This window comes from Homo sapiens, chromosome 3 (genome assembly GCF_000001405.40).
Source record: "Homo sapiens chromosome 3, GRCh38.p14 Primary Assembly".
NCBI classification, from domain to species: Eukaryota; Metazoa; Chordata; class Mammalia; order Primates; family Hominidae; genus Homo; species Homo sapiens.
Window position 1 is genome coordinate 74,182,824 of NC_000003.12, and position 576,716 is coordinate 74,759,539.

The 576,716-nt window shown below is 37.0% G+C and overlaps 1 protein-coding gene and 1 long non-coding RNA gene across 7 annotated transcripts, besides 1 other annotated feature; one reads left to right on the forward strand and one right to left on the reverse strand.

Moving 5' to 3' along the window:
• Positions 1–79,744: 79,744 nt before the first annotated feature.
• Positions 79,745–431,836, reverse strand: CNTN3 (contactin 3). Of its 5 annotated transcripts, none has more exons than NM_020872.3 (23): positions 431,568–431,836; positions 338,235–338,369; positions 316,836–316,962; positions 303,633–303,808; positions 242,022–242,117; positions 188,373–188,576; positions 187,066–187,168; positions 186,366–186,550; positions 182,743–182,879; positions 181,644–181,773; positions 179,067–179,217; positions 153,708–153,835; positions 151,912–152,087; positions 119,867–119,984; positions 118,824–118,982; positions 118,575–118,724; positions 117,045–117,115; positions 115,134–115,368; positions 112,298–112,413; positions 102,482–102,668; positions 84,443–84,555; positions 83,658–83,826; positions 79,745–81,678 (listed from the first exon to the last, which is right to left on the reverse strand). In NM_020872.3, exons 2-23 carry the CDS (start codon positions 338,287–338,289, stop codon positions 81,578–81,580), a joined length of 3,087 nt encoding a protein of 1,028 aa, NP_065923.1. In that variant the 5' UTR covers positions 338,290–338,369; positions 431,568–431,836; the 3' UTR covers positions 79,745–81,577. The 5 variants fall into 5 exon arrangements, with proteins under 5 accessions (NP_065923.1, NP_001380305.1, XP_011532070.1 ...); NM_001393376.1 differs by having other exon boundaries at positions 430,925–431,836; XM_011533768.3 differs by lacking the exons at positions 338,235–338,369; positions 431,568–431,836 and adding an exon at positions 333,833–337,546.
• Positions 416,253–417,452: an enhancer, noted in NCBI's record as "BRD4-independent group 4 enhancer chr3:74648227-74649426 (GRCh37/hg19 assembly coordinates)". NCBI's record gives its function as "activates an origin of replication core promoter dependent on BRD2, P300/CBP, MED14 and CDK7 cofactors, and independent of BRD4, by STARR-seq in HCT116 cells {active_cell/tissue: HCT116}" and the evidence as "EXISTENCE:reporter gene assay evidence [ECO:0000049][PMID:35650434]".
• Positions 430,980–439,900, forward strand: LOC105377166 (uncharacterized). Of its 2 annotated transcripts, none has more exons than XR_007096257.1 (3): positions 430,980–431,068; positions 433,450–433,624; positions 439,603–439,900. It is a non-coding gene; the product is annotated as an uncharacterized LOC105377166 (long non-coding RNA). The 2 variants fall into 2 exon arrangements; XR_940969.3 differs by lacking the exon at positions 430,980–431,068 and adding an exon at positions 432,134–432,671.
• Positions 439,901–576,716: the final 136,816 nt, after the last annotated feature.

Here is a 576,716-nt window from a genome sequence, read left to right on the forward strand (position 1 = left end):
GCTTTAAACTGGGAAGTTACATGGTTATTTTTGCTAAGAGGCTACCAGCATCTATGTGACAGAAATTCTTAATGTGGAGTCCATAGACACTCCCTGAAATATAGTGGGTCTATGAACTGAGATAGCAACAAGGAAAAAAAAATCATATTTATTTTTACTAATCAATTTAGTGTATTACTAAAACAGCATGCATTTTTTATATCACACATTTGTTTATAATATACTGATAACTATTTTAATATAATTGTTTTCTCTATAATCCTGTCTTTTTTTATTTCATGCTTTTAAAACATTTTTCTGATAAGGAGTCCATAGGCTTATCTAGACAGCCAAAGGGGTCTCTAGCACAAAATAAGGTTAAGAACCCCTAGGAAAGGGTTACAGGTATACCTACTGAGACTACACAGGATTCCTCACAGCATATGCTAGGCAAGTGGCTGCAAGTTCTAGTACAAACCAAATATCCCAACAAGGTAATAATTAAGCTAGCTTAATTAAATACTCCAAATACTGTTATCGCTAGTACTTCTTTTACTGTGTGTGCTAGCAAGAAAGTTCAAAATATTAAATTGTCTCTTTCAAATCAAGTTCCCTGGCAACCTTGCAGGCACAAACCCTCCATATTGTGTCAGGTTGCTTCTGTGCATACACAGTATTATAGTGGATATTTCCTGATGTCTCTCCAGATCCATCCCTCCTCCCTCTGGCAAAAGCAAGCAATTGCAAACAATCAAATCAACTAATTGGATGCATCTCTTATCCTCTTTCAATATGTATCATCTTGGGGGGAGTGTCATTCCCCTCAAAACATGTATGCCGAGGCTAAGTCAATCTTTGTATCACTTTCCATCAACCACATGATCTAAACTTGTCCAATGAGAGTAACACTCAAGATTTTGCAGGAACTAGCTGACAAGATTCTAGTTGTTTCTACTGGATTTGAATCCAAGGGTCTATGAGAATGGAGCTCCTACAACCACATTTGCCACCAAAATGGAGAGCCTGATATCAGAAGAAGAAGTTAGCATGCAGAAACTAAAGAGGGAATGGGGAGAAACTGAGTTCTGATGACACTATTTGATCCCTGGAGACAGAGATAACACTGGACTACTTAAATTCATGAGCCAAGTGTTTTTGTTTTTTATTTTATAAAAATTATGGAATTATTTAAATTATTTTTTTGCTAGATGGAGAGGAGCCTAATGGAAAGAACAAATGTTCATATACGATGTGGAAAAACAGAAAATAAAATTTAAAAACTCTATGTAGTTCACAGCATACTGTGGATTCTTTTCTTCCCAATTAATTTATGGTGGCATAAAAGATTTTCCAGAAAAGAGCCCCTTCCTCTAGTGTTGAGGGGTATCTAATCATTGAATACATAAACTATTATAATCACATATTTGGTGTCCATATTGTGTTAATAGCATTCCTTAGGCAGAACGTTGCCAAGAGTACTCCATAAACCACCCACAGCAGAATTATATGGGGTTGAGCTAACAGTAGACACTGTTACAGTACTGCCAGGTTCATATGCCCAATGCACAGCAACATACCAATACACTGAGACAGTGGGGTTTGCAACAGAGAAACAGTTTAATAATCACAAGATGTGAGGAATCCTCAAGCTTCAAATCTGTCTTCTCTAGGGGTTGTGGGCAAAGGTTTTTAAGGGGCTCATGGAGAGCGAGGGGTTAGAAAACTAATCATCCATTGGCCATGGTAAGGAGAATGAAATCATCAGGATGTGGAAACTGCATTCTTCCATGAGTCAGCTCCTTGCTGGGCTCTTCAGACCAGCTGGCATCAGTAGTTTTATTAGTATGCAGAACTTAAAGGAGAAACTCAAATGGAAAAATTTTTCATCTCACAATGTCTTATAATTTATATATAGAACAGAAAATAAACAACGAGTCTTGTGACAAAGACTACATTATCCTAGGGATGTAAGCAGTGATCAGATTAAAGGAAGTGGGCCAAAGGGCAAGCTAGGTTCATGATGGATGCTATGGTGCTGCAAGACTAGTTGGAGTTTATTTTATTACCTTAATCAATTTTATAAAATTTCCTTGGGGGTGGTTTCAACGTTCTTGGATTCCAGGCCAAATGTATTGAATAATATCTCTGGAGGAAAGGGCAGGCCTAAGAATCTGCATTTTTCTTAAATACCTGGTGTTGTCCACACACAGAAGGGGCTAAAACCTTCTTTCTTATGGTTACTAATGCTATCGAAAGTACAGAATTATGCCATGAGGGTATCTAGGATTGCACTGTGCTAATTCTTCACTGAGTATTTTTTGTATTTTTCACTTTAAGCTTTTATGTTATTGGTTAGGAGTTTTTCACTGCCATTTATCACGGTCAAGCCATACCATGTACCATCATTCCTGAAGCTCTTAGTGTAAAACAGATTCCCAGGATTTATTCTGGTTTCAGTTCATGTGGTGGGAGCCCTGAAAACCTGCATTTTTATTTTTTACCTGACCATCTGGAACACCTGAAGTGTGTGTCAGTGTTTGCTATTCACAGTAACACGACAGTCAGTTGTGTGGACTGTATCATCTTTCAGATGAAGCAGAAGCCTAAGTAGGCCTTTGTGTTGCCTTAATGTTTATTTAGTGCACAAAAGCATTGGGTGTTTGTTCTCGTTAGGGACTATTAACAAATAGAAAATACTATTAGTTTTGTTCAAACTTTCACATCTGTTCCCATCCTGTATAGGATTTTAATCCTGTATATTAATCAGGTAGGACCAAGTTTCACAGGTAATTCTGATGCATCTGGAAGTTTTGAGAATGATTAAGCTGGAGAGATCAAGAAAAAGAATGAACTCTAAGCAGTATAGAAAGAAAAGATTAAACCTGAAATCCTTGAATTCCCTTTTTATTTGATCAATCCAGAAGACACCTTCAGTTTTCCCTATCTGTGGTTAGTTTTTCCTCTTTTTAGCACACCACATTTTCTTTCACACCTATGGAGGTTCAGAATTCATGGTACTCTTTGTATAGAACAACTTAAGCCACTTGCGGGCACCAACCAGATTTAATTAGGAATATCCCTAAGGAAAAGACTTGGCCCCTCTATGGGCGTTGTTGCATGCACATCTTGTCACTACCCAGCAGGGCTTAATGATTGATGACTTTTGGGATATTTTAAAAGTAGGAAATTGAGCATACAATTGAAAATGCCAAAATGCGGCTGCATTCATGAAGCAAACTCACTGTGAGCTCTGAATTCCGTTTTTGTCCCTCAGTTAAAATTGAGTTTGAGTTATGCACACATTTCAGGAATAGGAAAACTATTCTTTATCTATTTTCAGATATGGATTTTGGCATCTTCTTCAAACTAGCTGTAGAAATGGAGCTGCATATAGGTAAGCAGAAACGCTGCAGTTTCTTAAGAAGTTTTTGACAATAACTTCAGGTAAAAATGAGAACTTTTCCTACACTGTAAACTGTCCACTACTGGGTGGGGGATTTGTGAAAATGTATCATTCTACTAAGTGGAGAGATTCCTTACATTATTCATTCAAGGTATTTTTCCTATTTTTCCTGTGGAGGAGACAGAGAGTGAGAGAACAAAAGAGAAAGAAAGAGAAGTGATTTTTTTTTCACCAGTTACCTATTTTTATTAGGAAATCATAAGAAAAACATACATTGTATGTTATAACTATATCTATTATTTCTTGTAATTAATAAATCTGAAGAGGAAAAATCATTTAAGGCAGTATTTCCACGTCTTTCAATGTATGTTTTTAAAAGTTAATACTTGTGCACTTAAAAAATCTTTTCGCACATGTGATAAGACAAAAGGAACTGATCCCTATTTTTTCCCACAAATAAAGCTGTTGTATCTTACTCTTGTACAGGGTGCATATATTATTATTGACATAAATTTCCAATCAATATTTAGAAATAAAGCTTCATAGAAAATTTCATTTCACCTAATCAATAGACAATCAACCTGGCCATCTGGAACACCTGAAGTGTGTGTCAGTGTTTCCTATTCATGGTAACAAGGCAGTCAACTGTGTGGACTGTGTCATCTTTCAGCTGAAACAAGAGCCTAAGGAGGCCTTCGTGTTGCCTTAATGTTTTTTTAGTACACAAAACCACTGGGTGTGTGTTCTCATAAGGGACTATTAACAAACAGAAAATACTATTAGTTTTGTTCAAACTTTCACATCTGTTTCCATTCTGTGTAGGCTTTTAATCTTGTGTATCAATCAGGGTTCAATCAGACCACTATGAGCCATGTATGGACTTTATGAAAAGGTGGGAGATGCTGGAGAGGTCAATTCAAGTCTGTGGCTCCTGTATCTGGTTTTGGGCTTCATCTGCTATAGGGTGGCTAGGTCAGTCTCCAGGGTAAAGATAGATGTGAAATAGGGGGTCAAGGACAAACTGAAACCTTCAAGAATGAATTGGAACCCACCAGGATGAATGACTCTCTTGATTTCATCAGGAATGTCTGGTATGTGATGTGTGTGTAAGAAAACAGATTCTCTGCCAATGTAGACAATACTTATCATGGTACTTTTCGCAGTAATCATGACTCTGCTTCAGAATCCTTCTGAACACAGATACGTAGGTAGTTGTTTCCAACCTAATGAAATTGATCTAAGATAAGAAACCTATTTGCCATATCCAGTGTCAACACAGCATTCAAGAAAGGGGTACCCTGTTATAGGTCATCCTCATTCTCTGGATCTCAGTCCTCATTGATTTTATGATTTAAAGAGGCTTTGAGGATAATTGATCATGACTTACTTAAAGCATTGCTTTTTAAAGGGAAAAATGAATTTCAAGGTTCACCAATCAACTAACTGGTAGTTTCTCAAGAGAAATTAGCTGTTTCTTATTAGCAGTAGCAATAATAGAACCTGCTCTTTGGAAGATTATCTACATTTATTTTTATTTGTTCTTAAGTTACATGCTTCAAGTTTATGTAAACTTGCTCAAAACATTAGTCAACAGATCTTGAAAATGAGATAAAAGTCAGAAGGAGCTACGCTTTCAAAAGAAAACAGAGTGAGAATGCCTTCATCCAACCTTCATGGGAAGTCCTCTATAAGTTCTAAGTTCAGAAATTACACAAGGGCATAGACTTCATTTTCTTTCTACTTATCTTCAGTTTCAGCATAAAACTGCATTTCTTGAACTTGACTCCTTTGATCTGACTTCTGTCCATTTGGGCACAGCTGAATGAATATACCTCTTCTCCTCTACAGTGATCCTTCAGCTCTTATTTTTCCCTCAAATCGTCTCTGCATCTCAGATCTTGAGTGTCTTTAAGAATTCCTATTTTACCATGTAACATTATATTTCACACATCTGTATACTGATTTCTCTTCTTTAGAATCATTTCTAGTTTATTGATATTTCTTTGTGAGTTGTGAGAATCATAAAATGTCTGGCACAAAATTGAGCCAGAGCATCACCACACTTATTCTGGAATATATACTTCTAAGAGAGCCTTAAAATTAAAGAAATAGCTTCTTTTTTTCATGTATCCATATCATAATATGTCCTCATATTGATCTCGTGGTCAATTAAACTCCTTAAAGCTTTCCATGTAGGGTGCTTTAAGCCACAGTGTCATTCCTGCAATCCACAGATGGACTATTTAGACTCAAAAGTAAGTCATCATATTTGTCATTTTTATAGTTTGCAGGTCACAAAAGTATAATGGGAATGAGTTGAGTCCTCTGCGAATTTTCAATTGAATTCACAGTCACTTTAAGCAATAGCTACTGCTTTTCTAAGAACTCACAAGTCAACCTTAAAAATACATTATTTTGGATTTTATCTGGCCTAGTGGCAAGTTTACTTGTATACACAGGTCATGTCTTCAAACTGTTAAGAGATGATAAGATCTGCAACAGTAGGAATTGTATCTGCTTAGTTTTCTGATGTATCCCTAGTAATAGCCCCTCACTCACATCTGTAGAATAAATTCGTTTATATGCAAGGCAGTTTCCATATAATAAATTATGTAATCCTTTTAACCACTCTAAGAGGTAAGGCTATTTTTATTCCATTTTACAAATGAGGAAGTGAGCTATCTGCTTTCAAATTTCAGAGTGGATATTGATTGGTTACTAGAAATCAGCTATAACATGTATGTAGAAAACAAGAAACTATAGCCCAAGAAAGGGACAACCAAATTTTTTAAAAGAGATTATATTTTCTTTTTTTCCCCTTCCCCATCCCTCTCCTCTCTCCATTCTTTCTAGTCTCTGTTTCTGTGAGATTGACTTTTTTTAGATACTTCATATAAATAAGATTATTTGTATTTGTATTTCTGCAAAAATTGCTAAAAGAATAGATTTTTAACATTCTCATCACAAAAAATTAAGTTGGTGGGGTGATGGATATGTTAATTAGCCTGACTGAATCTATAAAATATAACTAGATCAAAATATCACATTGTACCCCATAAATATACACACCAAAGAGTTTTAATATAAACATTACAATATATTATCTTTAAAATCTTATCAAATTTTTGACCATTTGGTAGCACGTTAATTCTAGAAAATCCAAAAAGAATTAAAATACATAGCTTTATTTACTTTTTCTTTATTAAAAAACTTTTATTTTAGGCTCAGGGGTTTGTTACGTAAGTAAATTGTGTGTTGCAGGGGTTTGGTATACGGATTATTTCATCACGCAAGTAATAAGCACAGCACCCAATAGGTAGTCTTTTGGTCTTCACCCTCCTCTCACCCTCCACCCTCAAGTAGACCCCTATATATGTTATTCCCTTCTTTGAGTTCATATGTGCTCATTGTTTAGCTCCGACTTCTCAGTGAGAACATGCTATATTTGATTTTCTGTTCCTGCATTTTCTTTGTGTACGAAGTATAGCTAGCTATTCATTCACCTAGCAAACAAATTTTGAGAATTTTTTTTTTCAAGAACGGTGCTGGGGTTACACAAATATAATTAGATAGAATGAGTAACACTAGTAGCTGATGACAGAACAGAGTAATTACAATCGACGATAATTTTTTGTACATTTAAAAATATCTTGAATAATAGAATTGGATCGTCTGTAACATAAAGAAAGGATAAATGCTTGAGGTGATGGATACCCCGCTATTATTATGCATCGTATGCCTGTATCAAAATGTCACATGTGCCTCATAAATATATACACCTACTTTGATAAAAAATTGTCTTAAAAAGATCTGTTCTGGGTAGTAGCAGGAATTTATCCCAAACAGCTGTCAATCATGCTCAAGTCACAACAACAAAATGTGTAAAAAAGTAAGCAGAAACTATGGGGATGAAGGACCACTCATATGCTTACGTAAGTGTTGAAAGAGACATAACCAAAAATGACAAACAGGTAATATAAAAAGAGAAAAGTGAGCAAAGGCCCAAATGATGGTTGCAATAATGAAATCAGATTACGAAATGAAATGTGATAGGAACCCTAACGAACTATATAAAAGCTGAGAGGTTGAGTGTCATTATGAGTCCTGGGTCAGGATTTTTTAGAAAGATTCCATATTGATGAGAAAGCTATTGATGCTTTATTGTCTCATAAACAAAAGTGTGGCTAATCATGCATGCACAAATTAAGGCCATTTTTCATTCATGAGGATGGAATTAATTAACTGAAGTTAAGCAAGGTTTTCCATTGGTCTATTATGCATAGTTATGATTTGTATATATTCTCCATCCTTGATCTCAGAGAAAGTTGTTTCGTCACAGGACATCTCAAATTACAAAGATCTTTTTCGGATTTTTTTTTTTTTTTTTTGCATCCAGACTATTTCCTTTTGTAATGTACACCAAACAATGAACTCAAACAAATGCAAATGATCAGTTAAAGGGGTATGGTGTCTGACAGTTCTAAGGATAAAGCTCTATGGATAGTTGTAGCAATCTATAAAGCCTATTTCAAATATTTAATGCCCATGTATTTACACACAGTTGGCATCCATCATTATATACTCCTACATTATTTGCCTTAATTTGACTTGCCCTAGTAAGAGTAAGCATGTGATATCAGTCGGTCCAAACAGACATTGGGAAGTTGCCTCACCAAATAATAAAAATCAGAATTGAAACATTCTTTTCAATCGTTCTATTCTTCAGATGGTTCATTAATCTCAACTTCCATGACTATTTGTAATTCCAATCAGCAAGCAAGGGTAAATGTCAATTCTTGCTTTCTTAATTTCAGCCAGAACACCAACTTTTACTCCCTACCCCTTAAACCTTCATACTTGCTAATAATAGGAGAATAATTTTGACCTCCTTGATTTCTGATGAAAAAGCAACTATTAATCTTACCCAGAATCCCTTGTACTTCATAACTCACTTCCATCTTGCTGCCTTGAAGATTATTACTTGTTTTCGACTTTTTAACTATAACGCATCTAGTCTTGGATCTTTTTGGGTTCGAAGGCTTGGAATTTGTTGAGTTTCCTATATGTGTAGATTCATGTTTTTCATCAAATTTTGAATATTTTTGCCCATTATTTCTTTAAATTTTCTTTCTGCTGCTTTCTCTCCCCTCTACTTCTAGAAGTCTAATTATGTATATATTGGATACTTGGTGTCCCACAGGTTCCTGTGGCTCTGTGCATTTTTCTTCATTCTTGGTTCTTCTGTTCTCTGATGGATATTCCTAACTGACCCATTTTCAGGTTCACTGAATTTTTTTTTTTTTTTTTTTTTTGCCAACTCAGATCTGCTGTCGAGCCTCTGTGGTGAATTTTTCCCTTCAGTTGTTATAATTCTCCACCCCAGATTTTCTATTTGTTTTTTTAAATAACTTCCATCTTTTATTTCTTAGGCACTTTCCTTTCCTTTAATTCTTTAAATATGATTTTATTTCGTGTTTTGAACATATTTATAATAGCTCATTAAAAGACTTCGACTAGTAAGTCCAGCGTCTGAGCTTCTTCAGGGATCTTTCCTTTTGACTGCTTTATTTCCTGTTTATGGGGCATAATTTCATTCTTTGTTAAACAATGGATAAATTAAATAATTTGATGTGACAACTCTGGAAATTATATTCATCCCCTTCAGTGTGTGTTATGTTTTTGGTTATTGTTGTTGTTATAGAAGATGTATGTTTAATGACTTTCCTGGGCTACTTACATAAAGTATGTATTTTTTGTCATATGCCACTGAAGTCTCAGCTCAATTAGCTCAATGGTCAGCTAATCATTGGACACATATTTTCTTCACTGCCTTGGATGAATATATCTCTGCCTTTGCCAAGAGACTCTGTGTGTGCTTGAGAACACGTTCAAAGCTCAACAGATTATAACTCTGCCTTTGCCTTCACTCTTTTTGTGCAGAGCTTCAAGGTCAGCCAAACCTGAGAGATTAGGGCCTTCTCAGTACTTTGCTGGGCATGTGCATAGCCCTCCATATATGCACAACCTTTGATATCATCCAAAATATGCCAGAGCTTTATAAAGTCCCATATAACATCTCATTTCTCAGTTTTTCTTTTTAAGTTTTCTTGAGCAATGTATTATTTACTGTTACTGGTATTGCTGTTTCAGGCTGCTGCAAGGTTAAGCAATTGCTCCTGATTATTTTCAACAAACACCCCAGGGGTAAGTATTTTCCTGTGGAATAAACTTGGAATCAATTAAATAAATGCAAGCCAAGAAAATGGAGCTTTTCCAGAGAGCTATCAGATAGGTCAAGTAGTAATACTTCTCTAGGCATGTAATTTTTAGGGGAGTTTTGGACCAATTCTGTTCCTCTTGTTCCTGCTAGGTCAGTAGTTTTCATATACCATGTTTCCAAAGCTACTGATTTTCAAGGCTACCAAAGAGGTGGGGGTAGGGAGATATATAAACAGGGCAAGGTAAAATGCCATAATGTATTTGCTATTCGTAATTAGATTCAGCTGTTTTTCCTGAATAACAATTTATATTATTGTTGTAAGATTTTGATAAATTTTCTGAGTTCTGAAAAAGTTGAATTTTCCTATTTTTGTAAGTGTTCTTGTTACGAAAAAGCAGATTTTTGGAGGGCCTTACTATGCCATTCCAGAAGTATTTCTAGTTTGCTTTTTTATTTTTGTATTAGATCAATTTAGATTAATTTTTATTGTTCTTGGTGTATGGCTTTTTTAGGCACCTTATTTAATATTTTCACCATCATTTGATGTAGAAGTTAATTTAATTTAAAAAATTTTTGTGTATACTAATATAAAATATCATATATAAGATCTGATATTGTATGATTTATAATGAATATTGATTTTTTTACAATGACAGTTTTAAATATCCAGAAAAAAAAGCTTGACAATAGAATAATGAGATACAGCAAGGTCAAAAAAATTTGAAAGTGGCAAAATAAAGTTCAGAACATTTTGAATCATATAAAATAATAATATTCATTTTAATAGAAATATTTAGATACCTAGGGAAAAACACAAAAGGTAAAATAATTACTATGATGCATCATTATTTTTCTTGAGAAAATACACATCAAACATCATTTGGTAAAATGGAATCAACTACATGTAAGACAGAGTGAAAAAAATAATGAAGACAATGCTGCTTATCATGCATGAGGTAGGGATGGTAATATAAGTTAGTTCATGTCTTATAGCTGTTATTAGTTTAGTGTCACATTATGCTGCATCTAATTTTAGTGTTTAAAGACAGTGCTGGAAAACTCCATTTTGCAAGACCATTCTTTTCTATGTGTATGTGGTACATGTAAACATTCCTATTTCCATACAGAATTGCATATATAATACTAGATATAGTAGGTTGAATAGATACCCCCAAATCAATCTCCACCAAAACCCTCAGAATGTCACCTTATTTGGAAATAGAGTCTTTGCAGATGTAGTTATTTAAGATGAGGTTATATGATTATTGGCAGCGGTGGGAGCTCAAAATCCAAAGACTAATGTCCTTATAAGAAGAAGAGAGGACAAATAGGGATATGCACAAAGAAGAAGGCCATGCAAAAATGGAGTCAGAGGGTGGAGTGATGCAGATACAAACTAAGGAAAAATAAGGATTGCTGGGAACCACTAGAAACAAAGAAAAGAAAATATTCTTCCCTTTCATGCCTTTTTCAGAGGGAGCATGACCCTGATGATATGTTGCTTTTAGCCTTTTTGTTGGGAGCAAGCCCCCCAAAATCTGGCCATAAACTGGCCCCAAAACTGGCCATGAACAGAATCTCTGCAGCACTGTGACATGTTCATGATGGCCATAACGCCCACGCTGGAAGATTGTGGGTTTACAGGAATGAGGGCAAGGAACATCTGGCCCCCCCAGGGTGGAAAACCGCTTAAAGGCATTCTTTTGTTTTTTATTATTATACTTTAAGTTTTAGGGTACATGTGCACAACGTGTAGGTTAGTTACATATGTATACATGTGCCATGTTGGTGTGCTGCACCCATTAACTCGTCATTTAACATTGGGTATATCTCCTAATGCTATACCTCCCCCCTCCCCCCACCCCACAACAGTCCCCAGTGTGTGATGTTCCCCTTCCTGTGTCCATGTGTTCTCATTGTTCAATTCCCACCTATGAGTGAGAACATGCTGTGTTTGGTTTTTTGTCCTTGTGATAGTTTGCTGAGAATGATGGTTTCTAGCTTCATCCATGTCCCTACAAAGGACATGAACTCATCATGTTTCATGGCTGCATAGTATTCCATGGTGTATATGTGCCACATTTTCTTAATCCAGTCTATCATTGTTGGACATTTGGGTTGGTTCCAAGTCTTTGCTATTGCGAATAGTGCCGCAATAAACATACGTGTGCATGTGTCTTTATAGCAGCATGATTTATAGTCCTTTGGGTATATACCCAGTAATGGGATGGCTGGGTCAAATGGTATTTCTAGTTTTAGATCCCTGAGGAATCGCCACACTGACTTCCACAATGGTTGAACTAGTTTACAGTCCCACCAACAGTGTCAAAGTGTTCCTATTTCTCCACATCCTCTCCAGCACCTGTTGTTTCCTGACTTTTTAATGATCACCATTCTAACTGGTGTGAGATGGTATCTCATTGTGGTTTTGATTTGCATTTCTCTGATGGCCAGGGATGATGAGCATTTTTTCATGTGTCTTTTGGCTGCATAAATGTCTTCTTTTGGGAAGTGTCTGTTCATATCCTTCGCCCACTTGTTGATGGGGTTGTTTGCTTTTTTCTTGTAAATTTGTTTCAGTTCATTGTAGATTCTGGATATTAGCCCTTTGTCAGATGAGTAGATTGCAAAAATTTTCTCCCATTCTGTAGGTTGCCTGTTCACTCTTATAGTAGTTTCTTCTGCTGTGCAGAAGCTCTTTAGTTTAATTAGATCCCATTTGTCAATTTTGTCTTTTGTTGCCATTGCTTTTGGTGTTTTAGACATGAAGTCCTTGCACATGCCTATGTCCTGAATGGTAATGCCTAGGTTTTCTTCTAGGATTTTTGTTGTTTTAGGTCTAACATTTAAGTCTTTAATCCATTTTGAATTAATTTTTGTCTAAGATGTAAGGAAGGGATCCAGTTTCAGCTTTCTACATATGGCTAGCCAGTTTTCCCAGTACCATTTATTAAATAGGGAATCCTTTCCCCATTGCTTGTTTTTGTCAGGTTTGTCAAAGATCAGATGGTTGTAGATATGCAGCATTATTTCTGAGGGCTCTGTTCTTTCCCATTGGTCTATATCTCTGTTTTAGTACCAGTACCATGCTGTTTTGGTTACTGTAGCCTTGTAGTATAGTTTGAAGTCAGGTGGCGGGATGCCTCCAGCTGTGTTCTTTTGGCTTAGGATTGACTTGGCAATGCAGGCTCTTTTTTGATTCCATATGAACTTTAAAGTAGTTTTTTCCAATTCTGTGAAGAAAGTCATTGGTAGCTTGATGGGGATGGCATTGAATCTATAAATTACCTTGGGCAGTATGGCCATTTTCACAATATTGATTCTTCCTACCCATGGGCATGGAGTATTCTTCCATTTGTTTGTATCCTCTTTTATTTCATTGAGCAGTGGTTTGTAGTTCTCCTTGAAGAGGTCCTTCACGTCCCTCATAAGTTGGATTCCTAGGTATTTTATTCTCTTTGAAGCAATTGTGAATGGGAGTTCACTCATGATTTAGCTCTCTGTTTGTCTGTTATTGGTGTATAAGAATGCTTGTGATTTTTGTACATTGATTTTTTATCCTGAGACTTTGCTGAAGTTGCCTATTAGCTTAAGGAGATTTTGGGCTGAGACGATGGGGTTTTCTAGATATACAATCATGTCATCTGCAAACAGCGACAATTTGACTTCCTCTTTTCCTAATTGAATACCCCTTATTTCCTTCTCCTGCCTGATTGCCCTGGCCAGAACTTCCAACACTATGTTGAATAGGAGTGGTGAGAGAGGGCATCCCTGTCTTGTGCCAGTTTTCAAAGGGAATGCTTCCAATTTTGCCCATTCAGTATGATATTGGCTGTGGGTTTGTCATAGATAGCTCTTATTATTTTGAGATACATCCCATCAATACCTAATTTATTGAGAGTTTTTAGCATGAAGAGTTGTTGAATTTTGTCAAAGGCCTTTTCTGCATCTATTGAGATAATCGTGTGGTTTTTGTCGTTGATTCTGTTTATATGCTGGATTACGTTTATTGATTTGCGTATGTTGAACCAGGCTTGCATCCCAGGGATGAAGCCCACTTGATCATGGTGTATAAGCTTTTTGATGTGCTGCTGGATTCAGTTTGCCAGTATTTTATTGAGGATTTTTGCATTGATGTTCGTCAGGGATAGTGGTCTAAAATTCTCTTTCTTCGTTGTGTCTCTGCCAGGCTTTGGTATCAGGATGATGCTGGCCTCATAAAATGAGTTAGGGAGGATTCCCTCTTTTTCTATTCATTGGAATAGTTTCAGAAGGAATGGTACCAGTTCTTCCTTGTACCTCTGGTAGAATTCGGCTGTGAATCCATCTGGTCCTGGACTTTTTTTGGTTGGTAAGCTATTAATTATTGTCTCAATTTCAGAGCCTGCTATTGGTCTATTCAGAGATTCAACTTCTTCCTGGTTTAGTCTTGGGAGGGTGTATGTGTTGAGGAATTTATCCATTTCTTCTAGATTTTCTAGTTTATTTGTGTAGAGGTGTTTATAGTATTCTCTGATGTTAGTTTGTATTTCTATGGGATCAGTGGTGATATCCCCTTTATCATTTTTTATTGTGTCTATTTGATTCTTCTCTCTTTTCTTCTTTATTAGTCTTGCTAGCGGTCTATCAATTTTGTTGATCTTTTCAAAAAACCAGCTCCTGGACTCTTTGATTTTTTGAAGGGTTTTTTGTGTCTCTATTTCCTTCAGTTCTGCTCTGATCTTAGTTATTTCTTGCCTTCTGCTAGCTTTTGAATGTGTTTGCTCTTGCTTCTCTAGTTCTTTTAACTGTGATGTTAGGGTGTCAATTTTAGATCTTTCCTACTTTCTCTTGTGGGCATTTAGTGCTACAAATTTCTCTCTACTCACTGCTTTGAATGTGTCCCAGAGATTCTGGTATGTTGTGTCTTTGTTCTCACTGGTTCAGTTTGATCTCAGACTGCTGTGCTAGCAATGAGCGAGGCTCCGTGGGCATAGGACCCCCCGAGCCAGACGCGGGATATTATCTCCTGGTATGCCGTTTGCTAAGACCGTTGGAAAAGCGCAGTATTAGGGTGGGAGTGACCCGATTTTCCAGGTGTCATCTGTCATCTCTTTCTTTGACTAGGAAATGGAATTCCCTGACCGCTTGAGCTTCCTGGGTGAGGTGATGCCTCGCCCTGCTTCGGTTCATGCTTGGTGCCCTGCACCCACTGTCCTGCACCCACTTTCCAACACTCCTCAGTGAGATGAACCCAGTACCTCAGTTAGAAATGCAGAAATCACCTGTGTTCTGCGTTGCTCATGCTGGGAGCTGTAGACTGGAGCTGTTCCTATTCGGCCATCTTGGATCCACCCCCCTTAAAGGCATTCTTAAGCCATAAACAATAGCATGAGCGATCTCTGCCTTAAGGACATGCTCCTGCTGCAGTTAACTAGCCGAACCTATTCCTTTAATTCGGCCCATCCCTTTGTTTCCCATAAGGGATACTTTTAGGTAATCGAATATCTATAGAAACAATGCTAATGACTGGCTTGCTGTTAATAGATACGTGGGTAAATCTCTGTTTGGGGCTCTCAGCTCTGAATGCTGTGAGACCCCTGATTTCCCACTTCACATCTCTATATTTCTGTGTGTGTGTCTTTAATTTCTCTAGTACCACTGGGTTAGGGTGTCCCCTAACCCAAGCTGGTCTCGGCACTTTTAGCCTCCAGAACTGTGAAATAATAAATTTCTGTTGTTTTATACCACCCAGCTTGTGGCACTTTGTTACAGCAGCCTTAGGAAACAAACACACCAGTATTCTATATTTTATGAGAAATTTAAGGCATTCTCAAAGGTAAATTGTAATGGGCGCAATTTGGCACTATTTTTACCTTAGGCACTGACTTAAAACTGTCCCCTTACAAGAGCTAGAATGTGACTTCATAACACAAAAATATTATAGTTCTAAATTCAATAAAAAATTTAAACTATTTAAAATGAAAGTAACAAAATTTGATCTATATCACTGGTGATAAAGGAGAGGGAAAAGCTTAACCTCTACTCTCTGAAGTTTTGATAACTGAGTGTATAAAATAAACTAGTAGATTAATAGGAGGAAAAAACATTTTAATTATGTGGATATACGCATTGGAGTTACACAAAATATTGAAGGAAGAAAGGACAGAGGGCTGAAGTTTTTATAGCATTCATATAGGGACCTGAGGCTTCTGTGGGGAGGTGGTGACACATTATGGGAGGGTGAGAGGAGGAAATGCAGTGTGAACAAAGGTTATCTGGGTTAAGGGAAGGTATGGATCTTTAGTGTAGTCCTTGTGATGCTTCATTTTCCCTGGTTGATGAGATTCCAGAGAGGGGCAAATGAGTTCCTTTCAGATAAGAGAACTCAGAGAAGGCCCTTCTTTGTGTTGGCTGTTCCCTAAATTCTCTTAGATTGAAATAATCAGCATACCAAAGCAGTATGTTTTGAAGTGGTATGTCCTGGATTCCTTCAGTGATATCATTCAAATGCTCTCGCCTTCAATTTCTTGATTGAGAAAATGGCACATTATGTGGTAATCAATTATAGCTATTTCTCAATATGTGCAGAGAAGTTTGTATTAATTCCTCCTATGAAATTTAGTCTGTTACTTGAGGTTGTAAGGTCTTTAAGTCAACGAAACTTATTTTATTCTCTTTTGTGTCAAACAGAATAATATCTTTTCTGTGTTTCTCAAGCACCCAGATACTGTTTAAACGTTATTAGACTTTCAAAACTTTCTTGAAAGAATATCTGCTTAATGCAAGAGAAGTATTAATTTTAAAGCTTAAGAAGAAAAAAAAAAAGGACTGTTCAACTGTCAAAATCTAAATCTTACATCTTTGGGAACTGGAGCTCAGTGAGGTTATAGGCACAGTGAAGCTATACTCCAGGTCTTTAGATCTCTCATCCCATAAACATTGCTTTTCCTGTTAGAAGAGTTTCTAGCAGGCTTTGCACAATTGGCAAAATGGTTAAGATGGTAGGCTTCTATGGGCATTTCCTGGGTTCAAATCATGGCTCTGTCACATACTTTGTGACCTCAGGAATTAACATATTCTCCCTGGGACTCAGCTTCCTCATTTGTAGAATGGATTTAATAATCACAACCCACATCACAGGATTGTAAAGAGGATTAAATGGGTTAAGGCATATAATGGGTACATAATAGGGCTCAATAATGTTAGTGGCCATAATAATTACAATCAAACATTTGTTGTACCTTTGTAAATAGCTGCTATGTAACGCACTTTGTGATCTGATTTAGCGTATCTTTCCTTTACTGCTTCAGGTAGACCCAAGGTTTGTCAACCTAGGCACTAATGACACTCTAGGATGGATAGTTTTGGGGAGCTATCCTGTGCATTGTAGAATGTTTAGCAGCATTTCTGCTCTCTACCCACTATTTACCATTAGCACAACCCTTTCCCCCACAGTGTGACAACCAAAAACATCTCCTTACATTGCCAAATATCCTGAGGGAAAACATCACTTTTTTTTTTTTTTTAAGACAAGAGTCTCACTCTGTTGCCCAGGCTGAGTTGAGTGCAATGATGTGATCGTGTCCCACTACAGCCTCCACCTCCCTGGTTCAACCAAGCCTCCTATCTCAGCCCCCAGAGTAGCTGGGACTACAGGCATGCGCCACCATGCCTGGTTAACTTTTAATTTTTTGTAGAGACAGAATCTTGTTACGTTTGCCAGGCTGAACTTCAACCCCCTGTTCTCAAGCAATCCTCCTACCTTGGCCCCATAAAGTGCTGGGATTGCAGGCATGAGCCACTGCATCCTACTGAAACATCACTTTTGATTAAGAATCACTGTTCCAGCCTTCAAGTCCATTGAGAGTTGGTTTAATGTCACTTTGTTAACTTCCAGTTATCTGATTTCATGCCCCTGTATAAATACAATATTTTATAATTTGACATATTAAGTAATAATCAATGTGTGTCCTATTTGGAAATAAAATATTAGAGTATGTAATAAAGGAGATAAGCCACTACTATCACTTCACCACAACCTATATCTGGTACCTTGCTCAGTGCTTGGCATGTGAGAAAAGTTCATGAATGATGATTAAATGGAATGAATGTTGATGGGAGAAATTGTTCTCCTTATTGAAAAGAGTGAAACACTTCCTCCTGCGCGTTAAATCTTTATCATGTACAAGGCACTGTACTAAATGCCTTACATACATTATAACAACTCTTAATTACTCTCTAGTGGCAAAATTCCATTTTATAAAAAAGGAAACTGAGATTTAGTTCAAAGTCACACAACTAGCAAGAGACAGGAGCAAGATTTGAGTGCGTATCTTCCTAAATCCCCACCTATGTTTTTAATAACAGGATGCCCTTTGATACCATTGAGTTAAAATTAATAGTCCTAGAATGAATAGAATTACCTCTTATAGTATCAAGCTTTTGAGATTATTTCCTAAGACCATACAAGCATACTGGAAAGTTTTAAATCTGAATAAATACAATAGGAACTAATAAAAGCATCTGAGGATGGCTTTGAAAAACAATTTTACAGGTACAGATGAGGAAAAGCTATGAGGTAACTCCCCAAAAGCATTTATTCATCAGTTGCCAGCTGAGACCAACTTATCTTACTTGACATGCATCTCATCACCTCTACTCATGCTTGTAGATCTCATTTCAGAATAGTGTGTTGGCAGTGAAAAGTAAGTCTCAAAAAGATTTATGATGTCATTAATCAATACTCAGTGCCATAGAGCAAATAAACCACAAACACGCTGAATCTGCTAGCTCAGTTGTCTTCAATACTGTCAAGTCGAAGTGACTGAGACCTGTGTATGCTCATTGTAGGGTTGAGTGTGTGTACACAAGTGCACATATATCAATAGAATCCAATCTAGAAAAATTAAGAGCTATGGAATAATGAATAACTTACCACTCTTCTCAGACATTTCTGATCACAGTATAACTTCAGGACACTGAAGGGTATAAGTTATTCCCCAAATATTGCATTCCATTTAAGATTTTTTTTCTATCCCTATAGTAAATCAGAACTTGCTTATAAATAAATTACATTCTAGAATTCCATTTTAAGGCTTTTGTTTCTATGTTAGAAGACATTTTTCACTTTACAATGATAGGTCATTTTTACAATTAGTCTATACAACTCTATTTAAGTCTTAATGCATCTGACATATATATAGCATTATTTCAATTATAGCCAAATGTTTTGTTTTTATTTAACAATACATATGAAATTTTTGGAAAGCAGATTTTACTTCCTTAATGGTGATGACTCCACTGGAAGTTTCAGGGTCAAGGATTCCACCAGTAACACAGTGTAGAGGAAGATAATGTTACTGAACATCAATAAATTCTGTCATCTTTTTAAGTCAGGTGAAACTCATTAAATATCTATCCTATGTTGAACATACTGATCCTGTACTCTAGATGCCCCCAGCTTAAAACAGGGAGCTTATATAAGTATAGATAACTGCAGTAGAGTGAGTTAAGAATAGCATAGACTAAATACAAGTTATGAGTTATATAGAGAGGAGAGGGGAACATGGGGATGAGAGAATGGGATTTAGAAAGGGCTTCACCCAGGATATTTTTGAGCTGCATATATGAGCTCACATATGTAGGTCATATTTAGGAGATTTGATCTGGAAAACAAAAGACAGGTATTCTACTCACTCGTGAAATTTGATTAACTCACCTATAATTCTAATATTTCTCAGGGAATCTGGTTGTTAATCACATACCATAATTATGAGCTCTAATATTATAATTGCATTCCTTTTGTTTGAGTCTACAGCCTGGGAAATTATCTTTTGGAATTCATATAAATAAAACAATCATAATGGCCAACAGTTGAGCACTTACTTGCACATCGTTCTAAGGATTTTAGATGTATTTTCTCATTTAATTATCGCAACTTGCTTATGGGGTGAACTCTATTGTATTCATTTTTTAAATAAAGAAAATGACACACAGAAAGTTCAATAACTTTCCTAAACTGACAAAGATGGGATTTGGACCCAGTCTGTCTACTCCTAGACGTAGTTTTTGCTATAATTTCATACTGCTTCCAGACAATTAAAATAATAATTTAACTGACATTTAGTATTTTCCCTAATGGCTATTTTACCTGAATTCTAACTTCACATTGCCATCAAGGAGATTTAACCCAGACAGGTCTGTTAAAATTACCCCTGCCTTTGTATCTGCTACATAGCCCATGACCCAGCAATTCCACTTTTGGGATTATACTCCTTAAACTGATGTGCTGATACATTTAATAAAAGACATATACTCAGTGATCCACAGCAGCATCATTTGTAATACCCTCCTATCAGAAAATAACAAAATGCCTTTCCATATCAGAAAGTATAAATAACCTGTGGAACAATCACATAATGCAAAGCTTTACAGAAAGGAGAGTGAATGATTGACAACTATACTTAATATGGATGAATCTCCCAATGTTCAGCAACATAAATAAACACAAAAGTATATACACCATGTGAACCCCTGTATATAAAGTAGAAAAATGGGCAAACCAAACTATGTTGTTAAAAGTCAGAAGACTGGTTATCCTTGGTCAATAATGTGGCTGGAAGATAGCTTGGGGGTACTTTTAGGGAGACTGATAATGTAACTTTTATTAAACCTATGGGTGATGGTTATATGGATGTATTTACTTTGAGAAAACATGTTCTTCAATTATGACATGTATACTGTGCGTGTGTGTGTGTATATATATATATATATAAAATACTTCAATAAAATTTTCAAAAGTCAAATGACATAATGTGTTCACCACAGAACAAAGCAGCTATTCAACAAACATATATTGAATGGAGGAAATAAAGCTAAATATTGTTTTATCTAATAAAAAACTTTTTTTGAACATTGAATTTTACATATTTAGTCCTCCAATCATGAGTTTATTTAACTAGAATTTTTAGAATCTTCAAGTATTATGATCCAAGAATCTCTCCTCTTTAGTTTCCATCTGGGCAGTAGATAGGACATGTGAACCAGTCTTGCTGGTAAAACGGAGCAAATGCTCTAGGATGGGAGCAGGAGGAGCTGGGCAGTGAGGAGAGTTCTAGGAAACAGAAGCAGCAAAACAAAGTCTTTAAGGAAAACCTGGAGCCTATTTACTAATTGGGTTGTGTCCCCAGAGTCTCCTGGGAAATGATAAAAGATGGCCTAGCCAGGCATGAGTCTATAAAAGAGTGAAGAAGGCCTTCTTTGGCTATGACTACAGGGTCAAATTCAAGTGTGAAGGGCAGCAGTAAAAAGGAACAGTTGCAGTAAACAGTGGTTGCAGGCACAAATCAACGTTAACCATCTTAAATTTGGTTTAGTTCCCTTGTTGGTCTTTCCAACTGCACAAACTATAATCACCTTTAAAGCAATTGCAAAATCTGCAAGTATTAAAAACAGACATATGACTATATCTAACGTGAGGCAGTTATATGGCCATTTATTTTGTTATTCTTCCTCAGTAAAGCCTCGTAACAAAGTCCTTAGAATGTTAATATAAAATATTTAGAGGGGTCAAATATTTGCAGCTTTTAAGTATTAAGATGGGAATACTTGTCCTGAAGCACCTAAAACATCATTACAAGTAAGAAAATATTGGTAAATTATTTGTCACTTAAATTGTGCAGCCTGTGGCTTCCAGAGACAATGAAAGTTGAATAGCTCTTTTTAAGCTTGTATTGGGATCATCAGTCATCTACTCACTGGTAGAAGGTAAATAAGCAGACAAATGTCCTTTGTGCTAGTACTCTCTTATCTCCTTGTTAATCTGTAATTAGTCTAGGAAGCAGCATATATGATTTGGGATCAGAATCAGTTTTATCTCCAACATTAGAATGGTAAATCTTTTCATTAACAGAAACAGTACATGGAACAGTTATTGGACTTTTTCTTATTGGGTCACATTGGATATTTATTTCAGATTGCAGTTATGCATGGACGGGTATCATATGGTGCTTTGATGACCTTTAGAAATTCTCTTGATTAAACGCTGTTGTACTTCATTATGACATTTCTTTCCTTGTACTACCAGATTTGATGTGTATGGCTTAATAACGCAAGTAGACGTGAATGTTAATAACTTCACAATTCATTGCTTTGCTATTTTTTAATGCTCATGAAATTTAGAACAAGTTTCACTGGCTGGAGGCTTACATGAATCATATAAATTAGAGGGTAACAAAAGAACATATTAGCATTTGTTAGCCTAGATGCACGAATTTTGTACTAACCATTTTAATATGTACTACAACTTTTCCACCCTCAAGTTAAAAAGGCTTTCAATTTTTCAACCAACATCATAATTGAATTGGTTCTCTTTCTGCCTAAGGATAATGATTTTACACTGATGGAATCTTTATTAGATTCTAAGGATTATACTGATGCTACTGGTTTTTAAAGTCAAACAACTCTACCCAGGGAAAGAGGTATTTCAGTGAAATCATGAGCAAAAAAATGTAAAATTTGTCTTTTAGGGGTAAAATGCTTGTTTAATTATTATTGCAAAATAAGCTGAACTGGTGTCTGATAATTGATTCTCAGGAGAAATGGCCACATGCTGAGAAGGCTGTATAACCTAAAATTTCATAGAGCAAAATTGGCTCCAAACCGTGGCTATTTTTCACACTAGGTAGTGTTTTGTTGATTTTCTGATGAATGCACTTTTAAGTTGGTGGTTGAAATGTAATTTCATAAGATAGAACTTGTCTTTTGATAGCTGAGAATATTTGGTTTGGGTCAACTTAGTTATGTCTTGAAATGGAATTTGAATGAACTTTATATCAGGTTTTAAAATATGTCACATTAGATTTTCATTCTGAATAGTATCCTGGCAATGACCAAAGATAAGGCTTCAGATCCTCCAAAATTAAAAACTCTAAAACCATACACTAGACCATAAACTAGGTAAACCTTGTATTTTTGACCAATAGATCTGAAATCTGGAAATAAGAAAATATGTAGTACATTCAAGTAATTTTGATGAGTGCTTCCATATTTTATTAGATCTCTCTGTTGCCTTTGCTTTCTGGCTTAAATTTGGGAGAAGAGTAAAAACCAGGGTTGTTGGCCATAAAAGAAGACTTGAGAAAAAAAGAGAATAGCTCAAGAAAAAGCAAATTCTATGACTTTCTTGGTTACAACCACAGAAAGGTACTCTATCTGGACACACATGCTCTCTCTCTCTCTCACTCTCTCTCACATACACACATATACACACACACTCACACACCAAAGTCAGTTTGAAGGAAATAGGATAATCCACAGAATGAAAAGAATGACTTTTTCTCTAAAAGGATATGAATCAGGGTAATTCTAGGTTTTGAGATAGCACTAACTAATGGCATTATTTACAGGGTCACCATTGGAATAAATCAGTTTGAACCCTTTATTTTGTCCTCTACAACTAATCTAAATATTTAAATCCCAAGGAGAAAGAATCTAATTGACTTTGGTTGGGCCCAGTCCCACTTCTGGCCCAGAGTACAACATGGCATTTTGACTGATCCCATCAGCACAGCATGCTATGGAGACGGGGTAGTTCAAAAAGGGAAAATCAGGCTTATGTTGTCAGAAATAAAAGATAATAGATACACAACAGCCTAAAACTGCTGGTGTATACTACATAAAGGACATTAGACTAGTGGTTTCCATCCTGAGGCCCCTGTTAACACTGGGAAGTACTGCACTCCCTTTGGTTATTTTAAGGGTTTAATAGAAACTGTGTAATAAATGACAGTAGTGACATTTAAGAAAAACAAGATGTTGAATATTGGGAGAAGTTATAGTATGTCATTAAGAGTTCAGTTCTGCCCAGGTTTAAATCTCCTCTTCTCTTCTTCATAGTGACTTTCAAGTCATTCAGCCTCTTTAAGCCTTAATTGCCCATTCTTGAAAATAGAGATAATAATATGTGTGTTATCAGTGCTACAATAATTAAATGCAATAATGCATGTGAAATGCTTAGTATAGTACCTGATACAGAATAAGTTTTGATGTAGAAATTGAACATTTTGGTTATTTTCATTATTGGATTTGTTTTTCTTTTTTTTAAGATGAAATGACCTGATTCTGCATGGAGATACTTTTCATTTCATTCCAATCAACAATCCTGGGGCACTACTTTTCACTGGTTAATGCAACTTTGAAAAACAATTAAGCTTTACTTGCACTTTATAACACACATAAAAAAAACTTGGGGAATAAGTGGCTACCATATGAATATAGTAAATAATCACAAAATAATAAAAAAGCATCTTCCATGATGAAATGTTTGGAAAGCCCCATTTTAAGGTAGCCATCAGCCTGTTTTCCACCCAAAGGACTGAATTGCTTAAAGCAAGGAAGGATCAGAGAGTGATGCGGCATCAGGACTGCCAGAGGCAGCTGGCTAAGAATTCTCAAGTTTTCACTGAGGGCCCCTAAGACAACAGTCCCTGCTTTATTGGCCTGTTTCTATTTTGAGGGAATACAGTTCACTCAGACAGGAAGTTCAGCAGAACAACTCAGAAACACAGGAATGCATTATTTGTTATTTAACAAGTATGCATTTAGTAGCTACCGCACTCCCAGAATTATGCTAGGAACTGATAATTAAACAGAGAGCAAAATAGATATTTCTGAGTATATTATAACTTCTATGACTCCTACACAAAGTTATTACCTGGTAAGTTAGATGCAGTGTGGTAGAATGGTTTAGAATGTAGGCTCAGGGGTTGATTACTTGTGTTCAAATCTTGGCCTCACCACCTATTTATTAACTTTCTTGGTCTGCCTCACTTTCCTAATCTGAAAATGGGAATAATAATAGCATTCACTATTCTCGAGATTCAACAAAATGACAAAAGTAAGAATATAAGTGACTTTCTTACCGTGGCGCTAAGACTGTGAGATATGTCATAAGAACAGGAAAACCGGATTGAATAGAACAGAAGTAATAAGTGCGAAACTGTCTGGAGGGAGAGATCAGACCATACAAGACTTTTTTAGGCCATAATTTGGAATTATGTTTTAAGAGTAAAGGGAAGAATTGAAAGAGTTTTAAGCTAAGTGAGGAAATTGCCAACTCATATATGCTTATTATAAACATGATTTGGGTTGGATATGGTGGCTCACACCTGTAATTTCAACACTGGGAGTCTGAGGCAAGAGGATCCTTGAGCCCAGGAGTTTCAAACCAGCCTGGAAACACAGGAGACTCCCATCTCTACATATTTTTTTTCTTTTTTAAATTAGCCAGGTGTGGTGGCCCGTGCCTGTACTCCCAGGTTCTCGAGTACAGAGAGGCTGAAGTGGGAGGATCGCTTGAGCTCACAAAGTCAAGGCTGCAGTAAGCCATGATCATGCCATTGCACTTCAGCCTGGGTGACAGAGTTAGACCCTGTCTCAAAAAAATAAAAATAAAATAAAATAAATAAAATAAAAACACAATTCTGTCTGTAGTGTGAAAAATTGGGAAGATGGAATTCAGAGTTGTTAAAGGGAGATCAGGTAGGAGACTCAATAGTCAAAACAAGACATGATGATAATCATATTGATGGATTGTAGAGAAGAGATTATACAAAAATGTAGGAAATATGATAGATAGGACTTGATTTATTCAGTGGGTGGGGAGAGACTATCAGGTGTGTGGAAAAGTTCTCAGGCATCTGACAGGAACTACCAATGGAACCATGAACTAGAACGCAGTGGACATCTGCTCATTTTCTCTATCAGCATTAATTCCACTTTATTTATCATAAATGTACCTACATTTTTCTCTCAGGAGCCAACTCCTTCTTCATTCAGCCCAAGAGTGGATCATATGACTTTGGCTTAAACCAATCAGATGATCACATCTTAGCCTTGGCAACTGTCAAGGGATACCCATGAAACCCAATAAATATCGTCTTTCTGAGACTTCTAAGAAACTCTTTTATTCCTGCTACACCAGATGTAAACCTTAGTGGTTGTATATTATGGAGTTGTTATAGTATTTTTTGTCTATTGAAAATTAATCACTGAAAGCTAGCAAAGATTTTGGGGGAAAAATATACACATATGAACAACAAAACCATTATGTAATAAAGTGACTAACCTAGAAAAACCAAGCCAGACACTTGTGCATAGGTCTTATAACTGAAATCGCTTTAATAGAATGAATGCTCAGTAAATGATGCTTGACACTGCTCACAGATTAAATGCACACAAGGCCTTCACCTAAGACCAAACCCTAACCAGCTAACCGAAAGCCTCTACTTCCATTAAAGTCTTCAGAATTCTCTGGAGAGTCTCTATTAAGTCACTGAGCTCTTTATCCTTCACAAAATCATTAGATTTAATTAAATGTAATAATGATACAATTAAACTATAATTTAAGTAAGTAGTTGAGTTCTAAAGCATAGGAATCATGATTGAAGATTTAGATCCCTATCTACATAAAATATCTACCAATAAAATATCCAAAAGTACCATCTTCTAAAATTGAACTTTGATAATAGGCTAGGCTCTACACTAGGTATATTGCATCATTTTCTTATTTATTATCCCCAGTGTATTTTTCAGGTATGCATCATTAACCCTACTTTCAAGTCAAGGGACCAAGGTATAGCATTAACTTGCTGAGCTTGGAGTCAATTCTGAGCCTATCTGAATTAAGCCATCAGACATTTTCTACTGCCAGCCCTTATTCTAAGTATAGATATCTTTTGGTTATATTTGTATTTTTGATAATGAGTTTTTTTTGATAATGAGTTTTTTAATTGCCTATAAGCTCGAATTCGGCAATATGTTAGAAAAGATTTAGTTCTCATACTATTTGAGGCAGCCAAGTTAATTCTAGAAATATTTCCTAAATGGTTGAATGTGATCAACTCATTCTAAGGATGTCTACCTCAATGTAATTTAGAATAGTAAAAAGTCAAAAAGGAAATAAATATCCAAAGTAGAATTAAATAAATCAAGTTTTGCTTAATTACATAGTGGAATACTTCAAAGCAATTAAAAATATTTTCATAGAGGAATATTTAATAATATGGAAAATGTTTATGATATATAAAATGAAGCAGAACACTAAAAATTATGTATAATATACCATATAATCCTGTTTTAATGTATAGACACAGATTTTTGGTTACCACTAAATAAAGGCATTTTGGGAATTTCTTTGCAAAAGCTATTGTAACTAGAAGAAATAGGAAGTGAGCTTAAGCATAAAAGATGAATGTATTACAAGAATCTAGGAGTATCACAATGAAGTTGAGAGTGCAAGTACAATTGGGCCTCATGAGGGATGGGAATTAGAAAATGGAAAGCCTTCAGAAAACAAAGTAGTTATATTATTGGACTCTTCCTCTTTCCTCAAGGCATCCTAGTCAACTCTTCTGCTTCTCTGAAGACCTGCTTTATTATCTTCCCTTGACTGACATTCTTTGTTTCTGGGTACACATTGAAGATGTTGAATACCCCTGTATACCCAGGTTCACATGTTCTCACTTCCAGCAATCAGGAGGACTGACTAGCAATTCTGATTTCAAAAATGACAAGTATATTACTGGTTTACCTTGAGTCAAGTATCAACCCTGGTTCAATAAATGGTGACCATGGGGACTAGGTCACAAAGTTAGTGCCAGCTCCAGTGATTGGGGCTGGGAGGTCAGGGTCTGGACAATTACCCCACACAAAATTATTTTCTTGTTTTTGCGCTTGTATGCTTTTCTGAATTGTTTAATGTGAACACATTCCTCGTTTGTACTAATGTAAAATAAGACGTTATCAAAAATAAATTTGTCTTTTAGGTTGAGAGAAGCAATGAAGATACCAAATGAGCCTACCTATGCAAATAACAGAACCATGGGTTAGTTATATCCTGCTAAAAATATCATTTGAGGTAGAGAATACTCTAGCTGGGAACTCAATACAAATATTCGTGCATCACTATGCTCTCTACCCCTATATGTTTTATTGAAGATCCTCAAGTCGTAGTAGATTATCTATTGGGAGAAGGAAAGCTCAGATTTGGGGCCCAAGCGTGCAAAGGAACATATTGGGAGGATTGGGAACCCCAGCTTCATTTGTTACCCAAGAAAAGACAGGTAAGGGAAACAGAGGAAGCATGATGTGATGTAACTTTCACTACACTCCAGGAGATGAGTGGAGAGGAGTATGACCCACCGTTAGGAAGTCACTCACACCCACTGATTTTTAATTATGTAAAATGAATCAAGTTGAACCAGACATCATCTATAGCTCTTAAAAAAAACACAGTTCTAAATATTTGGTAAGAGTAATTCATAAAATAATGAGCTTCAAATATTAACTTGGTTGTTTACAACAGCTAAAATATACCTTTAAGCTATTTTGGCCTGTGTACTACAAAGGGATTTTCAATATTTGAGATCATGGTCATTTATTACAGAATAGGCCTTGTCATTCAGCTATGCAGTGCACTGCTATTTTAATGGGTTTTTAAATCCTCCTTCATGGTTCATTAACATGGATGGACATAACTGCAGAGGTCATAAAGCACAATAGCTTTTCTACACTTAGTTGATAAATAGGTCAATCAGCTTACCTCATAGAGAGAACAACATTCCAGATAAGCACAAATTGAAATTCACACACAACTAATTGTATTTGGGATGACCAATATGTCAACTCAAATATAATGTCCATACATTAAACTATTATCAACTATATGAAACTGCCTTTCCATTTTGGTTTCCTCTGGCTGCATGCTCCAATGCCCTCATGAAGAAATCTTCAAATATCTTTCAGTTGGAGAGATAGAGAGGGTAAGAAAACATAGTTTGCATATGCAAGAAATTATATCTTCATCCAAAACGTTGTTAGCATGAACTAATTCTCAATATGTCATAGTGATTATTCTATACTGCTTTTTCTACTGCCCACTGCATGATATTATTTTAATTTAAGGTCAGCTTGGTTCTTTTTTTAAAAATATCTGCTACATACCATAAATGCACTTGAATTCCTTTCCTGATAATCAAAAGTCTGTCAAAAGGTTGGCTGGCATTCAACTCTGATACACTGTTTGACATCATTCAATAATGTGTTGCAAACTGAACAAACAAGTGTTACTCTTTAGTCTACAATATATGTCAAAATAAATGGCTATTTCAGATCTAGTTTTCACTCAGTGACATTTCTATATGGTGTCATGCTTTTACTTATCGACCTTAACTTCCTTGAATGAGGAGCCTCAAGACCAAATATTAGCTCTATTGTTCGCCAGCCTATTTTTAACAAGTTGTCAAATCCAGAGATCCATTCAAAACAATCCCGTGAAACAGACTGCCATGCCCCATCTACTAAATTGCTTTAATTATCTTCAGCATCATTGGTACTAAGATGAGACCCTGTCTTCAAGTTTTTTATTTCATTAACCTCAGTTTACATTTCTATATAACGGGTTTTTTTTTTTTTTTATCATAGCTACAGGTTTCTGGATTTTTTAACGCACATTAACAAGGTTATGTCTTGGGATCATCTGAAATCATTAGGCTACTTAAATAGCCTAGGATTATTTACAAGTTTTCTTCATAACTTGCTTTATAGACTTTATTGTGGAGGCTTACAAAGGAAAGGATTAAAAAACTAAATTAGATGGATTTATGCTAGGCACTTAACTTCAATGCCAAAGTCTTCTGACAAATAATGCAACATTACTTCACCAACTTAGCCTGAATTTCTGTTTTTCTTAATTTCCTCTCCTAGCGCAGTTTGTGATAGTTAATGTGACAGATACTCAGTTACATCAATTATTCCTTTTTTCCTTAAAAGATTTTATAGACTTCCTTTGTAATGTAGAGATTTTTTGCTAAAGCCTTTGCCATCTTCATGCTACTTCTTTTTTTTTGAGATAGAGTCTCACTCTGTTGCCCAGGCTGGAGTGCAGCGGCATGATCTCTGCTCACTGCAAACTCCGCCTGCCAGGTTCAAGCAATTCTTCTGCCTCAGCCTCCCAAGTAGCTGGGACTACATGCACACGCAACCATGCCGGCCTAATTTTTGTATTTTCAATAGAGATGGAGTTTCACCATATTGGCCAGGCTGGTCTCGAATCTTTGACCTTGTGATCCACCTGCCTTGGCCTCCCACAGTGCTGGGACTATAGGTGTGAGCCCCAGCGCCTGGCCTCTTCATGCTTCTTATATATTATTTTTGTAAGTGGATCATGGTGGTAAGAAGAGAAAAGGTGCCTATTTGAAACTTTGGAATCTTAAACTAAAAAAAAGGAAGAATAATTTACATGGAAGTACCAAATATGAAGCAACTATGTCCAGTTCTACTCCATTCCTCATCCTATCCCCAAGGACACAGAATCAGTTACTTTTGATCATTTTAATCTTAGCTCTTTTAATGACTACTTCCAAGTGTCAAGTACGTGTCAAGTACCAAGTAGTACATTTATACTGATGTTGCTAGATTTATCAATGTCAAACAATATCAAATATCTAGTTAAAATATAAGAATGTAGCTCATTTGTTTCTTCTCTCATCTTCTCACCAACATGTAAGCCACACCATTAAGAGTATATCTAAGCCCATCTTTACCATCAGTGCCCAATCAGCTCATTGATTCATTTATCTGGTAATATGTATTCAACAATGACAATGTGATCAATTCATCTGATAACATGCATTGAACAACTACAATGCAATCAAACCTTTTATAGGTGCTGGGAAAATAGCAGTGTACTGAATACAATACACCCCGCCCTCATAGAACTTCCATCCTGATGAGAAGGAGGAGAAAACAGACAATAGATATAATACAACAGGTGTTGATAACAGCTAAGAATAAAGAAGTGAGGACAGTGTAAGGAGCTGAGAGGGACTAAGAGCTACCTAACAGAGGGTCATCCAAGAAGGCCTTTTAGATAGGGTAAGGCCTTTTCGATGCCTTTGGCAGAGGTTGGAAGATAAAGAAGGAGTGAGTCATGACAATATCAGAAGGAATATGAAGAACTACAGCAGAATCTGTTAGCCGTTGGTCTGCTGAAGGACTGGCAAAAAAGCCAGTGCAGATGAGGTACAGTGAGTGTAAAGAGAGTGGTGGAAGATGAGAGAGTTTGGGACAGTGGACAGGGACAGGGTTATATTGTAGATGATGTAGAGTCAAAATGAAGGAGATGTAAACTGAGTGAGATGGGTTTGCAGCAGCTTCATGTATCAGGATAAACAGAGACTGACATATCATCACACACCATGACCAGAGCCTGAGCTATCCCATCATGGCCTATGTGTTACATAAGCAACACTAGATTTCTTCTAATAATATCATACTGTTCTTAACAATGCTATGGAAGATTCACTGGAGTGGGGACAATGCAGTGATGAGAATAAAAGATGAGGAATGTATATTAATCTATGTGAGGTAGAAAAAAGCTTTGCACTAAGGCAGTGTACCAAGAAAAGTAGACAGACTTGAAATAAATTTCAAGAGAGAAATTGGTGGCTATTTAAATGTGAGGCTTAAAGGAGAAGTAAGACAAGACACTGATTCCAAAGCATCTAGGTATTGAAGGAAATAAAGAGGTTCAGTTGAAAAAGTCAAGAGAGATGGCACGTTTGCTGAGGTTTTAAAAAAGTTCATTATTGGACAACTTATGTTTTAGGTACTTGTTGGGTATTTGTTATCAGAACTATTATACAGTGTGAAATCCTTCATTACAGGGGGAGTGTTTTTTAAAAAATTCTTCTTTAGAATTTAGTGTGTGTTAATATTTGTTGGATTAATGGGTCTTAGTCAGTTTTCTTCAATTAAAAATAATTGAGTTGTTCATTTTGAAAAGGTGATAAGCTTAATACTAAAGGTTATATGTCAGCAAGTTGACAGTAATTGGCAGAACTCTTCTGGTCATTTACAACCTCTAACTAGTAGACACGTGACTTTAATATTCCATATCCTGTTGCGACATTTTATTTCACTCAAATAATATTTGAGGACCTATAATTTGCTGGATGCTATACCAGGTACAGGAACAAGATATTGTTTCAGTCCTATTCTGTGACCACAAGAAATGGTTTCCGTCCTATTCTGTGATGGCAACATATTTCTTTTAATACATTACAAAAGGATGAATCACGGCTCTACTAGCTACTGACTAAGCACTTTTTAAGAAGTACAAGAAAGGGCAATTTTAAAGTCATTTCCACTATTCTCTTTAATGTCATTAAATTTTTAAAACTTTAAAACCATTCCTCAGTGGGAAGCTTTCAAAAATTATTTCCCTTTCCTTCATTCTCTTGTACAAGGATTCACATCAAGGTCTGCAAATCCATGGCATCTTCCTTTTCCCACCCATGACAGAAATCACAAAGCTATCATAGACCACTTTCCAAATGAACCCTGGTATAACTTCAGAAATGTTTTTAAAGAAGGACACAAGATAGCTGCAAACAACAGTTTATTTTGAGTATATGAGATGGAAATTCATTGCCATCCAAGTTTGAACAACTGCTTAACAAAAGAGGATGTGAAAATAGGCTACATACCCATGAGAAAAGACACAACTCTATTAGTCATTAGGAAAATGGAAATTAAAGCCACAATGAGAGACCAGAGGCACAATAAATAACTCTGACAATACCAAGTGTTGGTGAGGATGTAGAACAACTGAATTTGTCACTGTCAATTGTTTCAATTTTAAATTGATTCAGCCACTTGGGAAAACTGTTTGACAGTATCTACAAGAGCTGAATCTATGCATCTCCTAGGGTTAAACTGACTTGAAATGTGTCTGTATATACACCAAAAGATATGTAAAAGAATTTTCATAGCAGCACTATTCAAAACAGCCAAAAATTTAGAAATGACTTGATATGGTTTTGCTGTTTTCCCACCCAAATCTCACCTTGAATTGTAATAATCCCCACGTGTCAAGGGTGGGGCCAGATGGAGATAATTGAATCATGGGGACTGTTCCCCCATACTGCTCTCATGATAGTGAATAAGTCGCATGATATTGATGGTTTTATAAATGGGAGGTCCCCTGCACAAGCCCTCTTGCCTACCTCCATGTGAGACATGACTTTGCTCTTCATTTACCTTCTCCCATGATTGTGAGGCCTCCCTGGCCATGTGAACTGTGAGTCGACTAAACCTCTTTCCTCTATAAATTACCCAGTGTCAGGTATTGTCTTCACTAGCAGCATGAGAGAAGACTAATACACAACCCAAATGCCCCTTTCACTAAATGAATAAATAACATTTTTACATTCATTATTAAATACATTATACCTAGATAATATCATACTATACATAATGAGAACAAACAAACAAAACTACTTGCAGCATGGAGGAATGTCACAAGCATAGTATTGAATGAAAGGAGCTAGAAAAAATGGAAAAAAAGGAATACAGGATATAAGATTTTATCTATGTGAAGTTTAATAAACTTAATAAAGTTTAAACTTAAAAGTGTAATAAAGTTTAACGAACAAAGCTAACCTATGGTGATAGACATTACATAGTAGTCACTGTTGAGAGGTTGTGACTAGGGAAGGATGTCACGGTTGATGAGAGCTACTAATGTTCTAGGTGATGGTGACATGAGTGTGCTCATTTTGTGGAAAAATGAATTGAGCTGTAGTCATATAATTTGTATGCTGTACCACATGCATGCTATTGTAAATAAATTTACTTAAAAAACTAAATACTCTTCAGCAACCTTGAAATCCTACCAACTTTGGATTTTCTTTCCCCATATGAACATCTAGCTTTCATGATGAGACATTGCTATAATCCACTGCAAGAAAGTTTAAAAATAAAATTTTAGCTCCTTTTAAATAAACTCAGTTTTCCAGTAAAATTAATTTTCTTCCTCCTTTAAATGGGCTCTCTTTACTATTATTTTACTTGATTTTATCTTCATGTCAAAATTTTATTGCAAAAATCTTTTTTAAAATAAGCTGAGTACAATTTTGGAATAAAATACTTTCAAAAAGAATAATGTATTCAATTGTTAACACTATGAGTCTGAGCATTTATTACAACACATTCATGAGCTGCAAAAAGAGCAAACTAAATAAAAATACACAGCATTCAGTTACCTTTTTTCGAATACTCTTTATTCTTATTACTTGTATAATTTGTTTCTTTTCAAACACTTTCCATACTGAGTCTTCTAAAACATTTGTTATTTTTGGCTGATTATCATTATTTGGATGATAAATATAAACATGTAGCATTTATTTGGTAAGTTCTCAGTTTCCCTTACATCATTTTTTGTATGTAAACTTGTTAATTCAGCCAGTAGCTTTGCACACACAAAATTAAAAACTGTTAAAAAGAGACTGGCCGGGCGCGGTGGCTCACGCCTGTAATCCCAGCACTTTGGGAGGCCGAGGCGGGCGGATCACGAGGTCAGGAGATCGAGACCATCCCGGCTAAAACGGTGAAACCCCGTCTCTACTAAAAATACAAAAAATTAGCCGGGCGTAGTGGCGGGCGCCTGTAGTCCCAGCTACTTGGGAGGCTGAGGCAGGAGAATGGCGTGAACCCGGGAGGCGGAGCTTGCAGTGAGCCGAGATCGCGCCACTGCACTCCAGCCTGGGCGACAGAGCGAGACTCCGTCTCAAAAAAAAAAAAAAAAAAAAAAAAAAAGAGACTATACCTGAGATGTTTTGTTTAATTCAATTTTGAAAACTTCATTCTTTTTGTTAACAATTGATGAAGTGAAGGGTGCGTGATCTCATTCCTGATTAAGATGGCATGAAGAGGGGGGCTGCTGGCTCTTGGGGAAAGGTCTTTTTGCCAAGAAAGAGACACTGGGAAAGATGAGGTTTGAAATCTTGGCAGCAGCAAGCAACCGTGAGATCAATCACAAAAAGCGAAAACTCATAGGCTTCAACTTTCTTGATTGTGATAAATAAACTTGTGACTATTCATATTTTTGTGGTTTACTTAATCTGTATTGCAGAACAGGATTTATAGAACTAGAATGATCAGCCATCACAAAAGAAGGGAAAGATGAAATAATTGGTGACATAATTGATCTAAGGAAATTGCCACACCTAGAGTTGACATATCACCAGGCTTCTACAAGTAGGTTCAGTAACAAATGTACTTATTCAAACAATTTTTCCACTGGAGTTATGTAAGAAAAATCAAAACATCCTAATGAATTTAGAGGGACAAATTCGTTTTCTTTTAGACTTTCTTAAGTACTCAGCACTCTGTACCAAACACGACAGGTGCCTAACGAATATTTGCTGAATTTGCAATTTGAGCTTCTGGCTCTTAAACTTATGTCTAGTAGAGTGGTGTCTCCCAATTTCTTTTTTTTTGCTAGCAACATTGCACCAGGAGGAAATTTATATTAAATTTAAATTATTTCTAATTAATTAATTTTAACTTAAATTTTATTTCTCCCTAAGGAGAGATTGTTTTTTTGAGTATAATATCTATCTTCTCTCCTTTAAAAATACATATGCTAGAGGATATCTAATTATGGTTAAATTTTTTTGAGGTTACACATTGCTTTTATTTTCTTTATCCTTTTTGGTTTCTCATAACTGTTTACAATTACCTTTTATTATTTTTATAATCAGAACAATGAACATCATTTAAAGAAAGAAAGCCATAAAAATGTTTAATCTAATGCAAAATATAATACTACATTAAATTACGCTTCGTTTGAATTTTTATCTTTGCTTTTCACACTTCCAGCCAATGCCACAGGCAGACCGGCTAGGGGCTTGGGAATGAGGATTAGACAGCGAGCTTGTGAAGTTGTATCATACCTAGAATACTGATTATCTCAGGATAACGAATGGAGTCTGCAAACCTCAGGGCTAGATAACTATGTCGGATGCTTATTGTTGCATCTTTTCTCCATCTGCTGATTTTTTTTTAAAGGCTATATCTTGGAGAGCATGGATTTTGTTTTATTTAAAGAGGAGCTGTTCCCAAATTGACATAGCTGACCGAAATGCTACAGTCAAGTAACTCAAGGGTGCAGAAGTTAAAGAGCAGGTGTGACTAGACAGACTGTTCTTTAAAGGACCTGAGGTTCATTCCTACACCACCAGCCTCCAAGTAGCCCTTGTAACCAAATGATAGGATGGCTCCTTGTTTCTTCCTTTTTCTCTGTTTTGTTTTGATTGAGATAGGGTCTTACTTTGTCACCCAGGCTGGAGTGCAGTGGCACGATCACAGCTCACTGCAGTCTTGACCTTCTGGGCTCAAGCCAGCCTCTAGACTAGCTGGGATCACAGGTGAGTGCTACCATGCCTGGCTAATTTATTTTTTTTATTTTGTAGAGACAGGGTCTCCCAGGAGTTCTAGACCAGCCAGTTGCCTGGGCTGGTCAAGAACTCTTGGGCTCAAGACAATCCACCCACCTCAGCCTCTCAAAGTGTCGGGATTACAAGCATGAGCAACCAAGCCTGGCCTCCTCTGGTTTAATACACCCTATATCACCTTTTCAGGGCTCACCCTCCTGTAATCTGATTTCCATCTGCATAAAAATGTTCAGTCAAACTATGTGTGTGCTGGTAGGAGTGTGTAGGGGAGAAGTGAATACTTCATTTTAATTACTAAGTAGTTCCCTGACAATGATGGCAGTAACTTCAGTTCATCCTTCTAACTATATGAAGTTCATTCTGCAATTCAGAGTAAATAGAACTGGATAAACATAAATATTTACAAGCTTATTTTGTCATATAGAAATATATATTATCTGGATTACAAGCTGTTTTGTGTATTTATCTTTAATTTGTATGTTTATAAGAATAAAGAATACACATTTGTAGCATTTTTTCCTTGTAGGTAGCCATATTTTCCCAAACTTGGTAGGGAAATTTTTATAATAAGATGCATTATGCAATATATCAGCAACTAATGAAGAAGAAATAATGATGACTGTACTGTAAAATGTATTAGAACACTAATTAGACTATAACAGAAATGCTTACTGATGTCTTTTAAACACCTGCTTGATAATTTCTAAGCTTGAGTGTTACTTCATTTAACAATGCATGCTTAATGGGGAGACAGAGTTAAGATTAAATAATCAACCCAGGACATCCCACCATGCTCCATGCTTTTAACTTTCTATCTCATACACAAAATTTGAGGGATGATAATTCCATTTACAGAGGAAGCAATACAATAGATTTATCTGTTCCCTCAAGGCAGATTCTAATTGCTATTATGAACTTCATTTCATACAATTGCAGAGCAGGTTTAGGAATGAGGGTATGGATAAAGATATTGGCAAGATGGTAGATGAAGCCAGAAGGGGAAGTCTGATTACTTCCAGGTGTGATTTCTCTGGAGTCCTCCTGATTGTTTTAGCCCATGTTTCTGTGTTCAACAGAAACAGAATTTCTTTGGGGTTTCCATCTTGGAGTGCAGTAAAGGATACCTGTTGTATTACCTCCTTCCCACACCATTTATTTCCTCCTATTTTCTGATGGGTGAATACAGTGAAAGCATCCATAGCAATAAACATGAAACCACTCAGAAGGACATAGTTGATGAGTGGTCACTCACTACTTAAAGAGTATTCCATGGGCCAATAACATTGACCTCACCTTGGAGGTCATCAGAAGTATAGGAATTCTGGCCCCACTCCAGCTCTGTTGAATCAGAATCTAAATTTCCATGAAGTCCTCAGATAATTTGCAGCCAAATTAATTCAGATGCACTGGCATTCTGCTACTGATGCCCACTCAGTCAAAGCTTTTGATTATCTGAAACAGTCTTGGGTCATTATAACAAATATCCCTTTATCCATTAGCTAGCCACAGTGAGCTTCTGCTACCTGCAATTAAGACTCCAGATAGCTTCATTTTATCTATTCGACCACTTTTATTTCATAAGATGTAATAAACTTTTAAATTTAATTTCCAAACAATTTTCCTCCCCAAATTAGCAGCAAAATAAATAAAGATTGAGAACTATTCACATTGGGGACCTGAAATGAAGAGTTATTTGTTGAGGTTTAAAGGGTGATTTGATTCATGCATCTTTGAACACAGAATAACTACTCATGTTCAACAGCTGACTTTATTTACAGGCAAAGCCTGTCACCACCTATAAAGGATGATTTTTAAAATAATATTATGCTGATAAATTGCAAGGAAAAAAAGAATGGAGAGAGAACTACAGATTAAGAGAGAGAGATGTATCATATTAAAATAAATGGGCAACACTAAAACTAAAGTGCCAACAGTTGCACATTTGGGTAATAAAAAAACTAATAAAAATGATTACTATAAGATAGGATAGTGGTTACTTATGAGAGAAAAAGAAGTTATAATTGAGAAGGAACATATGCAAAGGACTTTGAAGGAGCTGGCAAAATTCTGTTTCATAGCATGGAGGTAGTTACAAAATGGTTGGTGTGAAATAATTTTTAAGGCATACATTGGCTTTGTGAGGTCTTTTGTAACTACATTTTATTATAAAAATATATAAATAACAAAAAAAAGTCTTGTACAAAAGTTCAGTCCTACCCAAGAACTGAAATATCATTTGTTTTCTACAGATCAGGCTCTTCACAAATGTGTGTAGGACATGTGCTTTAGTTAGACAATATGAAAATCAAATTAAAAAGAAAAATAAATGCCTTTTTGAAAAAAAACAACACAAAGCTAGTTAAATAATAGACACGTTGTCAGGATTCATCATTCTGGATTCATGCTTTATTTATTCAATTTTTTAAGCAGTTCTATTTTCTTATCTTGTCCTAGCAGTAATTAGCTTAGTGCTTTAACATGGAAGCTCTGGAGGCTGGATGCCCAGATGCTAGTGACTTCAGTGTGTTAGTATTGAGCCATTTACTCATCCTCATCTGGGAAACAGGGGTAACCATAGCATCAACCTCAGAGCTTTTATAAGATATGAATCCAAGTATGAAATCACTGAGCCAATACCTGTTAGTTTTTAGGAAAAGTTGTGAAAAGAGCAGGGCTATTAGAGTCTAATGATTTGGACTGAGTCCCAACTCTTTGTTTAAGCACAGCAACTCATTTCTGCCTGATTTTATGAATAGCATAAATATTCATGTAGAAAAAGTAAACTTTTAAGCTGTTTTCAATTGTTTTTAACATATGGAACATAAATCAATATTCAAATTCCAGATTATCTTAGAATAATATCATAGAAGTTGAAGTGCAGGGCCAAGTCATTTGCACACAAGTCTTTTGAAATATACTATATATATCCAAGATTAGGTTATAAAGTAAAAAAAAATTGATCAAAATTGCCTTAGAATCTTGATAAATGTTGAATCTAGTTGATGAGTACTTGGGACCTCACTGTATTATTCTATTTTTTAATATTTGGACACTTTCATTAAATATGGATAAATGTGCCCTTTAAAATCCATTTTAGAAGGAACTTATTGAAGGAAGTCAACATGTTATCTTTCTAGAAATCCAACACAGCTAGTTTTTTCTACTGGGCTGAAATAGATCATTTTTTCTTTGTTTAAGCACCAGATAAAAAAAGGACTGATCAATCTGATAGGTAAAAAAATTGCAATTTTCTCTTTTAAAGTGTATTTCTCTGAATATTAATGAAGTTAGCCTTGTTACTTCTTACATTTATTAGTTCTGTGAATGCCTTCAATTCATATCTTTGGCATATTTTTATAGGGTCATGCATCCTTTTTATTATTGCCTCTAAGGATTCTTTATACATTATAGATATTAACTTTATTGTATAATACATGTGCCCAAGTGTTCTCATTTTTGTCTAATTATTAATCACATATAGAAGATGTTAACTTTTTTCCTATATATATATTTTCCTTTATGCTTCTTTCTTTGCCTTTCTACTTAGAAAACCTCTCTTTTCATATGTTATTTTCTTATTATACTTTTATGACTCAGTATTGTATAATATTTATTACAATATATATTTAATAATTTAGTATTATATTATTGTTTATTTAGATGCATTTTATGAAGTGGGGGGGTCTAACTTTGCTTTCTCCCTTAAGTAGTCAAGTATTATTTCTTCTAAAAATAAATCAATCTGTGCTGATGTATATGAATTGCCTCCTTCTTCATATTCTAATAATTACAAGACAGGATGCTTTGTACACATGGGATCACTGTGGTAGTTAACTATTCAAAAGTTGCTGACAGGCAGTTTTAACTCTGACACTGGAAATATTCATTTTTTAGAAAGAGATGCTATTTGAGAATGTCAAAGAAGAAACGTTTAAAGTTCCCTTTTTTTTTAATAAGATGTTTGGAAAGGAGAGAAGATCTAAACTGTCCTGTGGGCAGTACTGTTACCCTTCTCTTGTACCAAAAATATGTTTATAATACTACCATGAAGTCAGATTTATGTGCACATGATCTTGAAATAATCCAGAAATTCCCATGTGAGAAGCCAGATTTTCATTTTACTTTGAAGACAAAGCTTAAAAATGTAAATGGACTTAGAAGAGTTTACATCTTAACTTCAGTGAACAATAGATATAATACTGTATTAGTCCATTATCATATTGCTATGAAGAAATTCCCCAAACTGGGTCACTTATAAAGAAAAAGAGATTTAACAGACTCACAGTTCCACATGGCTGAGGAGGCCTCAAAACATGGTGGAAGGCAAAGGAGGAGCAAAGGCATGTCTTACATGGCAGGAGGCAAGAGAGCATGTGCAGGTGAACTGTCCTTTATAAAACCATCAGATCTCGAGACTTTTTCACTGTCACAAGAATAACATGGGAAACACCTGCTCCCATGATTCAATTACCTCCCAACAGGTCCCTCCCACAACATGTGGGGATTATGGGAGCTACAATTCAAGATGAGATTTGGGTGGGGACACAGCCAAACCATATCAGATACTGGTAAGATCTAACCCTGAGAAGAGGTATTAATGAATGATTGGGATCTGGTGCCTGAAAGGGCATTGTGCAGTTGGAGAGAAATTAAAGAGAGAGTGTAAAAAAGGGTTTCTATCACCAGTCTTTCTATACCCTTCATTTCTAGAAAGGTAATCATATCCTAAATACAATCTAGCTATCTTTCTATGAAAGACTGGCAAGTGAGTTTGTCTAGAGAAAGCAAAATAATTTTCTAGGTTGTACATTTCATTCGAACCTTCTGATAAAAACCTTAAAGGATGAATTGAGGAGAAAGAGAAGATAAACAAGAAGAGTTTTGAACTCAAGATGTAGCAGTGTACCACAAATACACATAAATTACACCTGTGCTATAGAATGAGCAACCCAAATTCCAAAACAAAAAATAAAACGACATGCATTGTTCCTAGATTCAGAGTGGTCAAAGCTTATGATTTATGGGGGACAGGGATAACATTTAGATGATTTAGGTTATAAATTATTCTGACTCCAAGGGATACAACAGTTCAGCAGTAAGAGAATAGCATCATGTTGGTGTGTATCCAGGGGCAGGAGCTGATGCTTTCCAGGGACACAATGACCTACACTGATACAAGCTGAATCTATCACTAGTTTAATATATGACTAAAGAGTTGAAACATCTTTTATGAAACAAACGATATTTTATTGAAAGAAATACATAAGTCTGTTTATTCTTAAGCAATAGAATGGTCAAGGGAAAATATATTATTTTACAAAGAAACAGAGTACTTTTCAATTCTATTTTTTTTTTTTTGAGACCGTGTCTTGCCCTGTCACCCAGGCTGGAGTGCAGTGGCATGATCTCGGCTCACTGCAACCTCCACCTCCCAGGTTCAAGTGATTCTCCTGCCTCAGCCTCCTGAGTAGCTGTGATTACAGGCACATACCACCACACCTGTCTAATTTTTGTATTTTTAGTAGAGACAGGGTTTCATCATGTTGGTCAGTCTGGTCTCGAACTCCTGACCTCATGATCCGCCACCCCCCCCCCCACATCGGCCTTCCAAAGTGTTGGGATTACAGGCATGAGCCACTGTACCTAGCCTCTATTTTTACCCTTTTAAATCAGCCAACCTCAAGCATCCTCCAATGCAAAATAGTCTCTTTAACAAGAACGTGAAACACAGTCAGTCCTGAATACATTCCCTTGCCAATACCCCTCTTTTCCTGATTTTTATTAATTCCAAATAATATATTATGTTTTCTAACCTATATTGCTCTTATTTTGGAAATGGACTCCTTTTCAGTGTATAATATTAAGTCAAATTTTCACGTGGCTGAATGCCAAAATCAAAGTATATTTATAAGACATAATCTAAGTGCAGCACTTTGTAGACTAAGTATTATACTGGAATTCTTAAGAGATAGCATCTCTATGGTGTTCACCACTATTATTAAGTGGTGTATGCTTTTGCTTTCCAATGTGGAGTTAGATAAAACCTCATTTGTATATTTCCCCCGCAGTGATTTTTATCTGCTTTTGTATTTGTGATGGTTGTTATTTTATTGTATATGTGTGTTTAATGATTTAATGATAATCATTAATTGAATAATGGCCCAAATCAACATCTCTAGACCTGTGCCCTCTTAATTTTAACACACATCTCAAACTGCTTGCTGGATATTTTCATTACATACATGTTTACCTAAAATCTAGCATGCTTAACACCAGTTTCACAGTCTATATCTCCATTCTACAAGCAAATTCCTTCTTTTAGTGGTTTTCCTTTTTGGTCAGTGATATGCATAGCAATGATTGGCAGCAGAGTCAGAACTCCACATTAGCTAAATCAACATCTTCTATATGTGGCTTGAAAATCTTTGTCTTAGTCCACTCAGACTGCTATAATAAAATACCATAAATTGTGTGCCTTATAAGGAACAGAAATTTATTTCTCACAGTTCTAGAAGGTGGAAAGTCTGAGATCAAGGCAGATTCTGTGTCTCATGAGGGCCTAGTATCTGGCTAAGAGACGATGTCTTCTGTCTATGTCCTCACATGGTGGAAGGGGTGAGGGGTCTCTCCAGGGCTTCTTTTATAAGGTCAGTAATCCTAATCAAGGAGATTTCGCCCCTATGACCTGATCACCTTTCAAAGCCCCACCTCCTAATATCATCATCTTAGGAATTAGGAGTTCGACTTAGAAATTCAGACCATAGCAGCCTTCATCATCTTTTCCTCTTTCCCCTTTCTTCTCATATGTGACTATCCTCTTGTGTTGGTTTTCTTTTTTTTAATTTTCTTTCTTTCTTTTTTTTTTAATTTTTTTTATTTTTTTTTTTGAAACAGAGTCTTACTCTGTCTCCCAGGCTGGGCTGGGGTGCAGTGGTGCGATCTCGGCTCACTGCAAGCTCCACCTCCTGAGTTAATGCCATTCTCCTACCTCACCCTCCAGAGTGGCTGGGACTACAGGCACCCGCCAGCTCGCCTGGTTTTTTGTATTTTTAGTAGAGACAGGGTTTCACTGTGTTAGCCAGGATGGTCTCGATCTCCTGACCTCGTGATCCACCTGCCTCGGCCTCCCAAAGTGCTGGGATTACAGGCGTGAGCCACTGCACCTAGCGGCTTTCCTTCTGTATATTTACCAGCCATGTACAAAGGGAAGAAATGACAATGAGCAGTGAAAACTATGCCTTTGTATGGTCCTATGGCCAACACCAGTGCTTCATCTCTCTGCTAGGGTCCTGAGGAAAGTTCTCATTCATTCTCTGGATTTCTATTACAGCACTGTTGTTAACACATTTACATATATATTAATGTTTTACATCACTTTCTTTTACTGACTTTTGGAATTTCATCTTCTTTTTGCTTAAAAATCGAGATCATCTTTATATAAATCAACAATTATTTTGGGGGCACATAACACATGCCCCACACTATAATAGACAAGGGTGCCTATCTCCAACAGAGGAGACTGAAAGGGCCTGCCTCTGGGAAAGAAAGAGGAAAGGAAGATTCCTGTGCTAGACACTGCAACACAGCAGATCCCTGATTACCATATTCTTACAAAACATCAGTGGTAGATATTGAATACATAACTAAGTACAGAAACCAACGAGATACAAAATAAAGTGACGTTTTGGTGAAACTGACAAAAAGACCATTCCTCCCTACTGAAATGTTAAGTTTTCCTAGTGGACAAATAAAATGACATTAAAAAAATTAATTAAGAAGAAAACTCAAGAGGTTATGTATTACAGTGCAGCTTTCAGTTCACATGGTTGAATATTAAAGAGGTGGGAGAAGCTATAAGAAAACACGAGTTAGTGAAGTCAGGCTCCTGTTTGCAACCCTAAATAGGGATTTTCAGGCCCTACCATAAGCAATTACAGAGACTTTACCTTGCCAGAGCTTGGGGGCAAATCTGCCCTTCCTACCCCGACGTGGTATACAGCCAGTGCACTGGGATCTCCGAAGAGAGTTGCAATCAAGGACTGGGGTTCCCTGGCCAGGCATGCTCTTAATATATTCACATCACTAGCCCAGAGACCTCATTCCTAGGTCTTCTTGTCTGAGGCCTTGAGCAGAGGTTCTCAACAGGTGTCTCTACTAAGGCCTCCTTACTGTAGTGGAGGGGGAACCTTGAAGACACTTTTCCCCAATCAGTCTCACCACCAAGTACTTTTCTACTCCTAGCCCTCCTCTGCCTTCCTTGACTTCAGGGTCTACAAAACTGCTGGAACCTTTTGTTCAGTGCTCCCTCAACAGTGACACAACTCCCAAGTCTATACTGATACATCTGACCTTTAGCAGACAAACAATTCCACAGAGGAAACAGAGGAAAAAGGAGCAGGATGAGTTGGTGCCTTTTCCTATCTTACACTCTTTGTTATACCACGGCAATTAGTGATTACAGGCTTACCGCTTCCATTTTTGGCTTGAGTTTTAATCAGCTTCTCCCAATATCTGGCAATTTAGTTTCCTTTCCCAGCTCAGGTGAGCCCCCAACAAAACAGCATTGTGCAGAGCCTACCAGGTGCCTTCCATGATCTAGTCTGTCCTTCTTTATTTATAAGAACACCAATTTTTACTCGGACACATGCCAACCCAACTAAAGGAGTGTATTTTCCAGCCTCTTTTATAGCTAGATGTGGTCATGTGACCAAGTTCTAATTGAAGTGAAAGTGTTATTTATATGTTACTGATGGAATCTGTCCAAAAGTAAGAGCAAGTTCCCCCCGCCATTCCCTTCCTCTTTCCTGTGGCCTGGAATGCAGACAGATAGGACTCTAACAAACCATCTCAGACCATGAGGTGACCAGCAGCAGGATAGGAAGGTCTTAGGTCCCTGTACATTTTCTAGAACTACCAGATCATACTTGGACTTCCTAACACTAAATGTTTTATGTGAGGGAGAAAAATTCTTTTGCTTTGTCACTTTTATTTTTGTTCTTTTGATAAGCAGCTAAAGCTGAATGCTAACTTATGTAGTCACCTCTAATTTTATTAAATAGTAGACTAAATAATCATAAATCTATGAGTAAGCTACATTTTCTCTTCAATGGTGAGTTGAGAGCAGCCAGCATTAGGGTAAATGTACTAGTTGTAACTCAAACATACGTTTTATACTCTTACAACAAAATCTCTCATCAATTGGTTTGTTTGGAGAATTGTACCCAGAAATAACAAAATGGCAAATACCATAGCCAGATCACAGTTACAGTGTGTGAGGAACACAGAACACTGATCTGAGAGCTATAAATCCCTGTTTTTGTATGCTTTAACACAAAGATCTTGGACCAAATATTGAACCAAACCTTACTTACCTCCTCTAAAACATAGGGATGATAATAAGAAAATTATTTAAAACATCAAATGCAGTCACTAGCACACTGAATGTGTTCAATAAGTATTTTCTTCCCACATTTGGCATCAAAATGAGGGCACTGATTCATCCTGCTTCAAACATGAGCTCGCCTTTAGATCAGGAACAGGAGCACCAGCAACTCTGGGAGCAGGGCTCATTTGGTCATGTGAAAAATAAAAAGGTACTATTCGTGTGATTTAGTTTGGATATTTGTCCCTACCCAAATATCATGTTGAAATGTATTCCTGTATATTGGAAGTGGGGTCTTATGGGAGGCGATTAAATTGTGGGGGTAGATTTCTCTTGAATGGTTTAGTACCATCCAATCGGTGGTGTCCTTGTGATAGTGAGTTCCTATCAGATCTGGTCATTTAAAAGTGTGTGGCACCATCCCCACCTCTGTCTTGCTCCTGCTTTTGCCATGTGACACAGCTGCTCTCCCTTTGCCTTCTGCCATGATTGTAAGTCTCCTGAGGCCTCCCCAGAAGCTGAGCAGATGCTGCCATGCTTCCTGTACAGCCCACAGAACCGTGAGTCAACTAAATGTTTTTTTGTTTTTTTTTAGTATACTTTAAGTTTTAGGGTACATGTGCACAACGTGCAGGTTTATTACATACGCAGCCATAAAAAATGATGAGTCAATTAAATCTTTATAAATTACTCAGTCTCGGGTATTTCTTTATGAAAGAATGGCTTAATATACCATGGAACAGATAATTACAAGGAGGCACATTCTGGGTGTAGATGTATTCAAAATGTTTCTCTTCCTCCAGAACCCCACAGTCTACCTCTAGGGTGAGAGCTTGGAGAGGGGCACTCAGCCATATTTCACTCTTGTCCTTTATCCAATCTGTACAACCACAGGGTAGGCCATGTCTTAGAATGATAGTAGTATAAAAACACATGGAAGGAGGAAGGTGTAATTTTCTATAGATAATGAGGCTCTGAGCAGACAACACTTTTCACAGCCCCCACCACAAACATCACAAGCTGACCACAGGAGCAATAGCTGTTTGCAGAAATAGAATTGGACTTTTAGAGTTAGAAGCGGTAACGGAAGTTATACAAAAGTGGAAAATGAAGCACATTCTGTTCCCTGTAAGAAAGCAAAATGTGGATAAAGGCCTAGAGATATAAATGCACCTAAATGTAACACTATAGAGGAGAACATATTTATAATTAAAAAGAAAATTGCTTAAAGGAACAAAGGCTTTTTAAATAAATACTCAAGAGTTTTCACACCCATTGTGTAATTGGAGCTGTGATTAATACTTCCAGATGAGAATATTTATCCAGTACTTTGTCAATGTTTGTTTTTCTATGAACCATTATAGGCTTGGACCTCTACCCTTGAACTTTTTATTTTTATTGCTCAAATATAATTCCTATCCATAAACTAAAGAGCAGATTTTATATAATTAGAGTATATCTTTCAAGAAGAGAAATGAATATGTAATGAGAGCATTTCAAAACAAAATTTGAGCTTGGGTAAGAACCAGTACAAACACACTCAGAACGTTTCTTTTTTTTTTTCCTTTTTTTTTTTTTTTTGAGACGGAGTCTCGCTCTCTCTCCCAGGCTGGAGTGCAGTGGCGCGATCCCGACTCTCTGCAAGCTCCGCCTCCCGGGTTCACGCCATTCTCCTGCCTCAGCCTCCCGAGTAGCTGGGACTACAGGCGCCTGCCACCAAGCCCAGCTAATTTTTTTTTTTTTTTTTTTTTTGTATTTTTAGTAGAGAAGGGGTTTCACTGTGTTAGCCAGGATGGTCTCGATCTCCTGACCTCGTGATCCGCCTGCATCGGCCTCCCAAAGTGCTGGGATTACAGGCGTGAGCCCCTGCACCCGGCCAACACTCAGAACATTTCTTTGCTGCATGTGGTGATGTTTGAATTGGGGATACCTATGGATAGAGAGATGATTGAAGTCTCACTGAATTCAGAAATGACCTGAAAAACTATATGTATCTTTTTCCTTTGAAAAGGATATGGAATCTAATCTTTACATTCTAACTATAATTTTTCAAGTAAGCTCTTTTTGAGGACAATATAATGACCCAGATTTTTTTTTATAGATATGTCCTTCCCAGGTGGAATGATAATCTGACTTCTGGAGTTTCTTTAAAAATAGCAGCACCATTTTACCTGCTTTCAAAAAAATTCAATTTTTAAAAAGTAAATTGAATATGAGTAAATGAATGTAAACCCAGGTCCTATTAATTATTCAGCCTTTAAAAATCTCTTTCACCACGTTAGTTTTAATGCTTTATATAAATACAGTAAACTACTGACACTCACAGGGTTACATTTTATGATTTTGGTAATTAGCAGTGACTGTGAATGTCTCGGATACATATCATTTGTGATGTTTTTGAGCCGTGCATTTGAGTTGCCTGCTGGGAGGTAGATACTCAAGAATAAATTACTGGCTAGTGCTTGAGCCCACTGATCGCTCAGCAGCCATGTAACTCACAAACACCTGTGCGGCTCTAACACTGTCAGAAGTGCTGATATGCTGACATGTGTGGAGTGAATTGATGATCGAATGCAGTGAGTCTAAAGCTGAGGGTGCATCCAAACCACCAGGAGGACTTCTTAAAACAGATTTCTGGGCCTTACCCCAGTACTTCTAGGTATAAACAGAAAATTTACATTATATTTCTACCAAGTTTTAAGGTGATACGGATACTGCTGGTCTGGAGACCACACACTGAGAGCTGATGATGTAAAAGATAATATCTATTTTATCATTACGAAATGATAAACTTTGATCAAAACTTCAAAATAGACTTTAAATTAAAATATTCAAAGTAAAATGTTCTAAACAAACAACAGCAGTCATTTTGCCAACAAAACTTGTTATGGATCAAGCAATTAAAAGGAATAGTCTGGGTCAGAACTGATATTTTGCTTACAACATTGTCTATGCTGTTTGTCTACATATAAAAACGCATCTGTACGGTTTCTTAAATAGCCACTTCACTGAGACAAGTGAGTCCTTCCCTTCCTGACTCACTCCCAGACTACCAAGCAATTCAGCACCCAGATGTTAATGCCTGGCACAGTTTGGAGCCTCCAGAACCTTACTGATTGATCACTGCCATTTTTTTTCTTTAACACAGAGTCTCACTCTGTTGCCCAGGCTGGAGGCACGATCTCGGTGGCTCACTGCAACCTCTGCCTCCCAGTTTCAAGCGATTGTCCTGCCTCAGCCTCCCAAGCAGCTGGGACCATAGGTGTGCACCACCATGCCTGGTTAATTTTCTTTTTTGTGCCTTTAGTAGAAACAGGGTTTCGCCATGTTGGCCAGGCTGGTCTCAAACTCCTGAGCTCAGGCCATCTTCTCGCCTTGGCCTCCCAAAGTGCTAGGATTACTGGCATGAGCCACCATGCCTGGCCCCCACTGCCATTGGTTTTAAACAGCAAGGCATAATAGGAACAAGAACCTCTCTGGCCCAAGACTTGTCAGACTCCTCCATCAGGAGGCATGTGGAGAGACAGAATTAGGATTACATGTGATTAAAGAAGGGAATGGGCATGCTTGTGTGTGCACTTTCCAATAATGGCAGCTTTCTGCCATGGAGTGATTTCCAGGTGCTGTGAAATTTTGAAGTTTTCAAAACACTTGGCTTAGTTAGTTTATTTAGACTAGAAATAAATCTGAAATGGAAACTTCACCATTAATTGAAGTGCACCTGGTTCCAGAGTACTCCACCTTAAGCAAGCAGAAGTGGTGACAGCCAGATTAGGGTTGAGGGAATTGGGAAGCCTGCATATCAAAGACTCAATTAGACAAACACATCAATGACATTTTGAAAGTTGTCTCATATCAAAACATATGACATCATAATAAATGCACAAGACTTTATCACCACCATACGTTTTCCTATATTCATTGGCTTTCAAGATGTTCAAAGACAGCCTTAAAACAGATATGCAGCGGAATGTCTTAGTCAAATCTTTGACACATTTTTTTTTTGCATGACCCTGTTGGCTAAGTTCTTCATGTGTAAACTACTCTAAATTTAATCATGTTTCCCATTTAGTCTTTAGAGAAACAATTGGTGTATTTCATAAAAAGCACCCTACCTTTGAAGCTAATGATCTAAAAATCCTTATCCCATTCTCTTTCTTTTCTCACTCATTTATTCAACTATTTTAGTACCTATACCAGGCACCTGAGTAGGTACCAAGGCTACAATATGAACAAAATGTAATTATTGTCCTCATGACACAAATAATATGAGGGGCAAATACAGGTTTCCAGAAGGTATAAGAGTGGATTGTTTGAACCACAGAATAATATAGGGAGAAGGAAAGCAGGAAAGAAGAACTTAACATAAGAAACTGCTTTGCATGGTGGAGGAAGAGGGGGCTGTGTGGCTGGAACAGAGTGAGTAAGGAGGAGGGAAGGACACAGAAGCCATCACATTGGTGACCTTGTCAAAGATTTAAAGTTTACATTAAGAATAATAGAAAAGATTTGAAGGGTTACAAGTTAGGTGTGGTATGAGCAGATGTGATTTTTAAGAAGATCTATTTGGCTATGATGTGGAGAATGGATTGGAGAGGACTAACATGGGAGGCACCAAACTATTTCCATATTTCAGGCCAGACATGATGGTGGTTTGCATTAAAATGATGATAGTGAACATGAAAAAATGGGGGCAGATGTGATATCCATTCAGAATGTAAAATCATCAAGATAATTTGGTGGTGAAGTGAAGATGAGGGATGAGATAGAGGGGAATATCAAGGATATGAATGGTGGTTTACATACTCCAAGCACAGGGACGAGGAAGATTATGAGTTCATTTTCAGTTTAAGATTCCTCTGGTCATCTAAAAGAAGGTATCAGAGAAATTCAGGTCTTTCTCTCTATAAGTCTGAAGTTCAGAAAAATTGACACAACTTTTAATCATGTTGAGCATTAATATCTGTAAAGGCCACATAGTACTATGGTTATATTAGGCTTTGAAATCAAAGACCAGGGTCGGGGAGGACCAAAAAGACAATAAATCCCCCAAGAAAGGCTGAGCTTTTGAACTAGCCCTGAGAATTTTTTTTTTTCTTTAATGGTTTTCTGGTTCTAATCCATGAGTATTCACATACTGACATTATAGTTGTCGTGGTCTTTATCTTGAAACCGAAAGAAGTAAACATAATAGATTTTCATTTGGCTCTGCCCAGATGACTAACCAGAGACTAGATAAGGAGACTAAACTGAAAGGAATCAATAATCAAAACAAATAGCAGCTGAGTTTTACTCTGAAGACCTCCTCATACATTATATTTTGTTTTTTAAATCTAATTATGTGGCACCCTAGTTAATGATTTCTATTGATTAACCCTATGAAATATAATTCTGATTTTAGCAACAATCAGCTCTATAACAATGTCATATCCTAATGTGTTTGCTCAGAAGGTGTCGTCAGCAGAGCCAGTGAGTCGTATCTACAAAACCCACGTTTTTATGACAGTTTGAAGCTATCAGCAAAATTCTCAGAATATCATCTAGGTACCAGAGAGAATCCATTTCATGCTAAGAAAATTGTTACTTTTAAAATATTTTTATATGGGCCTTGCTTTTCCCTCTACTAGCTTGGGAGATATTCCCTTACTTTTTCCTGTACTAGCTTGGGAGTTATTTTCTCCTTCAGCCAAAGGAAGTATAGCTTCATAGCAAAGTCATATTTGGAAAAGAATATTTTAATGTAAATTGCTAAACTGGCCATGATTAACAAAACATGTTTCTATAATATGGAAGATAATACTCCTTATATTTTAAGCCCTGATTGGAAGAACTCATTCTGCCTTATCACTTATAAGACCTACACTTAATAGAGAACTTACCATATGTATTTGTTCGTTCTCACACTGCTAATAAAGACATACTCAAGACTGGATAATTTATAAAGGAAAGAGGTTTAATTGACCCGCAGTTCAGCATGGCTGGGGAGGTCTCAGGAAACTTACAATCGTGGCAGAAGGGGAAGCAAACATATCCTTCCTCACATGGTGTCAGGAAGGAGAAGTGCCAAGCAAAAGGGAGAAAAGCCCCTTATAAAACCATCAGATCTTGTGAGAACTCACTCACTATCATGAGAACAGCAACATGGGGGTAACCACCCCATGATTCAATTACCTCCCACCAGGTCCCTCTCATGACATGTGAAGATTATGAGAACTATAATTGAAGAAGAGATTTGGGTGGGGACACAGCCATACCATATCATTCAACCCCTGGCCCCTCCCAAATCTCATGTCCTCACATTTCAAGACCCAATAATGCCTTCCCAACAGACTCCTAAAGTCTTACCTCATTCCAGCATTAACTCAAAAGTCCAAGTCCAAGGTCTCATCTGAGACAAGGCAAGTCCCTTCCACCTATGAGCCTGCCAAATCAAAAGCAAGTTAGTTACTTCCTAGATACAATGGGGGTACAGGCATTGGGTAAATACACCCACTCTTAATGGGAGAAATTGGCCAAAACAAAGGAGCTTCAGGCCCCATGCAAGTCCAAACTCCAATAGGGCAGTCATTAAACCTTAAAGTTCCAAAATGATCTCCTTTGACTCCATGTCTTACATCCAGGTCAGGCTAATGCAAGACGTGGACTCTGATGGCCTTGGGCAGCTCTGTCCCTATGGCTTGGCAGGGTACAACCCCTTCTGTCTGGTTTCACGGCTGGTGTCGAATGTCTGTGACTTTTCCGGGCGCACGGTGCAAGCTATCAGTGGAGCTACTATTCTTGGAACTGGAGGACAGTGGTCCTCTTCTCACAGCTCCACTAGACAGTGCCCCAGTGGGGACTCTATTTGGAGGCTCTGACCCCACGTTTCCCTTCTGCATTGCCTTAGCAGAGATTCTCCATGAGGGCTCTGCCCCTGTAGCAAATTCTGCCTGGACCTCCAGGCATTTCTATACATCCTCTGAAATCTAGGTGGATATTCCCAAACCTCAATTCTTGACTTCTATGCACCCGCAGGCTCAACACCATGTGGAAGCTGCTAAGGCTTGGGGCTTTCACCCTCTGAAGCCATAGCCTGGACTGTACCTTGTCCCCCTTTAGCCATGGCTGGAGCAGCTAGGATGTAGGACACCAAGACACTAGGCTGCACACAGCAGTGGGAGCTCTGGGTCTGGCCCATGAAACTGGTCCTTCCTCCTAAACCTCCAGGCCTGTGATGTCAGGGCCTGCTGGGAAGCTCTCTGACATGCCCTGGAGACATATTCCCCATTGTCTTGGCAATTAACATTGGGCTCCTCATTATTTATGTAAATTTCTGCAGCAGGCTTGAGTTTCTCCCCAGAAATTGTGTTTTTCTTTTCTATCACGTTGTCAGGCTACAAATTTTCCAAACTTTTATGCTCTGTTTCCTCTTGAACACTATGCTGCTTAGAAATTTCTTCCTCTACATACATTAAATCATCTCTCTCAAGTTCAAAGTTCCACAGATTTCTAGAGCAGGGGCAAAATGGCACCAGTCTCTTTGCATAGAAAGAGTGACCTTTAATCCAGTTCCCAACAAGTTCCTCATCTACATCTGAGACATCTAAGCCTGGAATTTATTGTTCATACTGCTATCAGCATTTTGGTCAAAGCTATTCAACAAGTCTCTAGGAAGTACCAAAGTTTCCACATCTCAGACTTCTGAAACCCCCAAGTCTTTAGGAAGTTCCAAAATCTCCCACATTTTTCCTATCTTCTTCTAAGTCCTGCAAACTGTTCCAACCTCTGCCTGTTTCCAATTCCAAAGTCAGTTCGACATTTTCAGGTATCTTTACAGCAGCATCCCACTACCTGGTTTACTGTATTAAGTCCATTCTCATACTGCTAATAAAAACATACCTGAGACTGGGTAATTTATAAAGGAAATTGTAAAAGGTTTAATTGGCTCACAGTTCAGCATGGCTAGGGAGGCCTCAGGAAACTTACAATAATTATAGAAGGAGAAGGAAACACATCCTTCTTCACACAGTGGCAGGAAGGTGAAGTGCTGAGCAAAAGAGGAAAAAGCCCCTTATAAAACCTTCAGGTCTCATGAGAAATCACTCACTACCACCAGAACAGCAGCATGGAAGTAACTGCCCCCATGATTCAATTACCTCCCATTGGGTCCCTCCCATGACACATGGGGATTACGGGAACTACAATTCAAGATGAGATTTGGTTGGGGACACAGCTAAACCATATCACCATACATAGTCAGCCCTCCATATTCATGGGTTTTTCATCTATGGACTGAACCGACAGTGGATTTAAAATATTCAAGAAAAAACTTTTGTCTGTATTAAACATGCACAGCCTTTTTATTTCTTGTCATTGTTCCCTAAACAATACAGTATAACAACTGTTTGCATAGCATTACATCATATTAGGTATTATAAATAATCTAGTGATTATTTAAAATACATGGAATGTTGTACATAGGTTATATGCAAATACTACATCATTTTATATCAGGGACTGGAGCATCAATGGATTTTGTTATCTGAAGGATATTCTGCAACCAATACCCTGAGGATACTGAGAGACAACTGTACTTACTTTACATTATGATAAATAATTTGCAGTGCGTTGTAACTTAATCCTCAGCAACTTTAAGAAGCAGGTGCTATATATATATACATATATATATGTATATATATATAAACTTTTATATTATAAATATATAAGCATATTTATATTAGACACATATAATATATATTTGTTTATTTTAATAGTCAAAAATTGAAGGTTAATTTATACTAAAGTGTAAAGGCCAAGGTCAGCCAGTTGGTAAGCAGCATTTCAGAGACTTGAGCCCTAGAAGGTATGAACCCCAATCTGAACTCTTGACTACTAAAAAATGGATACTTTCTGAATCCTTCTTATCTTTGTAAGATTTCACAATGTTCATGGCATAGTTTAGCCTCAATTAAACTAAAGATTTGAATTAAGAACCCAAACCTCAAAGGTCACCTTCAAAAAAAGCTTTCGTGTATGATATTTAGTACTTGGGACACAAGTAGCTTGCTCTCCAAACATAGAATCACTTTTTCAGACTGAATACAACTACTGAGAATTACAGCAGCTTGTTCAGCAGCAGCATCTACTTGCAGTGAAATACTTGTCTTTAAAAATGATCAGTTCTCCCAGGTATCCAGTTCATTTTCCAACTGTAAATTATTTAGAAAGCCATTACCTATGCAGTTCTAATAAATCCTATGGACTATTTCTCATGATATCGTATTTGTATGAGAATGTGAAAATCTCCATCTTCTTCCTCTTTTGAGCCAAAATAAAATACAGCAAAGCTACTGAAAACTTATATTAAAGCACTGGAATTATGTTTCCAAAAATAATTTAAAAATATTCAAATAGAGTCTCTTTGTATGTGAGTGAAACTGATTAACAGCCTAACTTATATTTGTGGGCCAATAGAAATGTCAAACTGATGGCACAAAAGGTTACAAAGTAGGTGTCTACTTATTTTCACGTGAAAATCATACCACTTACTGTGTGTATATTGTTTTAATGCACATCTCTTTCTTAATGAGTTCTGAGTAATAAAAAGAGAATTATATTAGAAATTTCACATGGAATTATGTAATGCAATGAACAGGGCTTGGATAAGATTTCTCTTCTATTGAGGAGACGAAGTGTGTAATTTACTGTAAACCTGGATATTAACAGCTCCTATATCTGGAATGAACAGCCTTAGCTATAAATGAAAATTTCATAGAAAGATAGTCTAGTTTAAAACATTGTTCTCAGAAGAAGTTGGGAGAAGGGGCAATAATATTTTTACTCCGATTTGTGCTTTACCATATGTGGACATGCTAAGGATGGTTGAAAATTTTTTAAAATATAAAACAGCAGAGATACACCTAAAGGGCATCATTCGTTCTCCCTAGCACACAGAAATTTCAGCTTCTTCTTGGGAGTCCTTCTCCCCCTTTGTCTTAATCGAGATCCTTATGTTTCAAAGCAGGCATGCTGAAATCACTCAAAAACCTTCTTTACAATACCCAAGAGAATATTGTCCAGCTAAGTTTTAAAGAGCCTCAAAAGTCCATTCTAGGGACTTAGTTTAACAAAGTCTTTATTATTTACAGCCTTTAGATATCAGGGAGTTTGACAAGTGAAGGGTGTTAAGAAGGAAACCATTTCTCAGATAAATTAGCCAGTGAATCTCAAATATCAGTTCCTGTAAAGAAACCCTGCTATTCTTTTTTTTTCCCTTTTATTATTATTATTATTATACTTTAAGTTCTAGGGTACATGCGCACAATGTGCAAGTTTCTTACATATGTATTCATGTGCCATGTTGGTGTGCTGCACCCATTAACTCGTCATTTACATTAGGTATATCTCCTAATGCTTTCCCTCCCCCCTTCCCCCTTCCCCCCACCCCACAACAGGCCCCGGTGTGGTGTGTGATGTTCCCCTTCCTGTGTCAAGTGTTCTCATTGTGCAATTCCCACCTATGAGTGAGAACATGCGGTGTTTGGAAACCCTGCTATTCTATCTTGCAGTTCTTTCTAATAAGAAATCAGTTGATTACTTCATTGAAATGAAAACTTATTTACAAAATTTTGAGATTCCTTGAGGGTGCTGTCCTCACTTATTTGTGCAAATAAACACTATGCATTAATCTGTTATATTCATTTTCCTACATTCTGTTCTATACTAGCATCCTCAGAAACAAAAGGGACTTCAATATTTGAACAGCACTTGGGACACTTAAATAAGTATATATTCTACAATTCAAAAAATAAACATCCTTTCAGTTTGCTTCCAAGATCAGCTGATTGGCCTCACTTTCCTCATGATTAACTTTAGGATGGTATGGCTCTTCCTTTCCCTTCTAAAATACTTCAGGCCCAAAGTGATCAGGTAGAGGTGAGCAAGGTTGGGGTCAGAAGTGTGGCAGGCACTGTGGTGACCAGATAAAAAATGAGGAAGATGTCTTTACCGTCTTCAAGAATAAGTGGTGTGGTGGAGCAGGTAGCCTAGCATGGGGTGTCAGAGTTCAAGCAGAATGCAGAGGCTACCCAATGTGGGATGTTAGAGCCCAAGAAGGGTGTCCATGTGGGAGATGATCTTTCACAGGGTATCTGAGCCTAAGCAATGTGAAGGTGTGTGACTGTGTCACTGTATGTTATCTGACAGATGAGTCTTTATTGAGTCTTAGATTTTCCTGAGACCTGGTGCATAATTATGCATCATAATTTCAAGTGCATAAATTAAAGGCCCAGTTTACCTACCTGAAGACTAGGAGTCATGAACCTAGGAAGGGTAAATACATGGGATAAATTTGATTCATTGACAACAGTGGCAGCAGACCATCTTTACCCTCCATAAAACATAGAGGAGTAAATTACTGTGTCTTATGGGGCTAGCTCAGGGAGAGCAAGAATGGGAATTACAATAAGATGAACCAAAAGATTATTATATGGTGAGCTCTGATAAATTCTTCATATATTTTGTCTCAAGTCTCACAGCAACCCATTGTAGCTACTGGTAATAAGGATATCATAAGACCATTTTGCAAATGAATACTGCAAAGCTTAAAGTTTAAATATACTACTTGATGGGGCCTTAGGCAAGTATATTATAAGATTAAAGATCTTTGATTTTGAGTCCATGTTTTCATCTTTTATACTCCCTCCATAAATGAAATTTATATGTTATAATGCACATATAACAATCAGCTGATCTTGGAAGCAATCTGAAAGGACGTTTATTTTTTGAATTGTAGAATATATACTTATTTAAGTCTCCCAAGTGCTGTTCAAGTACTGAAGTCCCTTTTGTTTCTGAGGATGTTAGTATAGAACAGAATGTAGGAAAATGAATTTATATGTTATAATGCACACTATCTTATTAGTAAAGATTAGCATTCTATATTCTTAGAAAATCGTGAAATGAAATGTTTATGGCTGAAAGATAATTAAACGTTTTCTAAGGTAATGAGTTACTACTTTTATCCCAATGATGACAATTTATACATTTTATAAGTAAGGTGAGTTTAATTGTTCTTTCTGTTTTTCTGCTGGCTTTCATTATGGTGCCTTGTTTCCTTATAATATGTCTATTGATTTTTAACTGTCTGCTTCCCATTTTGCCTTTAAAGTTACATATGAACTTCTTTGAGGCACTGGAGGAAATAGAATTCCTCCTGGGGGGACTTGCCGTCTAGTTCTGGTGGAAGTCTTACATGCAGAGAAACACTTAACAACATTTACATGTAGAGGAACACTGGAAACACTTAAATCTAAATCTAAACTCATGGTTACAGACCAAAGAGTATGAATTTATGTGGGAAGCTATGCAAATGGCAACTTGTGTGCTTATTTATTTTCAGGGGAGGTATTTTACTCCTCCAGTCAGTACCAAGTTTGGAGATAGGTAATTTCCCTATTTTCACTCAGGTACACAGTTATTCCTAATTCACAGTTATACGGAGAGCATAGCACTTTTGAGTCCCTGCCGTTAAGAAAAGAGGAACTCTGCCTTGACTTTCCCACTTTGATTCAGCCTTCTTAGGATTTTTTTTTTTTTTTATGACCCAGCACCCACTCCAATCCCATGAAATGCCAACAAATGATACTTAGTAAAACTAGGATTCTCACATGCCCTCAAGATAAAAGCTGGCCTTCACTGTTAGTATTATTCTCAGGTTCTTGTTTTCACTCAGCTGTCGGCCTAAGTTTGGTATTTTCCTGTTAGACTACACATACATTTCTTTATTTTTTTATTGTTTTTAGCAGAAGGGTTGATCATAACTGCTTGATATAGTTTGGCTGTGTCCCCACCCAAATCTCATCTTGTGTCCCCACCCAAATCTCATCTTGAGTCATAGCTTTCATAATTCCCACATGTTGTGGGAGGAACCTGGTGGGAGGTAATTGAATCATGGGGGTAGGTCTTTCCCATGCTCTTCTCATGGTAGTGAATAAGTCTCATGAGATCTGATGGTTTTATAAAGGGAAGTTCCCTTTCACATGCTGTCTTGGCTGCCACCATGTAAGATGTCCCTTTCTTGCCTTCTGCTATATTTGTGGGGTTTCCTCAGCCATGTGGAACTGTGAGTCCATTAAACCTCTTTGCTTTATAAATTACCCAATTGCAGGTATGTCTTTATTAGCATTGTGAGAACAGACTAATACACTGCTCTACTGCCACATTGCTAGAAATGGAATCCACAAGGTAAGTTGAACACTATTTTTTCAGTTATTTAAACTTTTGAGTTTGGTGATATGCATTGCTAATTAATTTGAGGAAAAACCTATTACAGATGAAATAGATTATCCTGCCATTTTAAGCTTAAAAAAGAAATTTAACATATTAAGCTCTTCCCCCTTCTTAATGTATTTCTTCTTGTTATTGAATGAAGATCAATAATTCTCTCCTAATATTTTGAAGAGATCATCATTTATTGACAGGCCTACATGGAAACTTACATTTTATGCTAGTTTTGATATTAAAAACTCTGTAAACTTGGAATATCACATAATCCAACTGGATTACACTTACAAGAAATTAATAACCTCAAAAAAGAAGGTTTTGTGTTTCTTATAACTACTTAATCATGGACAGGAACAATACTTGGATGTAAAGATTAACCACGAAGAGCCAGTTTCAGGACTAAAATCTCATTTGTAACCATAAGATCCCTGAGTATGTTGATTTTAAATCAATGCATCACTTCGTGACAGATACTCCCCTACTTATAATTCTGGTGTCATTTGGTCTCGTAAGACCTGACCTAAAGTTGGTGATGCTTATTACATTAAAACTTTCCAATGCCACTTGGAAAAAATTAAACTATGTTAGTTAATTAAAATATGCACTATTTAATATGGTGCTTCAAATTATTACAGATACTTGACAGGTATACCAGTTGAACAACGTGTCTTCTGAAATTCAATGAGTGAAGCTGCTGCTTTTTTTAGTTTTATGCATAATTTTGCACTTCATAAAGGAAATACATTGGAATGTAACATGAGATACCCTATAGTTTATTTTTACTTTTACTTGTTTTGCATAAAATATAGGTTTTAAATAAATAATCAAGTCTTCCTGTTTCCATCCTGATGAAAACATGAAACAAATTGTCTCTTGTTTGGTTAAGTCCTGATACAAACTGGAAGGTAAATGCACAAATGTTTGATTATGAGTTTACAAAAATGTTGAAGTGGTTCAGTTAAGAGGCTCCATTGATTGGCTTTGTGATGAAACTCACATATTAAACAATCATATAAAAATTTGCTTGAAAATAATGATGTTGACTGGCACAATGTCTGGCATATAATAGCACTAGTATTTAATCAAGCATGTATTGAATAGATCACTAAATGAATAAACTATATAATGGATTTACGATTTTAAAATGTCTCAATAAATTTCTAATAGCACATTATCCTTAATTCTATTAAATCATCAAACAGCTGATTTAGGTCAGAGCTTTTAGTTCTGTTGATAGACTCAAGAGGACCCCTATGCCCTTGGAAATTGTGTACCAAATTAAATGACTTAAATGTATTTTTCCCTCCAGGGAAAAAGTCATTGCTTCCATAAGATCCTTAAAGAAGAATAAAGGTTAAATTATACCACTATCTTAAGCAAAAGTAGATTTATTATTTTAGATCAAGGTATTTCTCTAAGCAGTATGTTGTCTTTTCCTACAACAATAAGAAAAGCATACCCTGACAAAGACAAGTCTCAGGATCTCAAAAGAACAAAAGCCTTATTATGCTCAACCATTACACTTCCTGACATAACAAAACCTCGCAGGCGTGTAAACTCCAAAAGGCTAGGACTTTCTTCTGCCTGTTTACTGGCTGTAATTCCCAGCATCCAATGTGACACCTGGCATATAGAAGGTGGTCAACATTTGCTGAGTAAATGAGTTAAAATTAAAATGAACATTGCTGTTTCACAAAATCAAGAGTTAGATTTCTTGGTTATATTTCACCAACTCAGTGATCTATCATTATAAATACTTAATAAATCCAAAGTAGAGAATACCAATTCAATCTCCTCAAAAAATACAACGTTATATAAATTTTAAATTTTATATTAGAATCATTTTACATGCACAGATTTGTGGAAATGCCCATAATGATTACATTCAAAAATATCCAAAGCTATATATATTTTTTTGAGATGGAGTCTCACTCTGTTGCTCAGGCTGGAGTGTAGTGGCAGGATCTTGGCTCACCACAACCTCCACCTCCCAGGTTTAAGCAATTCTCTTTCCTCAGCTTCCCGAGTAGCTGGGACTACAGGTATGTGCCACCACACCTGGCTAAATTTTGTATTTTTAGTAGAGATGAGGTTTCACTATGTTGGCTAGGCTGGTCTTGAATTCCTGTCCCCGCCCACCTCAGCCTCCCAAAGTGCTGGGATTACAGGTGTGAGCCACCGTGCCTGGCCCAAAAGCTATTTTTTTTTTTTTTTTTGAGACGGAGTCTCGCTCTGTTGCCTAGGGTGGAGTGCAGTGGTGCGATCTTGGCTCACCGCAACCTCCACCTCCTGAGTTCAAGTGATTCTCCTGACTCAGCCTCCCGAGTAGCTGGGATTACAGGAGCACACCACCACACCTGGCTAATTTTTGTATTTTTAGTAGAGATAGGGTTTCACCATGTTGGTCAGGCTGGTCTCAAACTCCCGACCTCATGATCTGCCTACCTCAGCCTCCTAAAGTGCTGTGATTACAGGCATGAGCTACCGTGCCCAGCCCAAAGGCTATTTTTTCAATAAACTATTATAATTTTTAAAAATCTGACTGGTATATAGGAAGAAGTATGAAGAACTTTGACTAAGCAACTCCCTATTTATAACTTCTTTGATATTATATTCAAGTTTGAAATCAAAATTTGAATAATATTCTGATTTGCTCTATTGAATAGTTTCACACATACAAAGTAAAGCTAAAAGAGTTACATATTTATTTTATTCATCCATTAAAAACTTAGTATGTGCTGTGAGCACAATATGTTAGTGAGGAAGATAGAAACTGATGGACCTTACATTCAAGCAGGAAACAATTGAGAAGTCCTGGCTTTTGATTTGTGTTTTTCTTCTAAGAAAATTAAATCAAAATTAGTAGGTATTTTAACAGAAAAAAACAAAATCAAGAATTAACAATGATCAGCCAGGTGTGGTGGCTCATGCCTGTAATCCCAGCACATTGGGAGGCCGAGGCAGGTGGGTCACGAGGTCAGGAGTTCAAGACTAGCCTGACCAACATGGTGAAACCCTGTCTCTACTAAAATTACAAAAATTAGCTGGATGTGGTGGCAGGCACCTGTAATCCCAGCTACTTGGGAGGTTGAGGCAGAGAACTGCTTGAACTCGGGAGTTAGAAGTTGCAGGGAGCTGAGACTGTGCCACTGCCTCCAGCCTGGGTGACAGAGCGAGACACCATCTCAAAAACAAAACAAAACAAAAAAAAGAACTAACAATAACCAATGCATTTGCATTATTCATTATTCCATATTTACATACTAATGCAAATTTAAACTTAGAAGGGCACTTAGGGTGATCTAATCCAATATTCATTTGACAGATGGGAAACCTAAGACGGAAGCCGTGAACTGCCTTGTCCAAGGTAAAAGAGGTAAGGCATGAAACCAGAAGTCAGGACAGACATACATGTTTTCTGACAGGGACCTCAGAGAATACTTCCCTATAAAAGGAGAATTCATTTGTTCCCCTTGATAGTTAAAAAGTATTAATTACATTAATTCATTAGCTATATTTAAATTCCCATATAAAGAAAAAGACATAATATGCTAAAAACCTCAGAGCAGTCAACTAAAATGTAAGATGTAGGCCTATGTGTACTGATATTGGATGAATTTTAATAAACTGGGATGCTAGTGGTTCTAAGGAAATCCCTTAATAAAAAACAAACTGTGGAAAATGGCTAGTTGGCTAAAAGGTTGATGGAAATATTTTGGTGCAATCATTTTGGAGGGTAATTTGGCAATACCTAGAAATATTAAATATATCTATTTTTCAAACTTATAATAATCTCATTTCTAGAACACAAACCTACAGACATGCACACAAATGGACCAGGATACTTACAAAAATGATGCTTGTAAGTGGGAGGAGAAAAGGCAAATGACTAGATTTACTAGATTTTTAGGATTATAGAGAAGTAACAATCTGTACATTTTCTATGAATTCCCAGCACCACGGATGCGTCTGATATATAGGGGTGCACAATAACATTTGGTTTAAGTAATTTTTCAAAAGCACAGAAACATATGTGTGCACACAGAACTTCAGTAAATGTTCTTGATCAATTCGTTCTAGCCTAAGGGTACCTACTTAACCTACTGGGAAGCACTACACTGTAATGATTGAGGGCAGACATTTGTGATGGGCATCAAAAGCCTACATAAATCTAGATACAGGTTGAGTATCCCTTTATTAGATTCTTGGGACCAGAAGTATTTTGGATTTTTTCAGATTTTGGAATATTCACATGTATACAATGAGGTATCTTGGGGATGGTGCACAAGTCAAAACATGAAATTCATATATGTTTTATATATACCTTATACACATGGTCTGAAGGTAATTTTATATAACACTTTAAATAATTTTTTGCATGAAACAACGTTTGCGGCAAGTACGTGTATGAGGAATTTTCTACTTATGGTAGGCACTTGAAAAGTTTTGGATTTTGGAGCATTTTGGATTTCAGATTATTGGATTAGGGATGCTCAAACTGTACTTACCTAGGCTGTAACACTCAACCACTCATGACCTGCTTTCCTTTTGTTTCTTTTTTTAAAGGAGAGATAACATAACCAAACTTACTAGACTCTTTTAAGGTATTATTCTAACATCAGGAACAGAACGGTCATCTCCATAATCATCTGTATATGCACACAAGAGTCACAAACTCAGTTCAAACATCATTATTCTTGTCCATAAAGTGGATAAACTATTGGCTACATTTTGTCAGGCTACAATGGAGCTCAAGAGAAATATTGCCTGTAATAGTCCTTTGTGTTTCACATTATTATAAGGTGGTATTATTTAATAATTACATTTTAACAGAAATCTTGGAAATTTTTAATTGAAGTACATAAGTGATGAATATAATTTGCAGTGGGTTGTGACAGGGCTATTGAAGGACATAATCTTTAGTAATAACCAATGTATTTAATAGAAAATACTAAGATGTCACACATCTACTGTGGAGCAATTCCAAAACTAAAATAATACATAGAATAAAAAGTCAAAATTCCTTCCTTCCCTCCTTAAGTACAGCCATTTATTACATTTCATATATTTTTGAGGCATATACAAACATTGACTAATATTGACCAAATGAATAAGCTAAATTGACTAATATTGGGGTTTAATATGTTAAAAGAGGCAATAGTTCATGTTTTGCTTTGCAAATTGAAGCTTCCATAGCCCCTGAAATTATGTGATAAACATCTTGGTTTTCACAAGCTATATTTGTCAACTTGTGTATATTCTTGTAATTATATAGTCTAAAATGAGAAACAGGCTTAAATTTATTTAGATCAGCAATCATCAATTTTTTTCTGTAAAGGGCAAGAAAATAAATATTTTTGACTTTGAGGGTCATATGGTCTCTGTTGTAACTAATCAACTCTGTCATTGTAGTACAAAAACAGCTATAAACAAATGGGCGTGGGTGTTTCAATAACACTTTATTTACAAAAACAAGCTGTGGGCCAGACTCCCTGAAGTTTTCTGAGCTTTACTTTAGATCACTGTTTAGCATCCAATGCTAGTGCCATAGTTCTGTAAGCCAGACAGCACTTATATGGATTTTATAACCTTATGCAAACTCATGCAAGTGGGAAATTTTACGCACAACCCTTCATTTTTAAAGGTACACAATTGTCAAATGATGAGTTAACCACTGTTGTAGGGCAAATGAAAGGCATCTTGAATACAACTGGTCCCTATGGATAGAATTCTATTAGAGAGAGTGTTACTTTATAAAGAAAAAATAGCGCATTAGTTACTCTTCATTAAATGAAAAAACAAAAGCTGCTCAGGAAATATTAAAGCATGGAGAGACTGAGTGAAAAGAAAAATAGATGAGCTATGGCAGCAAAAAGAACCATTTCAGTGCATTTTATTGATCATTAACCTTTAGCTTTAGGAGGCATTTGAAAACAACAGAGAAGCATGTTATTGGCTTGGCATGAAACTTCTAACGATGCATGAGAATATATGCTCAAAAATGTCAAAGGTCACTAGAGAAATCACATATTGACAGATAAAATGTTTTTGATATTGTGTAATACAGAAGTAAAAGGGCAATCAGCTATGCCTTCTGCTTGCTGGCTTGTGGAAATTTTGCAGTATTTAGTAAAGTTAAAACTGAATGTGACTCAATATAATGCTGGGCTTCTCCTTTCTAGATAATGATACAAGATAAAACTGATAAAATATCAATGTCATGGACATATTCTAAATCAAGGATGCATTTAAAAATGTCAAGAATTAACTAAAATGGTTATATTAATGATGGTTCAACTATTTATCAATTATAGACTAATGTCAAAATTGGAGGACCCACTCACTTACAGACAGAGATATATATAAAACATTCCCCTTGTTTTACTCATTCTGTGACTGCAAATGTCTAAAATGTGTCTGTATTAATCTGTTCTCATGCTGCTAAAAAAGACATACCTGAGACTGGGTAATGTATAAAAAAAAGAGATTTAATTGACTCACAGGTCAGCATGGCTGGAGAGACCTCAGGAAACTTACAGTCATGGTAGAAAGGAAAGGAAACATGTCCCTCGTCACCCCCACGATTCAATGACCTCCCACTGGGTCCCTCTGAAGACATGTGGGGATAATGGGAACTACAGTTCAAGATGAGATTTGGGTTGGGACACAGCCAAACCACATCAGTGTCCATGAGTGGTATCTTATCCTAGCTGTTAGAAATATTAGGAGAAATTCACTGGAACCTTTGTTTTTCCCTACAACAAAACATCCTACAAATAAACTTAAGAGGTATTTGAAAAATCTACAACATTTTCTAGGATTACATATCTTTTATACATTGCCAAAAAAAGCACTGATATGCTAACAATTCTACCACACTTGGAAGTATTATCCACATAAGAACTCACCTGGATTTCTTAAGCTGCTTTATTTAAAAAATAATTTGATGATATCTTTTAAAATAAACTTAATTTGAAAAATTAAGTTGTACGGGTATATTAATTTAATAAAGATGAAAATTAACTTTAGACCAAAAATGTTAACTTGCTATAAAGGCAGGATAAATTTCTAGATTTTTGTTTAAAATGGTATACAATCACATAAAAAGAAGGCAACGTTTATAACTGGTATAAACCACAAGACCAAGTATACATTAAAGGGAAATGTCTTTGTGGATTATCCTACAGGGATTTTTTTTTTAATGATCTAAAATGAATTAGCTCATAAGTTTTACTTTGGGCTGCCAAGCAAACACAAAACAAAAACAGGGTAAGTTGGCATACTTTATTTCTGGTTTCTTATTTATTCCCCGTTAAATTCATCAATACAAATGTAGGGGAAGAAAGGGGATAATATCTTTTCTCTTCATCATTAGATGGTCATGGCTGACACCTGTATAACAAAAGACAGGTTAACTAGAGAAATGTGTAATGAGAAAGAGAAAGAGAGAGAAGAGAGAGAAACTGTCACATTTTAGCTTGTTTGCTGAAATCTCCCATCTCCCCTGACTTTCCTCCCATTGCCATTATTAATCCACTTCTGTTTATATTCTTCAATAGTCTATAGTTATTCAACTAATTTTTTGGTCATTCGTTTAATGCCTGTTACTTATGGAATGGAAGCTCCATGAAGACAGAAATGCAATTTTTCTTGCTAATTGTTATATCCCAGTACCTAGCACAAACAGCCATCCACAATAGATAATCAGATATTCATTAATAAATGAGTCACAGATGAAGGATTATAGTTCTGCAGAGCCAAGGATGATATCACAACAATATAAAGTCTACACGTGTGCAATTACACACATGCTTGCACGCATGCACACACACACAATTTTTTTTTTTTTTTTTGAGATGAGGTCTCACCCTGTCAACCAGGTTGGAGTGCAGTTGTGCGATCTTGGCTCACTGCAACCTCCGCCTCCCAGGCGTCAGCAATCCTCCCACCTCAGCCTCCTGAGTAGTTGGGACCACAATTGCGCCACCATGCCTAGCTAATTTTTGTATTTTTGGTAAAAACAGGATTTTGTCATGTTGTCTAGGCTGGTCTCGAACTCCTGGGCTCAAGTGATCTGCCCACTTCGGCTCCCAAAGTGCTAGGATTTATAGTCATTGAGCCACCGTGCCCAGCCAAAAGATGAGAGGTTGTTAACCATAGAAGGAATTAAGACTAAGCTTCCCAAATACAGACACCACAAAGCCACACTAGATGTTTTATGATCAAAGTCCCATGTTCTTATTATTTCTTGAAAATATTATATGGACAATGAGACATTAAATATAGGTAAGACAACGTACAGGTAATATTGCAATGATGAAAATGGAAAGATAAACAAATCTTTTGTTTATGCTAAAAAAGCATAGGAGAGTCTAAGAAAAGAATGGGTTTTTCTGTAACTTGTTTTCTCTAATCTTGATAGGAACCTGTTCTGAAGCATCCTCTATCAAAACATCAAGTCACAGTTAAGAACAACTATTTACTGAGCTCCTATACATGTCAGACTCTGTGCTTTGTGCTTTACATGAATTCTGTGTGAATTCTCATAACTTTATTGAATTGCTATGGCTATTATCCTCATTTGGAAGATTAGGGAATCTAAAATCATTTACCTCAACAGACCACAGAAACAAGAATATTTCAGCAAGTCATATCCTGGGCTTATTTTTAAAAGACACTGTATATTTTACCACTGTGCTTAATCATTCATGAATCTTAGTTTAACTTCTGTCTCTTGTTGGAGGAAAGAGAAACTATGTAGTGCCTGTTTAATAAAGAGAAAAAACATCTTTCCCCATGATTCATGCAGAAATGTCAGTTATTAAAGATGAGTATAGGAAGCAACAGAAAAGATGACCTCTGACTGAATGATGGAAGAGAGTGATCTGGAACTCTCATTCATTCATTCATTTTATTAATTTTTAATGTATTCATTGTCTACCAATTACCAAGCAGTATGCTATATGCCAGATATACAAAGATGAAAAAAATGCACTCTCTGCTCTACGGATAGTTACTGACATTTGAGTAGATAGACAATCCAATAATCAATATATGCTCCAATAACTCTTATTATAGATGGTATTTATGGAATGCTTTTCAAGAGTTAAATATATACCCAATTTCTAAGTAAACAAGGCAGTGCAGAATAAACCATCATCAGATGCTTTTATGAGCCACTAGTGAAATGTTAAAGGCACAATTTATTAAATAAATAAGGACTACACATTTTGGTATATAAATACATAATAGAAATAAACTTTTCAAATGTAAATAGAAAAATCCATATTACCATGAAACAAGAAAATATATTTTAAGGTTTGGCTGTCTACAAACCTATTTGGCTTCCCCAAATCATACATTGTTAATTATTATTGACATAAAGCTGTCAGATTAATGCTTGTTCTCATGCCAAACTTCATCTCTGATTGTCTGAAGTTAATTCCTAGGTGCCACTGCCTGACAGATAGTTTCAACTTTCACATTCTCACAATAAAGAGACAAGTTTACTCTTTTCCAGCACACTATCTAAATTTGATTTCCAATAATTCTTAAGGATAAAATTAGCTTTTAGACTAGATAGCTATGCAATGTCCAGCATATATACACAATATACTTGACAATTGTTTTGCAAGCCAAGTGATATTTTTACACTGACAAGTAAAATTTAAAGAAGCTTTTCAAATTAACATTGCCAGAAACATAAGCACATGCTGTAGTCGTAAACACGAACACTCAACAAAAGCATTTCCATTGTCTTCTATGTCACCCTAGAATTTAGAAAAAAAAAGAAAAAAGCATTTCCATTTCTGAAATATTTTTAATTTTTATGTAAGACATTTATAGTCTATTTCTACTTGCTCTTTATTCAAATATGTTTTTCTTCTTTGCTATGTCTTTAACATCCTCTTTTCCATTTCAGTTGTGTATATTTTACGCTGTCCCAGATCTTTAGAGATTAAAGCTTAAAAGTTAAAGAATCTTTTTGGAAGAAAGAAAGGGTAAGTAAAACAAAAAAACATTTTCACAACACTCAAATTTTGTATAACACATCTTTTCCTCGTGCTTTATCCAGCAGGCTTAATTTGATTTCAGGGCTTCCTTGGAAGCAAGCATTTCAGAATGCCTCTGACCTGTTCTGATTAACCACCAAATATTTCCAAAAGAAAATACTGCATTTGCCTCCTTTGCCTAGAGATGCAGGTCTGGCTTGTGTTTTATTATATCATTCGGATTATTCGGATTCAGAGCCTGTCATTGTCCTTTTTTATTTGGGTCCAACAATGATTTAAAATTAGAAAAGGAAAAATTTCTGCTTGTATCATCAAGCATTTGTATGTGTAAACCAATGAGGAAACCCTGTATTTTAAGTCTTATCTTAGTCTACCTTCTTGGCTCTAAGGACTGAGGAGTACAAATGTTTTGTTTTGTCTTTTCCTTAAGACTCTCGCCTTGGTTGGCATTATTTCACCTGCTGCCATGCTTGTAGCCCCATAATAAAAACAGGCTCAAGCCAACCAAGAGGAAAATGTTAAGGAATTAGAATCTAAAATATAAATCTGAGATGAGGTCTACAGTCTTCGTTTGTTTGTTTGTTTATTTTTGAGACAATGTCTTGCTCTATCACCCAGGCTGGAGTACAGCAGCATGAGCATGGCTCACTGCAGCCTCTTCCTCCTGGGCTCAAGCAATCTTCCCACCTCAGCCTCCAGAGTAGCTGGGACTACAGGTATACACCACTACGCCCAGCTAATTTTTTGTAGAGCTGGAGTTTTGCTATGTTGCCCAGGCTGGTCTGAAACTCCTGGACTCCAGCAATCAGCCTCCCTTGGCCTTCTAAAGTGTTAGCATTACAGGTGTGAGCCACTGCACCTGGCCCGGTCTCTGGACCATTGATTCCACCTTTTAGAGTGTGGAGTTTGACTACCATATGAGACTTCAAAACAGAATGGGCAAAACAAGCTTTGTGACTCAAACTCTTGACTCATGCTAAATATGTGTATGGGCCAAGAGAAAACTGCCCCTTTACCTTCTGAAGGTTCACGGAAAATCAGCTGACAAAAGGCAGATTAAGAGGAAAAAAGGCAAACATATTTATTAACGTGCATGGCATGAAAATCACAGAGGGATTGCCCTGCCATGCACTGGGGTACAGATGGTTATATACCCTATTTCTGAGGGGAAACAGAGACTGGAAGAGTTAATTTTAGGGGGAAAATAAGTAAATTTTAAGGGAGCTTAAGGGACTTAAGGAACATACAATGGCTTGAGACAAAGTCTCTTGGGCCTGCGGAGTAGACAATGGTTTGTGACAAAAGTCTGTCCAGATGCATTGACAGATTTCAGTCTTCCTTCCTGTGATATGAGTTCAGATAAGGAAAACTCAGAGAAGGGACCAAAGGTAATTGTTTTCTTCTGTGGTGGATCCAGGCTTTAGGCAGATAAAGGGAACCTCAGAGTACAACTTCATCCTGTGCTTCGGGAGACACCGAGGATTGAAAGGCAGGAGGTAGGGTATGTGGGGCGGTTGGGGTGGGAATTGTTAGAGACCTTTATGCTGCTTCTTCAGTTCAGCATGTCAAAGCATCATATTTTAGGGTATCAGTTTCTGAGCCCCAACATTAGCATAAAACGTTTAGGGGTGAGAGAATAGAGAACTTTTTTTAGAGGGTTTGGAGTCTGGCTCTCATAACCATTCCTCTCCCCCTAGTTAGGAAGAAAGTGGATTTCTTTCCCTTCACCTCAATCTGAGAGAGAAGCTTCAAACCACTATGTGTACCACCTGTATTTTGACATCCCAGTGGATTAGTATGTATTTCCTATATGAAGCTATATGTATAGGACAAATAGTCCAGCCAGCCTTTTGGAGTTGGAATAGAATAAAAATCTGCTGCTGCTGTATTGGTCTCACTTGTAAATTTCGAGTTTGTGAGGCACTGCATACCTAAGTGCATTGCTTGGATACAATGGGGACTTTGTGAGAAAACACATAGTATCTTTAATCCTATCTCTAAATGCCACCTGAGGAATCAACAAAGCTCAGCAAAAATACGCTGGATGAATAGATCCAAAATGTCTAATGGTGAGGAGGACAAAGGGACCGCGGAGTTCCTTAGTCAAAGTATTTAATAACTGTTCCCTATATAGGGTGGTGAGTAGAATGATGTCTCCAAAGAACCCATGAAAGTGACCTCAATGGACTCTCCTTGGTCCTTGACATTCCCCCAGCATGGTGACTCTCAAGACAGTCAGACATCTTATATGGCAGTTCAGGGGCCCAAGAGACCAACATGGGAGGTGCCAGCTCTTTTAAAGGCTAGGCTCAGGACTAGCTAGGCTAGGCTCGCATCACTTTCATCACACTCCATAGGACGAAGCAGCTGCTGGCCAATTCAGATGGAAAAGGAGGGAAATGATGTCATCTTCTGATGGGGTCGTATCAAGAATTTCCAGTCATCTTTAATCTGGCACAGTCACAAATTGAGGAAACAAATGCCCAGCAGGTACTGATATACTAAGTGCATTCCTTTGTCCTCACCCCTTTTCTGCTGAGAAGCTATGATTAGTGAGAGTAATTCCAGATGAAGGAACAGGAGAAATAGTTAAGCCCACCTCTCCCAATGAGATTGCCAGACTGCAAAAGACCTGAGCTGAGAGAGGGGAGGAGCTTTGTATTGTTTTGTTGGGAGTAATTTAGGCTAGAAGTTATTTATGGTCTAGAACACTTAAAAGTGACCAGACATATCACTGGACTTGCCAGAAATTTTATTCAGAAGCAGAGAAACAATTAACATCATGAAGTACATTTAAATGGGTGGTGAGACCAAAAAACAAAAAGATGCTTTATGCTTATATCCCATGAATCTTGCTTATTTATCATAACTTTGTAATACTGTTACACCACTTTTTATATACACCTAAGCAAATAACAAAGTATACAATGCATCATTTTAATTAAGGTGAATGCTTTAATAGAAGTAGTTTGGATAAGGCAAAATATACCTTAGACTACAACTCATAATCCCAATACAGCCATTCCATACCAGAAGTAACCACTAATACCAGTTCAATGTATTTCCTTCCAGACTGTTCTAACTATGCTTTTTTTACATGAATGTATACCTATGGGGATATTATTTAAAGCTATCACATAAATGGCAACATATTCAGCTTGCCTTGCTTACTTTTTACTTGCAGATTTCTTTTAAACGTCTGTATATTAATCCATAGCATAAATTTATTGTCTCATATTTGATCTTTTCCCTTTTTGAGGAATTTAGATTGTTCCCAATAGTTTTTCTCTCACAGACAATGATGCATTAAATATCCTTTGCATACTACTTAGCACAAATTTTGTTGTACATCTCACAGTTTTTAAACTCTTAAATCTAAAAAGCAGTGTTTTCATTAGATTCATTCCTTTATAGATCTTAATCCTGATGTCTGATTTTACTTTACATGTTATTTTTCTTATTAAATATACTTGCCCTGTTTTATATACTTTTCACTTGTTTGCTTTTTAGAACATTGGATACCAAATCTGACTCATTAGCTGAAAATCTGTAGACGTTTTGCCTCAACCTGACAAACTTTGATTTAAAATAGCTAGGGAGGGGTCCAATTTTGATACTTAGAAAGGTTTAAAAAATTCTAATATAGACAGAATACCTTATCACACATTCCTCACTCTTCTGTTAAAATTTTCTTAAAGATAATTCTCTGAATAAGGCATTTCCATGTATACTCCAGTGTCTACCATGCAGCAGTACCCAGATCATAGCCTTTGATGTCCTCGTATAGGAAGTTGTAGGACAAGCTGGCATTTCTAAACCTCTGCGACAGCAAGGTCACCCATCTATCACAAGCAACTGTGCACAGGGCTTCTCTGGGCCTAGAGAACATTGGACACTCAAGAAACTACCAAGGAAAGTGGAGATGTTAGTCAGAGGGCACAAAGTTCAAGTAGACAGAAGGACTAAGTTCTAGTGATCTACTGTACAGCATGGTGACTGTAAGAATGTTAACGTGAGTGTACTGTATATTTCAAAATTGCTAAAAGAGTGGATTTTAAATGTTCTCATTACAAAGTAGTAAGTGTGAGACCTGATAACTATATCAATTAGCCTGATTTAATCATTCCACAATGTATATATGTATCAAAACATCACGTTGCACCCCATAAATATGTACAGTTATTTTTGTCAATTAAAAATAACAAACATTTAAAAAGAAAAACAGACTCAAAACGTGCTGCTGGGAAGGACTTCAAAGACTTTCTATTTCCAGGCAGCTAGTTTAATGGCTAAAAATTTTCCCGGAATTTTCTGTGTGTAGGAAAGTGACTAATTGTTTAGGAAGTGACAATGGATCTGATGTTTGTCCATGAAAAAGAAAAATGATCAGATCGATATGCTTCATTAAGGAACTTTTCTTCTTGAAATCACAATGTTGAGCTCAAACTCTGTTTTCATATGAGTCTAGCTCAAATTTTCAAAAACACCCCACAAATATAAATAAGGCTGACTCTGTGCCAAGATGTCATGCATGTTTTACTCATGAAAATGTGAGGGTATCTAAAACTCAAGTTTACTCTTTACCTACAAAGGCTTTACAACAACTAAAGCACCGAGATCTGAAGATGCTATGACAGATGAGGGAGAAAACTGTCTAATGTTTTCCTATGCACTTTTTTTTCTTTTACAAATATCACGTAGTCTCAAGGAAGAATAACTGGAGTTGAATGCTTGGGGACTCATGGCCCTAACATTATTTATATATGACTATTTGGGGCACTTGTTCCTGAGGAGTAAAGGAAAGAAGGCAGTTTCTCCTTTTTGATCTCCCCTCTGAACCTCAGAAAAAGCTGTGGGCATCTCCTTTCAATCTGGCATTTGCTGTGTCAGTTTTCATCTTGAGTAGCAAGCAAGTCTACTAATGGGATAAATGAAAATGACATAAAATACAGAATAAGATGCACAAAGCATTTGAAGTATTAAGAATCTGGCACCAACCTTCAAATTCCTGCAATATTCTGAATAATGAGAGACAAACAAAAATCAAATAGAAGGCTGGGTGCAGTGGCTCAGCCTGTAATCCCAGCACTTTGGGAGGCCAAGGTGGGCAGGTCACTTGAGGTCAGGAGGTTGAGACTAGCCTAGCCAACATGGTGAAAACCAATTCTGTTAAAAATACAAAAAATAGCCGGGTGTGGTGGTGGGCATCTGTAATCCCAGCTACTCGAGAGGCTGAGGCAGAATTGCTTCAACCTGGGAGGTAGAGGTTGGAGTGAGCCAGATTGAGCCACTGCACTCCAGCCTGGAAAACAGAGCAAGACTCCATCTCAAGAAAAAAAAAAGAAAGAAAATTGAATGTAAGTATGGAATATGAGGGCTTACTTGTCCAGGTGCTATCATAATAACTTTATATATATTATTTACATATATTATACTCACTCTCTCATATATATTCATATGTATGAGAGATTATATATATGTGTATATATAAGAGAGAGAGAGAGAGAGAGCAATTATCACACAACAGAGGCAGATACTTCTCACTTACATTCTATATGTGAGGGAAGAAATTTAAAGTGGTTAAGTAACTTACTCTAAAGCACAAAGCAAATGAGTGCTATTCCAGCCAGCTTTGCTGGCTGATTCCAAAGCACATAATCCTTTTTTTTTTTTTTTTTTTTTTTTTTGAGAGAGAGAGTTTCACTTTTGTTGCCCAAGCTGTAGTACAGTGGCATGATCTTGGCTCACTGCAACCTCTGCCTCCCGGATTCAAGCGATTCTCCTGCCTCAGCCTCCCGAGTAGCTGAGATTACAGGCGTGTGCCACCATGCCTGGCTAATTTTTTGTATTTTTAGTAGAAAAGGGGTTTCGCCATGTTAGCCAGGATGTTCTCAAACTCCTGACCTCAGGTGATCCGCCTGCCTCGGCCTCCCAAAGTGCTGGGATTACAGGCGTGAGCCACTGCACCCAGCCCAAAGCACGTAATCTTAATCATTCCCTAAACTCTTCTCTGTCATCATTCCTAAAATCAATTTATGTGTAACTATCAAGACTAGAGTGCTGAGCTCACAGCTCTGCATAATTTCCTTACCACCAATATGTTGTTCAGATCTGGAAAATCTTCCCCCAGGCAAGTTCCCATCTGCAGCAAGTCACTGCCAGTTTCTTGGGAGCATTCTAAATTCCAACTTCTCTCCTTAGCAGCTGGGGCTTATCCAGCATCAGAAACACCTGTAGCCTGCTGGCTACCTTTTAAACAGCACGGTGGCTGTAAACAGAATGAGCTCTGCAGGACTTAATGAGTCTCGTGTGTAGAAGTATGAGGATGTGTTACTTTAAAGAAAATTCTCTTCGAATGACTTTTCAGTGAAAAGTGAATGTCAATGAAAACGAGTGAAATATTTTCAATCATTACTACGTTGGAGAATAGAACTTCCACTTATTTTCCCCTTTGCCTTTTCTTTAGACTCAAATCTTGACCCACATCCATTGTTTTCTCCCTCTTAAGATTAGTTCATTACTATGAAATGAATCTTCTGAGTGATGGAAAGAGGCAACCAGATTCTTCCTCACTGCTTCCCCCAGATTCTTTTCACATTTCTTACCATCTCCTCTTCTAGAAAAGGGGCGGCAGAAGGAAGAAATGGGCTTTTCCTACAGAAAGGGCGTGATCAGAGGTTGCACAGAGACAAACTGTGTTTAATTTTTGAAGGGAGATTGCTTTTGTTCATATGGTAGAAGCCAAAAAGATCACCTTTAGAACTTCCAATCCCAACAGGACCTTGTCAGTCACTCAAGGGTAGTAGCCCTGGCAGTTTGAGGTAAACTGCTCCAGGTAAGAACACGAAAACAGCACTCTCTTCTCAAAATGGGGGCACCTATTAGACACTTCACATGACTTCCTTTTACTCAATGTATTGCTCTGTGCCAAGACTCTGTAAAATTCCTCAGCCCCTCAGGTTCTTCAGACCAGCATTCAGAACTACTCTGCACCCTAGACCAGACTTGCCAGGTCAAGTGATTCTTTTCAGTTCCATTACTATAATTCACGAGGGATACTTCAAATCATATAAAGGCTTTATTTACTTAAAGGCAGAAGCATTCCTAAAACACAAGCAGCGCTTTTAATCTGTGATCAAACATCTTTCTAAATAACGTCCTTCTGAATAAGATTGCTGGCTATCATTTGTGGCAACATCATCAGATGTTGGCCATCTGGGTCCTGCTTTGAGAGAATAGGGTTACAGCCCGTATAGACTGAGCTCTTTTGTGTGCCCAGCATTGTGCTCAAAGCTCTATAAACATACTTTAGTCCTTACAACTACTTGGGCATACACACACACATGCACATACGCACACATGCACACACACAAATATATATTTTTTGAGACAGGGTTTTACTCTGCCACCCAGGCTGGAATGCAGTGGTGTGATCACAGTTCACTGCAACGTCTGCCTTCCAGGTGCAAGCGATCCTCCCAACTCAGCCTCCTGAGTAGCTGAGACCACAGGTGCACACCATCATGTCTGACTAATTTTTGTATTTTTTGTAGATATGGGGCTTTGCCATGCTGCCGAGGCTGGTCTTGGACTCCTGAGCTCAAGTGATCAGCCTGCCTTGGCCTCCCAAAGTGCTGGGATTACAGGCATGAGCCGCCGTAGTTGGCCTGGGCATATGCCTTTTTCACCCTCAAATTTCTCTCTAGCCCCGTTCCCCTGCTTTATCACTAGAATGTAAGGTCTCTGAGGGAAGGAGACTTGTCATGTCTCTAGTCCAAAGATGAGTGATTCATCTGAAACTCTGGATGAATGAACTATCCTTTCAGATGGATACTGTTATTATGTGTATTTGACAATAGACCCTTAAACAATGATTCAGAATTTAAAGCCTAATAACGATAATATTATTAAGTTAGACAATGCTATTGAGTACCCATGAGCCAAGCTATGATAAAAGTTTTCTGTGATTAGATCATGTAATTCCTCATGACAATCCTCCAGGCCAGTTCTTTTTATTGGTGCCATTTTAGAGATGAAGATTCTTCGTCTTGGAGGAATTCACCTGCTTTCCCAAGGTCACACAATTATTTAGGGACATGGCTAGGATTCCAATCCACATCAATGACTAGGAACAAATTTGTCAATTTTCTCAATGCAGATGGCCTATATTTCAAATAAATTTTATAATGCCTCTTATTCTGTTAATCATCATATCTTATTATTTCTAGAGGCAGCACAGAAGGAAAAATTAAGCAAACAAAATAAGAGACAGTGAGAGAAAACAATGACAAATCCACAGGTTTAATTCAACAAATATGTACTGAGCACATAAAGATGAGTCCTGCACAATAAGAGTACTGTGCCAGGGATTATGATCCCAGTGAACATTTCACTGCACGATCTTTAAAATTTAGCTATGGATGGGAAGCCGATTTTGCCTGGATGCTTCAGAAATGCCAGTACAGTCATCACACTGAATGGACATTTTCCACTTCCTCATTAGCCAGTCTAGATACACATTCTACATTAGCTTTGTGTCTGTCACATTCTACTGTCAAATGCCAAAGTAAAGCCACTAATTTGCCATCCTTATCATTAGTCTCTGTATTTTCCAGGTAATGTCCAATTATACAGCACCTCATTCTTGCTCTTCCTCACAGTATTCATGATCAAAATAGAATTCCCAGGCTCTAAGATAATTTCAGCAGGCAGAGTAAGAATAAAGAATAAGAACAAAGACTGACAAATAATAGATGCGTTATTTACTTACAAGTTTAATTCAATATGCATGCATTAATTCTCCATGCAAGTTCAAGAGGTAATTATCACCTACAAGTAAAGCAAGACATGTTAAATTAGGGCACTGGATTCAAATAAAAACAGTAGAAAAACCTAACAATTTAAATGAACCATATCCCAATCTGTTTACATATTTTCTTTCAAAAGAATGGTACAATTTACTAATTGCTAATTTTGTAATTGCTGCTGTGGGTTGATTTTACCTCCAATATTTACTGAAGTGTATCCAAATTATAATGAATATCAGTGCAATTTTCATTTATAAAAAGGGTAAAATACTTCAGAAAAAATGAACCCAATTAAGATTAATTTTAAATAAAAAAAGCCGGCACTATGAGAATATGAGACAGCAGGGGGGATTTTAATTAGGAAAAAAGAACATGTAACATCCTAATCATTTCGCATTTTTTTATGTCACTGAATTAAGCTGTTTGGTTTTCATTGAAAATAATGAAACTATTGAAAATCAACACACAACATGTTCAAAATTTTTTTTAAATGTATAATGAAAATTTAAATTTTTGTATACTATTTATTTAAAGAATTCTGGATCTGAGTCAGTTTTATCTTGGATAGCTTTTGGTGTAAGAATTAGAAAATATCAAAATTTACAATAGCCGAAGGAAGTATTCATGTATTTTTAGTTCCCCAATTTAAAATATGATAAATAATAGAACAAAGTACACTGCAAATTGATACTAGAGATGCCTACTCAGAACCTCTAAATCTGGTGAATCTGATTTCAAGCAGGATTAAGAGTCTAATCATACATAGAGCTCAGAGGTTGCAGCCAAAGTGTGTAGGTTAGAATCCCATTTCATTACATCCTCGCTAGGATGTCCTTATGCAACTTAATTGTCCTAAACCTGTTTCCTCATCTGTAAAACAGGCTTGATAATGGACCCTAACTAATGAGATTTTTTTAATTTTAGTTTTTACTTTTTATAGAGATGAGGTCTCGCAATGTTGCCCAGGCTGGTCTTGAACTCCTGCCCTCAAGTCACCCTTCTGCTCTGGCCTCTCAAAGCACTGGGATTACAGGTGTAAGCCACTTGCCCCCCCCCCCCATTAATGAGAATTATTGTGAGGATTAATTTAGCAAACACAAAGTGCTTATCTCAGAGTCTGGCATGGAAATATATGTTATTTAATATTATCAATGATATATTTCAATGACAAAATAATCTGATTCCAGAATCACTTTACCCTATCTCCTAGGAACTCCTGGAATCATAGTTTTCTTCTCAGCAGAATGAGATCTAAAGAGAGCTTTAAAAATTTAAAAGCAAAAACACCTTCAGGGGGATGTCTCATCTTCCATTGTATCTATTTGCCTACTGATGGGAAGATGATAACTCTAAGCATCCACACACATTTCATTTACTGCCTCTCAGCCCTTGACGTTGGTAACACTAATCACTTCAGTTCACAAGAGAACACGTCAGCACAGAGTTTAGCACTGGCTGGAGATCTGACCACCGTGTGAGGAAAATTCTAGGATGGCCTCCGTTCTGCAGATAGGGAAACTGAGGCTTAGAGAAGCTATGGAACTTGAATAAGATCACAGGGCCAGAAATGGGCAAAGGTGTTATTTAGAAAGCAGTATGATTCAAAGCTGACTTTCTGATTTTGCCATGCCAATCAGCCCTGCCTTCTGCAGGAGAGAGGACATTGGCACTGTTTCAGTGCTATAATGTTTCTGCATATTTTCTGGGCCATTCCCCTCCATTACGGTGTATTAATGCAGCCATTACCACTGGGTTTAAATCTAGAATCACACACATCCACACCCAGATACAACCCCTATCACATAGTTTTCCCACTTAATTTTCCTGCCTTTAAACAAATCTTTCAATTATCATGTAAGAAAATGATTGATATTTTAGCTGTCGTTCTCCTTACATCAACAATAACATTTAAAACTGCGTAATTAAAAACATCTTCTACTAAAATGTTTCAAATATTTAGAATATCTACCATAAGGATTATTTAAAAGCGAGTCTCTAACATTGATACCAATGAGACAGTCTATGAACAACTTGATACATTGATATTAATTTTAAGAAAATACTTGTCAAAAATGTGGGAGTAGACATTTGTAATCAAATAAAGTCAGACAAAATTAGATACTATAATTCTACTAGGTGAATTTTCTGCTTCCCCATTCTTCCACTTCTCCCCACAGCTGAAATACCTGTAATGTACAGGTTATTGTCTCAAATTGCTGATTTTACTAAGTCAGTAGGGCATAAAAATATTTTTAAATATCCTGTTAAAAGATGGAAAAGTTAAACGTTGGCTGAAAGGTTTAAGAAATGATAGCCTTAGCATAACTATTATGGTAGTCTCCTATTCCCCCTGTAGACATTCTTCTTTGACCATACCGCAATTAATACTGCACACTCATTTGCTTGTTATAAATTTTATTAGAATAGAAAATAATACATACAGATAACCATAGGATACACACACAGGAATTGAAAGATAAATTTTATACTTTTCAATATGAAACAAAGTGCATATCTCATGGAGATATATTGCTAGAAACAACATGAAACAATAGAGCAATCATCTTGAAAATGAAAAGTATAGGAACATATAGGAATTACTAAATAATAAAAAGGTCCAACTTCATTACATGTAGCATAAAATACAAGTATTGGAGAAAGTGGAAATAACAATGGTCATATGAAATCTACTAGTCATTCAGATTGTTTCAATATATACAGTATATGCGGACCTTATAGAGAAAGTTATAAATATTTATTGTTTTTGTGTATGATGACTTTATCTTAAATGTAATCTCTAAATGTAAAATAGTGCTTTATGGTGATATCAGAATTTCCCTAATTTTTAATCTTTCTTGTTATCTGAACTGTTTTCTAATTCTGATATTGTTGGAAATGTGAACAAGTTTCTGCAAAATGTGAAATTGGTAGGAAAGAGGTAAAAAACTGATTTTGCAATGTTGAAAACTCAATCTGCTGATTTTAATTTATTCTCTATATATTGCTATGAAGTCACGTCTTCAACAATTTTTTGAAAACCACATATTGAAAGACTGAGTCATACATATCAAAGTCAGCAGCATTGCCTTGGTTCTATTACAAATTTAACTCAGGAACTAAAAAGCCTGCCAGACTCACTCAGATAGATGGTGGGATTTCATTAAAAAACCATCTCTGCCATCCAAAAAGAGAGGGTCCCTTAATGGAATTGGAAATTGAAATGAGGGATTATGTGGATTTTGTTTAATATTTGGGTTGAGATTCAGGTCATTCCTGATTTTTTCCTCTAGGTTTTAATAAAACCTGAAAGCTTATTCATAGCTGTGAAGGAAACAATTCCTTTTTTAATTTAAAAAAACTTTTTTTTTTTGAGAAAGAATAAAATGTGATCATTTGAATTTTGGAATATAACTGAATGAAACAGAATGAAGCTTGAAAATCTGGCTGGTCTTCATGACTTTTATGTGATTAAATAAATTCATGCTAATATTTTGCATGGGTCAATTGCATTTGGGGTGACAAAAGCACTTTCATACTTCAGTCTTTATCTTTTAAAAACTAATTCATGGGGCAAAGTCTGATCAGATAGGTATTATTATCTCCATATTTTATAGAGGAATAATTGAGAGGTACAGATGGCAAAGTGATTTGTAAAGTCTTACAACTAGTTAGCAGCATACCAAACCAAACATCATTCTTCTAAGCCCCACAGTAGCATTTTCCAACAATGCTCTTTTGAATCACATGCCACTCCTCTCCAACAAAATAATTTTTAAAATGTATTTTTCATCCTTGGGGACTTAAATCAGCATTTCAAATTGATACTGGTTAAGTCTTCCAAATAATGCTATTATAATGGGAAAATAGCATTTGAATTAAATGAAAGAGTTTTTCAATGTAAAAAGAAATTCTCATGCGTGTGTGTGTACATGTGAGAGTGTGTGAGTCTTTATCCATAGGCAGTGCTTAAACTCATAGTTTAAGAACATTTATATCAAAAGTCTGAAGTATGTAATATGTAAATTCCTTTGGTTTATCAAGTTAATATTAAGGCATTTCAGATTCCCCTAAAAGGATTTACTGTTTTTTTAATTATATTCATATTTACCTATAATGAAGTAGAAAGTTAAAAATAAGAGTTGAAAAAAACATGCATAATCACTGCATTTCATGAAAGCACTTTTTTTGGTAACCAAATAACTTTCCAATAAATAATAAAAAGGAGTTAATATCACCACAGGACATATACAATTAAGAACAGTACTATAGGCATATAACTTGACATAGGGTGGACATTCGAGATGGCTGAAGTGGATCCTCTTGCATCCATACCTGTCAAAGTTGATGAAGAGCTCATTAATAAGGATTGTACCAATATGTAATCAGGGTGCTAGAGACTGGATATTTGTGGTGTTCCCCCCAAATTCTTTGTTGAAATCCTAACCCTCAATGTCAGAGTATTAGGAGGTGAGGGACTTCGAGAGGTGACACTGAATCTGCCAGCAATTTGACCTTGGGCTTCTCAGACTCCCCTCCAAAACTGTGAGAATTAAGTTTCTGTTGTTTATAAGCCACCTGTCTAGGTAGTTTTGTTAGAGAAGCCAAAAAGGACTAAGACACAGAGCAAAGGCAATACCTCTCCTATCAAAACCAAATCACTACGTGAACCTATCCTGGAACCACCACAAGTTGTTATTAGCCTTCATTTTATTTATCAATGCAGCATATACTAGTTGCCAAGAGTATCTATAAAAACAGTAATGTGTTTAAGTTTTCTTAAATGATACCAGGCTTTGTTCATCTACTATTATTTAACTTTAATTGAAATGGGAAAAACAACTTAATCATTTTGAAAACAATTATACTTGATTACAAACAACTTTGAGATAATTCAATGGTTTAATTAAGAATGCTTCATTGGGTAAGGGTTTGAAGGGTCTGTGCTTGTTTCTATTTTATGCATTTCCAGATAAATTATTACACATAATATAAAACATAATCTTTTTAAAAGGCAATAAATAAAAGCTTCGTTTTCATAGAGATGGCCCTGTGTGGTCACTTGCAAGCTCAGCAAGACAGCAGATGTCAGATGAAAAGGCTACTCTTGACTCAGCAGCCCTAAAATGCTAAAATAACATCTGTCCCTGCAAAAGCCTAGAACATATTTCTTTTAAAATTGCCACTTTGCCCATATTGTAATGTTAACTCCATGCCTTGCACCATTCAGGGAACAAGAAGCACATATTCATTATTTCAAAACCTAAATTAACAACAATAATAAACTAAATTTAATTTCTACTTTTGCTCTATTGAAGTGCATACAGTTTTAGAGAGTTCTGTAGTCCAAGATGGGTTCTGCAGACTTTTACTTTGCAGAACTTAGTTCTGCAATAAGTAGTTCCTGTTTTCTTAGTGTAGCTTTGTTTGTTTTAGTCTAAGTATGGCAGCCTTTATGGTTTTACAGAAAGACAGAATTTCTCTAAGTTTTCTATTTCCGTTTCTCTTCAGTTACTAATGTCTGCCATTTTGTTTTCCAAGATTAAAGACAAAAGTTTCAGTCCTGATTACCCATGCTAAATGAATGGAAACAGGGAACAAAGTCATGTCACTAAGAACTATAGAATAGCATATGAAGTCAAAATGGACTCTACAATAGTTAAACTGAGGCCAGAAAACTCCAGACCTGGGATTTAAGAGTGAGGATAAAATTTATTCTAGCATTGGCAGTTGATAAAATACGCAAACCAAAGTCTGTTTCCAACTCTAAACATATAATTTCTATAGTAAAATAGGTTTTACTTGGATTTGGAGAGGAAAAATTCGTATGAACCTCCTTGGAAACTAGGAGAAGAATTTTTAAGGAGTCTTTTAGTTTGGCACAGGTAAGTGGTTTAGGACTTTGACAATGTTAATCATTCTATTTAAAGAATTGATAAGATTTATCTATAATTTGTAGGAGGCAAATAACTAGACTATTAAAGATCTAAAAGAAATGATTAGGGAATTCTGCTTTTATAGGAGATCCAAAGGCAAATTTAAGTAAAACTCAGAATAAGGAAAAAAAATCAAATTAATGAAGTTTTGCTAAATATTTTTTGACATCTTTTCTTCACACCCTCATACTTTTCTCCCTATTTTGCACCACTCTTGAGGGGTTCCTCTTGCCCACGTCTCACCTGCCAAAACCTTACCGGCATTTGGATGTAAGCCTTGCTGGAAAGAAAGAATGGACAGAGGGATACTGATTGACTCACTATGGCGGATAGTAACACTGATGTCAATAAAGTAAATAATGGCTTCAACCAACTTACTGGTTATTCGTGGAATCCTGATCTGTTCACTACTGGTCCCATCCCCTCCATCTGTTGTGGCCTTGACTTCAATAATGTAGTCCTCTTTAATGGGCAGCACAAGTTCAGCTGAAGTTTTATTTGTGTTCAGTACTTGTACGTTATTTTGACTGCTAGTCCTATAGAAAACCTAAAATGCATGAACAAATACACTTACTTGTTATATTGCCCATTTTTGTTTTCTTCATAGAATTTGTCTCTCTGAAATTAACTAATTTTGTCCTTCTATATCCACTAGAATGTAAGTTTCATTCATGACTCTAATTGTAAGTCTTAGATTAGAGGTTAGCACATGGCAGAATCATCAGGTTCTCAAAATCAGGGAGGCTTGGGAAGAGTGAACTTCTCCCGTGGAAAAGCCCAGCTGGGCTGCGTATTTATGAGGCTGGAGAGATAAGGCAGGGCCATAGTGTATGGACCTTGAATGCCTGGCCATGGAATCAGAGCCAATAGTTTTATTTATTTATTTTTAAGTAGTATATAGGTCAGCATCAATAGTAGCAAACTAACACACAATTTGGAGACATTGTGTCCAAAATTCCCACTTGAGCAGAATTCTTTCACTTGAAACCATATTTAAGAAGCTATTTTGAAAAATTACCCATTTTATGGAAAGCTTGGTATCTTTGTCAAAATTAGATTACAGAAACCATATCAATATATAGAAAAATTCACTTATACCTAGCTTCTCTTGAAAAGTACTGCCAAAATTACGAAAATGAAGCATTGCAAATGAGAAAACTTACTTTATATCCTGTTACTTCTGACTCATTCTCCATGGCTTTAACTTGCTCCCAATTAAGTAACACTTTAGTGTCTGTGGCATTCCAAACAACATTTCCTGGTGGCTGACTGGGAGCTTGAAATGCAAAATGAGAAATTTTAAAACAGATCGAAGTACAAGTGATATTTTACACGGAGGAGATGGCGGCTATCATAGGAAGCTAGTGGAAGTAGAACGGGATGCCTTTGGTAATGCTTGGTGTAATAGATGAAATCAGAAAAAAATAACAGAGTATATAAATTTCCTTTTTTTAGAAAGGCATTTCATTCATACACCAAACCCCCGTGACACGTAATTTATTCATGTAACAAACCTGCACATGTACCCCGAATCTAAAATAAAAGTCCCAAAAAAGGCATTTCAATTAATGTGTAAGATAATTCATTTTATCATGCTCATCATACACTTTAGAGCATTTCACACTTACTGTGTCTCGTTGAAAACACGTCGATGGGGGGGATAAGGAAATTCCTCTATCTACCACTAGAGGGCTGCTTGTTCCTAAACCAAGAAAGGAAGGCGGCGGGACTTATTTTGACGCATACAGAGGCTGGAAGAAATTGCCAAATGGACAGATTAAAGTTCTGTGAAATGAAGTGTATATGATTTTGGAGCCAGCCTTGTATGATAAGATGGGCAAAATGTGAGGCAATCAAAAATAAGAATTACTTAGATTTATTCCCATGGAGTAATAGCTATACACATGAAAAATTGCAAGAGAGTCTATATTTTAAAAGTCTTCGTTTTCCAGGCTTAAATCAATTTTTGAGAAAAATAAGGCAAAACGCTAAAAAGTTAATGAGGATTCCATTAGAGGATTAATGAAACTCTCTGCGGTTTCTAAACTTAGATTCATAATTTAGTTCCTTTTCGTGAACGCTGGACTGTAAACTAATGCTAAGGGGTGAGGGTGTTGAGGGATGGCCGATAGTATTTGTCAATAGCAACACAGATAGGGCACTGGAAAAATCAGTTTCTTGTCAATAACAACAACAAACATAATATTATTCATTCAACAACAGCATCACAATTGCCCTCAGTGTTATATTTGTAGATTTAACCACAGAATGTGATTTGGCTAACTGAATTTGTAATGGAAAAATGATATAAAACATTAGCTATCCAGAGAAATTTCTAAACATCATTGACTCATGCCATAGGGGAAATACAGCTGAACTTACAGATAGGAAGAACTCAAATACATTTATGAGTCTAATGACACCAAACGAGATTGTATTCCCTGTGGATTTCTTTTGCTTTTTGTCTCTTTTAACACTATTCTATGTTGCCTTTAAAATTCTGTGATGTGAGTATTCACAATGAGTTTAGGTCAGCTAAGATTGTCTGAGCTGCTGTGCTCTGCTAATAACAACAAAAAAATTATAGCAGCTGCTTAGGGTTGAAATACTAATGACCATGTTCTGGTTACTCAAATAATATGAATGTACAATTTTTAGGACAATTTCCCAAAGCCAGTGATACCCTGTGGCCTGACAGCACTATAAAAGGACAGGTTTGGTTTGATGCAGCTGAGCTATACTACAGCATGGTTTGTTCTAACAAAAGGTGTGTGTTTGGAGGTTACAAAAAGTTTGAGTAATTTTGGTTAAATCACCTATACCAACATCAGCCTTCAGGGAGAAATGACTGCAAATAGAACACTGGGGTTTATCTTGTATGAGTCACAACATACGTGGGCTGAATGAGTTCAGCCTGAAATGAATACTTTTTGAAATGACAAAAAGAAAAAAAAAAAACAAAAAAAAAGGAAAACAAAAAAGAAATAATAGGGTCTAACTTTGTTCTTTTTGAATCATATTACTGTTTTCTAAACGTCAGTCATGTATCATTTTTGTCATGTTTTGCTATTTAAAAAAATAACTTGGTTTAAGAAAAATTAAACATCTATTTTACCTTCATCTCAATAATATTCACACAATAATTAGCTTGATGTGCTAGTTACATTTTTGGGCACTCTCTAAAATAAATGAATTTAATGCCTTATATAAACATTCTAAATTTTTATAATGTTCGCGAACTACCTTAAGATCATCTCTTACCACCACTGGTAAGAATGACAATATTTGGGAAATTTTGGACCAGAGAAACTTTCACCCATGTTCAAAATGCTATTATTAGTAACTAATACTTAGTACACGTCTATAATATGTTAGGGATTACAGAATGTGCTTTAATATAATTTACTTAATCCTCATTATATTGCATTGTAATAAAGCCCATTTCTGTACATACATAATCTGGACCCAGAGAGTTAAAATTTAAAAAGATTGTATAAGCATGTTCATGACAGCATTATTCAAAAGATGGGTGGATGAACAAAATGGGGCATTTACCTATAATGAAATATTATTCAGCCTTAAAAACATAAAATTTGGACACATGCTATAACATGGATGAACCTTGTGGACATTATGCTAAGTGAAATAAGCCAGACACCCAAAGACAAATACTTTATAATTCTACTTATTTGAGATATTCAGAATAGTCAAAAATTCACAGAGACAGAAAATAAAATGCTGGTTGCCAGAGGCTGGTGGAAGGGGAAATGGAGAATTGCTTAATGAGTACAAAGTTCCAGTTCTGCAAGATGAAAAGGGTTCTAGAGATCTATTGCACAGAAATGTAAAAGACTTAACACTACAGAACTGTATGTTTTTAAATGTTTAGTATGTTAAATTTTATGTTATGTGTACTTTACTACAATGAAAGGTTTAAAAAAGCTTGCTAAGATACATGACTAGTGAGAAGTATTATGTGGATTCAAACCAGCTCTGTTTAAGTCCTCTGCACCTTGAGAGGATTATGCTTCTCTGCCTAGCTCTCACTGATGTTGGCGTTGGCTATGGGACTTGTGGTTCCCTGCCTGTAAATAGGCATAATTCTCCTTCTCATTGGCATCCCATAGATATGGGACTTCACCATAGGACTTGCCTCAACCAATGGAATGTGGGCCAAAGGGAAATAGGCCACCCCCAAGTGGCAGCCATAAAAGTCATTGAAGAGTATGGTTTGCTTTCCTCTCTTTTCTCTTTGCCATGAGATTGCCAAGTCCCAGAGATTGGCTGCTCCATTATTCTGGGTTCAGGAGTGGAGACAGAATGGGAGACAGAATGGATCAGATCTGAATCTCACTCATGATGAACATATAGTATGAGTTGAAGAAAAAAAAGTATAGTTTTAGGCCACTGAGGTTTGGGGATTTGAGGTGCCTCAGCCTGGACTAGCCTAATCTGACATAGCTATTAACCAGTAGTTTAGATAGCTCTGAAGCAACACAATGAACTTTTGTAAAAGTATGGAGTCAAGTAGTGAATTAGGAATGAGCAGGGGATAGTTGATAGTGTAACTTCTAGGACTTCTAATTTTACTTTTTGTATTTGAACCTGTGTGGAAGTGCAACCCAGAATAGGATGATTGAGTTCCAAAATTTACTGGACCTAAACTGGTAAGTAGTCTACATTTTGAAATTTTTTGGAAATCGTTTGTCAACGTTCATATCCTATAGGTTTTTCCTGTCAACCTCTACTGTTGGCAGAATGCTAAATTAGAAAAAACTGGTAAAAAACTAATCCTAGTAAAATGATGACATATCACTAGATTTATATCACAACACTAATTGACAGGATACACATAATCATTTCAGTAATTTTAAGTGTTACATAAAGAAATAACTTTCTCTCGAGAGGTTTTTATTATTGTTGTTCCTTAAGCATCCATCATGATCCTCTGTGCACTTGATTTTCAGACTCCTCAACATCAGCTTCATAGATTTTACTTACTCTGCAGATACTTGCCTGAAAACAAGTGATTACTATCATATAACCATGATTAGATGAAACTGGGAAGGTGGGAATATAAGACATGTCTATCCACAGGAAAATGGCTAAATAAATTGTGGCGTTCATCACAATGGAATATCATCCACGGGCAGTTACGATACAGTATACAGGTAACAAAATACACAGCATAACCTCCACTGTATAAGAGAAACTTTTCATAGAACAGAAGTCTGGAAGGAAAGACAAATGATATTAATTATGGTATTTCTGAGTGATAGGATTATGAGTGAATTTTATTTTTTCTCTATAGACTTTTTCCCCCAAATTTTCTAAAATAAATGTTTTCCTTTATATAATACAAAGTAGAGGTTGTTAAAGAATATTATTGCCTGGAGCTTTCAATGGTGATGTCTCATAGTGGTAACAGTGAAGCTGGCATTTACTTTCAAAATATGAAATTTTAAGAACATATGTTTGCTGTGATTAATTATACAAAACTCAGTATGTTTCTCAACTCTTTTTCTTGGCCATCTGATGGTAATGAGATGACTTACCTGATAAAAAGTTGTTATAACTAGTAGCTAGAAGTTACGCTTTGCACTTGGACTTCACTTAAGATAATTATTAACATTTGTAACTAAGCTGCTTAAACATGTGGTATTGTGCAACGATCATGTAATCAAAAACAAAAGCCAATTATGCACCCCCCCAATAGTAAGATACGGTTGTTTTGGAATCACTGAAAACTATTATAAATGGATCTAATTTCTTATCAAAGGAAATTGACACAATGTTTTAAAACACAACAAAATCATCTACTTTTTAACTCGTCTGAAACCCAACCTAGAACGCCAGGGAAGGTCTTTCTTTGATTTTTGGTTTTCGACGTCTAGGAATTTCCTTGACCAAAAGTTCTCCTTTGCATAATAAAAATATGTGAGATTATAAACTATAAGCAGAACACTTACAATTGTCTAGAGCAGGGGTGTCCAATCTTTTGGCTTCCCTGGGCCACAGTGGAAGAAGAAGAATTGTTCTGGGCTGCACATAAAATGCACTAACGATAGCTGATGAGCTTTAAAAAAAATCACAAAATAATCTCATAATGTTTTAAGAAAGTTTATGAATTTGTGTTGGGCTGCATTCAAAGCTGTCCTGAGCCACATGTGGCTCTCTGGCTGTGGGTTGGACAATCTTGGTCTAGAAGATTCACAGGCAAGTGGGGCAGATTTTCAAAAAAGTGCCAAAACTCTTACAAAATAAAGTTCATAAGTTTTACACATTTAGTCAGAATTTTTCCTGATTCTATATTAGCAGAAAATTCCTGTTTGAATACTGGTAAAGTTCAATATTATATTGTTATGTTTCTTCAGAGCTTACAAAACTAGGAATAACTTTGCTGAAGCCCATAGATGGGGGAAAAAAACACCCTCCTGAATCTGAGGAATGCACATTGATAGGCTTGTATTGCATTATATGTGTGATTTATGGTGTGTCATATACAAACATGATTAGATCACATGCACTGGGGGATGTGATGCACAGAAAAGCCAACAAATAGCATTCAGTCACCTGCAGAAAAATTCCCTTGTAATCTTCCCATAGCTTGAAGAGAAAGTTAGATTTGGGAGCCAGTAGGTCTTTAATATCCCCTCTATACTAACATCACAAACAAAGAGGGAGCAGGTTTGGAGGTTTCAACAGGCAAGAATATGTTCCTAGTATTTAAAAAGGAGGGTGGTCTATTTTTCATTCTACTTATTATTATTAAACTTACTATTTGGTTAGCATCTATTTATGGCAATGATGCTGGTTCTACATTGCTCAGATAAAAAGCTAGTTTCCATTTTTTTAAATTTATCTAAGTAAAAATAGAAGGTCAATTTTTAAGAAAAAAATAGTAGATATATATTAATAGAAAAGGTTGGAAAAAATGGCAAAATAGGTGGATCACATATGAAATTTGGAAAACTTTGCAATAATGTGTATCCTGAGCCAAAACCCAGACTGGACAATTATACAATTAAGTCATATATATAAAAATTTTAGAACTTCCAAATTCTGTGTTTGAGGTAGCAATAGTCATTTAATAAAAACCGTCTGAAACATTCAGACTCATTCTTTCAGTGCTTGCCTTATTCACATTTCCTTTTCACTTCCCCAAGACACACCTACTTGGAACAGATCCTGGCAAACGGGAGGCAGGCCTAGACTGCAGCTCCGACTCGGATGGACAGAGCAGTGTGTGGAGGCTTGCATTGTGAATTTTAGTTCCAGAACAACTGCAGGAATAAAACAGGAAACCTGAGAGGACCCACAGACCCTCTGAAGGAAGTGGATTGCTCCTGCAAGACCCAGGAGACACCCCAAATACTGTGATTGCTCAAACTGTGGAAGTGGGAAAGGGAGGTCCTCCACCCCCAAACACATACCCCCACTGGGGAAACTGAAGGTCTAATTTATGGGAGAAGATTCCGACCTTACCTGGAGCTGAGAGCTGAGTCAATTTAGGAGCTGAGTGAAATACAGGGGTAGAAGAAGCAGCGGGAAAGGCCCTGTGAGTTCGCTGGGTCCCCAAGCAGGCCACTCCTGCCTGGCATCACAGGGATCCTTCGGGAGGGTGGCCAGAGGCACGAGGAAACCACCACAAGAAGGAAATCTCCAGCTGAACTTTGTAACTATTTTAACTGGTTGAGAAGCTTCCTGGCCAGAACCTGGGGGAGAGAGTGAATCTGGCGTGCAGACTTTATAGGTGGAGGAAGAATTAGAGCCCTTTTCTTTCCCAGCTGGGAGGTGGGTAGCCTGGGGAAACTTCTCAGCCCTGCCTGCCCACTGCCTGGAAACGGACTTTTTTGCTGTCAGTGGGGGCACAGTGGGAGTGAGACTGGCCCTTTGGATTGCGTGGGAGCTGAGTAAGGCCTGTGACTGCTGGCTTTCCTTCACTTCTCTGACAATCTGCATGACTCTGCAGAGGCAGCCATAATCCTCCTAGGTACATAACTCTATTGACCTGGGAACCTCACGCCCATCCCCCCAGCAGCTACGGCAAGACCTGCTGTAGGAGGAGGTCAGACACACTTAGTCCTGCCCCCACCTCATGGTCCTTCCCTACCCACCCTGGTAGCTGAACACAAAAGGCATATACTCTTGGGAGTTCTAGGGCCCGGCCCACCAACTGTTCCTCTCCATACTACCACAGCTGATGCTCTCTGGAAAGCGCCACCTCCCAGCAGGAGGCCAACCAGCACAAAAATAGAGCATTAAACCACTAAAGCTAAGGGCCTTACAGAGTCCATTTCACAGCCCCGCCACCTCCACTGGAACAGGTGCTGGTATCCATGGCTGAGAAACTCATAGATGGTTTACATCATAGGACTCTATGCAGACAACCCCCAGTACAAGCCCGAGCCTGGTAGACATGCTGGGTGACTAGACCCAGAAGAGACATAAACAATCACTACAGCTTGGCTCTCAGAAAGCCACATCCATAGGAAAAGGGGGAGAGTACTACATCAAGGGAACACACTATGGGACAAAAGAATCTGAACAACAGCCTTCAGCCCTACACCTTCCCTCTGACAGAGCCTACCCAAATGAGGAGGAATCAGAAAAACAACTCTGGTAATATGACAAAACAAGGCTCTTTAACAACCCCCAAAAATCATACTAGCTCACCAGCAATGGATCCAAACAAAGAAGAAATCCCTGATTTACTGGAAAAAGAATTCAGGAAGTTAGTTATTAAGCTAATCAAGGAGGCACCAGAGAAAAGTGAAGCCCAATACAAGGAAATCCAAAAAATGAAACAAGAAGTGAAGGAAGAAATATTCAATGAAATAGATAGCATAAATACAAAAAATTAAAACTTCCAGAAACACTGGACACATATATAGAAATGCAAAATGCTCTGGAAAGTCTCAGCAATAGAATTGAACAAGTAGAAGAAAGAAATTCAGAGCGTGAAGACAAGGTCCTCAATTTAACCCAATCCAACAAACACAAAGAAAAAAGAATAAGAAAATATGATTGTCTCCAAGAAGTCTGGGATTATATTAAACAACCAAACTTAAGAATAATCGGCATTCCTAAGAAGAGAAATCTAAAAGTTTGGAAAACATATTTGGGGGAATAATCAAGGAAAACTTGCCCAGCCTTGCAAGAGACCTAGATATCCAAATACAAGAACCAGAAACAACACCTGGAAAATTCATCACAAAAAGATCATTGCCTAGGCACTTTGTCATCAGGCTATCTAAAGTTAAGGGGAAGGAAAGAATCTTAAGAGCTGTGAGACAAAAGCACCAGGTAACCTATAAATGAAAACCTATCAGATTAACATCAGATTTCTCAGCAGAAACCCTACAAGCTAGAAGGGATTGTGGCCCAATCTTCAGCCTCCTCAAACAAAACAATTATCAGCCAATAATTTTGTATCCAGCGAAACTAAGCATCATATAAAAGAAAGATACAGTCTTTTTTCAGACAAATCGCCACGACAAGAACTGCTAAAAGGAGCTCTAAATCTTGAAGCAAATCCTGGAAACGCATCAAAACAGAACCTCTTTAAAGCATAAATCTCAAAGGACCTATAAAAAAAAAATACAATTTAAAACATAAAAAGCAAAACCCAAAAACCAAGGTACACAGGCAACAAATAGCACAATGAGTGGAATGGTACCTCACACCTCAATACTAACATTGAATTTAAATGGGCTAAATGCTCCACTTAAAAGATACAGAACTGCAGAATGGGTAAGAATTCACCAAACAAATATCTGCTGCCTTCAGGAGACTCACCTAACACATAGGGACTCACATGAAAACTTAAAGTAAAGGGCTGGAAAAAGGCATTTCATGCAAATGGACACAAAAAGCAAGAAAGAGTAGCTACTCTTATATCAAACAAAACAAACTTTAATGAAACTGCAGTTAAAAAAGATAAAGAGGGACATTATATAATGGTAAAAGGCCTTGTCCAACAGGAAAATATCACAATCCTAAACATATATGCACCTAACACTGGAGCTCCCAAATTTATAAAACAATTATTAATAGACCTAAGAAATGAGACAGCCACACAATAATAGTGGGGGACTTCAATACTCCATGACAGCACTAGACAGTCATCAAGACATAAAGTTAACAAAGAAACAATGGTTTTAAACTATACTTTGGAACAAATGGCCTTAACAGATATATACGGAACATTCCATCCAACAACCACAGAATACACATTCTATTCAACAGTGAAGGGAACTTTCTTCAAGATAGACCAAATGATAGGCTATGAAATGAGCTTCAATAAATTTTAAAAAATTGAAATTATATCAAGCACTCTCTCAGACCACAGTGGAATAAAACTGGAAATCAATTCCAAAAGGAACCTTTAAAACCATGCAAATACATGAAAAGTAACCTGCTCCTGAGTGATCATTGAGTCAAAAATGAAATCAAGATGGAAATTAAAGAATTATTCGAATTGAACAATACTGACACAACCTATCAAAACCTCTGGGATACAGCAAAGGCAATGCTAACAGAAAAGTTCATAGCTCTAAAAACCGACATAAAAAAGACTTAAAGAGCACAAACTGACAATCTAAGGTCACACCTCAAGGAACTAGAGAAACAAGAACAGACCAAACCCAAACTCAGCAGAAGAAAGGAAATAAGCAAAATCAGAGCAGAACTAAATGAAATTTAAACAATAGAAAAATACAAAAGATTAATGAAACAAAAATCTGGGTCTTCAAAAAGATAAATAAAATTGATAGATCATTGGCAAGATTAACAAAGAAGAGAGGAGAGAAAATCCAAATAACTTCACTAAGAAATGATACGGGAGATATTACAACTGACACCACACAAATACAAAAGATCATTCAAGACAACTAGGAATACCTTTTCTCACATAAACTAGAAAATCTAGAAGGGATGGGTAAATTCCTGGAAAGATACAACTCTCCTAGCTTAAATCAGGAAGAATTAGATACCCTGAACAGACCAATAACAAGCAGTGAGACTGAAATGGTAATTAAAAAATTACCGACTAAAAAAGTTCAGGAGCAGAAGGATTCACAGCAGAATTCTACCAGACCATTGGAACCAATCCTGTTTACACTATTCAGCAAGATAAAGACTGAACCCTCCCTAATTCATTCTATGAAGCCAGCATCACCCTAATACTAACACCAGGAAAAGACATAACCAAACAAGAAAACTACAGACCGATATCCCTGATGAACATAGATGCTAAAATCCTTAACAAAACACTAGCTAACTGAATCCAACAACATAACAAAAAGATAACCCACCATGATCAAGTAGGTTTCACTTCAGGGATGCAGGGATGTTTTAAAATACACAAGTCAATAAATGTGAAACACCACATAAACAGAATTAAAAACAAAAATCACATGATTATCTCAATAGATACAGAAAAAGCATTCAACAAAATCCAGCATCCCTTTATGATTAAAACCCTCAGCAAAATCAGCATACAAGGGACATACCTCAATGTAATAAAAGCCATCTATGACAACCCCACAGCCAAATTATACTGAATAGGGAAAAGTTGAAAGTATTCCCTCTGAGAACTGGAAAAAGACAAGGATGCCTACTCTCACCACTCCTCTTCAACTTAGTACTGGAAGTCCTAGCCAGAGCAATCAGACAAGAAAAAGAAATAAAGGGCATCCAGATCAGTAAAGAAGAAGTCAAACTGTCACTGTTTGCTGATGATATGATGGTTTACCTCAAAAACTCTAAAGAATCATCCAGAAAACTCCTAGAACTGATAAAATAATTCAGCAGTTTCCAGATACAAGATTAAGGTACACAAATCAGTAGCTCTTCTACACACCAACAGTGACCAAGCAGAGAATCAATTCAAAAACTCAACCCCTTTTACAATAGCTGCCAAAAAAAAAAAACCACTTATGAATATACCTAACCAGGAGATGAAAGACCTCTACAAGGAAAACTACAAAACACTGCTGCAAGAAATCATAGATGGTGCAAACAAATGGAAACACATCCCATGCTCACGGATGGGTAGAATTAATATTGTGAAAATGATCATACTACCAAAAACAATCTACAAATTCAATGCAAATCCCATCAAAATACCACCATATTCTTCAAAGGATTATAAAAAAAACTCTAAAATTCATATAGAATCAAAAAAGAGCCCAGAAAGCAAGACTAAGCAAAAAGAACAAATCTAGAGGCATCACATTACCTGATTTCAAACTATACTATAAGGCCATAGTCACCAAAACAGCATGGTACTGGTACAAAAGTAGGAGCATAGACCAATGGAGCAGAATAGACAACCCAGAAGTAAACCCAAATACTTACAGCCAACTGATCTCCAACAAAGGAAACAAAATCATAAAGTGGGGAAAGGACCCCCTTTTCAACAAATGGTGCTGATATAATTGGCTAGCCACATGTAGGAGAATGAAACTGGATCCTCATCTCTCACCTTATACAAAAATCAACCCAAGATGGATGAAGGACTTAAATCTAACACCTGAAACTACAAAAATTCTAGAAGATAACATTGGAAAAACGCTTCTCAACATTAGCTTAGGCAAGAATTTCATGACCAAGAACCCAAAAGCAAATGCAATAAAAACAAGGATAAACAGCTGGAACTTAATTAAACTAAAGAGCTTTTGCATGGCAAAGCAACAGTCAGCAGAGTAAACAGACAACCTAAAGAGTAGGAGAAAATCTTCACAATCTATTCATCTGACAAAGGACTAATATCCAGAATCTACAACGAACTCAAATCAGCGGGAAAAAAAAACAAACAAAAAATCCCATACAAAAGTGGGTGAAGGACATGAACAGACAATTCTCTGAAGAAAATATACAAATGGCCAACCAACATATGAAAAAATGCTCAACACCACTAATGATCAAGGAATGCAAATCAAAACCACAATGCAATATCACCTTACTCCTGTAAGAATGGCCATCAATAAAAAATCAAAAAACAGTACACGTTGGTGTGGATGCGGTGATCAGGGAACACTTCTACACTGCTGGTGGAAATGCAAACTAGTACAACCACTGTGGAAAACAGTGTGGAGATTCCTTAATGAACAAAAGTAGCACCACTATTTGATCCAGCAATCCCACTACTGGGTATCTACCTAGAGGAAAAAAAGTCATTATACGAAAAAGATACTTGCACATGCATGTTTATAGCAGCACAATTCACAATTGCAAAAATGTGGAATCCACCCAAATGTCCATCAATCAACGAGTGGATAAAGAAACTGTGATATATATATACATATACATACACATACAAACACACACACATATGATGGAATATTACCCAGCTATAAAAAGGAATGAATTAACGGCATTCACAGTGACCTGGATGAGATAGTAGACTATTATTCTAAATGAAGTACCTCAGGAATGGAAAACCAAACATCGTATGTTCTCATTGATATGTGGGAGCTAGCTATGAGGACGCAAAGGCGTAAGAATGATACAATGGACTTTCGGGACTTGGGGGGAAGGTTGGGAGGGGGGCAAGGGACAGAAGACTACAAATTGGGTGCAGTGTATACCACTTGGGGGATGGGTGCACCAAAATCTCACAAATCACCACTAAAAAACTTACTCATATAACCAAAAACCACCTGTACCCCACTAACCTATGGAAAAATAATAATAAAATAAAAGTCAAACAATTGAACTCATGGACATAGAGAGTAGAAGGATGATTACTAGGGGCTGGGAAGGGTAGTGAGGGGTTTGGGGTGAGGGGGATAAGTGGAGATTAACAGGGACAAAAAAATAGAATGACTAAGACCTACTATTTGATAGCATAACAGGGTGACTATAGTCAATAATAACTGTACATTTTTATATAACTTAAAGAGTTTAATTATATTGTTTGCAATTCAATGGCTAAATGTTTGAGGGGATGGATACTTCATTCTTCCTGATGTGCTTATTTCACATTGCATATCTGTATCAAAAGATCTCATGTACTCCTTAAATATATACACCTACAATGTACCCACAAAAATTAAAAAACAAATAAAAAAAGTTGAATTAAAAAAAAAGCATACCTACTTGATTTCCTTACATTCAGGTAACTGATTTTGGCTCCACTTACATGGATGAGCATTTCATTTAGAAAAGCAAAGACTCAAATGCAAAAGTGATTGTATCATTTGGCATTCTTCTTTTTCCCCAAGTATACTCACACATATAATAATTAGCAAAGGCATAAAAATATAGAATCCCCTTGTTCCAGGGGAGTCTGGGCATGTGTTTCAGGCCAGGCTGGTCCAGTTTTTCTCACAACTGGAAACAACAGTTGGTTGTTTGCCCAAGATGAATCAATGAGAAGCCTACTTAGCTCTGGGTAGAATAATCAGAAAGAAACTGCCCACCTTTCCCAGTGTGACTGGCCAAGAGACAACAGTTCTCTTGAGGTGCTGGTGGCAATCTTTCTGCCACGAAGAGAGAACTTGGTTAGAGTGATGCTGCCATGGAGCAGAGACAGTGATGGAGAGAGTCATTGTTCAACAAATACTTATTGGGCACTGACTGTGATTACTTAAGCACTGGAGTAGAGCTCTGGGAAGAGAGCAATGATCAAACCAGGCCATAGCTCTGCCCTGAAGGGGCTGACACTCCGGCTAAGGCAGGACACAACGATGTCCTGGGGACACAGTGATGAAGTGAGTAGCCATGAGATACAGTACATGTGGTGGCTCTGAGGCTATGCACAAGGATAAAACAGGGAAGGAGACAAGAGCATCAGAAAAGGTGGAGCTGCAGTCAGGTGGCACCCAGGTGATATCTGAGTGACAACGTGGAAGAGATGGGGGAGTGCATTATGTGGGTATCTGGAGGAAGAGCTTTCGAGATACAGGAAACAGTACATGCAGAGGTCCTGAAGTAAAGTGGAATGAGCAAGGTGGAAAAGAATAGGAAATAAGTCAGAGCAGAGATTGGGGAGTGGATTGTATAAGGCCTCATTGGGCATTTTAAGGATTTAGCATTTACCTGGAGTGGGATGGGAAGTGACAAAAAGGTTCTGAGCAGGGAAGTGACATTATCAGGATGTCAAGGCAAAGGCAGAAACAGGATGAACAGTGAGAGGCCATTGCCCTGATCTACAGGAGAGAGTTGGAGGCAGCTTGCCTTGATGTGTCAGCAGTGTAAGATGTGGTATATTTTATTTCTTTATTTTTATTATTATTTTTTGAGACAGGGTTTTACTCTGTTGCCCACGCTGAAGTGCAGTGGCACAATTACGGTTCAGTGCAGCTCTGATCGATCTCCTAGGCTCAAGGAATCCTCCCACCTCAGCCTCCTGAGTAGCTGGGAGTACAGGCACACACCACCACACCTGGTTAATTCTCTTATATTTTTCTCTGTCTCAGCATAGTGAGACAGTGTCACTATGTTGCCCAGGCTGGTCTCGAACTCCTGAGCTCAAGCAATCATCCCACCTTGGCTTCCCAAAGTGCTGGGATTATAGGCGTGAGTCCTCGTGCCTGGCCAGAAGTGGTAAATTCTTGATAAATCTAAAAGTAAGATTCTGGATCTAGCGTAGGGTATGAGAGAAAATGACTCGAGGGTGACTCTGAGATTTTTGGCTTGAGAAACTGAAACATTGGAGTGGAATTTATGGAAATGGGGACTATCACAGAAGAGAGAGGATTTAAATGGGTTGGAAGGAGAACCAATAATTCAGTTTTATTAAATTTGAGATCTTATTACATGATTGTGGTGAATGTTGTTTGAGTGTCTGGATCCATTCATACTGAATGTCAGAATCACCACTTGACTTTTTGATTATACAAAGCAGAATATTTATCCTACAGATTATCTCTTGCAAACTCAACATAAAATTCTCAATGTTTCTTTTTAGAAACTAATGCAACTTATCATTTTTAAGCCATCTGCAAATTTTATTCATCAGTCCCTTGAGATGAAAGATGCTGTTAAGAGTTTGCTCTCTTTGGTGGCAAATGACAGAAACCCATCTTAGATTACTTAAAGAGGCTAATTAGTGTTTAACTTAAAAATGCTTCTAAAAAACACAAGTATTTGGATATCAAAAATTAAGTGTTTAATGGAAGCTACAGTACTTGAGAATCCTTGTGTTATTTTACATTAATCAGAAATATCATCTAAAATCTGTACTGATTTAAAGCCTTGCATACAAAATTCCATAATGATGAGTACATGAAACTTGCACATTTTAAGTGAGATGGTAAAGAACTGTAGCATGTTTTGAATTTGCAATGTGCAGTCAAGAGGAAGTACATTTGATTAATAATAGTACTTGAGGTTTGGCTTGCTTCTCTAAGTTTCATTCATCCATTCAACATTTAATATGCTGCTCCTATGTGCTGGGTTTGTGCTGGGCACTGTGGCTGGGTAAATAAGACACAGAAGGACTCTTTCCCTGTAAAGTTTAGAATCCATAGGGGAAGAGCGATAGCAAGCAGGTAATCAAAAATGTTATTTTTGCTCTTTATGCCAAGGCAGACAAGTAATTCTCTTCATAGTGATAATCACAAGAGCCTTACCAAAATTTTAAATAGGATTTGCAGTTAAACCATGTCAAAGCTTAGGAAGACTATTTAGAGCTACCAGTAACAATATTATTAATGGCTCTAAGAGATTCTGTTTTACTTGAAATTTTGGTACATATTTAAAAATTATTAACATAAAATTTAAAAATTAACATATGTTCTTTATATGCCATTTTAGGATGACTGGGGATTTTAATGATCTATATGAATTTCCCACCCAACGTAGGAAATTGTCCTTAATAACATCTACAGATCAACCTAAAGACTCTAGATGAACTCCAGTTGAATAATAGCAGAACATTGTTTTTGAGAGATTTCATTCAGTTGCTGGATTTCCCATCAAACTAAAGCTCCATGAGCAGAGAAGCCATGACCACCTGTGATCATCTTACCCAGTTCCTAAGCACAGAGCAAAATCACAATAAATAAAGGTATTAAATGAGTGATGAAATTCTAACAATATGGCTGAAAGAGAGGATACCATAGTGGTTAAGACTATGGATTTGGATGCCCATCCTGTTACTTACTCTGCAATGTCAGTACCATTATATAACCTCCATATGCCTCAGCTTCCTCCTCTCTAAAGTAAGCATGCTAATACCTTCAAGTCATGACATTGCTGTGGGAATTAAGAATCAATACATGAAAATTACTTAGAACCATGACCGGAAATTGCTCAGTAAGTGTCAACCATAATTATCAGCATCACTGTTTTGTGCAAATTTCTACTTCGGATTGGGCGTTTATATGCTATCCCTAAATTGTAAAGGGATTTGGCTTCTTTTTAAAATTTTCATTCATTCATTGTACATTATCATGACATTTCTATTGATTTCTAATCAGTCTCTTCCTTCTGTCTTACTAATCCACTAAGTTCTTCACTGATTCCACCATGATGTTACACTGTCTTTTACTATCATAATTTCCTAGCAAGTAATCACATCAATTATTAAGTCAGAGAAAAGAGCCAGACAAATTTGTTTGCATATATTTTTGCAATCAGAATCTTTGATTGATGCTGTGTTTGGAATATATAAATAATGATGTATATTTAGACCATATTGATTCAGTAAGAATTGTTGAGAAAACCAAACATATTTAGTAAAGAGTTGTAAATACAGAGTTTTTTTGTATCTGTATTTCCAAACCCATGTGCTCTTTGGTCTAACAGCAACCAAGTGGTATGAAAAACAGGTAGATTAGACTTCCTATAATAATTAGATAAGGATCATGTTAAATTGTTACATTAGTCGGTTGCTTACAAATGGGTCTTGCTATAGAAATTCAAATGGTTTCTTGCTAAATTTGTGCTCTGCAATGCTCATTGTACTAGCCAATTGTTAGCCACACTCTTTTTTCTATACCTAATACAAAGATAAACACACAAACTTCTTTAATCAAATTTACACGTGCTAATTAACATCTAAAGTAGCAGAACTGTCTTACATTACTTTAAGTTAACCATAAAAAATGCTAGCCAATCATATTCAACTTTATATTATTGAAGTTCTTTGCAATTTTAGACAAAAAAGTATGTTTTCAAAAAAATTGGAAATGATATGGAAACAGAAATGCGTCAATGAAATTAGCAACCAAGCATAAAAATTGTCTCATTCTTACATAAAGTTAGTTAAGCAAACATTTTTATTAAATTAAGAAATTTGAAAAATAAATTAAGAAAACAATTTTCTGCAAGTAAAAGTATGGTATCACTGCGCGTAAGTTACCTAATCCTTTCAAGCCATACTTCTATCACCTTTAAAATAGAGATAATAATGGCACCTACCTCTTGGGAGTAGTTATGAGGATTAAATGTGGGAATGAGCATAAATTACTTGGGATACAGAATGTTTTCAATCACTATTAGCTAAGATGAGGGCAATGACAATAGTAACTTAAACATTTGCATTGTAAGTACCAATAAAACAATAAAACACAATGATTAAATGTATACTATGCTATTAGATTAACTGAAATATGTGTGGAACATTAGCAAATTGTAAATCACTGACTTTCTTGTAGACTAATATAATTGTAACTCATGATTGCAGCTGGCGAATTTACCTGTGAATACACAGCTAACAAAAACTCAGCTTTGAAAGCAACACTGACAACTCTGGTTAGATTTTTTAAAGTATCAACACATTCACAGGACCATCATCTTTTGCTGATAACCATTTAATGCACATTGCCATTTTTTGTATGATGGAGGAAAGAAAGATAAAGAAGGAAAAATCACTCCTGATTCTTCGGCATTAATTTTAACTTATTCATGCTTATCAGAAATCCTCAAGCTTTGGGAAACTAAAAATACATGAAAGTAAACCCAACTAAGCTTATCATATTTTAAAAGAAAAGGGGATAGATTTAACCTAACACCCCACACTAAGATTTTTTCAGAAGGTGCACGTTCATTTTCACACTCTACCTAAAGATTTAGGGATATCATGAGGACAAGGGTTTTGGAGTTGGGTTTTGGAGTTAGGTTTTGGAGTTAGGTTTATATAATCTAGTGAGATTAATGACTTGGGTTGTCCATTTCAAATAATAGAGAAGGCTATCCTTTTTAATGCAAACTATTTTCCGTACCATTCAAAGAAATCAGAATATACTTACGCGTTTTCTTGGTGGTTACATTAACTGTGGCGCTAAAAGGCCCAGCGCCGGCACTGTTGTAAGCCCGGACAGCCGTGTAATAGGCCAGGTTGCTCTTCAGGCCCCGTAGTCTGGCTGATGTCTCATTTCCTGCCACTTTCATCTTACTGGATGATTCCTCCTTTCCACCCCCATTCCAGTACCGCACCTGGTGGGCGGAAGACACCAAACATGTGAAGGCTTAAAAAATTCTGCCCTTTCCATTAAGTGATTTTCATTAAAATGGGCACTGACTTATTTCCTGATTTGTTCAACCAATATTTACTGAAGACCTACTATGTGCTAGGTGCTGCATTAGGCTGTGTGTCACAGCAGTGAAGATAGAGAAAAGGGACTCTAGGAGGAGAAAAATAATGAACAAATAAATATATGAACCAGATAAATTCAAACAGAACAAATGCTGAGCAAGCCAGACTATGAGATTATAAGTGGGAGAATGAAGGGGAGATATATATATATATATATATATATATATATATATATATATATATATATAAAATTAAAAATAGGAACAAAGTGTTACCATTAATATTGCCAATTTTCTGTAAGTATTGCTGTGTTCTATACAATTTTGCTCAAAAATGTTTACATAAGGCCAGATCATTTTTTAAAAATGTGGAAAAGTCAAGAAAGAAATAAAAAAGATGACATCATTTTCTTTCTTAGTTGTGTTTTGGATTTAAATAGTCAAAGTACTACAACTGAAAGAACAGACTATCTCTATGCTAATTTGGATTTGATAGGCACAACTACAGTACAGGGATGGAGAAGAAAAAGTGTCTAGTCTGAAGGAACCAAATTTGGAAATGTAATTGTTCAGAAAAGAGTGAACGTAAGGTTGACAGAACATGAAGGTAGCATCTACAGAAGATAAGCAGAGAGACAAGTATTACAAAGCATACGAGGAACCCTGCTAGCAAGAAAATGTCAGCAGACCCAACCAGTGGAAGATGAGCTGGAATACGCTGATCTGAAACAAATTTTAAAATAACTGTTTAACATGTCTAGATTTACTAAAGAAGAAACTGAATCTACTATGCAATGACAGAAGATTTAAAAAAAATCAGATTTGAAAAATAATATGCAGGGCTTATAGACCTAAAAAATTACAATTATTAAAAAAATAAAATCAATGATAGAATTAAGCTGAAGACTTATGGTGGAAAAGGGAACTAATTAACCCAGAACAGAGCCTGTATAGAGAAATAAACATTACAAAAGCAAAGTTAAGGGACACTGAGGGTAGAATGAAAAGTTCTAACTGGAGTTCCAGAAGGAGAGACTGAGGAAAAACCAATATTCAAAGGGAAAAAGGCTGATAATTTTCCAGAACTGAAGAAACGCAGCAATTTTCCTATTGCAAATTCACTCTGAGTTTAGAGTAGGAAAAATAAAAGGCAAATCCACTCCAGGGGAGAGGGTTGTTAAGACTGAATTGTGGTTCTCAATCATTTTTCATTGCCAGACACCTGAGAGATACAGGCTATCTTCTTGAGCAGTCGTGAGTGACTATGCCTTGGTTTGCCAGTGAGGATGTGCACCTGGGACAGGAATTAACTGCATTTCCTCACCCAGCAGACAGCAGGAGGGAAAGGATGTTAAGGTGGATTCACACACCTGAGGCAGGGGCTTGTCTGTCTTGGTTATCACCATATCTTTAACTGTTCGCAGCAAAGCCTGTACATACTAACCATTAACTGCTGTTGAATTGTTGAATGACCTGAACATAGTTTAAAAATGCCTCCCTCCTTCCTATGGCAGAGATTCGCCAGGCTTCGTATTCAAGTCTCAATACTGTATTCATCCATGAGACATCAAAACTCCAATTTCTTGATGAGGCAATACAATTTTTTCCTTCAGAATCATAAAACCATTTCACAAACCAATATATTTTTATTTGGGTAAGTAAACAGAAACACAGTTGAGAAATATCAGAATTAAAAATATCCCTATTAGTTCCAGTAATTTGATTTTTCCATAAAGAATGTTCCTATTGTGAAGAGTCCTTAATACCACTGCAGCAGAGATTTCACTTAATTTAAATTTAAAAATGAAATGCAGCTTATAAAAATAATCTATTAAAATGGCATTGTTCAGCCATTAAAGAATAGGTATTATATCAGAAATACTCTTTTAATAGACAAAAAGAATTATGTTCATACTAATAGATTTTCAAAGACAAATATTTTAACTTAGCAGTTAGACCAGACACATTTAAATAAATAAAAAGCAGGTAAAAATGCATTAAAGGTCTTTTAGGAAGACAACTCCAGATCTGTCTTCCACTCTTCTTCACTCTGCTCTCAGTCCCTAGGAGAGCTGACTGGTATGAACTATTGTCAGTCTGGCTCCTTTGCCCTGTGGCTTCTCGCTGGGTGTAGGTAATAGGATGCTGGTGATGGGAGGGTGGAAGGAAAGAGAGGCTGGGATATTTATTACCCTGCATTCCCCAATGCTGAGCCACCATTTGGTATGGAATATCTTTGCCTAATAAAGAATACAGCACCATTTAGGCAACCCTCACTCACAAAAGGCTACTGCTATGGCTCTCTCCAGTAAAACCAACCCTTTGACCCTCTTCAAAAGTCTGCATTATACTCACTTGAATGCATTTTTGCCTGTCATATTTATTTCAGTATGCCTCAATTGTCTGTATCTTATTTTCCCATGTGCATTCAACTTGTGCTACAGTGAATTCTTTGCCCGATTGCAGGGAATTAGACCTAATGCATAAGTCTTTTTTTTCCAGTGACATTTTCATAGTCTCAAAAAAAGTACTCACATATTTGACATCTTTTTTCTTTTCTTTTCTTTTCTTTTTTTTTTTTTTTTTGAGACAGAGTCTCACTGTGTTGCCCAGGCTGGAATATAGTGGCACGATCTTGGCTCACTGCAATCTCCACCTCCTGGGTTCAAGCAATTCTCCTGCCTCAACCTTCTGAGTAGCAGGGATTATAGGTGCCTGCCACTATGCCTGGCTAATTTTTGTATTTTTAGTAGAGACAGGGTCTCACCATGTTGGCCATCCTGGACTCGAACTCCTGACCTAAGGTGATCCACCCTCCTCGGCCTCCCAAAGTGCTGGGATTACAGGTGTGAGCCACCACGCCTGGCCTACATCTTTTTTCATTCTAATTCAAATATCAGGAACACATTCCGTACAGCTGTTTGGAACAGGAGGCTGGAAGAAGGCATCAATGAAGTTTAAGTTTGGCATTCTATTATGGCACATTAATTACATTCTTCTGCCAAACTTAAAAAAAAGACTGATTCCTCCAAAATATGCTAATCTGTATCATTTCACAAGCGTAGACTTGTTTTAATCATTTATCAAGGTCATTCTCCCAAATTTGGTTCTTTCAAAACAGAGAAGGACTTTAAAAAAATGGACTGTAGATACTGCACTAGAACGTGGGAGCTTTCATTCCTCAGGCACCCAGGATCCATGAACTTAAAGCCTTCTGCCTCTCTTCATCATGTCTGTATCTCTTGTTCCAACCCAAAAGGGCACCAGAAAAGATCTGAGCCTGAGTGTAACGGCTTAGCTGATGAAATAAATTGGAGCCCAGGGAAATGAGCTTCTCAACTACTGCTTGGTCAAATCAGAAAGAAAATTAGTCTAGATGCTAATGATGATGTGTGCTCAGCATGCCACATGGCACATGATCAACCCTCACTGAGATGAGAGAAAGGAAGGAGCTATTAACAATTTTAAAGCCAAACTGGGGAAACTGCAACCCAGAAAAGTTAGCCACACGACTGATAATTAAATACTCTGCCAAGTCCTTCTCCCCCAACCAAGGTTAATTTTTAAATCATTACTGAAACTAAGAAAAGACATATTTTTATCTTGGTGTAATTACATAAATTATTTTGTAAGATTTTCCCAATTAGTACTTCTTTCAGCTTGTTTCCTTTTTCTTTATACTTACCAAGCATTTGGGGAAGAAATGTTTAATCGTTGTTTCCTTTCAATACTGTATTCATGCTACATTTGGACATTCTATTTGCTACTCTTTACACAAACAGGCAAGCGGCAATGCATTTCAACCTGTAATTAATTTCAAGAAAGTCCCATTTTCCCATAGCTCTTCTCATCTTTCTGTGCCCCACTTTGATGGCAATATCAGCATGCATTAGAAATGGTGGCCACTGGGTCCCACACTGGGATTGTGCTACATCACTATATATTACTTCACTGGTTTGCTTTTTTTTTCTTCAGTACAATCTCATCCCAAAGCCCAATATTCAAAACAGAGAAAAGTGACAGCCCTAAGTCTCTTTCGGCCATTTTGACAATAGCTGCTTTATCTCATTTAATTTGCAAACAATGCTGTGAGTTATTATTATCTCTATTTTAACTGAGCCTTGGAGAGCTCGAACAACTTGCTCAAGGCCATACAGCAACAGGGTAGCAGAGCCCAAACTGCAGTTATTCAATCAACATATATTTTTTGCATGCCTCCTGTATGTCAGATACTACTCCAGGCACTTGGGATAGATCAATGAGGAAAAAGGCTGAGTTACCTTCTCCTTGTAGAGTTTGTATTCAAACTAGCAGATCTGAACACAGGTTTGTCTAATTCTAAAATGGTGTGGACTTAACTAGACACTGTGACGGTTCTATGAGGATTTTTAAATTTTCTGTCTTTCAGTGAAACTCTCTTTCTTGGTGTGACCAATAATGGTGTAATTCTCCTTTCTTATAAAATATCCTTATCTGGATGACTTCTTATTGACCTAAATTTATATACAGTTATGTGTTACGATGACAGGGATACATTCTGAGAAATGTATCATTAGATGGTTGTTGCATTGTGTGAACATCGTAGAGTGCAATTATGCGAACCTGCATGGTATAACTTACTACACACCTATGTTAGATGGTGTAGCGTAGTGCTCCTAGGCTATAAACCTGTACAGCATGTTACTGTACTGAATACTGTAGGCAAGTGTAACACAATTGTACATTTTTGTATATTCAAACATACATAAACATAGAAAAGGTAAAGTAAAATTGTGGTATTGTAATCTTAGGGGACCACTGTTGTATGTGTCATCTGTCCTAAACTGAAATATCATTATGTAGTGCATGACTATATTAAAAAATCAACATCTACCTGCCTTAAGCTGTTCAACAACCACCAGTGACTGCTAGCACTCTGTTCGGTTTGGAATCCCACAAGCCATTCATGTATATTCTTCCATTTATTTTTCTTAACTATTTTACAAGTTACGACTAGGTCAAGAATTATGATCCTGTCATGATTTCTGTAAAGGACAACATTGTTCATGGTGAGTGTGCATGTCAGTCTCTCATCTGAGGACTGCCATATGTGTTCATTTATTTTCTTTTTTTCTTTTTTGAGACGGAGTCTCGCTGTGTTGCCCAGGCTGGAGTGCAGTGGCGTGATCTCGGCTCACTGCAAGCTCTGCCTCCCTGGTTCATGCCATTCTCCTGCCTCAGCCTCCTGAGTAGATGGGACTACAGGCACCTGCCACTACGCCCGGCTAATTTTTTGTATTTTTATTTATTTATTTATTTTTACTTTTTTACTTTTTTATTTTTTTTATACTTTAAGTTCGAGGGTACATGTGAACAATGTGCAGGTTTGTTACATATGTATACATGTGCCATGTTGGTGTGCTGCACCCATTAACTCATCATTTACATTAGGTATATCTCCAAATGCTATCCCTCCCCCCTTCCCCCACCTCATGACAGGCCCCAGTGTGTGATGTTCCCCACCCTGTGTCCAAGTGTTCTCGTCGTTCAGTTCCCACCTGTGAGTGAGAACATGTGGTGTTTGATTTTCTGTCCTTGCAATATGTTTGCTGAGAATGATGGTTTCCAGCTTCATCCATGTCCCTACAAAGGACATGAACTCATCCTTTTTTATGGCTGCATAGTATTCCATGGTGTATATGTGCCACATTTTCTTAATCCAGTCTATCATTGATGGACATTTGGGTTGGTTCCAAGTCTTTGCTATTGTGAATAGTGCCACAATAAACATACATGTGCATGTGTCTTTATAGCAGCATAACTTGTAATCCTTTGGGTATATACCCAGTAATGGGATTGCTGGGTCAAATGGTATTTCTAGTTCTAGATCCTTGAGGAATTGCCACACTGTCTTCCACAATGGTTGAACTAGTTTACAGTCCCACCAACAGTGTAAAAGTGTTCCTCTCTACTAAAAATTTTTTGTATATTTGTAGAGACAGGGTTTCACTGTGTTAGCCAGGATGGTCTCGATCTCCTGACCTCATGATCTGCTTGCCTCGGCCTCCCAAAGTGCTGGGATTACAGGTGTGAGCCACCGCGCCCAGCAGTGTTCATTTATTTTCTTTAAATAAATTTGATCAAACATTGAATTCCATATCCTGCTCAGCTAATGGGAGATTCAGCCACAGTCATTCCTGTGGCTCCCTTCCCAAAGCCCCCAAGATCACTTACTTTTGTGTTTGATTTGAGCCCTTTAATTCTAGCAGCTGGGGGCCATGTTTGGTGAGTGAGAAATCACTGCCGAGTGTGGGAAACACAGTTGTTCAATCTTGCCGTCAACCTGGGCACTGCTTTAGAAAGATGTAGCCCCCAGGAGGCTTTGTAAGCTTCAGACATTTATGTCTGCCAATGTCATTGGAAATTTCTCTTCTATGTTTTCCTCAGTTGCAATTTTCCTCCTGTGACCCTCCAAGAAACACGGAACAATCTGCCTAATGGCCTGAAGTTTTGAAACAAAGCTAGGAAGGGAAGTGTCTTGCAGGCAACTCCTTTTGATAGCTTTTGGCATAATCCCTTGAGTTAAGGGAGATTACTGTCAATTATTTGCTACAGAATATTTACTGGAGAGAAATAGATACATTAATATCTCAAAAATTCTTCTGAGGGATGTCTCACACCTACTGACTGTTTATTATGATGAGCCAGAAACTGGCCAGGTGCAGTGGCTTACGCCTGTAATCCCAGCACTTTGGGAGGCCAAGGCAGGCAGATCACCTGAGGTTGAGAGTTAGAGACTAGCCTGACCAACATGGAGAAACCCCATCTCTACTAAAAAATACAAAAGTTAGCTGGGCGTGGTGGCGTGCACCTGTAATCCCAGCTACTAGAGAGGCTGAGGCAGGAGAGTTGCTTGAACCCAGGAGGGGGAGGTTGTGGTGAGCTGAGATCATGCCACTGCACTCCAGCCTGGGCAACAAGAGCGAAAACTCCGTCTCAAAAATAAATAGATAGATAAATAAATAAAGAGCCAGAAATTATGAGAATCTCATTACATACCTAATCTTATCCAATCCTCCCAATATCCTAATGAGGTTAGGCCTATTATTGTCCCCATTCTACAGGTGAGGAAAACGAGGATCACAGAGTTTATGTAATTTTCCAAACACAGCTGGCAAGTGGTAGAATTGGGATTTGCTATGGGACTGGCCTCAGAGCCACAATCCCTTACAGCTGTGCTCCTTCCAGCCCCTATATCTTTACCTCCATTGCCAATGCCACTGCCAGTTCTTTAACCACAAGGGAGCTACTGTTGGCTCCCCATCATCTTTCATTGCTTTCATCTATTGTCATGGAATTAAAGGAATCTTCCATCCAGCTGTTCCTGGCTTCCTTTAAAAGATGTGCATTAAGTTGTTCTCCTGTATTTATGTGGTGTTTTACTTCTTCATACTCTCTCTTCCTTAAGTCCAGACTATTCTGTCTCTGATCAGGCTTCTCTGTCAAGACCAGTGTTTATTATGTTTAACTGTGCAGGAAGATGTTTCCTTACAGATAGTTACTAAAAATATACACTAACAAGACCTAGTCCTAAATGTTTGGATTGAGTGGGTCCTGGGAGAGCTGTGGGAGCTCAATTTTAACAACACCTTCAGGTAATTCTGCTGTAGGGGGTTCACAGCCCATACTTTGAGCATCATTGCTCTATTCCCTATCCTTTCTTTTCTTAATTTTTTAATATTAATTCAAGTCGATGCTTGTTTGGTTGCAAGGAACAGAAACTCTTTCAAGGCAGTTCAAATATAAGGAGAATCTATTAAAAAGAAGGGCAAGGTTACATTATGAAAAAGAATAAAGCCAAGTCATATGATAACTGAATGACTGTCAAAGAGCTACTTTATTCTGGCTGCCCCCACTTTTTTTGAGATAGAATCTCAGTCTGTCATCCAGGCTACAGTGCAATGGCAGGATGACGGCTCACTGAAGCCTCGACCTCCTGGGCTCAAGCAATTCTCCCATCTCAGCCTCCCAAGTAACTAGGACTACAGGCATGTGTCACCATGCCTGGCTAATTTTTGTATATTTTGTTGAGATGGGGTCTCACTAAGTTGCCCAGGCCAGTCGTGAAATCCTGGGCTCAAGCAATCCTCCTGCATTTGCCTCCCAAAGTATTGGGATTACAGGCGCAAGCCACCACACCTGGCTTATTCTGCCCTCTTGCAGGTTCCATGGGCCCTTGTCTCCTCCATTCTTTAGGGATGCATGACAGTGTATCTCATCTCTGCAGATTAGCTTTGTCCTGCCTGTCCATGGCCTTAGTTTGAGAAGTCTGAACTGAGCCCTAAATTTGACACACTACTGCATTACACTCACTAACTATAATCTCTATAATTTCTTATATAAATATCTCAAACAAGAATCTGACTTGCTAGGCTTCACAGTCCACAGAGCATTTACATTTGATCAAGAGACCACCCTGGAACCCTCATTTGAAGGTGTGTTGGCAAGTGGAGGGGTATGTGGCCCTGTGATGCAAACCTGCCTGTGTAAGCCTGCCACTGAATCAGGAGTTACATGCTTCCTCAGGGAAGCTTGGAGGGAAGCTTCATAAGAAGACAGCTGTGGGTAGGATGAAATCACAACTATGAATCCCACAATGTCATTGCTGGCAAAATCTTTGAATTGTATTTATCTTGCCAGTTCTCAGCTCTACTACTCCCAGTTTCCTCTAACTGCTCACTACTAAATAGGGGACCCAGTTCAAATGGTTCTTCTTAGCCTTTAAAGCCACCTGTGACCTGGTCCTCCCATGCCTATTTGAAGTCACCTTTCCAAACAGGAACCTTTGGCAGGTGGGCCTCTACTCCTCTGCTTTTCTATCATGCCTTGCCTAATCCAGAATGTTTTCCACTCCTTCCACCTTTACTTACTTTGCCTTGAAAGTCCTGTTAAGCCTTACTACCCTTATGAAGACTTTCAGTATGTCCCATCCTTCTTGACAACACAAACATTTCCTGTTTTGGGTGACCTAGTCAGACCTTCATTATATTTGGTCTTACATTATCCTCTGTTTCAGATGTTTCGTCCTATTTCACTAAACAGAGAGGTCTTTGAAGGCTCAAAATATCTTACAGACAGCTGGCTTCTCTAGAGCCTATAAAAGAACCCCACAATGTAACAAAGCCACCAAGAAAGTAAGACAAAGAGCTGGAGGACAGTGACTTCCTGTTGATGAAAGTACTCTATGAACTTGATACTGCAGTTCAATCTCACCCTTATTTTTTAGTCAACTCATCTAAAATATTTGGCCCACGTGATACGTGATTTCCTTTCATATTCTTTTTTTATTCCTTTTCTACTCCAACTAATGTTATTTTCATTCAACTGGTTAAATTCAGTATACATGGAACATCAGATGAAACAATGTGTTGATAAAAAAATTTCGGCCAAAGACAGACTTCAAATAAGAGGTCATTGTTAAGGGTTTTAAATTCAAGGAGACAAAGTGGCACGGTAACACACATACACAATTTAATCGGAAAAGAAATTACCTCATAGCCCAGTAAATGTCCATTGCTCAACTTCCAAGGAATGGTGTTCCATGAAACCTCAATTTCTGAGGAAGATAGGCTATTTGCAGAGACTTGAGATGGGGCCACTGTAGGCTCTGTTCGGAAACAGAAATTGAAATATGATGATAATTTTGGCAGTTAGTTTAAAACACAGATTAATGTTCTTATTTTTATAAAAGCATTTTAACGTATTTGAAAATTGTATGAAATATTCTGGCACCATATGTTGAAAATAGAGACACTGGTCCATTTCCGTTTCTTAGGAAAAGATGGCATCATAGCCAAAGGCTTTTCTTTGCTAAACAGCTGTGGCAACCTATACTTTCCTCCCTTGCACCTCTTTCTTGGCATCTTCCTTATCTTCCTTTTTCTTTGCCTGTCTTCTCCTCACCTTGTCCTTATTTCCTTCCCTTCATCTCATTCCTACTGCTTGGGAACTTCTCTGCCCACAGACGCTACTTAGTTTTCATTTTGCCAAACAAAGGTCTAGGTTAAGTAAAGCTCATTTACACAATAAACACTGAGTGAGTACCCTGTCTAGAGAGGCCTACAGAGACAACTGAAATGTGGTGGATGGCATGCTCTTTTGAAGGAGTAGATAGAAATGCAGGTGGCTTATCATATAGCAAGAAGATTCCCCTTTGTAAAAAGCACTGTTGAGATTCTATGGGGTTCACAGTGGTTCTCCCTTCTCAGGGCCCAGCTCTGAGCAGGAATCTCCCCTCCCTCAGGTGCATTTCTCTGTCAAATGATCCTGCTTCTCAGACAAGGATCTTGCTTGATGCTAAGACGAATTCCTGGTCTAAGGCTGGGCCCCTTAGATTTTCTCTCCTGAGAATTTGAAACTTGGTTTGGAGAGTCGAGGAGTACTTGGAGCCCACTGATCCAGTGCAGGTGCTCTAGAAGAGCAGAACCATTTTCTGAGGTTCCAGGGCTTCTCTGATTGAAGATCTTTGTGAGGTTTGCTGCATAACTCTCCCTTGGATTCACAGAGACACCCTAGTAGATTTCACAGAAGTCTTTTGCTTCTTTCTTAGGTAAGCCCGATTCATTTTTCATGTTTGAACAGAAAGACTTTTAGCTAACTCTGCAGCAGGAGCAAAAATGATAAGAGGAGAAGAAAAATGAGGGAGGCAACAATGCGTAAGAGGCTGTGGCTGCCCCTCTTTTCCAGTTGCCAGCACCTAGGTCCTGGATGCACAGGTAAACAGTGTCCGAAAACTCCCTGGATAATGGCCATCACTCCCCAGACCCCTGACTTGCCCTTGCAATCCCTGGCAGCTTTTAGAAATGAGGTCTGGCTATGAATTTAAGACTCTTCTGCAAAGACTTGTATAACCCTTAAAAAAAAAATCCCTCTCAGAACTCAACCAAAAGTGAGAACACAAGAATAGGGGCGGGGAGCCGAAGAAAAATCAACTCTACTTACTATTCTTAGGAATGACAACTGCAGGCCACTTTTTGCAACTTACTGTCAGGTCTGGAGGGTAGGGGAGACACTGATATATTTCGTGAGCTCAGAATGGTTAAGGGCAAAGGCCCTTGGTTAAAATACTGGCTGTACCACTTACTATTAGGAATTTTGGCAAATTTATTACTCTCTTTCACAAGGCTTCCATTTTCTCATTTGTAAATGGGAAATAATAGTGCCTATATTTTTTATTTGAAATATCAAATTAGGTAATGTCGGGCAAGTAGTAAAACTTCAATACATGTTAGTTTCTGCCATTTTTTTTTTTTTTTGTAGAACTACATGAGATAGCCAACAGTTGTTGCTGATCTATGAAATGGCAATTTTGCATAATTCTTTTACCTTGATTATTTTCTAAAGCGGTCATGAGACAAAATGTAGATGTCTCAATATCTGAGACAGGTATAAAAGAAAGGCAAAGAAACAGAACGGGTCCAGAGTGAAGTATGTCTGTATCTCCACCAGCAGGTTCATATCCCTCAAACCTGCACATTGCATGTCTGTTGAATGAGATACCGCTGCTCCTGACTCTTCATCCAGTAACATCCTTTTCTCAGGCCATGGGAACCACTATACAACTTAGGACTAGGGTAGCTCCAAGGGGTATATTTTTATTACCCCAAGGTAAGGCTGTGATTTTCCTTGCTTCACAAGCTGGAACGTAGGAAGTGTTCCTCATAAACAGATTTTTAAATTGATGGTTATGATCTGAGACAGGTCTCAATCAATTTTGGGATTTATTTTATCAAGGTGTTAAGGACATGCCCAGAAGAAAAAAAAAACAAAACACGGGTGTACAGAAACATGGTCTGTGTCCATTTCCAAAGGTGAATCTGAGGGCTTTAATATTTAGAGTGGGCTGGAGTGGAAAGAGGAAGGGTATGGTAATCCGCATGTTGCAAGGGAAAAGGAGCAGATAGGAGGCTAATCAATTAGGTCTCCTGCTCAGTAAATCAGCACTTTACATAAGGCAAGGCGAACATGGAGTAGCTACCTGTAGAGAGATTTAACCTTTTATCTGTAGCTATCTGGTTAGGAACAAAAGGAAAGGCATTTTCTTGCATGACTTGGCTTTCAGCTTAATTTCTTCCTTTTGGCCTAGTGAATTGGGGTCCTGAGGTTTTATTTTCCTTTCACGGTTACATCCTCTAACTATCCATTAAGTCTTATACTTCAAGTCATTTATGATTGATCTTTATGACTTGCACTGGGAATCTAACTACTACCTGGATGATTGTTCTTTGGAATAAATATATTTGAAGTCAAAACGAGACTCCAAATCAGTTTTTGGAGCACAAATAATTATTATTAGGCGGAACTGATATACAGTCATGTTTTCCATACCTTCTTCTGCAGAGAACACTGTTGTCACTGGGCTAAATGGTCCTTCACCTTTGTTATTATAAACACCCACTTTAACTTCATATGGTGAATATGGCACGATGCTTTCATTCCTAAAGACATATCTTGGGGTGTCAGGGGATGTCACCACTGTCTGGATCCAGGTGGTAACCCCAAGAGGGCGGAAAGCAACAACATACCCAAAACCTTCACCATTCTGTAGTTCTTCAGGGACTGGCTATAAAGGAAAGACATACTGAATCACCCTTACACATAAGGGCAAGGCAAAAATGAATGCAGCTGTAATCCACAGGCATTTATTTGTAAAAGTCATCAAATAATCATCTACATTGTATTAAGCAGTTGCATGAAAAAAGGAGAAAAACATCAGCAGGAGAGTCATGTCAGCTGCTTTTAAACAGACATATGTCACCATTTCATAGCCATCCAGATAATGAACTGGAATTTTCTGTGATTATTCAGTTAGCTGATCATCTTATGGCTCAAGTCTGAGTTTCTAATAGGAAGATATACTTTCAGTTGAAAATATCTGATCTCTTAAGCCAAATAAAAATTATCTAATTCTTAATGTTGACTTTATGAGAAGAAATATTAAAATGGTGATTAAGAACAATTAAGTAAAACTGGAAAAAAAAAAAAAGGCCTGGTACGGTGGCTCACGCCTGTAATCCCAGCACTTTGGGAGGCCAAGGCAAGTGGCCATCACGAGGTCAGGAGTTTGAGACCAGTCTGTCCAATATGGTGAAACCTTGTCTCTACTAAAAATACAAAAATTAGCCGGGCGTGGTGGCATGCGCCTGTAGTCCCAGCTACTCGGGAGGCTGAGGCAGGAGAATTGCTTGAATCTGTGAGGTGGAGATTGCAATGAGCCGATATCACGCCACTCCTGGGTGACAGAGAGAGACTCCATCAAGGAAAAAAAAAAAAAAAAAGGGAAGTAAATACTAATTTATAAATTAATGAATTACATCCCTGTAACTCTAGCACTTTGGGAGGCCAAGGCACCTCGATCATTTGAGGTTAGGAGTTTGAGAGCAGCCTGGCCAACATAGCAAAACTCCGTCTCTACTAAAAATACAAAAATTACCCACGCATGGTGGCGCATGCCTGTAATTCTAGCTATTTGGGGAGGTTGAGGTGGGAGAATCACTTGAACCCAGGAGGTGGAGGTTGCAGTGAGCCAAGATTGCACCACTGCACTCCAGACTGGGCAACAGAGCAAGACTGTCTCAAAAAAAAAGGAAAAAAATATTAACGAATTAAACTCAAAGCTATACTTGAGTCGTGTCAAAAATTTTGTTGACACATCATCAGCATCTTCAAAAAATGCAGGTAATTCTAGTACTTTTTGACTTCAAACCTATTAACCTTTTTCCTACTGATGATGTAAACCAATGGCTGGGAGAATGGCCAGGAAAGAAACAAACTCAAGCACCTGTTGGAATAGGTGACTTCACCAGTGGGGGCTGCACAGCTGCTTGGAAAGTCATAAGGGGAGCTTGAGGGGCAACAGCCGCAACATAACTCATCTCTATGTCTACCAACCAGGTGACCCTGAGCAAATTATTTCTTATATCTGAGCCTGAGTATTTTCATCTGTAAATTGTTGCAAGGATGACATGAGGAAAATACATGCTAAATGCTGGGAATAGTGGATGGCTCAGAGAAAGTATCAAAAAATATTAGCTACTAGGGCTACAACCACCACCACCAGCCCCACTACCACTAATCCCACCATCACCACCTATATTACCACCAGCAGCAGCAGCACCCACCAGCCACACCCCCAGCACTACCACCACCACCTGCACCATTGGCACCACCACCTGGGAAGCCATAATGATCATGGGAACAGCAAGACCCTGATGGGGAAGATGCTGCCCAAACACTTACATCCCAGGTTATCACAAGTTCAGACCGGCTTCCGCCTCCTCCATTGACTTCAGAAGGAGGCACTTCTGGAACTATACAGGTCAGAGAAACAGAGATGAAATGGTACTTGCATTTAGTAATATTTATCTAAAAGATAATGCAATGTTTTTTTAATATTTAAAATAATTTCATCATTGGCACATGATTCATACATATGGGTGTTTATGTACATATACTTATATATTATATGCATTTATATATTTTTATGAGATCATCAAACAACATATTTACATGAAATCATAAAAAAATTCAAAATCTCTCAAACAGTAATAAAAACATGACCAAGTTGGAAGATACTTTGCTAGTATGAGACTTAAAACAAGAAAAAGTGATTCACTGGAGATGATGGGAAATCAATCCAGCATGAATGTTTAGCTTGTGACTATTCCAAGTAGAATATAATTCTGAGAACAACATTGGCTATATGTAAGGATGACCCAGACTCAAACCCTCGAATCTTGTTTTGAGGTATTATTTATAAACTTCACAGGGGCATCAGATTCTCACACTGAGAACTCTAGGCTTAGTGAACCCCATGACACAGCTAGAATAGAAGTCCCATGAAGGTGGGTCTTTGGTATGGTCACAGCTGTACTTGCAATGTCTAGAAAGTGCTGAGCACAGAGAGGATGCTCCCTAAAATATGTGTTGTGTGAACAAATGACCAGAACACCAGGGCAAGCACAGTTCCTCTATTTCTCATATTTCCTAGCATAAACATTATGTGCATTGTTCTGAGTGAAACAGCATCATGAAAATTACTGAAACATATTTGATGACTTCCATCTTAGCTGAGTTCCTAAAGTGATACACCAGCTCTATTTCAAACTTCATTTTAGTTAATATTAAATAATATTACAGATTCTGAAAAGGCAATCTTTAGGTCTCAATTGTCCCTATAATGTGATGCTATGTACACTTTCTAGTTTGAGTTTTAATGCTAGGATATTTCTAGAATAATAAAAGCAGTCTTATGGTCTATGTGAATAGTTGTCTCACATGGAAATTCCTATCAATGATTTTTTCTTAATTCAACACTTGAAGTGACAAAATATACCTATTCATCAATTGCTTAAGCTCCTTCACTAAGCTTGGTGGCAAAATGAGATTTCCTAGCAGCAGAACTCCCAAATGTCATTATCCTACCAATTTGCCAATGCTTGTTATAAATGAAAACAGCACTTCCCTTGTTAACAGGGTAACTATGTCAGACAGTAATTATAACCTTAAGTGACAAAAGCATATTCACTCACATGCACTAATGATCATTTACAATGGACTGAACTCTTGGAAATGTCATACTACATCAGAGTCACTTACATGTGTTTCTTTTGACAAATGCCATATGGCCAGTTCTGCCATTAGAAAGGTTAGATAACTGCAACAATGGATTATTGAGGCTGACCCCCTGCTGGCCTGGAGTTCAGGGCCAAGGGAAATGGAAGTACACAGAAATCTATTAATCCATTACTCAGAAAAAAAAACACTAACCTGCCTCTTCAGTTCTTACTTTTTCTGAGGGTAAACTTGGTTCTCCACCTCCAATTTTGTTACTGGCTACAACCCGAAATTCATATTCCACCCATGGGTTTAACTCAACTACAGTGGCTGTGTGCGTCTTCCCATCGATGACCTCAGGCACTACAAAGGAATATTTCAGAGGTAAGAGTCTGCCTGCTTTAGCATTGACTTGAAATCCATTTATATGTGTGCAGATGACATCTGCCTCTCCTGCTTTACCTGTTGTGACGGTTTGCCAACCCACGGAGAAAGGTGTCCGAGCCTGGATAGAATAGGATATAACTGGGCTATGGTTGTCTTTACCTTCTTTCCAAGAGAGTTGGGCTGTTGTGTCTGTAATTTCATCTACCTTCACATTTTCTGGTGGTCCAGGTGAACCTAAGGAAGGCACAAATGGAAACATTGAGTAGCAGTTCCATAAATGTCATCCTCTCCTATCAAAGAGAAGAGAATGTCACATGACCACTTCAATATCTCTGACTTTTCCCAATTTCAGAAGCACTTAGGGAAAAGGCCATTTACCTGGTAATAGAACAACTACTTCCCTCTACTCTCCCTCCCCGCATTTCTGTTGTTAGATCTTAAATTTGGATGTGAGGCAGTAATTCCCAAACCATAATACTCTCTGATTGCAGATGATATTCACTTTTAAAAGCCTCTGTTCAGCAGGATTCCTGTACCTTTCTAAATTCAATGTCCTCTGCTCCTGGTGTGATGCCTTTCCCTTTAATCCACTGGTGTATCTCTGTAGTTCCCAATCTGATATCTAGATGTGTTTTATTTTATGACACACTCTGGTCATTTTTCAGCCCAGTAGCAAATCAGTATCCTGGGCAGCAGCTCAGGTTGGCAAATTTTCTCAGTCATTCTGAATAATCCTGATACTTTTTTTGTATTTTTAGAAAAATGTCCTGCATACAATTATTCCCAAATCCTGATTATTTTGGAAGCAAACACACTGCACAATATTCTCTCTCAAATTAAATACAATCACTGAATTAATGACATGCTCAAGAACACATCAGCTTGGCAGCAGCTGTGGAATGCCAATTACAGTGAGAGCTATTTGAAGGGCAGAGTTGAGATTTTTATTTCTTTGAATTAGCACTCACCCCTATTGTCATATTCTGTGGTCTATGAGGGGGGATGAAATCAATATTATAACTCGTATGCTCACATACTATCTCATCATGGTTTTTCCTCCAGTAAGGAATGCTGTTAAGATGTGAAGTGACAAACTCAAGGGGGCATAAATGTTTTACCTCTTACTATGAGGTCAGCAGCAGATGAAACACTGTCCACCCCCGTTTGCACCATACAAACATATTTCCCACTGTGTTTCAGCTGAATGTTTCTGATCATTAAATCACCAGATGAACTCTGTTGGGAAAACAGGTAATGAATACACTGTTATTTTTTTAAAAAACACAAAGAAGTTTGAAGTCTATGGCCAAAAACAACAACATTGCAATGAAAACTATATTTAGGGAGCAAACCAAGGTGGTATAAGAGAGTAGATTGCTACAATGGAATGTATGGAAATATAAACAAGTTAAAAACCATACATGACTGCAGTCAAAGATTTCTGTAGCCAAATAAACAACAAGCTTCCTCCTGGGCATTTATGGTTTCAAAAATAAATAAGGGCAGAGATTACAGTCTCAGAGTCTATTTACTTGCACCAGGGTGACACTTCTTTTTATATCCACTGCTCAGCACCAGCTCAACTCTTTTCTCTGGTTCCAACCCCTTTGCAATTATCTGCCTGAGAAGAAGAGGGACACATGTGGGTATCTAGTGGGAGATAAATGCAGCATGACAAGCGGATTACCATGGTTGAAACACTTTTCTGAACACACTGGAGCTTAAAAAGCCTAAAGCTGTTTAATTCCTTGGCTGCAGAAGTTAGGGACAGTAAGCATGAAAGCATGAACCCCTCAATAAGAAGAAATTAAAACATTTTAAACCTTAAAAATAACAGCTAGCCGGGCACGGTGGCTCAAGTCTGTAATCCCAGCATTTTGGGAGGCTGAGGTGGGTAGATCATTTGAGGTCAGGAGTTTGAGACCAGCCCGGCCAATATGGTGAAACCCCATCTCTACTAAAAATACAAAAATTAGCTGGGTGTGGTGGCGTGCCCCTGTAATCTCACCTATTTGGGAGGCCAAGGCACGAGAATCACTTGAACTTGGGAGGTGGAGGTTGCAGTGAGCCGAGATCAAGATCACACCACTGCACTCCAGCTTGGCTGACAGGCAAGACTCTGTCTCCGCCTCCAAAAAATAAATAATAATAACAGCTGTCCTTAAAGACATTTGCTGGCATTCCCAAGAGCTAATTAACAGAGCAATTATATTTCTAAAAGCTCAATGTTAAATGGACCTCATTTTAAGAGCATGTAAAATTGTGTTAATAAAATGACTAACTGCAAGCCAGTTTCACACATTAGTAAAAATATGACTTGTAATAAGTCATATGATTTCGAAACCAAAGCCCTTGGAAAATGATCATCAGTTCATGTCAGAACTGGTAAAGAGAAAGAAGCAATAAGTAGCGTTTATCTTAATTAAAAGAAAAGTTTTAGTCTTGAATTTTTGTAGTATATATTGTAAGATGAATTCTACTATCCTATTTTTAGGTAATTTCCTAAAATCTTCCATAGGGTAATTTCTTAAATATTGCTTCCCATCTTTAGGATTCTTAATGGGTTGCATGTTCTCTGTTAGTTGTATTGCATAGTTTTACATGAAATTTGTGAGAACTGGAAGAAGACAGATGGGAAATGATTGATAGTTGTAATTAAATGATAATCCAGAAACTGTTAAGCTTGCATGTTTTACTTTCATCAAGTTAAAACTTTTTTCTTTCCCTCTCTCCCTCTCCTTCTCCTAGGGTTATTTAGAAATGTATCCCCAGGACAAAAACCTTTAATGCTTGCTGACCTTTAGAAACTCTTAGGTCTTACGAGCTTCATATATTCATAGGAGGTTGATTATCACTTCTATGGAAATCTCTCATTTTCGGTGAAAAACTGTTACTATTAAATGCCATCTAAGGCATTGGGGTAAGGTTGTTATTCTTGCCAACCTTTATTTGCTTATTTTGAAGGCATCTGGGTAAAAGAGAACTGTGTCAGGATTTTATGTCCTCACATATCTGGATACACCTTTTAGGCACAATGGCTGGCTTTGTTTCTTGAAGGAGTAAGGAAAAGTTTGGTGGTGGACTTTTGACTTCTGTTCACTCTTGGCACTGACAGGTGAAGACAAATAGCTGCATCATAAAAAATGAAGCCATCTTCCTAAAGAAATGTAGTCAGGGGAAATATAATTTTTAATTATCCTTTTACACTGCACAGTAGAAAAAGGAAGCAATTAACTAAAACAAGTAGAATTGGAAATGATTTTTTTTCAGCCCCAACATGGAATTGAGTGTATGAATACATAAAAGGAGAACACAATTTGACAGAGAATAAGAGAGATCCTCTCCTTATTTTTTGTCTCCATTAATAAAATATATTTGTATTATTCCTCTTCTAATGCTATCTCTCTCCCACTCTATGATCTTTTAAGGGAGTACTACATAGAGACAAGATTTATCTTAACAAAAGCGCATCCATTGCTTGCTATGTTAGATTCATTCAAGGACACAGAAGTGTTTAACACATGGCCCATGCTTTCTAGGATGTAAACTCAAGTCAGGGTAAAAGGTGGTGTAAACATGTGAAACAAGTTATGTTTACAAATTTAGAAAGTGTAATCCACAAAGGTTAAATAAAATCACATGGCATATGCCATGTGTAGACGACGGCAAAATGAAAGAGACAGACACTTCCAAGTTCTGCTGAAGATGTGGAACTGGAACTCTTATTGCTGAAAGGAGTGTAGATTGGTACAATTACTCTGGACAATTGTTTAGAAGCATCTACGAAGGCAGGACATACATATAATTTATGACCCATCAATTCCATTCCTAAGTATATGCCCTACAGAATGGCATGCAGCTGTCTACCAAAAGACATTTTTTACAAGAATGTTTATAATTATTATCCATAATAGCTAAAAATAGAAACAACCCTGTAACAGTAGAATGGACAAACAGGTAGTGGAATAATCATTTAACAAAATGCTATTAGGCCACAAAAATGAATGAACTGCAACTACACAGATCAACATGGTTGAGTTTCAAAAGCGTGAAGGATATGAACCAGATGGAAAGGAGTATTTGATCATGACCGATCATATGAGAAGGCTGGATTGTGGCTACCTTTGGAGGTATGGTAGTTTTGGGATGAAGCACCATGAGGACATCTAGGATGCGGGTCATCTTCTGTTTCTGTTTTCAGTGCTGGTCACTTGAATGTGCTCATTTTGTGAAAATGAATTGGGCTATCCTCTTATGACTTGTTCATTTCTTGGTAGAATGCAATGCTTACCAAAATGCAGTTATGATTATGCACAACTATACCCCTAAATGCTCAGCTTTCAATAGGGTCATAGATGGGAGAAGTCAAGTAACATGACTGTAATTCCAAACTCCAACTTCTTTCATGGGAATTAAACATTTAATAATAGTAATTAAATTAAAATGTTATTAGCATATCTTAACATTTCTTATCAAGATGCAATTGAGTATTCCCAGGCATTTAAGAAAAAAAAGGTAAAAGAAACTCCAAAAGGAAGTTTCACTTATGTCAAACTAATTCTTTCCCCCATCAATTTGTCATTGTTAGAGAATATAGTTAGTCATGAATTAAATGTGATAAAGGATGTGAGAGAGAAATGTCCAAAAAAAAAAAAAAAAGAAACTCGGTAAAATTAGTTGAAATGGGATGAAATAGTCCTAGATGGATTATTTACCATATTTATAAATAAACTTGCATCTAATATTTAGAAATAATAAGAAACATATTTGCCATTCTTTAGAGTATAAAATAATTCAAGTAACACAACACTAACCATCTTTGGACAAATTCTTAGAAACACTAATAATACTTTGAATAAAAAATAGCTTATCTGTTAAATTAGTTTGTCTTTGTTTGCATTATTTTCCTAAACTTCCTTTTTCCCCACCTCCTCAAGCAGGAAGGGACCAGAATTGAGAAGGTGCAAATTCATAGCTTTATTTTCTTCTCCTCATATCTCTATTTTGCTCAAAACTTCCCCTCAAAGCCCACTAGTGTAATTCTGTTTTCCAGAAAGCACATCTTTTTTTCTATGCTGCTGTCCACAATTTACTCAGGAAAGGAGTTTTTGGAAGTGAGAGAAGTCTATTCCAGTATCTTACGTAGGAGTGTAAGAAGTAGGATATGATCCTCTAAGTCATACAAATTGAGTTCCTTTTTCAAAGCACCACTTATTAAAAATAAGATCATTCATTTAAAAACTGTTTATAAAGTAACTATTCTACTTTAGTTGCTGGGAATACGATGCTGAAGGCAAGAAAAAAGAAACAGTCCTTATGTTCATAGGGCATAGAGTTGGAAGACAGGCATTAATGAAATGACTACACAAATCAATGTAAAATTATAATGTAATGTAAACCCAAAGTACATTGGGGGAATCTAGAACTTTTTGGGGTTTCAGTGAACTGCTCATTTGAGCTAAGATTTAACATATGAGCAGAAGTTGTCCAGGAAAAGTGGGTAAAAAAATAAACTACACTAGGGTACTTAGGCATGTGCAAAGACCTAAGGTAGGTAAGAACACGGTTTATTTGAGTAACTCAAGAAGGAGAGCTGAATGGGGTGGACAGGGGATAGGGATGTCAGGGGTAGAGTTAATCCACAAATAGTTAATCTGTCCCCAGAAAATAAAAAGTTCACTGTAGCTGACTTCAAGTTCATATTTACATCTTAATGACAGTAATATTTTTTCTTTTTTGTAGTTTTACAATATCTACTAAACTTAGCTAGGATTACTTTATTAGTCAATTATTTGTCCATCTAATCACACAGGTTTGTCTTAGGAAAAAACAAATCATATTTCCATAATATGTTACAAGTATTAACAGTAAATGGATTTGTAAGCCAAAGCATCCTTGAAATAAATGCTAAGGGAAAAGCCAGTGTGTATCAAATGAAATAGGAGAGGATATGATTAACTTTTCCCCTGTATTTTCTTAGATGATGACACTAATGGAATTTTTGATGTAATTTAAAAACCACTCTGCACTAAAGAAAGAAAACACTACCTGATTTGATAACCCATACCAGATAAAAATAAACAAGCAGAAAGATCATCACTAATTACAGGTAGGCTGAAAATACATTGTGATATCTACCACATGCTAAAATCAAGGTTTAAAATAAACTTCGGAATTAGGGGAACCTCTTGAACCTTGCAAATATTGTACAAACTTTCAGTATAATAAATTATAAGCAAATAATGAATTCGCTAGTAAGCAATCTCAATGTAAAAGAAGCATAATTTTCCAGTTTAAGAAAAAAAATTACATTTTGATGGCTATTTGGAACCGAGGTTGAGTAAGCAGTCCTCTTTTTTTATGACTTTACACAGCCTGTTATTGCAGTGCTTCCAATATTAATCATTCATTCCTTCACTGGGTTGCCTTCCAAACCCTGACATTACATGTAAATCATCTCCAGGTGCCTTGAAAACAGTCGAACCTGTAAGTTCCTTCTGGAACCTGGTTGGCGTTTTCCTCTGTAAGACTCCCGGAAGGAACAGGTGGTGACACGGCCCACCTCTGCATTTTTGACTACACAGATTAAACCTTGCCCCCACCAATGCCAAATGGCTGCATCAAGTTCACCTTCATTACTAATGTACGCTGCTCATCCAAAAAGCAGAAAGAATTGGCAGTCACTGAAACATGAAAACAGGCCCTAACATTGTAAACAGTTTTAATTTTTCTGACTGATTACCAGTTTCAACTGTCACATGGTTGTCTGAACAGGTGATATTTAAGACAGGTAAGATGCAATCAGTTAATATCAAAATTTGCTTGACTTTCTTGGGTACCAATAAACTGGAATAATTGCTCCATTACAGGATTTTGAGTCCCAGCTTGTTCCATCATAAGTGTTTTAAAAGAGTGACACATCAAAGATCACAAAAACTTGGTTGAAGGCACTTCATGCCTATTTTAGGTTGTGTCAAGTGCCACGGTGCCTCAAAGGTATCTGCTTTTTAATTTCAACATCAAGTTCATATTAACAACTTGGGAATTTTTTTTTTTTCTGGCCAGTGCGATGTGTTGATTTTGATGGAGTAAGAATTGGTGATCTCAGGATGCCTAGTCTGCTGTCCCAGCAATCTTAACCCAGTGTTTTCTACACTTAAATCATTAGAGTCACGTCTTCACAATTGTTTTTGCCATATCCTGGTACCAAATGTTCTATTATTACTTAATTTTTCTTAAACTGATTAACTTTCTTCAACTTAATGTGGGAATTGACATATAAAATGTATATTTTTATCCTAAATGGAAATCTGCTCACCAAAATAATAGTTACCTAGCAAAATTAATATAATGAGTAGAAAATTATATAAATAGACACTGTCCAAAATAATTTAAATGCTCACTAAGCTGGACACTGTCAAAGTCCCTGAGCCGGAGACGTTTGCTCTGTTAATTAAAGATTAGCACGTATTAGAAAATAGCTAATGACAGGCCTAATATCATGTTTAGCCATTTATTTATTTATTATTTATTATTTATTTATTTATTTTTGAGATGGAGTTTCACTCTGTCACCCAGGCTGGAGTGCTGTGGCATGATCTTAGCACCCTGCAACCTCCATCTCCTGGGTTCATGTGATCCTTCCACGTCAGCTTTCTGGGTAGCTGGGATGACAGGCATGTGCCACCATGCCCAGCTAATTTTTGTATTTTTAGTAGAGATGGGGTTTCACCATATTGGCCAGGCTGGTCTTGAACTCCTGACCTCAAGTGATCCACCCGCCTTGGCCATTCTCCTTGATTTAATCTAAATGATTGAAGTAAAATTGAAAATAGAATGACTCTCTCATTCTATATTATATTATTTAATGCTACCTGTTGAGTACAGAGTCTGTGTTTTGAAAAACACTGTGCTATCCAGTTTGCTAAACCCATTAGTTCTCAGTGCTGGCTGTACTGTAAATTCACCTGGGAAATCTTTTTAAGAAAATACCAGAAACACCTAGGTCACATCCAGAACAATTAGAAATTAAAATGGACTAGAAAGAGGAGACTCTCTAGGTGATTCCAATGAGCAGTTAGGGTAAAAAAATTATTAAACCTCCTGGGATATTGCATTCCTCATCTTTACTCTTCTTGAAGGTATAAAAGGCTTCAGATAATTGCTCTGATTTCTCCTAACTCTAATAATCTAGGTAGGCTGTGTAGGCTGTATACTGCTGAACTCATAAGCCGAAAGCAATACTCTATTTTCACCTTGAGAGATGGGCAAGAAAACTAGTATTTGTGAAACAGACACTATGTGTCAAGCACAAGGCTCATTTCCTTGACATGACATTGCCTTGGTGTGCTCATCATAATTTTAAAAGCAACAGTCATTGACATAATTCAACATGGTGATAAATTGCTATAGATACATACATAAATTTACTGCTAATCAACCTCAGTCATTCTAGGATTACTCTTGATTGATGTGACAATTCTTGCATTGAATTAAAATATTTCAAGTCAAAAGAGCTTACTTTGAGTAAAGTTTAACTTGTGGATCAAATCTCATTATTTTTGTCTTACCTTTATATTGCAAGTATAGAGAGTAGATCTGCCTCTTGTAGAATGATATGAATGTTACATAAGAGAAAAAAAACATACTGATATGAAGGAATAAAGAGCCATTGTTTCATAGAAACTTGATCATGTTATGCCAAATGCCATTTGAGTTTCAATTTACTTTGAGTTTCAATTACTATTGCTATATAACAAATTACCCCAAACCTTAGTGGATTAGAAAATTATCATTTTTTTTTCTGTTCAGTAATGTGTAAGTTGAACAGGCATCATCGAGGACTCATCTCCATTGGACACTTCACTAGGTGGGGGGCTTGATTGGAAACTGGCAAGCTTGTTTATTTGACCAGCAAGTTGGTATTGGCTGTTGGGAGTTCAGCAGGACCAGTGGGCTGGGACCTTGGTTCTTATTGAGAAGGACCTGTCCACAGCTGCATAGGGTTCTTAATACTATAGTGGCTGGATACCAAGAGTAATTGTGCTAGTGGAACAAGGTAGAAGTGGATACATTTTTAGAAACTAGCTTCAGGAATCATACTGCATCACTCCTATTGTTTTTTATTGGTCAAGACATTCACAAAAGTATACTAAATTTCAGGAGGAGAGGGATAGATTTTACTACTTGGTAGGGAGCAGTGTTAAAGTCATGCTGCAGTAAGAGCATGTTGGATAAGATATGTTGCTACAGCCATCTTTGGAAAACACAATCTGCCACAGCCTTCCAGATCCATTTTGCACCTGCCATACTGCCTCCGCCTTGGGCAGCTGACCTATATGGACCAAAGAGAAAGGTTCCCTTATACTCTACCAGTTTCTTGGGATCCTCTTACAAGATCTGAGGGAGAGAGGACAGTGAGTTTAGGGTATTTATTCGCCAAGATTCATCCTTGCAGGCTCTTTTGAGCTGACTGTGCCAAGAATCCAAGATAGGTTATTTATTTATTTAAAGCAAAACTCTGGACTAGACACCCTTCAATTTGTGTCAGTAGCCTGTGTGTAAACCAGAGAAAGAACTCCCAATGGCTCAGAGAGAATAAATTTATACCTCTCCCAGGAGAGTTGCTCCCAAAGAGATCACACTATTTTTATTACAATCACAGACCTATGTAGTCTGGCAATTCTCTTGATACTTCAGAAGTGTGAATTTTTCATCTCAAAGTCATATTGAAAAAGATAAAGAAGGAAAGACTAGGTTTGATATCAGCTGTAACTATCGATAGACTATTTTCCTGGTAAAGTGCATGATCTAAAATTTTAAAGTTAGGATAAGAAAAAAAAGGTTTATAAAATCAGAATGTTTTACATAAAAATAATTTAGAAAACCCAATCCACCTAAAATTCCTGAGTCTCTGAGTCTAAACTTTTCAATAACCCCAAATGAACCATTTATTATTCACTTTCTTAATCATGTTCAGATCAGTTAAATGTTATAATTAAATGTCATGCCTTGCAAAGTAGAATGATTTTCTTTCTGAAATTAGAGCAAACCATCTAAGTCAGCATGAACAGTTCCATCTCAATAAAGAGACAAGTAACCCAATTAAAAAATGGGCCAGCTAACCTGACTTTTGGTTTCTGATGGGCAGGTAAGGAACTTAGAAGATGTCACTCTCTCCTAACAACAAATAAAGAGCTGAACAAACTGAAAAATCAACAACTAATTCTTAGATCTGGCAGAGAAGTGAGGTCATAGGACAAACGGCTTCCCCTTAATCAGACAGACAGGTGGATACAGATAATCACAACTTGGAGTAAAAACATCCCCAGGAACCAGTGCTGGGCAGGAAAACATGAACTATAATTGAGTAATTGCTGGAAGTTCAGTGTGGACAATTCCGTGAGTTAAAAACTCCACGAAGAGCCAATCATAGGGGGTGCTGCACACTTGTGTTAATTTTGCCTCAGAGAGTTCTACTGGGTCCTCACAGTGAATATTGGAAAAAAAAAATCCCCTCATGTTTCTGGTAGTTGTGGGGGGAAAACAGACCATTTTGAGATACATTAGAACATTCTGTTCTTAAAAAGCTCTGACCTCAGGCCGGACGTGGTGGCTCACGCCTGTAATCCCAGCACTTTGGGAGGCCGAGGCGGGCAGATCACGAGGTCAGGAGATCGAGACCATCCTGGCAAACATGGTGAAACCATGTCTCTACTAAAAAAAATACAAAAAACTAGCCAGGCGTGGTGGCGGGTGCCTGTAGTCCCAGCTACTCGGGAGGCTGAGGCAGGAGAATGGCATGAACCCGGGAGGCGGAGCTTGCAGTGAGCTGAGATTGCACCACTGCACTCCAGCCTGGGTGACAGAGTGAGACTCCATCTCAAAAAAAAAAAAAAAAAAAAAAAAAATGCTCTGCCCTCAGCAGCTACAGCCTAATCTGCTGGGGTTTTCTAAGAGTCTAGGAGGGGAGAAAAATAGCCAACTCCAGGCCCCTTAAGCCATCCTGTTCCACGTAAGAAGGGACAAAGACTGAGAAGCACTGGTGAAGTTCACAGTCTAGGGGCATAAGTTCATTAGACGACTGAGACCTACTCATAGGACTACAACATTCTTTCCCTCACCCTCACACCTTACCATTACATTACTAGAGGCTTATTTGTGGCAGTCCCTTTTACCCAGTATATCACATCTGCCTTTCAACAAAAAATTACAAGGCATACTAAAAGGCAAAAATACATAGTTTGAAGAGACTGAACAAGCATCAGAACAAGAGTAAGATATAGCAGGAATGCTGGAATTATGAGACCAGGAATTTTAAAATTCTATGATTAATGTATTAAGGGGTTTAGTGAAAAAATAAACAAACATGTAAGAAAAGATGGATAAGGCAAGCAGAGAGATAGACATTCTAAGAACCAAAAACAAAAAAAAAAAGGTTAGAGATTGAAAACACTTTAACAGATATAAGGAACGACTTGGATTGGCTTATTAATAGACTGGGCATGGTTGAGAAAAAATTTCTGAGCTCAATGATACAAAAATAGAATCTTACAAAACAGAGAAAAACAGACTGAAAAAAACAGAACAGAATATGCAAGAACAATGGAACAACTACCAAGGGTATAACATACACATAAGGGAAATATCAGAAAGAGAAGAAAGGGAGAAAGGGAAAAAAGCAATTTTTGAAGCAATGGTGACTAAGAGTTTCACTCTAATAATGTCAGATACAAAATCACAGATCTAGGGAGCACAGAGAACACCAAGTAGAATATATGCCCCCAAGAAAACAGAAAGTCACAAAAACTAAAACAAGCAAACAAAACCCAAGAAATAAAACACCTTGGCATACCACAGAAAATGAAAGATTAAAAAAAAAATTTTGTAAAAAGTGAAAATTTTAAAAAACACTTTTTCCATAGAGAGGTGTGGAAGCCATAGACTCTTGGCTCCCTAAATGCTTGCTTAGAAATCACTGACATGAGGCAGTTGATTAATAGAGAAAAGACATACAAATTTATTTTCTGTGCATACGTGGGAGTCTTCTGTATGAAGACCCAATTTCCAAATGGGTCACAGAAATTTATACACCATTTTGAGGTTACGGAAAGAATGATGGCTTAGTAAAACAGGTTATGGAAGGTGGGAGAAGTGTCTGGATGGCAAAGCTGGCCTTGTATGTACATGAAGCCTCCCTCAGAGAGAATAGATGATACATGTTTCATTTCAGACTTCTAAATGTGTCAGACCCTCAATCTCTCCTGGATCTGGGGAAAGACATAGAAAGGGAAAGGGGCATGGCTGCATTAATGGGGATTATCTAGAGATCCAAATTTTCCCCATTTACTACAACAGCTTTGCAAAGCAGTTTTGTGGAGATGGCCAAGCAGTACCCATTTCAAAATATGTCAAATAAATATATGTTGGGGAAAATATTTTAATTTCCTTCAACTCCAACCCCATTCATGAGGGCTTTACCCCAATGCCCTATTCACTTCTAAAAGTCTCCACCTTCTAAGACCACTACTGTGGGAGTTAGGATTTCAACATGCAAATTTTGAGAAGACACAAATATTTAGACATAGCAACATGCTATGAAATGAGAAAAAAAGCAATCATATAAAATTCTCAATTAAACCACAAATGGCAGCAAGTGAGGAAGGCAAAAAAGGAACAAAGAACAAGATTAAAAAATAGAAAACTGTAAGAAATATGATAGAAATTAATGCAGATATCTCAATTACTACTTGAATATCTATAATCTAAATGCATCAATTAAAAGATAGAAATTGCCAGAATGTATCAAAAAGCCTAGACCCAATTACATGTTGTCTACAAAAACCTATGTTATATATGAAGACACACATAGATTAAAAGGGATAGCGAAATATATACTATGATTGTACTAATCAAAAGACAGCAGGAGTAGCTATATTAATTTCAAATATAGCAGAATTCAGATTAAGGAAAGTTGTCAGGGCTAATGAGGGGCATTACATAATAAAGGGACACTCCAAGAGGATGTAACAATTCTTTACGTGTATTTACCTAACAACAGAGCATCAAAATACATAAGGCAAATACAGATAGAACTTCAAGGAGAAACAGAGGAATCCAGTATCATATTTGGAGACTTCAACACCTCTCTATCAAGAATGAACAGATCCAACAGGCAGAAAACAAGTAAAGACTTAGTTGACCTCAACAGTACCTTCAATCAATTGTATATAATGGACATCTATAGACTACTTTATCCAACAGCAGTGTCAGAGGCGTTTGAATCAGAGTGACTCCACCTTGAGTCACAGCCATAGTAAAATGAGGCTGAGACCTTCTGTACTGCATTCCCAGGAGGTCAGCCATTCTTATTCACAGGGTGAGACAGGAGGTTGACACAAGATACGGGTCACAAAGATCCCATTGGTAAAACAAAAATGTAGTAAAGAAGCCAGCTGAAACCTATCAAAATCAAGATGCCAATAAAAGTGACCTTTGGTCATCCTTGCTGCTTGTTATACCCTAATTATAATGCATTAGCATGCTAAAAGACACTCCTGCCAGTGCCATGACAGTTCACATATGCCATGGCAACATCTAGAGGTTACCATATGTGGTCTAAAAGGAAGAGGAACCCTAAGTTCTGAGGAGTTGCTGTCCCTTTCCTGGAAATCTCATGAATAATCCATCCCTTGTTTAGCATATAATCAATAAACAACCATAAAAATAGTTATCCAGCAGATCTCGAGGCTGCTCTGCCTATGGAGTAGCCATTCTTTGTTTCTTTACTTCCCTGATAAACTTGTTTTCTCTTTACTCTGTGGACTCACCCTAAATTCTTTTCTTGCACAAGAATTAAGAACCCTCTCTTGGGGTCTGGATTGGGATTCCTTTCCAGTAACAACAGCAGGTTACACATTTTTCTCAAGCTCATATGGAATGTTCACCAAGAAAGACCACATACTGGGCTAGAAAACATACCTTAAAAATGTAAATGTATAAAAAATTCGTACAATGTCTCCTCTCAGACCGTAATAGAATTAAACTAAAAATCAATAACAGTAGCTAGAAAATCCTCAAATACTTGGATATTAAATTACACTCTTCTAAATAACACATGGATCAAAGAAAAAATCTCAAGTGAAATTGAAAAAGATCTTGTGGTGCTGGGATAATTGGTTATTCATATGCAGAAGAATGAAGCTGGACCCTTCCCTATCACCATACACAAAAATTAAGTCACGACGGATTAAAGACTTAAATGTAAGACATGAAACAATAAAAATCCTAGGAAACACCCTATGAAAATATTTTATATGGAAATACCCCATAAAAACATAGGAAATACTCTTTTTAATACTGGCCTTGGCAAATAATTTATTACTATGTCCTCAAAGGCAATTGCAACGTAATCAAAAATTGACAAGTGGGACCTAATTAAACTAAAGAGCTTCTGCACAGCAAGATAAATGATCAAGGGCATAAACTTACAGAATGGGAGAAAATACTTGCAAAGTAAGTATCCAATAAATGTCTAAGATTCAGAATCTATAAGGAACTTAAATCAACAATCAAAAACATAACCCTGATAGGAAGTGGGCAAATGACATGAACAGACACTTTTCAAAAGAAGATATACGAGTGGCCAAAAAACATATGAAAAAATGCTCATCATCACTAATCACCAGAGAAATGCAAATCAAAACCACAATGAGATACCATCTCACACCAGTAAGAATGGCTTTTGTTAAAAAGTAAAAAAATAACAGATGATGGCAAGGTTGTGGAGTAAAGGAAACAGGTATACACTGTTGGTGGGAATGTAAATTAGTACAGGCATTGTGAAAAGCATTTTGGAGATTTCCCAAAGAAGGAAAAGCTGAACTCCATTTAACCCAGCAATCCCATTACTAGGTACATAACCAGAGGAAAATAAAGCATTCTGCCAAAAACACATATGCACCCATATGTTCACCACAGTATTATTCACAATAGCAAAGATATGAAGTCCACCCAGGTGCCCATTAATGGGAGACTGGGTAAAGAAAATGTGGTACATATATACCATGAAATACTCTGCAACCATGAAAAAGATGAAATCATGGTGCACTTTGGGAGGCCGAGGTGGGCAGATCACGAGGTCAGGAGATCGAGACCATACTGGCTAACACGGTGAAACCCTGTCTCTACAAAAAATACAAAAAAAAATTAGCTGGCCGTGGTGGCGGGTGCCTGTAGTCCCAGCTACTCGGGAGGCTGAGGCAGGAGAATGGCGTGAACCTGGGAGGCAGAGCTTGCAATCAGCCGAGACCGCACCACTGCACTCCAGCCTGGGTGACAGAGTGAGACTCCATCTCAAAAAAAAAAAAAAAGTCTCCCATTATTATTGTGTGGGAGTCTAAGTCTCTTTGTAGGTCACTCAGGACTTGCTTTATGAATCTGGGTGCTCCTGTATTGGGTGCATATATATTTAGGATAGTTAGCTCTTCTTGTTGAATTGATCCCTTTACCATTATGTAATGGCCTTCTTTGTCTCTTTTGATCTTTGTTGGTTTAAAGTCTGTTTTATCAGAGACTAGGATTGCAACCCCTGCCTTTTTTTTGTTTTCCATTTGCTTGGTAGATCTTCCTCCATCCCTTTATTTTGAGCCTATGTGTGTCTCTGCATGTGAGATGGGTTTCCTGAATACAGCACACTGATGGGTCTTGACTCTTTATCCAACTTGCCAGTCTGTGTCTTTTAATTGGAGCATTTAGCCCATTTACATTTAAAGTTAATATTGTTATGTGTGTATTTGGTCCTGTCATTATGATGTTAGCTGGTTATTTTGCTCGTTAGTTGATGCAGTTTCTTCCTAGCCCTGATGGTCTTTACATTTTAGCATGTTTTTGCAGTGGCTGGTACCAGTTGTTCCTTTCCATGTTTAGTGCTTCCTTCAGGAGCTCTTTTAGGGCAGGCCTGGTGGTGACAAAATCTCTCAGCATTTGCTTGTCTGTAAAGGATTTTATTTCTCCTTCACTTATGAAGCTTAGTTTGGCTGGATATGAAATTCTGGGTTGAAAATTCTTTTCTTTAAGAATGTTGAATATTGGCCCCCACTATCTTCTGGCTTGTAGAGTTTCTGTGGAGAGATCAGCTGTTAGTCTGATGGGCTTCCCTTTGTGGGTAACCCGACCTTTCTCTCTGGCTGCCCTTAACATTTTTTCCTTCATTTCAACTTTGGTGACTCTGACAATTATGTGTCTTGGAGTTGCTCTTCTCGAGGAGTATCTTTGTGCCGTTCTCTGTATTTCCTGAATCTGAATGTTGGCTTGCCTTGCTAGATTGGGGAAGTTCTTCTGGATAATATCCTGCAGAGTGTTTTCCAACTTGGTTCCATTCTCCCTGTCACTTTCATGTACACCAATCAGACGTAGATTTGGTATTTTCACATAGTCCCGTATTTCTTGGAGGCTTTGTTCGTTTCTTTCTATTCTTTTTTCTCTAAACTTCCCTTCTTGCTTCATTTCATTCATTTCATCTTCCATCACTGATACCCTTTCTTCCAGTTGATCGCATCAGCTCCTGAGGTTTCTGCATTCTTCACGTAGTTCTCAAGCCTTGGCTTTCAGCTCCATCAGCTCCTTTAAGGACTTCTCTGCGTTTGTTATTCAGTTATCCATTTGTCTATTTTTTTTTCACAGTTTTTAACTTCTTTGCCATTGGTTTGAATTTCCTCCTGTAGCTCAGAGTAGTTTGATCGTCTGAAGTCTTCTTCTCTCAGCTCGTCAAAGTCATTCTCCATCTAGCTTTGTTCCGTTGCTGGTGAGGAGCTGCGTTCCTTTGGAGGAGGAGAGGCGCTCTGATTTTTAGAGTTTCCAGTTTTTCTGCTCTGTTTTTTTGCCATCTTTGTGGTTTTATCTACTTGTCGTCTTTGATGATGGTCACGTACAGAGGGGTTTTTGGTGTGGATGTCCTTTCTGTTAGTTTTCCTTCTAACGGACAGGACCCTCAGCTGCAGGTCTGTTGGAGTTGGAGTTTGCTAGAGGTCCACTCCAGACCCTGTTTGCCTGGGTATCAGCAGCGGTGGCTGCAGAACAGCGGTGGCTGTAGAACAGTGGATCTTGGTGAACTGCAAATGCTGCTGCCTGATCGTTCCTCTGGAAGTTTTGTCTCAGAGGAGTACCTGGCCATGTGAGGTGTCAGTCTGCCCCTACTGGGGGGTGCCTCCCAGTTAGGCTGCTCGGGGGTCAAGGACTCACTTGAGGAGGCAATCTGCCCGTTCTCAGATTTCCAGCTGCATGCTGGGAGAACCACTAGTCTCTTCAAAGCTGTCAGACAGGGAAATTTAAGTCTTCAGAGGTTACTGCTGTCTTTATATAAAATACCTAGGAATCCAACTTACAAGGGATATGAAGGACCTCTTCAAAGAAAACTACAAACCACTGCTCAATGAAATAAAAGAGAATACAAACAAATGGAAGAACATTCCTTGCTCATGGGTAGGAAGAATCAATATCGTTTAAATGGCCATACTGCCCAAGGTAATTTATAGATTCAATGCCATCCCCACCAAGCTACCAACGACTTTCTTCACAGAATTGGAAAAAACTACTTTAAAGTTCATATGGAACCAAAAAAGAGCCGGCGTCGCCAAGTCAATCCTAACCCAAAAGAACAAAGCCAGAGGCATCACGCTACCTGACTTCAAACTATACTACAAGGCTACAGTAACCAAAACAGCATGCTACTGGTACCAAAACAGAGATATAGATCAATGGAATAGAACAGAGCCCTCAGAAATAATGCCGCATATCTACAACCATCTGATCTTTGACAAACCTGACAAAAACAAGAAATGGGGAAAGGATTCCCTATTTAATAAATGGTGCTGGGAAAACTGGCTAGCAATATGTAGAAAGCTGAAACTGGATCCCTTCCTTACACCTTATACAAAAATTAATTCAAGATGGATTAAAGACTTACATGTTAGACCTAAAACCATAAAAACCCTAGAAGAGAACCTAGGCAATACCATTCAGGACATAGGCATGGGCAAGGACTTCATGTCTAAAACACCAAAAACAATGGCAACAAAAGCCAAAATTGACAAATGGGATCCAATTAAACTAAAGAGCTTCTGCACAGCAAAAGAAACTACCATCAGAGTGAACAGGCACCCTACAAAATGGGAAAAAATTTTCGCAACCTACTCATCTGACAAAGGGCTAATATCCAGAATCTACAATGAACTCAAACAAATTTACAAAAAAAAAAACAAACAACCCCATCAATAAGCAGGTGAAGGAGATGAACAGACACTTCTCAAAAGAAGACATTTATGCAGCCAAAAAACACATGAAAAAATGCTCACCATCACTGGCCATCGGAGAAATGCAAATCAATACCACAATGAGATACCATCTCACACCAGTTAGAATGGCGATCATTAAAAAGTCAGGAAAGAACAGGTGCTGGAGACGATGTGGAGAAATAGGAACACTTTGACACTGTTGGTGGGACTGTAACCTAGTTCAACCATTGTGGAAGTCAGTGTGGCGATTCCTCAGGGATCTAGAACTAGAAATACCATTTGACCCAGCCATCCCATTACTGGGTATATACCCAAAGGAGTATAAATCATGCTGCTATAAAGACACATGCACACGTGTGTTTATTGCAGCACTATTCACAATAGTAAAGACTTGGAACCAACCCAAATGTCCAACAACGATAGACTGGATTAAGAAAATGTGGCACATATACATCATGGAATACTATGCAGCCATAAAAAATGAAGAACTCATGTCCTTTGTAGGGACATGGATGAAGCTGGAAACCATCACTCTCAGCAAACTATCGCAAGGACAAAAAACCAAGCACCGCATGTTCTCACTCATAGGTGGGAATTGAACAATGAGAACACATGGACACAGGAAGGGGAACATCACACTCCAGGGACTGTTGTGGGGTGGGGGGACGTGGGAGGGATAGCATTAGGAGATATACCTAAGGCTAAATGACGAGTTAATGGGTGCAGCACACCAACATGGCACATGCCCTAAAACTTAAAGTATAATAACAATAAAATAAAAAAATGCAGCTTTTCAAAAAAGTAAACAAAAACAACAACAACAAAAAATTCAGACAGATCCAACTTCATGAAGACGTCCCTGAGCCTCATGGTTAGAACTCATGGTTAGAACTAACCACTCCCTCCAGTGCACAACCTTTAGAGCACACTTTTATTGTGGACATATGCAATTTTTCATGTATGCCAGCCTCCTCTGATAATAGTAAGCTCTTCAGAATCAGGATTATGTCTTGTCTATGTCTATATCCTCAACTGGGCACAGTGCTTGAAATTCAGCACATATTCAATAAATATATGTTGAATTGAAAAAAAAAAAAGAATGAAATCATGGCTTTTGCAGCAACATGGATGCAGCTGGAAACCACCATCTTAAGTGAACTAACAGCAACAGAAAACCAAATACCAAATGTTCTCAGTTATAAGTGGGAGCTAAACACTGGGTATACATGAACATACATATAAGAACAATAAACACTGGAGAATACAAGAGGGAGGAGGACTGGGGGCACAAGAATTGAAGACTATTGGGTACTATGCTCAGTACCTGGGTGATGGATTCAAATACTCCAAACCTTGGCATCATGCAATATACCTTTAACAAACCTGTATGTGTGCCCACTGATCCTAAAATAATACTTAAACAAAAATAAAATTTGTATATATTATATGATTTTATCTCAATAAAAGGTGGTTTTAAATTAAAAAAAGATTTTGAACTAAACAAAAACAGAAATACAACATCATAATTTGTAGAATATAGTCAAAGCTACGCCTAGAGGAAAATTTATGTCATTGAGTGCATATAAAAGCAAAAAGAAGGAGCCAAAACCAATAATCTAAGCTTTTTGCTTCAGAAAACTGGAAAAATAGAGCAAATCAGATCCAAATAAAAGGAATAAAAAAAATCAACAGTGAAAATGAATAAACTTGAAAACTGCAAGTCAACAAAGGAAATCAGCAAAAGCTGATTCTTTGAAAAGAGCAATAAAATCAATCATCTCTAGCTAGGCTACTTAAGAAAAAAAGAGAAGACACAAATAACTAGTATCAGAAATTAAAAAGGAAACATCATTACAGACCCTATGTATATTAAAAGATAATAAAAAAATTATGAACAATGCTATGTCTACAAATTTGAGAACCTAGATGAAATGGATCAATTCCTTGAAAGATATAATCTGCCAAAAGTTATACAAAAATAAGTAGATAACACAAATAGTCTTACATATAATAGATACATTGAATCAATGATTAATAATTTTCCCAAACAGAAAGCACCAGGTCCAGATGGGTTCAATGGTGAATCCGAGGTGGGCAGATCACCTGAGGTCAGAAGTTCGAAATCAGACTGGCCAACATGGTGAAACCCCGTCTCCACTAAAAATACAAAAATTAGCCAGGTGTGGTGGTACACAGTTGTAGTCCCAGCTACTTGGGGAGCTGAGGCAGGAGAATTGCTTGAACCCAGGAGGCAGCAGGTGCAGTTAGCTGAGATTGTGACATTGCACTCCAGCCTGGGTGACTCAAAAAAAAAAAAAAAAAAAGATGTTAACAGAATGAGAAGATGAGCCATAGACTTGGAGAACATATTTGCAAAAGACAAATCTGACAAAGGGCTGTTAGACAAAATATAGAAAAATCTCTTAAAACTTCCCAATACAAAAATGAACACCCTGATGAAAAAGTGGGCAAAAGACCTGAACCAACACTTCATCAAAGACTATATGCAGATGGCAAGTAAGAATACAAAAATATGTTCAACATCATATTTCACTAGGGAATTGCAAATTAAAACGAGATACCACTACATATCTATTAGATTGGCCAAAATCCAGACACTGACAACATAAAATTCTGGCGAGGATGTAGAGTAGCAGGAACTCTCATTTATCACTGGTGGGGATGCAAAATGTTATAGCCATTCTGCAAGACAGTCCAGCAGTTTCTTACAAAATTAAACATACTCCTACCATAAGATCCAGCAATCATGCTCTTTGGTACTTACCAAAATGAACTGAAAACTTATGTCCAATAAAAAACTGCACACAGATGTATATAGCAGCTTTATTCATAATTGCCAAAACATGGAAGCAACCAATATATCCTTTAGTAGATGAGTGGATAAATAAACGGTGATACATCCAGATACTGGGATATTATTCAGCACTAAAATGAGCTGAGATATCAAGCCATGAAAAGACATGGAGGAACTTAAAAGTATATTACTAAGTGAAAGAGGCCCATTTGAAAAGGCTATATACTATATGAGTCCAACAATATGACATTCTGGAAAAGGCAAAACTATTGAGACAATAAAAAGATTAGTGGTTGCCAGAAGTTAGGAGGGCTGGAAGAAATGAACAGGCAGGGTACAGAGGATTTTTAGGGCGGTGAAGCTATTCTGCGAGATACTACAACAGTGGATACATGCCATTATACACTTGCACCAATAGAATGCACAAGATGAAGAATGAACTCCAATGTAAACTATTAACTTGGGGTAATAATGATGTGTCAATGTAGGTTCATAGATTATAAAAAATGTGCCACTCTGGTATGGGATGCTGATAGTTGAGGAGGGTGTGTGTGTGGGAGGATGGGGGCACATGGGTACTTTCTGTACTTTCAGTTCAATTTTACTATGAACCTTAGCAACTGTGTAATAAATAAAGTTTATTTTTTAAAAGGGGTCCATCTCAAATGACCACATATTATGTTTCCATTTATATGAAATGTCCAGAATATGCAAATAGGTATATAGAGAAAGTAGATCGGTGGTTGCCTCTGCCTGAGGGTGAAGGTTGGGGATTTCGAAAGTTCTGGTTAAGGGATATGAGCTTTCTTTTTGAGATAACAAAGATACTCTAAAACTAACTATTGCAATGAAAGTACAGCTCTGTGAATATGTTAGAAGCCACTGCATCTTATACTTTAAGTGGATACATTGCATGGTATGGGAATCACATCTCAATAAAGCCATTAAAAAACTACCTAAGCCAGCATGAGTAAAGGTAAAGCTATCATCAGCAGATACCATTTTTCTCCTCATTTGATATGATTTATTTGTTTATTTATGGAATTTATTGCATTTCCCCTTTTTTTGACTTCAGGCTCCTTTTGCAAGATGTACTCATGAACCTTAATCCTGTCAGCCTTTGTCAAACAAAATAAGCCAAAATTATAAACTGCAGCTCTTTCCACCAGTCAACATCAGCGTCAGCCTCCCAGAGATGAGATTTTTTTTAAATTTTCAAGTCACAGCTGTAGGTAAATATCTGTTAAGATATTTAAAATTTGGAGGAACTGAAGGAATTATAAACAATATCAAATGAATTACTACTGACTCTCTTAGAACTTTCAGAGATTTAAAAAAAACCATATATTACTGTATTTGGATTTTTGTATGCTGGTATATACACAAATATACTCACATGTACATAAACATATACAGTGTAATTCTTTGGTGGTATCTTATATTTTTCAATATGAATTCCAATAGTGGAACTCCAGTATGTCCTAAGATATTAATAACACAGATAACCCACACCCTCTCAAACTAACTCTTCTTCTTCTTTTTTTTTTTTTGAGACAGAGTTTTGCTCTGTCTTGCAGTCTGGAATGCAGTGGTTCAATCTCCGCTCACTGCAACCTCTGCCTCCCGGGTTCAAGCGATTCTCCTGTCTCAGCCTCCCGAGTAGCTGGGAATACAGGTGTGTGCCACCTCGCCCAGGTAATTTTTAATTTTTGGTAGAGACGGAGTTTTGCCATGATGGCCAGGCTGGTTGGCCTCAGCCTCCCAAAGTGCTGGAATTACAGGCTGAGCCACCACGCTCGGCCAAAGGCAACTCTTCTAAGAATTGTCAAGTGATGTAATTTTATTGAAGGCTTGTGGTGAAACAAGATGAAGTTCACAGCAAAATCTGCCAGAAGTTTTCTTTAAATATCTGTATTTCTTTCAAAGTTTTTCTCCCAGAGTCATAACTTCTCTAACATCCCAAAATAGTCTTCTGTAACCTTTACGAACATTGGTTCTAAAATCTGCCTGTCTCTCCTCAAATTCTCCTAGCTTTATATCCCACTCAATCCAAGAAAACTAATGAAAATTCTTAGCCAAAGAAGAAGGTAGACTTGTTTGATTACTCAAAAATGAAAAAAAAAATTCTGAAAGATGTAATAGACAAAGTTAACAGAAAAGTGACATAAAATTTGTCCTCTGTGAAAGGTGGAGCCTGTACTGTGAGAGAAAACTAGTATATATATCGGGAATTTGTGTGTAAGTGAAAGATTTCCTGCTGTGCTCCAAAGAATTCTCTTCAAAGGACACATGAAGGAGGTAACAATCTGATACATGCACATTAATACATGTATTGAAATATCAGTTTGTACCCCATAAATATGTACAATTGTTGCATGTCTATTAAAAATAAAAGCAAAATCTGATATGCACATGTAAATTTCATTACTTTGTCTTTGGCAAAAAAAAAAAATCTTATGTAGCTGAGAGTTGTCTTGAAGCAGTTTGCATTTTGTTTTATAACTTTTGAATGTTACTCTATGCTAGATTTTCTTTTAAATTAATATCCTATACAATAATCCAGGCAACTAGGTTTTGTTGTGAATTTCTCTAGCTAGAAATAAAAGGTAGTTTTTTCTTGCTCTTCTCTGCAGAAGTAAACTTGTATTTCACAAGAGATAGTATCAACTCCCAATTTTCTTGATTTGGAAGAGTCAGTTATAATTCCCAATCTTTCCTCAGTATCCAAATTCCTAATAAGCAAATGGAGAGATTTTCAATCTCATTAATCTGAGAAATGAGAGGTTGGGGGTAATGAGATATGGCTTCTCAGCCATCTGTTGGCAAAAATTTTAAAAAAATGAAGGAAAAACTCGTGCAGAAAAGAATATGGGGAAGCAGGACCCCTTTACTAGTACTGATAGGAATATAAATAGCTGCAGCTTTCCTGGGGAACAATTTAGAAATAATACTACCACTACTGCTGGCAGTAGTAATGACCCAAAAGAGCTAACTTCTGTTGTCCTTGGCACTTTACAAATACCTCTAAGTAAAGTATTATCAACATCTCAATTTTGCAGATGATGTAACTGAGACAGAGATAAAGATCAACAGTATATAAGAGAAAGGCATAGGTTTCAAACGCTGACATTCTGTTTCAGATTTTGGAATGATGAAACTATATGTGTGTCACACCAATCTGATCTACTAATTTCCTATCTGAGCTAATACCCCCAGAATATTCTCTGGAAATTAATGACGAGGCATCATTACTTGTCTTTCAAAGTGCTATTAACTATTCTTATCCCTACTTGATTTCTTACTCTAAGCACTCTCAGAATTGTTTAAACTGAGATCTGATTGGTAGTATTTTAAAGTTTTGGAGAAACCTGGGAAAAATTAAAATCTTGTAATGTGTGCCTGCTTTATTTCATCTAGAAATATTGACTATTTCATGTTTCTTTCCCCCTCTCTGTCTGTCATTATATCTCTCTTTCTATCTCTGGCCAAATTTAGAGAGTATTGTAGGTGCTTTTATGTAGGCCTCACACACTTCTTGTACAAATTATTAACATGAATTTATCTATCTTTTCAGGGAGGTTTTGTCCTGTTATATTTTCTCATTGGTTATTGTTGATACAAAGGAAAACTATTACTTAAAAATGTTAATACATATTTTAAGTAGACACATATTAATTGTACATATTTATGCATTACAGTGTAATATTTAGATATATGTATGAGATATATAATAATCAAAATAGAATAATTAGCGCATCTGTCACCTCAAAGCATTTATTTGTGTTGGGAACATTCAGAATCCTGTATTCTAGCTATTTGAAAACATACAACAAATTATTATTATAGTCACCTTACAGTGCTATAGACAACTAGTTGTAAGAAAGCTATGAATATCCTCCTATCTAGCTGTAAGGAAGCTATTATTTTTTGCAATTTACCTGGCATCCAAGCAGTTGACTGAAGTCATTAATTAAAAAAAAATTTAGAGTTGATACTATTGGGTTTTGAGTAGCCCTAATATAAAAAATTTTAGAGTTGATACTATTGGGTTTTGAGTAGCCCTAATATAATTTTGTCCTCAAATAATGTTTGTTTCCTTATTTTCATAGTCACCTTTTATTTGTTTCATACTTTATTGCATTGACCCAAATATGTCCAAATGATATTTGTGTGTAGCCTCACCTTGTTGATGATTTAAATAACAATATTTCTGGTATTTTTCCTTTAAAGACACTTTTGGGATGTGGAAGAAGTATCTTTGTGTTCCTATTTTAGTATGAATTTAAAAGTCAGTAATTGGTCATTATTTTTATTGAATGTCATCTTAGTATCAATCGAGAATATTGTGGTTTGTTTTATTAGGTCTATTGATATGATGTATGTACATTTCCTGGGATATCCTAAAGTAGCTTATGAAGGGTTAATCCTTTTTTTTTTTTTTTTTTTTTTTTTGTTTGTTTGTTTGTTTGAGACAGAATTTCTCTGGTTGCCCAGGCTGGAGTGCAATGGCGCAATCTCAGCTCACTGCAACCTCTCCCTCCTGAGTTCAAGCCATTGTCCTGGCTCAGCCTCTCGAGTAGCTGTGATTACAGGCATGTGCCACCACGCCTGGCTAATTTTTGTATTTTTAGTAGAGACAGGGTTTCACCATGTTGGTCAGGCTGGTCTCGAACTCCTGACCTCAGTGATCCACCTGTCTTGGCCTCTCAAAGTGCTCGTATTACAGGCATGAGCCACCATGCCTGGAAGGGTTAATCTTTGAATATAATGTTCAATCTGGTTTGCTAAAATTTCCCTTAAGTTTTCTTACTGTATTCATGTGATCAGTTTGTATTTACTAAGTATTTACTATCTTGGTAGGTTTTGTTCATAGGACTATGCTAGACTAACAAAATAAGTTAAAAATATTTCACACTTTTAATGTTGTCAAATAGTTTACATAACACAAAATATTTATCTATTTCCTTAAAATTTGAGAAACAAAAATTACCAGTAAAATTATCTAGCCCTAAAATCCTTATTATTGGTGGAGGTGGAAAATTGATTTGCAAGTTTTCATAATAATGAATCTACCTAAGTAGACAATTTTAATTTCATTTTTATTTTAAATTAATTAAATTTAAATTTTGATAATTTATATTTCTGCAGAAATGGTCCATTTAACTAGAATTTCATACATATGACCTGAATATGGAATCTTTTGTGTTTTTACATTTCTTTTTTATCTCTTATATTCTTTTTCTAATGTCTAATTTTAGTTTTTCTTTTCTCTTTATTCTTCATTGGTATATTCTGTAGATTATCAATTGCTTTTTGATATTATATGAATTTTATTTGTTCTTTCTCCTTCATGTACATATGTTTTGTTATTTTTATTAACCAAATTTTGCAAAGATATAGAAAGAATAAAAAGGAGTGTGTATTTTTTATCTGTAGGATTATTTTTTTCATATATTTCTGTTACTTCAATTAATTACAGTATCAAAATAATCTGTCTAATATTTAGCAAATTGATCTACTGATAGTTGAAAGAAGGGCTCTCAAAGTCTACACAGTCTTATTTCTTACTAGTTCTTTGTTCTTGACCTGATAAGTTTTAATCATACATTATTTGAGGTATTATTTTATTTTCATGACAAAAGGAAATTTTTCCAAAAAAAATTTATCCTTTTTGCTTTTAAGGTTTGCCATGAATTATTCTTTGATGGAAATTAACATTTGTTGCACTCTCCTTCTGTTGTATTTACATAATAAATATTTGCATATATTTTCCTTTATGTCATTTCATTTATAGCCTTGGTTTGTTTTAACTCTGCTGTTTTTATGGGCTTTAGTACAAGAAGTCACATGTTGCTTGTTTTGACTTATTCTTGTAAATTTAAGTCTACCTTACAGGATTTCCACTGGGGATGGCTTTGGACTATTCATCTTCATAAATATTGTACTTGATAAATACAGCCCTTGGACATCAATCACACTTTAAGCAGGAACTGAGCCTTTATTTGCCTGGTTGAATAAATGATGAGTCAGGCAAATAACTACACATCAACAGTTTTGTGTATTACCCCCTTTTCCAGCTGGAATTGGGGAATTCTTGTTTCTTTACCAGCAAATAACATTATGGGAAGAGTCATGCTTCAACGACGTGGGTTCAAGATAAATAATAATTCCTCTGGTCTGTTCCCCACTTTTGTGAATTTGTTTCTGGGTACATTCTCTTAATAGTTATTTCAAGTCAGCTGATGCTTTGAATTTGGACAAGATACAAAATGTATAATATAGTCCAACGGGGATATGCTTAAAAACTCAGAATACCCCCAGAAGTTGTTTGGGGAATGAGTGCTTTCCTTTACATAAAATTGTTTACATAGTTATAAAGAGCTGCTGTTTTCAAAATTTTAGTCTTCACACACAAATAATTCTATGAAATAAATCAAGTCAAAGTGGCCACTTGTATTATCACACAAAGGATCAATTTCAAAGATATTCTTTTCTACCACTGAGAGCTGAAAAATACATCAAATCTCAAGCTCATGTGTAGCTGCTGTAACTAGAGTGAAATTGTGGCTTGTGGGAAATAAATCATATTGAAGTGAGCCATTTAAATGAATGGCAGATTGGTTGTCACTGCTCAAGTTTTTATTACTTCCAGTGACTTTTATCCACAAACATTCTAATTTATCATAGATCCAATTCCACAAAGTGTTGGGAAAGCTGTACACCTTGGCTCTAGACATTCTTTATTTCTAAAGTAACTGCACCACATAGGGTTTATCAAAGCATATATATTTAAACATCCTTACAATACAGGGTGAACTAGTGTGTTTACGTCCAAAAGTTTCTCTCTGTAGGGAGCCTCTGGCATATAATGCATGTAAGTCCAAAAGTTAGCTTACTGAGCAAGTCAAAATTATCCCTCAACATTTGTAAAATCATACTTAAATTACCAGGCCCTAGGTCTTCACATACCAGTCAACAGTGTTCTTTGGTTTCTCTTGAACTTTGGAATATTACCTCCCTTTTCCTATCGATGGATGCTAAGCTCTATTTAAAAGTAAGGAAACAAAGATGTTCTACAGGGGTAAATAATGGAGTAAAATTCATTGCTTAAATATAGGTATAATAGAACACTACCATAAACATATAGCTAGGCCTGTATCTCTTCTTGTGATTCTGCATATGTGAAATAGTGTACACATTCTTATTTACATTCACACCATCATATATGAAGATATCTAGATACAGGCAAAAAAAGAGAGAAAACTGTGTTCCAGGAAGAGATCTCATGGCAGGAGAGAATGGGATAAATACAGTTACGTGTCACCACATAAGGACTTTTTGGTCAAGGATGGACCACATATATGACAGTGGTCCCATAAGATTATAATGGAGCTGCCTGGGCCTAGTGCCTCATGCCTGTAATCCCAGCACTTTGGGAGGCCAAGACGGGCAGATCACCTGAGGTCAGGAGTTCAAGACCAGCCTGGCCAGCATGGTGAAACCCCATCCCTACTAAAAATACAAAAATTAGCCGGACACGGTGGTGCATGCCGGTAGTCCCAGCTAGTAGGGAGGCTGAGCCTTGAGGATCATTTGAACCTGGGAGGCAGAGGTTGCAGTGAGTCAAGATCGTGCCACTGCACTCCAGCCTGAGTGACACAGTGAGACCCTGTCTCAAAAAAAAAAAAAAAGTTTCTATTGACTAGTGACACTGTAGCCATCATAATATTACAGCACAATGCCTTACTGATGCATTTGTGATGATGCTGAGGTAAACAAACCTACTGTGCTGCCTGTCATATAATAGTCTAGCACATACAATTATGTACAGTACATAATACTTGATAATCATGATAAATGACCATGTTAATAGTTTATACCATTTACTATACCATACTTTATATTGTCATTTTATAGTGTACTTCTTCTACAAATTAAAAAAGTTAACTATAAAAGAGTCTCATATAGGTCCTTCAGGAGGAATTCCAGAAGAAGGCATTGCTGTCCTATGAGATGACAGCACCATGCATGTTATTGCCCCTGCAGACCTCCCAGTGAGACATGCTGTGGAGGCACAAGACAGTGATATTGACGATCCTGACCCTGCGTAGGCCTAGGGTAACCTGTGCCTTTGTGTATTCATTTTTGACAAAAATGTTCAAAATGAAAAAAAAAATTAAAAACAGAAAAAAAGCTTATCCTTATTGACTAAGGATATAAATAAAATATTTTTGTATAGCTGTACAATGTGTGTTTTAAGCTGGGTGTTAATGACAAAACAGTCAAAAAGTCTAAAAAGGTTAAAAGTTTATAAAGTAAAAAAGTTATGGTAAGCTACGGTTAATTTATTATTGAAGAAAGAAAATACTTCTTATAAATTGAGTGTATCCTAAGTGTACAGTGTTTCTAATGTTTTCAGTAGTGTACAGCAATGTCCTAGCCTTCACCTTCACTCACCACTCACTCACTGACACCCAGAGCAAGTTCCAGTCCTGCAAACTCCATTCACAGTAAGTGCCCTATACAGGTGCACCTTTTTGAAAATCCTTTATGCCGTATTTTTACTGTACCATTTCAATGTTTAGACACACAAATACTTGCCATTCTGTTAAACTGCCCACAGCATTCAGGGCAGTGGCATGTTGTGCAAGTTTGCAGGGCAGGAGGAATAGGCTATACCACACAGCCTGGGTGTGTAGTAGGCTGTATCATTAGGTTTGTGTAAGTGCACCCTACGATGTCCACATAAGGACGGAATTGCCTAGTAACACATTTCTCAGAATGTATCCCCATCGTTAAGCAACATGTGACTGTACTAAAAACTGATGTGAAAAGAGATCCGAAAATAAGACCAAAAAATTACGTGACTCACTCACCCATGGGCATCAACCAGCAAACAACAGCACCCAGAACTCTTGTGTATCTGAATACAAATCCACCTCTTCCGAAACTGAACCACATCGTGCCTATGATTGAACTTTTCTTGGCAAACAGGAACTTATGTGGAAGTCTTTTCCTGCTGATTTAATGATACGACTTTTTGATTCGCCCCATGATCATGGACTGAAACCTACTCCTCCTTTGTGATGTGCCAATTTGTTTTAGACACTTAGTTTCATAAAGCTTTTCTGAATGTATTATTCCAATTGTGCAAAAATCTGTGACTGGTGTCATCATGCTCCTTTGGCACAATTTCAAATCTATACAGTAGATCTGGTTTAAATTATTGGAGCTTTCTGAGCTTATGGATTTTTTCCAAAAGGCCTGTGTTTTTTAAAACAAATGAATGGCTGTTGACTACTTAGCATAGTTCCAATAATTGGCTGATTCAGTTCAAAGCTATGAGTTGTATTTTCTATAACCTGAACTACCCCTAACCTATTTTTAAAACATAGTTCTTACTATCCACCTTTCTAGGCAACTTTCCCACTTATCAGCCTCCTTGTTCACATTTTGCTGCTTTTGGAAACGGGATATATCTATGAACCCACTGGGGAAAAAGGCAAGCAGACTATCTTTGTATTAATGTGCATGCTGCAATGAATACACAATCAGAGGACAAGACTTGTTACATGATTCCCTTCTCATGCAACAGAAAACTGATTTACTTAATTGCCTGTGCTTAAGGGTAATGTCATCTTGTATGGCTTACTGTTTTATACTGATGGGAGAATATTAAGTTACTAATGGCACAAAAAATTCTTAGGCCATGAACTAGCATGGTAGAGAAAGAACAGAATTGGCAAGCGGTAGCATTAATTTATGAAATTTCATGTTGCAGACACCTGACTTGTACAGAGATGACTTAATGCCTTCTTTAGAACCTATCAGTGCTATGTAAATCAAGATAGTTAAATTACATTATAAACTCGAATGTTTTTAACTCCAAGCTTTTCTGAAAGATAGCTGCAATCTGGCTCAGTCTTAGTGTTTCTTTGTAACTGTTTGATGCATATTACAGTCAAACTACTTTGGATTTTTCAGTCTTTCATTACACATTTATTTAGCAGTAGCTAAGACAGAGGAACCGTATTGGATAAACTATTATCAACAGCTCACAATCCAGCTGAGAAATCAATCACAAACATAATTATCTTCATTATAATGGCAAAGGTGACTAATGTTTCAAATGGAATTCTTCAATAATTAAAAGTAGTAGAAGAGCTGGATTAGAGAAGCCTTTCCCAGATTGGGTAAAGGGTCTTTATGAAAGTAACATTTTAGGCTTCTTCTTGAGGCCCAAGGAAGAAGAAATTGTTAACTTGTAAGACAGCCTGAGTATGGAGTAGAGAGCTAGCTCAGAATATGGCCTATGCCTTTTCCTATCATGACAGAAAAAAGCAGTGACAATTTAAAAATAAATAGACATTTACAACAATAGTAAAAGTAAAGCTAAAAGATTTTAGCAATTGGTGAAGTTCTCAAAGGCTGTGAATCAGTCAGAACAATTAGAAAAGCAGTAATTCCAAAACGGAATAAATGACAGAAAATAGAAAGGGTCCTAAAATTACACTTAATTGTAGTTAGGTATCTAAACGTCTCAATTTCTCTTTTCCTTTTAAAAACTTTCTTTTTTCTGTACTAGCTTCCTAAGGTTGCCGTAAGGCAGTACCAAAAACTTGGTGGCTTAACAGAAATGTATCCTCTCACAGTTCTGATGGCTGGAAGTCTGAAATCAAGGTGCTGGCAGAGCCAGGCTCCCTGCAAAATCTCTAAGGGGAAATTCTTCCTTGCCTCTTCCAGCTTCTGGTGGCTCCAGGCATTCCTTGGCTTGTGGCAGCACACCTCTGTTCTGGGCCTTCATCCTAATTGGTCCATCTCTCCTCTGTGTCTGTGCTTCACATGGCATTCTCCTCTTTGTGTGTCTATGTCCAAATGGCCTTCTTTTTATAAGGACAACAGTTATACTGAATAAGGGCCCATTTTAATCCAGGATGACCTCATCTTAATTTAACTAATGGCTTCCACGATAAGGCAATTTCCAAATAAGGTCACATTCTGAGGTATTGGACATTAAGAATATATTTTTGGGAGGACACAATTCAACTCAAAACGCCATCCTTTAAGTTGCATATGATTTTAATATGTTAACATGCCGATGTATACAAATACATACATTTAATAAGAAGTCTTTGTCAAATGAACACAGTTGAGTTGACCATCATATGGCTTTCTACTTTACTGAGGCCTGTATGTGAAGTCCATAATTGACAAAACCAGACTTGACTGTCCACCATGGACCTCTTTACCAAAAGAATGAAGCTGTCCTTGAGTCAGTGCAAACAGTCCTACAAGGGAAGCTAGCTTTGCAATTCCAGATTCATAAACATGCTGTGAGGCTTACCATTAGCCTGGGTGGCTCACCAGCATTAAGCCACTTCTTGACCATTCCCCTCAAAGTGACAATTTTTCCTTAAAATCTGTAAATCTTTCTAATGTGGAATCATCACAAAAGAAGAGACAGAATGGAAACATTAGAAAGCATTTGTGTTGTGGAAACACACCGATCTGGACTTGAAGTTCCACCACTAACTAGCTGAGTGACTCTGGGCAAGTTGATAGACTTCCAGTCCTCAGTTTGTGCACCTGTACAATGAAGCGTCTTACTGCTAATGTCTGGTGCAATTGTGAGGATTAACAGTGATGATGTACCCTGGCCTGACACATTAATTGGGATCAAGCACCTGGAGGAGACACTTAGTAAGTGCAGCTTTCTCCCAGTTCATCACATATGTGTCATGTTGAAAACAAACACCCGTAAAAGAAAATCTTCGTTTCCATAAGACATTAACAAAACAAAGTAATGAAAAGTAACATTTACTATAAATACAACATCCATCAATTGTAATTGTAATTATACATTGAAGTAAATGTGTTCAATTTCTGGTAATTACAAAAATAAAATTAGATCAAAACAGAACTGAGAACCACTCAACCAAAACCACTTATTTAGAAAACATTTCTAGAGCATTGTCTATATGTCAGACAGTTTTCAGAAGCAATGTGCCAGAGACACATGCAATATAAAAAGTATGAGGAAAGTGCCACAACTTACCCCACCAACTTTCTCAAAGTGAGATCCATCTTTCTTAAAATCTGCAAGGGCCCCATTGAAATACCAGGTAAAGATGATGTCTAACAGCGGGTCATGTTGTACCTGGCAGGGCAATATGACGCTTTCACCAACAGAAACATCCATGTTAGATGGTGCCAAAGTTATTCTTGTTGGTTCTATTGGGGAAATAATTTTTCAGAAAAACAGCATTTTATTGTGATAAAAGACATTTGCACAGGCAGACTGTTCATCTAACTTATACTGTGTATGTCTGTAGATGCATATACATAAATATACATACATCTATATAATTAAAAGTATTCAACATTAAAAGAGGCATTTTGATGCAGAGCTACATTTCACTGGATCCACAAATTCTTGTTAAAGAAATTAGGATATTTGAACTTGTAGGACATGTAAGTTTAAAAATTAAAGTCGTGTAAACAACAGTTATATTATTATTAACAAAATCAATTTCAACTTAGTTTTATTGTTTTTTGAAATGTAGGGGTAGAAATAGAAAATACTGTGTTTTCACCAACTTTGACTAGAAATTACATCACCATCAAAATCTAAACAGACATTTAATGGTAGCCTGGATTTGAAAGATATAATACAAAAGATGCTAGAATAGGTACAAAAAGGAGGGGTACTATGTTAAAATGCTAATTAATGTCTGTTTTTCCCCAACGCAAATGTCCACATGCACATTTCTTTCTCCCTGTCATCACCACCTCCTTCCATTTGTCTATCATGAATTAAAATTCTCTTGACCCCATTTTCCCACTGCTACTCCACATTACTTTGCACTACGTTGGACCAAAGTCTTCAAAAGAGTCATTTATGCATGTTGTCTACAATTATGCTAGTCAATTCCCTCTTTAACTCAGTCTAGCCAGATTTTGGTCCTCCCAACCCCCGTCCTCACCAAGGTCCTCATAACCATCCTGCTGATATATCAAAAGGTATTTAACATCATGCACTTCTCTGCTCAAAACCTTGCAGCCACTCCACTTTTCAATCCAACTGAAATAATTCCTCAGGAGGTCTACAAACTGCTTGCATAATTATCACTAAGAAATCTGTTAACTGACACCTTCATGTCCATGAAATCTTTTTCCAAATCTCTCCTTCTCAGTGAGGTTTATTCTGATCATCCTGTTGCTAATGCTCTAACTTACCTCTGCCACTATGCACCTCTTTCTTGTTTACAATTTTTGCCTTCTAATAATTTTCTTCTTTCTTATTCCTACTGTTATTTTCTTTCTCCTTTTATAGAAGGTAAGATTCATGAGGACAGTATTAGTGACAATGTGCTCAAGGATACAGCCCAAGCAACTGGCACAGAGTAGGTGCTCCAATTTTTTCATGAATGGATAAATGAATAAAATATATCCACAACTTTAAGCAATTCTTATTTATATCCTGTTATTTCCTGGACTTGAACATCTCCAGAAAAAATCAACTATAATGAAAAAAACAAAGTGTATCCTAAAGACCTGACATAATAGAATTTTATTTAAAAAAAAATAGAATGAGATCATCAACATATGCTATTTGTAACTCTTATTGCCTATCAACCCAGCACAGTAACTAATGTGCTCCCTGGTGCACACTGTGCTGTGCTAAGGAAATATTGTTCCCTTGACTTTCACCTGTTAAAAATAACATAAGTGCAAATACAGGTTCTACCTTCATAGTGTACTGAACATTGTGAAACACATAGTTACTTTCCTCATAATAATACATCTTACAGTGAATCCGTATGTAAAGCAATATTTTAGAAATGGACCTACCCGTAACAACCAAATGTGTTGTGCCATTTGCTTTCCCAAACTGGTTTTCTGCCATGCAGGTGTAAGTTCCAGCATCAGCTTTAGTCACATTGGCTATTTTGAGTCCTCCATCGTTTAACAAAGAAATTCTAAAGCAAAGACAAATAAGATAAATAAATATATAATAGCCATTTTTTTTCCAAATGAATATACATATTTTTACAGAACATGTTGCCTTAAGCTAGTATTTTTAAGGCATGATCAACCAGTCCTTAGCTTTTTGGGAATACAAAAAAAAAAAAAGAAAATTCACCCCTCACTCACATACATAAACACACGCACAGCATTGGATGACAAAAGATGCTCCACCAATTTGAACTTTGTTCAGTATTTTTACTCAGCATTACTTATTACACCAAAGTTGAGAGGATGCACTTATCAAATAAGTGTCAAATGTTTTCCAAAAATATTAATATATGTTGTGGTAGATTATTCATGGAGTTAGCCTAATCAATTTTAAAGAAATGCAAAGTAGGCAGAACACTATGTCTCTTAAATTTGAAACAGTATATGAGAAACGAGAAGCTGCATGTCTTTTACTATGAACTAAGAGAGTCACATCGCCCCAATAAAAACTGTAATTTTCCAAAAGAACATTTGGGTGGTCCCCTGTGAGCTCATGAAAAGAGCCTAGGCAAATCCAATAAACCTTACCTTAGAGTTTCTTAGTATACACTTAGAGTACTCAAAGCTTTGGCATCTGACTAATTAATTAAGGAAATATAACTGAGTGCTTTACATACACTTAGCACTATAAGAGAACCTGGAATTATGGGGTGAGCAACACAAAAAGTCTCCACCTTCATGGAATAATATTCCAGTGAGTAGCATAGACAACGTAGTACTCTGTTTTCATGCTGCTGCTAAAGATATACCCAAGACTGGGTAATTTATAAGAAAAAGGAGATTTAACAGACTTGCAGTTCCACGTGGCTGGGGAGGCCTCACAATCATGGTAAAAGGTGAAATGCATGTCTTACATGGTGGCAGGCAAAGAGGAAACGAGAACCAAGTGAAAGGGGTTCCCCTTATAAAACCATCAATTCTCATGAGACTTATTCACTACCACAAGAACAGTATGGGGAAACCGCCCCCGTGATTAAATCATGTCCCACCAGGTCCCTCCCACAACATGTGGGAATTATGGAAGCTACAATTTAAGATGAGATTTGGGTGGGGACACAGCCAAACCATATCAACAACAAATAAATAAGTAAAAGTAAGAAGTTCTGATTTTTGAGAAGTACTCAGAAGGAGATAGACAGGGTGATACAATAGAGAGTAATTACTTTAGGAGGAAGGGTTTCTAGGATAGGGTGCATCAGAAAAGCCTCTTAGAAGTGGTGTCATTTGAATTACGAAAAAAAAATGAGATGGGATTAACCTGTCATTAATCTGATCACTGTATCTTTATTGCTCTAATTTGTCTACTCATAATTATGTTCTCTTTCTTTGAATTCCTAAAATAATTACTATCCACATAATGCATTTAACACTTGAGTGTCTTTATCTTTTATGGCTCCTATTTTTGACACATGAGTGAGTGAAAATGGATGGTAAACTTCTTAAAAATATTTGCAACCCCAGTATCAGCATGGCGTCATATATGCCAACTATGGTAACTAAATGCCTCCAAATTCTGGGCCATTCAGTAGAATAAATAGGAAAAATACTGAGGACATTAGACTAGAATGAAGGATCTCAATCTGTAAAAATGTTTATTGCAAAATTTTTAGGTGTGTTTCAAAAATGTTACTACAAGGGTTTCTGTATAAAAATGTATAAGATAGATTTTGTTTTATTTATATATGCATATGTGTATGTGTGTATATATATACATATGTGTATACATATATGTGTATATACACATATATACACACGTGCACATATGTGTATACACATATGTGCGTATGTGTACACACGTGCGTGTGTGTGTGTATACACATATGTGTGTATATATCTCTCTCCATATTTTTCTCCTCCAGTAGACTATAGGAGACTGCCACCCATCACTTTATATATGTATTACTTTATAGTCCATTACTCACTTTCATTTGCATCCTGGTTACACTTCCTTCAGTGAGAAAATCATGGTGGAATTAGAGCTAGCACACAGGTTCATGATCCTGGGTACAGCTATCTATTACGGTTTGTTATGCATATGATTTTTTTAAAACTGTGTTAAGGTATATTTAAAATAAAAAGGTTTGAGAGCAATGACCTAGAAAGCTCATCAGGGAACCATGGCACTGCATGCCAACTTGAGGAACTACAGAGAAAGGTCAAAAATTCCAAGAACTTTCCTAGGAATTAAAAACAAAACAAAACAAAAAGGGACATACCTGATTCTTCTCGTGGGACCCTGAAGGTTGTAATGCATTTTGTTGAGTGTGAAATGCCTCCCATAACTTTACTGGAAAAGATAATCAAATAACTTAAAAAAATCTCTTTATACCTTAGCCTATCTGACAACAAAGATTTTCCTAATGAGCATGTAATAATAACTTAAAGAAGAAACCCTGCAGAGAAGTAAAAATAAATAAAAATTTAGGATATGGAGACTGGAAGTTTTAAGGAACATGGAGAAAAAACTTAGACATGTCAATCTGATCACGTGATCCTGCCCTCCTCCCTCCAGCTGTCCAGGCAAACCTTGCTTAGAACCTCCTCTTTGGTGTCACATTGCCTGGGAGATACAGACTATATCCTAAGCCTGAACCATATCCTCACATCAGGACCTCTGCCTCTCTCTAACTTCATATGACTTCATGAATTCTTTTCCTTGCTTGCTTTTCTCCAATCACACAAGCCTTCTTTTAATGACTTTTTTGCTTCTTTTTGTCTCAGGGCCTTTATAAAAACTATTTCCTCTCTCTGGTTGACCTGTATTCATCCTTCAGACTTTACTTACTTTCCTGAAACCATGAGTTAGATTCGATTTTCCTGTATTTGATCAAAACATTCTCTGTGCTTTCTTCATAGCACCCATCGAGTGTCCAATTACATATTTGTGTTCTTATTTGACTAATATTTTTCTCCTCCAGTACACTGTAGGCTCTCTGGAGGAAAGGACAATATCTAGCTCACTCACCACTAAATTTTTAGACCCTTGAAAAGTGTCTGGTACAGAGTAGACATTCAAAAATAAAACTTGTTGAATGAGTAAATGACGGTATGCCTTTAGAGAGTCACTGTAAAGGAGTTGGGGCTAGTGAAGCTGGGTTGCAAGGCACTGACACCTTATAAATAATAAGCAAATAGATTCAGAAAGTGTGCAGACTAATACAAACACACACACATATATGTGTGAACTAATTGGATACAGATAGATAGATAGATAGATAGATAGATAGATAGATAGATAGATAGATAGCCAGCCCTCCATATCTGCGGTTTCTGCATCTGCAGATTCTGTAGATTCAACCAACCATAGATAGAATATATTTTAAAATAAACAGATAATAACAATACAGCAATAAAAAAGTACAAGTGACAGAACAATATGGTATAACAACTGTTTACACAGCACTTACATATTAGTAGGTATTGTAAGTAGAGACTATTTAAAGTATATGGGAGGATATGCATAGGTTGTATGCAAAAGCCAAGCTATTTTGTGTAAGGGCTTGAGCATCCATGGGGGTCTGGTGGATATCAAGGAAATACTATGTACACATATGTAGCTATGTTGTTTACATATATGTAGCAAAAAGATAAGGCAATAGAAGACTGAATAAAGAGAATTTAGAAATGCCTTTCCCAGGATAAGAGAACTGAGAATATGCTTGTACTTGTTAGAGAATAAGTAAACAGAGAGGGAGAGACTGAAGATAATGGGATGGAAAAAAAGAGTGAGAGAGGAAACTGTCAGAGAAGTCTTGGAGGAAAGAGAGAGCATGATTAAGAGCCATGCTCCCAACCCATCTGATCGCTAATCCCATCAGTAAAATTTTGGGGCCATGACACCCAAAGAGAATGACACTTGATTTATAGTGTTGCTCCGGAAATTTTACCTATCATTGTTATTAAAAAGAAAATGCAGATGTGATGGAGAATTTTAATATGCAAAGACCAGAAGATGGCAGATTATATCAGAAGTTTGGGAAGATACTTAAATAATAAGGCAAATTAATCTGCCCTAAATTATAGGTTAGAGATAGAATGGGAAGCTTCAAGAAGCTGGGGATCTACCACTTCTATGATTAGTAAGCCTTAAAACAAAGTAAAAATGCCTCTTGTTGACTGAACATTATTGAACTTAAATTGATATTTTCTGATTTGGAAACTACAAAACAGAGGTAGGTAATTTCAGGTATCTTCTATGCAATGAATTAGTGTAACAGCTAAGTTTCCACTACAAATACAGAAGTGCTAGGAATAGAGGAAGAACTACAAATCCTTTGGTGTATTAGGTTTAGTAACTTTAATTAAGCAAACTTCAAGTCAAGCAAATCATGCCCATGTTGAAATGAGACAAAACCTAACACCTTCAGAATCACACAAAGACTTCAAAGCAAACATATTGACTCTCAAAGAATGCAAACTCTATGTATATTGTAAAAATTTGAACTACTTGGATATTTTCTTCCTAAATTGGTTCTTCCAGTAAGTTCTAAGAGGCCCACAGGGCATTTGCACAACATAAAAATAAACAATATTCAGTAAATGAATGGAGTAATTGTTTCTCAACAGAAAACCTTCAATAACCCACGCTTCCCTACAGAGATTCAAAGTGAAAATTTTATACCACTTCACTATAAACGAATTTGCTTTCTAAGCTTTCTGAGAACAGGTTTATCTGCAAATGCGTAGAGCTGAAAATGTAGATAACGATGAGTGACTCCTGTCTTGGCACAAAACGTTAAAAAACAATTTATGAAATTAACATTCAGTGCTCCAGTTTGCTTAGGGAAATGTGCAATTTAAATCACTGTGGCATTTTAACTCCTTGATCAGTTTTATAATATACTTTTATTTGTACCTTTTTATTGGTACTTCCTTTTGTAGTAGGAGGTTAATTATTTCACTTAACTTTGTGCAGTCTATGGTTAGTTTGGGATAAGTAAATGTAATTGCTCTAAGCTGCTCTAATGGCTCATGTTGTAATTATAGTGATGGCATTAAATTTATGACTGTTAAAAAACTTTGTTTGTTCATAAAGTATACTGTTGTCTAGACAACATTGACCTGTACTTTATGATGACATTTAAGCATCTATAATAATGCAGTGTGTTTTAGAATGGAAAAAGTCTAAAGCATTACGGATGGCAAAGCAGGATTTCTGAAAATATTGTTTTTCCCTGCCTATATTCTTCTGATCATTACGGTAATTTATTCAACTTGAATTTTAACAAACACACTGCAACTCTACATTTTCTCAGGAAGCATATCTCAGTGGAGTTGCAATCACATGAGATCGTAATGATTAAACTGCTGTGTAGAAAATAACAAGGCTCTTTTAGATGGTACTTTCTGAGTACATATTCTAAGAGATGGATGCTTACATTACATGTAAGACAAAAGTACTCACAATGCATATATTACAGGATAAATAATGACAGTTAAGAAAAGCAAATATACATTGATGAAAATGTATGAGAAAATAAACATGAGAGAAAAAGACCATAGAGTATATGTTCTCATTTACAACTGTATATGTTCTCATTTACAACTGCTCTCACCCCCACGTTATTGGTGAAATAACTGCTTCTCCTTGAGTTCAAAGATAACCTGCAAACAGTATTTAGGAAAATAGTATTAGCGTTTTTATTCTTCTACCTATCCTATTTTGGGCTTTCATGTTATAAATTCAGCAGTGTTAGTATAGTGATTTATTGGTTAGTAAATCTCCAAGGAAAGGAAAAGCAGAATGGAGGAGATCAGCAGTTAATTAACCTAACTTTGAGTAAGTACCAGGCTAATAACAAGCAGCTCTGTGATTCTGTTGAACATACACATTCTATGGAACAGACACCTAGAGAAGATGGACCTTGGCTCTACTCTATAACCTAGGGAAAGATAATGAATTCATATCATTTAACAGGTCCACATATTCATAAGTTAAAAGTCAACAATAAAGGAACATTTTCACTTCTATAAAATGTTGCTAAACGCATATTAACATGACAAATATATTTAGAGCCAAAATCACTTTTATGACAATGACTGAATAGTTTTTCCTACTAAAATGGACTCAAATCAATAGAAGAAAAGACCCCTATAAGGGGATTTCCAGTCTAAATGATTATATACAACTATCATCTAAGTAACTCATAAGGCCCAGGCAATACTCTCATCTGAAACATTTGCATTCTTATACAAAGGAGTCTTTGGAAAAATTATAAATACTCAGACGCACGAAGTAGTAACACAAACAAAGGAAAACAGACAAATGAGACAAATAATTCTCTGATGTCTTATATATTAAAAGAAAACTTCAAAGGGGATATTATTAAGGTTCACAGGCCCCTCATACTTGACACTACTATTCTTCTATGCCTCAGAGAGAGTTATATGAGTCTAACCAGGGAAAATAAAAATGTCGGCTTTATTAGTTGTATTACAGATAAAGGTGATGCAAAACTGCTTAGATGAGCGACAATGGTTTCCTGACATTTCACTCCAGAATTAGGCAGGCTTAGCCTTCCTGGCACAGGCAGACCACCTCAGGCCCTCCCCATAAGGGCAAGCCCCATTATTGCGTGGTAAAGAGAACAGCAAAATACGTCCACTCTCTATGTGCAGCAAACACCAAAGAGAAAGAAGGGGAAAAGTTGAGCTAGAGTGTCAGGGTCTTCTACAGAAATTTAGGAGACAGACTCTTTCTCTGGGGAGTCATTAGAGAAATATCCAAATGTTACTCCAGTGATTGTCCTTCTACTTAGAGACTAGAAGCCCTGGAATGGAAGTCATTCCACACTAATGTCAAAGTGCAAGATACCTGCATTTTATGCATAAGGGGAATTTCATCACCTCAAGGTATGTAGAGGATGCTGAATATTTTTTGGCTGTCCAGAATTGATTCCTCATTCTTTGGCAACTAACATTGATCTTCCTTGAGGAATTCTTTGCCCCTATTGAATGCAGTCTTGGTAGGGCTATGAATCACGGTGTCTTGTCGTATCCTAGCCATGGGCTAGACATATAAGTTGGTATTTTTGAAACTTGACTGTGTACCAGTTACCTAGCGGATTCTTCAAAATGCCCACTGCCGGGCCCACCATCAGATTAGGTCTGGGATGGGGCATAAGGATTTGCATTTTTATCACATTCTCAGGTGATACTGGTGCTGCTGATACAGGGACTGCGCTTTGAGAGAAAATGTTCTAAGCTATGTCCATTGGACTCTCCCTCTTCAGACTCTGATTTACAACAAAAAGACCAAAATAATCATTACTTCACTCATCCCAGCACTTGCTCCAACAACATGGTACAATGCCTGCTGCCAAGATTTCTGGAGCCAGTTTCCTATACATTCTTAAGTTAGGTTGTTTCTTAGCTAATAATTGTTTGTAATATCCTTAATTCTCAGCTAGAGTTCACAAACCCTTAAAGGATACAGATTATGAAATGTTGGTGCTTTGTACATAGTAGTTTTTTTCAATAAATATTTGTTGTCTCAACAAATATGAAGAGTTCAGAAATAATCTTCTATGTAGAGAGGACAAGGTTTTATCACAGATCAACAGTGGACCAACTAACACCCTGCCCTGCTGTTGAGTTCTTGCAAGATAGAATAGTTTTGCCCTTTTATTCCAATTCTAAAGTCATCCGCTTTTATTAATATCCATCAATATTTAAGTAGTTCATTTACAACCTTACACAGTGGTTTTTTTTTTTTTTTTTTTTTTTTTTTTTTTTTTTTTTTTTTTTTTGAGACGGAGTCTCACTCTGTCCCCCAGGCTGGAGTACAGTGGCGCGATCTGGGCTCACTGCAAGCTCCGCCTCCCGAGTTCACGCCATTCTCCTGCTTCAGCCTCCCGGGTTCACGCCATTCTCCTGCCTCGGCCTCCCGAGTAGCTGGGACTACAGGCGGCCGACACCACGCCCAGCTAATTTCTTTTGTATTTTTAGTATAGACGAGGTTTCACCGTGTTAGCTAGGATGGTCGCAATTTCCTGACCTCGTGATCCGCCCGCCTCGGCCTCCCAAAGTGCTGGGATTACAGGCGTTGAGACACCGCGCCCGGCCATTACGCAGTGTTTTTAACCTTTCTAGGACACAAGGTTCTTTGAGTACTTGAAAAATCTGGGAAATCTCTCTGTAGAACAAATGTGTGTGTGCACATATGTATACGTATACACACACACACACACACACACACAAACAATAACAGTTTTCATACAACTGAGGAGGGGATCAGATCATCTAAGATATATGGGCCTCAGGTTAAGAACCTCTGCTAGCAATTCCATTCATCCAATGACGCAGAAGTAGGTTTGCAACCCCTTTGTCTTAGCTGCTTCAGTGCTAGCCTTTCTAGAAGTGCTTCATTGACATTTTCTTTTATGATGACTGTGTACATTTGATGATGGGTTCCTTACAAATTATCTTGCAGTGAAACAAAATGGTAATGTTGCTCAAGAAGCTGGGTCTTGAGTCACACATTTCTTCATACAATATAGAGGGCTTCAATTTGCTTTCCCAGTAACATCTCAGTCCTGACAACCTGAACATTCTTGTCCCTCCTCCAAGCAGAGAGTTTATCACCAACTAGTCAAGCGCAGGTTCTGGTGGGCCAACACACCTTTCATAAGGTAATAAAACTTTAGTGCTAGTTCAATGGACTCGTTTAAGCATCTGACTCTTCATTTGCACTGCAGCACCTTCTCTGTATCTCAGGTTTTTGATTCTGAGCATAACCTTGAAATAACATCTACTCCAAGGCTTCTAAAAACATACGTGAGAAATAATGAGAAATGGTGAGAAATAATATTCATGGTAAGTTAGCTAAAAGAAATGTGGCCTATGTATTCCTCAAGAGTCTTGAGTGTTAATATTCAGTTACCCTTAAGTTGTGAGCGGTAAAAGAAGTAACCTTTAAAATTGATTGTATTTTACTTTAAGTATGAGGAGTATAAGTAGTACATTACTCACTGTTCTCTCTGTGGGCATCCACTGGATTTGGACACACACATAACATTTCTTGGCCAGGAGGAGTTGTGTATCTCCTTATCACATTGTTTCATTTCATCTTACAGATGCTGTGGATTGTTAATTCACAGTATTTTTCTCTGTTCATTTGTTACCACAAAGCTCTCAGCCAAAATTGTGGATCTCAACTAAGTTGGTATATATTTTGTAAACTAACTTCATACATTCATTCCACAAATATTTATTAACATGGACCTTGCTCTGTCATAAACAATAAAGATTCCATGGTGAGGATTTATGCTGTTCTAAAGAAACTTACATTCTAGGCAACTGGAACACTGGCATATTTTTTCTCCTCAGTGTTCACTTTGTGTATTATTTGATAAACTGTCTCCAATTCTTTGTGAAATACGACACGATATAAGTAAATGAAATAGAATAGAAGATATAAAGTTATTAAAAGTAGGCTAGAGTAACAAAGAAATAAATACAATAAAGTATAAGTTTATAAAATTATCTAAACTAAGAAAACAAGATTTTATTAAACTTTGAAATACTACTATTTTCTTAAGTAAATTCATAAATGCTAAGAAAAAATAAGTGTTTAAAATAATCTTTAAGCTAAAGTTAAAGGTGTCTCTTTTTTAGTATTTGAATGTAAAAGGTTAGAAAATAATCTCTCTTCTTTTCCAAAACAGGATAGATTTTTATATATTCCTTCTCAATTATATATATATATTTTTAGAATTTCAGACTCAAAAAGGGTCAGATACTCTCATCTTCCCATAAATGCTACTCGAGCAATGAAATCTGCATTAGGACAGAATTGTAAAATACACAAATAAGATCACAAAGTGGAAAATGGGTCATAGTACAAAATGAATTGTTTGGAGTGAGGCAGTGAGAAATTTACCTCAGTGTAACAATTCTATAGACTTTGTATAACAGATCATAAATTATGAGTAAGTCCTCTCCAGGGATCACAATATAGGAGGCAGAAATCATCATTACCAATCTGTATTTTCCACAGAAGTGCAATGGAAACGGCACTTCACTCGACATCTCATTTGACATCCATCCATCCATCCATCCATCCATCCATCCATCCATCCATCCATCCATCCATCCATGCATCCACTCACCTGACCTGTTTCCATGAAGGGCTTCAGGGAGGGGGAAGAACATACTAAAATATAGCACACTCCATATTTTTTAATAGAAAGCCTCAAGTAGAAATCTATACAAAAATCAATTTTTTAGATTTCTAAGAAATAGTCGCAATAAATTAAACTGGAAAATTATACGTACTTTTAAGACATGGGAAGCTGTCCAAGAAAGAGTGAAATGCACTTCAACAAATATTTGTTGAGTACTTAAAATGCAGTAAGTGTTTTGGAAAATACAAGTATGAGTAAGAATTATTCCCACACAGGACACAGTCTAAAGGCCAAGTTGGGAGCTGTATAATTCATGCACAACAAACATAAAATGTGATCATTAGGTAGGAAATATTATGTCATAAGCATGAATTCAGCCAGCTCTACCTCAAGAATACACAGTCTCTTTTTCTCAGCTGCCACTACTGTGACCCTAAACCAAATCTCCATCTCGCTCTGTCATCCAGGTTGGAGTGCAGCAGCATGATCACAGCTCACTGCAACCTCCAATTCATGGGTTCAAGCCATCCTTCTGCCTCAGCTTCCCAAATAGCTGAAACGACCGGTGTGCACCAACATGCCTGGGTAATTTTTTACACTTCTTGCAAAATGAGCCTCCCTCTGTTGCCCAAGCTGGTCTTGAACTCCTGGCCTCAAGTGATCCTCCTGCCTTGGCCTCCCAAAGTGCTAGGATTATAGGTGTGAGCCACTAAGTCCACCCCACAAGGCCTTTCTTGAAATGTACCATATAATGATAGTTTCTTTTTCTTTATGGCTAAAAAAATTTTATCTTTTCCACTTATTTATATTTTTTCTGTTCCTTATGCAAGCTCCATGAAGAAGAGACCATGTCTGTCTTATTCACTGTGGTATCCTCAGAGCCTTACACATGGCAGAGCACGTGGTAGGTGTTCCAGATTGCATTTCCAAAAGGTGAACACAGTATTTCTCAACCCTCTTGCCCCACTAAATCCTTGCCACTCTCCCATTAAAAGGTTCATTGATGGATGACTAAAGAAAATGTGGTACATATGTAAACAGAATATTATTCAGCCTTAAAAAAGAAGATCCTGCTATTTGTCACAACATGGATGAACCTAGAGGACATTATGTGAAATGAAGTAAACCAGACATAGGTTTGATCTCACTTATATGTGGAATGTTTTACAGTTGGAAAAAAAAAGTAGAATGGTGATTGCCTGGAGCTGGAGGATGGGGGAGATGGAGAAATGCTGGTCAAAGGACAAAGGTTCTGTTATGCAGACTGAGTAAGCTCTGGAGCTCTAGTATACAGCATGGGAATTATAGTTAATTGCACTGTATTATGTACTTGAAATTGCTAAGAGAGCTGATCTTAAGTGTTCTCAACACACACACACACACAAAATGGTAACTATGTGCGGTGATAGATATGATATGATAATTAGCTTGATTGTGGTATTGACTTCACAATGTATACATATATCAAAATATTACCTTCTGCTCCTTAAATATATGTAATTTTTACTTGTCAAGTATACCTTACTAAAACTGAGGGGGAGAAAGTAAAGTCTAACTTCTCTCCCTTTGAATTTGGATAGCTTGTGACTCACTGGTCACCAGTGGAATGCAGGGAAAGTGATGGTGTCTTCAGAGCCTAGGGAATTCAGCTTCCACCTTGCTAGCTTGAACATTCATTCTTAATGCCTTTAGCTGCCCTAGGTAGGCATTATGACTCTTGCTGAGGCCATGATAGCATAGGAAGCCTACACTCACCCATGCGGAGAGACCATAAGCAGAGGCCTTGGGCTTCATGAGAGGAGAGACTGTAATGGACACCTATCTTCCAGCTGCTGTCTCCAGCCCCCATCCCACTGCAGCCACAGGAGACACACTGAGCAAATACTGCCTTGTCAATCAATCTCTGCCGGAATGCCTGACCCATGGAAACCTTGAGAGATGATAAAATGATTGTTGCTTTACACCATTACATTGTTTTAGCAGGGCACATGGTGGCTCATGCCTGTAATCCTAGAACTTTTGGAGGCAGAAGTAGGAGGACTGCTTGAGGCCAGGAGTTTGAGACCAGCCTGGGCAACACACTGAGACCCCATCTCTATAAAAAAAAAATATAAAAATTACCAAGGTGTGGTAGCATATGGCTGTAGTCCCAGCCACTCTGGAGGCTGAGGCAGGAGACACATGTGAGCCTAGGAATTGGAGACTGCAATGAGTTATGATCATGTCATTGTACTCCAGTCTGGGTGACACAGCGAGACCCTGTCTCTTAAAAAAAAAAAAAAAGTTTTAGAGTGATTTGTTATGCAGCAAAAGTTAATGGGAACAGTAGATGTTAAATAAATATTTGAAGAATAAATCAATGTTGAAATGAACAAACATGTACAGAGCAGAGGCTTAGAGTACAAACAGGGATAAGGTGAAGGCTTTGCAAGAATACAGGTGAGATGGTCTTCTACACAAACAGACATAATACACTGTGTTAAATGATACTACTGAATATATAAAGAAACCAAAGTGGTAAAACATAAGAAAGAGCAATTAATCTTGCCTATTCAGCTCCAGGAAGGCTTCCCATAGCAAGTAACAATAAAGCTGGACCTTGACTGATATGTAAGGGTTTTCTAGGTTGAGAAGAAAAGACATTCCAGCCAGAGAAAACCACAAGACTACAAATACAGAATGCAAGGAGAATTCTGCTTCTTTCTCTTCTCCTTTCTTTTCAAACTTATTCAAAAGGTAATGATATATGAACTCTTGTACTGCAACTTGATTTTGTTAAAACAGTCAATTTTCTTACTTCTAGAGAAAGCTCCTTTTCCCCCATCTTAAAAATATTAGAAGAAAAAAATGCAAAAGTAGCATGTAATGATATTGGGCGTTTCTATGATTGCGTTAATATTTTTTTCTTTGAATTTCAAGTGAGAGCAGGGAAACAGAACAGGGATTGGTCTATGGTTAAATGCATGTGGGATTTTTGGGCCTGAGTGAGAAATGCTGTATGACCAAAAGAATATGGTATGGGTAGTTACTCCCTGTAAATAAAACATTTATACTGGGCAAAGATATGAATTATTTATCCAGTTCTAACAACGAACTGGCTTGAAGTAGATTCAAATCCCCAGCACATTCAGATTCATTAACCTGCATTCCCCAAGGAAAATCACAACACTGACGAAATATATTTTAAGGTGGCCTTAACTTCTATGATCCATAAAACCAAATTTGAAATATGGATCTAAGAACTGCATGGTTAGCTGCAAAATTTAGTTGATATGATTTTAGAGACCATGTGTCAGCAATCTGTTTAAAATAACATTTGGGTGGAATTTACTTAAGAAGGTTGAAATAATGTGCAATTCAGTTGATTGTTCTAAAAAAGAAAGGTCTGTACTTACCTTTCTTTTCAGCCCAGACTTATTACTCTTAAGGCATCTGAGCAACATGATGGAAACAGTTAAGTAATAATAAAAAAGACATACTAGCAGCCAACAAACATGAAAAAATGCTCAACATCACTAATTATCAGAGAAATTCAAATTAAAACCACAATGAGATACCATCTCACACCAGTCAGAATGGCTATATTAGAAAGTCAAGACATAACAGATGTTGGTGAGGGTACACAGAAAAGGGAACACATATACTGCTAGTGGGAATGTAAATTAGTTCAATCCTTATGGAGAACAGCATGGAGATTTTTCAAAGAACTAAGAACATAACTACCATCCAACTCAGCAATCCCACTACTGGGTATCTACCCAATGGAAAATAAATCATTCTAGTGAAAAAGTACCTGTACTCCTATGTTTATCACAGCACTATTCCCAAGAGTAAAGTCATGGGATCAACCTAGTTGCCCATGAACAGTGTATTGGATAAAGAAAATATGGTACATATACAGCATGGAATACTATACAGCCATAAAACAGAATGAAATCATGTTATTGGCAGCCACAAGGATGCAGATGGAGGTCATTATTGTAATTAAATTAATGTAGAAACACAAAATAAAAAAAAAAGCACATTCTCCCTTATAAAGTGGGAGCTAAACAATGGGTACACATGGACATAAATATGGAAACAACAGACTTTGGGGACTCCAAAAGCGGGGAGGAAAGCAGGGAGACCAGGATTGAAAAACCATGTTTTCATAGGGTACCATGTTCACTATATTTGGGTGATGGGTTCAATAGAGGCCCAAACTCCAGCACTATACAATATGCCCTTGTAACAAACCTGCACATTTGCCCTCTGAACCTACAATTAAGTAAGTAAAGACATAAGTAGATAAATAAATACATGAAAGCCATATTAACAGCATCAGAAACCTTTTGCTGAGCATCTACAGAGAAGTCATTATAGCAGATACTTTACACACATTATTCTGATCTTTGCAATCCACTGAGTTTTAAAAAGGCGGGGGTCCCACAGAATGTGAGAGAAACGGGGCAGCGACAAAGTTGGAAATAATTTGTCCACAGGAAACCTTGGGTTTATCTGCCTATCAGGGAAACCAATCTCTTTAACTCATCCCTCACTAAGAGTGTGTGCCACACAAATGCCACCCACGAGGCTGACTAACTCTGTTTAAGGATTCCTGGCCTCATTTTCCAGTAAGGAAGCCAAGGCTCAGGAATTATGTAACTTGTCTAACACCCCATAGGTGGCAAGTGACACAGCCAAGATCTGACCCACATCTTTCTGATTTCCATGCTTTGCCCTTTCCATATGCTAAAATTAAAGAAGCAAGTAAAACGTATGTTTAACTTCATCTGACACAGTGAATAATGTGCATCGCAATTCCTATACTGCATGCCAGTTAGGCATTAATAATTCATGTAAATAATGATACAAATACCCACACAGAAACTGAAGCTGTCTGGTGGCTAATAGGGGAAGATTTGTAAGTATATGCTGGTGGTGGAGGGTAGGGTATTAGAGAGAGGAGGTGATTATCACACCATGAGCCCCATCCCAAACCCAAACTCTGGGATTTCATTGACTCTTCTCCTGATTATCTTCACTCTTAAATCAGCTTAATCTTCTCATAGAGTATGGGAGTTATTGGCAAAGGACCTCATTCCTTTTCTTTTTCCAGCTGAAAGCAGAAGAGAAATAGAGGTATGGGTTGGGGAAGCCAGGTCAGGAAGGAAGCTGTGCTCTACTCTCTAGAACTCTTGCTTATTTACCCAGGCATCTCAATCATCTCTTTAAGAGAAGAGTTCTGCCTCCAATGTTCACCTCCTTTGAAGAAGACAAATGGTTTTCTATCTGTGGAAGAACTCAAGCCAGGCTTTCTTATTTTCACGATCATATGTGAACTTTGCCACTGACACAACTGGAATAAAAGAATAAATACCCAGTTTTGCTTCTTACCTGTGTAATCCTTTCTGTTTAGACAGCATGTTCCCTACTCTCTTGCTTTGCTGCATTTTACATCCCTTCCTTTGAGATTTCTGCCCTCATGGAGCTGCTCTCCTGCTTCCCAAGGCTGAGACAGCATTTCTTCTCTCTGCTTCTTACTGGTTTAAAAGACCATGTGGCAACAGTCTCTATAAACACCTTCACTAGAGGCAGGATGGAATGTCCAGTGTGCTCAGCCAGTCCTAGTTTACATGTGTTGTCTTGGAGGTAATTACTAACAGTGCCCCCTTTCCCTTCTAAAATGTCCCAGTTTGTTGAATAACTTCCATGGTCACCTTAATCGTATAGTCTATTCCACTGTAATTGATGGTTTAGTTATCCACATTCTAAACAGACTGTGGGCTTTTTGACGGCTCCTTGATGTCTCTTATTCATCTATGTATTCCCAGAGCCGGACATAATACCCAGTGAAAAATAACAATATGATAAATTAGAAAACAACATGGAGTACCTTCCTTCTAGGCAGAAGGCAGGGACATCAATCAATCTGGTTTTTAAAAGTGATGGCATCCACATATGAAATAAAATTCTCCCTGTGCTTCAAGGTTCAACAGTTAGAAATTCAAGTAAGATACAAAAGCAAAAGACTCACTGAGATCTCAGCTACGTATCTGAGGGTAGATTCACTGAAACTCACTGAGCTTGCACGCCTACCTGACAGTTGCGAGGGAACAACTGTTTTGATGGGTAGACCACGGATGTAGAAGAAGATTAAAATAAAGTCAAGCTTTTTGGATGAAGGGGGCAGTGGAAGGCTGAGAGAGATGGGAGTGGCATTTTGAACAGTATGAAGAAAAGTGGACTCCACTGTGAGGAGAGGAGCCAGGTAGTGTAAGGGAAGGGGAAAGAGATGGAGAGAGACACATTCCTTTGGCAAAGGAATCTCTGTTCTTCATTTAAAAGCTTGAGTCAAGGGGAAGTGCCACCTAAAACAGATTTGTTTGATAGTGACAGAGTTTCTAGACACATCTTTATCAAAGCGAGGCTGTGGCCACTAGGAGGGGCAATGACAGAAATGCTAAGTGGTCTTGGCTCTGATAGAATCATCCTGGTTATTTGCAAAAGTTTAGATTCTGCTTGTAAGTACCATCATCACATTACTCAGTGCTTCACAAATGGCAAAAGTGGCCAGTTAGGAGCATTTCTTGAGCTTTTAAACTCCTTTATGGAACTACTTGATCAGGGTGGAGATGAATGTAAAACTGCATGTAACTTTTAAAATTAAGGCATAGGCCGGGTGCCGTGGCTCACGCCTGTAATCCCAGCACTTTGGGAGGCCGAGACGGGTGGATCACGAGGTCAGGAGATCGAGACCATCCCGGCTAACACGGTGAAACCCCGTCTCTACTAAAAATACAAAAAATTAGCCGGGCGTGGTGGCAGGCGCCTGTAGTCCCAGCTACTCGGGAGGCCGAGGCAGGAGAATGGCGTGAACCCGGGAGGCGGAGCTTGCAGTGAGCCGAGATTGCGCCACTGCACTCCAGCCTGGGGGACAGAGCGAGACTCCGTCTCAAAAAAAAAATTAATTAATTAATTAAATAAAATAAAATTAAGGCATAATTTAAATACAGTATAATACACCTTTTTCTGATGCACAGTTCTGTGCACTTTAACAGATGAATGCAGTCATGTCATCTCTCACAATCATGGGCTACAGCAGGTCCCTCACCCCAAAAATCCTTCTGTGTCCCTGACAGTCAACCTCTACACCCACTCCCAGCCTCTGGCAAGCAGTGATCACTATTTTTTTCCCTAAAACTGCTCCTTTTTCAAAAATGTCATATAAATCCAATAATACAGCATATAATGCTTACTGCATTTTAATGCCAGCTTTTATCTATGTGCAGGAAATACATTAAGATTGGGTAATATCTTTTAAAAACATTGCCTGGATTATAGTTATTCATATTTGGAAAAAAATTCACTCTTTCTTTAAAAGGCATTTAATTTTCAATAGTATTAAATGTTGCATAAAACATTTGAAATAATTTTAATGTGTTAATTAGAAGCAATGAGCCATTCTTTTACTTTCTTCTGACTGAGGTTATTGCAATAAAATATTTACTATTATAAGCAATAGCATTCAAATGAAGGATCCCATTTAAAAAAATAATTAGCTACTATGTTTCAAGTACCACTAAGTGATAGAGATAAGTTAAATAATCTTTAAAATACACCAACTGGCTCTTTCTCACAAACCACGTCTGTTCTCATTCTCAAGGGTCTTTTTCAATGTTAGTTTCCTTAAAAGAGACAAAACATACAGTTTTGATTTGTCTCTTTTGGAAATAGGTGGATTTAAGTGAATGAATGAATGAAATAGCACAAAAACATTGACACCTGGTGAAATACTATGGAATACTGAAAAAGGCAGTACATTTTTGTTTATTCCAAAATGTTTCTTGCTGCAGGGAGAAAAAAAGCACAATAACTTTACCCAATATTGGACTGTATAATACCAATATAAAACAAACAAACAAAAAAAGCCAAAATAAGAAAAAGAAAAACCTTTACTCAATACTGAATGCCAGTAATTATGACGTTTAGAATAGTTGAGCACCAGGTGACTTGGCATTTATTTAATAAATCAATCACTAAATCATTAAATGAGGCTGTAACACAGTTCTCTCTACTGATAACTTGTATGTACGAGAGTTTCAGAGGTAAGCTGTACAGCCTCTACCATTTAAAGACATCTACCCTTCCTAGAAAGTTGTATCCACTACAATGGCTCAGCTACCATCTCCAAGCTCATGACACATAAATCTCTGTTTCTATAGCCTGAGTCTTTCTCCTAAGTTCCAGATTCAGTCAACCTTTGTATGCACGGATATATCCAGTTGGTTTTTCAGTAGGTACTTCAAACTCAACCAATCCCAAACTGAACTTATCCTATTTGCCCTCATTTCTGCCATTTCTATAAGGTTCCCTGTCACTCTGAATGGGTCTGCCATGCTCCCTGAATCCTAACCTGGAAATCTAGGATTTATCCTCGACTCCTGTCTTCTCTTCAAATCATGCCTCTAATCAACAGGTCTTGTTGATATAACATTTTCTCAAACTCCTCAAGGCTTCACTTCATTCCCACTGTCATTTCTTTAGTTCAGGCTGTAATACTGTTTTGCTCAGACAGGTGGATTGCTGCTAATGAGGGATCTTGCTTTCAGTCCTGGTACCACTTCAACCCATCTGCTGGTACCAGTGTTTTTGTTTTGTTTTGTTTTGTTTTGAGACAGGTTCTCACTCTGTTGCCCAGGCTGGAGTGCAGTGGCAAGGTCTCGGTACACTGCAACCTCCAACTCCTGGGTTCAAGCAATTCTCATGCCTCAGTCTCCCCAGTAGCTGTGATTACAGAAGTGTGCCACCATGCCTAGCTAATTTTTGTATTTTTAGTAGAGATGGGGTTTCACCATGTTGGCCAGGCTGGTTTCAAATTCCTGGCCTCAAATGATCGACGTGCCTCGGCCTCCCAAAGTGCAGGGATTACAAGCATGAGCCACCGCACCCTGCTGGTCCTCTTTTTTAAACAGAAATTTAATCCTGTACATCTTCTACTTTGATTTTATTCTGTTGCATCCCAGTGCTTGTGGAATAAAGCCCAAATTCCTTAATTCGGTATACACTGTCATTGACAATAAGACCCCTGCTTACCTCTACTGCCCAATTCTCTCTGAACACTCCCCTCCATGGCACCTTAAAATGGAGGCCCATTGAACAATCAGTTACTCAAGTACCTGCTATGCTCTGAATATGTCCCTCCAAAATCCATGGTGAAACCTCATGCTCATTGTGATGGTATAAAGAAGGGGGGCCTTTGGGAAGTTATTAAGACATAGGGGTATAAGGTCAGTGCCCTTACAAAAGAGATTGAATGGAGCTGCCTTGCCCCTTCTACCATGTGAGGATGCAGCAACAAGGCCCCATCTATGCATCAGAGAGTGAGCCCTCACCAGACTGGTGCCTTGTTCTTAGACTTCCCAGCCTCCAGAACTGTGAACAATAAACTTCCATTATTTATAAATTACCCAATCTAGTATTTTGTTATAGTAGCCCAAATGAACTAAGGCAGTACCCAAACCATGACTGGCCTCTGTACCTTTGCACGTGCTATTCTTTCTTCCTGGAATACTCTTCTCCAACAAAAACCCTGGTCATCTTTCAAGTCCTGCTGCAGACATCACCTTCTCTAGAGAGCTTGTCCTGATCCCTAATTTGGAGATAAGAGCCTTCCTAGGTGATTCCCTGAACATCCTGTACTTTGCCAATTGAGTTTTATTGTACCTGTCCTGTTACCTGTCTGTATACCCTGAAAAGCTACAAACAATGGCATCGATGTATCTGATAAATAATAAATACCTAGTGCCTAGCATATAGTAGGTACTCAAGGTATTTTCAAGTGTGAACTTAAATGTAAGAGCCCAGGAATCACTTTTTGCAGGATAAGCCTTTGTTATCTACTCATAGCAGCTTTTTGAAGACCTCTGTTGGGCAGTAATCCATTTACTACTCTAGCTTGAAATGCTCTCCATACTTGAAAGAAACAACTCTCATTTCTTCAAAGTGATTCTATAATTTAGGTGCCTCACTGACTGAGATCCACATGATCACGGCTGATTCATAATTGCAAAGCTGTTATTGTGCTGCTATAAAACTTTATAAACCAGGTGGATTATGATTATTTACTTATTTATTTATTTTGAGTAGGAGTCTCGCTCTGTCGCCCAGGCTGGAGTGCAGTGGCATGATCTCGGCTCACTGCAAGCTCCGCCTCTCAGTTTCACGCCATTCTCCTGCCTCAGCCTCCTGAGTAGCTGGGACTACAGGCACATGCCACCATACCCAGCTAATTATTTTTGTATTTTTTAGTACAGACAGGGTTTCACCGTGTTAGCCAGAATGGTCTCGATCTCCTGACCTCGTGATCCGCCTGCCTCGGCCTTCCAAAGTGCTGGGATTACAGGTGTGAGCCACCGTGCCTGGCCGATTATTCAAATCTATTATACGATTTACATAGAAGGCACATTTATCAGTTTATCCAATTATTATTATTTTTTTAATAGAAGGAGTTTCCCTCTTGTTGCCCAGGCTGGAGTGCAGTGGTGCAATCTCGGCTCAACGCAACCTCTGCCTCCCAAGTTCAAGTGATTCTCCTGCTTCAGCCTCCCAAGTAGCTGGGATTACAGTCATGCAGCACCACACCCAGCTAATTTTGTATTTTTAGTAGAGACAGGGTTTCTCCATGTTGGTTGGGCTGGTCTTGAACTCCTGACCTCAGGTGATCCACCCGCCTTGGCCTCCCAAAGTGCTGGGATTACAGGCGTGACCCACTGCACTCGGCCTCAGTTTATTCAGTGCTTAAGAAAAGTATTTAATCCTTTGATTGTTTTCTGATTTAGACCTTGAATGATACATATATAGAATATTGGCTTAATCAAAATGTATTTGCTGCCAGTGGCCTCTATGTTAGGCTAGAGAAAGCTTTCATCTTTATCATAAGTTTCTTATTCGCCGACAAGTCCAAATTAACCACTTAAAAAAACTAAAAAATCAAATACACTTCAAATTTTGTCATAAATATCCCATTAAAAAATTGTCTTCTATTCTTTAATGCACCAATGAATTCATTTCTCCTTCAAATAAGATTGAATCTGCATTTTTAAAGTTGTAACAATCCATGATCTAACAACCACAATAAATCTACCATTTAATGTGTTTTTCTGATTTGGCTGAAGCCTGCAGACCAAGTTAAGAGGGATGGATATGGGGCTTTCGTTGCCAAGTGATGACTGCGGCCACTCTGATTTCCCGTGGACTTGGAGAAGGTTCAAGTCCGCAACTTGTTCGATAATTGCTTCTAGCAGGCTTCTCCCTAAGCATCAAGGCCCTGGCTCGTCAGTGTTTTTTGCTGTCCAAAAAGATAAAAACAAAATTCAAACCACAGATCTAAGGAGGATTGGAACACCATGGACCTCTCTTAAATATGTTCCCTCTTTTTAAGGATATCTTCATATATGAAAGCTTATGATCAGTAGGGGAGATATTAGAAATATATCATACAAAGCAGAGTGTCAGAAGGCTTGAAAGGGATAGAGAACTAACTTTTATTACCACGAGACACTGCTGGGTTAGCAATTATTTTCCTCTCTCTCCTTAAAAACACAATCTCAATTTTGTTTATTGGGTGCATTCCCGTCCATAAAAAAAAAAAAAAATTCTGTATTTCCCAGTTTCTCTTGCAGTTAAATGTGGCCAGGGAATGAATTTCTGATTAGTATGGTATAAGGAAGAGTGTTGTATGGGACTTCTGGGAAGACTCTTAAAGGGAAGGAAGTGTATTCTTTTTTTTTTTTTTGATTTATTTATTTATTTATTTATTTTTATTGTACTTTAAGTTTTAGGGTACATGTGCACATTGTGCAAGTTAGTTACATATGTATACATGTGACATGCTGGTGCGCTGCACCCACTAACTCGTCATCTAGCATTAGGTATATCTCCCAATGCTATCCCTCCCCCCTCCCCCCACCCCACAACAGTCCCCAGAGTGTGATATTCCCCTTTCTGTGTCCATGTGATCTCATTGTTCAATTCCCACCTATGAGTGAGAATATGCGGTGTTTGGTTTTTTGTTCTTGCGATAGTTTACTGAGAATGATGATTTCCAATTTCATCCATGTCCCTACAGAGGACATGAACTCATCATTTTTTATGGCTGCATAGTATTCCATGGTGTGTATGTGCCACATTTTCTTAATCCAGTCTATCATTGTTGGACATTTGGGTTGTGTATTCTTATTTCTACCTTCCTCCTTGCTGTTGCCTGGGATGTCACTGGGAGGCAGGCACAAAAACAGTGGTTTTGGTTCATGAGTTGAGAGTGGTGGGACAGCAAGACAGCAGGGCCTGCATCCCTGCTGAATGGAGAGTCCAGGTAGCCTTGACTGTCAGCCTTCACAGTGACCAACCAACCAATGAACGGCCAACCAACAAACAAAAAAATTCTTTTTCAGCCACTTTTACTTTCAAAATTTTATTTATAACATGATCTCATTCTTATAGATCAGTATATGTATATGTACAAATATCAGGCTAAATCCTGATTTTGCAGCGACTATGTAAGGAAGGATATATTATCTCTATATTATGGAAGAGGAAACGGAGGTTCAGAGGTATTACATAGCTGATCTAATGACACTAAATTTTTGTGTTCAAAAATCTTCGAACACAAAAATGTCAGCAGTTCTAAAGGAAGAGTTAACTTCCAGCATAGTCAAAATTAAATAGTTTGTGCCACGAATCTATACTTGTATTAAGTATAGATTAAAGTATTAACTGGCTAAATCAGAAATTCCAGGTTAGATCCTGGAACTTACACACTTTTACCAGCACCATCGCTATACAATGTGGATATAAATATCTCCTTGTGTATCACTAGCTAAATCTCTTAATCTTTTTATCCCCTTTAAAAATTAAGATTAAAAGCCTCTACCTACTATATTTGCTACTATGAGGACAAGTTGATTTAGCATTGTACAAAGCATTGATATCCATGGGAAATAATCTCTATTTAATTCATGTATATTATTGAATCAATTAAAAATTTTTGAACACAAAAATGTCATGAGTTCCATATGAAGAGTTAACTTCTAGCATAGCCAAAATTAACTAGTTTGTGCCACAAGCCTGTAGTTGTTTAAACTGGCTTACAAAATCAAACTGCAAATCACTAATTAACCTCCTGTTCCAGAAATCTATTCTGTGCAGCCTAGCATTTGGTTGGATTATGGTGAACCACTCAATTCACAATTTTATCTTGTCATCCTGCTGTGTCTGCCTTTTAATGAAGGCATCTTCGGCTAAATACTGGAGGAACTGCAGATTGTGCTGTTGTAACCAACTTGTCTAAATATACCTTTGGGGCTAAAATCTAAAAGCCGTTCAACCTGGTCATGTGCAATCTGATGCTGTGATATTTTAGAAAAGCAAATCCACATTTCTTGGCCTAAGGTTTTATTGTTTGTTTGTATTCCTTTCATTTCCAAAGTAATAATTTGGACTCTATGACTTCAATGGCTGAGACCACCTCAAAGATTCTGGGCTCCCTGTACAAAATGTGGCACTGATAAAGCTTAGTGGTTATATCCTAGAGTCAAACAGAATGGCTCCCAATCCTGGCTATGTGACTTCAGGCAAATTAATTCCACTAAGTTTCTGTTTTTTCATTAGCTGCAGAAATATTTAAAAGTGATAATTCACTTAGTGTTCTGTGTTAAGTTTCCTATTGCTGTTATAAATGACCACAAACCTGATGACCTAAAACAACATCAATTTGTTCTCTTACAGTTCTGGAGGTCAGAAGTTCAGTATAGGTCTCACTGTGCTAAAATCAACATTCAGAAGGGTTGCATTCCTTCTGAATCTGGAATCATTTTGTACTCATTCAGGTTGTTGGTGGAATTCAGCCTCTTGTGGTCATGGAACCAAGGTCCCTGTTTTCTTTACTGCTGGCCCCTTCCCTCATCTTCACAGCCAGCAACACTCATCAGGGTCTTTCTCAGGCTTCAGGTCTCTCCTGCCTCTTCTGTGATTATCACAGCTCTCTGACCAATCCTTCTGCCTCCCTCTTCCTCTCTTAAGGGCTCAGATGATTACTTTGGGCCCACCCAGATACTCCAGGATAACCTCCTTATTTTAAAGTCAACTGCTAAGACTTTAGTTCCATCCTTAATTCTACCTTCAAATTTAATTACCTTTTGCCATGTAATATAACACAGTAACAGGTTTCTAGGATAAGGAGAGGGATGCTTTGGGGCCAATTATTCTGCTTATCACAAGCTCTGAGCATAATCCCTGGCAATAAACACTCAATAAACTGTAATAATAAATAATAAATATATAGTAAATTTATAATAGATAAGCAGCAGTAACAGCCAATACTTACGCTTACTTTCTGGCAGGTGTTTACCTAAGTGCTTTATTAATATTTATGTACTTCATCCACATAACAATTCTTGACATTAGGTGTGAACTATTATCACTCCCACTAACAAATAAGGGAATGAGGCACAGAAAGATTAGGTCACAGCACTGAGCAAGTAAAGGCAAAAATGAAGATTTGAATCCAGGTGGTCTAGCTCCAGAGTCTGTGCTTTTCACTAAGACCATCCTGCTTCTTCATCTCAGTGTTATAATTACAGCCAGGAAATCAGGGATGCCTTTGCTTAAACTAAATACCAGTCATGCTAAATTATTTGAGTATAGGATAACAGCAATATTTGTATTTCTTTGGCATGTGCTGTTATTATACATCCTTCTCTTCTTTGTCCTGGGATGTGGATCTGCTTCTGGGATCAACATTCCTTCATCATTCTGGTTGAGTCTTCCCAGCGATTCAGGAAGAAAATCCTTGTTAAGAGAAAGTACTCTATGTGGGAAGACCTTGGATATATTTTCTGTGTTTAGATTTCAAAAAACTGAATACTCTTACAAAGGTATTAAAGAACAAAAATACTACTATTTTAGTTCTTAAAGATCTCACATGCTACTGAAATGCTATTTTGTTTCATTTCATATTTAAAACCTATGTTGACATCAGTATGGAAAGTGAGAGGAAAGTAAATGACCACTTTTCTGGACATCAAAATACCTTTCATGCTCCTGCACGCTCACATCCCCCTTCTTCCAGGAAGAGAGTGCCCTTGGGGAGGCTCTGGGTTTACAATCCAAGCTGACCAGGCTGCCCACCTGCACCTGAACCAACTTCTTCATTGGATTCTTTGAAAAATCTGGAGCAGAAGCTGAAAGGCAAGAAAGGAGAGAAGGAGAAGTGGATCATTTACAAAACTTCTTGTCAATTTCAAAGGTCCACTTTTACAGTTTTAAAAGTTTTCTTTACATTCAGGGTGTCAGTGCTTGATTTACTTGGCTTATTGTGTGCCACACACAGGATAATTCATGTTATTATGTTTTCTAGCAAGTCTAAATCGTGAGACAATTACTTTATACAGAAATGTTTAGTTTATGGTGAAGATTCAAAGTAGCTCAATCATGTGTTTATTAAATGAAAGGAAAACATTTGGTATAGAACGTTTTTAAATGTTAGCTCCACGAAGACAGGAATAGGGTTGTCTCTCTTGCTAACCTTTAGGACATAGCACTTGGTACAGTGCCTAGCATTCAACAAAGCTCAGCAAAACTTTGAGAACAGAGGCTAAGCACTGAATTAATATTCTCATACATATGCATGTATCAAGTTCCACGATAAAATGTTTAAATTGTTAGGTTGAACTTCCAAACTGGGGAAAAATAATATTACGCACATATTATTTTAAATGCTATAATATTGCATGAAGTATAATAATGTGTAGAAAATATTACATTTGCTAATAATACATGGGATGTTAATCCTGAAACAACACTTGAACATTTAAGATACATAATATTGTATCATTGGAATGAAAGGGTATGTTAATAAAAAAAAAATCACTCTTCCTTTTGCTGCAAATGTGAAAAACATTAAAAACCTACTGCATTTCCCAAATAGCTAATGCTGTGTCTTATGGCAAATCCAAGTGAATACAATTTATTTATTTGATTAGTGGAAATCTTAGAGTGAATCATATTACGTAATTATACATGTGATTGTGGTAAAGAAAACATGGTATCCAGAGGTTGTTGGCCTTAAAAATTAAAAATCATAAAAGAGTGATTTTTGTTAAAACAAAAACTTGTTTATATTTGAATACAATCTTTTGTTTACGCACCTCGTATTTCTTCATACACAACAATCCCACACCATACATTGAGTAGGACTCCACCCATTTTAAAGATGGATAAACTATGGCTCATCAGCTTAATTTATTGCAATATAATTACAGTCTTTCAAGTTAAGACTTATATGCAAACTCCTCCCTCTTTTTGTCATAATATGCTACTTCTCTGTCATGGATAACAGCAGCCAGATTTTCAGTTGATCATCCCTCCAGGCATCATTCCTCCTGGTACAGATGATGCATTTCTAACTGCCAGGCACTAGAGATGAGAGAGCCCATTAAAGCAGGGTTTTTTCAATCACTCTTGACATATAACATTTTGGGGTGGATAATTATCTTTTGTGAGAAGCTATTTTGTGCACTGTAGGATATTTAGCAGCCTCTCTGTCCTTCACCCACAATATGCTAATACCACACACTGGTCCTCTACCTCTCCACACCAACCAAAAATATCTCCAGACATTTCTAAATTTCCCTCAGGGCAAAATTGTCCCTGGTTGAGAAACACTGACTTAAATCATGCAGGGCCTTATCACTTGCTGACCATATGGATTGGTTCAGAAACAAGTATTAACCCAAATCAGGCTATATGGGGCCAATGGCATGCAACACTTTGACTTCCCTTTGAGCAATTAAGACAGCCGTCTTTCTTCCACTGGAATGACTGTGGTAATACATTCATTTTGTTGGGAAACATCATATAGAACCTGATAATAGTGATGATATTTGAACACTGGACCAAATTATGCTGAAATCCAAATTCTCCATTTTAATAACATGGACTGATGAGCAAGCCCTCCTGCTCCTCTTCCCTTCCTCCTTTCCTTCCATTCATTTGTGCTATGCTACACTATGCCATGGTGTTTTGCTTGGATTTTCAATCATTTGTAATGTAAATATTCTTCTGGACAATTGCTTTAAACATGATAGAACATCTTCTTTTTCTCCTATACCTAAAGTACAAGAAGAAGATCATCTATAATTTCAAGCAGTGGAGCCTTGGACAATGAAAGCCTCAAGGTATCCAATGTGTCAAGCTTCTAACAGAGCCACTAAAGGCAAAGGCAACTCTTTTGAATCAAATACGATTGATTCAAATTTTGGTATTTGCTATTACGGACCAGCAACGGGGAACACCAAAATCACTTATTCTCCTAAAAGGCTTTGCTTAGTTGGTAATATTGGAGGTGGATAAGGATATCTTTTGCCAATATTTGATTCCTACTGTCGATTAACTTAACCCTTGGTCCTCAATTCTGGCCATAATTGCTGTTTTTCCTTAGAAACTGTTAAAAGGTATGCCTTGATTAGAAACTGAATGATCGTGTTGTAATACTGTAGATATTATTAGATGTAGGAACCTAATGTGAAAAGTAAATATTACTGCTTCTGGAAACAATGAAGGATTTAAGACAAAAAATTAAGAGAAGAGCAGAGAAAATCAGCCTTACCAACAACTTTGAGCTCAGCACTGGAATAAACAAGGCCATGTTTGTTTTCTGCTATGCATTGGAACATGCCAGAATCAGTCACACTTAGGTTTGATATTGTAAGGGCACCATTTTCTATCTGTGTTCTCTCCTAGATGATAATAAAAATATCTTTCATATAAACAAACATACCACTTTAGAATAAAAATGAACTGACTATCATTTCACTCACACAGAAACTTTCTGCATTTTTCTGAGAGTATTAGACAGGATGGCCTGAAATTTAACCTTTTCCTTATTTTAAATGTGAAAGACTAATTTACACAATAGCTACACATTAGAAATATGAATTAGCATCCTTCAATCCAAAAGTATATCATAAAATAGATAACAAAGCAGAGGTAAAATATGCAACCATTTCACTTTTTCCCCTACAGTTAAAGTTTCTTAAAAAGGTACCGTGACTTTAAAACATGTTTTATGAGGTTGATTTTTATCCCATCAGTTGGAAATGTTTTCACTATGTCTTTTCAAATCATGCAAGTTAAAAACATTATCAAATCTGTGGATTAGAAAGGTTTCTGGGAAACACATATATTTACCAGAGTTTCTAGGTAGTATGAAAGGTTAGGTATGGAAACTGAAAGAACACAATTGACTTAGTATACAAAAAAAGGGCAAAAATTACATGGCTTGAGAAGGAGAGTGATGGAGAAAATAAGTACTTACATAACAAGGTAACCAAGTAATAGATACATTCATTCCCCAGAGGCCACACCAAGTTGTTAAACAGGAAAAGGAAATTATATCCTAAATTTGATTAAAGTAAGGCCTTCTCTAATTTCAATACCAAAAAAACGGTAGATTATTTTACAGACTAAATTCACACCATGACTTCTTCCCAGTGAAATGCCATGCTGAAAAGCTCTCCTCACTGGCAGACTGGGTACTTGATTTGATATTTTTCCTCCTGTACCACTGCTTAGAAGTAAAGGAAAGTGTGCAAACTCAACAGTTTATTTTGGGACTAGGGACTAAAGAAAGCATTTGCTAAACACCAAGTGAGGAAAGGGTGGATTTACCAGGCCTCTAAACCCATTTTAGGTCCATGTTACCTTACCTCTAGCACCAGGGCTGCTCCATTTTTCAGCCATCGGTAGGAAGGCTTGGGCTTGCCGCTTGCCCTGCATTCCCAATAAAGACTGTCCTCCACGGCTATTTCCACATCCTTTATGAGTTGAACCCAATGGGGCTTTGCTTCAATGAAAGAAAAGGAAAAAGAAAAGAAATTTAAACCACCCAGCAAATAAAATGTATTTATTATTTTATTATCTTACCTGGATTAATAGAAATGGACATGATAATGAGTAACAGATTGAAGTGAGAACAGAGGCTAGAATTATATTTTATTCACTAAGTATCTACTCATTGGCTGTATGAAACGTTTCTACATTTGAGGATGGAAGTTGCAATCTGTTATTTCCTAAGGCAAATTAATTATGCTCTCTCTATTTTCAAAATTCTGAGCACTGTACTATATTATTTAGATATCTATTAGTAGACAGTAATACAGGTACACAAAACTGATTTTGTTTTCCAAGTGTATTTTTGAATCATGAGATCACAACTGATGATGACTTAATAAGTGAATGACAGCATATATTGTTCTTAATTATGAACTAAAAATTAACATCCATAGGAGAGAAACTGCTACAGCCGAGGAAAAAATATTTTCCACAAGTTAGAAATAACTTAATTAAATACAAACCAGTGAGCATCTTAAGAACCTCTGAGTGAATTAAGATCAAAGCAGGAAAAGATGGATAAGTTGGTTCAACTTGAATCATGTGATTTTTTGCCAGAAAAAGAAGTAACTGATGCAACTTTAAATTATGTATGCAAATAAGTTCAATCAAATGGATTTATCATTTTCAACTTATGCTTTAGAGGGTATTTGGAAAATTCATTTTACAGATGAAAGCATCGTACCACTTACAATGAAAGTCACTTACTATATACAGTATATCCAGCCAAGTCTCAGCTTGTGTTTTAAATCCAAAACTGGGAGGTGAGATGCCTTACTGGTTTCACATTGCATTATGCATGTGATGTGTACTGTGGGATTCACATTTGCATCCTCCATATGGAGAAACAGTTTATCTATTTCTATTTAACTGCAACCATGGGAAGATTTGTCTTTCCATTTCTAGCTCATAAAATTACTTTTTTATAAATGAAACTGAAAAGAAACTATGGTTATTTAGCTTTTACAGATAATGTATTCATCTAAGTTTTCTCTTTTATGTGTGTGTGCGTGTGTGTGTGTGTGTGTGTGTATATATATATATATATATATATATATAACTTGCTCAGTATGAAGTGTAGTTCAGTACCAAATCACTTCTCTCTATATTAAAACACATTTTCTTCTTCTTTCAGGAATGATCAGCCTGAGATGGAACATGACTGTGAATAGACTCACACATCAGCCTCTTATAGAGACCCGAGTTTCTAAAAAAAAAAAAAAAATCCCACAAGCTTCCCATAGTAATACTCTTCTTCTCCAAATGGGAGGATAATTCGCTGGACTAAAAAATCCTGAAATCATAACTGCCACATCAATTCTGATTTCTCCCTTTATTCCATCATATGAGATGCAAATATTCTATAGACTATTTTTTACATGAAATATTAGAGCAGATAACCAGAGAACTGCATGGCCTCTACTTAATATATTGATGTTAAATAGAAATTGTAAGGCAACTTTCATGAAATGCTTTATGCCATTAATTTCTGATTTATTTTTTAGGTATGTATCATATTACCTACACAATGGACTAAAGCAATAGTCTACCTCTTTTACTAAGTAGAGCAGACACTGTTGGTTTTCTATTGTGCATTCATTTCCTCTCTTCCTTATTCCTAAAATAACACCAATTTTTAATTCAGTTGTCCACTCTTCCATCACCTCACATTGTCTATAGAAACATGACATTATTCTCTGTTCCAAAGTGAAGCACTTAATTGTCTAATCTAATTTCTCCTTGCCACTGATTGGTTTAGGAATGAACCATGTAGCCAGTGAGGTTTGAGGAGAGGACTTCTAGATGTTTTGGAGAAAGGAAGGATGAGTAACAACTGATGTGCTAGTCACTGCTGGCAGCCATTTTGTGATCATAATGGAAACTAACATGCAGAAAAGGAAAAAAAAAATAGACAAGGGCAGAAAAAGTAATCACAAAGAAACTGGGTCGTGGCCTGATGATAAGGTAATTAAATGACAATTTAGCTTTGGATTTCCTCATCATATGAAGCATACAATTGTTTATTATGTATACAGGGTTTCTGTTATATAGAGCTAAAAATATTTCTACTAAAACATTAATACAGTTGGAATATCCGGTGTGTTCCCATAATGGTCACTTCTTATCCTAGATCAAGTAGTGGTTGCGCAGAAAGAAGGAACTAAGCTAGAGTATGAGAAAAGGTTACTTGCTTTGTTGGGGCCTTAGAGCTGGACAGCCACATGGGTTAAGTGCTTGCTCCCTCACCCCCTATTTCCATAGAATCCTAGGAACCCAAAGACCTTGAAACCTGGGTAAGTTCTGTGCTATATACATTCTAAACTAATCAAGCAACAAGATGGGAGAGTTACAAAACAGAATGACTCATGCTACCAAACAATGCCTCCATTTTGTTTCTGACAGATCCTAAAATCTTACAATATAATAACAAGTGTTAATCGTGCCAGAAGTAATGCACTGGTAGACTTCATATTTTTCAAGGCGGGGTGTCATAAGACCTACAATTTTAGTATTTGCCTTTGCAAACTTTTCTTCCTTGCAACATGCACATATGCTATCCAAGGACGTGTTGCAAGATGTTTCAATTTCCAAATTCTAAAATAAATAGAATATAATGCAATTTACCTTTGACAAGAGTGGTCAATTCCCACTAGTTTTGCGATGTTTCTAATGATTAAAGTGCAAATATATATTCACTGAGCTGAATATATACGTCTCCATATATTTTATAAATCCGTTTTGAAAAATTATATATTTATTCTAAGTCATGTTTTCATCAAAAACCTAGTTTTCTTAAAATAAGAGGTTTGAAAAAAATTTCAAAAAAAGGCAATCTAATTTTCCTACAAATAGACTCTAAATAAAGGTGACATTATTATTCCTTCCTTACCCAAATTGAGCAGTACATCAAATAAAAGTGATTGCAAATTAAAGGCAGCAAACAGAGTACAGATACATTATTGGAAGGGATAGAATAACACTGAAGAACTCAACAAGAGCCAGAGTTCACGTGGTTTGTTTAATACAGTAATTGCAACTTTTCCCAAAAGGCAGTTTTTTTTTTTTCTCTTTAGTAGAGGTAACAAAGAAAGATACAAAACCTGTTTTCTAGAGGAGAAGACAGACAGAAAAGAGATCTCTCTCTAATGTGTTTAAGTGTGTGAGAGGTTATTCTTAGGAAAAAAATATGAAATATTTTATCTTTGCATGAATCATTTTAAAATGCAAAATGAATATATTATGTCGCCAACTTCATTACAAAAATTTATTTCTTTTTAATTCCCCCTATGATCAATGTTTATCATCACTTAACAAAATGTTTAACCAACAAGTTGAACATTGGGATTCTGCTATAATCTCTCACCCCTAAATAACAACCATATTTTATAGATGAGAAAGTAAAAGCTAAAACTCCAATTTGCCCAAAGCAGATGCTCACCATAGTAAGTGAGACGCCCTCTGGCAACATTTTTTCCTCGTGAATTCTCAGCAATGCATTCATAGGAACCTGCATCTTCCTGTTGGAAGTTGGGGATTTCAAGCACACCACTGAACTTCCTTAATTTAATTTTGCTGGAAAATGGCAGCCCATCACTTCTTCTCCAATTAATCTGAGGTATGGGACTAAGAAGAAAATCGTCAAGTTGTCTGCTATTGTCTGGAAGCCTTTTCAACTTGAGAAAATAAAGCTTTTAAGATTGAACAAGAAGGCACAGGATTTTAAATGCAGAAAACCACTTTCAATGGTCAATTATATAAACCTGATAAAAAAGATTTAACTTAACTCTTTAAGTTGATATTTTAATAAAATAAACTGCATTTTTCTTGACATGATTTCGAGAAAAAAGCCTAATACAGACCCACCATATTAGATTACAGCAAATGAACAAGAAAAAAAAAAACCCACCAATTTATTTTATGAAATTCGGCAGGCAGAGTAATTTTCTTCAAATCGACTTTGAATATTAAAGTTTCAAACTCAATTTTATATGTGCATTTCCCCTGCATTTTGTTTTTCCTTTGCCTCAAAATGAAAGTAAATTTTAGAAAATAAAAAAGAAGAGTCTCTCAAAAACCATCCTGATTTCTTATAGCAACCTAATATTTCAGCACATAGGAGTAAATGTTATAAAACTTACTTTCCAAGGGCAAAACATTCCAATTTCACAGTCGAACCTTTAGCTGCTGGAAGAGTTTCTGGAAACTGAACTTCTATTTTAGGTTCATATTCACCCATCACACCTATAAATCCACAATATAAAGTTAATCGTTTCAATATTTCCTTTAGAATTGCCTCGTTTTTCTTAAATAAAACTTTCTTTTGCTCCCATTTTGAACCAGCTCTTCTAGTGATTTCAATTAAATAAAATTTAGTCTATGCAGCTCAGATTCCCTTTTAACAGCCATCAAGTTGTTGATGAAACAGATTTTTTCTTTAATAATTTTTTTAGTGGTGCTTTTTAGCCTCTAACAAAACATCCAGAGCTTTAAAAAACCTGAACTAACTTGGGTCAAACATGCAATATTAATAAACATTTAAGAACTTTGGATTTGCTGATTCATAGGTTACCACGTACAGAGCAGTTCCAAGAAAACCACTGAGCCTTTACATTACACAAAATGGGAGGCTTTGAAATTGTGTATTCAATTTTGACATTGCTAGTCAAACTGAAATATATAATATATTATTGCTTCCTGAAATTTCCCTAAAGAACAAAAATTATGGCAGGGAATTTACTTAATGATACCCTAGTAGCAGAGATACCAATCTTAAACTTATTAAATGGCTCCCTGGAGTTAAGAAACAATGACTTAATAAATGGGAAAGGTCAAATTCAATTATAACTGACTGGAAAAAAGTGCTTCAATGCTTTGTGGTCATAGCATTATGCTGTATCAGATATGGTTTTGTGTAAATGGGTCAACTACCCAGGCTTACGGATCTGCTTCCTCGGCAGCTCATAGACTCCCCTTAAACAGCCATCAAGGTGTTGATGAAACAGATATTTTTCTTTAATGGTTTCTTTAGTGATGATTTTTAGCCTATAACAAAATATCCAGAGCTTTAAAAACCTCAAGCTGGCAAAAGTCAGGACAGGTGACTTCATGGGAGTGCAACCCGAGCCCCGGGCTCAGAAGGGTCTCATGCTTGGTATAAGTCTTTGCCATTGCTGTCTTAAAATTCTTAATGATTTTTGAAAAAGGGGCCACTCATTTTTACTTTGCACTGGTCCCTGCAAATTATGAAGCTTGCCCGGGGTAAGAATTATGCATAAGGACTATGAGTTATCAAATCATTTTTGTCATTGTACTCATAAAATAGTCTGTGCCAAAAAACATGAAGTGACAATTCTTCTAGATGTACTTTTTACATTTTCCCAATTGCTTTTGTTTGCAGCCTCAGCACCATTTACGCTCAGAAGTGCACTTGGAGAAGTTTCATTACCATCAGAACGTAGCACCAAAGGAGTTGGAGAGCCCAGCACTCGGGCATTTGTCACCATACTTGTCACCACACATGTGTAATTTCCCACATCAGACGGCTCCACCTTAGATATGTAGAGGTGCCCTGTCTCCTGGGAGACAAATCTCCGACTATCTTCTTCAACAAACGATGGGTATTCATTGAAGATCCAAGCATATGACAGTTCTAATAAAATTGTTGAAGAGAGAAAGAAATTCCATCATTAAGGACAGTTTTCCATTGTGTCCTTAATGTATCTATACAAACATCAACTTTACTTCCAAGTAGTGCTGAGTGTTTTTGTTGCAGGCCATGAAGAGAAGCAGTTAAGTGAAATAACTCTCAATTTATTCTTTATTATTATAGAGGACACCGTTGATTAGCATCCTGGTGGGAGCAATATTATTACTGTCATAATATCTCTGCTTCAGACACCTTCTAACAAGCTTCTCTGGTCTTGCTCAGTTTTAGTTCATATCTCCATCCTGCCTCTACCATGATATTTCAAAATTAACAATCTAATCATGTCAATTCCTGACATCAAACTTGGCGAAGTTCTTTAACCTCTCAGGCATCATGCAAAATTGCTTAACCTGAATATGAGGCCCTTCATGGTTAAGGTCCTGCTCAAAACCTTAGCCTCGGAGAAGCCCCATGCTCTCTTTTGTCCCTGAGTCTTTTGCACGTGCTGCTTCTGGGGCCTACAACTCCTGTTGTCTCTGTCCTGTCTTTGGCTTTCTCTACTTTCAACACCAACCACATTCTTTGAGATAACCTTCAAATGGTTTTCAAAGCTTGGTTCCAACATCAGGAATCACCTCCTCAAGTGAACTCTCCTTTAATCCTCCTTCTCTGGGTTGATGCTCCTATACAGAGTAATTCTAAGCTTATTTCAACTAAAACGCTTATCAGTATGTAACATTCTGCTTACTTGTCTGTCCTCCTATCACTTGTTAAACAAGCGATGTTAGTTTTTATTTCACCTGCCCTTCCCCCTCCTCCAAATTAGCAAAATGAAACACTCAAAGGCACTTAGTAGGGCCTCAATAAAGATTCATGGAGTTAGTTAAGGATACAATTATGCTACTGACTAACATCTATGTAAAGTACAGTATGAGAGTTTTCTTGAACTTTATGGCCAAGGTGAATCAGTTTTCTGCAAAGGAACCATTGTTCTTCTCTTTTATGATAATGAGGGCTAGATAATAATATGCCACTTTGTTCTGGAGGCCCAGGTTGTTCAGTGCCAAGTTGAGATTTAAGCACGGTTACTGTGGTTGGCTTATTGGCTTCCTGCTTTCCTGAGCCCTATTTTCTCTTAGTTGCATTAACTCTACTGTATTGATTCATTACTGTAGTGCTTTCCCAATAGAGTTTAAAAAAAAAAAAACTTTTGGAAAACATGGAATCAAAATAAATTTAATGAATAACAAGTTTAAATATATTTAAGAGATAATTCCTATGGTGAAGGTCTTTCTTTTTGGTAAAGGGAACAGTAAATCAATATGCAAATAACAATGAGATAAGGAGAAGGGTTAGATGAGAGCTCCCATGAGTTTTAGAGGAAGGACAGGTGCCATTCTTTCATGGCTGAAGAACAGGCCTTAAAGGACAGGAGAACACCCCAACAAGCAGGGATAAAAGCACTCCAAGTAGAGTGAAGAACATGAGAAAAGGCCAGCAGAGAAGAGAACATGCTAAGGACCTAGAAGAAATAAAACATGATGACTAATTCCCATTCACGATGCAAATGCAAATGCTTGATGTTTCCAAAAATTAGCAAGCCAATTGCAAATTATACAGACATCCAGAAACATTGGTTTTAACCTCAAACTGATCTTTAAATCATGCTGTCATATTGGTATAATGTTTCATGAAATTTCAGTCAGTCATGTGATAAGTTGTGAGCTCTAAAGTCACTTATCGGGTTGTATGAAACAAATGCATCTCAAACATTATGGTTATTCTCAGGCCTATCCTGATGATGCTTTTCTCTTGCAATAGTATTGAATAAACCATAGAGGAAAATAATACTAGCAAGGTAGGTTGAGTTTGTTCTGCAGTTGTTAAAACTGGCAGCTGTTGTAGCAAGAGCCCTTCAGGGTCTTCCTGCTGCTCCGGCAACCTCACTTTGCAGTAAAGGAGGGAAAGCAATCTTTCTCTGCTTTCCAAAGTGTTCCACACATGAAACTAACAAGGTTGTCCTTCTCCCTTTTACCCAGCCAGATATCTACTGTTCTCCAATATAGCAGGCCTTAGCAGGGCATTAGGAATAAAAAGTCAATCCTATTAACCCAGTTTATACCAAAAAGAATGGTTGAGAAAAAGAACTCTGACTCAGAGTCAGAAAACCTAAAATCTGGTGAATTCATGCAAGATAATATTATACAGTAATAAGAATATATGAACAATAACTCCATGCAACACTTGGAATAAATATCACAAATATAATTCTGATTGAAAATGTTCAACTCAAAATGTTTGCATAACTCCCTTTATAATGTTTATTTTAATCCAAAGGTTAACATTATTGATACTTAAAACATTATTATGTAGTTATAGAGATACTGTGGTGGCTTTGCCTATATGACACAGGAAATGACTGACTGGTAGAAGAAGGAAGGAAGCCAAAATTAAAATCATTTTAAGGCTGCTCCCAAAATGAACATGAAGTGGATATGTACAAATCAAGGTGCAGACTGGTGCAGACATGGAGGTTCCCCCTTAGGTTTCACTTCAAGAGAACCTAAAGCACAGAACACAGTTGACTGATGGCCTCTACCTGCTACCCCAGGAGCACTGTGGCCACACACCTCCCTGCGCTGCTCCTAGTACTGAACTGAATGGAGGTGCTAATGCTGGCTCGTTCCTGCCCCATGAAGGATTTCTCTAACGGGCAATTTTGGCTCGGCAACTCCCCATTTTTACAGCTACAGCATCCTCAGAACTGTGCTGCAGTCTGACATTCTTCCTAAGCAAGTTTTCCTCCCCACTCTTTGTTCACCAACATGGGACCTGACTCGCAGTCTGAGGCTCTCTGCCCATTTCTGCTCCTTCACCTTTTTTCCAGTTTTTTTTTTTTAATAAAAAAACTTCTCCAGTTTCTTTTTATAAGTCTGATCCTTTAGTCCCATCTTGGTGTATGTGTCTCAGGGAATCTCAACATGGGGTTTCTGAAATTGAGTAACAGACTCTCCTCTGTATTTAAAATTTCTCCTCCCTGTTGAATTCTGAAAGAATGCCCATTTTCATTGACTTCCTTTCCTAGGAGTAACTGTCCCTCTCCCCAGTTTCCACTGAGACAATCCCCTCATGTCACTCCCATTCTTTAAATACGCAAACTGACTCCTGATTGATTCTTGGTACCTGCCCTGCAGACAAGTGAAGGCAAGACAGCAACCCAGAGAAAAACAGTGTGAGGCTACTCTGAGATTCCCACTGAAGGAAGAAGAAAAAATTCACCATTTACAGATTTCACCACCAAAGAAGAAAATATTTCACCATCTCCATGGGCCAAATTGCTGTCCAGCCCTAAACCTTCATATAAAATTTGAAAACAAATGGAAAGAAGCTTCTGCTTTGTAGAAGTTAGGATTTCTGCATCCTTCATTTAGGAATTAGTGTAATCAGGCAAATTAGGAGGTCTATCTCAGAGTGGTATACTAATATCCCTTGAATTACACTGGACTTACATTCTTGAACAACCATTCAATGCAAAATTTCAGTGATCCATATAAAACTGTCCAGAAAATACACATCCTATATACTTCATAGTATTGAAAGCCATTTTAAAAAATGGTTTTATAAACACTCCCTTTCTCTTTGTATCTCAGCAGCACAGTAAGCATAATTTTATATTAAAAGCACAATAATATGGTCTACCTATTGAAATGATATGTAACTGAATAATCCAATGATCTTCCTCTACCGATTCTCCCAAACACAACCCCAGAAAATCAAGAGAGTAAAGATCCTTGACGAACAACAAAGAAAAACTAACTCTAAGGTTTTCAGCTTGGATAAATGGAAGAAACAGGAAAAGTAGGAGGAGCCACTCTGGGGCTGGAAAAAGGTATAGTAAAAATAGTTTTTGAGACTCAGACAGAGGATCTAGACACAAATGTTCAGTGAGTGGCTGGGAGATTCAAATGTAAGCTTAAGAGAGAGTCTGGGCCTAATATTGGTGGGGTAGGCAGAATAAATGTCCCCAGAAAAAGTCGACATTCTAATGCCTGAAACCTGAAAATATGTTACTTGACATGACAAGGGGTAATCCACAGACACGATTAAGTTAAAGATCATTTGAGGGGAACAATCTTGGGTTCCAGATGGGCCTAATGTAAACCCAAGAGTCCTTATAAGAGAGAGGCAGGAGGGTCACAGTAAGGGAAAAGGAAACGTGACCACAGAACCAGGTATGGTAGTCAGAGAATGACATTTCAAGATGCTGTGCTCTTGGTTTGAAGATGGAGAAAGAGACCATGACCTAAGGAGTGCAGGTGGCCACTGGAAGCCAGAAAGGCAGAAAAACAGATTGCCTCCTTGAAACTCCATAAGCAACATAGGCCTGCCAATTTCTTGATTTTTAGCCAAGTGAAACTGATTTTGGACTTTGGACCTCCAGAACTGTAAGAGAATAAATTTGTGTTGTAGTAATTTGTTTCAAGAGCAATAGGGAAGTAATGTACATGGCAAAGGTGATTAAGTTAGCCATCTCGCTGTGAATTCTGGTAGGCCCACTGTAATCACCAGGGTCCTTAGAAGGGAAAGAGAGGGGCAGGAGAGTCAAAGAAGGAGGTATGACTACACCAGCAGAGGTCTAAGCCATACAATCACTTGCTGGTGGCCAAGAGCAAAGGAACACGGGCAGCCTCTAGAAACTGCAAAAGGGAAGGAAATGGATTCTCCCCTGGAGCCCCAAGGAACAAAGCCCTGCTGACACCTTGATGTGAGCCCATTGAGACTTGCGTTGGACTTCTAATCCACAGAACTGTAAGGGAACAAATGTGTGTTGTTTAAAGCAGGGGTGCCCAATCCCCCTGGTTCATGGACCAGTACTGGTCTGTGGCCTGTTAGGAACCAGGCCACACAGCAGGAGGTGAGCAGTGAGCAAGCAAGCAAAGCTTCATCTGTATTTACAGCTGCTCCCCATTGCTCACGTTACCTCCTGAGCTCTGCCTCCTGTCAGATCAGCAGCAGCATTAGATTCTCATAGGAGCACAAACCCTACTGTGAACCGAACATGTGAGGGATCTAGGTTGTGTGCTCCTTATGAAAATCTAATGCCTGCTGATCTGTCACTGTCTCCCATCACCCCTAGATGGGGCCATCCAGTTGCAGGAAAACAAGCTCAGGGCTCCCAGTGATTCTACATTACAGTGAGTTGTATAATTATTATATATTACAATGTAATAATAACAGAAATAAAGTACACCATAGATAAATGTAATGTGCTTGAATAATCCCCAAACTCTCCCTGACACCCACCCCAGTCCATGGAAAAAAATTCATCCACAAAACAGATCCCAGGTGCCAAAAAGTTTGGGGACTGCTGACTTAAAGCCACTAAGTTTGTAGTAATTTGTTATATTGGCAATAGGAAATTCACACAAATAATGATGATAGCTAACAATGATCAAGTGTTTGTTAAATGCCAGGTATAGTGCTAAGTGCTTTGGCTAGAATTTTCAAAAAAACAAACAAACAAAAAAAACAGATGAACAGAGACAAAAAAAAAAAAAATTAAAGAAAGGCTGTAATTGGAAAGCCTCAAGAAGAATCAGATTTTATTTAATATGATTATAAGATCAATATAATGTTGAGGTATTCCAAAAGAGATATCAAACTACAACCCCCAAACAAATAGTGATTGATTACTTTTTTCAAAGATTCACACCCTTAAAGACATAGAAAAAAATCAAATTTGCATTGAATAGAGTTGTACACTGTCATGAGAGGTATGGAGAAATTTGTAGCACCTATCTTTGTTTATAGACTCTTTGAGATAAAATGAAACATAACTTTTATGTCTTAGAGAGAAGAGCTGCACTAACTTTTCATTTATTGCCTCTATGACTATGTTTATATATATATGTACATATATATCATTCTGACTGAAAATATTTGAGAATAATGTGATTTATGCATTATGAATATAGTAAAAAAGTCTACGGTAATACTATCATATCAGAATTTACTTATCATAAAAATCTGCATTTGCAATAAATGTTAATTGTATCACAGCAAAATCTGTATCAAATCAGCATTCTTTGGAGATTTCTCAAAATCATTTTATGTACTACGATAAATAAAAAGCTGTAATAAAAATGATAATTTGATATACTCAAACAAGCTAGTCTTTACAAAACCTTTCACAACCTCCTGTGTAAATCACAAGCACATTATGCCAAACGATTTGGCCAGTGGGCTTTCTATTAACAATGCTATGTGAATACTAGGAATATGAATTTTTTTAATTCAAAAGTCAAAAAGTTTTGCCAATCAAAGCTATAAATTTAAAAAATGAGGTCCTGAAACTGCTTTCTAAAAAGTAATATGTGATGAATGGCATTCTGCCTCTAGCTATATTCCTTCCCTGGTCACTTAAGTATAAGACCAGTCAATTTAACATGAAATATGTCACTCTGGTGTTTATCTGGAGATACACTAATACATATAATACTGACATTCAAGTTTTTATCTGTAGTTCCATTGTAAAATTATATTATGAAGGAGATTTAATCCTTCTATGGCCACTTTCCAGAAGAAATTCTGTCAAACAAAATTGCAGTTAGGCAAAATTTAAAAGTAACTTGGGCCATTTTCTGTGATGCCAACTGGGAAGTCTGACCTACTTTAAAACAAAGCATATTTAAAAGTGTGTGAAAGCTTGCTTGATGTCATTCAAGATTTTTATCACCGATTCATACAATCAGGAAGAGAATTTTGCTCTGATGCTTACAAATCACACCACTTTGGTGGAAAGTCTGGGATGCAGTATGTACTCAATGATCTAAAACAATGTAGAAAACTAAGGATAATTTAAGGTTCAAATAACACATAGTCAATGGTTAGGATTGAAGAGTCCGCACTGTAAACCGAAAGACATCTATCAGCATGTTTAACATTTCGTTGCATTATCTTTTAAAAGCTGTATTGTAAGTTGTTGCTTTGTGGATGACACTATTATATATTGTATGTTTCTTTGTTTTGACTATAAATGTCTACTAATCCATTCTGATTTAGGATACTACCAAGTCTGACTTGCGAGGGTCCTAAGATAAGGAGAACAATGACCAAGGAGGAAAAACATTAAAAATGCTATTTCCTTTCTCACCTCATATTTTAGGGCTGGTTCTAGGCCACAGGTTAGTGAACTAAGACTTGCCTGCTTTGTTAACTAAATATATTGGAACACAATCACACTCATTCAATTACTATTGTCTGTGGCTGCTTTTATGCTAATAAAGAGTTAAGCAGATGTAAAAGAGACTGCATGGTTCGTAAAGCTTAAAATGTTTATCTGGTCTTTTAAGAAAAGGTTTGTTGAACCTTGTCCTAGGCCAGTGATATCTAGAGATCAAGTTATGAGCTTAACATTCCCTTAACTGTCTTATTTTATTTTTTCCCTTCTTGCTTTTGTAGGGCTACCATGGTGTCCTAACTCCTACACGAAGCTTCACAAAGCTCATGCTAGGCCCCTAAGACTTTGGTACTCACTATTTCCTTTTTCTCTCTCTTGTTTTAGTCTCTGCTTTTAGTTGAGCATATATGAGCTATTTCTACTAGGTAACAGAGATAACACTTATCCAAGAGACAACAGTTTCCTGAGATACTATTCCACTATATTCAGTTCTACCATTTTCTTTCAGGAACTGACACCAGTGGGTACTAGCATCTTTCACCACATTGTGACTCTACAATATATTGTCACCCCTTATCTTCACTTTTGTTTTTCTTTGAGACAGAGTCTTGGTCTGTTGCCCAGGCTGGAGTGCAGTGGCATGATCTCAGCTCACTACAGCCTCTGCCTCGTGGGTTCAAGTGATTCTCCTGCCTCAGCCTCCCAAGTAGCTGGCATTACAGGTGTCCGCCACCATGTCTGGCTAATTTTTGTATTTTTAGTAGAGACGGGGTTTCGCCATGTTGGTCAGGCTGGTCTTGAACTCCTGACCTCAGGTGATCCACCTGCCTCATTGTCTTCATTTTTAATGCTTCTTCCAGGGAAGCGTCTTTCCTAACAAATGTCTCTTTCCTGGTGCCACGGCTGCTGCTATTGATATAGCAATGTCCTTCACGTACCCAACTGAAGTGCTTACCTTCATATCTGTAAATGCAAAAAATGTGAAGAGCAACTCTGGAAGCTAGTTTGTATTTTTGCTTGCATTCTGTATCCTTTCTTTTTCTCATGAGGAATTATTTTAAAGAGAACATCTCCTCTCCTATCTCCAGTTGAAGTTCTTTCGGTGGGACTGACTACCCTTCACTCCTTGCTCCAAAGACATCTCAAGATGAAGAAGTGTAATGATGGGACCAAATTCAAAGACACTCAAAACAGGATGCCCAGCAATGGCTTGGGGGGACTGAAGAGGACTAGCAACAGCATTGGCAAGACATTTATTGACCTCCTTCCTTTGGCAAGGCTGCTAAAGAGGCATGGCATTGCTAAAGAAAGGAGTTTAAATTTTCACAGCAGAGAATGCGACATAGTGAGAGCTGGATAGAGTTATTGTAATATTTTATGAAACTTAGACAATTCCCTCATGCCACAGCCTCAAGCTTGCAGTTCCTGCAACCTCCAGCTTGTACCTGGACTTTCTGGTACAGTGATGAGACTCAAGAAAAGATTCCCAAAACGACAGCACTGGCACTTCAGATAGAACGAACTGGGAAATACAATGCATTTCTTCTCTACTTCCTCATTTTCAGTATCAAAATGTACCTTTTCAAAAGAGTTCAGAGTCCTTGAAAATGCTAGAAAGCAATCTTAAGATTAGCTCCAAACCAAAATGCTGTCAACACTGGACATTTCACTGCCAAGACCTGCTTTGTGTGCTGAAAGAAAGTGCTTTGTAATAGCACATTTTGCACATAGCCACGCTTGATACAATGTGCATTTTGGTGTGCAGATCTTAAATTTACGCCAAACCCTTTTGCCAGACTGGCACTTTCCTCATCGCTTATATTGAATAGCAAGCATTTTCTATGACTTCAGTGACAGTAAATAACAATTTCTTTTTCAGTTCAGTCCTGGAGAAGATAAAGAAGCTTACATCTCATGGGAGTGCTAATTGTAGACAATTATGATTTGATTGACCTGCCTTGCTATTAAAATGGCATGCAAAATTTACACTGCCCTTGCAAAATGGAAATTTTCTTTAGTACAACCTAACTATGGAAAGCCCATCCTTTAATGAATCCAAACGTAGTGCTTCTGGTTTATCATTCCCACACCAACTCTCAGAACCTAACTCCAGAGAGGGGCTTCATCAGTTTGCAAGTGATACAAAAGAACCATACAGACAGGGAAAATGTGCAATAAAATATCTGAAATAATTAAGGGCTAGTGAATAAAGGTGCTGCGTCACAATAACACTGTCCATTCCACATTACATCTCATTTTCTTTTATCAAAATTTAAACTCTTTCCTTTAAGGAATGTCATGGGGGCTTCATTGTTCTCATCTTGCATTACGGGTGATTTTTAAAAGCTTAATAAAATGTCCATTTTCACTGGTAAACAGAAATGAGGTCATTAGCAGAAGATGAAGTTGCCCTGCCAAATTACAAGGGTCTTCTTACCAGGGACAATGAACGACTCCTTAGAAAGCTGGAGAAATTGTTTTTTTTTTTCTCTCTCTCTCTCTCTCTCTCTCACACACACACACACGCACACATAAACACACACGCACGCACAGTACTTTTGTCCATTAGTAGCACATCAAACTATTCATCAGAGTTAAACACCATTAAAAAAAACCCTTATCTTAAAAGGAATCTTTTATTTTTTCTGAATGATAACTTTTCTGAATCGGTTAAAATAATAAGTGATGGCTTCATTATAAATTGCACAATTAAAATATATCAGAGCAACCTGACATTTAAGAAATAGTGGCTATATAAGTACATGATTATGAAAGGATATGCAATTATGTCTGGATATGCAAAATAAACATGACAAAAAAATGCCCCTAGAAATCAATAATCAAAAGTAATCCCAGTCTGCCCTTCAAACCAGTAGGTCTCTATAAATGCTAATTTCTTTAGGCATTAAAGGATATGCTGGAGACTTCATAGCTGCTTCAGGTTCAAGTCAAATACAGATAGTAGTTTTATAGGCTTTGAGAAAAGTGATAGAAAAGAGTAATAAAAATAGTGTTTGTACTACCTCAGTAATAAATATATATGTTTATACATACATTTATTCCTACCCCCCTACACTATCTTTCCAATCCTTGTCTATCTTGGCTATGGAGATATGTCCAGGAAAAATATCTATCACTCTATGACTCTGTAGAAAAGTCTTTCAAAGCCTGAAAAAATAATTGCAACAGCCTTTATGCAATTTTAATAATTTAGCTAAAAAAAAGCCCTCCTGATGTTACAGAGAAATATGCATGAAGAAATACAAGGTTACTGCTCAAATTCAGATTTCAGTGAAAATTCTCATTTGTTTAATGTTTGAGTCTTAAAAAACTTTAAAATAATATTTATTGGCTGGGAGTGGTGGCTCACTCCTGTAATACCAGCACTTTGGGAGGCCGAGGCGGGTGGATCACCTGTGGTCGGGAGTTTGAGATCAGGCCAACCAACATGGAGAAACCACGTTTCTACTAAAAATACAAAATTAGCCAGGCATGGTGGCACACGCCTGTAATCCCAGCTACTTGAGAGTCTGAGGCAGGAGAATCACTTGAACCCAGAAGGTGGAGGTTGAGGTGAGCTGAGATCGCACCTTTGAACTCCAGCCTGGACAAGAAGAGCAAAATTCCGCCTAAAAAAAAACTAATAATAGCAATGTTTATCTATAATTGAAAAATTATAATTATATATTTTTATGGGGTACTGTGTGATGTTTTGGTATATGTATACAATGCAAAATGCTTAAATCAAGTTAATTAACATATCAACTAGCTCACATACTTATCCTTATTTTGTAGTGAAATATACTCTTAGCAATTTTGAATTACATAATACATTGTCACTAACTACGGTCACCATACAGTTCCATAGATCTCAAAAACACGTCCCTCCTATCTAACCGAAATTTTGGACCCTTTGACCTACACCTTTCAATTCCCTCCTCCCCAACTCCCCCACCACCAGCCTATGGTAACCACCATTCTACTCTCTGTTTCTAAAAGCTTGACTTTTCTAGATGCCAAGTGTAAGTGAGGTCATGTGATATTTGTCTTTCTGTGCCTGGCTTTATTTCACTTAGCGTAATGTCTTCCAGGTTCATCCACACTGTCACAAATGACAGAATTTCCTCCTTTGTAAAGGCTTAAGAATATTCCACCATGTATATATACAACATTTTCTTTATCCATTCACCAATTGATGGACACTTAGGCTGAGTCCACATCTTGGCTGTTGTGAACAGTGCTGCAATGAAAATGGGAGTGCAGATATCTCTTCAGAAATGGTCTCTTTCTGATCTTTGATTGAAAGTAGTTTTTACGTTGACCAATTGGCCTTTTTATCAAATCCTCCATTGTCATTATTTTATATTTGATACTTTCCTATCAATTGCCCCTTCTTTACAGTATACATCAATGCAATAAATAATTTCTGATCAATTAAAGATTTACCCCTGAAGAAATAGCTGATTCAGAGTCTAATTCAGAGTCTCTTTCACAATTTCCACTACTTGGGAATAAGGAACAGTTAGACAGTGGGAAGTGAAAATTAGCAAAAACATGAAACTTGCCTTTATTCTACTCATACCCTGTTCTTATGAGCCTCCTGGAAATGATGCTGTTTATGTCATTTAAATGATATAAAGACACTTCATTCTAAAAATAATTTCTAGTAGTAGCCATATTCTTGTTATTTAAATGGGTTTTCTTTCTCCCTATTATATTTTTCAACACTCCACCTATCTAGTTACCAGCACACCATTTTAAGTAATAGATGCGTGTTGAATGGGTCAATAAAGGTAAAGATGTAAGAATGAATGAGAGGCATCCTGATGTACCACATGTCAAAGGCAAAATTTTAACCAAGGAATTCTATAATACTATATTTCAGGGCTATGCAGATCTCAGATTTTTTTCTTTTCTTTTGTTTTTTGAGACAGGGTCTCACTCTGTTGCCCAGGCAGGAGTGTGATGGCAAGATCATGGCTCACTGCAGTCTTGGCCTCCAGGGCTCAGGTGATCCTCCCACTGCAGCCACCTGAGTAGCTGGGACCACAGTGCATGCCATGACGCCTGGCTAATTTTCTAATTTTCTGTAGAGACAGCGTCTCATTGTATTGCCCAGGCTGGTCTCAAACTCCTTAGCACAAGCGATCCACTCACTTCAGCCTCCCAAAGTGCTGGGATTATAGGTATGAGCCACCACACCTGGCCCTTTTCATTTTTAAGGAGACAGTTATTCTAATCTGATTCTTGCTCTAATATAAAAATACTGAATTGATTGAATATTGGCTTCATTGTGATTTTCGAAATTACAGAACAGTTCACTGAGGCAGATAGAGTTACAGAAATAAAAGCAAATGTGTCCTAATTCGACTTCAAAGCAGTGGCTCAGCTCATTTTTGCCTGAGGCAGAAAGCTTTCAAAGCTCATGCCATAGTCCTCAATTGGTAGAAAGGGCATTGGCCTTTCAAGCCAAACTGAATATTTAATATAATCTAAATATGATGGTTCTATTTACAGTTATCCCTAGGCTGTAGTAAAGTTTACATTTACTACTTAAATAATTTTCTTTCTGTTTATATTTTTCAAAAAAGAAACAACTATAATAGAAGTTATAAGAGCACTGTCCCCTGACATTTTTTAGTTCCAACTATATTTACCGGAAACAAACAATACAAGGAAATGCAGGGCAACCACCTGCTCCCTCTTCCACGCATTCTTGTATAAAGCAATTCTAATAAAGGAAACAGATCTCCTTGTGAAAAGAAAAAGCAGCAATCATGTGAGTATTCTTCCGCCAACATGATAAAACGCTTTTCTTTCCAAGAAGCAAATATGTAGAACTGCAGTAAAAGAGCATTAGATTCTGCCTTGATCAAAGTCCAGAATAAACTTACCTAGGAATTCTAATCTGTTTGATACAAATGCTCATTGATTCTCTTTCAAATGGAGAAATATTGAACTTTATTTCTTCAACTAGTGATTCAATATTACATTTTCCATTTATTCTCCCTATTTTCCAAATAAATTCCTATTAAACAAGTTGTCCTGATGATTTACCTTGGTTTTTGACAATTCTTTTTCTTAATATTAACTGAGGTAATATAAAGATCTTTTCTGTCATTTACACTTTGGCAGTTCATATTCTGTTACAAGTAAAAGAAACACATCTATTTTGGTTACTCTGTGGGACTTGAGTCCTCTGTTTCTAGACACTTTTTCTGTCTTTTCTGAGACCATATGCTGTATAGGGCTCTGGGAATTACTGAACTGCTCATATTTGTTTTGTACCAAATTTTATCTCAACAACATATCTTCTGGGATATTTATAAGTATGTTTATTTCTTTCATCCCTTTATTTCATTAATTCAATTAGTTGATCTTCCGCTGGCATGTACTGAAGGGCCTTTCTAGGTTCTGATTTGAATGTGTGAAATCACAGGCTATTTAGAGTGCCATGTTTTAGATCAAGCAACCTCATAGCTATATTTTATTTCTGTCACTCGTAGACACTTATCTTACTTGGGCTCTGATAAAAATAATAAATTTTATCACTTCTTGTTAGAGAAGGATTTTTCAAATTCAAATTAGCGAATTTTCTTTTGCACCATTTGGTCCCCAGAGGAAATGTGAAAAAAGGCAATGAGAACAGTCTTAGGAACAAGGATTTGGCCATCATCCCCTAGGGTGCTGGATGACCTTTAATGGTGGCTAGTAGACAGAACATAGAACATCTCTCCAAATTTCCTTTTGTCCTCTTATATATGAATATATGAAGGGAAGTTTCTCTGTCACTTAACAAGGAGAAACAACAAAGCTAATGTAGAGAACAGAAATTCAGAGTACAAAATACTGTTTAAGGACACAAAAGTGTTTTGACTATTGCTATCTCTGATCGTTAAAGTAACCTGAAATGAGCTTTTTGCGTAATTTTGGAAAGAGGACAGACCTCTGCATTGGAGTCATAGGATTTGAGGTTTACACTTGTCTTTGTCCTCTAGGTGTGTGCCCTTTGATAAATTCATTTAAACTCTCTGGTCTCAGCTTTTTCTCTTACCTGAAAAATGAGAGGGTTGCACGAGACAGCTCTGGTTGCCAACCTGTGGGATGTGAATTCTTTGGGGTCTGTGGAATTTCCACAAGGATTAGGTAATCCATATGCATGCTGTGGTTGATGGAGAGACTGAACTAATTCTATATTATAAAATATGTATGCAGGTCCTGCTTTTTAAAATGTGTGAGCAATACTGTGATTAACAAAAATATACTTCAGCCAAATAGTGTTCCTGAATTCATCATAACTTTTGGGTATCACGTAGTTTCTCTTTCAAAAATATGAAAACCAATAAAAGCAGCTAAGTTGACTTCTCACTGTGAGCCAAATAACTGATCTTGGCAACTTGCACATATTAACTTATTTTTTCCTCAAAAAAGTATAGGAGGAAAGTACTATTATCATCCTGTTTTACAGATAAGGTAACTAAGATAATGGAGGAAGCCCCACATAATATAGTTGGAAGGATCTGAATCCAGGGAGTGTGAGTCAGAGCCTGAACCACTACACAAAGCTGTCCTCTCTATGTAGGTGCTCAATCATGTTAGCAACAGTAACATTTTGACAGTTAAAATGTATCCAAGAATTCAAAAGGGTTGGGGAATGCAGGTGTTTAAGATCTCTTCTAATCCTTAAAATCTTAAATCCCCTCTACAGCTTTCATTTTGTATAAAAGAATGTCTAGGGTAGTGATTACAAACATGAGTATATGGCTGGGCGGTGGCTCACGCCTGTAATCCCAGCACACTGGGAAGTTGAAGAAGGTGGATGGCTTGATCCCAGAGTTCGAGACCAGCCTGGGCAACATGGTGAAAAATTTGTCTCTACAAAAATTAGCTGGGAGGGCAAGGCTGCAGTGAACCATAATTGCACCACTGCACTCCAGCATGGATGACAAAGTGAGACCCTGTCACAAAAACAAAACAAAACAGAAAACACATACACAGAAAACAAACAAAGCAAATTAAAAGCAACAATTAAAACACATGACTAAGTTCCAACCCTGGTTCTGGTATCTGCGAGCTCTGTAAGCCAGGGAAAGATTCCTTTCCTCTCTATTCTTCAGTTTCCTTGTTTGTAAAATTAAAATGATAACCTTATAGGTGTGCCATGTGGATTAAATAAGATAATGCATACCAAGTCCATACAGGAATGCATAACAAATGATGAGTGTTCAATAAATGTTTGTGGTTAGTGTTCTTATTTTTGTTGTCATTTTGGTCTTGCTTGATTGTCCTCAGAGGGTATCCTGCAAAGGAGGATCAAAATGTAGGTTCTGTGGGAGAAGCAGAGAGCCAGGGCTGGATACCACATATACTGCAGTGAACCAGCCCTTTCTGATTCAAGAAGTGAGAAAATGGTGTCTGAGGCGGCAGACAAAAACAACTGGAGGAGCTTAAGATACTGGCAGTGGAAAGCGATGCAAGCAGGTGTCAAACAAGTTTACTGTGCTTTGTTGACAGTAAGAAACTCCAAAGTGATGATGTGTGGAGATGTGACTCCTATGGCCAATCAGATTGAATGGTGGAAGCTGCTTTTTAATAGTATTTTGCTGCAATTTTTGGAGACACAGAGATAAACACTCCTGGATGCATAAATACTATTATATATTAAAAACAGATGGGGAACATGGCAAGAATAAACCTTCATCAAAACAACTGACTAAATTGTATATATTTATAGACAGAGCAAAATAAAAGAACTATGCAGGAAATAAAAGAGGATTAAAATGTTACTTTCAACAGAATATAAGCCAATGAAAATGTTCCAAAAAAACTCATCTGGTCTCCCTTGAATAGAAAGTTAATAGGACTGAGCTTTGATTCTGAGAAATACTCAAAATGCAGAAATGCCAAAACACAGCATGTTTTCTGCTAAATTAATCGGACAGAGCTAAGTTTGCCATGAAGGCAGGGGTTCACAGTACAGGTGGTGCAGAATGAGCTGGGAGTTGGTCTATGGGCCTGAAAAGTGTCAAAAGCTAGCAGTGATTTGGAGTTCTATTTCTAACTTGCTATTTCCAAATGGGAATAATTATTCCTAAGTGTCACTAGACTGTCTCTAATCTTAAGTCGTGGAAATATCTCATCACCTCCCTATGGGGCTAGAGAGAACTTGCTTTGACTTTAAAATCAGAACAGCTGTTCATTAAATGCTCATCCCCATGCCATTGTTTTGGGTGGTATCCAGATATTAATTGAAAATGAAAGAAAGGTCTCCATTCTACTTAACTTTTGAAGCTTAATGACGACATACAACAAGGTAGGAAAAGAAACTTAATTTATATTTAACATTCTAACTCATCTATAAAATGGGACCTGGTAATTAAAAATGTTCTTTTCTCTCCTGTAGTTGATAAATTTGCATCCTAGGTTAAAGGGGAAATGTTTAAAGGTGGATGGTGGACCCATAGTAGCCCTCCCGGCTGATGGCTGAGGCAGATGGTCTAGCACTGGCTCTTGGAATAGCCAGTCATTAGTCCATCACACTGCCAGGAGAGTGTCTGATACATGTAATTTCACTGAATTAAAATCATCCTAGTGTTTCTCAAAAAGTGAGCACCTAACATACAGCAAAAACCAGTTAACAATGATAAATATAAAAATGTACATGAATTTAAATAAAAAGTCTACACTGTAAATATTTATTGAGAATCTAATATATTAGAAGTTTATTGAGTATATAAAGTATCCCCAGAATATTAATTATGTAATTCTGATAATCAGATACACTCAAACTGAGTGGCTTTCGAATCACTGATTTTAGAATTTCAAGTATTTTAAGTGTGACTCAAAAATTCAGTTTAAGAAAAATTATAACAAGTGAGTACACAGAGGTTTCCATAGCTGTTAAAAAAAGGAAAAACACAAACATAGAAAATAGCTCTTAAAATCCAGTAATAGATTTATTTTTATAAAAAACTTCTCTACCCCCAAAAATCTATAAAATAAATCCCAGTAATTATATTTAGTCTAATATGCATTTCCTGATAAATTATATCCTAAGAAACAGCAAAAATAGTCTTTGAATACACAATATACCCTACCCTTTTTTCTTCACAGGGCATCCCACAAAATTGCCTACAAGCATACAGGCAAGATAAAACGGACTGGCCTTTACAACTTCAACAAAGAAAGCCCTTGTATTTGATACCACAGGAAGTCCTGGATAAAATCAGAGAAATCATATTTTATAAGGATTCATCAATTACTTATATTTACTTAAAAAACAGCTAGTCCACCACTTCCTTTTTTCATTTCTTATGTTAGTTACCACATTTTCATTTGATTATTAAAGTTAATCCCTGCAGTTTTCTGTATTAGAGATCGATACACGTACTCTGGCCATTCGTCTTACACGACTGATTAATTTTTCAGTTTGGATTCATACCGTCAACATGCAGCTTCAACCAACTTTGTGTGCAAGTTACTGAGAGGAGAAATTGAGGTGTTTAAAAATAGAATTTTAATTATTAAAAACTACTGATCTTTATCTCTCAAATACTGTATATGAGTAGATATTTATAGGCAAACTTTATGGAATTATACTGGCTTTTATATTAGTATTTAAAGACAATTAAATCAAATCACCTTTATGTGGTAACTGAATTAATAAATTGGATTAATTCTGGAAGTCATTTTAACACATTGCTCAATAGGTAAGAGCTTTCTAGTTACATAAGGGAAAACAGGTATTCTCCTTTTTTCACGGGAAGATTATGTCTGACTCTCATAAACCTCTATTTAAAAGCCATTTTACAGAAACAAACATGATAAATAAAAATAAGTCCCAAAAGGCCTGTAGCATTATTTTTGTGTATTACATCCTATGCTTTGAAAACTCTTACATATACTGAGAAAAGTATTTTATAGTTGTAATAATAACTATACTAATAGTTACAGTAGTGACAGTAATAGCTAATACTTCATGAGAATTGACCGTGTCATGTGTTATCTTACTGCACACCGACATCTCTTTTAATCTTCACACCATCCCATCAGGTAGTAGGTATTATCCCCATTTTACTGATGAGAGCATTGAGGCCCATAAAGGTGACAGATCTCAGGCATAATAAGTGGGGGAAGCAGGGTCTGAACCCAGCGTAATTCCTAAGTCCCTGCTCCTCAAATCTAAGCAGTTCTGCACAAACTAACTCAGACTGGCCATTATTGTCCCCTTCTCCTTCCTAAATCCAAGCTCTATTCCATATGCCAAAGAAAAAAGAGAGAAATGAAACTACAATTTAGATCCCAAACCTAATGACTTGGAAGGAAGCCTTCTTACTCTCTCTGAAATAAATAAGGGGCTCCTGAAAGACATAATTAGGATTCTTGGGAAGAAGCATGGTGATAATTTGTAGGAGACAACACTAAACCTTTGCCTTTCTTCAGATCTGTTCTTTTAAACTGACCGCCCATTCAGATGCCTCCATCACCTCTCCTTCTAGTGAAATGGTACGAGGAATTATATGCAATGACCTTCAAAAGATACTCTATGAACTAACAAGAACAAAAATGTCATCTCTTAGCCAACTGATCTCATTAAGAAGCATTACTCCAACAGTTGACTTAGGGCTCTAATAGACCTAGATTCCCAAATCCTGCAGTATTTCACCTGGGTGGGACTGAGGCCCGGAATGTGGAATGTGGGCTTTTGTTCAAGGGTTTGACTAAATAGAAGAAAAATGTTAAACAGCCCTAACAGCATGCTGTTTTTACTTTACCAGTCTGCTGAGAGTATGCTTTTTTTTTTTTTTTTTTTAGAAAAGGCTATTTGATGACAGAATAATTGGCTCTGCTTCCACAGTTCTCTATGTCAGTGTTCTTCCTTCCATCAGGCCCCAGAAAGCTTTGAGCTGCTTTGGGGGAAAAAAAAAATCAAGAAACAGAGTTAACCCATTTGGAAACTACAATACACTCTGAGAGGTAGGCATGGGAAGGGAAAGCAGAAGTCACAGAAGGTAAGCAGTCCTTACTTGGAATTGTACACTGTTACCATCAATATTGGCAAGGCAGCCATAGCCTGTCAGGCAAATCGGGTCAGCCCTAAACCTTTCCTAGTTGACAGTATCCACCCACCCATATGTTCTTCAAATGCCTACTTAACACTTAGCAGATGCTTCCCCAACACAAATTACACCATTATAAACGTGGTAATGGGATAATAAAAGATTTAGCAGTGTTCAGATAAATGGGCGAGTGTCACTGGGCAATCAGAATTATGATACAGAGGTTAATACAGGCAAAAAGATATTAAAGACATTAAAAAGGCACTGTGTACTGTGAAAGTATTTCCTTTTACATTTATTCGTTTTTCTGCCGCTACTCTATTTATCATATGATAATATGAACTCATTTTTAGTCATGAATTACCAGAGATGTGTCTTACCGGAGGAATTAAACACATAATAGCTTGTAATATGAATGAAAGGGTTTTAATAACTTTGGATTTGGCAGCCCCATAAAACATGATGACCATCTCGAGATTTACATGGAAGGTAGCAGCCTTGTTTGATGCAAACAGGCTCCCCCAGGATCATCTATGCTTTCTCTTACTGCATGCTTCCTCCTTAAAATGGGAGTTTTTCAGATTAAAGAAGATATGGAATATTATACTACCATAAAGACATAGCACTGCTAACAATGTGTAGATTTGGTTACTAGTAAATGTTTGTTTACTATGCTGGGGGACAGTATAGGAAGTAGTGCTCAGGTGTATGGGCTCTGATCCAGCTCTACTGCTTACCAATTACATGACCTTGAGCAAGCTACACATTCTGAGCTTATGTTCCCAACTGTAACATGGGGAAAATAATGGGGCTGTGGAGAAGATAAAATAACTTAATATATGTAAAGTACATCTCTGTGGCCCATATGAAATTAAATGCTCAATAAATGTTACTTATTAGTATTTTGTACTCCCATAGTTTCTTTTTTTTTTTTTTTTTTTTTTTTGAGACAGAGGAGTCTTGCTCTGTCCCCCAGGCTGGAGTGCAGCTGCATGTTCTTGGCTCACTATAACCTCCACCCCCGGGGTTCAAGTGATTCTCCTGTCTCAGCCTCCGGAGTAGCTGGGACTACATTCGTGTGCCACCATCTTGGCTCACTATAACCTCCACCTCCGGGGCTCAAGCGATTCTCCTGCCTTAGCCTCTGGAGTAGCTGGGACTACGTTCGCGTGCCACCACGCCCGGCTAATTTTTTGTATTTTAGTAGAGTTGGGGTTTCACCATGTTGGTCAGGCTGGTCTTGAACTCCTAACCTCAAGTGATCAGCCCACCTCGGTCTCCCAAAGTGCTGGGATTACAGGTGTGAGCCACAGCACCCAGACTCCCACACTTAGAGTCTTAAGTAAGACATTGTCTTCTAATTTCTATGAGAATTGTGATGTGACTTTGCTTAGATAACTAGAGATAGGCCCTGAGATGGGGGAAAAATATGAGAAGTGATGCAAAAAGGGAAGAAGAGGAACTAAGAAGAAGGGGGAAGTGAAGGAAGGAGACAGAGGAGAAAAAAACAACAGTGAGAGAACATATAAACTAGGTTCCAAGAATGTGAAGTATTTAATTCAAGGACATTAATTAAAGAGTGTTACTCCAACAGAGAAAGGGCCTGCTGAGGCAAGGGAGTTACTGATGAAGTAAATTAGAGCTGACAAGACAATGGCTATATTTGGTCTGCTTACATATCCTCCCTCCCTTTCCTGTTTTCTTTCTTTCTTTTTGCCATTCTTCTTTACTTTTGTCTTTCCTTTTCCCTCCCTCCCTCCCTTCCACCCTGCTTCTTCTTTTTCTTTCTTCCTTCCTTTCATTCAACAAATAAACATCTATTCAGCAATCGCTAAGGCTTTAGAACATCATAAAAGAATATTTATAAAAATGTCAATATCTAAAAGCCAAAAGATGAGATATTAGGTCGAGAGAATATTGTACAGCAGAACAAGACAGAGAGAACTTGGTGCTAATGAGCATATAGTAGCATACACGTTAGAGGAGTTCCCTGTCCTAGGGAGCTTACATTCTAGTAGTGGGAGGTAGTCCATTAATGAACACACACAAACATATATTAGAAAGATACCAAGTGATGATTGGTGCTACAAAAAGAGTATTAAAAGATTGATGCAATAGAAATGGACTTGGGAGAAGTACTTTGAGCAGGGTAGTCAGGGACAGAGCTTATTTTTTTTTTATTTTTGAATTTAGGTTTAACATTCATACAGTAGAGTGCACCATGTTAAGTGGACAGCTTGGTGAGTTTTTACATATGTATTCACCTGTGCAAGTATCACCCAGATCAAGGTCTAGAACATTCCCAGCAATTTGGTTTGGGTATTTTTTTTCATAAATGGTACTGTGTTATATATCTAATTACCTATCTTAATTCTTTTCAAAAGGTGCTATTTTAAGATCTATCCACATTGTACCTTTTATTGTGGTTTCTAACTTGGGTACAACACTCCATGAAGTGCATCTGCCATATTTAACTTATCTTCTATCCCAGTAATGGACTCCAAGCTTGCTTCCATTACTTCAACAGTCCAAATTCGACTGAAAGAAACATCTTCAAACATGAATCCATCCTGAGCTATGTGAGATATTTTTTTTCTTAATACATGACTAGGAGCAGGAGGTCTGTGTCTGAGAACACGCATTTGACTAACCAATGTATGACTGCAAGCCAGAATGCATGTCACTATGAACTCCCAAACCACAGTGCAGATCTGATTGTTGGTGTTTAAATGTGTATGTGCTGCTATCTCATAATTTTGAAAATCTGTTCACACAATTCTAAAACTTTTTAATTTCCTCCTCTTAAATTCACTTTTCCTTCCCTGGTATATTTTTTGAAGCATGTGACCTTCCCTTTCTTGATGATTTGCAGAGGGAGTGTTATTAGGGAGCTAACACTTAAACCAAAATGTAATTATCAGGGAGGAGCCGACCTTGAAAAGATAAGGGAGTTCCAGGCTGTGCAAATATCTCGGACAAATGCCCTCAGGCAGGACTGAGGCTGCCAGGTAGAAGGAACACACAAGACAGTCAGTATGGCTGAAACACAGAGGGAAATGGGAAAAGTAGGACTGAGGTCAGAGAGGAAGCGAGGGCCAGAAAGAGATCTGTGATTCCAAATCCACCACAGTGTGCCAAGTTTCCCTGTTCCATTTGCAGAATCTTTTAATGTTGAACCTGACCTTTCACTACCCATCAATGAACACAGAATGACAAGCACAATTGTAGCTGATATATCTCTGAAAGTTTAATAGCAATAAAGATAGATCAACACTTGTGATTCAAAGCACTTAGAGCATCATAAAAGTACATTCTATAAAAATCTCAATAACAAAAAGGTAAAAGATGAGATATTAGGTAGAGGAGATATTGTGCAGCAGAATAAGAAACACTCAGAAAATTGCTTGTTCCTCATGGGAAAAGCCAAAAAGAAGAAGAATAATAAACTTATCTAATTAGAGAAGTCTGTGGAGATGCTCAACTCAAATTAATCTAGAAATGAGTTTACACAAGGTTAGGGATTTTGAGACTTAAATTTATGGACAAAACTGTTCTTCTTGTTTATTAAGGTGAAAACTCAAAGGGTAGTAAGTTAATAACTATAAAACTGAAGGAAAAAACTGCATCTGATTAGTGGAAATAATATATAGTGAGTCTCAATAAAGGACATACCCTCTCTAGATGTTAATTAACCATACAGTCATAGCAAAATGATGTGATTTTGAAGCAGTGTATTATAACGCTATTAGAGAACAGAAATAGCTGACTTAATTTTTAAATCCATTATAGAGCAAAATGGCAAAAGATCTATCATTCCAGTGACATCAAGGGTGTACATTTTATTGGGAGATGACATCCAATCTCAATTTGTCTCTCTGGTTGACAGTAAAAACTCACTATGAAGATGATCATTGTTATCTAAATTTTCCATGAAAAGAAAGAAGCAAAGAAAAGTAAACACTAAGAGAAGTGTATTTGTTTATCTAGAGATACATAGAATTTTTCAAATGTTGAAATGAAAGTTAATCTCTCTGTAAAGTCATTTGATTAAAAAAGATGGTGTGAAACTAACAAAGTTAGAGAAAGGCTTATAAGCCTTTGCAACAAAAGTTGAAACAACCTTTACAAACAAGAAAACCACTGCTTTCTTTCAACTCATTATTAATGACTTTTAATCTTAGAAGATAGGATTTTAATTATTCTTTGTTATTATGCTGTGAAGATAAGTAAAATGATGTGCGTGGAAGTGCTCTGAATTCATAGAAAAAAGATTCTGTAAATATGACTCTTTTATTGTACATTAATATATGGAAAATGTTTCCTGTGCAATGCAAATGAAATATATATGAACAAATTAATAAGATAAAATGCAAATAATATAAATTAATCTAATGATTTTTTTTAAATTGTAATAAACAAAGTGGCTTGAGAAGTCTAGATTAGATATTTGCATGCACATGACTAGAGTATTTATTGCTTCCCTACAATGTCTTTTGCTGTTTCTCCTACTAGACCCTCAGCATCACAGGACAGGAACATCATCTTCCTCTCTGTGTTCCCAGAGTACAGGATGATACAAGAGCTTGGGAACAGAATTCATGTAATCAAACCACTCTACCCAATCAACAGCTAAGGGCATCATACATGCTTTGAAGAACATAACCAAGACTGACTTGATTCAGGTAATCTGAAAAAATGTTAAAACATCCACACTGCCTGTTATATCTTTATACACACACACATACACACACACACACACACGACTGGAAATATGCTGAGATTAGAGCAAAACAGCAAGACAGACAGGAGTCTGGCTTCCAATGGGTACCTATTTATAAAGAATTTACGATAGTGGCTAGTATTTAGTAAAGGTTATATAAGTGCCTAATTTAGAAAAATACAACCCAGGCCATGCTGGCTATTAGTCAACTCTGAAAAAGTTATTTTATTGCCCTGAGCCTGAGTTTTCTTATCTCTGAAAAGTGGGATAATACTCCTTATTTCACAGGGTTATTGCCAGGAGTAAAATGTGAAAATAAAAAGTATTTAGCAGAGAGGTTTTCAGGACATTACAGGCTTACTTTGTTTTATTGTGCTTTGCTTATTGTGCTTTGCAGATATTGTGTGTGTGTGTTTTTTTAAATTGAAGGTGTGTGGCAGCCCTGTGTAGACTAAGTCCATTGGCACCATTTTCCCTACAGCGTGTGCTCACTACATGTCTCTGTGTCACACTTTGATACTTCTTGCATATTTAAAACGTTTTCATTATTATTACATCTGTCATGATAATCTGTTATCAGTGATCTTTGATGTTACTATTGTAATTTTTGGGGAGCTCCATGAACCCTGCTCATGTAAGATGGCAAACTTGATTAATAAATGTTCTATGTGTTCTGATTACTCTACTAACTGGTGTTTCCCCTGTCTCTCTCTCTTTTCTCCTCTCTCTCTTGTTGGGCCTCCCTATTTGCCGAGACATAACAGTATTGAAATTAGGCCAATTAATTATCCTACAATGGCCTCTAAGTGTTCAAGTGAAAAGAAGAGTACTTTAAATCAAAAGCCAGCAATGATTAAGTGTAGTAGGGAAGAGAGGTTATGTCAAAAGCCAGGAAAGGCTGAAAGCTAGGCCTCATGCACCAAATGCTTAACTAAGTAGTGAATGCAGAAGAAAAGTTCTTGAAGAAAATTAAAGGTGCTACTCCAGTAAGCACATGAATGATAAGAAAGCAATACAGCCTTTTGCTGATTTAGAGAAAATTTGAGTGAAGATCAAACCAGTGACAACATTCCCTTAAGCCAAAGCCTAATCCAGAACAAGGCCCTAACTTTCTTCAACTTTATAAAAGCTGGGAAAACCCAGTACTTTGGGAGGCCGAGGCGGGTGGATCATCAGGTCAGGAGATCGAGACCACCCTGGCTAACACGGTGAAACACCATCTCTACTAAAAATACAAAAAATTAACTGGGCGTCATGGTGGGCACCTGTAGTCCCAGCTACTGGGGAGGCTGAGGCAGGAGAATGGCGAGAACCCGGGAGGCGGAGCTTGCAGTGAGCTGAGATCACACCACTGCACTCCAGCCTGGCGACAGAGCGAGATTCCGCCTCAGAAAAAAAAAAAAAAAAAAAAGGCTGAGAAAAGTGAGGGAGCTGTAGAAGAGAAGTTGGAAGCTAGCAGAGGTTTATGAGGTTTAAGGAAAGAAGTCATCTCCATAACATACAAGTGCAAGGTGAAACAGCAAGTGCTGATGTAGAAGCTGCAGCACATTTTCCAGGACAGCCAGCGAAGATCATTGATGAAGATGGCTACACTAAACAGCAGACAGCAGACTTTCAATGTAGATGAAATAGCCTTCTCTTGGAAGAAGATGTGATCTAGGACTTTTATAGCCAGAGATGAGAAATCAAGCCAGGCTTCAAAGCTTCAAAGAAGAGGCTGACTCTCTTGTTAGGAACTAATGTAGCTGATGACTTTAAGTTGAAGCCAATGCTCATTGACCATTCCAAAAATCCTAGGGTTACTAAGAATTCCACTAAATCTACTCTGTCTGTGGTCTATAAATGGAAGAACAAAACATGGGTGAGAGTATTTGTTTACAGCAATGGTTTACCAAATATTTTAAGTCCATTGTTGAGACCTACTGCTCAGAGAAAATATTCCTTTACAAATATTACTGTTCACTAATGATGCACCCACAAGCTCTGATGACATACAAAGAGATAAATGCTGTTTACATGCCTGCAAATACATCTATTCTGCAGCCCGTGTTACTACTGTAATTGTTTTGGGGCTCCACAAACTGTGCTCATATAAGACGGCAAACTTGATCAATAAATGTTCTATGTGTTCTGATTACTTTGCCAACTGGTGTTCTCTCTCTCTCTCTCTCTCTCTCTCTGTCTCATTGGGCCTCCCTATTCCCTGAGGCAAATAATATTGAAAATAGGCCAATTAATAATCCTACAATGGCCTCTAAGTGTTCAAGTGAAAGGAAGAATAAATTTGATTTTGAAGTTATAATATTTAAGAAACACATTTTTCAAGATTGTAGGTGCCGTAGATGGTGATTCCTCTGATTGATCTGTGCAAAGTAAATTGAAAACCTTCTGGGAAGGACTCATCATCCCAGATGCCATTAGAAACACTCATGATTCATGAGAAGAGGTCAAAACATCAACATTAACAGGAGTCTGGAAAAAGTGGATTCTAACTTTCATGTATGACTTTGAGTTCAAGACTTCAATGGAGGAAGTAACTGAGATGTGGTGGAAATAACAAGTAAAACAAAATTAGAATTAGAGTCCAAAGATGTGACTGAATTGCTACAATTTCATGATAAAACTTCAATGGATAAGGAGTTGCTTCTTGTAGATAAGCAAAGAAAGTGGTTTCTTGAGATGAAATCAATTCCTAGTGAATATCCTGTTGGACACTGCTGACATGACACAAAAGGATTTAGAATATTAATTAAACTTAGTAGATAAAGCAGTGACAGGGTTTGAGAGGACTGATTTTAGTTTTGAAACAAGTTTTCCTCTGGACAAAATGTTATCAAATAGTATTGCATGCTATGGATAAATCTTTTGTGAAAGGAAGAGTCAATTGATGTGGCACACTTCACTGTCGTCTTATTTTAAGAAACTGCCACAATCACCCCAACCTTCCGTGATCACCACCCTGATCAGTCAGCAGCCATTAACACTGAAGCAAGACCCTCTACTAGCAAAAAGTTTACAACTTGCTGAAAGCTCAGATGATTGTTGGCATTTTTCAGCAATGAAGTATTTTTAAATTAAGGTATGTACATTGTTTTTTAGTCATAATGCAATTGTACATTTAATAAGCAAACACAGCTTTTATATGCATTAGGAAGCCAAAATATTTATGTGACTTGCTTTGTTGCCATATTTGCTTTATTGAGGTGGTGTAGATGGGTCCCAGACCACAATATATCTGAGATATGTCTGTACTTCTTTTTCCCCATGTTTTTTGTCTAAATTTTAAAAATTCATTTAGATCAACTTTTAAAATGTGTGTCAAACAGTGTTCTAAAATAATTTACTTTTGGTATAGTGAGTTTCAATGATGAGAAGTCATACTATTAGCCAGGCCTTAAAGACACTTAGGTAAGGGTGAAAAATGAGTAGATTGTTTAACCTGTGGTTCCCACCTGTTTATCCCTATTGCAATTTATATAAGCTTTGATTGATCACTTATCACGTGGTTAATTTTTTAATTAAGAAAAACTGTTTAATTGACACATAATAATTGTACATATTTATGGGATATGCAGTGATATTGCAATACATACAATGTTTAGTGATCGGATCAAGATAGTTAGCATATCTACCAACTCAAACATTTATCATTTCTTTCAAAATCCTCCTTCTAGTTATTTGAAATTATATAACATATTATTATTGACTATAGTCATCCTACAATGCTATAGAGAACTGGAATTTATTCTCCTATCTAACTGTAAGTTTTTTTTTAATCTTTTATTATTTTTAACTTTTATTTTAAGTTCAGGGATCCAAGTACAAGTTTGTGACATAGGTAAACTTGTGTCATGTGGGTGTGTTGTACAGATTATTTCATCACCCAGGTATTAAGCCTAGTACCCATTAGTTATTTTTCCTGATCCTCCCCTTCCTCCCACCCTCCACTTTCTGACAGGCCCCAGTGTGTGTTGTTCCCCCCATCCATGTGATCATTTGTTCTCATTTAGCTACCACTTATGCATGAGAACATGTGGTAACTAGTTATCTGTTCCTGTGCTAGTTTGCTAAGGATAATGGCCTCCAGCTGCATCCATGTCCCTGTAAATGACATGATCTCATGTTTTTAATGGCTGCATAGTATTCCATGGTGTATATGTACCACATTTTCTTTATCCAGTCTATCATTGATGGGCATTCCAGTTGATTCCCTGTCTTTGCTATTGTGAATAGTGCTGATGAACTTATGCATGCATGTGTCTTTATAACAGAATGATTTATATTCCTTTGGGTATATACCCAGTGATGGAATTGCTGGGTCGAATGGTATTCCTGTCTTTAGGTCTTTGAGGAATTGCCACTCTATCTTCCACAATAGCTGAACTAAGTAAGTACACTGTTGGTGGGAGTGTAAGTTTGTCTAGCTGTAATTTTGTATCCTTCAACAAATCTCTCCACAACAACCCCCTTCCTCCTGCCCTTCCCAGCCTCTGGTATTCTCTATTCTACTTTTTACTCACATGGCTGAAAAGTGTTTCTATTATATGTCTCTTGCGCTTCCTAGACTATGAGCAACATGAAGGCAACCATGGTGTCTTACTGATGTTTTTATCCTTTGTGTCCAGCACAGAGTAAGTGTAAAGTAAATGCTTGGTGAATTCAATGACCTAGTTACACTGAAGGAATCTTTTAAAAAGTCATTATTAGTGTACACAAATCAAATGGTTAAGCTGTTTTGGATAGAGTTTTATAACTGGGTTATAAAATCATTAAAAAATAAATTTCTGAATGATGTGTCTAATTAAAATTTGTCAGTAAACTTTACACAAAGAAAAAAAATCTCCAAATTAACATAAGGCTCTTTCTTCTCCTTCAAAGATCCCATTACTTTTTCTTTTAACTTTCTCATTTGTTTATCTTCAAACAGGCAGTGTTCTTAATAATCTCCATTTAACAGATGGGAACACCAAAGTTCAGAGCTGTTGTTAAATTGCTTTCTCGAGGAACGGCACCGTCCCAGTTGGGGTCGTGATAGAAGTCTTGCATCTTCCATTACTCTTTCAATTAGAATCTCTAGTCATTAACACATTTTCTTTAGCCTGCAAAATAATAATCCTTTGTAGGGCTCCAGTGTGGAAAACTTCCATTTGAGAAAGGTGTATTTCAGAAAGTTTTATACGAACGTGCACTTGCAGGCCATTATGAAAATCATTGGGCCATCTTAGGTTTAAGAGTGTAATTGTGATCAACAATTCTCTGCAACTATGGCACCATGACAAAGCCCTTTCTAGTTGTTTATTTTTTAAAAATTAGAGGGCTATTTATGGATTAATATTACCATATTTGCCATACCAAGTGATCTGTACAAAGCATAAAATTAAAGCTCTGGGCATTCAGCTTTATAAAGCAGTGCTGGTAACTACCTTGAGTTACAAAGGTATTTATATAAACATTTCAACTCTTGGGAAACATTTGTAAGACTCCAGCAATAACTACAAGACTTTAAGGATTGATTTGCACACCAAAGGAAACTTTAATATGGTATTTATGTTTGCGTGAGTTTGTGGGTCAGTGTTTAATACTAGTTATAAGATCAAAGCAAAGAAGGATTCCCTATATCTTCAATTTCAAAATAAGAAAAGATTCATAATTTTTACTGCTTCTATTAAAGCTATTAATGCTTGTGTAAGAAGAGGAGGGAAGAAAAACTCAAGAGGGATAAACTCGTGGCCTTGTAATGGAGAAATGCTTCTCAACTGACAGGTTATATGTGCCTGGCTACTATGAAATAAACTCAGTTATTAATGAAAATGTCCCCAAAAAAGGTTTAATGCATTCTAGTTCCACAGCTTAGGAAGAGCCAACTTAATTTACTCTTGAAACTCAATCACTCACAAGATGAGATTTTTTAACCAAGATTTTTAAATGTTCATACTAAAAAAGAGATTCAAACTGTCCCTACTGTAACAAAACTAGTTTTCATAAAAGCATGCACTCAAGATAAAAAAGAGAATTGAAAAACATTATTTATAGAAAATGTTTGAAAGCAATTCAGCTCCAAGTCACAGGGCTTTAATAGCTCTAGTTGAATTTACACATTCTCCACTCATATTCACTCTCTCCTCTCTTTCTCTAGTGCACACACCACACACGCGCGCACGCACACACACACACACAGAGTTGTCTGAAACAAGCTGATTTAAGGGACTAATGAAACATTTAAAAATAACAGTCATAAGAATAATGCTACAATGTATGAGACACTTCTTTCTCTTAGTAAATTGGGTCTGAGGAACATAACTACCTTTTAGAGCATAATTATTAAGCAACATAATGTAATGTGGGCTATTAAACTCACGCCAGAGAAAGCTAAAGGGAGCTATGGTGACAGGAAGTTGAGAATATTTTGATAACTGCTCCCCAGTCCTCACATTTCCCCCACTCTCACCTCTGCTACTCAGTGCATCATTTTTCCAGAATAACCATTCTTGTAACCACTCTCATCTTTCTCCAATAACCCAACCTTTGTATCTGTAATCACTTTATAGTTAAAGCAATAGGCTTTGGCTGGGAAACACTGAAGAGTAAAGCCCATCTTTTAAGAATAAGCTCTGTAAAAGATACAAGGTCTTCTTTGTTTCTTAGATTAGAGGGGATGCTCCCCAGGAACAGAGGCCTGTGAAATGTTAGGCCCTGGGGTTCACTCCACATGTGTTCCCAGGGCTTCAATTTTACCATGTGGATATATTATAGGGTAGAATGCAAAAACTGCATAAATCTTCAAAGTAAGGCATGAAACCCCAAAGGAAACAAGCTTTTTGGTTGCTGTCTTACGGCTACGTCCCAAAACCCCCAAGGTTTGTGTTTTTCTCTCCTCTTTCCAGTGAAAAATATAGGAGCACTGTTTAAGGGATGGATATGAAACTATGCCATGAATGAATGGTGTTTAGTTTGGGATTTAACGATGGGCCATTTTTTTCTCTTCCTAGTAGCCCACCAAATTAAATATCATCTAATCTTACAAAATGTAAATCTTCCTTGGAACTCATCAATTTCTACCTTATTTAGAAGCATTCCTTTTTCTTCTTCTACTATATCACAAACTATATCTGATTCATCTTTATAACAGAAACCTCCTGTAACACATGACCTTGAATAAAGTAGGTGGCAAATGACATTGTTAGCATTCCAGCAGATACCTGCATCTGTTAATAGAGTGCCTTCTATATACTAAGCATTATTTTTGGCTTTGAGAATAAGGGCTGAAAACTTTAGCAAAGCCCTAATTTTTATGGAGGTGGATTCCAATTGAAGGTAGTCAAGAGGTAACACTTTTTAAAATACACGAAATAAATACAATATAATGGAAGAAAATGATTACTGCTATGAAGAAAATAAACCCAGGTGATACAATAAAGAGCGACTGGGAAGAAAGGTTACTTTAGATGCAATTCAGGAAAGTGGACCTCTTTGTTCAGCCTGCAATGGCAAGGAGGAGTCAGCCATGCAAAGATTCGAGAGTGTACTTTCACGGCAGAGGGAACAGCTAATGCAAGGGCCCTAACACTGGGCATGGTGCTCTGAGTTCTGGGAGGAGCAAGAGGACAATAATTCTAGGTATTCTGAAGGGTTAGGATAGTGAAATGAGAGGCATTGTGAGGTAGGTTGAGTCCAGATGTTTTGGGCCTTGTGGGAACAGTAAGGAATTTAGACCTGACTTTACCTGTGAAAAGCAGCTGCTGAAGTGTTGCAAGCAAGGGAGTAATGTGATTGAATTTACATCTTAAAGCCCTAACTCTGACGATGGTATGGAGGATGACTGCATAAGGAAACCAGGGTGGAAACAGGAAATCAAATAGGGGACTCCTCAAGTAAAAGAGATGGACAGTTTCAACAAAACTGTGCAATATTTTGTTAAGAGGAATTGCTGACAGAATATAAGGTAGGAGTAAAAGAGAAGAATAGAGCTCATGTGATATTTACATTCCGAAGGTGCTTCACACTCATTTTCTGAATTAATCATCATAGCAACTTTGGGAGTTAGGAGGTTGATGGTTATCCCTTGAGAAAAGTCACAAAGCACTAGGTGGTTGAGTTAGGAATGAAACCAGAACTCAGACTCGACCCAGAAACTTCAGTTCAGAAGCTCTCTCTAATTCTGTGATAGGAAAGCAGAAACAGCAATCAGAAAGGAATGTGAGATCTAATCCTATCAACCTGATCTGGTGTTTAAACTTCCTCTACAACATCCACTTACCACAAAGCAATTTGTGTTCAGTATTTTAAATTTTCAGTTTTAAATTTTTAAGAGCTCATCCTTTTATTAAAATATTATAAGAAATAGGAGCCTATTCAAAGTGATCATGAAACCAAAAGAAAGTTATTGGGCCTTTAGAAATATTCTGATCTCCTTATTCTTATTTGTGTGTAAATTCATTAAAATAGAAAAGTTTAATTCTCTCTCTGGTTCTTTTTTTCTGTTTTGTCTCTGGATTGACTGAGACTCCCTGCTCTGTCTACTCTTCTCTTTCCTTTTTTTTATTTTTTTGAATCAGGAAACCCCTTATCTTGTAAAACAATTTTCTACTCGCCCCCCTCCTCCCTGATGTCTTCCTTCTTCCCAAACTCGTAATACTTTCATCTATTCTGCTCTTACAAGACTCGCTATTCTCTGTCTTTTCCTATTTAAATCTAGGTCTAAATCTTTCTCCTACACATCATAAACCATTTCTGATTTATCTTTTTGATAGCACCCTCTCCCCCAATACAATACTTTGAATACGGTAGGATCAAAATAAATACACACAAAATAAGCAATTACCTCAACTGCTGGGCTAAATTTATCTTTATGAGGAGTTCTTTATTCTGTGGAGCAAGTGCCAAGAGATCAGGAATTTTCTTTCTTAATTCAATTTGGTTGAAAGGGGAACTTACAAACATTTTTTTAAATTCAGCAACTAATTACTTTTGCAATGTGTCAGGGATGTCATACACATTGTATAAATAAAAGGAAAGGAAGATAGTTGTTAAATCTTCTCAATGTCTGTTACTCTGGTTTATCTAATTCGGGCACTTTGAACATACCAAATCACTTCTATGCTTATCTCTCTTTGACTACAACTCCATCTTTTCCTCCCAACAGAGAATGAAGTCTATTTCCTTCTCAGAAAAGTTCAGAAATGATTTTTCCTTGTAGACATCAACATGTTCTTAATATAACTCAGGAGACAGCATGCTGTATTGGAAAAAAAATTAGAGTTATCAGGAAAGCTAAGTTTTAGTATGGGTCTGCCATACACCATATGACATTGCTTAAGTCAAACTGAGACCCACAGAGGTCTCAGTTTCCTCATCTGAAAAATAAGGAAACCAGACAAGATTTTTCTACTGTGTGTTTCATGCCCACCATGATACTGCTGAATACTAAAGCAGTTATAAAAAAAAATAGTCTATTTAAAATTCAGTCTCTAGTTTGGATTATTGTGATTTTTTCATGTGAACTGTCCTTCAAGAGCACCAGTGGTAGGGACAGGTAATCCAATTTCCATAGCTAGAAGGAAAACCACTCTAGTCGAATCCATCACATTTTTCACTTCTTTTCCCCTACTCTAAAAAAATCTCCATAGACCAAAATGAAAAGAAAGAAGAAAAGAAGAAAAAGTCAGTATTTAGGCAAACTACTCTATTAAACATTTTCTATCATTATGTCTCTTAGATTTATATACGGTTTCTGTCTTTGGAGTCATAGTTGGTAAAGTGTGTCTTATCCTTACACTAAAAATGTATTTATCTATATTTTTATCTTAGTACCTGAATAATATTTTTAAATTTAAATGTAAAGAAAGGGATTTGACATCATTTATGCCAAATGAATAGACAGTTATTTCCACACTCATCGATAATCTACTCTTTCTCTCACTTCTTTGAAATGCCCCCTTAATCATAAAACAATATCATATAGATACATTTGCAGATACGTATATACATACACACATACATGGATCAATTTTTTGATTCATCATTTTGTGTTACTGCCTTGTTCCTACAGAATAACTATAATATTTCAGTGCTATATTTATTTTAGTTCCACATTGTTTTAGTAATTCATAGGGCAAGTTCCCATATTAAACAACTGAATTTGCAAAATAGCATCTTTCAAATAAATTCATTCTTCTAAATACATTATCAATATCATTATTCCAAAAATTTTAAGATTTTGATTACAATCACCTCTTATTTGTATATCACTTTGGGAAAAATTGTTATCTTTACAATAATGAGATTTCATATTCACAAATATGGTTTCTATCTCCAGCATTAAAATTGTAATGTTTTCCAGTAAACTGCTGTTTCTTTCTGCATAAACGACACATACCTTTTTAAACATGTATTGCCTATATAGCCATTTACATATTGTTTTTATAATGACTATGGCTAGTATCCAAGAAGACTATCCAGTTTTCCATATTTATTTGTAAATGTGTGGGACACTATTTTAGTTTCAATAGATTCGTGGGTGACGTTCATGAGTTCTCAGAAGATACAATGACAAGAGCCATTTTTGAATTATCCAGGAAGATCATCCCATTGCTCTTTTATTAGTAAGGATACTGCTTTCTGTTGTTCTGATAGATAATCTTGATCCACTTTAGGGGCAGTAGCCTCTCATTCTTCATTTTTCTATTGTTGGTCATTTAGAATATTTAGTCTTTTGCCGTTATAATGCTATGAGTGTCTTTTGAGTATTCCAAGGCAAAATAGCAAATCAAAATAAAATCCGCAAAATATAATGTTGAAAGGTGACAAATTAGGGAAAAATGTATCATACAAGACAAACAAAATGCTAATTGCCTTAAAAGATAAGCAATGATCAGAAGATATTATTTTAAAGTTATTTCTTTTTACAACAAAGATTGTTTCTAAGGTGTTTATACTAACATTGTGAAGTGCTTAAACTACAACGATAATTTTAAAAGTACAAATTTGTCTTTACAGTTTTCAATTATGGGGAAAATGTGTAAGGAAAAAAATAAGACTGAGAATAAATAGACCAAAATGAGGGTTATCTTGACATTGTGGTAATATGATTTTACCTTTGTTATTTAAACATGCTAAATTTTCTAAATGTTCCATAATAAGCATCGTTGCTTTTCTTATTTGAAAAAAATCACACTGAACTATGTGTTTTTTTTTTTAAATTATCTTCAAGAGAAAGGCTTCGGTTCATTCTAAAATCTTACTTTTTTTAGATTCCTTAGTTTAACTGTATGCAATGGCAACTGTACACCAGTAAATTGCTTATTTTTTTCTATGTGTAATTTTCCTTCATCCAGATACTTTACTTCTTTAGCAAATCTACAATTTCACCAAAAGGAAAAGAAACTATGTATGTGTAGGTATGCACATATATGCACACACACATACAAAGGGAAATGGCTAAAATATAAATAACAGCACATTACCTCTCATTGCTAGTAATTATTTTGTTTCTGCTAGAGGAAGAAACCAATAATAAAAAGACATATAGGAGACTTCAGCAGAGGACATGTACTTACTAATTCTTTTCAGGACTAAAATGATAACTCTACCTTGTCTATTATGCTGAATCTTGAAAAGTATAAAAAGGAATAAAAGAAAAGTATAAATTTTCCTGCTAAGAAGCATAATCTCAAAACCGAGGATGTATAGAATAATGTGGCAGAATGGAAGGGATCTTTCATTCTCTCTTACAATAGGATGTTGGATGTTAAGTTTTAGAATTTAAACTGGAATTTGTTCTATTTTTCTATGTAATGCTAAGATAAAGAAATGTGGAACTTTAGGAACACATATATTGTGTGGGTGCTAGAAGCATTACAATGGAGAGAATATGAAGATGTGGGTAAAGTATAGCCAGGCCAAATATTCTATTTTTTTTTTTTTTTTTTTTTGAGACGGAGTCTCACTCTTGTTGCCCAGGCTGGAGTTCAATGGCGCAATCTCAGCTCACCATAACCTCCACCTCCTGGGTTCAAGCGATTCTCCTGCCTCAGCCTCTGAAGTAGCTGGGATTACAGGCATGTGCCACCACGCCTGGCTAATTTTTTTTTTTTTTTTTAGTAGAGACAGGGTTTCTCCATGTTGGTCAGGCTGGTCTCAAACTCCTGACCTCAGGTGATCTGCCCACCTCGGCCTCTCAAAGTGCTGGGATTACAAGTGTGAGCCACCGCGCCCGGCCAAGCCAAATATCCTTAGCGGAAGACCTAGGTCTAGCAAAAGACCTCGAAACTTGCTTCTTAAAATAGCAAGTTTGGAAAACACTGGGGAGTGGACGATGAGCAGTTGCTTGGTGAGTACAGTGACAGATGCATTGAACATCCTGACTTCACCACAATGCAATATATCAATGTAGCAAAATTGCACTTGTACCCCACAAATATATATAAATAAAAAAAGAAAAAGACTGACAAATACATACTTGATGGTAGCACTCCTCAGGGCATCCATTGAAAGGTATCTCATTTTGATAAAGTATCAGAACTTGTTGACATTTAAAGGAACTGTGTTCTCTCTCCTGTATGATAGGAAACATATCACAGAGGCCATATGCACAATAGGTTCCCCAATGGTTGTTGGTGGTTGTGAGCAGCATGGTGAGTCTCCAGTTAACCTTTCTTTGACCTGATGTTTTCCAGCTTAGCCAGAATGGCCCAGACAATCATTGGCTTTCTGCAGTCAGCTTATAGCTCAGGGAAGGTAGGACCTTGAGAGGTCATCAACAACATTGGAATAAATTCTGCTCCACTGTGGGACGGTGCAAACTTCAAGCTAATGTGCTTCAAAGGAAATTAATTTCCCACTGGTCTTGCAAGTTTGTGTTACATAAATCCCTGGATTTAAGACTAGGAATATTTCTGAGATGCTTTTGAAAATCTGATCTAACTAATGTTTAAAAAAAAGGAAAACAAAATTCTCCAGAACATAATGTTGTAGGCCTTTAATAAAAGATTTGCATTGAGTAAGTCTTATCCTGGATTATCTCCCAGGAACAGTAACAGTGGTCGGTTTTTCAAAGGTATCACAGAAAAAGAAAGTCAAAGATACGGCATGCTCACTCAGGAGGCAGTGCATGTGTTAATTCTTTTAACTGAGATTTGGAAGTTATCCCTGTCTTTAGAGGGGACATAATTGAGGCCTAAAACTGGCTTGCTTTTTGGATCCTTGTCAATGCATTTCCTAATGCGGCCAGATCTCGAGGGCCATTCTCAACTATATGCATTCACATCTCATCTCCCAATTTACGGCAGAGATTGTATTAAACCTTTGTAATTAGACAGGGTATTTATGTTCTAGACTTTTCATTTGGAATCTTCTATGCAGCTTTGTAAGAATCTCCTCTGCCTTCTTCAGAGTAATTACCCTACAGGAGGTGCTCTTGCATTCTCTGATCTTAGAAGAATTTCATATCATTCATCTCTCCTTTGTCTTCTAACGAAGTCACATCATTGTTTCATAAAGAGCAACTGGAGGTTGTTTCCCCAAAGTCTTAACTAGTATCCTTCTGGAACTAACATACAGTAAAATTGTCTATACAGTTCTTCACTCTATTATATTATTTTTTATTTCAAGTGTAAAGGTTCTCTATTTCTTTGGCCAATGCACTACACACAGCTTAGAAGAAGCAGTCTTCCACGAAGAGCCTTGCATATATATAAGGGCTATATGTTATGCCCTTTATCAGGATGTCTTACCATGGTCTTGGGTCATGTTAAAGTAAATAAGAAGGCCATTCACCTGAGGCTGTCTCTGAGACCAGAGCTCTTAGGTAAACAAACTGGAACTTATCTTGGAAACATTTTTTTAACTGACTAAAACCAAACAAAGCAAGACTTAGCCAATCATGAACAGCCAAGCACACAACTGGTTACACAGATAGGAATCTCCCACTGAATCATATCCAGATAAGTAAGGTGAATGCCTGATCACACTGTACCCAAATTAGGCAAACACCTAGCTGTCACCAATCAGGTAACTTCTCTATTTGTTTTCATGATCAGCATATAAAATTCTTTTACTTTTGTTGCAGAGCTCTCTGAACCTCTTCCAGTTTTTTGTGCTGCCTGATCCATGAATCATTTCTTTGCTCAAATAAACTCTCTTACATTTATTTTGTCTAAAGTTTTTTTTTTTTAACAGTACTATTAATCCAACTGTTGGTTGTTCCATACTATTACAATTTATCTTAGAAGTCTGTCCCTAAGCATGTGTACAAGAACTGGAAGTTCACAAAAATTTACCTAGAAACTATTCTTTGGACAGAACTGTCTCATATTTTTTGTTTTAACTTTTCTCTACATGACACTTCAACTGAGACTCACAGGTTATCTGTTTAATGCCATTTTCTTTGACTAAGAAGTCAATTTTTAGCTTATTTTGAAGCTCTTGCAACTTAGAGTTATTGGAATATCCATTCAATTTGGATTTTTTCACTCATTTTACTTCCCGGAAAATGCCTTCATTGCATTATGATTTTCTAATTGTGATGACTTGGTTTTAGCAAAACAGCATTTCTTTCAATTTTGTTGAAGATACTTGATGTTTCTCAGCTTGGAATACTACTTCCAACATACTTCACCAAGGATCAGAAAGAAGTCATGAATTCTTTAACACCTTTTATGAGATGAAGTGTGAATCAATGCATTTTGGAAATACGGAATTTTGCTTCTCCTACACTCCACTCATAGAAAGATTCAGAATGCCTTGACTGCACCCTGTGGATGTTACAATTCTCTTTATGTATCCATATCTTGTTCTAATAGCCCATAAATTCTTCTTACTCTCTACTCTTGTACTGCAGAGAACAGAATCCTCCCATTGTATGGCTCAGGACTGTCCAACCCCTGCCCTCTGCCTAACCTGTGAATCTGAGACTCAGAACCACAGCTATGAAAATAAAAAAATAACTTTTACTGCTTACTAGCACTGGATTAAGAAAACCCATATAGATTTCATGTGAGAGCCACAGGAAAAACAAAACACATCATGTGAGTATCTGTAAATGGTTGGCAATAATAAGTGTGTGCTGAGAATTAACATGTCATGTTTATACCAGATGTCAGGTGTACTGCTTCTCTCTCTGAGTTGTCAAAAAGCATAATACAGAGAGAAAAGGTCAAAGAATCCTGGGGGATGTTAGTGGTGCTTAAAGGTTATAATGATTGAAAAAGATTGCTTTAAGTCTACATGTATCACCACTTCAGATGTCATTTCATGTCTCAAGTGGAAACAGAATAGGCCTTCTTAAGAGATTTGTGGGATACAATATGTTTTGGCAGTAGAGTTGAAAACACACTATGGTTACCGTAAGCCTGCCAGAATGGGTCCCCTTATCTGAAGATCAATGATTACAGATGATTGATGGACTAGTTTCCCCACCAGAAAACACCAGCCTGTTATTACTAGAACAGATGCAATGTGATCCATACATAATTAACTGAATTTACAAATGCCAGAAGTACATTAACTAGTGAAAGCATCCCTTAATTTTCTCCTCCAGATTTCATAATGATATAGTAAAGAAATGACCCACTAACGTATCAATAAGTGAACAGTCAAGCTGAATCTGAATAAATTCAGGCAACTGACTCTACTTACTCACTGATAAAATAAGAGGAGAGACTCCCCTCTCTATCCTTTCCTCCCTCCCTCCCTTCCTTCTTCCTACCTTGCTTCCTCCATCCATCCCTTTCTTTCTTTTGTTGTTTCTTTCTCTTTCTTTATAATTTGTCATCCCAGTGTCCTATCCTCTTTCTTTATAATTGGTCAGCCCAGTGTCCTATCTTTAAAAATATTCATATGGAAGAATAACATTTAAAATAGGTAAAAAAAAAGTCACTCTATTTGAAGAGAAAGTTATGAAAATTAGCGTTTGTACACAAAGCTGCCCCCTTGAGTATTTTCACAAACCTTTAGAGCACTCGGCAGAGGATATTTTGAAAATTACTGGTGAACCCTATCTTTAAGCTAGGTCAGCGCTTCCTGAAGTGTGCTGCTCAGAACATCCGGTCCTGCAAGATGCTCCATAAACAAAGAGTTTTCTTCTCAAGTAAGTTTAGGAAATGTTGCATGCTGGATTATTCCTCTTTGATAGGTAAAATCAATATTATCCCATTAAAAGCTCTGAGAAATAAAAGAAAGATGCATTCTTGTTTCCCTAGCATTTTTGAAAAAGTTTTCTTTTTTAATTGTCCTCATACTTTTCCATGGGGCCTATTACCATTCTGCAAGAATACAGTCTGAAAATGCTGCTCAATGTCACCCAAATGATGTCTAAGCATAACATATGCTGACAGAAGTATAAAACCATGAGAGAAAATAAGGAGTCTCTGCTGGGAACACAGACTTTACCAACTGTATTTCACGTTATCAACCCATCAATTAGATAGTCTTGCCAGGAAGGCAGTGCTAACAATGTTACTTAGCTGTGGAAGGTGATCAGTAAATGGTAGTAGTAAAGACAGAATGTGGCAGGCTGTATAAAAACCAAATCAGAATTTAGAAGAAGTAACAGGAGTGGGCTGCAAAACACCTAATACTTTCAGATATAATAATGTCACTGAAAACATTGCATATGTTAGAAAAAACGGAAAAGTCCTTAAATTTCTGAATTTACATAAAATTTACATTAGAAGAAACAAGCAATTTACTTATAGCTACAATAGAATTAGGTATAGTTCTGCTTAGTTATGGTGTTTACTTTGGGGAACATGATGTGTCCTCACTGGAACTGAGCTTTAGCTGACATCTGTCAACTGATCTTTCAAATTCACCTTCTTCCAGGTAAAATCGATCTGAAATATTACAGAGTTTGTATTTATGTGTAATAGAATCTCACTCTTTAGATTTCCCCTACTCTGTTGTGCTTAGCTGACTGATTTATCCTCACTTTGGGGGCATAAAACATTTGCTAAGAAAAGTAATGATGCAAACTAGACTGGAAGGGGAGAATGTTTAATTACTTCAGAAAAAGTATGTAAAACAAATTTGGAAAACTATTTCCAGGACTGAGATGCTACTTTCAGATACTACAGGCCTCCAAGGGCCTATAATTAGCTGCTTTAATTAGCTTCGTTTGGAATTATTTTATGTACCCCTGAATCTAATGAAAAGTGGATTTTTAAAGACTTTATAAACCATCCCCTTGACTGTCTCTCATATTTGTAATCCCTCAGATTGCTAAGTGAATGAGGCTTATTCATTTTTTTATTATCTGTAAAGAATATCCTTAAAGGAGGAGACTTTCAGCTGTGTCCTGTAGGCTGAAGGCACCTTCAAACCATGTAGTGTTTCATCCATACCATTTAAAAAATATTGGAAAATTTTACCAGCATACAGTTTCTGGCTTTTCTTTAAAAATTTACTTTCTCCATGGCAATAATCCACTGGAGCTGAGTAGCCCATGAACCCTCCAGGTGGAACATTCAGTTTACCACAATCCCTTCTATACTGAATTTTATACCATTTTTCATTATACATTGTTTTCTTTATAGTAGAGTTGGAATAATGTAGACTGGCTATCATATGCAGATCTCTGTCAAATATGGAAAAACTGAAAGGAAGACCACAAAGGTCAAATAACTAAAGAAAAAATAAGAGAGCATATGGTGAATTACGTTATTATTATTTGCTGCTCCTCTCTGTGGCAGGAAAGTTCTGGCCCATTTGGTCAGCACTGGCCATTAACAGTTACTTTGGAAAATGGAATGAGCAAAAATGATGTCTATACCACCTGTGAACAGCTTGCATAGTTCAGACAGTTTTATTTTCTCTGTGTCATGAAAATGACACGTCCCAGGTAGGGACCACTCTTTCTCAAAACGACAAAATCACATGGAATACAGATTCAGCCAACCCACTGCTTAGAGGGTACATGGATAGGAAATCAATCTTTATTCTTAGATGCCTCTGAGACTTTGGAGTTGTTTGTTGCTGCAACATAACCTATTGAAAGCTGACGGATGCAGAGCAAATTTCATACGAATAGTGAAAAATATCTCCATGTGTTTCATATACATATACAAAATGTGTCTGTGTCTAATGAATTTAACTTAGCCACGGTTAGGAAAAAAAGCCATGGTAAGAACTGTAACCAGCAAATGGGAAATGCATGTGCCAAATCCTCAATAAACTCAAAAAAGAACTGCATTTTCTATATTTTAAAAAATGCAAATAAAGTAATTGATGCTGTTTAGAGATTTAGCTGTTACCAGGAAAATAATTGCCCAAGCCTCAAATCCTAGCCCTCCTTTCGTTTGAATTACTTGGCTGCATGCTGCAGACCTGTGGGAATAGGGAAAGGTGATCACTGTGGAGTTTCTGTGAATGAATTCTTACTGAAAACTTCATGCATGATTCATTCCACTCTTACCTTTAACCCTGGTACCATTTCAAAGTCCAACTTGCTCAATTTAATGAGGAAAAACAGGTTTTAAATAAAAGCCGAATCTCAAAAGGAAGGGGATCAATTCTGAAATTCCCTCCCCACAAGACCAATCTGGGTTTTCCTTCAGACAGAGCAACAGTCACAGGCACAGACACACAATAACAACAATAACAACAAAAACAAATCCAAACTACTCTGGGGTGAGGTGCCAAGCAGTGCCTGTGAGGATCAAAAGCTATAAAACCTTAACCAAGTGGTAAGAGAGGTGCTCAATCTCTGTGAGCATCAGTGCAGTTGACTGCGAAGCACCCACCAGCTACTCCACACCTGGGCATGTGGATGGATGAAAGTCAGGAAATTTCAGTTACACAACTAGGCAGACTAGCAACTTTGCTCTCCAAGACAGCATTTTTGTAAAAGTTTTTTTAAAATTATCCTCATACTTTTGTCTCTCCAAGACAGCTAAAGTTCAGGGAAAAAAATCTGCTGAGATGGAAATTACCTAGCTTATAAATAAATGAGTATCAAAGTTCCATGTAAGCCACAAAGTTCACTTCTGTTTTAGAGTTTAAAATGTCCTACCTAATAAAATTCACCCACAAAAATACTTCAACTCTTGTACTTGCTCTGGCATAAATATTTCTCTATTCCTTTAAATGGTTTTTGAAAGCATTTACATTTGTATGACTTGAAGACAATGTGTTTCAAAGTATGGCTTAAAAACCATCTGAATCAAGACTCTCCTGGGTCACTGATAAAGAATGCAGGTCTCCAGGAAAGACCCCACCCTATGGGGTCAGAATCTCTGGGAGTGGGACTGTGGAATCTACATTTTAAACAAGCCCCCTAAATGAGCCACTAGAGTTTACAAAACACTGCCCTATGACCAAAAACACTTGATTTGGACTTTATCTGTGTAAGAAATATCCCTCAGTTTGATCTAATACATTGTCAGGTTTCTTTGTAACAGCAGCATGTGTAATATTAATTAAAACACAGGTACACACAAATGCGCTGTAATGGAAGCAACCAATGTTTTATTGCCCCCACTTGCTAGTGCACAGATCAATTCTTGGATCTCACCTGGTGTTTCCTATAGTCTTTTTTTTTTTTTTTTTTTTGACCAAAAGCATCAACTAATGGTCTTTCTGTTTCTTTTTGGGATAGGAGACAAAGCCTTTACCATTCTTGACTTATAGCTAATTTTTTACTTAAAGCAGAAAACATCGGTCAGGACTCTGCCATATTAAAATAAATTCTGTTGAAGCACTATCTCTCGAACAGTAGATTTAAACCCCTGAGTTTCCACATGTAATTTTTTGATGGGCTTCAGGCTCCTCTGTCTGTTGGTGGATGGAATCAGAGCAAGAAGACTCGTACGTCTTTAGAGTGAGAAAGAATGATTTTCTCATCCTACCACTGCAGACCAGTTAGGGGATCTGGGAATAAACTGGAAGGCGGAAGTGTGAAGCCATGCTGCTGTGAGAACAATGTAAGAAATGGTCAGGGGCATTTCTGAAGCTTGGGGGAAATTCACCTGTAGACTGAAAGTGTAAGTTGTAATGAATGAATGAATCCAGTTTCTCGAAGTTGTTTCCATGACCCTGACTCTTTCCAGAGCTCTTTGTGGTATGTTCCATGCTGACTTTAATCCAAAAGGGATGCCGTGACAGCCCCAGGGACAGCTGTCAAAAAATAAAGCTTCTGTTTCTTTATTTTTAAATTAAATTTCCTATTCTCCTTGCATCAGTTTCATTACTACATACATACACACATATCATCCTAAAATGATGTCCATTGCATTAGTTATGAGTTTGTTTGTCAGAAACAAAAACCTATCACAGTCAGCCTAAGTAAGGATCAGAATGATATACAGACACAAGCTGTTTCATAGAACCCAAGGGCTAGAAAACAGCTACAGAAATGAGAGCTGGGGAGCCTGCAGGCCAGGCAGTCTTTCGTCCTTAATCTCTGCCCCTGGTCTCTTCTTGTTTCTGTCGGGCTACATCTCAGCTCCTGAGGCATCAGCTTTCTTGGCTGCCTAATCTACATGATAGAAAGGCTCTGTTCCAAACTCTCAAATTCAGACTTGTAGGCTTACAGGTCAAATATCAAACTCCCAGGAGACAGCATCTGATTGGCTCATCTTGTGGCAGGTGTTCTCCCTGGGCCAATCGGTTGAAGTCAGTTGGAATGTGCTGGCTGGGCCCCTGGGGTCACTGATGCTAGTACAGGATGGGCATCTCAAAGCCATCTCCATTCCTTTTCTCTAAACATAATTGTTTTAACTTTTTCCTCCTCAACCACAGATAATCCAATGAGGAACAAAACCCAAACATTTTCTAGAACCATGTTTTCTAAAGTGGGGTTCAGATATTCCCAGCCAGACAATCCCCCAGGGTACAGAAAGAAAGTATAGTTAATCCCCTTCATAGATTTACTTTTATTTAGATATTTTAAATTTTTACATTTTTCCATAAACATATTAAGATGGTAGTATATTTGTATGTGTATAAATAAATCAGACATTTCAAACAATTCACATGGATTGCCTTCTTAAATACTCACAATGATCCTATAAGGATAGGTTCTGTGATTATTCCCCATGTATAGATAAGAAATAAGAGATACAGAGGTTAGGCAACCTGTTCCAAATTCCATAGCTTGTAATGAAAGTGTTAGAATTGGAACTCAAGCAGTCTAGCTCTAGGTGCCCAGTTTGTACCCTCTCTGCTTCCTTCATATGTGTATATGTGTGAGTGTGATTGTAGCAGGGTGGTGCTTAAAAAGGTTTTCATTGTTACAGAGTACCCATTAAAGGAGTCTGAAAAACACTGTTTTAGAAGGTGGAAAATGTATAAGTAAAAAAAAATTGAAGCCTATAATGTTTGTGAGCACAGGAAAATTTTCCATCAGAAAGCAACTGACCAGCTGGGCGCAGTGGCTCACACCTGTAATCCCAGCACTTTAGGAGGCCGAAGCGGTTGGATCACTTGAGGTCAGGAGATCGAGAACAGGCTGGTCAACATGGCAAAACCCCATCTCTTTTAAAAACACAAAAATTAGCCGGGCATGGTGGCGTGTGGCTATAGTCCCAGCTACTCGGGAGGTTGAGGCATGAGAATTGCTTGAACCCGGGAGGTGGAGGTTGCAGTGAGCCAAGATTGTGCCACTGCACTCCAGCCTGGGTGACAGAGGGACATTCTAAAATAAAAAAAAAAAAAAGGAAAGAAAGCAACAGACCTAGGTGCCCAAATCTACCATGACATGGCTTTGGACAAATCACCTAACTGCTCTGAGCCTTGGCTTGTCAGTGCAGAATGAGAGTGATACTCTCTTCCTTGAAGTTCTGTTAGGAGCAATAAGCTGTGTCTGGCCAATAATAATGGCACCTATTATTGTCATTCTAGGGTTAACTAGTCACTAGCAAACTCATCATTTTCATTCCCTGTGGGCCCATATGTACCTGAGGACAGAATTCCTATCTATCTTCCTATTTCCTGCAAACTGAACTCAGTACTTTTCTCTTGGGGAGTGGTTTCGGGCAGTATTCGACAAGTATCAATTTGGATATATTTCTATCAACTTCAAGAGCAATACGCTCAGTTTTTCTCTTATTTAATATCAATCTTATTCAAGTGAAGACACATATTTATTATAGTAAAACCTTATTATTATAAGACATATCACATCTTCCACAAATAAATAGCTGTTTGATGGATACTTGAGTAAATCAATGAATGAATACAATGGATGGATGGATGGATGGAATATGCCTGGATGGACAGACTTAGAAAGAAAAAAGGAAAGTTGAAGGCAGGCTCAATTAATATTTTAAATTCACAGCTTCCACATTCAGGCACTTTGGAGAACTTCAGGATTTTCATCTCCATTTCCAACTACAAAATGGTCTATAGAGTACAACAAATGTTTCCTTTAGAGATCAAAATATTTTATAGTTATCCATATAAAAGCAGCTAAGGTTTATATGTCAATTGATTCAGAACATACTTGTCTTAATGCGACTATGAATCTGTTAATATTCTGAACTCCTGAAAATGTCAATAGTCACATCAGTATTGACATATTCAAAAAATAGTTTACAATTTTGAGATTCATTCAGTCTACAGATGGATTACCTAACTGTTTGCCATGACATTCTAACCTATCCCCAGGATAGGAGCAATAAATAAGCAGTAATATTCTATTGTACAGATGCCAATTTCTCATTAGCCTATCAATCATCTGCTTCCTAGTCTTGATCTTGCAGTTTGTGGTGACATAAGTGCTGCTGTAATGCAACTTTTGCACCTGCTCCTTTAGGGAAGGTGGAAACTACTGGGTTATTGGAGAAGCAGTCTACACACATTGACCTCTGATGCAAATGTGATGGGAGCCAGAAAGCATATTCTTAATTCTGTTTTTTCCCCCTAAAGAGACAAAGTATTGCTATGTTGCCTAGTCTGGTTTCAAACTCCTGGCCTCAAGGGATCCTCCCATCTTGGCTTCCCAAAGTGCTGGGATTACAAACATGAGCCACCATGTCCACTGCAGAAAACATATTCCTTTTTTTTTTTTTTTTTGAGTCAGAGTCTCACTCTGTTGCCCAGGCTGGAGTGCAATGGCGCGACCTTGGCTCACTGCAACCTCTGCCTCCCGGGTTCAAGCAATTCTCCTGCCTCAGATTCCCAAATAGCTGGGATTACAGGCACCTGCCACCATGCCCAGCTAATTTTTGTATTTTTAGTGAGACGGGGTTTCACCTTGCTGGCCAGGCTGGTCTCCATCTCCCAACCTCAGGCAACCCGCCCACCTTGGCTTCCCAAAATGTTAGGATTACAGGCATGAGCCACCGTGCCCAGCTAGAAAGCATATTCTTTCTTCCCAAATAAAACATCAAATTTAGAGATTCATCTCTATATTTTTTTATTTTGACACTACCTATACATACATTCTTGACTTCAAGATTTTGAAAAATGCTAATGTTTTAAAGTTTATTTTATTTTAAATTTTTTTTATCTTTTTTTTTGGAGACAGAATCTCACTCTGTTGCCCAGGCTGGAGTGCAATGGTGCGATCTCGGCTTACTAACACCTCTGCCTCCAGGGTTGAAGCAATTCTCTTGCCTCAGCCTCCCAAGTAGCTAGGACTATAGGTGCACGCACCACCATGCCTGGATAATTTTTTTTTTTTGTATTTTAGTAGCGGGGCAGTTTCGCCATGTTGCCCAGGCTGGTCTTGAACTCCTGAGTTCAGGCAATCCACCCTCCTCGGCCTCCCAAAGTGCTAGGATTACAGGCATGAGCCACCGCACCTGGCCTGTTTTAAAGTTTAACTTTATTACCTGCAGAACAGTAGCAAAGTGTTGTTCAAGGAAAACTGTGTGCCTAAGATGAAGCTGTATTATACTTACAGATTAAACTGTTTAAGGAAATTGTTGTTTTGAGACATAATCACATCCAAAAACACTAGTCATGTGTCTCCCTGCCTTGACGGAGACTCTAGCAACTGGACAAGTCTTCCTAGAGATGAAAACTCCTATTCAGTGCGTTTTCTTCAGGTTCTGTCAGCTAAGCTACCTGAGCTGACTTCTGTTTTTCAGTCTATCCATCTTGGGTAAAGAAAAAAAAATAAAGATGCTGATACAGAAGTTGTAAATCCCATGCCATCTGGGCATGTTGCTAACAGTTCTCACCTTTGTCACACCAGGGTTTACAAGGCAATTTTTACCATAATGTCACTTCAGCCTCCATTACCTGCTGTTTGGCATCTCACATTCTCGTTTTTCCATCCCAAGGGCTATGTTGTTATAATATGTGAATGGCAGTATACAAGACTTCCATTTCAAGAATATGTGCATAGCAGAGATATGGAAAGCTGAATCAAGACACCAAAGTCACTTGCTGATTAAACACTGGGACAGACTCAAGCCTGTTTTCTACTCAGAATAAATTTCTATCAGCCATTGTTGAACAGAACTCATCTCTTTATTAACATGCATGTATGTAATAACTTGATTAACCTATGAATTCCTGAGTAATTAGTATTTATCATAAGGTGCCCATGAACTAGTCTTATGACCTTACTGAAAACAGGGTAATTTTTCTCGTGTATTTCAATGTCTAATGATTGTGTGGTGATATCAGCAAGTGAATGGTAATTAACACGAACTCCCAGCTTTTCACATGACTGATAACTAGATTAATAATTATGCTACAGGTGATGCATGTCCAGTCTTCTATTTCTGGCTTTTGATTTCCTAGTTTTCTGACAAACTTTGGGAGGTTAATTCCTCTTGCTTCATAGAGGTGCTGGATTGCTCTGCAGAGAAAGCAATGACTGGGAGGTGGCAGAAAATGACACAGAATGATGGGGAGATAAGAACCCTCTCAGATGACAGCAGTCTGTTGCTGCGAGGTTACAGGGATTCCTAGGAAAATTCTTCATTGTCTCCCACCATAAAACAATTTTTTATTATTATAGTATCAAATAGATGGCAAATGCTCTTATGCAGAGCTGCCCCAAGTTGCTGATACTATCTTGTAAATTACATTGATTAATTAAGGAAATATGATTAACATATGCAGTTTCCACACTTTGGGATCCTTATTTAGGCCTTTTCCACATCTATCTTCCCAATCTAGTTATGGAGAACATTTCTGGGTTTTATCCCAAATAAACAAAAGAAAGTTATAAACTTACTGCACTAAAAGGAGATTTTAACACAATTTTACTATGAGTCAAAACATTTAGTTAACTCTGGAGATATTTCTGCTAATGTGATTTTAAGCATTGCTGATGTGTTAAACAATGGGCTGGAAAATTAAAACAAAACCATGAACTGTGCTGTCTCCAATTTTGAAATGTCAGAAGCTTTTGGCTTAGGACAGTGTCACTTCTGCTGAGGACTCTGTGACTTCTCATTTGGAGAATGGCAACAGGGTGCTGGTTTAGAGCATGCCATACTAGAAAGAGCCCTGGTCATGAGTCAGAGCATCCAGGTTCTAGTTTTACTTCTTCACAGCTCTGTGATTTTAGGTTGGCTGCCTCCTCTCTGAGGCACACTTTGCAAACTCCCGAAGTGTAGCCCTAAATAAAAGCTGGAGGGTTTTGTGCTGAAGCTTAGTTTCTGGCCTCCTGCCTCATGTGCCATTTCTAAGCAGGAAGTCTGGGCTCAAGGCACTAGGCATTGGCTGGTTAAGAGCCCACGCTCTTAGCATCTGCAGGCTCAGCTTCCAGACTCTAATGTACATTATCACACATCTTCCTCCCCATACTTTTACCCAAAAAGAATCTCACTAGCAGGTAATTTCCACAAAGGACTAGAACACTGCTTGGCATCTAAGCAACACTCAATAGACAGAGGCTAACACTACTATGATTATTTTTATTTTATTTATTTTATTTTTTTTGAGACAGAGTCTCGCTCTGTTGCCCAGGCTGGAGTGCAGTGGTATGATCAGCTCACTGCAACCTCCACCTCCCGAGCTCAAGCAATCCTCCCACCTCAGCCTCCCGAGTAGCTGGGACTACAGGTGTGCACCGCCATGCTCAGCTAATTTTTTGTATTTTGGGTAGAGGTGGGGTTTTACCGTGTTGCCCAGGCTGGTCTTGAACTCCTGAGCTCAAGCAATCTGCCTGCCTCGGCCTCCCAAAGTGCTGGATTACAGGCATGAGCCATTGTGCCCAGCTGGTTACTATTATTATTACTATTACTGCCTTTCTTTGCTTACTCTGTTAGGCTGATATAAGAGGAAATACAACAGATAAATAAAATATGATTGTATCTTCAGTAATCAGAAAAATAACAAATTTAAACATTTCTAACCACAGAGAGGGAACCAAGAAGAAATGAAGAAATGTGAAGTGAATATAGCTAACACAAAGTATGGGAGACAGAGAAGGGCAAGCACATGTCCTGCAGGGACTGTGCGACTCTGTGGGAAGAAAACCAAATGGACCACAGTGCAGGCCATGAGCTCTCTGATTAATCCTTCATCAGTTGTACTGATATACCCCGGAGTTACAGCTTCAGCTGCTCTCTGACCTGGCTCATACCCTCTACTGAATTAAAGGCCATAAGTCAAAAAGGTGATGAAGCGGGGCTGATACCAGCTGCTGTGGACAGAGTTTACTCTGATCTGTCAATCCCCTCACCTGTCTGGTTGGCACCCAGGTCATTTTGGCTGTTAAAAGCTTATATCTTCACAAAGTTTCCAGTGAACTCTCAAAAAGCATGTATAACTGGCCAAATTTTTAAAAATGTATTCCTTACATGAATGTGTTCATTTCTTCAACCAATATTTACTGTTTGTTACAAACCAGCCTTGTACTAGGCTCTTGGGTGCAGACGAACACCAACATAGGCCTGCCCTCAAGAAGCTCATAAGCCAATGTGTTAAGACAGTGGACGTGAATTGTGAATACCTCCGCATTACAGACACTTGGATCAACGAGCATCACACTTTTTAGCATCTAAATCTGTACAATCTGGAACTGAGGGAAGTATGCTTTTGGTGAATGTTATTTGCTCTCCTATGCATGCTCTGGGTTCTTATGGGTTCATGTCTGACATCTGGGAAGATTTCTTCCCGTCTTCACCTACAATCCTATTTGACTTACACTGTCATCCCAACCGAGTGTTTTAAAAATGAAAGGACTACCTGAAGTCACCAAAGGCAGAGAAAAATCAGGATATCATTATTTAGGACAGGTGTGATGGGCTAACAGTTCTCCAATTTTATAACATTTGAATAGATTCATCTTTTGGGACATGTTTCCTCCAACAGCTTACTAAGACATGTTCACTCTGTGCATACTTAGGCAACCAAAAAGTTCCTCCTTTCCGATCAATGAATGTATCTAATCATAATAATACTTAAACAAAATCACTCAGTCGGAATTTTAAATTGGGTCAACACCTATAAAACTGATCACAACCAAGACTACCCAGCTATTATGTTATGTTCATTTGAGACAATATAAATTTAAATTATTTTGATACTTCCTTCCTAGATGTAGTTTTAGCAATTATTTATTTCTATCTAATATATCTCCCTCTTTTTACTCATAATACAACACTTCTTTTGGAAACTGCTTCTTTCTCATTCCAGTGCTTGTCAGCTGGTGGACTGATTCAAGCCCTCAGCTTCAGGGCTCCCATAAAAAAGGCTGATTCTAAAAGAATCAGGAGCCATAGAGAAACAGGGTGTCTGCTTCATTAGGATATTTAGCATTAAGGATCACAGAACTTAGAGCTGTCAGAGGTCACCTTTGCCTCCACAAGGAAGATACATGAGAATGGAGGCAATATGGAGAGAAGTGCAGTCAAGAAATACAGAGAAAAATGGATTGTTTATGGAATTGATTCAATCCCTGAATCCAACGGATTGAGTTTTCAGGGAGCGGACCCCTAAATAGAGTTTGGAATAAAAGCTTTTAATCAATGATCAAAACTCATGAAAGGAAAAAACTAGGATTCAACTGGGAAGAGAAAGAAACTGAATTGTGATGTGGTCCAACAAAAACATGGTCATCCTGACAGGAAGTTATGGATTAAATCAGAATTGCCCAGTGTTGGTCAGAAATGGTTGACCCTTCATATCCGAGCCTTGCTCAGTCACTAGATGTGGGCTTCCTCAGGAGGGGTGTGACTGTGGGCAAGTGTCTCTCTGCAGCTGGGGCAGACCAGGAAGGAGTGAGAGCTGGAGGCCATCCACTAACCCCACACCCCGTGGCGAGGCAGCACGTCCTTCTGGGTGGTGTATCTCTTCGTAAAACCTCACAGTGCTACCAGAAGCCACTTGATCATCCCAGTTATGTGAGCCAGCAAACTCCCAATTTTTTGTCAATACGGTTTGACTTCTGTTACTTTGTTTGCAATCAAGAGGCTCTATGCTTCCCTTCAAACTTAAAGTTCTTCTGAAACATCAAGATTCCAGCAATTATGAACACCCTTGAAATAAACTGGAGAACACAATTTAAACCCACAGCAGACCACATGATGGCAATCCTATTTTTTAATCAAGCTCCAAGTCTGCAGTCTCCAGATGGTTCACGAATTTCAAGTGGCCAGATCCTGAAGATGGGAGATATCTGTTTTATTGGGCTGAGGGTTTGTGATCAAAACTGACAACTCTTTGGGTGGAAAGGACTGTAATTTGTATGTCACAGAACAAATAAAGTCCAGCATGTTTTCCTTTGAATAAGTTTTACTGTAATGAGAAGCAGACTTCTCAGTTTCACTTCTGGTCAGAAAGATCCACTCTAACTTGTTTATCTCCCAATAATTCTCATCCTCTCAATAACAAAATACGTGTTTCTCTGAGAACAGTGATTTATTCATTAATAATGCCCTCTTTGTTCCTGCAAGTGGCCAAGTTTGCAATAGAGAGCACGATAGGAAAATCAAACCAGCACCCCAGGCTCATACTGGGGAGATAATAAAATTATTTTCATATGTGCTGAAGTTCATTTTTACTCTGGGTCACTATCTTGGTAAGGTTCTGAATTTCTAGTAATATTTCAATTTATACCAATATAGCATAAAATTTGCAATTCCAACGCCCCAATGTAAATGATGTGGATATACACACATATCATTTCTATGTGTATAAATATATATATATATATATAAAATACATATATAAAGAGGCTTATTGGCACATACTAATAAGCTTGTGTGTGTGTGTGTGTGACAGAGAGAGAGAGAGAGAGAGAGAAAGAGAGGCAGACAAACAGCAAAGATCCAGTTTGACATGGCATAAAACTAAAAACCAAATGATAATGGTGTAATGACAAAGCATTGTTTAGCACCGTTAGGTGACTGAAGCAAATGTGATCTCTCTTGTCTTTATAAACCAAAAAGTCAATGAGTCGATTGTTTAGAAACCTCTCTGGATGGACTATTTTTTGTAGTGTTCCTCATATTCCAACTCAGCAGACAAAATCTAATGCTCAGGTTATCAAGTTTCTCAGAGTAATTTACAGATGCAATAACAGTACATGCGCTGCAGGCCTTGCCCTGAACCTTAATAAATATGAAAAGCAGAAACAGAGCATGACTTACCTCCAGAGTGTGGTGGGGGGCCGCAGAGCAGCACAACTCCCTGGCCTTCACGCACAGACACTGTACTCCTCATTTTGGTTTTAAAATTTTCAAGATCTGATTTGAAAACAAAACAAAACTGAATTTTAGAAAGACCAATTAAATCACAAATTTTACACCAAGACCTTCCTTTCTTTTAGAAAACAATTTTAGTTTTTGCTTTTTTCTTTAAAAATTTTTATTTTTATTTACTTAGAATTTCACCCTTTATTTTAGATTCAGGAGGTACACGTACAGGTTTGTTATGTGGTTATACTGTGTAATGCTGAGGTTTGGGGTTTGGTTGATCTCATCACCCAGGTAGTGAGTACAGAACCCAACAGGTAGGTAGTTTTCTAATCCTTACCCCTCTCCCTTCCTCCCCACTGTAGTCGTCCCCAGGGTCCACTTTTGTCATCTTTATGGTCATAAGTACCTAACATTTATCTTCTGCTTATAAGTGAGAACATACAGTATTTGGTTTTCTGTTCCTGCATGGAAAACAATTTTAAAATCTCTTTCCCAGAACCTAGAGAGAAAACCATTTGCTTTGAGGTAGAAAAGCTGGATTCTGATTTCTTTATTAAAGCTTCTAGAAATTCAGCAATACAATATAAATATATACCCACTGATCCCATGTTGCTGAAATAGTGTCTAAAATGGCATGAACTATCCAAAGACAAAGCGTGTATCAGAATGAACTAACCAGACAATATAATTCAAAAAAGGAAATGAAATATCCTAAATCAAAAATAAACATAAATATGACTTTCACATTCACCAGTGATTCACCATATCATGAATACTTTTAGCTTCAACTTGTAATAATGACCAACTATTCATGAATTTCCCTCCTAAAACATTTTATCATAGCCTAAATAGATTTTATTCTACCTATAATTATTTTTATTTACAAAAATATTTGATAATATTCAGTTTCTGAGTATAAGTCCTATTTTTCCCATATTCTGAAGGGCTTTGTGGAAGATATATTGTCACTGAAAATTACCAAGTACATAGAATTCAAAGGATAACAGTAATTTAAATCAGCATATTCCCTTTTATTTATAGCGGCTAAAAATAATTATTTTTATAAGCATCCAAAGATTTTTTCAAGTGTTTAAAAAAGTTAAAAAAATAGCAATCAAGTGCAAATACTATTTTGATTACCAACGGTTATTTTTAGAGAACATTTAATTTCTTCCAATGACAATCCAGTACAGCAAATACTGATTCATTCTTTCCAAGTTAAATTAAAGGAGAGAGAAAATTCCGTTGACTTCATTTTTAAAAATGCTTTAGTTCATAGGGAAAGAGGAAGAAAGATCTGTTTCTTTAAACTCTGACTTATAAAAAATGCCTGTGAAGAATTACACCGTTAATATACTCTATGGTGTCACTTTCTGTATCAGAACAATTGTACTGTCAATTTCTGAAAGAATATACTCACTTCATAGCTCTTAAGGGCTGATATAAATTACCTAAGTGGTGTCTATACACAGTGAAGCAGTATATGTATTTTAGAATACAACTTGGATATTTTCAACTTTTCTTTGAAAAATATAAAAAGCAAAATAATTATCTTCAAATTGATAAAACCAGAACCTGTAGACACTTAGGGATACTCTAAGGATCATATAGCAGTATATCAGAGAGAAATAAGAGGGCCTATGTGCCTCACGTTATTGTTACTGAAAAATAGTATTAAATTGCTAGGTTATAAATATGGAGTAAAGTGATTCAGCAAAACTCTCTTGTGTGTGCCCAGAAAAGAAGAAAAAACAGTTGATGGACTTATTTTAACCACACGCTATCCAACAGAAATGATACAATAACATAGCGTTGTATCACCTTAAATCTAACTAAAATGCAACATTCTCAAAACATTAAGTCTCTTGGAATGTAACTAACTGAGTTAGAACTGCAAAACTAGACCATCCAAATGTTTCCCAATGGCTAAATGAGGCAGTACCTCATATCAGAATGTAGCTTATACATGGAATTTCCAAAGATTATTTCTTGATGATCAAGTATGTGTCATCATTGCTGCCTTCCTGTCTAATTCCTTGTTATCTTCTGCCATACAATTTCACAGTGTGGATGTTTTCTATCACTGATTTTAGCTAGAATATGCAAAAATGTATAGAATAGTTCTACGGAAACCAGTAATGTCTCCTCCAAAGGTAAAATCTCTTTTGCCTAAGCACAAATATAGCTGGCACAGATCTGCCCATTGGTCTAGAGACAAGCATGGCTACTCTTTCTGCAGTGCACGAGTGCAAGGAATATTGTTCTGGATATCTGATATGGCCGGTTCATGGACGTAGCATCAGGAAGCAAAGAAAAATAACTTAATTGTAATGGCACATTGTAAGTGGCACTTTGCTGAAAAGGTGGTAAGTACACAGAGGACTGCATAGTTAATCTACAGGTGTAACCAAGGCTTTAACAAGCAGAACCTGGCCAAGTAGACGGACAGTAGTAGTAGCAGTCAGAGGGCCAGGGTGGGCATTTTTCTGAGGCAGATGGAGCAACATAGATGCATAAGAACATACATGTTACAGTCAAGGTATAGCGAGACTTTTCTCCTTTTTTGCAACACTAGGAACTATGAGAAAAGAGTAGTGTCAATGTCTAAAAAGCTTCAGATCATTAAAATATCTAGTGGAAGATTATATGTGCCACCCAAATGTAAGTCAAGCTATATATAGTCCAATTTTGGACTTTAAAAACAAACTAAGATGATAAAGAACACCTACAAGTAACTACAGCTATCATCATATTTAATGGTGAAAGACCGAGTGCTTTCCCCCTCCCCAACATCAGAAATTCGAGGGAGTTAAGCAGGTCACAGGATACAATTTCTACATACTAATAATAAACATGCAAAAATTGAAATTAAAAACTCAAAACTACTCACAATTGTTCCAAATAAAATAAAATACCCAGGTAAATTACACATAACAAAACATGCAGAAGATCTGTATAATGAAAATTACAGAATGCTAATGAAAAAGAAAAAAAATGCAGAGGCATAAATAAATGGAGACACATACTATGTACATGGATTGTTAGATTCAACATAATTGCTGTTCTTCCCAAATTAATACACTGTCATATGCTGTAGAACAATGTTTCGGTAAATGCTGGACCACATATATGGCCAGACCATATTTACAACAGTGATATCATAGGCATCATGACATAGTAGTGAAATATATTACTCCTGAGTTTGTGGTGATTGTGTAAAAAACCTACTATGCTGCCAGTCATATAAAAGTTTTGCATATAAAATTATGTATAGCATATAATGCTTGAGAATGATACTAAATAACTGTTACGGGTTTATGTATTTACTATGCTATAATTTTATTGTTATTTTAGAATATATTACTTCTATAAATTGAAAAAAAAAAGGTTAACCATAAAACAGCCTGAGGTAGGTCCTTCAGGAGTTTTTCAGAAGGAGGCATTGTCATTATAACAGATGACAGTTCCATGCATGTTATTGCCCCTGAAGATCTTCCAGTGGCATAAGATGTGGAGGTGGAAGACAGTGATACTGATGATCCTGACCCTGTGTAGGCCTAGGTTAACGTGTGTTTTTAAATGCTTTTGGCAAAAACACTTAAAAAGAAAACAAAATAAAAAAGCTTATTGAATAAGTGTACAAGAAAATAGTTTAGTAAAGCTCCACAATGTGTGTTTTAAGCTAAGTGTTATTATGGGTCAAAATTCATAAAACATTAAAAGTTTATAAATACAAATATTATAGTAAGCCAAGATTAATTTATCACTGAAACATATTTTTATAAATTCAGTGTAGCCTAAGTGTACAGTGTTTATGAAGTCTACAGTAATGTACAGTAACGTCCTAGGCCTTCACATTCACTCACCGCTCACTCACCAGTTCACCCACAACAGCCTCCAGTCCCGCAAGCTCCATTCATGGTAAGTGTTCAGTATAGATATACCGTTTCCTATCTTTTATATTGTACTGTACATTTTCTATGCTTAGATATTTTCAGAAACACAAATACTCACCATTGTGTCACAATTGCCTACAGTATTAAGTAAAGTGATCTGCTGTACAGGTTTATAGCCTAGCAGCAATAGGCTATACTATACAGCCTAGGTGTGTAGTAGGTTATACCATCTGGGTATAATAAGTACATACTATGATGTTTGATGAAATCACCTAATGATGCATTTCTCAGAACATATCCCTGTCATTAAGTGACACATGAGTGTATAATTTTAATATAATTCTGATCGAAATATCAGCATGGTTTTGGGTTTGTTCTTTTTTTTTTGTAGATAAAGACAAGCTTATTCTAAAATTTATATGTAAAGGCACAGGACTTAGAATGTGTAAAACTATCTAGACTAAAAACAAAGCAGGAAGAATCACTCTACCTAACATTGAGGCTTATAATATAGCTACAATGATCAAGACCATGTGGTAGTGGCACAGGGAGAGACACATAGATCCATACAGCAAAACAGAGAACACAGAAATAGACTCACAAAAATGGGCTCAGCTGATTTTTGAAAAAATGCAATTCAATGGAAGGAGAGAAAAAAAAAAATCGACCTAAACTTTACTCAGTTTAAAAATCAACTCAAACTAGACCACAAACGTAAATGTAAAACATAAAACTATAGAACTTTTATTTAAAAAATATTGGAAACCATCTTTGTGATGTAAGGATAGGCAAAGAGCTTTTAGACTTGACACCAATTGAATGGTCTTTAAAAGGAAGGACCAATAAACCAGACTGCATCAACATTTAAAACTTCTGCTCCATGAAAGCTCAAGCAAAGAGGATGTAAAGAAAAGCTACAGACTGGGAGGATATACTTGAAAACCACTTATCCACTAAAGAAAGAGTATCTAGAATAAGTAAGACTGCCCAAAATTCAATAGTATAAAACATACGATTCCATTAGAAAATGGGAAGAAGACACAAACAGTTCACTGAAGAGGAAAAACAGATGGAAAATAAGGACCTGAAAAGATGTTCAACATCATTAGACATCGGGGAAATGCAAATTAAAACTACAATGAGCTGTCACTCCACACCTACCAAAATACCTAAAAACAAAAAACAAAACAGTGACAGCACTAAATCTTGGAGAGGATGTAAGGAGGCTGGATGATTCAGACATTGTCTTCTTAAGTGTAAAATGTCAAAGCCAATATGGAAAACATGTTTTTTAGTTTCCTGTAAAACGAACCACACGTAACTACCATATGACCAGCAATTGCACTTTTGGGCATTTATCCTAGAGAAATGAAAACACTTGTTCATACAAAAATCTGTACATAAAAGTTCGCAGAGTTTTATGTCTAACAGCCCTAAACTGGAAACAACCCAAGTTCCTTCAATGTGTGAATGGCTAAATGCACAGTGCTACATCCATACCATGGAATGCTACCCTGCAACTCAAAGCAATGAAATCTTTATACACCCAACCCCTTTGGTAAATCTTCAGGAAATTATGCTGACTGAAATATGCCAATTCCAAAAGGTTACTTACTATATGATTCCATTTATGTAAAACTTTAAAAAATTCAAATTTAGAAATAGGGTTTAGTGCTGGGCATGGTGTTTTACAACTGTAATCCCAGCAACTCCAGAGGCTGAGGTAGGAGGGTTGCTTGAGACCAGGAGTTAGAGACCAGCCTGGGCAATAGTGAGACCCCATCTCTTAAAAAATTAAAATAAAAACAAAATGGGAGTAAACTAGTGGTTGCCAATGTTTAGGGAAAGTGGAGGGAGATAGGGGAGTGTCGTTATCAAAGGGTACTATGAGGGATCCTTGTGGGACCTGAACTGTCCTCTTTCTTGACTGTGTTGGTCAACACATGTACATCCATGTGATAAAATTAGAACTAAATACACATACACAATGAGTATGTATAAACCAGGGAAATATGAATTAAAAAATAATAAGCAAGCAAGCAAAGATAAAGTCCAGTTCCTCATATTTCCTTATTTCCTTTTATTTTCTCTTCCCCCACGTTACCTACAGGATAGAAGTGGCTTGCTGACCCCGCTTCTGGCCATCAGCTGTGTGTGCTACTCTACCAGAGCCCATAGCTCCAGCCACAACATGGGGCCAGTATCTCCGAAGTCAACATCAAAGAAAGGTGTGCAGAGCCCTTAGGGAAGAACACTCCTTCTTGTGACTAGCTTTTTGTAAAAATTCACATGGACCATTTCTGGTGTATAAAAGTCTTCACTTTGATACACGTCTGTTAATTTTCTATATTGGGCCAGGTTTTCTATTGCCTATCCAAGCTCTGCACTTCAGGTTGATCTTCCCATGCAGTAGCAAGGAAAACTCCAGGAAACCATCAATGCATATGGAGAAAAGAAACTGGGGTCACTCTGACTTTTTTTCTGATATTCTGTGCTCAATCTTTTTCCCCTTCCTACATATTGTTGGTGTTGGTTTCTCACCTGAATTGACCTAGGTAGTGAACTATCAAGCAGAGTATGTGAAATACCACTTGGTATAACTGCAGGGGTATAGTGCACAAGTCTGTCTCTGTACGACTTAAAATCAACCAGAAGAATGACTACCATTTCCCAACAAGTAAATTTGAGTAAACTTGTGTCAAGCCAAGTTAAATGAGTTTCTTTTTGCAGAATAAGTCAGGGACCTTAATATAAACTATGGACAAATAATATCTACTAAAGTGGAATGGATATTATAGAGTATTCTAAATGTATTTGACCAAATAATTCTATGTAGACAATTTTATGGGAAATGCTGAAAAGGCCACATGTGCAATTGGGCACATAAATATTAAAAAAGATGTCAATAAGAGACTGCAAAGTAAAACAAGCCATTTTCCCTCTAAAAGAACTAAAATGTAACATAATAGTGGCAATATATCTGAAATGGTGGCCAGCTGACTAAATGGTCTCAACATTTAAAAACTGAAGAGCTCTGCCTCAAAATGCTTTATATCTACTTGTGATCACAGCATGAAGAGCGAATGAAATCATTGTCATTGAAAACTGGATGTGAGCCTTACTACTTGTATAACACAATGCTATTTGATGCTATGAGGTGAAGTGTTACCTCTTCAATTAAAATGAAAAATACTATCCAGTAGTGATAATTTGTACCAGGAACACAGACACAGGCAATGCAATAGTCTTCCATACATAATATCTTAAACGTCTTTAATGTTTAATGTTGAAATGCTTAGTGATTGGTAGTTATCAAATTACATCATTACATGAACAGTGTAAATGACAAGATTGCCTTTGAAAGAATCAGGTCGCTGCCAATAAAAGAAATTTGTGCACTGCCATGCAAAAGCTAAGAAGAAACCCAATGAACATACCCAGAAAAGCAATCAAAATCAAGACTGCAATTCAGTTATGGTTTTCACCCTTACTGTAAGTCAGGCTTGTCCAATCTTTTGGCTTCCCTAGGCCACATTGGAAGAAGAATTGTCTTGGGCCACACATAAAATACATTAACACTAACAAGAGCCAATGAGCTAAAAAAAAAAAAAAAATCACAAAAAAATCTCATAATGTTTTACAAAAGTTTACAAATTTGTGTTGGGCTGCATTCGAAGCCACCATAGGCCACAGGTTGGACAAGCTTGCTATAAAAAAGAATCCCATGCAACGATTCAGTTTCACAATCAAGTGGTAAAGTTTCAAGTAGTTGATAAATCTCATTAAAGCATGCCCACTACAAAAATAAAAAAATCCCAGCTCAGTGAATGACCACACCTTTCTTCCTGCCTTATGGCACATGCAGAAGCACTTAGAAGATCTCCTAAATCGGAATATTAGACATAAACAACTGACTCTTAGTTATCTTCGGTATCAGCATGTTCAAAACTCAATCATTATTTTCGTTATTTCTTGCTCTATTTCCCAACACCCAAATTCAAAGTGTCTCCTCCTTTTTTGTTCCCTTTCTTGCTGGTCCAATTCTCAAAACATTTAATTATGTATAAACCCCCTAAGGGAAAACTCTCCCATGGCAAAGTGTGTCTTAGGAAAACAAAACTTTATCCTTATGAAAAATAATAGCTTATTCAACAAAAGTTCAATAGTGTTTTAGTTTTGTTTCTCCCAAGCCAGAGCCTCCAAAAAGACTTGGGTGACATAGTTTATGGGGGGTGATCTTAGAGGCAGTGGGGAAGGAAAGGGGAGAGATGGAGGAAAATTCAACATCTGGGTACATTATCGAAATTGCTACTGCAGTCAATGAGAACTTGATTTCAAATGAACCTCTGACAACCATACAAAATGTCATCCAGAATCATCCATTTGAAAGATGGGAGTCGGGGGTATACACAGGCTCCCAACCCCAATAGTGGAGGAATTTCCCTGGGAGCAACAACTCCCTCATCTCCATCAGAGCTTCTACTATGAACCTGCAAGAAACTGTCTACCCGCTCTGCAAATGCTTTGGGAGGTGGGAATCAGAGGTGTGATACAGGGCATCAAAAAATGTCTACCACAAACAGATTTTTTCCTTAAGCCTGAGCCTTTTGCGAGATTTTAAAACAGGTGTGCATTGTAAGTCTCCAAGCAGAGACTGAAGTATTTCGTATTTTTCTAACACTATTTAGGAAATGTAGCAAAGCATCTAATAAGATCATAACAGCCTCAGGATCTGTTGTTTTGTTCTGAAACACAACCTGGAAAATGCAGGCACAGGGTGGACCCTAAGCACCTAAGTATACTCTACAAGACCTTTCCACATAGGTATTTCATAGTTCAGCTTCATCTGCCTCCCATACATTGCTCCAACACTGTCAACTCCCAGCCACATACACTAAGCAACAACAAACTTTTCCTTTTCCCCAAGCACAAAAATGCTAGCCCATGCCATGCACATAAGGCTCCCACTCCTCCACTGACACAGAAGACTTTTATTTATCTTCCAAACCAGCTTTGGCCACATCTCTTTTTTGAAACCTTTGAAATTATTGCTGTTCTTTCTTATTTTCTATACTTTTATATTTTCCCACCTTGTTCTTCTATTCTGGGGGCTCTGCCAGGATTAGAGCCTTGTCATTTTCATCTTTCTATCTCTAGACTGTCACATATTTCTTGGCATTGTGTAGGTCATCAAAGAATGTCTGAAATAAGCATCCATCATCTCATTTTCCTTAGGATCTCCATCATGGGTCTTCCCACCAAAGTTAAATTATTGGTGTCTGCATTGCAGAGTTCCTAACTTTCTACTAGTGAAATTTAGGAAGAGAACACAGGAATTAGAACATCAGGATATTCTGACCATAATCCAGGCCTGCAGATCTATAGGTGTGTCACTTGATTGCCCTGTGTCTTCACACATTCTATTTGTAAAGTGGGTACAATATCCACTCTTTGAACCTCACAGGGCTTTTCAAGAGAGGAACCTTAGCATCCCAGATCTGTAAGCCTTTTGAAAAATGAAAACAATTATACAAGTACAAGGTTTCATTTTTCCTTTTGAGTCTCTGGTTTCATAACGATTCCTGTTTCCATCTCTCTTTTGTCTTCCTTACAGTTTTTCAAACATGCACAGTTCACCCCATCTTAAAAATAAAACACATCTTCCAATGATCTCATGCCCAACTTTTCTGAACACTCGCTCTACTGCCCACCCCCAGAGGTCCATGAACATCTGTTTCCTTTCAATTTTTAACTTGGGTTGAAGTCAAGTCTTTGTCCTGTGGAGTCAGACAAACCTAGGTGCAATCCCTTGGCTGATTCTCTCTAGCTATTTGAACAGGGCATATTACTTCATTTGTTGATCCACAGGTTCCCCATCAGTAAATTAAGGATAAGACAGCAATTACCTCTGCTATTGTTGCAAGGAAGAAATAAGATAACTCGTGTAAATTACTTAAAACACTGCTTAATTTATAAATGTTAAATAAATGATAGGTACTATCACTTTTCTTCACATTCTTTCAGGAAACTCACCAAGTCTCAAGATCCTACCACTGTGTATATATCAATGATATGTCCATCAAATTTTGATTCAAAACATTCATTTTCTGCATGCATTTCAGATATTTTTTGGATGTCCAATTGCCATCTCATATTTGACACTGCATTTTCCTATGTTCTTGGTGTTTCCTCTAATACAGTTCCTCTTCCAACTTCCCTGTTGTTATTCTCTCAAAGACTCCCACAACCAGTTTGGCTCTTTCTTTTCCTACATTTGCTCAATACATTAAATTTGATCAAGTTAATTGTTCCGCAAAACCCAGTCTTTCTCTTCCCATTTATCTCTGATTTTGCATTACCATCATATTAATTTTACTGGAACGATTTAAATTAAATTAATTTTTGAAACAGGGTCTTGCTCTGTTGTCTAGGCTGGAGTGCAGTGGCACCATCTCAGCTCACTGTAACCTCTCCCTTCCAGGCTCCAGAGATTCTTATGCCTCAGCCTCCCAAGTAGCTGGGTCCAAAGTTGTGTGCCAACATCCCCAGCTAGTTTTTTGTATTATTTTGTAGAGATGGAGTTTTACCATGTTGCCCAGGCCAGTCACAAACTCTTGGGCTCAAGCAATCCACCTGTCTCAGCCTCTTGAAATGCTAGGATTACAGGCATGAGCCACCACACTGAGCCTGGAACTATTTTGTAATGCAGATTCAGCTGTCACATATGAGGCATATGGGCCCATATACTTGTTTGGCTTTTACACCTTAGATTACACTCTTATGAAGTCATAAGAGTATGCTTCATCCACACTGAGTAAATGGGGATATGAAGGAATTAATAGATGGATGGCTTTGCTAGACACTGTGATAGAGATTTTCTTGAATTTAACACATTTATTTTTCACAAAATTTCTATTTTAAAAGTATTAACTTTGCATTTTCTAGAAAACTGTGGCTGAAAGCTATTTTGGAATGTGACTAACATGATGCAATAACTGATAAAGCTGAGATCACATCCAGTCCCATTGATTTCAAGTCCAGTTCTTTTTGTCTTTGTATTATGCAATAGGTCCATCCAACCCTCACGCTGGTCTCCCCGCCTGCAGCCTCTCTCCTCCCATCCAATCCATCTATCCTCTACACACAGAGTTCAGTTTTCTTTATAAAACACACTCTCAGTTTCTAACACCTGCTAAAACGCCTATACACATATTTCCCACTGCCAAGATGATAAAGTCCACATTCTCTGTCCTAACATTCATTCAATTATTCAACAGATGTGTATGCATATACATGTGTACATGAAGTTTATGCCTAGGTTCAGGGTATTTGGACAAGCGAGCGTACTCTGTCACTTAGAGTATTTCTGATTCTAACTCTTTGCTTATGCTCTATCCTTCCCCTTTCAACTTACATTTACTAATAATCTTCAAGGTCTAACTAAAAATACCCCTCCTATGTGAAAGATACCTTCTCTGAACATTTTGGATGTTTACGGAAACTGCATTTTAGGTCTGTCTGCTCAGTAAGGCTAAGGCTGAGGGCATGATCCTTCTCCAGCTCCCTTTGTCGCCTTCCACAGACCTCACACCACACCTACCCAGTACAGATGGCCTCAATCTAAGCAGTACGATCCACTCCCTCCATGGCACTCTCAGTTGTCCAGGGCAAACAGAATGCTTGTGCCTGGTAGCTGCTCTCTAGCAAGCCCTTCTGCTTTCATCATTTCAATTAGATGTATTTGCTAACAAAACTAATTACGCTAGTAACAATTTCACTGAAATTATTAGAAAAATACCAAAAAAGTGATGAAATATGAATATGAAAAAAGGAATATGTTGTTTATATAAAAACAAATATAAAGGCTTTTGAAAAGCTCAATAAAGGAGAGTCACCCTTCCTCTCCCCAAAACCAGTGCCAAATTAGATAAAAGAGATTGGGCAAGACAACCATAAAAGCTGGAAATACAAAACAAAAATCTTCATTCTGTTTATTCTATTTCTGTACCCAGATTGTTTCAGAAATATTTTTTAAATAACTCAATTGCAAAGTAAAACAGCAATTGGAAATCAAAGAAAATTCATAATGAGTGTGGCTTATATAAATAATAAAGTGAACTCCTACTGTCCAACCCTTTCTCAAAGAAGAACGCTTGGCACATTACAAAACAAAAAACACACACAGTTGCATACTCAAAGCAAAATTACTTGTTTATGGTATCTATATACCTTTTAAAAATGATTACCTGTTTTAAAACAATTTTTCATATAACAGAGTACTGCCTCTGACTATATCAAATAAGAAAACCCCTTCTGTACTTAGCAAAAAGTAAAAAACAAAATGCTCATTTGCTAAATCAAACAAATAAAATTAAAAACCATGTTTCTGGCCAGGCACGGTGGCTCACGCCTGTAATCCCAGCACTTTGGGAGACCAAGGTGGGCGGATCACGAGGTCAGGAGATTGAGACCGTCCTGGTTATCATGGTGAATGAAGCCCCGTCTCTACTAAAAATACAAAAAATTAGCCGGGTGTGGTGGCGGACACCTGTAGTCCCAGCTACTCGGGAGGCTGAGGCAGGAGAATGGCGTGAATCCGGGAGGCAGAGCTTGCAGTGAGCCGAGATCGCACCACTGCACTCCAACCTGGGTGACAGCGCGAGACTCTGTCTCAAAAAAATAAAAATAAAAAAAAACCCATGTTTCTGCTACTGACAGTTTTGCTCTTCTAAAGTATCTATTCTAGGAAAAACACATAACAACAACAAAAACTCTCCCTATTTGATTATGGATGTTAATTTTACAATACTAAAGTTTAAAACACGAACAATTACTACAAACTGAAGAGTCAACTAAATCTTTGCTTTCTTAAAAGAGTTTCTTATACTTCAAGTGTTTATATATGTGTGTGTGTGTGTATATATACATATATATAGCCCTAGAATTTTTCCATCAAAACTACACTTTTTTTTCCCATTTTTGTGGCAAGAGCATGAATCACATTCTTTGTTTTGAAATGAAGACCTCCAGGTGGTATATCTGAGTTTGGAGATAATTTAGAAAATCTCTGTGCAAAGTACATGTTAAAAGGATTTCAATGGGGCAACAGAAAAAGCCAATGTTCTCACATAAAACATTATCAAATAAAGAAAGCTGTATTTTCAAGACTATTACACAATATCATATTTAAAAAACTTACCACTGTACTGGGTATGCCATAGAGGAGTTTTAACCATTAGTTATACAAAGATGTACTTGGTCTTCTCACTTAGTAACATCTCCTTTCCAATGTGGAAACAAAGAGATCATATAAAATGACATTATTCTGAATATGGGAACAAATTATACCACTTCAATGCAGTTATCTTAATTATGTACTCAAACATTTTTAAGAACTTTTTAATAGTGTAGATTAAAATGTCTCAGTGGTTTCTTCAGCAAAGAATTTGCAGTTAGACTTCAGTGGTAATATCCACCACTCTGTGATTGAATCTCTCTGTGATTTTGCACAAATTTCTTAGACACTTTGATACTTAGGATCTTAGTCTGAAAAATGAAGATAACATAACGTGTTAGAGGCCAGCTGAGAGGATTATATGAGAAAATAAATGCAAAGTTTTTGGAATACGGTAGGTGCTCAATAAGTGTTAGCATGTTGCTCCCTTTCTCTAGGCAAAGATAAACCCTGTGTCTTTTCCTAGCCACATCTATCCAGACTTATTTGTCATCCAAGTCCAGCTAAATTATTGCTTTCTCCTTTGAGGCCTTCAACAACTACTCTAGTTTACCTGTATTTATCCTCTTGCTTTTTATAGGCATGTCTGTCTCTCCAGGAACACCATAATTTCTCTTCCTTCCCCCTAGTTAGTAGAGTAGTTATTTAATAATAGTTGTTGAATTCAACACGAGAGTCTTAAAGCTCTTGATATTTAGCATCTGTGTTTGGCTAAATATATTAGTCATTGAGGCTGTTTAGAAATTTCATAAAATAGTTGCTTTTAAGACACGTGTGATTTTTGCAATGCACATAAGATGGTACAAGTTGACTTCTATCAATTATAGCAATATTGAAAAATATAAATAAATTAGCACATGCAATAATTCTCCTAACTCAACACAAAAATATTGAACACAGAATCCTTACCCTTACTTACAAAATAGTTCATTTGTTAACACTTCACCCTGCAACAACTTAGTTCCAGAGTAATAGCATAGTTCACAGGTGGTGAGAACTCCTGTGATCTGGCATTCAAAGAGTACCCTTCTTATATAAAAAGAAGCTAATTAGGTTAATTAGCTTAATTTGATTTTCATCAAAATAAGAGAGGGACATCAAAGATTATTTTATGAACTATCTGGAAAAAATGCTTCTCTAATTCAAGTGAAATGAAGATTACTTTTTAAAGGATCAATGATGACTTCAATATGTACAATTAGGCTGGGTGTGGTGGCTCATGCCTGTAGTCCTAGCACTTTGGGAGGCCAAGGTAGGCAGATCACTTGAGGCCAGGAGTTCGAGACCACCCTGGCCAACATGGCAAAACCCCACCTCTACTAAAAATACAAAAATTAGCCAGGCGTGGTGGCACATGCCTGTAATCCCAGCTACTCAGGAGGCTGAGGCAGGAGAGTCTCTTGAGCCTGGAAGGCAGAGGTTGCAGTGAGCTGAGATTGAGCCACTGCACTCCAAAAAATAAAAAAGTATGATCATCTAAAGTTGCATATATTTCATCTTATATGATACTAAAAAAATCTGTGAAATGGGCAATACTGATATTGTTATTCCCAATATTTACATAAGCAAACCAAGGACAAGAGAGATTAGGTTTTGCCTAAAATCACACTGCTGGTTAAGTGTCAGAGGCAGGCTGATGGCACATTCTCTTTCTAACAGGGAGAAAACAGAGAAACAACACAACCAAATTAAAGCTTAAGCTCCTGATTCCTTTTCAGTCCATAGAAACTTCACCTACAAAAGGTGAAAAAGATAATATGTCCAATTTGAAAGTCGTATTTAGGTATGTTCATTCTTTCAATCATTCACCCATTTATTCAACAACTCTAATTAAGTGCCTACAAAGCTGAGTGAAAAAGGCCTGTGTTGTGACCTTCTGAATCTGGCCAACTGGTTCCTTAACCATGCAGTTCCTTGGTTTCTCTTTCTCAGCAACTAGGAATAACACCTACCCAGGAACCCCCTGAGGTTTGATATAAAGACCCAAGGCAATGATAAATGAGACAAAGCTTTTAAAATGTATATGACAACACCATATTTGGGTATAACTGGCTTCCATTAGTTATCACTTCCTATAACCCTATGTTCCTGTAAGTTTTTTCAAATTTTGTATAATATTCTGTGGTGCATTTTTTGTCTGTTTAGTACCCATCTCCCCCACTAACTAGAATGTAAGCTTCACAAAACCATGGACAGTTTTCCAGATCATTCTTACATCCTGAGCACAGAAAACACTGCTTCGCACATATTATATATTAGTACATAAATAGATGTATTAAGTGATTCCAATAAGAGATCTCACTCTCTTATACCCCTATATTAATCTTACATGAGACAAGTAATATATGTCCATTGGTGGGAGATTAATAATATCTTAGATCCCTACCTTGCATAGTTGATTTCTGTTCTCCTGCTACAGATCTCTTGAATCGCCAACTTAAAGCTTAAAAAGCAAATAGCAAAAAAAAAAAAAAGTCTCCCATAAAATATAACTGTGGAATGTAGAGAAATGCATGTACAGTTAGCCTTCTGTATCCATAGGTTCCCCATTGGTGGATTGAACCAATTGTGGATCAAAAATATTTGGAAAAAATTTGTCTGTACTGAACATGTATACTTTTTTTCCTGTTGTTATTTATTTTTTTTTACTTTAAGTACTGGGATACATGTGCAGAACATGCAGGTTTGTTACAAAGGTATACATGTGCCATGGTGGTTTGCTGCCCCTATCAACCCGTCATCTAGGTTTTAAGCCTCATATGCATTAGGTCATTTGTCTTTAAACAATACAGCATAACAACAATTTATAAAGCATTACATTTATTAGATATTATAAGTAATGTAGAAATGCTTTAAAGTATACAGGATGATGTGCCTATGTTATATGTAAATACCATGCCATTATGTCAGGGACATGAGCATCCCTGGAGTTTGGTATCCATGAGAGTCCTGGAAACAATCCCCCATGGACACCTAAGGATGACTGTATTTACCCCTAACTTTAACATTGGGTGAGACTTACTGTGTCATGTATCTGAATTTCAAAATTTTATAAGCAAGCAAATGAATGTAATTTATAACTTATGGGGAATAATTAAAATTATATGTTTTAATGTGACTCTTGATAGTTTTCATGACATAGGCCTTTAAAAACATCTAACCCAGAAAAAACCCATCAACCTAATATACAGTTTTTTGAGAAAAGAAAGTCATATATTTTATCATTTTAACACTATACCCCAAAATACACTAAAGCATAATAGATGGAAATAAATATTATGATAGCATCCTTGTTTCCATGGAAACATCGCTATCAGTATACCTCTGAATATGCATTTGCCTTTGTTTCTCTGGCTAAGTAAACAAGCATAAATCCATACTACTTGTTTTCTTTATAAGTTTTATCTGAGATCCAGAATAAGCCAACAGCAAGAGAGCAATGAGTGCAATTTTGTACTTCAGAAATGCATTACACAGGATGCTGGTTGACACATGGATACATTAGTTTAGTAGAACCCCACCCTTTGGTACTTAAGAAGCCCTTGAAAAAGATTTCTTAGTTTAAATTTTTTAAGTGCAAAAATGTATACAAATTAGAAAGCAATTAGGGCAACTGTGCTGATGTGGAGGATAAAATGAGATGAAAATGGGACAAATCTAAACATATGTCTGTTGGAATAAATGTACCAACTTATTAAATGGGTGGTATTATCCTTTGGCCCTGTTTGTTTATTGAAAATGCCAGAAATCTCAATACTGGCAGGAGAAATGCACTCCATCAATCCTATGTATAAAATCGCTGCCTATAAAATAAATTATCTTTTGCATTTAGCTAACATGACAAATTAGGTTACCATTCTCATAGAAAATATTTCTATACAAGTATATATTCCATAAGCTTGACTTTCTACACATAAAGGTCTCTATGTTCCTATTCCATTCAATTTCATTTTTTGCATAACTATTACATACTGAGGTAGAAGGCTTTTACAGTAAAATAGATTGAAAATGGGGTTCTCCATTTAACCTAAGTCTGCCTTCTGAAACCTCCCCTTGATACACAGAAATCTAATTGTTAGATGACAAGGTAACCTTGTAAACAAACAGGTAAGTGCATGCAAGTACACACACACACACACACACACACACACACAGAGAGAGAGAGATTATTTTTATATCCCATGTGCTAAGAGTTATTTATACTTATGGTGGCCTACCACCATAAATCAGTCTCTTCTCCTCTGGCTAAATACCTCCAGTATCTTTCTCTTTTTCTAGGCTAAGGTCTATCACTAAACATGTCAGCTCTGCTTGCATTTGTACATACTGTGGCTGCTGCCGATAACACCCTTCCTTCCTCATTTTTATCGAATAATAGCCTATTTTATTCACACTTTAAAAATTCTGTTTCATGATGGTCTTCTTCCTCTGCTTTCCACCCTAAGAAAAATAATTATTACCTTTTAAGGTCTAGCACGTTTTTTGTTTCTTCCTTATAAATTTTTCATGCATAAAATCAAGTACCTAATTTTCTCTTACATGTATTTCTAAAATCCTTGTCTTCCTCTTTACCTTATTTCCACAATCTTAATTCAGATGCATAACCCATCTATAGGGACTGGCTAACATACAAGCCTGTAGGTGAGTTCCCCAGTAGCTCCATGGGTGGTGCAAAGATTCAGCAACTATAATAATAGCTCACATTTAATTGGATCTTACTAAGTGCTAAGTACTTCTTTAAGTTCTTTGCATAAGTTAATTCACAGCATGACTCTCACAGCAATCCTGGTAGGAGGTACTTTTATTTTTCTCTGTTTTGGAGATGAAACTGTTGCATAATCACATCAGGTGACTTGTCCAAGGTCACACAGTAAGTGACAGATCTGGGACTTAAGCCCATACAGCATGGCTCCACAGCCCATGTCCTTAAACAATATGCTTATAGATTCAATATCTGCCTCCAATGAAGAAGTTACAAAACAAGATCCCTGCATTCAGTTCCCCTGGATTCTATACTTATTTGCATTCAGGTTTAATCAGAAAGGCAAGTGGGAAGGCCTTGGGGTGGAGGAGAAGGAAAGAATTTCAACCCTAAGGAGGACAGTAGCAGCTTTAAGGAGAAGGTCCTGGGTTTGGAGGAGTAAAGAAAGGCACAGACCAAGCAGTTCATCCACCAGAGACAGCTGTAATTCCAGAGCTTGACAGTGGGAAGCCCTGGGCAGTCCCTAGCCTGTCTGGCTCTATTCTTCCTTCTGGGCCCTTGGATCCTTTCCATCTCACCACCTACTTCCTGCTTCATTCCAGTGATGAGTATTCAAGTCCAAACATGCTGCTTATGCACAAATGAAAACCTGTCCTCCTGACCAGTCTCATATTCCTCCCATCCAGTCTACCAACTGTGGCCAGATTCATCTTTCTTACACACTTGTCCAATCCTGCCCCTCCCCTCCTTCAGTGGCTGCCCACCAGCCTTAAGATGAACCCAAACTCTTTCGCATGGCTGATGTGGTTTAGAATGATCTGAGTCCCATCTTTCTCTCTGCACCATCTCTCCATCCCCTGTGGCACATCTGCACTTCAGTCAGATGGAAGTCCTTTCCCTCTATGGCACAGGACACACTCTTTTCTGTTTCTCAGGCCTTCCTTCCTCTACTCTTTCCACCTGGCTAACTACTATTAATCCCTCAAGTCTCAACTTAGGTGTTGTTTCCCCTAGGAGGTCGTTATTAATAGATTCCTTAACAGAGCATAGCATTTTTAAGTACTTTGTGAGCTTCATGAGGACAAGAAACTCTTGGTCAAGACACAATACTTAGTGGGTGGTGCATCAGTTTTCCAGGGCTGCCACAGCAAAGTACCATAAACAGCGTGGCTTAAAAAAAAACAGAAATGTATTGTCTCACAATTCTGGAGGCTGGAACTCTAAAATCATGGTGTTGGCAGGATCATGCTCCCTCTGAAACCAGAAGAGGGATTCTTCCTTGCCTTTTTCTAGCTTCTGGTAGTTGCTGGCAAACTTTGGTGTTCCTTGACTTGTAGATGCATCACTATAATCTCCGCCTCCATTGTCACGTAGCATTCTCCCTGTGTGTCTCCGGTTTACATGGATGTCTTCTTATAATGACACCAATCACATTGGATTAGTGGCCCACCCCACTCTAGTATGGCTCATCTTAACTACTTATATCTGCAACAACCCTATTTTCAAACAACATCCCATTCTGAGGCATTGGGGGAGGACTTCATCATGTCTCTTATTGGGGGGGTTGGGGGCACAATTCAACTCATAACAAGTGGTGAATAATATTATGAATAAATAAAACAAGTGAAAATGTTATGTCTAGGGTAGAAGGGGTGCTTACTAATAAAGTCTTCAGCACCTCTCACACAAGCTATTTATATTTCAGAGGGCCTGAGCAGTAGATATTTTCCAGAAAGCTATGGGAAAGGCTTTCCGTATTTCTTCCCAGAACTTTTCATCTACCTGACAATAGACCTTCCTTGTTTACTTATAAGTTTCTAGGTCATGACATAATTTTTTTTTAATGTCCAACAATGCTAACTTTCTTGTTTCAAGCAAAGATGCTTTGCCTTGGTGTCCCCTTTCCCTACCCAAACTGGTACTTTAAACTAAATGTGGGATAGCTTTATTTCTAATTGTCAGTTTAATGAAGGTTTGGTCTACTCCTACGAAAATCATTTTAATTGAGGCATTTTCAGCAAAAACTTAAATTTTCTCAATTATAACCCTATCAGGTACTAGCTGAATATGGGCTTTCTTCACTGTTCAATTAAAGGACATTATCAACCATAAAAATATTAATCTTAATTAAAATCCACAAATGAATAAGATTAGAAAATAGGAAATATAAATAATTATGAATATTTTTATGTAGCACCAAAATCTCTTCCCCACAATGCCACACATCCTAATATGAAAAGATGGTAAAAATTCCTAGACTTGAAGGGATTAAATACAGCTATTTTTCCTGAAGTCAGCAAAGAGAATCACTTCAGTAAAGTATGTAGTGTCTAGACAACTACTGCGGTATTGCTCCACTGAATATCTGTCTTTCAGTATGATTGATGCCACTAATGGCATTCACAATATTTAATGCACTAATGATATATTTTAGTTAGGAGGTTACACGATGTTTGCAATGCAACACTTTCTAAAATTTCATAGTCTTCTGACAATAACATATAGAAACATTGTAACTACTTTTTTGTTTTGATTTTTTGTTTTTGGTTTTTTTTTAGACAGGGTCTCCCTCTGATGCCCAAACTGGAGTGCAGTGGTGGGATCTCCGCCCACTGCAACCTCCACCTCCCAGGATCAACCAATTCTCCTGCCTCAGCCTCTCGAGCAGCTGGGATTACAGGTGCCTGCCACCATGCCTGGCTAATTTTTGTATTTTTTAGTAGAGACGGGGTTTCACCATGTTGGCCAGGCTGATCTTGAACTCCTGACCTCAAATGATCCATGTACCACGGCCTCCCAAAATGCTCTTGTTTTATGAAAGCCTTCTACCAGAATCAATGAAATTAAGTAGAAATGCTTTAATAAGATATTTATTTAACTATGACAGTAAGCAAACATAGCATTACTAAGGCATGAAGTTGGAAAGTAATGCATTTCATATAGCCTCTTAATGTGCACTGCCAAATCAAATGGAACAAAAATGAAGAATGCTAGTAGAAAAGAATGTGCACTATCATTAAGAATCACAGGACAAGACAGGATTGCTGTGGTAGCATCAGCAAACATTCTTCATTGGTGTTTAAAGAAAACAGATGGGAAGGTTTCACAATTTGTCTAAACTCAGTTTTTGGCAGAAATAAACCTGAAATTGGGGCTGCCACGTAGGACTTCACAGGTTGTGCACTGCACAACTCAAGAGGGTATCATTCACAGAAACAGTAATGTGAATGGCACTTGTGCGGCACTTCATTGTCACAACCATACATGATAGCACTGTTTAAAGGCCACATCTTTGTCCTCCTGATCACTAGTCGAACCCATAAAGCTCAGCTGCCTGACTTTTATTACATTCATTCTTCTGGCTGCAGAGTCAGAAGAACTGGCCTTGAGTCCATGATCTGATGCTTAATAGTTGTGTAACTCTGGACCAGTTGCTTACTTGATCTGTGACTCAGTTTCCTCATATGTAAGATGGTAGTAATACGTACCTGAACTACCTCAGGAGGTTTTTAAGAAGCAACAACAAAAATAGCATATGTGAAATTTTATTATGCACTGGACACTGTTCTAAGTGACTTGCATGCATTAATTGTGGCAGAAAAAAGAGATGCATTTAGATATGCAGATAGGCAAGTCTTTAGGTTTATTGAGATTGACAGGGGAATAGCTTACAATATAATTCGTGTGTGTGTGTGTAGAAAGGAGAAACTCTTTTACTAAATGTTGATATCATAAACCTTAGAGCTGTGCTGTCCAGTAAAGCAGCCACTAGCCACATGTGCCTACTAAGCCAGTGACATGTAGCAGTCTGGATTGAGATGTGCTTTAACTGTAAAACACAAAATGGATTTCAAAGACTTAGTACAGAAAAAAAATTCTGTGAATAATTTTTATATTGATTATATGTTAAAATAATACTGAGTTAAATAAAATATATTATTCAAGTTAATTTTACTTGTTTTTTTTTTTTTTGCTTTTTTGAATGTGACTACTGGAAAATTTCAAGTTACATATGTGGCCCCACATTATATTTCTATTGGACAGTGCTACCCTAGAGTATTTTACTTCTGGAAGCCAAAATACTCCTACATGCATTCCCAGAGATCAGGGTCATAGGGTATAAGTTTTTTTGAGTCAGACTGACAGATTTGCATTCTAGGTCATGGCAATAAATTTCTCCCTAATATGTTCTGTACAAATGTTCCATATGAGGTCTTATTATATATGGATGTAATACAAAATAGTTGAAAAGTTTCAAAGACGTTTTTCTTTGTTTCATTTACGACTATTTCACAGATGTGTATTCATCAGTCTCCTAGCAGTGTACAGATGGCACACTTCAATGTGGTAAATGAGGAGCGCCTGACAATGAGAAAGATATAAAGAAGCCAAAAAGAATGATGTAGTATTGCAAGGCTGGTGACAGTGGGGAACCATCACCATACTTAGGCTTGAACAGTAAGGAGAAGTGAGGTTCCCAGAACTCAGAGAGGGCAGCTGTACAGAAAGGAATACTGTTAGGAGCTGTGGCCTCCAGTAGGAGGACTACTGAACAACATATGGTGATCCAGCAGGGAGGAAGCCAGGGGAACAAATATCCTGACCTTTTCTCTTCCCACTCTCCAATTTCCTGCTATTGCCTCCCATTAGCTAAAACCACCCAAAAGCCAGAAGGCAAGAGATGTAATCCATATGGGTCCCCTGGGACATATGGCAGAGTGGAAGGTGGATCTGGAAGAAATAGAAGGAAGACATCTAGCCCAATATGCATTTTTCATTGGTTGAAAAGATGGCTCTTGTCAATTAAGTGAACGAAGGGAAAGAGCAATTGCATGGAAAATAAGACCTACTAAGATGCTCTCCAAAACATGTCAAGTTGAATTTAGTTAACAGGTCTGAGATTTTCTTTCTGATTTCAGTGATGGCATGATGATACCCTCACCACCTGTCCTATTTTCAAGTTTAAGATTTACCATTAACTCTCTCACACAGGACAAATGACATAATATGCAGATGTTATCATCCCTGAGGTGGAGAGTTCATAAGGGCCCGCTCTGTTCTAAGTTGCTAAGAGTAAGGGCAGGACTCACCTGGACCCCAGGTTAAAATTGCTCTATGTAAAAACATGAACCATTTTTAAATAAGCAGATAAAAACAATCTTAATAGGTCAATGTTTTTCAGCTACTAGGGGAATAACTCATTCTGGCAGACCCATCAGGATGCAGCCCAGCTTAAAATTGGATGATCCATGTAGACCGTTGCCTGATGTCATTTTATGGATGAGACACTCAGCTGCGAACACCTGCTTTAAGATTTTCCAGGTTAAAGCTTTGTCTTCTATGCTATGTGCAGCAGAATTCTAAGGTTTTTAACCAAGTATGCATACACTTACTCAATATGATTCATGGATTTCCCATGGGTAGGGGAGCCCAGTGTCTAGTTGAGAGCAGGACTATAATTTCATCTTTTTGGTGTTTACATCCATTCTGAACACAAATTTTATGTTGTGTATGTTGCCAAACAAGACAAACAAGTAGATAAGTTTCTTTTAACCAACAACATAGAGTAAAAGCAGAACTACTGGACACTAGGGGCTTTATCTCATGACACTATGTAGATAATGTGATTAAGACACTTGTCTTGGCCTAGAAAATAAAAGAGACTATGATGATGTAAACATGAACTCACTCTTCATCCTTATTCTCCAAAATGTGTATTGTATTATTTTAGTTCATGTTATTACAAAGCAAACAACTCAGAAATATCTGACAAGTATGTAGCATGTAGAGTGTAATAACACTAGCTCTAAAGACAGAATGACACCTGCTAACCTGAGGAACTTATAAATTATTTAGCTTGCCTACACACACCTCAGGTTTCCAACTATAAAACAAGGAGAACAACGTTGCATACATTTATTGGGTTGTGAAGATAACAAAATAACATACACAGAGGCAGAATAAATATTTGCTATTATTATAAAGTATCAGCTCAAACAAAAAGGTCTTTTATGGCTATGTTTAATAAAATGCCCTCAGAGTCTACCAGAATGGTCCATTTCATAACTATTTTTCTATATCCTTTGAAAAACAGTTTTTGTTTTCTCTGTTATACAAGATCTATCACTATATACCACACATTCATACTTTACCTAGTTGTAGGAAAAAGTTTGCCTCTTCTGATAATTGTATATACTTTCTATATCCAAGATGAAAAATTTATAAACCAACATGTTTCCATTTTGGTTTCAGCGATCAGGACACTTCCCAGCTGCTAGAATTAATGTCTCCCAGGTGCCTCAAATCCTTTTAAATAGTCTCCTTCTATTTTGATCTGTGCTTGTCCTATTTTATATTAATTTCCTTCTGTAAGCCAACTCAGGTCTTTACAGAAGCCCTTGAGTATAAATCATAAAGAAATATCTAAGTATTATATAATAAAAATTAATGTAATTTTTTGTGGCTTCTTATTGTGCCTGCTCTGGGGCCATTTCATTGCCAACTGACATCCTGCCACAAGGAAGACAAAGTAAAAGAAAAGAAATAAAAATTAAATTAATCATTTTTAGAGGAGGTTCTGAGTCTTAAGTAAATCATACCACTGCAGTACAGAGTTTAAATCTGAATTATTTATGTACTCTTTTACAACACTAATCTCTGTAGTCATCTCTGCTGAATCAAAAAAAATGGCAATTGTTTTTGATAAAGAGAAGAATGAAATCCACTTTTATTTATAATAATCAGCTGGGAAACATGTTTCAAGTGCAAATTTCCAGGCCCCAGTCCTAAAAATTCTGATTCTGTAGTTAGGGAAGGGGTTTTGGATCTATTAAATATAAAGCACATATAAAAATAAGAAACAGATAAGTCAGACCAGTGATCTGAGGACCACACCTTTTGAAACTGCAGAAAGCGGTAATTTATATATTATGCAAGAAAACCTTCTGATGCACCTCAGCTTTCATTAAATTGTAAGCCTGGGTTGGCTGAAGTCATTTCAATCCAGACATTTACCAAAAGCCACTTGGCATTAATTGGTTTTCTATCAAATACTCAGAATGAATAGCTGAATACTTTGTTATACAGTAATTCAAAAATATCTACACAGAAACTTTGCATTCACAGGAATATTGTGGGAACCTTAGCATGAAGCAAAAGAAGTATTTTAATGTTCTGGACCATAAGGCAATTTAATGATATATTTCTCAAAAAGCATGTTAAAGTACATTTCTTATTTTTATAATAATTTGTTATGATCATATGTAGTTACATAATCATTTAATAGCAAGATAATGAATCAAACTGAGCCTATCCTCCCAATAGCCCTTACCTAAGAAACAAGAATTGTCCTTTGCTGGGAGGCTAATGAAAATGAAATGAATTAAGTTTATAAAACACAGTAGGCTTTCAATAAATGGTAGCTATATTTCTTTAGTAGGAAAGAATTTATATTCTGCATTGTAAATATTTGAAACATTTAAAAAATACATGTGTTTTTTATATAAAGTCGAAACAAAACAAATTTTTTTAATCTTGCAGTTATAAAACATAGAAGGAAATCTAAGAAAAATGGTCTCAGAAATACTAAGAAAAATCTCATACATTATTGTTGGTGAAAATGTAAATTGGTGTAACTTTGGAAAGTTTGATAAATTTCTATGACTCTCCCTATAAAGGTCTATGTACAAAGATCTTCTCTGCAGTGCTATTTACAAAAGAAAAAGGCTGCAAACAACCTAAATGATTCTTGAAAGAATATGGTTTATCTGAAGCCCTGTTTTTTTTTTTTTTTAATTATTATTATACTTTAAGTTTTAGGGTACATGTGCACAATGTGCAGGTTAGTTACATATGTATACATGTGACATGCTGGTGCGCTGCACCCACTAACTCGTCATCTAGCATTAGGTATATCTCCCAATGCTATCCCTCCCCCCTCCCCCCACCCCACAACACTCCCCAGAGTGTGATGTTCCCCTTCCTGTGTCCATGTGTTCTCATTGCTCAATTCCCACCTATGAGTGAGAATATGCAGTGTTTGGTTTTTTGTTCTTGTGATAGTTTACTGAGAATGACGATTCCCAATTTCATCCATGTCCCTACAAAGGACATGAACTCATCATTTTTTATGGCTGCGTAGTATTCCATGGTGTTATCTGTGCCATATTTTCTTAATCCAGTCTATCATTGTTGGACATTTGGGTTGGTTCCAAGTCTTTGCTACTGTGAATAGTGCTGCAATAAACATACATGTGCATGTGTCTTTATAGCAGCATGATTTATAGTCCTTTGGGTATATACCCAGCATTGGGATGGCTGGGTCAAATGGTATTTCTAGTTCTAGATCCCTGAGGAATCGCCACACTGACTTCCACAATGGTTGAACTAGTTTACAGTCCCACCAACAGTGTCAAAGTGTTCCTATTTCTCCACATCCTCTCCAGCACCTGTTGTTTCCTGACTTTTTAATGATTGCCATTCTAACTGGTGTGAGATGGTATCCCATTGCGGTTTTGATTTGCATTTCTCTGATGGCCAGTGATGGTGAGCATTTTTTCATGTGTTTTTTGGCTGCATAAATGTCTTCTTTGGAGAAGTGTCTGTTCATGTCCATTGCCCCCTTTTTGATGGGGTTGTTTGTTTTTTTCTTGTAAATTTGTTTCAGTTCATTGTAGATTCTGGATATTAGCCCTTTGTCAGATGAGTAGGTTGTGAAAATTTTCTCCCATTTTGTGGGTTGCCTGTTCACTCTGATGGTAGTTTCTTTTGCCGTGCAGAAGCTCTTTAGTTTAATTAGATCCCATTTGTCAATTTTGGCTTTTGTTGCCATTGCTTTTGGTGTTTTAGACATGAAGTCCTTGCCCGTGCCTATGTCCTGAATGGTAACGCCTAGGTTTTCTTCTATGGTTTTTATGGTTTTATGTCTAACGTTTAAGTCTTTAATCCATCTTGAATTGATTTTTGTATAAGGTGTAAGGAAGGGATCCAGTTTCAGCTTTCTACATATGGCTAGCCAGTTTTCCCAGCACCATTTATTAAATAGGGAATCCTTTCCCCATTGCTTGTTTTTCTCAGATTTGTCAAAGATCAGATAGTTGTAGATATGCGGCATTATTTCTGAGGGCTCTGTTCTGTTCCATTGATCTATATCTCTGTTTTGGTACCAGTACCATGCTGTTTTGGTTACTGTAGCCTTGTAGTATAGTTTGAAGTCAGGTAGCGTGAGGCCTCCAGCTTTGTTCTTTTGGCTTAGGATTGACTTGGCGATGCAGGCTCTTTTTTGGTTCCATATGAACTTTAAAGTAGTTTTTTCCAATTCTGTGAAGAAAGTCATTGGTAGCTCGATGGGGATGGCATTGAATCTATAAATTACCTTGGGCAGTATGGCCATTTTCATGATATTGATTCTTCCTACCCATGAGCATGGAATGTTCTTCCATTTGTTTGTATCCTCTTTTATTTCATTGAGCAGTGGTTTGTAGTTCTCCTTGAAGAGGTCCTTCACGTCCCTTGTAAGGTGGATTCCTAGGTATTTTATTCTCTTTGAAGCAATTGTGAATGGGAGTTCACTCATGATTTGGCTCTCTGTTTGTCTGTTATTGGTGTATAAGAATGCTTGTGATTTTCGCACATTGATTTTGTATCCTGAGACTTTGCTGAAGTTGCTTATCAGCTTAAGGAGATTTTGGGCTGAGACGATGGGGTTTTCTAGATATACAATCATGTCATCTGCAAACAGGGACAATTTGACTTCCTCTTTTCCTAACCGAATACCCTTTATTTCCTTCTCCTGCCTAATTGCCCTGGCCAGAACTTCCAACACTATGTTGAATAGGAGTGGTGAGAGAGGGCATCCCTGTCTTCTGCCAGTTTTCAAAGGGAATGCTTCCAGTTTTTGCCCATTCAGTATGATATTGGCTGTGGGTTTGTCACAGATAGCTCTCATTATTTTGAGATACGTCCCATCAATACCTAATTTATTGAGAGTTTTTAGCATGAAGAGTTGTTGAATTTTGTCAAAGGCCTTTTCTGCATCTATTGAGATAATCATGTGGTTTTTGTCTTTGGTTCTGTTTATATGCTGGATTACATTTACTGATTTGCGTATACTGAACCAGCCTTGCATCCCAGGGATGAAGCCCACTTGATCATGGTGGATAAGCTTTTTGATGTGCTGCTGGATTCGGTTTGCCAGTATTTTATTGAGGATTTTTGCAGCAATGTTCATCAAGGATATTGGTCTAAAATTCTCTTTTTTGGTTGTGTCTCTGCCCAGCTTTGGTATCAGGATGATGCTAGCCTCATAAAATGAGTTAGGGAGGTTTCCCTCTTTTTCTATTGATTGGAATAGTTTCAGAAGGAATGGTACCAGTTCCTCCTTGTACCTCTGGCAGAATTCGGCTGTGAATCCATCTGGTCCTGGACTCTTTTTGGTTGGTAAGCTGTTGATTATTGCCACAATTTCAGCTCCTGTTATTGGTCTATTCAGAGATTCAACTTCTTCCTGGTTTAGTCTTGGAAGAGTGTATGTGTCGAGGAATTTATCCATTTCTTCTAGATTTTCTAGTTTACTTGCGAAGAGGTGTTTGTAGTATTCTCTGATGGTAGTTTGTATTTCTGTGGGATCGGTGGTGATATCCCCTTTATCATTTTTTATTGCGTCTATTTGATTCTTCTCTCTTTTTTTCTTTATTAGTCTTGCTACCAGTCTATCAATTTTGTTATCTTTTCAAAATACCAGCTCCTGGATTCATTCATTTTTTGAAGGGTTTTTTGTGTCTCTATTTCCTTCAGTTCTGCTCTCATCTTAGTTATTTCTTGCCTTCTGCTAGCTTTTGAATGTGTTTGCTCTTGCTTTTCTAGTTCTTTTAATTGTGATGTTAGGGTGTCAATTTTGGATCTTTCCTGCTTTCTCTTGTGGGCATTTAGTGCTATAAATTTCCCTCTACACACTGCTTTGAATGTGTCCCAGAGATTCTGGTATGTTGTGTCTTTGTTCTCGTTGGTTTCAAAGAACATCTTTATTTCTGCCTTCATTTCGTTATGTACCCAGTAGTCATTCAGGAGCAGGTTGTTCAGTTTCCATGTAGTTGGGCAGTTTTGAGTGAGTTTCTTAATCTTGAGTTCTAGTTTGATTGCACTGTGGTCTGAGAGAGAGTTTAATTTCTATTCTTTTACATTTGCTGAGGAGAGCTTTACTTCCAAATATGTGGTCAATTTTGGAATAGGTGTGGTGTGGTGCTGAAAAAAATGTATGTTCTGTTGATTTGGGGTGGAGAGTTCTGTAGATGTCTATTAGGTCCGCTTGGTGCAGAGCTGAGTTCAATTCCTGGGTATCCTTGTTGACTTTCTGTCTCGTTGATCTGTCTAATGTTGACAGTGGGGTGTTAAAGTCTCCCATTATTAATGTGTGGGAGTCTAAGTCTCTTTGTAGGTCACTCAGGACTTGCTTTATGAATCTGGGTGCTCCTGTATTGGGTGCATATATATTTAGGATAGTTAGCTCTTCTTGTTGAATTGATCCCTTTACCATTATGTAATGGCCTTCTTTGTCTCTTTTGATCTTTGTTGGTTTAAAGTCTGTTTTATCAGAGACTAGGATTGCAACCCCTGCCTTTTTTTGTTTTCCATTTGCTTGGTAGATCTTCCTCCATCCTTTTATTTTGAGCCTATGTGTGTCTCTGCACGTGAGATGGGTTTCCTGAATACAACACACTGATGGGTCTTGACTCTTTATCCAATTTGCCAGTCTGTGTCTTTTAATTGGAGAATTTAGTCCATTTACTTTTAAAGTTAATATTGTTATGTGTGAATTTGATCCTGTCATTATGATGTTAGCTGGTTATTTTGCTCGTTAGTTGATGCAGTTTCTTCCTAGTCTCAGTGGTCTTTACATTTTGGCATGATTTTGCAGCAGCTGGTACCGGTTGTTCCTTTCCATGTCTAGTGCTTCCTTCAGGAGCTCTTTTAGGGCAGGCCTGGTGGTGACAAAATCTCTCAGCATTTGCTTGTCTGTAAAGGATTTTATTTCTCCTTCACTTATGAAGCTTAGTTTGGCTGGATATGAAATTCTGGGTTGAAAATTCTTTTAAGAATGTTGAATATTGGCCCCCACTCTCTTCTGGCTTGTAGAGTTTCTGCCGAGAGATCCACAGTTAGTCTGATGGGCTTCCCTTTGTGGGTAACCCGACCTTTCTCTCTGGCTGCCCTTAACATTTTTTCCTCATTTCAACTTTGGTGACTCTGACAATTATGTGTCTTGGAGTTGCTCTTCTCAAAGAGTATCTTTGTCGTGTTCTCTTTATTTCCTGAATCTGAATGTTGGCCTGCCTTGCTAGATTGGGGAAGTTCTCCTGGATAATATCCTGCAGAGTGTTTTCCAACTTGGTTCCATTCTCCCCGTCACTTTCAGGTATACCAATCAGACGTAGATTTGGTCTTTTCACATAGTCCCATATTTCTTGGAGGCTTTGTTCATTTCTATTTTTTTTTCTCTAAACTTCCCTTCTCGCTTCATTTCATTCATTTCATCTTCCATCGCTGATACCCTTTCTTCCAGTTGATCGCATCGGCTCCTGAGGCTTCTGAATTTTTCACGTAGTTCTCGAGCCTTGGCTTTCAGCTCCATCAGCTCCTTTAAGCACTTCTCTGTATTGGTTATTCTAGTTATACATTCGTCTAAATTTTTTTCAAAGTTTTTAACTTCTTTGCCTTTGGTTTGAATTTCCTCCTGTAGCTCGTAGTTTGATCGTCTGAAGCCTTCTTCTCTCGACTCGTCAAAGTCATTCTCCGTCCAGCTTTGTTCCATTGCTGGTGAGGAACTGCGATCCTTTGGAGGAGGAGAGGTGCTCTCCTTTTTAGAGTTTCCAGTTTTTCTGCTCTGTTTTTTCCCCATCTTTGTGGTTTTATCTACTTTTGGTCTTTGATGATGGTGATGTACAGATGTTTTTTTTGGTGTGGATGTCCTTTCTGTTCGTTAGTTTTCCTTCTAACAGACAGGACTCTCAGCTGCAGGTCTGTTGGAGTTTGCTAGAGGTCCACTCCAGACCCTGTTTGCCTGGAAGCCCTGGTTTTCAAGCTTCACTGTGCATCAAAACCACCTGGAGGTCTTGTTAAAATACCTGTGGCCCTGCCCCACCCAGGAGGGTCTGAAGCAACAAGTCTGAGATGGGGCCTGAAAATCTGCATTTGTAATAAATTCCCCAGTGAAGCTGATGCTGCTAGTCTGGAGAACCACATTGAAATCTAACTGGTTTATGCCATAGATTATTACACATATGTGTAAAAAATTAGAGCCAGATGCCCTAAAACAGAATAATCTCCAAAACTGTAAGGTGCTGAGCACTCTTCTTTGTATTACTACTGTAAAATGTCCTATACTTACATAGGCTTGAACAGGCATATAGCAATTGCTGCTTGGAGACTTAGGAAATGGGGTGGGAAGACATCCTCTTTATTGTATAACTTTAATGTTTTACATGTGTATATATTATTTTTAAATGAAGAGCTATCTACTGAAAAAAAAAGAAAAAAGCAATTTAAGAATATTCATGTTTAGTTAGTTACTTTTAAACTGCTTTACAAAACCCCTATCATCTTCCTAGGCCAGGAGCATCTGACTCCAAATTTATTGCAGTAGCATGAAATGTGAAATCTAGGGAATCCTAAAGACAGCTCTCTGTATATATTTTTTGGCAACACATTAGGATTATGTTGCATTAATGATCTCAACAGGAGGGGAATAGATATGAAAAATGATGTGTTTATTTTGGAGCAGCAAAGTACAATGTTAAAATACTAACAATGTCAGCATGGAGGAATGGATGAAAACACAAAAAGATCATCTGTTCATTTACCATTAGGAGGTATGTGCTGGTGAAAGTACCCGACATTCGCACAGGTGGCAGGTGTGGAAAGCAAACTGCCTAAAACAAAACATTTGGATTGTTGAACATTTCTTTAAATAGGAAGCCAATGACTGGTATGAAACTTCATTGTAGCTGATTCATATTTTCAATAAAAAATTGCTGTGATTTTTCCTTGTTATGACTTAGCTCAAAACTTTTTTGGCACATGAAAATGTGCTGCTCATTTCATGTAGCACAGAGTTTGAAATGTTCTTTTTATGTTGAAAGATCAAATTACTGAGATTACACTCAAAGGCAAAATAAAATCTATTTACCAATAAGTTTTTTTTATGTACACTCCACATACTATAAAAATAAAGCAAATGAAATAATTCAAACGGCCAATAAACACAAAATTCTAAAAGTTCTTTCACAAATATGCAACAGTCTGTTAATGGTCAAATTTATTTTAAGATTATTAAAATGTCATATTTTATAAAGTTCTATGAAAAAACAAAATTCAGATTCCCATTAATGGTCTATTTTGTTTTAATATTATTAACACCTGATATTTTGTAGAATCCTTTGATAAACAAGATTATAAAATTGTCTTTGTTGGAAAAAAAGAAATCACCATTTAGTGTAAGAGCAATGAAAAAGTGTTTTGATTGTTTCCAAAAGTCTAATTTACTCCTAATGGGAAACAGTTTTCAGCAAATAACTTGCCATCAAAAAATGATAAAATTTTAGAGGTCATGTATGCATAGGGGTTAACAGCCACTGATTTACAAGTAACTGGTCAAAACTTTTTATACTTTATCATCAACTATGTGCCTAAGGAAAATTACCTAAACTCTTTGAGACTTAATAATCTCATCTGTAGAATAGATATTATATAATAATATCATTGACCTCAGCCAGGTTGAACAAGAGCCGCCCCCCAAAAAATAAACCCAATATTCAAATATAAAATGTTATTTGTAGTATAGCGGAGAGGAGACGCTATGGAGTCATTTCTACTACACTTTCAAAATAAACCAGTGAAAAAGGGTTTACTGTGATTCATCACGTGTGCCACATGCATACTCACTATTAAAATATTTTAAATTCAGCATCTATAAATGAAGTCAGAGAGAATATAAAATCCATTAAATTTTTAACACCTTTCCTTAAGAAAAAAAATGTTGCATGGCTCAGAGGAGAGATAAATTAATACAGGACAACAAACAAATTGAAAGGATCTAAGAAATTTTAAATGAAACACAACCACACCTGACATCAAGATCAGAACAAGAGTTCTACATGCCCCATGAAGAGAATTCTGTTATAAATAGCACCACCCACACCCACATCCACCAAGGCATCTTCTGTAGTCTCTGATGAGTTTACCCTGGCTTGACCATACAATTTATCATGTATACTAAGACACCTTTGAAAATAAAAATAAGACTAGGCATGAAGCAGGGTAAATAGGTGAAAACTAAGAGTGTTCCAGACAAATGGAGACAAACTGTCACCCTCAGTCAATCTATCAGCAAAAGTAATTCTATAGAGACTGAAGAAGGGAATAGCTGGCAATTTGATGAGGTCTAGGAAGAGGTCTAGGAACACAGCTCTCTGCTGAAGAAATATCTGGAATTACCAATTGAAAATCAAAAAACTTATAAAGTCATTAATAATAAAAGTAGTTTATCTTTTTCAGGACTTACAATATACCTGGGGCTAATGGTTTCAGGAGTTGGCAAACTACAGCTGGAGGGCCAGATCCAGGCTGCCACATGTTTTTGTCTGGTCTGAGAGCTAAAAATGGCTTGTATATTTTAAGTTGCTGGAAAAAAAATCAAAGGAATAACTTTTCATGACATGTGAAAATTATATGAAACAAAAATTTCAGTGCCCATGAGTATAGTTTTATTGGAACACAAGCCACCCCCATTTGTCTACATATTGTGGCTTCCATAGTACAAAGGCAGAACTCAGTAGCTATGAGACCATATGGCCCACAAAGGAGTCAGACTCTAAAAGCTATGTACTGTATGATTCTATTTATATGACCTTCTGGAAATAACAGAACTACAGAGATGGAGAAGAGATCAGAGGTTATTAAAGGTAAGGGATAGGAGAGGTTTCACTACAAAGGAACAGCAGGAGAAAACATTATGGGATGATGGAACTATTCTGTAGCTTGATTTTGTCACTGGTATATTTGTCAACACTCATAGATCTATACACTAAATGGTGTGAATGTTTACATATAAAATTAAGAAAACAAAAACAAAAACTGGTCTGTTCGGTTCCAAAGCCCATAGCCCTAGAGACTCAACAGAAACATAGTTTTCTTTCCATGTATGCTCTCTTCCAGCTGGAAGTTGCAGACCAACTGCAGATTCTTAGTCTCAATTTAGGCATCCCTAAATACTAGAGCTATATTTTTATTCAATGAAAGACTGCTAGAATTACCTGCTTCATGTGAAGTTTGGCTGTCTTGACTTTACTGACTGAGTGTTCCACATATATTCCAGACTGACTGGACTCCTCAGGGGTCAGTCCCTGAATCCTCTTATCTCTGCCTTGTATCAAGGTGTTTGTGATAATTTTCCTCTATGGAGCTTTCTCTCTTTTCCCCATGTTGCCTCTTCCTACATGTTTTTCAAGACCCAGAGGGACCTCACTATCATCCTTCACTCACTCTTCCTCATGCCGAATCAATCTATCGCCAACCTCTGTCACTTCTTCCTCTGCGTATTTCCTGATCCTTTCCTCTTCATCTCCAAGCTAAGATCCTTATCAAGGCCACCATCATGAATTCATTCTATTAATAGCAAAGAGCCCAGACAATCTTCCAAGTGCAAAGCTCACGCTCCTACTGACCTGCTTAATTTATGCCCAATGGCTTTCTACTGACTTCTGAAGGGGTGCAAGATCTCTGACCCGCCTATCTTCGAAGTCTCAGGTCTCTCCACTAATCTCTGTAAATTCTAGGGTTCAAACATTAAACTTCTTTCAGAACTCTGCATGTCCTATGCTTGCTGAGTTTCCTATCACTAAGGCTTTGTACATGCTGTGCCCTCTGCTGAAACTCTTTTCCTCTACCTTTTTATTTTCCTCCTCACCTCCTACTCACCCAGTAGTTATCAGTTAAAATCTGTCTTTAACCTTTAAGGTAGTGTGCCCAAATACCCACAAACAAGGGTATGCCTTTTATTATTCTCCCATAACACCTTTAATTCACTTTCATAAACTCGGGCTATTATACTTTTCTGGAGCACTTCAAAACATTCTAACAACAGCTTGTTATTTTACTGTAAATACTTCAGAATTATTTATAACATCTGTAACTTTTTTCAGTTAACATAATAGTTTACCTTTATTGCACACAGTGGTTTCAAATATTTTCTCCAAGTCTTACTGTACAATTGCTCCAGAACCATTTGTTGAAAAGGGTACCCTTCCTCCAATGAAATGTCTCTGCATCTTTGTCAAAAAATTAGTTGAGAATATATGTGTGGGTCTACTTTCAGATTCTCTATTTTGTTCCTTGATCCATGTGTCTTCTCTACCAACACAACACAGTCTTGATAACTGTAGCTAAATAGTAATCCTTAATATCTGCTCAAGTGATTCTTCACATTTTGATCTTCTTTGTTGAGACTGCTTTACCTTACAGTCTGAGCCTTTCTATATAAATTTTAGAATAAGTTTTTTATATCCAATAACAAATCAAAACTAACTAGCAAACACAAAGACCTCCCTGGGATTTTGATAGGAACTGTATTAAAACTACATATCAATTTGAGGAGAATTAACATATTTACTGTATTGAATATTTTAATCTATGAACATGGTATGTCTCTCCATTTATTATATTTAGGTCTTCTTTGATTTCTTTTGTCAGCTTTATACAATGTTCAGCATAAAGATCCTGTACATGTTTGGTTAAGTGTATACCTATGTATTTAATTTCCTTAAAGAAATTTGTAATTGATATTGTGTTGGTAACTTTGGTTTCCATCAGTTCATTATCATATTAAAATACCACTGGTTTTTGTGTGCTGATCTTGTATCCTGTGACCTTGCTGAATTCACTTAGTTTTAGGATACTTTTGTAGATTCCTTGGGATTTTACAGTTATCCTCTAAAAGTAGAGATAATTTTTACAGTTACCATCTAAAAGTAGAGATAGTTTTATTTCTTATTTTCATATATATATATATATATATATATATATATATATATATATATATATGCCTTTCATTTCTTTCTTTTTTTTTTGCCTTATTGCAGTGCCTAGAATTTCCAGTACTATCTTGAAGAAGAGAAGTGAATATGGATATCTCTGCCTTATTTCCAGTCTTATTAGGAAACCATTCAGTTTCCTACCATTAAATATTATGTTAGCTGTAGGATTTTTGAAGATGCTTTTTATGAAGTTAAAATAATTACCTTGAATTCCTCTGATTTCATGAGAAATGTTATCATGTATAGGTATTGAATTTTATCAAAGGCTTTTTACTGTGCCAATCGACATGATCATACAATTACTTTTCTTTCCCTCGCTGATATGATGTGTTATATTGACTGAATTTTCAAATGTTAGACCAAACTTGCATTCTTGGGATAAACCCTATTTGAACAATTTGGTCATGATGTATAAATCTTTTAATATTTTGTAGAATTTAAGTTGCTAATATTTTAAAAATCTGTAGCAGTTTTGCACTCCTCCTCCTCTTCCTTTGTTCATGCCATTTATCTATTGCAGAAAATCAGTCATTTGTGCTGTTAAATTAATTGCAATATAAAATAGGTTAATTGCATCTCTGTAATGTCTTTTAACTTGTTCTTCTATCCCCTAAATTGGTAATTAGACCTAGAGGCTTGATTAGAGTCAAGTTATTATTTACTGATTGATTTATATTAAGGATCAATAATAGTTGGTGCTACATACTTTCTAGGGCATCAAATCAAGAGGCATCTAAATTTGGATGTCCTTCTTTTGGCAATGTTAAAATTGATAAGTAGGTTCATGCATTTGTTTCCCAAACTAGATCCATTGACATCATTAGTAAAATCTGCAATTTTATTTCAATCCTTTTGTATCTACTTTGCATCATATTGTTAGATAGTTACAGTATCAGACAATAACTAAAATGGTTTGACAAAAAATTGAGGAACTGGAATGATAGACACTAGTGTTAAATAAGTAGGATATTTCAATGGGATGATTTTATAAGTGGTCAGTTTATTAATGAATATTTTCTTGTCAAGACCACTTATGTTTCTCAATTCTTCAACATAACTACAAGCAATACTGACCACATGGATATTAAGCAAACTATGCCTCCTGATATGGTTTGGATCTGTGTCCCCACCCAAATCTCATGTTGACTTGTAATGCCATTGGGGATTGGAGGTGGGGCCTGGTGGGAGTTGACTATATTATGAGGATCGATCCCTCATGAATAGTTTAGCACCATCTCTTTGGTGCTGTTCTCATGACAGAGTTCTTAGATCTAGTTGTTTAAACATGTGGGGAACATCCCCTCTCACTCTCTCTTCATCCTGCTCCAGCTACTTAAGATGTGCCTGTTTCCCCTTCACTTTCCGCCATGATTGTAAGTTTCCTGAGGCCTCCTCAGAAGCTGCTATGCTTCCTGTACAGCCCACAGAACCATAAGCCAATTAAACATCTTTTCTTTATAAATTACTGTCTCAGGTATTTCCTTATAGCAATGTGAAATAAGGCTCAAATTCCATACAAAGACATAGAAGACCTAATGTCATTTAATCTTAATCTACTCTCCTTTGTGCAAAATTTACTCAAATAAAACTACTCCCTAGTATCCATAGGAACTTTCATGTCTATGCCTTTGTTTTAAAATGGGCTACTGCCTAGAATACCACTCCAAAAATCTAAAGCAGTGTCAATATTCAAAGTTTTTAATGGCCTGTGTAACATGGGCACCAACAAATTAGATTGGATATCAGCCAGTAAATCCCACTGATGGATGCCAACCAGTCCTGCTCCGTAGCCCCACTGTTCTTTAGGAAGCTACTTACTAGGCCACTTCCTCCATAATATATTGATTGACTCCCCCCAGACTCCTGTTGTCCTCTATTGATATTAAAGTAAGGATCACATCATTTCCTTTTCAATGGTTATATCCTATGTTATTTCCCCTTCTAGTTTGTAAACTTCCTGAGGTTATAAGCTCTCTGATTCACCTTTGATCCCCTTATTCTCCTTAGGATAAAGCCTGTCCTCACATTATTTAAAGACCTACATGTTTTTGAAATGCAGAAACAATCAGCATCTCTAATCTGAAACTTTTCATATTCTTCCATGCCCTGTTAATCTCTTCCTACTCTGTGCTTCCACAATTTCTTCAAATTCTTCCTTGTAGATCCATGTGTCATTCCCGATAAACTATGGGTCGATTAAGGGCAAGAAGCATGTCTTTATGTCCCTCACATTTAGCATAGTTACTGGCACTTAGAACTTGCTCATTAAAGGATTATTAATTTAAATAACACAACATCAAACTGAGCTCAGTAATCTAATCGTTGGTTCAATGAAGATCTGTAACAACACTGAGCCATTAAGCGTTTGCTTTCTACAGTGTCTAGACTTTGCTAATTTGTATGTTGTGTATGTCTCTTTTCTGAAGTAAGTGTGGAAACCTTATGAGTTTTTGGCATGTCTTTTTGTCTCTCCCATAGAGTTTAGTATCTATGAATATCTGAAAATGGCTGATAGATAACTTCAATACGAATAGACATGAATTTCTGTTAGTAAAAGTGAAAGAAGATTAAAAGCTGGGTATGTAAGTAACAGAATTCCTAGCAGCTAGGAGAGAGAGTGAAGTACACCTATCCCTGCCTCCTGCTGTTAGAATCCATGGTTCTTTCTCTCATTATGATGCCGACCCCCTTCGTGAATGCCACTATGAGGAACTAATTGGTTTTCTGGATTCTGGATTTCCTACACAAGATGTCAAATGAGTTTGCACCTCATGCAGACATATCTCACAGCAGGGACAAGACTATCTTAGAAACCTTACATGTTTCCAGTTTAACACTGTTCTACCTGGTTTCTTGGTCAATCATTTAAGCAAACCTGAAAAACATGTTTTCTGTTATTGTTGTTTTGTTCCCAGGTCAACGTCTCCTGGAGAGTCGGCATGTCTTATTCAAACCCTTCACTTCCTCTCTAATGAAATGACGCTGTTGTCTAAAGTCTTCCGTGTTGTCCACCAGCAGCTTTAAATCAATTCATATTACACAATTGTTGAATTTAAAAACAAAATCCACAGGGAAAATAAATGGTGGTTAGTAGCCAAGAGCATATGTATCTGTTTTTACTGTTTCTATTATATTTAATGCAGTTGAAATTTGTAAACAGGCATTCCTCAGGAACCCTTTGACAATGTCAGTTGCCTACTAAACTTAGCTGGGCCTTAAATGCTCTCCATAGTACTTTTTCAACAGAGTCAAAAATCTATGCAGTAGTTAAAGCATGAACTTTAGAAGGAAAAATAGTAGGCTTTCAATACAGCTCCCCTCCTACAATCTGTGTTACCTCATAGAGTTGTTATAAGGATACAATGAGATAACTATATAAAAGCTTTCATTAGTACTGTGCTTGGTCCATAATAATTGCTCAAGTATAATTTATAATTACAATAGCTCAAAAATACATATGCAAAAAATCATAAAATCTACATTTATTAAGCAGCCCCCATAATTCTCAACTGAATGTATCATCTGTTACTCCCTGAATAAACTTGGTTATAGAACCCAAGCTAATATATTCTGATTTCTTTTTTGTTGAAATACTTGATGGTATATACAGATATAAAAGCAGAAATGTATAATGACAGTGGTCTGGCATGAGATGGGCAGAAGGATTTAAAGGAAAGAATGTCAGTGGAAGGATATGCTTACAGCTTAAAATCCAGCTGCCAAGCCCCAGAGTGCTTACATCCTGGTCCAGAGGACATTAGTCACAAATATTTAATTAGGAGCTACTAAATCCAGTAGGTGGCATCTGAAAAGTGACTACACAGAAAAAAAATCCATATTATATAGTTATGAGTTTGTGGCATAATATTTTAAAAATCTGTAGCAGTTTTGCACTCCTTCTCCTCCTCCTCCTTTGCTCATGCCATTTATCTATTGCAGAAAATCAGTCATTTGTGCTGTTAAATTAATTACAATATAAAATAGGTTAATGGCATCTCTTTTTAAAATGTCTTTAACTTGTACTTCTATCCCCTAAATGGGCAGTTAGACCTAGAGGTTTAATTAGAGTCAAGTTATTATTCATTAATTGATTTATATTAACAATCATTCATAGTTGGTGCTACACACTTTCTATGGCATCAAATCAAGAGGCACCTAAATTTGGATGTCCACATGACACAACTGTTGAATTTGAAAACAAAATCCACAGGGAAAAGTCATGGTGATTTCTAGCCAAGAGTATATGTACCTTGCTTTAATATTTCTATTACCATTGATCCTGTTCAAATTTGTAAATAAACATTCCCTAAGAACCTTCTGACAATGTCAGTTTCCTATTAAAACTAACTGGATCTTAACTTATAAAAGTGGCTGGTACACAGCAGGCCTGTAAGCTAACTTCCAAAATTATTTTTCACCAGACTTTGTGTTCCATTCCGGGGATACAAAGAATACCAAATGATCCCCCAAGGAGTATTAAGTATCGTGCGGACAGGTAGAAGCAACAACAACAACAAAAAGGTCTTTATCGTTACTATTACACTCACGACTCAGTCAAAGAGTGTGGGGATTGGTACATGATTTAAAACAAAAACAAATAAACAAAAAACCTAGACCATAAAAGGTAAAAACAGAAAATAATGGAAAGGATCCAACTACAGCCTTCAATTAATTAAACAGCACTGAAATGATTTTTCTCTGCTGGTGTCTTCTAATGGAAGAATCTAGAAAGAATGATAAATTGAGGATTGTTTCCATTTCTTCTTATATCTATCCAGAAGTCATTGTACACACAAAAAAATGCATTTCTCCATACAAAGAAAAGTCTGTAGCACAATACATGTCTTTGCTTTTACAGCATCCACCCCTCTATCTGACAACAGCATATTTACTTTCAGAACCCTCCATTGCCCCACCCTGCCAGTGTGTGAGGACACCAGGTCGCAGGGCTGTCCAGGGATAGGCAGGGCTCCTATTTCAAGCTTATGCCTGGGATTTGTGTCTGAACCCTGAAGGAGAAGCAAGTTCCTGTCTCCTGAGACTGCTAAATTCAGATGCTGGCTGACATCCAGGAGGTGGAGGCTGCCCCAGAATGAGGCCAATAGAGAAAAAAGCAGAGATGGAGAGATACCAAGGCCTGAAGGCACCGTTTGAACCCCTGGATCCAGCTAGGACTATAGCCAATTTACCCAAGACTTTTCAGCTGCAGATGCCAAAAATTCCCTGTAGAGCTTAAGCCAGTTCTGCATTGAGTTTCTATTGCTTGTCACTGAAAGAGTCCAAATTAAAGCAAGTGGAACCTGAGCAGACACAAAAAGATGCTGTCAGAAGGAGAGAAACATGGAGAAAATACGTGAGTTTAGTGGGAGGGCAAGTGAGTCACACCAAGAGCAGAGAAAACTTAGGAAGAATTTACAGATGAAGGAGAAAGATAAACATGTTAAGTGGCATAACATTAGTCTTGCTGGACACTTTCTTGCACACGGACTCAGGGCCTATTGAAGACAAAAGGATTTTGAGCTGCTGACAACACCAAAATACAGTGTTAGAAAAACCATGGATAAAATATCAATAACAAAGATGTTCATAGTTCACAGTCAAAAACGGAAGAAAGTATGATAATGAAATTTATATCGATTCCCCAACTATTATGCTGAAAGTATCATTATGCATTAAGAGGCATAACTGTTTTGGTGTTAGAAAAAAACTGGAAAATGTATAATTATATGTCTTCTCATTAATACCTATTCTAATGGGAACTTAAGGCCGAGATGAGTTGTCATGGAGGAAAATGTACCTAAAAATTGTGGGTTGAATGTGACATTTTATTAACAAGTTGTCTACTGGACAACCTGGAGCTAAATGTAGATTTTTAGAAGAGATTTTCAGTGAATGCATTAAAACAAATTTAATAACTTGAGACTGTATTTAACATAAAAATTTTCAACTTGATCATCAAGAGGCTACAATCAAGATATTAGGAATAAAAAAGATACATAAAAGAAATGAATGTACCTATTGATTGTACGTCATTATGTATTAGTATTACTGAGTGCAAAGAAATAAAAACTTAGTGGGAAATTGACAGACAGCAGTTTTAATCACAGTCTGCACATATAAAGAAGATAACTGATTAGTGTTCTCTATGGGAAATTTTTATTAATAACTCTACCAAATTAAATAACCAAAGTGATGATATATTCCATTTTTTAAAACTATATCTTTTGGGATTTTGAAATTAAAGTTCCGAAGTACAATTTATAGCAAATATAATTTTTTTCAAAAAAGATACAAATACAATTTTTTTCAAAAAAGGTATACTATACTCTTGAGTCACATATTCTTCACTTTAACACAGAAAGATTATGGCAGACAAGTCACAAAAGAAAAAAATGATATTGGATATCTTTTGCAAATTAAATCATCCTAAAATGACTAAAAAATAAGAGTTATTTTACCAAATGCAGAATTATGAAAAGATGTAGAGGGAAATATTCTTATCAAAGCTATTTGATTTGAAGTCGTAACTCCAAATCTAACAAAAATGGTGGGGGATGGGGGAAGGAAAAATCCTCCAAAAGAGATCATTACTCTGAAAATTACAGGGTTTCAGGTATGGTTTTAAAGACATTTTCCAACATTTGCAAAATAGAATCACAGCGGTATAATGGATAAGCATTAAACCAGGACTCAATTAAATAGATGCTCACACAGAAGAAGAAATTACAGAATATTTTTAGCATCCTACAGCAAGAGAACACAACAGCCTAAAAATTATGGTACATGATACACTACAAAACACCACACACATAATAGCGCTTTATCTGAAATTAAGGGGTTGAGTTCAATTCTAGCCTTTCACAAGCCATTTGGTTTTAACTTTATATATACCACCCAAGCAGCTGCTACCTTCACCAGGCAACCCTTTCTGTCACAGACAAGCCATAACTGTTCTGCTATAGACAAGAAATTGCTTTTTAGAGTTCTTTAGAAGTGACAGAAAAAATCCCAACAGAACGGTAATAAAGGAACACTCCTACAGTGGCCAAAGAGGGAAAGTAAAACAAAACAACAGGCAGATGATTTCTAAGCAAGAATCTTTCTGAGGTTCAAGAAAATAAAACTGATCTATGCCAAGAAGCATTCAATCTACTTCTATTGCAATGGCATTATATCGGAACAAAAGAAAACCCCCATGGAAGAATGCCAGTTAATCAAAGGGCCAAATGGGCTGATAATGTCTCCAGCTTTGGGAAATATCTAAGTCTCTGGGATACTGGACTCCAATAAGAATGGATTTCACAGGACTTAGGTCTTATAAAATCATACTCAATTTGAAAGGAATCAGAATCAGCTTTACAGAAAGGTAATCAACATTTTCCCTTTGATCCCTGCAATGATACATATAACATGTTTTGTATTCAAAAACAACATTTACAGATGTTAAAATGCTATTGATATCTCAAGCAAAATCTTGAGTCTAGATGCTTCTTACGGCTGGTAACTGACAGAAAAGGGAAGGGAGCTAGCCAAGGCTACATATCAAAGAAAATCTAGATTTTTTTTAAATGAAATACAATTTAAAAAATTAAATGTACATGTCACTAGGACATCAGAAATCTTTTAGATGCTCAGTTCCCAGGCATATTATCATCGGTACCAAAGAGTCTAACTTACTGAATTTCATTTCCATCAATGGGCCCATATTGATAGAGATGACCCCATTCTAATACCAGCACCACTGGGGTAAATATCTTAATTGAATTATCTGAATTAACAGATTATTTTTTATTAATGGCATCAGCTAAAACCATTTAGATAAGACAAACCCACAGCTGAGAACAAAACAAAAAAATACACTAAACTATCAATTGGATTTCCATGAATGCAACTGCAGTTCGACACAGGAATAGGGAGGTTTCTGGATTCTCTAGCATAACAAACCTGTGGTTATAGCAAACAAGTGCCACTTCCAGTGATCAACACCTATATACGTGACAGATGAGTCTCCTCCAGATGACAGATTTGGGAGGGGTTTAAACATTATTTTCCAAACTGAATTACATCGTTTTACAAAAATAGGTTCCAAGCCTGTCATTTAGTTGTTAGTTTCAACAAGTACTGCTTTAAAGGGAAAAAGGCAAGCATATTCTAAAGGCCATTGTTATACTGTGATACTTGGGAAAATCTCAATTAAAAAAAAGAAGAGAAAAAATATTTCATCCAATGCTCTCAGTTGTTTCACAATCTAGAAACAATTTAAATTTGTTTCATAGCATAAATTCTAATCTTAGAATCACAGAAGGGTAGAACAGAAGAGTATTTTAAATAATGTGACTGATCCTTCTTTACAAATAAAGAAACTGAGGCCCAGAGAGGACAAGAGGCTCCCATCTAGTAGTGGAGTCAGGACTACAACCCAGGTCTTCCAGGATTAATCTTGGGTTCCGTCCACGCTAAGCCACTGATGTGATTAGTAGAGTATGTCATTTTAACCCCGCTAGAAGACTCTCAAATTGAAGACAGCCCTTGTCAGTCTACTAAGTACAAAAAATTCCTAACAACTGACTCCAGAGATTTAAAGAGATGACTCAAAAACTCATCAGACCCACAGAATGGTGGGAAACATTTGCATGTATCTGACAAGGGACTTGTATTTAGAAGTCATAAAGAATTCCAACAACTCAATAATAAAAAGACAAATAACCCAATTTAAAAATGGGCAAAGGATCTAAATAGATATTTCTCAAAAGCAGGTATATAGTTGGCCAGTAAACACATGAAAACAAGCTCACATCGTTAGTCATCAGGGAGATGTAAATGAAAACCACAATACGATACCCCTTCGTACCCACTAGGATGGTTATAATAAAAAGACAAACAATAACAAATGTTGGCTAGAATGTGGAGGAGATGGAACCCTCAAATACTGCTGGTAGGAATGTAAATCGGTGCGGTGACTTTAGAAAACAGTCTGCCGTTTACTTAAAAACGTTAAATGTAGAGTTATCCTAAAACCTAGCAATCCCACTCTTAGGTATGTATATATCTAACAGTAATAAAAAAATATTCTGCATACAAACATGTAAACAAATGCTTACAGCAGCATTATTTATAGCAATGAAAAAGCAGAAACAACCCTAATAATCATCAACTAATAAATCGATAAACAGCATGTGATATAGCTAATCAGTGGAATATTATTCGGCAATAAACAGGAACGAAGTACTGACACATGCTACTATATGAAGAACCTTACAACAGTCATCAAAGAACACACAGTGCATGATTCCGTGTATATAAAATGTCCAGAATAGGCAAACCCATAATACAGAAAGTAGATTCCTGCTTTTTAGGGGCTGGAGTGGGGGGTTTTGGGGGAAATGGAGAGATGGCTAATGGGCATGGTTTCTTTGGGGTATGATAATAACTCTCTAAAATTAATGGTGGTGATGGCTGCACAACTCTGTGAATATACTAGAAACACGGAATTGTATACTCTAAACAGGGAATTACACGGTATGTAAATTATATCTCAAAAGCTGTTATTTAAAAATAGTATCTGAATCTGTCCTTCTCCATTCCAGCTCACCACATCCCCAGCTAGCAGCAGGACCATAGTCAGAACATACAGTGCCTGTGTAGGAATTATAAAAAGCTGCCTTCTCTGGGAAAGAGATAGAAAGTCACCTCTCCCTACATGCTGTCACAGTCAGACCTGGGCCCGGCTCCCTAAGTGAAGAAAAAAGCCTTGGGTGGATTTCATCCAGGAGCATTTGGGCAGAGTATGGCCCGGGCAAACATGAATGACAAGGCTGCCTGATTAACCACTCTATAACGAAACTAGGTGGAATAGAAACTTTTCAGGTTACTTGCAGAGGATGTCATTAAATCAATGTGTTTAATAACAAACTCATGATCTTTATAAACCAGTCTCAACTCCTCCTCCCTGTTACCCCTCTCAAAAAATATACTGGTCTTCCAATGTTGCTGTGAACTGCACTACTATCCATCCAACTCAATGAGAAAAATACTCCATGCCAAAACATATTCGGTTTTTTGTTGTTGTTGTTGTTGTTGTCTGAGATGGAGTCTTGCTCTGTTGCCCAAGCTAGAGTGCAGTGGTGTGATCTCGGCTCACTGCAACCTCCGCCTCCCGGGTTCAAGCGATTCTCCTGCCTCAGCCTCCCAAGCAGCTGAGACTACAGGCACGTGCCACCACGCCTAGCTAATTTTTGTATTTTTAGTAGAGATGGGGTTTCATCATGTTGGTCAGGATGGTCTTGATCTCTTGACATTGTGATCCGCCAGCCTCAGCGGGATCCCAAAGTGCTGGGATTACATGGACACAGGGAGGGGAACATCACACACCAGGGCCTGTGCAGGGTGGGAGGCTGGGGGAGAGATAACATTAGGAGAAATACCTAATGTAGGTGACAGGTTGATGGGTACAGCAAACCACCATGGCACGTGTATACCTATGTAACAATACTGCATGTTCTTCACAGGTAACCCAGAACTTAAAGTATAATAAAAAAAAAGAAAAATACTCCACATTCCCCACATGCCATCCATTACTGCATTTTATCATTTTTATCTCAAGATTTTAAAATCGATTTCTTCCTTAAAAATCATGAACTCTATAAACAAAAGTAACCATTTCCTAGTTTTCTATTCTCCTTGTTTGAATCCTTGATCCTCTCTAGCCTCACTGCCACAGAACACCTAGCGTTATCTTATACATCAAAATATGCCACTGTTTATGGGCCTCTAAAGTGCTTGGAATATGATGGTTTACATAAACTTGAACTGTCTAGGCTGTGACCACTTCTGCCAACTCATCTCATGTCATTCTCTGACTTGTTGGCTACACTGAAATACATGTGATTCAAGTCTAGAACATTCTGGGCTCTTTTTCACTTCTGCCTTTAAGGTGGAAGAATGGAGATTGAATTTCAGTTACCGAAGATGGATCGTGGGGAAATGGAAAGCTAGTGTTTTCCTTTATAGTTATCTGTCCCAGTTTGTATGTATTTGTGCATTAATCTGATGGCATTCTATTCCCAACTAGACCATAAGTTCCATGAAAACAAGGACGTTCCTAAATGCTCAGCCTTTTGTGAAGAGTCCGACACACAGAAAAGGCTCAATTCCTGCTCACTGAATAAATGAATGAACTCAAACTTTGAAGTCTCTCTCATGTTTTTTGGTTGTTCATGCTATCATTATAACTCCACAGTGAAAATCCTTTCTTTATGTCTGGTGGCTATGCTACTATGATTAGGCCACTTGTTCAATTACGAACATTCTATGCTCATATAATGAAGATCTCAGTGATGAAGATTCCAAATTCAACTCAACCTCAGTGGTTCAAATAATGCACTACTCTCCCATATTCCAACACAACAGAGTGTCCAACAGATGGAAACTCATCTCAATATGCTTTTAGGAGAAAATTGATTAGGAAACATTCTAGTTAATTTGAGCATACTTTGCCCTCTCTGTACCAATCATTCACATATATGCACCTTAAAAACCTAAGAATAGGTAGGTAAACATAGCAAGTCCAGTGAAAATTTAGATTAAGTTACCTGTCAATGGAATCGTCTCAGCTAACTATTCCCCCCAATAATGTAGAGCCTGAAATAATACTGTGAGACCATGGATATCCTAAGATATCTTCAGTTATTGTACAAACTAAAAGATTTTATGATTCAAAAGGCAAATAACAAATATGTTTCATTTATATGGAAAGACATAAAATACACAGGCTGAGAAGTTAGTGATAAAATGTTAATCTCAACGGAAACTTGGTTTTAAAAAGTCACAACTTTCTAATGAGACCAGGTTGAAAAGCATTGTGCTTGACTAAAAAGCTTTGTTTTGTTTTAAGTTCATATACTGTGAATGGCATACTGAGTTGTAGCATTTGGCTTTAAATTTAACTTGGTTTTAGACCATCACAGCAAAGCAGCTTTGGATGTGATCAAAGTCACTTCTGTTCAAAGATGAAATTTGCATTTTTAGCCACACTAGTTAGTTATGAGAAATAACACAGCCTATAACTCAGAGAAAATTAGGCTTCTACGGATTTTAACACAACCATTTTAGCTAATTGTCGGTAATTTTTATTTTCAGATATAGCCAGCCACTCTGGGATTCATCCTTAAAACTGTTTGCATTTGTTTAATCTTTCTTCAAACTTCTCTTTCCATGTCTAAATGTGCTTCTAAATATTATAATCTATAATAATTAAAAAATTAAAAAAATATAATCTAAGAAAAGTGAATAATGTGCTACCCTCTACTGATAGGAGCAATGTGGTCAATTTCTGCTTTCTATAAAAAGATTGCAAAATAAACAGAAAAGCGAAAAAAAAAAACAGGGAAAGAAAAGGCAAAAATAAACCAATTCCAGACTGATTAGATGCTATCTTATATATCTGGTTATGTGAGGGGGTAGACTCCTTCGTAATCTAATAAAATCCTTTTAATTTCATAGTATATCTGCTCTCAACTTCCAGGTCAGAGATCATTAACCAGTGACCCATGGGCTATATCTGGCCCTCAGACTTGTTTTGTTTTATGCTTACAGGATTGGCCTATTTAGTGCTTTTATAAAATTTAAATTTAGTCCCCAACATTTAAAATGTCAAGACAATTCAAGTAAAGAACAGATTCTGCTTTATTTTGAAAAGAGATTAGCTTTGGTAATACGGTCCTGCATTTGCTCATTCATCATTTCATTTATTGAACAAATATTGAATGAGCATCTACTACATTCCAGGAAAACTGCCAGTTTGTAGGAATGTACCAGTGAACAACATAGTCTTTTAATCTTTAAGAGAGACAAAAATAAACAAATAGAAAAGATGTAAAATGTCAGGTAATCAAAACTGTGGTGAAAATACAGAGGGTAGAAAGCAATTTTTAGGAAATGATACTGAAGCAGTGACCTGATGATGGAGCAAACTGTACAGACCCGGGGGAAGGGTCTGGGTGAAAACATTCACAGCACCTAAAAGTAAGGCAAGATAAGTGTGAGAGAAGTGCAGGGAAGAGGAAGGAGATCACATACGGGAACCAGGACAGAGCCCTTGGAACAAAGGTAATGAGTAAAATTTATCTTAGTCTCTATGAGAAACCATTGGAGGTTTTGTCCAGGGAGGTATCGATATGTTCAGCATGAAATTATAGGAAACATTCTAGTTGTTGGATGGAGATGAGGAAATTACAGCAGTGGGGCAGTACTAGAAAGAGTGATAGTTACAGGATATGTCAGAAGCTATTGCCACGGGGGAGGTGAGAGGCGAGCTGACTCTCATTCACAGGTGGTACTGGTGGGAAGAGTGAGCAGTGGCCAGATTCTGGGTATATTTTGAAGATAAATGCAATCAGATTTATTGCTAAATAGATGTGGAATACGAGAGAGACAGAGCTGAAACATGGCTCTCAGTTTGGATCTGAACAACACAACAAATGTGCCCTCTTACCAAGGTGGAGAACATCAGAAAAGACCAAGTTTATGGGCAAAATCAAAATTATGGTTTGAAAACATAAGCTTGAGATGTCTACTGATACCCAGAGATGTGGACACTGGAGTTCAGGGCAGAGGTCAAGCTGGGAAATATAAATTTAGGAGTAATAAAATGACTCAAAATGGGGAGCTGAGTAGTGATAGTCCCTTTTATTATTATTTTTGACAGCAAGTCTCGCTCAGTCACTCAGGTTGGAGTGCAGTGGTACGAACTCAGCTCACTGCAACCTCCATCTCCCAAGTTCAAGTGATTTTCCTCCCTCAGCCTCCCAAGTAGCTGGGACTACCAGCATAAGCCACCGTGCCCAACTGAGAGTCCCCTTTAGAAAGAGCAAGCTGATTCAGTTTGGATGTGTGTCCTTCCCCAAATCTCATATTGAAATGCAACGCCAAGTGTTGGAGGTGGGGCCTGGTGGGAGGTGATTAGATCATGGGGGTGGTTTCTCAGAAATGGCTTAGGATCATCCCTCTTGGTATTGTCCTTGAGACAGTGAGTGAGTTTTGCTGAGAGATCTTAAAAGTGTGTGGTTCCTCCCCACCGTTCTCTTGCTCCTGCTCTGGCAATGTGACATGCCTGCTCCCTCTTCGCCTTCTGCCATGATTCTAAGTATCCTGAGATCTCCCCAGAAGCCCAGCCATGTAAGCAGATGCCAGCATCATACTTCCTGTACAGCCTGCAGAACCATAAGCCAATCAGAACTTTTTTACTTATAAATTACCCAGTCTCAGGTATTTCTTTATAGCAATGTGAGAACAGACTAATACATGTGCCTTCTCTGGTCCATCCCAGACCCTAATACTCCTTATTGCTTAAACAAAACCTGCTTCACTCACTAACATTATTTTCCTAAGCAACAGAACTGAATAAAAAATAAAAAGGAGTTCAAGAAAACGTAGAATTCTAGTTCCACAAATAGCACAGCAATGTTGGTTAAAATACAACAAAATTAAATCAAATGCATATCTAAGCAAAAATAGAAAGCCACAAAGCAGACTTATAAATTCTACAGCTTACACCGTGGTTGCTGGAACAGTGTAATTAGGGCATGGAGGATGACAGGATTAGTTTGGTAACCTGGTAGCTTAGGTTCAGTTGCCCATGTGGAAAGAAGAGATGAGATCTTAACGCTAGGGAATTGCCATTTAGAAATAAGACGTTTTGCACACATCCTGCATCGCTGCAAGGCTGTACTTATGGGGAAAGGACTAGAAAATTAATTTGTTCATCTCTTTCTCATTGAAGTTGGTGTAATATAGATAGAAGGAACGGTGGAAATGAGTATTATTTCAACCAAAAATTCGATCTGCTGGGCCTATACCTCACATGGTTTGGGGTTTCATATTTATGTAATATACAGTCAATTTTTCTTCTTCATGGATTTCATACTTGAAAATGCACCAACTCACTAAAATTTATTTGTGACCCCAAAATCAGTATGTGCAGTACTTTCAAGGTCATTCACAGGTACGTGCAGAGTGGTGAAACAGTGGGGTTTCCTCATATGCACATTCCCAGCCGAAGCTGACCAAAGTGACATTCTGCCTTCTTGTTTCAGCTCTCATTATAAACAAATATCCTTTTCACCATACATTTTGTGCCACATTTTTCATATGTTTGCACTGTGTTTGGTGATCTTGCTGTTTAAAATGGCCCCCAGGTATAGTACTGAAATGCAGTCTAGTGTTTCCATGTGAAAGAAGTTTGTGACATGCCCTACGGAGAAAATATAGGTGTTAGCTAAGCTTCATTCAGGTATGAGTTATAGTGAGGTTGGCCATGAGTTCAATGTTAATGAAGCAACAATATATAAGGTGTCTTTAAAGAGAAACACACACAAAACAAGGTGAGGTATTATTTGATTGAGGAAAATGTTGAGAGGTGCACAGGAACCTAATCTTGTATTTCCCTTAGGAGCAATAGTTCAGTATTCATTAATTCAGTGTTAGCAGTGACTTTATAGAACCTAACTACCATGAGTAATGAACATTGACTATTTATGGTGGGCTACATCAAGCGAATATACTAACATAAGACAGTTCTCACTTTGGTATAGCCCTGAGGTTCCTGGCAGCAGCAATAACAGCTGCTAGGTAAGGACACTACTTAAACAGAGGCTAACAAGAATCAAATGTTTGTCCAGGTAGGTAGAAACTCTGCTAAAGATCAAATTCGCATCAAAAATTTAAAAAGACAAAAATATTCACTACAACAAGAGTCAGCAGATCAACAAATCGCAGGTTAGCATTTGCAATATTCTGATCTAACAAAACAACACTATGAATGAATACCTAAATACTTTAGAGTTAAACAAATAAAGTAACAAAGGAAAATGAGAGAGGGGTCAAATAATCAGAAAATAATGATACTCTGAATAAAGAACAGAAACACATGAAAAAGAATCAGATAGAATGTCTCGACATGGAAAATATATTCATTAAAATTAAAACCTCAAAGGGTAGCTTAATAACAAGGTAGGCAGAGATGACGGAAGAATTAATATAGTATAGGCTAGAGCTAAGCAGTTAACATGGAAGAACACAAAGAGATACAGAATGGAAAATATGAAAGAGAGGTAAAAAGAGATAGAATAGATAACGAGAAGATTCAAAATACACTCAAAAGGAAAACCAGGAGGAGTAAAGAATAGGCATGGGGGATAAGCAAAAGTGGAAGACACATATATGGCTGGGAATTTTCCAGAGTTTCCATAAGACATGCATCCCAAGAATTACTCTCCAGAATTGTATAAAAATGATAATCGCATGCATTATGTGCTAGACAGTGTTCCAGGTGCTTGACATATATTAGCTCACTTAATCCACACACCTACTGAGATAAATTTTATTATCCTGTCTGTACAGAAGAAGAACCTTAGAGGTTTAGAATCTGCCCAAAGTCACATGGCTGCTAAATGATGAACATAAGCTTCAGACCCAGAAAGTAAGCTACTGTGTCTGTGCCTTGAGCAATACACTTTACTAAAAAATTATTTTTTGGCAAATGAGGGCAAAATAAACACACTTTAAGACCAAAGAGGAAAAGAGATGAAAAATAAAACAGTACTGACCAGCAAGAGGGACTCAGTAAAAGGATTTCTAAAAGATACAGATCCTGACATCATGTTGAGTGAAGTAAGCCAGGCACAGAAAGACAAACACTGCATATTATTTGTGGGATCTAAAAATAAAAACTCATGGGCTTAAATAAGGATGGTTACTAGAGGCTGGGAAGGGTAGTGGGGGATTAGGGGTGGTTAGGGAGGTGGAGATGGTTAATGGGTAAAATAAAAAGAGTTAGACAGAATAAGATGTGCTAATTGCACATTTTAAAATAACTGAGAGTGTAATTGGATGGTTTATAACACGAAGGATAAATGCTGGGGTGGGGGAATACCCCATTCTCCATGATGTGATTATTACACATTGTATGTCTGTATCAAAATGTCTCATATACCCCATGAATATATACACCTACTATGTAGCCACAACAATTAAAAATTTAAAAAAATTAAAAAAAAACACAGATCTCAAAGAAGGAAATGCTTCCAGATGCAAGAATGGGTGCAAGGGAAACAGTAAACACAGGAGTAAAGCTAAACAAACATCAGTTATGTGAAATAACAATAAGGCTCTAAGGGAAACACAGAAGTCATTTCTCTCTTAGTCCTGAAATATTCCCAAACTAGGACTTACTAGTAGGTAAGAGATAGTCTATAAAGGCATAAACCCACAAAGACAGGACAATAGAAGAACAAAGTACAAATGTAAATGTTAGAAAACAGGTGTGATGATATTAAATGGTTTGGCATCATGGAGAAAGATGACTTTTAAGCTTTTAGTGAGCCAAGCATGGAAGTGATTGATGTGTGCGCAGAATCCTCAACGGCTTAGGACTGGGGGTAGCAGGCACATCTGGAAGAGGAAATGCAATATGACAATGGGAAGGTAAGAATTTGAAGCTGTGGTTAGGAATCCAGGTTCTCTGTCCCGTCCACATAGCCAGGTGAGTGCCCTCCCCCACACTAGAAGAGAAGAGGCTTATTCTCAAAAAAGGGTAAGGAGAGGCTGTCTGAACTGCAGGTGATGTTTTGTGGAGGGTCTTGTAAGGTATATTAAATGCATGTATGCACACTGGATTCTGCAATCCCCCAAGGCCTCTTTTCTACTTAGCTCCCAGGAGCCAGTGGAGGTTTCTGCCCTCAAGGAAGAAAACTGGATTTCTTTCCCCTCTGGGGAATCTGACTTTCTCAAAAAGAAAGAGGTAATAATGAGGTGAGCCCAGTGAGATGAGCGACACCATAGCGACCCTCCTGAAGACAAACTCTGCTCAGGCACATCTAAGTTTCCATTAGGTTTTTAGTTCCACACTCCTAAGTTTGTGCCAACAACCAAATATAACCAGATAGCTGCAAAAAGGTTTCCCACTTGAAAGAGAGAAACAAACCAACACAAAACTAAAATGAAACAACCTGGATAAAACAGTTCATATGAGGGAAGAAAACATAAAAGCAACTAACCATCATTTATATCTTGATGTGGATATGAGAAGCTATTACAACTATTACACTAGAATATGGTATAGAAAGGAAATTTCAAATATAAAAGTCTCTTAAATTGTAAAAAATATTATGATAGGTATTAAAAACTCAATAGAAGTGTTTAAAGAAAGGACTAAAGTAGTCTATCAAGAATAGAGATAAAAGTCAAAGAGAAGGAAATTTGAAGAGACTGTCTGGGGGAGGGAGGAAGGGTTGAGAGAAACAATCTATTCCAGGTGGTTCAAGATGCAAGTAATAATATGTGTGAAATAGGAAACAGAGAAAACTAAAGACAGGAAATCATAAAATCTCCCATAATTAAAGGACTCATGTTTTGAAACTACAAGGACCCACAGAGTAACCAAGATGTGAAATAAAATTCGACCCATAACAAATCAAGTCATTGTGGAATTTGGTTAGGTTGGTGCAAAAGTAACTGTGTTTTTTGCCATAATAGAAAACTAGGGGCAAAGAGAATACCTAGAAGCCTCCCTAGAGAAATACAGGCCTCTCTATACAAGATACCACAAATCAGAATGTCATCAGACTTCACAACAGCACAGCAAGCTAGTTAGCAAGGCGAAGTATCTTCAACATTCTGAAAGAAAAAGATTTGTAACATATTATTCATACTAAGTTAAGCTAAGTCTCTCGATTGAGTATGCCAGCATACTAATTTTTAGAACACATGTTCTAGAACAATAAAAAATATGATGCATCCTTTTTTAGGACATGGAGGACATGACACCCTAAAACAATGAACACCAAGAAAGACGAAGATGTGGAATGTGGGTGTTGGGGGGTGGACACAGCAGAGATTTGTAGGGGATCATTAGAGTGAGTGATGGTGAAGGGAGATCCCAGAAAGACAATTTTGTTCCTGATATACAGGAAAACCAATCCAACTGGAGCACTCTGATGGCTCTAGGATATAATTCTCCAAGAAGATAAAACTAACAGAATATCTGATTACATCTCAATACCTGAGAGGACATCCAAAAATTTGGCCAAAATTTTGGTTGACTTAAGTATAAGACTATAGAAAAATCAATAAGTAAAATAATGTAATAAGACTACTATTAGAAAAAGAAAAATCATGCATGAAAGGAAAAATATTCAGAATTATTGTTTGCTGCAAAACTCATCTCTGGATATCCTTTACAAAGTCATAGTGATGTAAACACTGAATATTGACCTAGCTGAAATTATGGCCCAATAAAATCCTATAATAACATGGCCTAAGCTGATGCTTATTCAAATATGAATCAACTGGAAACTGGTTCCAGTCCTCTACAGTATTCTTCCCATCTTCTAGTTTCAAACACAGGCAGGCCAAAATTTGTATCCTCTGTGAAGTTTTGGATGTGGGCTGGTTTGAGAAACTGTCTTGTGATCACTGGGGACTCTATCCAGTTGTGGCACATTCAGTGAAATGCAGTGTGCATTTGACTTTTTATCTTTACGTATTTTGTAAGAATTATGGCTTAAAATTTATGGATTTTGTAAGCCTCATAATAATGCAACATCATATTGCTGTGGTGGTAAGGTGGTGGTAGGAGAGTGTTGTAGCATCAGCTGGCATAGTTAACAGTCAACAGTAATACTTAAAACTGGAAAAAAAAATCAGTAAGCGGCAATATAGGCAAGTTATTCACACAAATTTAGATAAATACCAAAAGAGACAGTGAAAATGTTGAAAGCAGTTTCTTCTAAAAAGGAAAAATAGAGAAAATATGGACAAAAGCTTGATGTTTTCCTTAAAAATAAAAAAATATAGATGTTTGTACATGCTCACACTATTTCTGATCTAGAAGATAAACGAAACATTAGCACTAATGTCTAATTCACAGGGTTAAAAATTCAGCAAAAATATTCAGCAAAAATAGTATAGGGTTCTCTAGGTGGGCTATACTATTTAAAACATTATAATCCTCATTGTTGGAGATATTGATTAACTTTAGATTTTGTTAAACATAGATACTAAAATTTCTAGGGAAGTTACTATAAGAAAATAAGTAGGATGTATAACATCCAGTGCTTTTCAGGGAGAAAGTAGTTCAACCAATCCACGTGAAAGGAAGAAAGAAAAAAAAGAACATAAAAATCAGACCGTATTAATATAACAATATTAATATATTACCATATAAACTAGAAGGCAAAATGCTCTATTGAAGATAGTGTCACCACTTGTTGACAAAAAAATACAGTCACTCTAAATTTTTAGACACAAATAATTGACTAAATACATACAGTTTAAATAGAAATACCAGGAGAAACTAAAAAAGCCATCATCAATGTGAGAGAAAAATGATAGATTAGGCATCAGTAATGATATAGGTGATTTGAGCAACATAATTAACAAATTTAACCCAATGAACATATGGAGAACACCATACCCAGTATTTAGAGAATATCCATTTTTTTAAGGACATATGAATCATTTATTAAAAAAACTAATCATATGTTGGGCCACAGGAAAAATATCAACAATTTCCAAGAATTAATATCTTACAGTCCATTCTCTGGTCAATGGGATACTAGGTTAGAAATCAGTATCAAAAGATGACTAGTAAAACTCCACATGTTTGGAAATTTAAAATACATGTCACGTCTGATAACTCACAAATCAAAGAAAATCATAATGAAATTATAACATTTACTGAACTGAAACAGAACAAATTTGCTATATGTCTAATTCTTTGAATACAGCTAAAACTGTACTTTCAGGAAAATTTAAAACCATACAAATTTATATCAGAAGAGAATAAAGTATAGAAAAGAATAAGTTAACCATACAAGTTAAGTAATTTGAAAAGAACTATAAAAAATACAACAACTTTGGAAGAACAATAAAGATAAGAGAAAAATGAATGAAACAGAGTGTAGAAATTTGAAAGTGAGGAATAATAACATCAAATTCTAACAAATTATATTTTAAAAGTGTACCAAGATAATATTTATAAGAGAAAATTAAATATATGTCTAGATAAAGCAGAAATGAGAAAAATAATTTTAAAACTTTTGAAACATTTTTTACTAGTATATTAGAAAACATAAATGAAATGGATAAAATTCCTGGAAAAAATACAACTTATCACAAAGAAATAATACTCAATACATTCAATGAGTAGGTAAAACATTTCCTCAAAGAAAACTCCAAGCCTAAGTTACATACTTTTTTCAAGGAAATGATAATTCCAATATTTCTCGACATTTTCTAGTGAACAGAAAAAATAAGGAATAATCTCCAGGTCACTTTTAGAGGTGAAAATAACTTTGAAAGTAAAGCCAAAAAAGGATAGCCAGAAAAGGATAAATAGGCAAAAGTACTACAGAAAATATTAGCAAACAGCTAACATCCAAGTATTTTTTTAAAACTGCATAAACTCCAACTTGAAACTAACCCAGGAATAGAAGGTCACCTAATACTAGTAAATGTTCACCATATTAACATATTAAAGAAAGACGGCATCACTATCCCAGTAAAACTAAGAAGGGAATTTAAAATAATAAATCATTCATTATAAAAACTAAACTAGCTGATAAATATGTGATAAAGGGAATCTATAAAATCCAGGGTAAACATATCAGATGTATGGCCTTTTCACTTTCATTTTATCACAACCACTATTTTCAAGCCACTCGAACATTAAGATAGAATCTCTTTAGTTTTTCACTAGTGTTAAAAGTGGAGCATCAACCATATTTTCATTTACTCATTTACCCATGAAGGACACAGAAGTACTTTCTCCATAGCTGAGAGAAACAAAGAAGTTATGGCTAATCATATAAATATACAACATAGTCAAGAGAAGAGACACAGCTAAATTGAACAATTAGAGAGAACATTTTTCAATGACAGCACTTGAACATCCATTTGCCTGCAGCAAAGACAGTTAAGATTCCTCTGAAGTCATGAGCATCCTACTAATACAAGGGTCTCCATTCTAATCCCTTCTTTCAGTTAGCGTATAACTTTTTCTTCAAGGCTATGAAGTTAAAGCAATGCTCTACTGTAGCTAATAATTTGGAATTACTCATATAGTAATTATCTTCTACTTCTTTTCTCATCTTCTTTGGTTTTTTATCAGAAATCTATGTCCCAACCACATGAATATTAAACAACATTTTTTATCTTTCCAGTCCAATGTGGTGTCAGGTGAAGAATACCCAATGTTGCTTCTTGTAACTTCCAAATAAAACACTTAGAAAAACACCAAAAATGCAGAACAAAACAAAAAATATAATTTCACTGTACAGCAACACAGCTAAGCAATCAAATGTCAATATATAGGGAATAAATAAAACTTGTAAAGCAGAGGGGGACAGACTGGGGGGAAACCTAAGGTATTCAATGTTACATCTTAGGTTTGCTTTACGAAAGGGAGAATTATAATAAAGGTAGGAAAATAGTATGTACTTCACTCACCTTATGTATCCTCATATGGTGCACCCCAACTCAGAAACTCAAGGACAGTACCAAACAAAGAAAATGAATAATTTCTATTGGGAGAGGCAATCTTCCACGTGCTCTGGGCTCTCTTGCAAGTTTTTGCTGGGTGTGCCAAGAAGGAATGAATGGTCTAACTGCTCATTGCCATGCTCTCATCTCAGGGATGTGTTTGCAGAGAGCAACCTGGGGGGATAAGGTAATGTCTCCCTCTGGGACAAGGACCAGGCTTGCTTACTGTTTGCTGTAAAAGAGATGGATTATCTAAGCCCAGTGTTTCCCATAGATGGGTGCAGTATCTACCCTAACCTTTTTGCATTTCTCTGTGGGACTTGGAGTTAAGGGGAACTCAATCAAACATGCTGAACCTCATGATGCTTTATGTTCTAAGAATAATAAAGTCCTTAGTCACTGACCTGGGAGCCTCATGTCTTCTTCCAGCCTCCATGAAACAGTAAGACTAGCTTGTTAGCTCCTAAATAGATTAAAATCCCATCCCTCATTCAACAACTTCACCCCACTCTGCCCATATAAAGTGCTGGCCAAGAACTAGGGGCAGACTGCAAGAGGTGAAAGATAATTTTAGAGGTATTTTGTCATACATGTCGTATTCTTTTTTTCTCTTACAAGTCATACTTTTCAGGAGGGGCTGACTGAGGAAATACCTGTAAGTTTATTATATTTCTTCATATGTTATCAGGTATGAAATTAAGAATCCATAGTAGAAAAACATCACTAGAGGAATGTATGTATCACTTTATAAGAGGAATGACTCCTAGAAACAAGGAATTAGGCTGCGAATTGCTCATCTGCCACTCTTCACAGGGCAAAGACTGCAGGGCCTGGGTAGTCCACCAACACCATCTTGTAGACAAAGACTGAGTTTAGACAAGATTTGTTTTAGAACCTATTGAACATACTTAAGCATAAAAATAGAAACACCAAATGGAAGCGGTGGAGGAAACCCTGCCTCTAAGATCATAAATAGCATTTCAGAAAACTGACTGTATCTTCAAAAGAATACAAAAAGAATACAAAAATATGAATCAGGAACAGGAAGTCATAGGAAAGAACAGGCTGAGATGAAAAGAATTTCAAAGAATGGGACACAAAAAAAGAAATCCAATATAGATGATCATGCCATTTGAAAATATAAATTGAACATAAAACTAAAATATATAAAAGGAAACTCTCCTGAACTGTATACAAAATGTATAAGTACAAAAAAGGAATTTTTCAAGTTCTAAGCAAAGTAAATTAAAATAACCTAAACTTAGCTATATGCTGGAAATCTATATGTTTTAAACTAGAAAGATGAAGAAAAAATAATCCTCCAATATACAACCAAGCGAACCCCAAAATACAAGGGGTGGTGGTGAACTCCCCAAAACCAGAAATTAGCCTGGCCACCTTCCTCTCCTCAGCAGCACTAGTTCCAGAAGACAACAGAGCAAAACACTCGGAATTCTCTGTTAAACAGCTCCAAGACTCAACATTTATTATCAACCAAATGATGTCCTCACTTTCAAGGGAATATGATGACATTCCTTAAAATGAAAAAGCATGAAACATACTTGAATTTTTTAATGTAACATAGTAAATGTTACAAATATTTTAAAATTTATTGAGAAATTTTAAGAAATAAGAATATAAAAATAAGAAGAGGTCTAGTAGTTGGCAGTAATGCCAGGTAAAACATGGATACATCATAGATTTTGCCAAAATTCTAGTTAACAACTATATGCACATACACAATTATCTATGAGAAGACTATTACATATATATTTATACATATCCAAACATATATATATATTCCTATATACATTAAAATAACATAATTTAAATCAACCATGGAAATTGCACTAAACCTGCAAAATATAGCTCAAGAGGAAAAAGGAAACCAAACTCTTTGTTTAAAACAGAGAAACTCTGAAAAAATAAACTTAAATTCTGTCTATTAGAGAAATATATACAAAGTACTTTAGTTAACTTAAGGGTAACTAGTTGTATAATATAAACATCACATATAGCTTTCAAAATATGCAGAGAAGATACAAGTAAAAAATATTTTGCCTACAGAAAGAAATAAAGAGAAAACAAAGGAAAGAACAAAATAAATATGAAAAACAGAACACACAGAATATAATGGCACAAGCAAAGCCAACCCTTGCCATTGTTAAAATAGAAAGCAAAAGAATAGGCTAGACATTAAATGACCCATCATTAATTTAATAAAAAGTTTATGGGGAAAACAGAAAGAATACTACCTCATTATAAGAACACATGCATTGCAATTTCAGAATTATTGAGGTGTGAATAACTACAAGAAATCTCAGAACCAAGGTAATCATGATATGCATTATGTACAAAATACACAACTAAAATAAAGAGAGACTAATAAAAAGAAAAAAAAAAAAGAGAAAATAAGCAAAGATAAAAAATAAATTGAGCCTCTGGGTCCAAGTCCAAATTTCCTAGAGAAAGCATGTGACTTTCTCAGGTTGGGCTATGTGCCCACCTAGGTCCAAATAACATGGTACAAAATGGCTCCCAGAGCCCAGGCGTCAGTGGGAGCTGTGCTGAGGGTAATTTGTGAGGTCATCTGTGATAAGACCCCAGAGGAGTCAACAACATGTCACCACATATGGTAACTTCTTCTTGTTCTGACAGTCTTTCTTCCTTAATATTTTCAGGTTTGTCAGATGGAATTTTCTAAAAGTTCTTCAAAAGCAAGGACCATCTCTGACAATTCTTTCGCATTTTTTTCCACAGTAAAATGCACATAGTAGCTGCTCAATAAAAATATCCTCAACTGCATTCTTTTCTGTTCCCTAAACAGAATCCTTGTGAAATACTAAAATAGAGCACACACACACACACACACACACCCCTACATGCACACATGCACACCAGCATACACACAGACATACACACACACACACATTTAAAGCTCTGATTTGAACACTATAAAATGTCCAAAAATCATACTGAATTGCTTTCTCAGTCTATTTACTGAATTAATAAAACCCATGTATTATTTCTGAAATCCAAAACGACTACACAAATTAAGTTACATATTTTCTAATGTTGGATTTGCTAGACATGTGAACATAAACTTACAGGCAAACTGAAGTTTGGCTTCTCTGCTGACAATTGTTCCAAGTGAATTTGTTGCAAAACATTGGTAAGTTCCTGTATCCCAATTTCTGTTGGGATTAATAACCACAAGATTTCCTCCATTCAACTTATAACGATGTTCCATACTCATATCAATATCACTTCCATTCAGCTGCCATCTGTAAAACAAATATCAAGGTTCCCCCCCCTTAGTATTTTTAACTTAAAAGAAGGCTCTCCATTATAAAATCTACTTTAAACATTATCCCTCAAAAGTAAAAAGTGATACATATATTATTCAAGTGTTACATAACTGAAGATCAAATATGCCCAAGTATTTATCAGAAACGAAAAGTTAAAGCACAGTAGAAAGTATAACAGAGTAGCATCTAGCAGTTAAAGTTTTTAAAGGTTTCTTAGGAGGTGGGAATGATTTCATTTGTTCACTGGGGAAAAATTAGGCTAGGTCTGTATAGGCAAAGATGAAGTAGAAAGTTGAGATAATTATCTCAGATACTTTAGGCCAAGGTCCTGCTGACAATGAAGGAAGAAAACAGCACATTTCTTTGATTTATCCAGATTGACTGAGCACATTTAATAAATTAATTGGGTAAGTGCTCAACTATCCATTTCAATTTGTCTGGGTAAATACCTGTCCCCGAGGCATTCTCCACTTTTTTAAGCCATTACAGTGCTATTTACAAAATGGTACACTGTGGTAAATGACCATAAACACTACCTAGGGGGTCGGAAAAGGTAAAGGCACTAACCCCAGAGCCATATTTATCAACGAGAAGCCTAAAGATAAATGAAGAGAGAAGCTGGTTTTTAAATAAGAGGTTTTAAGCTGAAAGTTTTTAAACAGTAAGTATGCTTGACATATCACAGTACTTCACCTTTAAATACTCATTCATATCCCACAATCTCAAGAACACATTACCGTAAAAAACAGGGCACCCAGCTCCTAGATGACCCAATTTTTATAATAAAATTACACTGCCATCAGTTCTGTAAATTGTAGCATATTATAACAATGGTCATATCAATTATTTTTATAATAATTTGCCAAAAATGAAAACTATAATGCCCATTTTATAGATAATGATTTTAATAAAGCAACCATGTGAGTTGACAACTGTCCCCAAAACTATTAATTGGTGGGATCAGGAGTGGCACCTACTTGAATTCCAGCTCAGAGTTCTTCAATGATGTTATGGGCCATCTAAAAATTGTTGCTTTAATATATACAATATTTAACCTGCACATATGTTGAGAAAACATATAAAGAGATGAAATGTGAACATCATCTCAAATACAAGTGCATAAAGTTAAATGGAATATTACACAACTGTGAAAATGGGCCACTTTTATAAACATGGCTGACTCAAGCAATGGTGCATAAAAAGGTAAATTAAAAAATTCAGTTAGATACCATTTATGTGAAGTTTTAAAATACAGTTGACGTTTATAATTTTCAGATCTTTTAAAATACACTTACATTATAATGTATAATACATTAAAATATATAATCATTATACATAATTATTTTATATATTTATATATAATTATACTGTATAATTATATAGTGTAATACATCAATATTACATAATTATTAATTATGTACTAAGTGTATTTTAAAAGGTATGAAAATTATAAACCTCAACTTTTTTTTTGTTTGAGACAGAGTCTCCCTCTGTCTCCCAGGCTGGAGTGTAGGTGGTGCGATCTCAGCTCACGGCAAGCTCTGCCTCCTGAGCTCACGCCATTCTCCTGCCTCAGCCTCCAGAGTAGCTGGGACTACAGGCGCCCGACACCACGCCTGGCTAATTTTTTTGTATTTTTAGTAGAGACAGGGTTTCACCGTGTTAGCCAGGATGGTCTCGATCTCCTGACCTCGTGATCCGCCCAGCTCGGCCTCCCAAAGTGCTGAGATTACAGGAGTGAGCCACTGCACCCGGCCATAAACTTCAACTTTAAGGTATTTTAAAGCTCTCATGGAGAGAGAGTAGGAAATTTAGCTTTTTTGGTTTTAGTTCTTAAATTAAGAAGTAATTATATGGATGTTTATCATTATGCCCTATTGTATGTCTGTATCATTTTCTATATCTGAAATAATGCATAATGAAGTTTTAATGACTGAGTAGTAAAGAAAATGGGTGAGTTTATAAGTTTAATCCTTACTGCTCAAAGTTTATTTTATCATTTGCTAATTTTAAAAATCAAGGCTTTCTCACTTTTTCTGTTTTCCTTCACATATGACCTCCTCAGGTCTTAAAGCAACATTTTTAATAAGAAGACCCAAATGAAATTAAGAGAATAAACTGGAGGTTCCATTCCAACTCTTCTCTTTTGAACTGGAACAAAATTAGAAAGAAAAATCTGCAACATCTTTTTCATTTACGGCAGATTTCTGCTATTGGTTTTTGTTTGGTTTATTTGCAAAGTAAACTCTCTTATTATCCTTCCCAAATCAAGTCCATATCTCATGAACATTTGTGTCACTATGTCTCATTTTGATTTTAAGTCTACCCTTAAGGTTTGAATTTGAACTGGGAGCACTCATAAACCTTCTTTCATCTTATTCCATCCCAAGTCCTAGAACTACAGAAATTCAGAAAAGCAAGTAAAATAAAGAAAAAGTATCCATTCACACTCCTTGTGAATACTCTGAAACACAATATGGTCTGCAGGCCAGCATTATCACCCCATGAGAGTCTGTTGGAGACGCAGAATCTATGGCCCTAAACCATATCTACTGAGTCAGAATCTGCATCTTAAGATTTCCCAGTGACTAATATGCATATTCAAGTTTGAGAAGAACTGATCTAGACCATCCCCAACAAGTAACCATGGACTGCCTACAGTAGACACAAGCAGAAAAGAACTGCTCACTTTTAATTTAGCCTATTTCATATTCAACAACCGATTAGAAAGCCCTTCCCTCCCTCCTCCCCTTCCCTTCCTCCCTCCCTCCCTTCTTTCTTTTCTTCCTTCCCTTCCTCCCTTCCTCCCTTCCTCTCTCCCTCCCTTCTTCCCAATCAGTAAAAAAACATTTATGAAGTGTCTATACTGGGCAATTTTCTATGTTCTGAAGTTGTGGTAAAAGGTCCCTGACTTCATGAAGCTCACATTTTTTAGATTTTTTCCCCTAGTTTCCTAGTTTCTGTTCCCACCCCCACCCCTCCGCCTAATCCCCAGGCCTTAGTCATGCCTTTCAACCAACAGCATAATGAAAAGAAATGGGATTTGGTACCAACTGCTCATTGGTTTATCAGTTGGACTCACCTGACACCCACTGCATGACCATGGAAAATTACCTAACACCCCTGAACCTAAGCTTTTAACATATAAAATGGAGAGAATGCCATCTATCCCATAGGATTGCTCTTCAAATTTATTCAGACAATGTATGCAAAGCTCTCAGCTCAGTGCTTCCACAGGGAAGGCATTCAACAAACGGGCAAATATCATGGTTAGTATGGGAGGAGGTCCCATCAAAGGCTGCAAACCCATCTGTCCCCTTTGCTTCTCTTCTGTTCCATTCCCATCAAGCACATGTTGGTTCTATGTTCGATTGAATGCTTTTAGTCCTCTCCTTTTACATGGAACAGACTATGTCTTCCACCTATGGCTGGATGACATTGGTACCTGCCCTGAGATGTCAGCAAAAAGTGGGATGAGAATACATACTGACATTGACTTTTAAAGAATACATCTGACAGTAAATCACAAGTGGGTGGGTTTAATTTTTAAGCTGTAAGAGATTTCTCAGTTACTAAGTGACTAAATGCTTGCAGCGGGAAAAGCTCCTCTAAACCCAAATCAGAAAAGATGCAGTTAAGTTCAAACACTTTTGAAGGAAAGACTCTCATGACAAAGGGCACTTGAGTTTATCTTATCTAAGAAGAGCAGTTTTTATAGGAAAAAACACTTTTTAGCTCAGGACTTAGAATGTTTATGGCCTGACTAAGCATGCCTGATGGCTTCATTTGAAAATTGTGTTTTTCTGTTTAGCTGAAGAATAATCAAGGTACAGTGGCTATATGGAAAATTTTAAAGATAAAAAAATATGGAGAAGCACTTATTCTTACATATTTAACAGATGGAAAGATTTAAGAAACCATAAAGTATGCTGGAATATACTTTATTTCATTAGGTGTCCAAGATGTAAAACTATCATCCTTATGTTTTGACTGAAGAATCAAAAGGAGAAAGATTTGTTCCATTACACACAAACGCTTCTCACTTCCTTTAGTTCGGTCTTCATCATACAGACACAATCTCTAGATTATTTCACTATATGAAAAGGCAAAGACTATTATTTTTAAAATATGTTCCTGCATTTTTAAATATGTTCCCAAAGTATTAGTGTATTCACGTTAGTAAACTCTTTAGAGCTAAAATATACTTGCCATAACCAGAAGAATGTTAATTTTCTTTTAACAAAGCAATATAATTATTTTTCTCCTGCCTAATACTATTCATCATTAAATGGAACTCACCCCAGGTTATATAAAATTTCTCAATATCTTATTAAACACTGATTGTTTTTCCTCTTGCTGAAAATATGTGAGCTCAAAAGGGGTGTCTTTGTTTAAACTCTGAAATGTGCAAGTAATCTCTGGGCCTAAGCTGCCAACAGATATTAATATTTTATCCTGAGAAACAAACTAGTATATGTAAGTTCCCAATGCAAAATACTCATATTTGGGACTGATTTCTAAGTATGTCTAGTATTTTCATTCATGTAAGAAATGAATAATAAGGGCCAGGCACAGTGGCTCATGCCTGTAATCCTAGTACTTTGGGAGGCCAAGCTGGGAAGATCTCTTGGAGCCAGTAGTTTGAGACCAGCCTGGGCAACACGGAGAAACCATCTTTACAAAAAAAAAATGTGAAAATTAGCCAGGTGTGATGGCATGTGCTTGTAGTCCCAGCTACTCGGGAGACTAAGGTGAGAGGGCTTAAGCCTGGAAGATGGAAGTTGCTGCCAGCTGAGATGGCACCACTGCACTCCAGTGTTGGCAACAGAACCAGATCCTGTCTCAAAAAACAAAAAACAAAAAACAAACAAACAAAAAAAACTTGAAGGGATACGCAGGTTCAGCTCCTTCTTTTACAAAGTATGTGTCCAATAAATCTTCAAATTAGACTCATTTTCTTTGCAGGAAACTGTAATCCAACTGTCTGGGCTTCATGAACACAACATTCAAACATTCAGTAGTAAGCTGTGACAGGTAAATGGCACACTCAGGTCATAAATTTGGGAAGCTTTTAGTAGTAAACATTGCCTTTTGGTTCTGCATATTCATAATTCTTTGTAAAAATTACAAATTTCTACTTTTACCAAGGAATTTAAAAGTTCACCAGGAACTCTAAGTATCAGAATGAAATCTTTTTGAAATATGAAAATTATGTAAAACTTCATAAAAGTATATTTGTATACCCAAATCCCATTCCAAAAGGCTTAATGCAGTGATCTGGAACAAAAGAAGACAACCTCGTGTCTCTTGGGGCTACACACCCCAGCATTTCAATCATATAACATTTACATTGTGCTCCAGAAGCAGAGTAGCCTTGTAGCTTCAGCTTGGTGGTAAATGTCACAAGATTAAACACTGTTGCATAATTATCATGTTGTAACACACTTGAATGATCCTACAAGTTCAGTGTCAGCCTTCAGTGTTCAAACACTCATTTTACACAAATTAGAATCTGCTTTTAGAATCACAAGTGAGAAATGATTTATTACTCATATTTCACAAATCTAGTAATTCTCAATGAGCTTTCATCCTCTTAAACTGGTTTGTGTGAAGGTTCTATGTGAACTTGTGTCTCAGTCAATAATCAGAGAGAAATATTTGGGGTACTGGAATTAGAAGTCCTGGGTTACTGGCCTACTTAAGGGAGCGTATCTTTGATCAATCCCCTTCTTTTAAATCTTAGTTACATTCTCTACACACAACAGGGACACTGGCTAGAAAAGGTAGTGTCTGAGAGAACTGGACCAAGCCTAATAAAATATAATGGTGGAGTCTAAAGCAGATTTCCACCTATAAATGAATTTGAATACAATTTCCTTAAAACAGCTGCATGCCCTGAGGCCAACAATTTTTGATTCCTGAATAGAAAGCATAATATACCTGACATAGGAGTTATTTCAAAACTGGTAGTTATTACTCCTAAATGATAAAAACTTTCATTGTCACTTTCAGGAAATAAACTAAAACATCAGTGGCTGAGGGTATAAAAATCACTGCCTTCCAACACAAAGAACAAACTATGTTTGAGAGACAGAAAGAAAACGAATGTGTGTGTGTGTGTATGTGTGTGCCTGTAAACACAAATTTGTATAATAATGAGTTAAATCAGTAAAAAAGCCTAAATTCTAAGAGTCAAAAGGTGCTTTTCAAAGTATGTAAACTCCACTGGATAATGACTATTTCAATCACTGTTGAATTTCTACCATCAGGCATCATATTTTGTACATGACAGGGACTAATAGAAGTTTCTTGAATAAAGCAATCTAATTCTATTTTCTACCCTAGCCATTACTAACCTCCGCATAGTCTTCACGGACTGTGGTCATCCATATTGCCAATAAACAATCTTAAAGATAGAGGGAATTAATACATCATTATTTTCCTTTATCTTACTAGTTATTATTATTTAACATATTAGGTATTATCAGAAATGGCAACCTTTTCACAAAACCACACTAGCATATGGAATAACAATAATGAATATAAACACAGATCTATGTTGTCATTGCTATAATTTAAAGCAGCAGGCTCTAAATTGTGTCTTCCATTTGAACTTGCTAATAAGGCTAGGCAATATCACAACTTGAAATTGAAGCTAACAAAACCGACTTTAAGTAGTTTAAAAAATAAACCCCAAATAGAATTCACCTCACAGTTGATTATATAAAGCTATTGTCTTTCAGAATATCTACTCTGTCACACAAGATCTGGTCTGGACAATGGACATACAAACAACATTCTAGAGAGAAACAAACGTTGCATTTTAAACTTCAGCATGAACCAACGCGAAAAGAACAAAATAACTTACGAAAATTTGGGGGGGTCTGGGATTTGGGTTTAGGAAATATGCCCACACTAAACACTTGTTAAATCAACAGGCAATACTTTATTTGGGGTTTGACAGGAAAATTAGAAATTTAATCACAGAAGCAATTTGTGGTTTTAGATGCAGCTTTCAAGTTAATAAGCAAATGTGTCTGTGTTCAAATGCAATGTTTGTTAATATGTTTACTGAAGTGATGAGAATAATTGCAGCCTTCGAAAGAATGAATGTCTGAATTTGCATATTCAATACTTTATCCAAAAATAACTAGTTAGACTTCAGCAATAATTGCTAAAGACCTAAATGAGTTAAAGTTGCCATGCTGTTTTTTTAAAAAATTGAATGTTTAAAATGTGTTTTATGATATAGATTCCCATTTCTCACTCATCGATAAATTTTGAACATACATAAAAACATAAAACAGATTAGAGAGCCACATTGGGATTAAAAACAACTGTTCACTTTCCATGGTTCTAACCTGGTTCATATCAATCAGGGATTCTCTTAAAATTATTTCAAGGAGTGTTACAGATGTTTTCCCTTATTGCCTTCCCTGCAGCCATCTTAGCTTTTCCTGGTAGCAGCTCCTCTATTCTCCTTTAAAGCAGCCCTCCTCATACGAACCTGGCCTGGCCAGTCAGAACATTCCATGGCTCAACCTTACCGATTGCTTAAGAATGTGAATGTGACCCAACTGATTTAGCTTGTGTTTGATCAATACGTGTACATCCATTCCCCTTGCCCCACTGAAAAAACACAAGAAAGAGAAACAAAAAAAGGATATGATTTATTTTGTTATACTATCACCTTTAATATCTAAAATCTAACCTTTATGTCTCTGCTGGGTATTGACTACTGACAGGATTAGCTTCATTTTTATTTCACATTTTTCTGACACCATTTGGAGTTTTTGATGACATTTATTAGAAAGATACTCTACTCTTCCAGTTGACATTTTGCAGAAGAAATGAGTAGCCTGGAGTTCCAGGCAGCCATCTTTGTCACCTCAAGGCAATTTGTCTTTAAATGGAGCCAAAAAATAAGACTCAGTACAAATTTAAGAATATCTTACAGAATCAACTATTAACAACTTCTGACCCTGTGATCCTTCATGATATTATTGACTCCTGAAATATAATACAATCCCAAATTCCATTATTTGTTTTCCACCTTTTTACCTTTATACCACTTTGTTGATGCCACTAATTAGGCATTCACTATTTTGCTAGGCATTTGGAATGTAAGAATGAAGGACACACTTCACCGTTAAAGGTGTCTTCACTTTTAAAGGAGTTACAGCCTACTAGGGCAATCTGACTTCATTTTGATAAGCTTTATCATATAGGTAATGCAATGCAACGGTTGGGCACATTGTTTGAGCACAGAATCCAGCACTAAGGATGTCAAGAACGCTTCCTAGGAGAGATGATAGTGCAACCAAGTTTAAGTTGCCCAGTAAGAGGTGTATCTACCTCTGTTTGCCTCAGGCACTGTAGATATTCTTTAGTGTGTTTATGTTTTGTCTTCATTCCACCATGTGGCTATTTGATTACTCTCAAATGTGGCTGATTGTGGGTGTGGGGACCAGAGCTCACCAGCTGGAGAAGCCAGGATGTGGAAAGGAGTTGAACTTGAGCATGAACACAGAGATCTGGACTTATAAATCTGACAAAAAGGATTTCATTTCTTTAAGTGCCAAAATAATTTAGAGGAACAATAACTCGTCTTGACACATAAAAGTAAAATAACAATGATATCAGATCTTACATAGCAATAAGAAATATGTAAAGGACAAATTGCATATAATCAAAATTATGCTTAAAATGTCATATATATGCTATATTATGATAGACTAGCATATAGCACATATACTATATATGTACTATATATTCTAAAAATGGAACACTATATGTATATAGAATTGACAGCATACACATAGTGTGTGTATATATACATATAGCACCAAATACAGTACTATGTATAGTACTCTGTGTGCCTAGATATATATTACTGTGTCAATATATAGACAAGAAATAAACTCAGACTTCCCTTCCTTACATCCACTCCTTGAATAAATGGTTAGCAGAATTTAGCACATTATTTTATTTTCCCTTTCTTTCTTATACTGAATGCATTTAGTTGACTATCAGTAAATTAAATGCATTCAGTTGACTATCAGTAAATTAAATATGTGCAGGATGTGACTCCATTATAGACAACCATGTTTAAGGGCAACTGTGGCCAGGAAAGACCTCCACTTTGCAATGATATTTAGCCCTTACAACTTCTGTATCCAAGATTCCTTACACTCTATTAAAATTGTTTACCTGTTCCTATAGAGCTGAAAGAGAATAACGTTCTGTTTACTTCCTTGTGAAGAGAGAAAAATGAAAGCATTTATAGAAAAGAGTTGTGGGCCCAGGGGTCGACCTGAAACATTCTGCAAGCCTGGACATATTCATCTGTACTGTCAAATACAGTGGCAACTAGCCACACGTGGCTACCAAGCACTTGAAATGAAGCTTCTGTGACTGAACAACTGAATTTTTAATTTAACTTAATTGATTTAAATTTCAAGGGCCACATGTGATTACTGGCTACCATATTGGACAGCAAACCTCTAAGTCTTGAGCTAGACTAAAAGTTGGAAACACAAGGCCCACATGGGCCACATTCAGACTTACGACTTACCTTTTTTGGTCTACATTATGTTTTAAAAGAAAAACAGAGTTAACAGTAAAGTTAGAGATTCCAAAATGAAAATATCTAAATTGTAAAACTCTCTTAGAAAGCTTTGGTAATACCGGACCAGGATTCCTAGATGGTAACAATTGGCCAGTGCTGAGAAGCAGTTATGATCACATAATGATAGGCTTAGGGTTGAATGATAGACAGTTTCCAGTCATTATTCAATATGTCTATATGTTCTTCAGGCAGGCCTTCCTCTTTCAAAGTTGTTATTTGCCTGGTCCCTGTTGGCATGTACCTATTTTACCCCAATCTCACTGAAACAAGTGGCCCCTTTAAATGGCATCAGCAGCAGCGACCAGGGATTCTCCTATTTGTGGTCTTTCATCTTAGCATTAGTTGATTGGACATTTCTAACCCCATAAAAAGTGGAAGAAAATATTTCCCATTTAGAAAAAGTATTAATACTTCCTCAGGGTAACCTCCTTCAGCACTATCAGCAGTTACAATGAGATTGAATACTAATTAACCTTTAAATATAGGCTTTGGGGCTCAGGCAGGGAACTGCAAAAGAAAGAATAAAATCCTCAATTAAACCCTAAGACGAGTAATTTCTCTTGAGAATTTCTGAACTTTTGGATTTCCAACATGGCCAATTAAGAGTTCTTTTTACCTGATGGGATAAAAACAAAGACAAGATCACTCTTCAGACAAGTTGGCATCAGTCTATAAGGCAGGATTTGGTCTTTCAAAGGACATTCTTTTACAAGATTCTTTAACTTTATTCTGAATCCTTAAAAACATGTTTGGATTGCCTTTAACAAGTGGTTTCACATGGCTCCTTAATATTCCTCCTTGGCTGTCTCTCTATCTGCTTATATTTATGATTATATATGTTAAAAAATACTTTTTCTGACTTCATGTAAAAAGATCCACCATATTCTTCCTTTTTATGTCCTCGATGTCATTATATATTTAGAGTATTTATTTGTGATTTTTGAAGGACAATAAAAAAATAGGAATAGGCAAGCATATTTTATTCTGAACCATTTTAAAGAATAATGTGAAATATTGCCTAGCTGAATATTAAAATTAAAAGGTAGGAAAAAAATAGGCCAAAAATAAAGATGTCATCTAAAAAGACAAATTTGTCATTACAACCCACATTATTCCATATCCCATTTACTGCAGTGGCACAATCTATTTCTTACTCAGATAACATGAATAACAAGGGGTTGTTTCTTCTTAAAACAGAGTCTGATATTTCTTAGAATGAAACGAGCTTCTCTTGTGTTTTCTAGGTCTCAATTTCTAGTGGTCATAAACTTTTAGTTTAAGTGAAATTTTATATTGGTTAGAAATCTTAATTTTAGAAAATTTTTAAAGTTATAAGGAAAGTATCTGCTCTATTTGGCTACAAACCAAAAATCATCAAACAATACCAAACATGTTAAATTTCTTCATTTATCAAACCTAAAACTAATAAATCAGCCCAAATCACACATCTCCTAGTCTCAGTAACAGATTTTGTTAAAATTGCAACATATAAATGCCAGGATGACATCCCAGGACGTATAATAAAACAAGAATCACTATGCAAACAGTGAAACTTCTTTATCAACATTTTACATGTTATCAATATATTTAAATACAGACTCCATGGCATTACAATAGGCACCTGTTATTTAAAGACATAATTACTACACAAGGTTATTTTTGGATATCTAAGCTCAAGACCTTTGGCTATTTGATAAAACTATACAAACATAATTAATCTATTCATTTAGAAATACATTCCTATATGACTAAATCTTGTATCTTGACAACTTTTCAGGTGAACACATTTATCACCAAATTATTCGTAAGATAAACACCAGGAAATACAACTTTACTGACAACAGAAAAACAGCCCACACATGAGTCATTCACATGGCTGCTTTATCATATTTACAGCTATGTCTATGAGAATAATCTTTCATTTCAGGGAGAAACAAACAGATGCATTTAAAAGGTGTTAGAATGCCTTACAAAAATGCTGGAAAAAAATATTGTTAAGCTGATCTGTTCAACTTTCCCCATAAGAAGAAAATATTTCCAGATGTTGCATATGCTTATGTCTGATTAATGGAACTAGTTCATGAAATAGTTTCTTCCTTTTATAAATGATTTTATTAAATAACTTTCTTATTTCTATAGAAAGAGGTAGAGGCAGAGAAAAACTTTTTCTCATCTTTGCCAACTCTAATCAGTAACCTGGAATTATAATGCTTATTTTGTTGAAGTACACAATAGGGCCCCAATAAATATGTTGTTAAATATTGTTGAAAGAGACTGATCTTGATTACTTCCAGATGCAAAAATACAAAACCTACCTTCTACCCCAATCTTGACCCAGTTTACCAATGACTATTGGCTTCAATTATTTATATAGTTTAAGAGAACAATAGAGGCTCAATAAGATCTAAATTACAACTCTAAACATTTAAAATTTTATTAATACTGGCTGAAGTTTGCTTGTTCTGCAGATTATAGAAAAGGTTTTGTCAAGAAAACTAATAGTGTGAATGGGGTTTTCATAGTAGATGTTCACATTGCATGAAAGAGCGTGTTGTTTTAAAGGTGTCTTGAATACTTTCTTTCAACCACTTATAAGAATGCAGCATGTAATTTATAAATAATTCATCTCTTCATGAAAGTGGGTCTCCCAAGCACTCCTAAGAGTAAAAATGATTAATCCTGGGTTATTTAATAATACAAATACCCATCTGATCCAAATAATCCATCATCATCCCCAAAATATCAATATTTTTTTCTTAAGGTGGTGGGAGTATGGATTTTTTTTTCTTTTTTCCTTATACTTTGCATGATATTTGAAAGTTTTCAGTGAAGAGCAATTGTTTATATAATCTTAAAAATATAGACTTTAACTTGATATACATCTAACAAATGAAATACGTTTTCTCTTCAAAAATCATTAAAATGACTTTGGTAAGAATACATTTTATTCTTCCTTACTTATTGAACCTCCAAGCACATATCCAGTAAAATGGTAAACGGACAAAAGGTGGCACACAGAAGTATTTGTTTAACTATGATTTCAAATTAACTTTAAAACACAATTTCATCCCCACAATGAATGTGTTCTTGACAAGTACATGTAAATCCAAGTTTATAAATTAAACTGCACTATACATCAATGAAAAGACATTATTTACTTTAGGGATTCTGCCATGATCAATAATTAATCAAGTATATGCTACATATAGATTTAAATCTTCATATATTAAATCTGTTGAATATATCATACAACTATAGCTTCACGTATTTTTTTCTTACTGATGGCATAAATATATTGAAGCAAAAAAAAATTCACAATCACCACATAAGTGTGTTTAGTTTTTTTTATTTGAATTTTCAAACTTTTCACTGTACCTGTAATGAGGTGATGGATTGCCTCTTGCTTCACAATGCAAAGTTATTTTTTTATCTTCTGAACCAACAGGGAAAATGCTGTTGCTGGGTTCTTTGATAAATACAGGGCCTTGTAAGAGAAGCTCACCTATATGGGTGGGAGACATCCAAAAAATAATAATCAGTAAAAGGCATTGTAAAAAGTTACATTCCAGTATTGAAGAAAACAAGGAACTAAAAATTCTAGTACTGCTCCATTTGCATACAAAGCAAAATGCTCTGTAGACATTGTTTTGTTAAAGGAAATCAATTAACCCACTCAACAGCATAGTACCACCTCTATGAGAACTAACGTTGGTATGAAAAATATTGCCATATTAAGATCATTTCATACCGCAGCAATTACTTTTTATTACAACAAACTACATCTAAGTGTAGATTGGTGAATAAACTATTACACCAAGTCTTTCTTGTCATAGCCTTTTTGCCAAACTAAAGCTGAATTCAAAATGAATTCAACACCTGAGTATTTTCATAAAATCGGCTTGGCATGCAAACCTTAAGCTTGATAATGTTATTTTTCTAGTTGGAATAAAAACACTCAATATTTTGGTGGGATGTCCATTTTATTACTAGCAAATTGAAGAGAAAGATACAGCACTGAACAGGCGTCTTTTTAAAGATGTTTCTACTTTGGCTAAGAGAACTTGAACATGCTCTGAGGAGAATTTCCACATAGAGAAAAAAAAACAAATCTCTCTATTGTACTACGTGTTTAAAAAAGAACAAGATAATGCCACCACCAAATGCTTATGGGACTGCAGTTGTATAATCTTTGCCATAGCATTTCTGAAAACAAACAAATTCGCCCAAAAAAAAAAAAAAGCTCTTTACTTTCCTATTTTGCTTGGAATGCTCAGCAAAATTACAGAGGAGTTTCTATTAACTCAGAGAATGAATAAACAGACTAAGAGACAAAGAATCCGTGAAAAGTCAGACAAAGAAAACGAGATCAAGAAGCAGCAAAAAAGGCCCTAAAACAATGAACTGGCATTTTGGCTACTTCGAATAGCAGTTTACATTAATAAAAATATTTATCATAAGTGTAACAACAATAAAGTAACAATATGATTAAAATAATCATTGAAATGATAAAAATAGCAGCTGCTAAAGCTGAAATTCTAAAGTAAATTCTGCATGCCCAAATGTGTTCATTAATCCTCAGAATATTCTGTGAGGTAAATGCCATAATTATTCCCAACAGAAGACAAATGCTGTGCCTAAGAGTGGTTAGGCGGCATGAGCAAGTTCACACAGCATTGCAGAATGTAAAACACATATTCTAGAATAATGGATTCCACAGTCCGTGCAGGGATACTCTCTCACTCTTTATGTAAGGAATTTGGCCTTACCCTAGGTCTGATCTTTGCCCTCAGCTTCCAGGAGGAAATCTGTGCCATAGCTGATTGAAATGTCTGTTTAGGATGGGGACTGGCCACACTAGATCTTAGGGTGGGGCCAGCCACACCCAATAGTCTTGCCTTGGAAACTGGCCACATCAGACAGACTAACCATGTGATTAAGGGTGAGAAATTTGGGTCACGTGGTATCAAATGACGTGGAGACTGAGCTCAACCACATGTGCAACCAGTCAGTCACACCTACATAATAAGGTCTCAATAAATAACTCTAGACACGGAGGCTCAACGAGTTCCTGGTTGGCTATCATACTCCTTGAGTATTGTCACACATCGATACCGGAAGGGTCAGATGTCCTGTGGTCAATAAAAGCTGTGCGTTTGAAACCTTCCAGACTCTGCCCCATGTGTGTCTTCCTCTAGCTGATTTTAGTATGGATCCTTTCCCTGTAAATAACATAACTGTGAGTATAACAGTTTTCAGCAACGTTTGTAAGTCCTTTTAGCAAATTATCAAAAATGAGGATAGTTTAGAAACTTCTTAAACTCAAAGACTGTTAGAAGTAAGGGCAAGCTCACAGCTCAGCTGACTCGGGGCAACTTTGCACCACGACATCACCACACAATTAGCCCTTACTAATCCCCACCATCCTTTGAGAAAGCAGCTTGCTATCCCCCTTAGTCTCTGATCTTTACCTGATCATTACTTTCATCTATCAGGGGAAATTGCCAAAGGAAAAAAAAAAAGCTTCCGTTTCCCTTTTTAGGAAAGAGCAACTTCCAGAAGAAATGGATTTTAAAATTGCTACTAACACTCCTAATTTAAAAGAGGCAATATTGCTATTTTCTTCATTTTTGCCCCTCAACCAATTCACTGAATAGAAATAATAAGTAAAAACAAAAATGCCATTCTGTTCTATTAATTGAATTTATTGTCCTAGAAAGTCGAAAATATTTGTGATGTCTTTTTACAAATATTTGTAAATATAGTGAACATTTCCTAACATTTTTCTAGTGTAATAGCTTCTGATTTACTTCTGATAACATATATTTCATTATTTATGAGATGGGATAGCATCATTTTTTTCTGACAAATTCTGATGTTTGTACAGCTTGAAAGCAATAATGCATTAACATAATGGTATAAATTTGGAAATAACAGGAAAGTTGGGGAGATAAACCAAAAGAAGAAAGGTTAGTAGAGATAAGAAAGCAGTGGTTTAAACGAAAAAGGCAAAGAGAGGTGTTCAAAAAATTTCCTCTAAGTGGTCACAATAAAAACTCAAATGCCCATCCTATCATTATCTAATAAAAGTCATGTCCCAAACGATGCTACATGGCTTCTCCAGAGGTCACTATTAATTTTAAATAAAAATGTTAAACTACTAGGAGCATTTTCTTCTGAGATCCTTTTGAGAGAAGGATAATAACTACTAATTTGCTAACATTTATTGAACCAGGCACCATGAACTATGTGCCAGGCACACTAAGCAGCTATTTACATCCTTTGCTTCTCCTATTTCAATCTCCCCTGACCCCAGCTCCTGATCTCTGAGGTCCAGCCACACTGCTCTTGTTCCTGCTTCTCAGACACGCTGAGCTTCGTGTCACTTCTGGGCTGACACATTTGTTCTCCTTGTGTTCTGGTTTCTTTTTGTCATTCAGAATTTAGCATAAATGTCACCTTCTCAGCTTAAATGTGACCATCCGCATTCTCCCTCATCCAAAGTCATTATACACCCTTCATTTCCACCAGTCACAGATATCAAAGCACATCTCACAACCTTACGAGATCTTTCTACATAAACACTACGCATGTTTATGCATGTGTTTGTTATTTATTTGTATCGAATTCATTGCTGTATACTCAGCTCTTAGAACACAGTAGATATTCAATATCTGTCTGTAGAATGAATAAGATGAATGAAACAATCCTCATAATAACTCTATATGAGGCAGATACTATTTTACAGCTAGTGATTGATAAAGCTAAGATTTTAATTTCAGAGCTCATCTTCTCACCTTGCACGTGGTTTGGCCTCCCCAGAAGTGAGGCCTAGAAAGGTTAAATGACCTGACCATAGTAACAGAGTTTCTTGGTGAAAGACCTGATATCAACCCTAGTCCTCATATTCTTGGTTTGTTTCCCTTTCCATGAAGCCACACTGTTCTCAATATGGTCAGAGGTGAAAATTAACCAACAGCCTGCTTTTTCAACTTCAGTATTTCCTGATGGCGCTGGAGTTAATGGCCTATGAGGCACATATCTGCCATCTCTGAAATTTAAGGCTCCTAAAGGCTTTCAGGCCATCAGCAGCCATTTGGGAGCCTCTGACGCCTCTTAAAAAGTAAGTACAAAATAATAATCAAACGTGACAGGTCAGTGCATGCTTCATACTCAGAAAAGAGACAAGGCCTCTCAATCTTGCTTCACGGGAATGAAATAGGTGATGAGAGATGCTGGGTTTCATGTTCTAGTCTCTTGCCAGCAATATAAACTTAAAAGGAAGAGATTCTGAAGTCTCTGCTAATCTAAAAGAAATTATCCAACATTTTCTTCAAAATGAATTTTGATCCTCAAAAAGACAGAGCCTTGACTATTCACACAGCTATTCATAACCAGTAAAAAGCACCCTGTCTGAAAACAGAAGGGGGCCTTTTGCCTAACTAATGGATTCAACGTAACATTCGGATTGACGCTAAACTTTACTTTTTGTGACAGGGGCATTTTTTTGACATGCTAGCCTGGTTCCAAAGCTCCATTTTAAATGTACATCCTAAAATAAGGGGCATATCAGACTTCCGAACAGGACTAATAAGTCCAAAAATCCAATCCTAAGGTGTTATTTTTCCCCCCTAACACCTACAGGCAACAAGGAATAACTGCCTTTGAATGTAAGTACAAGCTTTATGAGCTCCTAAGGTAATGTCATGTAAAAGATCAAACCGCAGACGATCAATTCTAATGGTCATACTCTATACAATTTTTATGAAGACTGACAAAGAAAACATAGACAAGGGATTCTGGGCAAGCTGCATCACTCTACTAAAAGAAATGAGATTCCTAAAAGACAATGATGGTATCTGAAATTCCTAGGGAACAGGAAAGCACATACTGTTTTTCCTTACTGATTTATGTCATATCTACATGGAAAACAAAAACTAGCAGTGCATTTCAAAACACAGGGTAAATCACAACAGGGTGTAAGGGTAGGCAATGCAATTAAAGACAGAATGTAAGAGGACATAAATTTAGAAAGGAATATTCCGTGCACTTACAAGGCATCAATCCCAAACAGAATGAGCTCTAGCCTGGGTCAAAGAAAGTAAAATCATATGCCGCCAATGAAATAAGATCTATATTCTAGGTCCCACTATTCTTTAGGAAAAAACTTTTAAAAGATGGAAACTTTTTTTAGAAATGAGATATCTTCTATTTTGGCAATGGTAGTTTAAAGCTGGAAAATGCCAAAGAAACAAGACCAAAATAAAATTCCATTTATATGCTTCCAATGTCAGAGGAAGACAAAGTATTCGATCTTAGAATATTTCATTTCTTTAACAAATATCTGAATGCCAGACATGTGCCACATGTGAAAAACTGGCTGTGGCAGATGCTGCTGGTAGTCCACTCAATAGCTATCACCGGCCCTTCTTTCCAGCCCTTAGAGTCAGCCTTTCACTGTGGAGACTGAAAGCTCCAGAGATACTTTCCACAACTCTTTGTCATTCTCGGCTGGGAAGAAGGGTAGCCAGGGGAGATTGGCTTATGAGACCACTAAAAGCCCAAGAGGGTGTATTCATTTTCTAGGGTTGCTATAACAAAGTACCACAGACTGGGTGGCTTCCAAAACAGAATTTTTTGTCTCACAGTTCAGGGGGCTGAAAGTCTGTATCAAGGTGTTAGCAGGGTTGATTTCTTCTGAGGGTTGTGAGAGAAGGATCTGTTCCAGACCTCTCTGCTTGGCTTGTAGATGGCTATCTTCTCCCTGTATCTCTCTTCATATCATCTTCCCTTTATGTGTGTCTCTGTGTCCAAATTTCCCCTTTTTTCATATGGGCACCAGTCATAATGGATGAGGGCCCACACTAATGACCTCATCTTAACTAATGACATTAGCAATGACCCTATTTTCAAATAATAGGGTACTGGAGTTCAAGACTCCAACATGTGAATTGGGGATGAGGGTGGGGTAGCAGCACGATTCAACCTTTAACAATGGGTTAACCTGCTAAGAACTTCTAGATAAAAGTCTCTACTCTGATTTTGTTTTGAAGTAAATAAAATGCTGACCTTGCTTTGCTTCCTTTTTGATATGGAAATTTTCATATGAGGAAAGAATGCTGGGAACTACTGCGACCAAGTGGACACCATGAGGGAGAACACTATACGTGTGTGTGTGTGTGTGTGTGTGTATAAAATATATATTTATATATGTGCATAAATACACACACACACACACACACACCACACATACACACAATATGTTACAGAAAAGGCAACCCAGAGCTCTCACATCTTTGAGTTCCTGAACCAACATGAACCACATAATTCCAAACATCATGTGTTGGAAAAATAAACCTCTAATGCATTTTGTCACCTGCAGCTAAAAGCTATACTGTAACCAATGCTCTAGAAAAAAAGAAAAAGGTAATATAATACACTTCAGATCAGAAAGGAAAATAAAATACTTATTAGGAATAACTAATGTGTCTGTTTTCCACATCTGGAAATGTTAGCAAGCAATTAAGTTAAAAGAAAAAGTGCTAGAGTATAGCATGCAGCTGGAGTATGATAGCAAAATAACACCAATAAAAGTGATGAAAACCCTTTAAATTGAGAAATTAATAGTTCACTACATGATTTTTCTCATTGCATGGGAAGTGGCATTCAATAATTAGGGAATTGGAACTGAGAGGGACTGGTTAAGCTTCACAGGACCTAGAAATAAATGTTCAAGTAAAATAATACTGCTCGCAGGAATGGCAGAGCCCTTTCAAAGCATGGAGATTTTACCAGGAATTGCATTCATCCTCTAATTGCAACCTGCCTAAGGAAACACAAAAATGTCCACACATATAAAAATATATGTACAAAATGGTTTGTGTTTAAGGTTAAGTATCTTGATTTTGGCACTTTGCTTTCATAAATTAATCGCAGAGTTTGATTTAAAGGTATGATCTATTTCACTGGACTGATTAACATTAGTCTGTACTATAATTCCATAAAAGAAGAGGACTTGAGAGTACTTCTAAAAGTGCCCAGTGTTTTATGTTGATACTGTTTAACTCCAATGGCTATATTTTTGCTTGTTGAAATGTTCTTTATAGTTGAATGAAAGGGTTAATTTATAGTTATAGCGCAGGACATAATGTTTTTGGCAGAAAAACAGGGTGGGAGGAGATGGGTTGGAGTCTTGGGAGATTAAAATGTTTTCAAAGTACTTCATAGCTTTCTGTATTTAAATTCATGCTATTTTCTTTTTATGAATGTGAGCTTTAATGTTTTTGAACCTCCATGACATCCTTCTATAATTCTCAGAACATAATTATACCTTTCTTGCTAGACAGCTTAATAGCAACCCCACATGATTAAAAAAAAAAGTTAGAATGCCATTGTTGGATGCAATATGCAATGTGTACAATACACCAGGAGAACACAGTCAATGGTCCATTTATCTGAAAAAAAAAAAAAAACAACACTTACATTCCCTCTTTCTATTATACTTATTGTACATTTTTGAAATGTGCAAATTCACAAGGTTCTCACTCACCACATGAAAAGAGTGCATTAATCAACTCTTTTTAAAATATTTCTTTAACACATTACTTTCAAAGGTTTTAATAGAGATGATTTCATTTCTATTATGGAACCCATTATTTCTAACAGTTTCTATTCTTTAACAAAGGGTTCAGGTCAAGGCCAGTTAGGACCAGACACAATTCCCTTTATGTATCTTAGAAAGAATGTTTCATATCAAACTAGTTCAAGGTCACTGTTTCTATGAGCAAATAATTATCCAATGAAGAATTCCTTTTGTAAATTAGTTGTAATGGAGAAGCTATTAAGAACTAATACTAGGCCTGGTGTGCTGGCTCACATCTATAATCACAGCACTTTGGGAGGCCAAGGCAGGAGGATCATAGGAAGCCAAGAGTTCAAGACAAGCCTGGGAAACATAGCAAGACTCCATCTCTATAAATAAATAACAATTAGTGGGGCGCAGTAGTGCATGCCTATAGTCCCAGTTACTCAAGAGGCTGAGATGGGAGGATCACTTGGGCCCAGGAGTTTGCAACTGCAGTGAGCCATGAACACACCACTGCACTCCAGCCTGGGCAACAGAGTGAGACCCCATCTCTAAGAAAAAAAAAAAAAAGAACTAATACGACTTAGTGATTGTATTTTGTAGTATTTTACAGCTGTAATCTCATAAAGTAGAAAAGAGCATACTCTATTACTGCCCCCACCATAGTAAGCAGAAGCCAGCACTGTGTTTGTAAATGTCTGAGTGTATAAACACCATCTACTTCTCCCTCCCTGTTTCTTTTTCTTTTCTTTCTTTCTTTCTTTTTTTTTTTTTTTTTTTTTTTAAGAAAGAGTCTTGTTCTGTCACGCAGGCTGCAGTGCAGTGGCCCAATCTTGACTCACTGCAACCTCTGCCTCCCGGCTTCTAGCAATTCTTCTGCCTCAGCCTCCTGAGTAGCTGGGATTATAGGTGCCAGCTGCCACACCCGGCTAACTTTCTGTATTTTAGTAGAGACTGGGTTTCCCTGTGTTGCCCAGGCTGGTCTCAAACTCCTGAGCTCAGGCAATCCATTCGCCTCGGCCTCCCAAAGTGCTAGGATTATAGGCATGAGCCACCGCGCCTGGCCTCCCTGTTTCTTTTCTTAAGTGAGGATCCTGATTTTATACTTCCAGACTACTGAGAGGGATTGAGTTGGGTTGTGGGGTAAGATATGAAGGTCTAAGGAAGCAGAACAGAAAGGATAACTGATATGAGTAGGCTTTGTGTCTCCACCCAAATCTCATCTTGAATTGTAATCCCCATAATCCCCATGTGTTGAGGTAACTGAATTATGCGGACAGTTTCCCCATGCTGTTCTAGTGATAGTGAGTGAGTTCTCATGAGATCTGAAGGTTTTATAAGAGACTCTTCTCCCTTTGCTCGGCTCTTCTCCTTCCTGACACCGTGTGAAGAAATGCCTTGCTGCTTCTTTGCCTTCTGCCATGATTGTAAGTTTCCTGAGGCCTCCTCAGCCATGTGATTCAATTAGGCCTCTTCTCTTTATAAATTACCAGTCTCTGGCAGTTCTTAATAGCAGTATGAAAATGGACTATTACAACAACTTTCCCCAAAATGCATCTGGAACTATGGGGTGCGGAGATTGGGGTATGTCTTAGAGTTGCCTAGGCTTACATTTGTTAAACTTATTTTTAATTGATTCACAATTAAAAATGTAATTATCATCATGATTAATTGTAGACACAGTAAGCATACAACTGATAAACATACAACTGATAAAGTAAACATACAACTGATAAAAAGATTTCTTCAAATAATATTAATCCTTACTGCATGCTGGACTGTTAACTTTTTTCCTTTATATTCTATTCTACTCTATTCTATTCCATCTGATGTGCTTTATCCTACTTTTAAAAATGCTAGACATAAACTACTACTATGTTCATATCATCACAACATCAATGGGTTCTTATCCCCAATTTGATAAGCTTTGGTCTAGAAACCTTCTCTCCTGCCACCAGTGCCCCAGATTATTTTAGGAGGGAATGGGTGACAACTGCAAGATATTTCTTTCATTTCCTTTTCTTAGGAATGAAACCAACCTTGGCAATGTAAGAAAAAGTATAAGCATCTTAAAAATTGAAAGAGTATCACTGGGCCCAAGATACAGTAAAGACAAGAGAGCCCTCCTCAAATCTACTGAACTGCTACCTCTGTAGCCTCAGGGAGAAGAGAAATACTGTGTATTGCCAAAAATGTTGGCAAACAAAAACATATTTTATTTTGTTTTCAGAAGCATTGTTTCTTAGAGCTATACAGTATGGAACAAAATCCCTCTTCATTATATATTCTTAGTTAATAAACACATGCACATTCTAAAATGTCAACCTGTGGAGGGAAAATAAACATGGGATGCTAGGCCCAGTATTACACACTTTGCATTTGCTAAATCACCTAATTCTAAGTGACTATTAAGCACTCTGAATAAAAAAGTGGTGCTCCTTTCCTTTCTTTTTTTTTTTTTTTTTTGACATGGGGTCTCGCTCTGTTGCCCAGGCTGGAGTGCAGTGATGCAACCTCCACATCCCGAGTTCAAGCAATTCTCCTGCCTCAGCCTCCTGAGTATCTGGGATTACGGGCACACGCCATCATGCCCAACTAATTTTTGTATTTTTAGTAGAGACGGGGTTTCGCCATGTTGGCCAGGCTGGTCTCAAACTCCTGACCTCGTGATCCACCCACCTTGGCTTCCCAAAGTGCTGGGTTACAGGCATGAGCCACTGTGCCCGGCTTCCTTTTAATTCCTATTGCTTTCCTTAATAATGGCACAGATTATAAATAAGTAACCCACAGGGCTGGAGAGGATGAGTTAAACCGGAATCTCTCTATACTTTTTTGGTACCACCGTTTTGGAAGAAGCATTTGGCAGTATGTATGAGAAGCCACCAAATTGTGTAAGGAAGTCTGAGGAAACTCTGCTCTCAATTCTTTCATTCATCCTCCCTCATTATCTCCCTTGTAGTAATCGTTCCTCATTCTGAATTCCTAGAACAATGTTTGTGTATTTTACTCATCACAACATCATTATCCTATAATATATTACATGTACTTGTTTTTCACTCTTATCACCCTCATCCCCGGGCTTTATACTTTCAGAAGATAGTGACCATATTTAACACACACTTCTTCTAACCTCTTAGCATACCTATTTTATATACATATATATACATATATATAAGTTTTCATATATATATATATGAAAACTTAGTAAATTAGCAATTGTCTGGGAATCTCCCTGGGTCTGTAGGTGTGTTTACTTAAGCATCATTGCAGATGGTTTTAATTTACAAAATGTTACAGCTGATCACAGAAAGACTTCAGACTTTCCTGAGACCACCCTAATCAGATTCACTTAACTCCAACTGTAATTTATGCATCCAACTATAACACAATATATTATATAAAAATATGAACATATAACGGAAGCGAATTCAGTGAATGTGTCTATGACTCTCATGAAACATCTTCACTGTGTCCTTACAGAGGCAGTTATTTCTGTTAGGCAGTTTGCAGATTCTTGATCATCTACACCCCGTGCACACCCTTCTGAGTACCATCAGTACAGGTACAAGACAGGACTAGCTTCACGAAAGTACATACAAAAATAGCACTTTCAACAGCAATAGCACCCTAACAGTAATCTTTTGCAAACCTCAGAGTGCTGAACTAAAGTCCCTTTTCTGCATTTTAATGACTTGTTTGAAAGTAACAGCTGCCTAAGACATTAAAACAAAACAAAACAAAAATGCTGAGTTCTGCTTGGTGTTTCACTTACTCAAATCTCTAAGAATGTTTACTGTGGTTAAAGTTACCTTCAGGAAGGGTCAGCATTTGCAAAGGCCTTACTATTCCTACGGAATGTATCTTTTGGCAAAATATCCCCAAATCTATGAGAAATCATTTATGCAAGCTATGAATTTAGTTAACAAGTAATCAACAAGCAATTCTTACTTTAATCTAAATCTTCCAAAGTTAGGATTCAAATCAGTCACCTGCTGGCTGCCTGGACACATTCCACATCTCGGTCCCTTAATCTCAGTTTGAGCTTTGGGTCTGCTTTTCAGATAGAACCTGGGCTAGTTTGTTTTTTTCAAGTTTTTGCAAATCACAAATTCTACAATCATATGATACGTATATGACCTATCATAGATACTGGGAATTTAGGTTTGCAGAGCTGCACGATGGTGGCTATTGGGCCAAATCTATCTTGAACACTTCTTAAATTTGGATCAAAGAATTTCAGGAGGGGAGAAAACACTTCCTTTAAATTGAATGGCTTCATTTAAAAAAAAATCCAGAGATTTAGGCCTAAAGTCAAATTTCACCTTCTTACAAACAAAAAATCAAAGGTCTAGCAATCTTCAATTCAGCAGTTCCATATTGACAGAGCACAATTTCCATATTCATAGACTACAGCCCTACAGGGAGTAAGACATCCATGGATGTCAGCAAGAAATTCACATATAATTACTTGCAAAATAAGTTGATTTATCAAATAACATATCTTGGATTGATTTATGTCATTCTTCCTCCTGGAATATTTTTGCCCTTTATCCTTCAAGGCATAAAGTCTTGAAGGTACATCTAAGTATAATACCACTTTATCAGAAATTCAATTCAACACATCTCTACAAGAAGTAAGATAAATAAATAAATAAATTAGCCTGGCGTGGTGGTGTGCCTGTAGTCCCAGCTACTTGGGAGGGCTGAAGCCAGGGGATTGCTGGGCCCAGGTGTTCAAGGTTATAGTGAACTATGATCTTACCACTACACTTCAGCTTGGGTGATGAAGTGAGACCCCTGTCTCTAAAAACAAACAAAGGAACATTTCATAACGTGAAAATTATATAAAATTTGAATTTTAATGTCCATAAATAAAATGTTATTGGAACACAGCCACACTGACTTGTTTATATATTGTCTATAGCTGTTTTACACATTACAAGGGCAGAGTTGAGTAGTTATGACAGAGACTACATGGCCCACAAAGCTGAGAATATTTACTATCTAGCGCATGTTATGAAAAATTCTGCTGACCCCAGCTTTAGGAAAGATCATGTCTACTAGGAGGAACAGTGACTCTGGACCACAATAAACATGATTTTTTTTCCCATTAATATTCCATTTAGCTTTAGGCAAGTCATTTAAGCTCTCTGAGCCACTGAATTCTCTACTGTTATATGGGAATGATATCTATAATATAGGATTTTTGATGCAAAGATAAGCAGTATTTTTTCATTGCAGCAGTGGCAATGCAATAAATGTTATTTGATATTATTATTGCATATTGTTTACTTAGCATTGCATCAAACTTTTAATTACCTCTGACTGAGGAATCATAATTTATGGGAAGCAGTCTACTATGGGATTTTATTCACTATAGCCTCCTATATACATGGCCTGAAAAATAGGATGGAATTGTCGTTATCTTCATGGTAGTTGTGAATACTGGTACCTGTGTTCAGTTATCTGGTTTGAGCAAATAAATGCAAGTATTAAGTCTGAGACAAAAGGTTCCTATTAATCTGTGGAAGGTAGTAACTTCAAAAAGAGGGGGAAAAGGGGGAATCAGTATAATGCCCACTGGATCAGTTCTCATTGAGAGACAATTCTCCAGCAAGTATTTACTTTCTACCCCTTCTTCAAATAATTACTCACCAAAGCAATATCAATGGGAAACTCAACAAAATAAGCAGCAAAGAGCTTTCAAAAACCCCATGAGGCAGAAAAAAAACATTAGATTCTTTTATACTGTTATTTATTTTCTCCTATAATAGAAATAATGGCCATAGCACTGAGTATTCTCATTTGTTTGGCTGCATAATCAAGCAAAAAAAAAAAAAAAAAAAAAAAGAAAGAAAGAAACATGTCATTTGTGGCCTTGTATATACTGCAGTAAAATTATTCCTTAATGAAAAAATAGATGTTCACTCAGAAACCCACACAGTACACTGTTCAACAGTCAATGCTTCATAATTATCTACATAATTATGCTCCACTTAATACCACTTCTCTCGTTTTGTACATATGTCTGAGCTTAAATATCGCTTGCAAGTGTGCAGACATTTGCTCACACACACTCATGGGATAAGAATGAAAAGTTCTATTTTGCCATAGAGTGAAGAAGTCATGCAAGGTATTTTAATATCCACTAAAAATTTAATAATGAAAAACTTATTTGGAGACAAAATCTAGGAGCTCTAAAGCTTAAGGCTAACGTAAAAACACACAAATGTTGCCATCTCCCTTTACTTACTGGGTGACATACTCAGACTGCCCTTTAAATCAAAAAAGTTTTCAGAACAAGACAGAATGAATGATGTTGCCATGAACAAAGTAAAAAAGGAAAAGACTATTCCCAGGATTCACGTGCTTTTGGACTAAAACTTTAATCGTACCAGTGCTTCCATGTCCACAAGTGACACCAATCAATGTCACAATGGCAGCAACTGATCCCAGAGTTGCCTGATGCCTTAAGTTCAGCCAATAGCAGCTTTCACCACAACCTCCCTGCTTATAAGATTGGAGGAGCAAATAATGTACACATGGTTAGAATAAACAATGAGTAACTAACCAGAGCCATTTATAAAATGGCAGCCTACATATTCCACTCTCTCAGGTCAGCAGACACTAGAAAGCTGTCCAGATAAAGAAACCAAACAGTCACAAAGTTCAGGGAATATGGTTTCATGTGTTAACACACCATTTCACACCCCCATAACTAGCCCTCAAGAGCTTCCACAAATAAGGGCTGGATCTTCAATGGCTGTCCGAGCAGTCCAAAAAAAAAAAAAGAGCAGCTTCCTAAAAAGATATAGTTTCACGAGGGCACTCACCACTAGCTGAGGCCCAGGTCAGCCTGTGCAAAAAGTTTGTTTTGAACTGTCCTTGTAGTTAAGAGGAATAAATTGCCTCCTATTAAAGTGACAGGTAGGAATATTACTTTTGTCACCCCTAGTCCTATAAATAAAGTAAGCCCAGATGGTATAAAGAGAAAGTAATAAGTCAAATGCCAAGACTTGCTTACTTCCTTAGTTGCCAAGCAGAAGTTGGAAACACATTGGGAAGTCTAATGGCCAGCTAGGGGTACAGAATTTTTTTGACTTTTTTTTTTTTGGTCAACATCAGGTTTATTATTTTCCTTCTTTTCAAGTGATAAATATCAACAATGTAGTATAACCAAAAATCAGTGTTTAATATTTAATAAAGTGTTATTTTTTCAAAACTAATAGAACATTGAGGAAAGATGTCATATTCACCAATATTTCAGCCTTAACCGTCTAACATGAAATCACATGTGCATAGTGAGATCACAATGATACAAAATTGGACAACTGAATTTGTAATGCAATGGTAGTGATAATATGCTCCAATAATTGTCAACAATTTGACAGACCAAGGAATCAATAAAAAGGATGTTGAATAATCTTCATTTATGTATTTATCTACTGATAGAGAAATAAATTCTAACAATCTCTCCATTTCTAGAAGTCATTTGCCATTTCACTGTACATTCTTCAAAGAAATTAATATGATGTTTTTGTAGCCATTATTAGTTGGTCTTAGGGCAAATGAAAAAACTGGCAACCATTACACAATCAGCCACCTTAGGAAAATATCTGGGCTATACTTTTCCCTACCACAGTTGGCAAATAACTTCTAAAAGTTGTTCATTAACGTGACACTGCTTTAAAATGATAAGAATAATACCATAAAAGATAAAATGACTCTATCTTCTCCCATAGTTTCATCCAATTACACAACCAGATGCTTATATATGTAGGGATGCATGTGTAACTTGATTTTTCTCTACTGCATATAGTTCTTGCAAAATAATTTTAAATGCAAAATATCTCTATTTAAAATAGTATCCAGTGTTAGATTTGTAACCACAGAGTTCTTTCACTATGCATTGTCTCAGACTTAGTATTGGTTGATATTCAAAGGAAGCAAAATGCAGAGAAGTGAAAATAAATTGTTTTACATACCTATCTGTGGGAAAAGAGAAAACACACAGCAACTTAGGCCTAACAAAACAAGAGCAGTGAGCTCTGCCAGTTCTCAAATTAAAATATGCAACCATTTTTCGAGTTAGAATTGTGCCTCAAAAGTAATACAGAATGTAGAAATGGTCCTTAGAAATGAATATTTTCTTATGTTCAAGCTTTGAATTTCTGGATGTGGGGAGGGAGTTGGGTATGTGGGAAGTTTGAAAAGAATAAACACTGGAAAAGTCCTCTAGTTAATAGAGGAAGGGACCCTCAAGGGATACCCCACAGGATTTTTCACTCCATAGAGTCTGAATGTTATATCAAGCAAAAAGAAAATTTTTAAAACTCAGAGGAAACAGAACATAGAAAGTATGTGGGAGATAGACACTGCACAGTTGAAATGAGAATTACAGAAAAACATATGTAAAATACCTCACACAGGGCCCACCTCTGAAGATGGTCAAGTGATAGTGGTCATTACTTGTATGCAAGCTTCAAGACAATGACTGGCAACTGATAATCATGAGGAAATGGCCTCTTTCCACACTGGTGAGCATTTTCATACCATCAAACTCATATCATTATTGGCAAGATGGCATACACATACTATAAAGGAAATACACATCCTGTTTAAGGACCCAGTCTCCCAAATACTCAGTAGTGGGTGAAATAAATCAGCAAGAATTATTTGACGCAAGAAACCATTAGTATGTGTTCACTATTCATTCCGAAAGAGCAGTGTACAGTCTTCAAGAGGGAAAAACAAGGTAGGTCAACATAGCAGCCAGGGCTTGAACATATCAAATATCTACACTGTGAATGAAATTCTGATTCACTAAGCCAGTTGGCATGTCAAGGAAATTCCTAGCCAGTTGATCTCAATGAACCCTCAAGTTTTGTTTGACTTAGAAGCAGCTCTATCTGAAAGAAATCATTTTCCTTTCAGCAACCCAACCTTCCTGGGAAGTTCAGCGTTTGACCATTCACTTAAGGCTTTTCACCTTGAGAACACTTATTAGTTGAAAATCTTCAGAGATATTTTCAAAAGACAACTCTCCTCAACTCCTCTCAGTGCACACCCAGGTCTTTGTGCACACACACATCTATCTCCCAATCGCTGATAAGTATCAACAGTCTCTCTTACCCACCACCAAGGAGGAACCACTTGGTTCTTTTCTGTAGAAGAATGTACAACACACCATACAGATGAAAGGCTTAGTGCAGCTGAAAACCCCCTAGATGAAAATTCAGGCAGTCTAGAAAAAGCTCTACTGAGTCAATAACAAGCTATGTGACTTTGAACAAGTACCTGAAATGCTCTAGATCTCACTGTGCCATCTACAACATGGGCAGGCCTGGAATGCACACAGATATGCATGTAAATACAGTTGACTTCTGAACTACACAGCTTTGAATTGCACAAGTCCACATTTGCATGGATTTTCTTTTGCCTCTGCCACCACTGAGACAGCAAGAGCAACCCCCCTTCTTCTTCTTCCTCCCCAGTCTACTCAATGTGAAGACAATGAGGATGAAGACCTTTAGGATGATCCACTTCCACTTAATGAATAGTAACTACATTTTCTCTTCCTTATAATTTTCTTAATAACATTGTCTTTTTTCTAGCTTACTTTACTGTAAGAATACAGAATATAATACACATAACATACCAAATATGTGTTAATTGACTATTTTATTGGTAAGACTTCTGGTCAACAGTAGGCTCTAAGTATAACAGTTAAGTTTTGGGGGAGTTAAAAGTTATACATAGATTTTCATACTTGGGGGGATGGTCAACACACCTATTGAGATGGGGCAGAGATCCTTCTTAGGGGCCTGCCAGGCCTTCCCAAGCATAGAAGTAAAGAAAAATCTTGAGTTCCTTCAACGGAAATTCCAGGCGCTGAGCTAGCCCTGATAAGTAAATGAGCAACTTGGTAAGTAAGAACATAGTAATAGCTTAAAACAATATCCAAGGAAGTTGGAGTCACAAGATGTCTGGCTCCTCTAGAAACTAAAGACAACATGTTAATATATATCCCTGAGCTGTTTTTCAGTAAAAGGGACCTTTACCAAATGGAACCTCTGGCCTATAGACCTCAGATAAGGGGGAAATGAGGACTGAACCCTGGCCACAGTTCCTGCTTCTAAATTTCTTCCTGAGGGCCCCAGAGGAAGTCATGCCCACAGGCCAGACCTTAACAGTCCTTTCTCCTGACTCCAAGTTTTTAGACAAAGCTTCACTTTCTTAACCAAACTCAAATTAGAGAGCCAGAATCCATCTAGGAGAGGGACCTGTAACCTCCCTCTCCTCTTGCTTCAAGATACCCACCTTTTTAGGCCAAACCAATGTATAACCTGCATGTGCTGACTTACGATCTGGCCTTTAACTTCTGCTTTTCTGAAACTTATCACTACCTTTAAAAACTCTTGCTTATAAGCCACTGAGGAGATCAGGTCTTAAGTGTGAGCTGACCAATTCTCCTTGCTTGGCTGCCTGCAAATAAACACTCTCCTTTCTCCCACTGCAAAGCCTTGGTGTGGATGTTTGGCTTTACTGCACCAGGAAAGCAAACGGTTCATTTACTGAACTGTCCGTTCAGTAACACTAACACCCATATTGTGCTAGGGTCAACTGTATACATGTGTACATGTCAGTAAGTATAATTCAGTTTTATCAAAGTATTACGGACCTCAATGTATTTTCTTCCCCCCTTAAAGCCCTACATTCCAGTAATTCAAGGCTTCCTACTCACAAGCCTCAGTGGCTTTTCCTCAGACATCCTCTTCTTCCACCTCTCCCTTTTCCTGAACTGCTTCCTCAATTTCCATGACATCCTGCTGCACTAGAGATCCTTCCACATCTCTGTTCAATCTTTTGTAAGCTCTCCCACTTCACCCTAGGTTCCAGCCTGCCCCTTTCATTTAATTCTCCATACTTCATCCTTAAACCTTCTCCTCTGTTGCTGTCACCAGGCAAACACCTCCCTATCCTGATCTCCTGCAATGATACCCACCCCTTGTGAATATACCAGCTTCCATTCTTTTGCTTTCAACAGACTTCCTACTCAGGGGTATTTAAAAACACTTTTATGTGATGAGTACTTTAAGACAGCTTAACACTTAGGCAACAGTCAATTAAATTCATTTGAGTGAGCACTTTATTTGCAGGAGTCAGTTAACTAACCAACAGATACTTTTGAGACTGCTATTTTAAGAACAAAATAAAATTGTGGGTTGTATTTAACCTTAAATGTTTGTTGAACTCTAATAGCACTTGCAATATATTTTTTAAGTTCCCCACATGCCTTCTTAGTCACCATGCAGCTTACAAAATATCCAATATGCGGAGTAATCAATGATCAAGGTTATAAGAACAAAATACACCAACAGTGTCTGCATCTTTTACTGATTCTCACATGCGTACTCTGATAAACTGTCAAGATTTAAATGGTATAAATGAAAAGCAATTCAAGATTTAGTCTGCTGCAATAGAGGGGATGATTTGAAATAAGTTTTTCTGTAAAAACATGGAGGATGTCAAGATTTATATGCAGGGATCAGTGACATCTCCATTCCACCAGTATCAATGCTATCAAATCATATTACACTGTGTACAAATACTACAGAAGAAATGACAGCCACTTGAGTTTATGGCAATTGCTTACTCGAAGTGCCACATCCAACACCACAAACTCACAAAGTTCCAAATCTGCTTTGAGATTAACTGCAGTCCAGAGGCATTCTTGATCATTTTCTCAGTGATTTTAAGAGTGGTGTTATTAAACCCACCAAATGGAAAATACTCCTCAATCATTTCAGGAAGAACTTGAAAAGTTTATTTTGCTTTCAAAGCATTCCTTAATCACTATTAAGGGAAGACTAGTACAGAAATTCATTCACATTTGCATGACATAGAATGGAAGAATGCTATGATTGAAAGCATTTGAAGATGTGTGTCAGCAGTCTTAGGCTGTATTTGCATACACTGCAACTATCACTGTGAAAACAAGCAGCCCAAATATGTGAATTTTGTGGGCATATGTTGTCCATGACTAAATCTACAATACTAAAGTAAGCCATTGTTCCTGTTTGGTGACCATGTCTTTTATCCTTCACTATAGTATTGATAATTTTTAAAAAATAATTTCATGAAGGTAATCTAAATTCTCTCATATAGTATGATCTGTAGTCTCAATTATAATAGGCTTAAGTGTATATTTATATGGACATAGGCCTCCACTGCCTTTCTAATTCCCTAAAGAGGAAAATATAAAGTTCAGGGGTCCATACATTACATATATTTGCATGTATAATTACACACACATGGAAACATATCTACATATATGTGCAAATATATATAATTACATATAATTTGTCACATGTAAATTAATCCAATTCTCCCTTACAAATCCTTATAACGTTTTACCACCATATCTAGAGAATAAGTTGACCTTTAAATTCTTTATGATGTCTTCACATCTTACTAAAGTGGACACTGCTTTTTCTATATATTTGTTCGTAAATATGTAAAACATTTCTCAAAAATGCTGAAACACAATACAAATTTCACATAATGTAAAATTACAACTAAAAATGTGAAACCTTTTAAAAGCTGATCTCATTTTCTTTTGCTGCCTTTCTACTTTCTAAACATGTCTTCCTCTTTCTGAGTATGTCTTTCTGTGAATGTCTCCTCAACTATTTGGAAAATTTCAACATTGCTTTTACAAAATTTCATATCATAAACAGTAATACTGCTGCAGTACATTTTGTGTCACTTTTGCTCCTTTTCCTAAAACAGAGATTATATTTGAAACTTTATAAATGAAGAAAAGACTCCAAGAATAAAATATTTTACCATATTGAACTTTTTCCAAAGCCCATTTGAAAGTCAGAAATTTTTAAACAACTATTCTTTTTGTCCTCAGTACTTGATGAGTAGCAGTCAATGAAAATGTTTTAGGAACAAAATTGAGGCATCACAGTAAAAATCTGTAAAAACTACAAAAAACCTCTTTCTTTTAAAAGTTAAAGATTTTAATCTGTAACTATTATTGATTATGGATTTTTGCTATATATTATCATGTAAATATTTGAAGCATGTTTGAACTTTGACATAAGAGCCTAAAAGTCTATTCCAATCTATTCATGTCTTTAAATAACATGTGTTTTACCTGACTACTCCATTTGGCCTCATTCCGCACTCATTTTCTTCTTTTAGAAAAGTCTCAAGCTACTTTTTTCTTAGGTTCCTCAGGTATCATGAAGAAATTATGTTTATGTAGAAAAGTGGTCTTCTAAGGAGATGAGTATTAAATTTTAGGAGTAATGCTTTTTATGACTTACTTTCAAATGGGTTAGCCAAAATAAGTAGACAGATAAAAAAAAAAGGAAAAAGCACACATTCACACACATATATACAGAAGAAATACAGTAAAATGGTACAATAGCTACATCTCAATAATACCTACAGATGTATTCATTCATTGTATTATTGTTTCAGCTTTTTTGGTGCTTGAGAATATCATAAAAAGAGGGAAAACAAAATAAAATAAACAAAAAGTTAGTTATATATACACTATTTTAAAAAAACTCTTCACTTACTTATTTCTCCAGAAAATAAAATAAAATTAACAAAAGAAAATACAACAAATGATTTGTAATAGTTGCTTTTGTATGTGTCAAAGACGATAATTTTTTTTCATTTTTTCTTTCTACTTTATTCTAAATTTCAAATTTTCCAAAATTAAAAAATAAAATTGTATCTATATTCAGTTTTGGTCCTTTAGATAAGTTATTTGCTAAAAGTAAAACATATGAAAATACCAGCACTTTTTAAATTTATATGCTCCTTTGTATGTGAGATCTCACCTCTTTAAGTTCCTTTGGAAAAAAAATGTCACAAATTAACATGCTCAAATTTGATGTTATATTCATAATACCAAAGCATAATATTACAGTAGATCTGTAATATCAGATGTCATTATATTTGCTATGGAAATAAAAATGGCTTACAAAAATAAGGGAAGGAATAAGAACCCAATTATCAGATTAGAGAATTTAAATTTTCCTTTTGGGAGGAAAAACATTTGTTTTTCTTTGCTACTGGTGGAGTTTTATTTCAACATCTAAAAATTATGTAAGCATATGACTCGAGTATACTTCTAACCTCAACTTAGAAAATATAGGATTTTTTTTTACCTCCTAAGCAGCCAATGAATGAAAGCAGGATCAACTGTTTCCATGGAAACATCATCTTTAATTGCCAAATGCAAGAGTAACTCTTGTCCAGTCTCTGATGAATAGAATGCTTTCTCTTCAGGTAAATCCTTTAATCTGTAAAATATATGTACAAAGAAGTTCGTTAAAAAAAAAAAAAAAAGCTGCTTTAAAAAAGAGATTTTCTTCTTTTCGTAAAAACTGTTTATCATTTGGAGACACTGAAAACCCTCAGATAAAACAAATCTGTTTTGATACAAAATAGAGGACGCTTGAAATGTAGATACTTAAAAAACATGTAACTCATAGGTAGATGGAAACGATCTTATAGAATTTGAAATGTTTACCAATATTAAAATATTAAATTTTAATATATTAATTATTAAAAATTTTGCTAGATAATTTCAAGAAAGAAAACATTAACCTAAAATTCTAACTTTTTCCATTTTCTCTAACGATAGCATTCTGGCAAAACTAACAGAGTCAAATAAGCAGATATCTTGAAGCACTAATTTTTGCAGTTTCTGAATTCCTAATAAAGCATGCAAATTATAGATAGCATTATCAATGTCCATCTTAGACCTATTTTTTTAGAAAACTGCAGAAAGCTCCCAATTATGTATGCTGTGTAAAACAGATTTTAAAATGCTAATGGTAGAAATGTTCAGTCTGAGAACCTTGCAAATGAAACCATTTTCTTTTTTGCTTTAATTTTCATAAACTTGAATATGTTGGTTGAGAGGAAATAAGTATGTGAAAGTCTTGTGTCATTTTGAGTGGCCACTTAAAACTAGTTAAGCTTCATGGTTAATGATCAAGTATGCGCGATACACAGACCTAAATCTCTGGACTCCTACAATTCAGTTGGTACCACACGGGGAATTAATGATTTTAAAGTTTGCTACTTTAGTAAGGAACGGGTACAACTCTCTGATTCAGCAGCTGCTACTGATTGAGCTGTTTTAGTTGTCACTGACCCAAAGAGAGAACTTGGCCTCCTGTAGACAGTGGTTCCCAACAATGGGTTCCTGACATGTGGCGTATGCAATCAGATATTATGTACGTCCCAAATAATAAGAACTCAAATAATAAAAATATGACAACTTGAAAAATATGTACTTAAAATAATATGTTAAGTCATCATTCCTATAATAATATTCTTAGGTGCCTGCAATCTAATATATATTCTTGGGTAGGTTGTAAGAGATGGAATTGCGGCTAGAATGCCTAGGCATCACTCCCTCTAGGTCCACTGGAATCTGAAACAAATGAAAATACAATTGAGAACTGCTGTTCTAAGAATTGCAGGTTAACAACTTACAGTAGTAACATTGACCTTTAACCTTCACTCAATATCCCCACTGCTGCAAACTGCATGTCTCAGTTTGGGTTCCACAACACAAATAAGACAAAATGAATTCAAGTGCAAGTAATTTACTTGGGAAGTGAAGGACAAAAACAGACAGGATGGAGAAGTAAGATAGGAAAAGGAAGGCAGCCTAGAAAGGGTGAAATATAAAGCCTTCTAACACCATGGGTGACTGGAAGTCCAGTTCCTATAGAACCAATGCCTAAGAGTCATCCAAGAGTCATCCCTGAGTTATTCTTGCAAAGGGGCAAGGCAGCACCAGTTCCCATAATAGTAGTAATTGCCCAGTACTTGTAACCTCCTACTAGGGCAGTAAATAACTCCAGAGGTGGAAAAAGGAAAAAAAAAAGGAAAGAAACATATATGCTAGCTATTAAAAGTGGTGTGTGCACTGGAGTGATGAAGGCAAGAGGATGAGTAGGGCACACGCAGTGTCTGCTACACTGTGCATAGAAAACAGGCTTTTTGAAGTTATTTTTAACAGCACCAGGTCCCACGTGATTGATGGCCAAAATTACTGAATAATTTAAATATACGAGGGAGAGACACACATTCCACCTCAATCAATCATTATACTGCTCAAGCCTTTCCAGTGGCTGATTTTCCCTGCTTGGACCAAAGGGTCTCAGGTATCTTGCCTTCCTTTCTTCCTTCCTTCCTTCTGCTCAATCAATGACATATCCTATGTCCACAATTATTTTCAATTACTAATTTAAATGATAACTGAAATCATTCTAGATTAGATTTAATTTATAACTGGCAGCCATAGTTTTTCTTCTAATCATGCATTTGAGGAAACCGTGGTCCAAAAATCAGGAGAAAGATGAAACACACACAAACATGCATACACATATAGATAGATAGATAAGAGTGGAAAACCAATAATGTTTTTTAAATTATCTAATAAAATACAATGCTAACTAGTCATAAAAGGCATGTGAAACATGAGATACATTAATCTGATACATATATATGTCTAAGACTCATGAGAAGCTAGGAAATGATAGTAACATGCACTAAAGTCTAGGGACAATGGGTAAGACTAGAACACTGCAAAGGCTTGAGGAGTACATTGATTGAACTGGTACTTCCTTCTTCACAGAAGTTATAGCTATCCAGTATATACACGAAATCTAACTTAGAAGGAATTCGGCAATAACAGAATAACAGACTTAAAAAGAATAGGTAGTTGGGAATTTCAGGAAAGGAAGGGGAAACTCTAGCAAACAATTGTGCAGTAACCTTGCCATTATCATCCTCATCTTTAATATCAAAAACTATTCAAATAAATATATGAAGCTCTGCCCTATGTCATTTGGAAAAAAATACATGGTCTGCATCCTAATATTGTAATGGGAAAAGAGAATATTATAAACTCTTATAAATAAGGAGTAAATTACTAGATTGATTGATAAATCTCTGAAGGTAGAACCACAGTTAACCCATCACTGGTTGCTCCAATGTTCCAAATACCCTTTCACAGGAGGCTTTCAAGCAATGTTTCTTGCTGAGCTTTAAGAACAATGAATGAGTCACTCAGGAGATTAAATCTTTGCACCGGACATCAAGTGAGTGAAAAGCATTTCTACTGGAACCAAAGGATAAGTCACAGCATGGGAACTGGCCACCATGTGAAAATTGTTTCAGGAAAGTGTATGAGAAGGCATAAAGAAGGTGATTGTTTTCAAAAAACGTTATCTTCCCAACAATCCATCCCCAAGATAACATGTACATTGGTTACATTTAAAACATATAAATGTGTTCCAAGAAGCTCTAAATTATTTTTGAAAACTCACTCATTCAGTAAAAATTTACTGAGTACCTCTTCGGTGCTGGGATTACAATTCTAGAGGGAGGTGGAGGTGGTGATGAGATTGTCAGGAGACTGATAATCCCCGTACTCATAGAGTTTATCAACTATTGCGAGTGACACCTTGTTTAAATGAGTATGGGGTATTTATAAATTGCCCACATGAAAGGTACAGTAGAGGGTAGACGTTTCTATGAAAGCCTAAATGAGAACAGTCCTCATCAGGAAGGTTAGGGAAAACTTCTCTGAGGAATTGGGGTACAGAGGAAGAAAAGAAGAGATGAAATAATGAGGTGTGTGTATGTGCTGCAGAGTGAGGGAAGGAAATTTTCCTAGTGTAGACAAGTACTTGGTATGGATTTATTAGGTGGCAGATAGGCTTGTGAGTAGCTAATGTCTGGACACCACTCCCCCATCAACTACTACTTATCTCCATGCTGTCCCAGGACCCCACCACACCTCTCTGGAGCCAACCAAAAGGCTCAGCAGAGGGCCTCCAGAATTCTGCTCTAGCCCATGTCACTTTGGATTGATCAGTATGCATGCCCTACTGCTGGTTAAATATTTTAACAATCACCTCTGGGCATAGGAAATAGAATATGCAAAGGCCCTGTGGCTTAGGTGCTCATGGTATGTTTTTGCTCTCGGGTTGCACAAACAGAAAGAAGACTAAAGAGATGAAATACACGTGGCAAAGCTCAGCGTGGTATGAAATGAGACTGCAGATGTATGGGGGTCAATCTTGTATGTCTGGCTAAGGGTATTAGTCGCAGAATAATACCCTTGAAAGGTTAACTGCAAGTTTAATCAGGGAGGTGAAATAATCATATTTGAAATAAACATTCAAATTAGAAATATTATAATCTGTGTCTGGCTTAACAAGATGAAAAGAGAACACATTTTGCAACATACCAATGTTACTCTCACCCACAAATTCGTAGAAATTAGAAACTAGAAAACAATAGACAAAGAATTTGATTTAAAAGAAAAGATATGTTAATATCATATAATATTCATTTATACGTACACACATGCATACACTGTAAAAGGTTTGAAGATAAAAAGAGATGTCATTCAGGAAGTTTTTTTTAAATTATGTTGCTTATTTTTAATCAATGTTAAAGTAGGACATTGGCTTTATAAATAATGAAGGTAATTAATACTATCACAATCTGACTTCTCAGCATTGCCATGTATCATCACGGAGAGAGGTGACATATTAAAGCTCTCCCCACTTCTGAAATCACAAAGCTAAAATAAATACAAAGGAAGCTACTGAAGCAAGACAAATACAAATCAAAATATCATCTGCTACAATAAGAATATTCTACTATTCACAGGAATGTTTTAAGCCAAAGAAAAAATAGATAACCTTTAGAATTTTCCGTGCTAATAGACATTTGCATTTAAGGGCTAAAGCTTAATATATTCACAACACGTTCTCATGGCAATCTTTAAATAGCCCCCAAATTTAATGCATATTGACAACTGTACTATCTATTCTTAATGTCAGCTGAGCTAAAAAATGCTAGACCTTGGACTCAAAACCAAAAATGCTCTAAATAGTTGTGCCTGGTTGCTCTAAAAGAAGGAAGAAACCATTTGTGGCTAGTCATATACTTTACAAAACTGCTACTAAGACTGCAGATATCATGAAATATTGATATGTATTTATTATTTTTAATGTATACAGACAACCTTGAATATCATCTTGGCAAATGCTGAGAGTTACATTTCTTTATGTGGAGAAAGTTTAGGTGTGAGAATGATTTGGCAACATTTCTTTCAGATAACATGTACCTAACAAACATTTTCTTTCTCAAAGAGAAAAACCCTACAGCAATTTTAACTGTAAGGATTGCTTAATACACCACCCTCTCTTGCATCTACAAAAAGTCATCTCCAATTTCGATACTTCAGAAATGAATTATATTTATGAATATATATTATTCCTAATCTTCACCAAAAAAAAACTTGAGCAGCTTACCGACATTTATTATAGTAAAATATTCAATTATTAGTGGATAAAAGTTTGATACCTTTGGGTGTTGTACTGTGAATCTTCTAGAACTTACATTAACTCACTCTCATGGTATGCAACCACACTAGCATGGTAGTCAACTAGTTAATGAGTATACTGGCTTGTTGAGACTGTGTATCCTGTCAGATCAGAAATCATGCATCACATAACTGATTTGTTCATTCATAGTCACTCACTCATTCACTCATCCATAATCTTCACATCTTCCAGAGATGTAGTTCATCCATTCTGCATGCTGACCCTGCCTCCCTCCTGCCGAAAACTGGCCAGATAGGTAATCAAAGTTACATGAACTCTGGGCTCCAAATCCAAAATTCTTAAACAGCTCACCCATCTTTCCTGCACTTCACAAGTGTTCAGCAGCAAAGAAGGAAGGATATCATGTGCCCAGTTTGATGTTACCTTCCATACCCACAGTTCTGTGTTGACCACAGAACAATGGACAAACAGGGTGAATGCCGGCTGGAAGTCATCCCATGCTCCCATGAACACCTACAGCACTTTATATTCTCTCCCTTGACCCTCAACACTTCTAACACCTTCTATTGTATTATTTAGATTATGGCTTCTCTCTCCTACTAGATAATAATCTTCAAAAAATAGTGATTTGTAACCTTTCATAGGTTAAGGTCCCTTTTTAGAATCAGCCAAAACTATGAATGCATCTATCTCTGCAGTCCAAATGCACATAGACAGACATAAGCTAACTTGTGTGTACTCTATGCTTTATTACACTGAAAAATAATTTCTTTTACATAGGAATCATATGTATATATGTGTATACCTATATAGATATGTGTGTTCATGTATGTATATTCAAATATTTCTTGCTTATTTTTCATGCATAAATTAATGAAAATTTTATGAAAATGGAAATAAATCTAAACTATACAAATTGAAGAAAAGGAAAATCCTGTTCAAAGAAACAAATATTCCTGAGGTTACTGTTGAAAAATTTGACAAATAAGTTTAAATAATGAGATTGTTTTTTATATGGTGAGGTATGTCATCTCTGACATTCTGTTAATTTTTGCTTCTGGTCTTCTAGCAATCACTGGACAAAAGTAGTAGCAAACAGAATCAGAGTTCTTGTTGTATGTATATTGCAGTAGATGGGGCGGCAATACAAAAATATTGCCAGAACATTCTGAGATGCTATGTGTTGGTTTCAGAGCTTCTTTCAATTTGTCCTCAACTCAAAGAGATCTTCTCTGGCAAGACCAACATCACTGATGCTATGCCAGAAAAAAATTACAAAGCTGTTTTTCAATTGATTCCACTAGTTTCAACTAAGTGCAAGCTAAAGGGACAAGACACAGTTACCTAATCATGCCAACCGACATGCTTCAAAATGTTAGATAACATGTCAACACTTTTTAAGTATACTTTACAAAGGGTTTGCTTCAATGCTCTTGCTTTGCTTTAAACCTCAAATTAACTTGGCCAATTCCACGTCACACTGCTTTACAAGCCTCTCCGCAATTATGGATGACTATTTGTACTTGACATGCAATAATGTCGCTTGTAGCATGTTTCAAGACAAGCTTTTTGTTTAAGAGCAAGTCTGAGTTTCAACAGTGTTGCAGGATTTTGAAAGCAAGTCTTCATCCCTGAAGGAGAACAGCACTGTCTAATGCTTTTCCAAGGTAGCCAAATCTAAGGTGCTTTTTTGGAACATTTTTTAAGTGTCATTATTTTCCTAAAAATAACCTTTACACATAAAAGGAACTTAGACTTTAGGGTCTTACTACATATAATAATGAAAGGAAAACTAAATGATAAGCAAATTCCATGATCTCTTCTTTTCCAAGACATCTTCCAAGTTAAACATGAAACAAAATGAACAAAGACAAATTTAAATAATTATAAAGGGTATGTAGATTTTCCTTCCCTTTGATTCAATGGAAAATTATTCCAGACCTCCTTGTACGATAATGAAGAATGTACCTTTCCTAAGTCTACATAACATTCCTTGCCACCATATATTTACTTAGGATTTAAAAATAGCTTTATAATATAATATAATATGAATGTTTTTCTGCAAAGACAATTTTGCAATACCAGGAAGGAAACTAAATAGTAATGTAATAATACTAACTTTTATGGAGTGCCCATTATGTGCCAGGCACATTTACCAACTGGAAAATGTAGTGGCAACTCTAAGAATCAATTTTGTTTTAGCTTGACATGTATGTAGGTGCCATAAATTCACTTTTAGAATTAACCCACTATAATCCTCACAACCACTCATGGGGATCTTTCTGTTATCACCCCCCATTTTTCAGATAAAGAAATAGAGACACAGGTGGGTGAACAAATCTGTCAAAGAGAAATAAAGATAGAAACTGTGTACTTACAACCTATTTTCCCCACACAATAGATACCAATGGAATGCTTAAGTAATCAGATCATTAGAGAGCCATGAAGTATAACCTGATATTTTATGTATTTTCAAAGGTCTGTATTAATATAACCGGCAATTGAAAGTTTAATTTCAGTTACTTCCTCCGTAAAGGGAAAGGACTTGACTATTAACATAAAAATTCCACTGCTTGATTTCAAGCACATGCACTGCAGTAATGCACCATCCCTATAATAGGCACGAATGTAGAAGAATGCAGCAACTCTCTTTGGGATGAAATGAAAATACTTCAAAGACACAGTAAACCACAAACATAAGGTGCAAAACACTGTGTGAAAAAGAAATATGGGTATTTTTGTCTCCATATTTGCTGTTTATAGTATATATATATACAGCACATATATTTATAACTATACAAAATAGTTCTTGAATGATATATGAGACCTGTTAAAAGCAGCTAACTCTGGGGAGGAAAACTGTGGGGTCAGGAAGAGAATAGAAAGATAAAAATTTTCAATATACAGTCTCTCAAAAATTTTAAATATTCTTCAGTGTACATATATCTATTATCCAAAGCATTAATAAACTTTTCCAATGGATTAACAATAGAAAAGTAATGTATCTTCCACGTTAAAATATTTCAAACAGTACAGAGCTCAACACGTGGCACTGAAATTTTGTTTGCATAGTCACTACCTCAGCTGCCTGGGTCACGTGTTTAGAAACTTTACCAACTGGAAAATGTAGTGGCAACTCTAAGAATCAATTTTGTTTTAGCTTGACATGTATGTAGGTGCCATAAATTCACTTTTAGAATTAAAATGTTTTTATATAGTTATCAAAATAATTTACTTATTATTTGAGTGGTTCCTCAGTCTCATTCTGAAGGTTTTCTGAAACTACTGAGAGGTTACCACTAAGGACAATGTCCCAGTAATCTGCCACAAAAATTTGTAAAATCATTTATTACACTAGTGTTCACAGTGGTATAAATTATGAAATGAAACATTTTTAAAAGAAAAAAAAACAATTTATTCCTAAAATGATAAAATGTGAAAAATCTGTAAACAATATTTTTTTGGGAGTTGAATAGAAAAAGGTAAATGAAATGAAAAGTCCTAAAGAGAACTTTTTGGCTTAAATAGAAAGAGTTTCAACATTGAGTTCTAACTGTGCACACTAGCCCAGACCATTCTGTTCCTCACCTCATAATCATGGAAGGAGAGTGATCTTGGGGAAAAACTCAAATTCACTGAGTAGAAAAAGGTAAATGAAATCAAAAGTGCTAACGAGAACTTTTTGGCTGAAATAGAGTTTCAACACTGAGTTCTAACTGTGCACACTAGCCCAGACCATTCTGTTCCTCACCTCATAATCATGGAAGGAGAGTGATCTTGGGGAAAAACTCAAATTCACTGCATGCCTGCAGCATGTCAGGTATAAGCACAGAGAAAGAATATTTTAAAATAAATTCATGTCTTCAAGGCACTGACACTCTCAAGTAGCACACTGACCATAAATATAATTATACTACATTTTAATAAGAGATTCTAGACTGGAAGACAGAGGTCTGTAACAGGATGCTCATGCGAAGTTTCCTGGACCACCAATACTCAGCAGGTATTACATCCCAAAGGGAGGTGCCAGAAAGAAGTGCAAACATTTAAAGGAGATCCTGCAAAACCATTTGCCTGGTTCTCACAGCTCACTCACATCAGAGTTGTCCAGAGACTGAGTAGAGGATTTGAGAAAGGGGTGACTTTGGAAAGAACTCTTCCTCACAGAGAGGAAGGCAGGTACTCCTTTTTAAGTTGCACTTTAAGGTTACACATCAAGGAGACCACAGAGAGCTGCCTTTGGAGGGATGCAGTGGTCTGGGATGATACTAAATGAGACCACTAAATGAGAATGAGAGCACGCTGGAGCCAAATAGTGGGTTGCAACTGGTGAAGGAAAGGGATTCTCAGAGATGTTAGGGGCACAGAATACATGACGTTTCCTGTGCGCCAGACACACAGGGGTGAGTGCCTGTGGAATGTGGTTATTATATATCCTGGGATGGAGAACCCCCTTCTGGGGAAAAGAGACCTCACAGAGGAAAGCTAGGGTATCTCTGGACTTGTGGGGGCTGAGAAAGAAGGAAGTGGCTAGCTGGGGTGGGGAAGAGGGAGAGTGCAGCACTACATTCAGGGAACTGAGGGGGAAATATCCCCAGTGTTTTGGAATCTCAAGTGAACCCATGGAAGAACCACTGGAAGAAAACGCCAGTTCTGCACTTCTAGCAAGTCCAAAGTGACATGACGCTAAGCCACTGCAACAGGATCCATCAAGTTGAACTTGCTGGTCTCCTTTCTTCTCTTCCGGGCAAAATACTTAGCAGAATTGGAATTACCGAGTTAGGAGGAAGCAGTGTAGGTGAGCTAGGTGAGAAAAGAAGCCAAAACATTATTTCTTTAACTGTAGACCTTCGCTCCACACCAGATTAGCACCAGGGAGGGAGATTAGTTTTCCCTTTAAATCAAGTTTTACCTTTTAACTATTACATAAGACAGGACGTTTTAATTTTTTTGCTTGAAATTGTATCCCTTACCTAAGCATTATCAGAAGTGGAGTGGGTGGGGCTACCTGAGTTTTCATCTGCAGCAGGAAAGGAGCTAAGAGAAGAACTCCCATAACAGGCAGGAAAGACTAGAAAGCTGACTTAGGGTTACATCTCATGAGTGGTGCTTCTTCCATGTACAGTTATAGACAGGAAGTACAACCAACAATTAGAAAACGGGGGATATCACAGCACCATCCTAGAACAGGTAGCATCTGAGGTAATTCTTAGAGAAAAAGGTCGGCTTACCTAGGAGATAAGGAAAGAGATAAACACAGGGACACAGAACAGTGGAAAATCTAGACCAGATAGGTGATTCATGAGAGTGAGAGAAATGACTCGGGGAAAGCCCACAAAGCACTGGGCCGAGGGAGAAGGTTAGAGAAACCCAACGGTTAAGGGTGTGAGCAGAGGAAGATGAACTCCCTTCTGAAGAAGACAAAAGGAACATTCTGAGAGTCCCAGTATGACTCACATGTGGACTGTGTTAGGAAAGCTAAGGGTGCAGAGTGTTCAGTTCTGCAAGAGAGTGACAACATTCAAACAGATAGATGTCCTGGGGCTGGGAGTGGGATGGGGCATAACTGCAAATGGGCATGAAGGTTCCTTCTAGTATGATGGAAACATTCCAAAACAGGATGTTGTGATGGTCGACCATCAAAGTTACTAAGGCACTGAATTGTACACTAATAAGAGTGAATTTAATGGCATGTAAACTTTACCTCAATAAATGTTTTAAGTCATAAAGAAACAGAAAAAACAGGAGAAGGAGGGATAAAGAGAGGGAGAGAGGAAAGAGGAAGGAAGGAGAGAAAATTAATTTGCTAAATAAATGCTTTTCGTGATGTTATCAAGCCCAGATTCAGTGGAGTCTTTGGGAAGGATCAGCCACATAGTGGTGGGTAGATGTGTGAATAATGGGTGAAGAACCAGAGAAACAGAAAGAATCAGCTATTCTTTCAATAAGTGAGAATGAGAGAGATGGGATCATGGCTAGAAATGGGTAGAGGGTAAAGAGACAGCCATGATTAATGGTTTTCAGTTGGAAAATTCCTGAGCATACAGTAGACCCCCTTATCTGTGGGGCATACATTCCAAGACCCCCTGGTGGATGCTTGAAACTGCAGATAGTACCAAACCTTATGTATACTTTATTCTTTCCTATATATACATACCTATGATAAAGTTTAATTTAGAAATAAGACAGAGATGAACAACAATAATCAAATAGAACAATTATAGAAATCCACTGTAATAAAAATAAAACAAGGGTGATTTGAACACAACACTGCAATATGGCAACAGTTGACTTGATCATTGAGATGACTCCTAAGTGACTCACAGGTGGGGAGCGTCCACAGCGTGGGTCCCCTGGATAAAGAAAGGATTCAATTCCTCAGCCAGGAAATAGCAGAATGGTGTGAGATTTCATCACACTGCTCGGAATGGAATGCAATCTAAAACTTATGAATTGTTCATTTCTGGAATTTTCCATTTAATATTTTTGGACTACAGCTGACGTTGGGTAACTGAAACCACAGAAAATGATACCTTAGATAAGGGGGGACTACTGTATTCATAAAGTGAGAAGGAAAATTCAAAATGCAAGAAGAAAAAGGTCTGATTTTTCTAGAGGGAAGAGTCTTCTCAGGATTAACTTGCATGATAATGATTCCACCTTAGCCAAAATCACATAAGCAAAGTCAAAAGTATGCTGAAAAGGGAATAGAAGTGATGAACCCTATCCCATGGCCAAAACAGAAAAGCTGGCTCTGGGATGGAGGCATTTTCTGGAGAACCATCAGGCTCGTCTTGGAGGCTCCTTATCAGTGTCTCCAAGAGGTCACAGAAATGATGATGCCTGGCCAGTGCCAGATGCTCAGCATGTCCTATGTGCCTGTGGTTGTATTTTCATATTCATAGGTAAATTAATTTAGAAACCATAGTTTGATTTTATAGAGTCACTCCATTTTGAGGAGCTCTGGAAACCAACTGCGTACTACCACCACACTTCCTTCTCTTAACTCTGAAACTACTCAGGGAGCTCTCTTAGGCTAAACATACAAGCAAACATGCTCAAAGCACTCAGACACATTTAGGAGCACTAATAACTAAACATAATACTAATGCAGCACTTCAGAGGATCACTTCACTCCCCAAGATATCCAAACCACAATTCTGGCACTATGGGTGGTAGGTAGATAATAATGGCAAACACTCAGATTGAACATGTGCCAGGCAATACTCTAACTGCTTTTATAAATATGCACACATGTTATGTCATTTACTACCACCACCCCCATGTTACAGATGAAATAACTGAGGTAGAAAAACATTAACCAACATTCCCAATTTCATACAGATGCCTGAATCTAGTATTTCCTAGTCAATCCCTGGGTATTATTATTTGGCTTAATCTGTTTCAGGTTTACCCTAAGGCTTGGGAAGAAAGTGATCCTCTGAAGCTTTGTATTTTTGTTCAAAGCCTAGAGAGGCATAAATGCAAAAATGAGGTAATATTTTTGAGCTCTAGTGCAGAGATTCTCCATTGAGAGTGACCTGGGCTCCCAGCAGACACTCAACAATATCTGAGGATGTTTTGGGTAGCCACTTGCTGGGGAGGGATACAGATGAGCTACTGGCACCTAGGGGTTAGGGTTTAGTGATACCACTAAATACTCTGCCATACCACAGGACAGCCACCCACTGCAAACAATTATCCAGCCCAAATGACAATCATGTCAAGGTGAGAATCCCAACTTCAGAGCAGCTTAGCATCATCAGAAGACTGGAGAATCAGCTACCATCCAGCCTGGCTACTTTCTGTTCGGAACTTTACCAAAGAAAGGACACACTTCATCCTTCACATGTTCTGCTCTCATACAACCAGGAGTCTTCTGGGAAAACAGGATCTAAGAGCTTGGTGCACTTCTTAAAACTGACCTTTTTACCATGTGAAATTCCAAACAAATTAAAAGTAAACAGAATAGCATGAGCCCCTTATGCCCATCACCCAACTTAAAAAAATCAATATTAATATTTTGCTATTCTTGTTTTGTCTACAGCGCCACTCACCCTCTCATATCCCCACTTTATTATTTTTTTTCATTATTTGCACACAGGTTTTATGTAATTTGCTTACATCAAAATGTAAAAATCTTATCTGTACCATTTTTTAAACATGGAATCTTAAAGAACTATTTTTATTGTAAAATACAGCAAAGATCTTTCCATTTTATGTTAAGCTTCTAAGTCAGTGTTTCTCAAACTGTAGGTTGTGTTTAAGATGCTGTATGTAGAGTTTTTGTTTGTCTTAAACAAATGAAGTAGAATAGAACAGAAACTATTCAGATATACTGAATTTAATGAGTTAGCACTGCTTTGTAAAATGATGCTATAGAAGTGCAATGTACTGTTAAGTATTGAGCCCTAAAATAACTTGTGTTTCTTACTAAGAGAACATTTTTAAATGTATAAGAGGCAGAATGACTTACAGTTAAGTATGATATATACATATGTAGTCTTGGGCGAGTTATTAGATTGGTGCAAAAGTAATTGCGGTTTTTGCCATTGACCATAATGGCAAAAACAACAGTTACTTTTGCACCAACCTAAATACTTAAACCTCTTTAGACTTTAAATTTTACAACAGTAAAATGGGAATGGTATGCACATAAATTGGTTATAAGAATTAAGACTGTGATTACATGCTGAGCTGGTATTTGAGTTGTGATGGTTACTGCTATGATTTCAAAAAAATTAAATATAATTGACACCTTGTCTGGAGATAAAGTCTTAAATAAAGCATGGACTCAAACCTAGGTCTCTAACTCATTTTGAAGAGACAAACGCTGCTTACATCTTTTTGTTTAAACACTTGTTCAGCTTACCTGTGTTTTTAAAATTTGCTTTATCACAGCAAATTGAGTGATTTTGACACCTTTTTGAAATGCTAATCATGGCTATGAATAGTTATCTGCTTAGAATTCACACCTATTAGGGGCTGTATCTAGGTGTATAAAACATTCACTCTATCAACACAGAAGTGTAAATCTAAATTGGGGCAAACTGTGATAGCAGCTTGAATTTACACCCACAGTATCAACTTCAGCTGAGGAAAGATGGGAGAAGTACTCCCAAACTCATGCAGCAACAAGCCACCATTTGTTTTTATACAAATAGCAATGATTCACGATGATAGCATAAAACACAATGGGAGGGAGAGAGAGGGAAAGACACAAACTGACTGCCTGTATGTAATGATCTGCAGATACCCCTGAGTCTGATAGGCCAGATACAAAAGCATATGGAGGGTGGAGACTGAGAACAGGAGTGTGTGAGCACATCCAACTCAGCCTTGAGGGCTGTCAATGCGATACAATGCGAGCCTGGGGCTGCCAGACAGCCTGATTGTGAACTGCCAGACTGACTGTGAACTCTTTATTTCAGAAGACCCTGGACTTCCAGAGTTTTCTAATGAGATCTTTCAGTTTTTATTTTTGTAATATATTTTTTGATCTCCCAATTTTTAACCTTAGCAAGCCACGTTTTGAAGTCGAAAATCACAACTTCAAGACATTCGTGACGACCAAACCAAATATATCTGCAACTCAGCTGCAGCCCGTCTTGAAACCTCTAACCAAAATGTATTTTCCCATCTAAAATTCTAAAACCTAGGGTTGGTCACTCCATTGCTCCAGAAGAAATATGCAACACTACGTATTAGAAACAATTCAATATTTTCCTCTATTCAGGAATAAAATTTTTTAAAAAAATTTCTTACTCTTTTTACTGAAAGAAGTGGGACACTGAGAGACAGGACGCATCTCTTTCACTTTTCAGAAAAAGACATCTCTGTTATGTAAGAAGGTATTACATTTTATTTACGGAGATGGTCCTCATTCATCCCTGAATGAGCTCCCCTGTAAGAACCAAAACTTTGCAACAAATGTTCAGAGGGTCCCAAAAACGGTGCCAGATTGGAGATCTCCTTAGCCCTGTGTCAACAGGATGCCGTAGGCCACAGAAGCCTCCCCTCAGTACCTCAGTACCATACAGATATTAACCTTTTCTAATTGTACCCTATACTAAATATTAGGAAGGTATTTGTAACTACTAGCAGGAAAAGTTTGAGGACCTTAATGAAAACACTAAAGTGAAACTGAGAGTTGACACATTTCAGATCACACAATAGTAATCAATGTGGTTTCATTTCCCCCACTTCCCAAGACAGATTTAGGAGACAAAATTGAATTTACTAAAAAGCAACAGTAGAGATCCAACTCTGAATACCAGACCAGTGTTGTTTCTTCGGTACCTAGAACTCTGCCTGGACGAATACATTTGTAATAAATATGCTCCTGGAATGAACTTGGCAATTTCTGGTTTGTTCAGAGCATGGACTCCACTTACTTCCTGCTTACTTAGACCCTCCGATAAGGTACTACCATGTGGACATTTGGAGACATTTTATTTTGTAGGAGCAGAACAAGTTCCCTTCACCAAGCCTATTATTTCAGAGTAACAAAAACAAGTGGAAGTTTTCACAAACACATATTCCAATTTTCTCAAGGTACTTAGAATCTGAGGATATTAAAGAACCAGGTAGGCCTTATAAATCAGAGCAGAGTGCCAGAGGGGTGGTGGCACTGAGCTGCCAGGTGCCTACCCACTCACTAAAGAGGGACGGCTACTTCTCCGTTTTAGACAATTATTGCAAACCTGTCATACTTTCATTTAAAACACACACACACACACAGCTGGCCTAACAAAACTTGCCTGTAGACAAGATGTGTCCTGAGACCAGGAGTTTGAGGCCTCTGAATACATACTCTTATGGAGGAGGAACAATAGTACAATAGATAACATTAATAACAACAAGAAACTATTAAGAGATTCCCCTTCAAAGAAAAATATGCTCTGCTGTGCTCACTTTCCACCTAGCCATTTCCACGTGCATCCTCACAAGTACCCAAAAGCCAAAAGCCTATCATGGTGCCCAGGCCATAGCAGACACTCAAAACAATATGTGTTGAATTAATGAACATCAGATTTAGGGAAGTAGTCGCCACGCTTGGCTCCATATCAGACCATGTGGGGGAACTATGTAAAAACAGAGATCCCCTGGTCCACTGAATCATAATTTCCAGGCACCAGGCCCAGAATTTGTATTTTTAAAAAACTTTCCAAAGTAATTCTGCTGCAGGGTTGTCAATGCATTTGGGAACCACTAGCTAGGACACAAGGAGCTTCCAAATTCCAGTCCTAACTGTCAATAACAAGACTCAATGGCATCTTTGCCTCGGTTGTTGTTTAACCATTTTTAACTTGGTTTTATTTTCCCTGAAATCTCCCCCTTTTGCCACCTCTGTGACTCCTTGCAGTAGGGAAGGCAGAGGAAGGATGGAACAAAACTTCATGTTGTTCCCCAAATGAGCTGTTTTCCGAAAGCACAAGTAGTTTCCAAAAAATCACTGAGACTATTCAACAAAAGCCTCAGCAAGAAGTACATTAACAGAGAAGGGAGGATTTCCTTCAAAACCAATATTTCCCAGAGATGGAGGGATGGAGGTCTACAGGGGAATGGCAAAATTGAAGAGAAGAATGGTAACCCAGAGCTTGCAAGGAGATGGATCTACAAGAGATTCCAAGACCCAGAAACAGAGAAGGGCAGCCCGAGGGGAAGGGACGGTGGACAGAGACAACCTAGATAGATGGATGAATGAATGACCCATGGCCCATCCTTCTAAGTCTTGCTCATCACACATTTCTTAATTCATAAGCTCTGCAATGACTCAGAAATGTGACAGGATACCTGGGGAAGCAGGATGAGAGTTTGCCCACCAACAAAAAAAAAGCTGAGTTATAGAAATACAGGAGGCACAATTTCTTGTGTCATCTGAGCTGATGAGTTGCATTTGAGATCCCTAACACCCAACTACAGTGAGGCTTTTTATATAAACTTGGGGTGGGTGTTGATACTTAGTTGAAAGGATTTTGTGCAGATTAATTAGTAACTGTTTGTGAAACACTTTGTTGGGTGCAATAAGAATGTTCTTTATTTTGGTTACATAATCCACTAATTTTACAGTTTTAAAGCAGAGTGATCAAGGTTTTATCACAAGCTAAGAAAGCCGAGAACACTGAACTTCAGTTAAAATTCTCTCCCTGTGTATGCCTCCTGAGCCCAATTATTTGCAGGGTCAGAGATCTATTATTTTACTTAGCAAAACGGGTGCTTTGAGACATATTTTCAAGGAACAACAAAAAGGATGGATTCCAACGTATCCTACTAAAAGTCTTTCTGTTTAATGTTCATTTTGGAGATGCTCTATTTTATTGGAGCATGTGTATTTGAATAAATAAAGGTTGTTATCATTTGAGCATTTTGAAAACATACATATTTTATGCTATCAAGGATATAAAGGATGTATGGACATCCAGACCTTTGGTAGGTGGTGCTTTTCTGTGAAGTAAGCTTCCCTAAGGCAGTAGTGGAGGACAGAAATCAAAAACAAAGCTGCTGTTTTTATAGAGACTCGTAACTGAAAGCCAAGAAATTGCTGAAGATCTGTAGCCACAACCCAACCCTTGCATTCACTAGATTCCAGGTTGATATTTAGCCCAGGTGTACACAGCTCAGCTGTGCCAATTATGCACAGCTGTTGCCCATTTTAACTGGGCAGTACCATGGTCTTTCAAAAACATATTAAATGTCACCCTTCTCACATTAAAAAAAAATACTTCAGTTGATTTTTCACCTTAAAAAGGACCATCTAAATGGTCTTTTTCTAATATTTTAAAAAGAAAGCCTCCCATTAATTTCGATATATGCTAAGATATTTTCTTTCCACCCTATGGTCTCCCACAGACCTGGATCTGATCATCAATAAACACATATCTAGCACAGGATAGATGAAGACACTGAGATCCAACAATTTAATGTGCCATTTTAAGCAGGACTGTCACTTAGGGACATCAGGGTTCAATTTATTAAAAGTATTTAGTACTGAATATTGGTGCTAAGAAATGTTTCTTTTTTAAGTATTAAAAGTCAAATGCTGATGGTAATTCATGTCATTTACTGACTATCTTGTGCCCATTGATGAGGGTGTTTAATCTTTCCACCAGCCATATGAGGGAAGTACTATGACTATTCCCATTTACAAAGAAGGAAACTAAGGCTTAGGGCAATAAAGTGATTTGCCCACCATCACCAAGCTTCTAGAGTCTACTCCAGTGGAATCTTAGAATTTGAGCTGCTATGTTTCCACCTCCTGAAATAGCCACGTGACTCCTTCACCAGTTGAAAACACCAGTTTCTTCTGGGATGAAAAAAAAAATTAATACGTCATCATCCAGGCAGTCCCTACATAGATATCTGTAGATGGGATTCCGGTGCTGCTTTTCTGTTAAGTGCTGGTTATCCTTCTTTCCTATTTTCACATTTGAGCTTACTGACACATACTTTGCTCCATTAAGGCTCTAAGAAGTGGATAGAGTGGGTGGGTAAAGAACTAGGATTAGAAATGAGGAGGAAAAAAGAATGTGCAGTTACAATGAAAAGACCCTTAATACAGTCCAAACGTACAGGCTTTATTTCCCATTTCCACATTGTATTTGTTCGGAAAGGAGGTTCCATTTGCTATGAAGAGGTGACAGAAGGACCCAGCAGAGAGCCTTCCAGAACTGCACACATAAAATCCAGACCTGTATGACCCGCCATGAAGCACATTCTATTATGGAAGCTTGCCTTCTACAAGGTTACCACTCCAGGGGACAATGTTTCTAAGAACTGGGAAAGTGCACAGTTAGCAAAACACGTCCCTTCTTGAGGGCTGGCAGCCATCCATGTTTGAAGAAGTATATAGCTGAAATAGAAAGCTGGCTGCTCTGTGAGCTTCCTAATTCTCTGATTTCTATTTGTGTGTATACATATACCCAAGATTTTCTTCATGGATTCCCTCTCATTTCTCTTCAATAAAAGTAGTGGGGGCATGTGGAGAAGTGTGAATAGGTGTAAGGAACAGTTTTAGATTCTAAAGTTTAGGGGATTTCCTTTGCATAGTGCTTAACGGTTAATATTTCTTTCCACACCACAAGTTGATATGAACATTGATTTGGTTATAAACAATGAATTGGTCTGATTTGGGCACTTAGAATATGTCTTCTTTGTTTTTTCTTTATGTATATCCTGTTCCTCCAAGCAGATGGTAAGCACCTTAGTTAACAACAGTCAGTGAAGTTTGTTGAATATTTACTTACTATACGTCAGCATCTACACAAAGTGCTTTATATGTATTAATCTTCACACTAACAGGGTAAGTACTACTGGTATACCAATTGTCAGATGAGGAATTTGAATTTGAGCAATCAAGCAATTTGCACACGGCTAAGTGACATATTGGTAGAAGGTCCCCAAAGCTCTACCTCTCTACTTCTCTACACTGCCTCCTACCTGCCAAAAACTTTCTTCTGCTTCTCTTTTTCCAAACTACATACCTCATCCCTAATTCAACAAGTATGCAAAAAATAAATTAGAAAGCCAAGTGTTCCTATTTAATCAATACTAATAAGTAATCATTCATTCTAGTTTATATGTGCATATATACACAGGCAGTATATTTAATTTCTATGTTTGCAATCATAAGAGTGCTATGTAGCCTATTTCTTCTATCAAAATACTTTAAATTTATTGCTTTAATTTAGTAATACAAAACCACTGCATAAAATATAGAAAACCAAAAAGAGTAACATCAAATATTACTGAAAATCTCACACTCTAGGTAAAACTAATAGCAGGAAGTAAAAAGTTACAGGGTATCAAGTGTTCATGAGTCAGTGAAACAAAAGGAACTCTCATATCCTGACTGTAGGAGTGTAAGTCCATACTAACCATGTTGGAAAACATCGTGCCATCGCCATTTTCATGCTGAAATGGCATAGCAATTCCATTTCAAGCTGAAGGCATAGCAGTTACTCTCCTTGACACCCATATGAGAGAAACTCTTGCCCTTTTACACTACTCAACATGCACAAAAATGATCATAGCAGCATCATAGCTAATAGCAAAAACATAAACCGATGTCCTTCAATAAGTGGGCAGATAAATGAACTGTGGTAGATTCAGTCAATGGACTACCACATAGCAGAAAGAATCAATGAAGTACAGGTTTACACATCTACCTATTCAAAACTCAAAAACATATCAAATTGAAAAAGTACACTGCAGAAGAATAGAGTATATTATTTATATAAAATACAAAAATATAAAACTTAACAATTGTAGAGTTACATGAATACATAGTAAAACTAAAGGAAAAGCAAGAAAATAATAAATGTAAAATCCAAACAGTAGTGACCCTAAAGGCAAGGAAAGAGCCTCAAATAGGGAGGAACATAAATTAGGGTTCAAAGTCACAGACAATGTCCTATTAAGCTATGTGCTGGGGTCATGAGAGTTTATTTTATTGTTCATTATAAGTTACATACATGTATCATATATTCTTTTGTATGAAAAAATGTTTCACTATAAAAGAAAATAGCATTTTTTTTCTGAACTCTATAAAGCTGTAGATTAGAACAAAGAGTTCAGGTAGAATACAATGGAAAATTGTTTGTATCTCACAAATTGGTTTTCAACTCTCACTGCTTGTTTGTAGCTTTCAGAAAAACTGTGTTTAAACATGTAGTATGGACTGGGTGCAGTGGCTCATACTTGTAACACCAGCACTTGGGAAGCCAAGGCAGGAGGATTGCTTGTGGCCAGGAGTTTGAGACTAGCCTGGACAACATAGCAAGACTCTGTCTCTGAAAAAAAAATTAAAAATTAGCCAGGCATGGTGGTGCCCACCTACAGTCCCAGCTATTTGGGAGGCTGAAGCAGGAGGATTACTTGAGCCCAGGGAGTAAAAGGTTGCAGTGAGCTCATTGCACCACTGCACTCTAGTCTGGGTAATGAAAAATAAAATAATTTTTTAAATGTAGCATACTCTAGCCTCTTCAGAGGTGAAAAGGGGCTTAATGAAACACTGAAAATTATAAATTTCATCCTATAGAGATGAAGAGCCACCAAGGCTTGGAACAAAGATTCATTTAAAGAAGTGATTTAAGAAAATGAACCTAGAAGCAACCTGCATAATTATAAGAAGATAAATCAGACTATTAAAATAGTGGATTTAGTACTAGGGAGATTTTTCAAAATCCATGTGTATTTCCTCTACCCAAGCAAAATCTGAAGCCTGAGAAAGCACATTTTTGAAAAAGTTCTTAACGCATACTGATCCACACAGTGATGTGAGAAACATTAAGTACACTAACATTAACTATTCAGCTAAGATGCATTAAGTAGTACTAGATAATATGATGAATGACAAACAATTAACTTTTCAGTTTGACATGACTGGGCCATAATCACAGTCTTGACTGTAGCTAACAGTGTAAATTTGTCAATCATATATATTGTTTAAACAGTGTTCAAAAGATTTGAGAATTTTGTTCCTGCTTACGGCTTTCTACTTTTAAAATTGAAAAAGTTCTCTCATGGCTTTATATTTTCTTTATAATGTAAAAAAATTACTGATTGAAAGAATGAATTTTTGGCCTGTTATCCCAGCATTTCGGGAGGCTGGGGCTGGAGGATTGCTTGAGGCCAGGAGTTCCAGACCAGCACGGTCAACATACCAAGATTCCCATCTCTACAAAAATTAAAATAAAAATTAGCCAGGCATGGTGGCATGTGCCTGTAGTGTAGTCCCAGCTACTTGGGAGGCTGAGGTAGGAGAATCCCTTGAACTCATGAGTTCAAAGCTGCAGTGTGCTATGAGTGTACACCACTGCACTCCACCCTGGGCAACTGAGCAAGACCTTGTCTCAAATAACAAAAAAAAAATTGTGTATTAAGTTTCAAAGGATTCAACAGGCAGAAAGTACATGAAATGCATGAAAAAGTAGGATATAAACAATCAAGATAAAATTGAATATAGGAGTATTTAAGAAGATGATGCGACCAAAAAATAAGATTTAAAACTAGCGTATCATTTATTGCTTGGGAATGTTAATTTCTGATGGGAACAGGTCTTCTGAGAACATCTCAGGAGTGACCTGGTCAAGATAGGGTTTTGGTATTTAATGCTCCAGGCAAAGTGCTAGTTTGGATACTTATCTCTGTTTTCTAAAAGAAGGTGTTAGAATGGTGTGAGAATGTACTCTTAGATCCAAAATGGAGAAAGATGAAAATACAGATTAATAGGAAACATTAATGAATATAAATAAGCTAATGTATTTTCCAGGTAAAATGATATAAACTAATTTAGTAGTAGATCACTGAAAATACTACATATTAGATCTTCAGTATTATTTTCCAATTTTACTTGCAGATTTCACATTTTACGTATAGATATTAATTTGTACCCCTCCTCCTAAAAAAATACTCTAAGGGTCACAGTCATCAAGGCAGCCACAAAAATATGAGCAATATATAGTCAAACAAGTAAGTGGGCCATAAATGACTTCACAGCCCCATTTTCCCATTCTCAGAAAATCACAGGAACACTCAAGCCAGGAAGAAAAACTGAGACAGTCGAAAAAAAGAAACTGGGGAGGGCAGTGATTTTGTGACCACCTAATCAAGTCTTCATATTCAGAGTTTTTCCAGTTTAAAAGAAGGCCAAGTTCAAAGACTGCTAAAAGAACGTATTTTAAAAACCCACTTCTCAAAAATAGTTTTTAATCATATTTGAATGACAAGTTCAAGTTAAACTTCCAATCTGCAATGGAGGAGTTTGTAGAGTCATTGAGGCAAAATTAATCAGAAACTCCAGGAATGCAAGAGTCAGAAAGGACACAAACTGATTTCTCTGTATTGATCACAGACCACGAGGCAGAAAATACATTGAGGCAACTGACAAGGGAGGTCAGGTTGGCACTGAAAGGGAAAAGGCATTATTAGAATTTCTTCTCAATATATTATGCTATGAACTTAAAACCTTATGATATAACAATGTAACTGAATAGCTCAAGAATATAACATGCCTGACTCTGAGAAACTTTGAAGTTGAAAAGAGCCTTTCTGCGTTTTCAGATCATATTGTTGAACTCTTCACTGAACACACGTCAGAATGTTTGGCTTTTAATGTAGTATTTATAGCACAGTTTTATGAACACAAGAAGATTTAATGATGTACAGATATCTTCAGCTTATCCAGAGTCCCTTGGGGCACTTATTTAAAAATTCAATGACAGAACCCTCCTCCCCACTTGGACTAACTCAATGAAAACATCAGTGTGAGATCAAGGAATCTTCATTTAATACACGTATCCTAGATGAAACTCTTTTTTTGGTGGGGGGAAAGCAGTGCGGGGGACAGAGTCTTGCTTTGTCACCCAGGCTGGAGTGCAGTGGCGCGATATCAGCTCAAGGCAACCTCCACCTCCCAGGTTCAAGCGATTCTCCTGCCTCAGCCTCCCAAGTAGCTGGGACTACAGGTGCATGCCACCACATCTGGCAATTTTTTTGTATTTTTAGTAGAGACAGGGTTTCACCATGTTAGCCAGGATGGTCACGATCTCCTGACCACATGATCCTCCCACCTCAGCCTCCCAAAGTGCTGGGATTACAGGCATGAGCCACCATGCCCGGCCGATGAATCTCTTGCACAATAAGATGGGGAAGTAATGGAAAAATCTTGATAACAATTTTCAGGCAAAGAATAAGCCATCCCCCAAAACATTACATCATTCCAAAATACCATATGCAATATGACAAAAGTTCTAGGGATGGTTGTTGGAGTTCATGCAGGGTTAATGCTTCAAATACTCTCTAGTATTAGGTTGGGGTTTAGGCAGGTTAATGTTTCAAATACCCTTTGGTATTAGTAAAAGTAATTGTAATAATAAAACAAAAATAATAAAAAGTAATAAACTGCAATTAAGTATCTATTACTCCAAACTAAAATTAGGATGTCTATTATTTGTTTTTAAAATTTCTAAATAGAAAGCTACTTAAAAAGTCTCCAATCTCTGGTGGGATGCCAATTTAGGCTCTTCAAAACTGTCAAAATAATTTTCTGAAGATATTTATGCTGTGTGGCCACCTACATCCTCCTCAATCGTTAAGACTCTGTGAAAACTATCTTTTTGGAATCCCTTCACACTCCTTGATATTTCCATAACTTTAAATCCACTTGGTGTCAGTTTTATGAGATTTAAATTCCACCACCATGTCTGAAGTGTTGTAAAACCCCATCTGTCTATTCACAGACATCACTATAATTATTTTATTTATATAATCCCAGTTCAAGTAGCTGTACTAATTTAGGCTATAAGTTCACTAAGGTAAAAGGAAAAGTAATTCGTTTAAATAGTGCTTCAGGAACAAGTTCTTGATCTTGCTTTTTTCTGATACAGGATAATCTTTAAATATGAAATTTACTTTCTTAGGGGTACCCAGATATTCAGTGATACAAAGCAAATAATGTCCATTTTTAAAATTATGTTTTTGTTGTTTGATTTATTACCAACCCCCACCCCCAAAACTGATAAGATTTTTAAAGAACGATTTCTATCACAATGTCAATATGGATGTCTTGATCCTAAGTAGTCTACACTTTATGCATTGTCCCCAAAGGGAAATTTGAGACTAGGGTCCAATCTCTGCTCCTTGACATTCAACCACACCATCTCTTACTAAATTTTAAAAGTTTCTTCTTAATTTGGTTTCATTTCTTGAACTTTTTCCTTTCTTTTTTTTTTCTTTTTGAAATGGAGTCTCGCTCTGTCACCCAGGCTGGAGTGCAGTGGCGCGATCTCGGCTCACTGCAAGCTCCGCCTCCCAGGTTCATGCCATTCTCCTGCCTCAGCCTTCCGAGTAGCTGGGACTACAGGCGCCCGCCAGTATGCCCGGCTAATTTTTTGCATTTTCAGTAGAGACAGGGTTTCACCGTGTTAACCAGGATTGTCTCGATCTCTTGACCTCATGATCAGCACGCCTCAGCCTCCCAAAGTGCTGGGATTACAGGCATGAGCCACTGTGCCCGGCCCATTTCTTGAACTTTTAAGCAACCAGTCTGTGATGGTTAATATTGAGTGTCAACTTGATTGGATTGAATGATGCAAAGTATTGTTCCTGGGTGTATCTGTGAGGGTGTTGCCAAAGGAGATTAACATTTGAGTCAGTGGACTGGGAGAGGCAGACTCACCCTCAATGTGGGTGGGCACAATCTAATCAGCTGCCAGCACAGCTAGAATAAAAGCGGGCAGAAGAATGTGGAAAGACTAGACTGGCTAAGTCTTCAGGCCTACATCTTTTTCCTGTGCTGGATCCTTCCTGCTCTCAAACATCAGACTCCAAGTTCATCAGCCTGTGGACTCTTGGACTCATACCAGTGGTTTGCCAGGAGCTCTTTGACCTTCGACCACAGACTGAAGCCTGCACTGTCGGCGTCCCTACTTTTGAGGTTTTGGGACTTGGACTGGCTTCCTTGCTCCTGAGCTTGCCAACAGCCTATTGTGGGACTTCACTTTGTGATTGTGTGAGTCAATACTGCTTAATAAACTCCCTTTTATATATACATCTATCCTATGAGTTGTGTCCTTCTAGAGAACCCTGGCTAATACACAGTCAAATACTCATGTTCACAAGCATTCAAATAATTTCAAGTTTTCCATTTACTTTATTTCATTTCTCCTTATTTTGTTGATTTCGCAAAATTAACTTTTTATTTTATGACTTATGTTCTCCACTTCACTCATGCTTCTGTCTATACACATCGCGCTGTCATTCCCATCCACTTATCCAGGTTAACAAACTAATAGAACAAGTATTCTTCCATAATTTTCCCTAATTTTATTAATTTAATTTTATTTACACATACATATATTCATTTACACGTACACATTCATGCACAAACATATACATACATTGAGGGTTTGTCAGTGGTTTATAAAATTTACAGATATTGTTTCTACAGCAACTTGCTATTCTTAATAACACCTGATGAAAATTTCTCCATATCAACTGGGATAATTCTAACACTTCATTTTTAATGATTACCTATCACTAGTAGATGCATCAAAATGTATTCAACCTTTTCCAATGTTTCGATAGCCGTCAGGTAACACACATACACACACATTGACACCTTTATTTATATGGGGTAGATTCCCAGAAATCAAAATATATGTAATTTATAATTTTTAAAGTTATAATAGAAAAAACATTATTTTACTGAAAGGGTGAAACTATTCATATTTCTACCTGGCAAACAAATGTTATCACTTTTTTACTTTTGCTATGACCATCCTGAATTTGAGCATCTTTTTACACATTTAATAGCTCCCTGGTTTTACTCTTCTATGAATTGCTGGTAGGTTTCCTTGTTCATTCATCTACTGAGCTGTTTATATAGAAATATAATTTACAAACCTCAACTTGTAAGACATATTTGTACACTATAGATATTAATTCTCTGGCTGTTATGTACTTCACAAATTTTCCTTAACATAATTTCCACTGATTCTCTTTATGCTAACATTCTCCATATGATAGCTTTTAAGTTTTACTTAGAAAGTATGCCTAGATTTTCTAAATGGCTATCTTGATTAAGAATGTTTCTCCCGCCACAAAATTAAACATGTAGCCTCCTAAACATCCTTCTAAGAGTTTTATTTTGTTCATACTTAGTTCATTAATCCATATAGTACATTTTCATGTATATTAGAAGGTAAGGGCCCCACCTTTAGTTCATTCCAGATGGATAACCACTTGCATCAGTGCTACTTACTAAATGAACCATCCATTCACCATTAAATTGAAACACTATCTTTGGTATACAATCGACCACCCCAAGATCTATTTCTGGATTCTATATTTTAGTCCACCAATCTAACTGTCTATTTTTATAACAAATCAGATGGATTTGGTTACACCAATCTAATTGTCTATTTTTATGACAAATCAGATGGATTTGGTTACATGATGTCTCTCTAAATAATGGTGATGAAAAGAATCTTTGACAATTTCTTGATTTTAATCTCAGTAGTTGGCCATTTAGATGAATATATATGGGTTTTGATAGTTTTTGGTAAATAGTCTTTGTCATATCTACTTTATATTTCTATTTTATCTACATATTAAATAAGGAATGGCAACTGAACATTATCAAATGCTTTTTCAGTATCCATTTAATATAGGCATATGGTTTTTCCAAAGAATTTGTTGACTCTGACTATATAGTAAAATACTTTAGTAATCCTGGAATAAACATTCCTTGCTCATTGTTATTATCCTTTTAATACATTGCTAAATTTTAATTTTTAATATTTTGGTTAGAATTTTTTAGATACAGCAAGTCCTCAATGTCGCCAATAGGTTCTTGAAAACTGACTTTAAGTGGAACAATACATAATGAAACCATTATTTTTTTCATCAACATTATAATTGAAACAACACTGAAGGGAATAACATTATTCAATGACCTGCTGTATGCTGTTTCACTGAGAAAAAGTTCAAAGTTTCTAAGAACCTGCTGGCTTTGAAGACTTACATACAATATTGGCTTTTACATTTAAATTATGTAAGCTTCATAATATGAATTGCTGAGCTTCCTACATTTCTCTAGAGCATTCATTTGGGATAGACAACAATGTACATTCATGGTCTTACCCTAGGGATATGGTAACTCTTTCACCCATTGACATGATATACTCTCAAACAACCTAGGTAACATGGACATTCTACAGAATATCACATTGGTCCATTATATGAACAACATCATGTTAATCAGACTGATACAATTTGACTCTGTGTCCTCACCCAAATCTCATGTTGAATTGTGATCCCTAGTGCTGGAGGTGAGGCTCTGGTGGACGGTGATTGGATCATGGGGGTGGTTTCCAATGGTTTAGCCCCAACCCCCTAGTGTTGTCTCGTAATAGAGTTCTCACAAGATCTGGTTGTTTGGAAAGTGTGTAGCACCTCCCCCTTTGCTGTCTCTGTCCTGCCAGCCACGTGAAAATGTGCCAGCTTCCCCTTCGCCCTTCCGTCACGATTGTAAGTTTCCTGAGGCCTCCCCATAAGCAGAAGCCTGTACAGCCCACAGAACTGTGAGCCTATTAAACCTCTTTTCTTTATAAATTACCTAGTCTCAGGTGTGTGTGTCTTTATAGCAGTGGGAGAATGGACTGATACACAGACCAAATGAGCAACATAGGGCAAGTATATTAGAGGCCTTGACATGTGTTCCAAAAGATGGATGGAAAATCCTAACAAGATTCAAAGGTCTGCCTCCTAGCTGGACTTTTTTTTTTAAATGGGTTCGGTGATCTGGGGCTTGTTGGGACATTTCCATCAAAGTAAAGGAAAAATTACTGCTTGTCAAACCTCCCATCACCAGTTAGGCCTCTTCTGAATACTCTAACCTGTGCACCAGGGGACACAAAGGTTGCCAGTGTTAAATGGGCCCAGATCAGGAAAAGACCTTGCAGCAGATTAAGGTGGTGTGCAAGTGACCCTTCTCATGGGGTCATACAACCTGACAGACGCTATGGTATTAGAACTACGAGCAAGAGGTAAATGCATTGTAGAGTTTCTCGCAAGTTCCAATGAGAGAATCACAGCATACGCCCTCAGGGTCCTGGAACAGGCACATGCCATCTGCAGTGGAGAACTATATACCATTTGAAAAACAGCTCCTAGAGTGCTGAGTAGAGAAAGATGCCTGTTAATGGTACATTACATGATGATTCTGACAGAACTGCCCATCATAACCTTGGTTCAGTCAGATACACCAAGTCATAAGTCTAGGTAGGCACAAGAGAAATCCAGCACAAAATGGAAGTGGTAGATTTGGAATGGGGCATGAGCTGGGTCAGACCATCTAGCTGCACATGTGGGTTCAAGTCAAAAATAAATTCCTGCACCTCATCTTCAATAAGGGTGATGCTGCAAGAAAGCAGTGAATGGAAATTTTCACCATGAGCAGGGCATCCGTTTTCTGTTAAAAGAAAAGGAGCCCAAGGGAAGAATACATACGAACTGAGCGACAGTGGCAAGCAGTTTGGCTATTTGGTCAGAAGCCTAAAAGAAGAGATTGGTAGATAAAGAATAGGTATGTGATCAGAAACATGGGAGTGGGCACAAAATGTGAAGTTCTTAGTTTCAAAACTTAAGGAACACCAGAAAGCATCTGCAATTGCATTGGAAGAGGCACCAAATACTCAGGTAAGGAAGAACTGCTTGGTCAGCTGATAGCAGCCACTTTTTGCTCCTGTTGTTGTTGTTGGTGTTATTATTATTATTATTTGAGACAGCTCTTTCTCTGTCACCCAGGCTGGAGTGCAGTGGTGCACTCATAGCTCACTACAGCCTTGAGCTCCTCAACTCAAGCCATCCTTCTGTCTCAGCCTCCCAAGTAGCTGGGACTACAGGCATGTGCCACCATACCCAGGTAAGTTTTCAAAATGTTTTTGTAGAGATGGGGTCTTGCCATGTTGCCCAGGCTGGTCTTTAACTCCTAGGCTCAAGCAATCTTTCCATCTTAGCCTCCCAGAGTGCTAAGATTATAGGCATGAGCCACTGTACCGGCCAGCAGCCAGCTTTTATCATCAGCCTCCATAGGGCTGGCAAAATAAATGCATGAATAGAGTAGCAGCACAGATGGAGGCTACAGATGGGCCCTAAAGCATGGTCTCTTCACTTAGCAAAGCTATGCCAGCCTGCCATCAAGAGTCCAATGTCGAGTCCCCAATACGGACTAGCCTTTAGGAAACCAACATGCCACTTGGCAGTAAGTTGATTACATGAGACTCCTTGTACCTTAGAAGGTGCAGTAATTCATCCTGACAGAAATTGATCCATATTCCAGAAATGGGTTTGTCTTTCCTGTTCGAGCCTTAGCTAACGTCACTATCCAAGGGCTTACAGAGTGTTTGAACCTCCAGCCTACTTTACAGCAAAAGAGGTGCAGGAGAGATGCAGGCACAAAGACCACTTATCTTAAATACACTCCACGACACTCAGAAGCTGTCAGACTGATAAAGAGGTATAGGGTCACTTTTTATTAATAGGTTTTATTTTTAGTGGAGTGTTAGGTTTCCAGCAAAACTGAGAAGAAAGTACAAAGTTCTCCTGTCCCTCAACACACATGCACACATCCTCCCCGAGTATCAATATCCCCAACCAGGGTGGTACATTTGTTATAACTGATGAGCCTACACTGACATTTCATTATCAGTCAAAGTTCATAGTTTACATTAGGGTTCACTCTCGGTGTCCTACATTCTATGGATTTGGACCAATGTATCCACCATTACAGTAACATGCAGGAATCGTTTCACTGCCCTAAAAATCATCAGCATCTCACCTATTCTTCCTTCCCTCCATCCATCTAACCCTTGGCAACTATTAATCTTTTTACTGTCTATATAGTTTTGTGTTTTCCACATAATTGGAATCATTTAGTATGTAGTCTTCACAGATCTGCTTCTTCTTCTTCTTCTTCTTTTTTTTTTTTTTTTTTTTTTTTTTTGAGATGGAGTCCTGCTCTGTTGCCCAGGCTGGAGTGCAGTGGCGCGATCTCGGTGCACTGCAGCCTCTGCCTTGTGGGTTCCAGAGATTGTCCTGTCTCAGCCTCCTGGGTAGCTGGGATTACAGGCACATGTCACCACACCCCGGTAATTTTTGTATTTTTAGTAGAGACAGGGTTTTGCCATGTTGGCCAGGCTGGTCTCAAACTCCTGACCTCAGGTGATCCACCCACCTCGGCCTCCCAAAGTGTTGGCATTACAGGTGTGAGCCACTGCGCCTAGCCGGATCTGCTTCTTTCACTTAGTACTAAGCATTTAAGGTTTCTCCATGTCTTTTCATGGCCAGTGGCTCATTTCTTTTGGTACTGAATAATATTCCACTTTATGGTTGTACCACAATTTATTTATCCATTCACCTACTGAAGGATATCTTAATTGCTTTCACATTTTGATGATTATGACTAAAGCTGCCATAAACGTCCATGTGGATATTTTCGTGTGGACATAAGTTCTCAATTCATTTGAGTAAATTCCAAAGAAGTGCAACTGCTGGATCTTTCGGAAAGAGTATGCCTCATTTTTTAGGAGACTGCTAAATTGTCTTCCAAAATGGCTGTACCGTTTTACATTGCCACCTAGCAATGAGTGAGAGTTCTGTTGCTCCACATCCTCACCAGCATCTGTGTGACCTGTGTTTTGGATTGTGGCCATGGTAATATATGTGTGGTGACATCTTGCTGCTGTTTTAATTTGAAATTTTCTCTGGCATATGATGCTGAGCATCTTTTCATACACTTATTTTCAATCTGTAATATCTTTTTTTGGAATGTTGTCTCATATGATTTGGCTCTGTGTCCCTACCGAAATCTCATCTCAAATTGTAATCCCCACGTGTCAAGGAAGGGACCTGTAATCCCCACATGTACAAAAGGGGAGTTGACTGGATCATGGGGCCGGTTTCCCCCACGCTGTCCTTATGATAGTGAGTGAGCTCTCACAAGATCTGATGGTTTTATAACTGACAGTTCCTCCTTCACAAGCTCTCTCTCCCTCCTGCTGTTTTGTGAAGAAGGTGCCTGCTTCCACTTCTGCCACGATTGGAAGTTTCCTGAGTCCCCCCAGGCCATGCAGAACTGTGAGTCAATTAAACCTCACTCCTTTCTTTTTTTAATTGTACTTTAAGTTATGAGTTACATGTGCAGAACGTGCAGTTTTGTTACATAGGTATACACGTGCCATGGTGGTTTGCTGCACTCATCAACCCGTCACCTACATTAGGTATTTCTCCTGATGTTATCCCTCCCCTAGCCCCCCAACCCCCACAGGCCCCCGTGTGTGATGTTCCCCTCCATGCATCCACATGTTCTCATTGTTCAACTCCCACTTATGAGTGAGAGCATGCAGTGTTTGGTTTTCTGATCTTGTGATAGTTTGCTGAGAATGATGGTTTTCAGCTTTATCCAAGTCCCTGCAAAGGACATGAACTCATCCTTTTTTATGGCTACATAGTATTCCGTGGTGTATATGTGCCACATTTTCTTAATCCAGTCTATCATTGATGGACATTTGGGTTGGGTCCAAGTCTTTGCTATTGCGAATAGTGCTGCAATAAACATACGTGTGCATGTGTCTTTATCATAGAATGATTTATAATCCTTTGGGTACATGCCCAGTAATGGGATTGCTAGGTCAAATGGTATTTCTAGTTCTAGATCCTTGAGGAATCGCCACTCTGTCTTCCACAATGGTTGAACTAATTTACACTCCCACCAACAGTGTAAAAGCATTCCATTTTTTCCACAACCTCTCCAGCATCTGTTGTTTCCTGACTTTTTAATGATCGCCATTCTAACTGGCGTGAGATGATATCTCATTGTGGTTTTGATTTGCATTTCTCCATTTTTTCATATGTCTCTTAGCTGCATAAATGTCTTCTTTTGAGAAGTGTCTGTTCATGTCCTTTGCCCATTTTTTGATGGGGTTGTTTGGTTTTTTTCTTGTAAATTTTTTTAAGTTCTTCGTAGATTACGGATATTAGCCCTCCGTCAGATGGATAGATTGCAAAAATTTTCTCCCATTCTGTAGGTTGCCTATTCATTTTGATGATAGTTTCTTTTGCTGTGCAGAAGCTCTTTAGTTTAATTAGATCCCATTTGTCAATTTTGGCTTTTGTTGCCATTGCTTTTGGTGTTTTAGATATGAAGCTGTTGCCCATGCCTATGTCCTGAATGGTATTGCACAGATTTTCTTCTAGGATTTTTATGGTCCTAGGTCTTACATTTAAGTCTTTCATCCATCTTGAGTTGATTTTTGTATAAGGTGTAAGGAAGGGGTCCCTTTTCAGTTTTCTGCATATGGCTAGCCAGTTTTCCCAATGCCATTTATTAAATAGGGAATCTTTTCCCCATTGCTTGTTTTTGTTAGGTTTGTCAAAGATCAGCTAGTGGTTGATGTGTGGTGTTATTTCTGAGGCCTCCGTTCTGTTCCATTGGTCTATATATCTGTTTTGGTACCAGTACAATGCTGTTTTGGTTACTGTAGCTTTGTAGTAAAGTTTGAAGTCAGGTAGTGTGATGCCTCCAGCTTTGTTCTTCTTGTCCAGGATTGTCTTGGCTATGGGGCTCTTTTTTGGTTTCATATGAAGTTTAAAGTAGTTTTTTCCAATTCTGTGAAGAAAGTCAGTGGTAGCTTGATGGGGATAGCATGGAATCTATAAATTACTTTGGGCAGTATGGCCATTTTCACAATATTGATTCTTCCTATCCATGAGCATGGAATGTTTTTCCATTTGTTTGTGTCCTCTCTTATTTCCTTGAGCAGTGGTTTGTAGTTCTCCTTGAAGAGGTCCTTCACATCCCTTGTAAGTTGGACTCCTAGATATTTATTCTCTTTGTAGCAACTGCAAATGGGAGTTCACTCATGATTTGGCTCTCTGCCTGTTATTGGTGTATAGGAATGCTTGTGATTTTTGCACATTGATTTTGTATCCTGAGACTTTGCTGAAGTTGCTTGTCAGCTTAAGAAGATTTTGGGCTGAGACGATGGGGTTTTCTAAACATACAATCGTGTCATTTGCAAACAGAGACAATTTGACTTCTTCTCTTCCTATCTGAATACCCTTTATTGCTTTCCCTTGCCTGACTGTCCTGGCCAGAACTTCCAATACTATGTTGAATAGGAGTGGTGAGAGAGGGCATCCTTGTCTTGTGCCGGTTTTCAAAGGGAAAGCTTCCAGTTATTGCCCATCCAGTATGATACTGGTTGTGGGTTTGTCATAAACAGCTCTTATTATATTGAGATACGTTCAATCGATACCTAGTTTATTGAGAGTTTTTAGCAAGAAAGGCTGTTTAATTTTGTCAAAGGCCTTTTCTGCATCTATTGAGGTAATCATGTGGTTTTTGTCATTGGTTATGTTTATGTGATGGAATACATTTATTGATTTGTGTATGTTGAACCAGTCTTGCATTCCAGGTAGGAAGTCGACTTGATCGTAGTGGATAACCTTTTTGATGTGCTGCTGGATTTGGTTTGCCAGTATTTTATTGAGGATTTTTGCATCAATGATCATCAGGGATATTGGCCTAAAATTCTCTTTTTTTGTTGTGTATCTGTCAGGCTTTGGTATCAGGATGATGCTGGCCTCATAAAATGAGTTAGGGAGGATTGCCTCTTTTTCTGTCATTTGGAATAGTTTCAGAAGGAATGGTACCAGCTCCTCTTTGTACCTCTGGTAGAATTCAGCTGTGAATCCGTCTGGTCCTGAATTTTTTTGGTTGGTAGGCTATTAATTATTGCCTCAATTTCAGAACCTGTTATTGGCCTATTCACAGATTAAACTTCTTCCTGGTTTAGTCTTGGGAGGACATATGTGTCCAGGAATTTACCCATGTCTTCTAGATTTTCTAGTTCATTTGCACAGAGGTGTTTATAGTATTCTCTGATGGTAGTTGGTATTTCCATGGGATCGGTGATGATATCCCCTTTATCATTTTTTATTGCATGTATTTGATTCTTCTCTCTTTTCTTCTTTATTAGTCTTGCTAGTGGTCTATTTTGTTGATCTTTTCAAAAAACCAGCTCCTGGATTCATTCATTTTTTGAAGGTCAACCTCTTTCCTTTATAATTTACCCAGTCTCAGGGAAGTTCTTTATAGCAGTGTGAAAATTAACAATACGGTGTCTATTTGGGTCTTTTGCCCATTTTGTAGTGGGGTTGCTCATTTTCTTATTGCTGAGTTTTATGAGTTCTTTGTCTATTTTTGTTAACAGCCCTTTATCAGAAATGCAAATGTTTTTCATAGCTTGTAGCTTGTCTTCTTATTATGGTGATAATGCCCACTTTTTAAATAACCAAGTGGTTTATCAAGGTATACTTCACACACCATAAAATCCACCCTTTTAAGTGAATACTTCAATGGTTTATAGTATGTTCAGAGTTGTGTCACCATCATCACTATCTAAGAACACTATCTAATTTTCATCACTCCACAAGGAAACCTTGTACTCTGTAGCAGGCTCCCCTCTTCTCTTCTCCTCCCAGTCACCAGAAACCATTCATTTATTTTTTATTTCTATGGATTTGTTTATTCTGGGCATTTCATATAAATGGAATCATAAAATATGTGATCTTTTGTAATGCCTTCTCTCACTTAGCATAGTATTTTCAAGGTACATTCATGAAATGTTAGTAAATTTTGTTTTGTAGCTGAATAATATTCCACTGTATGGATATACCATACTTTGCTTATTCATTCATAAGTTGATGGACTTTAGAATTTTTCCTCTTTGGCTATTGTGAATAATGCTGCAATGAACATTTGTGTACAAGTTTTTGCATGGATGTATGTTTTCATTTCTCTTGGGTAGATATCTAGGAGTGCAAATGCTACTTCATATGGGACCTCTATATTTAACATTTTCAGGAACTGCCAGACTGTTTTCCAATGTAACTCCACCATCTTACTATCCCATCTGCAGTGTAGGAAAGTTCCAATTTCTCCTCATCCTTGTCAACATTTGTTATATTTGTCCTTTTTAAAGTTTAGTTGTCTTAATGGGTGTGAAATATATTTCACTTTGGCTTCAATTTGCATTTCCCTAATGGCTAATGAGGTCAACCATGTTTTCATGTGCTTATTGGCCATTTGTATATCTTCCTTGGAGAAACATCAATTCAAATCCTTTGTCCAGTTTTCAACAGGTTTGTCTTTTTATTGTTGCATCGTGAGAGTTTTTTTGTATTCTAATATAAGTCCCTTACCAGATACATAATTTATAAATATTTCATCCCATTATGTGGATTGTCTTTTTACTTCCTAACTGGTGTCCTCTGCAGCATAAAAGTTCCTAATTTTGATGAAAATCTGATTTTTCTCTTTTTTCTTTTGTCACTTGGGGTTTTAATGTCATATCTAAGAAACCCATGCCTAAATCAAGGTCCTGAAGATTTATATTTACATTTTCTTTTAAGAGTTTTCTAGTTTTAGCTGTTGGAGTTCTACCTATAATCCATTTTGAAATAATTTGGTAAATAGTGTGAGGTAGTGGTCCAACATCTTTGGCAGATGGATATCCAGTTTTCCCATCACTGTGATGGCATTTTGAAAATATGATTGAAACATCCACTTGTAGAGGCCTTCTTGCATGGATGAGGCATCATCCTCCAGGACATCGTACACACCCTGAGTCAATGACTAGTATATAGTGCTGTGTCTTCAACAGGTAGGACATACAGGTTTAGGAACCAAGGGATAGAAGCAGAAGTAGCCTCAGCAATCCATATGGGAAATTTCTTTTTTCTATTTGCTGAAACTCTAAGGGCTTAAGAATTCTTGTTCCTAGAAAGGTAACATTTCCGCCAGGAACACAGCCAGACACGATTAAGTTTTATGCCATAATTTCCACCCTGTCACTTCAGGCTTCTCATGCCAGAACAGCAACAGATGAAAAAAAAAAAAAAAGAAGGAAATGCCAGTCAGAGAGAGCTTGGAATGAATATTAAAAGACAGAAATAGTAACTGTCCATTTCCACCTTGAGGCCAGCTGCAGAGATAGAGTATTTTGTCCTATTAGCTGCTCCCTGGTAAATTTTTCCAGGTAGAGAAACCAACAAGAACACTGAAGAAGCTGTTTCCAAACTCTATTAAACAAAACAAATGGATGCATGGAACACAAGGGGTGGACTGTAATAGTTCCCCTTCAGAATGAAATATTCTTTACCCCAGCCTCTAGAAATACAGGTGGCTGATGGCTCTCAGCTTAGTCTCTCCAGGAACTGCCCTCGGCCAGAGTTGCCCCAAATTGTATCTCCCTCTTTAGGGATAATCTTCATGCAATTACTGGTTTTTGCATGATATATGAAAGCCCAGTCCCCTGCCTTAAGATGAGACAACTCTGAAGGGTCATTGCAGTCCAGAACCCCCCATAGGATGGGCTAAGCCTTTGATACTACTGCATCATAGTTCACCTTCCTCCCTCTTCTTAATCCTACTTCCTTTATTTTCACACAGGAGTTGATCCTGAGGACACTCTCAAACAAACTTCGTATATGCAGATCTCTGTCTCAGAGTCCATTTCCCAAAGAATGCAATCTAAGAAACTTATTAGGAGTAAATTTTTGCAACACTCCTCACAACTGTTAGTCTTATCTACATATCCCTAAGCTATATATTTAAAATGATAAACTGATGTATGCAGAGCCTTCTTGCTGAATACTTTTAAAGACAGACATATATAATTTTAAGAATCAAATGGGAAACAGAACAGCATAGAGATGGTCTGCATAGTCTTTGGTGTATTAAACCTGAATTTGAGTCCTTGATCCACTATTGACTATCTCTTTGCCCTTCAGTAAATTACTTGACATTTTATATCCTAATTTGTTCATCTGTAACATGGAATTAATAATAGTAACTGCAGGCCAGGTGCAGTGGTTCACACCTGTAATCCCAGCACTTTGGGAGGCCGAGGCAGGCAAATCACATGAGGCCAGGAGTTTGAGACTAACCTTTCCAACGTGGTAAAACCCTATCTCTACTAAAAATACAAAAAAATTAGACAGGTGTGATGGCATACACATGTAATCCCAGCTGTTCTGGAGGCTGAGACATGAGAATCATTGAAACTGGGAGGTGGAGGTTGCAGTGAGCTGAGATTGTGTCACTGCACTCCAGCCTGGGTGACAGAGTGAGACCCTGTCTCAATAATAATAATAATAATAATAATAGTAACTGCAGTCAAAGTTCATTTTACTAACTAAATAACCTAAGGCATAGAAAAGAACTAAGCATAGAGCTCAATAAAGATTAGCTATTATTAGTATCATAATTAATATTACTACTAGAAAGAAACATACCTGAAAGGGCCTAAACCCCAGTTCTGACACTGGTTAAACTTTACAAAGTTTCCTTGTCTACCTTGGACCTCCCTTTTCTCAACAGCAAAATGAGGAAGGCAGATGAAAAGTCGCTAAGCTATCTTTCTGCTCCAAAAAGCTGTGATTCTTTAGATGCAAGGACCCAGTGATTTGCATCAGTGGTTTTTCGGTACTAACAACCCCTGAGATGTTGACGATTCTTCCGCAGTGAAGGAGAAGCAATGGCCATCCCTGCTCCTTTGGGGCCTCATTAGTGCCCGCTCCCCAGCAGCTCAGAGGATTCCTTGTTATCAGGAAGCTTTGGCGTGTGGCAGTTGCTGTGTACCTTGTGCTTACACAGCCTACCTCTACCAGCAGGGAGCCTGTGGCTGGCAGTCAGTCCTCACAGAAATGAAGGGTAAACATAAAAGATTAAAATAAAATGAGACACACACAACCAACTTGGACCAAAAAAGAAAAGAAAAAAAAAAAGCAGTACTGAGCACAGTTTTAGTACTTCTGCATTGCTCAAAGGGGGAAAAAGGAAAAGATAGAAATTCTGACTTCTTAGAAAAAATGAAGGTGCAGCCATCCTATTTTATTTCAATCTGTTTTCTTCTCTGTAAATGACTTCCTGATTATACCATGCAATTGCTTAATATAATAACATACAAATTTTGTAGTTTCTCAAAGTGTATTTCAGTGACCGATAACCAGAATTATGGAGTCAACTCTCTAATGTGTGATGAAATCATTAACATCTGAGACACTGGGGCACACTAATATCCCTAAATCCAAAATATTTCACCTAGTTCAGAATATGCACCTCCAAGGAAACTAACATCATGCATCATCCATTCAAAGAGTGGCAACTCAACAGGCATGCTATTTCTGCAGTCACCCAAATGTACTGCATGACCATAGAGGATGTCAATATACGGTATCAGTCCTGCTCAGGCTGTGAAACGAGATAGCCCAGGGTGCAAATTTCAGCAGCACACTCACTGGCTAGATACCATCAAGCACATCATCACACTCTTTAATGTATAAGTTCCTTCCTCATCTCTAGAACAGGAATAACAATGGCACACACCTCTTGAGGATCAGATAAGTTAATACCTACAGAGCATTCAGTGCAGGGCATGGCACAGAGTGACTGCCTGATAAGGGTTATCACTTATTATGGATGTTGTTGTTATTGATGGTAATCTCATATCCACAGATGACAGCTGGCTATTATACATGCCTTAGATGTCTTACTTGCTTACAAATGCCTTAAGAGTTTAAATTTTGTGTTTAAAAATAAAATATATAATAAAAATGACAAGGATACATATATACAAACATATGAATACATGCACATATTTATAGAAATTTAGAAATATTCCATCTATCCATGCTCCTCTACCTCCAGGCTAGCATTCTAGTTCAAACCACTCTCATCTTAAACTAGTACAACCATTGTGGAAGACAGTGTGGTGATTCCTCAAGGATCTAGAACTAGAAATACCATTTGACCCAGCCATCCCATTACTGGGTATATACCCAAAGGAATATAAATCATACTGCTATAAAGACACATGCACACATATGTTTATTGTGGCACTACTCACAATAGCAAAGACTTGGAATCAACCCAAATATCCAACAATGATAGACTGGATTAAGAAAATGTGGCACATACACATCATGGAATACTATGCAGCCATAAAAAATGATGAGTTCATGTCCTTTGTAGGGACATGGATGAAGCTGGAAACCATCATTCTCAGCAAACTATCGCAAGGACAAAAAAAACCAAACACTGCACGTTCTCACTCATAGGTGGGAATTGAACAATGAGAACACTTGGACACAGGGTGGGGAACATCATACACCGGGACCTGTTGTGGGATGGGGGGAGGGGGGAGGGATAGCATTAGGAGATATAACTAATGTAAATGACGAGTTAATGGGTGCAGCACGCCAACATGGCACATGTATACATATGTAACAAACCTGCACATTGTGCACATGTACCCTAGAACTTAAAGCATAATAAAAAAAAAATAAAAAAAAATAAAATGAAATCTTACTTAAAAAAAAAACTGACAGTTAACTAGTCTGCTTCCATTCCTGCCATCCTCCTTGCTATTCTCCTCCCAGCAGCCAATGTTCAAAATCTAAATCAGAACTTATTTCCCTGCTTAAATGTCTTCAATGGTTTCCCATTGTCCATGAAATAAAATTCTGCCTGCAAGAGCCACATGTTCCAGTTTGTGTCTTTCCCTTTGACCCTCTGACTTCTTCACCACATCCAGATCCCAGTGGCTGCCTTTTTGTTCTTCATATGCGTCAAGTTTATCCCCTTCTCAGGGCACTTGCACTTGTTGAAGTCTATCTACAAAGCTCCCTCATGCTGCAGTCTCCCATGACTTGCGTTTCTTCTCATGTTTCTGGTCTCTGCTCAGCAGAGGCCTCCCGCACAGAAGTGTCCTTCTTCCCCTCACGTCCCCCACTACAAATCATTGCTGTACTTTCCTCAGATCAATTATTCCTTGGATTTATGATGTTCATTTATTTCTGGGTTTAGTGTTTATCTCATTTCAACTAGAATGAAAGCTACAAGAGACTGAGCCTGTGTACCACTATCATATCCTCACCACTTTCCATGATACTTCATGCATCATTAGAACTTAATAGGTACTTTGCAATGAATGGATTCTTTAAACCATCTTTTAAAGAAGGAATACCTCTTCATGCCAAAACAACACATAATCATGTCTTTTAATTAAAATTTATTTTTATTCTTACTGACACATATTTCACAAATAAGAAAGGTTGCATTGGATTTAGCATTCAAAACACAGGTTCACAAGATCTTTAGAAAAAACTTACAGGAGGTACGAAGTATGCTGTTCTCCCAAGCCTGACTCATCTGAGACAGTAATTCACTTAAACCCTTGGGACCGAGACTCCATGAGGCTCCTGGCATTTTCCCCATATTTCCACCAGCCACATCATTCTCTATTCTTATTCCCAGCAGAAAGGATTGACAAAACAAAGTGAAAAAAACTGTTAACATGTTTGCAGGTATGGATTCTAGCACATATGACTAGCTGTGAAAATAAACACATTCAAAGTTTTACAAAGTCAGAATTAGGACCTGCTTTCATTGCACTGGTGTTATTTTCATAATTTCCCAAAATGTGTTTTCCTCTCTTTGTAAATTTTCATTGTGTGTTTTCTTCCCTTTTTAAATATTTCTTTCAATGTTTGCTTCATATACTTAAAAAGCACACACGTCATTATTCCTTCTGTGTTTGCCAAAGAATTAGATGCTATGGCAACTGCATCCAGAAAATGATTATTGAAAATAATTAAGGCTTAAGCATGGACACAAATTATATCCAGGTAATAAACTCAAAAGGGAAAACGAGAGGCTAATGATGAAGGCAAGTGCTTTTGCTCCAAAATGAGTTCATGGTAGGCCTGTGAAGGTTTTTATATCTTGGAAACACTGCCTGCACAGTTTCTCCTCCTCTGCTACCATGGCTTCCACACTGAACTCATCTGGATGCTTTATGTTAACACACTATCAGAATGCTTTCTCCCAAGTCATTAGCGGCACCTCTGACTTCCTCCCTGCTCTGCCTGGACATGCCAACTTTTCCAATCCTTTCCTTCAACTAGTTCAGACAGAAGAAAAAAAAAAATACTGTATTTGACCTTAAAGCGGATCACTTGAATTTCAGTGCAATTAAAACCAGTCAAAATGTAAACCCCACAGTGAGCTAGTATTAGAAAGGCTAAGAGACACTTAGGCAGCCCTGGCATGCGAAGAGATAATGCCCATTTGAGAATAATGATAAAGCGGCTGCAGATGTTCAGTCAATTAGATTGCCTGATTAGCTCAACATTCCACTGCATCATGCAACTCAATAACAGATCGTCCCACTGTTCCTTTTCTGGAGGAATGGCTTTAAACAGCATTCCCACCACAGCTGCTGGGTTCCATCTATTGGTTTCTATACATTCCGCCACTCAACCCACATATTCCTAGTGCTTCTTTCGGTTGCCAAGTCGCAGATGTTTCTGCTTTCTCATTTCTCCTCTTCAGAATACCTTTTTCACTTGAAACCCAGTAAGCCCAAAGTGGGGGAAAATGCTACATTAGCTCTTCGCATTGTGGAAGCTAAAACACAGACAAAAAAGCTTACATCTACAAGTGCCAAATTCCAGAATGTTTATTATGAATTAATAATGGCATACGTGGTAGGATCCACAAATGCAAACATGTTAACAGTTTTTTCATTCCATTATTATTATTAATATGTAATAATTTACAGTTACCCTAACATTCCTTTTACTGGTCGAGTGGGCTTTAGCATTCTATCTAGACAGCCAGTAAGTTCTTACAAATAAGAACTGTCCCCAAGTTCTGAGGCAGAATACCCTGGAACAAAACTCCAATTGCCAGAAACCTGTTTTCCTAGGCTCCCTTGCAGCTATGGTATAGCACATGACCTAGGCTCTGAAAAGGAAATGCACCTACCCCAGATTTTGAATGGGAAGCTTATGGCACAAAGACACACAGACTGACAGAATTCATTTTAGTGCAGTGGCACAGTTGTGGTGGTACTATCTATTCACCACACCATTTCCTGAGACACTTCGTTTTCATGACAGTCTAATTCCAGGGCTTAACACAGAGCCCGTTCTCATTGTGTGTTTTCTGAATAAACCCTGAATTAACTCTATCTCCCATCCAATTTTTAGAGCCTGGGAATATTAGCCAATATTCACATTGCTCTTGGGCTATTTGTTTATCTATTCATTCATTCAACAAAGATTTACTGGGTCTGCACCAAGCCAGGAGCTGCAATAAGCCCAATGGATAGGAGCGGTCCCTGCTCGCTGATGATGTTCATATTATAAAGAAGTCAGTCAATAAAAAATGCGATGAAATATTGTTAGCCAAGTGACAAGGGAGATACTCTGGTGTGTACAATGCTTATGCTATGGAGGAGATCAAGGATGGAGTCCCATCCCAGCAAGGTGATATCCAAGCTGAAATAAGAAACAATGAGCAGGTCAAACAAAAGGAGACAGAAGAGTGGGGATCCCAGGCCAAGGGAACAGTTAATGGTAAGGCCAGGAAGCAGAAGAGGTGGAGGAGGTTTGGACCAAGGATGGGAGTGGCTGCTGACACCTACAGGATATGGTACAGAATGATGAGTGATGAGAGAGGAGATCAGGGCTAGAATATAAGCCTTTTCAATTGGTAAATTCCAAAAACAAGAGAAGCTGTTGGAATGTTTTCAGCAAGAAAGTGGCCTCATGATTAGATATGTGTGTTTGCTGCCCCAGGGAGAAGGTACTGGAGAAGGGCAAAGGCAGGAGACCAGTTACAGAGCTGTTTCAATAAGCCATTCATTCCACCAACACTTATGAAGGATCTAGTAGGCACAAGGTCCTGTACGGGTACTGGAAATAGAATAGAGAGCAAAAAGAATATAAAAGGACAGCAGAAGTTTCCAGTTCTAGTACCTGGATCTTAGGTTGGTCCTGATATTCATGATACAAGCTGTGAGGTTCATGGTGTTCTTAATGTTCTTGGCTGTGTAATCTCTTGGCTTAGCCTCAGATATTTTCTCCTTGATTCATCCAACATCCTTTTAACAGACTCTCTCTCTGCTTAAACAGCCAGAGTCTGTTTCTACTGCTTGCAATTAAGAACTCCAAAGATACCGACATCGTGGAACAATGAAATGTGATGTTAGAGAACAGGCTGGTACTAAGACAGAATATTATTTCTTTCTCTCTACTTAACAACCCAGAGCTATGCTACCAAGTGAGCCATGGATCTAGGTTCCTTCTAACTTGCTCCACCATCCTCCTCTGCAAGGGCAAATCTACCTTCTACCACTTCTACATTTCAACCCAAAAGAAAAGAAAAAGACATGGGTGGAGAACAAGTAGTTTTCCTTTTTGTATTTGTTTCCTATTGCTACTATAACAAGTTATCACACTTACTGGCTTAAAACGCCACAAATGCAATGCCTTAGTGTCCAGGAGGTCAGAAGTCTGAAACTGTCTTCTAGGCAAATTCAAGGTGTCAGTAGAGCCACTCTTCTCCTGTAGGCTCTAAGGGAAAATCTGTTTCCTTGTCTTTTCCAGGTTATAGAGGCTGACCACAGTCCTTGCCTTGTGGCCCCTTCCTCCATTCTCAAAGCACATCATTCCAAGCTCTGCTTCAATCGTCACATCTCCTCTACCACTCTGATCCTCCTGCCTCTCTCTTAGAAGGTCCCTTGTGATCACACTGGGCCCAAATGGGTAATCCATGACACTCTCCCCATCTCAAGATCCCTAAATTAATCACAGATATAAAGTCCATTTTGCCATGGAAGGTAACATATTCATAGGTTCCAGTGATGAAGATGTGGACACATTTCGGGGACCATTATTCAACCTACCCCAGAATGGAACCCAGAAATGAAACCTATTATTTTCACTCACAACCTCCAACGTGACATTAGACACATCCAACTGCAAGGGGGCTTGGAAATTTCAGTCAACCTTGGTGAGCCTGTGCCCTGCCAAAATGTGATGATAATTGTAAAGGGGGAAGGTTGCTGTAATTGAAAGAAAAATAGGAAGAATGAAAACTGGGTATATCCTGATGTATTGACATGGTTTGGCTGTGTCCCCACCCAAATCTCATTTTGACTTGTAGCTCCCACAATTCCCACATGTCATGGGAGGGACTGGTAGGAGGTATTTGAATCATGGGGGCAAGTCTTTTCCATGCTGTTCTTGTGATAGTGAATAAGTCTCATGAGATCTCATGGTTTTATAAAGTGGAGTTCCCCCACACAAGTTCTTTCTTGCCTGCTGCATTTAAGACATGCCTTGCTCTTCTGCTATGATTGTGAGGCCTCCCCAGCCATGTGGAACTATGAGTCAATTAAACTTCTTTCCTTTATAAACTACCCAGGCTCAGGTATGGCTTTATGAGCAGCATGAGAACAGACTAATACAGTTGTCCTGGCAGGAACGGGTACAATTGAGGAGAGTTTAATAGAGGGACTATTCACAACATATGAACAAAGTTAAAGGAAACCAACCTAAGATGGTGATGCAGCCTAAATTTAGCAACAGCTGAGAGCTGTTACCACCCCCAGGCCACCTTCGCTTTGAAGGGAGCAAAGGGAAGGTGTATTCAGTTCTTAGGGCTGCTGTAACAAATTACCACAAACCAGGTGGCTTAAAATAACAGAAATGTATTCTCTCAATGTTATAGAGGAGAGATGCCTAAAATGAGTGTCAGCAGGGCCACACTCCCTCCAAAGGCAATAAGCAGAATCCTTCCTTGCTTCTTCTAGCTTCTAGTGCTTGCTCAGGATTCTGTGCCTCCTTTGGCTTAGGGCATCTTAACTTTAATCCCTGCCTCTGTCTTCACATGGTCCTCTTCCCTGTGTCTCCTCTGGGCTTCACATGTCTCTCTTTTTGTAGAGACACCAGTCATTGGGTGTAGGGCACACCCTAATCCAGTAAACTCATCTTTACTTGGTTACATCTGCAAAGAGTCTATTTCCAAATAAGGTAACAATCACAGGTACAGGGCATTATGACTTATATCTTTTTGAGATACACAATTCAACACACAGCAATAGAGGCTACAAGGTCCTGGAGATAAGAATTCCAGCTCAAGAAAAGCTGTGGCATTCCATACAGGAATGCAGACAAGTTATGGCAATCCTACATGAAAGAAGGTGATGGAACAAATACCCTCAGTGCACTCTCCTCCCACCTTCTGATGTCCTGCTTTCCACTGGCTGAATCCAATTAGAATTTCAGGAGATATGGCCAGAGATGCCATTATAGCAGTCCATAGAAGTCAGCCTCTTGGGGCACAGAGCAGGCTGGAGAGCGTAGCAGATACGACAGCACAAGCACAGTCTGTACAAGGGGCCACATAATGCGTCTACCACAGGAGCCTTATAAGCACAATGTGGCTTCTTCTTTTTTTTAATTTATTTGAGACAGGGTTTTACTCTGTTGTCCAGGCTGGAGTACAGACACAATCACAGTTCACTGCAGCCTTGACTTCCCAGGCTCAAGTGATCCTCCCAACTGTGCCTCCTGAGTGGCTGGGACTACAGGTGCATGCCGCTATACTCAACAAATTTTTAATTTTTTTTTTTTTTTTTTTTTTTTTTGTAGAGAGGGGGTCTTACTATGTTGTCCAGGCTTGTTTTGAACTCCTGGGCGCAAGTGATCCTCCCACCTTGGGCTCCCAAAGTGTTGGGATTATTAACATGAGCTATCATGCCTGGCCTAGCATGACTTCTGAATCTCTGATAGATGACTATGAAATAGCTGAAATTATTTCAACACGTTTGAGTTCCTGCTGTGTGATACATACCACTTTAAGCACTAGAGTGACTACATAACCTAAAATCTGATACCTACAGATTTGCTACTAGGGAGCAGGGGGCACTTGCATATCCTCCAAGAAGGGACCTTTTTGAATCTTGAGAAGACAAAGAGTGGATCATTTCCTCTGCTGACAGTCGATGATGCTTCTGGGTACCTGTTTTCAAGATGCTCAGAATAGCATGGAGGAGATACACAGTTAAACAAAAACAATTTGAGGGGAGTTTTAAGAGTATGTGAAAGCGCTAGGAGAATACAAATGAGGAAGCAATTAGCTAGATTCAATACACTGTTGGTTATAATTTACTAGATTCCGCCTCCTTGAAAACTTGGTAATCTATGAAAACTAAATGGGGAAAATGTGCGTTAGCAAGATTTTAACAATTCCCAGTCATTCTCTGTAAACTGGGAGTTACTAATTGAGGCCCTCTGGGTGACTGTTCCCAAGAACATTCCCAAAGGCAGCCCCCACTTTTTCTAAACCAAAATAGAAAGAAATTTCTAAGCATTTTAGAAGTCATCAACAGCAACTTTCTATTTTTGAAAAACAGATTCCCAGTGGGTCCAATTCTCACGCCTATGATAACTTAAAAAAAAATTAAATGACATTTAAATAGGAATTACTTAATGATTTAATGAAGGAAAACAGGAATATTCTCACCTGTATTAAAGGAAGCTTAATGCTGCCGCTAAGTATGCCTATGATCTTTGCAGCCATATGTATGCACATGAATGTCAGCACATGTATATGTGTTTGGGGAAAACATTTTCTCTCACTAGTTCGTCCAAGTGGACAAAATTCTTTAACTTAATATGGCACCTCCTTATTGCCCTGCTCCATAGGATATGGGGAGACATAATTGCTGGTATATCTGGAAACAGTAAACTGAACAAACTCAGCCTACTCCATGCTTCTCTCTCCCTGGCTCCAAGCTTGCTCTGCAGCTGTTCTGAAGCAGGTCCTGGGATGACAACCTAATGATGCTTCTGGGTACCAGTTTTCAAGATGCTCAGAGTAACACGGAGGAGACATAAAGCTAAACAAGGCCTACCTCAACCCATCTCTGCCTATAAGTGGTAGATGTAACTACTAAATTCTGGACGTCAGCCTTACAACAAGCCCACTTAGCCAACAAAACTAAAGTTCTGTTCTCCAACCTGGCTTCTACCAGTAATACATAGGTGATAAAGGCTTCCACAGCCTCTTCTTTGTTTTATTTCTCATTGTATTATAGAATGTGAGCGGGCAAAGGGCTTCTGTTTCTTGGGGGCTCTCTCGAAGGCCTCAGCCATTGGTGAGTTGTCTTGGAGTACTATGAAATACACAAAATGTCTAAGTTGGTGAAACAAATGTGCTTTTCTGACACGACCTGTGGCTTTGGGTCTTGGACTTTAATGTGTGGGCAAAGGAGATGAACCTTGATGGGTGGATAAAGCTTACAGCCCATGAGGTCAGAAGAATTTAAGAGCAGTGCTCTGGGAGGGAGGCTTTAAGCCCGGAGCCATATGGTACCTTGAACTTGGCAGATTAAGCAGATACTCCTGATATTCCACCAAGATCCATTTTAGAGCATCTGTATGCCTAGCTCCCATTTTCTGTCTGCTCTGCCTCTAAAGACTCATATCTGTTACCTGTGACTTCTTGTACAGGCCTGCCCTCATATTACCAGAACTGTCTCACCTTCACAAGCATTAAACTGAAAATGCCTGGGAATTACACCTCTTGGAGTGACCCAAAGCCGATGGCTGATTGGTGTGGGAGGATGAAAGCCAGCTCCCTTACCACAGAATGGAACAAACTATGGGGTGTAATCTACACTCCAGAGATCCCTGAAGCTGTATCTCTCTTGCTATTGAGCATTTTCAGCTCTGTGCCTCAGCAGCTGTTCTTACTGTCTCGCGTTATAAAACTGCCCAAGCCCAGTGTCTCCCAGGGAACGTTTCTCTTGGGAGAGAAAGCTCACTCTCAACTCAGCACTTCAGTGAGTGAAAATGAAGAGAGATACACTGAATAATAAAGAAAAGTATCTTAAATAAGATCTTGATAAGGACCACCATCATTGCAGATTTTTCTTAAGCTTTGTGTACTGATTTTCTATTGCTGCATAACAAATAACCATGAACTTAGTGGTTTAAACAGCACACTATTTTCACACGGTTTGCATGAGTCAAGGGTCTGAGCACATTTTAGCTGTGTCCTCTGCTCGGGCTCTCAGGTGACTGACATCAAGGTGTCATCTGGGGCTGAGATCTCCCCTGAGGCTTGAGGCCCTTCACCAAGCTGACTCAGGTTGTTGGCAGAATTTAATTCCTTGAAGTTGTAGGACTAGGGTCCTCATTATCTTGCTGGTGGTTGGGTTGGACAAAGGCCAATCTTACTACCATAGGATGCACTTGGGAGTGTCTCCTTAGGTGGTTCACAACAGGGATGTTTGCTTTTTTCTAGGCCAGAGGAAGCTCTTATGCATAACCCCCACAGCCGGCTTCTGCAAGCAGCCTGAGAAAAACCTCTGCTTTAGAGGGTTCGTCCAACAAGGGTGGGCTTGCCTGGACATCTCTCTTTTGCCATATAAAGTAATAACATCATAGGATGTGATATCATGGAGTATCATGGAGTTCTACCCATACCCAAGTAGGTACTACAAGACATGTATATGGAGGGGGAGGAGGGGAATCCTGGGGGCCATCTTAGAATCCAGCCTACCATACTTGCAAAGTAGCAGTAGTGCCTGAAATGCCATTTTCTGAGTTAGGAAACAGTACACAAAAGCGGATTTTCTACCAGGTATGGCAAATTTATAGTATTAACCTCTTACTACAGAGAGTATTCTGTTCATGTAGAGAATTCTGCAAAGAAAGTTGAAATCAAGAAACTCTCTTGATTTCTCTCAACCCTCGTTGGTCTTAGAGAACTGGCTCTCTCGCAACATTAAATGCGGGAAAAAAAAATCACAAAAGAAGAAAAAAAAAGAGTGTCTTCTAAGGACAAAAAAAAAAAAAATGATCCTACCTGGGATGACTGGCAGTGCCCTAGAGAATACAGACTGGCAATTTTTTGAATAAAACTGATTATGTTACAGTGTGGCCAATGCTATGTAAAATTTTTATGTATCATATTAACTCTTTGGCTCTTTAAAAACTAAGGATATGAGAGTCTTGGTCTCAATTTCTGAGGTCTTCCTCCCTCAGCCGGCAGCTGCTGAAGAATCACCAATTCTCTGACGTATCACTTAGAGTAAATTGGAGAGATGGATGTGGGCTTCTATTTTTACATAATAATTTCGAACTTGTAACTGAAAGACGAGGAATTTGACTGTAGAATTTAATTCATTTGAACATGAAATGTGTTTGGTATTCAACTCCTAAGGGGATTTAATCTGTAGACTTCACTTTTTCCTTGGAAATATGATAATGAAAAGTTAATTCACGTTTGAAGTAGAAGCATCTGTAAGATAATAAAAGTATAATACAATAGAATAGAACCACCACAGTGCATTTGCAAAGATAAGTGCTTTTCCGTGAAACAATAATTTCTCCATTACATATATCTGTATATTTGTACTTGTTTATGATATAGAATGCAATTCTTCCCCTAGGTTGCAGTACAAGTAGTTTGAGAGCCATTTAATACATATGAAGTGTTGAATATCATTTCTGCACATCATAAGCATCACCGTACTGCAGATAGTGTTCTAGCAGCAGCGGCATCCACAGCAGCAGCTCTCCACTTGAGTTAGACATTGACTCAGCTGGGGAGCATTAAATCACCAGGGGATGCTGCCTTCTAACCTGCAGGATTCTCATGGGATTGGCCTGGGATGCAGCCTGGGCATTGGGCTTACATGAAGGAGATTAGCTTAGCGGTACAGACCTAAGAATTGGATCCCATCTCTACCCCTCATTGATTGTGGAACCCTGGATACGCTACCTCTCATGACTTCAGCTCCCTCATCTGTAACATGAGAATTCTTCCATTGCCTGCTTTTATGGGGTGATTAGGGCTAAATTGCACAATATATGGAAAGCACTTAGCAAAGTTCTTGTGGTATATGTTCACAAAGTGGTAGTTATTATTCAGAAATAATAAAAACTACTACAACAGGAAACTTGAACTCACATATTTATTGGTGCTTTTTGTCAAAAGAATCCTGCCATTTATTTAGATTACATATATTAGAAACCATCATTTTATACTTAGAAACTGGGAAGCAAAACTTATAGAACTTGGGATCGCTCACTAATATCAGTTATGAATACTTTATTAAAAATGTTTTATCACTTTTCTTGTCCAACTACTGGTTACCTAAGTTTGTCTTCGCTCTTTCTGGCCTTGCAGTCTTTTGCAGCTATTCTCACCTACCAGTCAGGGTATCATATGAAATATCTCATTGGTGGCTTTGGGTCACATAATGACCTCTGTCTTAACTACTCCTAACCTGCCCTCCACCTGCCACTGGCTCCAAGCCTTTGCAACTCTTCTCATCAACTGTTTTTCCAGGTCAAGTAAGTTAAAAGAAAATACTTTATCATTTTTCACCCATCAAATTAGCAAACATTTAAAAATCTGATAATATCAAACACTGGTGGGAAGTAAGCCAGTAAGTTCTCTTCTGTACTACTAGAGGAAGTGAAATTAGTACTACAACTTTGGAAGGCAATTTGAAATGAGCAAAACTTAAAATGCACTTATTCTTGTACAATACACTTCCTGATTAACCAGCAATTGCACTTCCAAATATCTAATGTCAAAGAAACCTTCCACATTTGAAGAAGGAGGCACAGCCCATGATACTCCCTGCAGCCCTGCCTGTAATATCAAAACTATGGGATCAACATAAATGTTTATACAAAGAAGAACAGCTAATGAAACTATGATAGACTCCACCAAGAAATACTATGCAGAAATTAAAAGGGAAGAGTTCGATCTATTTATAACAAAATATAATGTTAAAAGAAAAAAGGAAAACGCAAAATGGTATACAATATTGTTCATGTAAAACACATATACAATACTTAACATGTTCTGTGCATATGTGTGTAAAAAGGGCACCAAACACACTAATTAAACTCTTAAATTTGATTTTCTCTGTAACAGCCAGGAAAGCCTACCTGTAACTTTTGGATTTTATTAAATAACATATTAATTACTTGCATAATTAAATACTTGCTTATAAAATTCCACTTTCTAAAAGCAGAAAAAAGACCTCTGTTTTGCTCTTCCCCTGATGGCAGAGAATCTAATGATGGGTGAGAACTTATGAGAAGCCAGGGGAAGCCCAGGACAAGAGGTAACTGCCTGTATTGAAGGATGCACGTTATCTAGAAAACTAGGAGGGTCTAAGACTTCATCTGCTGTTCATGGAGGTATACATGGCTGCCCGGGCAGTGCCATCTTTAAAACACCACATTGAAATGTACTTAGACCAGGGTGGGGAGTGTGGATGTTCATGGCCTCAGCTCCATTACCAGGGCATTTGAGGCAAGCCTCGGAGAGTAGATTCCCACAAGGCACGTGACTCCCTGCCTAAATGCCTGCAGCCCAGAGCTGCATGCTCAGACCCATGAAGGGGACCCACAGGAATCTAGTGAATTGGGAAAGACCTAGTCAACATGAATGTATTAATATCCTCTAGGCCTAAATGATCTAGGACACCCCAGGCCTCAGAGAAAGGGGTGGGAAGGACTGGCAAAGCAGACAGTGTCCGAGGGTGCACAATTGAAGAGTGCTTTCTTTTTTTTTTTTTAGCCTGTCCCATCCCCCACTCCCATCCCATGCCAATCTCAAAGAAAATTATAAAAGTCTTAGAAGAAAACATAGGTATAAATCTTTGTGACTTTGAATTAGGAAATGGTTTCTCAGATATGATACCCATATGAGCATGTGTGGACTTCATCAAACTTAAAAACTTTTGTGTTGCAAAGGACACCATCAAGAAAGTTGAAAAGACAACTCAGAGAATGGGACAAAATATTTGTAAACCAAGTATCTGTTAAGGGTTTGGTACTCAGAATACATAAAGAATTCTTATATTGCAACAATAAAAAGACAAATAACCCAAAATTAAAATGGGAAAAGGATTTGAATAGACATTTCTCCAAGGAAGATACACAAATGGCCATGAAAAGATGTTTAACATCATTGGTCATTAGGGAAATGCAAATCAAAACTAAAATGAGAAGCTACTCCACACTCACAGTGATAGCCGTAATTAAAAAAAAAAAAAGAGGAAAATAACAAGTTGGTAAGAAGGCGGAGAAATTGGAACACTCCAATATTGCTCATGGAAATGTAAAATATAAAATGGTGCAAACTCTCTGGAAAACAGGCTGGCCATTTTCCAAAAAGTTAAACCTAGAGTTACTATGTGACCAAGCAGTCCTACTCATATTCGTATACCCAAGAAAACTGAAAATACATATTTACAAAAAAAGTACACAAATATTGAGAGCAGCATTGTTCATAATAGGCAAAAAGTGGAAACAACCCAAATGTCAATCAACTGATGAATGGATAAACAAGATATGTTATATGAATAAAATGGAATATTATTCAGCCATAAAAAGGAATAAACTATTGATACATGCTATGACATGGATGAACCTTGAAAACATTATGCTCAGTGAGGAACCACAAAAGGCCACGTATTTTATGATTCTATTTTTATGAAACTTCCAAAATAGGACAATCCATAAAAACAGAAGGTAGATTAGTACTTAGAAGAAGGCAGGGGGAGAAGAGACTGGGGAGTGATTGCTAATGGGTATGGGTTTCTTTTAGAGTGATGAACATGTTCTAGAATTAGATAGTGGTGATGGTTGTCACAATCTGGTGAATATACTAAAACCCACAGAATTGTGCACTTTAAAATGGTGACTCGTAGGGTATACTGGCTTAGAACATTTTATCAAAACTGAAATCTAACTTCTAAGATCCCTGCTTTATGTTTCATTAAATTAAACCACGTTTAGGTTTAGTTTAATAAAACACAAAGCCATCTAGGTTTGCTCTCAATGGTAAAGCATGAACCATGGAAGCACTACCCATGGAAGTCATGCTGTTTTTCTCTTGTAAACTGTTTTTCCCAGTGCTACACATATAACTTCAATCATTCCACTTGCAATAATCACCTTTGGAACCATGTTACCAAACTGGGTTAACTTCAAGTTGCATTTTGGAAAATTATTGGAAAAATCAAAGGTTATAGCTTCTGCCACACATTTCCTGAAAAATCTACATTACCTCTATATACTTAGTCTTATCACTGAAAATGATAAAATGGCTGGTGAGAAAGTGAAGATGGGATGTTAGAGAGAGGACTGCTCACTGTGAGAGAAAGGAAAGCAAATGCTTTTCCCAGAAGCATTTTCTTTTTTTTTTTTTCTGGAGACAGGGTCTTGCTCTGTCACTGAGGCTGGAGTACAGTGGTACAATTATGGCTCACTGTAGCCTGGACCTCCCAGACTCAAGCAATCCTCCCACCTTACCCTCCAAAGTAGCTGGGACAACAAGCATGTGCCACCCTGCCTCATTTATTTCTTTTTATTTTTGTAGAGACAGGGTTTCACTATGTTGCCCAAGCTGGTCTTGAACTCCTGGGCTCAAGCAATCCTCTCACCTCAGTCTCCCAAAGTACTAGGATTACAGGCATGAGACACCACCCAGAAGTGTTTTCTATCTATTAAAGATGAGTGATTAGATTAATATTTTTTTTGAGATGAAATCTCGCTCTGTCACCCAGGCTGGAGTGCACTGGCGTGATCTCGGCTCACTGCAACCTCTGCCTCCCAGGTTCAAGCGATTCTCCTGCCTCAGCCTCCTGAGTAGCTGGGATTACAGACGGGTGCCATCATGCCTGACTAATTTTTATATTTTTAGTGGAGACAGGGTTTCACCATGTTGGCCAGACTGGTCTTGAACTCCTAATTTCGTGATCTGCCCACCTCAGCCTCCCAAAGTGCTGGGATTACAGGTGTGAGCCACCGCACCGAGCTGATTAGATAATTTTTGAGATATTCAACTGTGATTCATTTCCTCTTCAGTCTCTCCCAACACACACACACACACACACACACACACACACACACAGTTCAAACTACACACCCAGGGCTTTTATAGTCCTTTGATTTAGGGGGAGGATATTTGGGGGAAGACATCAACTCCTGCTCCCCTTTTCCCTCATCTCTTTCATTTTTCATAGTGGCTGTCTTAAACCATGTGAAATTGTTCTAAGAGGCTTCTCAGCCCAGTGATTTACTATGAAGATACTAACTGTCCAAGCCCACGTGGTTCCTTGGAATCTAGTGCCTCTACTGTTTGAAAGACAAGCCCAGGTGGGTAAAGTTTTCAGAGATATGCCCAGGTGGGTAAAGGATGGCCGACCTGGAACCCAGTGTCCAGCTTCCCTAGCTCCACCACAAGTACTTCCTACACTAACCAACCCCTCCCCTAAGTCTCTTCAGAAGAGTCTGCCTCCTGTGGAGTGTTGGGCCCTAGGCGTCTGCTCCTTCCAACATTCCAGCCCTCTGCCTCCTAATGTGAAGACCCCTTCTCCCGCCTCTTTTGGCCTCATTCCCCTCCTTCCTTGTCTCTTTCCTCTCTTCCATTTTCCTTCCTTCAAATCTACAGTTGCAAACTTTTCCTGGGAGGTATTACAAAGGAATACATTAGGAACATCACACAGATTCATTTCTTCAAAAATTATTTTGCCATACATATATGTGAAAACAACACAGTCCCCTGAACTTGAGCGTATCAAATAAACTTCCAGTGTTCCCATCTCCATAGCCTCTTCCTTCCCACTTAAGAATAAAAATATTCAATGTTACAGATAATATGTCAAGTAAAAATGGAACAACAGAAATTCATTCCCAAAACTAGACTAGAGTACACACAATTTCTTGAGCAGAGAAAAAAAAATAATTCTTAACCTGGACACAAGCAAGGAAGAAAAAATTTCATAAATCAATAAGACTTGAAATTACATTAATCATTTATATGTAAACTAGAAAAGAGGTTCTTTTTATGTAGCTGAGGTAAAAATCAGAGTGATCACACTTATTCTATTAAAAGTACCCTTAAATTTTTTCTATTATTTGGAAAGTTTTCTGTATTGTTCAGATTGTAATTTTAAATTTATGGTAGGTAAAAGAAAAGAAAAAAATCTCCTGACCTGTAATGATTTTTTTTTCTATTTAGAAATGTAGGAAGTATTCCTTCCTACATACTGTTTTTTTACTAGTGCATGTTTTTCTAAAAATAAATTCAAATAAAGCCTTAAATCGTACTTCCCTACTGGAAACATACAATATTTATATTCTGGGCTTAAACTCCCACTTAAAAGCTTATTTTACTACTTCTCAGGTAAATCAACAGTGTCTGTCGAATCTTAGTGAGCAACCTTGGCCTTCTAAGGAGAGGCAGCAGTGACTTGGTAAGCAGTCTTCTTACCATACTTGAGGGTGATGTAGATAAACACTTCTCAGAGTTTACCCTTCCCAGGCTTCATTCAAAAAGGAAAACAAAACACATACCTCTCCCTAGAGAAGATACAGTTACTACACCCAAGACACAAAGTCAAGTCATCACGACCTAAATTTAGGAAAAATGCCATTCAGGGAGCCATGCCAAAGATGTTTTAGATGAATGGACAAACTAATATCAAATGAGTATCAAATGCTTCCATGCACTACAAAAATGAAGAGATATTTCACTAAAACAGGTCGTTAATCCAAGTGATATCAGCAGTTTCTTTCTTGGAAGTATGATTTCTAACTGCTAAAACTTCCCAAGTGATTGCATTAAAATATATCTTGGTTCATTCCACAATTGGCTACCCAGCATTACTTATTCTATTATACTTTCTCAAGAGTGGGGGGGAAAAAGAATTAGAGTACGTGTATGTTACTGAAATGACCTCAAACCCAAATAGCATAGTTCTCTCTCATTTAACCAATGCATATTTCATTTTTACTACCTCACAAGATCTCAAGTTATTCTAAATTATTCATGATCACTCCTTCTCGGTAACATCCATATGTTCTCATTCACCCAAAACAGAAAGCCATATCCGTTCTTGATTAGTAGCATTTGCAACCTATTGCCTTTTTTTTAAGTGAAAGAAGGTTGACTATCTCAAAAAATAATCATGATAATATGGGTAAAAGTTAAGGTCTTGGGTCACATACTAACATTAATTTTAGCCAAAAGTTTTATCTTGAACTAATGATAGATGTTACTGACAGAAATCCATGATTAGATATTTTAATATTAATTACATTACTGAAACATATGCAATTTGCAGAATCTTGAAACATGCCTGGCACAAGGCAAGCATTCCATATGTATTTGTTAAATGAACAAATGAATGCTAACTCACTGATGAAAGTTGCATTTTAAATGTAAAAAGGAGATATATTTATTTCAAATGTTCTGTACTTTTATTGAAATAAATTTCTAATAAACCCCTGCCAATTTGCAAATTAAACACTGAAAATATCAACCTCCTTACAAGGTCAAGTTGACGCTATTTAATATTTATTAACTCCTTATTTAAGAAAGCATGAATGACTACATATTTGAAATCCACATTTTTGCTCAGTAAGTTATTAGCAGAGGTAAGACAATTAAATAACCCCTCAACCAGACTCTGGTTATAAGATGTTTTTTTAAGCTGAAACTATACCAATACTACTGGAAAAAAATACATTAATAAAATAAAATCTGGCAACTTATTGCTAAATGGCACAGTCCAATGTTTCTCCACTGTTGGAAACTGATGTAAAAAATTTAAAGTAACAAACAATTTAAGGAGATTCTTGTGCAATGCATCACTTTTCTTAATAAGTTAAGGTGAAATAAGATTCTGTGAACTACTTCTAGGTCAGCTAGAGTTAAATGAGAGGACTTTTCTTACATACAATGAAATATAGACATCTGTTCTCTACAAGTCCATTTTGCAAGTTCATTTACAAGAATATTATTAACCCTCAGACTATCCCATCATAAAGTTAGGTATCATTCAGAACTTATAGTGGGCTAAAGAGGCAAGGTACAGAAAGGCTAAGTGATATAAAGGGTCTCATAACTTTCTGCATTTCCATGTCTCCTGGAAAGGGTAAAAATTCACAAAATTTTAATCTCTAGTTGCAAAAGTCTTAAAAGCTTTACTAGCCTTGATTTTCAAACCCTGTGAATTCGTCCCTTCCTCAAAAGGACTCTAGTGATGTAATACATCACTTTCATTAGTGAATTAATATGAACTCACGTTCCCTGAAATACTGCAAGGCAGGATAAAATTAAATGACACATTCATTGGTCTATGTATAAATACCAATACATGATATGTACACTCAAACATATCAATAACTGCATTAAATGTGAAGAGAATATCTGCTGCAATTAAAAGGCAAAGACTATCAGGGTGAAAACAAAGAAGCAACTATATGCTCTTTACAGAAATATACTTTAAATATGGGTGACAGATGTCTTGAAAAAAAAGAGGTTGAAAAAATTTCCATGTAAACAATCAGCATAAGAAAGCTAGTATTTCGTGCCAATATCAGACAAAGTAGACTTCAAGGCAAACAATACAAAAACTAAAAGTCCTTTCCATAATGATAAAAAAAATCATGTCATTATGGAGGAGATAACGATTTTGAATGTGTAGGCACCTAACAACAATGCTTCAAAATACAGCATGCACAAATTGACAGATCTAAAGAGAAAAATTGAAAATCCACAATAATAGTTGAAGACTTTAAAAGCACTCTTTCAGTTATGAATACAACAAGCAGATCCCACCCCCCTCAAAAAAAAAAAAAGACAGTAGAGACAGAAAAGGCTTGAAAAACAGAATCAACCAGTGTTCCTAACAGGCATTTATGGAATACCAACCCAACACCACTAGAGCATATGGTCTTTTCAAATGCATGTAGAACATTCACCAAGACAGATCATGTTTTGCTCTATAAAACAAGTTTCAAAAACATCACCCAATTGAAATAATAAATAGTATGTTATGTGACAACAAATGCATTAAATTAGAAATAACAAAGGGTAAACTGATCCACAGATATTAGAGAACTAAACAACATACTTCTAAATAACCCAAGGGTTAAATTGGAAATTAAAGATAAAATAGAAAATATTTTAAAATCAATAAAAATGAAAACACAACATATAAAAATTGTATTTGCAGTGGAAGCGTTGTTAAAAAGAAGTTTATAGTTTAAACTCTTAATAGAAAAGAAGAGAGGTTTCTAAATCAACAATCGGAGCTCTCGCTTTAGGAACAAAAGAAGAGGAACAAATGAAACTTAAAATATATGTAACAAACAAAACATTTTAAAAGGACAAATAATAGAGAAAATCAACAATGTAAAATACTGTTTCTTTGAATATATATATAAGTAGAATTGATAAGTCATTACCAATACTGCTGAAAGGGAAAGGAACAGAGAGGGAGAATGCAAAATCCAAGTGCAGGATGAAAAGGGCAACATCACAACAGATGCTACAAACATTAGATGACAATAAGAGCAGACAATAATTATACATTATCGGTATAAACCAATAAATTCACGACATTTGATATAAAGAACAAATTACTTCAAAGACACAATTATCACAGTTGATGCTAGGTAAAGTAGAACATCAAAATAAATTTTATCTATTAAAGAAATTAAACTTGGAATCCAAACCCTTCCCATAAAGAGTGCTTCAGGCCAGAGACCTTAGTCGTGAATTCCAACATTAAGAAAATATCAATCTTACAAAATCTCGTTCAAAACATAGAGGAAGAAGGAACACTTCTTAACTCATTCTATGAGACTGGCATTATCATGATACCAAAAAGCTAACAAATATTACACGGAGAGAAAATTACACAACAATATTTTTTCAAGAAAAAATTTTTAAGTCCCTTGAAGTCCTAAAAAATACAAAATTCCTTAAAAATATTACCAAATCAAACACATTCGTATATTTTAAAAACGCAGTTGTCCCAGAATACAAAATTGGTTTAATACTCAAAATACCAATCAGTGTAAAATGCCACATTAACAAAACGTAACTATCTCAATAGATTAAGAAAGTGATTAAGACAAAAGTAATCACCTTTATGATAAAAATTACCAGCCAAGTAGAAATAGAAATGAACTGCTTCAATATGATAAAGAGTATTAACAAAAAACCTACAACTAACATCATACTAGTGGTGCCAACATGGCTTACTGCAGCCTGGACGTCAACCTCCTGGGCTCAAGTGACCCTCCCACCTCAGCCTCCCATGTAGCTGGGACTACTGACGTGCACCATCACAATCAACTAATTTTTAAATTTTTTGCAGATGGGGTCTTGCCATGTTGCTCACATTGGTCTCAAGAATTCCCAGTCTCAAGGAATCTGCCCACCTCAACCTCCCAAAGTGCTGCTGGGATTACAGGCGTGAGCCACCATGCTCAGCATGACTTCATTCTTAATGGGGAAAATCAAGCACTTGTGCTCTACCATCAGGAAGAAGGTAAGGATAACCTTTCTCAATATTTCTACTCACCATTATACTAAAGGTCCTACAAGGAGTAGTAAGTCAAACTAAGAAAATAAAAGGCATTCAGATGGAAAAGAAATGTAAAACTGTCACACATAATGGGACTGTGTATTTAAAAAAAACATAAAATCTATAAAAGAAAAAAACTACTTGAATGATACTGTGAATTAACAATGCTGCAGAATACAATACAATGCCAGTACATTAAAATCATTAGTACTTCTAAATATAATAATGAAAAAATAGAAAATAAATGCTTAAAAACCATACTTGCATTAGCATATAAAAACATCACATAACCAGGAATTAACAGATATGTGCAATACTCCTACACTAAAACCCACAAATATTGCTAAGATAAATTAAAGATAATCTAAATAAATGAAGAGAGATGCTATGTTCATTGAGTGAAAGGTTCATCATTGTTAAGATGTCCATTCTCCCTAAATTGCCTTATAGTTTCAATTCAATTCATTTCGAACTCCCAATAGGTCCTTTGAAGAAAGAGATAAGATGATTCTAAAATGTATGTGGAACTGCCAAGGATCTTGAAGAGCCAAAAGAAATTTGAAAGAAGAACAAATTTGAAAGACTTACACTAACTGATTTCTACCTACGACAATTTAGACAGTGTAGAATTTGCATAAAGATAGACAAATAGAGCAAGAAAAAAGAATAAAGAGTTCAGAAAGAGACCCCACTATTAGGTCTTTTCTTTTTAACCAAGACACCAAGGCAGTGCACGGGGGAAGTCTTGTTAATAAATGTTGCTAGAAAAAAAATGAATACTTACATTTTTAAAATTATCCTCAATCTTTATGTTACTTTACACATAAACATTTATTTGACATAGATCATAGGTCTAAACATAAAACAACAAATCACAAAATATTCTCCAGAAGAATATAATGAGAATATTTTCATGATCACAGAGGGACAAAATGTTAATCTCAAAACTTAAAAAAGGACAAACTAGATTTCTCCCAAATTAAACATTTCTTCTCATAAAAATATCATTTAGGCCAGGCATGGTGGCTCACGCCTGTAATCCCAGCACTTTGGGAGGCAGAGGTGGATGGATCACAAGGTCAGGAGATGGGGAACATCCTGGCTAACACAGTGAAACTCCGTCTCCACTAAAAATACAAAAAATTAGCTGGGTATGGTGGCGGGCGCCTGTAGTCCCAGCTACTTGAGAGGCTGAGGCAGGAGAACGGCATGAACCCGGGAGGCAGAGGCTGCAGTGAGCCAAGATCACGCCACTGCACTCCAGCCCGGGCGACAGAGCGAGACTCCGTCTAAAAAAAAAAAAATCATTTAAAAATTAATAGACAAGCCACACTCTAGGAAAAATATTAGCAGTACACTTTTATGAAGAATATAGGTAAATAAATAATGAAAAGATTAAAAGCCCCATAAAAATAGGCAATACTTCAACAAACACTTCCCAAAAGAAGATCTATACATGATAAATTAGCATATGAAAAGAGGCTTACAGCATCAGCCATGCAAATTAAAACCACAGTAGGATATACTTTCTTCTTTAATAGGATGGCTAAAATAAAAGAGACTGGCAAATGTTAGCAAAGAAAGTAGTAACAGGAATCCCCAACCTTGCTGGTAGGAATGTAAAATGGTGCAACCACTGTGGATACCCATCAAGTGCATGTGTATGCATTTGTGTGTGTGTGTGTGTGTGTGTGTGTGTGTGACCCTACGACACAGAATTTCTACTCTTAAGCATTTACACAAGAGAAAAGAAAACATATCCACCAAATGACCTGAACACAAATGCTTATATAATCCATATTTACAGTTGTCTCATTCGAACCTGTGGGATTTTAATTTACAGAAGTGACTCAATGACAATATGGAGAGGCTGACACCATGCCACACAGGGCTACATGGAGACACACCAGAGTTGGTCAGTATCCAGAAGCAGAAGGCAGGGCTAGAAAAATAGTTTAGAATGGGCTATTTCGAGTAATTCTAACAGGCTCTGGGGCATAGCGGCTGTCAGTAGTTGTTTGGTACCTGGACTAGAGTGATTCAGGGCAGGGGAAATCCTGGTTTGGTGTGTGAGAGTTAGGTGAAGGATGTGGTTCAGAGTGTGACCTCTGGATCGCAGGTTAGATGCCAAATAAAGAAACACACAAGCTAAGTAAACATAAGTCAAACAATAATAACTCGAGTCTGAAATGAAACAAATGTCCATGAGCAAATGAAGGAATAAACGATTTATGATCTATCCCTAAAATGGAAAAGTTCTTAGTAATTATGAAAAAAAAAACCAGTGATACATGCAACAACACCTAGATAAACCTGAAAAATAGGATGCTCAGCAAAACAGCGAGGCTCTAAAGAATACATACATTATGTTTCCATTTACATGAAGTGTGAGAACAGGCAAAACTCTACTGTAGCAGGATTTAGAAGTGGCTGACTCGGAGGACGTGGGGAACTGGGGAGATAGAATTGACTGGAAATGACCATGAGAGGAATTTCTGGATGAATGCAAGTCTTGTATACCTTTCTATGGGTACCTGTGACTAGCTGGGTATAATCAACTGACAAAATGCATCAAAGTGAAAACAAGATTTGTGCATTAGGTTGTGTATTAATCATACTTTAATTTTCAAAAATGAAAATAATCTATTAGAGAAGATTATACATTTTAAAGACAGAATTGCTGTGGCTATTTTTCCTGCTTGTTTTCCATTTTTCCCCCTCATTTAGGGTGCACTAAGAGACAACAATTAATTGCAGTTGTTCCAAGCATAGGCTTTATATATAGACAGACCTAACTTCTGGCCCTAGCTCTTGTCCCTGGTTCTTATCTTGAAATCTGCATGACTTTTGAACCAAGGAACTAATTCTCTCTGAGTCTCAGCTTTTTCATTTGGACAAATGGAGGGAACAATACTTATTTCTTTCCCACATAAACACTCTAGCAATATCACAATATATTGATAATAGTAATCACAGCAAAGCTAATATTAACGAAAATATTGTTAAAAACTACATCAAATATATCTCTGGGCTAGACAATTACATGTGATTTTTTTATTTGTATTTTCTACAACACAATGAATTTTGCATTTCATTTTTTACAATAAAATATGACACCTTACATAGCTTCATCTTTGATACCTTACATAGTTGTTATAATCCAGATGAGATAATATATAGGAAAACAGCATGTCCATTATAATCTTGTGATATACTTTTGATATTTGTCCCTTCTAAATCTCATATTAAGATTTTATCCCCAATGTAGGAGGTGGGACCTAGTGTGGAGTGTTTAGATTATGGGGATAGGTGCTTTACGAATGGTTTGGTGCCATTCTGAGGGTAACGAGTGAGTTCTTGCTTCCTTCTACTCTCACCATGTGACGTCTGCTCCCCTTTCCCTTGTGTCATGAATGGAAGCTTCCTGAGGTCCTCACCACAAGCAGATGCCAGCACCATGCTTCTTGTACAGTCTGCAGATCCGTGAGCCAAATAAACCTCTTTTCTTTATGTATTACCCAGACTTGGGTATTATATTTCCTTCAAAGCAATGCAAAAACAGACTAAGACATCTTGTTTCACATAAGGTCTGCAATGTACTTTGACGTGTTATATATGTATTATTGCATATGATCCTTACAGCATGCCTATTAAATAGATACTATTATTACTTCCATTTGAGAGTTGAGAAAACTGGGGCTTATAGAAATGTCATGCTCCAAGATGCAAGGTGGAGAAGCAGTACAGCCAGGATTTCGATCTTATCATTAACAACCCTGGCTCTTTCCATCTTCCATCATAATATCCTCAGTAAATTGGCCAATCCCCTCATGATTGCAAGATGGTTATAGATCAGGCATCACATATTTACACAGGATCCAAAGTCCAGAAAGAAGAAAGAAGTCTTTCCCTTTTTGTTCCTTTATAATCTAACCAGTCAGGTAACAAATACAGAGTGTTTCCACCATTTTATAATTCTTTTTGAAAGAAGGTAAGTAGAAAGTGGCATATCTACGTTTAATAAAATACTGTAGCTGACATTTTTACATACATGGAGAGTGATTAGATTTAAGGATTCTGATGGGTTAGTATCCATAAATCACAAAGTGTGGACATGTGCAAATGAAACCAAGCTAGAGTTACTGGGAGAATCACAAATTAAGTTGTAAATTCTGTATTGCATTTACATACGATCGAAACAAAATTGAAGTATGTAATTCATATTATTTTAAATATTAAAGGATAACTATATATAAGCCCAAACTCCATGGATTTTCTGTAAAAGAGCTGAAGGAATCTTGGCAAACTACAGAATTAACCATTTATTGACATTTGTGGGCTTAAATTGCATCAGATTTCTTATTTTGAATTCAAGTTTTAGAGAAGTAAAGTATTACAAGTAAGTGACCATCCTATATAGTATAATGAACTGAATCATATTTCATATTTGTTTGACCCAAAATATCTTATAAAGTAATATCGATCTTTTGTAGGACCAAATACCAAAAAGTTACACGATGACTTGATCACTAAATAGTAAGTATATATACACTTTTAGGCACACTGTAAAATTAAATTCAAGACACTTAACTTGACAAAACATTTATATTCATGATCAAAAATACCAAATGACTGTCTTAAAAACACTCTAATGATTTTTCTATTTCAAATAATAAAGCTAAAAATGTATTTAATGTTGGATAAATATAGACAAAAAATGGATCTATTCATGTCCATTTATGACAGTTTTCTTACTGTCAAAATGAGCTACAGAAGAACAAATGAGAATTGCATTCTTTTATTTCAACTTTCCACAGAGGCACAGTACGAAATTCTTTTCTTGTAACTTCCTTGTTAAAATTACCATGTATCAAGTAGAATACCAACCCACTGGGATAATGGTAAAATTACTGTCTTGGAATTCAGACTTCATTCCTCAAAGATTTTGGAAGTTGTGACAAGCTGCTAGGTGTCTTCAAACTCCAAAGAAAAGCAACATATCCTTATCTTGGCTGGCACAGGACAAGACAGCAAACAAAGTAGGGCAAGTAGCCCCAGGCAATTATTTTTCTACAGAGATTCCAAATCTGAGAAAACCTCTTATGAAAATATTTGTTCCTCTATAGTGATAGGGGAGGTTTCTAACTAAACATGTAATGAATATTTCATCAAAAAAATATAAAGTCATTAATAAAATGAGAGACTGAAGGGAAAATGCTAAAATATACATTGTACCCTATAAACTTCTATACCTGGACTGACTAACAGAAACACTTCCCCTCATTTGTAGAATTAATACGCCTTCTCTGTCTTTTAACCTGCAATACTGATGAAGAATATAATACGCAATTTAAGGCAAAATTTATTAAGAAACTCTATCAAGTGATTGCTTTATAATTTATAGAGCACAAATTTGGACTGGCTGGGTTCAAATCCCTGCTACAGAACTGTCTAGCTTTGAGACATTGGTTTTTAGTTACTTCCCTCTGTGAGCCTCAATTTTCCCATCTAATCAAAGGGGTTAATAGTAATATCTACCTCATGAGTTGGTTACAGCATTCAGTGAATTCATATTCATAAGGCACTTAGAAAGTACCCAATACATACTGTAATAACTACTATTAGTTAGTACACGTTATCTACTAATAACATAATAAATGAATGAATGATTAAAGCCATAACTCAAGCAGGACCCTATCTTGAACACTACCCAGAACATACCAAAAAAACAGACAAAAAGATATTAAATGTCTTTTCTCAAGTAATTCTTAATCTAATTAGGGAACACCGAGGTATCTGTAGTGTTTGCCTGCCTAGCATCTATCCTGCCTTGACTTGACTATGGTGAACTGCCTCTCCCAGCTACTCTTATTTTACATAATTCAGGTGGGACTTGCCCATTTCTCCTTGTCTCTCAAAGATGCAAGGAGAGAAGTACAGTCCAAACCCAGTCAAAAAGAATTAATTTTATTACTTGGTATGTATAGGAAAGTGACCTCTATTTCCATGGAGGGGAAAAAAAGCAATAAAAGCATAAGAGTAATGTAATGTGGGTGGGAGGTGGGGGCAGAAGGAGGCAGGCAGTTAAGGATAGATACAAAGGAAGCCCAATTGAGTTCAACATCAGGGCTTATTTGTTTACAAATGTCATTGTTTTCCTCCTCATTCAGACACTAGATAGAACTATACACCACTTTGAATATAGTCATGTCCATAAGACTGTTTTTGGGCAATGAGATGTGAGGAGAAGTGATTTGTGTCTCTTCTTGGCAGAAACTTGAAAACAACTGCACAACTTATCATGTTCCCTTTTTACGTCATTACAAGACTGGAAGCACACATCAAAATTGTGATTCCATCAACTTGGGTCTCTGTGTAACTACAATGGGCAGATTCCATCTGCCACTTATGGTGGATATGCAGTATGGGAAGAAATAAGCTCTAGATGCATTAAGCTATAGGTGATTTTGAGGACTTAACCTGTTGTACTGATACATGAGCAAAGACAGAAAAAGAGATATACAGGCACAGTTATCCGAAAACCATCGTAAAACTCCAGGACTTCTTAAGGAGATTTTGGGCTGAGACAATGGGGTTTTCTAGATATAGAATCATGTCATCTGCAAACAGGGACAATTTGACTTCCTCTTTTCCTAATTGAATACCCCTTATTTCCTTCTCCTGCCTAATTGCCCTGGCCAGAACTTCCAACACTATGTTGAATAGGAGGCGTGAGAGAGGGCATCCCTGTCTTGTGCCAGTTTTCAAAGGGAATGCTTCCAGCTTTTGCCCATTCAGTATGACATTGGCTGTGGGTTTGTCATAGATAGCTCTTATTATTTTGAGATACGTCCCATCAATACCTAATTTATTGAGAGTTTTTAGCATGAAGGTTGTTGAATTTTGTCAAAGGCCTTTTCTGCATCTATTGAGACAATCATGTGGTTTTTGTCTTTGGTTCTGTTTATATGCTGGATTACATTTATTGATTTGTGTATATTGCATCCCAAGGATGAAGCCCACTTGACCATGGTGGATAAGCTTTTTGATGTGCTGCTGGATTCGGTTTGCCAGTATTTTATTGAGGATTTTTGCATCAATGTTCATCAAAATCTCCTTAAGCTGATAAGCAACTTCAGCAAACTCTCAGGATAAAAATCAATGTACAAAAATCACAAGCATTCTTATACACCAATAACAGACAAACAGAGAGCCAAATCATGAGTGAACTCCCGTTCACAATTGCTTCAAAGAGAATAAAATACCTAGGAATCCAACGTACAAGGGACGTGAAGGACCTCTTCAAGGAGAACTACAAACCACTGCTCAAGGAAATAAAAGAGGATACAAACAAATGGAAGAACATTCCATGCTCATGGGTAGGAAGAATCAATATCATGAAAATGGCCATACTGCCCAAGGTAATTTATAGATTCAATGCCATCCCCATCAAGCTACCAATGACTTTCTTCACAGAATTGGAAAAAACTACTTTAACGTTCCTATGGAACCAAAAAAGAGCCCGCATCACCAAGTCATTCCTAAGCCAAAAGAACAAAGCCGGAGGCATCATGCTACCTGACTTCAAACTATACTACAAGGCTACAGTAACCAAAACAGCATGGTACTGGTACCAAAACAGAGATACAGATCAATGGAACAGAACAGAGCCCTCAGAAATAACGCCGCATGTCTACAACTATCTGATCTTTGACAAATCTGAGAAAAACAAGCAATGGGGAAAGGATTCCCTATTTAATAAATGGTGGTGGGAAAACTGGCTAGCCATATGTAGAAAGCTGAAACTGGATCCCTTCCTTACACCTTATACAAAAACTAATTCAAGATGGATTAAAGACTTAAACGTTAGACCTAAAACCATAAAAACCCTAGAAGAAAACCTAGGCATTACCATTCAGGACATAGGCATGGGCAAGGACTTCATGTCTAAAACACCAAAAGCAATGGCAACAAAAGCCAAAATTGACAAATGGGATCTAATTAAACTAAAGAGCTTCTGCACAGCAAAAGAAACTACCATCAGAGTGAACAGGCAACCTACAAAATGGGAGAAAATTTTTGTGACCTACTCATCTGACAAAGGGCTAATATCCAGAATCTACAATGAACTCAAACCAATTTACAAGAAAAAAACAAACAACCGCATCAAAAAGTGGGCAAAGGATATGAACAGACACTTCTCAAAAGAAGACATTTATGCAGCCAAAAGACACATGAAAAAATGCTCATCATCACTGGCCATCAGAGAAATGCAAATCAAAACCACAATGAGATACCATCTCACACCAGTTAGAATGGCAATCATTAAAAAGTCAGGAAACAACAGGTGCTGGAGAGGATGTGGAGAAATAGGAACACTTTGACACTGTTGGTGGGACTGTAAACTAGTTCAACCATTGTGGAAGTCAGTGTGGCGATTCCTCAGGGATCTAGAACTAGAAATACCATTTGACCCAGCCATCCCATTACTGGGTATATACCCAAAGGACTATAAATCATGCTGCTATAAAGACACATGCACACGTATGTTTATTGCGGCACTATTCACAATAGCAAAGACTTGGAACCAACCCAAATGTCCAACAATGATAGAATGGATTAAGAAAATGTGGCACATATACACCATGGGATACTATGCAGCCATAAAAAATGATGAGTTCATGTCCTTTGTAGGGACATGGATGAAATTGGAAATCATCATTCTCAGTAAACTATCACAAGGACAAAAAACCAAACACCACATGTTCTCACTCATGGATGGGAATTGTACAATGAGAACACATGGACACAGGAAGGGGAACATCACACTCTGGGGAGTGTTGTGGGGTGGGGGGGAGGGGGGAGGGATAGCATTAGGAGATATACCTAATGCTAAATGACGAGTTAATGGGTGCAGCTCACCAGCATGGCACATGTATACATATGTAACTAACCTGCACATTGTGCGCATGTACCCTAAAACTTAAAGTATAATAATAAAAAAAAGTATAATAATAATAAAAAATAAATAAACCAAAAACTCCAGGACCTCACTCCACTCAGTTACATCTATCCTGAACTTTTCAATAAAGAAAGTCAATACATTTGGAAGGGAGTGGAGGATAGAGGCTTGAGCCAATTTGACTTGGGTATCTGACATTTGCAACCAGAAGTATACTTTCCAATTCAGGACAGAACTATATTCATGTGGGAAAAGTAAAGTAAACATATACAACTATAACACAGATGCCCAACTATCACAAGACACTTTTAAGCAGACAATGGACCAAATGGTAAACTTTAAGCACAGATTAGCATTTGAGAAGAAGAACGGGTGGTGAATGAATGTACAACACAGAGACAGGGACGCAGTGCTCAGAGCAACTCTGGGCAGTGCTCAGAGCAACAGCTCTTGGAGCTCCTATCACTTTGGAAAACATATGGGGGCATTTTAGTTGACTCATTGATTGGGGAATATACCAGGGTCTTTAGAGGATACAGGCCATGGGGCTAGATGTCCTGCAATGCAATTGCCATATGGCTTTCAAGTGATGGTCATATGAGAGAAAAACCTACTCATTGTTTTCTGAGCTTACAAATAATTATTTGCATTATCTTAACACATAAAGATGCAACTTTTATGCCAATCAAAGGAAGACTGAATTCATAACATTCAGATGTCACTAAGAGTTGTGCAACATATCAGAAAACACATCAACAGTTGCAACTACACCTTCAATGGGAACCCAGTCAACAACTTGACTCAGTGATATTGGTCTGCTGCTGCAGCCATCACATTCACTGTGATGCTATAAATATATACAAATATACATAACTAGTTATTTTAAATGTCAGATATGAAGAAAAATGACTCAGATATTTAGCTGACTACTATCTTATTTCCCTGAAATCCAAGCTTAATTATTACAAGCAGATGCAAGCATTGGCAACCTCATCTTAGATTCCGGTGTAGTCACGGCTAATCATTTACAGAGTAAAACAACAGATTATATTACAAATTAATGTCCCCGTATTTCTACTTTTATTATACTTAGGGCCTTATGTTGGTTTTTTTGAGGTCATGTGAGTAAGTTTGTTACATATTCTATTTATTTCATGTCCGTACATAAAGGGGATGTTAGAAATTATTAGTAATATCAATGAGGTTTGAAAACCACTGACTCCAAGAAGAGCAACTGAAGGAATAATAATGTTTGTCAAAATGTGGGAAGCCTTGAATGCCAGGTTGGCAGTTTTTTTCTTGTGAGTGTGTTTTATTTATTTATTTTTATTTTTTACATTTCCCTGCAAGAGGCAGGAAGTTATTACAGTTTTGCAGTGGGAAAGTGGTGTGAAGACAGCTGTGTTCTAAGATAATTCATACAGTACTGTGTAGGGTGATCTGGGGAGAGGAGAGACCAGAGAGGCAGCAGCTGTAGTCACTGTAATGCTATAATAAAGGCCTGGAAGCGGGGAAACAGCTGGCAAGATGGAGCTGAGGAAAAATGCAAAGAAGACTCCATCGAGATAAGTGAGTGGCCTGGAGAGGTGAGGAAAGAATCAATGGTAACTCCAAGGTCTCTGGCTTTCCTGACAGGGAAGATGTATGGTCCTGAGACAGAAATAGGAAAGGGTAAGGCAAGAAGCTATGTCTGGGAAAAAGGATGAGTTCAGGTTCAGACATCCTTGAGTTGAAATCAAGAGCGAGACATTCAGATGGAAATAGTGGGCCTTGGTTGGCAATGTGGAACTCAGCCCAAGGAAGACAGGATAGATAATCAGGACACAGAAGCACCAGAGATGTAGAGAGGATGGGCTCCCTATCAGGCAAAAAGAGAGGAAAGAAAATTCAGTCCAGGCTGAGGCTCAGAAAAAATCTACCAGCAAGCAAGGGAAGAAGGCTAAAATATCAACCAGCCAGAGCAGCAGCTGGAGACACATAAAAAATCTCCAAAAGTTCAGTGGTATAAAAGTCAAAGCAGCTAAAGTGGTGGTGAAATCCATGAAGAAATACCACTGAGATCTTAGAAGGAATGAGGACCAGGACTCAACCACAGAACTTGACATTAAGAAACTGCTTGTGATCCTCAGGATTGCCACTTCTGTGGTGGCCAGATCAGAAGGCAGACTGGAAGATGATCAATGAGAGAGGAGAAGAAATGCAGGGGGCAGGAGCAGGGCACCTGTTCTAGAAGCTCAGTGGAGTAAAGGAGTTTAACAGGTCACCATTACTGACTGCAATATAGAGTATGATGAGAAATGTTGATTTATGTAGACAGCAGCTTCAAATCAGACTCAAGAATTGTTAAAAAAAATACGCTTACTCTAAAAATCACTTGGCAAAAAGAAAAACAGAATGAAACACACACACACACACACACATACACACAGTATCCAACGATTCTTACTTAAGAAGTCAAAAAGAGGAACACCAGCACTTTTTCTAGTTCCTCAGACTTCAGAAAGTAGCTGGCCTCTATGGCTTGGCCATGAGAGTGATATGCTGAGTCACTGTTTTCCTGAAGGAAAATGAGAATAAAGTGAAAAATCTTGATAGAAATTTCCTTCACAGTAAATGTGGGTCACATCTAACCCACATCTAACAAAGAAGTTAATCTTTAGAATAACCTCTCTTGTTCTTAATAAACTGATTTTTTAAAAACCTTAAACAAAACTTTACATTTTATATGTCACACTGATCATAAATTGCACTTATTTTTGTTGTGTAAACTCCCCAAAAAGAGATTCTCTTATTTTACACAAAAAATAAGTGAAATTCACTAATTCAGCAACTGCTGCCTTTAATCACTTCATAAAACTACCAGTTATTCAGTACCTAGTATATTCCAGGCACAACTATAGTTTTAAAATAAACTTAGCTTTGTAAAATATAAACGAATATGCAAATTGACTCAATATTCTAATTTATATATTATGGGATGCTGAGTTTTTGTTTTGTTTTGTTTTTAGAAAATGTCACACCAATGCTGACTAGCAAATTAACTGAGAGTTTTATAGCTTGGCAAATTTGTTTTCACTTTAGAACAATTTATGACAAGAGTCTATAGTGCATTGTGGCTAATTAATGACTTTTTGGGGTTTGACATACATAATACATTAGCTTTGTGACAGTTTCATCTCAGAGCCTCCTGAATCATCTCTCTCTAAAATTTCAAGGCATGTAAGTGGTTGAAAGAATACAAACTCTATTTTCTCTATTGTTTCGTAACAGCTTCTGGTACAAAGGTGATTTGCTTATAAACAGCAAAGAACAACGGACAGACATAGAGGGTTGATAGAAGACAACTTCGTGTGACTTTAAATTTCCAAAAATATAAAAATGTAACATAATTAGTCTAGAATTCCTAATGGTGCTATAATGTCTATGTGCTCATATGGAGGGAAATGATTTGCATTAATGTGAAAAATACACTACTTCTGTTTGAGTAGAATAATTACAACTATCAATGATCGAGTACCTCTGTGCCAGAAACTGTTATTTTTAATTTCACAAGAGTTATGACAGGTTGATTATACAGATGAGGAAACTGAAGCTTAGTTAAGTTTAACTTTCCAAGGCTACGTAGTTAGGAGGGTGAAATTGTTTACGGGTCTGTTTCTTGATTGGGACAAATGGGATAAATATTAGCTGCTGCTTTTATTATTTTAGCATCTGCTAAGAGGAAGCCCACTGTGTGAGAAATGCCTCACGGACTTGGAAATTCTAATAGAAAAGAAATATTAAATATATATCTCTTCTCCCAATACTCTCCCACCTCTGGGCCACCCTAGAACAGAGTAACTTGGAACAGAGTGACTGATAATTCACTCTATGGAGGTGGAGAAAAAATATAAGACTTTGAATGGAGGCCACAGAGGGGATTGAAGATGTAGGCAGCATGGAAGAGAAGATATGAAACTCCAAACAAAACATTTTATTCTCCTAGCTACATACCCAGTAAGAGATGGGGATGCGCTGAGAAGGGCAGGCAAACTCTGAATAGATTGTAAGCACTGAGTCTGTTGTGCACTTCCTAGTGTAGTCTGTGTGGTCTTGTTAGGCTCTAGAGTTGTTTGCTAATGGACAATTCCACCAGTCTCTAGCACTATTAAACACATAGTACTAGGGTTAGATATCCAAAACTGTATTTCTTTTTTTCTTTTTTTTTTTTTTTTTACTTTTTTTTTAATTATTATACTTTAAGTTTTAGTGTACATGTGCACAATGTGCAGGTTATTTACATATGTATACATGTGCCATGCTGGTGCACTGCACCCATTAACTCATCATTTAGCATTAGGTATATCTCCTAATGCTATCCCTCCCCTCTCCCCCCACCCCACAACACTCCCCAGAGTGTGATGTTCCCCTTCCTGTGTCCATATGTTCTCATTGTTCAATTCCCATCTATGAGTGAGAACATGCGGTGTTTGGTTTTTTGTCCTTGTGATAGTTTGCTGAGAAGAATGATGATTTCCAATTTCATCCATGTCCCTACAAAGGACATGAACTCATCATTTTTTATGGCTGCATAGTATCCCATGGTGTATATGTGCCACATTTTCTTAATCCAGTCTATCATTGTTGGACATTTGGGTTGGTCCCAAGTCTTTGCTATTGTGAATAGTGCCGCAATAAACATACGTGTGCATGTGTCTTTATAGCAGCATGATTTATAGTCCTTTGGGTATATACCCAGTAATGGGATGGCTGGGTCAAATGGTATTTCTAGTTCTAGATCCCTGAGGAATCGCCACACTGACTTCCACAATGGTTGAACTAGTTTACAGTCCCACCAACAGTGTCAAAGTGTTCCTATTTCTCCACATCCTCTCCAGCACCTGTTGTTTCCTGACTTTTGAATGATCACCATTCTAACTGGCGTGAGATGGTATCTCATTGTGGTTTTGATTTGCATTTCTCTGATGGCCAGTGATGATGAGCATTTTTTCATGTGTCTTTTGGCTGCATAAATGTCTTCTTTTGAGAAGTGTCTGTTCATATACTTTGCCCACTTTTTGATGCGGCTGTTTTTTTCTTGTAAATTGGTTTGAGTTCATTGTAGATTCTGGATATTAGCCCTTTGTCAGATGAGTAGGTTGCAAAAATTTTCTCCCATTTTGTAGGTTGCCTGTTCACTCTGATGGTAGTTTCTTTTGCTGTGCAGAAGCTCTTTAGTTTAATTAGATCCCATTTGTCAATTTTGGCTTTTGTTGCCATTGCTTTTGGTGTTTTAGACATGAAGTCCTTGCCCATGCCTATGTCCTGAATGGTAATGCCTAGGTTTTCTTCTAGGGTTTTTATGGTTTTAGGTCTAACATTTAAGTCTTTAATCCATCTTGAATTAATTTTTGTAGAAGGTGTAAGGAAACCACCATGATCAAGTGGGCTTCATCCCTGGGATGCAAGGCTGGTTCAATATATGCGAATCAATAAATGTAATCCAGCATATAAACAGAACCAAAGACAAAAACCACATGATTATCTCAATAGATGCAGAAAAGGCCTTTGGCAAAATTCAACAACCCTTCTTGCTAAAAACTCTCAATAAATTAGGTATTGATGGGACATATCTCAAAATAATAAGAGCTATCTATGACAAACCCACAGCCAATATCATACTGAATGGGCAAAAACTGGAAGTATTCCCTTTGAAAACTGGCACAAGACAGGGATGCCCTCTCTCACCACTCCTATTCAACGTAGTGTTGGAAGTTCTGGCCAGGGCAATTAGGCAGGAGAAGGAAATAAAGGGTATTCAATTAGGAAAAGAGGAAGTCAAATTGTCCCTGTTTGCAGACGACATGATAGTATATCTAGAAAACCCCATTGTCTCAGCCCAAAATCTCCTTAAGATGATAAGCAACTTCAGCAAAGTCTCAGGATACAAAATCAATGTACAAAAATCACAAGCATTCTTATACACCAAAAACAGACAGAGAGCCAAATCATGAGTGAACTCCCATTCACAATTGCTTCAAAGAGAATAAAATACTTAGGAATCCAACTTACAAGGGACGTGAAGGACCTCTTCAAGGAGAACTACAAACCACTGCTCAATGAAATAAAAGACGATACAAACAAATGGAAGAACATTCCATGCTCATGGGTAGGAAGAATCAATATCGTGAAAGTGGCCATACTACCCAAGGTAATTTATAGATTCAACGCCATCCCCATCAAGCTACCAATGACTTTCTTCACAGAACTGGAAAAAACTACTTTAACGTTCATGTGGAACCAAAAAAGAGCCCACATCACCAAGTCAATCCTAAGCTGGAAGAACAAAGCTGGAGGCCTCACGCTACCTGACTTCAAACTATACTACAAGGCTACAGTAACCAAAACAGCATGGTACTGGTACCAAAACAGAGATATAGATCAATGCAACAGAACAGAGCCCTCAGAAATAATGCCACATATCTACAACTATCTGATCTTTGACAAACCTGAGAAAAACAAGAAACAGGGAAAGGATTCCCTATTTAATAAATGGTGCTGGGAAAACTGGCTAGCCATATGTAGAAAGCTGAAACTGGATCCCTTCCAAAACTGTATTTCTTATTTCAAAAAAGGAGTAAACAATGCATACCAAAAAACACCTCAAAATACAGTATCAAAATTGAAATCAGTGGGCCTCTCCCCTACACAAATCAGTGAATATAAAATAAAAATGTGCAATGGACTTGACCACCACGGGTTCTTCAATCTGGAAATGGTATAATTCCATCATCAGAAGATATTACTATTTAAGAGGCAGAGATCCAACATCTTCAACATTAACATCATTATGTGCCATAAGGACAGCAAACGACCTGGGAGTAATCCCGTTACCTTCCAGTGAAGTATGACCAATGTTGCCCTGAAATTCAGTTGGATCCCTCCCATGTTCCTAATGACACTGGCAAGTAGGCAATTTAAACACTCCATCCATTCCATTTACATAAAATTCTAAGGTTACAACTTAATGAGAGGGGGGAAGGAAACTCCAGTCTCTACCCATTAGTTCACAGGTCTGACATTTAAAAATTTGTTAATGCATATTGTTTGTACACAAGCTTCTCTAAATCAGACTCATACTCACTTTAGTTCTAAAACAGAAAATCATCTTTTATAACTATTTCAGAAAGAGTTTATCACTGTCCTTAGAATAATGATTTCGTTAGCTATTAAACCTTTTCACATGATTTAATGGATGTAAAAACTCTCTGCACTCAAAGATCTTCCCTAAGCAAAAATCTTTCTAGAACTACATGTTATCAGGCAGTTTTTTTAATGAATAAAGAGTAACCCAGACGTGGTTCCTTCTAGCTACTGAGCTGTGGCTTTGTGAAATGGAATTTACAATTACTAAAAAGAAAACAGCCCCAAATCCCACAACTCCTTTCACTTAATTATTCATGATATTGATCAGCACATTTATTTTTAAAAACAAATGAAGTTAGAGCAGCACTCATATAGGAAGAAAACTTCTTGCTAACTTGCATTACTGTGGACTGGGGAGTTTCTTTTTCAGGGATTTGTACTTTGCATATGGAAATTTTAAAGCCAATCAAACATCATCACAACATATTTAAAACAAGCTTACAATGTTAAAAGCCGTCTTTGCAGGTGATACTTCTAATTTACTCATCAAGAGAAGTTTCTGTTTATTGTTCTTAATCATAAAAATTAGATAACTCTAGCAATACTAAAAATAAATGTGGTAATGATGAAGAAAATAGGAAAAGTCAGCTAGGAGCTGAAAAAATTTCTTCAAATTTTACAAGTCATGTTCACTTTCAGTAAATCAAAAGACATCAGATATAAAACTTCCTACTACCCATAACAATTAAGTGTATCTTGCAAGCTTCTAGAATAAAACAAAGGAAATATGTGGGCTCAAGTAGTTCCTTAGAGTGGAAGATTATAAAGATGATAGCCTATGATTCCTTTTATGGTTTACATCATGCTGCTCCTCCCCAGAAAGAGTAGAGTCTGTTTCTCCTACTCTTGATTCTAGACTGGCCTTATGACATGCTTTAACCAACATAAAGTGGGGAGGTGATGCTCTGCCAGTCCCAGACTTAGACTTAAGAGATTTTCCAGCTTCCACCTTCCCTCTCTTGGAATATAAGAGAAAAGAAAGCAAACCTGGAAAGCTGGATGATGATAAGTGAGAGACACCAAGCCATCCAGATCCCAGCCATTTCGGTTGCCCCACCGGAGGCACCAACCTTGTAAGTGAAGACATCTTGGATTCTCCAGCCCAAGTCAAGCTATAGCAACCAACACCATATGGATCAAAGATGAGATGTCTTTGAAGAGCCTTCTTCAAACTCCAAACCCACAAAGAATTGTAGGTAATAAAGTAAATTTTTAAAAATTATTTTTATTTTTTTTGTGGCCCAGGCTGAGTGCAGTGGCATGATCGCAGCTCACTGAAGTCTTGACCTCCCTGGCCCAAGCCATAGATAATCAATAAATTTACAGTAGAATTCAATATAATGTGATTTTAAGTTATAGTGAAAGTTACTGTGTCCTTTAATATAGTAAGAAATTCATACTAATTCTATAAAAAAATCAATGAAAAATACTTCCTGAGACATCTACTACATATAAGGCACTAAGATAACATTAATTCTAGTAATATCAACCATTTAATGTGAGCTTAAATATGATTAGTTAGTCATCAAATATGTATGAAATGTCTAGTAAGATCCAGGTAGTGTGCTGGGCACAGGTGACCAGCATTCAGAGAAATTTCGCAGTTTAGATAGGTATACAGGCAAGCAAAAGGCAAATATAATACAGTATAATAATTGCTATCATAACAAAGAGTTAACATTTAGATGTAGAGATATTTTTAAAATCTAAATATAACTATTTTGAAGCAATATGAAAAGCATCATAAGAAAGGTAGCTACACTGCTCATTTGTTGTAAGGACTGAAGTGGTTAGCATAACACTTAACACATAATTAATCCACATTGAGTGATGCTAAAAATCTGAACTACATAAATGGTTGCAAGAATTCAAGCAGGGAGAGATCATGAGTGGTTTGTAGGTTATTTATGGATTTTATCTAATTTGTTCAGTAATTTGGAGAACCTACTCTATGCCAGGCACTGGGATACAGGGGTAGCCAAGAAATACAAGTTTCCTGCTTTGATACTGCTCAATTTGGAAAACAGACATGAAATAAGGGTAATGAGTGATAAAGAAAAGCAGAGCAAAAGACTGTCATCTGTTCAAGAGAGTGCCATTTAATCTGAAACTTGGTAGATGAGTAAGAATGACCCAGGTCAGCACTCTCCAACCTTTTTGGCACCAGGGACCGGTTTCATGGAAGACTATTTTTCCATGAACCAGGTGGGGGCCAGGGATAGTTTGGAGATGAAACTGCTCCAACTCAGATCATCAGGCATTAGATTCTCATAAGGAGCATGCCACATGTAGATCCCTCACATACGCAATTCACAAATGGGTTTGCACTCCTATGAGGATCTCATGCCACCACTGACCTGACAGGCGGCAGAGCTCAGGCAGTGATAGGTAATAGTAATAGGATACAAAAAACCATGTACAAGCCACCAAAGCCTCTGTGGGAAATGACTAACTGAATGTGAAATGTTCATATTGCATCAGCCAAGGCAAGTCACCTGACCAAGCCTTCCAACATCAATGGGGCAGAGAAGATGCACCCTCTCCCAGAGGTGAGTAATGACTCCCAATGATTTCTCAATAGCAATAAGGCAAACATTTGGATAGATAGGTCTAGATCTTTACATAATGCTGATGGGACTACAGAGACATGAAGAGAGAACATTATGTTGAACCTTAAAAAGGATGGGTGTGATCTTGACAGAAGTAAAGAAAACCATTAAGAGCATTCCAGGCATAAATGTAGGGCAATGAAAAGGAAAGCACAGTTGGTTGATGACAGTTTTTTATTTATCTCCATGTTTCTCTCTTTACAAGTGAGGAAGAAAAAAGAGAAGGAAAAATGAATTAATCATATGTGGGATAAGAAGAGTGGGACAATCAAGGGCTCTCTGACCTAAAGAGCGGAGAAAGAGGGAGAGCCTTGGAAAGAAAGGAAGAAAAAAGGTTTAAGGTGAATAGGGGAGTTGAAAGACGTCCTGAAAAGCAAACTCAATTTCAACCCTATAGATGAAATCCTATAAATGTGGAGAAAAGTGGGACCAACTTGGGGTCTGAGATCAGTAGAAAAGTTCACTCACAATCACTACGGAGGAAAAAGCAATAGTTCCCATTTACAGTTATATAAATTTTTCTTCCAAGTGGAGGCTGTTCTAGAATGAAAAATGCACTGCTTCTGGACGTGGGAAATATGGGTTTCATTTCTGGTTTGGTCATTAACCTGTTATTTGACCTGAGGCACTCTATGAATCTTTTTAGTCTCACTGGTAAAATGCATTCTAAGACTTGCTTTATAAGATTTTTTGAATGAAAGTTAAAAGCTATCTACAGAGATAATTCACCCAGATCCAACCCCCCAGTGTGCAGTCTATTACTTTAGATTCAAAACAGGCCATGACCTCAGATTTACCTTCACACTCTAATAACATTCAAGTAGTCAACACTACCCAAATCATGGCCTTTCACTATAGCAACTAAAATTCACCAAGTAGCCGCTAAAACACACTCTCAAATCCAACCATGGAAGTGATTCGTGGGTTTAAGAGCATGCCAGGCCAGATTTTTTCAACCAGAAATCCTGTACTTTGACTTCCAACTCTCCAAATCTGGAGGAGTCATCAATCCTACATTCATATGAAACCTTCCTTGATCATTCTACCTCAGTTTCCTTTAATTCTTCCCAACTCTCTGTTCTTTTAGCATACAGCATCTCTCTTATTAGGTTAGTGTTGTTGTCTTTATTATTCACTACATGAGACTTACATATATAAACATATGTATATCATATATATTTACATATATAATATATGTCCTATATTTTTATATTTATATAAAAGTCACATGTAGTGAATAATAAAGACAACAACACTAACCTAACTGCAGAGCTCAATGGGTAGCATCTAATGAGTTTTGCTAAGGGCCTGGCCTTATCTCATGGATTCCTTACAATAGATTTATACAGTAGAAACCATTATTCCAACTTTACAGGTGAAGAAACTGAGACTTAGAGAAGGCAGTTAATTTGCCCAAGGTAAGAAACTATCAAGTGGCAGACAGAGATTCCATGGAATAAGAAGCATACAGATTACTACTAGACAAAACTAACTGATACTCTTCACTACATTTCCAAATACATATCTGAGTTCTTTTAATTGAACGGTACACTCTTGAAGAATTTCATTATATTTCCCACCTCTGTGTGTTATTGGGTCTCACAAACGGCTCCTTCACTTAGGCAGTAATTAGAGGTATAATTTATTCATAAGCAATAAAGTGACAGTTTACATTTCCTGTTTCTAATTTGAAAGGCAACTAAAAACTAGAGGGCATTTACAATGCTTAATGGATGTGAGGTTTGGTGGTATGACAGATTGCATTATTGGCCCAAATTCTTCACCCTTTTTTGTATTTATGCTTTCGGTCATGTGACACTGCAGTTCCTCCCACTAATGAGGCAGAGGATAATTCCCCACCCTTGACTTGGGTTTGGCCATGTTTTTTTGTTATGGCCAACAGTATGAGGCAGAAGTGGTAATATTCCAGTAGCAATACAAGATCTTAAGAGACCTTGTGTGTTTGCCTCTTATCTCTTTGCATCCCTGCAATTGGCATGAGAATAATTTCCATCAGGGAGCTTCTCCTTCAGAATCAGTTCCACCATGAGACATATGGAAACAATAGAGCCAGACAGTCCTGCAGATTGAGCAAAGTAACCATACCAGCCCAGCCTAGATAAGCCAACTCCCAGCTGACCCATAAAAATATGAACAGGCCAGGCATGATGGCTCATGCCTATAATCCCAGTACTTTGGGAGGCTTGAGACAGGAGGATCATTTCAGCCCCAGAGTTCGAGACCAGCCTGGAAGTACAAAAAATTAAAAATTAGCCAGGCACGGTGGTGCATGGCTGTAGTCCCAGCTACTTGGGAGGCTAAGGTAAGACGATCACTTGAGCCTTAAGCCTAGGAGTTCAAGCCTGCAGTAAGCCATGATCGCACCACTATACTCCAGCCCAGGCCACAGAGCAAGACCTGGTCTCAAAAAAAAAAAAAAAAAAAAAAAAAAAGAACAAACAAAACTTAGTTCAGCAGAACCACCCTAGCCAATGTGACAGAGTGAGAGATATATAAACATATGTTATTTTAGACTATTGAAATTTGGGGAGGGGGGCTTTTTTCTACATAGAATTATTGTGGTAACAGCTAATTCATGTGGGTAAATGGTATTTTTGTTCGCAAATATTCATTATTCACTCTCAGCTTTAGTGGTTTGGTTTAGTTTTTTGTACTTCTGCCATAAGCTGTAGAGACTATAATAAAATCTCAGACTTCCAGTCAGATTACTTGATTAGATAAGAACTTTTGGGGCATAGTTCTTGTTAAGGGTGTGGATGTAATTTATGTACATGTGACTAAGAGTATATTTTGTGTGTATGAGATCAAGAGAGGTAGAATACACATATAAACTATACTACTGTTTGTAAGCACTTGCTTACCTCCCCTTCCTTAATTAGCCCTGTGACTTCTGGCCAATAAAATGTGAGAAAACTTGACATATGACCAGTCGTACCAAAGTTTTGAATACAATTGCATGGTCTAGCTAAGTCTCTTGTGTTTCTGCCCTCACTAATGTGAACAGAATGTCCCAGATAAGGGTCATTCTTAACTTGGGCTCCTTAGAGACAAAATCTGAAATGAAGAAGGTTTATTGAGGAGTGCTCTTGAAAGAAACTACTGTAAAGGCAGAGGGGGACCCTAAAACTTAAAGTACTTGCAACTGAGGTCTCAGCTGATCCTTACTCCAGGGCTGGGATGGCCCCTCTTGGCTACCTCTCTTGATCTCATACACACAAAATATATTCTTAGTCACAGGTATATAAATTACATGCACAGAGTTGTCCAAATTAAGCCAACTCCAGTCTTTGTGCTTTTGCAACAGTCAGTCACTGATTATGGACCACTACTCAGAGGAAGCACAACCTTGGCTGAGACAGTTCCCCTAAGGCAAAGGGAAATTCCCAGTGGGGAGTGAAGATGTCAGCTACATGGCAGCTGATATTCCAGTCAGGTGGTGGATACATATGTGGTCCTTAAATAGTGGGCCTGGATTGGGCACCACAGTATCCACTACAAAACTGTCTCTTCAACCTAGATCCTAGCAGAATAAGCCACATAGAGCAGGCACATAGCCAATGCACAATATGGAAGAGCAATGCTGATCCAAAGCTGACCCACAGCTCTCATGCAACGCAGATGAATAATGCTTGCTAGAAGCCACTGAGATTTTTGAATTGTTATCAAAGCAAAAGCCGACTGTTACATTTATACAACAACAAAAAAGATATCTCACATTTTTAAGCAGTTACTTACTTTTTTTAAGTACTTTTTTTATACTGAGTTTGAAATGGAAGAAGATACAAATAAATGGAAAGATATCCTACGTTTATGGACTAGAAGAAATAATATTATTAAAATGTCCATATCACCCAAAGCAATCTACAGATTCAGTGCAAGTCCTAACAAAATTCCAAAGACATTTTTCACAGAAATAGAAAAAAAAATCCTAAAATTTATATGGAATCACAAAAGACCCTCAATAACCAAAGCAATCTTGAGCAAAAAGAACAAGCTGGAGGCATCACACTACCTAACTTCAAAATATGCTACAAAGCACAGCAATCAAAACAGCATGGTGCTGGCATCAAAACAGAACGCATATCCCATCAGAACAGAACAGAGAGTCAAGAAATAAATCCATGCAGTTACAGTCAACTGATTTTGACAAAATTGCCAAGAACACATAATGAAGAAGGGACAGTCTCTTCAATACATGGTGTTGGGACAACTAGATTTATGCAGAAGAATGAAATTAAACCTTTATCTCACACCATTTACAAAAATTAACTCAAAATGAATTAAAGGCTTAAACACAAGACCTGAAACCATAAAACTACTAGAAGGAAGCACAGGGAAAAGGCTCCATGACAGTGGTCTAGGCAATGATTTTTTGGATATAACCCCAAAAGCACAGGCAACAAATGTGAAAACAATTAAATGAGCTCAATTCAAACTAAAAAGCTTCTGCACAGCCAAGGAAAGAATCAACAGGAAGAAGAGACAATCCATGGACTAGAGAAAATATCTGCAAACCACACATCTGTAAGAGGTTAATATTCAGAATGTATAAGGAACTCAAACAACTCCATAGCAAGAAAACAAATAACCTAATTTTAAAATAGGCAAAGATCAGAAAAAACATTTATCAAAAGAATACATAGAAATAGCAAATGGGTATATGAAAAGGTGTTCAACCTCACCAATCATCCAAGAAATGCAAATTAAAATCATAATGAGCTATCACCTTACACTCATTAGAACAGGTATTATCAAAAAGACAAAAGGTAAATGTTGGAGAGGATGTGGAGAAACCTTGCACACTGACAGAGGGAATGTCAATTACTGTAACCATTATAGAAATCAGTATGGAGGGTCCTCAAATAATTAAAAATATAACTACCATAGGAACTAGCAATAGGAATACTGGGCATATAGTCAAAGGAAACGAAATCAGTATGTCAGAGATATCTGCACTCCTGTGTTCATCGCAGCATTATTCACAATAGCCAAGATATTCAATACAAATTTAAGTGTCCAACAACAGATGAATAAAATGTGGTATATACACACAATGGAATATTATGCAGCCATTGAAAAGGAAGGAAATTATTTCAATTGTGACAGTCTGGATGAATTTGAAGGACATTCTGTAAAGTGAAATAAGCCAGACAAATAAAGACAAATACCACTTGATCTCACTTACATATGGAATCTAAAAAAGTTGAAATCATAGAAGTAGAGAATAGAATGGTGGTTACCAGGGGGGTGAGGAGGGAGGTTTAGGGAGATGTTGGTCAAAGGATACAGAATTTCTGTTGGACAAGAAGAATAAGTTCAAGAGATCTATTATACAACATGGTGACTATAATTAATAATGCATTGTATTCTTGAAAATCACTAAGAGAATAGATTTTAAGCTTTTTCACCATACAAAAAATAAGCATGTGATATAATATGTTATTTAGCTCAATTTATTCATTCTACAATGTGTACATATTTTAAGACATCATGTTGTATACAATAAATATATATAATTTTCCAAATTAAAAGTAATTATATTAATTTTTAAAAAGTTTGTGTGTGTTATTGCTGCATAAACTACCCCCAAAATAAATAGCTTAAACAAAGAATTTATTATCTGATGATTTTGAATTTGACCTGAGCTCAGCTGAGCATTTAGTTTGGTAGTTTTGCCCGGAGCCATTCGAGTAACATAAGTCATCTGATAGCTTAATTGGGACTGATGGCCTCACTCACATCACTGGCTACCAGTTTTGGCTACTTGCCAGCTATTGGCTACTAGCTATCTCTGTGTGACCTGTGTTTCTCAAGGAGGCTTGCCTGGACTTCTCCACAGGGCAGACTCAGTGTGCAAGAATAGAAGCTCCCAGGCTTAGGAGCAGAATTCACAATAACGTCAGTTGAGCCACATTTTATTTTTCAAATTCAATAGGCTAACTCAGATTCAAGGGAAAGGGAAATGGACTCCATTGCTTGAAGGTAAGAGTGAGTCACCATGCAAACTGCCAAGGAAGGTATTGTGGCCACCATCTTGCAAACAGTCTATTATAGGCCTGATGTGTGTTTTATCTTTTTCTGAAGTTATTTTTCTCTAAATAGCAAACTTAATACATTTTACATCCCCTATTCCCATCCTGCCCTCTCCCCTCAAAAAAAAGTGTGAGTAAACATATGCAATTTTTCCACTAGAGACCATTGAAAGCATTCAGCCACTATGGGTCAATACAGAAGAGTCTATTCAAAAACACAACCAAAAGCAAACAGGAACACTAAAAAAAGGAAAAGAAGAGGGAGACGGATACAGAGAGGCAGATAAAAAGATGGAGGAAGAAGCAGCAGAGGAAGAAGAGATTGAGTAACTTTAAAAACAGGGGCATATTAATCTTATATACAATCTAAAATGCCTCCCCATCATTTGATTTTAATCTCTTCTGCTTGAACGCTTACAAGATGTCTGTAATTCATCCCTCACAAGTTTATGATTTGGGATTAACTCTATCCCCTATCCTAATCTATGTCTTATGCATTTTGTGTGTGTGTCCGTGTGGGTGTGTGTCTGTGTGTGTATACATGCACACATGTGAGAGTATGTATGTGTGAATGGGTGGGTTGGGTTATTGAAGGTCAAAGTAGGGTAGGAAGAAGAATGACAGAAATAATCATATTATAAAAATAGAATATAAAAAGTCAAAACTCAGAAAAATGCCCTAACTCTGAAAAATGACAAAAAATGATATTTTCCAAGCAAGTCATAATATAGAACTATTTAAAGCAACAGACAATTATGGCACTATCAGATTAAAAAGGATATTGACTATATTCTAGAATTTGCCATTATATGGAAATACACCCTTCACTTGTAAGTATCTTCATAGAATGCATGGTTTGTTTCACAATATAACGAAACCCATATATTAAGACCCTTTTGTTCTTTTTAAAAACTAATGTTGCCACTAAAGTTTACAGACTTAATTTCACAGGGCAACTGCTGCTTAACACTAATGAAACAACAGCGCAATACATTACTACTAAATAGAAACATGTATATCTCCATATTACATATGAAGAAAAAAATTTATGTACTCCAATGAATAAAAGGAGAAACTTGGGCCTGCATGGCTCACATTTCAAAACCATACAGTCCATGCACAAAGCTTTTGATCAGTTTTATTTAAAATAAATAGAAGCCCTAGTAAGAAGAGAAAAATTAACCTGCCTCGTATATGCAAATGTGAAAGCTTCTTAGGCAAAGGGAATGCACAGGGGCGAGGGAGGTGCAGTCACACACAGCCGACTTTGGTACAAATATGCCTTATCTGTATTCCAGAGCTTTCAGAATATTCACCGGAATTAGTAATTGGTAATCAGCAACTTTCGGCTACTTTACATTCAGGGAGGCGGCCAGACCAAGTGAGTAGCAGGCATCAGATTAGATCACTAGCTATATTGTTCGGGTTGATTTTAATTGCCTGAAAAGTGTCATTACCATCTTCTGCAATGCATTAAGTTATTTTAAAAGTGACTATTTCTATGCAAGAAATAAAATGAACTGCGATTGAGTTAGAACCTGCATGAAGCATTCAGTTGGGGCCCTGCCCTAGTGGCATCAAAATCCTGCCCAAGCCTGACCACACTGATAAACAAACATATTTGCTATCTGCAGAACTTTTCAAACGTAGCATGGGGAAGTCAACACAGATTCCCAAACCAAAGACACAGAGAACCACCCAAATGTTATATCCTGGCTTATAAAATCCCAAGATTTCCATTTCCATACAGGCATCTGCAAGGTAAAGGAGTTCATGATATTTAAGAACAAGACAAATATTTGCATGGAAAAAGATCCATGGAAGTGGAATTTTTCAATGCTAGAATACAGTTGCAAAATTATCACATTAGTGTATGCTGACATGGAAATGTCACCTCTCAGGACATTTGTTCTTTAAGTTAAAATCCTAGAAACATGAACCTCTACATGGGATAAAACCGTGTAGGGCTATACACATATTCATGAAATCAGGTTTAAAAAATGATGACAACTGAATAAGGTCTGCAATCTAGTTAACAGTAATGTACCAATGTCAATTTCCTGGTTCTGGTATTGCAGGACAGATATATACAATGTCACCATACGGGGAAGTTGGATGAAGATTATACAGAACTCTTTGTACTATGTTTTACAACTTCTGTGAGTTTAAAATTACTTTAAAACAAAAAGCTAAAAAATGCAGATTAGCAAGCTGTACCCCAGAGATGATTCAGAAAATCTTGTAAGGGCTAAGGTATCACCATTATTTCAGCAGAACCCCAGTTAACCTTTCTGCAGAAACATCAGAAGTTGAGAAACAGTGCAAGTGAAATAGACTATTCTCGGCTCTATGACAGGGGCTTCCTCTTTGAAGGATGACTGGTGAGACTGTTTAATGCCTACAAAATTTCCCCCATTTATAAGTAATTATTTATGGTTTAGGAAGATGTGCTTTTGATTTGTTGTGATGCAGTCATTTAGTTATTTCTTTCATACGCTAATGTTTCACTCCAATAAAATAATGAATTTTGAGAACTTCCCATTACTTCCTTGCACTAAAATCAGCTCATTACTTCAAGGACCAGTCCTCGGTGCTCACAACCTTTGGCTTATGCTTCCTTTAGAGCATATGTTTGTCACAGAATTTTCTAAATTCAGATCATATCAAGATGTTCATCTGTTGTCAACTAATGATTTGTCACTCAGAAACTCTGCAAAATAAAATAAAATCTTTATACACTAAAATAAATTTTAGCCCTAGAAAAAGAAGCCCCACTATAACTATAGCTGCACTTCATGCCAATTAAAAAGATTAGACTTTCTATCTTTCCAGAAATATTTACCAAAGTCTTAACATGTGCATGCTACTCCATCAATAGACTATCAGGAAAAGCAGATATTAAACAATTTTACAATATTAATTAGATTATAATACATTTACCCCCTAAAGGAGAAACAAAATTTAAATGGTCGATTGTAGATAGCATAGAGGTCAAACCTAGTCTAGGGGGACAGTCAAGGCTACCTGGAGGAATGGCTAGGTTGGGTATCACCTTGACAAATGGTAAGGTTGGAAGTAAAGAGCTTTCCTGAACGAAACAACAAAGAATTGAGGGTGGAAATGAGTCAACACGGGAATAAGGAGAGTGGAGTGGAAGTCATGGGTGTTCCAAGCACATGCAAGAACACTGAAGCAGGGCCATGTTGAGTTTTCAAGGAAGTTTGAAAAGACCCATGTATTATAGCTGGAGTGTTAAGTATCAGGGGAGAATTAGGGAGAAGTCACATACAGACAGGCTGCATCAGTAGCATATTTTTCTCTATGCAGTGGGTGTCCAGTGACCCAAGGGGTCGGCCTCATGGATTAATACAGCACTGCGTGTCAAATAGATTGGAACAAGAAAGAGAGTGAGGAGAAAGTCATTTCTTAATCTCCTGCATTTAGGTGAGAAGTACTTAAAACCCAGCCTGGCACATTGCTTGAATGAATGTTCTTGTATTTTTAATCGGTGGACTGGCTACAATGGCAAAGGGAGAAGATGGTGACAAAGACCACTGACTCCAGATGCCTTGATGACCCCAATGATAGCTAAAGGAAGAACAGACCACCTAAGCTCTTAGGAAACGGATTGAGAGGAAAAATGATAATTCCATTTTGGACAACATTGGTTTGAAGTAGCAGGTGTCCAAGAGATGTACGAGATCACGGGCAATGTGACAGAAAGAATACTGTCAAAGTCAGCTGCAGACTTCTGCTGAATACGGACCTTCTTGACAGGATCTTTGGTTACATATGGCAAGCTCAGCAAACCAATAAGCTTAGTTGTCATAGGTTTATCAAACTCCACTGTGGGCCAGATACTTTGACAGAAGCTGCTTTGCAATAATGCATAAAATAGATGTGGTAACTGCTTACAAGGTACTTACAGAATATAAACATACAATCAGGTAAGGAAATGTACAGTTCCAAGTTATACTAAGCATACCAAGGAAATGAACAGAAAGAGCCTATCAGAAGTGCCCTCATTCAGGGTAGGAAGGAAATCAGAGAGCCCTCTCTAAGCAAATGATATTTACACTGTGGCCTAAGGGATGAGTAGCAGTCAAAAACTCTATGTGGGCCAGACTCAGCGGCTCACACCTATAATCTCAGCACTTTGGGAGGTCGAGGTGGGCAGATCGTTTGAGTTCAGGAGTTCAAGAACAGCTTTGGCAACATGGTGAATTCCCATCTCTACAAAAAATCCAAAAATTAGCCAGGGCATGGCGGTGTGTGTCTATAGTCCCAGCTACTCAGGAGACTAAGGTGGGAGAATCACTTAGCCCAGGAGGTCGAGGTTCCAGTGAACCATGATCGCACCACTGCACTCCAGCCTGGGTGACAGAGTGAGACCCTGTCGAAAAAAACAAAAATGAAAAAAAAAACCCTGTGAGTTTGTGTGTGTGCACACGTGTGTGCGTATGTGTGTTTAGGCGTTAGGGCTGGACAGGGCTACTGGGCAAAAGAACAGAATGATCCCTAACATAGGAAAGAGCTCAACACATCTGCAGAAATGAAAAAGGGTCTAAGAAGCTCTTGTTCCTAAAAGCTTGCTAGGAATTGTCAAAGGGACAGTAGTGTTTAAATCCCACACAGCCTTGCAGGTAATATTTAATAGTTTGGATTTTATTCTGAGTTCAATGAAAAGCCATTTAAGCATTCTGAGTAGATGAGTACTAATTTAACTTACATTAAAAAAAAAAGAAGTCTTGGCTGCTATGCAGGATGATTTGGGGGAAGAAGTACGAAAGGAGCCAAGGAAGCCAGTGTAGTTATCCCAGGAGAGAAGATGGGGACTTGGAGAAGGAGGACGTGGGTGAACATGGAGGGAAGTGGGCGAATGTGAGAGATATTTCAGGGTTAGAACCAAAAGGACATATAAGGTCTGAGTTGTACTAGTTCCCCAAAATAAAAGCACTTGAAGTATTGTGATGGTGTCAAGATTTACCCTATTAAAACAGTATACTGACAGCCTCATTTATCAGTAATATAATCAAGCAGTTTTGAAATATGGATCTCATATCTTAACATCTGAAAGGTAATCAAAGTCAAGGGACTTAAAAAACAAATGGGACAAAATTGTTCTCTTGTTTTAGAACATAGGAAATTTACAAGCTGAGTTATAAAGGCACCTAAGAGAATGCTATGGAATCACTACAACATAGATAATCTATGTCTTCAAATGCCAATAGGTCTGCAACAAGAAATATGCAAACTCACTGAATTATTTTATCCTACTTAAGAAAATAGTCATTTTTCCTCATTCCTTGCAAGGCAGGTTCTTGCACAGTAAAGATTCTACAAATATTTACATTCCAAGTAGCAAAGCTGTTTGAAATGCTATAAAGTTCTGCCAGCACTTCTATTACAAACCCTTATTTCTTGTTTATAACATGTACATAAAAGGGGGAAAATAAAAATGTACTATGGATTGAAACTTGGCATACAAAGTTTCAACCAGGGAGTGCATTTCTCCTGCAGCAATTTTTCCAAAGAAATGTCCCACTGTGTTTAAGAGATGAGTGCAGGGGAGACTATAAGATAAAAACCATTTACAACACTCGATCCATTTCTGAAATGTTTATACAAATTGGATATGAGAATGAGATCTGTCACCCCTCAATTTCAAAGAAATGTTCTATCTTAAACTGTTCCGTGGCCCCATATTCTCTTGCCAACTATCTTTGCAACAATGATATTCTCCATTGCACTTTTTTCAAGCATAAGAAAGGAAACTGTCCACCAGCATTAAGTGATTAATTATATATGCATGTTAAAAGTATATGCATATGCATGTGTGCATATTAAAAACTACAAGTGAGCACCTTAAAGATGCTCACCTTCATAGAGACAAAGTACCTTGCTAAGATAAGAAGGCTTAAAGGCAGACTGGTGGTGACAACTAAATCAGAGACAGCAGGCAAACATGCACAGCATCAATAAATCCTCCTGCCATCTGAATATATTCCACTACATAAAATTAACATTAGTTTTACTGCTAACAACTTACTAACTGGTGATTGGAAACCAGTCAAAGCTTCTCTGTTTTGTAGTATTGCCACAGTATAGCGATATACAGATCTGACAGTTTGGAAGCAGCAATTATATCTATATACTATTTCAGCATGAACCATATTAAGAGTTAATGAGAACTTCAAGTTGGACACTTAAATTTTGCAGTAAAAACAAAGCTGGAAGATGTGTACTGAATGTGTGAGAAGGAGTTAGGAACTTGTAAAAGAGAAAGATGCATATTTTGCAAGCAGAGAAAAGAGGCTATTAGTTTGTAATAACTGGGCATATATGAAATGTGACAGTGATAAAATTGAACATAAATCAGCAAAGGAAAGGCTACAGCTTGTTGTCCACGGCTAATCTTCTCTCTACTTGAAAGTGCTCAGCACTTTGCTCCTATTAAATGCTTTGTTGCCATTTTAAGGTACACTTGGGCTATCTGGTTGTGTTGTGAAGAATATTTAAAAGTTAGAGTTCTCCTGGAGAAATGAACTTAACATCTTCATGTCTTCGGGCTGACATTAATGACATCCAGACAGTGAGGAGGACATGAGGCTGAATGTTATTGTCTGTGGCGGCCACAGCCTGAATCTATTACCCTGCATATCAATTAGACACTCGGTGTCTCGGTTATCCTACTTTTAGACAGAAGGGCCACTTGCATGCATTCAGCCTTACTATTCATCTTATAAAAGTGTACAGCAATTTGCTATATTTCCCTGGTGGATACTGATCATTTTGGGGGTCCTCAAACCACATGTTTACTCTCAACTAATTTCAAGCAAGTATTCAAAGACCAATAATTCCCAACCCCACTCTTTATTATTTGCAAGCCAACATCCTTCCATTTAGTGAGGCTGAACCCGATCAGATTTCTTTAATGAACATTCACAAGGACCTCTCCCATTGCAACCAGTGACATGCACGTATTAGGCATCTTACAAATGTTGCACAAATTGATATGAATATTAACCTGCAGTCAACTTTCTCCCTAGTCCCATGACCCACAAATGGTTAAAACCATGAACCAAGATGCCAGGTTACTGCAGCCAAAGTCAGGTTACTGTTAGTAAACACATCTAGCAAAGCAAAAGTAACACATTTGACTTGATATTGAGATATAAGCTCTTTCAAAGGCAATTACTCCTCCTTTCAATCTCTGAAGGGCTCTGACTCATTGTTCTGATTAATTCCTGTTTTTAATCTATTTACAGATCAGGATTCTTTTTCAGCTAGTGTGATATTCATCTCTGTGGGGGTAGACAGAAACCACAGCACGTACAGTCTTCCTACTTTTTTTTTTTTTTTTTTAGTTATTCTTGCTTAATCATTTTAAAATTATTTCTGGATTTACCTACTCACCATATGAGCTGGGGTTTCTGACCTCCCTCCTGCACATCACGCCCTCCTTGTCTGTTGCTTTTTCTAGCTCTGTTTCCCTGCATCTTGGGTTGAGGTTAGCAGACTGGCTACCCCTTTCCCAGAGCTCTGTTCCCCTTTCTTTGCCTCTGAAAGGAGGTTTGCTGTCCTTACCGTAGCGGACACCGTTTGTTATTAAATAATACCTCTGGACACATCTCCTTGTTGTAAATCAATAAGCAAATGCAATACAGGGAAAGACATACGGATTGGAGAGTTGTACGGAGCTTTGCACAAGCAGAGCCCAGAAGCTGTTCGTTCATTTCACGCGACCAGAAAAAATTCCTGATGGTGCTATGACCCCGGTGCCCGGTTGGCACTTCCTGGTTTTCTGTTTCTGCTATTCTGTTACCTGCTTGGTTAGCTTTGCAGGCTCCTCAGAGAACACAGAAACAGCTGAAACCAGGGTCCGAGCTCAGGAAACCTGGACTACAGCGCAGCAGGGTAAACCTGACAAATAAACGCGACGGGGAACTCCGTCCCAAGCTGCTGATCTGTGAGTAGAAAGAAAATGCAGCTTAGAAAACTTGATCGCTAATGAAAGAATCGGCCACCCTAGCTTTCTCAGACCTGGGAATCTGGGCCTGGGGGGTGGTTCCAGCAAAGAGGTATCACATTCCCACATTCTGCATCATGCACCTGGAATTGTTCCTCAGCATCCCTAGGAGTCACAACTTTTTTCCCCCAACTTTAACTGGTCAAATCCACTGCGCGAAGGGCAAGCCCAAGGGACCTACCACTCAATTTTCAGCGCTCCAGCTGGGGATGCAGCCTTCCCAACCCGAAACCAATCCTCGCCCCAGAAGGGGAAAAATAATCTCCCCAGAGCAAGTCCGATGAGAGAAGCATCTTTTATTCTCGACCCGTCAGGTGCATTTCCCTGCAAACAAACTTCGGGGCTGAGGAGCCATGAAGCCAGGGCGTAAAGTTTGCCCTGGCAGGTGGCTCATCCCTGTGGCCCGGCCGGCGCCAGGAGTCGGGCATCCCGGACTTACCTGGTCTCTGCAGCTCGCCAGACGCCCGCCCCGACGGCCCACTCGCCGCCGCCGCCGCCGCCGCCGCCGCCGCCACCGCCGCCGCCGCAGTTAGTCCGGGCCCGGGGGGCCGCCGTGCGCGCCCGCGTAAGCCGCCGCCGCCGCAGGCGCAGCACCCTCGTCCGCACGGTTCCCGGCCCAGTCCACGGCGCCAGCCCGCCCGCCGCTGCCACCGCCGCCGCCGCCAAGCGCCAGGCTGCTGTGGCTGCTGCCGGCGCCTAGCGAGCACTGCCCGTGCCTCCGCCACTCCGGCTCCGGCTCCGGCTCCGACGCGGACGCTGGAGGGAGGGGAGACCGGGCGGACTGGAGGGAGGGAGGGGCGGGGAGCGCGGCGGAGCAGCCAACTGGGTCCCGAGCCTCGCGTCTGCGGCGCCCCCAGCGCCTCTGCGCCGGCCGGACCCCGCGCGGCCCTGCGCTCGGCCGCGTGCACCCACGTGTGTCCGGCCTCCGCAGGGCCCTGGGCGGCGGCGCGGGCTGGGCGGCGGTCACCGTGTCACCTCCGGGTGGCCTCGTGCCACGCAGTTAGGGCCCTCGGAACACGGGGTTAAGGCAGGAATTCCACTTCTAGAAAAGCCTCCTGCAGCTGCGCTCCCACAAGTGCGCAAAGATTGCCAATTTTAATATTAAAGCGGATAATTATTAAGGGCTCACTAGGTAGCAGGTCGTGGACTGCGCTAAATCAATTAGTTCATGCAGTCCCCAGAGCAACCTGGATCTATTATTATTCCCGGATTTAGTGATGAGGAAATTGGTTTGCTTAAAGTTTCAATGAGTCAGTTGTGAGAATAATCGCAACTATATTCTGTCAAGGACCCTGTGAAGTAGATCTTACCACCTTTATTTGCCCAAGTATACACACAGTGGTGGGTTGGAGAACCCGGACTTGAATAAGCCTGTTGCAGTCCTGAGCCTTTGCGCTGAACCGCTGGTGACTTACTTCCAGTCAAACCCGTGCAAACACTGCAACTTTAGTTGTACGAAAAACAGTTGGGAACAACCTACCTGTCCTTCATTAGGAGAGTGGCTGATAAAATACAGTGGAGACATACAGCGGCAGAGAGAAAGGTGCATCTACTAGTATTGGCATAAATGACCTCCAAGAGGTATCCTTAGAGGCTGGGCGGAGGTGGGTCACTCCTGTAATCCCAGCACTTTGAGAAGCCAAGACAGGTGGATCTCTTGAGCCCAGGAGTTTGAGACCAGCCTGGGCAACATAGGGAGACTTTGTCTCTGCAAAAAACAAACAAACAAAAAGTTTAAATTAGGTGGGCGTCATGGCACGCACCTGTTGTCCCAACTACTTGAGAGGTTGAGGTGGGAGGAGCACTTGAGGGATCACTCGAGCTCAGGAGGTGGAAGCTGCAGTGAGCCATGATTGTGCCACAGCACTCCAGACCAAAAGACTGAGGGAGACCCTGTCTCTAAATAAATAAAAAAATAAATAAACGGTATTGTTAGGAGAACTTGGGACATGTACTGTTGATCGGCACAGGAAAGTTGGTACCTGTACCGTTTTTGTGCTTACAAGCACTTACACACACACACACACACACACACACACACACACACGCACGCACCCTTTTGTGTGTATGTATCCATATTTATGCATTCACAATTTCTGAAAGGATGTCTAAGGATACTGTTAACAATTGTTAGTCCTAGTGAGTGAGACTGAAATTGGAGCAGAGGAGACTTTATACTTTTCATTTTATAATTCTCTGACATTGTTTTTAAAATGTATCACGTTGTCCCTTCATATTAAATAATCTAGTCACATTTAATTAGACTTGACAGTTTATGGCCCTGTTTCCTCTCCTTGATCCTCTCCCTGTGATTCCTGCAGATGGAATGAAGCAACACCTCATCAAGAGAAGCAACCTGGGCAAACCAGGCCTGGTTTAACTGCACTTTCTCACGTTTGATCATTTTCTCAAGAGATACGTGCGTGGTCCTCTGCAATTCAGAATGAAATCTGAACTTCTGGAAAAACTCTCCTAGAGGGGGTTTGAGGACAAGAGGTAAGACCCAGGTCAGTCAGATGCAAGGTGCCGCTCCCTACAGCAAAGTCAGCATGTAGGCCCCCTGCATTTCCAATTGCCACAAAGAAGTTGCTTGGTACTTTGGAAGACTGAGGTGGGAGAATCCCTTGAGCCCTGGAGTTTGAGACCAGCCTGGGCAATACAGTGAGACCGCCTCTCAACAAAAAATTTAAAAATTAGCTGAGCATGATGGTGTGTGTCTGCAGTCCCAGCTGCTTGGGAGGCTGTGGCAGGAGGAGATCGCTTGAGCCTGGGAGGTCCAGGCTGCAGTGGGCCATGATTGAACCACTGCACTCCAGCCTGGGTGACAGAGCAAGACCCTATCTCAAAACAGAACAACAACAATAACAAAAAAAGAAATTGCATGAATGGCTTGACCAGGTGATTTTTCCCTAGTCCCCCTTACTCTATGAGCATACAACAGGATTCTTGAATACATTAGGGAACTTCTGGCCACATTTGCCCTCTCTCACTTTATCAGGAAACTGCTCATCCCTACAAGAGTAATAGCTGGATTACAAAAAATTCCGGGGTTATTTATGTTTTAAAAAGAGGTTGGGGGAGACAGGAATAGATAGAGCACGCTGCTATAAATAAAAATCATGTGCTTTTTCCCCATCAGAATTAAATTGCAGTAAATTTGGACTCCTTAAGCTTCCTCTACTTAGCCAAAGGAAAAAGAAATAGAACAGGTACAGAAAGGTTGTTTATGGTTGTTTCAGTTGTTACTGGTTACTGTAAATAATCTTTTTGCTTGCAATCTGGGAACATGTTGGCAAACCCCCTGCAGGTGACAAAATGTTTTATTGGGTAGAACTGGTGTGTTCTGGAAGGAGCCGAGAGAACTTTACATGCAAATTATGCCCATGCCTTGCCCCTAGCAGGTGCAATTACTGCCATGCCCACATCCATCACAGGCATGGCTCTTCTTTTAATATTTTCAACTTGATGTCTCCTAATACATTTTTCTTCTAATACATACATATATACCTTGTCTAATGGGAAGGGAAAGAGCATTTTCATCAAGGAGGGGGAGCTGGCCACAGGCAGCAAAATGACAGGGAGAAAGACAGGAAAGAAGCTCCTTTAAATTAGAAAGAAATCTAAACCCTAACCCCTTCCAGCCCTCTCCAAATAATTAGTCATTTCTAAACTCAGATTACATTGCCTGTGCTAGTAAAAGCTGATTAGTGCTGGAAAGGGATTTAATGGAATTTTGAGTCTTATGGTTGCAGTGGGGGGGTTGGTGGGGGCTGGCAGATCCTAAAAATTGTAGAAATAATGATGAACATTTAATATAAGCCACAGTCTCATAGACAGGTAAAAGGTGTATAAATATATGTATATAGAGAGACGTGAATCATTTTATACCCTCCCTTTGCCCAAAATGTAAAGCATAATGTGAGTCAACTGAAAGCCTGGTATTTACCAAAAGTTGATACACAAGGGCAGTTTTCAATACAATTTCCATCCAATTTCTGGGCCGGAAGCCCAGGAAATTAAAAAAAAATTAAAGGCACATGTGGGTCTTCTCAGTGTGAATGCCGGATGGAATTTTTATTGAATTTGGCCTCAACTGATTGTAGCATTATAAGCAATTCTGCAGTTAAGTTTCAGCAGCCATTTAGATGGCAAATCCCTTTTTTAGGGTATTATAACTAATAATAATAACTTCCTTTTTATATGGCACCTTTTATATCAAGCACTTTAAAGTGTGAGATCATCTTCCCATTATTAAGATACCCCATCTGTGTTGGAATATAGAAGCTATTTCATGCCAGTGACACCACATAACAGTTATTTGTTTGCATGTTTATTGTGTAGCAAAGGGAAATGAAGAAAAATATCTACTAAACCCAAAGACTGAAATTCTTAGGTAAAAGTATAAATTGGAATATAGCCAAGCTACTAAGTTAAACACATCTTTTTCTATAAAAGGGGTTAGGGAGTCTTAATTTCCACATATGGAAATAGAAGTCTTATTGTTATCACCATGGTACTGATCCAAAGTTCTAGTTTATATCTAGATGCTGTGATTAAATTGTAGGGTGTATGATACTGTTATATTATCTCCATTGCTGGGGTGGATGGCTCTGAGAGGTTTTTTGAGTCAGACTAAAGAGTAATAATAAGTTTTCAGCATCCAAATTGGAGTAAGGCAATAAGGTTGTTACAGTAAGTGCATAATAGTGTCAAAAATTCTTTATATGCATTCATATAAAATTGCTTAGCACTATGACTGGAACTTAGCTCCACATACTAATCACATAATAACTAATTCAGGTATCGACTCATTTCTTTTCTTCTCCAAAGACGTTTTCTGAATTTCCTGTCTATAATAGCACTGCTGTCATTCTCTTTACTTCATAGAGCAAATGGTTATGTGACAATTCTTTACATGCCTTTTTTTAATTATTGCTGATTTCCTTCACTACAATGTAAGCTTCATGAAGGTAGGGGCTTTGTTTTCTGTACTGTTGCATTCAGAGCTCCCAGCACGAATCTGACATGTACATAATGGGTGTGCAGTAAATGTATATTTCATGATTGAGGAACTTCCAATATGCCAGGCACTGTATTATTTGCTTATTCTCGGCACTTTGCAATCTTTACAACAACTTCATGAAGAAACTACTGTTTTATCACCTTTCTACAGATGAAGGAACTAAGACACAAAAAAGGAAACTCATATATTTGGAAGCTCAGCCTTCTGAGGTTATACAAACTGTAATCCAGACATTTAATGCCAGATTCTCTGCTCTGTGCTGTACACCCTGTGAGTTCAAATGGATTTTATCAACCATCTAGTCTAGCGCTTCTCAAACTTTAATGTGCCTATGAATCACCTGGAGACCTTGTTAAAATGCAGATTCAGATTCAGCAGGTCTAGGGCGGGGCCTGGGACTCTGCATTTCATCCAAGCTCTTGGATGATGCTGGTGCTTCTGATCCACAGACTGAACTTCGAGGATTTAGGATATAATCCAAACCTTTCATGTTCACATATAAGCCACTTGACACATCCCAGATGTTAGAGGATCGGACTAATGGAAATTAAAAACAGTATTGGAATTACTTAGTCATAAAAATCATAGAATTCCATTTAGAATTATTTATTCTAAGATAACAGTGGCTAGTACAGAGTGAAATCTCAGCAAATATTAATTTTCTAGGCAGAAGAAGAAACTAAGACACAGAAAGATTATGCAACTTTCCCCAGTTCATTCAGGAACCAGCAGGCCCTGAAGACTGTCTTCTCTTTCTGACCATAATACCCTGGCTCCGCTCAATTAGTTTTTTAAAGGTAGATTTCATGGAAATTTGAAATAGCAACACACTGACAAAGTTAAGAGAGTTGGTAAAGAAGGTGTGCACCAATGTGGTTATCAGTTGCATTTTGGTAGGAATGAGGTTGTTGCAACCTAAGGAACAAAAGAGATCAGTTGAAGTTCACAACGATTGAATTGAAAATGTGTTACATAAAATGCTAAAGAATACTATATATAAAGACTGTTCACCCCAATGTTTGTGATGTACTCTTTCTTGGGTACATAAGTTTCTGAATTAACAATTCTGTCTATGTTCTCTTTTCCCCAAAATATTAATGGGTATAATACTATCTTTTCCATTTAAATATCATGTTTTAAAGAAGAGATTATTATGCACATAGATTTATCACTTCGTTGAAAGTAAGCTTTTGTATTAAATTATGTATCTTTCATTAATTTAGCTGATCAGTTTTTTAAGGTAGATTTCAACAAGCATCTATTTTATCATCTACCTAAAATGTTCATTCCAAGACTGTCAACCTTTCTTGGAGTAAAAATGAAGATTTTTTTCATTTGTTAAAATGTACAAAACATTTCCTTACTTATTTGTGTTTTAGTTCTGCTCATATTGTTATGCTACTTTTCTGACATTAGTAAATGTTAAGATTAAACTTCTGCTTTATGTGTATCTTTAAAATGTTTTATATCTAAATAAACCTTAGTTGATATGTTGAGAAAAAGGATTTTCTTAAAACTTAGGGTGAAAGAAAGTTCTTCACAGGGTAGTTTAACAGTGGGGAAAAAATGGCTCCTCATATATGAAGGATGGCTTGTATTAGGCAAAAAAGTATCTTGGATGAAGTATAAAGAATGAAAGTAATGGTTACCTGAATCAACTCCAGCTGTTATAACAAATTACCATAGATGGGACGCCTTAAATGACAAATATTGATTTCTCATAATTTCTCTGGAGGCTGGAAGTCCAAGGTCAGGATGCCAGCATGGTGGCGTTCTAGCGAAGGCCCTCTTCCTGGCTTGCCATCTTCTTCTTGTATCCTCACAGGTGGACAACAGAGAGAGAGGAAGCAAGCTCTCTGGTCTCTTTTTATAAGGATTCTATTCTCATTCCTGAGGGCTGCACCCTCATAACCTAATTACCTCCCAAAGGCCCCAGCTTCTAATGCCATCACATTAGAGATTAAGATTTCAACATATGGATTTTGGGAAGACAAAAACATTTAGTCCACAATAGTGGTACAAACAAAGTTGAGGTAAAATACTATGGGAGATAAGAAGCAGTTATATAGAAGACCAAGAGACCGGCCAGGCACTGTGGCTCAGGCATGTAATCCCAACACTTAGGAGGTTGATGTGGCTGGATCACTTGAACCCAGGAGTTCAAGACCAGCCTGGACAACATGGGGAAACCCCATCACTACAAAAGTAGAAAAATTAGCTGGGCATGGTAGTATGTGCCTATAATTTCAGCTACTCTGGAGGTCGAACCTCTTAAGCCTGGGAGGTTGGGGCTGCAGTCAGCTGTGATTGCACCACTGCACTCCACCTGGGTGACAGAGCAAGAACCTGTCTAAAAAAAAAAAAAAAAAAAAAAGAAGAAAAAGAAGAAGAAGAAGGAGGAGACTAAGAAACAAGCAAGAAAAAGTTTACGTTTATTTTCATTTATAGATCCCGACAGAATCTATAAGGTTGTATGACAAATAATATTATGACAACATTCATAGGCATCTGTATCAAGGGGGTGTTTTGGGCTCTAAAAAAAGAAGATAAAAAGAGTAGTTTTTATTTCAACAAATTTACCTCCATTGAAATGGTTTTACTTTAATAACTTACTGCAGCCTTAATATGAGTAATCATTGGTATAAAAGATCACAAAGTAATTCATTTGTTCATATGGTTAAACTTCTCTCTATGGCCATTTGATCTATAGAAGTAAGGTCCTGTTTCACTATTTGCTACCAACTGAGCAGTGTCTTGGGGAATGAGTAATTTCCATACCAAGTTACAACTGAACAAAGCACAAGGAATCCTTTGTTTCCTCCAGAGATCGGAGGAAAAGCAGCTGATGTTGAAAGTTCTAAAGGCCACCTTTGGTGCTCTCTCATGGCCCCACATACAGCATGCATTAACATGTTCATTGAATGAACACACCTCAAGTGGTTAGGTTTCTAAAATTCTAAAATTCTTTCTTGTCATTTATTTGGATTACTGATTTTTGAATTTTCTTTTCATTTTTGTCAAAATCATGAAAGAAGAGATTTTCCTCATTGGAACACATACTTTATTATGCTAAAATATTCCTTTGGAGAAACCGATCACTAGAATCCTTTAGTGATTCTGAGATTTCACTGCACATTAGAATCACCTGGAGGACTTTAAAAATATTGATGCCCTGGCTTCACCTCACACTGATTAGTTTAGAATCTCTGAGGGGCAGTACCCAGGCATCAGAATCTATTTAAATTGTCTGTGGGATTCCAATGTGCACATAAGTTTGAGTTGTATTTACTGTGGGTTGAATAGTGTACCCTCAAAAGATATGATGAAGTCCTAACCTCAGGTACTTGTGAATGTCACCTTATTTGGAAATAGGGTCTTTGCAGATATAGTTGGTTAAGATAAGGTCTTATTGGATTATGCTGAGTCCTAATCTGATGACTTGTATCTTCAGACAAGGGAAATTTGGACACAGACATACAAAGAGGAGAGAATGCTATATGAAGACACAGAGACAGACAGACCCAGAGAACAGATGGCCATGTGACCACAGAGGCTGTGATTGGCATTGCATAGCTACAAGCCAGGAAACTCTGAGGATTTCCAGAAACCTCCAGAAGTTAGTAGAGAGGTATGGAATAGATTCTCCCCATGCCTGAGCTGCCAAGAAGGAACTAAGCCTGCTGATACCTTGATTTTGGACATCTGGCCTCCTGAACTGTGAGAGAATAAATTTCTGTTGTGTTAAGCCATTCAGTTTGTGGTACAACAGCCCTGGGGAACTAATACAGCACTTCTTAGTCAACCCAAGGAGAGGGCTCATTTGCAGGATGGAATTCCTCCCCTTTTTAACATTTAGCCATCTAGTCGCAATGGTGGGCAGGTTCTAAATTGATAGCCATTTCCACTGACTTTGCTAGAGTAAATATTTTGCGTCCTCCCATCCCTCTCTCATGCCCCACCACTGTCATTAAACAAGGCAGAAGAATTCAAAGCACTTACCTTGATGAAACATTTCTTTGGGTCATTATAGTTTCAAGGATTAGAATTTTCCACTTGTTATTCCAAGCATTTGTTTGCCTGAGCACTTTCTATCATGGTCCATAAAATACTGTGTAAGTCTCATCACTCCAATAGTTTCTCTTTTAACCAAGTCCAATTGTTCCAGGATACAATCAGTATAATCAAAATATTTCAAAAGTTGAAATCAATGAAAAACAGGTGGCTTTCTTTTTCTTGAGTCTTTTGTCCAAAATGATGGGTTCACACATATATTTTGCCATGAAATAATTTCTTCCATTATTTCTTTGGTAATTATGAAATAATCCTAAACTACAAGCAATTTTAAAGATGAGATTCAAAAAAACTTTAAGTGATTTTTGGCATCCTTAAACTATTATGACAATTATCTCAATCACTGGAAGAAAAGTATAGGTGTGGTTTGGACACAGGTGCAAATAACATAGTAATCAAAATGCTGATAAAGCAATCCTCTTCCCAGTCAACCATTTGACTAAATAAGTAACTTTAGGTTTGACCTCAATTAATGAGGTATATTCAGGTTTCAAAGCAGGTTTAGAAGTGTATGAACTATGAACTATGACTCCCAAATATAATTGTTACCTATCTGATACCCAAGCTAGCAGAAACTATGACTATCAGTGCAGTTATGCAACTATAAAAAGCATCAGGAGAGTTATGCAACTATAAAAATCATCAGGAGAGTTATCAAGTAAGATGTTAGTTGACCATTTAAGACAGAAAATAGAGATATCTTAAAATTAGAAGTGAGTCACATGAATAGAAATACCACTGGTGGAGAGGGAGAAAGCTTCTAACTTTTCTTACCAAATATTGCTAGTTCCTTGAAATAATCATTATTAGTATTTTGGCTAATCTTATTATTGCCACTAGGAAAAATTCCTTAGGGTATTTCAGCCTTTAACATCCTTAGGATCCTGAGAGGGGGAAACACACAGAAAGGCAGAAAATTAGGATTATGTTACTTAGATGATTGGAGAAGAAGATCTCTTCCCCTATGAAAGCCAACATATTTTATACATAGTTCATGGCTGATTACATAATACATGGTGTTCAGTGAAAAATGAAAATGCAGGACCCCTTGTTCAAAAATCAGGAAACAGGTGTTGTATATGAACATTTTTCCTTTCTTTCATGGCCTTTCTTAAATTGTCATGATGTTTTTCACTTGTTCTTTAATGTCATTCTAAGTAAAGAATAATTAAAATGTTAATTATTAGCATGAACTTCACTATTCATCTTTATACTGTACCATGCCAGTTTTAAATGCTAGTTTAAATATAAGAGCACTTAACTCAAACACAGAATCACTGAAATTATACAATTTGTAACTTGTAGTTTCTACATGTTTATGTATTTTTCTTACCAGAACAATGGAAACACTGAACAAAGCTGACTTGGATGTTGCTATTTAGTTTGGTATGCACACATTCTACCAATGCTCTCCACTTTTGGCTTACTAACGAGTGAGGAATGACTGAAAGAAAAAGGAACACGAATTGCATTATCTTTCACTGTTCTTCTATGTCATAATTTTCACATCAGTGGTTGACTAATGCAGGGAAGTAATACAAATGAGAAAAGATATAGTAAGGTTCCTTGGTCATTAGTATTTCTTAGAATATAATTGGTCTCTTTCTGAAATTCTAGCGAAATTCTGATTCCAGTTGAAAGTGTGGCCTCTCAGGGCTATCTGCAATTGCTTACTTAGTTGTCTATTGCTTACTCAATTGCTTACCCCAACAACCAGCTTACTCTTTACTCAACTGAGGTCTTGCTGAACCTCCACACATACAGCACCAGTGCACTGGAAATCTGTGTTCATGGGCCTTGAAGAACATTATCTGTGAATGGCACAACAAGGTACGTCAGACATGCACATTGCACATATATCCTGTACTCAAGCATATGCTGCATTGTTTCGTTGCATTTTACATACAAAAGACAAGTTCAAAGATAAAATAATTAAGAATTTCAAGACAGCTACAGCATAGCATTAAAGCAAGCACAGGACTCTTCTGAGCATGTGGTGCTATGAGAATGGGCAGGCCATATAACCTTGAAGCTTCTCTGGGCAAAGCCATTACATAATTACAATTTTCAAATTTAATTCCACCTTTCCACTAACATAGGATTTTCTGGATTTAAATTTAACGTTTGGGGTAATGGTGAAAAACATTCAAGCTAATAGGTTACTTGAGTGGCATAAAAAATGCTTTGATTTTTTAGCTATTGTATCTTAATTTTGATTTAGTGAAGATCAATTGCTTTCTTGTGTGAAATAGGTAGGCATACTCTTCATTCTTATTTTTCCCTTTCCAATTTTTTTTCTTTGATTCATGCTGTAAATTTGCTATTGGGAGCTACTCATGTTCTATATTCTGGAGGTATGAAATCTATTTAACAAGGTGTGGGCAATTCATGTTTACTAGAGAACAATATAATTTCACGAACAGTTGCACCCTCCCTCGTTGAACACATTTATATGCATTTATGTATTTTTTAAAAACTTAGCATAGGCCAGGCGTGGTGGCTCACGCCTGTAATCCCAGCACTTTGGGAGGCTGAGGCAGATGGATAGGCTGAGGCAGATGGATCACCTGAGGTCAGGAGTTCGAGACCAGCCTGACCAACAAGGTGAAACCCCCGTCTCTACTAAAAATACAAAGCCAGGCGTGGTGGCAGGTGCCTGTAGTCCCATCTACTCAGGAGGTTGAGACAGGAAAATTGCTTGAACCCAGGAGGCAGAGGTTGCAGTGAGCTGAGATCACGCTACTGCAATCTAGCCTGGGTGATGGCAGGAGACTCTATCACACACACACAAACACACACACACACACACACACACACACACACACAAATACTGTAATTATTCACATTGATGTCTTTCTCTTAAGGAACAATTTTTATATCATATGTTTTATAAAATGATGATAAGGTTCTTAGACACATGGCTATATTATTCAGTGATAGATCCTTTGAGAGTAAACCTGCCTTTTCCCCAATGTTGATCTACTTTTCCCACCACTCTTTTTTAAAGGATTCTTGCATTTAAAATTTAGATCATTAACTTCGAGCAAAGAATGGCAGAATCTCAAAACTGGCATACATTACAAGAAAGCAGCCTGGAGGCTACTCATACTCTTCCAAGTTTTACTACTCCCAGGTGCTGCTTTTGTTGAAAACACTCCAGCTCTACCCTGTATTTGGTACGCTGCCCTGCTTACCAAGAGTGCAAATCTATTGTAAACCTTATTCTTAATAAGGCTACCAGGATCAGAGCCAATCAAAAAAGGAATAGCCTTCATAAATATTCACACCTCACTAGAGATTTAGCTGTAACAAGTAATGAATAGTCATAGGGAATCTCATCATTGACTGAGACCCATCAATGCAAAAACAGAACCCCATTTCTAAAACCAAATTAAATGAAGTGTGTCTGTAAAAGACAGGCAAAAACTAGTATTATGAGAACATTATTTTAAGATAGAGATGTTTATATTATATCCCATGTATCATTTATTTTCTCCCCCCAATTAAATATCAATTTTAAATATAAATATCTCTTTTAAAACATATTTTTCCAAATATACCATTATTTCTTTTCTTCTACTAGAATAACCGTATTCCTATGCCACAGACAGCAATACGATGCATTCATTTTCTCTGTGTAGCACATCTGTTTGCTTACAGGACTCATGGGAGAGTAGTAGGTGATTTTTTAAATGGTTTCTGGCTTGTGGTAGAACATTTCATCCTGGAAACTGGAAAACCACTTGGTCCAACTACCTTCAATTTGAGAATAAAATATTTGGTCTTAAAACATAAAGTGGGTAGAGGCATATGGACTACAATGAGTCAGGAAGTATTCTGGACATTAAATCTGGGAGAGCGGGGGAAAATGTGTCTCTCCTTCCTTATTTCTCTCTTTACTGCTTGCTAAATAGAACTGTCAAAGCCTCCAACCTCCTGCATCTGTTGCAATATTTTGTAGATTAGACATTTGGAAAGCACTATTGTCTTTCTGAATCAGTCTTGAATGTGATCATCTCTCTATTCTGAAACCCATGCAATTAAAAAGTGTTGTATAGATATGTACGACAAACAGGACGCCTCTGGTTGTCTGACATAATTTCTCTATCCACACCTCCACCCATCTGCATTATCAAACTGTAGAAGTGACTTAGAGGACTGCTACATATTTTAGTACATACGTAAAGTAAGTCTAGAAAGAATTTCCTGATTTATCCATTTAACACTCTTATTATCCACCCATCCATCTCTCTCTCTTTTTGAAGTAAATTGTAGTTGACTTAACAGCAAATTCATTTCACAGCTTGTGACCACTTCTGTACCCTACCCAACACCTTCTATTCAAGAAACTTGCAACTGCCTTTTAAATTAAATACAAATTTCTCAGCTTTACATTCTGATTTTCTCATTTGGACTCTATCTGAGTCAGAAAGCTTTGGACAACAAACAATAAGTATTCAAAGAAAATGTATTTCTTCATAGAACTAAAAATACCAGGCCTAGCATTAGCTTCAGATACAGCTAGATTCAGAGCCTCAAATCATCTCATCAGCAGTGTCTCTCTCTTCTTTCTTGCCTCTTCTCTTCATTGTATTGAATTTAGTATTAAACATATCTTCTCCATTTGGTGACCTCTCACAGCTGCGGTCTTACATGTTCTCAGCTTCAAGTCCATGAGGAAGAGACTGCTTGTAATGTAAATATTTTCAATATAAGTTCCAGAAGGATGTCTTGATGCACTCATTGGTCTTCCTTGATTTACCCACCTATCCTTGAGCCAACCTCTGAAATTGGAGGAAGATGAATGTCATGACTGACAGACTTGAGCCGTATTCTCACCCTTAGAACTAGTCATGCAATCAACTCTACCTAAAAAATATTAACTGTGATACTCATGGGAAAAGTAAGATCCTGTAGATGAAAAGTAGGCATCCATCAGAAGCCACAGCCTACATTTCCTGTCTTGTCTTCTCAATTTTCCTCCCAACACCCTGTAATCAAGTCCTCCCTGATTTTACTTACCATGCAACCAGGGGAATGGCAGTGGAGATTCTTTGCCTAATTGGAAGTTATGAGTTTCAGTCATGTCTTAGGAAGGCATAGTCATCCTCCTAAGAGACTGCAGTTAACCATGTAAGGGCTTTCAAGAAATCTTTCTACCAGTTCTGAGCCCAAAACATAGCCTTGAAATCAAATCTCACTGTTAAAGACAGTTGTCACTGGGGAGACTGGACTTCTGTTAAGGTAGAAGCTTAATTTTGGCCTCAGAGTTTTAGTGGCGGTGGCCTCTCTGAGATGTTTAATCATATATTCAACACAGGTTTAGTCATGTATTGATCACAAAGAGCAGATAGTAAGCTAATTGTTCCAACCCCTTGGGCTTCGCATTTGAATTAAGCACCTCAGACTTTCACTGCAGTGCAGTGGTCAAACAGGAAAGTCTGAATAGTCCCCTGGTTGCCTACCCCATTGACTTATCCAAAGGCTATTTCCTAAAGTTATGATTCTGCTAAGCAGTGGATCCCCAACAGAAAATAGGATGCAAAGGCAAGTTTTTGATGTAGACGAATTTTTGGAGTCTAGCCCGTGCCTGTTTCCCACAAGTCGCAGCCACCCAGAAAAGCTGGACAAGCAGTATAGGCATTTTCTGGTGTCTTCTAGACCCTTGCTCCTCAAACTCTTGCCTGAAGACCAGTAGCATTAGCATGATTTGGGAGCTTGTTAGCAATACAATACCATAGGTTCTACTCCAAAAAATCTCTCTGATATTTATAGCTTTATGGTGATAGATCCTAGTGGATGACTGTAATGAAGAGCCAAGCTTTATAGTCAGACTTGATCATTAACCTTTTTGAACATTTTGTTTCCTTAGCTTTATAATGCGGATAATAATGATAAATACATTGCTGGCATGAGGATTACATTAATTAATGGATACAAGTATTTTGAATAGTGTATGGGACATAGTGATTCCCCAATCAACATGACTTTTTATAATATAATTATAATTATTCCTATCATCTTGTTCTTGAAATCAGAAATGAGAATGACCTGGGGGCAACTCTTCACTCAAGGCATATGCAAAGATGTAGAGCTACCCTCAAGTAAGTGAATACAGCATCTTTTCCTTCACACTTTTGAATCATTTTTTGTGAGTGTGTTTTGTTTATCCAGCAGGGAACATTTTGGTCATTCAGCATTGATCTGTTGTTTTTTTCCCCACCTTTCAGGAAACCTGTCCGATAAAATACTTTGTCCTTTGTGATATTTGTTTCGTTTGGGTCTTGGGATTGCTTTTGTTGCCTGTCCTATGCCCGCTTACCCTCTAAGAAGTTGGCCTTAGCAACACTCTCTAACTTTCGATCACATAGAATTAACCACATTATCTTTGTCTCTTTTACTACACCATTGCATTTACCAGCTTATGTGCCTGCCACATTTTCTTATTTTGTGCCCTTCAAAAGGCAAGAACTATTTTTTTTGTATCCCCAGGGCCTAGATCAAAAATTTCAGTCCATAATTCCTTTTTTTATTTTTATTTTTTTATAGAAACAGGGTCTTGCGTTATTGCTCAGGCTGATTTCAAACTCCTCACTTCAATGATCCTCCTGCCTCAGCCTCCCAAAGTGTTGGGATTACAGGTGTAAGCCACTGCATCTGTTCCATAATAACTTTTTATAATAAGAAATGGAGGGAACAATGAGTTGACTGTAAAACAAGTTCCCTGGAAGAAGAATGGATTCTGACATATTGGTTAATTATCACCATATTAATACTTGTAACAAATTGCCCCAAGACTTGGTTGCTTAAAAATAACCATCTATTCATGCTCATATGTCTGTGGTTCAGCTGGTCCTGCTGGCTTGGCTGTACAGCTGCGCTTCCCAGTGTGGGTCTGCCTGGGCTGGGCTCGGCTCCTTACCATAGATTTGGCCGTCTGTACCATATGCATTGATTATGAGGACCCAGCTGAAGTTGCAGTAGTAAACCAGGGAAACTTTTCTTATGGTGATGGCTGAGGTGCAAAACAGTAAGTTTTACCATGTAAACCTATTTCAAACCTTTGTTTGCATCATGATACTCCCATCCAGTTGGGGGGGGGCGAGTGGAAATAGCAAAATAACTAAGCCTAAAGTCAATGGGGTGGGTAAAAATACACTTTGAGCCTATGAGAAGAAGCGAAATATCTTGAGACGAAAGGCATAGATACAGGTAAAGGTGAAGAATTGTGACCAACATTTCAATCTGCCTTATCAGGGTATAAAGAGAATGTGTGAAAGAAATAACCGTCCTAGAGTTGGATGGTTTAATTTAGTCATTGCTGTTCTAGGATTTATTTGTGGTCTGTGTCCAAAATATCTAAGGAAGATTCTACTTTAAATCACATGTGAAGGTCTCTTGAAATAATGCTTGTAGAGTTGTGTTTTTACTGCATTTAAAATAAAATTGTATACATTTATTGATACAAGAATATTGCTGCGCTATGCTTACTAAATATAAGATTAGATTCTTTCATGTCTAGGTTGTCCTTATTATGATCCTGGTTTTGCAAATTCCCCAAGTGAAATTGCCTCCTCAATGATTGCTAATAATAACGACCCTCTCCTCAGAAAGGTAATGTTAATTAGCCTTCTTCCTAATAACGAATCACCCTCCATAAACAGTTACAGATTTTTTTTCTTTTGGATTTACAAATCACTGTGATTTTAATACAAGTTTTTGCAGCAGTTTCAAGGTTTACTATTTTGCACCCTCTGCTGGGGGAAAAACAAAGAGAATGACAGCAGATGTGGAGAAGTAAGTAATATGGGATATGAAGTGAAAGACTTAGATCAGAAGAGCACTTGCCTCATGAACGTCTTTCATTTTGCAATTACATTGAGAATACGTTTCTATAACTCTTCTTACATAAACAACATATTATGAAATTTAAATTCATGAACATTAACCTAAAAATATCCAAACTTACAATTTATGGAATTCAGAGATCTGAAATATTTCTTTTAAGCCTTCCCTACGGGTGGATTTGGAATATACTTAGAGTAAATTCCATTGATAAAGAACCAAAATAGCAAGAAAAGGAAATATTAAGTATCTGAAAAACTGAGGCTTAAAAGGTACTTTCCATTAAGAAAGCCACCACAAGCTAGTAAATTTCTGTTCTGAATTTCATAGAAGAGGTTGTCAACTTATGCAGTACTTGAATTATAGGGAAACAAATATCTTTTTGCTTAAAAGGTAAATTTAAATGCTGTAACCTCTTACAGTGAATTACTAATAATGCTAATGGCATTATTCACTGACATACCCTTTTATTTAAAGGTCTTCATAGAGTGGAAAAAGCAACCTAAAATTTCTTCAAGTTAGGTTTAAAACATAGCATAAATCTGAATTCCATAATGCTTTACATCAGATGGAAGAAAGTAGCTATCTCTAAAATATTCTCACACTCTTATTCATAACAAGTGAATAATTTCATCAGAGTGAAATCATCACTTGGAATGACAAACATTTTAAATGGAAGAATGTTAGTTTCAACAGACTTTGTTTCTAATTCTGTCTGCCTATACATCTACAAACATTTGTGTGGCTGTCCTAGTTTATGTTGAATGCCATGATATATTGCTGAAAGTGGTCAAACTTATCCATTTCCTACACTTTTATAATCCACAGTTTAAAGAATATTTCAGCCGACACTGCTGTCTCAGTAGCCCCTGGTGCAACACAAGCCTGATATTTTCTAATCCGAGGTTATTTTTCAGGTCATCAATTCTATTTTCAAACATCTGACAGACTCTGGTGTTCTTAATTAGAATGGTGTCACATCCATCGATCATTATCTTTATGACTTCAATTTTCTCCTCAACTTGTAACAAGTTCTGATTCAGGCTTTCATGGACCTTGTGTGTTGCTTTCTGAATCACATCTCCTAGCACTTGCTAAGCCAGTCTGACATCATTTGATAAGTAAAATAAGTATTCTCAGATGTGAAATCAAAAATAGAGTTTACCACCAAGGAAGGGACCTTGAAACCAAAGTGCAATTTCTGATGTTTCTCTTTCTCTCCTCTTCTCTGTTTCTCTCTCTCTCTCTTTTTTCTACATAATGCTACATAGTTATACCAATATTAAAAATCATATACCAATAAAACAAAATATAGATGTAAATAAAGTTACATTTCCGTATCTTTTTATTGGTAATCTTTAATGATATAGGAAACATAAATATGTGACCTTTGTAAATACAGCCCTCTTAGATAGAGCCGTAGATGACAATACAGGAGAAAGGACCACAAAGTTTAGTTAGCTGCATTTTTTCCAGGTTGATGCTATAAGATTACTTCTTATAATCTTGGCTCTCCTTTCCAATCTTTCTACCACATTTGACAATTTATACTGGTTTAGCAGACATTAGTGCCTTCAAAGTCTCTTCAAAATGTCACCCTTGTCTGTTTATTCATGTGTTATAACTTGGCTGGAGTATCTTCTTTCCTTCTCATTTCTACTTCTTCACATTAGATTAGCCCAGCCCATGTACAATAATTTACCATAAAACTGTTTTTTTCAAAAATATCATCATGCAGTGATATTTTTTTCCTAATGTTAGGACAAATCTAATTAATTATTTAACTTTTTTCAATTAATTAGTTAGTTAATTATGTCACATATTTGTCTCTTCAACACAAATTTGGGTTGAGTTGATTAACCTTTGTACTTTCAGATCTCTTTTGCAATTTTCTCCTGAGGGAGCTAAAAAAAAAAAAAAAACTCTTCCATCCAATGACACCCGTTGAGTTGATTGTCCCAATTTATTTTCTTGCCACATAGAGAAAGATCTTAAATTAGAATTTGTTTTGTCCTCATTATTAGCACTTGTCAAGCTTTTTCGTAAACATTTCTACCTTTCTCTTAGTCTGGATTCTTTCAGTTGCAAGTAATAGAAAACACAATAAGACTAGCTCAAAGAATTTATATATCCATAATGTTGCAGCCAATGATACAGGCTAGTTCTCAGAATGAAAAGGAGATCTAAGGCCTTAGATACTGAATATGAAGAGTCAGTGTTTCGTGGATTTTTTCTGTATGTGTCTGTGTCCTTCTCTGCATCTCCTCCCTACACTGGCCTTTATCTCCAGATCAGCAAAGCTCTAGGTATGTAGTGAGGATCATAGCTAACCAAACCACCAACTTAGCAACTCTGGCAATGAGCCTGTCCCTCATGGGACTAACAAAGAGTAATCCAGGAAAGGCATTTGATTGGCCCTGTTTTCATTTCTATACTCACATCTTGGATCAATCACAGCTGCTTGGGTTGAAAAATTACTGGTTTGAACCATATGTGATTCCTGTTTCTGTAGGTTCAAAATGGTCAAATACAGGCAGTTTCAGATGGTTCAACCGGAAGAGGGTCAGGCCCAAGTCACATGCTACCCGTGCCATAAGATAGTCTTCTACTATGATGTGAAGAAGGGAGTGAGAAAACTGCCAGCCAACTGAAAAAATTAGCTATTATAGTTACAATAAAATCTTTTTTTTTAAACTTAAAGCTAATAACATTGACTTTATTACATGAGGATTTGACCCATGCAACTATACCTGGATCAATATAAACCCGTTCTTTTCTAATATGAGGTTATTTTGCAGGTCATCAATTGTGTTTCTAAGAATCTATAAAGCCTTTGGGAGAACGAGGCAGGTGGATCACCTGAGGTTGGGAGTTTGAGACCAGCCTGACCAACATGGAGAAACCCCATCTCTACTAAAAACACAAAATTAGCCAGGTGTGGTGGCATGTGCCTGTAATCACAGCTACTTGGGAGGCTGAGGCAGGAGAATTGCTTGAACCCAGGAGGTGGAGTTTGCGGTGAGCCGAGATCTTCCCATTGCACTCCAGCCTGGGCAACAGGAGCAAAACTTCGTCTCAAAAACAAACAAACAAACAAAAACCAAAACTAAAAAGTTCTGTTATTCTTAATAAGAATGGTAAAGACAGTTATACATATAGTCATACATTTATTCTTCTTACTAAAATGGATTTTGCTCTATGATCATGTTTCATATGCTAAATCTAATGGCAGTTCATACCCAATTCTCAAGTAATTGAGGGCCACATTCTGAAATGTTTCCTATCTTTATCTTCTTGCACAAAGCCAGTATCCTATATTAAAAGATGAATGTTTTTTCACTTGGGATCCTGTAATGAAAGATATTTCAAAAGTCTTTTAAGTAACTCATAGGTATGAGACTGATATTATTTCCTTGGAGTTTGGTTGTTTTGTCTTTTTTTGTTTGTTTGTTTGAGACAGTTTCGCTCTGTCACCCAGGCTGGAGTGCAGTGGTATGATCTCAGCTCACTGTAACCTCTGCCTCCCAGGTTCAAGCTATTCTCCTGCCTCAGCCTCCCAAGTAGCAGGGATTACAGGCGTGTTCCACCATGCCCAGCTGGTTTTTGTATTTTTAGTAGAAACGGGGTTTCACCATGTTGGTCAAGCTGGTCTTGAACTCCTGACTTCAAATGATCCACCCACCTCAGCCTCCCAAAGTGCTAGGATTACAGGTGTGAGCCACCGTGTCCAGCATTTCCTTGGACTTTGTGAGTATAATGAAGAGCACAGGTTGATACCAACTTTATTCAATTTGAATAAAATTAATGATTGAACAAGCCATGTGAAATTTCCAGTATCCAACGATTTTTGGCTTACAGAAATGGCAATTTCCTGTCATTCCAACTGTAGTTGATATATGGTTTTTTATGTAGGTCTGAAATCCCTACCCAGATGTAGCTTAAGTCATTTGTTTTTATCACTGTTTTTTTTTTTCCCCCGAGATGGAATCTTGCTCTGTCACCCAGGCTGGAGTGCAGTGACGTAATCTTGCTCTGTCACCCAGGCTGGAGTGCAGTGACGTAATCTCGGCTCACTGCAACCTCCACCTCCCAGTTTCAGCCTCTCCAGTAGCTGGGATTACAGGCATGCACCATCATGCCCAGCTAATTTTTGTATTTTTAGTAGAGATGGGGTTTCACCATGTTGCCCAGGCTGATCTCACTGACCTCAGGTGATCCACCAGCCTCAGCCTCCCAAAGTTCTGGGATTACAGGCGTGAGCCACTGCACCTGGTGACAAAGGATGATTTTTTTAGTCCAGTGTAGATATGGGTGTGAGATTATATTGTGATTCCCAGAACTCTCTAAGACAACAGAGGCCATGCCAATTTTGTTCATTGTTTTGTCCCCAACACCTAACACAAAAGTTGGAACAAAATAGGCAGTTAATATAATAATTAGGTAGATGAAAAATAAATATACGTAGATGTTTGAATGCATTTTTATGTAATTCTCCTGATTAAAAACCATACCCTAAGTATATGAAAAATTACATTAATTAGGTGCATGATATTTCTCTGATGTCTTTGGTGAACAAGTTGTGAGATAATACACCTGAAATTAAATGCTATCTGTGGAAAAAATAACAAAACTTAAAAGTGAATGAAGAACCTATTGATATCTACATTTTGAATCTTAGGAAACTGAGAATTAAAGCAGTTAAATAACTTGCTTAAGGGCCCACAACCAGCTAGTAAAGAAGAAAGGACTAAAACTCAGGACTTGTAAATCCTCCTCCAATAGTCTTTCCATATTTTAATTAAAAGAGAATATTGCCTTTTGGGACTTCATTCTACTATGTTAAAAGCAATCCTCTAAGTGGACTGCACTGAACTAAGTGTAATACATCAAGTCAGAGGGTACTCTGGGATATATTTTTATTGAAAAGTTTGTAAAATGTTTCTTAATATCCATTTTAGAAAGGACCTCAGACTTTTCATTACTTCTCTACACCAAGTAACATTGAAGAAGGCAGGGTATGTTTTGACCTTGAATATTTTTTATCTTGAATGTTTTTTATAAGTTTAAGTTATTAGCTTATTTTTTATTTGATTCTAGATATACACATTAATTAAAACTTTGTATTGATTCTTTCACTTATCCACTGTGTATTGAGGACCTACTGTGTCACAAAGCAACACTAGTGCTGGAGCTACAAAGGTGCACAAGACATCGTAATTCTTTGCAATTTGAAGCTTAGAGCCTTGTGAAAGAGACAGACAAAAAATAGAAGACCAATGAATATATATAAATATGCATATTTTGTATTATGAGAAGTCCCCTTAAGAAAATTGAGTGGTTGCTAAGACAAAGAATGATGAGGGGTGTAATGAACACAGGGTAACCAATTTAAATGGATAGGTAAGGAATCTGTCTTCTAAGGAGGTTACATATAGCCTGAGGCTGGAATGATGAGAAGGAAATATTTAGAGATTGAAGGAAGGCATTCTTGTGAAAAGAGGCCAGAATGGCTGGCTGGAGTGCTTGAGCATGAAGGGTGCAGATAGAACAGCTTACTTATTGAGGGCAGGGCTTAGGCTTGGTTTACCAAGAAAATCTCTCTTTCTCTTTCTTCGTTCTTTTCTATTGTCTGATCTGTGTTTGAAGAGACAGTTCATAGAGGCAGTCTCTCTTGGGCCTTTTGTTCTTCTGTACATCTGGCTGGCTGTGTAGTGGCTGCAAGCTCTTACCCAGACAATTTATCAGGAATTTTTATCCAACTGTTAACCTTAACCTTGAGAGATGAGGTTACGTCTTGTATGGACAAGAGCAGGTTTGCTTACTGTTATGGGCTAAATGTTCACGTACTTCCAAAATCTGTATGTTGAAAACTTCACTCCCAGTGTGATAGTATTAGGGGGCGGGGCCGCTGGGAGATGATGGCGTCATGAAAGTGGAATCCTTTTGAATGAGAGACCCAAGGGAGCTCTGTCACCTCTTTGGCTATGTGAGGACACAGTAAGAAGATGACCATCTTTGAATTCAGGGCTCTACCAGACATAGAATCTGCTGGTGCTTTGATCTTGGATTCCCAAACTCCAGAAATGTGAGAGATATTGTTTAAGCTACCAGTCTATGATATTTTTGTTGTACTAGCTCCAATGGACTAAGACACTTACTGTTTGCTATATGAGTTGTGGGTTCCCCAAGCTCAGTGTTTTTCACTGCAGTACAAACCCACTGTGTGTATAACACTCAACACATTGCCCTCTCCATGGAATGTGGGGGCAAGGGTAACTCATATAAATATGTGAATACTCATGTTGCTTGCTGTGCTATGAGTAACAGTCTGTGTCTGACCCAGGAGTCTCAAGTCTTAGGCAGCATCCTTGAAAAGTACAGGGCCACACTAGCTTACAAGTAGTGTAAAATTTAAATTCCAGGCCTGATAATATGTTTGTTAATTCCTTAATAATTCAGGTGAAATAACAGAAAAGACAAGACTTTGCCTTTTAAAGAGTTTCAGCAACAGATTTGATTGAATACGGTCACGTTAACTTTAAGTATGATTTTTAATGAGGAAGAACATATGAGAATATTATTAATGTTTAGTTACCATCTGTGAATAAGTATAAAAATATCATTTTATTATTTCCACAGGAATAATTATATATTATTTTTAGAAAAAAGAATTTCTATTCGTTGTAAGTGAAGTTTCACCTTGAATTTATGTTGAATACAAATGGACAAACACTTTAATTTTGTTATGCACAACTGGGAAATCTTTCCCCATTTTGTCGAAGTATTATATTGGTGCAAAAGTAATTGTGGTTTTTGCAATTAAAAGGAATTAATATCTGTACCATAGATACATTTTTCTTATGACATTCTGATTTCTACAGTTTTTATTTAATTTTCATGATAATATATATTAAAATACATAGATGCCTTAGGATTCTGTCATTAGTGCAAAAGACCGGACGTTATGCTATTGTGTTTATTTTAAAAGGTGTCATTTTAAAAACTTGTGTTGAACTCTCAAAAATTCTCCAAGACTCAAACTGCAAGGGAATAAGTAGTTTATTCAGGTCTTTGCAATAGGAAAAACGCTCAAATGGAGTGTCTCCTTGAACCTTGGAGATCAGAGGGTTTTACAGGTGATTGAAATAAAAGCAGCAAAATGCCTGCTGCAAGTTTGGTGGGCTCAAGTCAAGCAGGTGCTTGAATGGTGCAGAAAGGAGAGACTGTTCTTTGTGATTTGGCCCAAATCAGCACATCATATCCTGATCTTGAAATTTTTTACTAAAAGATGGAAATTAGAAAGAGGTGGTTTGTCTATTGATATAAAATTATATTTGAGTTATTTTATCCCAAAATATTCACTTGTGTTCAAGTTTCTTTTGAAGGTTGACTAAAGGACCAACATCATTTTTCTTAAAATGTATCACTTAGTATTACAGATGTTGTAGCCAGATTGTCAATAAACTTATCTTAAAAGTAAACTAAACTCAGAAACCATAGATGAGCAGATAAAAATTAAATTACATTTTAAAAAAAGTAAACTAAACTTCTAGATAAATGTAGTTATTTCATATTCGACAAGATATGTTTTGAACCTTTCCTTGTGAATTTTACATCAGTGAATATTTCACTGATTAACTGAAACAGTGATTTATTCTACTTCAAATTTATAGTTTAAATATAATCATCTCATTACTGGTAACAGATCACCTTAAGAGCAGTTACAGCTAGAATATTTCCTCACAATCTGGAATGAAACGTTGAATACAACTTTCGGTTCTATCTCCCTTTATCATGCTGCAATGAAACTGCAGGTTAATTTACTTCCCATCTGCCTTTATTTCTTATTCTGTCGATCTTATACGTTTTTCTTTTTCACTTCCATGGGAACATATTCTTTCTATTTCAAACCCCTTTCTTTTTTCCACTTGCATAATTAGACTAGTGATTTTCAGTAAAACATCACATTAAAGGGCCATAGTTTCATTAATATAATGCAAACTCTATCTTTCTCTCTTCCAATTACTCAGCTAATTTTGTAATTTGAATTTTTGTTTTACAGCAACTTTTTTTTCTTTTTCTTTTATAGTAGAACAGCACTTTGAAACTTCTGAAAAAGCAAATACTGCCCGGACTGTGTGAATTAGTCATTCTAAATGGTATTCATATAACCTAGGCATATTTTTCCAATAATGGAGCTATTAATACCTTTGCCTCCCTTTAGACTGTCAATACTAACTAGGATATGATACAATGATATCTGCATCTAAGTCTATTCTAGGAGACAATCAATTTAACAACATTTTTAAAAAATTTCAATTGGAGATATTATCAATTGGAAGAAAACTTGCTGATGGGATGTGTGCTGAGTTTAGATCACATTTCAACCAACCTCTGTCAAACTGTAGGGAGGATACAGACATAGGTTTATGGTCAGTCCCGCCTGGTGACTCTAATCTTGATTCCTTATTGCCTGGATCTGTAAGCTTGGGCAAATATCTAAGCCTCATTTTCTTATTTTAAAAAATGGGGATCATGATACCTAAATTAAATAGTTGTTTTTAAGAATACAAACACACACACACACACACACACACACACACACAGTCCCTGACTTAACAATGGTTCAATTTAAAATTTTTTAACTTTACGATGATGCAAAAGCAATACACATTCGGCACACTCCTTGACTTACAATGGAGTTACCTCTGGATAAACCCATCCTATACTGAAAACAAGCCAATTTAATGATGTTTTCCATTTTGAATGGGTTTATCTGGATATAAGCCCATGTAATTTGAGGGATATCTATCTATCTATCTATCTATCTGTCTATCTATCTGTCTATCTATCTATCTATCTATCTATCTATCTAAATCTACATTTAAATATCTGTAATGTAATAATTGCATAATAAACTTTATTGCTTTATTATTACTATTACTAATGCAGTAATGCCGAGCAACTGGAGAGTGACTATTCACTGACTAACCTCGAATGCATGTGTTGGAATGGTAGGACAATTAGTGTCTACATATTACACACACAATGTTTTAATTATCCTGTATAAGCCATAATATTTAATAATAAATCTCAAAAAATGTGTTATTTTGGCCTCAGTTTACATTGCTGGAGCGTATGGATTGTGAACTTTGACATTTTAAATTTATTCATCTTAGTGCATCAGATACTTTTAGCCTTTTTTAAAATTGTATTAAGTAATCCTTGTTTTGCTTTACTTTAAACCTGACATCAGTGCCTAAAAACAACCCATACATTGTTGACATTATTATATTACACAGATAAGGAAAAGCTTATATTCTTCCTTTTTTTTTTACAATTTATGTTTCATCTGCCTATTTTCAAGTATTATATTGCTATAAAGTGATTCCTGCAAGTTTTAATTAAAGACTACATAATGAGAGTGGCAACATGAAATCATGAGAAAAGGGCATAAATTGCAGTTGGAATCTTGGAATCACACTCTTTCTTTGCTGTCTGGTCATGAGGTCTTGAATTAGTTATTCACACTTGAGGAATGTTGGTTTCCTCATTTCATTTAGTACCTGAGAATGGTATTAAATGAATACCATACCCAAAAGATTATAGTGAAGGTTAAAGGGAGAAAAATGTTGTAAATAATAGAATATATAAATGTCTATTGCAGCTTTGAGAATGACCCAAATCCAAGCAACACATACTAAATTTGCTGGTAAAAATGTGACATTTTTGTTTGTTTTTAAAGTAAACGCTTTGTGACTCTATGTTTGTTATATATCTGTTATTTTGTGTATCTATATTTGTTAGCCACTTTTATTAATTTTTTATGTGTTACTGACAAAGCTGGTCCCCTCCAAAAACAGGGTCTTTCCCTGTTCAGTGCTGCAAAGCCAATACACAAAACCAAAAGTGAGCATCTATTAATGCAGGCTTAATTCTATGACCATAGAATTGAGAAGCAGCAGTTGGGTTCACAAATCAACTTCTCAGCTCCTGAGAGCCAGGAAGCCACAGATATAGGGCATCTTTAAAGAAGAGGCTCATCATTAAAAGCAAGAGGAGGAATATTCATGTCTTTCTGGGAATGAGAGGGGAACTCCTCGAAACCTTTCTTTTTGTCTTTTTATGGTTTCTTCACGTCATTGTCATGGTGATTATCAACTGTCATGGCACTGGTGGGAGTGCCATTTAGCATCGAAATTAGATTATGATGAAGTTAGAGGATTCTTCAGAGGTCAAGTGAGCTGCCATCTTGAATCCCACCAGTCTTAGCCAGTTTGGGCATGATGGGGAACTTTTGGCCTCAGGCATACTGCTTCCCAAAGATAAGCAGAATTAAGGTGGTGTAGAAATTCACCTATATGAATACACAGGCATTTTGGTTTGTGACATAAGTTTTGCCTTATAAGAATAATTATTTTTATTTTTAGAGATCGGGTCTCATCTCATTCTGTAGCCCAGGCTGGAATGTGGTGGCATGGTCACAGCTCCCTGTACCCTCAAATTCCTGGGCTCAAGTGATCCTCTCACCTCAGCCTCCCAGTTTAGCTAGGAGTATGGGTGAGAGATACCACACCTGGCTAATGATAATTTTTAAAGTGAAAAATTAGTATCTCACACCCATTATGATAGCTATTGGAAAAAAAAAAGAAAATAACAAGTACTGGTAAGGATACTGAGAAATTGAAACCCTTTTGCACTATTGGTGGGAATGTAAAATGGTGCCACTGGTATGAAAAACAGAATGGCGTTTTTCAAATAATTAAAAATAGAATTTTCATAGGACCCAGCAATTCCACTTCTGGGTATATATCCAAAAGAATTGAAAACAGAATCTCAAAGTGATATTTGTACACCTATATTCATAGCAACATTATTCACAATAGCCAAAATATGGAAGCAACCCAAGTGTTCCTGGACAAATGAATGCATAAACAAAATGAAGTAAGTACATAAAACAGAATATTATTCAGCCTTAAAAAGGAAGGAAATTTTGACAGATGCTGTACCATGGGTAAATCTTGAGAACATTATGCTAAGTGAAATAAGCCCATCACAAAATGACAAATACTGTTCGATTCCACTTATATGAAGTAAAGTAGTCAAATTAATAGAGATAAAAAGTAGAATGGAGGTTGCCAGGGTCTGAGCAAAGAGGGGAATGAGGAGGTGTTGTTTAATGAGAATAGTATTTTAATGTTTTGCAAGATGGAAAGAGTTCTGGAGATTGGCCGCACAACAATGTGAAGGTATTTAATGCTGCTGAAATATGCAATTAAAAATGGTTAAGATGGTAAATTTATGTTATACGTATTTTACCACAATTTTTAAAAGTCCAAAATTGGTGTTTGGCCATCCTAAAGCTAGTCAAAGCCTAATAGCACTAAAGAGTTCTGACAGGGGTGTTGGACAAAGCTTATTCCATTACTTACCTAAGGAATGATTACCTCCATAGTAAATAACTCTAAACTTGAGTTACTGCATCTATAAATTGGGTGGGATTAATATATCTACTTCAACAGTGCTGTTTGCGGGCTTAAAATATATTGCTTTTAAAGCATAGCAATGCATTTGTATTCGTTTGCTAGGGCTGTCATAGCAAATTATCACAGAGTGGGTGACTTTAAAAAAATAAATCTATTTTCTCAGAGTTCTGGGGGCTAGAAGTTCAAGAGCAAAGTGTTGGCAGGTTTAGTTTCTCCTGAGGCCCCTCTCAGTGGCTTGCAGGCAGCCACCTTCTGACTGTGTTCACAAATGGTCTTTCCCAGGTATGCACATGCCTGTGTTCAAATTTTCTCTTAGAAAGACACCAGTCATGTTGAATTAGGACCCACACTAAATACTTTAATTTAATTACCTCTTTAAGGACCTTATCTCCATACACAGTTACATCCTCAGGTACTGGGCACTAGGGCTTTAACATATGAATCTTAGGGACACAATTTATTTAAAAATAAATATACAGTTTACATTTATTCTACACTTAAGATGTATGAGAATCTTGTTATATACTTGTTATATACTGTTATATCTCATACATCTTAAGTGTAGAATAAATGTAAACTGTATATTTTAGCTCCATGGATAAGTGTTTCTAGTAGGTATGTAAAATATATTTGTCATAATTCCGATGTTTTGAAAATAAAATGTGATGTGAATGAGGTCATTCATTCAGCAAATTTTGACTCATCAATTAGTTGAGTAGATGACTACCCACTATGAAAAAATAGGGATTAAAACATGGTTCATACTTTTAAGAAACTGAAAATAAAAGTCACTATTTTAATCATATTTACACAGCACTCTACATTTTACAAGGTTCTTTTATACAGTGTCCTATTTAATGCTCACAAGAATCTTTTGAGGAAGATGTGGGCCTATGTGTTAAGGTTATATGTTTATTTCTATCACACCTGGTTCTGGGATGAATTTTGAAGGTTTTAAAAATGAATCCACTGTATTATTTCAAAATAGACGTAATTGAGACAATCTTGGCAAAGGGAACTCAAGGGTGAAAACATACACAAAATGCATGCTGAGGAATCTGAATTCAGGGGGAAAAATAAGCACATGCCCCTAACATCCCCTTCTGTCCCACATCCCTTGAAATTTGAGAGAGGGAGAGGTGGGGACAGAGAGAGAGAGACAGAGAGAGAGAGAGATCCATAAAAGTTTTATACATAAGTGAAACATAAGAGAACAGAAACAAACTGACAGAGCAAAGAAAGTGACAGAAAAATAAGAACAAAGAAAAATAGTGCAGAATTCACAATGGGACCTAAGGCCTGTTTTCTGAGGGTGCTTCAGGCTCAGAGTCAGTGGAGTGGGGGGCAGAAAATTGAAGGTAACTTGAGTGATTAATTGGGTCCCTACATTTACGATGGTCGAGTTAGTGATCTCTGAGCCTTCCTTAGCCTGTGCTGTTTATTCAGGGCTGGAACGAGTCAGTGGGCCTTGTGTCAGACAGCTGGCCATTCCCAGGGGAACAGGATGTTCTCTCCACAGCAGATAAGCTACTGGCACATCCAGTCCAGAGGCTTGTTGTGCTACTTTCCTCAAATGGCTGAGGCCGAGCTCCTGTAATTGTTATCAGCTTCTCAATTTGCAATGTGAGTATTCAGCAGACAAGTATTGGAAGAAAATCGACACAATGGAAGAAAAGCACTAGAACTTGGGGGTTAAATTAAGAGAGGAATCAGAAGATGCTTTAATGATCTCTGAGAGATCAAGGAGGATTAATATCCTAAGCACAAAAACAGGCTGGAAAAGCAACCTATTCAAGAACTTATAGTTCTTAAAAAAAAATCCTGTGAAATTAAAAAAAAAATACTAAATAGCAGAATGAACATAATTAAAGTGAAAATTAAAGAGCTGGAAAGGGAAGCCAAGAGATTTTCTGGAAATGCAGTGCAAAGGACAAAAGAGGTAGAAAACAAGTATGAAAAGATATGAAGGATAAGAGGACTCATCTAGAGGCTTCAATGAGATGCAGATGGCAGGAGAGAAAATGAGGGAAAAATGTTCCATTTGACAGCAGGGTGAATGAAGCAAAAAGTACCCAGTTTTTCAACATCCCAGAGAAAGTATTCTAAGGATTAAAAAAAAAAAAAAAGAGTTTAAAAGGCAAACAGTGAGTAATAGAAACGGAACAAAGCAACACGAATTACCTACAAAGAAATGAAAATTTAAAGGGCATCAAGGTTGTTTTCAGTAACAACAAATATAAGACAGCAATAAGAGAAGAATTTTCAATCCAGAATATTCTCTAAACCAAATTAAGATTCAAGCGTATGATCAAACAAAACATATTTTATCATGGAAGGAGTCAGAATTTTAATACACAGTGTTTGTCTGGAAGAATGACTCCAGGATATGTAGCGGCAAAGCAAAACAACAAAAACACATCCCCCCCCAACACCCTTCCCCCACAAAAAAAAAAAAGAAGAAGAGGAAACTAAAAGTTTGGTTATATGAATTTGCCATAGGCAAGGTCAGGGGTGGTGGCTCACGCCTCTAATCCCAGCACTTTGGGAGGACAAGGCAGGTGGTCACTTGAGGTCGGGAGTTTGGGACTAGCCTGGCCAACATGGTGAAATCCTGTCACTACTGAAAATACAAAAATGAACCGGGTGTGGTGGCCTGCGCCTATGGTCCCAACTACTCGGGAGGCTAAGCCAAGAGAATTACTTGAACCAGGGAGGTGGAGGCTGCAATGAGCCGAGATTGCATCACTGCACTCGGGCCTGAGCGACAGAACGAGACTCTGTCTCAAAAAAATAAACAAATAAAATTTAAAAAAAAAGAATTTGTCATAGGCAAAAAGAAAAAAAAGCCATAAAACTTGCTTAAAGATAAGTCTGAAAATTCATGCTGCTAAAAATTTTATATACAAGTGAACACAAATTCCAGGTCTGAGTTAGAAATAAGAGGAAAAAAACAGGGATAAACACAAATAAGAAGGAAAAAAGGGAACAGTCGTTGATATGGAAAAAATTTAAAAGTAAAAAGTGAATATCATCTTGACTAAATTCATGAATTCCCAGGCAAATATTTTGTGAAAAAACTACCACATGTATGAAATTTTGATATAGGTTTGTATTTCCTTAAATATTTGCATGTAGAAAGAAAAAATATAGGGAATGACCATCAAATAGAAGCCAGGGATACTAAGCTCTTTTTTATACATGACCATAACCAAGGACCTCCTGCTCCCACCCAGCCCTGCAAAAGCTTCTATAAATTAATTTAAAGATCCAAAGTAGAGGAAGGATCTTATAAAATGAACATGTTTTAAAAGGCTATGAGAAAGGAAAGCACTGATAATATCCACTGAAAAGAGGTCAAATGCATTTGAATTCCTTGAGGAATCAGAGGGAGGTTTTACATTGAAAATCTGTAAAAGTCCTGATGTTTTTCAAGGGAGTAAATCAGAGACCTGTTTCAGTTCCTTGAGTTTTTAACTCATAGAGCATGAAGTTCTCTTAAATATGAAGTTCTTTTAATTGTGAGGAGGAAAGGTCTCATCAAAATAAATATTCTTAATTGGCTCAAGAAATATCAAGCCTGCACAAGTGAATATCTGAAAAATAAATGGAAAAACTATTCACAAATTTGTCACTAAATCATGTACAGGCTCAAGTATGTTAAATTCTATAACCTGTTCAAAAAACAGATACTTACTACATTTTGTAAGCATAGAAAATAAATAAATATCCAATGGCAGGATCATTGGATAAATTCCAATGCCCAATACCATAAAATAATATGCAGATATTTTACAAGGAGACAGAACTCTATGTATTAACATAGAGGAATGGTCAGGACAGAACATTATATTAATATAAATATTTATGGGAAAATATGGCATTTTAATTTATATCTTTAATTCACTATATATTTATATACGCATTATTTAAATAGATTATTAATATATTTATTTATTTTAAAATATATTTAAATTATAAAGGGGGCAGGAGGGATGTGTGTGTGTGTGTGTTTTGAGGGGGTAAATTAGAAGACTGGGGAGAATTGAGACATTCACATTAGAATTTACATATTTGTTTTGTTAATATTTTAGAATAAGAAATTTTTATGGTTATTTTGTGATGAAAATACACTTAAATCAATAAGATAAAATGGAAATCACGCCAAGGCATATTATTTTCATAGAGATGAAATCAAAGACTTGGACTTACTAAGCTCTTTGCCAAGTCAGGAATCTGGACTATCACTCAAACTCAAGCTCCAGTTTTTGAAACCCATCCCAGTTTTTGTCTCCCCACTTTAAAGTGATATATTTATTTCTAACATTAAAATTATTTTTATTTTATTATATGAATACCATAAATTTCATTTTTTGGAGATTATGATTATAAAGCTACCATACAGACATCCTTCATATATAAATTGCAAAAAAATCCAGAGAATGGCACAAATAAAGATCATTCACTATTCCATCACTGAAAGATAACTAATGTTAAAATTATTAAGGGTATGCTTTCAGTCTTTTATTTGTGCTCATGTGTACTATAAATATTTTTAAAAGTGAGGCCACATGTACACATATATTTATAGTTTTTACATACATGTACCTATATACATACACATGTACACATGTTTACAAAATAACATTCACAATATACTTTATGGATTTTTAAGCATACTTTATAAAAATAATTGCCATGCTGCCGAGACCAGCTCGGTCAGAGAGACCCTAACCCAGCGGCGCTAGAGGAATTAAAGACACACACACAGAAATATAGAGGTGTGAAGTGGGAAATCAGGGGTCTCACAGCCTTCAGAGCTAAAAGCCCCGAACAGAGATTTACCCACATATTTATTAACAGCAAACTAGTCATTAGCATTATTTCTATAGATATTAAATTAACTAAAAGTATCCCTTATGGAAAACGAATGGATGGGCCGAATTAATTGCAGCAGGAACATGCCCTTAAGACACAGATCGCTCCTGCTTTTGTTTGTGGCTTAAGAATGCCTTTAAGCAGTTTTCTGCCCTGGGTGGGCCAGGTGTTCCTTGCCCTCATTCCCGTAAACCCACAACCTTCCAGCGTGGGCGTTAGGGCCATTATGGACATGTTACAGTGCTGCAGAGATTTTGTTTATGGCCAGTTTTGGGGCCGGTTTATGGCCAGATTTTGGGGGACTTGCTCCCAACACCATGCCATTAAGCAGTCTTCTAAAAGCTCCTTACATCCGTATTTTATCTTTTGTATGGATGTGGCAAGACTTAGTCAACCAATTTATTATCATGAATTTTCACCACATGTGTCTCTGAGCATTTGTTTACACCAAACTCTACAAGTAGAATTTCCTGGTCAGAATTCATACTTTTAAGGTTTTCGATAGATCTCAGAACTGCTGTCTAGAATGATTTTATCATGGTCAGTTTGTAAGCAGGCTATTTTCTCTCACTCCAGACAACACCAGGTAATTAAAATAAATTGTGTTGTCATTTGAGTTTGCCAATATGATAGATGCAAAAAAAAAACGATATCCTTCTGGCTTTCAAACTCCAACAATTAGTGCTAGTTGAAATGCCTGACAGAATGTGTAATACTCAGGGCAAATCTTTACTGTAAAAAACAAGTAGGTTTCCCAACTTTTAAAGAATCCACTTAGAAGTAGGTCATTTGGGAAGAACTACTAAGTACTAGTTTTGTTCCAGGTATAACCCAGATAACAACTGAAGTCATTCATCCTGTCCTGTGAGATTCAAATCAAATTAGTTGCAATCCATCTTGTTTCCATAGAAAGCATAATATTCCCTCTGAGATGTAATCCCAAAGAGCATATGCTTTCATGGTAACCTTGTTCTCTGATTTCCCGCTGCCTCAGAACTATCCCCGTTACTCTCTGTGCCTGCAGGGCTGTCTTCCCATAAGTGCAGTGCTGATGTAGCCTGGACCACGCTCTGCACACCACTCAGGCAGCTCATTGGCCTGTGTAACAGGGATGTTGTTGGGGGTGTGGAGTGGAGAGTTTACACTCCGACTCTACACAGACAGTGACATTTATGAATTATGAATTTATGAAACAAATGGAAATTAAATATTAGCCATTTGCATTTAAAAAACTCATTCAGCTAGGAATTTCACATTGCCCTGGTTTTGCCTAAGGCCAACACTTGGTGACATACATCTTACCCCTCAGTCCTTCTCTGTCTTATCCTGGCCTCATTTTTTTCTGTTTCTCCTCACTCCCCTCATGCAAGTCAAACACACATTTCTTGTATGGAATAGTTTTCACAATTGATTTTTCTATCTCAAAGCCATCCAGCCAGAACCCAGGTGACTTCACTTTCATAAGTAAATGTGCCCATTCAGGAATGTTCTTGGACAAAGGCAATTTTTTTTTCCTAGACAGGAATATTACAGCTAGCATTAAAAGAACACATTCTGCCTCTTCACTGTTTTGAAGACAATGCTGGGAAGGATTTTTTATTCCAGGAGGACAAAAGCTGATTCCTGTTCTCCAAGCTTTCTAAACATAGCATCTCTTTCTAGTCTTACGCAGAACCAAGGTATTCTTGCAGGCCTTTGGCCACCTGCTGACTTTGATCACCATCTCTGATCCTGAGCGGTCCATATCTAGGAGGAAATTTAAAAGACGAACACAGGGGAATATACTTCGCTCAAGAACCATGGGTTAAATCTGGTACACCAGTGCCATTCTTGCTGGATCTGCAAGTCCCTACATTTTGCTATCTCATGTACAGGGTCCTGGTCATTACTGACCATCTCTTGTTACTACTCTTGACTCATTATGATGCCAGGAAATTTCTATGCCAAATCAGCATGTGTTGAGCTTATTCAACTTGCATATGGTCTTTATCCCATTTAGCATTTGGAATGAATATATATTATTTAGGACACTTTTTTTTTTTTTTGAGATGGTGTCTCGCTCTTTAATAGCAGACATCCAGCCCAAATTACCTTAAAGGAAAAGAGAGTGTACTGATTCATGTCATAGGGAAGCCCGGTAGTGGAACTCACTTCATATATCCTCTCTCTGCGTCTGTTTTTGTCTCTGTCTATCTTTCTTATTCTGTGTGTGTGTGTGTGTGTGTGTGTGTGTGTGTCTGTCTGTGTGTGTGTCTGTCTGTCTGTCTCTCTCTCTCTCTCTCTGTCAGATCTGTATAAGGGATAAAAGAGGCTGAGCAGTTGGCTGCAAGAGATGATCACTACAGAGCTTCAGGCAGCATGGCATCCTGGAGTTCTGATTTGGCAGTTAGTACAATGGGTTCTAGTTCAAACTTTACCCAAAGACAGTTGTATTTCCAAATATGGATCTTTCTAAAACTTGGATTCCTCATCAATACAGTAGTTCACAATGAACTCTATTAGAATTACCTGGGGAGCTTTTTGAAAAGCAGGTGCTTGAGCTATTTGGCAAATCCATGAACTCCAATCTCAGGGGAAAAAGTTACAGATTCTGTGCACAACAAGATGATGCTGATGTGCTACCAAGTTTGGGAAACACAGAAATAGTCCATCTTTTTTGGAAGTTTTTCCCACATACAAAATGTATGACACTAGGAAGTTGTTGGAGGGTCAGATCTACCTACATACTATTTTGTAAGTTCATCATAAAAAAAGACAATATCATTATAAATGGTTATGAAAGAACCCGATGTCCCAACTAGATTGTACATTTTTCTGAGATGAAATAAAAGGGAAGTGTTAAAAGCTCACAGAAAAACCCTTTTCAAATACGCAGGGAACATGACATGCATGCATCCTTCATATATAACCAACATAAAGATGAAACAAGAACTTGTAGAAGAAGGAAAAGAACATATAGTAAAGGCTAAATTAATTGGATATAGAACTCCTGGTAAGCCAAGATGGGAATTTTGGTGACAGGATACATGATGGATACAGGAAAAAGTAATATAACTTAATAGGTAAAGAGGGAGAACCAAGATAGGCCTCAACACTCAGAATGGTGGTCCTGACACTTCTCAGTGCAGCAAGACCTTTGATGCCTTTTATACTTAGCTTAATAACTACACTTTAGGCCGGGTGCAGTGGCTCACGCCTGTAATCCCAGCACTTTGGGAGGCCGAGGCAGGCGGATCATGAGGTCAGGAGATGGGGACCATCCTGGCTAACACGGCGAAACCTCATCTCTACTAAAAATACAAAAAATTAGCTGGGCGTGGTGGCGGGCGCCTGTAGTCCCAGCTACTCGGGAGGCTGAGGCAGGAGAATGGCGTGAACCTGGGAGGCAGAGGTTGTAGTGAGCCGAAATCATGCCACTGCACTCCAGCCTGGGCAACAGAGCGAGATAATGTCTCAAAAAAAAAAAAAAAATATATATATATATATATATATACACACACACACACACACACACACGTATATATATATATGTGTATATATATGTGTATATATATGTGTATATATATATGTGTATATATATGTGTATACATATGTGTGTGTGTATATATATATATTTATATAAAATCATTTAGGTTATCTTAATGGAAAGTTCAAAAAATTTTACACCCAGGCTGTCTATTTGGCGAAAGAATCCCACAGTACCTTTGATCATGAATTAGTTATCCATTTTAGGAGGGACAAAAACAAAAAAAAAAAAACAAAACCTTATCCTATGTGAAAGCTTATACTTTGTATTAATCACCATCCTCAGGTAGATTGATTTAGTTTCCTACTTTTGATGCTGCTTTTTATTTTTTTATTTTTATTTTTATTTTTTAGTTTTATAATTTTTAGTAGAGTCGTGGTTTCATTATGTTGGACAGGCTTGTCTCAAGCGCCTGACCTCCAGTGATCCACTCACCTCAGTCTCCCAAAATGCTGGGATTACAGGCGTGAGCCACCGTGCCCGGCCCGATGCTGCTTTTATTGTAACAATCTCACTGACTTACTGGCTGTTTTACTTAACAGGTACCAATCATACAATGCAAACGAGCTTAGGCAAAAATAAAAGCAGGGGGTTATGTGGTTCACATAGTTGGAAGTCTAAAGGTCTGTTTCTGACTCAGCTGGGTCCAGGGATAAAATGCTGTCATCAAGAAATTGTTTTCCTGTCTCGGCTCCACTTACCTCATCTTGGCTTCATTTTGATGTAAGCTTTCTCTGTTTGGCAGCCAGATGGTAGTTGGCAACTGAAATAGCAATTATCATTATTGAAGTACTAAGATTGAGAATAGTTTACTAAGTATCTACTCTATGCTAATGCTCTACATGTATTAACTCTTTATTCCTCACAGCAGCTCTGTGAGACAGGTTCTATTATTTCTCCATCTTAACTTTTTTTTAAGAGAGGGTCTCACTCTGTTGACCAGGCTAGAGTGCAATGACCTGATCATTGCTCACTGCAGCCTCCACTTCCCTGGCTCAAGCCATCCTCTCACCTCAGCCTCTCAAATAGCTGGGTCTACAGGCATGTGTCCCCACACCCAGCTAATTTTTTAAAAAAAGTAGAAATGAGGTCTTGCTATGTTCCCCAGGCTGGTCTCTAACTCCTGACCTCAAGTGATCCTCTTGCCTCAGCCTCCTAAAGTACTAAGATTACAGGCATGAGCCACCTAGCCTGGCCTATTTCCCCATTTTAGAAATGGGAAGACTAAGCCACACAGAAGTTAAGTAACTTACTGGAAATCGTACAGCTAGTGAGTGGTGGAACCAGTATTCTAATCTAGGCTCTCTGGCACCAGAGCCCTGGTTGGACCTGGATCGCTTGCTCTTGGCTTAAAGGGAGAAGACTGGGTCCACTGAATGTTATAACTCAGCATAATCATTACAAAAATAGAAAGTGAGGAGATGGTTTCTTCAAAGGAAAGATGATGGAGAGGAAAAAAAAAACAAAAGACTAAGACAAACTTTTTCTTCCCATAATTAAACAGTATATCCAGTGGAAAAAAATGCATTTGGTTGAAAGACTAATATAAGAGTTAATTAAAATTAACCTAAAATTCAGGGAGAACTGTAAGACAAATTAACTTTGGTGGGAGGAAGTGTAGTATTCAGTGAGACTGTTAGAATAAAAACAGCATCAAAAGTAGCTCTTTGATTTAAACATAGGACAAATACATTGATGTTCAAGTCTTCAGCAAGGCAGAATAGAGCTGAAAGATAAAGGAAAGTGAGAAATAATTTGAACATATTAGTTTTGGTGTTTAACCAAACACACACAGTCAGTTTTCTCTCTCTCTCTCTCTCTGTCTGTCTCTCTCTCTCTCTCTCACACACACACACTTTTTTTTTTTTTTTTTTTTGGTAGGAGCATCAGAAGGGAATGTTTCTTTATAGTAGAATCAAGACTGATGGTATCTTTTAAATGATGAATTTCTTTTCCTCCAGAAAAGCCAATATTTCTTTATCCTCTGTGCCCAGACTGTTTGTTGTTTAAAAAAATATAGATTCCGAATCACACCAAAACTCATCTGAAAACAGTGAGAGGATACAAAAACAAAACAAAACAAAACAAAACCCAACTGGAGTACAGCTATACAATTCAGCATCAGATAAAGGGTGGAGTGGGCACTTTTCTTCAGTGTCTGTGCTTTACCACTCTTATCTGGCTTTCATAGCAGAGGTCAACCTGTCATTGTTATGGTAGTAAACTTTTTATGTAGGACACAGATGACAAAAACAATCATTTTTACTTTCACCACTAAGCAATACTTTGGAATAAGGTATAAAGGATGGCTATAAAGAAAAATGTAAACCCTTCTCTCTCCAACAACGTATTACACTTATTGGTGCAATATACTAGATGGAGGATTTTTATTTTCTAAAAATATTTTCATATGTTTTTCCATTACTCTTTGAATATTTTGGATGGGATTCAATAGAGGATAGTGGCAATGAATAGAATGACTTAAAGCAGAAAACTTTTTGTTAGCATGTTGGAGGAATGTTTTCTCTCAGAAATCCATCACCTGCTGGGTGTGGTGGCTCATGCCTGTAATCCCAACACTTTCGGAGGATAAGGCAGGAGGATTGTTTGAACTCAGGAGTTCGAGACCAGCCTGGGCAACATAGCAAGACCCCGTCTCTTCAAACAATTTAAAAATTGGTCAGGCATGATGGTACGTGCCTGTAGTCCTAGCTACTTGGGAGGCAGAGGCAGAAGGATCACTCGAGCCCAGGAGGTCAAGGCTGCAGTAAGCCATGATGGTGCCACCGCTCTCCAGTCTGGGCAACAGAGTGAGACCCTGTCTCAAAAAATAAATAAATCCATCGCTCTTTTAAACTGTACTAGACAACTATATGTATAAAATGTATATTTTAAAAGGTGAACATATTCATCTCGTAAAGAATATAGGAAGATATATCAGTGTGATTAATCCCTTGCTAATCCCACCATCCCAACACTATGTCATGTTACCTAAATGAGGATGATTACATTAAACCCAGGTTACTACTCCAATAAGGAACTTTTTCCTCTCTCAGGGATCTTTTTTCTTATCACTGCAATGTTGCCATAATAAGAGATAGGATACCTTAAAAAGATTAAGAACAGTGTTTAAGATCAGCTTGAGTCTTCTCAAAGCAAAATAAAATCTGACTAGACAAATATGAAAACAATAGATTGACGTATTTTTAAAACCAGATATAAATATTTGCTTTTGAGTAAATCAGCGAATTTGATGGAATGAATGTATATTGAATCTATTGTGTGTGTTTATAGATGTGGAGATACAGAATTTTAATGGTCAAAATTATGTTATAATATAATGTCCCTTGTGGTTTTAAAAGAAATTAATTTTACTTCTTTTCATTTCATAATATTGAATTCTGATAGTGATATGGTGTGGGCCAGGGAAGTTCCGGGTAGAGAAAGCCGGGGTCCCTGGCCAGGGCTCTACCTTTGGGCCTATGTCCATGGACCTAAATGAGGACAGGCATTTCTGTTTTCATGCCCCAAAAGTTGCCTTTTGGCCCACCATGCCCCCCATCCTGTACCCATAAAAATCTAGGACCATAGTGGGCACACACACAAGTGGCTGGATGTCAAGAGGAGCAGAAGAAAACACCAGCAGACGCCGGCAGACACTGGCAGGTCAGCAATCATGAAAAGATGCATACGTCAAGGGGAATTCAGCCAGGGGTGGTCAGAGGAGAGTCCAACCGCTGGGCGACCCAACTCCAGGGGAGAATCACCTTCCTACTCTATCTCCCTTCTGGCTCCCCATCCAGCTCACTGGGAGTTACCTCCACCACCCAATACAATCTTGCACTCATCCTCCAAGCCCACAAGCCCACATGTGATCCCATTTTTCTGAGACATTAAGGCAAGAACTCAGGATACAGAAAGCTCTCTGTCCTTGTGATAAAGCAAAGGGTCTAACTGAGCTCATTAACACAAGCCACCTGCAGATGGCAAAGCTGAAAAAGCACACTGTAACACACACCCACTGGGGTTTTCGGAACTGTAAACACTCAACCATAGACACTGCAGTGGGGTCAGAACCCAAAAATGCTCCCCCCACTACCTGCCCATCTGCATGCTCCCCCTGGGGGTTTGAGCAGCAGGGCACTGAAGAAGGGAGCCACAGCCCTGTCGCACACTCCCTGCCAATGGGATAAGGGAACTTCTCCCATTTCAACAGTGTTTTCTGAAAAACTTTTCAAATTTAAACATATTTTCATGTGAACCTACAGACAGGTACTCATCAGAAAAATATGAAAATTAGTTTCTCCATTTACCAATTAAAAGTGTAATTTTCTTCAAACCGAATGTATTCATTCTAAATTTATCTTTGAGAAAATGGCACCATGTAATATTAGCGGCACTATACTTCACTGCAATTTTTACATATTTTTTCAAGTTACACTTCTATATTTGCTTTACCAGGCAGAATTTTATTTATTCTGTCTAAGAAGAATTCCCAAGTTTTGGTTAGCTGTCAGTAATGTGGGCAAATTAACTTTCTTTGTATTATAATTTTCCACATTGTAATCTTCACAACTGAGTATTAGTTTCTAAGGGATTTTTTTAAAATAATAAGTCTTCAGAAAGATTACTCTTAATTATTTTCACTAATGTTTAGTATAATACCATACTTATCTATAAAAGAAGGCAGAGCTTGACATCATTTACTGTCATTCAGATGAAATTTGTATATATTTCTGTGTATCTATGTGCTTACCCACTAGAGTTTTATGTTTTAACTATTTAAGGTTAACTTACTGAATTAGAACTGGTAGCACATACAAAGCTGAATGCCACAGGATTTGGGTATGCTTTAAACAGCCAACAAACATACACTTTAGAGACTGCAGTGGTTGATTATTTCTCATCTTGCCCAAACCTTTACACTATGAGTATAGCAGCTAAAGTAATTTGGTTTTCAAATATTGATTCTAGATCAATCCCAGGCTTCAGTGAAAATACCAAGAAAGAGGTCTGATCATAGTAAAACTTTTGTGTTGACCAATGTTAAAAACGCATCGATATGTTTAAATACATCAATTACAGAATCAGCATGAAAAAATGGAAAAATTTTATTTCAAAAAGCTTAAAACATCTCACATACTGGAAGCTGGAGGTCTATGCGGTGTCATTACTCATTGGTTATTGTGCCTTCTTCTTCTTCTTTTTTTTTTTCTCTTGATAGTGATTTGACACCAAGGCTTTGAAGTCAGGTATAATTATGTTTGCGTCCTGTTTCTACCTCCTACTAGGTTTTCATCAATTTCCTGACTTATACATCGTAGACAATAAAACCTACTTCATAGGGTTGCTGTAAGGATCAAATGACAAATATATAGAAACCCTTGGCGTACTGCCTGGAAAAAAGTCAGTGAATAATTAATGCTGTGGCTGTTACCATGTTATAGTTGTTGTTATTGTTGTTGTCTCCTGCTGGTAAGATGGTTTCTTAATCAGGGAGTTACACTATTTTGATCACTTAAGATAGTAATAATTAATTACCTATGAATGTCTGGGGAAGCTAGTAAGGATAAAATATCTTAGGGTATTTATATTTTTATAATCAAATTCTTTTTTTTTGAGTTGGAATCTCGCTCTGTCACCAAGGCTGGAGTTCAGTTGTGTGATCTCAGCTCACTGCAACCTCTGCCTCCCAGGCTCAAGAAATTCTCCTGCCTCAGCCTCCCTAGTAGCTGGGATTATAGGCACACACCACCACGCCTAGCTAATTTTTGTATTTTAGCAGAGACAGGGTTTCACCATGTTGGCCAGGCTGGTCTCGAACTCCTGACCTCAAGTAATCCACCAGCCTCGGCCTCCCAAAGTGCTGAGATTACAGGCGTGAGCCACCATGCCTGGCCTATAACCAAATTCTTAATGCCAATCTTTAGCTCACTCTATTTGCCAGGATTTTCTTAAGCACAGAAAATGGGAGAGGGAAGGAGTGACATGTGCTATGATCTCAGCCACTTGAGCAATGATAAAGTGCTCCCAAGCCATCAGTGTGACTCCATGCATAGACTTTAGAAGTGGAAGACACTTGACTCCATTGGAGTACTCAAACCTATTTGTATTCTATCACATGCCATGGACACGGGGACCAAATCTGTTTTGTTTCCTACTGAATCCTCAGTTTCTAGCATGGAATCCAGAATATAACAAGCACTAAATACATGTTTATTGAATACATTTATCAGAGAGGGCATTGAAAAACAAAACTTTAAAAAAATTTTTTCTTGGAGACAGAGTCTAGCTCTATCTCCCAGGCTGGAGTGCAGTGGTGTGATCTAGGCTCACTGCATCCTCCACCTCTTGAGTTCAAGCTATTCTCTTGCCTCAGCTTCCAGAGTAGCTGGGATTACAGGTGTGCACAACCACAGTCAGCTAATTTTTGTATTTTTAGTAGAGACAGAGTTTCACCATATTGGCCAGGCTGTTCTCAAACTCCTGGCCTCAAGTGATCTGCCAGCTTCGGCCTTCCAAAGTGCTGGCATTACAGCTGTGAGCCACTGCTTGGCCTGAAACACAATACCTTTGAGAAGTTTCTACTCTCCTAGCACTCTGAAAAAATTAGCAAATTAATTTTCTTATCCAGTTTTCAAGTGATTTTTTTTACCTTATTGCAGACATATAAATCCATATTCCTTGGTACTAAGTATTATTCTTTGTGTGGCAAAAGGAGGGTGTATTAGAAAGATACTGGGTTACTTCACTAAATCTAAACAAAAAATTGACAATGAAGGGTAAGAAAAAGAGCACATTCAAGAGTATCAGCATAATGATTCAGCTTCCAATAGCTTCCAAACACTCTGTCTTTAAATTTTCAAGAAAGATGATCTAATCATCCCAGCTTGGATGAACTGTCTAACTTTGGACCCATCAGCAATAGAAGGGTAGCGTCACCTCTTTACAACATGTTTGTTGAGAGACTATCCCTGTGGGTAAACTTATTTCTGGGTGTGTTTGTGAGGTAGCTAGTTTTCAGCAACTAAAAGAGCTGGAAGGGAACTCATATCTATGAGAAAAAGCTAAGTTAGGCTTTGGTAACAGCCTTGAAGTCTCAGGAACTTAAACAAGTTTTAATTCTAATTCTCAGCACATTTGCTGGAGATTCTGTTCTAGATCATTCTCTAGAACCCAGAGACAGCCGCCAGTACCTATAGCTATGCTGTCCAATATGGTAGCCTCGAGCCACAGGTGACCATTTAAATTTAACTGCTGATTAGTTAAAATTGAATAAAATTTAAAATACAACTCCTCAGTTTCATTAATCATGTTTCAAGTGTTCAAGAGCCATATGTGGCTAGTGGCTATTATACTGGATAATGTGGAGAATACTTCCATCTTTGCAGAAAATTCTACTGGACAGTGCCGACCTAGAACACTGCTGGTCACTGTAGCAGAGGAAAAGAGACTTTTGGTAGGTCTTGGGCTGGCAATGAAATGCTTTAGCTCAAAAGCAGCATACATTACTTTGGCTTACAATAATGATCCCCCCCAATTTCATGGCCCCAGCCAGCATCAATAAAGTCAGGAAATGCAATTCTGCTGTGATGGTAAATTACATGTGTCAACTTGAATGGGCCACGGGATGCCCAGATATCTGCTTAAACATTATTTCTGAGTGTGTTTGTGAGAGTGTTTCTAGAAGAGATTAGCATTTGACTGGATGGACTGAATAAAATAAATGATTCTCCACAACCTGGGCTGGCATCTTCCAAACCATTGAGAGCCTGAATAGAACAAGAAGGCGGAGGAAGTTTAGATTTACTTTCTGCCTGATTCCTCCTGAGCTGGGACATCAATCCTCTTCTACCTTTGGCACTCCTGATTCTAAGGCCCTCACACTCGGACTGGAATCTACATATTGGCTCTTGCCCTCAGGCCTTTGATATATGTACAAACATATCTATCTTCTATTGGATTAAACAAACTTGATTCCTTTTTCTATCAGATACCCCATTTATAAGGGTAATTTCCTGCCATTTACACATGTAAAGCATGGAATTTGCTTTCCACATAAAGAATTACGTTTTGTTCTTAGTACTCTAGAGGTTATGAAAATACACTCTAGTGCTTTAGAGGATTTTCCACTGGAAATCACTGAATCTTAATCTACTTTCTAAAATTTGTCTTATTATTTTTGCTGATATCCATTCAAAACAGATTTCTGCCTATATTCTGCAAGGGAAAACCAAATAATTATCCAAACTAGTATACACACACACACTGTGTGTATCTATCTATAATATACTATACATATAATATACTGTAAATCTATAATATACTGTAAATCTATAATATACTGTACATATACTGTATATCTATAATATACTGTACATATAATATACTGTATATCTATAATATACTGTATATATTATATACTGTTTACATAATCTGTATACAGTATATACTGTATATATCTGGGCAGATGTCTGGGCATCCCATGGCCCATTCAAGTTGACACATGTAATTTACCATCACAGCAGAATTGCATTTCCTGACTTTATTGATGCTGGCTAGGGCCATGAAATTAGGTGGGATCATTATTGTAAGCCAAAGTAATGTATGCTGCTTTTGAGCTAAAGCATTTCATTGCTAGCCCAAGACCTACCAATATAGTTTATACTGCATACAGTACATACTGTGTAGAGTATATACTGCATACAGTATATACTGTGTGTAGAGTATATACTGCATACAGTATATACTGTGTGTAGAGTATATACTGCATACAGTATATACTGTGTGTAGAGTATATACTGCATACAGTATATACTGTGTGTAGAGTATATACTGTGTGTATAGTATATACTGTATACAGTATATACTGTGTGTATTGTATATACTGTGTATAGAATATACTGTGTGTATTGTATATACTGTGTATATTGTATATACTGTGTATAGAATATACTGTGTGTATTATAGACTGTGTGTAGAATATACTGTGTATTATACACTGTGTATATTATATACTGTACATATTATATACTGTGTATATTATATACTGTATATATTATATACTGTGTATATTATATACTGTATATATTATATACTGTGTATATTATATACTGTATATATTATATACTGTGTATATTATATACTGTATATATTATATACTGTGTATATTATATACTGTATATATTATATACTGTATATTATATACTGTATATATTATATACTGTGTATATTATATACTGTATATATTATATACTGTGTATATTATATACTGTATATATTATATACTGTGTATATTATATACTGTATATATTATATACTGTGTATATTATATACTGTATATATTATATACTGTGTATATAATATATATACTAATATACACACACACTATAAATGATTGTTTCTTTGGAGTACCCTGATTAATACACCTACCATGTGACTAAATGCAGAAACCAAAACTATTTGGTGAACTAGCATTAATAACAACTACACAAACCAACAGGCCTTTACTACAACAGCAAAATTAGGAACTATGCGATGCTTAACAATTATTTTTCTCTGTAAAATATTTTTGGCTTCTACTTTCCCTAGGGGAATAATGTCACACATAAAATCTTTATTTTTGACCTGGAATAGTTACACTATCAAAGAACCTACAAACCTCTGCATGTGGAGGTAGGGGTCATAACAACAATCTCTTGGGTTCTCTTACTTTTGTATATACATATATGTATTTAGACAGGGTCTCACTCTGTTGCCCAGACTGAAATGCAGTGGTGTGATCACAGCTCACTGCAGACTCAATCTTTGGGGGTCCAGCAATCCTCCCACTTCAGCCTCCCGAGTAGCTGGGAACACCGATGCATGCCAACATCATACCCCACTAATCCTTTTTTTTTTTTTTTTTTTTTTTTTTTTTCTGTAGAGACAGGGTTTCACTTTGTTTCCAAAGCTGGCCTTGAAATTCTGGGCTTAAGCAATCCTCCAGCTTCTGCCTCCCAAAGTACAGGGATTACAGGTGTGAGTCACCTGGCTGGCCAGGTTTCATTACTTTTGTATAATTATTCTTGAGAACAGTATTTAAATTATTTGTGTCTGCTCTTAGAACACTGACTTCATATGACACTATTAGTTTGGAGAACAAAAAAAGTATCTGGTCTTAGGAAAGCAAAGACAACAATTCTGCTTGGATGGACTACACCTTACTGTCTCCAACTCTGACAGCAGCCATAGTAACAAAAGAGAGTATTCACTATGTGCCAGACATTATGCTAGCTATGTTACATAATTAAATTATGTAATCTTCATCACATCTGAATTTTATAAATAAAGAACTGTTAAATAGCCGCCTTGAGATCATAAGGCTAGAAGACGTCAGACATGGAGCTCAAACCATATCTGTCTGACCATTCTGGAATCCCAGTCCATGTACTTAGTGGCTTTACAATACTGTTCTTCATTGTTGCCGTATGTTCTCCTTCTTGGCACTAAGATGATAGTTCTGATTAAAGAGCAAATTTTCAAATCTTAGATATGCTGAAGACCTTTGAACTCTTTTTGAATAACTTATCTTGCAGATGAAACAGGAGGGCTACATGGGGTTAAGGCTGTTGATTAAGGTCACAGAGGTAGCTATTTGCAGAATTAGCACAGACTTAAGCCTGCTAAGCAATGTGGCTGTTTAGATTTATAGGAGCAAAGGAAAAGATGATCAGTCTACAGCTTCCTGGTATATTTTCATTCATTTATTCCTACATTAATTCATTCAGCTGATATTGGAGAATATCCTACATTTCCAGCCCTCAGTTGGGTCATAAGGACACCACTCTAATCCGGCATGGTCTCTACACTTACGGGCAGTTATTAATTGTGGCATAAATTTAGTTACTTCTTCAAAACTTTGAGGTGTTTTCTCTCTTTTGAGCCTTTGAGACTTTAAAATAAATGCTACTTGGTGTTAGCACCTTTCTATCCTAAAATCACCTCACTTCTCCATGCTCAGAAGAGCACAAATTCTTCCTAGTAACCAGGAAGTGATAGAATTTATATTCTGTATCTGACCTAGTTACAATCCCTGACACTTCCTGTTTTCTCTAAAGGGTTGATTTATTGTTGCACAACAGATCTTTATACATTTCTTCAGTCACAAGATATGCACTGGTGGCTACTCATGCACTTGTTGTTTGAAGACATTGGTTTCCAAATTCTTTTAATGCTGAACCATCTATCTTGAATGCTTGGATTAAACAAACATGATTCCTTTTTGCTATCAGATACCCCATTTATAAGGGTAATTTCATGCCATTTACACAAGAAAAGCATGGCATGTGCTTTTCACATAAAGAATTATGTTTTGTTCTTAGTACTCTAGAGATTGTGAAAAATATACTCTAGTGCTTTGGAGGATTTTCCGCTGGAAATCATTGAATCTTAATCTACTTTCTAAAATTTGTCTTATTATTTTTGACGATATCCATTCAAAATAGGTTTCTGCCTGTTTTCTGCAAGGGAAAAAAACAAATAATTCTCCAAACTAATACACACACTATATATTATATATAATGTATACATTTTATGTTATGTAATATATACATTATATATGTGCACAAATATGCAATATGTAAATATGTGTGTATATATACACATGAAAAACATAAAGGAAGGCAATTATTAACATTTAGTGTATTATTAATCTCTTCCAGAGTTTTGGAACCATGCCTCAATTACATAAAATCATGTATGTGATATCTATTATAACACCTTACATCTATCTACATGGAGCATAATTTATTCTTCATAAATATTTAGTCATTTGAATTGAGAAGTGAAGCATACAACATAATGGATGCCATTGGTTTCCCACCTAGATTCTGCTTTTACAGCCAAGTGCACCCATTTAACAGCTACTGTGAATGGTGGCAACTAACAGCTGGCAGCTACGCCCTTCTCCAAAGACACTGCTTCAGTTGATAGAAACTACATCCAGAGCCCACTGTGGACCAGGTCAAGCCTAGACTTAACTGAGACCACCTCCTGCTCATCTCCTTTATCTGCCCCATTCTTGCTCCCCTCACTCTTTTTGATAGCTTAGTCATATTGGGAATACAAAGCTTTTACGTTTTTTCTTTAGGTTAGGTCTTAGAAGACAATAAATAATGTAGCTGAGTATGAGAGGACATATATTTTTTCCCCAGGTTCTTGGGGACAGAGAGCTTTGAGATTTGAGTAGAAAATGTGCTCAGTGGCTGAATATTGGAAAGGGCCACTCCAGTAGCATGATCAAATTTCTAAATTGACCACAGTGATTGATCATATTTACAAAATTTATGATAATGTTTTTCTCCCCAGTTTTCTTGACTTCCTTCATTCTCTTTTCAGGTGCAAATGAGGCATTCTTTAATAAAGGACAAATCATCCTTGCAGAAGTTTTCCAAATAATATATGTAGATATTTTCCCTTCCAGGAAGTGGAGATTAATTCTCCACTACGAGTTAGACCTGGTATCTCTTTTCCAAAGAATAGGTTATGAACAGGAAAAAAGAATAGCTTTACAATGATGAAACCTGACAAATAATACTTTGACCGAATGATCAAGGTTAACATACTCTGTGTAACTTAAATTGATATTATGTACCCCATGATGTAATGTCATGAGTTGGGCACTTCACCTCTCTGGCATTCTTCTTCGGAACCAATAACCCAGCCTAATCCTTTGAAGACACCAGACAAACCAAATTAAGGGACATTCTACCAAAAATCTAATATTCTTCAAAACTGTCAATATCAAGGAAAACAAGAAAAGATTGGCAAACTGCCACAGATTAGAGAAGACTAAACATAATGCAGTATTCTGGATTGGAGCCTAGTACATAAAGAGCTCATTAGTGGAAAAGCTCCTGATATCCAAATACAGTTTGAGGTTAAATTGTAATAGTGTTGAGCCAATGTTAATTTCTTAATTTTGGCAAATGTTCTATACTTGCTATTATTCAAGATAACATTAGGGAAACTGGATGAAGGTTATTCAGAAAATTGCTCTACTATCTTTGCAACTTTCCTGAGAATCCAAAATTACTTTCAAATAAAAAGTTGTATTATATATAGAGAAACATTGCCTCAGTATAGATACTTTTATAGCTAAAAGTCAATAATTGAATGAAAAAAGCAGAACTAATGCAATGGATTAATCTTATTTTGGCTTTTGATATAGAAACACCAACATGAGGACTACTGCATAAATTTGGAAAAAAATTAATCATTCAAATCTTTCAAATCATTTAATCCTCCAAGATAAATTTTGAGATCGTACTATGTGCTAGACACTGGAAATAAACAGCCATTTACCTACATTATATAATATGTGCTCTAGAGACTGGCTGTTGGAGCCCAATCCTTCTGTGCCTCAGTTTATTTAACTGTAAAATGGGGGTAATAAGAATGATAGTTTATAGAGTTGTGGAGATTAATTGAGACAATGATCATACAGCAGGAGATATAGAACTATGAGCCGTATGTTACGTACTATATTATTATTATTACAAGCATCAGATACATGAATCTGGTATTATCAGCACTATCATCATTAACTACCCCTCCTTTGCTTTAGTTCTGTCAACTTTCTATGTTATAACATATATACATATATATATGTTTATATATATATGCTTGCCTTCTTCTAATATACAAATCAGTAAACAGCATGAACATAATTTAACAGAATTTGAATCATTAAGAAGGGCAACATATTTTGAATCTTTAAATGGTACCATTTAAAGTTCCATTGTAGTCATTTATAATACTAGTTCGGAGCTTTTTATTATGACCATTTCAGAAACAAATTGAGGCCATGTATGGAAACTACATTTTAGAAATATATTAAAATGGATGAATAAATTAAGTTAGGAGATTATACAAACAGATAACATTTATGCTAAGGAGCTAAAATCATACTGGCACACAATCGAAGCCAGCTCCCTTTTTCTGGCTGCAATACAGAAAGGACCGTTTTCCCAGTCTTGTTTCTTGCATTTCACCCTTTACAGCCAGAACCAGATAAAACTACTTTGGGCCATTTGTTTACTGACATTAAAGTGGATTTATGGAGACCGAAAGTCTTTCTATTGTCCCTTCTGGGCTGAATCAAATTTATTTAAATGGTAATTCACTCACATATTTCTAATCCCCTTTGAATGCTTCCTTTGTTTATAATAACCACAGATATTAAGGATTTAGAAAATCAGTTCACAAATATTATTGAACATATTGAGTAATAAAAGCCTCATTCTGATACTTAGTAAATTAGACATTCCTGAAGAAAATGGAATATTTCCATTTTCAAACTAAAGATTTACTATATTAGACAAAGGATTTAAACATAATCTTATATGTAAAATTAATCACTAATTCTGGGATATAGTTAATAACTACTCTTGGAAAATAGAGTCTATTATCATAACTTCCCAAAAGTCATTTCCGTTGTGTTATCCCAACCACTGCCTTTTTTTTTAGTTAAAAATTTTCCACTGGCAATACTTATTTTTTTCTTTTCATTTGGGTCTTTTAGCTCTGGTCTTATTAGTTTATTAACATATCTCTTATTTTTAAGGATACTTTTAAAATAAAATTATTGGATTTAGTTTGACAACTGTGTCTATTCGTTTGGCTTATAAACTTGACAGATTTGTAAATGCCTCCAACTTCCTCTCTGTTTTAAGACATATTCTTACCAATAATACTTTCTGTAGGTTGTGTATGCCTGTGCTTCATAGTGAAACCTATAAAACTATGGTGCAACATCAACACCAGTTTATAGATACATATTTTCATTGTTCTCCTAACCAACTATTGTCAGGAATACTAAGTTGACACAACAACATTGCCAGAAAAAGTGGAAAATATACAGCACTAGATGTGCACTCGGCACATTTTTCTACATTTATCAAAATATGTTCATAGGGACCTAATTTTTTGTTTAGTTTGGTTAATAATGTTATGATCTAACACTGATGAAAATTCAGACATTCTCTGACTAGATATAAAAGCAAGCTCCAAGTATATGCTATTTTTTATGAAACAGACTTAAAATATAACAAAACAGAAGACTTGAACAACACTATTTATCAATATCATGGATCAATACTAAAGGCATTATGCTGCATACGAGGAGCCAGACTTCCCAATCATATATGAATGATTCCATTTATAAGAAGCCAAGGACAGGTTATTATAAATTTATAAATTAATTTAAAAACAAAACAAAACAAACAAACAAAAAAACCTAATGTATTCCTTACATCAGGGCTACCTCAAGTGCTTGTTGATTTCCCAGGCCACATCCTAGGTCTTTTAAATTAGAATATTTTGGAAAGAGAGCCCCCAGATCTGTATTTAACACTTTTCTCAGGTGACTCTTAAATAATCTGAAGTGTGCAAATCATTGGCCTGCAAGATATTAAGAAAGAAGGAGTGCCACATAGTAGATAGACAAATATGGGTACAGAGAGGCAAGGTGATTTTTCCAAGGTCTTGCAGTAAATGAGTTGCAATGACAGGTGTCCTGACTCCCAATCTATGGCCATTCCCATTATATTACAGGTGATTCTTAGTTTAGATACGGGGGTGAATTAAATGGATCTGTGGAATACATTGTGACACTTGCATCACAAGTGACCCTGAGCCATTTCCACTTTCACTCTGAATTCCAGGAGTAATCTCCCTATCTCTCTTTGCCAGGATTATGTAACACATCACATTCAGAATCATGTAGAAAAGTTGATATGAGACTTATCAGAAGGAAACAGATTGCTGTAGAGAGTAGAAGAAGGCAAAGATGGTGGAGACAAGAAACAGAAGAGGAGAGAAAATAGAAAGACTCTAGTTTATGGCAAAAATAGGAAACAAACATCTTTTAATTTTTAGAAAGTGATTAGTATCAGGTAATAGTGGATTCATGGGCATACACCTATTCATACCTTCATTAAACTAAAAGTTGAGAACAATAATGTTAAAGCTACAGAACTGTGGAATAATCATAATATACTGATTTTGATTCTGATAGTATTACTTTTTTATTATGTTTCTTTTCCCGAATTTTGTTATTGGCTGCTAGTCTAAATTTAGCTCTTTTCTGCTAATTGCTATTGCAAATATTCATTTACATATTGAACAACAATTTTTATCATCTCTTTAACCTGTAATTTCAGACACAAATTAAAGACAAAACTTTGGTTATTTCTCTGAGCAAGCTGAAGTCTATGAAGAATAGGTATAATTCCTTGAATTTGATAATTTCCATTCATTGAATCCATTGAATTTATAAAAAAATGAAGACTGCTTTTTACCAATGCATTCAAAGTAAACATTGCTGAAATCCACAATTCACATATAACTCTTGGAATTCTTTAAAAGATGAATAGTTTAAAATAGGTAACTGAGGGATAACCAGTTGATTGTTTTTAAAGGAGGGGGAAGTTTGCAACATATATGAACAGAAGTGCAAATTTGAAGATTTTCAAATCTTAACATTAATACTGACAATCAAATCAACTCCCAAAAACCAGAAACAAACAATAGAGTGCTCCACAATTTATAAAATTCCTTCACAGATATTATTTAAAATCATCTTAACAAAAACCATGAGATATGAGGGAGAGGTCTGAAACCACATTGTATTGTTAAGGTTATGGAGGCTTGGGTTGCCCTGATGGGGGTCAGCAATGTTAGGGCTTTCAGGTACTTAGTGGTTATTAATTATATTCCTTATATAATAGCTGAGGAGATTAAGGATTAAGGAAGAGAAATGATTTGCAGAAGGACACAAAGTCCAGAAGTCCTCGAGCTAGGATTGGAACTGTCAGAAGTAAAGCTTGGAGTTGCAAAGAAAATGAGCACTTAAACAAAGGATTTCTCAGCAAGGCAAAAGTTATTTCTGCAAAAGGGTGCTGCTCACAAGTTTGGTCACCATAAGAGCACACTGAATGAAGGAGGGAAGGGGTTTTTATCCCTAATGCGGCTTGTCCCTGCTACTGTGTCTTACCTCCACTGGCTGGAGTTGGACCACAAAATCTAAGCTGAACCTGATTGGTTAACTTGAATGGTGCAGGAATGTGGTTACACTGGCAGATAGGGCAGTTTTGTTGGGAAGAGCCGTTATGACAGGAGGGGTAATTTACAGAGTGGGTAGCAGATATGGGCCGTGTAGATAAGGATGGGCAGGAAAGGTGTTTCTGAAACTGAAACAGGGAGGCACAAAGGATAAGGAAGTTAGTTTGGCCTTCAAAGTAGGGAACAAAGAACAAGGACGCTGAACAAGCCAAACCTTTGAAGAGGAACTTCTTTTGTACCTGACTGAACCAGGTGTTGCTAGCTGGTCATGGTCACATTCCAAAGGACTATGTTGGATTTGACTGATCACAACAATCACATCGAGAGGATCAGTGTCTGATCATTCCATTTTGCGTCTTATGGGTACAGCCACAGAATTAGACTCATATTTTTTAAAATTCAATTTTACCCAATTTTTCATCCCTGGTTCTCTTGTCTGACTGGCTTTTTGCTTTGTCTTTGATTAATGTGTCACAGAGAGGTGACTGAGACCATAAAGTTGCTGATAGTAGCATAGATAAGAACGGCAGCACATTCTGGGATTTAGGAAATGTGGGCATTTTTCTCCTTTCTGCCATTAATTGGCTCTATGAACAGGAATGAGCCTCTACATTAAGGAACAATTTGTAATCTGTGTTATTTCCTTCGTATGATAGAAATTAAAAGAAACCATATGTTAATAGAGTATATAAAAATAAAAATGCCCTACATGTGCAATTTGTTTCTGTAAAATTCCACTTCTATTAGTTAGACAATAAGTAACTAAAATGAGAGTCAAATAACCTTTCTTAGGTGCATGTTGGTATATAAATATATTCTTCATTACCATCACAGAAACCAGGTTTGGAAAGAGCTTTAAATTATTTCAGTCCAACCACCATACTGTTGCTTAGATACATTCAACAAAAATGGGTATTACATAACCAATGAAGATATTTGACCTTATATCCAGTCATAGTATTCTCAGGTGAGAGTATTTAATTATTATGCATAGTATGGTACATTAAGATAGAAGTTTTGGAATCATGGGAAATCGGAATATATGTGCAGTGAAGTTGTAGCTTACTTGAGGATTAGGTTGGAAAGTCAGTGCTAAATTGCTTGTACTGTCTTTGACCAGTGCTCCCAAGATTTAACAGCCATAAAGTAACTTGTTTTGTTTCCCTGCATTTATGCTGTGAGTTACTGGGGGTAAGATTTAACTTGGGGATGGGGGTTGAAGGTGATGAATTCTAGGTGGAAAATACAGAAATGGTTCCCCCATTTTGCTGGCTTCATCAAGTATAATTTGCTTATGTTAAATGTGTGTATTCTGGGACTCAATTGTACCTGCATTAATTTCTAATGCTATTAAAAAATACTAATTGTATCACCACAATCTGTTGCTCTCAGCCTCAGTAAGCACACTTGTCCATGTTTGCACACCCGCTCTGCCTCTCTGAGTTTTCTTTTATCCTGATCATTTTTGTAAGGCTTCAGCAAGTTCATTTTAATGTAGCATGACTGAACATTTTAACATCATGAACTTTGTCTTGCAGTTCTTCCAAATTAGTACTAGCTCTCTTTCCTTCTTTCTTGGTTCCCATTCACCTTTAATTCTCAAGTCATGGTAGGGGTCATAGCACTGATGATGGGTATGTAAAGTCAGAGGACAGTTGGAAGAAGGAAACCAGTCAGCTTTCTTACATAGTGACAAAGCCTGGAGGTCTGCATAGTGATTTGGTATTTGTGGGAGGATCAAGTACTCTGAGCTGTGGTGCCATGCTTTATCATGCTTTCTAATTCATTTCCTGTTTACCTGCTACAAAATTCTGCCAGACTTCGATTTTAGCAGGCAAAAGTAATTCATTTCATGGATACCTTCATAAACTTTGGTAATTTCCAGATAAGAAGTCAAACCTTCAAGTTATTCATATACATAAACATGTATTAGTTTACATGCATATATACACACACACATGCATTATCATGAAGATTTTTATGTTCTTATCTCCCGAAGTCAGCATTTGCTAGCTTACACTCTGTTAGCCATTGACTTTTGTGCTTCTCTTACAATAGTTATCAAGATGCCCCTGGAGTCTGAGTGTCTGAATTCATGTCCCAGTACTGCTGCTATTCCCTAGCTATGTGAGTGGGGGCTAATTATATAACCTTTCTGAAACTTCAGTCTTCCCATCTGTGAAATGGAGATGACAGTCACATTGATCTCATAGGATTGTTGGGGGTGTCAAATGCTTAACACAGAACTGGCATTGTATAAACAATCATTAAATATGAGCTCTTTTTACTCTCTTTTTAATCTTTTTTTATCAGTTGTGTACTCATCTAATTATCTCTTTTAAACTGTAAACTTCTTAAGAACAAGGGTTTTGCCTTACCTAACTTTGTTTTCTAATGCCTGTTACCTTACACAGTTTCAGCACGTTGAAGTGAATGTGGGCTTTTTCGTCAGAAAGAGATGGTTTCAAATGCAAACTCAAATCTAGGTTCTGATACGTAAGAATGAGCCTCATTTATTAGAATAATGAAAATATCCAGATCATTAGTTATTATTAGGTTTGTACAGCATGAACTATGTGAGAAACTTAGCTTAGAACCTGGCACACAGTACACTTTTAGTGTGGTAGTCCCCTTATTGCTGCTACCTGAAAAAAAATTCACATAGTTTTAAAAATCATCAAAAATACTAGAAAGAAACTGTATAAGAATGTGGACTGATTACATATACAGTCAGCCCTCCATATCCTTGGATTCTGCATCCACAAATGCAATGAACTGTGGTTCAAAAATATTGGGGAAAAAATTGGATAGCTGCATTTGTACTGAATGTGTACAGACATTTTTTTGTTATTCTTATTCCCTAAACAACACAGTATAAAAACTATTTCCTTAGTCTTTACATTATATTAGGTATTATAAATAATCTAGAGATGCTTTAAAGTATATGGGAGGGTGTGCATAGGTTATAGGCAAACACTACACTATTTTACATAAGGCACTTGAGCATCCTCGAATTTTGGTATCTGTGGGGGTCCTGGAACCAATCCCCTAAGGATACCAAGGGATGACTGTATTCTGCTAAAATCCTTTCTCATGCATATAGTAAAATTAGTTTCATTTTTAAAAGAATACAGAACTGTAGTGTTTTAGGGACTGCAATTTTTTTCAGTTGATGGATCAGATCAGAAAATGGAGACCTAGGAAGCAGCACTAGTTTGCAAGAGAGGACACAAATCTTTAATGATGGTTCCTTCATGACATTTAAAAATATTCTTTGGCTTTCATTTCCTGCAATGGTAATGTCTAGCCAACATAAAAAGATTTCTGACTTACTTTATCTGCTCTCACATTGTTTTTATTCTTCTCTGTTTCTTTTCCTCATATCTAGGACAGAAGATCTAGCTCATAATTTAATTTGGGCTTCAAATATCCCTGTGTGGTATATAGGGCAGGCATAATTACAGCCAATTTTTAAATGAGAAATCGCTCCAGATTGGTTATGTTAATTGTCTAAGGTCATACAGCTGCAGTCACTGATAGGCAGGATGTGAGTCTAGTCTTTGTATTTTAGATTAAGGGTTCCTTCTTTCACATTAGGTTGGTGGTGACCTTCAAGACTGCTTGGTCCAGGACGTTTTGCAATGGGTAGTTTTTAACTTGGGATGAAAAGTATTTTTCTTCCCATCAACTATTCAGTCAGTTGACAAGTGTCAACTGTGTCCTAAGCCTAACTATGCTTTAATTACACTAGGAGATGAGAATGATTCAAACCTCAAACCCAATATGACAAAAGAAGAAAAATCTTTATGTATAGGAAACATATTAACAAAATAATATGCTATGCTAATAAAGTTAAAGTAAAAGCCTTTGTATGGTAGACATTATGTCCACTTGGTTACTTCTTGGGATTCCTAACACAGTGTTCAATATTTGCTTAGGAAAAGCATGTTTGCAAAGATAAACCCAATTTGAAAAGTACACATCTTATATTAAAGGTCAGTCTATAAAGATACCATTCATTGGGGTAAGATATGGGACATATAGGGGGTTTGATCTCCAAGTATATTTTGAGGTCATTTATGGTAAAATAAACATCTCAGTTTTTGTTTTTATTTTTGACCTCTTCCCATAATGCTGAATATAAGTTCTCATACAGAGAAAATACTGAGAAAATATTATTCACTGACTCACTGAAGCTAAACCTTATTGAGCACAAACACCATCCAGTTTCTTGGAGGGGCTGGAGTCAATAATTCATCTCCTTATAGACAGAAGTGAAAAGCAACTCAGCACAGCTGCCTGCTTCTGGTCTGTATGGTGATTGATAGGGGATAAAGTAGGCAAGGAGTGCTTTAAGGATTTCTTGCAGCCAGGGCTCTTAACCTGAAGTTCATGGATAACTTGGGGCTACAGTGATAAACTTTATAGGATCTGCAAACCACTGCTAATAGTATGCAAATGTTCCTGCACAACTTCATATATACTCCCTAACTGAAACATATAAAAACAGCCCCTCAAAAATAATCCTCGGTATGTACCACCAATGTGACTAACTCAAGAAATGAAATACCACAAATCGCAAGAGAATTGTGTAGCCCACTGCATCTTTTACAGAATCAGAGCAAATAGCCAGAAGGTTGAAGCAATGCTGTTGTAACTTCACTTTCCCAACCTTTGTGGACTATGAGTAGGATAGAGTATTAGATAATGTGATCCAGCGATATATTTCAGTGGATGACATAAAGATGACCAAGATTATATTGCCTCCTCCTGGTAGGTGTCCAAAAATATCCCACTATATCACCAAAAGTGATACCCATGAAAAATGTGGAATGAACACTGAAATATAAGGAATGCTAAAGTTCTGGGAGATCTGAGAATTTTAGGGTAAAATAAATTAGGTATGTTAGGAGCAGAATATGTCATCAGAGAATAGATTGGAGTGGATAATGGTATCATGGTCATTATGGTAGCCATTTATTAAATGTTAGACTTTTTCATGTCCCAGAAGATATAGGTTTATTTCCAAAAGCCAACTCTACTTCTGTAGTGTACCCTCTGGTAGGCTCAAAGTTTATTATCTGCCCCATCATATTTTCTTCTTTCCTCACTGTTGGATTCTCTTTTCATTTTTGTGAACCTCTTACATTGTAAGTTCCACAAAATATATTTATTTCAGCATCTCCTGTACATATATGTGTATATATATATATATATATATAAAAATAATTTTCCTACATACAAACATCTGTGCTGAAAAGAGAATGATAAGAGAAAAAGAAGCTTCTGGGCTATATGTCACTAGATATCTCTTTTCTGCAGAGATTTGAAACCTACAAATCTCTTTTGTATTTTTTCGTTGTCCCTTTTAAATGCATGCGATTTATAGTGAAATTTGCAGAGGTGAATTGGCATCACAGAATACAGTGAACTGTAAATGCCATGGTTTTATTATAAGCAGGATAAGTGATGTTTGCTATTTTGGCAAAATTTTCTTCATTTCTATTCTGGAAAGATAATAGTTGTCAGTTACTTGGAACGCATTTTCTTGTTAGTGGATTCTACTTAAAATTTATATTGAATTTCTGAAGAGGAAAGATGCAGATTTCACTGGCTTGAGACTAAGTGTGTAGAGAAAGTACAGAAATGCCAACTCTTGATGATTGCCAATTCTGGATGATTGCCAATTCTGAGAGGCCATTGATTGTGCTTTCTCTAGATTTGGCATCATTTTTTTTCTAAAGATGAGATTCTACAGGCCATAGGGATTACTGTAAAAGGAGTTTACTGTTTTACTTGTAGATGCAAAAATGAAGAGAATTATCTAAGTTATCAAGCTGAGAATAGTCTTTTAAACAACTATATTAGTTTATGCACGCACTTCCTATTGCTGTAATTAGAGGTGAGAATCATCTCCTTAAAAATGAGCTTGTTCAACCCCATAATCACTAGTGTCCTTGAAAGATAAAAAGAAAATGCAATAATACATGATCACAGTTGAGTTTTTTGGAATTTGTCATGTTTTGAAGTTAACTGTGTGAGAATTAAAATTTATATAGGAGGTTAAAGTTCAACCTTAGTTAAAATATAAACATTTCTCTCTTTGACAGATTTAAAAATAAATAGGCAGGTTATACATATAAAATAAAAAAACCTTATACATGTAATAGAGCACCTGAGCTATTATGGATGATAAGACAAACTTTGTGGTTTTATTACACTTAATAAAAGTAGCTGATTATAGTTTGATGCGTGTTTCTAAATTAGTGATGAAGGAATTCAATTAGTGCAAAGGTTTCAATTATATGACTTTGAATTTCATATATTCCAAGTTTTAATTAGATTCAAGTCTGTTGATGTTTTTAAAATGACAGATCCCTTAGTTCAAATCTGTAGGGTTATAGAAATTCTAACATCAAATAAGTGAACTTCATCCTAGGCCTGATGAAAGAGAAATAACAATTATTAAATCCCCAAATGATACTAAACTGGGTAATCTTAGCTCTTTATCAAGCATACTGACATTTATGATAGGAAATGAATAGCTGACTGGGCCCTTGCTACATTGGAAAAGAAAAGGTTTTGGTTTGAATCATTTAGGTCCAATGTATTGTGCTTTTAAAATGTATCACCAATTAAAATGTCCTCTATTGCTTGAAAACTGCTAGAGGCATTTCATCTTAATGTCCATATAGTTTCTAGTAAACTGTGTTCATTTAGTCAAAGTCTAGGAGAAGTGAATGTGTTTTGCTGGTTGCTTATTTTATACTCTTTTCTCAACAGATCTAATTTCTATATTGAAATAGTACACATGCCTTGCGAGATTTTAAGCCTCATTTTATATCTGGTGTGCCCAGTCATTGTGCAGGCTTTCTATACCTTTGTTTCCTCTTCTTTCTCTCTTCTTCCTTCTTCCTTCTTTCCTTCCTTTCTTTTCAGTTTAAATCAGAGGAACGCAATGGATGCATGCTTTGTTTCTATGGTTATTTGTAATATTAGGTCTGAGACTTGGTTTTTAGAGCCAAAATTTTTGTGAACATTTTTACAATGATAAAACTCTAAACATTGACTCACTCTCATAGGCTTCTTAGCCAGGGCAACAATCTATCAGAATAAGATGTTGAGATAGAAATGGGATGATTGTTGCAGATGACTTCTTTATTCCCCCTATTAAAAGCAGAACATATTTGATTCATTACTTTTTAATTTATATATTTACTTATTTTGAGACAGGGTCTCAATCTGTCACCCAGGCTGGAACAGAGTGGTATGATCATAGCTCATTGCAGCCTCCAACCTCGATCCTCCCATCTCAGATGATCCTCTCACCTCAGCCTCTCATGTAGCTGGGGCTACAGGCATGTGCCACCACATCCAGCTAATCGTTTTATTTTTTTAATTTTTGTAGGGACGTCACCTTGCTGTGTTGAACAGGCTAGTCTCAAACTCCTGGCCTCAAGCGATCTTCCCTCCTTGGCCACCCAAAATGTTGGGATTGCAGACATGAGTCACTGTGCCCAACCTGATTTGTTACCTTTTTAAATGATGCAATCCTATACTATTTAATTTGTTAAATGTGTTAAAAATAATTCAGAATAATCTAAATATTCAGTTGTAATATTTACTCACAAAAGATAGATGGGGGATTTCTGAAAAGCTGACAGTTTTGCAGGTGACATAAACAAGCCCTAATGCAATGAGAGATGGTTGTTGTTGGTGGACAGCAATCAAGCCTAATACTTAGCACTTTCACTTCCTCGAAGACCTGATGTTTCCCTCCTTGCTTTTTAACCTTCAAGCATATGACTTCTTTGCTCTCCTAAATCTTTCCTTAGGATCTTCATCAACAATTCTTTCTGCATGGAATGTTCTTCCCAAGAATATCCAGTGTTAACTTCCTCCCCTCCTTCTGTCCTGCCCTTAACCACCTACCCTGACCATCTGTTTAGCACTAAAACATGTATTTCCACACCAATCACAACTCCTGTTTTCCTTCACTCTGATTGACTTTTTCTTTGATCTATTGTGCTTATCATTTTAAACACTAGATGATATATTTTCTATATTTATCACATATTTCTAAACTTCCATGCTAAAGGGTAACCCCCATAAGGACAGGAATATTTGTCTGTAGTGTTCCCTGATATATTTTAATCACCTAGGACAGTGTCTGGGACACAGTAGGAGCTAAATAAATATTTGTTCAATAAATGAATCATTTTATATGACAGATTTGATCCTTTAGATTTACTATAATTGCAAAGCCATGAAATAAAAGGTACCAAAATATTCTTTATCTTTAAAAGGTAGGTTTAAAGCACAGGCTTCAGCAAATGGGACAAAATAATTACTGAGAACTACAGAGTAGTAAGCAAAAATATGATGTGATAGCTCATTTTGCATTGTTAGCCCCAACTCACACAAAGATTCAGAATACTTGATTCATCTTTTAGAAAGAATACTATTATAGAGTTATATTTGTTGAAATAAAACCATTCTAACATTTCAACACCAGTACAAGCATAGATCACAGAAAATTTTTGGAGCAGAAGCAGGTATGCTGTGAAAGTTTTGTAATTACATACATCTGAAATACATGGTACATTGTGAGTCTTTAAAGACTAATGGAAATGTTTCACCCAGAGTAAAAAATAACTTTTGTTTTCTATATTGTGGTGTTTTTCTTCTAAATTATGAATGCTATTATAAAACAAAACTTAAAAAATTTAATCTTACAGCTGTAAAACTATTTTATCTCTTTTACATTGTGTCCCAGTTTGTTTTTTAACTAATTAATTATTTATTTTTATTTTCAGTAGGTTTTTGGGGAACAGGTGGTGTTTGGTTACTGTCTCCTAGTTTATATTCAAATGAAATCTGAAAAAAAATTGGTTAACTTTTACCCTGAAAAATAAAGCAAGTTTATAGATTGATATCTTTTGAGACATAGCCATTTTCACATAAACATACAATTAATAAGTATTGACTCAATTAATGCACCTTTTACAGGCACTACATTTGCTGATTAAGAAAAGGATACTAAATAGCTATTGACTTAGAGGAAATGTTCAATAGCAGTCTCAAATTCACCTTATGAAGGAAAGAAATTATTTTCTTTGAAGAGTGGGAGAGATTTAATTAAACATGAAATAAGGAAAAGGTTACTCTCTAATAAAATTTAAATGGTCAAAAAATAAGTACAAAGAAGTCCATGACACTATTTTTTTTTCAAATTCACACTTCATTTGCATCATACAAAGCAGATATGTCATGTACTCCCCCAAAGTGGATAACGGAAGTATGTGTATAATATAAAAGAACATCTGTTAGTACGTCTCTCCTGAAAAAATGGGAAGGGCAAAAGCTTACTTCTTTCAGAATTAATTTGATAATGAGAGCTCTCTCTGAAACCTCAGATGGCTCAACACAGAAGAGTACAGAATGGCAAAGCATAGAGGGAATTTCAATGTAAATTAATAGGTTGATGGTAATAAGAAGGTGCAGAACAAATTCCTCCTTCAATAATTGCTAATATAATCATAATGTAGTAAGACAATATGGGAACACATACAAGCAAACAAAAGGACTTGTTCGTTTATTATTAGTTATATCAGGTATGAGATATAGTGGTAAACTGGAGGATGAGAGAAAGCTCAGTTGTTTTCTTTTCATCATCCTTCTGCTGAGGGAATTGCTCTATTTCCAAAAATGAGTTCTTAAAAAAAGAAAACTACAGCATGTACTTTGAAATCAGGTGCAATTATACTATTAGCAATTGAAACCTTCTCCAAATTAGGAAAGGCTTAATTTAAACTTCTTAAGTCGAAGGGAATTGGATTGATTGTTTGCTAGCAACTAGTCTGCATTTACTGAGATGGTCAATTCTTCATTCCTGTAAACCTAATCTCCAATTCAGCATCATCAGGGAACATCTGTAGAAAGCTTCTGGCTTAAAATTATTTTTGTGTCTAATTTAAATAAGGCCTAATGAGAATCTAAAAATTGCACTGAGTTCCCTAGTATGGTGATTGGAATTCAGGTAGTTTCATTGACAGAGATTTTTTTTCATAAATATTCTTTATTGTCATATATAATTATCTCAAAGTAGCTAACAAATGTCATTTCAGGACAATGGCAGGCAATAAGTAGAGGGAATCAAAACAGCATGTTTTTACTTCGTGGGTTGTTATTTATTCATAAGCTGTTCAAAGTCCCACTTTTCAACTAATTGTAAAGAAAAAAGTACCCATAAAATCACATTAAGATATCAGTGACTAATATTGTATTTAAAATTTTGTATTACCTTTTCCAAGTTTTTTTGCATATCTTCAAACAGGATGTCAGGCAGTGGATATATTTTTATTTAAACAAAGTGTCTCTAGGTAGAAGAAGAAATAGGAAACACATTTGGATGAATGCTGTCTTTCAAATACTATCCCACAGAACAATTTCTATTATGCCTATAAGGAGTGTCTTGCCTGCAGGTTAAAATGAAACTTCTCAGTGGCTTCTGGCTCTGGATAACATAGCGTAAGAACACTCCACCCTGTCTGTCCTATTGAAAGCAACTACAAAACCTGGGGAACAGGTGCTATGGTTCGAATGTTTGTCCTTTCCAAAACTCATGGTGAGATTTGATTGTCACTGTGGTGGGGAGAGAAGGTCAGACCTTTGGGAGGTAGTAGATTGAGATGGGATTAATGCCATTGTGAAAGGGCAAATTTGGCCCCCTTTTGCTCTTTGCCCTTCCACCCTTTGCCATGTGATGATGCTGCGAGAAGACCCCCACCAGATGCCATCAACTTGATCTTAAAACTTACCAGCCTCCAGAACAGAGAAAAAATAAATTTCTCTTCATTATATATTACCCAATATCAGGTATTCTGTTATAGCAGCACAAAATGGACTAAGACAACAGGTTTGGACCAGCTACTTGAGGACTCTAAAAAGTAAATATATGGACAATAGCCAACAGGTGGATGCAATCCAAATGTTCTTTGATGATGAATGAATATATAAAATATGGTACATACATGCAAGGAATATAATTAGGACACAACCAACAACATGGATGAACCTTGAGGACATTATGCTAAGTGAAACCAACCAGTCACAAAAAGACTAATATGAATAATTCCACTTATATGAGATACCTAAAAAATTGTGCTCCAAAGAATTAAGGAAACCCATGACTAACAGAAATTGTCAAGTTTGCAGGATGGCAAATAAGAAGAAAAGAAACAACTTGCTGAAAAGCTGAAACTCCTTTCACTTCTATGATAACAAAATTGGCTGAAATTTATTGGAGCCAATATAGCTCACCAGAGTTTGCATTGAATGAACTCGCTGACATCACAGCCTGAATTTCCACTACATGTTTCATACTGACTCTCTCAAATTTTCACATGGGACCCATGTATGGCTAAGGACTTTCCAGACCTTCCCTTTCCTTCCATAAATCACCTGCTAATCCCAGAATTCACCACCTAAACTTTTTTCTAATAAATGGACTGCCTTAAAGTCAGCACAGGAACACAGACTTGGTCAGGACTCCTGTCTCCTTGTTGGTCAACCTGCAATAAAATGCTTTTCCTTTCCTCAAAACCCAGTGCCATAATGTTGGTTTCTAGCACATTGGGCAGTGAGCCTTTTTTGCTTGGTAACACCTAGAGTAGTCACGCTCTTAGGGACAGAAAGTAGAAGGGTAGTTGCCAGGGGGTGGGAAGAATGAAGAATAGCAAGTTGTTTAATGGGTATAGCACTTCAGTTTTGCAAGATGAAAAGAGTTCTGGAGATGGATAGTGGTGGTAGCACAACAATGTTAATGCACTTAATACTACTGAATTTTTTTACTTAAAATATTTAAGATGGTATTACGGACTGAATTGTGTCCCCCCTCCCAAGTTCATATATTGAAATTCTAACCCCTATTACCTTAGAATGTGACTGTATTTGGAGTTAAGAACTTTGAAGAGGTAATTAAGTTTAAATAAGATCATAAAGGTGGAACTTATAAGAAGGAGGAAGAGACAGCAGGGATGTGCACATAGATAAAAGGCTATGTGGGGAAATAACAAAAAGATGTCTGCTTTCAACAACGCAGGGAGGCCTCAGGAGAAACTAGACCCACTGTCACCTTAAGCTTTCACTTCCAGCCTTCAGAACTTGAGAAAATAAATTGCTGCTATTGAAGCCAGCTGGTCTGAGGAATTTTTTGATGGCAGCTGTAGCAGGCAAACAGGAATGCTACATTGTATATTAAGTTTATTTTACTACAATTAAAAAATATAAATAGTACCAGGTGGACTGAGAAAGAAGACTTAGGATGTATGGCGAGGTTACCATTTTTCCCCCTCTGGTTTTCCGTTCACCTCAACTCAGTGAAACTCAACATAAAATCAACATTGATGTAGACAGAGAAAGGTCCAGGAGAAGTTCCCACTACTCAGGTCCCAGACTGACTGCTTGGAGAGGCACACATGAGGCAGATTCAAATAGCACAGTAGAGTCTTGGAAAACGTAACAGCTCCTGGAACCACATTCTACAGAGGGCTCATTGGAACTTGCAGGATGAGGCCAGCCCAGTGGATTACTTGCCAAAACAAAAATATACACATTTTCCCTCAGATTTACACAATATCCCCAGAGTTCCATAATGTAATATTCAAAATGTCTAGAATATAATTCAGTATTATGTGCCATATAAAGAACACAAACAAATTTAAATTCACTTGGAAAAAGTAAATAAATGTGTTAATCATAACATAATACATTGTTGGAATTAACCTGATGAAGACTTCAAAGCAGCTACTATAAAAATGCTCTAACAAGTTAAGGATGAAGAGTTTTAAAACAAATGGAAAGAGAGAAAGTTTCAGCAAGGAAATATAAGATATAAAGAAGAACCAAATAGAAATTTTAGAACTAAAAACATATAATAACAACAAATTCACTAGATAGAGTCAATAACAGAATATAAATGATGGAGAAAAAAGTCATTGAACCTTAAGATAGATCAGTAGAAATGATTTAACTTGAATAACAAAGAGAAAGACATACGATTTTTTTTTTGAACTGACCCTCACTCACAGACCTATGGAACAATATCAAAGAGTCTAATGTACATGCCATTGCAGTTGCAGAAGGAGATTAAAAAGCATGCGGTGTGGGAAAAAAACTGAAGTAATAATAAGACTAAAAACTTCACAAATTTGGTGACATAAATCTTTCAGAAGCTCAAGCAACCATCAAACGTGATAACTCTTCTAAGTCCTCTTTTAAACACATCAAAATCAAACTATTTAAAACTATATATATATGTGTGTATATATATATACAAATTATCAATATCGGGAAAAAGAAAATATCCCTACAGACATAAAAAATGATAATAAAATATATATATACACACATATATATATATAATTGAGAGCAAAGAGAGATACATGACATATTACAGCAGAACAATTTGAATGACTGTTGAGTTATCATAAAAAAGACTCTGGAGGCATAACATTTTAAAAGAAATAATAGAAATTTGTTTCTCACAGTTCTGGAGGCTGGGAACTTTAAGACCAAGGTGATAGCTGGTGAGAGCCTGGTCTCTCTGCTTCCAAGGTAGTGCCCGGCTACGGCTTCCGGAGAGGACAAATGCTGAGGTACAGTATTTCTAAGATGATGAAAGGAAAGAACAGTCAAGCCAAAATTCTATATCCAGCAAAAATATCCTTCAGTAATGAAGTCGAAATACACCGATAACGCTCTAGACGTACTGAAGGATGCAAATATCCTTCAGTGATGAAGGTGAAATACAGATGAAGGAAAACTAAGAGAACTTCTTACCAGAAGGTCTGCTCTAAAAAAATCCGTCAAAGGAAATGTGTTGACCAAAGTGAGGTGATACAACATTGAAGAAAGAGCAGCAGACATGGTATCTGGGAAAATATATAATTATTTTGTTATTTGGTTCTTTCAAATGTATTTGATAATTTAAAGCAAAAATATAATATTTTTGGATATTGTTAGTGTTTGTAGATAAAATACATAACATGACTATACAACTGGAAGTGGTCAAATATTTTTTGCAAGGGGACTGTGAAAAGTTAAGCAACCACTGTATAGTCAAAAACTAAAATACGTAAATTAAGATGACATGCAAATATATGTTCAAATAACCCAGAAGATGGCAGGAAAGGGAAAATAAGGACACAAAAACAGAGAAAAAACAAATAATAGTAGAGCTATATTCAAACATATCAATAATTACATAATATATAAATGTTCTAAACACAACAATTAAGAAAGTCTCAAAATGTATATGAAGCATGATTTAGCTATATTTTTCCCAAAATAAATTAATTTTAAATATAGTCATATAAGTTAATTAAAAGTAAAAGAATAGGAAAAGATACACCATGCAAACAACCGTCAAAGAAAGCTTGAGTGACTAGGTAGACTTTCTAAAAAGATTAGAGCAAGGAAAATTTGCAGGGATAATTATAAAGTTCAGTTCACCAAGGAGATATAATACCCTAAATGTGTACAAAGTAAACAATGAGAAATTAAAATATAAGGAAAAACTGACAAAGCTGAAAGCTGGGACAGATAAACCACAGACATCTTTAAAAAATTCAACCCTTCTATCTTAGTGATTAATAAAGCTAAGAAGCGGAAGATCACAAAGTTAAAGAACAACTGAAAAACACCATCAACCAATTGGATCTAACCGATATGTCTAATTGGTATCATCAGCAGAATACACATTATTTCCAATGTGCACAGAACATTCATCAAGAGAGACCTAACTGTGAGTCATAAAACACATCTTAACAAATTTAAAAGAATTGACATCGTACAAAGTGTGTGTTTTGATCATAACAGCATTCACAGAAAGAAACAGGAAAATCTTGAAACATTTGGATATGAAACAATCCATTTTCAAATAATCTATTGGTAGAACAGGAAGTCTCCAGGGAATAGAAAACATTTTGATTTGAATGAAAATTAAAATACAAGATATTAAGGTTTGTGTGATGCAGTTACTACAGTTGTTAGATGGAATTTATAGCATGAGATACTTAAATTCAAAACAAAGTGTCAACACTCTAAAATTCTACCATAATAAACCAGAAAAGAAAAAGTAAAATGAAGCAAAGCAAGCAAAAATTAATGAAATTAAAAATATTGAAAAATAAAGAATGCTCAATGAGACCAAAATCTGAGTCTTTGAAAAGATCAGTAAAATTAATAAATCTCTGTCAAGACTGATAAAAAGAGAAAGGACATAAATTATCAACATCAGGAAAAAGAAAATATCCCTATAAAAATAAAAAATGATAATAAAGTGATATACCAACAACTCTATGAACATAAATTTGCCATCTTAGATAAAATGAACCAATTCCTTAAAAACCACGAACTACCAAAATTTAACCAAAATGAAATAGTTAATCTAAATACTCTCATATGTATTAAAGGAATTAAATTTGTTGCTAACAACCTTTAACAAAAGAAATTTTTAGGCACAAACAATTTCACTGATGAGATCGACAAAATGTTTCATGCAGAAATAACAACAATTCTACACAATCTCTTCCAGGAAATAGACCGTGCAGATTACATTCAATTTGTGTTCTGAGGCCAGCATTATCCTGATTCCTAAATCAGATAAAGGCAGTATGAATTAAGAAAACTACAGTTCGATGTTAATCGTGAGCATGGATGCAAAAATCCCCAATAAATACTAGCAAATGGAATCCAGTAATCTATAAAAAGAATAATACACACAATATATATTGTGTATAACATACACAACACGCAGCCAAGTGAGAATTATCGTAGAATTGTAAGGCTTTAAAATATTAGAACATTAATCAATAAAATGCACCATATTTTAACAGTAGAAAGAAGAAAACTACATAATCAACCCAAGTGATGCAGAAAAAGCATTTGACAAAATTCAACATCCAGTCATAATAAAAACTCTTCACAAACTAGGAATAGAAGAAAATATCTGTTGTATAAGGCCCGTCTTAGTTGGTTTTGTGTTGCTTATAATAATACCTGAAACTGGGCAATTTATAAATAAAAGGAATTTATTTGTTTTGTGATTGAGGCTGAGAGGTCCCAGGTTGACAAGACACATCTGGTGAGAGCCTTCTTGCTGGTGGGGTCTCTCTGCAGTGTCCAAAGTTGGCACCAGTCATCAGAGGGCAAGGGAGCTGAGCATACGAACATGCTGGATTTTCTTATAAAGTAACTGGTTTCCCTTCCAAATTAACCCATTAATCCATTAATGCATGAATGGATCAATCTATTCATAAGCAGAGTCCTCATGATCCAATCACTTCTTAAAAGCCCTACCTCTCATTAGTGCCACATTGGGGATTAAATTTCAACATGTGTTTTAAAGGAAATAAATATTCAAACTACAGCAAAGCCTAAAGTTAAGGCACAGTGTACTATGTGCTGCCTTGTCATCTGGTGAGACTGGAAGGGCCTTGAATGTTATAACCACAAGCTTCTCTTTCTTTTTTGTCCCCAGACACAAAGTCCTCTGGCCAGAAAACGCTTCTTATCAAGGGGCTCAGGTGAAGTTCTTGCTTACCCTGGTTTCTGCCAATCTCTCTGCTCTGTTGTTTTCACATTGATGTCATCCTGTCATTTACCCATGTGATCCCAAGATGTTTGTCACAGGTCTCATAAATTCAATTTTTGGTCACAAACTCATATTGCATGAGTTACCCAACCTCAAGGTAAAACCAACCAGACACTGTTTTTGACTCTGCACCAACACCTTCTCTGTGTTCCCTGATAATTAGAAAACATGAAGTCTTTGGTTAGCTCTTAAATGCAAGGAAGAAACAGCTGATCTGTATCAAGGTATTAAGCCTATTCTAAATCTAACTCCTTCCTCTGCACTTTTCAGTTGCATAAACCAAAAAATGCCCTTAGTCAATAAACCAATATGCCAATATGAGTTGGTTTTCTATACTAAATAACAGTATCATACCTGGTACAGAAGGAAAAGTGAGCTTTTTTGTAGTCATCTGAATACAGCGACCCAAAGATATCCATGCCCTAATGTCTAGAACCTGTGTATAGGTTAGGCTACATGGCAAAGGAAAATTAAGATTGCAGATGGAATTAAGGTTGCTAATCAGATGACCTTAAATTAGAGAGATTATCCTAGATTATTAGGGTGGGCCCAGAGTAATCACAAACACCCTTAAAATTGAAAGAGTGCAGAAGAAGCAGAATTAGTGCCAAATTTATACAATTTGAGAAAATTTTGATCCATCATTTCTAGCTTTAAAGATGAAAGACTGAGGCAAAGTGCTAAAAATGTGGCAATCTCCAGGATCTGGAAAAGGTACAGAAGGGGTTCTTCTCTGAGGCCTCCAGAAGGACTACAGCCTTAGTGACATCTTCATTTTACCCCACTGAGACACATTTTGGACTTCTGGCCTCCAAAATTTAAGATAATAAATTTGAGTTGTTTTAAGCCACCAGGTTTGCAGTGAATTGTTATAGCAGCCATAGGAAACTAAAAGACAAGTGAGTCTCTCAGTTCCTATGGAAAGCCTTTCATCACATTTGGAGTCAGGTTACACGCTCCTCAGAAATCCTCCCACTGCCCCTTGTCCACAGCACTTTTATAATCTCTAAAGACATCAGCATGTATTTCTTACAAACAAGGACATTTCTTACACCATCACAGACACTTACAAAAATCTGATAATTAATATTGACACAATACTTCAATCTATAGTCCTTATTCAAATTTTATCATCTCATTAGTGTCTTTGACATCATTTTTTTGTCCTGGTCAAGGGATCAATGCAGGATCACACAGTGCATTTAGTTTTCATGCCTCTTTAGTCTTTTTCTGACGTATTTCCTCAGTCCTTGGTCTTTCATGTTAATGACATTTTTGAAGAGTACAGGCCAATTATTTTGCAGAAAGCGCTTCAATATGTTTATCTGATTTTTTTAGTGGTTAGATTCAGGTCATGCATTTTTGGCAGGAATATCACAAAAGTGTCCTCAGTGCATCATATTAGTAGGTATATGATGCCAATTTCTCCTGTTACTGATAATATTAACTCTGATCACCTGTTTAAGGTGGCAGTTTTCTGCCAGTTCTCTCCACTAAAAAGTTATTAATTCCCTCCTTATATTTAACAAATGTCTTGGAAGGAGATACTTTTAGACCTTTGCCCATTAGTTTTAGCATCTATTTATGATCCCTGCCTTAAAATTATTACTATATCACACCTGTAATCCCAGCATTTTGGGAGGCTGAGGTGGGCGGATCACCTGAGGTCAGGAGTTCGAGATCTGCCTGGCCAACATGGTGAAACCCCGTCTCTACTAAAAATACAAAAATTAGCCAAGCGTGGTGGTGTGCGCCTGTAATCCCAGCTACTCAGGAGGCTGAAGCAGGAGAATCACTTGAACCCCAGAGGTGGAGGTTGCAGTGAGGTGAGATTGTGCCATTGCACTCCAGCCTGGGCAACAGAGTGAGACTCTGTCTCAAAAAAATAAAAAAAATTATTACTATACTGATTGCCTACTATTGTTTTCTCATTCCACCATTACTTCTGTATTTATTATTAGAATTATCTTTTAAGAAAAAGCTTATTGCATTATTATTTAAATCAATATGGACTTATGGAGTTTTATTTTATTCTATGGATTATAATTCATTACTATGACCACGTATTTTGTTGTTCAATTTTCTCAGATTTGGTCCATGGTAGTCCTTTCAAACTGACTTCAGTGTTGTTCTGATATGTCCCCATGATTCACTGAACACTTTCCTACATCCGGTGCAAAATATTGTATGCTCATCTTATACTTTCCATGTCGTAGTTCTTTTTTTGTTTTGTTTTTAATTATACTTTAGGTTCTGGGACACATGTGCAGAACGTGCAGGTTTGTTACATAGGTATACATGTGCCATGGTGGTTTGCTGCACCCATTAACCTGGCATCCACTTAGTTATTTCTTCTAATGCTATCCCTCCCCTAGCCCCCTACCCCGCGACAGGCCCCAGTGTGTGATGTTCTCCTCCTCGTGTCCATGTGTTTTCATTGTTCAGCACCCACTTATGAGTGAGAAAATGTGGTGTTTGGTTTTCTGTTCTTGTGTTAGTTTGCTGAGAATGATGGTTTCCGGCTTCATCCTTCTGAAATCAGCCATTTTATCAAGGACACCCACTACATTTTATTAGTGAGGATATTTAGAAACCAAGATATGAATGCTAGGTGACCTTTTTTAATAGTTTCATTGCTTCCAGGTCTTTTCAGTAAACACACTGTATTAGTCCATTCTTACACAGCTATAACAAAGTACCCGAGACTGGGCCATTTATATGAAGAAAAGAGGTTTAATAGACTCACAGTTCTTCAGGCTTACAGGAAGCATGACTGGAAGGCCTCAGGAAACCTACAATCATGGCAGAAGGCAAAAGGGAAGCAAGCGTGTCTTTACCACAGCAGAGCAGGAGAGAGAGGGAGAGAGAGAGAGAACAAGTGGCGAATTGTCACGTTACACACTTTTAAACCAACAGATTTTGTAAAAACTCACCCACTATCAGGATAACAGCATAGAAAAAAATGCCCCCCGATCCAATCACCTCCAACCAGATCCCTCCCTCAACACATGGGGATTACAATTTGAGATGAGATTTGGGTGGGGACACAGTGCCAGATCATATCACAAACCTAGCAAATAGAGAAGAGAGTTAAAGTCTTCAACTATAATTGTGAATTTGTCTACTTTTCCTTTTAATATTTCATCAATTTTTATTTTGTGTATTTTGAAACTCTGCTGTTGTGTACATATCCATTTAGGATTGTTGTGTTTCTTTGGTAATTTGACGTAGTTCTCATCATAGAATGTCCATCCTTATCTCTGGTAATATTTTTGTGCTGAAGTCAACTTTGATATTAATATAGCCATTCTAACTTTTTTTTACTTTCTGTTTTAAAATTGCTTTATTGAGATGTAATTCACATATCATATAGCTCACTCAAAGTATATTTTTCTTAAATTTAAAAGGTTGTAAAACCATCACCACTACCTACTTTTGAACATTTTGTTCCCCCCAGAAGAAACCGTTTACCTATTAGTAGTCAGTTTCATTCCCTAATAAAGACTAATAAAGAAGAAAAGGACAAGAATAAAATAGACACAATAAAAACTGATAAAGGGGATATCACCACCTATCCCACAGAAATACAAACTACCATCAGAGAATACTATAAGAACTGCTATGCAAACAAACTAGAAAATCTAGAAGAAATGGATAAGTTCCTGGACACATACACCCTCCCAAGACTAAACCAGGAAGAAGTTGAATCCCTGAATAGACCAATAACAGGCTCTGAAATTGAGGCAATAATTAATAGCCTACCAACCAAAAAAAGTCCAGGACCAGATGGATTCACAGTTGAAGTCTACCAGAGGTACAAGGAGGAGCTAGTACCATTCCTTATAAAACTATTCCAATCAATAGAAAAAGAGGAAATCCTCCCAAACTCATTTTCTGAGGCCAGCATCATCCTGATACCAAAGGCTGGCAGCGACACAACAAAAAAAAAGAGAATTTTAGACCAATATCCCTGATGAACATCGATGCAAAAATCCTCAATAAAATACTGGCAAACTGAATCCAGCAGCACATCAAAAAGCTTATCCACCATGATCAAGTGGGCTTCATCCCTGGGATGCAAGGCTGGTTCAACATACGAAAATCAATAAATGTAATCCAGCATATAAACAGAACCAAAGACAAAAAACACATAATTATCTCAATAGATGTGGAAAAGGCTTTTGACAAAATTCAACAGCACTTCATGCTAAAAACTCTCAATAAATTAGGTATTGATGGGACATATCTCAAAATAATAAGAGCTATTTATAACAAACCCACAGCCAATATCATACTGAATGGGCAAAAACTGGAAGCATTCCTTTTGAAAACTCGCACAAGACAGGGATGCCCTCTCTCACCACTCCTATTCAACATAGTGTTGGAAGTTCTGGCCAGGGCATTCAGGCAGGAGAAAGAAATAAAGGGTATTCAATTAGGTAAAGAGGAAGTCAAATTGTCCCTGTTTGCAGATGACATGATTGTATATTTGGAAAACCCCATCATCTCAGCCCAAAATCTCCTTAAGCTGATAAGCAACTTCAGCAAAGTCTCAGGATACAAAATCAATGTACAAAAATCACAAGCATTCTTATACACCAATAGTAGACAAACAGAGAGCCAAATCATGAGTGAACTCCCATTCACAATTGCTTCAAAGAGAATAAAATACCTAGGAATCCAACTTACAAAGGATGTGAAGGACCTCTTCAAGGAGAACTACAAACCACTGCTCAACGAAATAAAAGAGGATACAAACAAATGGAAGAACATTCCATGCTCATGGATAGGAAGAATCAGTATCGTGAAAATGGCCATACTGCCCAAGGTAATTTATAGATTCAATGCCATCCCCATCAAGCTACCAATGACTTTCTTCACAGAATTGGAAAAAACTACTTTAAAGTTCATATGGAACCAAAAAAGAGCCTGCATTGCCAAGTCAACCCTAAGCCAAAAGAACAAAGCTGGAGGCATCACGCTACCTGACTTCAAGCTACACTACAAGGCTACAGTAACCAAAACAGCATGGTACTGGTACCAAAACAGGGATATAGACCAATAGAACAGAACAGAGCCCCCAGAAATAATACTACACATCTACAACCATCTGATCTTTGACAAAGCTGACAAAAACAAGCAATGGGGAAAGGATTCCCTATTTAATAAATGGTGCTGGGAAAACTGGCTAGCCATATGTAGAAAGCTGAAACTGGATCCCTTCCTTACACCTTATACACAAAGTAATTCAAGATGGATGAAAGACTTTAATGTTAGACCTAAAACCATAAAAACCCTAGAAGAAAACCTAGGCAATACCATTCAGGACATAGGCATGGGCAAGGACTTCATGTCTAAAACACCAAAAACAATGGCAACAAAATCCAAAATTGACAAATGGGATCTAATTCAACTAAAGAGCTTCTGCACAGCAAAAGAAACTACCATCAGAGTGAACAGGCAACCTACAACATGGGAGAAAATTTTTGCAATGTACTCATCTGACAAAGGGCTAATATCCAGAATCTACAAAGAACTCAAATTCACAAGAAAAAAACAAAAACTATCACAAAGTGGGTGAAGGATATGAACAGACACTTCTCAAAAGAAGACATTTATGCAGCCAACAGACACATGAAAAAATGCTCATCATCACTGGCCATCAGAGAAATGCAAATCAAAACCACAATGAGATACCATCTCACACCAGTTAGAATGGTGATCATTAAGAAGTCAGGAAACAACAGGTGCTGGAGAGGATGTGGAGAAATAGGAACATTTTTACACTATTGGTGGGACTATAAACTGGTTCAACCATTGTGGAAGACAGTGTGGTGATTCCTCAAGGATCTAGAACTAGAAATACCATTTGACCCAGCCATCCCATTACTGGGTATATACCCAAAGGACTATAAATCATGCTGCTATAAAGACATATGCACACATATGTTTATTGCGGCACTATTTACAATAGCAAAGACTTGGAACCAACCCAAATGTCCATCAATGATAGGCTGGATTAAGAAAATGTGGCACATATACACCATGGAATACTACACAGCCATAAAAAATGATGAGTTCATGTCCTTTGTAGGGACATGGATGAAGCTGGAAACCATCATTCTCAGCGAACTACCGCAAGGACAAAACCCAAACACGGCATGTTCTCACTCATAGGTGGGAATTGAACAAGGAGAACACTTGGACACAGGGTGGGGAACATCACACACAAGGGCCTGTCGTGGGGTGGGGGGAGGTGGGATGGGGGAGGGATAGCATTAGGAGATATACCTAATGTAAATGATGAGTTAATGGGTGCAGCACACCAACAAGGCACATGTATACATACATAACAAACCTGCACGTTGTGCACATGTACCCTAGAACTTAAAGCATAAAAAAAAAAGAATCCTCCTTTTGAAAAATGAAACCTTATATTGTAGAAACATTGAAAACTTCTAGCTGCTTCTCTGTTAACACAAGTTGGAGTTAGATTAGATCCTCAAGCTTCTTTTAGCATTATCAGTCAATGTCATATTGATACTCTAAAACAGGAGTTCTTATCAAGTGGTTCCTGATAGAACTCAGGGAGTTTGTGAACTTAAGTGTTAAAATATACAAAGTTTACAGTTATATTTTCAGTAAGTCCTTTAATTATGCATGTATGCAACAAACCACTATAGTATTAGCAGTATTTATGACTCCATTGCTAATAGAAATCACAAACATTTTTTGTATCACATTATAAGTTTTGAAAACATCTTAAAATATTGCTCATCTTTACTTAAAAATTATGGTTGTTATTAGAACCACTCTTAAATCTTGCTTTTTAATATGCTATTAAAGGGGTGCATGTATTTTGCTATATCACATATATGTTCTATTTGTAGCTTAATAATTGTATTTGAAAAATCATTTGTTGCCTTGGTATTCCTGTGTGCTTTAGTTCATGCACTTAACAACATTATTCTGAGAAGTATCTTGACAAGAGAAAAAGAAAATAAATTAAAAAAACCTTTTGCTCTAAAGCAATGTTCCTTTATACACAGAAAGTAGTTTATAGTTCAAAACAATGTACATGTCATTTCTGTGTTGTCATATGATCTTTTGTCTTTAGGGAAGTAAAGAAATTGGAAATATTTATCTCCCAATTGCAAAATTATTCCTGTAGTCAATGTTTCTTTACTTGAAAACACTCTTCTCACAAACACAATTATATGCACATTTTATCTTTTAACACGTTTAGCTAAAAGGAGGACAAAATGGTTTCATATTATGTATTAAGAGTGTATTACACCCACCACTATATTAACAGAGACTTGAAAATAGCAAAATAGCACTGTATAAATCACTTGCGATATGAATTTCGAAAACCCGGATAAAACATTTAAGTGTTAAATTTTAAATAGCAGTTGTTCTCCTTTACTTCAGTAACTTTGAGCGTCTGTCACTTCAACAATACGCCATTGTTTTCTGCTACAACTAGGAGATTTTACACTTTCTACGCGTTGGAGTACCAAGCAGCATCTTAATCTTAATGTCAGCTGTGGATTTCTGCAGAAATGCAATCACTGCAGATACACCAGGTGCTGGAATGTGTCTTTAGAACTACCAACGTGATGACATTACCCACTAATGTAGCTTTCGTCAGATCAGAGTATGAATAAGAAGGATTATGTGCTTGCTGAACAAATTATGATTTTTCTCATGTGCTTCTCTGAGAACTGATTATCGCAATTCTGACTTTCAAGAGAAAAGGGTGGCATTAAAAAATATCCAAGATATTAAAAAACAAATCAAAATACAAAAGGATTTTTATTTAATACTATTGTAACATTACCCTCTCCCAACCTTCAAAAGAAAATCAATAGGGAGAAAATACATAGACATATAATAATTTCATATCCCCAGCCAGAGTTTCTAACTCCAGATCTAATGTAGTGTGTAAGAGAATAGTAATATTTTATTTATTATTAATAATTTCTACCATTCCTGCTAGATTGCTAACTCTCAAAAGTGATGATCTTTTTTCTTTTGATCCATTATTTCAATCTGAGTTGAAATGCTGAGTTCTTGCAATGCAGTATGCTTTGGAATGCTTTATTGGGGATGTGATCCGAGATGACATTGTAGGGACATGAAGAAGTGAGACATGGAAGGAAAGAAAGCCAATGAACAAGATGCACTGTGGCTCAAACCCTTTGGAAAACTCTGTAAGAGAGTGTAGGAAGCACCTTAGAAATGGGGTTAGTTATTCTCCAGCTCTCATACATCATTGGCTGAGGGTTGCTCTGGAATCATTAATGCTGCTGCACTTTTCAATTTTTGTGTATCCCATGCACAGGTCTATGGGACAAGAGAAAGCTCTCAAGTAGAGTGTCAGTCAAGGAGGCCTTCCATACCTACAGGATTGGTAAACACAAAGAGATATGGTGGGGTAGGGGGAGCCGGACTATGCCTCCTACAACAGTCATACCAGGACATGGTGAAGACAATTTCAGTATGATTCATAAGAAAAAAATTATATAAGGTTAGGAGAAAAACTTCATAGAAATTCTAAGCAAATTCATCTAAAAATAAAGAAAAATCACCTTCCAGTGCTTCTTAAACTATTTTTTTGCTGTTATTATAATCATTTGAATTTGTTCAATTGCAGTATGTATGCTCTTTTATAAAACTTCTAGGGAGAAGGTAGGTGGAAGGTATTGGTAAAGTACAGGCAACAATGAAAGGAAAAGAATAAAGCTGCAGTAGTGACAGACAGCAAAATGTGCTCAGTTTCCCATCATATTTCAGCACAGAGTCATGAAGCAAGAACCAAGGGCAGATATCTCATCGTCATGAAGAAATTTTACTGTGAAAAATCACAGTCATTTGCTTCATCAGAACTAAAATCATACACAATTTGCAGACAGACACTCACAATTTTGAAATAGTTATGACATGGAGGGGGTGGGGTAGAGAAGAAATTATTCATACCACAGCCTCCATTGGAAATGTCTCAATTAAGGATAGTTTTTCACTGTGAGGTAATTGTTTTCATTATTTTCTTCTGACTGAAAAACTCGGTGAAAACAGGCATATATGTGTTTTTTTTCTTCATCCACTAAATGTGTGGTACATAGTATTCACTCCGTGATAGTTGAAAGACTTTAATTGGGATGCATTAAGTGAAGTCATTTGGTAATTGGGTGGTTCTTTCCTTTTTTCTTTTCTTTTTTTTTTTTTTTTTTTTGAGGCAGCGTCTCACTCTGTTTCCCAGGCTGGCATGCAATGGTACAGTCACAACTCACTGCCGTCTCAACCTTCTGGGCTCAAGTGTCTGGAACTACAGGCATGCACCACTATGCCCAGCTAATTTGTGGTTTTTTTTTTTCTTTTTATAGAGATAGGAGTTTCTCCATGTTGCTCAGGCTGGTCTTGAATTCCTGAGCTCGGGCTGTCTGCCCACCCTTGGCCTCCCATGTGCTGGGATTACAGGCGTGAGCCACAGTGCCTGGCCAATTCAGTGGTTCTTAATGGGGGATATTGGGGATGATTTTTGCCCTCCTTCCTGTATATTTGACAATGTCTAGAAACATTTTTGGTTGTCACAACAGGAGGGAAAGAGCTACTGGCATCTAGTGGGTAGAGGCCAGGAATGTTGGAAAGCATCTTACCATGAACAGAACAGTCTCCATAACAAACAATTATCTGTGTCAAAATGTCAGTTTGCCAAGGTTGAGAAATACTGTTAGAATACCTAGCAACATTTTGTCATTCACACAATTTATTCATACTTTATAAAATGGCATCTTAGTCAACAATTAGCTAGTTGCTTTTTCTTGTCCAATGTTAGTCAGTCTCACTTAACTAATCACATATAAAGTTCCTCGATTCATTCTAGAATGAATATATCTGCTTAGCGTTTGTGTTCCCCAGCAGTCAACCCAGAGACAAAATGTCCTGTGTAAGTAGTTTCTTCAGGAGGTGATCCCTAGAGATACCAGTAGGAAGTAGGGAAGAGGGTTAGAGAGCAAAAAGGAAGCCAAGCAATGGCGCAGCATTGTTCAGATACTTTATCACTTTGGGCAACTTGAGCTAAATCCTGCTGGAGAACCTGGGTATTAGGGTGGAGTTGTGACCAAAGCTATCCCAACTGAAGGCCAAGGAAGCTGGGGTATTTATCCGTCACCTCACTTTCACCATTGGCTGAATGCTGCTCTCAGAGATTTAACTCTCAACTACTTCTGGCTTGCCTTCCACACTGGCCAAGTATAGTCCACAGGCAGACAAAGGTCAAAGAGAGTCACATATGTTTATGTTAAGCAGCCTTTGGTGTGACAAGTGCCAAGATGACATGGCAGGCGTCAACAACTACTCCAGCATAACGTGGCAGGTTTACAGCCAAATATGAGTTCACATAGGGATTCTATACTATAAATTGTTTATGATGTGTTTTTACTAAACTTCTCTATTTTGAGACTCGGTACTCTTTGATCCTGATTCTTATTACCCTTGTGATATTTTAGATTCATAAAATCATAGCTCCTTTTAGTGTGTCTAATCCAACCTCCTCTACAACGTGGACAAATAGATACTTCACTTTTGTTTCAGCATTTTTTGTCCTGCTACTGTCCTGCTACTGTCTAACTACTTGATTAATTAAATTGACACCAAGGAAGAAATGGTCTGTTTTTCTTTGAGTTTTCACTTTTCATTATGGATTAATGAATGTCAGACTGTCCTTGACATATAGATCTATTGCTGTTAGAAATACCTTGACATGATTACTTGATTTATTCTTCGGGAAAGATATTAAACTCAAAAGAATTGGCAAAATTCTATTCAGAAAATGGTGTTTGTTGGAAGCTCTCCATATTTTGTGTACATTTATAGTTTAAATATTAATGAAAGCTTACCATTAAATACTCATTCCAGATAGGCGTGTGATACTAATTTATAAGGAAACACAAAATTAGTTTTATAGAAACTTCTAAAACAAGTATAAATCAACCCCCAATGCAATACTCATCTCTGTCCATGCATTACATTAAAGTGTGCTAAAATGTGTCACTCTGATACACAGGGGCTGAAAGCTGTTTTACATGATTTATGGGATCACTGAAGGATTTATTTCTCCTCCCCAGTTGTTTTTCTACTATCGTCTTGACATTTATATTACCCAATCAGGTAAAGACCACTTTCAACACTATTTGAATAACTGCTGATAGATCATAACTTTTCCAGAAAGGAATAGCACATACTCCAGTGATATTCTTAGATGGGACAAATCTTGAACAGGAAAAGTTTAGCTGCTAAGATGTTCAGGATCAATCCACCCTTTGTGTTCTTATAGGTCTATTTTAAGTCCCTAAAAGCAAAAATAAATTGTCTACATGAACTTCTCAAAAGCTGTTGCCAAAAAAGTTCAATTTATTTTCGATTTCATTTCAGGAAAGAGTATCGGTACAGATTATTTTTATGCCAATTACAACAATTTACTGCCACGCCATTAATTAACTCTCTTCTGCTGAAGTATACTTCTTCCTTCAAAATCTGGTTAGAAACAATATAATTTTTATACACAGTCGCATTTATCACACATTTTATTTCCTGCTATTATTTACAGCTTTCTTTGTAGAGAGTTAACAAAGAGGAGGAATGATAGATAAAGACTTTTTACACATTTTAGATGTCATTGAATAAATATTTTATAGAAGGTTGTTCTAAGATGAAAAGTTTGGTACTATTGAAAACATACAAACGTTATTTAAAACATTTGGATTGTGCCAATGGAACTATTTTTTCAATAGTTTTTGCTAGTGATATTACCAAAGAGATTCTAACACTAGGAAAGATGCCAGTTTTAATGGCGGTTTACTGAAAGATATTTCTGAAGAACTAATTTATATATTTAGACATCGAATCCTGTGTGTTTGTCCCAATTCCATTTGTGATGTATGGATTCCAATTGGTATCTTTGACAAAGTGCTATAGCAATCAACCTGGTTTTTATTTAGCATTTGAAAGAACAATCAGCCAAATTCTAATCTCAGATGTGTGAAGTTATCACATATTTTGTAAAATATGTGGCTTTGCAGCATTGAAAAAGGATGTGAGACATTTATAGCAAAGCACAGTACATGAAAGCCACATGAAGGTGGATGAACTCATTTTTGAACTTGGGGCTTTGGTTGTGCCTTCAAGAGTGCATAACTTTGATTTTTCTCCTCAGGTTCCAGTCAGTTCAGGAAAACTCCATTTCACAATGGGAAGACTAGAAAGGCTAACTATTTCATGTGGGAAGAAGGCAGGGTTTTGAAACTTGGAAATCATAGAAGACACAAGAGCTACTCAGTGCACAAAACCGTTTGTTTTCCTTCAATGATCTCTGATTTGTACTAGTCACTGATCATTTGCATTTTTCCACATAGGTTTTCATAAGCCACAGTTATGCTTACTTTTACAGTGGGTATATGCACCGTTAAATATGACCTCTAATTTTAATATAGGCTTTCTTGATTTCATTCTTTCTTCTGACTTTCCATGCCTCACATATCCAGGATGAGTTATGGGAAATGTATATTCCTCTTTATGATGGCTTTATTTATGATTTTAAAAATCTGTCTTTATGGCAGGGCATGGTGGCTCACACCTGTAGTCCCAGCACTTTGGGAGGCCAACACAGGTGGATCACTTGAGGTCAGGAGTTCGAGACCAGCCTGAGCAACATGGCGAAACCCCGTCACTACTAAAAATAAAAAAATAGCTGGGCATGGTGTATAGCTGTAGTTGCAGCTACTCAGAAGGCTGAGACAGGAGAATTTCTTAAACCAAGGAGGTGGAGGTTGCAGTGAGCTGAGATTATGCCACTGCACTCCAGCCTGGGTGACAAAGCAAGACTTCATCTCAAATAAATAAACAAATGAATAAATAAAAATAAATCTGTTTTTATGTATTTCCCATTATGCTGAGGTAACATGCTGTGGGGTGTACCGAATTATTTATTAGCTTTTAAAGTTTAATTTTCTCCTTTCTTCCTCCAAAAAACCTCAAAGGCCTGTTTGCATGAGGTAAGGAAGAGCAGAATGCTCATTTAGGATACTTCATTTCACTTTAATCATTACTATAGAAAGTGAAAACAATAATAATATTAGAAGGTGGCAAAGAACCTTTAATATTTCTACAATCCAACCAACCTTCTAAATTTCTGACTGTCCATTCCAGGCAATCCAAAATATTTCACTTTGGGACTTCTCCATTGAGCATCAAAATGCAACTTCATTGTATCATTGAGAGAAATATTTACTACAGGAACTCATACTTTGAACATTTTAGTTTTACATTTTGTAAACTGATCATCTATTGTATTGTATATTATTATGCCTTTGTATTATATATTATTATGTTTAGCTGATTGCTTTTCTAATATAATATCTGCTTGTCAATTTTTAGTTTCCCTTACTGGAGTTATGGCTCTTAAAAATTATTATTTAATATGACTAATGACACATTTTGGGGGATGTAGGCTACATTCTGTTAGAGACTTACCTATTTTGAAGGAGGCAGCTTTATTTTTAAACATGTAATTCAATTGAAATCAACATTATGCTGTTCAAAATGTGTATTTATTGTTCTTGAACTTGGAAGAATTACAATTCTGGAATGCATTTCTTTCTGTTATTAATAACAACTGTATCTAAAGATTGCATCCTATAGGCAAACCATGTGCCAACCCTCACCACAATTTACCTATTTTAAGTGAGTGACTTAGAACATACACAAGTGTATTTTCTTTCTTCTTTCTTTCTTTTTCTTTCTTTCTCTTTCTTTCTTTCTCTTTTGTCTTTCTTATCTTTCTTTTTATCTTTCTTCACCCTTAGATACCATTTGAATACCTCATCTACAAGAATGTCTCAAGCAGAAATATTTGGTGGGTTTTATTGTTACCAGCCCCCTTCACTCTGCAGTAACGTGCTATTTGCATCATGTAATGAAGACTCTTTTTGCAAATCGAGATGGATGGTATGAGTGACAGGGATCAACATTACCTTCCAGGTGATTATGAAGAGGACTGATATCCTTGTTTGTGTCCTGAATCCCCTATTGATGTAATATATGATAGTAAAAATTATATACTTATTTCATCATGTTACAAAAAGGTCTTACTTTTTTTGGAGTAGAGTAATAATGTAATCATTTCTACATTCCCATGAATAATGTTATCTATAAACATTAAACTTTGAAAACTCCTAATGTACTGCTTTCTATTAATGGAGTTCTACATGGGAGAGACTCTTACTTTAATTGATAAGAATAGATAGCCGGCAGGGCATGACGGCTCATGCCTGTAATTCTAGCACTTTGGGAGGCTGAGGCGGACGGATCACCTGAGGTCAGGAATTTGAGACCAGCCTGGCCAACATGGTGAAACCCTGTCTCCACTGAAAATATAAAATTAGCCAGGCATAGTGGCACGTGCCTGTAATCCCAGCTACTTGGGAGGCTGAGGCAGGAGAATAGCTTGAACCCAGAAGGCAGAGGTTGCAGTGAGCCGAGATTGTGCCACTGCGTGCCAGCCTGGGTGACAGAGTGAGACTCTTGTATAAAAAAAAAAAGAAAAGAATAGACAGCCAAGGCTATGTGTTTTCATACTGACCATACTGAACACATTCATGGAGCTGTTATTATTATTGTTTTTATTATTAGTGATGTAGATGGGTTAATAATGTAGCTACCAGTTTCTTTTAAATAAAATTTGCATCCCTGCCTTTTGACAACATTCAAGTGACTCTCTGAATATGAAAATATCATATGAAAAATCCAATGTATGTAAAGTTAATCACTAGTAATGACTGTTGGGTGATTCAGTGACTGATATAAAAATTCAACAGAGTTTTTTAAAATTTAGTCTAGATACTGATTTTTAATGAAGTTACATATTTAATATCTTGGTCTCATTGATGAATTGTAGCTTCTCTAATCCAACTCTTAATTTGGTCAAATTTCTTTTGATTTTTATTTAGCATAACATTTCAATAAACTTTGATAATTCCTAAAATGCTTAGAATGCTACAAATACTTATTGAGCCCCTACTCTATGCCGGACCCTTTGATAAGCACTAAGTGCCTACTCATAAAGACACCAGCATTCCTGACCTCACAATTTCATAATTCATTCATATACAACTTATGATATAAGAAAAGTTATGGTAAAGATAAAAAGTAAATAAAATGACATAGAGTATAGGAAAGAGAAGCACTAATGGCACAACCCTGAATTCCAATGAAGAATTAATTATCAAAATTCTTTGTGATCTATTTTTTTCAACAAATACTTAAATACTGATGTTGCAAGCCCTATTCTAAATATTGGGGTACATCAGCAAATAAAAGACAAAAAAATCCTTGTTCTGGTGGAGCTAACACACTAGTTGGGTGAGACAGAAACTAAATCATAACTACTGTAAATAAGAAAATTTTAACAAAAAAGAAAATGAAAACAAAAACAAAAGCAACAACCACCAAAAAGAAAATTATGAAGTATGCAATTTTTTATTAACCATTTTTCCTCCTTCAAAGCAACTAAACTTTAATCCTGATAAAAGTAAATATTTAGCAATTTTTAAAATGATTTAATTTAAATTATCCATGTTGGATATTCAAGTGTATTGGATAAAATATAAAATAAGTTCTAGTTTGACTTTTCCAAATTTCATATATTTTGCTGTTCAGAAACACATTTTCCCATACTGGGTGGCACTAAAAACAGACCGTTTCTACGAATCGATAGGATGTAACAATCATCCACAGGGCAGCAGAGGCAATGCAAGTTAGCATGGGCTGTGCAGGCACAGACTGGGAATTAATTCGTGGCGACAGGAGGGGCAATCACTGCCCCTTGCCCTTGCAGTTAAAGCATCATTTGTGAAAGAATATGAATCCTTGTTGTGGACTGAAACCTTCCATTAGTTCCATGTGTATGGTCAAGAAAATACCAAATCAAAACTTGCAAGAAGTGTGTCTTAGGGGACAAACAACAACAACAACGACAAACCACTGCAGACATTAAGGGAGCAGTATTTTGAGAAGTACGGTATCACTAAAGTTGTTGATGGTCCGGGGATGATATTATATGGGAAAAAAACATAGATATACATGGTTATGTGTAGAAAAGGCATTCAGGAAAACTGTACTCTGAGAGTAAAGATGTTTTGAGAATACCCATTTTTTTTTTGGTTTATATTTCCCTTTTTATGTGTACACAAGTGTGATATATTAAAGATGTTAGCTAAGTTTAAAAGAGCTCTGCAATATTTAAGACAAAAACTCCAGACACTGTAGTAAGAATGGATAATCAAAGAATGGATAATCAGAGCAACTTTTTCTCTTTTTCAGTAGAGCATGAATTATTGGTTCTTCTTATAATCATCAATTATAGGTGTCTTAGGTTATATGAAATACAATAATTTTATAACCAATAGCTTTTTACTTTTATTCATGCAAATAGGTTATTTTTTTTTTCTTTGAGACGGAGTCTCGCTCTGTCGTCCAGGCTGGAGTGCAGTGGCGCTATCTTGGCTCACTGCAAGCTCCGCCTCTGGGGTTCACGCCGTTCTCCTGCCTCAGCCTCCCCAGTAGCTGGGACTACAGGTGCCCACCACCACGCCCGGCTAATTTTTTGCATTTTTAGTAGAGACGGGGTTTCACCACGTTAGCCAGGATGGTCTCCATCTCCTGACCTCATGATCCGCCCGCCTCGGCCTCCCAAAGTGCTGGGATTACAGGCGTGAGCCACCGTGCCCAGCCGCAAATAGGTATTTTCAAATGGGGGCAAAATTATCCTTCTGTTTGAAAACCACTACAAAAAAATCACCCTTTGGAATTTTACACGTGAACGTTCACTGATCAGCAGGTAAAAAAGCTAGAGCATCTGCTGCAATTAAACAAGGAAGGTTTTGTTCAAATTACTAAATAATACCTGTAAGCTCTCAGCAGGAAAATAAAAAGTCAATGCACTAGCTCATTTTGTCATTCAGAGCAGTTGTCAGGTTTTTGAAAACCGTTATATCTTTTCTTTAATACATTCATTCTAGCATGATTTAGATTTTTTTCATTTCTACTACTCTGAAAGCTTATTTAAGTTGCTTATAAAAATGATGCAATTTTCTCTGAAAATTTAATTATGTTTGCATAGCTATTGCTGTGTTGTGCAGGTAGACTTGAAGTTTTCAACCACTGTGATTATGACAATTAAGTACAATTGATTGTCTAACAGCATGATTAAAGAGAAATAGCAGGGTGGTAAAGAATGAAAACATGCCTTAACTGCTTTTGATGACTGTCACAGTTTGTTTCTCTTCCAGCTTCTCTGGTTCCTGGTCTTTGGTTATCACTCCCTTTCCTCCCACTTCCTCCCCCATGCCAAACCACACACAGGACATGTAAAAACTTAGCATTTTTCTTAAAAACAAAAAGGTAGGGAACAGAGAGATTTTTCCTGTACACTATTGGTGCAATGAGGAAGGAAGTAATTCTTCCTGCTGCATCGCAAATTATTCTCAGTGGCTACCACTTTAAGAGTTTTTTGATCAATTTAGCTATTGACAGATAAAATTAAGTCCTTTCAATTATTAAAAGAAATCTGCATTTTCAATTATTGATTTTGATTTAAGAATGTAATACTTGGCCAGGCGCAGTGGCTCACACCTGTAATCCCAACACTTTGGGAGGCAGAGGCAGGCGGATCATGAGATCAGGAGTTCGAGACCATCCTGGCCAACATGGCAAAACCCCGTCTCTACTAAAAATACAAAAATTAGCTGGGTGTGGTGGCAGGCACCTGTAATCCCAGCTACTCGGGAGGCTGAGGCAGGAGAATCGCTTGAACCCAGGAGGCGGAGCTTGCAGTGAGCTGAGATCCTGCCATTGCACTGCAGCCTAAGGGACAAGAGCAAGACTCCGTCTCAAAAAAAAAAAAAAAGTAATACTTTTCTACTTTTCTGAGCAAATGTCATTTTAAAAAATACATAAGAAAAACAAGCAATGGGGAAAGGATTACCTATTTAATAAATGGTGCTGGGAAAACTGGCTAGCCATATGTAGAAAGCTGAAACTGGATCCCTTCCTTACACCTTATACAAAAATCAATTCAAGATGGATTAAAGACTTAAATGTTAGACCTAAAACCATAAAAACCCTAGATGAAAACCTAGGCATTACCATTCAGGACATAGGCATGGGCAAGGACTTCATGTCTAAAACACGAAAAGCAATGGCAACAAAAGCCAAAATTGACAAATGGGATCTAATTCAACTAAAGAGCTTCTGCACAGCAAAAGAAACTACCATCAGAGTGAACAGGCAACCTACAAAATGAGAGAAAATTTTCGCAACCTACTCATCTGACAAAGGGCTAATATCCAGAATCTACAATGAACTCAAACAAATTTACAAGAAAAAAACAAACAACCCCATCAAAAAGTGGGCAAAGGACATGAACAGACACTTCTCAAAAGAAGACATTTATGCAGCCAAAAAACACATGAAAAAATGCTCACCATCACTGGCCATCAGAGAAATGCAAATCAAAACCACAATGAGATACCATCTCACACCAGTTAGAATGGCAATCATTCAAAAGTCAGGAAACAACAGGTGCTGGAGAGGATGTGGAGAAATAGGAACACTTTTACACTGTTGGTGGGACTGTAAACTAGTTCAACCATTGTGGAAGTCAGTGTGGCGATTCCTCAGGGATCTAGAACTAGAAATACCATTTGACCCAGCCATCCCATTACTGGGTATATACCCAAAGGACTATAAATCATGCTGCTATAAAGACACATGCACACATATGTTTATTGCGGCATTATTCACAATAGCAAAGACTTGGAACCAACCCAAATGTCCAACAATGATAGACTGGATTAAGAGGCACATATACACCATGGAATACTATGCAGCCATAAAAAATGATGAGTTCATGTCCTTTGTAGGGACGTGGATGAAATTGGAAACCATCATTCTCAGTAAACTATTGCAAGAACAGAAAACCAAACACCGCATATTCTCACTCATAGGTGGGAACTGAACAATGAGATCACATGGACACAGGAAGGGGAACATCACACTCTGGGGACTGTGGTGGGGTGGGGGGAGGGGGGGAGGGATAGCATTGGGAGATATACCTAATGCTAGATGACGAGTTAGTGGGTGCAGCACACCAGCATGGCACATGTATACATATGTAACTAACCTGCACAATGTGCACATGTACCCTAAAACTTAAAGTATAATAATAATAAAATAAATAAATAAATAAAATAAAATAAAACATTAAAATCTTTGCAAATGTGTTTATATAATGCTAAAATAACAGGATGGCAAATTAAAATTTTTTATTTAGCATTTGATTTACATGTTATCAAATATGTAAATATTTAGTACTCTGTAAACTAAACACCTGGGTGATAAATTATTTACATCTAATAAAGATGCTTTACTGTTAAAAAAATACATAAGGGATTGTATTATTTATGCACTTTATTTTGTGTGTTAAATATCAGTAATAAAATAAATGTTCTCTATATCATATGGTAAAACTACCATTAACATTTCCTCAAAAATTCATTTCTAATTTTATTGCTAGAAGTTTCTCTTTGTAAGTTACATAATTTCCTTTTGTAATTGCAGATATGGTGAAATTACAGAAAGTCTAAGTAATACACAATGAAGCCATTTCTGAGCAATTGTGATGTATTTGTTACACAGCAAGCCAAGTATACCAGGAAATGGAGAACCCTGAGACTTTTAGGTATCTGACAAATTTCTCTTTAATTGGCATAACTTTAAATCTTATCCACTTGGATGAAATTTCTTTCTGCAGATATATTGTTTTCTGTTCTGTCTTACACAGATCATACTCAACTTTATTTCACAGGACCCCCAAATCAGGATCATCTTTACAAACATCAGTTTCTCAATGGCAATTATAAAAATGTAAACAAAACAAAAAAAACCCCAGTGTTTTGTGAGAGCTTTTATGTGCCAGTTAATTCTGATATGAACATACTTTTATGCCTGTTTTTGTTTGATTAAGGCCATCTCTTTTGCCTACTTCTTATTCAAAGTGTTTTTCTTAGTCTCGCCACACCTCCAAGGGACAAGACTACCAGCTATCTTTTTTACATTCATTGTTGTCTTTCCAATTCTATCCACTCTTTACTTTCCTTCTATTTTCTTTTCACGATAGCTTTTTACTTTATCTTCCAGATGCTTTCATCTTCTCATGTTTAAGATTTGGCTGATAGCTACCCTTAGACAATAAGAGCAAGTCCTTGTTTGGATTAACATTCTTTCTTCACTACTTCTTAGCTAGGGGTATTGGTAGAGCTTTCTATTCCATCTCTTGTTAGGACCAATTCACAACATCAGCCATGCCTGTTATCCAAGTGCTGAATATACACAGTGTTCCTGTTATAAAAATGAGAGCCTTTGGATACCAATTTTATTAGCTTACCAAAATGTGAATTCTCTATGCCAATTTTATATAACTTGGCATTTAGATACATAACAATATTTATGAGGGACACTGTGTGTTGTTGCCAGAGTTTGTTTTTGATGTTCTAATGTCTGTGATTCATGTGCCAACAATATGGCTAATGAGTAGATTAAAAAAGGCAAATCTGACAATTACCTGAAAAGAAGTACGTGGTTATTATAGGGTTTAATTTACATGATTCCATGAGATAAGAAGTTAGTGTTCAAAGCTCTTTCTTAAAATTTGAAGTTTATCTTCTGTATAATTGATACATCGCTGTAACATCTCAGTCTGCTTGGATAAAGTTACCAGATTGATCACAAAGCTTATAAATTAGAGTTTTTACCACTAGTCTCTAATTTAACAAGGACCCAAGTTTCACGAGGAGGTATACCCTGGCCAAAAAATGTAACAAGGCTCATGTATCTTTTATTTAAAAAATGTGGTCTTTTCTATTGTGAAACTCTAGCATGCGCCTTTGTTTCTAATTATACATATATTTTTCTCAGCCAAAACATATGATCTTTAGAATTTATTCCCAGTTTCTACATGTGAAAACATGAAAGAATTTTATAGGTCAAGCCTATGCTCCTCTTTTGCAATGGTTTCAGGAAAAAAAAATATTTTCCCTCAGCCCATCTTAGGCACTCTGTAAATTAGATTAACAAGAGATAGATTAATAAGAGAAAAACAAGCTTATTACCATGTGAATTGTGCATGCATGTGTACACACGTGAACACTCAGAAATGAGTAATTCAAGGAGGTAGTTAGAACTTGGGGCTTATATACCATCTTAACAAAAGAACAACAAATGTTTCAAGAAGTGACAATATAAAGGAACATGACTTTCACTTTCTTGGGGCAGCAAATTGTGGGAAGGCAAATATATGGGAAAACTAGGTGTATATAAGGAGTATTTTTAGTAAGAATTGTTATGTAGATTCCTTGGTGCTGTCTCTAGCTAATTGACAAGAGAGTTGTCTCAGGTGATTAACTTCTGTCCTTCCTGGTTGTTGGGGAGATGGGGAACGTGACAATTATATGTCCTGCTTTTAAGCAAATAGGGAGGGCAGAGAGCTAATCCTGTATCTTCTCAATTGCTTTCAGATCAAAAATAATCTTTATGCAAAAGTGGCATATTTTGCTACTCTTTGCTTTGTAACTCCTGCTCAGTTCCAAAGCAGTTATATTTTCAAAGCAAGAGAAAATCTGACGAAATACACAAGGTTTTTCAAATGAAAAGTTTAATGTAGAGGCAAAGAGACTGGCTCTAGAGTCATGCTTGGTTCAAGCCCTGATTTCATTACTTTTAATTGTGAGATATTGAGCAAGCCAAACTTTCAATTCCTGGGCTTCACTTTTCTCATCTGCAAAATGGGAAGGGTTAGAGAATATTAAGGATACTTACAGGACTGTGAAGAGGATTGAGTGAGAAAACACATTTAAAGCACTTACATATGCCTGGCCTATAGGGAACATTCAATAAATGTTAGATCTGTTGACAAAAAGAATCACACTCTGTAAAATATTTGAAGAGATTTATACTGAGCCAAATATGAGTGACCAATGGCCCATGACATAGCCCTCAGGAGATCCTGACAACCTGTGGTCAAGGTGGTTGGGGCACAGCCTAGTTTCATACATTTTAGGGGGACATGAGACATCAATAAAATATATATTAAGATGTATATTGGTTCAGTCCAGAAAGGCAAGATAACTTGAGTCAGGGGCTTCCGGGTTGTAGGTAAATTAAAAAATTTTCTGATTAGCAATTGGTTGAAAGAGTTAAGTTATTATCTAAAAACCTGGAATCAATAGAAAGGAATTTCTGGGTTATGATGATAAGGGGTTGTGGAAACCAAAGTTTTATCATGCAGATGAAGCCTCCAGTAGCAGGCTTCAGAGAGAATAGATAGTAAATGTTGCTCATCAGATTTAAGGTCTGTGTTGATGTTAATGCTGGTCAGCTTTTCCTGAAATCCAAAAGGGAAGAGAGTATAATGAGGTGTGTCCCTCCCTTCCCATCATGGTTTGAAACAGTTTTTCAGGTAAACTTTGGAATGTCCTGGCTGAGAAGAGGGGTCCATTCAGGTGTTTTGGGAGGCTTAGAATATTATTATTAGTTTACAGATCATGTAAACATATTTTGAGAGTAACTATGTGACATTCAGAGATGAAACATGAGATGAAACAAGCATTTACAAATGTATTTATTGGGGAAGCCATGATTACATGTGAGTTACAAGTAGAGTGATCTTTCCTTATATATATTTCATTGAATAATTCATTTTCCACAGTATACAATCTAACTCAGTCCCATGTGGAAAATCTTCATTATGTAGCCAGGAGGCTCGGGTTTTGCTTTTCTAAATATTGTTACTGTGTTGGAAAGAAAACAGAGAATTATATTGAGTGAATTTGATGTTTTACTATCTTGAAGTTTACTGTCTAAAATGAGTTTGTATAAATAGTAGACGATCTTTTAGAAATTGTAACATATAGAACATGCTTCAGTTAGAAACATGGTAGTCCCCTTTACTTCTAATGACTACAAGTAACCTACTTCAATTTTGACATGATATTTGTAGACTAAAAATAAAATCCTAAGCTCCCACGAGCTGAATGAACTTTTTTTTGGCCAAGAGGACCCCAGAGAAATGTTAAAAATCAAGTTCCTGGTTATGATAGAAAGGGAGATCCAACAGTCCTCATTATACCCTCTCCCTTTTGGAGTTTAGACTCAAGTAACTCACATTCATGTTAAAATAGAGGACGTAAGATGGCCAAAACAGATTCCTTGTAGCAAAGAAGTACCAAATTATAAATAAGACCTAAGGCCATGTAAAGCAAGTGTTAAGTCATGCCTGTAGACCATCAATCTCCCTTAACAGGTCATTGTATTGTGGCTGATTCTGACATAGCATTATTACCTTAAATTAAACATTCCTTTCTAATAACTCCAAGTTTTACATAGAGCCTTACTCCTTTAACCAATTGCAAATTAAAGAATCTCTGAATCCACCAATAATCTCTAAGCCCTCATTTCCAGATATCCCGCCTCTTTGGGACAAACCAATGTATACCTTTCATACATTATGTCTTTGCCTATAACTCCTGCCCCCTTAAAATGTATAAACCAAACTGTAATCCAACTAACTTGCATATATCTTTTCAGGACTCCTTGAAACTGTGTTTCTCTGGGCCATGGTCATTCATATTGACTGAGAATACCTCTTTAAAATATTTTACCGAGTTTAGTTTTTCTGTTAACATATTTTAAAATCAGCAACCAGCCCTGATTTGTTTTGTCTAATATCAAAGATGATATCTTTGACATTCTGAATGCTAAAATACAACCAATGCATGATGTTTACTGACATTTTTATACACAAAAAGGAAACATATATGTTTTGAGGCTTAGTTTTCCAGAAATATCTTTTTATAATTATTAATAACTCAATGATCAAATCTAGATTATGGTGGTTTTTCTTCACAAGCTTCAACCATTTTTCCTCTCTCATTTAATTTATTTTATTTTAATTAATTAATTTATTTATTTTGAGATGGAGTCTGGGTCTGTCGCCCAGGCTGGAGTGCAGTGGCATGATCTTGGCTTACTGCAAGCTCCACCTCCCGGGTTCACGTCATTCTCCTGCCTCAACCTCCCAAGTAGCTGGGACTACAGGCACCCACCACCACGCCCAGGTAAGTTTTTGCGTTTTTAGTAGAGACGGCGTTTCACCATGTTAGCCAGAATGGTCTCGATCTCCTGACCTCGTGATCTGCCTGCCTCAGCCTCCCAAAGTGCTGGGATTACAGGCATGAGCCACCGTGCCCGCCCAATTTATTTTGTCTTTCTGAGACATGATCTTGCTCTGGCTGGCCAGGCTGGAATGCATCGGCACAATCATGGCTCACTACAGCCTCAACCTCCTGGGCTCAGGTGATGCTCCTGCTTCAGCATCACAAGTAGATGGGACTACAGACCTTCCTTCCTTCCTTCCTGATCTCACTATGGTGCCCAGGCTGGTCTCTAACTCCTTGGCTCAAGCAATCCATCCCCCTCGGCTTCCCAAAGTACTGGGATTGCAGGCATGAGCCACCACACCTGGCTAACAATAATTATTTTAATATTCTATTTGGAAGCCTTTGTGGGGTAATACTATACTTCTCATATCCTATATAAAGTCTACATAAAATTGTAATTTTGTCAAATCAAACATTAAGCACTGTAAAACTTAGTAGCTCCTGTAAAATAGAATGGAGAATAGGCAGTTATCAGCAAATCATTTTTTATTGTAAAATGCTAAGGATATGCACAAGGCTTCCATGTGTGGTGGTTTAGGTTGTGCACTGTGCAAATTTAGAGGACACCATTGACAGTATCACCTATAGAGAACTCCTCTGCAATTGTGCACAGGACACTTTCACTACCACATGCAGTAGCCCTGTATGTATTAGTAACCTTCCTGTACTTAATCCTGAGAAGATTTTTAATTTTTAAACAAATATTTGGTAACAAAAATGAGTCCAAAGACCAAAGTGAAGATTCATTACAAAGTAGATGGGCAGGATTTTCAAAACAGGAATGACTAAGTCAGTACAAGTGGTGGTAATGATGTAACTGTACTATCAGTGGCTTGTGTATCCCTTAAGGATCCATATGGGAAGATTCTGACACAGACTTTCCTGAAGGGATAAGAAAAATATTTTATTTCAGTTTCTGTTGTTTGTCTAGATTCTGTATCAGTTGCTTTTGAGAAATGAATTGGTGAAATGAACCTTATGTTTTTCGTATGTCTGAATTGTTGTAGAATCTTCAGTGGAGTGGCAAGGAAATCTCTCTGCACAAAATGTGGCCATTACATGTTAGCTTAACTCTTCTGTCTCTTCCTGGGTCTTTCCCAAACCATCCTAAAACTAATGCAGCAGGATTAAGATATTTTAAGTGACTGGAGACAAAAAAGCTTATTTTATTTGTACCTTCTGCATATAAGTTGTAGTGTATCATATATTTGGATGCGATATCATAGACTGAAGAACTGTGAACAGAGAAAAGAGTGTTTCGATGTACTAACATATGCTGTGTTCAGATTCAGCTGCCATCATTTTCCTTTGCCACACTTCTGCGCAGAGGAGGAACACATAGATAGAACTACTGTCATGGAAAGGTGAAATAGAGGGAAGAGTTTCCTGGATTATATACTTCTTACCTCTTATCAGTTGAAATGATTTTACTTAGTTATAATGGAGATAAGAAATGCCTAATATTTTATGGGCTTTACAAACTTAGTTCTCTGATCTACAGTGACGAAAAGAAGAATGGGCAAATAGGGATGGGTGTTGGGTAGGTCATTGATTGGGAAACACCGCAAGGGGCATTCTGAGGCAATGGATAGGTTATATCTTGAATGTGGTGATAATTACATGGGTATATCCACTTGCCAAAACTCACTAACAGTACAAATATAATGGATGCATTTTATTGTATGCAATTTAGATTTCATTAAAGGTGATTTTGAAAAAATGACTACCTACCAAAAAGAAATATTCCTATAGAAAAAAATATATTTTTCTGTGTTCTGAAGGAACAGAACTATATTCTGTATATTGAAAAACACATGAATAATTATTTTTGGGAATTAACTCCTGAAGAGCTGAAAATTTAACTAAAAACAAAAAAGTGGCAAATTATTTTAAAATTTTTCAAATCATTATTTCTGTGATTGTGTGTAAATGTGTGTGCATGAAAAAAAAATTATCCCATAGCTAAATAAACTAAAAAATGTATAATTAATTGGCTGTAAACATGGAAAATTTACTTTACTTAAAAATTGTTATATTGAAACAAATTAGTACAATTTTTGAAATATGTGAACATGAAATATTCTCTTATTCTTCCTTGACTCTTAATACCTACTGCTTATTTGAGACTTCACAATTTGTATTCAACACTCAACTGGAACTTTATAACTGGGAGTACACATTTGTTTTTGGTGTGTATCATTTCATATTTTATTCACTCATTTGATGAAGATTTTTGGTACAAATGAATAAATTTATAAAGTAGGTATGTGCACTCTCACATACATACACACATTCTGCAACTCATTCTTCACTTGTTATTTTAAAAATATTTCAAAGGCCAGGTGCAGTGGCTCACGCCTGTAATTCCAGCACTTTGGGAGGCTGAGGCAGGCGGATCAAAAGGTCAGGAGATCGAAAACCATCCTGGCTAACACGGTGAAACCCAGTCTCTACTAAAAATACAAAAAATTAGCCGGGTGTGGTGGCAGGTGCCTGTAGTCCCAGCTACTCGGGAGGCTGAGGCAACGGAATGGCGTGAACCTGGGAGGCGGAGCTTGCAGTGAGCCAAGATCACGCCACTGCACTCCAGCATGGGTGACAGAGCGAAACTCCGTCTCAAAACAAAACAAACAAACAAACAAAAAAATATTTCAAACATTATCAAGTAAAACTATGTCCAGATCCAAATTCATTTGGTTAATTTAAAACATATATCACTCCTGTATTAGTCCATTTTCACGCTGTTGATAAAGACATACCTGAGACTGGGCAATTTACAAAAGAAAGAGGTTTAACGGACTTACAGTTCCACATGGCTGGGGAGGCCTCACAATCATGGCGGAAGACAAGGAGGAGCAAGTTACATCTTACGTGCATGGTGGCAGGCAAAAAGATAGCTTGTGCAGGGAAACTCCCCTTTTGAAAACCATCAAATCTCATGAGACCCACTCGCTGTCACGAGAACAGTATGGGGGAAACTGCCTCCATGATCAATTATTTCCCACTGAGAGGTGACAGCGTGCTGGCAGCCCTCACGGTGCTCGCTTGCTCTTGGAGCCTCCTCGGCCTTTGCGCCCATTCTGGCCACGCTTGAGGAGCCCATCAGCCCGCCGATGCACTATGGGAGCCCCTTTCTGGGCTGGCCAAGACTGGAGCCAGCTCCCTCAGCTTGCGGGGAGGTGTGGAGGGAGAGGCATGGGCGGGAACCGGGGCTGCACATGGCACTTGCGGACCAGCGGGAGTTCCGGGTGGGAGTGGGCTCTGTGGCCCCCCACTGAGAGCGGCTGGCCTACCGGCCGGCCCCGCCAACCAAGGGCAGTGAGGGGCTCAGCACCTGGGCCAGCAGCTGCTGCGCTCGATTTCTCGCTGGGCCTTAGCTGCCTCCCCGCGGGGCAGGGCTCGGGACCTGCAGCCCGCCATGCCTGAGCCTCTTCTCCCTCCCCCCGCGCACTGGGCTCCTGAGAAGCGGGAGCCTCCCCGAGGAGCTCCGCCCCGTGCTCCACGGCGCCCAGTCCCATTTAAATTAGGAAACATATATGTCAAATTTGGTGAGTCTTGACAAATGCGTACACATGCAATCCACAACCCTATCAAGACATAGAACTTTCCCATCTTCTCAGGAACTTCAGTCCTTTTTCAATCAATATCTTCTGTCCCACTCCATGCCACAGATACATCCATATTTTTATTCCTTTCTCCATAAACTAGTTTTGTTTGTTCTAGGACTTCGTATAAATAGAAACTGTACTCTGTGTCTAGCCTCTTTTGTTTATCACATGTTTTTGAGCTTCATACACATATCAGTAACATATTTTTTTACTGCTGAATAATATTCAACTGTAGGAATATATCAACATTTGTTTATTCTTCTGTTGGTGGATATTTAGGTTGCTTCTAATTTGGGGTTATTATGATTAAGAGGACGACCTTTTTATATGAGTTATTTTTGTGCATGCATGCTTTATTTATTTGGGGTAAATACTTAAAAACAGAATTGCTGGGTCATACAGTTAGAGTACAGGTTAATTTTTGAGACTCTCCTAAACTCACTTCTAAAGTGGTTGCATCATTTTACACTTCCATCAGTAGTGCATGTGAGTTCACGTTAATATTAACAACTAATATTTTAAAGTTATTAACTTCAAAGAGAATTTGGTACCCAGTATTTTTCAAGAACCATGAGTCTAACTGTCATCAAGTCTAAGTGTCAATGATTTAGTCACTGTCATCACACCTTGATAAAATGTAAAAATTAAAATAAGACTGAGCTACTTTTAGCTGTAAGGGGTCATTTTGTAGGGCAAGAGTTAAATGTCAGAAACCAAAGAACAATTTGAGCTTCTGCTAATTGTCAGGTGGATTTATAAAAAGGATTTGCCTTTATAGCTGTCCTTGACAGATTTTACAACTACCACATATGCCTCAATATCAGGTATGTTTTGAAATATTACATAAATTTTTAGTTGCTCAAAACAGAACTCTGATAACTTCCTATGCTTTTTTTCTCCAAAACCTGCACAAGCGATCATTTCTCACTGACTTAATTGTAAAGTGCATTACCCAGCCAGAAATAAACACCTGCCCTCAATTTTGTCCCAAATCTTTAGAGTCTTTGCCAGTCTTGACATTTCCTTACACCTCTCAAATCTTCCAATAGAGGTTTTGGGGTCAGACGGATCCCAAATTCTTAACTCTACCCCATACTAGCCATTAGAAACTGGGCAAATTATTTAACACAGAAGGAGACAAACAGGAGCAGTAAAAACTACACGAAGTAATACAAATAAAGCACTTAATAAATAGGTAATGCCAGCAATGTGTAGCTATCAGTTATCGTAGCAGCAGGAATCTCGTTCCTGAAGCCCATGCCATACACAAAGCGTGGTACTTCATGTTTTCTTAATGTATCCTGTAATCTCTCTGCAGTGTCTTTACCCATACCATTCCTCCCTCTGGCAGGCCTCTCTTACCTTTTGTTTTAGAAATCTAAATCTTTATGGTACTGTCTACCCAAAGGCCACCGCTGTGGTCCTTTCTGAGTGGCTCCAAGTAGCCTCCTCAGTAAACAAACAAACTTCCTTTCACATGAAGTCTAACCACCCTTTAGAAACAAATGACAACATTTGTGATTGCATTGTCACTAATCATGTTTTATACTGCTAGTGAATAAATTATAATGAAAACAAAAGTTGTTTTGTTTTATTTTTATATCATACTCTTTGAGAGCTAGAAATAGTACTATACCATCTCATAGTGCCATCTTTATCATCTCCGTGGTAGCTAAGTGTTATTAACTGCTTTCTATGTGCCAGACTGGGTGCTAAGTACTGACGTGTGTCACGTCATTTAATCCTTATCACTGACCTCCTAAAGTAACTGAAGAAAGCAAATTCTTGCCAAAGATTTTACAGTCTGTATCTAATGTTCACTGTCTCTCAACCATAGCTGGTGCTCACTAACTGTTAAGTGAACACGTCAAATGCACATAGAGAACAACAATAACAAAATCACCTATATTAGCGTCCTTCCTAAAAACTTCCTTTTGAATATACTAATTTCCTGTAGTTGATTATTGAGTCTCAGAATGGACGTTGCATAAAAAACAAGCACAGAAAATGGTACATTCACCTAGAGTTGTGACAGAGATTAACAAGCAATGTATAATACTAATGTCTAATTTCCACTTCTTTTAAAAGTATTCTTTTGGCTGGGCGTGGTGGCTCACGCCTGTAATCCTAGCACTTTGGGAGGCTGAGGAGTATGGATCACCTGAGGTCAGGAGTTCAAGACTAGCCTGACTAACATGGTGAAACCCCATCTCTATTAAAAATACAAAAATTAGCAGGGCATAGTGCAGGGGCCTGTAATCCCAGCTACTCGGGAGGTTGAGGCAGGAGAATCGCTTGTACCCGGGAGGCGGAGGTTGCAATAAGCTGAGACTGCACCATTGCACTCCAGCCTGGGCAACAGAGCAAGACTCCGTCTCAAAACATAATAGAAAATAAAAAATAAAAAATAAATCGTTCTTTCTCCATCCCTATCAATTTTCTCTACCTCTCTCCATCATTAATCCTAGTCCATATATACTTCTCAGCGTAAATACTCATAAATTGGATTATGAGGTGAATGAATGACTGAAATACCACATGAGCTCCTTAAATGTTTATCTGCAGTATAGGATTCAATGTGTATCTACAGGAAAGAGCACCTGTCTTTAGCATTGAACGTATGTGACTCATCTGAAAATACAAAGCTATTTTTCAGACATTGAAAAGATAAACCCACATCCAAAAAGAAAAATTTCTATATTTCTCCATGCCCTTGAAACTTTCTCTGATCTAATTAAAAATGTGTTGTCTGCATAAAAATTTGTGATTGAAATTGTTTGCTTCTTAACCATATTATAACTTTAAATATTGCATGCTTTAAAAAAATCAATTTATTGAGATGTAATTTAAATGCAATAAAATGAACGCACTTAAGTGTACAGCTTAATGAGTTTTGACAAATGTGTATCCTTATTCAACCACCACGAATTAAGATGCTAGCTGTTTCCACCACCTTAAAAGTTCCTTCATTTCTCTTTGCAGTCATTTCCTCCCAGTTCTACCTCCAGGCAACCACTGCATTTCTTTCTGACCCTGTAGATCAATATTACCTCGTTTACAATTTCAGATAAATGAAACCATACAGTATGTACTCTTTTGTATCTGACTTATTGAGCCTACATTTGAGATTCATTCAAATTCAATTTTTTCATATGATATGAGCTATCATAAATTATTTTTTGGTTATCAAGGACATGGAGTAAAATATCAGTTGATGTTCATTTTTTCCATATGGATATTCAGTTATTCCAGTCATTTGTTAAAACGTTTTTCGCTTTCTACACTAAATTGACTAGGCACCTTTGTCAACATTTCAATTGATTATTAACCTGCCAGTCTGTTTTAAGATTCTGTATTCTGGTCCTTTGGTTTATTTGTCTATCCTCACAACTCTGTCTTAACTACTATAGCTTTAAACAAAGTTTTGAAATTAGAAAATCAAGTAAGAACTTTGCTCTTATTTCGAGCTTGACTTTTCTTTCAATTTTTTTTTTCTATTCTAGGTGTCTGGTATTTTCATATACATTTTAACATCAGCTTATCAATTTCTATTAAAAAGGAGAGATTTTGCTCATGATTGCATTGGAACTATACATCAGTAGGGGAAGAATTGGTATCTCAACAATATTAAGTCTTCTAAAACATGAACAGTGCATATTACCATATTTATTTAGCTCTTCATTAATTTTTTTAATCTTGCAGTTTTTATTGTAGAGATATCTCTCGATTTTTATTGCATTCATTCCTATGAAGCTGATGTTTGATGAATATATAAATGACATTTTAAAGTTATTTTCTTTTTTTTTTTTTTTTTTTTTTTTTTTTTGAGACGGAGTCTCGCTCTGTCGCCCAGGCTGGAGTGCAGTGGCGCGATCTCGGCTCACTGCAAGCTCCGCCTCCCGGGTTCACGCCATTCTCCTGCCTCAGCCTCCCGAGTAGCTGGGACTACAGGCGCCCGCTACCACGCCCGGCTAATTTTTTGTATTTTTAGTAGAGACGGGGTTTCACCGTGTTAGCCAGGATGGTCTCGATCTCCTGACCTCGTGATCCGCCCGCCTCGGCCTCCCAAAGTGCTGGGATTACAGGCGTGAGCCACCGCGCCCGGCCTAAAGTTATTTTCTAATTGTTACTAGATAAAATATTTAAATGCCATAGAATTTTATGTATATTGATCTTATATCTTGTAGCCTTACTAAATTCAGTTATTATTTCTAATAGTTTAAAATGTTTTGTACATTTCTTCAGGTTTTCTTTTTCTTCTCCTTTTTTTTTGAGATGGAATCTCGCTCTGTCACCCAGGTTGGAGTACAGTGGTACAGTGGTGCAATCTCAGCTCACTGCAACCTCCACCTCCTGGGTTAAAGCATTTCTCCTGCCTCAGCCTCCCGAGTAGCTGGGGCTACAGCCATGCACCACCACACTCGGCTAATTTTTGTATTTTTAGTAGAGACTGGGTTTCACCATGTTGGCCAGGCTGGTCTCAAACTCCTGACCTCAAGTGGTCCACCTGCCTCGGCCTTCCAAAGTTCTGGGATTACAGGCATGAACCGCCGCACCCAGCCTTTCTTCAGGTTTTCTATGCACGTAATCATGCTCTCCAGAAATAATGTCATTTTCATTTCTTCCTTTTCAATCTGTATACCTTTTTTTTCTTGTATTATTATGTAGACAAGGACTTTCAGCACAATGTTGAACAGAAGTAAGGATAGCAGACAACCTTGAACTGTTCCCAATCTTAGGGGAAAAAGATTCAGTCTTTTACTACTGTATGTGATATTGTAGTTTTTTCATAAATGTCAGATCACATTGAGAAAATCTCATTCTGTTCCTATTTTTTTGAGACTTCTCATCATTACTATGTGCTAATTTTTATCAAATGCTTTTTATGTATTTGAGATAATAATGGTTTTTGTCCTTTATTATAAAATATCCTGAAAACATAGTTGATTAACATCTAATGATAAAGCAAACTTTGAATTCTAGACTTAATATCACTTGGTCATCATGTATTAGAGATTTTATGTGTTTTCAGGTATTATTTGCTAATTTTGGTAAATTCTTTGCATCTATATTCACAGTGGATATTACTTTTCTTTCTTTGGATTGTCTTTGACTTGGTTTGTATCTTAGTAATCCTTCCTTATTGAATTAAGAAGGAATTGTTCTCTTCTCATGTATTTTTGAAAATAGTTTATTTAAGATTTTTATCTCAAATGTTTTAAATAATTCTTCAGTAAAGCGCCTTGGTATGAATTTTTCCTCTGTTGGAAGGCTAGCAACAAATTTATTTTGTTTAATAGATATAGGATTACTGTATTAATTTTTATTTTTCTTGTATCAGTGTTAGTTTTATTTTTGTTGTATCAGTGTTAGGAAAAAAGTACCTTTCATGAAATTTGTCCATTTCATTTGTTTTTGTAGTTATTGGTAAAAATTGTTCTTAAATATTTTTCTCACTATTGCATACTATTTTTCTCTTTTAGTGTCTGTAGGATGTGTATGGAAGGCTCCCTTTTATTACTAATATGGATAGTTTTTAATCACTTCCATTCCATTAATGTATGTCTATTCTTATGCCAGTATCACATTGTCTTGATTATTGTAGCTTTATAGTAAATACTGAAGTTTAAAGGAGTGTCCGTTCTCCAAATTTTTTCTTCAGTTTTCTGTTGGCTATGCTATTTTTTGACTTTTCTTATCAAGTTTAGAATCAGTTTGGTAATATTCACAAAATAACTGGCTGGGATTTTGATTGGTATTTCATTGACTCTATTAGACCAAGTAGGAAAGAATTGACATCATAGCAATATTGAGTCTTTCTACTCATTAACGTGAAAGTAAACTATGTTCTTCTTTTTCAGTAATTTGTATTTCCATATTCACATTAAAATTATAAATCCATAAAATTCTTTCCTTCCTTCCTTCCCTTTCCTTCCTTCCTTCCCTCCCTCCCTTCCTTCCTTCCTTCCTTCATTCTTTACTCTCTTTGCATTTTAATTTGGCTAGTTTCTCTTGTCCTGTCTTCAAACTCACTGATTCTTTCCTCAGCTGTGGCCAGTCTACTGATAAACCCATAAAAGCCGTTCCTCGTTTCTGAAACAGTGTTTTTCTTTTCTAGCATTACTTTTCTATCTTTCTTAGAGATTCCATCTATACCCTTACAATATCCACGTGTGTCTTAAACATTTTCATTCAGATATAATTAACAGAAAGTAAAATTCACTAACTTGGTCATTTCAAACTGTATAATTTGGAAAATTTTAGTTTTGTCCTTTAAGAGTATCCAATACCAGAATATTTTCATCAAAAAGAAAAAAAATGCATACCTCTCAATTCCCTCCTTCTGCCATCCCCCGGCAACTAAACATTTACTTTTTGTCTTTATGGGTTTATCTATTCTGGACATGTTTTATAAATGGAATTGCACAATGTTTGACCAGTGTTTAGCTTTATTCATTTGGCACTATGCGTTCAAGATTTATCCATGTTGTACTATTTATCAGTACTTCATCTATTTTTGTGTCTAAGTAATATTCTGTTGTCTAGATATGCTCTAATTTACTTACCCATTCATGAGTTCCCATAAGTTTTGGTAAATTGTGTTTCCATTCTTGTAAATTCATTGGTAATTTTTGTCATTTTCCTTCTGATTTCTTTGACTCAGTGGTTATTCAGGAGTGTGTTAATTTCCATGTATTTGTGAATTTTTACAACTTTTTCCTGTTATTAATTTGTAATCTCATTCAATTGTGGGTAGAGAACATACTCTGAGTGACTTCAACCTTTTCAAAAACATTTTTTTTTTTCCTTGGAGACAGGATCTCACCCTGACACCCAGGCTGGAGTGCAGTGGCACAATCACAGTTTACTGCAGCCTCAACTTTCTGGACTCAGGTGATCTTCTCACCCCAGCTTCCTGGGCAGCTGAGACTGCAGGCACATGCATTCATATCCAGCTAATCTTTTGTATTTCTTGTAGAGAATAAGTTTTGCCATGTGGCCTAGGCTGGTCTCAAAATCCTAGGTTCAAGTGATCTGACAGCCTTGGCCTTCCAAGTGCTGGAATTATAAGTGTGAACCACCACACCTGGCTTGTATGACTTCAGTCTTTGAAAATGCATCAAGACTTGTTTTGTGGCCTAACCTATGGTCTATTATGAATAATTTTCATGCCTATTTGAGAAAGATATATATTTACTCTTGTTGAGTGGAGTGCTATATAAATGTCCGCTAAGTCTACTTGGTTTATAGTGTTGTTCAAGCCCTTTATTTCTTTATTATCTTTTGTTTTGGTGTTCTGTCCTTTATTAAAAGTGGGATACTGAAATCCTCAACCATTATTATTTAACTATTTCTATTATTTATTTCTTCCTTCAGTTCTATCAGTTTTTTGTTCCCTTAACTGTAGAGCTCTGCTTTTAGGTGCATATGTGTTTAGAATTGTTATCTCTTCTTGAGAGAATGATTCTTTTATAATTATATTATGTCAGACTTTGCCTGTAGTAATAATTTGTGTTTTAAGGGCTAATAGCCACTTCAACCTTTTTTTTGGTTTACTATTTGCATGGAAAATCTTTTCCCATCCATGTACTTTCAGCATATTTGTGGTTTTAATCTAAAGTGAGTCTTTCTAGACAGCATATATTTGGATCATGATTTTATATCCATTCTTCTAATCTCTGCTTTTCATTGTGAGTTTAATCTATTTAATTTAATATATAATAATTACTGATAAAAAAAGGGCTTACTTTTTCTGTCTTGCCATTTGTTCTCCATTTGTCATATTTCTTCACAATTCTTTTGCTACTGTCTTCTTTTGTGTTAGTTACTTTGTAGTATAGCATTTTAATTCTACTATTGTTTCTTTTACCTTATTATTTTGAGTTATTCTCTTAATGGTTGCCCTAGGGAATGATGATTGACATCTTAATTTATAAAAATCTAGTTTGAATTAATACCAACTTAATTTCAATAGCATGGAAAAACTTTGTTCATATATAACTCTGTTCCCTACCCCTTTTGTGATGTTATTATTAATAAATTTCATCTATATGCATTGTTTGCCCATCAACATATATTTGTAATTATTTATTTATGCAGTTGGATTCTAAGTCATATAGGAGAAAAGATGAGACCAAAATACATTGATATCTTCTTTTATATACACTTGTATGGTTACAGTCATATGCCACTTAACAACGGGTATACATTCTAAGAAATACATTGGTAGGTGATTTTGTCGTTGTGTGAACATCATAAAGTGTATTTACACAAACCTAGATAGTATATATATTTTTATTTGTATATATTTTTTCATATGGAAAACCAAATATCCCACACTATCACTGAATATCAATTATTCTTCCTACTTGATCTGCCATGGCAATATTAAGTGCCATATGTCAAATGTCTACATATGTTTCAATATCATCTTAAGCAACCACCATCTTATATGTGGGCTGTCATTGACTGAAACATTGTTATGCAGCATATGACTGTATATACTTGATCTCTATTGTTTTGGATGAGATATTAGTTGTTAATCTTACCAAGGATCTCTTTTAGGAGCTGAGTTGCTTCTCTCTTGCTGTTTGCAGAATTCTCTCTTTGTCCTTGATTTTTGACAATTGACTATAATGTGTCTCAGTGTGCATCTCTGAGTTTATCTTACTTGGGATTCATTGAAATTGTTGGAAGTGTAGATTAATATTTTCATCAAATTTGGGAACGTTGGGTCATTATTTCTCCAAATATTCTTTCTGTCCCTTTTTCTCCTCTCCCTCTGGTGCTCTTATTACATGTATATTGCTTCACTTGATGGTGTCTCAATTCTTTTGGCTTATGTTTCTCAGACCTGAAAATTCCAACCAACCTATCTTCAAGTTTGCTGATTTTTTCTTCTGTCATCTCAAATATGCTGTTAAGCATTTCTTTAAATTTTTTCATTTCAGTTGTACTCCTCACATGTAGAGTTGCTATTTGGTTCCCTCTTTGTAATTTCTATCTTCTTGTTGATATTCTCTACCTGGTAAAGTATAATTCTTATGCTTTCAGTTCTTTTGATGAGGTTACCTTAGCCTTGGAAATATTTAAATTGGCTGACTTAAGTGCTCTGTCTTTTTAGGACAATGTCTGGATTTTCTCAAAAACAGGCTTTATTGACTGCTTTTTTCCTGTGTATAGAACATCCTTTCTTAGTTTTTTGCATGCCTCTTAATTTTTCGTTGAACACTGAATATTTTTAATACCATGATGTGGCATCTCTGGAAATTATATTAATCTCCCTTAGGATTTGTTGTGGTTGTCTGTTTAGTAACTTTTTTGAATAATTTTTAAAATCTGTGTTTTTTTGCTGTTTGTGGCAATTGAGATCTCTTATCTGTCAGCTAGTGACTAGACAAATATTTTTTTAAGTTGCTTAAACAAAAAATTTCCTAGTCTTGGCAGACGGGCTCCATGTGTATAAGGGTATATTTTGAGCACCTCAGCCAGGTATTTTCCAAACCTACCTTGGCTTTCAGTTTCTGCTTGTGCAGATCCTGAAAGTGTGCTAGACATAAGACCTCCCTTAGGGACTTCTCATATCTTCTCTGAGCATGCACCCAGTTCTGAACATGAATTTAGCCTTCTATATTCCCAATAATATCTCTGAAGTTTACCTAGCCCTTATTCTCCAAAGCATCTCGTTTCTGAGCTTTTCCTCCCAGGCTATTTAGATAGTATATTTTTTGCTTCCCACCCTCCCCCCATTATCCCCTGCCTTAGCAAAGACTAAAAAGCTTTTCTGTACATGTTTTCCACAAATACCCTCTGGATGACTTTGGTACTGGGCCAATTCTGAGTTAGGCAAGGCTTTTGTGCCAGTGTTCTGTAGTCACCAGAAAGATCAGCTAAAGAACAAATCTTTGCAAGTGAAGTCAGCTATGCTTTCATGGAAACTGGAACCTAGAATGCAAGCTGTTATTTCAAGGCTGCTGAGCTAAGGAGTGAAGTAGAGTGAGGAAATGCAGGGGTTGAGAGAAGAGGTTAAGTAAGACTATCACAAAGCTCACTGTTCTCACTGAGATTCTGTGAGTTGAATAAACTCTCCCTGAATTGCTGGAAGCTTTTGGTTCATTTCCAGAGTTCTGAAACAGTTGATTCTCACAGTCTTTGCCCATTTTTTGGTTGCTTTTATGGCTTTTATGTAGGGGCAAATTTTGGGGACTTCTTTCTCCATTTTTTTCTGAGACAATCTTGTAGTCCTACTTGTCTGTTTTTGCATGTTGTTCATTTTTTTCATTAGAACCTTTCACATATTAATCATCATAATTTTAAATTTCTTGTCAGAGAGTTTTAACAGCTGTATTACATCAGTGTCTAGTTCTGTTGTTCGTTTTGTCTCTTCATATTGTGTTTTTCTTGCCTTTAAGCATGCCTATAATTTTTTTTGAAAGCTGGATATGTTCTATCATCTAATATGAACTAAAGGAGACATGCTTTTAATGTGAGGATATATGTCAATCTGGCTAGGAATTGTGTTTGATATTTGCTGTAGCTATAGGTACCAGAGGGTTCAAATCCCCCTTTTATTTTCTTTGTCTTTTTTTTGCCTTCTTTGTTGACTTTGGTTTTCCGTTAATTCTCTTCCTCAAATACTGTGTTTTGTCACTTTTTCAGCTGTAAGCCACTGCTATTGCATGGAGCTCTATTAGTGTGGTGGTGAGGTATAGGAGAGGGGAAGCATTGTATAATCTTATGATTAAAGCCCAGTCTTTTACTGGGCCTGTGTTTCTGGGCCGGGCTTTGCCTTTCACAAGTGTTTTTCTAGTGGTTAGTTTTTCGCTATGCTAATTGGAGATGGGAAGACAGGAAGGGTCCAGAGTAGGAGGAATGACCTTCCCTTAACTGGGAGAAGGCTCTGGTAAGGACTTTACTCTTGAAGAATACACCTTTGTTATGGAGGATGTTCTGAGAACATGTCACAATGATTACTCTTTTCTTCACCTTTCTAGAGTTATAAGAAGATCTTTCTCTGATCTTTCCCAAGAGAATCCAGGGAGGTTTTAGGAGGTAAAGTCCGCTAAAGTGTCAGGTATAAGAATGAGACCACAGGAGCTTTTCCCTTTCATGCTAGTCCACGCTCAGCCTCCAGCAATTCTTTAAAATTACCATTAAAGTGCTTCTACCAGTTTATATCGTCTGCTGCAAGTAAAGTAGATCTTTGCTTTGTTTCCCTTTATTTTCCTTTTTCTCCAGATTTAGGAGTGATAGTTTATCCTGAAAATTCAGTTCACCAATGGGTCCAAAGAAAGTCATTGACTTTCAGTTTGTTTACCTTTTTTTATTATTATTATAAGGGCAGATTCCAAGTTCTTTTCATGTCAGAACTGAAAACAGGTATCTGTGCATTTATTATTCAGTTTTCATTTTGTCTGTGCCTCTGTTTGGATAATTTCTGTCGTTTTAACTTCAAGCCCACTGAGCTTTCCTTCTTCAGTATCTCAGAGGATGTTAATTTAAAAACACAATATTGTGTATCGCTCTAGAATTTCTATTTGCTTCTTTTTTATATATTTCATTTATCTCCTCATAATATTAATGTTTTTGTCTAAATCCTTAAGCGTATGTCCTTCTCTGTTATATCCCTCATTTCTGTCTTTTCTTTGCTTTTTTATTTTTTAAACTGACTGATTTTCCTCAAGATTGTAGGATACAACAGGGGTCCCCAACCGCTGTGCAGCAGACCAGCACCTGTCTGTGGCCTGTCAGTAATCAGGTAGCAGGAGGTGAGTAGCAGGTGTGTGAGCATTACCGCGTGAGTTCCACCTCCAGTCAGATCAGCCACGGCATTAGACTCTCATAGGAGTGCAAACCCTGCTGTGAACTGTGCATACAAGGGATCTACGTTGCACATTCCTTATAAGAATCTAATGCCAGATGATCTGAGATGTAATAATTTCACCCCCAAACCACCACCACTTACCATTCATGGAAAAATTGTCTTCCAGGAAACTGGTCCCTGGTGCGAAAAAAGTTGGGGACATTGGGTTACAATATTGTGTGCTGCTCTTTTTCGTATCCATTGAAGAAGTTTCTTTGGTGAGGCAGTTAAGTTATTTGTTGATTATCTGTTTTATTCCTTTTATTTCTTAAGATCCTTCTTTTTAAGCTTTGGTAGAACAGGTTTAGAATAACCTTTATGCTAAGGCTAGTTAAGTCTGAATATTAATGGGTGACTCTCTGCTGTCTCTGCTGACTGCCTCAATGCTCAACAAAATCTAGTTGCTCTGTGTGAGTTGGGAGATTCTGCTTATAGATCTCCTGCTATTTTTTTTGTTTTATTTTGTTCTGCCTCACCTGATGAAATATTTCCGTTGAAAGTAATGATTAGTATTTAGCTGAAGGCTAAGCAAACCTATGCAAGTTATTGGAGCCCTTTTTCTCTATAACTCCTTCCCAACCAATGCTCTGTCCCACAGATCACAACTGATTTAGCTTCCCCAAACTCCAACTAGTGTCTCCTCAACTTGGCAATATCTCCATTTACTGCTTGAGTTCTTAACCACGGCATGATCCTGATATTGGCTCCAGGTGGAAGCTGTGGCAATGGTAAGATGTCTCATTTCTTACTTTTCTCTCAGCAATCACAGTTCTGCACTGCTTCTTCTCCAAATATGTGAAAGCAACTATTCTCCCTATATTTGGTCAAGTTTTCTAATTATTTATGGTAGGAGGGCAAGTTTCATACTAGTAACTCTTTCATAAAAAGAAAAAGTTCTTAATTATATTTCATGTCACTGAATTTCCATGATATAAACCACCATAAGTTAATGGGACATTCAATTATGTATGTAACCACAAAATAATCTTAATTTTATGAAGATTTATTTTTTAAGTTCTAAAGAACTTTAGTTTTCTTATTTGTAGCTAATTCTCTTCTTAAAAATTTTTTAATTTTCTGTTTTGCATTCTGTGCACATCCACATATTGATACTGTTTTTCAGTTATTCAATTACTTGACAATTGATAGATGTTTCCTGAGTTTCTCAGTACACATTCAAAATTCACAAAAATAGATAAAAATTAACTAGAATAAATAATAAAATTAACTAATATTTATCCAGCCCTAATTATATGCCAGTCACTGAGCTAGATATTTACATAGTTTATTGCATTGAAACCCTACACAGTCTTTAAGGGTAATTACTATTATTTTACTGACATTACAATTGAGAAGATAGATAAAGTAGCAACTATTTTTACATGCATTTTATACACAAAAAAGTAAATGCTTAGAAAAATTACATGCTCACTAGGTCATGAACTTAGGTTCACTTCAGAAAAGTACAAATAGATATTAGTTTTTCTTTAGAAAAAAATGTGAATTTATTAGGTATGATTTAGTAGTTTTCTGAAAAAGTAATTTTAAAACCTAAAGCTAGAGGCCTTTTGGGAGAGTGTGAAGAACATTTCTCTGTTAAAATTATTTTCAGTATCCGTTAGACATTCAAAGTCTTAGAAACATCATGCAGTTCATCTCAGTCTTTTATTTTCCTTTTATAGTTATTGGTATCATTATTTGCAAATATATTCCCAATTTCTAATTCCTTCATATATAAATATTTATTTATAGTTAAGCTGACCACCATTTGCATTTCTTCAAAGATCTCCTTATCATGCAATCTGTTCTGTTTTACTCTAGACATAGATTTATTTATATTCCAGCACCTCCCAATGCACTTTGCACATACTCTAATAGTATTCATGATGAGTTTGTTGAATAAATGGGTAAATGCAATAAGTAAGTAACAAAAGCCTGAAGTCTCATGTCCAAGTTCCCTATGTCAATTACTTACTCTTTTTGATCATCACAGAATTCACCATCTCTAAATCACATAGAGTATGAACACATTATTATTCTTCCATAGACAGCCCAAATTCTAACATTTTATTCATTATTTCCTCCCTTCACCTCTTTAGCTTGACCCCTTTCAATTACAGATGTGCACAACAGACACACATACACACACACTCGCACTCTTTCACTCATGGAAAACTCCTTGAAGACAGGAACCACAACTTTTCCTCCTTCCGACAGTTTACACCTCAGGTGCAATGAGTGGAATCAATGTGTTCATCAAAGACTTCCCACTCTCAAGGAAAGTTCTATGTAGTATGATTTTTTGGTTGCTTAGCAGAGCAACATACATCACCAAATTGGTTCATATTTAAGGGTTTTTGCTGCATGTGACAGTTTATTATACACTCATTTTATTTTAGAAAACAAATAATGAGACACAATCCTCATTTCTAGAACTACATTGGTATATAAAAAGATCTCAAAAAGTTTAACCCAGGAATAACAATAGAATAGAGAATATCTAAAATAACATTCCTTTAATACATAGTAAAGTGACTGAAATTAATTGATATTAGAACAATTCATAGGTTATTGTGTTAATACCGCATATATGGTTGGAGGGGAGAGGGAAGTATGATATTGGAAATGTGTAAGAAGGGTTAACATAAGATTAAGGGCATGGATTTGGGTACCGGCTCTGGGTTTAAATGTTAGCTGTGCATATGTGAGCCATAGGATCTTGCGGAAGTTATATATAAATTCTCTGATCTTCAATACCTATTTTATGTCACTGTTTTGATGATTTAGTAAAAAAAAAACTCTCCAAAATATTAATTTTCCATGTATACTTTCACAATTGTTTCCATATTTGTATATTTCCTGTTATTTACTTAATATTTCTATGTGTACCTACATGTTGGCCTTTGCATTTAAAAGGAAAATATAAATAGAAGCTGTACTTCTTCTAATTCATATGAAAACGAATGCATAAATACCAATATGAGAAATGTGTGTGTCTCTTCAGTGATACACATACCAGGACTACTGTCCTTGAGTTAACCATGTGATAATTCTAAATTGAAATGACTTAGAATGGAATGTAGTATAATATATAACTGCTGCCCAGTAAATTATGACGGTAATTATTATTCACAATTCAAAAAGTACAGTCAGGCACTGCAAAATGATGTTTCAGTCAATGATGGACTGCATATACAATAATGGTTCCATAAGATTATAATACATGTTTTTACTGAGTGCTCAAAACTCAACAAAGGTTTTTAACTGCCCTGTAAAATGAAGATCATACTTCCAGACCTGTCATTCAAGAGCCTGGAAGATAATGTTTCAAACTATGCTTCCAGTCTTATATCCTAATACTTGCTTTCATTCAAATTCAACTACAGTCATGTGTCACATAAGATTTTGATCAACAACTGACTGCATATATATGACAGTAGTCATGAGATTGTGAGACTATACTTTTACTGTAACTTTACTATGTTTAGAAACACAAATACTAATCTTTGTGTTATGATTCAGTATTCAATAAAGTATTCAGTACAGTCACATACTGTACAGATTTGTAGCCTAAAAGCAGTAAGCTATACCATATAGCCTAGGTGTGTAGTAGGCTATCTCATCTAGGTTTGTGTGAATATATGCTGTGATGTTTGCACAATGACAGATTTGCCTAACAATGCATTAATCAGAACATTTCCCCATTGTTAAGTGATGCATAACTGTATATTAATAATAATAATAAATTATGTATTATTCAAAGTATTATTTTGGGAAAAGATGAAATTTTACTGCAGTGGCTAAATGAATTTGGTAAAAGGGTGCCAAAGTTTCAGGAAGTAACCTGATTTCTTTTATTCAAACTCTATTATGAGACCATCTCACAATGTTTGTTTTTAAATACTTAAGAAGGGAAATAATTTTGGTGCACAAGGTCTAGTGAGTTGAAAAGAGACTGCATTTCTAGTAAGTTTCCACATGCTGACACTGCTGGTTCATGGACCACACTTTATGAACCACTGCTATAAGTTATTTGGTCCATCTTTCTTTCTTGGTCATTTGTTTATTGCAGTCCATCTTGTGAGAATAAATCTATACCTAGAGGGAATAAATCCACATGAAATAATGAAACACTATTTTAAGGTAAGGAGTGCCTCCAAATTATTTGCAATAAGTTAGTTCTTTTTATCTTGACTTTGACAACCTGATTCACTGACCTAAGCTCATTAACCCTAATGATTCTGAATCTTAGGATAAATCTCCTACTGGATCTATATCTGCTTATAGTACTTTAGGACCACAAAACTCTTGCTATCTGGAAAGACCAAATGGCATCAATTTTATGAATGGATGAAATGTTTCTGTGCTCTGAATAGTTCAGGCTTTAACAAAGGTTCAGTCACTAAATACTTTGCCCATTGACATAAAAAGGTCTGAATCACCTCCCACTTCTACCCCTCCTCAGTCACAACCATGAAAAGAGGTCTTTGCATTTTGATGTGTTCTTAACCTTTCAAGGGCCTTAAGAAGATTTAATGACACCCTGGGAAGAATGACTTTGACCCCTAGCTTGAGTTCTATACTTAACTCTACCCCATGTTCTACCTTTCTGGTTATCCCTACTGGTCCCACACACAAAAATGATCCTACTTGAAATTAATGTTTACTACAGATTCATCAGTATCTGCTATGGGCTTGCAAAGTATTTTAAAATCGATTTCTCCTTTAGCTGTTCCCTTGATTTTTGGTCCTTGCGATGTTACTGCCTTACAAACCCTGAGAGTGGTTCTTCTGGCTTTTCTTTATCTGATCTTTTTCTAATGTTTATGTCTTACAATATCAATTGTCACTTCTTTAGCTAGCTGTCATTATTATTATTATTATTATTATTATTATTATTATTGTAGAGATGGGGGTCTCACTGTGTTGCTCAGACTGGTATCAAACTCCAACGCTCAAGCAATTCTGTTGCCTCAGCTTTCCAAAGTGCTGGGATTACAGATGTGAGCCACTGTGCCTGGCCATGTTTGTTTTTGTGTGTGTGTGTGTGTGTGTGTGTGTTTCTTTTTCTTTATTTTCTTTCCTTTTATTGTTGTTGTTGTTGTTGTTGTTGTTGTTGTTGTTGTTTTCTGTAGAGACGAGGTCTCACCATGTTGCCCAGGCTGGTCTCAAACTCCTGGGCTCAAGTGATCTTCTTGCTTTGGCCTCCCAAAGTGCTAGGATTATAGGCACTGGCCTAGTTCTCACTCATTTTTTACAAATCTTTCTAGCTTTATCTTCACTGCTAAGGACATAGAGTGAATTTTTCCTGCTAGTTCTCTCAAACCAGGTTTATATTTGGTTGTCACATTTGATGATTGGCTTATATAACATATGATAAAAATATATCTGGGTTTTCACATGATTCCTGAAGTTTCAGTTAGTGATTGCTCTTGTTCTCATTCAGTTTTCATTATTTTCTTAATAATTTTTCTATCTGGATTTACTTGAATTGTATCATTTGAATTTTACTTCGCTTATTTTTTTTTGTAATTTTGACCATCTGAATATTTTCCCTTTTTTAAAATTTGCAATTGTATTTTTAAAATTTTATAAACATATATCATTTTCCTATGTGTATAGGAGCTAGGTCTTCACTTTTGCCAACAGGGACAGACAAATGTATAATGGTCTGCAGCTGAAGGTATTACATACTAACTTATGATATTCAAACAATCTTTTGTATAACCGCCACTGATTTAACAGCAAAAAGGATTATTGTGTTATTATTTGAGGGTTTTTAATATGGAAACCTGCTGCTCCTAGTTTCTATCTTTTTTTTCTATGCTCTAGTCCTTCCTCCTTTCCTTAACTCTCAATGCCTTCAGAGAACCCTCTGCTATCACAATTCCTAAATCCCTCTCCAAGCCTTGCCCCTTTCTCACTCACACAAGAATGCATCCAAGTGGAATCTGCTTTTAGAATCCTTTTCTGAACTTCACTGATGCTTCCATGAAAATTGACTGGTCCTTTGCCTCTCTTGGTGCTGTTAGTATATCAGATAAGTGAGCTTATCTGTGTCTGATAATGTATCTTTTAATAATAATAAATGGACACCATATGAATGGAACATGATGGTGTCTTAGAGTGTGGCTGGACAGTCCAAGGACTGTCTAGAATCAGGAACTGGAGAGCTATCGGGCATTTGAGCAACTATTCCACTTGTTTACTCCCCTGTGGATAATATGGTTTCTTGTCTGTTGCATTCATCTCTTATATGAACAACACAACTGTTTCTCCATGCACATGTCCATGCTAGAGCTCACAATTTCATGTTTGTAGTAGAAAACTACATTATCAGTCTCTTTGTTACAAGTCAATAGGATAGAGATGTTGACCCAGGCTGGTGCCGATGGTCTAGCAATTTCCAGGAGAAAGTGGCGTGTAGGACAATTACAACTGTTGAGGCCAACCCCTGGAAGTGAGGACAAATCTGAGATGAACGTGGATTTTCAGTCATGGTAAATAAACATGGTTATTTAGGTTCTATTTATAAATATGTTTATATGAATCTTTATAAAAATAAGACTTGCATATGATAAAACAAAACATATTCAGATAGTCTTTTTTTTTTTTTTTTGAGACGGAATCTCACTCTGTGTGGCCCAGGCTGGAGTGCAGTGGCACGATCTCGGCTCACTGCAACCTCCACCTCCCGGTTTCAAGCAATTCTCCCTGCCTCAGCCTCCTGAGTAGTTGGGATTACAGGAGCCAGCCATCATGTGCGCCTAATTTTTGTATTTTTTAGTAGAGATGGGGTTTCGCTATGTTGGCCAGGCTGGTCTTGAACTCCTGACCTCAGGTGATCCACCTGCCTTGGCCTCCCAAAATGTTGAGATTACAGGTGTAAGCCACCACTCCGGGACCAGAGAGTCATTTTAATACCAAATGAAAATAAAATTTACCATCCCATCCCATCCCTGAAGTAACCATTTTTTAATTTTTTAGTTTGAGTGATGGTTTTCTTTTTAAATTTTTTTTCTTACATACAGGAAAGAGTTACTTAAGGTGAAGCATCACACATTTTCATAAAGTTAACACACTCATGTTGTCAGTATCTGGATCAAGAATTTGCATGTTACCAGCACCATGAAAACCTCCCTCAGTCATCACTCCTCTGCCCAAATGTAACCACTACTTTGCCTTCCAATACCTGAGACTAGTTTCTCCCGTTTTTATTTTACAAATGGAATTATACATACTTAAGTTTTTTTGTCTGGTTTTTTTGCTCAACATTATGTCTTAGAGCGTTTATCTGTGTTAATTTGCATTATTGTTAATTTCTTTGTTCTCACTGCTGTACTCAATTGTTTGAGAATACTATCTCCATTCTAATGGGGCTGGAAACTTGACTTATTATTTCCAGTATTTGGTAATTTCAATGAAAGCTGCTAGATATATTCTTTTACGTATCCTTAGCTATACATATATGCACATGCCTGTTGGATGTACACCAAGAAGAGGTATTGCTGGGTCATGGGGCCAATTTATGATAAACTATAGCAAGTAGCTTTCCAAAGTGCTGTAGCAATTTTACACTCTGATAATCAGCATATGAGAATGATAGGTTTTCTAGATCCTAGACAGTAAGTGGGATTATTAGACATTTTCATCTTAGCCTTTGGCTATATAATCATATTCCATGGTGGTTTTAGTTTGCATCTTCCTATGATTATTATGGTTGAACATCCTTTCATATGAATTTTTTTCAGAAAGTGATAAAGTATTTTGCAAATGTCTTGTTTCTATTTTTATTATTGATACATATTCTTATTGATATATGCTATAAGTATGTGTGTATATAATATATATAAATACAATGTATATTGTATCATTCTATATGCAAATCTTGTGTCATATGTATGAATGGCAATTATCATTTCCAAATTTGTAGATTGCCTTTTCACTGTCTTAATGGTGTCTTTATGAACAGAAGTCAAATTTATCAATCTTTAACATTACAAAATTGGAGGTTTAATGAAGTCCCAGTTTATTGATCTTTGACTTCACGTTAGGTTCTTTTGGTGTATTATTTAAGAAATTTTGACTACCTCAGATTACAAAGATACCTTCCTGTGTTATCTTCTAGATGGATTTCTGTTTTAGCTTTCACATTCAGATCTGCAATTATTTTTTTGTGTAAATTTTAAGGAAGGAGACATAATTATTTTCTCCTATGTGGATACCCCTACACCCAAAGCCACTTTTTAAAAGATAATTATTTTACACTGCATTGCACTATCACCTTTGCCACCAATAAGGTGATTATATATGTGTGAATCTGATTATCAAATCTATTCTGTTCTGCTGGTCTATTAACCTATCCCAGCACCAATACTTCATTGTCTTAATTATAGTAAGTATTGCCATGTGGTATCATAAGTCCTCCCTGTTTGTCTTCAAGAATGCCTTGTCTATTCTTGGCTTTGCATTATCATAATATTTTGGGGTCAATGACCAATTTCCACAAAAAAATCTGCAGAGATACTGGGAGATTGCATTAATATGTAGACAAATTTTGAGGAATACTTAGATTTCATAATACTGTATCTTGCAGTCCATGAATATGGAATAGTTTTCATTTACTCATCCCTTCTTCAATGGCTGAGAATATTTAATGCATTTACTGTTTATGAGAGTATTCATATTTGGCTATTAATACTGGCATTATATACGTAAACCAAAGGAGATTGTAGCTATTGATTTCAGATATGCAGTTTAGCTATAATTTGGTGGAGTTGAAAGTGACAGTATAGAGATGAAGGGAAAAGGTTGCTCTATCTTTTTTATATCATAACAGATAGTTGGCTTATTTCCTAGACTGCTCTAATTTTGGTAAGGTCCTTAACTTGACATTTTGAGGTGGCTGTTTTGGTATTTGCCTTATGTTAGTGTGGATTTATTTCCCTTCTAAATCTTTGCTCTAGGATGAAAGATACTTATGTTTAATGTCTAATCACAAAGATTCATGCTGGAATAGAATATGGAATTTCATTTCTAGATGAATGAGGAAGCAGAAGTAAATTCTGTTTTTCACCAAATACTCCTGCTTCTAGATGAATGAGGCATATGGTTGGTGGAAACATTTTTTTTCAGTCTTCCAAAGAAAAATGGTTTGTTTGATACATCTAGTTTCTAAGTGAGAGATTGTCAAGAAAAGAAAATGATTTTAGAATATCAGTTTGCTGAATTTGATTTTCAAGTGAGAATTTTTACATGAAGAAAAGTAAGGTCTACTTACCTATCATCTATCTATCGTCAGAAAAATAAGGTCTATCAATCTGTAAGATCTATCTATATGTCTTTTTTATGTTGAAGACATTTGCAATATATTTCTACCCCCTTTTTTTGATTCTCTGTAGGAACAGATGTTTCACAGCTGACACATCTTGGATAAACGACATGGGAGCTGGAATATATGTGAAATTATATCTCTAAGATAATATTTATTGTTTTACTATAGAATCAAAAATAAGTTATAAGAGAAAAAAGAATATTCATTGACAAAGAATTCTTTATTCTCTACATTTAACAATTTTGGGAAAACTCAGTGGATAAGAGTCCAGGTACACTTAGATCTGAATGAATTATTTAATAAAATTTCATAACAATATTAATAAATATCCTGACTTTCAGTTTATATACACTATTCTGGTCAAGCAAAATCCTGTTTTCACAAATTTTATAAATCTCCAAATTATTTCATGATGATGAAAATATGTTCAATAAATACATTCCCAGGAATAATTTAGATATAATAAAATAACAGCTATAATATCTGTTTTATTATGTGGCCCATGTTCACAACAGGCATGCACTTTGTTCTATGTTGCTTATTACTAACCTTATGAGATAGGTAATGAGAATATTTCTATTTTGAAAATGAGGAAGCAGAAGTTCTGAGACAGTGATTGATTAGACCAGGCTCATACGCCTAGAGAAGGAGTTAGTGATAGATTCAAATCCAGATTTATCTTACTCAATAGCTGTACTGACTAACGCTACTGTATCCCACAAGATCTGGCACAAAACACTCATTCTAGCTTTTTTGAAATGAATTTCTTATGACAGCTTATTTATACATATAACAGACATAACTATTTACCATTTGATGGGGGCAGGTTCTTTTCAGTATTTGACTATTAGAAGCAAAGCTACTATGAATATGACTGTACAAGGGTGTATGATTTTTTGTGTTAATACATATTTTCTTTTCTCTTCGATACATGCCTAGGAGTAAAAGTTCTCAGATGTATGGGAAAATGTATGTTTAACATTGTAAGAGACTGCCAAACTCTTTTCATTTCTTTTCTTTTTTTTTCCTTTTTTTTTTTTTTTTTTTGAGATGCATTTTCGCTCTTGTCGCCCAGGCTGGAGTGCAATGGCACAATCTCAGTTCACTTCAATCTCCACCTCCTGGGTTCAAGTGATTTTCCTGCCTCAGCCTCCTGAGTAGCTGGGATTACAGGTGCCCACCAACACGCCCGGCTAATTTTTTGTATTTTTAGTAGAGATGGGATTTCACTATCTTGGCTAGGCTGGTCTCAAACTCCTGATCCACCTGCCTCGGTCTCCCAAAGTGCTGGGGTTACAGGCATGAGCCACTGCACCCAGCCCTACTCTTTTCAAAGTGGATGTACCATTTTGCATTCCCACCCCAAACAACACAACAAAAGTTCCAGTTCCTTCGTGTTCTTGACACTTTAAAAAAAATTTAGCCAGTCCAGTAAGTGTGTTATAATATTCCATTGCATTTTTATTTTGAGCTTCACTAATGACTGATACTGTTGTTCATATTCTCATTTGCTCATATCCATGTGTATGTCTTTTTTGCTTTGTTGGCTCTTGACTGTATTTTTAAATTGGGTTGTTTATCTTCTTATTCATTTTTAAGTATTTTTATATTCTAGGTACAAGTCCTTTATCATATATGTTTTGCAAATATTCTCTCCCATTCAGTGGCTTCTCTTCTTTTTTTGAAGGATGTCTTTTGAAGGACAAAAGTTCTTAATTCTGATGAAATCCAATTTAGCATTTTTATCTTTCATACTTCGTGTTTAATATGTCTGATCTAAGAAAGATTTGCCTAACCCAAGTTCATAAAGATTTCCTACCATGTTTTCTTTTGGAAATTGTCTATTTTTATCTATATTTTAGTTTATGGTCCATTTCAAGTTAATATTTGCCTATCCTGTGAAGTAAGGATCAAGCTTTATTTATTTACTTATTGCTCATAGAAATGCAGTAGTTCTATTACTATTGGTCCAAGAGGCTATTTATTTTTCCCAATTGAGTTACCTTGACACTTTCATAGAAAATCAATGGGCTGTATAGCTGTGTACCTGTATCTGGGCTTTCTTTTTTTGTTCTATTGATCATGATGTCTATTCTTACTCTAATTTACTGAGTACTCCAGGTTTATTATAACGCAAGTCCTCCCACTCTGTTCTTTGTTTTCAAAATGGTTTAAACTAGGCCTTGTATACATTTCCATATCAAGTTTAGAATCAGCTTGTCAAGCTCTCCAAAAAAATCCTCCAGGAATTTTGACTGCTTTAATGTTGAATCTAGAGGTCAATTTGAAGAGAATTGACATCTTAATAATATTTAGTCTTCTGGTCCATGAACATGGTTTAATTTTCCATTTATGTAGGTGTTCTATGATTTCTCTCAGCAATATTATATAGTTTCTCTGTGTATAGCCCCTGTATATATTTTGTTAAATCTATTTCTAAGCATTCATTTTTTGAGGCATTAATAAGTAGTATTTCAAAAATATATTTTAAAATATATTTTTATATTTGGTTTTGCTAGTACACAGAAATACAGTTCGGTTTTGCATATCAACCTTGTATTTTAAGACCTTGCTAAACTCACTTATTACTTCTCTTAGCTTTTTTGTAAATTCCTTAGAAATTTCTGCATAGATAAATGTATTTTGCATATAATTAAATAAAGATGGATCTTCTTCTGTGCCATTGCACATTTGACCAGATGCTTTTGCTTTGGTAGCTAAGTTTTGTGAGATAACAGATAGGTTTTTGATCAGATGCTTGCTCTACTTCTGTCCTTCAAAGAGGTACTAAATAATTTAGTTGTAGCTCAGCTAGCATTTCTACGCCCCCCAGCCACCGCCAACTTTTTCTAAAGTGTCACACATCAGCTCACAATCAACTGGTTTTGTTATAGAATGCGATTGTTAAATATACCAGAAAAAATTCTACTTTCGCAGCAATATTTGTGCAGATATATATATCTGCACAAAAATTCATGTGCAAATCAGTTATGATGACTTTCTAATGTGTCAGCTTGGGTAAGCTAAACTGCACCTCCCAGAATTTCATGTCTTGTATGTTTCCAGTTAGCCTGGGCCACATGAGAGATTCTTATAGGAGAGCTGGAATTGCATATATATGATTCCAAAGTCCTACTCTCATTATGAATCCTGTAGAGACTCACAGTGATAGGCTATTTTAGACAGCTTCTATTAAATGATATTTATTAGCACTGTGAATACTTGGTAAATACCTATTTCAAACTGAACTTTCACTGATACATGCAGATTTTCAGCAATTTTTAAAACATATATATTTATATTTACATGTATATGTATGAACTAAGTTTACAGAGGTACATTCTGTTGTAATTTTCTAAGTTCACATTTGTAAGATATTTTAAATGATAAGGCTTACCCGCTTAAATAAAAAATAGGACTCTACTTTTGTGATTTGGAAAATTTTGTTCATTTGATAATAATAACAGTTATATTTACTGTTTGGTTGTCAGGTACCAAACACTGTTCTAAGTCTTTTTCTTTTTTTTTTTTTAACATGGTTATCTGTTTCTCTTAATAGCAGTATTATTAATAGGTGTTGTTATCTTCATTTTCCATATGAGGATTCTTAGGCTCAGAGAATTTCAGTAATTTGTCCACAGTCACACAGCTGGAAAACAGTGAAGGAAGGCTTATACTCTGGAGAAGTTCTGTTACAATTCTACATAAGGTTTTAGTTGGCTAGAACTGATTATAAGTAGAACTCATGTGCAAATCACTCACGGAGCCTTCCTAATGTGTCAACTTGACTGAGCTGAACTGCATCTCGCAGAATTCCTTCTCATATGCTTCCGGTTAGCCTGGGCCACGTGAGAGATTCTTACGGAAGAGCTGAGAGGCAGAAGGGAGGCAGCAGCCACTCTGACATAGTGTGCCTTGTCTGGCTCACCTCTTGCTATGAGGAAGGAGCCAACCTACGGCTGATCTTCCTTTCCCTGGATCCTCCATTGCCTTCTTGGACTCTGAATTGGATGTGTGTGTGTTTAGCTCTGTGATAAAGGGTCTCCGAGCCTGCTGGACACACAGCACCAAGATCAAAGTCAACAAGAACTGGTGCAGCTCTGTTGTCTCATGGACTTTAGCTCATGCTTGTGGATCTCAGCTTGCTAAAACCTCCCCAGCTGCATATCCGTCCTTGTTTCCCAACTGCCTGCAGAAAGATTAAGGTCAAATTCCTGCAACAAATTCCTTAAATCCCTTGACACACACACACACACACACACACACACACACACACACACACACACACAAACCACACACATGCACCCACACTATAGATGATAGGTAATTTTATTTTTTTAATGTATACTATATAATTAGTATTATATGTGTGTACAATTGGGTATATGTAGAATGTCCTAGTGGTTTTGCATTTCTAATTAGGCCCTGAGTGTTACATCAGTCCGTAACAATTTTAAAGTATCAATAAGTTTGTTGTATTGAAGAAATGATGTCATGTCCAATTAAGAGACAATATTGTATAAGGAACAGAGCAGTGTTTGTGTAATTAGACTTATATTCAGTAACAGGCTCAGGCTTCCAAACTACCAAACTATGCGACCATGGGCAAGTTATATAACTGCTCTGAGCTTGATTTTTTTCATTGGCAAAAGAAAGTTGTTGGAGACACTCATGAGACAACACATTAAGTGCCTAACACTTTCCCAAGCATTTAAAGAAATGATAGGTACAGTTACTTACATTGTTGTGTTGTCAGAATTAGAACTAAAGACATGGGTAATTTAGTCTCTACAAAATCATCAATCCATATAATAATATTTAATGAGACACAACGATAACACTATTTTCTATGTGGCAGAATCATAAGAGCACTTTGTTTCAGGCAGGGCATTTTGTTTCTGAAGTACCAAAAATACTCTTCAAAGAGGAAAGCTAATTTGTATGTATAAGTGAAATTAACAATGGAACTTTAACAAATAACAATCCTGCTTGAACATTTGTGAAATAATCCCATTCACCTTTTTTAATTGAGTTAAAATTCACATGTGGTAAAAGGCACAGATCTCAAATGTTTACTCTGGAGCATTCTAACAGTTCTGTGCACCAAAAGGTAAATAACGTTTTGATTACCCTCCTCCCCCTTTTCAGCCAATCTCCTCATTGAGTCCACATACCCTGGTTTCTATCACTACAGATTAGTTGTGCCAGTTCATTGACTTCATATGAATGGCTCCATGAAGTATGTATTCTTTTGTGTCTGGATGCTTTCATACAACATAATGTGGAGATTCATCTATGATGCTGCACATATGAATCATTTGTTCCTTTTTCTTGCTGACTAGTATTAATTGTATGAATATACTACAAGTTGTTTATATCATTCTCCTAAGGAAGGCATTTGGGTTGCTTCTAGTCTTTGACTATTGGCAAACCTTCTTCACTTAGCCAAACGTTAGTCAGGCTTCTGTATCTCCTGTTAGGCACATCTGTGAATCTCCCTATAAAATTTAATTTTATCAAAGAATCCCGCTAAGTCAGTTTAGCAAGAACATCTCATCCTCAATATTTGATCATTCTCAATATCTGGTCAGGTTCCTCATCCTCCATTATCCGCAGGAGATGTCTGATCACCCCGACCTGTTTTCAGCACGAATCTTGTTAGGTTGGTTTAGCCAGAATCCCCTTTACCTCTGATGTTTCCTCTAGTAATTTGCTATCCACTGACCTCCACACTGCTTCATGGCTATAAATTCCCACTGATTCATGTGGTATTTGGAGTTAAGCCCAATCTCTCTCCCACTGCAAGAGCCTGTTGCAGTGGTTCCTATACCTAATGTGATGGTCCTCAATAAAGTCTTCCTGACTGTGTTTTCACAAGTGTCATTGAATAATGTTTTATTTAGCACAATTATAAGCAAAGCTGCTGAGCACATCCTTTAGTCATTTTTGATACATTTTCATGTATTCTAAGTACATAGCTAAGTGTGGATTGCTGATTAATAGGGTGCTGATATGTTTTACTTTATAAGAACCTGCAAAATAATGAATCCTAAGTTCTTGTAATATTTTATGTTGCCATCAAAATGTGTAAAAATTTCAGTTATTTCACCTGCTTACCAAATTGTTTTTAATTTAGCCATTCTAGTGGATAAAAACAGGAAATCTCACTCTGGTTTTACTTTTCATTTGCTAAGTAACTGACAATGTCGAACAGCTTTTCTTGTGTTTATTGGCCAGTTATGTACTTGTGAAGTGTCATTTCAGACATTTGTACTTTTTTGTTGGGTTGCTTTTCTTTTTAGTATTGGTTTGAAGCAATTAATACATATGTATTTATATTAAATGGTATATTGTTGGTATACCATTGTTGGTATATTGCTCATGAGTAAGATACAGAACTACAGTGGAATTTTGCTCACTGATTTTGTCTTCTTTGGTTTTGCCAACTTCACTAATTCTGATACATGTTTTGGAAATTTTGGATGTCTTATTATGTACAAAATAATGTAATACAAATATAATTAAAATTTAAATTTTTCCTTTTCATTCTTTATGGTTTTCATTTTTTCTTGTTCTCTTGGGTTAATATATACATGTTTATATATATAATATACATTTGTTGTGAATATAAGTCTTGTCAGATATTTGTCGCAAATATTTTTTCTAAGCTTGTAGCTGGTATTTTCATTTCCTTAATTGTATATTTTGATGAATTCCAATATATTCATTTAGAAAAACTTTTATTGTCAGTGTTTTATGTGTCTTAAGAGACCATAAGGATAGTTTTCAAACTCTTTACGATTCTAGATTTTACAATTAGGTCAATGATTCTTTTTAAATTAATTTTTGTGTATGATGTAAGGTAGTAGTTGATGTTCTTTTTTTTCCTTTTTTTTACAGATACTTAGCTTTTCTGAGATCATTTGTTAAATGGTTTTTCCTTTAACAAGAATTTGGCAGCTTTGATAACAATCAGTTGGTCAAATATGTGTTTCTGTGAACTCCCTGTTCTGTTCCATTTATCTATTTGCCTCTATTTATACCAGTAGAATGCTATCTTTTTTTTTTTTTTTTTTTTTTTTTTTTTTGAGACGGAGTCTCGCTCTGTCGCCCAGGCTGGATAGAATGCTATCTTCATTACTACAGTTCTATATATAGACTTCTAATTTTTCAAGATTGCAGAGGTTGCAGTGAGCCGATATTGCCCATTGCATTCCAGCCTGGGTGACAAGAGTGAAACTCCGTCTCAAAAAAAAAATAAAAAAGAAAAAAAGAAAAAGAAAAACAAAAAAGAAAATGATTGCTTTGATTAAAACAGATTGTTGGCATTTCATTATAAATTTTAGAAAAAGTTTGTCCATTTCTTTAAAAATCCTACTGTGAATTTGATTGGGATTTAGATCATTCTACTATTGGTTTTGATGAAAATAGACATTGGTATCATCTAACTCATATCATGGTCCATTTCTGCACTAACTGAGATCATCTTTGGTTTCTTGCAACAACATTTTATAGTTTTCAGAGTAGAGATCTTACTAAATTTATTCCTAGCAATCTAATATTTTGACATGAAAGGTATTTTTAAGATTTTATTTTTCCCATTATTCATTAATAAGATGTACAACTACAAGGAAATTTTGGTCACTAACTTTGTATTGTTTGGCTTTGCTAAATCCATAAATTCTGGTACATGTTTTAGAAATTCTTGTTGCTTTAAATATACACAATGATCTCATGTAGATATAATTAAATTTTTAATTTTATTTCTGTCTTTATGCTTTTTATTTTTTTGCTTATTTTATTTCAATGGCTAGGACTTCTGGTACAATGGTGACAGCAGATATCCTTGCCTTGTTTGTGATCTTAGGGACAAAGCTTTTAATATTTTATCATTAAGTAAATGTTTTGGTTTTTTTATCAGGTTGAAAACATTTTCTTATATTTCTAGTTTGCTAAGTGTTTTTATCCTTCCAGTTATTATAATGATGGTGTGTTTTTCTTTTGTTATCTGTTAACATTGTCATTTACATTGATTGACTTTCTGATGTTAAATTAACCCTGCATCCCTAGGATAAACTCCATATGTTTATAATGTATTGTCTTTTCATATACTGTTAGATGCTATTTGCTAGTATTGCCATAAACATTTTGAATTTATGATAACCAGTGATACTGACCTAATTTTATTTTCCTGTATTTTCCTTGTCAGGTTTTGGTATTAGAGTTATGCTGGTCTCAAAAATCAATTTGGCTTGGGTTCTTTCTTACTTTTAATTTGAAAGAGTTGTCTAAGATTGGTATTACTTCTTTCATAAATGTTTGTTAGACCTCAACAGTGAAGGCATATGAATCCTGAAATTTTGTTAGACAGCTTTTGATTATGACCTCGATGTTGAATAGATATAGGCCTATTGATATTTTTAGTATCCCCTTGTGAAAGTTTTTGTAATTTTTGTTTTTCAAGAAGTTTATCTATTTCATCGAAGTTTCTGAATTTATTAGCATGGTTTTGTTCATAGTATTCTCTTATTGTCCTTTTCATATTTTCAGGAACTATTTCAATGTCCCTTCTTTCATTTGTTAGTTAGGTAATTTGCATTTTCTATTTCTTTTATTTAAAAAAATTAAACTGCAATAGCTTTAGCAGTACAAGTGGCTTTTGGTTACATGGATGAATTGTATAGTGATGAAGTCTGGTTTTAGTGCACCCAACACCTGAGTAGGTAGTTTTTCAGCCCTCACTTCCCTTCCTGCCTACTACTTTCTGGGTCTACAATGTCCATTATACCACTTTGTATGCCTTTGCATACTCAGCTTGCATTTTCTCTTCCTTGGTCCAGCATGCTGGGAATTGGTTAATTTTATTAATCATCTCAAAAATTCAACTTTCTGACATTATTCAATGTCTCTATTATTTGCTTCTTTTCTTTTCTTTTTTTTTTTTTTTTTTTGAGACAGAGTCTCTCTCTGTTGCCCAGGCTGGAGTGCAGTGGCGCGATCTCGGCTCACTGCAAGTTCCGCCTCCCGGGTTCATGCCATTCTCCTGCCTCAGCCTCCCAAGTAGCTGGGACTACAGGCGCCTGCCACCACACCTGGCTAATTTTTAGTATTTTTAGTAGAGACGAGGTTTCACCATGTTAGCCAGGATGGTCTCGATCTCCCGACGTTGTGATCCACCCGCCTCGGCCTCCCAAATTGCTTGAGCAATTACAGGCTTGAGCCACCGAGCCCAGCCTCTATTATTTGTTTCTTATTTACTTCATTCCATTTCTTCTTATTATTATTATTAAAATTTCCTTTGGTTTTAAACTTTATCTGTTTAAATTTATTTTAAATTAATTTAGACATTTTATTGGCCCAAACCATGGTAAACCTTAATGAATGTTCCATAAGAGCATGCAAAGTATTTGTATTCTGCACATGATGATTGCAGTGTTACATAGAAATTAATTTATTCAAGTTGCTTGACAGCATTGCTTAACTATTTTGTTTTGAAAGAATTTTTGTCTTTTATCCATATATTTGTCTACTTGTTTGTATTTTATATTCTGATTTTTATTGTCTACTCATTCTGGCTCACTTACCAAGTATATTAGTTTTCCAAGGCTCTGTAAAAATTATCACAAATTTAATGTCTTAAAAGAACACTTTTTTTTTTTTGAGATGGAGTTTTGTTCTTGTTGCCCAGGCTGAAGTGCAATGGTGTGGTCTTGGCTCACTGCAACATCTGCCTCCTGGGTTCAAGTGATCCTCTGCCTCAGCCTCCCGAGTAGCTGAGATTACAGGCGCCTGCCACCACGCCTGGGTAATTTTTGTATTTTTAGTAGAGACGGGGTTTCACCGAGTTGGCCAGGCTAGTCTCGAACTCCTGACCTCAGGAGATCTGCCCGCCTCAGCCTCCCAAAGTGCTGGGATTACAGGTGTGAGCCACTGTGCCTGGCTAAAACAGCACACATGTATTATGTCATAGTGTCTGTGGGTCAGGAGTCCAAGTATGGTTTACTTGGGTCCTATGTTTAGAGTCTCACTAGGCTCAAATTCAGGTGTTGGCTGGCCTGCAATCTCATCTGACATTTGAGGTCCTCTTCCAATATCACTGCAGTTTTTGGCAGCATTTATTTCCTTGGGCTTGTAGGATCAATGTTCTTACTGAATATTGATTGGGATCTATGCTCGGCAACTGAAGCTGCCATCAAATTCTAGCCATATGGCAACTTCCTTCTCAAAACCAGCAGGAGGTTCTCTCATTAGTCTCCTATGACAGAATATTACATAACATAGTTTAGTCATAAGAGTGATCATCACATCAACTTCGTCATATGGTGAAACCAGATTGAGGGAATGACTGTCTCACGGTGCTCACAGCTTCCACCTACACCCAAAGGGAGGAAATCATACAGAGCATGCATACATAGTCGTGGAAATCTTGGGAGCCTTGTTACATTTTTCCCACCACAATGAAGAAATCAACCTGAGTCAATAGACTTGCTCTGTTATATATAAAAAATTTCCAAGTGTATGAGACTGCGGTCGTAAATTTATAATTAACTGGTGGTTCCTTGCAGTGATGGGTTTGGGCATGGGACCATGGCAGTGGGATCTGGGCCATGTTTAAGCAGCTATGCTTTATAATGAGGAGAGGGATTTTAATTGCCTGAGGAATATCTCAGAATGGAAGCTTGTATAAGAGTAACCAGGCACTGCCTTGTGGGAAAGGGATTTTAAAAAGGAATTATCTGCCAAAAGCATGAAACAAAGAAACTTGGGAGAGGAGAAGAGGTTGAATGGCATTTTTCAAATGAAATAAACTGCAATATAAGGGGAGAACAAAGTAATCCTGGCATCTTAGGAAAGGCCATAACATTTACAAAAATAAATTTTTATGTTTCCGTATTCTATATTTATTATGGAAACTGTGAAGAGGATGGATTTCTTGCCTGGGTTGAAATAAGGGCAAACCACAATTAATATGGCAAATGAGAAGAAGGCTGTTATCTCTGCGGCTCTGGAAATTGCTCTTTAATCAACATACAACTTCTCCATCAATTTTGTGACAAAAAAGTTCAGTGAACAGCATATGTTTTCACTTTTTCAGCTCTTCTTTTTCCTAACCCCTTTTCTAGCTGTAAATAGAGGTTAACATAATGATTCTCACACTACAGTTTTGGAACTATTTGGCTGTTTCTTGAACTTCTAAAAAGCTTAATTGTAGGAACAATTTGCTGCTGAAAGCAGCGTTTCAAAAATGTTAATTTTAATTTATTTAAAAAACTGCTTTTGAATATTTATAAAATTCAGAAAAGTATATATAAGAAAATAACAATTACCCATATTTTCCCTCTCTCAAAATGAACTGCTATGGAAATCTTGGTCCATTTGCTTTCTTTATCTCTTTTATTCTTCCTTCCTCCTCCTCCTCCTCTTTTTTTTTTTGAGAGGAAGTCTTGCTCTGTTGTCCAGGCTGGAGTGCAATGGTACGATCTCGGCTCACTGCAACCTCTGCCTCCCCGGTTTCAGCGATTATCTTGCCTCAGCCTCTGGGGTAGCTGGGACTACAGGTGTGAGCCACCTTGCCTGGCTAAGTTTTGTATTTTTAGCAGAGACGGGGTTTCACCATGTTGGCCAGGCTGGTCTCGAACTCCTGACCTCAGGTGGTCCACCTGCCTCCGCCTCTCAAAGTGCTGGGATTACAGGCGTGAGCCACTGAGCCCAGCCTCCTCCTCTTACTACTTCTTCCTCATTCTTTCTTCTTTATTCCTCCTCCTCTTCTCCCTTCTCCCCTTCTTCCTTCCTCTTTCCTATTTTTTCTTTCCTTCCTCCTCCCCTTCTCCTCTCCTCTTTCTCTTCCTCCTCCTCCTTTCTCTATATCATCATTACTTGATTTATTTTGTTAAAATTATGTTTACAAGCATAAAGAATAACATGAAACAAAAATTAAAGTACTTACAAAGTCAAATGAAAAACAGAGACAATGAAATACGTTGTAAAACCGTATCCACCACTACGAACATTAGGTAACTACCATTTCAGGTTTTACATCTAGAAGAAGGCTAAACACAGAGAATGATAGATAAGTAGATACAGAAAAAGAGATGTAATGACTGCTATTATAATTTAGAAATATTAAATTTGATTTTAAAATTTTATCGAAAACAATTTAAAATTGAGTAAACTTAATGAGCATCAAATAAATATTTCTTTATTACAAGAGACATTTCATAAAAGATTCCTTTAGGTTTACAAAAGAGATCATGAAATGTATTAGGTAGTCAGATTCCTATTTTTTGCCTGTGTTTGCCTACCATGTATAATTAGGACATAGGTATTTTCACAGATCTCCTCTTGTTTGCAAATGTGTTGTTTTTATTTTAAATACCTGAAAGATGTTTTCACTGGGTTCAATATTCTTGGCTTATGTTTGTTTCTCTGGAACCTGTGTGGATGTTGCTCTGTTGTCTTCTGGTGTTGAATCTAACCACAAATGTGTTAATAGTCATCCTGCCTAAGATTTCTCCCTAATATGTTATTTGTTTGTTTCCCTTGCTGAATGCCTAAAGGATTATTTCTTCATCTGTGAGGGACTAACCAGTCTAGTTTTTGATGTGGAAGGTCTGTGTCAACTTTCATCATTTTCATCTCATACTATTGTTTTATTTTACTGTTGTTATGATGTGATTCTACAGAATTCATGTTTTTGTTAATTTGTCCTCTGTTGTGAACAATTATGAGTAATTTTTTGGTTAAGATTTTAATTTTTTTCTGAATTGGATTCATGTTTTTTATGTTCTGTTTCCTCTCCTTCTTTATTATTTTTTCTTTCCTCCCATTCCTTCGTTCCCTCTGATATATATTTGTGTTATCGCCAAGCTATTTCTTTTTATCTGGCTTATGCTTGGTGTATTAGTCTATTCTTGCATTCCTATACAGAAATACCTGAAACTAGTTAATTCATAAAGAAAAGAGGTTTAATTGGCTCATGGTTCTGGAGGCTGTGCAGTGAGCATAGCAGCTTCTGCTTTTGGGGAGGCCTCACGGAGCTTTCAATCATGGTGGAAGGCAAAGGGGGTGAGCCATCTTACATGGCAGGAGCAAGGGAGTGAGGCATCTCACATGGCAGGAGCAAGAGCGGGAGACAGAAGGTGCAACACACTTTTAAACAACCAGATCTCATGAGAACTCACTCACCATCATGAGAACAGCACCAAGAGGATAGTGCTAAGCCATTCATGAGAAATTGCCCCCATGATCCAATCACTTCCCACTAAGCCTCACTGCCAACACTGGGGATTACAATTCAACATGAGATTTGGGCAGGGACACAGATCCAAACCATATCACTTAGGTATTCTGTCCATGATTCATTTGCTCTTAAATAGAGTGAATGAAACCTGACTCTCCTAATATCTGACACTAATTTTTCTCTCCAAGCTAGAAGTGGGGTTGGGGATTGTGTATCTTAAGCACATTTCTGCAGATGTAGATGGGATTGTATGAGGGATGTGAGGTGAGAGTGAATAAGGAAAACCCAGTTAAGGCTGTATGTTCCACTTTTGAGATTTTTCTAAAAGTCTTCAACCAAATTTTGTTCTGCCTGTATGCAAGACAGATATTTCTTTCATGGTGGGACTACCTTTGGCTTTGAAACTTTCTCCAAGCTACTATGCAACCCTGGGCCCTTTAGTTGATTGAGTCATTTTTTTTTGTTATCTTCCTTGGGTTTATTTTCCGATTTCATTACTTTTCAATACAAAAAGGAAAAAGAAAATGGATGCCCACTCAGTTTACTTCATTCCAGATTTTGGGAAGCATTGATAGTCAGTGGTCAAGGGATTTTGTTGACTCATTTTTTGTATGGAGCTCCCGGACAACGGGATCAGTGTTAGAAAGCAAGTGCTTTATCTCCTGTTGCCACTACTATCTGATTTGTTTTTTTTTTTTTCTCTTTTTTGAGATGGAGTCTCGCTCTGTCGCCCGGGCTGGAGTGCAGTGGCGCAATCTCTGCTCACTGCAAGCTCTGCCTCCCGGGTTCACATCGTTCTCCTGCCTCAGCCTCCTGAGTAGCTGGGACTACAGGTGCCCACCACCACGCCCGGCTAATTTTTTGTATTTTTAGTAGAGATGGGGTTTCACCATGTTAGCCAGGATGGTCTCGATCTCCTGACCTCATGATTCGCCCACCTCGGCCTCCCAAAGTGCTGGGATTACAGGTGTGACCCACCGTGCCCGGCCTTCTGATTTGTTTTTTATTTTATTTTCCTTTTCACAAGTTTTTCAAGCTTATTCTATTAAGTTATTCCATTTTCCTTATTGTTAATATATTATTTTTCTCAAAGTGTAGTAGCTCATTTTTTGTGCATTGAGAATGACAATTTTGTGTTACACTTGCAGTCCCCAACCTTAATCTCAGGAACTAGAACTCCTTTATAAGGTTTTAAAAATATGTTTCTTTATTTCAGTCTTAAAAAGTAGTACAGCTTTATTTATATTTTCTGATTTCTGATAATCATTTTCAGAAAAATGATTAAAACTTCACCATTCAGGTAAAATCTGGAATGAAATGAAAATATTAAAAATGATTATTTCAACATGCAAATATGTTGCTTCATTCTCACTTGCTAGGCCATGGTAATTTTATTTATAGTTTTAATATATGAAGCGATTAAAGTTGTTCTCTTTGTTAGAGGTTGTCTTAATTTGGGTTGTCCCAGATGCAGAACGTGAGACAAGGATTTGTGTCTGGTAGTATATTTGGAAGGTAACCCCAGGTAAGGAAGAGGGCAAGTGGGCAGAGAAGAAAAGCATTAACAGTGCTTCATTTTCAAGCCAGATACATACATAAGAGCTAGAGAAGCTTTGGAAGCCACTCCTCACAGTTATTCCACCTGAGGAAGGAGGGAGCTGGGTTACTAATACTCTAAACATCTGCTAGTCATTGGTTGAGGGCTGTCTTGAGGTTGTTAATCCTGACATTTTTAGCCTGTTGTAGGGTCAGCAAAGCAGCCTTCATCTTGCCAGAGAAAAATCTCAGGCAAAGCAACATAGGTGCTGAAAGTTGGAAGATGAGCCAGTGAGCCCTGAATTAGTAATGGGAAGTTACCATGGGCCCGACGGCATCTGCTCCAGATAGATTGGTTTTCTGCCAGTTTGCTATCATGTGCTGTGGTGATATGGTAGCCAAATGAATACAAATTGTTTTTAAATTATATGTTAAAACCTGACAGGATACAATTGCTCAGGAAAGAATAAAATTCTTTTTTAATGCTCATAGAAATTCATGGTAGACCCAAGTACCTTGTAAGAAACTAGTAATTTATAAATAACAAGGTTTTACCTATTTTACTCAAGTATTTGGCTTAATGCATGCTTTGATTTCTCTCAAGTGACACTTGAAAACACAAAGGTTCGTAACAAACTACTCAAGAATAGTATGTAACAACATTATAAGGCACATTCTAGGAAACCACTATAGATGAATCAAAAGAACGAAATTCGACTACAACATTACAAAAAGGAAGAAAATTCACTAAACAATATTAACTTAAAGAAGTTTAGCTTCTATTTCAACACTGGTTAGAACATTTTAGCCTCTCTTTCCTCTGAAGCCCCATTATGATCATAGCATTGAAGTGCAAATAATAATAAACCCAAAATGATATAGAGAATTAACACAAGTAAGAGCTCATCAAATTTCTAGAAGCTAGAAAGTTTGAGCAATCACTGTATTTCAGTCTATGACGCTGTTGACCAGAATATGGCCCTAGAAGACTCTAGCGGAGTGAGATTCAGCCTGCAAACCAAAACTTCAGAAAGGCACTGCAACAGAAGTTGGAGGAAAGGAAAGAGAAAAATGATAAGAACGGAGGTGGAAATTGAAGGATTAATTTAAGGTCTGTAACAAAACAGCTGTGCTGAGCTTGGCTTAACCAGGAATTAAGCAGCCTACTATAAATAGCTACTACCAAGCCAGAAGGGTCTTCTATAAAGTTATTGGATGCAGCTTCTTGGGAGAACTAAGGCATTTGGTACAGGTGATGGTGCCCTGGAATAAAACCAGGACTTTTAAATTCTGTTATTTAATAGAACCGTGTATAACCCAACAGTTTTTCCTAGCCTGATCACCCTAAATTGAAACCATATAGTTGATAGCACAGACCTCCTGGTCTGGCTTGCCACTCTGAGAAAGAATCTACTAGAAAAAAAAGCAAATTTATTCAAAGGTAAAAGAAATGCATACCAGCTACCTAAGTATTCATCCCTGTTCTTCATTCTTAAATAAGAAATAATAGTTAAATATGACCACGTTTATGGAAGAAAAATAGCAATATAAAAAAGACAGCTCTAGATTGAAGAAAAGCTGAAACATGAGGATAGAGATAATTCTTAAAAATGATCACTTTAAAAACAGAGATATCTTCAAAACAGAACAACAACAACAAAAAACCCTAAAACTAATATTAATCTTTCAAAGTAATTAGGAAACTATTGCATTCATAAAATGTGAAAAATAGCTATGAAATATGAAAAATTACAGATCATGAAAATAACTCATAAATTAAAAATTTGATTTTAAAAACAATCAATTGAAGAATGATAAATTAATAAAATATTAAATTGAAAAATTAAGATAAAGAATTATAGAAAATATTTTATAAAACTTGAGAAATGTTGGGAGGCCAAGGAGGGTGGATCACCTGAGGTCAGGAGTTTGAGACCAGCCTGGCCAACATAGTAAAACCCCATCTCTACTAAAAGTACAAAAATTAGCCAGGCATGGTGGTGCACACTTGTAGTCTCACCTACTCGGGAGGCTGAGGCAGGAGAATTGCTTGAACCCAGGAGGCAGAGGTTGCAGTGAGCTGAGATCATGCCATTGCACTCCAGCCTGGGTGACAGAGTGAGACCCCATCTCAAACAAAAACAAAAACAAAACAAAATAAAACAAACAAACAAAAAACTTGAGAAATGGAGAGTTACTACAGAACATTCAACATCCGGCTTATAGCAGCCCTAGAAGGAGGGTTAGAAAAAGTAGGAAAGAGGAAGTAATTGAAAAATTACACAGTAAAATCTAAAGTGGAAGGGAACTCTGAGTCTTTAAAATGAAAGAGTTTATTGGTGAATGTGAAAAGAACTACACCCATTAACACGTGTGTGATATCATGAATAATGAGACTATCCCAAACTATCAATCAGTTGAGAACATTTGAAATAGTCAAGATTTTGGACACTTACCATTTTGTTACAGGATCCTTGGGGTGTTGCTTTTCTCCCTGGGAAACTCTGCGGCTGCTGGTGCCTTTTTGGCTGAGTTTTGCTAGGGCCCACTGGGCTCATTCTGCCCACTTGGCCTGGCAGGCTGCACTCTGCTCACACTATCAGCCTGGATCCCATGCCTGCCGAGGGCGAGCCAGGTGTGGAGCAGTGAGGGGTATATGAATGAGTAGGCATGGGGTCCAGCCACTGTGCACAGTCAGGCATGCCAGCTGCTGCAGCAGGGCGGCTGCTCCAGATGTAGGAACAGGTCCCAGTCCTCTGAAGTTTGCAGCTGGACCAGGTCCACCACAAGCAGCTTACATGGCTGCCACCAGGGAACACAGTGGTGCCCAGAAGCTTGGAAACTCCTGGAACCACAGGGCTCCAAAGAGGGAGTCACAGCCTTGGCTTGGGGAGCTCCCAGGCCTGGGGTCCCCAAAGGGCCACAGCTCTTCTCTCATTTTCTTCACCTGCAACGTGGCAAGCAAGGGGTGTGTTTTAGCCCTGATAGTGTTATAGTTCTTTCAGCCCTGTTATTTGGCAGGTCCCAAGTTCTTGTCCTGTGTCCATGAGGAATGCAGCTCACTGACAAGTGGAGGGTGAACAAGTTGAAGAGGAGCTTTATTGATTGACAGAATAGCTCAGAGTAGGCCCTGGAAGGGGTAGCTCCTCTCTGGAGCCAGTCATTCTGATGTCTGCTGCTCTCAGCGGAGAGCAGGCCTGGAGTGGGTAGCTCCTCTCTACGGCTGGTTGTCCTGACGTCTGCTCAGCTTTGGCTGAGCCCAAGGCTTTATGGGCCTCAGAGGGGAGGAAGTGTGCACCAGTTGGTCTGCGGGTGGCCATGGGCACATCCAGAAAAGGCACCACGAGTTCCCACTTCCATTGTGGGGGTAGCAGCCTGGTCCCCAGTCTTCAGGCCCTCTCTGACCTGAAGGTAGGACATCTCCAGGGACGCCCCTCCTTTTACCTGGGAGCCTGTCTGCCTCCCACTGCCATTCGTGGCGCCCTGGCTGTAGGTACCAAGGGATACCTGCAGGCCAGTGCCAAGCTTCCCTCAGCCCGACACCAACTTGCTTCCTATGTTCATTGGTGCCCAAAGTCCCGAGGGGACTGAGATGGCAGGAGGCTGTCATATCAGCACTGCCCTGAGCATGTACACACCTGGCCAGGCTGTGACAGAGCCCCAGCTCAGCCTTGACTTTGCTCTGAGATTGAAGTGGGCACAAACAACAGGAAGAGCCGGGCAGTGGGAGCAGGTATTTCCAAGCCTGCAAGGGCAGGGGGGATTTCCTAGGTCCCCAAGAGTGCAGGTATGTGTGGGTCTGCAGCCACAACTTGGGCACCTGCAGCTGCACAGGGGCCCAGGTCTGCAGCCGTGGTTTGGGTGGCTGCAGCTGCACCCAGCAGGGCAGGGCTCCTGCCTGCTCCGTGGATCCAGGGGCCATGATCCACTGCCACAACTTGGGTGGCTGCAGCTGCACCCAGGAAGCTCCCAACCCACTAATTTGGAAGGGGTGGGGATCCCACTTGCCCTCACTCCCCGCCGACTCCACAGAATGTGTAGCCTGGGCTGCACCTCCCTGCTGCAGCTGGTGTGATGGCAGCAGCCACTCCAGACAGGCCGCCGCTGCCATCAATCTCTGTTATCTTTTCATAGCACTTTCCCTAATATACTGTAGCAATATGAAGAAAACAAGAGTAGATGTTATGAGATAAACAAAGAAAACCTAGTTCATGTGATCCAGACAAGCGTGGATATTACCTATGAAAGCAGAGATACTGCAGGGGAAGAGTTTTTGACCAGGTGCTTCTAATCGCAGATTGAAGCAGATATACAGCACTTTAGGAATTATATATTTTAGGGAAAAGACCTTATGTAATATAGAATTTGTGTGTGTGTGTGTGTGTGTGTGGTGTGTGTGTATGTGCGTGTGTGTATGTCTTTACATATACATAAAATGAATTGAAACTATGGTGAAGATTTTTGTTGTTTTGGTTTCATTGGCCAGGTAGGAAAAGGAAAGGCAATTGGAGTCCAGGAAAAGCCAAATTACATATAAGAAAATCTTGATCCAAGTATGAATCAAATCAAGACCTGGAATAATTTGAAGCAAAGGAGTGTAAGAAAGTCAATATCTTTATCTTACCTTGATAAAAATGTCTATGTTAACTGAGGTTGAGGGAACAAAAATACAGCTGTAAGAATATTATTCAAAGTTATATTTAAAAAATGATAATAATACACATATTGAACTTGGGAGGATGATTATTATGCATTTATACATCCTTTAATTTTAATTATATGTCTATATTACTATAATAAATATATTAATTTATGCACAGTATAGAAAACCAATTGTTTGCTTTTTATGTTGCTTTATCCCTTATATGACACTTTATTTAAAAGCAATATTTTTCTATTATTAATGTTTTTGTGATGGAGGATGGTTCCATTTACAATTGCTAAGAATTTTTCATTCATTTCATTATCAAAAGAAGAAAATAAATAAAAGATGACAGTTAAAAATCAAGGCAGATTCAAACCCTAAAATTAATTCTTAAAAAGACTTAAGAGCAAGGGAAAATGAGCAAGAAATAATTTGCAACACATATGAATTCCCAAGCAGTCAATAAATCTGTTATACTAGGCAATTCATTGTGAAATGTTTAACTTATTTCAAGGAAAAGGAAACTTCAACAATTATTCTAATAGCAGATGACTTTCATTATCTAATTACAAATGCTCTTTGTTGCTGTCTTTAATCTATTTTCAAAAGTAATGTTTAGACTATTTCCTATTAAAAATGGATTGTTTGAAAAATCTACACTGTACAATATATTTGCGTTTGCACAGTCAATTGTAGTTTTATGATGACAGCTTTTTATGTATCTGTAGTAAAATTTACAGTTTTATTTGAATGGCTGCATGATACACATTTGTAATATTAAGGAACACATATGTTAGCAATATAATGTGAAAAACTCTACAGAAATCTAACCTGTGCTTCATTACAGTATGCTGTCATTTAGGTTCTCTGTGACATGCTTTGAGCTCTACAGCTTAACAGAGGTGTGGGAAACCTGGAGGGTCAAGGAAAAGGATTAAAAGATTGACAAGATAATGATTGGAAAGAGAAATTGGAATTTAGTTGGCAAAAAAAAATTGAGAATAACTAGTCACTTCTGCTATTTTAACTGGGTGACCTTGTATAAATCACAATGGGGGCTTAGTTTCTCCATCCTTAAAATTAATGGACTATTTTAGAATATCTTTAAGATCACTTCCACATCTAAATTGTAAATTGTATAATTCTCAGGAAGACTAGCACAGAAAAGGTATTCTCTTAAAATAGCTTAAATTGAAGCAAGAGAAATTTAAACTAGATATCGTAAAGGAAAAAAAGTTAACTCAAGTTATATTCTTCTGAAAGAATATTCTTTTCTATAGATTTAAAAAATAGGAAGCTAATTTGTGTGGAAAAAATATTTCTGTATTTGTATATTGGGAGAGAAAGGAAATAAATCTGTTTTAAAAAATTAACAATCTTAAAAATCTAAGTTTTGAAAAACAAAAGTCAGCCGTACCTTTAGTCATGCTACCACTTGCTCTAACCACTCCTGACTCAACAACTTTTTCATCATCCTAAATATTATTTGTAGGCACCAACCCCTTCACAGGGCCTTTGCACATGCTGTTCCTTTGGGTTGGAATACTTTTCCATCCCCCTTTAAGTGTAATCATCATAAAGATATCAGTTTAAACATCTTTCCCCCAAGGGCATTCCTTAAGTTTCCTCATCATGTCAAATGCCCTGTTAAGAACTCTTTTAGCACCAAAATATCTCCCTTACATAGGACATGTCAGAGATGAAATTTTCATTTTATTTGTCTATTTATTTGAATGTGGTCTGTTTCCTCCATCTCCTCTGTATAACTCCATGAGGGCAGGGACCAAGGAGGGTTTCATCGAGGATACAGTCCCAGTGTTCTGACACAGGTCTGGCACGTAGAAAGCATAAAATACACTTACGTTGAATGAAGGAATTAATATTCTTAAACCCTTGTCCACATTCTAGCAAGTCCTGGACCTCTCTTCAATATCATTATTTCCTAGATTTAGAATTTTGAGGATCAACAAAGTTCTTTATACACTCATGATTTCTTCCTTCACTTTTACTCTCACATTATGGGTAATCCTTATCAATTCAAGAATGCTAATTCAAGAAATAGATTGTTAGGATAATGAGATAATTGAAGAACAATGTCATGCACTATAAAAACAACCACACCATATTAACAAGGCATGGGCTCTAGGCTAAAATTTGACTTATTTGCTCTATCCCTTGTTCCTTGTTCTTGCTTGTGTATAAAATAGGATTAAAAATGCAGTATTTGCTTTGTACATCATGCTGGATGATTTTATGTATAAAAATAAGATAATTCCCAATTTTGTTGTCACTCTGCTATCTATTAAACTGTGTATATTTATCAAAATATAGCCAGGAAAAGAAGCAACAAAGTATGAATAGTTATTGTTATTGTATGATTAGAGCTCTTTCTGTAATACAAGCAAAATCCAAGTAGGCTTAAGGAAAAAGAAACTGTTAGCTCATACAAACTGAAAATTTCAAAAGCAGTTCAGGCACAACTGGATTAAAAGGCTTAAGTGTTGTCCTGAGCCCTTTGGCTTTACCTTTACTCTGCTTTCATTTTTGTTAGCTTTAGTCTCAGGTGGGATCACATGTGGTAGTCAAGATGGCTATACATGGCTATACATTTTTCTCAGTTTCTGCCTCGAATGTCCCAGTATCCATTGGTCTGTCCTCTCTCATATATTATTCCCTGAGCCAATCATTTTGACATTTGATTAGTTATGCCTGAGACAAAATCCCCCTTTTTTGACTAAATAGTAGGGTTAATCATATTCACATATGGACTGAATTGGGGGTACAGAAGGAAGGAAGTTAGAGGTTTTATTGGAAAAGAATGCACTCTTTGGGAGAAAGGGATACTAGAAAGGCAAAATAAAATATGTCTACCGCAATATTTATCTTGGTACTGGGTTTACCTGTAATCTGTTATGCACTTCTTGCTTCTCTGTATTTTTCAATAATTCTACAATAGCCATGTATTGCATGAATAATAACAAAAATACAAATGAGATACTGTACACAATAGTGTACTCTAAACTCTAGGGATCTATATAATGCAAGAGATTATTATGATTGACTGAATTTTTTTCAAATAGTAGAAATAGGATAAGAAAAAGCATCAACCCAAACATCTTTAATCCCCAGCATTTTAGAATGATTGAGAATGTTCATGTAATTTTTAAAAAATGTGCCTGATCTAAGGAAATAGTTTGAAATATTTTTCTAGCATAAATCAGTTGTTGCTTCTAAAGGAAGATTTTGTCTATTTACTTTGAACGCCAGTCAATAACTGTGGCTCCTTATGAAAACTCAGCATCTATGTCTCTATGTACTTTATGGCTTACGAGAGTATTTTCTCATTTTTCCATTTTTGAATCATGTTCCATTATTTTATCTCTATCACTTCAGACCGTCAGTAAATTGGACCCATACATGGATCTTAGAGTTGATGGAGTCTCTTGCTAAAAAGTGGCTCACAGTGGTATCATTTGACTTTCAACAGGGTTCCACAAGTGTGTTCTATTGAGCCAATCATACTGAGAGAAACAATCTAAATAATTGTCTTCAACTGAAACTTACCATGATGTTTGTTTTTTTTTCCTCGCCCCCTCATCTTTCACAGTTCTTCAAGTGAGTCAGCTATAGAAGGGTTCTGTGTATGATCAATTCTCTTAGGTCAGGTTACCCAGGAAACAGAGTCTGAGGCAGAGATTTGCAGGCAGGAGGAGGTGTGCTGGGGAGTGCCCCTGAAACACCACCTACAAGGGAGTAATGAAGTAAGATTCCACAGAGGGAAAAATTACATTGTGATGTGGTTGGAACAAAGGCCATCAGCTGACCCTATAGGGAGCTATGGAGCTGCAATGACCCTTCAGAATTGTCCCAGATGGAGGCAATGCAGCTGCGCTTTTGTACTCCAACAGAAACCAGCATGGGCTGCCTCTGGGAAAGATGCCTAATGTGGGTGAGGCAGCTCCCTTTGAACCAGTGCCATTCTTTGTTGTTTTATTCTTTTTCCATTTTTCCTCAATCCAATTTCATGACCTCATTTTTTAAATTAATGTTTAATTTTTGTGAGTATGTAGTAGGTGTATGTATTTATGGGTACGTGAGATATTTTGATACAGGAATACAAGGCATAATAATCACATGAGGGTAAAGGGAGTATCTGTCCCCTCAAGCATTTATTCTTTGTCTTAAAAACAATCTAATTATACTTTTTTAGTTATTTGTAAATGTACAATTAAACTATTATTGGCTATAGTCACCCTGTTGTGCTATCAAATATTAAACCTTATTCATTCTTTCTAACTATTTATTTTTGTAGCCATTAACCATCCCCACTTCCCTCCATCCCAGCCCACTACCCTTCCCAGCCTCTGGTAACCATCCTTCTACTTAATGAGTGCAATTTGTAAAGGGGACTCACCTGTAAGCCTTCAGCAGCCAACATTCCTGGTAAATGGAGAGATGAGTACTCTGTAAGCACAACACAGGTTTTGCTACATATATCTGTTGAATTTATAGTTCTATTTAGAAATTGAAATAAAAATAACATTTGAATAATCTGAATAATTAGGGCAAAAATCTAATTAAAGGCTTTGCCATTTATATATAGCTATTAAAATTAGTTTAATTTTTTAGGATGAATTTAGTTACATTTTTTCAATCTTTTAATTCATTCCTAAAGATTCCAATTTTTTTCCACTATTTTTTTTCTTCAGCCTGTGGAACTTCCTTAAATTCTTACAGTTTAGCTGATCTGGCAACTAATTGTCTTTGTTGTTCTTTGATTTGAAAATGCTTTTATTTCTCATCCATTCCCAAGGTATATTTTTGCTGAATATACAATCTGAGTTGAAAGGTTTATCTGTTTGTTTGTATGTTTTTCCTGTAAGTACTTTAAAGACTTTGTGACACTGACTATTGGTCTTGATGAATTTTGATGAGAAATTCACAGCTATTCAAATTGTTATTCCCCTCTGTGTAATATAGTAGTTTTGTTTGTAATGTCATTTTTTGTAGCTTATTATGTGTCTAACCATGGTTGTCTTAGAATTTATCCTATTTGGAATTTACTAAGCTTTGAGATTCTCTAAATTTTTGTATCTCACCAAATTTAGGATATTTTAAGTTATATTTCTTCAAATACATTTCTGGTTCTGTGAAGAATGATGGTGGTATTTTGATGGGAATTGCATTGAATTTGTAAATGGCTTTTGTCAGTATGGTCATTTTCACAATATTGATTCTACCCATCCATGAGCATGGGATATGTTTCCATTTATTTGTGTTTTCTGTGATTTATTTCAGTAGTGTTTTGTAGTTTTCCTTGTAGAGGTCTTTCATCTCCCTGGTTAAGTATATTCCTAAGTATTTCATTTTTTTTGCAGCTATGGTAAAAGGAGTTGAGATCTTGATTTGATTCTCAGCTTGGTCACCATTGGTGTATAGGATAACAATACTAAAATTCATATGAAATCAAAAAACACCCTACATAGCCAAAGCAAGACTAAGCAAAAAGAACAAATCTGGAAGCATCACATTACCTGATTTCAAACTATACCATGAGGCCATAGTCACCAGAACAGCATGGTACTGATATAAAAACAGGCAAAGAGACCAATGGAACAGAAAATAGAGAACCCAAAAATAAACCAAAATACTTGCAGCCAACTGATCTTTGACAAAGCAAACAAAAACATAAAGTGGGGAAAGGACACCCTATTCAACAAATGGTGCTGAGATAATTGGCAAGCCACATTTAGGAGAATGAAACTGGATCCTCATCTCTCACCTTATACAAAAATCAACTCAAGATGGATCAAGGACTTAAATCTAAGACCTGAAACTATAAGAATTCTAGAAGATAACATCAGAAAAACCCCTCTAGACGTTGGCCTAGGCAAAGTTTTCATGACCAAAAACCCAAAAGCAAATGCAGTAAAAACAAAGCTGAGTATCTGGGACTTAATTAAACTAAATGGCTTTTGCATGGCAACAGGAACAGTCAGCAGAGTAAACAGACAACCCACTGAATGGGAGAAAATCTTCACAATCTATACGTCTGACAAAGGCCTAATATCCAGAATCTACAACGAACTCAAACAAATTAGCAAGAAAGAGACAAACGATCCCATCAAAAAATGGGCCGAGGACGTGAATAGGCAATTCTCAAAAGATTACAAATGGCCAATAAACATATGAAAAAATGCTCAGCATCACTAATGATCAGAGAAATGCAAATGAAACCCACAACTCGATACCACCTTACTTCTGCAAGAATGGCCATAATCAAAAATCAAAAAATAATAGCTGTTGGGGTGGATATGATGAACATGGAACACTTTTACACTGCTGGTGGGGATGTAAACTAATGCAACCACTATGGAAACAGTGTGGAGATCCCTTAAAGAACTAAAAGTAGAGCTACCATTTGATCCAGCAATCCCACTACTG

Excerpts from the sequence above, each read along its gene's own strand:
- CNTN3 (NM_020872.3), bottom strand. The coding sequence starts at position 338,289 with ATGATGTTTCCATGGAAACAGTTGATCCTGCTTTCATTCATTGGCTGC. Across the intron at positions 182,880-186,365 it reads AGGGCGTCTCACTTACTATG|CAAAGCCCCATTGGGTTCAA; the intron begins GTGAGCATCTGC and ends CTTTCATTGAAG. Across the intron at positions 117,116-118,574 it reads AGTAAGAACTGAAGAGGCAG|TTCCAGAAGTGCCTCCTTCT; the intron begins GTTAGTGTTTTT and ends TGACCTGTATAG.